Source organism: Stenella coeruleoalba (genome assembly GCF_951394435.1).
Source record: "Stenella coeruleoalba genome assembly, chromosome: 2".
NCBI classification, from domain to species: Eukaryota; Metazoa; Chordata; class Mammalia; order Artiodactyla; family Delphinidae; genus Stenella; species Stenella coeruleoalba.
The window spans coordinates 144,392,046-144,953,795 of NC_137147.1; the positions used below are offsets into that span (position 1 = coordinate 144,392,046).

At 44.3% G+C, this 561,750-nt stretch overlaps 1 protein-coding gene and 1 long non-coding RNA gene across 7 annotated transcripts; both read right to left on the reverse strand.

Moving 5' to 3' along the window:
- Positions 1 to 953: 953 nt before the first annotated feature.
- On the reverse strand, positions 954 to 5,985 carry LOC307181991. Its single transcript, XR_013827093.1, has 3 exons — positions 5,810 to 5,985; positions 1,454 to 1,590; positions 954 to 1,166 (listed from the first exon to the last, which is right to left on the reverse strand). It is a non-coding gene; the product is annotated as an uncharacterized lncRNA (long non-coding RNA).
- A 17,630-nt stretch (positions 5,986 to 23,615) lies between these two features.
- On the reverse strand, positions 23,616 to 474,152 carry TLN2 (talin 2). Of its 6 annotated transcripts, none has more exons than XM_079912034.1 (59): positions 473,860 to 474,152; positions 391,100 to 391,189; positions 283,225 to 283,300; positions 222,970 to 223,141; positions 221,151 to 221,248; positions 219,476 to 219,605; positions 218,505 to 218,657; positions 216,571 to 216,713; positions 214,481 to 214,608; positions 199,324 to 199,387; positions 198,198 to 198,302; positions 183,190 to 183,345; positions 177,321 to 177,422; positions 176,501 to 176,577; positions 173,785 to 173,965; positions 172,768 to 172,881; positions 170,163 to 170,271; positions 169,192 to 169,400; positions 168,542 to 168,640; positions 163,887 to 164,054; positions 162,365 to 162,659; positions 159,540 to 159,706; positions 154,115 to 154,243; positions 152,835 to 152,948; positions 150,431 to 150,544; positions 142,623 to 142,757; positions 140,569 to 140,697; positions 138,368 to 138,470; positions 128,096 to 128,304; positions 127,111 to 127,230; positions 125,867 to 126,064; positions 124,680 to 124,819; positions 117,316 to 117,409; positions 115,256 to 115,345; positions 113,277 to 113,399; positions 111,812 to 111,955; positions 110,115 to 110,276; positions 104,167 to 104,307; positions 103,518 to 103,699; positions 102,256 to 102,388; positions 99,858 to 99,959; positions 95,493 to 95,663; positions 89,845 to 89,991; positions 85,743 to 85,844; positions 83,172 to 83,291; positions 75,764 to 75,910; positions 70,075 to 70,241; positions 68,951 to 69,134; positions 65,436 to 65,561; positions 65,118 to 65,234; positions 62,751 to 62,936; positions 58,330 to 58,437; positions 44,626 to 44,731; positions 43,622 to 43,746; positions 32,399 to 32,524; positions 29,991 to 30,053; positions 29,717 to 29,899; positions 26,752 to 26,877; positions 23,616 to 25,211 (listed from the first exon to the last, which is right to left on the reverse strand). In XM_079912034.1, exons 4-59 carry the CDS (start codon positions 223,103 to 223,105, stop codon positions 25,083 to 25,085), a joined length of 7,629 nt encoding a protein of 2,542 aa, XP_079768160.1. In that variant the 5' UTR covers positions 223,106 to 223,141; positions 283,225 to 283,300; positions 391,100 to 391,189; positions 473,860 to 474,152; the 3' UTR covers positions 23,616 to 25,082. The 6 variants fall into 6 exon arrangements, with proteins under 6 accessions (XP_079768160.1, XP_079768157.1, XP_079768158.1 ...); XM_079912031.1 differs by having other exon boundaries at positions 138,332 to 138,470; XM_079912032.1 differs by lacking the exon at positions 473,860 to 474,152 and adding an exon at positions 412,973 to 412,988 and having other exon boundaries at positions 138,332 to 138,470.
- Positions 474,153 to 561,750: the final 87,598 nt, after the last annotated feature.

A 561,750-nucleotide genomic window follows, 5' to 3' on the forward strand; every position in this document is an offset into this window, starting at 1 on the left:
CCGAGGGTCCTGCGAAGCTCCCGAGAGTCAGGGCAGGTGCAGTGAAGCGTGAGGTGTAAAGAGCTGCACTACGTCAGCTGCTGTTAGTGTTATTTTTGATTGCTGAGTGCCGCCATCCCTGCGGCCATCTCTGCATGCCTGGGAGGTGGCATGCAGAGAACGCCTGGCTGGCAGGAGCGTGGGCCACGGGGGACCTGCCGTGGCCTGTGATTCGGGACAGGGTGCCCAGGAGCCAGGTGTGTGAATAGGGAGCGTGGGTGTGCCTGAGGCTGTGGACACACACGCCCACACAGAAGTGTAGGTAGCTATGGGCACACCCCCTTTCAAGACCTGATCTTCCTCTAGCCCACTTTGGAGCTACAGTGTCAGGGGGAGACGGTGTGGGGGGCTGCCGTGGAGCTGCCTTGAGCATCTGCTGTGGTAATGCCAGCGGGCACGTGCTCTGCACCGTTGCTGCCTTGCTGGGTAAAACCGAGCTCCTGTGCCTTTAAAATCGTTTGACATCTTTGAGATTGGAAACAGAGCTCCCCAGCGGAAGGCCAGCGGTAGCTCTGGAATGCTGTTCTAATAGGCAACTCTCACTCTGGGTGGATTTCAACCAATACTCCCACTGTCAGGCTTTGGAATGAAATCACCTATTATTGTCCTGGAAAAGGCCCCAGATTGCCTGGGCTGATCCTTCCCCCATGTGGGTTCGTGAGAATCAAGCTCTTTTCCTCTCAGGCTGCACAGACCCATCTTCCACCCCCAGCTGACCGAGCCACCCTGAGATTCCCATCTGGATCCAGGGCTAAGAGCTCAGGGCTGGGTAGGGAGTCCCAGGGTGGGTCGTCTGAAGGCTCCTCTAGGCCGGCCCCTCCAGGCTGTGCCTTGCACAAGACTCACACGGAGCCTGGACGGACAGCCAAGCCTCCCCACACCCCCACCCCAGCTCCAGCACCTCCTCCCCCGAACCCCACTGTCCGAGGTGTGTGCACATTCTGCACGTTCATGCAATACAGTTAAACTTGGACGCACCAGCTCTTCCTCACGGCCAGTCAGCTCCCTGATGGGAAGGTCCCTTCGTCCCACCGTGGGGTCCCTCATTATGGCCTGAAGCCTCTCCAGCTATGCCCCTCCTGGGCCTGGCCCTGCCAGTGGTCAAGTCTTCTCTTCACATGCAGACCCTGGAGGCAGAGAGAGCAGGGTTGAATCCCGGCTGCTGTTTAGTAGCTGTGTCGCTCAGGGCAGATTACTAGACCTTTCTCATCCTCACTTTCCTCATCTGCAAAATGGGAATAGGAAATACAGACATTTCAAGGTGTTAGGAGAATTAAATGAGCTAGGCTAAATATTTAACAGTCTAGCTCAGGAGTTCTCAAAGTGTGGGCAGGGGTCTCAGAGAGTCCCCAAGACCCTCTCGGGGCTGCGAAGTCAAAACTATTTTCCTGAAAATATTAAGATGTTACTTAACCTGGGTTTCCCTGGTGGCGCAGTGGTTGAGAGTCCGCCTGCCAATGCAGAGGACACGGGTTCGTGCCCCGGTCCGGGAGGATCCCACATGCCATGGAGCGGCTGGGCCCGTGAGCCTGCGTGTCCGGAGCCTGTGCTCTGCAACGGGAGAGGCCACAGTAGTGAGAGGCCTGCGTACCGCAAACAAACAAACAAACAAAAGATGTTACTTACCCTTTTCACTCTCATTTCCTCCTGAGGGTTTTCCAAAGACTACCAGCTCTGTCAGCTAATGGAATGTGTGCTGGGTATTCTTGTTTTACATTTTTCTCAGTTTTAATTTATAAAATGGTACATGTCAATAGATATAAACAAAAGCTCTCTGAGGTCATCAATAATTTTTAAAAGTGTAAAGGAGTCCAGAGGCCAAGAACTGCAAATCCAGCACAACAACGCGTGCAGAGATTTTCTGTTTCTTGTCTCTGGGCTGTCCTCACCCACGTCCCCCATTCCTCGGTTCATTGGGTTCCATCCGTTGCACCATCAGGGATGCATTTCATTGTTATTGTTCCAGCCCCAATTTGTATCTTCACATATTGGAAGATTCTAACTATTCAGCCTGATGTGTTGGTCATCGTTCCTTTTCTCATGTTGCTTAAAGCTGTTTATGCAAATACCCATCTGGCTGGCAGCATGACCTCATTGTGTTGATTTCATCCTGGTCAAAAACAAATAGTTTGGACCATTCATGAAAACTGAGCAGTGTCACTGAAGGTGAAAGTCAGACTAAGACCTGTGGGCTTCCCCTGGCTGGACAGTTATAGGGATACCTGGGAGTGTGGCCATGGCCTTGATATTCAGCCAAGATCTGCTTTACTTTGTCTTCAGCCTTTGGAAGATCAAATAGTCAAGTGCTTACTTCAGGATTCTTTGTCATCACTGAACTTGAGTGTGATCAATGACCTTGTGACTGTGTATGTTATTGTATCAGTTGCGGTTTTGGTCAAAATAACAGAAGCCACTCTAGGTATTTTGAGTAGGAAGAAGTTAATGCAGGGAATTAGAGACATTGACAACCTTGGGACGGCAGGGAGAGGAGAGGTCAGAAATCTGGAAGTTCAGAGCTCTTAGGGAAGTGGCCAGACCACCTTGTGATCTCAGCGTCCTGGAGCAACCAAGTGGGTGATTCTCAAGGAGATGCCCCCAAACCATGTGCAAAACCCTGCAGACGGAGCTGCTGCGGCTGCTTATACACCTTTCTGCATTGCCTCTGAGACATCAGCTTCTCCTTTTCTTCTGCATCCCCCCAGATGCCAAACCTGGACAGAATCTGCTAGCCAGGGAGTCTGGGAATTCTTGTTTCCAGGCTTCTTGTCCCTGTGGTTTGGGCGACTGCTCGGAAGGTCAGGGAATCAGCAAACACCATCCCTCAGGATGGTATATTAGCTAATTGGTGAAACAATGTTGGTAGTAAGGACAAGGTGTGTCATTCAAATAGATGTGGTTTTTTTAATTAGTTAATTTTTGGCTGCATTGGGTCTTCGTTGCAGTGCATGGGCTTCCCACTGTGGTGGCTTCTCTTGTTGCAGAGCATGGGCTCTAGGCGCACAGGCTTCAGTAGTTGTGGCTCGTAGGCTTTAGAGCACAGGCTCAGTAGTTGTGGTGCATGGGCTTAGTTGCTCCGTGGCATGTGGGATCTTCCCGGACCAGGGCTTGAACCTGTGTCCACTGCATTAGCAGGCGGATTTTTAACCACTGTGCCACAAGGGAAGTCCCATATGTATTGTTAATATTTGAGTATTTCCTCTCAAATTCTGACAAGCATTCCAGATGTATACTTGATTTTTTTAGGTAAAAAAATCTTTCAAAAAATATTGTTTGGAAATTCTTCACATCTTCTAAGATTAACTAAAAGCAGAATGTCAGCTTTGCCACCCACCTCAAAATTCCAGGAGGTGCGGACTTCCTTGGTGGCGCAGTGGTTGAGAGTCTGCCTGCCGATGCAGGGGACACGGGTTCGTGCCCCAGTCTGGGAAGATCCCACACGCCACAGAGTGGCTGGGCCCGTGAGCCATGGCCGCTGAGCCTGCGCGTCCGGAGCCTGTGCTCCGCAATGGGAGAGGCCATAGCGCTGAGAGGCCTGCGTACCGCAAAAAAAAAAAAAAAAAAAAAGAAAGAAAAATTTCAGGAGGTGCAAATAAAATGTGAAATCATACAAACACGCATGATAAATCATTCTTAATGAAGAAATAATGAAGTATATAAAGAGTATGAAACAATGAAGTGTTAGAGAAAAATGAGGTGTTCCCAAATATATTCTGATCTCACTAATCACACTTCACAACAGTAGATTTTTATTTAGAAAAACCCTTTAAAAGATAATTTGTTATAGTTTTGAATTATGGAGGCTAAATTTTTAAATCGTCAAAATGGTTGCTATAGATCACTAACCATTTTCACAAGTTGAAGAGGAAGGATTTTTTTAAAAAAAGATAGATTTCCCGAAGTTATTTTATTAGTCTCCTATTGCTGCTGTAACAAATTAACCACAAATTTAGCGGCTTAGAATAACACAAATTTATTATCTTACCGTTCCGGGGGTCAGAGTGAAAAGTGTGTCTTACTGACCTAACTTCAAGGTGTCAGCAGGGCTACATTCCCACAGGAGCCTCTAGGGGAGAACCTGTTCCTTGCCTTTTCCGCTTTCCCAAGGCTGCCCACATTCCTAGGCTCATGGCCCCTTCCCCAACGTCAAAGCCAGTAATCACATCATTTCAACTTCTGCTTTGGTTGTCTTCCCTTCTCCTTCTCTAACTGTGACCCCCATACCTCCCTTTATGAGGACCTTGTGATTATACTGGGCTCACCCCGATAATCCAGGATAATCTCCCCATCTTGAGATTTTAACCTAATCACACCACGAAAGTCCCTTTGCCATGTAATGTGATATCTTCACATGTTTTGGGTATTAGAATGTAAACATCTTTGGGGGTCATTGTTCTGCCCACCACAGCTAAAAAATCATAAAAACAGGTTACTGAAAAACGTTTTCTTAAATTATACTGCCTTGTGTCAAAAGGTTAGTGAAATCAGTGTGCCAGCTGAACGCGGCACCTACTTAATGATGGAACTGTGCAATATAGTAACCTCAGGAGCAATCTGGAAACCGATGGTGCTCAGTATATTTTTCTTTGTAGCATCAGATCCAAGTTTAAAATTTAAAAATTTTAATAACTAAAATAAGATCTTCCTTAGTAAAATGAGAAAAATAATTAAAATCTAAAAGTAAAATTTCAGGCTTATTCTTGTATCCCAGAAGTTTATCTATGTCGTGATATTTGGCTTTTGTTCACTATTTTAATACTTGGCCTTGGGGCTTCCCTGGTGGTGCAGTGGTTAAGAATCCGCCTGCCAATGCAGCGGACACGGGTTCAAGCCCTGGTCCAGGAAGATCCCACATGCCGCAGAGCAACTAAGCCCATGCGCCACAACTACTGAGCCTGCGCTCTAGAACCTGCGAGCCACAACTACTGAGCCCACATGCCACAACTGCTGAAGCCCGCATGCCTACAGCCCATGCTCCACAACAAGAGAAGCCACCACAATGAGAAACCCACACACTGCAACAAAGAGTAGCCCCTGCTCGCCGCAACTAGAGAAAGCCCACGTGCAGCAACAAAGACCCAACAGAGCCAAAAATAAAATAAATAAAATAAATAAATTTATAAAAAAAAAGTACTTGGCCTTGCAGTTTCAGCTAAAATGTGTATTTGGTGTACTCTTGCTAGCCTTCTCCAAAATGATGGTGAGAGTGGAGAGATACTGTTTTTCTTTTAATAAAACATTATACCTCCTTTGTTATGTTCATATATGCACTGGATATAATATATTTTAACTTATTTGAAAATATTGTTCCTTGCCCATTTTTCAGTCACCCGTGACTGGATGGCCTGACTCTCTCACACTCACCAAGGACAGAGGGATTAACACCATGGTAGTTACAAAGTCTATTTGTGTGGTTTAAAAAGTTTTTTTTTTTTTTTAATCAACAGACTTTCATAGTTTTCATTTTCTCTCTTTTTGTCTTTGTGATGTGCTGAGCTGATAACCTTCTGGGAGGCATCTAAAAGGACTTCAAACTTGGAAAAAACTTTCCAGTGTTTGGCACAGAGCAGGCATGACTCATTTACGTGTGTCCAGCTGCCTGACACTGGCCTTGCAGGGCCTGCCTACTGGCCGGGCTTAGGGCTGCTGGTGCCTCCGCCTCCCTGCCTCCCATGAATGCTCGGGACAGGTCCCTCGTGGGGGAAAACTAGAGGCGCCACAGAGGGATCGTCCATCCTCATTTCCTCTAGAGAATGCTGTCACCTTCACTTACCTTTAACCAGGTAAATAGGGGGCTGTACTTGGAGACAGGTGTCGAATGGCCCCATCTTTCTGACTTAGTTTGGTGGTGTTTTGGTGCTTCACAGACTGGCAACCTGGACAGCTGGCCTGGTACTTAATCTGGCTCTGTTAAGAATGAAAGCTTTTGGTGTCTGTTAGGCTTTTCTTTTAAACGCTGACAATAGCTCGTGGACAGCCCTTCTCCTCCATGATACCCAGCTGGGGACAACTTCCCTACCTGCTTCTCCATAAACTTGACCTTCTTTCGGGAAAGTCGAGGCCTCCTCAGTGGGCCCCAGACACTGTCCACATTAAGATACTCCCTCAGGGTTTCAAAAGGCTTTCTGGTCCCATCACCCAGAGCAGAACAGGATACTAGTTAAGATGATTTGGATCCATTTAAAAACTTCCAGGGGCCCTGCACCGAGTTGCCTCCAATGGGAAAGGCTGTGCAATAGGAGTGGTTCCAGCTGTTCGTCTTCGAGGTGGTTCAGAGTGAGGACTCCATCAGGGAAGGGATGAAAGACAAACGTTGATCTGAGGATGGAATCTGGAGGTGGGGGAAGGAATAGGGGTTGGAAACAAGGTGCAAGAGGTAAGCAGAGATCGCAAGACTGCTTTAAAGTGCTGCTATTAGTTTGCTAGGGCTGCTGGAACAAAGCACCACAGACTGGGTGTCTTCGCAGCAGAAATGTACTGTCCCACAGCTCTGGAGGCTAGAAGTTCAAGATCAAGGTATAGTAGAGTTGGTTCCTTCTGAGGGCTGGGAGGGAAGGATCCGTTCCAGGCCTCTCTCCTTGGCTTATAGATGGCTGTCTTCTCTCTGTCTCTTCACATCGTCTTTCTTTTATAGGTGTCTCTGTGTCCACGTTTCCACTTTTTATAACACCAGTCATGTTGGATTAGGGCCCACCCTAAGGACCTCACTTTAACTTGACTACCTCTGTAACGACCCTATTTCCAAATAAGGTCATATCCTGAAGTACTGGGGGTTGGGACTTCAACATATGATTTTTGGGGGGACACAATTCCACCCATGATAGTGCTCACGATAAAGAAAAAGTGCAGGGATGTCATGATCTCATTATGTAACTACTATGCATAGACATAAACCCAGTCACAGCACATGCAGACAAAGACAGTCAACCAGGTGTTCATCTCCGGGTGATGGAATTTAAGTTGATTTTTTTTATCATTATGATTCTTTGAGTTTAAAATTTTTTACCTTGAACATGTATTCGCTGTATAATCCAGAACATATTCTGACAAATAAACATTAGTAGGCGGAGGGGAGAAGAGTAAAGCTTGCAGAGTTCAGACTGCCTGGCTCCAATCCTGACTCTGCCACTTTGCAGCTCTGCACCTTTGGGTCAGATACTAATTTCTCTGTGCCTCTATGTCCTCATCTGGAAAATGGGAGTAGTAAGTAGTACCTCATAGGGTTGTATGAAGATTGTATAAGTTAATATGTGTAAAGTGCTTTCAAAAGGGATGACAAAAACATTAGCTGTTATTCATTAACTACACTGATATTTTTGAGCTCTCACATGTACTACACTAGATGCCAAAGACAGACAAGTGTACAAATAGCATCATAATGGTTAACACACACTGAGCCCTTTCTATGGGCCAGGCACCATTCTAGGACATTTATGTGTACTTGTGCATTTAACTTTCACCATAACTCTCTGACATAGGTCCTATTTCTATTCCTCTCTTCTCAGTGGGGAAACCAAGGCACAAAGATTATTAAGTGGCAGAGCAGGATTTGAATACACAGCCTGGTTTTTAACCATTTCATTGCCACCCCCCAAATGCATGCAATAACAGGCTATAGGAGGCCTAAGATGACTGAAGTCTGCCCGGACATTGCCAGTCATGGCACATAAGCTATTTAGGAAGAAAAGACACTTAACACTTACAGACAGCATTTCATTACTGGGATCAGGGCATATCTGCCACCACGGCTTTACCAGATGGTGTCTCTCGCTGGGCCCACGGGTGCAGATCTGTAGCTTGTAGTCCGCTGGCTTCAAATGGATCCTTCCACCTTGATTTTCCTTTTACAATGATATTAACATTTGTGTGTCAAGTACCATGTTCACCCACTTATTTTGTTCTCAAAAGGAGCCTGTGACTCAAGAGAACCGAGGTTCAGAGGGGTTTTCACAACCTGCTCAAGATGACACAGAGAGGAGGGGACAGAGCTGGCACTGGAAGTTAGGTCTCCAGACTCCTGGCCCACAGCTGCTCTTTTCCTGGGCCTTGCAGCCTCCGCAGGGATGTGCCCTCCCCCGGGGACAGCGTGGGCACCAAGGAGTTCTCCCTGGGACAGAAGAGCTCTTGTGTGGCCGGGGAGCCTCTCCCCTGCCCCGCCTCCCTGCCTGTCCTGCTCTCGGATGGCAGGGTCCAGCTCTGTGCTTCCCCAGCCGAGGACACAGTCCCTGGCATAAATATTCCCACATGGTCAGGGCTGGAAGGCACCTGGAGATTGCCTGGTTTGTAAGCTTTCTTAAAGCAGCAGAACCCTTTTCCAAGTGGAATTATACATGGAAGCCCAACGCAAAACACAGATAAAAGCAGCTCTGTCCAAACAGGCACGGGGTCCTGACTTTCACCTTGCCCTGCACACGCTCCTGCAGAGGAGGCCCCTGGGAACCTCCTGAAAACCCTGGACTCTAAGAAAATTCAGTGTGGAAGCTGCCAGTCTATGCCAACTACACACACCCCCTTCCCCCGCCCACCCTACCTCTTACCCCTGGAAAGGCTGAGACTCAGAGAGGGGAGGTGAGTTACTCGTGGACCCCAGAGCCAGGATCATGAAGACAGGTCCCCTGACTCCATTCCATGCCCTTCCCAGCACCCTAACCTCCTAGCTACACGGCAAGTGTTCAGTAAATATTTGTTAAATGAATGTGTGAACTTTCCAGAAAGACTTCCATGGTTTTCCCTGTCCCAAACAAACTTCTTCCACCCTGAGAGCCTTATTGGTTCCTGCATTGGTCCCAAGCACAGAGCACGTACTCCACCAACACTAGCCATGCAGGTTGAGAGCTACATTTAATACCAAGACTGGAGCAGGGCTGCGCCATTGTCATGCTGTGGGGCATCAGAGCTGCAGGTGACTTTTCAGGCCACGTTCGCTGGTCAGTTTGGTCAACCTCTACAACCACCTACACCGTGCAGGACAACGCACTGACCCTGGGAGACAAAGATGAAGACAATACTAACAACCACAAACACTGACAACGTTTGCAGGCCTACCATATGCAAGGCAAGGCTCTGTGCTAAGAACTATACAAGCTACATTCATCAGGATACATTTGGTGGCAAGCAACAGCAACTCAACTGAGATTAATGTACGTGTTCAGTTAAGAGCCTGGGTTTGAAATTGTATTTTAAAAATGTCCTTCCAAATTCACAGGGAAGGACATCCACTGATTAGGGAATCATGAATACGAGGGGTCCCTTACAAGGGGGGACAACTGTTTCCCTCCAGGTCATGGTGTACTGCAGGCAGCAGGAGCAGGCCCATTCTATAGCCCAGGAAACTGACCCAGCAGAGAGCAGTGTCAGGGGAGGCGTCAGACCACACACACTCTTTTCTGCAGTCCCCTTGGGCTTGGGTGCTGACCTGACTGGCCCAGACTGGTCAGGCTCCCAGTTGCTCGGGGGGAATACAGCCACACTGGTGGTCTCTGCATGTCTGACCCAGCTCCTCTCACTATGTAAAAGGGGAGCTTGGTTAATGTAAAATGTTTGCCTATCAACCTAGACTTTGGATTTACTGAAGGCATTGGCACAGGGGGGATACAGGGGTGGAGGATAGAGTTTCTTTGTCTTGGTTTTTCAATGATGAGAAAAACCTTGTGCTTCCTGACTTGGAAAGAGCACTTGCCCTGGAGTCAGACAAAGCCGGATTGGAAGCCATTTCTATCCTTTAGCAGATCAAGAGCTTGCACCTCAGTTTATCTATCAAATGGGGCCAATACAACCCATGCTGCAGAATTGTTGTGAGTAATAAATGAGACAGCGTATGTGATCTGGTCCAGCATCAACTAGCACAGCGGTACTGAAGAAATATTTGCTGCTTCCATCTTAGGAACTAAAGAGTTGGTTTTCACAAAGTACAACTGAGGAACTGTCACTAAAGAAACAGCCAAAATTACAGACATAATTAAGAAAACCCAATATGCCCAAATCCGAATTTGCAAACCAAATAAAGGTAAATGATTCTCTTTGCAGTGGGATTCTCCTATTTCTAAAAAAACCCAAACAAACAAAACCCTAAAACATGCACAGAAATTTGAAATCATGTAATGATTTTACTTATCCAATCTTTTCAGGAACATATTTATTGGATAAAAGCAACTTAGTGAAGACAGGAATAAAGACACAGACCTACTAGAGAACGGACTTGAGGATATGGGGAAGGGGAAGGGTGAGCTGTTACAAAGCGAGAGAGTAGCATGGACATAGATACACTACCAAACGTAAGGTAGATAGCTAGTGGGAAACAGCCGCATAGCAGAGGGAGATCAGCTTGGTGCTTTGTGACCGCCTGGAGGGGTGGGATAGGGAGGGTGGGAGGGAGGGAGACACAAGAGGGAAGAGATATGGGAATATATGTATATGTGTAACTGATTCACTTTGTTATAAAGCAGAAACTAACACACCATTGTAAAGCAATTACACCCCAAGAAAGATGTTTAAAAAAAGAAAATTAAAAAAAAAAAAAAAAAAGGCAACTTAGTGACAACCTGGGCATCTCCAGCTCCAAGGTGCCCCGGGTCTGAACTCCCACGAAGGGATGAGGAATTTGCTTCTTAAATGAGAGTTAACCATGAGCCTTTGAGATTAAAAAAAAAAAAAAAAAAAAAAAAAAGCCCCAAAGACAACCCACAGAATGAGAAAATATTTACAAACGAAGCAATAGACAAAGGATTAATCTCTAAAATATACAAACAGCTCATGCAGCTCAATATCAAAGAAATAAACAACCCAATAAAAAAAAATGGGCAGAAGACCTAAATAGACATTTCAGCAAAGAAAACATACAGATGGCCAAGAGGCACATGAAAAGATGCTCAGCATCACTAATTACTAGAGAAATGCAAATCAAAACTACAATGAGGAAAAAAAAAAACCAAAAAACCCCCAAAAAACAACAAAAAAAACTACAATGAGGTATCATCTCACACCAGTTAGAATGGCTATCATCAGAAAATCTACAAACAATAAATGCTGGAGAGAGTGTGGAGAAAAGGGAACCCTCTTGCACTGTTGGTGGGGATGCAAATTGATACAGCCACTGTGGAGAACAGTATGGAGGTTCCTTAAAAAATTAAAAATAGAATTACCATATGACCCAGCAATCCCACTACTGGGCATATACCCTGAGAAAAAGCATAATTCAAAAAGACACATGCACCTCAATGTTCACTGCAGCACTATTTACAATAGCCAGGACATAGAAAAAACCTAAATGTCCATTGAGAGATGAATGGAAAAAGATGTGGTACATATATACAATGGAATATTACTCAGCCATCAAAAGAAATGAAATTGGGTCATCTGTAGAGATGTGGATGGACCTAGAATCTGTCATACAGAGTGAGGTCAGAAGGAGAAAAACAAATACCGTATATTAACGCATAGTGGAATCTAGAAAAATGGCACAGATGAACCTATTTGCTGGGAGGAATAGAAATGCAGACAGAGAGAACAGATGTGTGGACACAGGGTGGGAAGGGGAGGGTGGGATGAGTTGGGAAATTAGGTTTGACATAAATACACTACCATGTGTAAAACAGATAGCTACTGGGAACCTGCTGTAGAGCACAGGGAGCTCAGCTTGGTGCTCTGTGACGACCTAGATGGGTGGGATGGAGTGGGGCGGTGGCAGGGAGGTCCAAGAGGGAGGGGATGTGTGTATGTGTATGGCTGATTCACTTCGCTGTGCGGCAGAAACACAACATTGTAAAGCAATTATACTCCAATTTAAAAAATGAAAAAAAAAGTTTAAAAAAATGCCCCTTGGAAATTCCCAGCGTAAGTGTTCTACTGTTCTAATCTCATGGCCATAAAGAAAATGCCATAAAGGGAAGTGTTAATAGGACTACGGGAGTGTAACTCACAGGAGGAACCATCCTCACTGGAGGTTAACTGCACTTCTCTCTTAATCAAAATTGTTGATTAACTCTGTAGCCTTGAGCCAGCTAGGTGACCTCTCTGAGCCCCAGTCTCTGAGTCTGATCAGGGCTGGGGGCTAATGCACATCAGACAACAGGCCCGCATTAGGCGTCCCGCTGAAAGGCCAGCTTCCTTCCCTGTGGCGGTCACGCAGGGCCCACCACTACTGTTGCCATGTCTGTGCTCTCAGAAAAACACTTGTTATTTTGACATGAAACAGTCTTCCAAGCTGATGGCTTGAGCAGGAGTTTGACCCACAGTGGAGCAGGGAGAAAGCTTTGCTTTGAAGGACACCAGGCTTAGCTGGATGCAGGTGGGAATGAGGCCAGCAGAGGCACCAAGCTGTCTGCATGGACAAGTTTTCAGACCACCTGGAGCAGATGCCTGTGCTCTGGCAAGTGGGAGACTCTTCAGGGGGCGTTTCTCATCTTTGGCTGCAGGTCAGACTCACCGAGGAAGCCTTTAAAAAAAAAAAAATACGGGTGCTTGGAACCCACCCTTGTCAAACTGAGTCGGAGTCCTCAGGATGCTGTCACGTGGCCCTGTCTGATTCCAGGCCATCATCACAAAACCAGACTCCACTTTTTTGTGACCCCCTGCTCAGGGCAGCCCAGACCACTACAGGGGTCAAGCGAAGCTGCTGTGCCTCTGTCACATTCTTTTGACATGCCGGGACTCTTTCGTTTTATTTCAGTCTCATAAACACTCTTGTGCTTGGCAAGATAGCAGATAAGCAGCAAGTATTTTCAGAAAGAATTTTACCAACGAGGACAGTCAGGCTCGGAGAGATAAAGGAAGCTTGCCCAAGCTCACACGGCTGCAACATGAAGAAAACAGGATTCAGGGGCGGCTCTCTTACCTCCGAAGCTAGTAACACTTGGGTTGGCAATCTGTGGCCTGTGGACCAAATTCAGCCTGCTGCTTATTTCTGTACAGTCGGGGAGCCCAAGAATGGCCTCTACATTTTTAAAAGGTTGTAAAAGACAAAAATAAAAACAAAGAATATGTAATGACAGATGCTATCTGTGGCCTGCCAAGGCGAAAATATCCACCATCTGGCTCTTTACGGGAGAAGTTTGCCAACCCCTGGTTAAGACTGTGACAGATGCCTGCTGCGGAGCTCAGGCTGGGATGGCCGGTGAAATGACTCGGGGATCAAGGTGTCCCTCCAAAGCTTCACTGTCACAAACAGCCTTCACAGCAGTTCTGCCTCTTTAATGTGACTGAGGTCTTCAAAGTCTCTTGCGATCCTCGTTCTGCGGGCTCGGCCTGAAGATGAGGCCTGCTCATTTGGAGGCACCAGTGTTTGCTAGAGCATCCCAGAGAGCTAAGGGCTTTGCAATGTAGCCTGCTTTCCATCAAAGGCTTCCCTTCACATCCAGGGGCTGAGCTCAATGGCTGGACCCCTTTCAATCAAAAGGCAAAACAATGACTGACCCCATCCTCTTACATTCACTCTAATTTGATCCTCACAAAGATTCTGTGAGGTGGAAGAGAGGATAGTTATCCTAATTAAAAAAAAATCTTTCCAGATGATGCAACTATGGCTCAGAGAGTACAGAGATTTGCATAAGCACACAAAGTGGTGGGGCCACTGCTTGAACCTGGTGGTCTTCTAATCTTAAATATCATGCTCTTCTAGGTTACAGCAGACTTGGGTGGGATGTGGGTCATCGGCTCAGTGCCCTGGTTTAGAAAAAGTATCCAAAACTTGGAGTTAGGAAAAAGAACAACTGCATGGAAACCGATTAGAGGCTTATCGAGTTTTCTAAGGATGTATTCCTTTCGTTTTGACCTTCTATTTACCAGAGACCGGAACACTGGATTACTCCAAGGAGATGTGAAATTGTAGGAGACCGGGAGTGGATACAAATGATTCTTGTCTTACAGAGGCACCATGATTTTGTCTGGAAGAATAGATTACAACCCAAAGGTTATGGTTTTGTTGCTTTATAAGATAATCGATTTAAAAATCTTATGCCGGCACACGTTCTTTCAGCAATGATTAATAGTTTTCTATCTTTTGGAATGAATCTTGTCATTCTGCTGGTTCCTTCATCAATGAGTTCAATCAATCTTTGACACATGTTCACTATATATTTGTATGAGAGTCATCTTTTTAGTTTTTGAAAATTATATTTTGACACCCTCATCATGGTTATCCAATATCAAGTCCACCAAGCCGTGGGGGTCATCCTGGGTGTTTGAAGAGTCTTTTCTCTTTGGGTTTATTAATCCACTGAGAGGGGTCCAAGATGGCAGAAAACCTTTGGATGACACATCTAGCTTTAGGTACTGGGCTCCACCATTGAAGAGCTGTGTAACCTTGGCCAAATTGTATGATTTCTCTCAGTCTCATCATCCATGAAGTAGAGGTAATACCACTATTTGTTTTAAGAAAAATAACGTAAAATAGAGCACAGAGGTTGAGGATACAATTCTGAGCCAAGCTGCCTGGGTTCACTTCTTGGATTTGTTCTTTTCTAGCTGTGTGGACTGGGGGGAAGCATTTGACTTTATTGTGCCTCAATTTCCTCATCTGAAAAATGGGGTTAGTATCTACCTTTTAGGGTTGTTGCCAGGATTAAATGAGTTAACATAAATAAAGTTCTCAGAACTGTGACTGGCATGTTTTAAGCACTTAATGTTCACTGTGATGAAGAAAACGACGATACTTGTAAATGACCTAGCAGAACTCCTAGTACGGAATTAATACTCAAAATATTGGTAACTGTCAAATATAAAGATGTCCACCACCCAGAGCCAATTGGAATCATGGCAGAAGATCTGTTTACTCATGAAAATAAAGGGGTTCCAAGAAGTCAAGGAATGTTCCCAAGATCATTCAGCTAGAACCAGAACCCAAATCCCATGATTCCCAGGCCAAATTCTGTCCCCTGTACAAAGCCCAGGAGCTAGACACTGAAGGGGAAGTACACGCATCTATGTCATACGATGGCTCAGCCTCCTCCCTGGCTTATTCCCCCTGTAACTTTCAGTGATTCTCCTCCCCAAGGAAGTGTCTTCCTCCTGCTGCTACTCCTGCTTCTATATTTCAACCTGACTTCCATTGGGGACCAGAGGAAAAAGCCAGAGCCTGAGCAAAATATAGCAGGTAGAGGATGGTACCATGCAGTCCCAGATGCAGGAAAAGAGGCAGAGCTGTCCTACTCCCTCCTGCTAACTTCCACTCCCCTGGGGTCCTCACCTCCATGCTTATGCCTCCAGACAAAATAGTTGAGGATTTCCTTGACAAATGATGAACGAAAAAACAAACCCACACCACACCACATCACATACCCTGCATACCAGACATTCCTCGGACGGTTTGCTTTGTAGGTGACTGGCCACAGAAGGTCTCCACCTTACCAGTGACAGGTGTCTGAGCAGCAGGGAGAGACCTGTGCTGCAGGTGCTCGTCCCAGAGTCGAGACACAGGACTGAGATCTCTGCTGTCTACGTGCACATCCGTTACCACTTCTCACCCCCACCAAGCCGGCCATGAGCTGGAGTCCAGGCATGGCCAACATCACAGTCTAGAGGTAGGTTCCAGGTTAAGAGTCATTCAAATATTTACTGAAGACCTACCGCGAGTCTAGCGCCATATTAGGCTCACAGGAGAGCACGTGAGTTAACTCTTGAAAGTGCAAGAGATGGGATTTTCTTGGGACACATTCTCCAGGTTACTTTTATGTAGATGTGAGGGAAGAAGGAAGAAAGGAAGAAAACTTTGCTGAACGCCTACTCTGTGACCAGTTGCTCGCTGGCCTTTCCCCACGTGACTGCTGTCTGGGGTCAGTTACACTGTGTTGACAACTCAGGCTGGCTTAAACATGGCAGGGATGTCTGTGGTTAGGGACTGGGAAGTCTGGAAGAATTAGAGTTAGGCGAGTTGATCAACAACGTCACCAAATATACAGATTCTTTGATTATCTTCGCTCTGTCATCCTTGGGGTAGGTTCCGTCCTGCGGCTGGCTCTGCTTGTGGTCAGAAGAGGCTTCGTGATCCAACACTGATGTCCGGGGGTGGGTAGAGAGAGGCTGATGCCTCCAGCAGACATTTCCTCCCAGCTCCTTAGCCAGATCACGTCGTAGCCCATCCCAGAACCGGTCACCACCAGGATGAATGGTGTTGGCCTTGGACCAATCGGGTCCACCCTAGACTTGAGGTCAACTCTCCCAAGTTATTGGTGTGGCTCCGAGGGGGAAGTGGATGTTGGGAGGTGAAGTGCAGTGTTCGGTTCACATCCCCATAGGTTTGTTAGGAAGTGACTTGCTCAAAGCCACGTCTCTCTTAAGTCCAAAGCCCCCATGTGTGTTCTTTTCACCCCCAAGGCCTTACCAGGCAAGAAAAGGGAAGGAGGAAGGGCTAGCGAGTCGAATTTCATCTGCCCTTCAGCTGCAGGAGGGAACTCTGGGTTTATTAAAGAAAGCTCCCTGCTCAGCCTTTCCCTTTTTTTTTCAGATGGCCTCCACATTCCACTGGGATTTGGGCCATGAGCACCATTTATTGTATAGCACTCAGCTCACAGCATCTGAGGTCTTTTCAATATTTCATTAATAACCCCCTACTGGCTAGAGCCCATCTTTTGGATTTTGCTGAACAGTGGTGTTACCAGGAGGTTTCAGGATATATAGGATCAAGTCGTGTTTCCTTGCAGCTGTCTTCGGAAGGGAATCCCAGGAAAGCAATTTTCAGGGAAACTTCTCCGGCAATAGTGTTGCCCTGTGGCATGGTGGGGCCCTCCTGGGGAAGGAAGGGGCAGCTGTGCTGTGTGGTAACTGTTTGGAAACGAACCTTTTATTTATTTATTTTTTGGCCTGTTAAAGTTCAAATCCGTCAGAGTCAAAGACAGCTGATCCCCAGGTCACAAACACTGGTTGCAAACTGCATGGTCTGACGTTGATCACCCAGGCAATCAATCTTCATTAAATTTCTCACATATCCACAGCTTGGTTTTAGGTGCTAGAGAAGCTACATGTGACAAGATATGATCCCTGCCTGTGACCTAGATGAGGCTGCACAGACGAAATATTACCTAGTAATACTAGACAGAGCGCCACGTGTGCTAAGGGCACAGGGGAGAGAGAGAACAATTCCAGTGGGATTTTAGAACGGGGTTTCCCTAGGCATGATCCTTGGAACATGTGCCCCTCAAAATATACTGGAATAAAAAAAAAGTGCTCTAAGGCCAATAAAATTGGGGCAAAACTGTATGTTATATGCTCCTTTTGGAGATATCCAACGTATATGGAGTTTCTTACAGGCCCCAAGACACCTCATAGTGAATTAAGGTATTCACTTGTTTAACTTTAATACTATGATTCTTAAATTTGCCCAGGAAACACCTCCTTTTTCCCTCAAGGAAAACAGGAATGCCCTATTAGTGTCCCATGGAACCACACTGCCCCCGCGGCCGAACCAGCCAGGACGCCTAACAAAGAGGACAGCAAACTTGGGTGCCGAGAGCTTTCCTCCCTGGAATCCAGGAACAGCCCCAGTGGCAGAAGTGCTTTCTCAGGAGCCATCTATTCAGCAAACCTGGGGCCCGCCAGGATGCAAACCTGATAACGGGGCCGTCAGGTGGCTCCATGGTGCCCCAAAAAAGCGCCCCATTCATCAGATGAGCCGATGGTGAGCGGGCAGGCATGAAGGGCAGGTGTGAAGATTGTGGCCCCAGGGCAGAGTGCAGCCAGCCTGAAGGGTTTGCTGTGTCTCTCCTCGCTTCTCTGTCCCCTCTTTCCTCCTAAATGAAGCCCCGATCCCACAGAGCACACCTCTGCCCCAACTCATCCCTCCAGCTTCAGGCATCTTTGTGGTCCTCTCTCTCCACCTGTTCCTGCCTGCCTGCATGCCTAGGCCCCAGATGTTCCTCTGCCCCTGGCAGCTAGGCCCGGCCCAACTGCTTGCCATCAACTGAGGGTCTCCTCCAGCCAGCATCCTCCCCAAGAACCCAGCCCACGCCACTCCCTCCCTGACATCCTGCACCCTCCCAGCCTTCAGCCCGACAGTGGGCAACTTGCATTATTGTTGCTTCCCTTGCAGGAGACTGCATTCTTCAGGAAAGTCTTTGAAGGGAACAACTGTGCCTTTTAGTCTCTTCCCATCTTCCCTCATGCCCACGGAGTCCAGTCTGCCCCTCCCGTCCTGCTTCCCCCGGATGCCCTTATAACATCAGGGGGCTGGGCTACAGGACCCGGGGGCCTGACTCAGGCCCCTTCTCACTCTGGGCTGCCCCAACGCCCAGGCCACAATCACAACAAGGCCCACCTTCCAGGGAGCCCAGAAAGCACTTCTTCAACGTTCAGTTCTAGGCTTAATTGAATCAAACTTCTCTTTCTAAAAGTAAGTCCTGGAGTCTCCAGAGAGAGAGGCCGAAGCAGAGAGGAAGCTCCTAATACAGCCGCAAGTGCTGAGGCCTGCTCCTGTCCCCACAGGTGCCAGCCCCGCCGGGCACTTCTGCCCCTGGGCACAGAGGGCTTCTTGCTTTGGGACATTCAGGGAGCAAAACCGCTGCGACCCTGTCCAGCTCAGGGTAGAGAGTGTTCAGACAAAAACACACGGTTAAATTTCTCTGAACCACAGGGTTAACTCAGGAGCACTGGTGGTTTAGCCTCAGGAGCAAATCGTGGTCTGAGAGAAAAGGACCCACAACAGGATTCTGGAGACACCAGGTGAGAGTAAAGCCAAACCACGCTCACAGTAACCTGTGCGTAAAAAAAAAAAAGCTCCTTAGCTGGGCGCTCATTCAGTGATCCTCAGGCCGCCCCATTCCCCTCCTACACACGAGGACTCGCCACCCTCTCCCGAGGACCCCACTATCCCCAACTGCCCCACAGTCCCTCTCGCAGGTCCCAGGCTCTACCACGTGCTCATGCGGCTCTCTCTGCTCCGAGGTCCTTCTCTCTACCTCTGCCTAATTTCTATCCAATCTGCCAGGCTCAGACAGCTCCTCCAACAACTGTTGGTTAAAAACATGAGCTTTGGAAACAAACTGGAGTTCGTTTCTGCTTGGTCACCCACTAGCTGTGTGATCTTAACACAGTGATTGGGAGACCCCAGTTCTGCCAAGCTGTGTGGCTTTGGGCAAGTTACCCAACCTCTCTGTGCCTGAGCCTTATCTATAAAATGAGGATAAAGGAGTGCCTATGTGTCATGCTTTACGTGATTGTGGTGGGGACCAAAGGGGGTAATGAAGGTCAGCGCCTGGCACATGTACGTACCTACCTGTACAGTAAGTGCTAGCCATCTAGAGATGAAACCCCTCGCTCCCCTGCAAACAAAGCCCGCCCTGACCCCTGGCAGTGGTCCCTCCTGCTGTGGCATCTCCTCCTGAGAGGCTCTGAGGCTCGCCTCCCATCCTCTTTCCTTGCTCTGAACGTTTCTGGCACAATAACTTGGGACCCAATTTACTCCCGAGTTGCTGACCTTTGTTGGATCCTGAGTTCTCCAAGAATAGAATCCCGCTTCTGATGCGCCTGCACAGCGATTCATCTGCTGACAATCCCAGGTGCCCTGGCCTGACACAAGGCCCCTCACTGTGCTCCTGGTCACCCTCCCCTTCATGCCACGTACCCCTAGCCCTGACCACACTGAATTCTTACTTGTCCCCCTAAGCAATCCACCCACTCATGCACGTACCGTTCCCACTGCCTGGAATGCTGCCCACACCCCCTCCCCCCCTTCTCTGCCTGGGAAACTCCTATTCGTTAGGAGTTAGGCCAGATGCCCTCTTACTGAAGGCTTTTCCCAACTCCAGGGCTCTGTCCTCTTTGCCCCCGGCCTGGGCTCACGTTTGTCCTCCCTGGAATGTGACCTTCTCCAGGAATAAGGCAGGGTCTCCAGTGTCCCGCACACAGTAGGTGACGGGGCACTCAGTAAGGTCTCTGACTGTGGGTCAGCCTGATTTAGCTGCAGAGGATCTAAATCCCTGCAGACAGCTTCCAATCCCACACCTGCCACTGCCCTGCCTGGCTGAGTCCTGTGTGCCCCTCTGCAAAACGGCCAGAGCACCTTCCCCACGGTTGCCCAGGGCTGAGGAGGTCGCAGGTCCAGCCCAGCTCACTCAGGAGACCCCAGACATCAGCTCCCCTTACCCCCTCGCGCGCCGCACACCTTGGGATTCCCACCTTCCTATCTCCCTTAAAAACGGGCTAGTCAGCCCCATCCCCATTTTTAAGTCAAAGACAGAAAAACATGACTAATGGGCTTAGAGATTCTAAATCACCATTTCAGGAGGAAAAATAATCCTCTGAGTTGTCAGACATACTGGTGACACTCACCCCGTTGCTATGGTGATTCTGCGACATGGCCCTCTTACGGATGAGACACGCCTACGCCTCACATTTTTCCGTGTCTGGTTCCCCCAGATGAGGACTCTGGCCAATCAATCTGCACCCCCATTCCTACAGGAAGGAGGGGTACGATCTCTGCCTCGGCTGCTGGAGGTGAAGTTATCCTTCCAGGGTCAGGCCCTGAGTCAGGTTTGCAGAGGAATTTCTGCACTCTGCATCCAGCTGTGCAACCTTCCCATCAGGTGACACGCGTGATCCGAGAGCCCAAGCTCCTTGCCTGGGACCCTTCTTCTTTAAGGGGAAGATAATTGCATCTTCCTACTTATGGTCTATTTCTTATTTGAATTTTCTCCAGAGTCAACAAAGCTGTATGGCATTCAGTGGTTCCCTGCGGCTTTGCCTTGGTCTCACACACACACACACACACACACACTCTCTCTCTCTCTCTCTCTCTCTCTCTCTCTCTCTCTCTCTCTCTCCCCTCCTCGAACACACTTTGGTGACTAAGGAGCTGGTAGTCAAGGGGGACTTTCTCTCACATGAGAAAGACACAGTCTCCTCTTCCTCTCTTCCACGTTCCTCTCATTCCCATGAGACTTTCACACAGGTTCATTCCTTTACAAATTTATTTCTGGTGAATAAAAAATAATAATAATTTATGTGACCATAAAGACATTACGACCTGGGGCAGAACTTCACTATCGCCTTTCCTACTGGATTTTGCAGCTTGGGGAGAAGGCGGCCGAGGGAAACCCAGCTGCATGCTTTGTGGAACCCGGAGATGCCTACGGGGTGACTGACACAGGGATGTCTGCGGAGGGCTGGGAGGCGGGCTCCGAGGAAGGCAAAGCCAAACCTCTTTTACAGAAAAGCAATGTCTCTCTGTAGGGTTTTTTTTTTTCAGTTAGTCCACAGAAGCTCTGCCACATGCCTGTTCTTAAGGCCCATAAACGTATCATGCCGAGCAGACACTCGGAAGGACGGAGCAGTCGTCTCAGGGATGTTTAAACTTGGCACTTGGGGACCCTGTGGGGGGGGAAGATGTCTTCCACCCAGAGACCAGCCCCTGAGGAGGCCGTGCCGACGTGGAACCTGGGCTGCCGGCATAGCTCTCACAACCTCTGGGTCTCTGGACTCTACTGCCTCTGAGCCTGAAATGAACATCCCCCAGTTCCTTGGGCTCCCACAAGGCTCTCAGGGGTGGCCATCACCTCAGTCAGCAGAGGGAAGCTTCCTCCAGGGTCTGAGAGCCGAACACACCGATAGCCTGTGCTGGGGGCTGAAGGCCAGAATCCCCAGGCCAGAGCCCAGAACCTCAGTGCCGGGGAAGGTCTGGGGGTTCACGGCCACGGAGGGAGCAGGCTTGCTCCCCACGTCACCCTGCTGCCTGGCTTCCGCATGAGGCTGTGGCCTCAGGATCATGTGGGTGGTAGGGTTTACTCTCCCGGGTGAATTTTGGTTATAATATTTTGATAAGTTAAACTCACTGATAACACACCCAGAACGCAAGCAGGGAGAGCCTATGGGACGCCCTAAGGAGTTTTCCACGATAAAGCACACAGGGCTCACCCGTTAACCACGCGGCTACCCTCTAGGTGGCCTGGGGGGCCCGTAACGCCTGCCTGGAGGGCCGCCCAGGACCTGAGGTACCTGCTGGCACTGATCACCAGGCCCACACCTGACTGGATGCCAGCAATTTAAACAGGAGCTGCTTATTCCGCTGAATATGGCTTTAGCATCCTTACCCAAAGACTTTTTCTGAAAGGCAGAACCAAGCAAAGCCCAAACTCCCAGATGACTGGGCAGTTCTGAAGCCCAGTTCAGGTTCCTTTTTTGATCTTCAGAGACAACAATTTCTGGGCACAAAGATCAGCTCAGGGCTTCCTGTCATCTCCTCTCATGAGACACACACCCACACACCTGCTCCCCCTTCACACAGAGAGGCATTTCTGTGCTCCAGGCCTGGGACCATTTTTACCCTGAACCCACTCGCTTATTAGATGCTCTGAAATGAACATTCACACTCCAAACCGATTCATACCTCTTATTTCCCTTTGAAGAAAAACCAGAAGCACCCCCCTCACTGCCATCTGGGGACACCTACAGGAGTGCTATTAAATTACACCTAAAGCACAGCCTTTCCCCCATTTCATGAAATGAGGAGAGACCAAGCCAGTCACGAGGCCACTCACGTATGTGACGGAGGGTGGATGGGGAAGGGACAGATGAAAAAGCACACCACACCAGGTGGTAAATGGGAACCAGTTTCACCAAAGCTCACAGCAGGAGAACACGCCAGACGGGAGAATATTTATACAGGTCCTACAAATACCAACTTTGTTCCATACCTGTTCTTTAAAGGCCTTTCCATTTCGCTTGTCTCTGGAGGTTTTTTCTGGTATCAAATGCAGTGGAAGTTTTTTTTTTTTTTGCAGTACGCGGGCCTCTCACTGCTGTGGCCTCTCCCGTTGCGGAGCGCAGGCTCCGGACGCGCAGGCTCAGCGGCCATGGCTCACGGGCCCAGCCGCTCCACGGCATGTGGGATCTTCCCGAACCGGGGCACGAACCCGTGTCCCCTGCGTCGGCAGGCGGACTCTCAACCACTGCGCCACCACGGAAGCCCCGCAGTGGAAGTTTTAAACGACTCTGAGGCAGGGACAGAGAACTCACTGCTCGGCCCTGCCTGGCTCCTGGGATGCCAGGCTATGACAGGGGACAGCTGGAAGGGGAGAAGCAATCACACAGCCTGGAAGAAAAGGGGGCGAGGGTGGGCCATGGAGGAGCACCCCAGAGGCCTGCGACATGAGGCCATTAACACAGCTAGACTCTGAGCCTCTGGGTTGGATTCTTAGTCTCAGAAAGCACCCTGTGCCCGCCTGCAAAGTGTCCCTTGGAGAGAGCCCCCAATCCACGGGCTAAGATCCAAGAGGGTGCAGCCCAGGACAGCAGTGAAAAGTTGTACTAGCTACAGTGGAAGAGGGCGAGTCAAGAGTGTGTTAGTTTCTCCCATTAGGTGCTAGGGCCCCGCCAGCTCTCTCCTCTTGAGTCGATGCCATCATCCCCAACTCTCTACATACTCTCTCCACCTGCTTCTCATTTACACTGTATTTCCTGTAACTTCCAACTTGTCTGGGAAAAAATTCTACTATGTGGAACACTTACAAGTCTCTTATAAATATGAGAAGCTGTCCAAAGTTTAATTATATTTTAAAACCACGGCACGGGCCACAGTCTGTTAAAGCAGGACCGTGGGGCAAGGTCTACAGGTGATACTTTTTGTGGACCAAAGCATCAACTTTCCCTGTGGGTGGAATATTCAAACTATACTGTGAATGAAATACGAGATGTGATAGCACATTGCTGCGGAGAAGTGCAGTTCTTCAACAGTTAGCAGCTTTAAAAAACCATGTACCTCTGTCACCATTGTCTTCCCCCGATGAATTGTTTTTCAAAGACAATTGCTACCTGGCGTTAGGATCTATCCGACAAGCCATTCATCCTTCACGTGCTGTCTTGGGGAAAGGTTCAGATTAAAGTTAAATTCAACATCTTAAACTGCCCTTCTAAGGAGAGGGCTCCGAAAAGAGAAAGGAGAGGAGGGGGGAAACTCTCGAACTGTAATTCTCCAACCGTAGCCTACAGAAGACAGACTCTGAACATACGATATGCCTTCACCTTTAAGATGGGCTAATGAGCAAAACTATCTTGTTAAAGGTTTGTAATGATGTTAAAATGCATCTAGATTTTGAGACAATTAGGACAGAGAGAAAACATCCATCACGGGTTGGAGGATGGATGACAGGTTTTTTAACAGGATCTTGAATTGTGATCATTTTGAGAGCAGAGAAGCTGACGCGGAACCTAAAGACGAAGTCACCAAGGACTTGCTTTATTGGAGCTGAATCCCCACTTCGAATGCCTAAGGCGGGCTGTTGTACTGACTGTCACCTGGGGGACCTGGGTTTGTGGGGATGAATTTGTATGAACTCAAACAGCCTCTACAGAGTAAGGAGCCCACACATTTTATTACAGCCCCTGCTCACTGAGCCCTGCCAGTCCCCCATACCTCTGCCCCTTTGGATTATGGAGGGAAAAAAAAAAATCATTCGATTTTCTGGGTCACAGAATACAAGTTGGGTCTAGATTGTACAAGGAGCTTACACACTGAGGCAAGAGAGCGTGCAAACAGGGGCAGGAATTCTTCACCCTCTGGGCGAGCCAGTGCTTGAGACACAGCAGGAGGACCCGAGTTGCCCTCCTGGAGTCCACACTGGTTTATGTTTCTGGCCTTTATTAACCATGTCCAACTCCAACGTCCATCTTCTCCTGAGAGGGAGAAGAGTATCTTTGAGTAGCTATGGCATCAAGGATTTCCCCCGAGCTGTTTGGTTTTCCTTTTTTTTTTTCTTTCCTATTCAGATTTCACAGCAGGCCCAGAGAAGGACCAACAGAAGCGCGAGTGTCTGAGGACGATGTAATACTGACTCCTCCTTTTTGGTACCAGTCCGTGAACCCGCGCCCCTCTCTCCTGAGATACAGTGAGGCGGGGTTGGGGGAGATGGCAGAGGAGCTGTGGGTGGAACACACTGTACCGCGTGACATCACCATCATGCAGCTGGTGCCCGACAGGACAGGGGAGCGCGCAGGAGAGCTCAGGGCTCCCGGCTCACCCCAGGGGGAGGGGGGGCAGTTCCAGGGCGGTGCCCGGCCCCTCAGGACCGCTGTCCATCCAGTTCTCGCGCGGCCGGCCCCTTGGGTGCGCCCTCTTGGTTCTGGCCTTAGCCTTCGTCCTCCCTCAGCTCGGTGGGTAGGAATTTATACTGCTGTTGGCGGATCTGGGCTAGTTTTTTCCTTGCTTCTTCCAGTTCTCGCTCTTTCTTCAGCATTTCCTCCTGGGCGGCGATGATCTAGAAGCAAAGCAACAAGCTGGATGGATCTGAAACTTTTTAGGAAACTGCCCTCCCCTCCACTGCTTGCCTCATGAGCTCCCACAGCCTCTGCTACAGTGGGACACAGCCATGTCCCGGGACTAAGTATTCTTAGCTCTGGAGACCAGCCTCCGTGCCACAGTTCGGGTTTTGAGACCAATGATCCAAGACAGTAAGCTGACTTCCGGTCACTGATTTAACAGCAAATATATACTGTGTCCCTATGATGCAGCAGGCTCTGGTGTAAGCACTTTACACGGAATGTCCCATCATCTTCATGGCAACACTGTGAAGTATGGCCTATTGAATGTCCCATTTTTCCAATGAGAAAGCTGAATCTCAGAGATGTGGGTCCGCTTTCCTGAAGGGACCCATCTGGTGGAGCAGGACCCGGCCCAGGTATTCTCGAAGCTAAAGCTGGAGTCCTTAACTACTAGATGGCTTTCATATATTTATTTCATGCTTCTAAGGTGTGATCTGAGGAATATTAGTTAATTGGTATAAAGGGGAAAGGGGAAGTCTGTGCTCAAGGAAGTCAAATAGATTTCTGAAAAGCAAAGGTCTTTTCAGAGCCTTGCTAGACTAACGAGCATCGTGATATCTGAGGAGGGAGTACAGAAGTCAGTGATTCCCAGAACTGTTTGATCAGAGACCCTTCTTCATGGAACTTCTCATGGAACTAGTGTATCAAGAAGCAGATTCTGGTAAAAATGCATCCTGGGTATTTCCAAACACAGGGAGTGGTTCAGGAAGAGCTAAGGAAGGCATGGGAATGAGTAAGTTCAGCCACGGGGCTTCAGTGCTCCTGGTGGAAAACCAATCTCATATAAAGGATTTACATTAACACATCCCAAAATGCAAGCGTGGTTTCCTGACCTTTCCACCCCACTCTCATGCACAAGAATGCAGGCCTGCGTAAGTCAGATTCTCATCCACACTTGTAAAACTTCTGGGAGAGGGTCATCGTTCATTCTTTCTCTAGGGCCAAAAATCTGGAGTGAGTAGCAGCTCCAAATGCATCATTTTATTTAAATGATAATATTGCCGTCCTCCAATTCTCTTCTCTCCCTTTTCTGTAACAGAATCCCTGATTTTTAGGTAGGTACACTGCTACTCAGAAAAGAATACTCCATTTCCCTGCCTCCTTTGCAGCTAGGCTGGCCATGTGATGAAGCTCTGACCCATGGCGTGTGAGAGCAAGTGATGCAGACGACTTCAGAGTCATGCCCGCCCTAACCTTCCGTCTTCATGCTGGCTGGAAAACGGAGGTGGTTATCAAGCCATCTTAGACCAAGATGTTGCCAAGGCAACATCTCAGGGACGGTGGAGCGGTAGGCAGCTGGAGTCTGGGTCTCAGTCACAAAGAAGCCGCCACACCATCCCTAGACTGCTTACACCCAAGCCTGTCTCACCAGGGAGAAATAGACTTCCATCTTGTTTAAGCCACTGTTATTTTGGGTCTCTGTTTTCACACAGTGCTCATCTGGGGAGTAAACGCTGTCTGGATTTAATCACACACCTGAGCAATGCCCCCTACAAACTTTGTTTTCACTACAACATCATCGTCATCGGCTTTGCCAAATGCTGCCTTCTGGGCTGCACGCACAAGATTGTCTGAGGCTCTTTTCACAGCATTTCCTGCTGCCTGGAGAGGGGACAAAACACACATTGTATCATTGGAAACAGCCATTTGGATTCAGCAAGACAGACGTGGAGGCACAGTTCATGAGACTATGAATTGATTTAACATCCGATTGTATGTAACACAGAATTTCTCTCTAGGTAGTATCCATTTGTCCATCCATCCATTGATTCTACCAACACTGGCACCTACCTAACCTTAGCTCATTCGCAGGTTAATGAGACACATTTCCTGGCTCCCAGGGAACACGCACTTCTCAGGGGAATTACAATTATGTGAATACACGATTATAGCACTCTGATATGTGTGTTAACAGAAACTTGCTCAGGGGCTGCACCCTTGGTTAGAAAGCCACCTCCCCTTGCCCCATCCCACTGAGGCATACTTGAGGACTTGGCTCAGAGATCACTTTTTCTGTCCGTCTTAGCCTTCCCCACACCCTCCCAAGTGCTCCTGGAAAGCTCCCTGCTGGCTTCTTTGCAGCCCTCACCACACTTCTGGTTGCCTCTCTTCCTCCTGGACAGTGAACAACTTGAAGGCAGGGGCTGTGATTTCAATCTCTGCATCCCCGGCACCGGGCACAGTGGCTGCCCAGGGCTGGGGGCTCACTGAACGCTTTCAGAGGGAATTAAGGGCTATGAAAGCACAACCTACCCCTGCACAGAAGGAATGGGAGCCCCACAGTAACTAGGGCCTTTACGGATGTGCTTTCAGAGTCACAGCTGGCTTCATGCCGCACGGTCAAGGATGGGGCGAGTGCCAGACACACTGCAGAAGAGCTTGTCCACGTGCAGCCTAGATCTTCAGCAAGGGCTACAGCCCCCACTGGTTTACTCTTAATGCTCAAAAAGCATGGCCCAGGGGACTTGACCTCTGCCACCTGAGGTCTGGAATTTCCTTTTCACGGTGGTCACGGCTTCGTTAAATCTCCCATAGTCCTTGCCCAGCCCCCTGAGAGTCAAGGACTTGGTCTTGGGGGTGAGCCATCAGGAAGTTGAGAGTTTTCTCATTCAAAGTTAACTGGCTCATCTGGTTGGTGATCTAAAGCGGCCAAGGGGGACCACGAGGGCTCACGCAAGAAGGGGAGGGGAGGCCCATGAGCACTTGACATCATATGCTTATTCTCATCATATGCTTACTCTCAAAACAGTTTTATGAGGTCAGAAATCATTAGCCCACTTTTCTACGTAGAAAGTGAGGTTGAATAACTAATCTAAGATCCTGCCCCTGGTAAGTTATAGAGCTGCGATTTGAACATAGGCCTGTGTACCCCCAGAGAACCTCTGGGTCATTGTAAGGGATTCACACAACATTGCAGCACCTACATAAATCAGTAATGATGATAATAAGGGTGATGCTGGGTTGTATCTGTGTAAATCCTTAGGACTTACAAAAGCACCTTCACATTTCTGACCCTCATAAGAGCCAGTGCAGGCATCTCTATCCTCATTTTACAGACGTGGCAACTAAGGCCTGAAAGGTTTTGAATGACTTGTATAAGATTATGCACTTTGTACATAGTAGAGGCAGCTCTTGAACCCACGTCTCTCTTAACTCAGGATGTTTTCCAAAGGGGTGTCCCCCAAACCCATGAATCGCACATTCACAAACACGCAGCTCCCCGTTTTCCCCTGGGTTTATGCCAGGAGGAAAATGAAGGTGAGGGAGGTGGGTCAGAGAGAGACACACACAGGAAGACCGAACAACGGCCATGCACTTTACAACTTAGGAAATACGACGAGAGTCCCGAGTTTCAGTGGGATTGTTCAAATATTACTGCCATTTATGATCTTACATAAACATTTTTAGCAACATAAACAATCTGCATTACATTTATTATAGTAACAAACATCTAGAAAATTGGAAACAAATATGTCCAACGTATAGAGAAATTCTGGCATAATCAGTTGATATAATATCATGCAATCATTAAAAATGAGACCTATGAAGCATGAACCACTTAGCTTTGCACGGGGCCATTAGGAAGACTTTTCTTCAAGGAAAAAAAAAGTATGATAAAACGTGAAGTGAAAAAAATGCAGAATGTCTCTGTTAGGATGACAACTAGACAAAAGTATTTTGTGTAAGATAAAAACAGGAAGAGAAAAAAATAGCACTGGACATGTGAAGATGGTGAAGCTATGTGATCTTTTTCATTCCAACATTTCTTTCACTGTGCTTAAAATACACAATCAGGAAAACTTAGATCCACTGGGCAGAACTCAAGTGACACCTTCATAAGTGTGTTCTCTGGGCTCTGGGAAACCTTAGCAGAATCTCATATAAATTCCTCAGTCCTTTTGCTCCCTCCTTAAGCAAACACTGAATGAGAGCCTCCACTGAAACAGGTACCATCTTAGGAGTGAGAGACACAAAGATAAAGATCTGGTACCTGCACCTAAGAAGCTCACAGCCTTGTCAAAGGCGGACTAAAGATAAATGTGGTGGTACTGGGTGACAGGAACTGCAAGACTGGTCTGTCCAAAGGCTATGGCAGGGCAGAAGAGGGACTGACTGCCCAAGGTCTGGGATTCAAGGACGGCTTCCCAGAAGAGGTGACTTTGGAGATGAGTCATGATGGATGAGTAGGAGCTCACCAAGGTTGGGCTGGTGCGGGGAGGACCCCAAGGCATGAGACCAGGAGGCACGCGTGGAGCACGTCAGTTTGGTGGCGTTGAAGGGGTAGGATGCATGGCTGCACGTGGCAGGAAATGAGAAACGTGGGACAGAGCTGGCTGATGGAAGGCCTGGTGGGTCATGCCAAGGAAGCGAGACCGCCGCCTTTGGCAACACTTACCCGCTCCAACAGGAGTGTTTTCCCACCAGCATCAGTGACCATTACCTGTAGCCGCCTCATGGCCTCCGAATCCTGATCAGCCTTCACCTTGCAGGCCACAAGCAGCTGAGCCGTGGACGCGGCAACCTGCTTGGCGGATGAGATGAGCTTCTCCTCACTGGCGTGCCCCTGCACAGAGGCATTAGCCGCCTCGCAGAGACTGCTGGTCGCAGCTGCCACCATCCGGGCCTGGGGACAGTCAACAGAGAAGTGACTTGAGGCCGAAACCTCCTGCAGGGGATCCAAAAAGCCAACGGGGAAGGAGGAGGGGGCAACTCACGGCAGAAATCAGGCCCTGTGACCATTGTCCGTCATCTGCGGCGTTGGCGGGGATGGAGCCCACCTAGAGTGGAGTATGAAAAGCAGCAATGAGAGCGGGAAGGCACAGGGTACCTGCAGCCCCCAAACCCTACCTTGCCCTGGATTTGGAGAGAAAAGCATCTCATCAGACATGCAGCACCTCCCTGGGACTCTTGCCAACAGCACCGGCAGGAGAATGCAGCACCCTTTCCCATGCAGGACGCCAGCAGCTCCAAGACTGCCTGTCCTGACCGGTTTCCACCTGGGCCACAAGGAGGCGACCGGAAACGCTCTCAAGGACCTCCATTTCACTGCCAGGTACCGCGTTTCTGGGAAAATGGCTCAGGAACGATGGATGGGGCTATCTTGACACGCCTATTTCCTCTGCTGACCTTTCTCCATCTCCAACATGGGAGCCCCTGAGGTCTCTTCATTCAAGAGGTGAGGGAAGCTTAAATCTCTCCTGATTCCTGACCCTGGAAGCCACGCTGTGACTTTCTGGCAGATGATGTTAAAAAAGGGGGTGAGTCTCTCTCCGTACAATTGAGCACAGATCCTCGCCTTAAGGAAATACAGACTATTTTTTTCAGGGGTGGGGAGAGAAGTAAGAAGCTGGAAGTAAGATGTTCCCCGCTTCTGTTTAGGAATTGTTGCAACAGTGAAACATTTTCTGACCAGATGTAGAGGGAGCTACAGGAGGAAACACCTTTACACATGTGGGAGGTGCCTGGACAGGTAAGAGATGAGTATCTAAATTTGCATATGAAAGTGGGGATCTGTCAGCACATCGGGGCATGCTGAAGGTCAGGTAAGGTCCCAACGTCCTGCATATCATCTATAGTTCCCCAGGTCCAGCTGCACCTCCGTTACCAACTTTTTAAATGCTTGAACGCATAAGTTCCTTGGAGGACAGGGGCTGGGCCATAGTCAAGTTCGATTCTCTAGTATCTAGCAATGTGTCCAGCACGTAGATGGCTCTTTAATCCATGTGCAAATAAACCAAAAGTTTTAGGTAGGATGTTCTTCTCAATGATCCATTTTTGGTCTTTACGTATCGACTAGTCAACAAGTCCTAGGTGACTGAGGTCAGCACTCTTCTAGATCTACAGGGGATAAGTGAGAAGCATAAAGGGACAGATTCATGCTGGTTGGGGAGATGTACATACATCAATATTGGATACACAATGGTTTAGAAAGAGGAACCAGTGGACGTAGGTTGGATTAAGGCACAGCTAAGCTCACAAGAGACTTCATGGAGGAAGACGGAAGGCCACCGGCTGCGCATAACTGTCTGTATTACAAGTTCTTAGGTCAACGGGACTTCCTTGGTGGCGCAGTGGTTAAGGCTCCGCGATCACAATGCAGGAGGCCCAGTTTGATCCCTGGTCAGGGAACTAGATCCCACATGCATGCCGCAACTAAAAGTTCACATGCCACAACTAAGGAGCCCATGTGCTGCAACTAAGGAGCCTGCCAATGCAACTAAGACCCAGCACAACAAAATAAATAAATAAATAAATAAAATATATTAAAAAAATGATAAAAACAAAAACAACCAAGAAGACACAATCACATCCGTCATCTGTACACTGAGAGCAAAGGCCTTTTAACATCAAATACAAGTGACTGACAGTTACAGTGACCAAATTTCCCAAAGCTGGCAGGATTTCCGTGGTGCCTCTATGACTGAGAGGCTTCTCTGCAAGATGTAACTTGGATGTGGTGGTTCCATTTTGTAAGGGAATAATAGGACACAAGGAGTATTTTAAATTGGAAGGCCTTTCACATCCAGGATTAGTCTAATGTACTATTAATCCTTTGGATCACTGAAAACGAACTAGGCTTTCAGGCTAATGCAGATGGAATCGGTGACTGGAGATGAAGCAGGTCGAAGAACTCTCAGCTTTAAAACCAGACCGGCCTTTTGTCCAAAGGGCTAAGGAAAATGCTAACTGCAGAGTTGGACGGCATTCAGCTCAACAGTCCTAAGGAAAGGAAGGGCATCACTGGAGTTGGACGTGGTATTATAAAGCCCCTGACTACGGTGCTTATCTAGCCATCCACCAGGAAAATATGAGTTTACGGCTTTCAATAGCCTAATGTACGGCGGGGAAAATAAATGTCTTGTTCAGGCCCTGATGGCTGCCTGGAGTGGAAGCTCTCCTTAACAAGAAGCAGATGACAGGCCTGGAAGCTAAACCCTTCATTCTGTCTGCCAGGCTGAAGCAAACAGAGTATCCAATGATATGGGCAAAGCCAGGCGAGTCAGGGAGGGAAGGGGCGGCATGGCTTCCTTGGTCAGGACACAAGCGGTATCGCCTTTTTCTTAGTATTCAGAGGCTCTTGCTGTGTGAACTTTCCACCACTTGGCCAGTGGGGTTTACACACCTTTCCTTGGGCCACCAGCTCCCTCTGGGCTGCCGAGGCCGATTTGACCAGGGCACTTGTGGCAGCAGCAATGGATTTAGCAGCTTCCAAGATCTGTTCTTCAAAATCCAGGGTCTCATCCGCTTGCTATAACCAAAAGAAAACAGCATCACATGCAATTCATATCCCCAAAGGGCGCTTTCTGCTAAATGACTTACTTCTTGGTCACCTGGCTCTTCCTCCGTGCGTGGATTTTTATCGACAAACCACACCCAGGGTAGAAAGGCTGAAGCTGGCTGGATGCCTCTCCATCTGCTGCCTCCCCCCACCCTTCTCTAAAAGATAAAAACCGCCAGCATTGAGGTTCCTTACAAAGTTCAAATCAGGAAATTCAAAGACAGACTTTCCACACCAGAATCTTTAAAAACACATCAATTCACTGGGAATAAAATGCATTCGAAGGGTTCCATTAGCATCAATAACCCAAATCAAAATAATCAATAACTGAGATCCAAAGAGTGGGTGGTGGCACACTATCCCACAACTCAAGGCTCAGAAAAGTGGGTTGAGAAAACAAAAGATGGCTATTAGCTGCGAAAAACCTTATTGCTCTTGGGTGAAAACAAAAGTAAAACAGAATTTGCATTTCTGTGGCTGAGCAGAGAGTCACACGCCAACCAGAGATCACCAGTGGTGGAGAAGAAATTGGGGCAACGCGACATCAAGGTGGAGCTTACCCCTTGGAAACCCGAGGCACGGCTCCACCTGGGGAAGAACACTGGCTCCCCCCCGCCCCCCCCACCGCACAGGTACTATCAGGCCGTTAGGGCTCTGCTCTAAATACACCATCACCAGGCCCCCTGCTGCCAAACGCCTGGGATGTTGGAAAGAATCAACATCAACAAAAAAAACAACTTTTGGGAAGGTGGGCAAGTGTAAAGACCCTGGTCCCAGGCTGGGTGGGACGGAGCATCACAATACAGGGTAGTCAGACTAGATGACCGCCAAGGTCCCCGCCAGCAATATTGCTCTGTGAATCTAAGCCAGTATGGTTAAGTGCCCCTTCGGTCACAGAATGCTGAAGATGTGGCTGGTACCTTTCAGGCATTAAGAGATGATGGTCAGGTACAGCAATACTTTTGTTTGTGTGTGTCGGTAAAATATATATAACACAAAATTTACCCTTTGAACCAATTTTAAGTATACGATTCAGCGGCATTAAGTACATTCCCAATGTTGTACAACAGCGATACGTTTTTAAGAGCGCCTACTATGTGCAGGTATTTTGTTAGGCACTTCCACGTGCATTAACTTGTTTAATCCTCACCAAAAAAGAGAGTAAAAATCGTATATAGTAGTTATCTTTATCCTTATATTTATAATGGGAACATGCAGGCTTAGGGAGGTGGAGTATTGGGCCAAGATCATGTGGCAGCGTGAAGAATCTAGACCAGATCTAAACCTAAACTTCTCTGCCTCCATCATGATATGTTCTTCCTAGATGAGGCCACCAAGTTGGGCATCAGTGAGGAGCGACTTCATGCTGGAGGCTCTAAGTCGGCTCACTAATGGGCCCATATGAACCATCAGATGGGATGGATACACAGATACAATGCTTTTCCAGTTCCCTATTCTTTATGGCATCTCTCCTGGTTCAAGATGTGGCCATTCCTACTTTTGTTTTTATAACCCATGTTATCAGAAAAACATTTCCGAGCACATCTAGTGGAACTGAAGAATGACAGCAGCATTTGAGATGTTCTGAGACAGAAGCAGTATCTCTTTCCTATTTCTGACAAAGTCTTGCTCTAGGAGCATTTAGGACAGATATGGATTCCGTTCCAATAGATTAATTTTGGATTCCTCATGATGGGGCGGGGAAGCTTGTGACAGCGGTGAAATACAAAATTTGTTCACTGAAACATAAAACGACTCATTTTAAGACACTCTGGCATAAAAGGAACTGTTATACATAAGCCACAAGAAATGGCATTGGGCTGTGATAGGTATATTCAATGACCTTGAATTAAGAGCTTTTCTGGAAATTCGTTCTGCAAAAGAAAGTCAAGCATATAACAGATTAAGGCACTGGGGAAATCACAGAGTTTCTGAGTCCAAAGGGAGCTCCTCCCCATTTTGCAGATGAGGAAATGGAGGCCCGTGGTGGCTCCCAATGTCTTCCAGCCCCTTGCTGCAGGTGCAGGGGGCCTCAGCTATGCTATGGGTTCCAAGGATGAGTCCACTTCACAGCAGGTTTCTGATTTCCCCAATTTTAAAATGCACAAAAATGGAATTTCCCCAAAACTAAGTGCTAACTCTAAGCATGGATAGATCTGAAAGAATATCTCATTAGAACTGATTGAAAAGGGCTCTCCCATATCTTTCGCTGCCCTGGCTGGTTGTTTTTTTTTTAAACACATGTTCGAAATACATACTCAACTTGGAAATATTTCTGACAGCCACAGATTTTTCCTGCAATGGCAAGTGCTGTAATGCCCTTTGATGAATTTTTCTTTTTCTTTCCATAAGATCTCTAGACTTTAAAATGGACGTGGCAGGAAGCCTTATCTCTGAGAGACATTTCCTCTGATTAAAAAGTATGAGAGAGTTTCCCAAGAAAAAGGATTAATAAAGCCGACTGTGATGGAGGGCAAACATTTAGATGCTGCAGTTGGGCAGAGTTCCATGATGAGATCTGCCTTCTACCTGCAGGATTGGTACCTTTCTGTGGGCCAGGTTTACCATTAAGACTAAATGCCCACTCTGTCTCTCCTGCTGAAATGAGACATAATGCGGATGTTTCCTCATACCATACAACTTCTAGCCTGAGAAAATGGGATCTCCCCAAGCCAAGGAGACTTGGTGAAAAGCCACGGCACCCAAGTCCAAATTCCCATTGGCTTCAGCTCCCACCAGCGTACAGAATGGAATCTGGGAGAGGGGTGTGAGGGCAGTGAGAGAAGGGAGGACATGTGCTTAACCACGGCGCAAAAAAGGAGAGAAATGGAATTGGCTTGGGCTTTGAAGGACTTCCCTGAATAAAAGGATCACAATTAAAATGCAGGAATTGTTAATAGAACAAACCCCACTGTAGCTGGGAGATTGAGAAGAAGAACAGTAAGTTGGAGCTGCTGCAAGGGGACCCTGGGGAAGAATCTGGAGTCCATGGCGTCTGGATGTAAGGAAATGCTTTCCCTCAATGGGCTGCTAAATGGACAGCCCTTCCTTGCTCAGATCACCGAGGATCTGGTGGAAGATGCAGGTGGTATGGGCTACCATGCGGGGAGTGCTGGTCTGGGCTCAGGAGAACGGACACACCAGTCAGCTGAATCCTACCAGCCTGCAATCTCCTCCAGGGCATGGACTGTGTTTCATCCAACTTACATCTCTGGAGCACAACGTTAGGTAGGAAAGCCCATGTGATAAAGCTTTGTTGAGAGAATGTATCCATTTAAGATGAGTCTCTGAGTACCGGAGTTCAGCCAGAGAACAATTTACATAGTAAGAGAAGGGGAGATGCATGGAATAAGTGTCCCCATCAGTAACTTTCCATTCCTGATTCCTGGGGACGATTGGACACACACATCAAAGCACTGGCTCCTGCCCTGTGGAATGCTGTGGGTTGTTAATTGTATGCTCTATCTGTATCCCTCAACTGGCACTCATAGTCTCTGACACTGACTCATGCATATACAGATGCAAAACACAGCAGCATTTTACTAAGAGGCTCTCTTAACAAAATAATGTCACAGATGTGCAAACTAACAGTCTTCCCTGCTTAATGAAGGTGTCAGCCGCAGCCTCTGAGAGCTGAATCCATCTTCTCATCCCCTGTACAATGCTCTTTCCCTGGTCCCCTCCACTAGAAAAGACCATTGGCCAGGTCACTTGTAGCTCTCAGCAATTGTCCTTCCAGGACTGTCTAGCAGACTCTAGCCTTGTCTTTTCGGTAGCTTTGAGAAAAGTCTAAGCACCCCTTTGCTGGTATTTTTCTTGTTTGGTGACCTTCTCCAGAGCTCCTCTTTTAAAAAGTTAGAGGTCTGGCGAGATCCCTCTTGGGAAAGGCCACACTTTGGGCTGACTCCCTGGCTGCCTGCTTCCCACTCTTGGGAGAGCATTTGAGACTCCTGTTGTGCTGATAGAGAGGGGGAAGGAGGGTGGAAAGGGGGACAGAAAAGGGGAGGCCTTTCCTCATTTTTATTTTGTCTTTTGGCCTTTCAGGGATTCTTGTAATAGGAACAAATCTGACTCCATATTGGATCTGTTTCTTTTACTTTAACCTCTGTATTCTACTGCTTTTGCTATAAGAATGTTGCCTGTAGCGTGAAATTTACAAGCTAGCCCATTGTCAAGGCTCTGACCTTTAAAGGTATAACACTTTTCCATTCATATAGAGATAAAAAGTTGCAGGACAGAGAATAACATGTGTCTGGTTGGAGGTTTATAGGAACATTGTGACCAGACCTACTGGGACAGCTGCAAGAACAAAGGATCCTGGAACCAAGAAGTTTGCAGCAGCCAACCACACCCCCTCCCCTTTTAGTATTAAAGGAGGCTGAATCCTAACTCAGGGAAGATGGTTCTTTGGGACATGAGTCCATCATCTTCTCAGTCTGCTGTCTTTCCAAATAAAGTCGTTATTCCCCACCCCAACACCTCATCTCTCAATTTACTGGCCTGTTGTGTGGCAAGCAGTACGAGCCTGGACTTGGTAACATTCTGAGAACATAATGTTTGTGTCAATTCATTCCTTTCCTGAAACTACCTTCCCTCCTACATAGCCGATAGGGCTGTTATAAATAAATTATTAATATACACAGAGCATAACTGACTCATAGTAAATGCTCAATAACTGTTAGAATTAATTTCATTTTTCTTTCTATTACTACATATATTTTTTGTGGTTTCAAAAACTGTTGTTCAGACTTTTAGTCTGTTTCTCTGCCTGAACCCTGTTTTCCGCTCATAATTCTAACAAAGATTCTAGCTGCCATTTCTGACTACAACCTACAATATAAATAAAAAACACAAATCAAAGATAAAGTGTCAAGTGCCGCTACTGCTTCTAGCTACTCCCTTGACACCCAACCAGGAGACAGACAACTGGGTTTCAGTCTCTGCTCTGCGCTTTTGGCCACGTGATTTTGGGGAATTTGCTGCTCTTCTCCAGGTATCAAACAAACATTTTCTGTTTGTAATTTCAAGAGCAAACTCAACCCTCCTGGTCCTTTAGCTCTGACATGTTACGGTTTCAGGTGAAACCCTTTTAAAGAATGCATGGACTAAAATTAGCACAGACTCCTTTTTCTTTTGCTTCCACTCTTTTGGCCTCCTTCCTGCAGTATCTTTCCCAGCCTCCACCAGGCCCATCCTCCCAGACAGGTCCTTGGGCATGCGTCTAGCAGAGGAAGAACACTTCCATCTGTGGTCCTCTTTCTGGCCTTTTTCTTTGTGAATTACATCCCTGTGGCCCCTTCCCCTGATGGACCTGACAGTGAAGGAGTCAAAGGCACCCATAGGAGATGGCCAAAGGGTCACTGCCCTGATTTCTACCTCCCTCCTTGAAAATCTCCTTTGAGGGACCGCCTTGCTGAGAACTGATAAGCACAATGGTCGTTTCTCTCACAACTGGCTACAAAAACCAGATTACAACTCACGGCACCGTCTTTCCAGTTAGGAATCATGCTTTTTCCTGTGTTACTGAAAGCCTTGTAGGATGCTTACTATTAAAAACAAGGTCTTATCACATCACAAATTTAAAAAAAAATTCTTTGGGTATAATTTTTTTTAAGTGTGAACATTTGCATATAATTTAAATGTCCTTGAGGGAAAAAAATGGAGGCCAACACTGAGAACTCCCACAACACAAGTGAAGCATTTTCCTGCCAGGTGGAAGCCTGAGTGGAACAGGCAGCTCTGTTTCTCCTTTGTAGCCAGTTTGGCCGCTACCAGTTTGCTGCTGATACTGAGTTGAGCGGTGCATGGGGGGAGACCTTAGCCTGTACCCAAAGACCTGAACGGTCTGCGAACCTGGTCAGGTTCTCTTCCAGAGGACCCATGGGTGGGCTGTCTTTAGGACCACCACGTTTACTAGTCCTAATAAAAGGGAAACTTCTCAGAACCACTGGAACTGCCAAGAGACCAGAGCTGTTCAGCTGGCCTTGGCTCCCCCTGGGTTGGCCTGGTCCCAGGGGAAACTCTGGGGGAACTGTCAATGGACAAAGCAGGTGACAGAGAGAAAGCACTGCCAAATGGTAATGCCAGCAACCTGGGGAGGGACCAGCCTCTGCATCCAGACGTGGAGTAATGCATGTTCCTGCAGCGTCTGAGGGACAAGGTGTGAGCATGCTCGGTTAGTATCTTGGGGGAAGTTTTCCCACACTCGCCACCACTTTATTTTTTAATGAACAGTAATACCACTGGGATAATCTTTTAACTGCTATTTCTGTTTTTTTTCCTTTATGTCATTCCAGGTTTATTCTACAGATATATATCTATCCATTCCTCCTTGATCAGAATCTATTAATTGCTATTTCGGTTTGATAGAAAAATCTTAAAGATGTGTAATACTCTCAAAAAAATAAATATGAAGGCACCTGAATGTCTATCTAGGAAGCCTGGATGAAGAACAGATGACAGAATTCTTTCAAAGATTTAATCAGGTAAATTTGCCACACTGTAAACTCACGTGACATGAATTGTGTGTGTGTCTGAGAAGGCTCTGGGAGACCCACTACTTTACCTGGCGGGGAGTCACGTGGGAACACGCACTGGCTGAACGCCCCACTCACCTTCACTCCTCCCCCGACCTCGCGTCTCCTGGCCTGAAAACAGCCAGTGGCACAAGAGCTCAATGTCACGCTCTGGCTACAGAAAAAATGCTGTATCCTCCTTCTCCCTGAACATCTGGTAGTCTTTCCCCCTTCACCCAATAATCAGTAGAGCATGCTGGTCAACAGCAAGATGTACGAAACAAAGATACATCAATTTTAATGTACAGGCTTCAAAGTTCAGGTTCTTTTAAACTGTGCTTTTCGTTGTTCAGAAGACCTTGCTGTTGCTTTTCCATGACAATTTGTCATTTTGGTCAAACAACTTTAACTGGACTTAAAACAATGCTCTCTAGTTGCGTGAAGGTAGCACTGATTGTGGCAGCATCTTGAAAACCGTCTGAAAGAGTTCCTGCTGGTGCACAGCCACTGCTGTCTCCTCAGTGGAGAAGGATCCCAAGGACAGGTTCCACTTCCTAACTCTGGAGGCTGGGACTCCAACACTGTATTTTCCCCTCCCCTGCTGCTCTGACTTGTCACTAGGCAGTCCCTGCGAGCAGCAGCGTGGAGATGGCTCCTAGACCCCAAACAGGGGAAGCTTTCCTGACCTGCCTGTTCACACCACTGGCTCACTACCTGCATGGGGTACTGTTTGCATATTCAGGAGTGTCCTTTACTAGAGCACGTCCTCTTTGCTCCCCACATCGGAGCCATTAGCACAATAGTTCTCTTTTCAGAAAGCAGTGCTCTAAGTATTTTGTTGAGAGAGAACAGAATGAACTCACACATACTTCACAGGCTCTTCCAGGAGGAGGAGGTCAAAGTCAACTAAAGAAGTTTGTTACATGCCAGAAAAAAATGTTTCATAATCCTGAACTTCCTGTTGCCCCCAATTAGGCTGTGGAATTACTTTCTGATTGTCGGCATATTCTAAATATTATCAACCTCTACTGACAAGTTAACCTATAACAGGAAACTCAACAGACAGAGTATAATCCACACTGTGTTATCTTTATTAGATATACTTCATCCTCCAAAGTTTATATGAAGCCCAGTGACTCACCATCCATACATTTGGTTTGGCTGGTCTGGTTCATACATTTTGTTACTCTGGGTGTAAAGGAACATTACATAGTTGATTCGTGCTTGAATTTTTGCTGAAAGATTGATCATGAAAATGACTAATTTCTAAACTGAAGATCAGGATAAAACTGAACTAAAATGAAATATAAATGCAGATGTGTTTGGAGGTTATAATCCTGACCCCGTATCACAAACATGGGTTTTCTTTTTCCCCACCGAGCACATCCTTTAAGGACTCATCACTGCACAAAACTAAACTATACATAATATCTCAAGCTCTTATGAAACATCAATAATTACGATTTGTTTCTAAAATAAACAAAAGAATCTAGCAGTACGGATACAGGCTTTAAGTGCTACAAGAAGAAATGGGATATAACCTAATGAAATGTAATGAGCACTCCATCTTCTAAATCTACTTGTGATTCTAACATATTCTTTCCTGTTGCCTTCTAAGCTATATTAGGAACCCCCGGAGACAGGGCAAGACACTGTAGGAATATGTTTGATATATAGTTGGATTAAATAACAACCTAATATATCAAACATATCACACAGAGGCCTGCAGAAAGGCATCCAGGTCTGACTGAGCTGAGAATGGGCACAGCATGGCAGGCTGCAGCCGCGGGGGGGGGGGGGTGGGGGGGGTGGGGGCGGGGAGGGAGTTGGTGGGGACGCCATTGGGGCACCTCTTTTACCTGTCTGTGGAGCACAGTGTGTCTGCAGGTGTGGAAACGGCGCCATCATTAGTATCATAGGCACATGCACCAGGGCTCACCGACATTCTCATTTTGCCTTTACACCATCTTCCCAAGCAAACAGTGGACTCAGCGATGCCAATCTGTTATTTGTGTCTGGGCGATTCCAGGCAAAAAGAGGTGGTTATGTTTTAAGGGCCTGAGGTGGGAATATACCAGGAACCATCTTCAATAAACCCCAGACCACTCTATTATTAAAATAGGCAACCTGAGAATGTGGTGAGCAAAACAATTTAAACAAAAACATTGCCCATCTCCCAAACTCCCTCAAAGCAGTGCAAATGCTTCCCAGATATGGAAGCAAAGCATATTCACCCGATAGTGGGGTGCCTGCAGGTTTGTATGTGAGTTACAGGGGTAGAGGTGAAACAGCAATTGCTTGCTTACAGAATCCTGAGGATTTGTGATTAATTTGATTGAGTTTAGTTTTGGAAGGGGATGGGAAGAACTGGTTAATCTCAAAAGACTGGTTGACTTTTGATGTTAGATTGGGATTTTTTTCTTTTTTTAAACCGGGGAAAAATTCCTTCTTGAAGTCAAGAAAGATATTTTTTTTCACGTCGGTATTACTACAGAGCAAATGGCACTCCCAGACAGGCACAAAAACTGTGGTTTAGGTTGATGATTTCTTCAAAACAGTTTTATGGATAACGTAATCCATGTGGTGGGAGCCTCTGGTCACTGGGTAGAGTAAGACTTCAGAGATCATTCTAAAGACTCTAGAAGAACCAAGTACCCTTCCTAATAGGAAGATGGGAGTGACCTAGAGTAGGTACCTCCAAGGAAGGGACTCAAATAAACAGTTATGTCAACTGTGACCTTGGCTTTCTGTAAAAATCCACACCACACTATAAACAGAAAGGCTAGATGATCCTAGGGCAGTGTAGGGAACGCCCACTGGCCCAGTGTGGCAGTCATCACAAACTTTTTAAGTGCTGTTATTTTTAAAACATTGTCTTACAAAATTTTAAAACATAGACCCTCCCATCACTCCAATCCCACCATCATTCTTGTCCATCCCCCACCTGTCTCCTTCATTCACAAGTGCAAGAGCTCAGAAGGGCCCTGCAAAAGACAATGGGAAAGGGATTGGGACTGCAGCTCTTAGGGTATGGTGAAGGGTCAACGTGAATTAGCGCCAAGCTACTTCTCCAGGAGAAAGAGCATCAACTGACATGGCTCCAGAACCAGCAGACAGAAGCTTCCCCGAGAGAGGAAAGTATGTGGTGAATCAGATAAGGAAAAGGAAAAACGAATTAAGTTTAAGGTCTCTAAATCTCAGTCAATGGCTGCTGCTTCTTAGCTGAAAGTACATTTTCTACTCACGATTAACTTATTTTTATAAAGCAGAAATAAAGCCAAGTCCAGAAAATGGAGTTGCCCTTACACCTACACTTAGCTCTGAAGTTTGATGAGAAAAACTTGGACAAACTTAGACCACCTAAGACCCTCAGGTAAGGCCAGTAAAGAGGACCCTAGCAAACTCAAAACCCAGAGGCCAAAAATCTTAAATTACATCTTGATGAGAAATTCTAAAAATGCCTTTATTAAATCTAGAGTGACAATTAGGAGACTGGCTCTAAGAATTCCATGGTTTTGAGAATGTCCGCAAGTCTAAGAGATTCACTATATGTCCAAGTCTATTTTACATACAGCATCAGCCCGGGAACTGCTTTTGAGTGCTTTGGTATATTCCAGTACTCAAACTCCATTCTTAAGTTTTTGTTTTTTTTTTTTAAAAAGGTAGAATTTTAGGCACCTGAACTGGGAGATCCAACTTTTTTGTTTTTGAAGAGAAGAGCCAGGTTTTAATTCCTAAGGTATCTGGATCCTTGGAAGGGAGGTGGGGTTACAGGAACCAGTAGGGACTTGCTTGAATAGAAAGATAAAGAGGCCTCCTCTGGTTCTACCATCTTCCCACTGAAGACAGCCATGGGGGCAGGGGGACTGTGGCTTCTTTACAGGGTTGGGCTTTGCCCCCTGGACAGCACCAGGGCACCATTCTTTTTTGTAATAATTGTCCTCTCTACTGTCCTTACGTAAAGTATCTCTTTCTTTTAAATGACTTTCTCTTAACACATACTTATGATCTTAGTAACTAAGTTCTCAACATTTATCTAGATGACAAACATAGATGGAGAAAACACACCAGCCAACCACAGTCTCCAGCATATACTGAAAAAATCTGTTACCGGGTCCACTTTTGAGGTTCACACTACTCTCTATTGATTTTAAGAAAAGGAGAGACCCAGCATTGCTATTTCTGGTGAAAAGCATTATGGAAACCAGAAAATTAGAGGGTGACAATCTCACATTCAGCAACGGGGACTTTCTATAGAAAACATCCAACACCTGCTTTATGTAACAGTGGAACGAAGTCAAGATTTTAAAGGCCGGGATTCTTCCTCTCGATACCCAAAGGTATTTCTTGGGATGGTTAACCTGAAAGACCCACCCTTGGGTTTTTTTCCATACCCTGTAAAAAGGTGCTGGGCAGGTAGAACAGGTTTGCAGCTTGCTAGTCCAACCCCAGGGAAGGAGATGAGCTCCCTGCAGCCCATCTGGCTCCATTTCACAGCCATCTACCGGGAGACCTACTGACATCAGACAAGCAGCCACACGTGGACACTCACTTTTGGTTTTGCTCTTGGCTTCAGCTGCTCTAACTTCTTAGCAGCAGCCTCAATGGATGCTGCAGCCCCCAGTAATTCTGTTTCTGCAATGACGGTTGGGTCTTCTGGATCCACCCACTCTGTTCCTAAAAGCAGTCCAAAGAGGGTCATTCTTGGTAGCTGCAGACCTCAGGGCAGTGACTTAATTACAAATGATATCACGATTTGCATGCAGGCATGCTCCATAAGCTGACTAGCTGTGTTGTCCTAAGGGATCTTTTCTCCAGCTGTCACTAACATCAGCTGGGTGCAGGGGTCGGGGTGGGGAGTGCCTGTCTGACCCTGATTTTCTCAATCAGTTGTATAGACAGCCCTACCACAGGATCAGTCATCAATGATAGTTTCAAAAATCGAGATCTCATTGACCAAGGCCTGCTTGAGTTTTACTCTGACTTGTAACTTAGAGTTCATGAATGCAAGTAAGCATCCTCAGGAGACTTGAGACTATGCTGAGCACAGAGATTTGTCATTCTTTTCTCCTGGGAACTCAGGAGGAACAGCCATTCCCCTCAAATGCAAACAAAGGGAAACTGGTAAGAAAACCCCTCCCGGGTGAGTTGATTGCTTCTTCATAACCACGAAGGGGTGTGCAAACAATATACTACCCAGATAGCACCGTTTCTAAACATCAAGTGTATTATTTAAGTGAGAGTAAATATTCTGATGAAGGAAAATGCAGTTAAAAATGGATGGCAAGACCCTTAAAAGAGAAGTGAGCGGTTCTAGATGGATCATGACATTTAAGTTAAAGGACGTAATACAAAGGCTGGAGAAAAGATTTGTTTCAGGAGAATAGTAACTTTTTAAGTCTAACTCTACTCCCATTTGCTTCTTAAAAAAAGTTCCTCACTGTGTTCCTTTTGACTTCATTTGCCAAGAGAGGGCCTGTGTAGGCTGCCCATCCTCTCTGCTCACTTTGCTGTCTAGGACTGCCCCACAGGACGACACAAGAGAATCCAGCTTACCTTTCATGGCCTCCGCTGCCTGGATGAGCTCGGTCACGGCACCGGCCACGCGCTTGGAGAAAGCAGCCAGCTGGTGCTTGAGTTCTGGGGTTGGTTTCTGAAGAATCTATGGGTGAAGAACAAGCCAAACGCATAAGGAAGGCGGTAGCCATTGTGACAGGAAGCCCACTCTTGCTGGTGTACGCAGAGCTAGACATCCTGGTTTGAAGTTGCAACTCTGTCACCAAGTGACTTTAGAAATTTAGGGGAAAACACATAAGACGCACTGGCCTTCAGTTTCCTCATGTGAGAAATGAAAAGCTGGGCACCAGGAGTTTTCCTAAGATCTATTCTGACATACTTCCCTAAGATCACAAGGGAGATGAAGTTCTTATTTGTCCTTTTGTTTGTACCTAAAACAAACATACGCACACAGAAATTACCCAAAATGTAAGAATGCTCTGAGTGAACATGAATGTCCAAGGCTGCAGGTCAGCTGGTGTTTGTGACAAAGCAAATATGGGGTCAGAAGAAAAGTGTGACTCAGGTGGGGTCTTGGAGACAAAAACCTCTCTGAGAAGGGCTGTTCCTGAAAGGACAATCCATTTCCAGGGTTTTGACTGCAAGCTCTCCTGGGAGAAGTCCTGTGGACTTTCCTTCTTTTAAACCTAGTTTAAAGGGGTTTTAAGTTTGTTTCTTGCTGGTGTTAAAAAAGATACTAAAAATCTACCCCTAATCCAATTTAAAGGACATCCTCAGCTGATTTCTTCTCAAATTCATTCAAGAATGGAATTATGAAATGGATGAGAGCTCCCTACCATCTTCCACCATGGATTTACATCTGACTTACACCACCTTGTTCCTCCCTAATCTTGAAATTCTTCTTTCAATATTCTTTCCTGCATCTCCTACCCATGCTTCAGAGGGGTCATCTTGAGATTTAGAAATGCTAAGACATTCAGGAGGAAAGCACCACTGCTGTCTCTCTATGGACAATTCTGAGCAGCAGACAAAGCCTGGGCTTTGGTATTGGACAAACCTGTGTTTCAAACCTAGCTTCATCTGCTCCTGGTTTGTGAACAATGGGCAGATTACTGAACCTCTCAGAACCTGTTTACTCATCTGTAAAACTGGGATAATGCCTACTCCTCAGGAGTGGCATAAACATCAAATGGAATAACCCATGAGAAGTATCTTGCACAATGCCTGGAACACAGTAGGCATTCATTAAATGTTAATTCCCTTCTTGGTATCCCATACCCTTTTCACCTGACCAGGTATCGTACTCCTTCTTACGAGTGTGGAAAAGATATCTTTTGGACCCCAAAACTGTAAGAGAACTTTAAAAGAAGCTTGGTAAAAAAAAATCTGGGGTTGGGGGAGTTAATGGGGTTATACTTTTTTTTTTACATCTTTATTGGAGTACAATTGCTCTACAATGGTGTGTTAGTTTCTGCCCTACAACAAAGTGAATCAGCTATACATATACACATGTTCCCATATCTCTTCCCTCTTGTGTCTCCCTCCCTCCCACCTTCCCTATCCCACCCCTCCAGGCGGTCACAAAGCACCTAGCTGATCTCCCTGTGCTATGCGGCTGCTTCCCACTAGCTATCTACCTTACGTTTGGTAGTGTATATATGTCCATGCCTCTCTCGCTTTGTCACAGCTCACCCTTCCCCCTCCCCATATCCTCAAGTCCGTTCTCCAGTAGGTCTGTGTCTTTATTCCTGTCTTATCCCCAGGTTCTTCATGACATTTTTTTCCTTAAATTCCACATATATGTGTTAGCATACGGTATTTGTCTTTCTCTTTCTGACTTACTTCACTCTGTGTGACAGACTCTAGGTCTATCCACTTCATTACAAATAGCTCAATTTCGTTTCTTTTTATGGCTGAGTAATATTCCATTGTATATATGTGCCACATCTTCTTTATTGGGGTTACACACTGACCAGCCCCAGACACACCAGTGCATAGAAGACATTATGTTACACACTTGAACTGATTAGTCAAAGATTCTTGAGCAACCACTTCCCAGGCTCTATTCCCTACCCTCCTTCCTCTTGCAATCTTCTAAATTTTATATTTGCTACTGTTCTGAGTTCAGCTGCTCTGTTATTCTCATTCCCTCACCCTAGGACCTATCTACACATAGCACCATGCAGATATTAACTCAGTACAAACCAGTGAATGAGTGAACAAATGAATGAATGAATAACAGACCAACACACTACTGGAGACAAGTCCTAATATGATGGCATCCTAGACTAGTTCCAGAAGATCACCAGAACCATGGAGAGGTGGAGGGGAGGGGTTAGATGCCTTTTACTTTTTTAACACAGCCAGTTGGCAGGCAACTGAATTTAGGGTAGGTTCTAGAGTCAATGTACCTCAGTAACAGTGGTCCAGTTACTTATCTTCTCTCTAAGCCTCAGTTTACTTATCTATTAAATGAGCACAACAAACAGTCCTTTCATTATAGAGCTGTGGTAAGATTGTACAAATTAATACATAATTTAATACAGTATACATTTCCATCAGGACTACTGATGGAATTGGTCCGATGTACGGCCTGGGCACCAGAATTTCTAAAAGTTCTCCAGGCGGTTCTCATTTGCAGCCAAAGTTGTAAACCATTGCTCTAGATCAAATGGGCATTTGCCACTACCTAACTGTAAAAGGCTTGTACTGTATTTGTCTGAAACAATACATGTTGTAAGGCCACTAGGTGAATAATGGCTACAGCTCTGGGACTAAAGAGCAAAGGAGTCCACAGGCTTTGCTATTTGCTTTTGCTACAGTGGTCAACACAACGTGAATAAGCAAGGAGTTAAAGGTATGATGGGGAGACTCACAGTAAATGGTGCAAGACTGCGTGTTTTCCCCTAAGACCAAGAATAAGGTAAGGATATTCATCCTCACACTTCCATCAGTATTGTACTAGTATTCCTGGCCAGTGCAGCAAGGCAAGAAAAAGAAATAAATGGCATGCAGATGGAAAGGGAGAAGTAAAATTGTCTTTGTTCATAAATAACATGAATGCCTATGTAGAAATTTCTAAGGCATTTGTTTAAAAAAAAAAAGGGAAAAAAAGCTAGAATAAATGAGTTAAGCAAGGTCACAGGATATAAGGTCAATATACAAACATCAATTATATTTCTATATGCAGTAAAAAATTGAGAATTTTGAAAAAAGCAATACCATTTATAGTAGCATAAAAAATCATGAAATACCTGTTAAGTTAAATACTGTTAAATTTGACAACAGATGTGTAAGATGTGGATGCTAAAAACTACAAATGTCGTTGAAAATATTAAGGAAGACCTAAATAAATGGAGAGATATACCATATTCTTGGATTAGAAGACTATTAAGATCAATTATTCCCAAATCTCCCCACGATCCCAGTCAAAACCCCAATAAGCTTTTTTTTTTTAAGATATCGATAAGATGATTCTAAAATGTATGTAAAATACAAAGGACCTAGAATAGCTAAACCATTTTGAAAAAGAACAAAGCTGTAAGTTTTAGAATACCTGATTTCAAGACTCATTATAAAGTTATAGTAGTGGTCAAGACAACAGGATATTGGTGCACAGACATACAGATCAGTGGGGCAGAAAAGAGTCCAGAACTAGATTCACACATATAGTCAACTGATTTTCATTAAAGGTGCTAAAGCACCTTTAATTCAATGAGGACAATTTTTTCAACAAAGGATGCTGGAACAATTGGATAGCCATAGGTAAGAAAATAAACCTGACCCTTTCCTCACCATATGCATGGATGAACTAGAAATGGAGTATAAACCTGAATGTAAGAATTAGAACTGTGTAGAAGAAAATACAGGAGAATAACCTTTGTGATCTTAGCTTCTTAAATAGGGGACAAAACACATATATTATGCTTTAAAACTTTAAAAAGCCAGCAATCCCACTACTGGGCATATATCCAGAGAAAACCATAATTCAAAAAGACACATGCATCCCAATGTTCACTGCAGCACTATTTACAATAGCCAGGACATGGAAGCAACCTAAATGCCCATCAACAGAGGAATGAATAAAGAAGATGTGGTACACATATACAATGGAATATTACTCAGCCATAGAAAGGAATGAAATTGCATCACTTATAGAGATGTGGATGGACCTAGAGATTTTCATACAGTGAAGTCAGAAAGAGAAAAACAAATATCGTATATTAATGCATATATGTGGAATCTAGAAAAATGGTATAGATGATCTTATTTGCAAAGCAGAAATAGACACACAAACGTAGAGAACAAACGTATGGATACCAAGGGGGGAAGGGGGGTGGGATGAACTGGGAGCCTGGGATTGACATATATACACTATTGATACTATGTATAAAATAGATAACTAATGAGAAGCTACTGTATAGCACAGGGAACTCAGTGCTCTGTGGTGACCTAAATGGGAAGGAAATAAAAAAAAGAGGGGATATATGTATACGTATAGCTGATTGACTTTGCTGTACAGTAGAAACTAACACAACATTGTAAAGGAACTGTACTCCAATAAAAATTAATTTAAAAAAAGCAGGAATTTGAAAGTTTATGTCTTAGAACTTTAAAAACATTATGCTAAGTGAAAGAAGCCAATTACAAAAGATCACATGCTATACGATTCTGTTTACATGAAATGTCCAGAATTGGCAATCTACAGAGACAAGAAAAAGATTAGTGTTCGCCTTGGGCTAGGAGTGGGGATGAAGGGAATGAGGAATGACTGCTAAAGGGCATGAGGTTTCTTTTTGGGTTGACAAAAATGTTCTAAAATTATTATTATGGTAATAGGTGTACAGCTCTAAATATAGTGAAAACCAAGAAACTGTATGCCTTAACTGGGTAAATTTTGCCATATGCCAATTATATCTCAATAAGGTTGTTAACAAGAAGAGAATCAATCAGGCAGGCAAATGAAAGACAAAGAAGGAGGCTGGTGAAGGGTAGCAAAGTATGTCACCCCAAAATATGCCTCTTTGGCATACAGATTGCTTTAAGTTGACTATTTTGAGAAAAATCAGACACGGGGGATGCTCTGAAAACAGGAAAGTTACTCTTTTGAAAGGGTAATTCACATTTATAAAAGAAATCTCCATTTGTAAGGGTGTCTCCCCCTCTGTACCAGTAAGAGAAGCCTGAGAGAAAATCACAAGAGAATCTTATAGATGATGAAGGCTCTAAAACCTGCTAACAACCTTACCCTAGTTAACCCTGCTTTTCCTGGCCACCTCCTGTAACCAGCCTCCTCCCACCACATACACCTTTTCTTTTCTTTGCCTGAAAGTGGTATTTAAGTGGGTGCCTTAGGCTACCTTGGGAATTGCCCATTTTTCCGCTGGGTATCTTCCATTTATCCATGAGGTACACCATGTGAATCAACTTTTGTTGTTCTCTTGTTAATCTGTCTTATTACACGAGGTCTCCGGCAAGAACTCAGAAGAGTAGAGGGAAGATTATTTTCTTCCCCACACTGGGGTATAATCCTGAAAATAATTCGATAACCTTTGCAAACATTCAGTTCATCCTAAATGTTTAATATTTTATATGTAAGACATATTTTCATTTTACTTTCATTTTTATCCGAGTTCTATCTGCACTTTTTTGTTTTCTCAACTCTCTGCCTTGCTGTCATTTTCTTTCTTTTTTGGGTTATTTTTGTTTGTTTTGTTTTGTTTTTTTGCGGTACACGGGCCTCTCACTGTTGTGGCCTCTCCTGTTGCGGAGCACAGGCTCCAGACGCGCAGGCTCAGCGGCCATGGCTCACGGGCCCAGCTGCTCCGCGGCATGTGGGATCTTCCCGGACCGGGGCACGAGCCCGTGTCCCCTGCGTCGGCAGGCGGACTCTCAACCACTGCACCACCAGAGAAGCCTCTTTCTTTTTTAATATACATTTTTCTCCCCCCGCCAGACACTGTTATGAAAATGAAAATACAGGTGACACCCTAAGAGAAACTATCTGCAGAAAATATATCTGACTGATGAAATAAAAATTCACATTTTAAGGCAAGACAAGAACAATTTAAACATAATACTTTTTCTCTGCCCTTTGGCCTCCTCCCTCCCCTCTAGTGTGCCTTGTGCATCTGCATGACGTGTTAACAGACCTTCCCAATAGCAGAAATACCTGCTCAATCTTAAAGACCAATTTTTCTTCTTCTGACACCAGTCACGTAACTCCTTAGAAGATAACATTCCTTTCTCAATCCTGCAAAGGGTCACGATGACCCACCACTCACCTTTACACGTAGAAATCTTTGGTGAACTTTAGGTACAATATCAATATATGATTTCCTTAAAGACAGCGATTGGTGCAGAATAGACTGTTTACATGATCTGGGCAGATACTATACTGGGCCGCACCTAGTGGAAGTTCTCAGCTTAAATACTTACTTATGACCTTATTAATGTTACCAGCTATCTTACTTGTATTCTGCCTATTTTACAAGATCATTGTTTCTTGCATTACCAAATGTGTGACTGAGCCTCAGATAAAACTGAGGATGAGTAGGTGACTTGAAATGATTGACCAAATATATAGTTCCATAAGGTCAACGCACAACTCTAGAAATGGGAAGAAGCAACCATTTCCTGGACCATAACAGACTAGTAAGACAGATGGTCCAGACCCTTTTGGTTATTACTAACAGGGTCTGGTCCAGTGTTAGCACCCTCGCCTGACCTGGGAATGAGCATTCCTAGTGTCTTGGACAAATTGGTCACAAAATGCCCTCTAACCCTTGGTGGAAATTAAGATACCACCACATACCCACTAGAATGTCTAAAATTAAAAACACTGACCACTCTAAGTGCTAACAAGGACATGGAGAAACTGGAACTCTCATATACTGCTGGTGGAAATAACCACTTTAAAAAAGAATTTAGTAGTTTCCTAAGAAGTTAAAAATATACCCACCCTATGATATAACTATTCTACTTCTAGGTATTTATCCAAGAGAAATGAAATCATATAGGTAGAAAAACTTCTATATAGGATGTTCGTAGCAGATTTATTTATAATCATCAAACCTGGAAATAACGCAAATATCCATCAACAGGTGTTCTGATGAACAATTATGACATAGCCATATGGTGGAATACTACTTAATAAAAGGGGACAAATTATTGGTACACATAACAATGTGGATGGAACTGAAACTACTGATGCTGAGTGAAAAAAGCCAGACAAAGGAGAGTACAGGCCCGATGACTGCTTTTATATAAAAGTCTGGAAAATGCAAACAAATCTGTAATAACAAAAAGCAGACTAGTGGTTGTTTGGAAATTTTGAAGAATAACGGATATATTCATCGTTTTGATTGTGGTGATGGTTTCACAGACATATTCAGATATCACTCCTCAAATCGTACACTTCAAATATGTGTTCCTTGTATATGTTAGTTATGCCTCAATAAAGCTGAAACAAAACTTAAGGGTGTGGTAGGGAGATTCACTGAAATCATCAAAGGGGAGTGGTGAAAAGACTTCTGTCTTTATGTTTTAAAATTTAATTATTTATTTTAACATCTTTATTGGAGTATAACTACATTACAACGGTGTGTTAGTTTCTGCTGTATAACAAAGTGAATCAGCTGTATGTATACATATATCCCCATATCCCCTCCCTCTTGCATCTCCCTCCCACCCTCCCTATCCCACCCCTCTAGGTGGTCACAAAGCATGGAGCTGATCTCCCTGTGCTATGTGGCTGCTTCCCACTAGCTATCTATTTTACATTTGGTAGTATATGTAAGTCCATGCCAGTCTCTCACTTGGTCCCAGCTTATCCTTCCCCCTCTCCGTGTCCTCAAGTCCATTCTCTATATCTGCGTCTTTATTCCTGTCCTGCTCCTAGGTTCTTCAGAACCTTTTTTTTTTTTTTTTTTAGATTCCATATATATGTGTTAGCATATGGTATTTGTTTTTCTCTTTCTGACTTACTTCACTCTGTATGACAGACTCTAGGTCCATCCACCTCATTACAAATAACTCAATTTCGTTTCTTTTTATGGCTGAGTAATATTCCATTGTACATATGTGCCACGTCTTCTTTATCCATTCATGTGTGGATGGACACTTAGGTTGCTTCCATGTCCTGGCTATTGTAAATAGTGCTGCCAGGAACATTGTGGTACATGACTCTTTGAATTATGGTTTTCTCAGGGTATATGCCCAGTAGTGGGATTGCTGGGTCGTATGGTAGTTTTATTTGTAGTTTTTTAAGGAACCTCCATACTGTTCTCCATAGTGGCTGTACCAATTCACATTCCCACCTGCAGTGCAAGAGGGTTCCCTTTTCTCCACACCCTCTCCAGCATTTATTGTTTGTAGACTTTTTGATGATGGCCATTCTGAGTGGTGTGAGGTGATACCTCACTGTAGTTTTGATTTACATTTCTCTAATGATTAATGATGTTGAGCATTCTTTCACGTGTTGGCAATCTGTATATCTTCTTTGGAGAAATGTCTATTTAGGTCTTCTGCCCATTTTTGGATTGCAAAATATTGAGCTGCATGAGCCTTGATGGAGGGAGAAAACCACTCTGTATACACTCTGGCTCTAAGAAAGGGAACGGCCCTATGGCAAAGCACCCTATTTAAATAAGGCAGGAGAGCAAAGGAGTTCTATTTTTATTCTGCAATTAAGTCAACATGATTTCTCATAGCAGGCAACAGCCAGAATGAAATTAAAGTGCTGCTACTGGAAGCCACGGTAATTTTAACCCTGTCAAAGACCTCATATTGTGGGTAAGCAGCAATATTGATCTGTGGTTACTGCAGAGGCCAAGTGGCTGCCTTTCATCCTGCAGTAGAAATCCTCCATGACAAACCAGCCAACAGCAAACGCAGAAGGCCAGCATTGCTCCAATGGGCACGTCTAAAGCTTCATAAAGCAGCTCCCAGGGCAGCAAGGACGGGGTTCTGCCTAAATTAGATCCCATTGTTTGGAGACTGATAACTGGATTCTCAAGGGAAAAAAAAAAAAAAATCCCCAAATCCCCAATCTCCTCTCGATTTGGAGTTTCTAAATTCCCAAACTTTCCAGCTAGGGGTCTGGGAACCCTCTTAACAGTTCACAGGACATTTGTGTTTATGTGCTGATGTTTCTCTGATGAGGGTAGGGTGAGGCAGGAAATGGGCTTTTAGCTAGCTCAAGGGGGCCCAAGATCCACGAAGGTTAAGAAAGCTGAAATCATGATAGTTATTTCTGCCTAGACAGAGAAAAAAGGAGGATGGTATTGGTAAAGGATACAAAATTAATTATTATTGAGAGACTTCTTACAAAATAAGGATCTGAACCAAATAAGACAAAATATTATTTAACAAAATTAGTTAATTATAGATGGTAGACACGCAAATGTTGATATGGTTTTCTGTTTTAAGATTTTTTTCTAAAGTAAAACTAAAATATACAAACCAGCCAAAAAAGGTGAAGAATCCTTGGCTCTAGGATATTTGACCTGAACAAGGCCAAAGTAGCATACTTTCCCCCACGTTTTCACGTGTCCAAATTTAAGAAAAGCGGCCCCTAAAGAAGATGGCTAAACCACCTTGGACTACCTGAAAGTGACCTCAATTTATTCCTCTAAATTGCTGGACACTTCCTCCAAACCTTAATTTCTACTTTTCTCTTTCCCCTTTAGTGAAAACTGGACAATTATCTGACCTTTCTTCAGCTTTCAGAAATCTTACTAATTCTCTCTGGTCAGCTAAGAAGAGAAGTCAGCTTTACAATGATCCAGGAGGACCATCCTAGGATCTCCTGTTACAGTTCCAATGTCGGCTGACTTTCTTTTCAGGATGGAGGTACTGTGGTCATCTGATGACATGCGTGAAGACCAGTGAATGAGGAGGAGGGCAGAATGGGGAATACTGTGTGCGTGTGTCTGCGCGCGCGCGTGCGTGTGAAAATCTCTGGCTTTAAGTGCTTTTTTATTCACCACCCTCAAATAGCTAATCTTAGTATTCTTTCCCTCTACCTTAAAGGTAATTTCCACATACATCTGATGTCTTCTCTAAATTGTCAATTTGGCTTTCGTTTTCTGATTCTGTCAAAGGTCCCTCAGAAGTGAACACTAGTTTCCGTATTCGTGCGTCTCCATTTCCCTAATTTCTTTTCGGGTCTCTACCAGCTCTGTCCTAAGCGGTCTTATGGCTCATGGTCCTCGTATGTGGAACAATCTTCCTCGTATTTAGCCTCATGTTAGTCCAGATTTCTTTCAAGTCTGCTTTGGAGAAGGAGTGAGGGCTCTTGATGGGAACTGTGAGCTTATTTTCAGCTGCAGGCCCAAGGAAACTGCTAATGTCTGCAGCTTAGGGGACAGAACGCTGTCACAGAGGTTCTACCGTTTTCAGTTAGGAACTGGTATTTTTTCATGTTTATGATAATCCCCTGGATGTCTCCTTCCTATATTTTTATTGGAAAATACCCTTCAAAGAGTATGTGTAGGTCTCTAAAGAGACAAGAATAAAAATATGAACAAATACTTGATGCGATTTCATTCTTATCTACTTGGATGAACCATCAGCACTTGTCACCATAAAGAGGGAAAAACCTTTCTTGTAAAAGATGAGACAAATTCTGGATGCTGTATAAAAGTTTTCATGTCGGGCTTCCCTGGTGGCGCAGTGGTTGGGAGTCTGCCTGCCGATGCAGGGGACACGGGTTCGTGCCCCGGTCCGGGAAGATCCCACGTGCCGCGGAGCGGCTGGGCCCATGAGCCATGGCCGCTGAGCCTGCGCGTCCGGAGCCTGTGCTCCGCAACGGGAGAGGCCGCAACAGTGAGAGGCGCGCGTACCGCAAAAAAAAAAAAAAAAGTTTTCATGTCATTTAGCTTTTCTTCCTATTAATGATTTCGTTTTAGCACCAGCATTTTTCACACCGTAAATCTCAGAACAGCTATGGAGAAACAGGATATTTATATTATTGCCATAATTACGAGTTACAATGACAATAACTGTAGAGGAAGATGAAAGGAAATTCAGGTGGCAGCCTTTTAACAGACACATCAACCACCACACAATCAACCGACTTCGGTGTGCAAACACGTAAGACTTCAGAGTCCTGTTTCTTTAGTAAATACCAGGAAGAACTCATAACGGAAGATGCATCAGGGAAGCACATCTGGCTGTAAAGTGCAATGGCTCTTGTTGGGTCCAGGAAAAGAAGGCAGTGGTAGCTCCCCTACTGCCAACCTCTGGTCCCACACGAAACCTCCCAAATCACACGTGATGTGGGGTCTCCCTGTGGTATGTGCCCTTCCTCCTGTTCCAGAAGAACCTGCTGATTATCACTAGGCCTGATGCCTGGCACAGTAACTAAGGGGCTGTAAAGCTGGGGTCTCTGAGTGTGTATCCTGGGAATGGCTCCTAGGCCTTCCCACAGAGGCCCCGGACACCTCAGCTTCCTTTGGGGCAAAGAGGCCAACCACCCACCCACACCCGCCTCGGGAGGCCTTGTCTTCTTCTGCTCACCAACATGCGGTGGGCATGGAGAGGGGCGGAGGTGGAGAGAGGAAGTGCTTTGGTGGATGCAACACCTGCCTCCCAGATACTGAGAGAGGGTCTAAAGGTGGCTTGAGGTCAAGAAGGGGACCCTCTGAGGGTTCCCTCCTCCTTCTCCCCTGGGAGAAGGTTCTCAAGACAAATGCTGGCACCTGCCCTTCCTCATGAAGACAGAACTCCTCTCCCCGGTCTAAGCTGTCTTTGCGCAGAGGAGGGAAACCCGAGACCTTCACTCCACCGTACGCCTTGAAGGCTGCTGCCTCCTTTCCATCCCAACTTGGGGAGCTGGCGTCGCTGCAAGTGGACCCCGACGCAGGACATCCTCGTTAAACGGCTCACCAAGAGCCAATGTGTGCAGGGGCCTGCACCTACCGACACTGGCGCCACAGGTACAAACACAGGAGCGGGGAAAAAATACGGTTTAACTGAGAAATGGAACCGGATGAAAGGGGTGAGGTGAGGATCCTTCATGGGAGTAATAGGAGGATGCCAGTATCAAATGAACAAGATGAAGACCAAAGCATGAGAGACAGAGACAAGGAAAAATGGGTGCTGGGGGAGAGCCCCCACTTGGGAAGCTAGGAGGGCACTGCTGCCGCAGCCCTGCACCTCTGCTCAGCCAGGACTGGCACCTTCCAGGAGGATTTTAACGAAGCGTGCAGCAGACGTGAGCTCAGCCAGAGCCCTGGACTCCCCACAGCCTCACTTAATCCTTAATCAGCGGCTTAACATCTGAGCAAACTGAAGCCCGGATAAGACAGTGGTAATGCAACTATTTACTTGGCACAGCCAGGATCTGAATTCAAGCATTCTAAACCTAAGCTATTTTCCTTTCGAATGTTCGGATGTCACAAGATCCCATGTGCCTAGAATAGATGGTCCCATCAAGAAAAAGATACCTTGTGGAAGCCTTGCTGGCTTCATTCTCCTTACGCTGAATTTCCTGCTATGCATGCTCACGGGCTGAACACCTCATATCCCAACACAGACAAGCTGGCTTGGCTGGGGAGGCTCGTGCCTGCGAACGCTGATTGGCCAAGATGTTTTCTCCTTGGCCCACGAGCAATACACTGGTTTCTACTCACGAGCGTTCAGGCTTTGGGAGCCCAATGTCAGTAACCCCAGACTGGCCACTCTCTCAAAAGATATTCTTTTGCAATGACCACGGTTACCTGGGCGAAGAATAAAAGTAGTGTTCCCTTAAAAGACCTGAAATGCTTAACATCGGAAGGTAATTTCAGTTTAAGGAGAAGGCAGTGAAATACTAGAATGAGCAGAGCTGGGACTTGGTCTCAGGTCTGTCATTAGTAGCTGGGTGACCTCAACCAAGGGGCCAAACTTCTTTGGGTCTTGGATCATTCCCTTTCCCTGCTAGCCTCACGTGGTTGCACAAAAAGAGATAAATGTCAATGCAGAGCAAATGAAAGGCTTAATAATCTTTGAGGTTCATGTGCTGTGTATCTGAAAGTGCCCTGTTGGATCGCCTTCTTTTAGGTTTAGAAAGGAGCAAGGGCAGTGAAGGGACACTTAGAAGAGACACCTTCTGGGGTGTCTCTGACTCCTGAACAAGCTCTCTCCCAGAACTCCCCAGTTTTAAACGTGGCTCCCAGGATTAGACAGGGACAGATGTACACCACATTAACCCAGCTCCGTGTGGGCATGGCAGGCTCGAAGGTCATCAGACAAATGGAACTGGACATATTCTCAATGTGGTCTAAGCCACTGGTTCGAGGACTGGGGGAAATCGCAAGAGGCTAGTAGGTCTCCTGTAGCACTGGTGATGTTTCTAACACGGATGCTGGCCTGGCTCTTCTAGGAGCCTTCCTGGCCCCTGCAGGATGGACTGGGGTTTTTCCTGACCGGACCTCCTGATCTGTTTTCAGTGGTGGCTCTGTGTGTCCCACCTGCTTCACCTCTCACTCTGCTTACCCACCGCTCTTTCAGGCTGGTCTTGCCTCTTTGGTGCAACGAGACAGCCAGGCTCCTCTGGATTCGAACTGCACCTCCCTCCAGACTACACTTGTATCTTGTGTGCTGGGGTAGTGTGATATGAGAGGCTTTTCAGCTCAGTCCAGTCCCAGCCTCGCAAGTGGAGCCTGCGCGATGCTCTAAGAGGGGTTTTCCCGAGGAAAGGACGCTCTGCATCTGGATCAGCTCTTCCCCAACCCTGGCCTGGCCCATGCCCCTCCTCACCACCAAGACGTGCTCCAGAAGGTCCAGGTAGCCGAGGGTGCACTCCGTCCCGTACCGCAACGCTCTGGTGCGCACCTCGTCGCTGACGTCGGGGTGATAGGATGCTTGCTGGAGAGAGAAAGGAACATCGACATCTTAAAACAGGAAGAGCCAGGTGGCAAGTGGACCAGGCAGCCAGGTGGGGTCACTTGCCCAGCAGTGCTGTGTAGCCCAAGACCCAGAGGCAGGAGACCTGGAATCTGGAACTCCTCCTGTTTTACCTTCAGTGACCTCTCTGAGAAACCTTCCCTGCCTCCCTGGAGAGAGGAGGGGTTCTCCTCCACATTCTCCTGATACCTCCCACCTATCTGCACTGCAGGTTCTCTGACAACACTTTGTGTCTTGCTTTTTCTAGTGCCTGGAAGGCAGACAAAAGCAAGTGAATCTGGCCCCTCTTTCCTTCCTTTCTCCTCATGCCCCCCCCCCCCACCGCATCTTTTATTGAAAGGTAAGAAATTCCACGTGTGCTAAAAAGATTCATGATTGGGGCTTACAGAAGAGGCTTACAGCAGAGGGCTTACAGCTTAACAGGATCAGCCTCTCTCACTCCTGCAGCGTGAAGTATTCTGAAGAACCCTCTCTGTTCACAGGCTCATCACTCTGTGACCTGATCACACTGCAATCACAGTGAGTCTCCCGACCAGGGCTCACTGGCTCCTGGGAACCTTCAGAGAGTGAGCTCCCCAGCACCCTCAAAGGTGCCACAAATAACTCATCTCGCATCATACACGTTGAGATAAGCAGACCAGGACATATGGTTAACACAGCATCTGGCCCTTTTTTCTTGTACTTGGGACCTGCCCACTTGAGTCATGCGTGAGATATCATTTCAGATGGTACGCCCATTCACGGGGCTGCCAGATGAACTACATAACGTTCAGTTACATTTGAATTTCGAATAAACAATGAAAACTTTTAGCATAAGTATGGGGTGGTCTGCTTTTTATTTGCTCAGTCTGGCAACCCTACCCATTTAGCCTTTCCTCCTTCTACAACCTCACTCTGGAAAGAACTCGAGGGGCCTTACAAGAATACAAAAAATAGAAAACTGCAAATAAATCACAAGTCAGGACAAATACAAATTACACATTAGGATAAAAGGTCAAGGCAGAAGGGGAAGCGTGACCCGCCTCCATGCTCCCTCCAGTCAAATCCCTCTCCCCAGGACTGGGAGCTGTTGGGGGCAACACCTGGGAAATTTCCGCTTACCTGACCCCCCAAACCACCCCAAGAGGGGTGGGGATAATTCGAGCGGCCAGTATCTGTCACTTATGAGCCTGGTTGTATTCATCTGAGGAGTAACGGGCCAGGTCTTTAACCCCTCCTGCGTTTTTTTAAAATTAATTTTTTATTTTTTTTTTTTTACATCCTTATTGGAGTATAATTGCTTTACAATGGTGTGTTAGTTTCTGCTTTATAACAAAGTGAATCAGTTATACATATACATATGTTCCCATATCTCTTCCCTCTTGCGTCTCCCTCCCTCCCACCCTCCCTATCCCACCCCTCTAGGTGGTCACAAAGCACCGAGCTGATCTCCCTGTGCTATGCGGCTGCTTCCCACACTACTGGGCATATACCCTGAGAAAACCATAATGCAAAAAGAGTCATGTACCAAAATGTTCATTGCAGCTCTATTTACAATAGCCAGGACATGGAAGCAACCTAAGTGTCCATCCACAGATGAATGGATAAAGAAGATGTGGCACATATATACAATGGAATATTACTCAGCCATAAAAAGAAACGAAATTGAGGTATTTGTAGTGAGGTGGATGGACCTACAGTCTGTCATACAGAGTGAAGCAAGTCAGAAAGAGAAAGACAAATACTGTATGCTAACACATATATGTGGAATTTAAGAAAAAAAAAAATATCATGAAGAACCTAGGGGTAAAACAGGAATAAAGACACAGACCTACTAGAGAATGGACTTGAGGATATGGGGAGGGGGAAGGGTAAGCTGTGACGGAGCGAGAGAGTGGCATGGACATATATACACTACCCTCCTGCGTTTTAATTAGCCTCGCCCCCGTGTCTCCAAGTGTGAGGACAGAGCCCATGTCTGGTTCGACGAGACACCACTGGGGGAAGACAAGGGCTATGATGCTCCTCCAGCAGGTAACGTGCAAGGCCCTCCTTGAGAGCTGTGCGGGAGCTGCTGGTCACGGCTGGTGGCTCTAACCTGGTAGAGCCCTTGGGGAGAGCAATCGAGCAATAATTAGAATGTCACACCATTTGACCTCCTAATTCTACTTCTGGGAGCCTGCCTAAGGATATCATCCAAGGCACAGGAAAAACAGATATACCCAAAGATGTTCACTGCAGTAAAGCTGATGATTTAAAAAAAACTGCAGACAATCTAAGTATCTGATAGTGGGGGAAAGAGTATATTCATTACCAGAGTATTTTGTGGTCAATAAAGAGTCAGTTATAATGACTGCTAGTAACGCAGAAACAGTCATGTAACATTAATTGTAATCAGAGATATAAAATTGTATCTGACATAGACGTATGGACATGAAAGGAAGACGAGAAAGAAACAGACACGAGAATAAACTTAGGGTATAGGGAAGTCTGCATCCCCACTGGAGCAATTAGCGTAATCCTGTCTCTGATGAGTCAGTATGGGACCTACTGCACCTCCGTTTCTGCCCTGCTCAGCCCCAAAGGTGGTGTTCAAATATGGCCACGTGGCCCTCTGCTTGGCACAGAGGGTTCCTTCTTGACCCACCAGTAGGCATCCCTGGCTTTCTATATGTCCTTATTGCATGCCCTTTCTGGCAAGCTCACATTAGGAGAATTCCTTTACCCTTCCCATCTAGGATTGAACGACAGAACATACACGCCAGCCCTTCCAAAACTATGAGGTGCCCTGCATATACACCATGGTGGCCTTCAGGCCATATCTGGCTGGTAAATACTGTTCTTTTTTTTTTTTTTAAGAGTTTTTTGTTTGTTTTTGATGTGGACCATTTTTTAAGTCTTTATTGAATTTGTTACAATATTGCTTCTGTTTTTCATGTTTTGTTTTTTTGGCCTGGCCCCAGTGGCATGTGGGATCTTACCTCCCTGACCAGAGATTGAACCCGCACCCTCAGCACTGGAAGGCTAAGTCTTCGCCACTAAACTGCCAGGGAAGTCCCTGGTAAATACTGTTCTGACGGAGGCCGTAACCCCTTCAGGGAATTATCGCTTCTGCCAGGGCAGATTCCACTGAGCGCATCAAAACTGTACTTGTGGCCTCAGGAGAGTCTAAACTCCTGGGCCCAGAGCACTCGGTCCTCAGGACGGTGGCCCAACCCTCTTGCCGCCCTCTGCCCCCCCCCCCGCCCCCCGCCTACCCCTGTTCCCCATGCTCTACCCTCCCCCACACCCAGGAGACCAGGAAATGCGGTGCTTTTCCCCACACCCAGCCCTTCAGCCTGGCTGCCTCCCCCTGCCTCTGCCCAGGGACCCCAGCCCACCCTACCCTTACCAAGGAACCTGAGAGGCCATCGTCCGACCCCGCACCAGCTCTCCCCACAACTCACTGTACCACAAAGAAGGGCCCTGTTGCTGAGGACACCCAGCTGCAACAGCTGCTCTTCCCTTTCTGTGGTTCAGCCCCATCTGCCCACCACGGCAGGGGGGTCATCGGTCCATCATGGAGCAGAAGTCAGGGTCCCTGGGCCACAGCTGTCCCTAGAAGGATGGAGGGCTGGGGTGGAGGTGCTCAATGGGAGGCTCTTACGGCTCTCTGGCTTAACAGATCAAAAATAAAGTGAAGGTCATAAAGCTCAGGTCTCCCCAGCTCCTTCCATGAGCACTGGCTTAGGGCAGTGGCCCCCACTGTCTCCCCAAGGATCAGAGGAGCTGCTCCAAGACGTCTGGCACAGAGAGCAAAAAGGCAGATCCCTGACGTTCTGTCTGGTTCCTCTCACTCACTGCCTCACCCAATTATGGTAACACCCCTCCGGGGGCAGAATGGCTGCTGACCTATGGAAGCAGGAAAGGGTGCAGGCTGACAAGGGGTGTGGTTTTCCTTTGAAGGGCCTGGAACAAAATGTCACACGCCCGCTTTACTACTGCCAGAGCGGCCTCCACTACAGCCCCTGGAAGAAGGTGTCCGCCTATTCAGGAAGAACTGAGAGGTAAAGTGGGAGGGTCGGTCGGCAAGCCTACTCCATGCCCTCTCAGACACAAACCTGCCCGCAGAGTCACCTCCCGGGGGCTGACGGGCACACCTGCCTTCCCGCGTAGCCTATTACACACACAGGTTAAGGTACCGAGCGGCTCCCTTCTACACGTGGCCAGCCCCTCCCCCTCTCCAAACTGAACCCAACAGCTCAACCGTGAACGAACACTACCCTACCCACCCCAAACGACGCCAAGGCCTTTACCTTGCAAGCCGTCAACATATCTGACACGGCCTTCCGGCTCAGGTTGGCGGTGGCAATCACGTCCTCCTGTCGACACGAGTTCCCAGCTGCCACGGCTTTGGCTGTTGCCATGGTGATGCCTTTGGTCATCCTGATGGATTCTTCAGGTGATGATGTCTTTTCAGGTACCTCTTTGGACTGGAATACCTGGAAGTTAGAAATCGAAGTGCTGAAAAAATCAAAAAGGGAAGGACAGAAATAACTTATGCCTCCCCTACCGGCTGCGGCTCAGTGTCTGAAAACCAAGCCAGCCACGGGAAGAAGCCGTCAGAGGGCAGGAAATTAGAAATGTGAATACAGTAATATCATTCTTGCTTTCAAGATTCCGGCGTGCATAAGTCTCACACACCTGTACTCGGCATTCATGGGGACGACGTGGGGAGGGAGAACGACCCACAGCATTAACTTGTTTGCCTTCGGAAACTGACACTCAGTGTGTATTCGTTACCCACTCACCCCCACCGGGGTGGGGTACGGGCGGCGTCGTGCGGCTTCCCAGTTCTCCTGGCCCACTCCTGCTCCTGCTTCGGTAGTTCCCAGAAACTCCGCAGCCCAGTTGCTGGTTCCAGGGCACGACTGACCTGGATGCATTGCTCTGGACTCAGTTCTCTCTCTTTAAAAGAGTGTGGGGCTGGGGGAAATGAAGCGTTCGGTTTCTTCTATTCTTAGCCTTTCTTACAAATATAACTGCCTAATTGTGTGGAGGTGTTCAGGTTGAGTGTGCCACGTTGACGCTGTGAATTCTTTAATCACACACACACACACACACCCCTTTAGAGAAGCTGAAATAAATTAGCCATGGTAAGTGACTATCCCACTTTAAAGTGCCACCTGCCAGCCAAGCCAGCCGTTTCTGCTTCCAGCCCATCTGCCATGGTTCTACCATGAGTGATGGGTGCCCTGGCTGTCCCTGTACACGAGGAATCCCGAACCAGGTGGGGCTGCTCTGTCTTCTGCCCTAGGCAGCCACGTTTCAGCAGGGAAGTCTTCCTGGAAGCAGAAAGGAGGACCCAGCCAGCATCCCTGCCATGTGCCAACCACCGTTAAACATCACTACTCCCCTAAAAATGAACAGCTACCGTCAGGCCGCCCAGGGCCACCCCTGAATGCCGCAGTGGAATGAACATGGACAGAGCCCTCCACACTAATGTGGGTCTCGGGACACATGCTCCTTTGGAAACCTCCTGTGCCCACGAAAATGCACAGTCTGGGTCAATTCTAAACCACATCGGTATACTTAGGTCGACCATGTGTCTGTAATTTCCCAAGAGAGCTCCAAATTTCAAATCGCTTCGGTTGCCACCATTAGGCCCACCCACACCTGTCAGAATGTGTGTCCAGACTTTTGGTAAGAAGCCCCCAGCCCGTGCAAGCAGGTTAGCGCCAGGCAGCAGCCTTAAGGCCTGTATTTTTTAGTTTCTTCTCCATGTGAGAACTGAGCACAACACCAACCAAGGTCGGATTCATTAAAAACAGGACAAGAGAACCCGAGCCTCCACCAGCAAAACCCAACAGAATTGCTTGTCTCTACTGCTGCCCTTCAGCGGCTTGTGGCCCTCACAGGTGACCCTCTAAAGACGCCTTCTTCCGAAAGAGAAGCTGAATCAGACCTCCCATTAAAAAGAAATCTCAGTTTGAAACTACTCATTTTCAGCATATTTCTATTTCTAGGGATAAGGATGATTCAATCCACAATTGTCTCAGGATCAAAAGAACAGGAGACAATCATAGTGTATCACCAGGACACCCTCGCTCTACGACGGTGGAACAAGGTAAGAGCGAACATGGGGTCAGTGTCTCTGAGATCAGACACCTCACACAGAAGGAAGCCTGATGTTAAAGGGAAGTGTCCCAGGTAAAGGCATCCAGGTTTTCCTAATAGCCAACCTCAGACTCCCAAATCCGTACGTGTGCAGCAGCGTGAGCTGTTGCCAATGGCAACGGGAACCAGCAGGGGCTACGTGGCTGCACAGTGTATACACCGTTTGAGCTCAAGGCGAGGGCAAGCGGCTACACTGAATTTTCCCTTTACCAGGACTCTTCTGGAGCACTTTCGTTTCATGCTGCAATTTTAGTGGAATTTAACCCGAATGGTCCCAAGCCATACATTAATTCATTTAACTACAATTACAAATTGATCCTAGCCAAACTCAGAGGTCAGTTTCACATGGGGTCTCCATGATACAAACGTACCAGCAGGCAGGCAAGTGGGCCTCCCTAGCTCAGGTGTTCCAGGTAAAACCTCTTTATGCTAGAAGTCTCAGAGAAGCTGCACTGGGGTCAGCTGCTGGATGCGGAGCCTGAGGGAGGTGACTGGCGGCTCCTTACCGTGAGCTCCTGCTTCATGTACTCGATGGTGGCCTCAAGCGCCCGTGTGCCCCGGGTGGCCTCGTCCTCCACCGCCTTCACGGTCTTGAGGAGGGAGGTGACATTGGTCACCATCACCTGCATGGGAAGAGATGTCAAGAGAAAATAGGGAGTGTGCTGAGGTCCCATCCCTCCTTTTAGTTCCAGATCTAATGCCACGAGTACCAGCACCTCTATGTGAGAAAGGAGCTCAGATGCACATCCTCCAATACTCTCGAGCGTGCATCTCTCACTGCAGCACCCCTGGCACGCTTGCCCCTAATTGGGGCTCCACTCTACCTTGGCAGCCCCCTTGAGCTGGTACATGGAGGGGTCATCGGCGGGCTTGCTGGCAGCTCCCTTGGTAGCACCAATGAGATCTGAGAGGGCCTTAGCCACGTCTTTGATGGCATTGATCAACACCACCTGAAAGACAGCATGGGCCCGGGTGAGCAGGCTGCTCCAGGAGCACAGTCCAAGAGCAGGCTCTCCATCAGCAGCTCCCAAGCCTGCAGCACAGGAGAATCCCCAGGAACCAGCCTTGGAGACTCTGATGCGAGGCTGGGGGGAAAACCAGATTGCAGACTTGAAGAAGCTCCCTAAGGAAGTCAGATGCTGAGCCAGAGAGCGGGACCCCGCTAGATGTAGCATATTCAGAAACACCGCCTTGGTGGCGGCTCTGCTGACATGCTGCCTATGAAAGGATGAGGGCAGCTGAGCAGACACCCCGAGACGCCATGCCACGCACCTGTGCCTGGAACTGGTCACCAAAACCACTGAGAACAAAACGCAAGCCTCCTGCCCTGGCCTGCAAGGCCTCCGTGGCAGCCCACCTGCATCCCCAGACTTGGTTCCTGGGATCCTGACTCACTCAGCATGTTACAGGCATGTGGGTCTGTCTTTCTTCCCTGTTGGAAATCCTCCCTCATTCCAACCTCAGGGCCTCTGCTCTTGCTCCCCTCTCTGTCTGGAACCCGGCTTTTTCCATCCTTCAGGTCTCAGCTCAAATGTCATGTCCTCAGAGACCCTTCCTGACCACTCTAGCTATAAGCCCACCCCCACTGAAACTCCCTCAGCTTGCCCTGTTTTATTTATAGCACTTAGCAGTATGTGGAATTACTTTATTATTTATTCACTTATACACCATCTGTCTTCTTCCTCGACTTGGATGGAAGCTGTAGGAGGGCCGGCCGGGTCTTCTGTCTGTTGTGTTCTGCACTCGGGACAGGACCTGGCGTGCAGTGGGCACTCAGCAAGTACTCACAGAATGGGTGAATATACAGATGTGTACCCATGTAACACCGGATGGAACACAGTATCTTCACTCTTCTAACTGAACAGAGACCATAGGCCACTTCTTCTGTGTGTTACACTTGGAATCTCAAGTACCAGGCATATTTAGGAATTACATGATATTGGGTATTACATTTAAGTCTTCTGGGTCCAGCAGCTACAATAACAACTCCTACTTCTAGAACAACAACTTCCCTTCGTTGAGGGCAGTGTTCCAGGGGCCGAGCCAAGCACAATGCACGTTATCTTATTTAACCCTCATCACTGCCATTGTGAGTGGGAAATACGTTGCTCGTGTCCACACCGGCAGACGCTGGGAATGGCAAGGTTGGGATTCAGACTCTGGTCAGTGTGATCACAAGGGCCACGGTCTTCACCTCCACACTGTATGACGCTCTATGGCCCTGGCTCTTCATCTACAAATGGGGTGAGCAGTGCCAGCCCTACCCCTTTACTGCACTGCTGGCAGGATCAACTGAATAATGGACGTGAAAACGTCTTAGAAACTCTAGCGTCCCAGAACCTGCAGGCACAGCCACGCCATGACTGCCCAGCCTCCCAACTCTCCCTGTCTCTATCCCGTGGCTTCTCACCCACAGGGTGCACGGGACCTCTGCCAACCTCTGAAACCACAGGGCAGGTCGGGCTGTGATGGGGCTCGTGAGGGAGGGCTAATGGCGGGGACCACCACAGGGAGGCGCAGCGGGCAGGTGTGCTGCTGACACCTGGCGTACACTGTCCCATCCCGGGTCACTGCACAGCGACCAGCGAGTGGGCACACTTTTCTGAGGAGACATCTCCCACGGGCGGTCTCAAAAGAAGTTGGGCCCTAGGACATCTAGACCATTTGGGAGTTTAAATCTCTAAGCAATTCGATACGTTTCTCTGTATCCAAAGATTTAAATCCTCCCAGCTGATTCATTCCAAGTTGAGCCGGACTAGGTAGGGGAAAGTGTGGGTTCCATCCCCACTGAGGCGTTTTGTAGCTTTTCCTTCCTCCATGGGGGTAAGAACAATACCCAGGCAGACTTCTGTGAGTGTTTCGCATTCCGGAGGCAGCCAATCTGAGCTCTGATGTTATCAAAGAGAAAGCCAGCAGAAGGAGTAAAAAGCCAACAGACGGAATGTTTCCTTTACGGAGCTCCGCTCCAGCGGAGGACATCAGGAAGGGAAGGGTCACAGCCATGTGGGAGCAAAGCTGGTGGCCCTGTGCTCACCGGAAAGTAGCTGTCATCAACCCTGGCGCTGGATGGTAGGAGGTTCTCTCTCCAGTGTGTCCAAATGGGCCGCATAGGCTTGTTTACTGAGTATGGTTTAAGCAGCGAAAACTGAAGTGTTTACCACACTGGGGTTGAAACAGCAGAGGGATTTTTAAGTTTTGCACTCGGGAGTGGGGAGAATCCATCAATGACGGCCACGGTTGGCTGTTAGCTCAGCAAGAGCTGAACTGCTCTGTTGGGCATCTACGATGTGTGAGAGCAGTGCTTGGTGTGTAGGTTTCAAAGATCACTAAACCATGAATCCTGTCCTTGAGGAGCTGATGGTCTAGGCTGGGGAACCAAGGACCAGGTAGGTAATAGCAGCGAAGTGGCTAAATCCAAAGCAGAGAGTCACAGAGCGCGGAGCCCTTCCCTGGCCCTCAGCTCCTCTCTCTCTCCTCCCCTTAGAGCCAAACTTTTCAAGTGGGGCGTCTATACACACTGGCTTCCTTCCTTCCCCCGCATCTGGCCACTGCTCACTCACAGCCCTGGCTGGGTGGCCACTGCCCTCCAAGGCCCTGGGCTGGGCTCTCAGACCTTCATCTTTCTTGCTGCCTTGGCTGCCTCTCTGGTGGCTTGCAGCACTCCTTCCTCTTCACATCAGGCCCCTGGCTTTCCTCCTACCAGCGGCTGCTGCTTCTCAGTCTCCTTAGGTATCTCTTTCTCCTGAAGATGGTCCTAAATAGTGGATTCCTCAGCTCTGTCTTGATCCCTTCTCCTCTTCCTTCCACAGACAGTGGATGCAGTCACTGTCTGTCGGCCAATAACCCCTACATCCACATCCCCCAAACTGAGCAGGCTCAAGCCTACACACCTGTTCTCCCTGAGTCTCTCTGGAACTTCCAATGCAACACGCTGCAAAGCGAACTCACCTGCATCTCAGCCCGGGGCAGCCCTCCCTCCAGGGAGCCCCAGCTGGGTACATGAAGCCACCATCCATTCACTGATCTAGCCTGAAACGCGCAGTCCTCCCGGCCTCCCCTCTCTCCCTCATCTCCAACGCTCACTGCGTCCAGTCGTTTACCAAGCCCGACTGAGTCTTCTTTATAGACTCCTCTCAAATCTTCTGGCTTATCTCCATAGCCACGGCCACACCACAGTCCATGCCACTATCCTGCCTAGATGACTGCTTCCTACCAGTCCCCAAACCACAGACGCACCCGTGCACATGTTGTCCACACCCAAAGTTCCTATTTTGCCATTGCTTTCTTCTGAGGCCTGGCGCACAGTGCCTGTGGGACCACGAGGCCCGCCCGTACCTACCTGGGTCTCGGGGTCGTCAGAGCCCAGGCTGGCGGCCCCCAGCTTGACCACCTCGGCTAGCTGGGTGATGGTGGCTGCCGAGGACTGGGCTGCCTGGGCCAGCTTGTCTGGAGTGGATGCAGCCCCCGAAACCAGCAATTTCGTGTCTTCCACCAAGGCCTTGGCTGTCTTCAGAATGTTCTCCCTGAGAAAGGCGGAGAGTGTGGGGAGGAGGAGAGACAAAGGGCAGAGCTTGGTCGCTGGTAGTTAGGAGGAAAAGAAACCCCTCTACGGGCTTTTGTTAAAGGCCACTGAAGAAGAGAGGTGATGCGTTACTCCTCCCTTAATAGGAGGCTCTCATCTTCCATGTAAGAGAATTAGGAGAGAGGAGAGGAAAGTCAGCCCAGAACTCACATAGTCGATTAATGGTAAAGCTTCAATTAAAGATTCAGGCTCATCAGTTTGGCCCCCTTCCCCCCACCCTGTAGCTTCTTCCCTGTGGTTCCCACTATCCCTGAAAATACTTCATAGTTACAGAGACCTGTGAGGACACATGGGTCAGGGGACCTTGCCCTGGACATCGCAGCCCAAGGGGCTGGGTTCTGGAAGGGGTGACAGGGCACTGGGAATCTCCTCCCCCGCCCAGTCCTAGGGCTGAAGAGAGAGGAAGAAAGGTGCTGGACATGTGGCGAGGATATGTGGGGTCTCCAGCAGCAAACGAGACCCTGGTACCAGCCTCTGAAGCAGAGTCTCAGAGCCCGGGAGAGACAGCAGGCTCGGAGCTTGACTGTTCACTTAGGTAAGAGCTACATGCCTGCCTGGGCCACTACCAGTCCTACTAGGGATGGTGAAAAAAATCAGGGGCACAGCTTTTTAGCTTAGAAAGCAAAAAGATCAAAAAGCTATCCTCTGCTGGAGCAGACTGGATTTAGGCTGTGAGAGGCAAAGCTGGAACACAACTCTGTTTGCAGTTGAGAAAAGGCACTTATTTTGATTACGTGGGTCACTTCCCCCACTTGAGCGTCCTGTTGAAATCAAAGTGGATAACCACATTTCTGGCTCTTGGGCAGCATCTCCAAAGTCCATCAGGCCATACTGAACCTCTCCCCATCCAGGAGCCCACAGGACAGCCTTCACTCCCATACCTGTGGTCTGCAAAGGTCTCGTTGTTCTCTGCGTTCAGGGTCCCTGCAGTTGCAAACATAATGGTGGTGTCCAGGTCGGCAATGATCCCAGACACAGCAGTGGCAGCTGTGATACATGCCTGGGTCCCCTTGTTCCCAGCTTGGAGAGCTGATAGCACCAAGGACACCTATAGGCAGAGAGGAAATGTCAGGGGGCGTGGAAGACGGAGAAAATATAACCCATAGGTTTTCAGACTACAAAAAAAAGGAAACACTGCAAAGAATGCTCAAAAAATAGAAGAGGAGGAAACTCTTCCAAACTCATTTTATGAGGCCAAAATTACTCTGATACCAAAACCAGGCAAGGATACCACAAGAAAATAAAATTACAGGACAATATCCCCGATAAACACAGATGCAAACATCCTCAACAAAATATCAGCAAACCGAACTCAACAATACAGTAGAAGTATCACACACCATGATCAAGGGGGATTTATTCCAGGGATGCAAGGATGGTTCAACATCCACATATCAGTCAATGTGATACACCACATTTACAAAACGAAGGGTAAAAATCATACAGTCATCTTAATAAATGCAGAAAAAGCATCTGACAAAATTCAACAGCTGTTTATGATAAAAACCCTCAACCGACTGGGTATAGAAAGAACACACCTCAGTATAATAAAGTCCACATACGACAAGCCAATAGCTAACATCGTATTCAAAGGTGAAAAGCTAAAAGTTTTAGACAAGAAATAAAAGTCATCCAAACTGGAAAGAAGGAAAACTGTCACAACCTGCAGATGACATGATATTTTATGTAGAAAACCCTGATGACTCCATAAAAAAAAAAAATTTAGAATAAATGATTTCAGCAAACTTGCAGGATACAAAATCAATAAACAAAAATCTATTGTGTGTCTATACACTAACAACAAACATCAGAAAGAGAAATTAAGAAAACAATCCCATTTACAATCGCATCAAAAAGAACAGAATATCTAGGAATAAATTTAACCAAGGAGGTGAAAGACCTGTATATTGAAAACTACAAGACATCAAAGAAAGAAATTGAAGAAGGCACAAATAAATGAAAAGATATTCTGTGCTCATGGATTAGAAGAATATTGTTAAAATAGTAGTTTGGTAGTATAAAACACTACCAAAACCAGTATGCAATTCAATGCAATTCTGATCAAAATTAAAATGGGGGCTTCCCTGGTGGTGCAGTGGTTAAGAATCTGCCTGCCAATGCAGGGGACATGGGTTCAAGCCCTGGTCTGGGAAGATCCCACATGCCATGGAGCAACTAAGACTGTGTGTCACAACTATTGGGCCTGCGCTCTAGAGCCCACGAGCCACAACTACTGAGTCCACGTGCCATGACTACTGAAGCCCGCATGTCTAGAGCCCATGCTCCACAAGAGAAGCCACCACGAGAAGCCTGCGCACTGCAATGAAGAGTAGCCCCTGCTCACTGCAACTAAAGAAAGCCTGTGCGCAGCAACGAAGACCCAACGCAGCCAAAAAAAAAAAAAAAAAGTAAAATGGCATTTTTCACAGAAAATGAACAAACAATCCTAAAATTTGTATGGAACCATAAAAGATCCCAAATAGCCAAAGCAATTTTGAGAAAGAAGAACAAAACTGGAGGCATAATGCTTTCTGATTTCAAACTATATCACAAAGCAACAGTAATTAAAACAGTATGGTAATGGCATAAAAAAAGACACGTAAATCAATGGAATAGACAGTCCAGAAATAAACCCATTCATATCTGATCAATTAATTTATGACAAAGGAGCCAAGGATATACAATGGGGAAAGAACAGTCTGTTCAATAAATGGTGTTGAGAAAACTGGACAGCCACATGCAAAAGAATCAAACTGGACCATTATCGTACACTATACACAAAAATTAACTCAAAATGGATGAAATATAAGACCTGAATGTAAGACCCGAAACCCCTAGAAGAAAATATAGCTGGTCACTTCTTTGACATAGGTCTTGGGTCTTTGCAATGAAACGGACACCAAAAGCACAAGAAACAAAAGCAAAAATAAACAAGTGGGACTATATCAAACTAAAAAGTTTCTGCACAGGAAAGGAAACCACCAACAAAATGAAAAGGCAATCTACTGAATGGGAGAAAATATTGATATGTGCAAATCATATATCTGGTAAACATATAAAGAACTCATACGACTCAATAGCAAAAAAAAAAAAATCTGATTTTAAAAATGGGAAGAATATCTCAATGGATATTTTTCCAAAAAAGATACACAGACGGCCAACAGGCACATGCAAATATGCTCCACATAATTGTCAGGGAAATGCAAATCAAAACCACAATGAGATATCACCTTACATCTGTCAGAATGTTAATTATCAAAATGAAGTAACAAGTGTTGGCAAAGATGTAGAGGAAAGTGAACCCTTACACACCTTTGGTGGGAATAAAAATTGGTGCAGCCCTATATGAAAAACAGTATGGAGGTTCCTCAAAACATTAAACATAGAACTATCATGTGATCCCACAATTTTACTTTTGGGTATTTATTCAAAGAAAATGAAAATACTAACTCAAAAAGATATATGTGCCCCCATGTTCACTGTAGCACTATTTACAGTAGCCAAGACAAGGAGAAAACCCAAGTGTCCATCAATGGATGAATGGATAAAGAAAATGTGGTACATATACACAATGGAATATTATTCAGCCATAAATAAGAATGAAATCTTGCCATTTTCCACAACATGAATGGACATCAAAGGCATTATGCTAACTGAAATAAGTCAGAGAAAGACAAATACTGCATGACCTCTCTTTTATGTGGAATCTTAAACCAAAAACAAACACCAAGCTCATAGATAGAGAGAACAGACTGGTGCTTGCCAGAGGCAGGGGATGAGGGGTAGGAGAAATGGGTGAACTGTTTTCGTTTTAGTCTAAATAAATTGAATAAACACGAAAACAAAACAAAAAAACAATCAAACTCATAGAAAAAGAGGTCAGATTTGTGGTTATGGCAGGGGGGTGGGGTAGGGTGGGGTGGTGGTGAGATTGAAGGAAGGTGGTCTAAAGGCACGAACTTCCAGTTTTCAGAAAGTCCTAGGGATGCAATGCACAACACGATGACTATAGTTAACACTGCTTTGTGATCTTTATGAAAGCTGTTAAAATCCTAAGAGTTCTTATCACAATGAAAAGATATATAGACATGTATATTTTTGTATTGATATGAGATGAGGGATGTTAACTAAACTTATTGTAATCATTTCATGACATACATAAGAAAGCATGATGCTGTGCAACCTAAACTTAAACAGTGCTGTATGTGAATTATACTTGAATAAAACTGGAAAAAAAAAAAAAAGGTACAACAAAACAGAACAGTGAATTTTCTCTCCGGGAGTCAATGCGGCTCAGGGGTTAGCAGCACAGTTTGGCGTCAACAGCCTGCCTGAATCAGAGCACTGCCATTTGCTGGCTACACGACTTGGGCAGGCTGTTTCACCTCTCCGCGTCTGATTCCTCATCTGGAAAAGGGGGCTATTACTTCTTGCCAGTCACGGTTGATGGGAGGAGTAAGTGGTGGAAAAATACATGTAAATGACTAGGCAGGTAATAAGGGTTGACTAGAGGGTACATGCTACTCTACTTGATGTTTCTGAAATCACAGAGAGGGATAAGGGTTGGGCTCCCGTAAAAGGTGTGGCTGTTTCTGTCCCCTCTGATCAGGTTTTCTGTGGAACAGCCCTCTGCTAACACTTGTCACTCCTTCCCTTGGCTGCCTCTTGTCTAGGAGTTCTTCATAGTGGACCCCAGAGAGGACCCCCTTGTGTAAACTCTCCACCTACCACTCCCTCGCACCATCACCTGCCACCAGCAGGTTGGCTAAGGCGTTCACTCCAGTGCCTTCCATGCCAGAAACGCTCTGCTGGCACCTGTCACTGCTCCAGTGCACCCTCATGTCCCTAAAGACACCTTCCTACAAGGCAAGCTGGACCCACCACACCTGTGGGGACAGCTGTCCCCCTGCTGTGGAGAGGAGCTGAGCTCCCTTCACAACTGGATCCCATCTCCCAGGCCTCCCCCCGCGTTCCTGCCACACAAGCCCCCTCCTTCCTTCCTCACCCACCCCCTCTCTTGCCCTTTTGGGTCTGCCCTCCTGGCTGGAGACAATCACACAGATGCACCTAGACAGGTAAGAAAGACGGCAGGTGGAGATGGCAGGGCAGGAGATGAGCAGGGCAGAGGGATGTAGCAGGAAACTGCCCAAAAGGCTAGGTGCTCTGCCCAAGCCGACCCCCTGCCTCTGACCCCTCTTCCTGGTGTCCTGGGTCAGGGATCCTCTGCTGGAGGAGCAGTAAGACGGAGGCCAGCTCAGGAAGACCAGGCTGCTTGGCCACGCTCACTAGCACCACGCAGCTTGGACCCCCTCCTTTCCTCCCTCGTGTTCCTGTTCCAAGGTTTCCTACGGGGGAACTTGGCACGAGTAACTTCAACAACAAGGAAGGGCTTTCAAAGGAGGGAGAGGGCCTTCCTCGAGCTGAGAGATTTATTTCCTCATCCTGGGGAGGCCAGGGAGGCCTGGACAGTCCTGTGGGCTGCGGAAGACTGATGTCCGGCTGTGGCGAGGGGCTTCGTACAGAGCAGCCTCTGTCCAGGCAGTTTCCAGGGGATGGTCCCCCTCCCACCCCTCAAGTCCTGCTGCCAAGCTTCTCAATGGTGCAGAGCTGTCCTGCGACCCAAGTGAAGGAGAGGGAAACACCAGCAAAGCACGGATGCTGCCACCGGCACCTCAAACGGCCTGCACAGCAGCTGCCCTGAAAAATGACTCTGAGAAATAAGCCAAGCAAAACCATCAGCAAACTGCGGGAGAGTCAAGGAACTACTGGGAATGAAGGGATGTTCAGAACGGGGCGCTGTGAACCATGGAAAACTTCCAGGGAGAAGGGAGTGTTGGAGGACAGAGACAGGGAACAGCGCCTAGAATTGACTAAACGTTGAACAGTGCACCTGGTACTGTGCCAGGCTCTTTGACCTGTAGAGCTGCATGTAATCCACACACCCCGTAGGCCAGATATTCTATTTCTTCATCCTCCCTTTACTGATGGAGAAGTTGAGGCTTGGCAGGGTGAAGTAGCTTAGCTGAGACCCTAGAGTCCGACGCACCACGCTATGTGATTCTCTCTACAGACAGCTGCCGACAGAGTCAGAAAACTTCCTGCCACTTCCTGCTCTCCAACCACGGTGCCATGTGACTTCGAGGGTGCTAACCCTCCTCACTGCACTGTCTCATCTGGAAATAAAGAGGAGCTGTGGGTCCTTCTTACTCACCCCCAGCACCTGGGAGCCTCTCTGAGAAGGGAGTCTGGCGGCAAAAGTGTGCAAAGGGGTTGCAGGGAGCGGCTCCTGGCACTGGCTGTGACTTGGGACACCACCTGGCCAGTCTGTCCACAGGAGAGCCTTCCAAGTTGACCGCCAGGGCCCTGACCTCTCTGGGACTGTCCCTCTCACGTTCTCAGTTTCTCAGGACCACAGATCACCCCCAGTTGCCTGATGTGCCCCGGCCCCGGGAAGACCCTGGGTGGGAGGGAAGACGATCAGATCTGACCCAGCTGGCTGGTGTTTGGCTTAGTTTCCTGGTCTGTCCCTGGTCTCGGCGGGTCCCGCCTGCCCTGAGGGCTGCTCCTTACCTTCTCTGTGACCGCGCGGGCACACTCGATCAGCTCCCTTTTGGTGTAGCTGTCCGTGGGGCACACCTGGAGGGCCCCCGCCTTCTGCACCAGGAAGATGCAGCCGTGGCCCAGGTCCTGCACCCGAGTGCGAATCTGGAAGCCGATCTGTGGAGGCAGGCCCGGGGTGGGGAGGGGGAAGCATGATGGCCCTGCCATCGAGGTCTTCCCTACGTGGAAAATTTCTCTTACATCCTAGGGGAGCCTGGCTGGGGAAATTCCACTGCTATTAGGAGGCTGTGTTTGGTGAACTATGGAATTTGGTTGATTTTGCTTCCTGCTTTAGAGACTGTAAGATACCCGCAGCCCCCAGTAAGCAAGCTTAATAATATTTGTTACCTTTTCTGGTGCACTTCTCTACCTGTATCCTGAGCCACTAGGTAAGAATGTTAATTAGATGAACTCTGCGGGATTATTCATTCAACCAGTGTTTCATTATTCATTCAACCACTGCGCCCCTACCGTGTGTCAGGGCCTCTTCGAGGCAGGTAATGCATTTAATTTCATTGATTTCTCACAAAAGCCCTAGGGGGTAATTAGAAGTTCAGAATATAGAGCTTTAGCATAAAGCATATTTTAAAGTGTTCAGATTCTTGCAAAATTGCCAGGTTTACCAACCAGAATGCCCCCTTCCTCAGCTGTACCCTAGAGGGAGAGTAACCATGCTGGGCCCAGGTTCCCTTTCTAGCAAGCCAGGTTGAGGTTTCCTTAAAAAGTTACATGTTTAGAGCTGCCGGCTTAGCAGGCATGCATTCTTTTAATGACCCCTGGGTTGTGTGATTATAAAAGGTACTTTGCCTAAAAGAAGCCAAATAAGTTCCACTATGGATAAGGTGCCAGGTATCTCTGTGGTGTAGTCAATTCCACCTCCACCGCCCAAAGCTTGCATTCTTCTGGCTTTGTTTCACATCAGTTTTCATTTTGGTCTGATCAACACAGCCCAGGTAAGCAACTAAACACGGAACAAAACACCTCTAAGCTAAGCGTTATTTTCAAGAATCCACAGTAGCTAGAAGCTGTGTGCTGATCCTTCCAGCGTCTCTCAAGAAGAGTTACTAAAAGAGCCCAGGTTTTGTGAATAAAACCTGGGACTTCACACACCTGGGAATTTGGGCCACCTGGATGCTATCTTCCAACCTCATCCTAAGAGTCAGAGTTTAAGGGAAGGCGATTCCAGGTGTGAGAGGGCTGCAAATGCTCACTCTATTATTGAAACACACACTGCTTTCAGGGAAGAAGGTTATTCCCTTAACCCTTTAAGGCCCGAAGGATGTTTAAGTCCATTTGGTAAAACGTTCTCCTGACCCAGAAAGCTGAGCTTCTGCTCTTTGGGGTGTCTTCTATTCGTACATGAGCAGGTACTACAAAAGCTTCGCAATCAGGCAGGGCTTCTTGCTGACCATCTCCACATGGAGTACGACACGGGCATCACGCCAGGATCATGCAACCCGACAGCGCTGAAAACAGATCTGGACTAGCGCAGCATCAAGACCGCCACTGAGAACTAGAGAGGTTTGAATTCAGCCCACGCAGTGGCAAGGCCATTTAAGTATATCTCTTTGCTGGGCATGTTTACTGGTTTAAACACAAGGTGAAGCTGAAGCAGGGGGATGCCCCAGTGAAGTTTTAAACTCAACCGGGCTCTCAAGGCTTTTCAGACCCATACAGTGTAACCCTAAGTACTCAAAGGTCAGAGCTAATACAAAGGCAAGAGCTCTGCTGTCAAGGATGAGCACAGGTCTCTACAGGATAAGATGCCAACGGGGAAGTCAAGGAAGGGGGAAATGGAGGAAGAAACATTCACATACTTTCAAATAAAAGAGACCTTATGAGTTCAGCCTCCCCATTTTACAGATAAAGAGACTGAGGCCCAGAGAAGTGATGTGATTAGCCCAAGATCACACAGCCAGTTCCTGGCAAAGCCAGAGGAGAATTCAAATCTTTCATCCCAAGCATGGTGCTCTATCCATTAGATCAGTGTTTTTTTTTTTAATTTTATTTTTTTATACAGCAGGTTCTTATTAGTTATCTATTTTATACATACTAGTGTATATATGTCAATCCCAATCAGATCAGTGTTTTTCTGATTTGATTTTTTTTCCACTTAGCAACAGAACCCTTTCCCACCCCCCAGTAAAATCGCTCATGGAACCTCAACATATAAAATGGAAGTAATTTGTTATTACTATACTCTTCCTTTATGAGTTAAAATTTATATCCTTGACCCAAAAAGTCAACCATGAGGCTCGGTGATCCGAAGACAGGGTTATGAAGGCCAGTTACAGCCTCGGCCACCAGCTCATTTCTGCATTTTGCCTTGGCTGCACAGGGTGGAGAATCCTGTTACTTGTATAAAGCAAAAGGGAAGAGTGTTCTCACAGTTCCTCGACCACAGGAGGCAAGGCAGATGCTCCACCAGCCTGAGGCCTGCACAGAACCACCCACCGGCCCAGGGTAAGGTACGGGTGGCCCCCAGTGGGTTACCATTTTGGCCTAGAATACGTTCAAGAGCCCATGCTGCTTTTCCTAACAGTTTTTATATAAATAATGACATTATGTTTAAAAAGGGAAACTTGAGTCGAACAGACGCAGAACTTCCAGGGCACCTCGCTGGGCCGGGGGTATGAAACCACTGTGCCAGAAAAGAACGGACCTGTGCCAGGTTCTGGAAGAATCTTCTCCCTGCACCCCTCCTGCCCCCTGCACAGAGCCGAACCTGAGCTTTCTCTTTGCAGAACAGGGCACTAGGACAACCACAGGCCACCTAAATCACTCCCCAATCACCCCGGGGGTGGGAGGGAGAAGGCACCCGTTCCCGAGCTGTCGCAAACCTGAAACCTATGGACAGATGTGATAAACAGTGGGAAGACAACCCCACCGCACTCTCATGCTCCCTCAGCCCCTCAAAAGGCTCCGCTATAAAAAACACAGCCCAGCCTCCTGACGCTCAGCCTCCTTCTTGGAGATGACATCATGCATGTAGCAAGGGATCCTGTAAATGCAACCGTGGAGCTGGCACGGTGGTCATCAGGGATGAAATTCCAGTTAGGAAGCCCGAGGGAGACCAGCACCAGAAAGCAAAGGGATGAAAACAAACAAATGCAACAGTTGCAAAAGCTTTGGAGTTCTCAGTCAACCCAGGGCTTGGTCCTAGAGTCTCAGTCTGTGCCAGGTCACACAGCTACCTCGCACATGCCGGGAGAACCCCCCGAGGCTTGGCTACACAAACCTCTGGCAGATGTGGCTGCATGATCCTATACGGACGCATGCAGGAGAGATACCATATTATGAAGGACTAGTTTTGAAATAAGCTTCACTCGCTTATTTTCACAGGCTCAGAGGGCTGAATGTAACAGGAAGGGATCGCAGGATGCCAGCCCCACCCCTGCTCTCAACCCATCACCCACCTGGGCAGCAGAAAGGACCACAGGCCTTGCTTCTAGCTCTGCCCTCTCCTGGCCACCAGACTCTGGGTGAGCACACTAGCCTCATGGGGACTTGGTTTCCTCACCTGCGACACAGAAACCTGCCCTGCCCACTTCCCAGGGCTGTGGACGACCAAATGGAAGGTACACGTACAGAGTCTCAGCAAGTACAAAGTGACACATGAATGCTCACTATTGCGAAAAGAAGCATCTTGGTGCAGGGCAAAGAGCAAGGATTGTGATGCCCGACAAACCTGGGTTTGAATCCTGACTTTTCTACATATCGACCTGTTACCTTTTTATTTACTTACTTGAAACGTTCACTTATTCCAAAAAGTTATTTAAAAGGGGGCTTCAACACTAACTGTTGTAGCTGTGTGGTCCTGGGCGATTTCACAGAGCTCCCAGAGTCTCCTTGGTTTGCTTATCTGTGAAATGGGGAAGGATGAATGACTCTCGCCTCACACGCTTGCAGTTGTGGGGCATATGGGCCGGCGCCCAGCATAGTATCTGCGCCCCGTATCGACTGGATGAACAGCTCGTGTATTCCTACCCTTCTCCACCGGCACACGGGTTAGCTAGGGCACTTAAGTGAAGGACCCCAGAATCAACATACTCTACGTTACTGCAATTTCATAGAACATTTTGTACTGCTGGAGGAACATCCTAGAAGGGAATGCATTTTTAAGGCTGTTTCAGATAAGGGCTTTAAAAAAGCTAAGCTTCTCAAAGCAACACTAAACTTCTCAGCAAACATGACCAGCCCCCAACCCCCCACCCCCGAATGATCCAACTTCCCACCAGTATTTATTATAAAGGAATGTTGCTCCAAGACATAAAACTTGGAGTTTGAAATTGGCAACTTGAGTAAAGCAATACTTGAACCTCAAGAAAAACCCTCAATTCCCCCTTCCTGCCCAAATAAAAGTAAAATGGAGAAGATTGTCTCCTGGTTTTGTGCCTTGAGGGAAATTAGAAGCCTGGCCTTCATGAAGTTCTGGCTCTCATTTCAATTGGAGGGGGGTCTAAGAAACACTGATCCATCATCTGTACTGCCTAAAACTAAACAAAACGTACAGATTATTCTCAGGCTTTAAGATCAATTACATCTGAAACCAGGTCAAGTATAATTTGCCTGGGAGAGCTTGTGGAAGTTGGAAAGGCAAGAATGGATGTTATCTGACAAACCACAGTTTCTCCTTAGAAAATATGGCAGGAAAAACCAGTGTGTGGAGCAGAAGCAGGACGTCACTCTCCCACCTACAGAAAGCGTGCCTTGGAGTGGAAAGTTTCAGATAAAAGTCTAGAGCAGACAGCCATCTCATCTGCGGGGAGAGGCCTGTGCTTCTCACCGCAGGCTCCTCACAAACGTTCCTGCCAGCTTTTAATACGCAGCATTATACGTGGTTATGGCAACGTGTCCTCAGAGACGGCACCATCGTCACTAAACCTTTTCTCCGGCATTTACATTTAGAAGCCTGTGGCTCACGGTATCTACGTTTTTTTCTTTTTTTTTTTTTTTTAAAGAGGAAACTCGTCATAAATTGCAAAGCCGTTGGAGGGTTTTAACTTTTCTGGGGAAAGAAGTTATCACAGGGACGTTAGCAAAAGTTTGAATTTCCATGGAAAAACGAGCAGATACAGCTCCAGCTCGATGTGCAGAGGGCAGAGCTAGGACTTTTCCTGTCATTGTCACATCCTGGAAAAGACCAAAATGCTGACTTGGCACAGCAGACTGCAGGACCGCAGTGAAGGGGGAGGCTTTTTACTTGCCCTGGATATAAATATTTTCACATGCTGTGATGTAGGGCCCTCTTGGGTATACAAACAATTCCACAGCCTTGGAATAAAAAAACTACATTGCTTCAGGGATCTCCTAACCTTCTCAGTTTTCCCCCAAATATCTGTCTGGCAAACGCACACAAAGAATTTTCCTTTGCAAGCCACTGGTAATTTTATATTCTTTCTGCTCCTTTTCACTCCAGGTCACACTGCTTGTGTGTCTGGAATGTAAAACACATCTCAAGATGTAACCACGAAAAGGGGAAACCTTAACGGAAACACAGCTGCTACAAGGGCAGGGCCAGTACCTAGAGTAACTTGCTATTGTGCTTTCAGCAATGCGTTTTCTTTCCCGGCTGCTTTGGCTTTCTTTTGTACGTGGCTTCAGTGGTCTGGGTCGCAATGAGAAAATTGCTTGTTTCACCCAGGGGGTGGGGTAGCTCATCAGAACTCAGATGTGGAAAGGGCTCCACAAATCACTAGGTCTTCCCTCAGTAAGGCAGGCAGGCCAGTGGTGAAACTCACCAAGGAAGAGGCATGTAAATTCCACCTTTAAAGATTTCTGGAGACAGAGATCCAAACCTTCCCCACAATCACAGTCTCTTTTCGTTTTCAATCCTCTGGAAAAGCCAAACACTTCTTCCTTTTGTCCAACCAAACTTTCCCTTACTGTAACAGAAGGTCCCTTATGCTTGTTTCTGACATTCAAAATGACATGTTAACCAAACGAATTATGAGTCCAGATGATCTTACTAAAAGAGGGAGTCTGTTTTTTTTTTAAAAAAAAATGATGGGCCTGTGTAAAGAAATCCACAGAATCGTATGCGGGTCTCTGATAATTTTTCTTTCCTGGTAATGACTTGACAGACTCATGGCAAATAGAATTATTCATGCTGCAGCCTAAATACCCAATCCTCAATAAAATCTCAAAATGCAGGCACTGTTAGAAACTGAAGTCATCCCATGCTGGATATATATGTATGCCAGTACATACATATGCTACTCCCATTTACATGCATTGTTATGACATACGTTAGAAAGTGATTTTGTTCTGGGTCTTCATTTCTGTAGTGCTGCTGGGAGTCTTGGTGAAGACATGCTTAGACCTGACCCCCAGGAGAAACAGCACTGAGTAACTTGGGGACACTGTCCATCACCGCAAGGAGAAGGGAAGACCAGCTCCAACCTTCTGCCTTGACAGCCTGGTTCGTTTCGACATGTCATGAACAGGGTTCGCCCTCCATAAACAGCTTGCCGAACTTCACAGATGTAGTTACCTTGTTTTCCCAGGGTCCCTGCAATTCACTCCATTATTCTTTACTGCAGGCTGGGCTTTCTTTCTCTAGGGAGCCATGCAGTAGCTCAGGCCCGGGCCCCTTCCATGTGTTCACACTGACACAGGTGTAGTCGGGCACCCCAGAGCTCTACCCACCCTGCATGCTTGCCAATGGACCACTCGATTTCTCAGAGGTATTAGATATGGGACCTCTTAGTAAGTGGCCTCTGGAGTCAAACTTTTGTCGTTTTAAGACTCCTACGGGAGCGGGCATTCTGAGGTGAGTCTGTGTTGGGCATTAAGGAAAGTGAGTTTAGGGAAGGCAGGTAGGTAAGGACAAGGAGTCCACAGGGGGGATGGGGGCAGGGATCTGGGCCCGTTCTTAAGAGGCTGCCAACGATATTTGGGCAAGACTTTGTTTCATGAAAGCGGGCTGGCTACACAGCCCTTTCTCAAGGGAGGGGCAGCTGAATCCCATACTTGGCTCTTCTAATACTTCTGTCAGCCTTTGGGAAACATACGAATAATCGAGGGGGGCTGCGAAGCAGGAGTAGGAAGTAAGAGGAGGATGGTGGTGTAGGTTCCACCCTTGGCATCAGGCGATGGGGCTGGGGCATGGAGACCCAGAGTCCTGAAAGCCCACCTCCCCAGATGGCCCCAGATCTGCGCCAGGAGGCCTCAGGAAGGACAGAGAGCCTGGAGCACAGGATGCGGCTGCTGGGTGTGAACCTAGGCAGGTTGGCAGCAAGAGGAGAGGGAACTACACCTGCCTCTGGCTATTGGGCTGGGGTCTTCCGGAGTGGAGCTAAGCTACAGAGAAGAGTCCCCCCGGGAGCAGGCACCAGTGTGGGTTTGCTTCTTAAAACAGGGACTTAAGGTGGCAGACCTCCTCTGGTTCCGCCGTGGCTGCTGCCATCTGGCCCTGGAGAGCCAGGTGCCCATAGTCACTGGTCATTTGTGAAGCCAGTCCTCCCAATTCCTCCGGGTTAGTAACCGACTTAGTCATCTGGAAAAAGAAAACAAGCAAGACACAAACACACAGGGACACACAGAGAAAAGCATGAGAACCACGTGTTAATACCACTGGGAGCCAAAGGGTCTCATTCACTTTTAAGCTTGTGGCTTGCGTGTGGGGCTGGACGCTGGAGAGGGCAGTTCAAGCGAAGCCCATGCTGCAGCCCGCATGACAGGCCAGTGGCTCCCGGCCAGGTCAAGGCAACATGCTCAGGTTCAGGCCGTGCAGCGTGGAGGCCGGGCCTCAGGGTCCGCTCTCTGGGAGGTGAGAGCAGCAGCCTCCACCAGCCCTGCCCCGTGGGGTTACCAGGGAGCCCCCCAGAGACACCACAAGGGGACCCAGCCCCGTGCAGGGTGCAGCCCTGGTCACACGTTGCTCCCGGGCTGATCGGGTCTCTGGGGACTCAGGAGCAGGTCCCACACCGCCGAGAGAGGGCACAAGGACAGGATCATCGGGAAACAGTGACTGAAGAGATGGGTAAGCCTAACGTTTCGGTGGAAGAAACTCACAGAATTCAGCTGTGTAATAACATTGTGCCAAAGAATGACAACGTTTCAGCCACAGATTCAGTGAAGAGAATACTGTAGCCTAAATGGTCAAGTTCTGCCTTTTTACTCTCAAGGTATTCTGTATTTTCCTCCTGTGTGACTGGAAACCTTACCTCCACTTACCCTACCTAGCTAATACCCTCATATCTAGTTTTTCCTCCTCTGACAAAAATGCCTCTTAGAACTCACAAGGGCAGTTGTAACCCACCACCCAGAAAGGTATCCATGTCCCTCTTGGGTCCAAGGCTTCCCTCTGCCCCACCTGTTCTCTCGCTCTGGATGACGATACTTCCCTCTCTCTTTGTGGCATCTAAAGTTCCTGGTTTTAAAGGACTTAAAAAAAAAAAAACAAAAACCTGTTAAATGACTCCACATCCATTGAGGGTGGGAATGTGGGCCCGTCTAAGGCATGTTTACCAGGAAATGTCACAGGCTTTCGGGCGGAGGTGTGGGTTCCCAAGGAATGCATGCCACACCCCGAGAGAACGAGGCTGTGCTAACAGCTGCTGCATGCGACCCTGCCACAAGGAGCACAACAACCCTGGGGGCCGCCCAGTGCGGTGGGGGGAACACTCACCCCCTCTGGGCCCTGGCCAGCCAGCCCAGGAGCAGCAACGCAGCCCCAGGCTGGGCTCCTCAAGTGCATGGACACCCAGGGTCAAGACAGGCCGGCTGAGAACCTGGCCCAGGAGAGATTCCAGAACCCCCTGAGGCCACTGGAGACATTTTCAACCCTGCTGCACTGTGCTCCCTGCTTGGAGAAATCAGTACCGTCGGGGCTGCCGGGCTAGCTGGGACGCTCCTGAGCTCTTCTGAGCAGGGCCAGCCCGAGGCCGATTCCAGCCTTCTCCCAGTCGCTGAGATGGGCACTGTTCCTTCCTCCCTCCCCAGCCCAAGTCCTTCTCAACAATAGGGAGTCTGGCTCAACCGCAGAGTTTCTAAGAATGAGCAGCAGCCGCCGCCAGGGAAGCCTTTGTGGTCCAAGCTCAGCCTCTAGTGGACACATGACTACATGACAAAACCATCCAGAGAGGTGCCCGGCCTGACGGGGCAGGAACCACGCAGTGGCGCAGTCTGGTCCCTCCAACTCAGGCTTAGGTGGTAGCATCAAAGAGGCATCTTTCAATTTTATCCTGTGACACCTGAGCTTTCAGAAGTTAAGAACTTTCTTACTAGGTACTTATATTAATTCTTTGAGGACAACGTTTTTCTTTTGTTGTACAACTTTTTAACCTATCAAGATAGCATTCGCTGTCTCTCAATGCCATTTATATCTAAACAGCCATATAATACAATTCTGATTGCATTACATTTTAGCAAAAAAAAAGTCACCTCCAAAAGTTACATGCCTTCTGTTGTCAGGAGAAAAATTTTTTTATGTAACCACTGTTTCATTTTGCCTGAAAGACTGCCAATGTCGTACTGTTCAGCACTGTCCAAGGATTGTAACTTGATTCCATTGGACAGCCTTGGTTCTGTCCCCAAATGTCTTCTCTTGTACTGTAACTTTAATCCATAAAAACATTTCAAGTCCTCTGTGAGATAAATAGGATTTTTTTTTCTTTCTCTATAACTCGCAATTTCCTTCTCATTTCCTCCTTGATTCTAATTTTCTCTCTTTCCTTTGCTCCCTTGTCCTCATGCCCAACTCTCAGTCATTTTTAATTCTCTTGTGGAGCTTTTTCGTGAGATGAGAAGTCCAGCGGCCTGGGGCTTCTAGACCACAGGCAGCCAGAAAGACCACAGATCAGGACAAAGCTGAGGCCCAGGAGGAACTAGAAACACAGAGGACTAATCTCTCTCCAGCACAGACGCCAGATTTGAAGACTCAGCGGTGTGGTGGATAAAAGGGCAACCAACGGTGGGGTGCAGGGTGAGCCCATTTTCCTCTTACCATTTCCTGAGCTGTTACCGCAATGGCTTTGGAGTATTTAACCACTGTCGTCTGATAGTCGACAAACGTCCCCTTTGGTTCTGGAGGAGTGCCTTCATCCAGCTACAGGGGGGAGGAAAAGAACCCAAAGGTCATCAGAGGCCTGTTCAAGTGTGGGCTTTATTTTTTAGAATCAGGAACTTGGGAAAATGGAGAGGCCTTCAGAGTTTCTTGGGTCCAGAGTCAACAGAACCCCCCAACTTCTGTGATAAGGACCTCATTAGAGGTGCACATAAGGTACTGGGGGCACACAGGCAAGGAGAGGACCCCCGGTGTGTCTGAAGGGAGTGGCAGGCTGTCCAGAGAAATGATGTTTCAGCCAAGTCTTACCAGGTAAGCAGTGTGCCGCACACAAAAGGTGGGGAAGGAGTCCCAAGGAGAGGGAATAGTGCTCAAGCACGTGGAGGTGGGTGTGAGCCAGAACGTGCAGGGAGGTCAGAATGGCAGACAAAGAGCTGGGGGAGGCCGCAGAACCTCCATCATGAAGGGCTTCCCTAAGAATGGTATAGCCCATGCATGTCTCTACCCTGGAACACTCACTTCTGACCTAAGCTGGGGAAGAGAAGGAATTGGAAACATCAGGAATGACTTGTTCATCTGACTCTAGTACCACAGGAACTGAGAGAAGGGTGAGCTCACTGTGGAGCGGGATAGGTGGAGAAGTGGGACAGTGCCTTGAAGGGCTGGGGATTTATTGGCTCAGAAGACTTGAATTTGAGACCTGGTTCTAGGACTTGTGAGTAAATACCCAGCTTGAGGCTCAAACTGGTTCTCAGGACCTTCACTGGAAACGTCCAAGCATCAGAAGGTTGTAGTAAAAGATCAACTGAGACGATACCTCGTCTACATGAAGGGAGAGGAGAGGATAACCATGATGATGAAGATCATGATGGTGAGAAAGATGATAATGTCAGTGATGATTATGATGAAGAAGAAGGCCACCCATCCTCACCACCACCATCATTGTGACTGTCACCACTGGTGGCTGAACGATATTCTAGGTGAGGAGACGAGGTGAACAGAAAGGGCTACAAGAAGAGTGAGTGCAGTGAACACGAGGGGGCTGTGGAAGGGGTAGGAATCAGGCTGGATCTGTTTGATGAGGAACCTTGCAATCATGAAGAAAATGGTGGGATCTGCAGTAGGCAATGCTCTATCTGAGAAGATCTCCCTGGCAGCTCTCTGCCAGAGAGTCTGTAGTCTGGGAAGACATTAGGGACCAGAGGTTAATTAGGAAAAGAGTAGGTGGAGTGGCCAATGAGAGCTACCTGTCGTGAGTAGATCCAAGCTACATATGCGAGTTGAATGAATGCATCAACGTAACCTAGTATGTAACGTGGTTGCACACGCCAGGATGTAATGTCTACCAAACCAACAATACAACCTCCAGGGTAGATTTTTTTATGTTTCTTTATCAGGGAGTTCGACACTGCCAGGTATCTCCATCACACTTTGGGGGCCCGCTGGTCAAATGAGGACTGAGCTGTGGACTCATACACTCAGTATAAATTAACTGGGCATCTTGTAAGGGTCGGGCCATGTGCTGGGAGCCTTCATATGAGATGTGGTGTAACTGCAAACATGCCAGGATGTTGCACTAGAGGGCAGCTTAGAACACAGTGGCCACTGGTCACCATGATGAACCTTCCAGTGTGAAGAGAATGAGAGAAGTAAGAACAAAGTAGTGACTTTTTTTTTAGGATTTCAAATTTACTTAGTTGAAAGAACTTTCCTTTATTCTGAGATTATAGCCTTCCTACTTTTTTTTTTTTTGGTGTTAACATGTCCTTTATTTTATGAAATACTACTGATGTAGATATCAGGGTTTTTGTTTTCTTTCTTTAATTACCTTCCTTGGCCAAAAAGAAAAAACAACCCCCCCCCCCAACACACACACACAAAAGCAAACAAAGAAAAGGGACTTAGTCATAAAATCCCGAAGATTGAGACTAACCTCAGTGAATGGGGAAAAAAAGATTTAGAAAACTTGAGTGATTTGCCCAAGGTTATCCAGAAAGCTGATTAGTTCATGGTAACCTACGAATTCCCAAACCTTCTGGTGCTTAGATACAGAGAGAGAATTTCAAGGAGACACTCCAGAGCAGAAGCTCCAAAAGTGGCAAGAATTGCACCGAACTTAGAATCAGCTTTGGGTACACTTGCAGTTTTTCTGCCAGTCACTGCCTTTTGGAACTTTAGACAATGATTCTAAGAGTTATATCAGTGTTTTAAGCAAATAACCAAAACTCAGATAGAAAATGACATATTTACAATGCGTTGCTGCTTAGGGGCTCAAAGAACCTGAGATATCACTTAATACAAAGTCTCCAGTGACGGGCAGGCTGGGGTGGGCTTAGAAAGGAGACAATGGGGAAGAGGCATCGTGCAGTACCCAGGGTGTCAGGTCAGGGTATGTAGGAGTTTAGGGGTATCAATGAAACCCCAATTATCTACTTTGCAGAACTGAGGGGAAAAACCCCTTTGCTCCTGGCCTCTGGGGTTCATGTTGTTAGTGGCTCCTAATTATTGCTATCAGGTAACACCAGACCTATTTCCCAGCCCTTCCAAAAGAATCAGGCATGTCCTGGGCTGAGAGAGCAGATGTCACACCCCTGAAATCAGACAGTACACGAGCCACTTTCCTTATTAAAGATTCATCGCAATATGCAAGGCTAAAAGGCTATCAAAAAAAGACTTCCATCTTCCAGGGATTTATGGAACGCTTCCCTGTCATTAGAGTGACTGTGAAAAATACCTCCTAAGAAGAAAAAGATTATCATCTGAAGCTCTCATTTGTACTGAGAAACCTTGAGCTCCATTATTTAATATCCTTGATAGATACATGGCTTAATTTCAAAGCTCTGGTGTTCCGATGTCCTGAAAACCAAACAAACCCACTGAGACTTATCCAAGGGCCTTGAGGAAGAGGGCCATTTACTCGTGTTCTGCCAAACTGTCCAGATTTGAAGCGTGAGAAGCCCACAGCAGAAATTACTGGAGTGCTTTGACAAGGCAAGCCTGGGGTCTCTAAGGGGTCCCCAGCACCCCAGCCTAGCTTGGGACATTATCAGTCTGATAATGTTTGCATAATGTTTAATGGGAATTATCCTAATTACAGTTTCAGGCTATCATCTCTTCCTGGAGATACGAACCAACCAATCTTCTCTAAATTAGCAATTAAAGACCACTTATTACCCTGAAAAACCACATTAGTGTATTCACAATCTGACAATGGACATTTCCAAACACAGAGGAAGTCTATAGTCCTTAGCTATGCTATCAGAGGATGGCAATTAGACACTGACGAGTAGTTGTTAATTCTGATGAGCGTCAAACAGACATGATTAGTGAAGGATTCCTTGGGGATCCTTCAAAAGAGCAGGAGATACTGTCCAGTCATCCTTCCCTACTGACCCAACTCAACTGATGGGTCACTGGAGGAGAAATGATACCCCTGTCATCTATGTGTGTTGTCTACAACTGGTCTCTGAGGGTTTTTACACTTAACCATTTCAGTGGTCCCTGCATCTGGCTAGATACAAGAACCATGGGGAGATTTTGAAATTACTAGGCTTCACACCATAGAGATTCCAAGTGATCAGGGCGGGGGTAGGGCCTAGGAATGTGCATTCTAAAATGCTCCCAAGGATTCCAAAGGAGCCATTCTGAAGACCAGCACTTGGGAATCACTTCGTTATTTCATTTTGGAGTTTGCTCCCCACGACAACCCTACGAGGTATACAGGGGAGGTAAATAATTACCTCCATTTTATAAGTGAGGGGACCAAGGATGCCTTCTCCATCTCTTTTTCCCCCGTGTAAATGTGGAAGGAAGGGTGCGACCGGCTTACAAAAGTAATGAATGAATAATAAAGAATGAAGAATATGCTGGACATATGATAAGCAGACACCTCAAGAAAAGAGGAGGCTTGCTAGTGTCAGCCTGGATCAGAGGGCTCCTCTGACAGCTCCTTAGAGAAAAGCCCCTGGGACCGAGTTAGAGGGGAACCTTGGAGGAAACGGGGCCAAGGAGTGCAGGAAAGCATCTGGGGGCCCAGGCCCACCTTGCTCATGGCTTCTGCGATGGCGTCGACCATGCCTCCCACCAGCCCCACTTCACTGGCAGCTTCATTCAGCGTCACCATGATGTCGTCCACGGCCTCCTTCATGAGCTGGGCGGCCTCCGTGATGGCATCGTGGGTGTGCTGTGCCTGAGGTGGGGGACAGGGAGGAGAAGGTAACTGTAAGATGTTTCCATAAGCAGAAGACAACGGTGCTCAATCTCTTAAGAATCACTTCACTTCTTTTACAGATAACCTTAAAAAGCAGAATATAAACCTACATCCCCGTTATGGAGCACAACAAATGTATGCTCTACTTTTTCCTTTCCTTTATTATGTTTGTACATTTGTTTGCAAAATAAATAAAAATCAGAAAGACAAAAAGAAAAGATCTCTTTTTGCAAACAAAAGGAAAAACAACCCTGCAATTTCAACCAGCGTCTTATGACGTGACTAATTTTACATTACTACGTTCAGGGTGGTAGAAAGAGAATGCCACAGATTCCCTAATATACAAGTTGACGGATTTAATAGAAAAAAAAAGTATATAAAGAAAAACACGTGTTCACAACAAATGTGCTTCTCTTCAAAGTTGCCCAATACACTATAATTCCCTTTCTATAAATACAACTGGATTATGGAAATAGAGATACAAACAGGAGGCAGAAATCTGCAGAAGGCTACATGGGCTTTGGAACTATGTCACAAATGACATTTACATGAGTTTGGAGGGACGAATGATGAAAGTTCTCCAGGGATAGACACTCTGCAGGCAAAGCCTGAGTGCTCATGAGTTCCCCTAGACAGTCCTCAGAGATGCTTTAACAACATGTATGGAGCCCAGAGCAGGCCCTGGCAAGTGAGTGAATGAAAGGATGAAAGAATGGTGGTGCCAGGCTCCCTAAACAACACCTTGAGTGGTAGCAAGATGAAGGAGCCAAGAGTGAAGGTCCTGGGGTCAGAAAAAGCTGGGCTCGAATTCTGTCTCCACTGCTAAGTAGCTAAGTGGTCCTGGGTGTGGGTTCCTAAGCAAAATGGGAATAATTATAACAATGCTATGCAGTGGAATTCTGATGAGATGAGATGGTTGTAGGCATCTTATCATTTATAATAAGAGCAGTCTAGTAGGGGACCGTGTCCTTACCTGGGAAATCTGAAATAATGCGGGGTACTTTGTGTCAGAAGTGCATTGCATCCGGTACCGGATGCCCCCGTGCAGTGGCCATGGCTACCCTGATGCTCCTCAGAGGAAGATGACCCCTCTAAAAGGCCCAAGGAATTGCACCTTTACTTTGGTAGATGAGAAGGTAAGGAAGCCAGTGAGAGATGGTAAATGATAACTCTTTTGAGTGATTAAATAAAAGAGAAGAATTCCAAGAAGAAGCTACGTGAGCCATGGGAACTGGCTCAGCTGGCAGAATTAAAAAGCCACAGGAATCAAGAAGAGTCCTCCACATACAACCTCTGATGAGGTGTGAACTATGTGATGGTTATCCTGAGGCAACCGTGTCAGGATGCAAAGCTCTCTCTGAGGGATGTGATGGAGTGAACTGGTAATTTAGGTTAATGGCTGATTTCACGGCACAGAGAAGGGAAAACACTACATGTGCAGATTGCTTTATTTTGATGGAAGCCTGAAAAGTGGCATCTCCTGTACATCACCCTCCAGAGGGAGCATCTCACACAAATATGTTCTCATTTATAAAAACGATAAAATGTAAAAAAAAAAAAAAAAAAGGTAAAATGTCAGGTGTGCATTTCTGTAAATCTCTCTTAGAATGAGGCAACTATTGGTGGCACAAAAACGTTAGCAACTCTGTACCTTCCTATTAAACAAAGTACACATTTGCGGGGAGAAGCGAGAGCGGCTTGCCAAGTATCTGCTCTCCCATGCAGGCTTAGGAAGGTAGCAGAAGCCAATTCTGGGGGTGGCAGAAGTAAATCACAAAACGGTTCTCTGAAACTCCTTGGAAAACGTAAAGGCCACTTTCTCCACACCAGAGCACCGAAACCTACAAAAACACATCCTTGCTCTTGGCTGTCCCAGAAGTGAATCACCTTCCCATTTGCTCGTGGTGAGGAATTCTTTAGAAGGCCTGCTTCTCCTTCACTCCACATGTTTAAGTTTTTACAGATCCTTACAGGGTCAGCTCAGAGGCTGTGAGGCCTCCTCCAATGACCCCAAGCCTTACCCAGAGCCGTGTCCTCTAACTCCAATGGCAAACCTCATCTGGGTCACACCACTGAGGCCAAGTTCCACACATGGGTTGCCTGAGCACACTAGCTTCAGACCCCCAAAGACACAGTAGGCTCTCAATGAAGGCAGCCTTAACCAACCAAGAGCAATCTGGCAAGTGGAGTCAGCAGGCTCAACAATGAGGTCATTATTTTAGAATCTGGAGGGGATCCTTGTTACTGCTCCTCACAGAGCGCAAAGGAGAGAAATCAGACTCTGTTCTTTTTTGGAAACGTGTCTGAAGTCTACTTCCAAGGGAGCCTGATTTCTTTATTATAGTGCTTCAACTACAAAGCCCAGTAAAGCAGGCATAGACATCACAGGAGTTTGGAAAATGGGAGAAGGCTACAGGGGGCAGATCTCAACTTCAGGAGAGGGGAAAAAACAGCTAATAATTAGAACTGCCCAACAATGGACAGGGTGGCATATTTGCTGCAGTGTTACAGGCAGACGCTGGAGAGGCCCCTTCAGGGAGGATGGAGGAGGGAACTGAGTGGGGGAGGGGTGAGTGGGAGAGAGGTGAGTGGGTGGGGGAAGCTCTGCAGGTACAGAATGAGTGTAGAAGGGGGCTCAATGGGATGAGGGTGAGGTCACAGAGCAAATGTCTTGTACTCATGTGATCCATTAACACCAGGCTCTGGGACTGTTACTTTCTAATTTTTTTCTTTGGAACACCCATTACGTCAGGCACATTATCTCATATAATCTCTACAACTACTCCGGACGTATTCATTACCAACCTTATTGTTTAGATGAGGAAACAAATGAAGTTATTTGCCAGCAACAGGCTGAGCTGGGATTTGAAATCCAGATATGTTGGCCCCCGAAGCTTATCCTATTTCTCACGAAACAAAAGACACTGAAAACCATTTAACCACATTTAGACCACATGCAAACAAGGACTACGACATCTAACACATACGTTTTATACATCACCTAACACGTAGCAAGTAACACTTAGTAAACATCTGCCCAAAGACCAGCACCCAAGGGGATTAAGTCTCTGCACTAGGCCTCTTAGGAAAGGGCCTTCAAGCCAACTTGTAGTGTCCCAGGCACCCTGTGGCAAGCCTGTCAGAGTCTGCAGACAGCACAGGTACCTGCTACCAGCGACAGGATCCATGTAAACTCCTGCATCGCCGTCACTCATCACGTGTCTTAGTTCATCACCTGGTGCTTCAGGTCTTTCACTGAGAACTACTCCACACTGTTCTCCAGCCCACACTTCCAAGCAAAGGATGTCATTATAAAGCTTACAGTGCCAACTACAAATGCTCCCACCTGTGAGGTTCCTTGGCATACAACAGAATTCCACGAGGAGCTCTGAACTTGCAGTCCAAACAGATGTCTTAATCTCTTAAACATCCAGAAACCTACTAAGTTGAGTTCTTCTGCTGAGAATGAAACCCCCTCAGGTTAGGCGTAGAGATGTGGCAGTAAACAGCCCTGGAGAAAAGATAACCTAGAACTGGGTCTGGAAGGCGAGTCCCAGCTGCTCCAGTTTAGGGAGGGAGCAAAGGGGGCGGGGGCCCCACTCTGGGGCATCCATCACTAACCTGTCACAGCCAAAGGGTGTCCTTCTTCTTGCTCTGTCCACCACTTCAGCAACCAGACTCATTTTTTTTGCCAGAAAACTCGGGAACAACTTGAGGGCCAAGGCTGGCTCTCAAAATTTTTAGCATCCCCAGAATTAATCTCTTACGAGTTGCCAGATACATGAGTGAAAAACTGAACACAGAGAATGCAAGTCCAAGACATTATTCATGCTGCTTCCAGAATGGCATTTCTAGACTACGGATGGGCTGTGCCATTTTCCACTGCTCACTAGAAAGCCCCAGCCCCTGGGGCTCCTCCAGGAGGAGGCCTGTCACGATACAGCCCAGTCTTCCCTCCCGTCCCATTGTCCCCACACTCGGCACGTTCCGTACACACCAGACTAGAGTGCTATTTTCTAAAGAGATCACAATCCTTTTATAACCCTCTCTGTGCTTTGCAGATGCTGCTCCCTCTTCCCTGCCTCCTTCCTTGACCCCGCCCAGGCCTAGCTCCGGGCTGAGTTGGCCTGCGTTTCCACATGACCCCACGTGCACCTCGCCTGTGATCTCGGATAACTCGGCAGGGAAGCCCCAGCTTCTGCACATGTGCAGTGGGAACCTTCCCACGTCACAGAGTTTCTATGAAGATTACATAAGATGAGGGTGTAAGATGTAATAAATGACACAGAGTCGCCATGCAATAGCTGTTAGCTCTGAGATCACCATTTTGCCATCTGAGTCAGTCTAGAGTCTTCTCTGCTATACCACGTGACTGATTTGAAGATCTTAGACATACAACAAATCACACTAAAAAAAAACCCACAGGGGCTTCCCTGGTGGCGCAGTGGTTGAGAGTCCATCTGCCGACGCAGGGGACGTGGGTTCGTGCCCCGGTCCGGGAAGATCCCACATGCCGTGGAGCGGCTGGGCCCGTGAGCCATGGCCGCTGAGTCTGCGTGTCTGGAGCCTGTGCTCCACAACGGGAGAGGCTGCCAACAGTGAGAGGCCCACGTACCGCAAAAAACAAACGAACAACCCCCCGCTATATATATATATATATATATATATATATATAATGGATCCTTGTAGCTCGTAGGTCACTATGCTACACAAATCTTTCCAGTAGTGCTCTCTCAAGTTAATCTGCTTAGGTGAAGACCCATTAAGATCACATGATCGTGTGGAGGCAGCTCCTAGAAGATACAAGTGGTCGTAGAAGCCTCCAGCCCCCTCTCCAGGTTCCAGAACCCTGAGGAAACTTAAGGTGCATGCTGGTTTCACAAGTAAAACAATCCCTGATAATTTCTCTGACCTCGAGAGAAAAGGACATGTTGTCACCATCTTTGGCCACTTAAAAGTACCTGGGTGACACATCAGGCTGAAGAAATGTTCCACCTGTAAACTGGTAAGGGAGATTTTCATATTAAACTACTGTCCCCAAGGCAATAGCAACACATGCCATGGGTGACCTTGACCATGTTTCTCTTTGAACTTAAGTACCAGGAACAGAAACGACACTTAGTGGAAAACAATAGAGGTTTGCTTTGTGTCAACACTGAACAGGTGCCAGGCAGGTATTATGGTTTTTATTCCTGTAATAACCACACAATACATGTTTCTTTCCCAAGGATGCTCACCTACACACACTGTCATGGAAAAAAAAAACAAATTTCTAAATTAGCCTTAATTGTGTGCATTTCTTGGTTTTCCCCTTAAAGATCTCCGGGAAGGCCAAGAGAAGATTATTTCCCACCTTTAAATGGAAAATCAAATGCCACCATCCAAAAACTGGAGGTGCCCTCCCTGGAGGGACGTGATACAGAGGAACATGTGCTGGCTTCTCAGTGTCCTAAGTGAGCCCCTAGCATCCTGAGCTGTACCTTGGGGTTTCCTCCGCCTTCCTTGGCTGCGTACAACATCTGTAGGGCAGACTCTGCGAGCGTCTTGGTCTGGTCCAGCACTGTCATCTGCTGTTGATGGTCCAGAATCTTGGAGGTGACACCCACTGCAGCTAAGATCAAGGGCTCAAAGTAGCTCGCCAGTTGTGTCACCTTTCAAGACAAAAAAAAAAAAAAAAAAGAGCCCCAGATGCAACATGTAAATACTGTGTCTCGTTTAGGAGCCCAGCTGCTGGGAAGGGGTCTGGGACAGGGATGGGATGAGTCACAGGGAGAGGCAGATCTGCTGGACTTCACTTTTGTTTTTTTCTATTTTACATCCAGTATTACGAATTACAGTCACCATGTTATATACATATTAGGTCCTCAGACCTTATTCCTCGTTCAACTTTACTTTTGAGAGTACTTGTAATTAATGAACTCTTGTTCCGATTTTTCTTTTTCTGGGGAGCTCTTTGTCTGTCTCTCATCATGGCAGAAGTGCTAAGAAATCTGTTCTGAGATCCACAGTTAGGTGTGAGAATTTTACAAATCTTAATTTTAATTTCACAAATAGAACAGCTTTTGAAAGAACCAAAGGCGAGCATCTTACAAACTCAAAAGGAAGGGGTATAGAAGATGGGCAGGGGAGCATGGTAGTTGAGAAAAGCACCCTGAGAGTAAAGACACCCTCAAAAGCATTCTAAGAAGCCAACCCAACTGCCCTCCACCTCAAGTATTTTGACCGAACCGTGGATTTGGGAAAAAAAAAAGCAAAAATGATTTCCCATCAGTCAAGATGTGCTGTTTACGATGAGCCCAACCTGGGAGAACAAAAAAGCTTAAAGACAGCTAAGCACTGTTGCAGCAGAGGCCTGTCTCCAGTAGGTAACAGCATCGATGGTGCATACGGTTGTCCCTTGGTATCTGCAGGGGATTGGTTCCATGACCCCCCACAAATACTAAACATCCACGAGTGCTCAAGTCTCTCATATAAAATGCTGTAGTACAGTCGGCCCTCTGCATCTGTGGGTTCGACATCTGCAGATATGGAGGGGTGACCATATACGCTCACCAAAGCTCACCATCTACTTAGCATCCGTCATATCAGATTTTAACCTTTTGCTGTCCTTGCTTCAGACACTGTCATCTATTCCCCCTCAGATAAAACACAAGGACACTGATCACGCTTTTCCGTTCAACTCCTCATCTTGTGTGGCAATTACTAATTGCTAAATTATTCCCATCAGGTGTATTTAAGTTCACCTGATGGGAATAGCCCTCAACTCCCTTAATGCTTCTTTAACCAGCAACTCCCTTAATGCTTTTCCCATGATGTGGAGGAAGAATGAGGGTGATGGGGATGCAGGCAGGAAGGCTGCTTCACATGGGCAGCGGCAGTCACTGGGTCAGCAACAAAGCAGGGGGTGGGAGTTGGGGGTGGTGGTGAGGGCTCAAAATATTAAAGTTCATTAAAGCTAATAGAGAGACAAGACTATCAGCTAACAATAAACATACTTTGACTGTTTTATCCCCAATTACAGTTATCTTACAGACAGGTTTCAAAACACTTGAACAAGGCTGCTGCTGGCCCTTATGGTGCTTTGTGGGAACTTTAAAGGGGCTGCCCATCCTCTGGGCAGACCTGATCGATGTCAAGGCATATGACTTAGCAGGATTCCGGCAGCCCCCCGTCCTGCCCAGCTCCTTGCTTTGGCCAAAGACCTCTGTGTAAGGCTCAGTCTGCATAATCCCCAGGGTATATTATAGGCAGGGACAGCCCTGCATATCTGCATTGGATTTCATCTCCTCTTCCCCTGGAAGGGTGGTGTCGCCACCAATTGCAGTGATGGGTCATCAGGGGTCAGGGTTCAGGAGGGGTCCCGTAAGTACTAAAGGAGTCAAAATGTTTAATGCATTAGAATCCAACATGTTTTCTGGATTCGTTTTATTATTTTAAAAGTACATTTTATCAATGCAACTGTAAAATGTCAAGGGTTGCTGTGTGCTGAGCATAAGTAAACACAGCTCAACAGGTGCCCGACTCCCTCAGGAAGGGAAGATGGCTGGGTGGAGAGGAAGCTCTGCTTTCAAAGCCGCGAGATTTGAATCGTCCCTGCCAATTCCTTTTTAAGAAATCTTAGGCAAATTGCTTCCTATTGCTAAATTTCAGTTTCCTCCTTGGTAAAATGTGATAGCACTAAGTTCCTTAAAATTTTAGGGGGATTAAGTCAGTGTGTGTAAAGGCCTCAGTACAGGCCTCTATGTAGTAAGCACTCCACACACACTAGGGGTCATTATTCTTCACCTATTGTAGGGCAAAGGTTTTGGAAGGGATGGGATTTTTCCTGTATTTAGGAAGTTTAGCAAGGACTCGAATACCTCCTGTAATTGAGACCCATGACAGAACAGGAAACCTCCTCACCTGAGTTAGTACAGAAGTGAAAATAACACAGAATTTTGAGGATTTGGTATATGATGTTGAGTCCCTAAGCCTAGGATAGCAGAGTGGGTTGAATGGTGACCCCCTGCAAAAAGGTATGTCCATGTCCAAATTTCTCAAGTCTGTGAAGGGGATCTTACAAAGGGGTCTCTGTAGGTGTGTTTAAGGATCTGAAGATGAGATCATCCCACATTGCTTGGGTGGGCCCTAATCCTGATAACAAGTGTCCTTAGAAGAAACAGAAGAAGGGAAGGCGGAAAAGCGGGAGACAATGTGACCACGGAGAGAGACTGGCGAGATTCAGTCAAGGAATGCCGAGAGCTACCACGAGCTGGAAGCAGCAAAGAATGGAGCCTCCAAAACACGTGTGGCCCTGCCAACGCCTTGATTTTGGATTTCTGGACTCCAGAGCTGTGAGAGATTACATTTCTGTCGTTTTAAGCCCCCCAGTTTGTGGTACTTTGTTACAGCGGCTGTGGGAAACCAATCCAGGCGGGGTCCGAGAATCTGCCTTTGTCAATCACTCCCAAGTGGGACTGAAGCTGCTGAATTGGCACCTCACCTGAGCGCCATCATGAAGCACTGGGACCAGGTGGGCATCCACCACCAGCCCATGACCCCTCTGGATGGAGGCCCCCTAGGCTGCTTTTGTCCAGAACTCCCTTTCAGAAGGTGAGACTCGTTTAGCCAAAGGACCAGAGTAAATTGATAACTCAGGCGGCACCAATAAAGTTTCTTTTCATGCCACCCACTGACACAGGAATTAATTTTCCACACTAAACAACGTAAGGGCAGAGACAAGGATGCTGCCCTAGGAGTCTAGAAATACTTTCTTACGAAATTCCTACTGGAATCAGAAGTAACTGCTGAACAGAAGTTCGGTTTCTCTGCCAAACTCACTGTCCCCACAGCAGTCACATACGCAGTGCTCCAGCACCCAGGCCCGTTCTACACTGCCCCCCCCTTGCAAACTGCTTCATACAGGTGGACAAGCCCTTTCTTATTATAAAGGCACTCAGGTGAGAAATGAAATTTACCGCACTTGCAATGGCAGAGAGATACTGGCCATCTTAAACCCAAACACCTCTCCTTACACCCAGCAGGAAGCTTAGTAGGCTCTTAAGCTATCCTGTATTGGAAAAAGCAGGAATATTGATTTTCTAAAATCAATACCTGCAGAGATGATTTTGGCTACTGGATTTCTTGATCTGCACATCAATACTGACGGCAGCACTGACAAATGCTAGGAAATCCTGCAGGTTGTTACAAACCCAATGTCTGCCCTCTCTCTGCCGAGGCACAGGCTGCTTGCCAAGCCAACTCTCCTTGAAGGATTTGCAAAGTGAACCCCAAACAGGCAGAACATGATGCAGCACCTGCAACCACGTGGGTATGAACGCTCAGGTGAAGGGCTGGCAGAGTGGCCACACGGAAGCTTCAGCTGTCGAGGGTAAAAGTTTGCAAGTTTGCTTTGCTTCCTCAGGTGTGAAAATGGACACTATATTAGAGGCTGTGGAAGAAAAACATGCCCTAAACACACCAGAATGAGGCTGGCCAGCCAGGACAAAGATGGCAGACACCAGGCCAGGAATGCCAAGTTCAGTCTCTGGCTTGTCCCAGCAAAGATCAAGAGTGATAGGTGACTGAAAACTGCCTTGGCGGCTGCAAAGTCTGAGCACTACCAGAAAAATTGCCCTGTAGCTTTTGTCTCAATGCTAACTAAGTAAAAAGAGATTCCTGAAGTGGTCATTTTGGGAGAAGATGTTGACGGAGGCTGAGTGGTATTTTCTCTAGTGTCAGCCAGCATTGACCCGGCCCTAACACCTGCCCTGAGGCTTTGGGGAACAAGAATGACAAAATCAATAACAACTCTCCCCCCATCTCTTTCTCACACACTCTCAGCGGGATCCCCTAGTGCCCATTACCTTATGTCCCAGCTGAGCTGCTTCTCCTCGAGCTGCTGTGGCAATGGGATCGATGAGGTGCCCGATTTCCTGGACCACTGAAGTCAGCTGCTCCTGCAGGGCCTGATAAGGAGAGAGAGCTGTCAAGTTCAGCTTACAACAGCTCCCCAGTAGTTGTACTGACTTAAAAAGGTCCATGTGAAAGATAAGGGAGGCCGAAAGAAATGGATATCAGAATGCCTGGGAGTGCCATCCAGCCACTGCTCTGACCCTCCCCGTCCCAGCGACCCTCAGTTCCCCTGGGCTAAACCCCTCCTCCCCACAGCTCCATCCATGAGGGACACGAGCAGGCCCCAGGAACACCTTTCCTACTGGCTTCTCACTCCTGGCAACCATAGTAACAATGGATGCTACTGGTATCTTTACTTTGGGTTATTCAGCATAATTACTGGAAAGCTGGAACTGCGGTGGCTTTCCAAGAAGGGAAGACAATTGTGTCCAAATGGAGGTAGCTAATGGTGGGGTCCGAGGGAATGTCCAGGTTGCAGTGTCCTCAGAACTAAGAACCCCTTAAGCGGGGAGTGGGGAGGAGGGTGATGTAAAAATGACATCAGCTCTCTTAAAGCAGGACTATTTCCCAGAGAGCACACTGTGAAAACGGCCAGGTGAAATGCCCACTAGGCTATGGTCAGGTGCTCTGTTCGCTGTATTTGGTGATGCGGATGCCATTATCGAAAATGGCACGATCAAGGCATTTCTTCTCAGGTTTGAGAGACAGTTTAATCTCTCCATCCCAAAGAACAGAACTCACGCTATAAAGAGACGGGCAAGGTATCTGGACAATGCTGAAGTGCGAAGGGGGCAGGGAATTCAAAGATGGAGAGTGTTAACTAGTCGCGGGAAAGATCAGATCCCGCTGTAGAAATCTTCACAGGAGCTTCTTCACTTCATAGAGTCCGGATCAATAGATCAGAAGGCTGGACATGTTAGCTCTGCACTCGCCAGCACAGAATGGGGTGACTCCTGACAAAGTGACAATGTCCTGCTCATAGAAATGAGACTCGGGCTACCCTCCTACCGAACAACACTACATATGGGCGGGGGGCGGGGCGGCCTTGTGCAGAGCTTAGTCAACGAGAGGAGCAGCCTAACCCGCAAACTTGAAAACAAAAAAAAGGAAAAAGTTAGAGAGATGGAGGCAGGTAGAGAGAAACCTCCACACTTCCAAGGGTCTTATTTAGCAAATTACTTCTTATCTTCCCACTCATCATGTAACTACAGTCAAGAATGCAAGACTATCCCAGCGAGGTCGTCTTACTACAGATGGCTTGTTAGATTAAATATGGTAGAGGTAGGAAGCACATGCAGATAAAGGGGAGGGATTTTCTTCCCAGGGAGGAAGAGTCAAGACAGAGGACATGCTTTGGTGATGGTGTTGAAAGGATGTGGGTGTGAGGGGGGTGCTAGTGACAGTGTGTGCTTGGTTGGTGGTAGCTCAGGAAGCTGCACACGTATGACAGGCACACTGTTCCGTATGCACATTCTACTTTAATAACAGGTTAACGATGATTCCAACATTCTGCACAGGATGAGAATACATATTCCTTCTGTCTTTCCTTGGAAATGGGGGAGGCGGGTGAAGCAACAATGAAATACACAGCTCTATTAATAAAAATGAGCAATTCCAATTCCAGGCCCTGTTTACAGACAGGGGCCAAAGTTCATTGCCGATGAGTTCAGTGTCGGGAGAGAAACACCAGTCAACAGACCATCCATATTTGCTAAGTACCTTCCGAGCGTCAGGCACTTTCAACAGAAAGAAAGAAGTATGAATCAGGGGCCTTTGGACAGGTAACAGAAAAAACTCAAAGGAGCCAAGTAGGAAAATTCTATTCTCAACTTTGGAAAAATGGGCAAGAGAGGGCAATGTGGCTCTGAATTAACAGAATGCAAAAGCTCTCTCAATACTAGATATTGAGTAACAAGGGCAGAATCCTTGATCTCTGCATGGACCAAACACATAGCGCTGAATGCTGAATTCGCTCATTAGTGAAAAAAGTGCTGAAATATGACAGGGAAGCACTCAAAATTTACACGCTTAGGTCTGCTCTCCTGAATATGGTAACTCCACCGACTGACACACTCTTAGCTGACAATGATCATTTCCCTCCAAATTTCAGCCAAATCTGAACCTTCCACCCCCGCAGTACATGTGTTCCTTCATCAAACCATCATTCTCTGCTCAGCATTTGCCCGACCCCCTCCAAAAACTTCCCAGGCTGGTTCCAGGGGAAGGTGGCCCAATGATGAAGCTCTTTATCAAAAACATGTTGGTGCCATTCCCCCATCCCCAAAGCCTGATGTTGGCATTCTTCAGTACTTCCAGAGGCTTCCGCGCTGGCCACAGAGCCCTGCATACCTCCACGGAGATGTCGTCCCTCGTGGCCAAGCTCTGGCTGACAGCGGCCAGCGAGGCCTGCTCGATGTCCCGGATGCACCGGTTGATGCTGTCAATGGAGTAGTCACATTCCCTCTGTCCAGGGGCCTTGTCCCTGGAAGGGACACAGCAAGTAGACACGGGCTCCACGGAGTGCAAGTCCCCAAACCTGCTCCAGAACTGGTGGGCCAGGAGCCCCTGTCTACTTTCTCTCCCACGATTGCTTTAGGGAGTGAATTCCCGACCCTTGCTTGGCAAGGCTTCTCTGCATAGCCCAGGAATTTCTTCACTTAACACTTGTGCTAAGTCTCTCTCTGGTGGGAAGGGTAGGGTGCTGTCCACCATCTCAGGCTGATGCCAGGCAACGGCAAATGAAACAATTTGGACTTGGATTCTCCATTCACTGGCTTAGGCATAGGACCCTCATTAAAAAAAAAAAAAAAAAAAAAAAAAGGGCAGTGCTATTTCCAGTGCAAATATACTATGCTCTCTACATTGCATACTAGTTGCAAACGTCCTGGGCTGTGGTAGGAGTTAAAATATTTAGTGGATTTTTCTTTGCGAGGCATTAAGAAAGAAATGCCTTAAGTTTCAAAAGCAATTTCAAAAACAAAATATACCTGAGGAAAGGCATGCACTCCATGCTGTGGGGTAATTAACTTTGGTCAACTTCAAGAATGTTTTATCTACTCAGGGGATGATTTTTCATAGTAGATAGGCTCCTACTACCACCATGGAGGTTAGAGATGCCCAGAGTTACTCTGGGACCTAGAATATTCTTTTTGTCTTATTATCAAAGTAAGGTAACCCCAAATCCTGCTAAATAAGCTGTGGTGCTCTCTGCCTAATCTCCTAGGTATCGACAATATGGTACAATGTTTACAAGGACTGGGACTAAAGCAGTCATGCCTGGGGATGCCCTTGGGAATGTTATCTAAATGCCTTTCTGCCTGAATTCTCTAATCAGTAAAAGAGAGACAATAGCAGCATCTACTTTACAAGGTTGCTGTGATGAACATATAATGTAATACAGGTACAATGCTTAGAATAGTATCTAATATATGATAAATACTTTAGTTAGCTATTATTGTTGTGACAAGTGCTACCGCTGGTCCCAAAGAGGTAAAGAAAAAGATGATGACAATGATCAACCATGTTGCTATTAAATAAAAGTCCTGATGGGCTTATCCCCTTCCTGCCCTGTCGGATGCAGGCCGCTAGCAATTTCTGGAGGAGACACTAACCTGATAGACGTGATGAGACTCTTTATAGAGTCAGAAACAGTGTGGGAATGTCCCGCTAGCACAGACCAGGTGGGCGGGTCTTTGGGGTTGATGGCCAGTGAGCGTGCAGTGCGGATGAGGTATGATGAGCTCTCCAGCATGGTCTTGGCTGACACCAGGATTGGTTCTTGTGCCTGGGAGCCCTGGGACCAAAGAGCAGAAGGGTCAAGGGCAGGGCACACAGACTAAGTGAATGACTTGGACCCTGGAAGGTCATGTTCTTTATCAAGTCACCACCTCTGTCCTTCGAAGGAGACAGAGGGTAGGGAAGCATGGAGGCTGGCTCACATGGGGCCTGGATGATGAGGACCTGGGGCCATGCCACTCCTTAAATATTATTTTTGAGTGTGAAAGAACATACCGAGAAAGAATCAGCCCCAAACCTATGCACAGAGATTGTTCTCAACATATAAAGCCAAGACATTACCTCTCAAGTGATGTACAGACATTGAGTTCCATGAACTCTGCTTGTATCATCAATGACAACAGTAACAGTGCCCTACACATTGACAGAAAGAGTTTTTGGAATCCTTGACTGTTCATGCCCCTTCAGTGCCACACAAAACAAGCCAACGACCTCAGTTTTACCTTTGCTGTGAGGATTCCCTACCTCGGAGCTGATCTGGGCAGGAATGCTGACAAACTCAGGGTTGGAGGCGAACGCTGTCAAGTTCTCCACGGCTTCGATCAAGGGGGCGGTGGCAATTCGACACTTGTTGCGGTTGTCCTCAGAGAAATCCCCATCCAGAGCCTGATGGGAGAAAACACAGAGATCACTCCTGGGCCGCAGCAATCACCACCCAGCGAAAAGAAGGTGGTTTAATGGGAATACTGAAAATGTCTGCTGAGTCCATAAACAATGAACAAGAACTGATTGGAGGGATCTCTGCCATCAAGCAGAGGGGCTAAGTGAGCAATGGTAGGAAAGAAAGCTGAGTGTGTGGCTCACAGGCCAACTGACCTCACAGCCCATCCACTCCCCACTTAACGTGATTCCAAGAGCGCCTGCTCTTCTCTCCCCTTGAGCTATGCTGCCCATCCCTGTGGCTGAGCCACTTTCTTCCCTGCTTTTGAGACTATAACCCTTTGGCTCTTCCCCTCCATTTCACTCCAATTAAGTCTATCCTTTGCCAAACTATAAAAATATCTTACACTGTGTACCACTTTCAACTTCTCCTAAGCTATTTTTACCTGGATGTCCCTGAATGACTGACGGAGGGAGGGCTGATGTATCTGTCATTTTCAAATGAGCAAAATGGAATGCAATGGTAAAAAACATACTAGAACTATTCCCAGCAATACGGACACATCTCACACATGCAATATTTCGGTAAGGAGGCCAGACACAATAGGGTACCCACTATACAATTCCAGTAGTGCAAAAGTACAAAAACAGGTGAAACTAATTCTGGGTGTTAGCTGTCAGGTCACCCTTTGGAGCCAGTGAGACTGAAGGAGCAGAAGTAGGCTTCTGGGCGCTGGCCATGTTCTGTCTCTTCAACTGGCCACAGTTACTTAGGTGTGTTTGGCATGGGAAAATTCACTGAGCTCTGCACACATGGGCTTTTAATCTATGTATCTTTTGCTTCCAAAGTTTCTTTCTTTTTAAAATTAGCAGCAGTAATACAAGGGCACTGAATGATGAGTCACGTCGCGATCAACAGCCTGCACAGGAGACAGGCCAGGAAAGTGGCCTGTGATGCATGCCAGACCACCCCACAAAGGGTCAACACTTGGATCCCAAGCTCCCCAACCACGGACTGCACCTGCTCAAGCAAAAGGCTGCTAGAACCGATGGCCTGTGACCAGTGACAGCACCCCTGCCTCCCAGCAAAGGGCAACATTTGAGAAGGCAGTTATGTTTGTCGAAGAACGTAGATTTCTTTGTTAAATGATGAATTAAACTTTTAATTTAACCCTTATGAGCAACACAGAAAAGTCAATTTAGACAATTAGCGAACAAAAAACCGGAGGCACCAGCAATTACAGAACAAACCGGATCTGAGATGGGAACCTTTCTATTTCTCAATAAGGCAAGAGTAGGCAGGCACGGTTAGTGTAAAGGCTACTTGAATAACAACTATATTCCAATCAAGTCTTGACAGCTGGGGCCGGTAATTACACATCCGCCATGCTAATATTTTCTGAGGAACTCCCATAAGCCTGGCTAATTTACCGTCTTCACTAGTACTGTGCACAGTTTGCCTCTGCTCAGGCCCTTCTCCACCAGATAGGCACTGACCTTGACCCTAACTTGGCCCATTCTGTGGTTCTTCCAGGCCCAGTGGAAACCCTATGTGCCTGCTACTTACTCATATTTATGGCTTCAGTTCTGACTCCACTCACATACTCAGTAAAAGTTGAGTTAGCATCTGTTACCTCCACTGAAGCACTGCACCGGCGACATGGCAGTGAACCGTCTGGGCGCTCTCATCTTGTTGCACTATTACCTTCATTGACTCCTTGAGATCAGGCCCTACTAGGCTTCGGAGCAATTTGGGCACACATTGGGAGGCCGGCTGGGTGCCGCATAGCAGGAGCCCGACAACAGTGGCCCCAGCACAGGCGGACCACTGAAGCAGGCAGATGGCAGGAGCGGACTTTGGCATCAAAGGAACTCGCATCCCAGCTGCACCAGTCGCACCCCCTCCAGTGGGAGTGATAGGGCTTCTAGCTCAGCTTCTAGCTGCCCCTTTACCTCTCCACACTCCTCTCATCCTCTTTTCTACTGTCTACAACACTCTCGGCCTATTAGGAAGGCAGATGTCTGATCACGCCACCCACTCTTAGGGGAACTAATTAAAAACGACAAGATGATTACCCCAGCTAAATCCCAAGGAATGGTTTCCTAATTGTGCAGTTTCATCGACTGCACCAACAGGATGAAGAAAGGATTTTTTTTTTGAGACTGGGCCCTAAAATCACATATCATGTAGCCCATTGCGGGTCAAGGGCAGGACCCTGAATAGCGTGGGCTGTGGACTACAACGCCAAGCTCCAATCCAGCACTGTTTTCCATTTTCAAGAGGGAAAAGCCATTTCCTCCAAAGGAAGAATGGAGCATCAGAAAGGATGGTTTGTTCACATGGACAGTATTTCACTTTTGAATGCTGCTTCCACTCTGGAGCAACCCCAGGAAACGGAATACTCAAATCTGGCCAGAGGTGAAGCTTCAGGCAGGCACGACAGTTTTCACATAGATATTCCATGTCACAGAATGTTTAGTACACCCGTCAGAACAGTGAAAGGGTAAATCCACTTAGCCAAATGCCCAGGCGCCATCGGGACCCTGAGCCAGCTCCTGTGAATGTTCTCACACTTAGCCAAAATCTCACAGGGATCTGGGAGAAACAATTTCTGCATGTGTACCAGAATCAAAGATTCATGGACTTGGGGGGTTAGAAGGGATCTTAAAGATCATTTAATCCCAAAGCTCCAATGTTTCAGGTGATAAAACCAACACCTAGAAAGTGACATGCTAAGCCAGAACCCAGAACCAGAACCAGAACCCAAGACCCCTGGCTCCCTTCCCTCCTACTGACCTTAGAAAAGGCAACAAGAATAAGGCGTAAGAAGCCCAAGAGGTGTTTTTTTCCCTCCTTTTTCTTCTCAAGAAACCTATTTACCAATCCAAACAAAAGGACGATCAAGAGAACGTACTGACAGCCGAGTTAAAACCGGTTAATGAGAGCTGGACCTGGTGTCTTTTGGACGCCCTGTCAGTGCTTAATGGCAAAACCCTGAGCTTCAATTCCACTGCGAGAGGCAAGGCTGCGCTCCAACTTCTCAGAGAAACAAAAGCTGTGTTGTTGCACAATTTCTACTTGGCACCTAAACCTGAGTGACCGCACATTTAAAATAACATTCGATTCCACACATCTGAGTTGAGGCTAGGTAAAGAGCTGACTGGAGAGAGAGAAGCAGGCACTGGTACACGGGGGGAACCAGCAGAAAGACGGCACCCGCGGTTAGGGCTCCGTGTGTTTCTAAGTTGGCCGGCATTGAGAGCAGCACCTGGCAGGGAGGAGGGTGCACGTTATGTATTCTTGCTGAGCCACGCTCTGGGATCGCAAAGAATGCCATCGGCAGAGATTTACGATCCCTGGAGGCAGGCATCCTAATGGGTGCTGATGACCCACTGTGGGGTCATCTGCTCCCTGCTCGCCAGTGTTCCTCCGGGGAGGGGTTCCCCTCCTTTCATTGTGAACTAGAAAGGTGGGGCAGCTGGGATTTAGGCTTGGGCACATCCTTGTGATTTAAAGGAAAAAAAAAAAGGACTAAGAAGCATAAAACTTAGAGCAAAATTCAGCCTCGATGGCGGCTGTTTCAAGCATTTAGGGAATTAAACATTCATTTGTTTCGCTATTCGACAGGATTCTTAACCATTCCTTAACTCAGCAAGTCTATTCGATATGTAGTACAGTGTGCTACAGTGAAATGGCCTTCACCATTTTCCTATTAGGAAATTCAAAACAAAGTTCGTTGTCCCCGGCAAAGCCTGCCACCTGATGGGAATCGCAACACCAAGCGCATTTCAGCAAGCTGCAGAGCAAGAGGGTCATTTCTGTTCCTTGTGCACGGCTATCGATTCCCGGGGTGCTCGCGGGGAAGGAGGCTTCATCTTCTCCATGTCACAACAGCCTGCATCCCCCCTCTGGTGTTTCTGCACAGGCCTATCTTTAAGGCCATCACAAGAGCTCATCTGCTGCAGGCAGTTACAAAGAGGGGTTGCTACTGTGAGGAGAATCTGAAAAGAAAATGAGACCTTAACGGAGACAGGTCGGGATTTAAAACCGAGGAGAAGGCAGAAAAGAAAGGTATCCCAGAATTTGTATAGAATAGCTCCTTGCCTTTGTCTCCCCCTTGGTCCATCTAAATCTAGTCTGTTTTTTTGATGATCGGAAAATGGCCAAGTTTAATTGAAATAAGTTAGTTACACAGCAACCGGCAATGATGTCACTACGTCTCAATTCTATTGCCGTCTTTCCAGCCCTGCCTCCCCTGAGACTGGCACACAAGCACTGTAAACGCAACCAGGTATTTCTTCCCAGGCTGGTGAGATGGCTTAGTCTCTCCATGCTAACGATGTACACTGCATGCCATGGGCGAGAGCAGGCTTGAGGGAAAGAGCAGGGGATCTGGGTCTGAATTCCGGTCTACCACTTAGTGGCTGAATCACCCCACGAAAGTTACTTAACCTCCTTGTGCGTCACTGTCCTGACCGTAAAAACGGGGATGGCAAGCACAGGGTGGTTGGTTGTGTGGACTGAATGAGTGATACACACAAAACACAGAACAGGCTTTGGGTAAACTAAATATCAGAAAACATAAGCTTTATTCATTTCTAATACCACGAACCATGACAGTAATTAAAGGGAGCTGCCAGCAGGATCCTGGGGGCACCTGGGCACTGGCTTTATTTATTCATCTTCAATTTATCTTATTATTGTCTTTAAATAAGCGGGTTTTAATTTTTTTTTTTTTAAAGACTCTGTTTAAGCAGCTAAGTAATTGCCGACGGGGATAACTGCCCCGTAGCTCTTGCCTGCCCGCTTCCAACGGCTGCTGGGCTGCACAATCTCTCCTTGGCTTCTGCTTTGCTCAGCCTGTTGACTAATTTCTCCACAAGATTAAACTGGCTTTGTGTAGTGCAAGGGAAATGAGGTGTGTAGTAACATATCCTCTGGAGACAACAGGGGGAAAAGCCCCATCCCTCCAGGACTTGCCCGGCAACGAAGCAGATCATCCCACCTCCACGAGCGTGAAAATCCTTCAGTAAAGTGTGAACCCTCCAACGGCCTTCCCTCCGGCACTTCCTGGTTTGCACAGAACTGACAGCTTGCCTTCCATGACCACCTCCTTTGGAGGTTCTTTGCCAGGGGTCTGCTGTTCAGGCTGTGGCTGTCTTCCCATCAGGTCAGCTGCTTGGTGTCTGGCTGGGTGTCCCACGCACGGCAGACCGGGTTTGCGGTCTGATCACCCAGCTACAAATACTACAGCCCAGCTACTGCGATTCCCTCCTCACAGGGTACCCTTGCCCTGCTTCCCCTCAACCTGTCCACGGCCACGAACACAAAGACGAACTTGTTATCAACGTGGAATGCTCTATTTTAAGAAGCTCATGCTCCACTGAAAACATTTAAACAACTATAAATAGAATAGATATCACAGGACAGAATAAATTGCCTTTTTTTAAAGATTTTCCCAACAGTTTCCCATTCCATTCTCCCTCCACCTTCTCTCTTGGTCCAGAGATATTTAACAACCATGGCAGGGCCCTCTACCAGCCCCTCAAAACCACCCTGCCCCACTAAGCACATAGTTTACCCCTCCCCACCCACTATGCAGAAGGTTAGTAGAGACCAAGGCTGTTGGTTTTTCCTGATAAATATCTCCATCACTAATGAACCGCTCCTCAGTGACTTAAATCATGAGACTGAATTGGAAGTTGAACTCCACTAGAAGCAAGTATTAGAGAGCAGAGCTTCAATCCCCTACCTCGTTCCCCTCTGCAACAGGTGTCCCAGGGATTCCTAAGGCCTCAGCTCAGCGACCTACCTTGATGGTCTTCACCAGGTTGGCAGTGCTGTTGGCGACTTCCTTGGCTGACTGGACAAAGTGCCTCTTGGCCACAGGGTTGCCCGTCTTGGATGAGGCGATGCGGCAGGCATTGCACAAGGCTGAGGTGTGCTTGGCGACAATCGTGGCGGCTGACAGAACCTATAAAGCACGGACTGGGTTGGGGGCACCCGAAGCTTCAGTGCAGAGGGGTCCAGTTCACTGGAGTCCACCCTGGTCCCGAGCCCTGGATTCCCCTTCAACTCACATGTCTAGGGCTCGTGGGAATAAAACCCATGTCTCTAGCTCTGCCGCCCCTGAAGTCACTCCAAGAAAGGGGAGGGCGGGAATTATTAAGGCAGAGAGACTAAACAAAGAAAAGGAAAGGCAGGGCTGATGTGGGAGTGGGCTGAGCTCCAGGCAGTCTCAGAGGAGATGCTGTCAGCTATCCTTTGTGACCCCCAGCCAGGAGGGACACGGCCCAGGGTCTAGGCCAGCGCTGCCCAACAGAAATACAGTGCGAGCCACATATCTAATTTTAAAACTTCTAGTAGCTACATGAAAATAAGTACAGAAACAAGGGAAATTATTGTAAATAATATATTTTATTGAGCTTGATATATCCAAAACATTTCATTTCACCATGTAATCAATTTAAGAATATTAAGCTTTCACAATCCTTTATCCTAAGTCTTTGAAATTGGTCAGTATTTTACACTTACAGCCCATCACAGTTTGGACCAGTTCCATTTCAAGTGTTTAACAGTCACATGCAGCTGTATGTCACTCCCAGGTGGGCTATAGGCACCTTATTAAGGGGTGTGGCTCAGGGATCTCCCAGCCCCAGCTGCGTTTCTGAATCTGCCTGATCACTTTGCTGAGGCTGGTAACACCCCTTTGGCCTTAACTGGACAGGTAAGGAATCTCCGGTGCACTGACACCTGCCTTAGGTCTGGGTGGTCCCCCAGGTATCCTTTACTTGGGTCCTTCTCCTGCCTCAAGAACGCTGGTCCCAGGGTCAGCAGTAGATGTGCCCATCACAGCCTGCCTCTGCTAGCCCATATAGGCCATTCTTGTTCTTTTTAGCACATACTGCTGGAATTATTGAACACGACCCACGTCACTTGGGTATTAGAAGTATCAAGGAACGTCACACGTACTGTCTAGTTCTCAAATGTCTCTGTGGCTCCTTTTGTGCTGTGGATTCTGACCCAGCTTTGGGGTCTGGGTCAGCACCACCACCTCTGGGAAGTGACCCCTGAGAGCCCCTCAGAGAATTCATCACACCTTCCTCTGTGCCTCCCTTGCCTTGTCATCATACCCCGATCACTCCATCTTCCAAACTTTAACCCACAGTAAGAGTTAAGGGGGTAGGGGGTCGGGTCTCCCTCACAGTGACCCTTAGTGCCGAGCACAGAGCAAGCCCTCAACGTTATGTCCCCTGAACTGAACAAATGGAACCGTGAACCTCCTGATGAATCTCGCTGTGACTACGCCACCGTGACTGCCTTCCGGCACTCCATTCCAGAGCACCTACCTGTTCCACCCTCACCACATTTTGCAACATCCCCCTAAGTCATGATCCGGCTGGCTTTGCAAGTTCTGAAAGAATGGTCATCTTTATTCTTGCAGTCTCCCGCCACCCACCTCCAGGAGCTCAAGGACATGCAGATCTCACATCCCTGCCCCAAAGTTACCTGTGACGGGCTGCTGCCGGGGTCCACCAGGTTCTGGCATGCCATCTGGATAGCCTGGTTTGCCCTGGCAAACTGGATGGGGTCCACAAGGCCCTGATGGCCTGCCTGGCTGTTCGGATCAGAGATGCCAACGAGGTATGCAGCCTGGAAGGGAGGAGGTAAACCACAGCTCAGGCTCGCTGTACTCCTAGATACGCCTGTGGGGGAGTGTGGTCCCACAGTATACATACAACAGTCATTCTCAGGTGCTCCCAGTGCAAGGTGGTCAGACTCATCTCATCAATAAGAGTTTAGGCATGGACAAGCTGACACTCGCTTGGGCCGGGAACATGCCAGCAGGAGTTTGCTACAGGCTTTTGGGAACAGTCTCCTTGTTCTTAAGAAAGCCTCAAGAAGCTCTTCCATGGGGCATGACCAAGGATGGATGCAGCCCTGAGTGCTCTGGCAGCCACCTTATGACCATGAGGGGGACCAGCCTCAGCATGGAGCTCACTCTTTGGCTGGCAGATGGCAGAGGGGGGAAAAAAGTGGGTGTAGACTGATGGTGTGGAGCTACTGGGGAGGCCAACCCTGGAGCCTGCCCTACATGAGGATTTCTCATCTCGTAGCCTAATGTATCCTTCTTGTTTAGGCCAGTATTTGAAGCAGTAAGAAAGAATGAATAAAATGGTTCGGGGGAAAAAAAGGCAATATTCGGACTCCAAGAGGACAAGAGGCTACAAGAGAAGGTCTTCTCTTCAAACCTTTTGGAGGTGTTAGCCAAATAACAGGGAGGAAATGAATCTGTGAGGGAAAATTCTAACCTTAACTCATTTCCCCTGAGATATGAGGGGCCAAATAAGGGAAGGTGATTTCACCCTCTGAACTAGGGATGCTTTTCTTTGGTTCAATAAAATCTTCCAGGCTCAAGGCAATTGTCAAATGATAAATCCTTCAAGGTAAATGCTGACATTCTTGGAAGTTCAGTTACATGAGCCCAGCAATTATTGGAAATACACAGCACAGTTGAAGACGAGCCAGGAACATGCTTGATCATGACTCTGTGTGATGGCATCCAATTTTTTCTCCTTCTGATTCTAAAAAGAGCATGACTAAGACTTTTGCAACTCTAAAGTCTCAGAGGGAATTTGAATTGTGTCATGCCTATTTTTTCCCGCCCAAACAACTTATCTGTAACAATGACCTTAAAAAAAAAAGAAAGAAAAAAAGACGGGCCTCTGAACCCTTAGGCTGGGTCTGCAGGGTTCAGTGTTCTCTCCAGGCTGCTCTGCTCCAGGGGTAACGGGCTGATGTTTTGCCTAAATGCTTAGCCAGCAAGAGCCACCACCTTCTCCATGGTTTCCGTGGTGATGGGTGGAGATGGAGCTGAAGCTGAAGCTGAAGCCCCCACGTGCCTCCCACAGGGACCCGGCACAGGACAGGGCTGGAAAGCCTGCGTCGTGGGGCACGGGGACCCGTGCCTTACCTGAGCTGCAGCCTCCGTCAGCCCACAGAGAGCCTTGGACGCAATCCCCACACACTCCCCAAAAGCAGGGAGGTCCCCGGTCTTGGCATTCTGCGAAATCCCTGCCATTGACTCGCCCAGAACCTGCAAAACAAACCACGAGCGATATTCTGACCAGCATTCCTTCAGACCATGGGGTAAAGGGGCTACCCTTCCAACTTGAATGTTCGAGGCCACTTAATCTACAATATTTGCCATTATTTTACTTCATTTGCAATAAGAAGAGATTTAAGATAATGATATCATTTCTGTTCCACAAAGAGAAATAAATAAAGTCTGAAGCTTTCATCCAAAAGTTATCTATATCTCAAGGAGGTACAGTTACTATACACAGATCAATAAACTAAAATCTATACAGGGCAGCCCATGGGTGAATGGTCTAAACTGAGAACTGTTAGTTCCCAGAATATAAAATCAGACATATCTACCGAGCTATAGGTGAAGACCATGTCCAGAAAGCAGAAGACACGCTCTTCCCGATATTATTCACTTATTAATTGATAGTCTTTAATTAATTAATTAATTTTGGGGGGCTGCACTGGGTCTTCCTTGCTGTGCGCGGGCTTTCTCTAGTTGCAACGAGCGAGGGCTACTCTTTGTCGCAACATGCATGCTTCTCATTGCAGTGGCTTCTCTTGTTGCGGAGCACGGGCTCTAGGCGCTCAGGCTTCAGTAGCCGTGGCACGTGGGCTCAGTAGTTGTGGCTCATGGGCTCTAGAGCGCAGGCTCAGTAGTTGTGGTGCACAGGCTTAGTTGCTCCCGTGGCATGTGGGATCTTCCCGGACCAGGGCTCGAACCCGTGTCCCCTGCACTGGCAGGCAGATTCTTAACCACTGCACCACCAGGGAAGTCCCTATCAGAGGTCTTTAAAATAACAGCTAAACGGGATTTCAGTACTCAGAATCTAACCCAGAGAGGTCAACCACCATGCACAAGGTCAGACAGAAGGTCACACAGGCAGAGGCAAGGCGCCTGCCCCATATCTGGTGTTGTGTCTTCATGGGCCTCCTCATGCCCCATGAAGGCAGGTCCTACTTTCCAGGGTCACAGATCTTAGAACTGAAGGATGTTCAACAGAAATCTTTAGGGAGACTATGACATCCAAGTCTAGAACCCAAGACAGAGCTCTTTGTTTGTCAAGAAGCCATCTTGGATAGGGAAAGAAAGAAATTCCATTCATCTCACTTGCATTTCATTTTATCCTGATTTTGAGGCATTCTCAAAAAACACTGGTGCAATTACCACAGATCAGTGTTTCCTGACCTTTTAAAATATTATTATTATTGCTCTGATAAGAAGTCTTTTTAGACCACCTCCCTCCAACTGCCACCCACATTAAATTAAATACTAAGAAATAAGAACTTGTTGAGCTGGGTTAAGATTTGCAGAAGGGAGGACACAAACCTTTGTATAATCTTAGCTACTTTCACCACCCGCACCCCCCAAAAAACCTCCACAATTTTTCACTCCCCTTGAGAATGCAAGGCATGGATAGTTGGTGAAAAGAACACACGGGAGGATCTCATGTAAGCCAAGGCCATTGAAGGGCTTTCCCCACCAGTGCAGTCCCAGTTGAAGGAAATACATGCTCTGACTCACAGTAAGACCCATCCCTCATAGGGTCTGAGCAGTGGTTCTCATAGAGTGGCCCCTGGACCACATGGCAGGACCTGGGAACTTGTCAGAAATGCACAATCTCCCCCACCTTGGGATCTACTGAATCAGAAACTCAGGGGTGTGACCTAGCAAGGTGTGTTCAACAAGACCCCCAGGTGATTCTGATGCACAGCCAGGTTTGAGAAGCACCTGGGCAAAGGGCGCCATAGCAAGGCTTTAGGACACGGGCAGCCATGCAGAGGGGCCACGGGCCGGTGCACACAAAGCATGTCTTGATTCTTCCCCACAATGAGGAGGGATGCTCACAGCACAGCCAGGCTTACCTTGGAGTTTTCCATTACACTCTCGATGCAGTCAAAGTAAGAAAGGTCACTAACAGGTTCATTGGGATTGTCCAACATCCCCTTGACAGTCTACAGAAGGAGAACACAACTTAAGAGCAAGCCTTATAGAACAAGGGAAACTCAACATAAAATACCAACTATCAACTTCCCCTCCATACACAGGATTCTGGTCATTATCCAGATTCTTGAGAGGAATTTAGACCACAGTGTCTGCGACTTCAGATTTCCTGCGGGCAACACCACGCTGATTGGGGTGGGTGTGTCTTGGTTAGCTCTGACAGAGAGGAGAATCTCTTGTTTTCAAATGTGAAGGAGAAGCTTGGTATCCACAGAACGGGGACATTTTTTCCTTAAAGAATCTGAAAGTTAGTGGGAGGCAATATATATTCATGGTCAATGAGTATAATTTCTCTGCTGGATAACTCCAAGGAGTTTAAATATCAAGGACAGGTTCATTCATTTCTTCTTGATTAGTAGGGACCTCTGTTTTCAATGCTGGGACCTTTCAATGGGTAGGCATGAAAGAAGGTAACCCCCCCCAAAACCGCCCACTGGAATGGTTCATTTGTTTTTAATTTTAAAAGTATAGAAAATGTTGGATCTTGTTTAGGTCTCCATCAAGGAACAGGGCATGGGGTTTGCTTCTTCTGCCTTTGTCTCCAGTCTGCTGAAAACGGTTGCTAGCTTTCATGTTGCAATAACCTTTGATCATCGTTTATGAGGGACTTTTCCAGGGGAGGAAAGTCCGGGGACATAGCCATCCATCTTCCTCCCTGTTGAGTGAGAAGATACAGTGGGACCTAGCAGACTTTGGGGCACAGCCAACAAAAAGACAAGGCCATGTGAGTTACTAAGGGTTGGGGGGAAGTAATGGTGAAACTGCTGAGTTAATCAGCAAAGATCTAAGGGAAAGAGGGCTGCATAAAGAAGGTGTTCATTTCATTGAAGAAACTCCTCCCACTCCTTGGATAATCAAAACTGCCTTAGTAACAGCAACACTGAAATAGCCATAATTTTGGCAACCAAGGATACCATTAAGGCACAGAGGATGTGCATCTGGGCCAACAGACCTCATTTAGATCAACAGTCCACGTATCATTTATATTTGCAAATGTGAACAGACCAGGATAGGGCAGTGACTCACCCAAGGAAGGAAACATTCTCCACTGTTTTCAGAATGCTTCAGTCCCCTGCCTATTCTCACTTTCAGTTGTGCCAATGGCCTCTTGCCATCGGCGGACTGGGCCTCAATCAGACCCTTCAGAAGCTGCAATCAACCCCCCACCTCTAACATCTCTGGCATGGTGGGTATCCCTGTTCAGAAAACTAAAGGTACACTCGGTACAACCAACCCATATCTACTGAGATAACCATTTGCCTGTTTCAACATAACCTGAATTGGTTAGGACTGCTTTACAGACAAGTAGGCACACTGATTTTATTCTTGCCCATGTATACTCTGTGGGCATAAATGAATTTTCTATTAAAAATAAACCCTAAGTATGAATATAAACTGATAAGCCCTACACTGTGTCTGGGCCACTAGGAGCTCCACGGCCCTGACTGGAGCCGTGGAGTCGGGGCCCTGACATACACCCTGACTGTATAGTAATAAGTGTTACTCCTGGGTTTTCTCTAATGAGCCCCCTACATGTTACAAAATACAACGTATGGGAAAATCATTTTTACTCAGAAAGCACATCTATTCCAGCTTCTCCCAAACGCCCCAGAATAATCACTCCCAAACTTTTTAGGTAGAAATTGCTTATCTTCAGCCTACACTCAATACCATAGGCCTCTTCCTGTATGAAATAAAGAATCCTTTAACAAAGCAACTCTTAAGTGGAAACAGGGAAGCAGGGATGATAACCCCACCAAATCTAATTTTTCTTTAATTCCTTCCCACTTGGATTGGAACTTTGGCCCAATAGTTTCCCAGGAAAGATCAAAGGTAAGAATAGAGGAGAAGAACCTGACCCGGAGGGAAAGGACAGACACACAGACACTCTGAAATCCTCAGCAGCCTTTCAGGGACTCACCTCGAGCTCCCGCAGGGCGTTATCACATTCCTTCTGGCCAGGAGCTTGCTGGGTGCACAGAGTGATGAGCTGATTGATGCTCTCCGTCACAGCTCTGCGACGACAAATACGGAAAGAGTGTTTTTTGTTTTGTTTTGTAAAGATCAACAGTAATTTCCCCAACAATGTTTTGTAGGTTCGCTAGGAATACAATTAATTCACTATAAAGGCTGTGGTCCCTGTGACAGCTCTTCCACAAGGCTCTAAACCAGCAGCCCCCGACCTTTCTGGCACCAGGGACCGGTTTTGTGGAAGACAATTTTTCCACCGGGGGGCAGGGGGATGGTTCAGGCAGTAATGAGAGCAATGGGGGGGATGGGTCAGCGGTAATGCGAGCTATGGGGGAGCGGCAGATGAAGCTTCCCTTGCTTTCCCGCCGCTCACCTCCTGCTGTGCGGCCCGGTTCCTTAACCAGTCCTCCGCCTGGGGGTTGGGCCCCCTGCTCTAAACAACCAAAAATCAACCACAACCAGGGAAGAGAGAATGAGAATCCCTACTTTGCTTCTCATTATTCATTGATTTACCCTTAAAAGTATCAATACTAACAGTTCTCTTAAGAAAGTGTGGCTATCTTTAATATATTCACAAGAAGGAATTCACAATGAAGTTGCAAATGGCAAACAGCTCATAGTAACACTGTTTTCAGAATCCTTCCCTAGCAGCCCACAGGAATGGGATGATCCGAGCTAGGCTATTTTGGACAGCCTTTGTATAGTTTGGACTATTTTGTATATTTTAAAAGTCACACTGTAAACTGTGCCTTATGATTTTAAAACCTCTTCTTACCATTCATTTCTACATGACTGACCAGTTCCTAGAAGCTATACCAACATTATTCTTTAAAAGAGCTATTTTCTTTGTTAACATTAATAGGAATCAGAGATGCTTACATGATTTTACATGTGTTTCCATTCTTCTTAGAACTTAAAACACAGCCCAGATTTTTTCCTACATTGGCTAGGGTTCCACCCCTCCTGGACAGCCTCTGTTTAGGTTGCCATGGATGATTCATAAAGGCACGGTCCATTTGGAGTTAATTTCTTTAACAAGGTGTGAAATATGGATCCAGATTTTTTTTTCATGGGGGGGATATATGGAAGTCTAATTATTCCAGTACCATTAAAAATGCCATCCTTTCTGCACTGAATTGCTTTTTTAACCTTGTTGACAGTCAGTTGGCCATATTTGTGTGGGTCTACTTCTGGACTCTATTCTATTCCATTGACCTGTGTGTCTAACCCTTCACCAATACCACACTGTTTTGATTACTGTACCTTTATACTGTCTTAAAATTGAATACCCTTGTTTTTATAAATGAAAAAAACAGACATACACACACACACACACACACACACACACACACACACACACGAGATAATTCCCTAAGGAGATGCTACAAATAAGAAGCAGAAATAAGACTTAAACCCATGTCTATCAGACACAAAGGCCAGATTCAAAACCATTTTTCTGCAGGGCCATAACTGGTCCATAGTTTGGGCAGGACCCTGAATTCTATTCACAGTCAGTAACCACTGCAGCTAACAGGAAACTTAAAATAAAACAAACAAAATCAAAATAGGACACACATTGCTGCTAATCATTAACACTGTCTAATATAAAGACGCCACATTTTATTAGTTAAATTGGCTTTGCAGCTTCCCACAGAATATCAAATTAGGTGGAAAAAGATGTTGCCAATGTACAAAGGCAATCAGCTTAATTATTTGATGAGGAGCTACTGCTTTGAATTTTAAATTTAGCTAGAGTGATGGGAAGAAGAAAAACATTCCTCAGCTCAAGAAGGAATCCCCAAATAGCTTGTGTAAGATTAACTCTAGTGACTCATTTATTTGTGGAAAAGTGCTTAACTAAGTAAGGTGTCATGGGGAAGCACTGTGCCTTCCAGGTGCAAAGCAAAACAAGAACAACTGAGAGAGCAGGACAGTCTCTAGTTGGGACCACCTTTGGAAGGTGCAGTTCATGATGTATTCACTGGAAGGGTCCCCCAGAGAGTCCAACACCGTGTTCTGCAATGGCAGCCTTCAAGACATACTTCGGAGTGGACAGGCTGGATGTGTCAACATAACAAAGGGTACAGCCCTCAACTGTGGTGACACGATCATTTGGGGAATATTTCCACGTATCACACAAGCTTTCCATTTGGCTTACTTCCTTCAACGTTTCCTGTTTATCTACGTTTTTAAAAAGCTAGTCTTTATATAAAGATTTTTCCATTAGAAACTAAGTGTTTACAGGAATTCCCTGGCAGTCCAGTGGTTAGGACTCTGCATTTCCACTACCATGGGCCCGGGTTCAATCCCTGGTTGGGGACCTAAGATCCCGCAAGCCAGGCAGTGTGGCCCCCTCCAAAAAGAAAAAACAAACCAAAAAAACCCCCAAACTAAGTTTACAATTGGTAAATCCTGAGAATATATAGCTATTCACTGTCCTTTCAACAATTTTTAGAAGTGAAAAATGTTCAAATAAAAACTTGGGGTAAAAAAACAACAACAAACAAACAGACTAATAAGAGTTTGTGGTTGGATAGTCCTTAACAGTGCCAGCACAGCACCGCATGCCTGAATGAGTCACTTGGGTAATACTGGTCCATGACTAAAAAGCATTATTTAGGTATCATTTATCCCCATAACTCATTTTAGAGTCTGGATTGCATAGCTAAATAAACTTAGCGGCACAGAGGCAAATGGTGATATAGATTTGACAATGGGAAACAGTATTTTCATGTTTCAAACTACGGTACTCATTTATAAGAGCAAAGGATTAAAGACAACCCAAATATGCAGTGATAAAGGACTGATTAAATGTAGAGTCTACAACAGAATTCTTGGCACCCATTAAAAGTCATGATATCATATTCCTTATATAGAAAACTGTATATAAAATGTAAAAACCACATAAGCCCATACCTGTAAAAATATACATATGCATAGAAAAATGACAATGACGTATCACAACGTTAACAGTGATTTTATAATATTATTTTAAAGCAGATACCAGTAAATCTACTAAAGCATTATGAATTAACCTACTTACACTGTTATAAAAGGACAGCCAACATTAGCTGCATCCTCCCTTCGTTCTATGTAAATCCAAGTAGGCTTGAACTGTAGCTGCTTTTATTTTCCCCACACTTTTTGGTAATGATCAAAGCCATACAAGTTTATTTTAAAAAATACAAAAAATTAAATAACCGTAATTTCACTATCTAGAGATAGTGTTTTCCTGTAATTCATTCTTTATCTAATAAGCATATGTGGCCACTCTTGGTTTTTAATAAATTGGGATCTACAGCCTCGGATGTTAAAGGCTTTCTAACCTACAAATCGTTTAGCATTCAGAGATACTAAATTGATTCAGACAGGAGTTTGTGAGCTCTGGAAGGAACCTTTATATAGATATAGAATTGGGGCAGAGGTGAGAGAAGAAAATCAACCAGTTTGTGCTTTTGATTATTTATTAAGCCCAAGTCGTCCAATAGCGAGCTTGGAGGGGAACAGAGCAACTTCAGATGATTCCCTTCCTCAAAGGAGGACGTGCTTAGAAAGGCAACTAAGAGCAAACTGAAATTCCCCTGTTTGTATTCCCTGGGTCCTACCATGCACAAGGCATGGAGAGTAAAAAAAATAATACAGTTTAAGTCTCTCTAGGAAAGCAAGGTGCTTGCAATCCAGTTGGAGAGGCAAGACAATGAACAGACAAGACACAAAGGTGAGCCAGAGGAAGCAGTGATGGGGGGTGTGACACCAGACAGGATCAGCCAGACACAGGCAGGACTCGCTGGGAGTGAAAGAAAGAAAATGAAAGCCTCGACCGTGGGCGTGGGTTCTGCCTACGAAGGAGGGCCCAACGTGGACCAGAGCAATTGGAAAGTCAGGGCTCAGCGAGATCCTGATTCGGATTCCGGGAATGGAACATTCTAGAGGAGACCAAGAGACAGAAGAAGGCCCAGTGTACATTTTTCTACTTTACAACATGGAAATGCTGCTTGCTGGGACATCCTTTTTCACCATCTCTGGAGACAGGAAGACTCCTGCCCGGCAGGAACTTCAAAGCAAAGGGTGGTCCTGGAAGAGACACGTCCTGCAAGGTCCTAGGGAGCCCTCAGGGGACTGGAAAGCAGCTGAACACCTGGCCTAGGACGGTCCTGATGCTGGCAGCTGCGGGCGTCAAGTCTTCAGCCCGGGAGTCCTTCTGGCCAGGGTGACTGTGGTGTGCTCGGCAGCCTGGGGAGGTGCTCAGAGTTAGGGCACTTCTTCCTTTTGCCACTGCCAACTGGTTTCCCACTCCCTTAACTAAGTTCAGGGAGCATCAGTCCAGCCCCCAGGCAGGGAAAAGCCTGATGAACGGTGGACAAAGGGTCTCCAGCTCCACCCAACTTGCCAGAAAAGAGCCAGAGCCAGGCAGTTACACAGAAAGAAGACAAACAAGCCAGGAACTCAACAGAAAATGACTTCCTCCCCACGCACATCAGAAACCAAGGGACCAGCTTCCTCAGATGCACCTGGGCTCAGATGCAGAATGGTCAGAGGGAGCAGAGGGAAAGGCACACATACTCTACTGCTCTCCCAGAAGTAAACCATTTTCCCCGAAAGCAGGAAGAATCATGGAGACTAGAAAGAACAAAGAAAGGGTTCAAGTCTGCTGATGTAGGAGCAGGGTGGGGCTGAGTTGGTCCAGGTCTGGGCCCCCACAGTAGCATCTCTGTGGGGTCTTTGGGGACATCCACAGGAAGGACAGGCAGGCATGGCCGTCTCAAGAAGAGGGAGGGCAGTGGGACTGAAGATGAGGACGAGAGCAATCGATTCCCTGCTGCCCAACTCCAAAGGTACTTATGCGCCAGACTGTTGTGAGGCCCAGATAGAATGAGGGTGGCATGCCCTGATTGTGCCCCCTGTCCTAACTCCACCAGGGCCGTCCCAGTCTTACAGTGTGTGCCCTTATCAGGCATGTGGTAAAAATCTGTTTAATGAACAAATGAAGGAACAAGAGAATGAACGAAGGCACCCCAGGTGGGCAGAGCTTTACCCTCCAAGGGGAGCTGCCTGACTCACTTGACCTGGCTGGAGCTTCCGCTGGGAAATCACCCCAGGGAGCAGAGCTTGCCAGCATGGGCCAAGAAGCCAAGGAGAATAGGCCAGAAACTTCCTGCAGCTGTTCCAGCCCAAGACTATCAGTTCATGTGATGATTCTTGAGTGCTGTCTTGGCTATGAAACCATCAGGCTGGGAATTCTGTCAACTGCTGAAAGCCAGGACAGACAGAGGCAAAGAAAGCTTTTTTGCCTCGCCTCCAGGTCCCTTCCTCAATGTCACCACCAGGGGGCGTTCAGACACTCACAGAGCCAGGACACCAGCAGCATGCTTTCGGGTCCTGGATTCCCTTCGGTACGGGGCTCTCAAAAGGCCAATTTATACTCTCCCCTCATTCCCACAATTTAAGAGAGTCGACAACACGCTCTAAGTTGGAAACTGTAATTTTGAAACGATGTGAAAAATTTAAGATAATGAAAAACATCTGAGTTCAGATACCTGGCAACATTAGTTGCCTTACCCAAAGGTTGTTTGTAGGAAAAAAGTGATTAAGAGGGTTTTAGATCAGAAACAGCTGCGCGACAGAGAAGACATCACTGTCCCTCTTCATCTCCACCACGACCCCAGAAGGGCACTCACCTAATGGAACAATCACAAACAAAGCATAAGATGGAGGTGGGGAGATGTGAGGGTATTTTTCCCATCACCTAGTGGCTCTAGCTATCGTTTGAAGGTAAAGTATGTATCTGGGAATAAATGAAGAAACTCAAAGGTTTTGAAGGCAACTGCTCTGAAATTACCTAACCCCCCCATAAAAATAAAATAAAATAAAATAACACTACAAGCAAACAGGAGACCAGAGACAGGTTTTAACCAGTGGTACCATGCTACCTTATATATCGAGAACTGAACAGAGCTCAAGGACAATGTAGTCTGTACACATCCCTATTTGGCAAATGGGAAAGTTTAGACAGGTTGAGTGACCTGACCAAGGTAACCTAGTCAAGCACTAAAGCTTGTACTAGAATTCAGGTCTCCTGATTCTAACAACTTTAAAAAAGCCAGGAGAGGGGGCTTCCCTGGTGGCGCAGTGGTTGAGAGTCCGCCTGCCGATGCAGGGGACACGGGTTCGTATCCCAGTCCGGGAAGATCCCACATGCCGCAGAGCGGCTGGGCCCGTGAGCCATGGCCGCTGAGCCTGCACGTCCGGAGCCTGTGCTCCGCAAAGGGAGAGGCCACAACAGTGAGAGGCCCGCGTACCGCAAAAAGAAAAAAAAAAAAAAAAGCCAGGAGAGATAAAGACATTAAAAAATAAGCAAACAAAACCAAGTTTAAAAGAAGTTAAGTAGAATTCAAGCAATGCGTTTTAAAAATCACTAATCTGCACATTTTGAAAATGTTTCCAATTATGCTATGTGTCCTAATTGTCCCGCATTTAATCTCTCACTGCTGTTAGTTTTCCTACATATAAAGTGATATCAAGAAATGCTATGAAAACAGGCCTACACTTCCATAGGAAAATAAAATACCCTACACTCTTGGTTCAGGAATATGAATGTGGGATTGCCAATATAAAATTTTCCTGGGCTGTCGCTGCAGTTTCTCCAGCTACCAGCACTCCATCACTAGTAATTGAACTAAACGGCCAGAGTGGCCCTGGAGCAGAAATTCTCTTGTATGACCCAGTTCCTCAGGTGAGAACAACAGGAAAGAAGAACGTTGACCTTACCCCAAGTTCAGATTCATGTTTTAACATATTTCCCAAAACAATTTACTCCTCCCCACCGCCCCATTCATTCTGAGCTAGAGCCCTTCTGCACGTGACGAAGTGAACATGTTTAAATCCATCTAATTAACATTGGTGCCAGGCATATAGTAAGACTCAAGAAATGTTGAATGGCTAGTTGAGTGTCATTTTTTTTATACTTTTCAACATCTTCTGGTTTCTTTTTAATGAACTTATATTACTTCCATAATCTGAAAGATAGTAATACTACTTGCAAAAAAAATCTAAGCCACTACGTTTATACATCAGTGGGGGCCTTAAGACTAAGCAAGTCCTCCTGAAAAGGCTTTAAGAGGAGACAGAAGGCATCTTTAGGGGAGAAAGCGCGTGCAAAGGAGCCCGTTTAATAAGACACCAGCATCTCTGTCACTCTCGCCTCCAACTCCGACAACAGAAGGTCAGCACTACTCCTTCGCTCAGCAAAGCAGCAGGATGTCTGGTGGATCTTGCAAACACCACACGTGAACGCCCATTTTGTTCCACTCTTACCTTGCAGCTGCGGCCAGGAGGTTTTTTGCATTGGGTGCTCCTGGGTCTACAGAGAGAGACTTGGCCGCTAACAGCAGCTTGCTGGATGCCATCGAGATGTTCTTGAGGTTCCCTATCACTTGGATCTGGTCTTCTTTCGTCTGGAAGGTCAAAAGGAGCCAGAGTCATTAGGGGCTGTCCATTTCTCCTAGGCAGCATTCAGAGCTAGGAGCAGCACCTTGAAACGGAAGCAGGTTATCTGTCTAGGTTGCATTAAGTCCAATTAGTCAGCAGATGCCTAACTTGTCAAGACTCTGCCCAGTGTCTACCGTTCCCCAAACAGCTATCCGGACCAAGATGCACACAACAGGACAGAAATCCAGCCCAAGTGGGTCAGCCAAGAGCTGTGCTGTCTCACAAGAGTGGGCATGAATGGGGGCGGGAGGGAGAGAGCAAGCGAGAGAGCACACAGACAGGGCCACAACTCCAGCATCTTGCTCAACAATGCGGGAGGTATCAAGGGGCTTGTCCATCTCAGCCTGGCACAAACTACCGTCACTGTCTGGACATTTAGAGCTGACTGCATCCCAGAAGCTCCCGACTCTGGAAAGGATACATTTCTCACCTGGCCTGCCATCCGAGAAACAACCCTTTGTAGATAACAGAGTAAAAAACACCCTGGGTACCACTTTTAGGGAGTTCACAGGAGCTCGCCAAAAAATAAAACAACCAGCTCCATAAGCTGACACCAGACCAGTCACCCTCCCTTGTTCTAAACAAGGGGTTTATCTGTTCATCTGAAAGAGGTTAAGTTTGAATCACTTGACACTCAGGATCAGACACAGCCTTTTCAAGTGGGCTCCCCGAACTTCAAATACATGAGTTTTTACAGTATTAAACCACATTTGAAGTATAGGATGCAGAGCTGCTCTCCCTCCAAAAAGCAGAAATAAAATGATGAGTTCTGTTGGAGGATCGTGGGAAAAGTTATCTGTCATTTCCAGGAAGAACTTCACACATAAGCTAATAGTATCTTTGGGAATGCCATTCCTGTGAGCTCATGGAGCTCTCTGAGCAGCAAAGACAGTGTAAAGGTGTGGGCTGCCCACAGCTTCCCCGCTCCTATTTGCCACTTGGCCGCAGGGGACGACGGTCCACCAGAGTTGAGAGGGGCAAGGGTCAACTCCACTCAGCCACACCAGCCTCACCTGAGCCTGGCCCGCCATCTCAATGCCGGCATCGAGGAATTCATCGAAATCATCACTGAACTTCCCGGAGGCTGCAGCCAGCTCTCCGCTCTGGCCCCGAGTGGCATGGACCACCTCCCCTGCAGACTGGTTCAGATCAGCCGCTGCTTGGTTCAGTTCACTCTGGGCTTCCTGGAAAGGCTTCGTGCTCGGAGGTAACTATGGCAAGAGAAGGCAGGTTGCAGGAGAAGTTCTACTTTGCGTAGGAGAAACAAAGGTAGTATGTTGCAGAGGGAAGACAGACTCTCCTGGGATGCAGTTGTGAGTCATCGAGACTAAAAGGCTCTGTGTGGTCTGAGCCCTTGTTAAGGTTGACCTTCAAAATATGTACATTCCCGTGAACACCTATTCAGTGCTAGACATAGTGGATCTAAAAATGGTAAGGACAGCTTTCCTCAGGCTTCTGGTCTCCTAAGTGGCAGAGCCAGGATTCACACCTGGGCAGTCTGACTCGGGATCCACTCTCTGAACCAGCACTCTATCTTGGGTTTCTCAGACGGAAACTCTCAAAGGTTTAGCTTTCTGGAACTAAAAGGCAGATGCTATGAAACTTTAAATCCTATTCCTCTAAACTAACAGCCATCACTTTTATTCGTCAGTTGGTCTTTGCTAACAATATACTGAATAGCTGTTCCACAGAAGTGCCACTAGCAGCCCTGTAACTGTTTGTGAAAAGTTCCAGAGAGTTAAGCTAGATATTAGTCACACCACACCCACAGCTTGCATACCTGGTATATGCCAGGGACCAGGCAGAGAAGAACCAAAGATGAACAAGGCCAAGTACCCGCAAAGGGGACTCACAAGACAGGGACGGGACCAGGCCCCAAAGTGAAATTCCACAGACGGCTCACTCTCTCAGTGAGTCCCTGACACTTGTATCCCTTTATCGCCTGATGGTCACTGCCTGAGATGTCCTGATAAGAAGTTAGATGATCATATACCCCCTCCTCCCCATTCCTGTCTTACTGGGATGACCTGAGAGCAAACAGCAGCATGGGCTCAAAGAAGAAGTAAACTTTAGAAGCTCTACCTGGGAACTCGGCTGATCAGACAGCAAAACAAGGAAAAGGCAAATCGACAGGAAAAACAGGACTCCTAAGGGAAAGGCTAGCCGCTCAGAGGTCCCCTAGAGGGGAGCAGACTCCACCCACACCTAAGGTGAGCCCAGTCCCCCAGGCGCCCCTGCCCGAGCCAAAACCTCTCACCGAGTCCACCAGCAGCTTCTTGCTCGACTCCCCGATGCTCTTCAAGGCCACGTCCACATCCTTCTGCCCAGGGAGGCAATTCACGCAGTTATTCAAGGAGTGAGAGACGGCTTTGGCCACCTGAATACACAGAGGGAGAAAAGCCCCAACAGAAAGCAGGTTTCAGGGCAAACATTCTTGCACACGTGTTGGGAGTGAGCAGAGCTAAAAGAGATGGGGAACTGATCTGCCAGCGTCTGCCTGACACTGTTTACCGTTAAATCTCCTCATCTAGGCCGCTCACTGGGGTTAACATCCTGTCTTAGCACAGGGTCTGACACAGCGATACAGCACACCCTACCTGCTCCCAAGGCCAGGCCAAGTCCTGACTGTGGCTCAAATACAACTCGGTTCTGAAACAAAGGTATCCAACACCAAGAGGAAGAGAAATAGCTGCCTTCTAGAGAGCCCTGCAGAGGTCCTGAGGTGGAAGGAGGCCCTGAGTCCTTTGGATCACAGTTAGCCCGCCCTGGGATGGATTTATGCTCAGCGACCCTCTGATGCCATCATCCCACGCCTCGCCCTGCCCAAGGGCAGGCGGAATGTTCTGAGCACTTCCAGACCAACTTGGAGTTGCCCACATGCTGCCTTTTAAGGATGTGTGAGGCTCCTTGTCTACGCTCTCTGGTAAGAATCACCTGAAGAGGCACTAGAGAGAGTTTAAAGCACCGAGTAGCTACACCAAGCCTATCTACCTCACCTCCCAGGCTAGGAAGAGGGCTATATGTAAGCACACACAGGCCCAAAACAGACATGCTGCGTCCAGGTCCTTCACGTTCTAACGGCAGGTCTCAACAAAGCCCCCCATACTTTCTGTTGACTGAATTAAGCACGTCTCACGTTATGGGGGCTACCATGCGAGGCTTCCAAAACTGCTCACACCGGGCAACAGCCTGTCCATGCGTCCACCTCAGGGATGACCTTGATGGCCACTTCCGGGCCTTACCTGGGCTAGTCTCTGCTGACTCTCCGCATCTCCAGGTGCGATCAGGGCCTGCTTGGCTTCCTGGATGAGCATGGCCGAGCCCTCCATCACGTCCCGGGCGGAATCTAACATGGCATGCACAGCCGCGGGGTCACTCGTAGATGCAGCCACGCCCCGGGCAGCCTGGGCCAGCGTTTTCAGAGCTTGGGCCGTCTCTCGAGCAGCCACCCCTGGGGATTAAAAAAAAAAAAAAAAAGAGCCCGCCAGACTTTCTATTAGATTCCATCCAAAAGTTATACTTTTACTTGGGAGTAAGCCTCTAGACTAGAGCCTTCAAGAAAGGAGAGAATCCTTGGACAGTGCCTGGCACAGGTGGGCTCCAAATTGCTTTTTATAAAATCTGAATTGATGTCCTTCTCAAAGAAGTAGCTCAAGCCATTGGCTCTGGGCTGCTCCAAGAGGGATGTTACAACAAATGCCACGGTAAACACCATTTCCCTCTGGTTCCTGTCACGCCCACTACCCCACCTGTCCCTAGACCTAAAATACCAAGTGCATAGTATCGAACTCACAGATGAACCATTCAAGTTCACTTTTCTTTCCAGTCATTTTTATTGGGGCATAACTTACACGCAACAAAGTGAATGAGTCTCCCTGGGCAGCTCACTGAATCTGTACCGATGTGTACACCCACGTATCTGCCATCCATATGGAGAAGGAACATTTCCATTGCCTGTGCCCTTTCCCAGTCAATATCCTCTCACACTGGAAGTAATCCCTATTCTAGCTTTTATCACCTTAGACTAGTTTTACCTGTTCTTCAACTACGTGTTGATGGAACCACACTGTATGTCTTCTTTTGTGTCTGGTTTCTTTCTCTGACCACAATGCTGTGAGATTCACCCGTGCTGTTACACATAGAAGTACATTGCTTTTTCTTGCTGTGTTGTATTCCATTATAGGAACACAGCAACATCTGCTTATCCACTCTTCTGTTGCTGGACACTTGGGGATTGTTTCCTGTGTGGACTATTATGAATAAAGCTACCGGAAAAGTTCTCATCCCTGTGTTTAGGTAGACATATGGAATTGATTCTCTTGGATTTAAATCTAGGAGCTGAATTGCTGGGTCATAGAGTAAGTGTATATTTAGCTTTGGAGGATACTACCACACTTCTTCAGCCTGGTTTTGCCATTATACACTCTGCCAGCACTATATATATGAGAGTTACAGTTGCTCTTCATCCTGGCCCGTACTTACTAGTGTTAGATTTTTTATTTTATCCAGTTCTGGTGGGTGTATAGCATGCGGGAATCTTAGTTCCCCGACCAGGGATTAAAACCATGCCCCCCGTAGTGGAAGCGTGGAGTCTTAACCGCTGGACCACCAGGGAAGTCCCTCACTGAGGTTTAATTCTTATATCCCTAGTGAGCAACGATGTTGAACACTTTTTCATACACTCAGTGGCTGTTTGGACATCCTCTTTTGCGAAGTGCCTGCTCATCTTTAAATTCACTTCTAAAGATGATGGGATTCGGAGATAAACTATGCATTTAAACTAGTCCTTAAAAACTACAGTGCCACCTCCCATAGAAAGAAGAGGCGCCTTCCTACATGGTACCTAGTGCTTGGCGCACCCAAGAAAAGGAAGGAGACTGGAAATGCCAAGGCACGTAACAAAAGGCTCCTGGAACCTGGGGAACTGCAGAATAGCCAGCCTCAAAGCTCATCTCATCGAAGCATTTCAGATGAGGCCCAGTGCTGAGAAGCATCTTGACCACGGACACACCTTTAGATCTGAGGTTAGTTTCTTAACTTCGGGGTCAGACTCTGCACAGTGTTCTTTGGGATAGAGAACTACAAGGGATTCTTGTTAGAACATACAACATCTGCATGAAAAATTCACAGATGACTTGCTCTCTCACGACACTTTGAGGTGACAGCATCTAAAGCCTTCGGCTGGATGGCACCCCCGAGCGTGGTCTTTGCCGCCGCTGCTTCAGCCGCGTGGGCACGGACGCAGCAGGTGGTCCTCTCTTTACTAGGGACGAGGCACCGAAATACAAGAAAGAACACAAAAGGCCCTGGGGAATCCATAAAACAACTTCCCAGAGCTGCAGACTGGCTCATCTGTAAATACTTAGGACGTCGCATAACTGGGACATAACTCTACAATCTAATCAAGGCCAATTGCAAAGCTGCCCATCTACCATGTATCACACGGCACTTCCGAGCGCAGCGTGTGGAATGAACACATTTTAAACAAAGTGTTTTATATGGCAGAGGAGAAAGCATAAAGATAAGTAAAGCCAAGGTGAAGGAGAGAAAAAAGCCAAAGAGAAGAGTCACTGCATTTTTTTTTTTGCAGACATCAAGGAGGGTTTTATTGTTTGTTTTTTACTGGAGTATAATTGCTTTACAATGTTGCATTAGTTTCTGCTGTACCGCAAAGTGAATCATCTATATCCCCTCCCTCTTGGACCTCCCCCCACCCCCTGCATCGCACCCATCTAGGTCATCACACAGCACTGAGCTGAGCTTCCTGTGCTATACATCAGGTTCCCACTAGCTATCTATTTTATACATGGTAGTGTGTTTACGTCAAACCTAATCTCCCGATTCATGTTATACTGAAGCTTCTGGCCCAGGGTGGAAGGACATCCTTGCTCAGAAGGGCACCCACCAGGTGTGGTTAAGACCTCGTCCAGCTCTGCTGCTGACAAGCTGTGTGGACTAAACAGCCGCCGCCTTTTCCCTCTGGGTCTCAGTTTCCCACAGGTCATAGGAGAGGCTGAGATCCCAGCTGTGACCCTTGAAAATTCTAGGCTGTGATTTCTAGACCTCTCCTCTTGCCTTCCTCGTTACCACGTGGACTCTTGAATCTATTTCTATTTGAGTTGTATTATTTTGGAAGAATAAACCATTTATCATACGCCATTAGAAAAGTCATGTTCATGAGAAAATTATTTACTGAAAAGGCTTTTATAGACTCAGACAATTTTTCCAAAAGGCAGAAACCAGAAGAGCGGAATTCCAAAAGCCGAGGTATATCCACTCCACGTGTTTTCTGCTGAGGACTCACTGTGAAACCTCAGGGCACACCAAGAATCCTCTTTGGCGGCATTAGGTTTCCCGCAAAGTGGAAGCCACACCAACAAAAGGATGAAACAAGGCCACCAGATGCCAGGGAGCAAATGACCATCCAAGGCTGTACGTGGCTGAATTCACAGCAATATTCTCAATGGTAACGATGAGAATCATCAGAGTCATATCTCCGAGCAATCACCACCCTCCCCCCCCAAAATTGTTCCTGGAGTCAAGGGTGCAACACACCCCAGAAGTGCCAATGCGAAACACTGAAGCAGACTCCCTGCTTCAATAACCCCAATCCTTGGAAGACACAGATGACGTTCACGGTATTCCTGCCGCCTAGATCTCAAATTATATTCAGCAACAGTCTTAGGGAGACACACTAGTCATATGAAATACAGGGGAATTCTTTGTAATAGTAATTACTCCTGATCAGAATTCACGTAGATTGTGTGTAGACAGCATTAGACCACGTATCAAGCTCACAAGGTAAAAACCAAGTATGCAAGATTTTTTAATCTGTCCCAAAGGATCTGGAAAGGGTTCTGTCTATGTAACTGTACCCAGCCGAGAAGAAATGCATTTTGAACGCTGTACTGGCCAAATAAAACCACATCTGCATTAGAACCTAGTCCAGGGGCAGCTCATGTGTTAACTTCTGAGTATCCCACACATCTTAGGTATGGACGAGGGAACTGACACCCAGGGAGAAGCTGTCCACACTCGTGCTCTCTCCCTGCTTCCCATCCATTCTTCAACCTTCCTGTAATTGCCTTCAACAGGGAGAGCAGTGACCTTGTTTTTCCTTAAGCCAGTGGATGCTTCTCAAGTCCCTCCCTGCAGTGTCTTTCCAGGCAGCAATTATCTCTGTGAGTCGAGAGACATCCCTCTCTCCTGGTTTCCATGGTCTCTCCAAGGCTGCATGTTCTCGTTTCTTTCAAGGATTTCTAATGCTCAGCCTTCTCCTGAAATACTTGGGTTCCATAGGGTTATATCTGATAAAATTGTTCTCACTCTACCACTTTCCCTTATGCAAACTTAGCTACCCCCATGGTTTCAATCATTATCATTTTATTAAACATTTAGAAATATTTATCTCCAGCCCAGACTTCTCTACTGAGTTCCAGAGGTAAATATCCAGCTGCCTAATGGGCACCTCTCTGTGGATATCCTGCAGGGATTTCAAACTGAATCCATTTAAAGTTGAACCTGGGACTTCCCTGGTGGTCCAGTGGTTAAGAATCCGCCTTCCAATGCACAGGATGTGGGTTCGATCACTGGTCAGGGAACTAAGACCCGCATGCTGTGGGGCAACTAAGCCCATGAGTTCCAACTACCGAGCCCACGTGCCGCAACGAAAAGCTGCAACAAAGACCCAGGGCAGCCCCCCCAACAACAATAATAATAATAAAGTTGAACCTGGCATCCCTAAACTCCAGCCCTCAACATGCCTGCCAGTGACCCTGTGTCTCCATCACAGTGACTCATACAACTCTTCGTTCAGCTATCAGGCTAAACTTAGAGCTGTCCGTGTTGCTTTCCCTATTCCCATTCCTACCAACTTCTAATCCATCACCAACAACCGTGAGGTCTCTTTTTCTTTAATCCATCCTTCATCTCCACTAACAATTCTTATCTGGATGAATGCAACAGCCTTCTCACTGGTCTCCCTGCCTCCAACTTTGCTTCCCTCCAATTTATCAGCACATGAAAAGAAGGGCAAAGTGCATTAAGGGCAATCGAGACTGTGTCGACAGATGCAAATTCTTCAGTATTTTCACATGCTCTGAGCTTCAATTTCAATGTATTTAAATTGGCTTATGAGGCCTTTTACGATCTGATCCCAGCTGACCTTCCCAGCCTTATCTTCTTACTCCCTACCTCCTTGCCTTTTACTTGGATCCTCTCACTTCATTTCATCAGCCTTCTTCTCCTGCCTTTGGGACTTCACATATGCTGTTCCCAAGTCCGCCACCACCACCTAGTTGGCGCCTGCCAAAATGAAATGGGGATACTTCTAGGCCGTTCTTCAGACATCAACTAGACAGTCTGTCATCCTGGATGTTATCAGTATTGGATGACGCAACTTGTGAAGCAGTCTTTCCTTCATTAAAAATCCATTTCATCATCTACACAAAATCTGGCAAGATTTCAGGAATGTGTAGAAGTTCTTGAAACTACATCTCTCATATGCCCTAAGCTTTTAAGAATTTACATACACTTTTCTCTCTCCTTGAAAGCTAAGTGAGTCGTAATAATCCTTCAAACCCCGATCAGGTGTCAGTTCTGCTGTGGAACGTTCCCTCACCCTCTCATGAGGACAGAATTGTACATTCTTACTGTTGCAGGTACTATATTACACTGTGCCGTGGTAACTTTTTGTGCTCCTACTGTGCTCTTATTTTCAAAGTAATAAATATACACAGTTTTTGAAGAACCAAAGAGGATTTTCCTTATAGTGATGGAAAGAATAACTTATTGCAGATGAACCCTCCCCCTCAGAGAAACAACTAGAAACTCTGGAAAAATACAGACAAAACATCTGTTTGAAGGCACTGGAGAGATACCAAGGAACCAAGGTAAAGAAAGCCAAGACCTTGGAAGAGAAAGAAAGTACAGAGAAGTGAGTACAACACTGCTTTCCCCCCTTCAAGGCATTTTCTAATTTGTAAACTGTTGCCCAGAAACTGAGAGGCTGAGCAAAACTTTCTGAAGTCGCATGGGGATGGGAAGATAAAAGAAGCATAGTTCTGAGCTCAACAATCAGAATGGTCCTCATAAACATCACAGATGTTTAGACAGGAGGCACGAAGGGCTACACCCTACAAGGTAAACTGGAAATGGACGTTGCAATATCCAATCAGTTCGGTTCCGCTCGTATTACGGTGATCTTCTCCTTTTTTAACCACCTGCTAAAATAAAAGATTAATCCTCTGTACGGAAGAAAACACAATCTAGAGCCTCAAATTATTTCTACAATATAAATACCAATGATTAGCATTAAATTAAAAAAAAATCAGAAACATCAAGAGATAAGGTCAATAGTTGAAAACCAAGAAGAAAAAAAAAAAAAACAGAAAACAAAACAAATAACAAGACGCCCGTAGGTGATCCTGACATTGGAGTTATTGAACCTAGACTTTAAGTAAATGTAAAAACTATGTTGAAGAAATTACATGACAAGATAGAGAATTTCAGCAGAGAAATGGAAAGTACAAGAAAGCCATCAAAAGGTTATTATAAAACTGAAAAATATGACATTTAAAATTAAAAACTCAATAGAAGAGTTTGAAAGTAGGAGGAATAGTGAGCTGCACATAAATCCAAAAAACCCCACACAGAATAAAGCATGGAGAAGAAAAATTATGGCCAATATAGAAAAGAGCATAGGAGACACACAAAACAGTGAAAATATCTAACATAGGGGGTAGCTGGAGTGTACAAAGAGGAGAGAAAAAAATGGGACAGAAGCAGCATTTGAAGATATAGTGGCTGAGTTTTCCAAAACTGATCTAAGACAGCAAATCCCATCTTTAAGGAGTACTAAAACCCAAAGTGGGATAAATAGGCAAAACGACACAAAACAAAACTCCTCTAGGCACAGTGTTTGAAAACCAAAGACTGAGAAAATCCAAAAAACGAGTAGCAGAGGGGAAAACTAAAACCACATGACCTGTGGAAGGGTAAAGCGACAGCTGACTTCACAACAGAAATAAAGGAAGCCAGAAGACAACGGAATAACACCTCCAAGTGCTGACAACGGAATAACACCTTCAAGTGCTGACAACGGAATAACACCTTCAAATGCTGGAAGAAAATAACTGCCAACCTAAAATTTTACAACACGTAAAATTATCTACCAAAAATAGAGGCTAAACAAAGGCATTTTAAACAAACAACAACTGAAAGAATTGGTCACTGCAGACTCACACTAAAGGAATTAATGCAGGGAGTTCTTTAGGCAGACAGGAAATAATCCCAGGTGGAAGCACATTGCAATGCAGAAAGGAATGAACAGCAATGGAAAGGTCAATATGGAGGAGCATTTAATCAATACTGACTATAAAACAACTTTGAGGCAGTACTGAGGAGGTTAAATATATGTAGAATTAAAGCACTCAACAACAATGAATGAGTTGGAAGAAAGGTCAATGAAGTTTAAGTGTCCCAAGATTCTTGCACTGTCCAGGAAGAGGTAAACATACTAACTTATATTATACTTTTAAAAAATTGTTCAAGGGCTTCCCTGGTGGCGCAGTGGTTGAGAGTCCGCCTGCCGATGCAGGGGACACGGGTTCGTGCCCCAGTCTGGGAAGATGCCACATGCTGCGGAGCGGCTGGGCCCGTGAGCCATGGCCGCTGAGCCTGCGTGCCCAGAGCCTGTGCTCCGCAACGGGAGAGGCCACAGCAGTGAGAGGCTTGCGTACTACCAAAAAAAAAAAAAAAAAAAGAATAGGCAGTGAATGTACAACTAATAAACTAATCAACGGAAGAGAAATAGATTTTAAAAAGCACATATAAATCTGAAAGAAAGCAAGAAAGGAGAGAAAAAGGAGCCTAGGATAGGTAGGACATATAGAAAAGAAATAGTAAGATGACAAATACAAACGTCAATATATCAGTAATTATATATAAACAGACCAAATACTCCAATTGAATGGAAAATACTGTCACATCAACAAACAACTCCTCCCCCTCTGAAAGAACTACATGATACACATAGGTATGCATGCATACACATGCATTAAATATAAGCATAGAGAAAAAATGAAAGTAAAAGATTTATGACGCACACTCTAATGAAAACAAAAACTTCTATGCAAAAAACTATAAAACAGTATTGAGAGAAAGGAAATCTAAATAAATGTAGAGATATACCACATTCACAGATTAGAAGACTCAGTAATGTAAAGATTTCAATTATCCCCAGATTCAGGTAACCCCGATCAAAAAACCAAACAAATAAAAAAACAAGCGAAAGGGTTTTTTTGTGAGGGAGGGTACAAATTGACAGGTTGATTCTAAAATAGATGTGGAAATACAAAGGGTCAAGGAAAGTCAGCACTGACTTGAGGAAGAATAACAAAGACAGAGGACTCACATTATCAGATGTTAACACTTAGTATAAAACTGCAATGATTAGGAAAGTATGGTACTAAGGTAAGATCAGGCAATTAAAGCAATGAAAAAGAAGCAAAAGTTCAGAAACTGACTCACATTTATGCCCTTAATTTATAATGAAATTGCCCTCAAGACCACTGGGGAAAGGAGGGTCGCTTCAGAAAGTGGTGCTGGGTCAAATGGATGGATGCCCTGGTGCGAAAGCAACTACACTAGGACCCGGTTTGCCCACATATAAAACTCAATTCCAGGTGGATCGTAGTTCTAAATATGGAAGTAAAACAACAAAGCCTTTAGACTATAACAGAGAAGAATATCTTCATGACTTGGAGAAGCAACATTTTTAAATCGGACACAAAAAGCACTAACCATAAAGGAGAAGTGTAAATTGGACTATATTAAAATTTAAGTTCTGTTTATCAAGAAACACCTTTAAAACAGTGAAAAGGTAAGCCACAAGATACAAGAAATACATATATATGTGACAACTAACTCCTGCAAATAAATAAGGAAAAGGCAGAAAACTCATATTTTAAAAAAATGGGCAAAAGACATGAAGAGATGCTTCACAAAAGAAGGTACCCAAATGGCTGATAAACTGAAAATATCCTCAACTGCCCTGTTCCTCAGGGACACGCAAACTAAAGCCATAATGTGATTCTACGACACACTCAACAGAATGGCTCATATTGACAAAGCAGATGTGGTGACCAGGATGTAGAACAAGTGGAAATTTCAGATACCGCAGGAAGGACTGTAGCTGAGTGGCCGCACAGCCTATGACCCAGCAATTCCCCTGGGACGCCAAAAATGCTCATTACTTGATCTTGGTGGGGGTTTTTCAGGTGTATTCAATTTGGGATAACTCATGAAGATATACATTTAGGACTTATACTCTCCTCTGGATGTATATTATTCTTTAATAGTAATGTATATTTAAAAAAAAAAAAAATTCAAGCCGTACTACTATATAACAAAAGCAACAGTCCATCTCCTCTTCACCTGATTCCTACTTATAGAGCCACTCAGTTCTTTAAGGTTTCTTCTGATGGATGGATGGATGGATGGATTTATTTAATTATTTATTTATGGCTGTGTTGGGTCTTCGTTGCTGCATGCGGGCTTTTCTCTAGTTGCGGTGAGCAGGGGCTACTCTTCGTTGTGGTGTGCGGGCTTTTCATCGCGGTGGCTTCTCTTTGTCACAGAGCAGAGGCTCTAGGCATGCGGGCTTCAGTAGTTGCAGCTCGTGGGCTCAGTAGTTGTGGCTCGCAGGCTCTAGAGCGCAGGCTCAGTAGTTGTGGCGCATGGGCTTAGTTGTTCCGTGGCATGTGGGATCTTCCTGGACCAGGGCTCGAACCTGTGTTCCCTGCACTGGCAGGTGGATTCTTAACCACTGCGCCACCAGGGAAGTCCTGATGTAGTTCTCATTTTCAAGTAATGGGCTAATACTGAAACTTCTTGTTATCTCCATTTTAGATAGAAACAGACTTCCGACTATGAGAACATTCTTTTTTTTTTTTTGTATCACCAGGTATTTTTCCTTATACATTCTGTTGCTTATACAGTACTCCTGGTTCAGGGGTACCTGGTGTCTCCAGGGCTCAAACCCTCCCAGAGTTTTGCAGCACCAATCAGCTTGCTTCTTGTTAGCTTCCCTATCCCTGGACAACTTTAGGTTTTTATTTATTGGGGTCTCTCAGTTACCACTCATCTGTCTCCTTCCACCTTCGACAACTTCACTGAGATCTTATTTGTTTTCTTCTCTCTCATTTTCTTTGACTTTTTCTTTCTTTCTCTCCTTTAGTGGGATTTCAAGAGACATACACAGTTGCAGAGGTCTATAATTACCATCTGCTTATAGTCTAATAGGGGTGACTCAAATAGTTTGGGGGAATCATATTTGATTAGTCTTTGTACGCTTAGCATCAAGCCCAGTAACAAGCATGTTGAAAGTGCTTGAAAAATGTGTGTTGAACTGCTGAAATAAAAAAGTCAGGTTCATTGTCAAATCAACAAACTCCCCGCACCAGCCCAGTGGTCTGTACCTGGCCTCAGGGCATCACGAAGGGTGTGAGTCTCACCTGTGTAGTGCTCATTGCCTTGAGCAGCACAGGTCAGGAGCTGCGCCATGGAGGAGCCCACTGCTTTAGATGTACTTCCCAGGTCCTGAGCACATTTTTCCAGCTGTAAGAAGAGTCAAGGAGGAAGACAGCTTAGAAGAGGCAAATCATCCACTAAAGTCTTAGCCCCAAAATAATGCAGATCAAACTTCTGGGCCTCAACTCTTTCCCACCTAATACACCAATGGCACTAAGAAGAAGTAGGGTGATAGAGGGGAAAGAACCCAGGCTTCAGGATAAACAAATGAGTTCACACCCTGCCCTCTGCTTCCTTTCCCCACTTGCTAGCTGTTGAGAGATTGGGGTATGTCACTGAACTCTCCCAGTCTCTGTGTCCTGAGATCACAATACCTAGCTCAGAAGGTTTTCAGAGAATTAACGTAGGTACTCAACAAATGGTAGCCATTAGTATTATGCTTTCAGAAGCTAATTCAGAAGTCTGCAACAAATCCTTAGTGAGAATTAATTATGCCTTAGCAGGAAGTGAGCAGACATCCAGCTGTTCCACCTTCCTGGCACGTGGGACCATTAACATTGTTCAATTTGATCATTATACTTTGCTGAGTTCTAACCAGAGGGAAATGCAATAGGAATAGAGGTTTGGGATGGTAAATGAGATTATGAAAACGGGCAAAGAGCTTGCTTCCCATGACGAGCACGTCGTCTTGCTTTGTCAACGGAATAAATAATTCAGAGAATAAAGTCAATAAAGCCCTACGGTAAGGGTAATTATTCAATTACTAGACGAGGACAACATTTTGGAAGAGAACTTCCGGGCACGCTGCAAGAGTTCAGAAAAGCATCAGGAAATGTATGCAGTTTTAACCCCACAACATGTTTTCTAAGAGAGGCGTTTTCTTCAAGTAAAAAACAGAGCCTAGTCCACTGTAGCCAACAGTATAACACAGTACACACATTTGTTTAGGGCAAACAATTTCTTTAAAAATTACATGATGTTTCTTGCATTCTAACTGACCGGTTGTTTTATGTGAAGGCAGAATAGGTGTCATGGGCTCCTGGAGCACAGAAGTCTGCAAAGGGATACCTGGACCACTTTGCAAAGCTGCTGGCTCAGGAGCCAATACTGACTTTCTCTTTAGCCAGGGCACCTTAGTTAAGTGACTTCCTGAGTTTCCTGTTTTTACAATCAGGGGTAGCTTGATTTCACAAATATTTTCCGAATGCTTCCTACGTACCAGGCATTGTTCAATGGTAAATTAGATGCTCTGGTAGTCCTTTTATACTCTAAAAGTTTTTAGTTTCTATCCAAAGAGCAGCAGTAGCTAAGAGTAAAAGTTCTCACTGTGAAAGATCAAGGCATGGGTTTTGGAGTCTTACAGATCTGGGTTCAACCCATGGTTCTGATGCTAACTACCAGGTAACATTGAGTAGAACAGGGCACCTTTTTTTTTTCAGCTGTAAAATGGGGTGAACAACACTTGTTCATTAGGTTACTATCAGGATAAACTAGGCTGACTGTGTGTGTACACAGTGCAGAAGAGGTGCTTAATAAATGAAGCTATTTTATTAGTAATGTTCAGGAGTGAGGGAAAGCAGGTACATACAAATGAGGACGACTGGTAAAATTTTAGCCAAGAAAACCCTGGCACAGGCATCAGGAGGTACCATAACGTGATCAAATGAGATTTCTGGAGCCAACATTCCACTTGCTGTTGTGGCCTGTGTTTATAACTTAATTGCCACCCATTTCGTAAATAAAATACTTTAGACATAGAGGAGATTGGGACTTGCCTACAGCTAGTGGATGACACAACCTGGACCAAGAAGCCAGAACTCCTAGGTCTAAACATAGCTCCTCCAGCTGCCCTGGGCATTCTTTTCAGAAAAAGCCTGCAGGATTAGAACACTGGCCTCAAACGCCAGCAGGTCTTGTTGATGGAAAAGAGGGATGAATAGGAACTGATGCCTGGTCATCCCCAGCCACACCCCAGGCAGGTACACACAGGCCCATCACCAGAGGCCCCCTCAGGGCCATCTCTATCATAATACTGTTCCAGAGCAATGTGGCTATTCTAGGGCTTTGCATTAAAAACACTTGAAACTGAGACACACTGACCACCCCTCACCCCCAACTCTAAGAATGTCGTGACTTCCTAACAGAGGTAGAGTCCCAGACCCCAGCTGCCACCAACATCTCCTACCGTCTCCCCTGGGAGTGGCTTCAGCTGACTCTCCACGGCAGCCATCTTGGCATCCTGCAGTTCACTCTTCAGGGTCTGCACAGTGCTCAGTGCTGAATCGATTTCCATGGGACCACAGGCTTCATGGGCCTGTCAACAGAGTTGAGAATATGTGCACAACAGTCTGCTCGGGAAAAGCATCCCCAGTGCCTTGCAACATAGGAAATTCCTTTCTGGATACAACCAATGATTCTCCAAATCTAGCAATAGGAAGCAAGGGTAACAAGCATTTCCTGAGAGCACAAAATCACGCTCAATCAGGACCTCAGTCCTAAGTTCCCTAAATAATCAATTATGTGTGTCTCATAACTGGATATACTTAAATTTTCCTTGAAGCTGTTTATATCAGAAATACATTACCTCTCAAACGAAGAGGATCCTTATTCACTGTGTCTGGGTTCTAGACATGGGGCACCTAGCACAGTATATGTGCACACAAAAACTTGGGAAGCATGGGGTGGATGAAGGAACGAATAAACAAAGGAACCCAGGACTCTACAGACAAGTCTATGTCAATCTTACTGAATCTCTTTACAAATTTCTAGATTGTAAACCGTTATCGTTCCATACTGAAGGTTATGAAAGATTTTTTTCCTTAATAAAAACTTTTAAGAAAACTGCTTCATTCTGGTGATCATCTAGAACAGCGGTCTCCAAATGCTTTGATAACACACCCCCAACACGCATGTTAATAAATGATACACGTAAATGTTAGTAAATGATACACATACAAGTATATTAAATGCTGGTGTATCTTAACTTCTTTCTTTTTTAGATAATAGTAACAACAGCAGCAGTACACACTATTTGATTGATTTCTATGTGTGAGTATTACTAGGTGACAATACTGAGGCAGAGAGGTTAAGTAACTTGCCCAGGTCACAAAATTAGTCAATGGCAAGGCGAGAATTTGAATGCAGGTGGTCTGATTTTAGAGCCTGTATTCTTAACCCCTACACTATATACTAAAATCATAAAAAGAGTCTTCCTGAATCCACTGCACAGTGTTGCCTGAGTCCCACTTCGGGGATCACTGCTCCAAAGCAGTTGTTGGAGGTGGGTGTGTCGTTCAGTCACTGAGGAAACTTGTTAAAATGCAGATATTTGGGCGCTATGACCAGAGATTCTGACTGGGGTGCTCAGAAGTGAGGCCCAGGAACCTGCATCCTAAATGCCCCCATGTGATTCCAGTGCAGATGGTCCCTAGACCTCTCTTTGAGAAAGAGAGCTCAAAATAACTTTTTTATTAGATATAACCTAAAACTCTAGATATTTTTCTTTGGTGATGTAGTGCACTGTTTATGTTACAAATTCAAATCAGCTTCTAACCTTCTTCCCTTGCTCATATATGAGGCTGCCTGCTTCTATAAAGGGCTTGTTACAATGAGGAAAAATGAATTCATGCTAGAACTTCATGCTAATACCACATCAAACAGTACAGTAATGAGGCCCTTTGGTAATTAACACATCCCAGAGACAGAAACGCATTAATCCCCAGTTCTGTTCTATCGAGGATCTTGTGAAGGTGAATGCTCCCATTTAAGAGGTGGAAACCTCTCAGGGCAAAGATAATATAGATGATCCTCCAAAATAGATTTGCTGCCTATATAATGTTATTAAGTTCACAAGATAACACCTGGAAGATATCATCACTTACTGTGCCCACAGTTTACCTGGCGCCAAGAAACTGATGACTGGTCTCCCCTAAGACTGTGAGAAATAGATCATTGCTTGTCCCAGGGCAGGGGAGGAGGGGAAGTATGCAACTTAGCATAGTTTAACCAAAGTCATCTGTAACCAGAAGGTGATAACTAAGTCAAGGAGATAGCGGCTAAAAGGGGCAAAAGCCAATCCACATGAGCATATTTAGTGGTCAAGCAGATGAAATGGACAACTGAACCAAGCAATATGCCAGGCAGCGTTCAGGTCCTGGGGAGCACCCAGGTCACACCAACAGTAAGGAATTAAAAGCTCCGCTCCTGACAAGCTAACTGCCGTGACCAGGGTCCACTTGCCTTCTGTGATGCGGTACGCAGCTCTGCCAAGCTGGTGGCAAGGTTCTTGGCACACTGGCTCAGCTGCATGGCTGCAGCCTGGTCGCTGACAGTGGGCACTGCGGCTTTAGCAGAGGACACCATCTTGCTTCCAGGCTATGGAGAGAAAAGCTGAAGGTAAGACAGCTCCTGGGCAGCAAGAGTCAGAGTAGAGACCCAAACAGCAAAGCCGCCTTATCAGCCAGAACTTACTTTGCCCTAAAACAAGGAATATTAAAACCATCTAGTTTCCCCCCAAAATTGCCAACCGAAATCAGATACTCTGGGGCAGTACATTCTAGGAATGTTTGAAACGGAAACTATGTGTCTTCAGACTGGCAGAATGGATAGAAAAACAAGACCCATATACATGCTGTCTACAAGAGACCCACTTCAGACGCAGGGACACATACAGACTGAAAGTTAGGGGATGGAAAAAGATATTCCATGCAAATGGAAATCAAAAGAAAGCTGGAGCAGCAATACTCATATCAGACAAAATAGACTTTAAAATAAAGACTACTAAAAGAGACAAGGAAGGACACTACATAATGATCAAGGGATCAGTCCAAGAAGAAGATAGTAACAATTGTAAATATCTATGCACCCAACATAGGAGCACCTCAATACATAAGGCAAATGCTAACAGCCATAAAAGGGGAAACTGACAGTAACACAATAACAGTAGGCGACTTTAACACCCCACTTACACCAATGGACAGATCATCCAAACAGAAAATAAATAAGGAAGTGCAAGTTTTAAATGACACATTAGACCACATGGACTTAATTGATATTTATAGGACATTCCATCCAAAAACAACAGAATACACTTCTCAAGTGCACACGGAACATTCTCCAGGATAGATCACATCTTGGGTCACAAATCAAACCTTGGTAAATTTAAGAAAATTGAAATTGCATCCAGTATCTTTTCTGACCACAACGCTATGAGACTAGATATCAATTACAGGAAAAGATCTGTAAAAAATACAAACACATGGAGGTTAAACAATACACTACTTAATAACGAAGTGATCACTGAAGAAATAAAAGAGGAAATAAAAAAATACCTAGAAAAAAATGACAATGGAGACATGACGACCCAAAACCTATGGCAAAAGCAGTTCTAAGAGGGAAGATTATAGCAATACAATCCTACCTCAAGAAACAAGAAAAATCTCAGATAAACAACTAACCTTACACCTAAAGCAATTAGAGAAAGAAGAACAAAAATCCCCAAAGTTAGCAGAAGGAAAGAAATCATAAAGATCAGATCAGAAATAAATGAAAAAGAAATGAAGGAAACAATTGCAAAGATCAATAAAACTAAAAGCTGGTTCTTTGTGAAGATAAACAAAATTAATAAACCATTAATCAGACTAATCAGGAAAAAAAGGAAGAAGACTCAAATAAACAGAATTAGAGATGAAAAAGGAGAAGTAACAACTGACACTGCAGAAATACAAAGGATCATGAGAGACTATTACAAGCAACTAATGCCAATAAGATGGCCAATCTGGAAGAAATGGACAAATTTTTAGAATAGCACACCCTTCCAAGACTGAACCAGAAAGAAAGAGAAAATATGAAAGACCAATCACGAGCACTGAAACTGAAACCGTGATTAAAAATCTTCCAACAAACAAAAGTCTAGGGCCAGATGGCTTCACAGGCGAATTCTATCAAACATTTAAAGAAGAGCTAACATCTATCCTTCTCAAACTCTTCCAAAATGTAGTAGAGGTAGGAATACTCCCAAACTCATTCTATGAGGCCACCATCAACCTGACTCCAAAACCAGACAAAGAGACGTCACAAAGAAAGAAAACTACAGGCCAATATCACTGATTAACATAGATGCAAAAATCTTCAAAAAATACTAGCAAACAGAATCCATTAGCACATCAAAAGAATCAAACACCATGATCAAATGGGGTTTAGCCCAGGAATGCAAGGATTCTTCAATATATGCAAATCAATCAATGTGATAGACCATATTAACAAATTGAAGGATAAAAACCATTTGATTGCCTTGTAATCCAAGTGCCTGAGTTTGTGTTTGTATTTATGATTGTGTTTGTATCAAATGGCATCATGGAGTGCTGCCTGGCTAAAGGTTTCAAAGTCATAAGAATAGAGGGAAGAGGTCGGAGAATTGGATCACATGGAATATGAGAGTATAGATGTAGAAAATTTAAAAAGAAGAAAATCTGTACTGTAGCATCTGGTATCATGTTTATTTTATAAGTGTATATATTGTTCAGATACTAACTGGGAAAAATTCATTAACAGTAAATATGCTATGAACTTAAAAAAAATGATAATCTCAATAGATGCAGAAAAAGCTTTTGACAAAATTCAACACCCATTCATGAAAAAACTCTCCAGAAATCCAGAAAGTGGGCCTAGAGGGAAACTACCTCAACATAATAAAAGCCATACATGACAAACCCACAGCCAATATCATTCTCAATGATGAAAAACTGAAAGCATTTCCTCTAAGATCAGGAATAAGACAACGGTGCCCACTCTCACCACTCTTATTCAACATAGTTTTGGAAGTTTTAGCCACAGCCATCAGAGAAGAAAAAGAAATAAGATGAATACAAATTGGAAATGAAGAAGTAAAGCTGTCATTGTTTGCAGGTGACATGATAGTATACATAGAAAATCCTAAAGATGCCATCAGAAAACTACTAGAGCTAATCAATGAATTTGGTAAGGTAGCAGGATACAAAATTAATGCACAGAAATCTCTTGCATTCCTATACACTAACAATGAGAAAATCAGAGAAATTAAGGAAACTCCCATTTACCATTGCAACAAAAAGAATAAAATACCTAGGACTAAACCTACTTAAGGAGGCAAAAGACCTGTATGCAGAAAACTATAAGGCACTGATGAAAGAAATCAAAGACAATACAAACAGATGGAGAGATATACCATGCCCTTGGATTGGAAGAATCAACATTGTGAAAATGACTACACTACCCAAAACAATCTACAGATTCAATGCAATCCTGATCAATTTACCAATGGCATTTTTCACAGAACTAGAACAAGAAAATTTTACAATTTGTATGGAAACACAAAAGACTGCAAATAGCCAAAAGAATCTTGAGAAAGAAAAATGGAGGTGGAGGAATCAGGCTCCCTGCCTTCAGACTATACTACAAAGCTACAGTAATCAGGACTGTATGGTACTGGCACAGAAACAGAAATACAGATCAATGGAACAGGATAGAAAGCCCAGAGATAAACCAATGCACAGATGGTCTCCTTGTCTTTGACAAAGGAGGCAAGAATATAAAATGGAGAAAAGACAGCCTCTTCAATAAGTGGTGCTGGGAAAACTGGACAGCTACATGAAAAAGAATGAAATTAGAACACTTCCTAACACCATACACAAAAAGAAACTCAAAATGGATTAAAGACCTAAATGTAAGGGCAGACACCATCAAACTCTTAGAGGAAAACATAGGCAGAACACTCTATGACATAAATCACAGCAAGATCCTTTTTGACCCACCTCCTAGAGAAAGGGAAATAAAACCAAAAATAAACAAATTGGACCTAATGAAATTTAAAAGCTTTTGCACAGCAAAGGAAACCATAAACAAGACGAAAAGACAACCCTCAGAATGGGAGAAAATATTTGCAAACAAAGCAAGTGACAAAGGATTAATCTCCAGAAGGTACAAGGAGCTCATGCAGCTCAATATCAAGAAAACAAACAACCCAATCCAAAAATGGGCAGAAGACCTAAATAGACACTTCTCCAAAGAAGACATACAGATTGCCAACAAACACATGAAAAGATGGTCAACATCACTAATCATTAGAGAAACGTAAATCAAAACCACAATGCGGTATCCCTTCACACCAGTCATAATGGCCATCATCAAAAAATCTACAAACAATAAATGCTGGAGAGGGTGTGGAGAAAAGGGAACCCTCTTGCACCATTAGTGCGAATGTAAACTGATACAGCCACTATGGAGGACAATATGGAGGTTCCTTAAAAAACTAAAAATAGAACTACCATATGACCCAGCAATCCCACTACTGGGTATATACCCTGAGAAAACCATAATTCCAAAAGATATATGCACCACAATATTCACTGCAGCACTATTTATAATATCCAGGACATATAAGCAATCTAAATGTCCATGGACAGATGAATGGATAAAGAAGATGTGGCACATATATACAATGGAATATTACTCAGCCATAAAAAGGAACAAATTTGAATTATTTGAAATGAGGTGGCTGGACCTAGAGTCTGTCATACAGAGTGAAGTAAGTCAGAAAGAGAAAAACAAACACCATATGATAACCCACATATACGGAATCTAAAAAAACGGTACTGATGAACCTAGTGGCAGGGCAGGAATAAAGACGCAGACGTAGAGAAGGGACCTGAGGACAGGCGCGTGGGAGGGGAGGGTAAGCTGTGACAAAGCGAGAGAGTAGCACTGACATATATACACTACCAAACGTAAAATAGATAGCTAGAGGGAAGCAGCCGCATAGCACAGGGAGATCAGCTCGGTGCTTTGTATCGACCTAGACGGGTGGGATAGGGAGGGTGGGAGGGAGGCTCAAGAGGGAGGGGATATGGGTATATATGTATACGTATAACTGATTTACTTTGTTGTACAGCAGAAACTAACACAACATTGTGAAGCAATTATACCCCAATAAAGGTATTCAAAAAAAAAAGTATGTGTCTTTTGGGGTGGAGTGGGAAGTAAAACTGGGCTAGTGGCTTGAAATTCTTATTTAAAACAGATTTGAAAGGGAGTTTCTTATTAAATATGTTTGTGTTTCTTGGAACAGCTCTTTAATCTGTGTCTTAAATATATGTAATAGACTATTTAGAAAAATACAGGGACACAAAATGAAACGAGTGACCGCTCACATCTCAGAACCCAGGACAATTTCACCATGCATGGGTGAAGGCACATATGTGCAGGCACATATATTTTCAAAAGTAAGATAATACTATTTATTCTGTTTTCGAATCTCCTTGTTCCACATAGTCTATCTTTTTCATAGCTATGTAATACCCTGTGTATACATCAGTTAGCACTTTTCAATCTTGTATTGTTAAGTATTTTCCATGTTTTCAAATATAATAAACAATGATATGATAAACACCTATGTAACTAAAATTTTGTACATGTTCATAATTTTTTTGTATAAATGTTTCTGGACCAAAAAGTACACATAATTTTAAGGTTTTTAATATGCATGCTATACAATGGCTCTTAGTAAAGCTGTAACAATTTAAGTGCCAGATCATAAATACCAAGGACACAAGTTAATATTATTAATATTTAAGGAATTCATGAGAATTTATAAGAAAAATCAGAATGAGTATATAAAAAGCATGAATAGACAAGTTCACGTAATAAAAACAAAAAACTGAAACATGAAAAATGTTTAACATTGTGAAAATCAAGGACATGCAAGATCAAATAATAAAAACGTAACCAAGTAAATTGGCAAAAACATTTCAAAAAAATGATTGACTTCCCAACTTGGAAAAGAGGTATCAAAAAGTGTGCTCCAAAATGCAAATGAAAACTACAATGAGGTTTCACCTCACACCAGTCAGAATGGCCATTATCAAAAAATCTCCAAACAATATATGCCAGAGAGGGTGTGGAGAAAAGGGAACCCTTCTGCACTCTTGGTGGGAATGTATATTGATACAGCCACTATGGAGAACTGTATGGAGGTTCCTTAAAAAACTAAAAATAGAACTACCATATGATCCAGCAACCCCACTACTGGGCACATACCCTGAGAAAACCATAATTCAAAAGGTCTCATGTACCCCAATGTTCATTGCATTGCAGCACTATTTACAATAACCAGGACATGGAAACAACCTGAATGTCCAACGACAGATGAATGGATTAAGAAGATGTGGTACATATATACAATGGAATATTACTCAGCCATAAAAAGGAACGAAATTGGGTCATTTGTAGAGATGTGGATGGACCTAGAGTCTGTCATACAGAGTGACGTTAGCCAGAAAGGGAAAACAAATATCGTATATTAACGCATATATGTGGAATCTACAAAAATGTTACACATGATCCTATTTGCAGGGCAGGAATAGAGGTGCAGACGTAGGAACAGACATGTGGACACAGGGGGTAGAGGAGGGTGGGACGAATTGGGAGATTAGGATTGACATATATACACTACCATGAGTAAAATAGGTAGCTAGCGGGAACATGCTATAAAGCACAGGAAGCTCACCTCAGTGCTCTGTGATGGCCTAGATGGGTGGGATGGGGGGGAGGTCTAAGAGGGAGGGGATATATGTATACATATAACTGATTCATTTCATTGTACAGCAGAAACTAACACAACGTGGTAAAGCAATTATACTCCAATAAAAAAAAATAACCCCACATTTGAATCTAAAAAAGGAGTGGCTATGTGTATATGTATAACTGATTCACTTTGCTGTACACATGAAACTAACACAACATTGTAAATCAACTATATTCCAATAAAAATTAAAATAAAATAAAACAAAGAGAAAAAAATAAATAAAAAGTGTGCTCCATATGTTGCTAGTTGTAAATTTAGATTCATTCATCCTTCTGGAAGGGCAATTTTACCACATGTATGAAAAGAGTTTAAAATGTAAACTTTAAAAAAAGTTTAAAACTTGTTGATCTGCTGATTCCATTTCTATTTATTTCTGATTCTGGCTTTATTCTTGTTAAGATCTGATCCGTCTACAGTAGCAAACTTAAAAGAACAAAAGAAACAGGAAAAACAAGGGCAGGGACAGTGACCCCTGGACCATGTCCACACTGTACTATCATAAGACCCTATGATCCTGCCAGCAGTGGGACAACACAACTGATTCTAGGACCTGTAACCACCTACAGCAGAAGACAAACAACTTGTCCAAGCTACAATTCTCAATGTCCCAAAGATAAAAATAAGCTGCTTGCTATTCTAGTTCTAGTAATTTACCCTAAGGAAACAATTAAAGAGGGGCACAAAGATTTGAGCACACACCAAGATTTTTTTTTTCATCATATCACAGGTTGTTTATGACAGCAAATAATTGAAAACAACCTGTATGTCGAATGATAGAACAGCTAAACAGCTAATGAGTATAGTAATGAGTATAGTATATGAGTATAGAATATGATTCAAATTCACAAATATTCATAATATAAATGTTAATATGAAAAACAGTCAATACACAGTGAATCCCAAGAGAATACATACATACATAAATACGTTTGTATATGTATGAAGATAAAATGTGAGGAAGCATAAACATTTCATGTTGTATCCCTGCATGTTGGAGCTACGGCTCTTGAAGAATTAACCAAATAGAAGCATCACTGGCTCCTGTAAGTACAGATCTGAATAGACAGGGACGAGGAAGAAACTTGCCAAACCACATGGACTGTTTAGGAGATCCAAGTAGACAAAGTGCCGAGAGATGTGAAAGAAGTACGTACAAAGGGAGTGTTCACAACTTAATATTCACATTTTATATTTAATTAAAAAGAAAATGAACCTAGCCACACTTCACAAAGACCGACAATACTTACTCATTCTATATTTGCCACAAGAAACCACCACATCTTTGGAGAAGATGCACTCACAGATTCTTATTTCCCTGGCTATGAATAATGGCATGAGGTATTCTGGAAACTAGCACACCTAAAGTGGGCAGTGGGGTGGGGATGGGTTGAGGTTCCGGGGAAGACGGAGGTGAACGTTTCCGTGGTACCTGGAGGAAGTTCTGGCTGGAGATGATGAGCGCCAGCTGGGCACTGAGATCTTCTGCTTGGGCTTGGCTCCCTCTGACCCCCTGGACCAGCTGAGGGATGTGATCAGCCACCGCCTACAGGAAGCAAGGAAAACGAAAACTGAGCACATCCAGGATGGTGACGTACCAAAATGGGGTGTGTGGGGAAACGCCCCCAGCGATAATGTTCTGTGGATGTGCCTTCCCTCCTGGGGGTGCCCGGCCCAGAACCTGGATTCACTCAGCAGCTTTAGCCCGTTGGGCCCTTGCCAACACTGATGCCAACACAGTACCTGGGGGTAGGCTCCTCCCACACACACTCTACCCTGTGGTCCCCCGGGTCCCAATACACGCAGCACAAGGCAATTCTCCATAACGAAGCCTTAAAACAATTTCCCCAGTTGCAGCTCACACCATCCTGGCTCGTTAGGGTTGAAAACCCTAGCATCCAAGAATCTATCCAATTCACAGGTGGATAAACTCAATTCATATGGTCCAGTGATCAGAAGAAAGTGAGAGAAGCACTCAACTAACAGTATACTTCAGCATTTCGATATCTGACTTTGCGGGTATACGTTTCATCTGTCAGCTTTCATGTCACTGTGGTTCCTCTTCCTGTGTTCTCACTCAAATGGGAAAACCCAATGCCCGGGGTAGGGGAGGGAGGACAGTATCCCGAGGTGAGACCACTTGAAAGTGACCGTCTTCCACGGTGCCTAGGAGATGCTGGCCTTTTCCCTCTCTACAAGTCCTCTGGCTTGTCCCTTTGCACCACGCCACATCTGACCAACCAGGCCCTCAGAGGCCATGGCACAGTGGCCGTCACTGCTAAGGAAGGGCCCAAGAGCAGCCCACCCTGGTGACATGTTCTTTTCAGGAGGCTATTTCAGCAAGAATTAAAAAAAAAATTTCAGGCTTCCCTGGTGGCGCAGTGGTTGAGAGTCCGCCTGCCGATGCAGGGGACATGGGTTCGTGCCCCGGTTCGGGAAGATCCCACATGCCACGGAGCGGCTAGGCCCGTGAGCCATGGCAGCTGAGTCTGCGCGTCCGGAGCCTGTGCTCCGCAACGGGAGAGGCCACAACAGTGAGAGGCCCGCATACCGCAAAAAAAAAAAAAAAAAATTTCCAGGAGAATTTCACTCGCATCCTCTTCTGCTGGCTCCAGGAACTTGGCCCACTTTACCTTCTGCACCGCAACCTGATAAACAGTAATGCTCTCATTCCCTGACAGAGATACCCACGGGCTGAGTATGTTCCGTTTGTTCATAAAAAGTAGGAGGAAGGTTCATACTATTTTCCTGGACACAAGTAGCGTGTGCTCCCTGAGAAGGAACATACTGCTACCCCTGCTGGCGGCTGAAGTCAGGCCCCAACAGGAAACCAACTCCCTCCGCAGCAGGGGCCTGGCTCTCAGGAAAAAAACCCTCTTTACGTGCACAACCCCGAGGACAGGATCCTCCTGCATTGCTGAGGCTTTTCCACCAGAGCAAACTTGCTCCCCAGTGAGGGGCTAGCCTCAGAGAACTGGGATTCAGGACGTGGAGGGCCCTGGGTGGTCTCCCCACAGGAGTAAAGCTATTTTTGAAGTAGAAGCAGCAACACCCCTCACATGTGAATGGTTTCACAGAGGAGATTTGAGAAAGGAGAGAGAAGGCTGAGCCCACGCAAATCCAAGATGCCTCTGCACCCAGCTTCCATGGCGAACCGAAGCACTGCAGGGAACTTCAGTCAGGCATGGTGTCAACATGTGGGCGATGGCCAGGCAACGAGATGTGCCTTTGGCACCACTCGGGGCTCTCCCGGGACAGTTAACTCTGGGCGCTCAGAGAAGGCGGCAGAGGTGGACGGCACCCTCTGCGGCACCTTGGCTTCAAGCGCGGCGTCGGCGACAGGTCTCGGAAGATCAGTGAGGCAACCACAGAAAGCACCAGAGCGCAACAGCGACGAGGCCAGACAGGATGAATAAGTCCTCAGGTGCCATCAGTGCAAAGCAGGAAGTCACCCCTGCCATGATGAGTGAAGACTGAACACAAAGGCCGCCATTCAAAGGGAGCAAGGCCCTCTGGAAATTCAATGCTTCATTACCGTTTCAGAGCCCTCAACAGCCTTGTCATTGATCCTCCGTGACTTGTGCTCTCAAAAAGGAAAAGAATCTAGACAAAGGAAAGACAATGCTGGGAAAAACATGTTCTCTTTCCAAACATAGGCCATTCGCTTAACAGACAAAAACCAGACGTGTGTGTGTACACCTGGAACATGGGAGCCGGAACAAACTGGATTAGGAGCCTGGATGATCAGTCTTAACCGAATTACCAGGGCACTGGGCGCTCTAATGTTATCAGGGTCTCCTCCAGCAGACCTGGCTCTCTGGCAGCTGGTGCCTCACCTTGCAGCTCTGGACCAGCTGCTGCTGGGCCGCGGGGTTCTTGTTGGACACGGCCGCGTTCTGGGAGGCGGCGATGGTCTGCGTGGCTGCAGCCGCAGCCTGCTTGGCTGCAACCTGGGGAGGACAGTAAGAGGAGGTGAGGCAGGGTTCACACGTGCAAACACACACACACGCACATTGATATAAATCCCCTCCACTAAAGGGGGTCACCGCACGGCTCCAAGAAGGGGCACACCAGGCACAGACTCCACCCTTTCAGCACCAATGACATTCTAACCTAGCCACGCCCTGTTGTCTTCCTTTGGTTTAAGTACCGTGGGACAATTGAAAAAGACAGGCTCAAGTGCCGATGTTCATCTGTCATTTCTCAAAAAGACAAGGGACGAGTCCCAGGACCACGATGCCGCTGATAAGCGGCACTAAGTCTAAATGTTTTAGGAGAAAAACATTTCTCTCACAAGAAGCATGGGCTGCTCTCTGGGTCAAGCCCCAAGTACACACACTGGGGCTCCTGACTTGCCTGGGCTCAGAAAGGCCCAGATGTCCCCACTGGCGTACTTAATCGTGTTTAGTCTCTAGTCTCCCTCCACAGACAAGGAGGTCAGCTTTCCTCCAGAACTCAGCAGATTACACATGGAGGGATTCCTCACTAGAGCCAAGTTCTGGCCTCTAATGCCCCCAAATTTTAGTGTAAGAATCTCCTGTGTACATTTGTGAGACAGATTTATTTTCTTACAGAATTTGTGCCTATTACTTTTTTTTTTTCCCGAGAATAAATAAGCATTCTGAAAGACGACAGAAGTATTTATTACTCCCTTCCAAACCTATTTATCCCCATCTCCAGTCTTCTGAAGTTCCTATCATCTACTGGGAGTCGTGAAAGAGTATTACCTCCAACAATATATATACATTTTTAGCTAAAGGTCCTTTCTGAACGTGTACATCCCTTAATGCCAGGAAACAAAAAAACAAACCTGGTTCCTCCTGAAAGAAAATTTGAATTCTGTTCAAGAATGTTAAACTCTGAAAAGATTCTGACATTGTGCAACCATGAACTGAAGCAGTTTTTCAAACTGTGTCAATGGACCTAAACCACTGAACATAAACGTACAATGTCCCTAAACCAGCCGTTCAAAGCATTAAACTGCACCTAAAGCATTAAACTGCATCGTCTATCTTGATTTAGCTTCCTTTTTAGGGGCACTGCCTTATGAATTCGCTTATTCTTTCAGTGGACTCTATGCAAATCTAAAACCTGGAAAACCAGCCTCTTTACTGACCTCCAGTCGGTTGACGATTTTTTTCTTAATAGCATTCTGGGCTGCGGCGTTGGTTGCCACCCGGAGACCTTCTGCAGCTTCTCTCAGCCTTTGCTGCTGGTCCTCGTTCTCAGGGTTGGCTGCAGCTCCCTACGAAGGTGAAAAGAAAGATTCCAAGAGGTCCAAGGGGCAGCATGCCACAGACGCTGAATTCATGCCTTCAATGTTACTTTTTCCTACGAATACCAAGTAACAGGAAGAGAGAAGCCAAAGCAGTATCTTTATGATAAAGATGTTTCCTCTCACAACAAAAAAATATCTACCAGGGGATGTTTCCAAACTGCACAGCTGAACAAGAAAAATCCAATAATAATTAAATTAAATAAACAATTAAACACTTGAGATCATAGCGTTCATCATCCACATAAATTACCTTGTGGTGAGAAACCCAATGGTTTAAAAGATGTTAAGATAAATCTCCCTCCTGATCACATCTCTCAGGGAGAATTTTATTTTAATTGGTGTGACAGACACATATTGCTGCTGAAAGATTCTCCTGTCCTGCGGCACTGGTGAATGAGACTGGGCTAAGATTACAGCATAACACAGGGGCTGGTCTGGAGGGAGTGGGGGGATGGGAACGCCATCCAAAATTCTATAAGCCACTGTGGTTTAAGAAAGACCATGTCTAGAAATTGCATTCCTAGAGAGTCTGGGCTGGCAAATATAGCCAAGTAGAATTGGTCCCCAACTGTACTAATGAGAGAAATCGATGCCCCTACCCAGGCAGGGAAAGAGGAGGGTGCCGTGCACAGCCGATGGCCATGTTTCCCTTGTGTAAGCCCACGGCTCTTTTACTGTGTTGCTGTAGGTTAAAGTGTGTTAGGAGTCCAAGTGGATTTTAGTTAGATGGGTAGGATTTTGAAGCAGGGAAAGGCTAAAGGTAATGTAGGGAGAGGATAATTTTACTGCCCAATAACTCGACAAAAACTTAAAGCACATCCAGTCTTCCACGTCCACCTGAGATAAAAGCATCAATCAAGATTCTTCTCACAGGGCCTGGATGCTTTGTGACCAGCACTGGATGTATGCAGATGAATGAGTTTCTTCCTATGAACATTTTTGGGCAATAATATTTGCTTGTGAGCCAGAAAGAAACACGCCAATTATCGAAATCAATTTTCTAAACATCTCAATTTTCCATGTGAACACCTTGCCAAATTTACCAATTTGCAAAAATCTCTTTCATTGAACTACGATATGTATAAAAGGTCATAGGAATTCACACTGAATGGAACAGTTTTAACATCTGTGACAGAGTTGTTTTGCCATCCTCTTGGATGGAATCTTCGTTTAAATTTAAACCACTTTTAGTAGTCTTGATTTTTGTGTTTTTAGCAACTAAAAAATTGTATTTTTTGCATTTCACATATAAAAGGATTGTTTGGGCTCCTTTTGCGTTCTTCTGCAAGTTTATGAGAGTCATTTTATTTTTTCTGGTTATCGGGTATTTTCTAAAGCCACTCCTTTATCAATGCCTCCAGTGGCATGCCAGCCTTAACTGTGTGTTTCAAGCAGCAGGAAAGCACCATTTCTGCACGTTACACTGACGTGCGTGTCTGGATCCTTCCTTAGCAGTATCTGTTTTATGATGAATGTGTATTAGATATGGGGTACTAATCTTGGCCTGAAATCTTAGTTACTGATTATGAAATCTTTTTTTTCTTCACACTAAATATATTCTTTGGAAGTCTAACCATCGTACATTCTTTGTCTTTCAACAAAATTCAGCAAATTAAAATACTGCCATGACAACAAAGTATCAACTTTTAACTAAAAAGTTCACAGAACTTAACAAAAACACTCAACCTTGTCCCATCTAATATAAATAAACAAAAATAACAAACACTTTGGTAACTTGGTAAAATGCCGTGAAAGAGTCTGGGGAGCACTACACATCCAAAAACAAGTGTGCACATTGGTCCTGGCTCAGTCCTGGTTATGTGATGGTAGGTTTAATCTTTCTGAGTTTTAATTTTCTCATTTGTAAAGTAAGAGACAGATTAGATTTTTCACTAAGATTCTTTCCAGCCTAGCAAGTAATTTTTGTGAACATGAGGGTTTGCCTGAAATGGCTTTCTTTAAACTTAGGAGAAAAAAAAAGGAAACAAAACTAGTCACAACCTTAAAAATATTAACTATAATCCAAAACCCTAATGCGTATTTTTGCTAAAAGGGATGCTAAGGAACAGAGTTCCTTGACTGAAAGAAGGATCAGGGACAGAGGAAGGAAGTTCGGACCCTGCCCCTCCTTGGGACTCTCTTCAGCCCTACCCAAGACATATCTCTAAGGACTATCGGCCCCTCAGGTAATACAATGGTGAGTCAGACAAGGAGGAAGGTCTACTGGATGTCACTGCATGTCACATTACACCGAAAGTGAAGCAATTCACACACTTGGTTGAGACACATTACTGTTCTGTTAGAGACCAAGGAGGCAGGCTAAGCTGTGGGGATGTTTAATGAATCTGAAATGCATAGGAATACATTCAACACGTTACCTGGGTGATATGAAGTTGAAAGTCATTTCTATTTTCTTATTTATACTTACTGCATTTTCTATTCATTTCACCAAAAGCATATGCTAATTGCATAATAAAAACATCATAGATAAATACAGCCTTATCCATTTAAAATAGTTCTCACCCGGAGGTAGGCATCGGAATCTTCTGTGAAACACACACACATACACCGGGTCTTAGCAGCAAACTCGGAAGTTAGGCTCTTTGGGGGTGGAATTAAGGCATGTGTACCTCAGTAAGTTTCACAGGGTTCTGAAACAGAGCCCTGGATAAGAATCACTGGCTTTTAACAGCAATTAGAGAAGAAAAATAAAAGGAATCCAAATTGGGAAAGAAGAAGTAAAACTGTCACTGTTTGCAGATGACATGATACTATACATAGAGAAGCCTAAAGATGCTACCAGAAAACTACTAGAGCTAATTAATGAATTTGGTAAAGTAGCAGGATACAAAATAAATGCACAGAAATCTCTTGCATTCCTATACACTAATGATGAAACATCTGAAAGAGAAATTAAGGAAACACTCCCATTTACCACTGCAAAAACAAAAAGAATAAAATACCTAGGAATAAACCTACCTAAGGAGACAAAAGACCTGTATGCAGCAAACTATAAGGCACTGATGAAAGAAAAATTAAAGATGATACAAACAGATGGAGAGATATACCATGCTCCTGGATTGGAAGAATCAACATTGTGAAAATGACTACACTACCCAAAGCAATTTACAGATTCAATGCAATCCCTATCAAACTACCAATGGCATTTTTCACAGAATTAAAACAAAAAATTTCACAATTTGTATGGAAACACAAAAGACCCCGAATAGGCAGAGCAATCTTAAGAAAGAAAAAACAGAGCTGGAGGAATCAGGCTCCCTGACTTCAGACAACACTACAAAGCTACAGTAATCAAGACAGTATGGTACTGGCACAAAAACAGAAATATAGATCAATGGAACAGGATAGAAAGCCCAGAGATAAACCAATGCACATATGGTCACCTTATCTTTGATGAAGGAGGCAAGAATATACAATGGAGAAAAGAGAGCCTCTTCAATAAGTGGTGCTGGGAAAACTGGACAGCTACATGTAAAAGAATGAAATTAGAACACTCTCTAACACCATACACAAAAAGAAACTCAAAATGGATTAAAGATCTAAATGTAAGGCCAGACACTATAAAACTCTTAGAGGAAAACATAGGCAGAACACTCTATGACATAAATCACAGCAAGATCCTTTTTGACCCACCTCCTAGAGAAAGGGAAATAAAACCAAAAATAAACAAATGGGACCTAATGAAACTTAAAAGTTTTTGCACAGCAAAGGAAACCATAAACAAGAATCACTGGCTTTTAAGTTAGAATGGGCATCATCAGAAAATCTACAAACAACAAATGCTGGAGAGGGTGTGGAGAAAAGGGAACCCTCTTGCACTTTTGGTGGGAATGTAAATTGATAACAGCCACTAAGGAGAACAGTATGGAGCTTCCTTAAAAAACTAAAAATTAGAATTACCATATGACCCAGCCATCCCACTACTGGGCATATACCCAGAGAAAACCATAATTCAGAAAGACACATGCACCCCAATGTTCAATGCAGCACTATTTACAATAGCCAGGTCATGGAAGCAACCTAAATGCCCATCAACAGACGAATGGATAAAGAAGATGTGGTACATATATACAATGGAATATTACTCAGCCATAAAAAGGAATGAAATTGGGTCATTTGTAGAGATGTGGATGGATCTAGAGACTGTCATACAGAGTGAAGTAAGTCAGAAAGAGAAAAACAAATACTGTATATTAACGCATGTATGTGGAACCTAGAAAAATGGTACAGATGAACTGGTTTGCAGGGCAGAAGTTGAGACACAGATGTAGAGAACAAACGTATGGACACCAAGGGGGGAAAGCCGTGGTGGGGGGGGTGGGTGGTGGTGTGATGAATTGGGAGATTGGGGTTGACATGTATACACTGATGTGTATGAAATGGATGACTAATAAGAACCTGCTGTATAAAAAAATAAATAAAATAAAACTCAAAAATTAAAAAAAGAAGCATCATGACATAGGATAGCTGTCAAAAAGCACAAAGTTGTCTGTTAACTCTTTATTCAAACTCTCCTATAAATAGCTACTGGGTTTTGGGTAACAGTGAAGCAGGAAACACCTACAGAAAATCTTTTTTTTTTTTTTAAGTGGTGAGTTTTGAGAATTTGCTGCCTTTATTCTTATGTATATATTTATATGTACATACATTCTTTTTCAGATTCTTTTCCCATATAGGTTATTACAAAATATGGAGTATACTTCCCTGTGCTATATAGTAGGTCCTCGTTGTTTATCTATTTTATATATAGTAGAGTGTATATGTTAATCCCAAATTCCTAATTTATCCCTCTCCCCACCTTTCCCCTTTGGTAACCATAAGTTTGTCACCTATGCAAAATCTTGAAAGAAGTTTAGCTGAGAAGTCGAATGGAGGGCAAAGTGACATTAAGGCTGCAGGAAGAAAACAGGTCAAAGTGAATTTACTGTTGAAACCTCAAGTTGAAATTCATCATCATTTTCACTAAAGCCAATGGCAATGACCCAATGTAAAAAGAGTACTGGCTAAGCAGGGACTCTTGTCTATGGCTGAGTCAGCACCACTTCCCTAAAGAGTTTTTTCATTCATGTGTTCCAAGACCTTCCCCTTTCCCACTTGAAGAAGGTTAAACATTACAGAGCCATATAGATTTTAACCGAACAAAAATGCACACTCGTCTGACCATTCTCTTTCTTGAAGATACCTTCCAAATCCTAACTTTCAATGATGTTCACTTTTCAATTGAATAAATCCAATGTACTACCTTTGCAGCCTCCACCATGCGAGCGGTAGAGTCAGCCAAGAGTTTGGCCGCTGCCAGGAGCTTCTTGGAATTCTCCATGTCGATTTCTGCTTCCGCATCTGACCTCATGGCGTTGACGAGGTCTGAGGTGGCCTGAGCCAGGACCCGGGCCTGGCGTACCATTTCACCTAGAGGGTGGGACAGAGGATGCAGTCTGTTTGTCTGCTTCCTAAAGCTCAGGGGAAACCTCAGGAGCCAGCACAGTCTTGTCTCTATTCCTCTGGCAAAAGGGACGAAGAGAAATGAGCCTCCATGCTCCATTCCTAAGCAATGAAGCCAAGTCAGATTCTGAACCAAAAATATTCCCTGCGGCTGCCAGGCCTGTCTACCCCCAATCACATCCAAGTTCAGTCTTTAACTGTGCGGGATAAAAATGACATAAGTAACCTAAGAGGAACCCTTTATAAAGAGAAGGCAGGGAACAAGATTATGTGGATTTATTATGTGCATTTAAGCTTAGTAAATACTTATATAGAAAATATTATTTACCTCACGTCAGAAGCCACTTACACAAAAGCCCCTATAATGAGCTCTTTGAGTAATGTGCACAGGAAAAATATTTTAAAATTTTGAGTCAATCTGCATGCTACCTAACACCAGATGAGTGGTATCACATAACCTACTCTATTTGTGTCACTTGGCTCTCACTCATAGGAAGCACAGACCCCAGTTTCATGCTCAAAGGCTGAGATTTGCCTTGGCCCAGTCTTCCTATCAATTTACTCACCCTTTCCTTCCCAGCATTGATTTTGATCTCGTTATTAGTAATTGTTATTAGTAGCTGGGATTTTACTGTTATCTATTTCAACTTCCTTTTGGAAGTGGGAGGGGTACCATCGTCAACATTAAAAATAAAACTACTCAAATATGAGCAATTTCCTCCCCGAAAGGTCATTTGTGAAGGATGACGAAGCATTATTAACATTAAGGGGGAAAAAGGCTTTCACGAAAATCAAAAAGTGCTCAGTTCAAGGTACCCTGGATTGGATCCTGGGACAGTGAATGGACATTAGTGAAAAGTTGGTGAAATCTGAACCATGTCCGTAGTTTAGTTAACAGTAACATACCAATGCTCATCTCCCAGTTCTGACCAATGTCCCGCGGCCTAACGGAGATGCTAAAAAGGAGGGAAACTGGGAAGGGTACAAGAGAAGTCTATTACCCCAGCAACTTTACTGTATATAGAAAAAATATTCCAAAGTAAAAAGTTTATTAAAAAAAATAAAAACAAAAGAACCAAAAAAATCCAGATGTGTGGAGCAGTGCCATCTCTTAAATCACTTAAGAAGGATAGAGAAAATCACAAGGTAATTTTCTTTAAAAATATAGTCGTTAAGAAGTGTTGCTCTGTGCTGAGGAAGAAGTAGGAAAATAGACTTCTTACAAACTCCTGGTAGGGTTGCAAATTGTGGAACCTTTCTGGAGAGAAACTTCAGACACGTTTAAAATAAAAAATGTACATACTTATTGGCCCAGAAATTCAACTGATAGGAATTTATCCTACATATACTCCCCAAAGTAAACAGAGATATTTTTACAAGAATGGTTACTGCAATATTAATTTTGTAAAACAAACAGAAACTTGGAAACCACCTAAATGTCCATTAAAAGACAACTGGTTAAGTAGATTACGATGCATTCATTGAATAGAATACTATGCTGTCATTAAAAAGATTAGTGTATAGGTCAACATGAAGAAACTTTCTAATATATTCAGTGGAAAAGGTTGCAGAAGAGTATGTGTAACAGAATTCCATTAATATGAAAAGAAAGAGGGTGTTGTACATACACATAAATGTCAGTAGGAAGATTTAACATTTCTGCAAAGATGAAACAGAAATTGGTAAGTGGTCAATTCTAGAGATTTAGATGGGATAGTGATGGGCTGGGTCTGGGGAGACATAATTTTTAACTAATAGACTGAAAAGGTGCATTTTACATACATACATACATTATATATATATTATATATATATATATATTATATATATATATATAATATATATATATATATATAATATATATATATATCGTGATGTTTGACATCTTAGAAAAACCTTTCTGGTTGGAAAGAGACTGCCCCTCCCAGAGCTAGCCAATACTTAGAGATAGTAAAGGGTCTAGCCAAGAACATGGTGGTAAACTACCCAATCCAGAGTCATCCTCTGTCTGGTCCCTACAGCCCAGGAGACAATATTCCTCTGCCTTCATCATCCCAGAGCCATGGACCAGGCAACTAGGGATCACTCTATAAGGGTAGAGCCAGCTGAAATTATTCAGACTTGCCAAACTTAAGCTGTTCATCTTGCCTTTCCCACAGAAATCCCAACATAGGTGGTGGCCTAAGCTCTCTCCTCAATCCTGACTTCTGCCATCTGATCAGAACTCGATGCTTCCCCTGTGACCCTGTGTGACACGCAGTGACCCCCTGTGTGGGACCTGTCAGTATAATAAACTTCATTCCAAGCCTCATTCTTGCCTACCCCTGTGGCTGCACCAACTTTACCGTATCCAACGTGGACATTCTTGGAACAAAAGGGATTTACTGTGTAACTAAATTATTAAATAAAGATACCCTAGTTAACGTTAAGTCTTTCAGTGTTGCTGGGACAGGCACATTAGGAGTCTCAAATCTTCTTCCCAGCCTCAGGGAAGAAGTCTCTGACTGAGGCGGATGAGAACTTGCCCTTTTGCCAGATGTCCAGGCAACCATCGTCCGACTCACTCACAATCATCACCATCAGGGAACCCTAAACCGACCGGCCCACCCACAGACCAGCCCCTCACCAGCATCGCCCATGGAGCTGAAGATGCTCTCGGTGACACACATGATGGTGTCGGTGGCCTGGTCATAGCGACCAATGGGCTCGCCTCGGCTGGCGAACTGTCGCACATGCTGCAGGAGATCGTGGAGGGCCTGGCTGACCACACTGGCCGCCGCGCTGACCTGCTTCAGCAGCTCAGTGTCGTCGGTGGCTGCCTGGCAGGCGTGGACGCAGTTCTCCACTGAGCGGTCCACGAGCTTCCCTGCTTCAATCAGCTGCTCCTGGCACACAGGGGAGCTGATGGTGGGGCTCACGACCTGAAGCGAGACAGGAGTGAGTCTTGGTTACCGTGGGACAACTCTGGTCTCCAGCACCCACTAGCATTTCCACCACATCCTTCTGTGGTCTGGGCCTCAGTTCCTTATTTATAGGACCAGGGATTCAACCAAACCATCACTGAGGTTTCTCATACTTCACCATTTCACTTTGTGATTTTAGATGCCCATTAACTTTCATCTCCATTAGTGCTCTACAACCATTGATACTACTGACTACTTCTGTAGAGAGAAATTTCTGATATTTACCTTTATACCTCCTGCTCTTAGGAACCTCTGAATTGAGTCTTCTGAGCTGAGATAAAGACTATGTAAAAGAATTATATTTTTTTCCAGAGGAATATATTATATTTCCTGGAACTCTGCCTCTAAATTATTTGAAAGATTAGGGGAGTTGTGTCAGTAATCTGTGATACTAGGATGGTGAACGAGGAAAGCAGGAGGGAGACCATCAGTGACCCCTCTGACTGATGTTGCAAATGCTCCGATGGGACCAGAAATGCCAGGCTGAACCAGATTACACATCTGTACAATATGTTATGTCATCAGGTTGAGAAACAGATGGCTCCCATCTTGTGACACGTCATCTCAGCAAAGATACACATGGTTGAACGGAAAGGGTATCTGAAGTCAGACTGGCCCGAGTTGCAACCCTAGTCCTGCCACTTACGATTTCTGTGGCTGTCATCAGTAACATCTAAGGGCTTCAGTTTCCTCTTCAGTAAACCGGGGATGATGGTGCTTAATGAAGTAGTGTATTACACAGAGGGTGTACATCCTAACTGGCAGCCATGGACTTCATCATTACCTCCTTCTGATTCTGTGCAGTGCAGAAAGGGCTCCCATGGACTCTACGGATTATTACTGAACCCATATCTAATGCTGTAACTACACAATCCAAGAGCTCTTTGTGCACAGGGGTAAAGAAGACATGCTGAGAAGTCCAAAGGGGAGACACAGCAATTGGCATGGAGAAATGGCAATGAGATACAAAAAGGACCACTGCCTGAGGACTTGAACAAGGAAAAAATGATTAAAGAACTGGACACCTTATACTAAAATCCTGTCATGTCACCTAAAAGACACCTGAAGCAAGCTCTAAGTCTTAGACAATTTTAACAAGTTCTGCCCCTGGTTCCTCTCAATGCCTGGAGGCAGATGAGAGCGTGTGACACTCTGTAGAAAGGGCTGGGGTGCCAGCTGGCTTACCTTGGCACACGCCACAAGCTGGGAGGTGGAGAGGGCGCACTGGGTGGCGGCAGCAATCACCCTGTTCTGTAGGACTGTGTCCTCGGCCACTTGGGCCACATTCTTTGCCTTTAGTACCAACATGGCAGCAGCATTGGCAACAGCTTTGGCCAAACTCATTAAGACGTCCTAAGAAAAGGGAAAAAAAAATAGTCATTTATATTTTCCTAATCACGCTTCACAGCCTGAAAGTAAAGTGTGGTGATCCACTTAAACATTTTATTAAAATTCCATTTGACCTTTTTCCTTCCGTACTTTAGAAAAATATTTTCCCATTTATTTTTCTGAAATGTCCAGTTAGCCTGAGAGCTAATTAAGGAAGGAGACCTACATCCTAATAACAGTCTCCTATACATTAAGTAGCATAGGTTTCAATCCAAAATAGGTTAGTGTGAGGGAAAGGCTTGTATTTTAACCACTGACTCACATTTGTGCACTTAAACAACACTTAGAATCTTGACAACATCTCCTGAGTCTGTGGTGGATCAGCTGAAAATATACACTATGAGCAGCAGGAAGGATAAAATTCACGGCCTCCATCATCATGCCCCACTCTAACTTGAAAATTTATTTTTCTGATTTCTACTTTGCACAAGATCCAAGCCGTCATCAGAAATTCAGCCACATCTTGGCCTCCAGAGGGCAACGTTGAACATGCACGGATAGCACCTCCAGCTCAAGAGCCCGTGAATGCTCTGAACATAAGTGATTCTCAGTGTTCTGTAGCCTTCTGGATGGAGATGAATTATAATGAAAAGTGGAAAGAGAGCCTACATAAATAAACCAGCTACAAGAAGACCTCACTGAAGATGCAAGGAGCTCTGCGCCTTGAGAGATCAGTTTATGCTTCAAGTCAACATAAAGGCTTTCTGCCTGCAGGATGGAGAATCCTTTGACTTAGCCCATCAGATGTGTCACCCGCTTCTGTGACCTGAAGAATCACCACTGCTACGTTTAATTCACTTCTTGGCTTTTAATACTGAAAGTCATTTATTTGGTTTGGAAATGCCTTCCCAAACATATAAGCCATTATTATTTTGAACATGTCAAGGCTTTCTCCCAGAGGAAGTGTGGTCAGAAGTCTTTATTAATTCATCAGATAATGAAAAGCACTTTCGATTCTGAATGCAAAGGGCACCACAGAGTCTTTACAACAAGGTCTTTTATGAGAAGATATACTGGGAAGAGTGTTTAGCCTGTACAATTGTACACAGAGCAAAGACTCTACCTTATCCCGGCAAATCAGAAACCCATGAATCCACCAAATAAGCAGCTTTTAAAATGGACAACAACAAAGCAGCCTGAAAGGAACAGCTTGGTCCAGCCTTTTTTAGGTCTCTGGTGTTTACTGGATGTCCAAGGGAAAACCACAGCCTGTGGTGCCGAAAGTTGAAGATGCCTTTGGGATCTGACTGGCACTCATCTGTCATACAACTTCTAGAAACTGCTCCCAGCATGGCCTGCAAAGTTACAGTTCTTGGACATCTATCTCAATGCTCAGGGAAAACAAAATTTGAATGTCACAAATTATTATCAAGATTTTTAAAAGCAGTCTTCCCAAAATGGGTCAAAGTATTCCTTCCCTTGATAGGATCCATCTTTTCACCCAGGGACCAAGATTCGGTCATGCAGACTCTTGACGGTTCTAAAGGGCTTTGTTAGACTCATTTATAGAAATCCTGCTCCTCCAATTAATTTTGTCCCAGAAAAAAAAAAATACAGTTAGAAAAAGAACGTGATACTATGGCTATAGTTGCTGACAAGGCCCTTGTCAAACTTTTCAACAAGACCACTATTATGCAGCTCATGTAAAATAAATCTTTGTTAACTCTGGGAACATGCAGTACATTGAAAACTCAATAAAAAGCTCCAAGATAGGATCTCAAGAATCAGAAAAATAGAGAGTAAGAAATCCAATGTCAGTAAGCCAGGGGCTACCCATAACTGGAGGAGGTTGTAGGATCACCTTACTGTCCTGGTGTTTACCTAGAGAACGGGAAACATTCAAGCCAGGCCTTCGCCTGTTAAGAACGCCTCCACAGGACCTACCCTAAACTTGAACCTGCTTCCCTAGCACGTCTGCATAGAAGCAGATATTAGGAGGCGGAGTTTGCATTTACACTGTGATGGAAACGGTCTGTCAAAGAAAAAAAAAGAGGAAAATCTTAAAAGAAAAACAAAAAACACCTCAAGGCAGGGACTTCTCTGGTGGCACAGTGGTTAAGAATCTGCCTGCCAATGCAGGGGTCATGGGTTTGATCCCCGGTCTGGGAAGATCCCACATGCTACGGAGCAACGAAGCCCGTGCGCCACAACTACTGAGCCTGCGCGCCTAGAGCCCACACACCGCAAAGAAGAGTAGCCCCCGCTCGGTGCAATTAGAGAAAGCCCATGTGCAGCAGTGAAGACTCAACATAGCCAAAAATACATACATACATACATACATACATACATACATACTCAAGGATATACGAGATGCCTTAACGAAGGACTGTGACTTCCCTCTCAATCTTCCCAAACACTTTGGAAAATAAGTTGACTGCATCAAGATAATTAACCAAGTAAACCAACAGATGGATCTCGTATTTATGCAATTCCTAAGTAGGTACCTACCTACAAAGAATTACTTGCTCTAATACAGAATGCACAGGACACACAAGGGTAGTTTGAGGATCTGACTAAGGGGAAGTCAGGATGGGGACATAATTCGCTTGGCTTTACTGAGATGTATTTATGTGGTCTACAGTTAATTCTGTTTATAGTTATTATTGGACATTCCAGCACAGAAATGGCTTCCAGAAATACTCCTACCACTCATTATGGGTCTCAGCCTCCATGATCACATGAATGTTCATGCACTGAATGTCTCATTGTATTGCAGGATCTGAATGAGTGCTATGTTCCCAGCACCCCAGGAATGTGGAGAGTAGAGAAGGTACATGTTTCATGTATCCACAACATACATGACCATGTCTTAGCGTAACTGACACGTCTTGAGGTGATGAAGTTCGGCAGTTCTAGACAAAATAGCAAGCAAAATTGCCCCAAAGCGACTTGAACGCTAATGGAAAGTTGAAAGATCCTTTAATTCTGAATTCTACAGAAATCCCAAACATTGAACCTGACATAGGATTTGGAAAAGGGCATCTTCCAGAGAACAAGGGCTCAAACTATAACAGTTTAATTAGAATGTATTTGTATGTTACTTGTAAAATGAAGACTTAGGAGGATGAGGAATGAAAGGCATCTTCCCACAAGTATGTGAAGAGTTCATCTGAGCCTGAAGATCCCTGGCAGAAGGCCTCTGCGCCCCATCTGCGGGGTCTGGGAATAGAGGCAAACAGGTTGAGATCTTGTCTGAGCTGGCAGTGCATCCAGCCAGCTGCAAACAGTGGCTACAGCTGATCCCCAGAGGACACGTCCCTGGTATCGAAAAAAAAGGGGTGACAAAAAAGACTGCCACACTTGTGGTTTTGGATATGACACAGACAAGAGACCCAGCTCTAAACACAAAGGAAAGCCTGTCCTATGTGTCAGCAGAGTGTAAGGGAGCGCCCGTGTTTTCACTCTTACATGTGAACTCAAGAATGATGCAATTAGGGACTTCCCTGGTGGCACAGTGGTTAAGAATCCTCCCGCTGGGGAAGGGGAAGCTGGGACGAAGTGAGAGAGTAGCATTGACATACCAAATGTAAAATAGATAGCTAGTGGGAAGCAGCCACATAGCACAGGGAGATCAGCTCGGTGCTTTGTGACCACCTAGAGGGGTGGGTAGGGAGGATGGGAGGGAGGCTCAAGAGGGAGGGGATATGGGGATATATGTATACTTACAGCTGATTCACTTTGTTGTACAGCAGAAACTAACACAACATTGTAAAGCAATTACACTCCAATGAAGATATTTAAAAAAAAAAAAAAAGAATCCACCTGCCAATGCAAGGGACACAGGTTTGATCCCTGGTCCAGGAAGATCCCACATGCCGCAGAGCAACTAAGCCCGCAAGCCACAACTACTGAGCCCACGCACCTAAAGCCCGTGCTCCACAACAAGAAAAGCCACTGCAATGAGAGCCCGCGCACCACAATGAACGGTAGCCCCCGCTTGCCGCAACTAAAGAATGCCCACACACAGCAACGAAGACCCAACACAGCCAAAAATAAAGAAATAACTTTATAAGGTAAAAAATAAAAACATTTTTAAAAAGTAATGTCTTCATAAAAAAAAGAAAGAAAAAAAAAGAATGATGCAATTAAAAACCACCCCAAATAGATAAAACAAGCTTGGCCACGAGTTGATAACTCTAGAGGTTGGGTGGTCAGTATAAGGGTGGTTGTGACATTATTCCATCCGTATCTGTGTTTGAAGAAAGTGTAGCATGCTTACTAGTGAGAACAGCTAAGTAAGTGTTTCAAAGTGGTGATGCACGATGTAAGTGAAATGAGTCTTTCAATTAAAAATTCTTTTTCTTTAACACATAAAGACCACACTCTGAGATAATCCACCTTCATCTTTTTTTTTGTCTGCTCAAGGAAGACTCAGTTTTTCATTACCTTCTCCCTGCTTGGGTCTAAGGCCATCGCTTAGGCTCCAAGGTTATGGGCTGCAAATATCTTACCTGGAATCGCTCATCAGTCTCATTCTCTCCGATCTGCCGCAGAAGATCTCCACTGGCTTGTCCAATACTTCCAGCAGCGGTCAAAACTGTCTGTCGAGGCTACGAACACAGAGCACATCTTAGTGGGAAAGAGAATGCATTGCCTCCCCAGCGCCGTCAGACAGGGCAGTGCAGGAAGAGGAATCCTACAGGATGGCCTCCTCCTGCACCTCAGTGAGACTCTTGAACTATCTGCCAGACGGGAGACATCCACGTCCTGGTGGAATCTATGCAAGGAAATGCCTGTGGCTCACAAACCAGCAATGGCTGCATAGATGTGAAATGCTCAAATAATGAGCCTCATTCAGCTGGTAGGAAATTAGCGTACAGACTTGTATCCCCTTTAAATGTGTATTGGTCATGTGTGTTAGTTTCTGAGGTTACATCTAATCAAGTACCCTTGGGTGGGGAAAGGAGGCTTCCTACTAAGAGCTCAACCAGTCTCAAAGGTTGAACCATGGTTTCTGCACCCAGTTCACCAACTCCAAACCCCAGAGGGTGGGAACATGAGTCGTCAGGATGGAAGGGACAGCTCAGGAAGCAAGAACCGCATGGGACCCAGAGGCTGCACCTCCCTCAGAACCCGAGTGACTGATGGCCCCAAAGCTCACCTCTCCAGAAGTCGGCTGCACAGCTTTCAGCAAATCCGACACGGCCCCGGCGAGGGTCCTTGCAGCTCTGAGCAAGTCCTCCCCGCTGCCTACCTCATCGTCCATGAGGGCCGCCAACAGCTTCACGCCCTTGGACATCTCCGTCAGGTTGGAAGAAATGGTGGTGATGGCACACCCCACAGCGGTGTAGTCGGTGTCTGCAGGGTCACCTGGGACAGAGAAGGACCATAACCATCCAAGGAGGGTGGTGAAGGTTGAGGGGAGCCCAGGTTGACAGGAAACAGGGTAACACTGGCAGCAGAACCCTGCCCCCACCAACGACGCCCCCATCCTGCAGGAGTCAGACGTCTCCCCATCTCCAAGGTACTGCTCTTCATGGGGTCCTTTTACCCCGAGGCCTCATATATTAAGATACTGAGCATGTGCACCTTTGAAATTCCCAAGGAAGAATCAGCATCTCACGGCCCTTTTCAGAAGGCTGCTCCAAGGTCAGCCGCTTGGAGAGCTCAACTCTACCCCTGAAACACTGCAACGCTGCTTGGTGAAGCCAAGATCTTCCCTGGCTCTCATGTGACAGTGCAAGGCTGGGAGTCGTGCTATACAGAGGAGACCATGGCTGGACAAGACAGAAGAAGGCACCCATGATGGTTAGTCATCTAAAACCATTTTGAGACTGTAATCTCTCAGAAGGGAGAAACTGGCCTCGATATACTTTGAAGTATGTCCAGCAGCTTGAACAATGAGAAGAGCTGGATAAGTGGTTTTTACTGATGATGCATGATCCAGACAAAAAGGTATGAGATGTTCACCGCATTTCTCCTGGGTCAGTGGGAGAAAATGTCTGAAGCATTGTGAGGGCCTAATAATAGACTCTCCTCTCAGAATAGGACAAATCTGTTGTTTCAATCAAAGAATAAGAACGTTTGTTTTTAACAAAATCACAATACACCACAAATTCCTCAGGGACTTACCGGCTGTGAGGTTAACAACTGAAGCTGTTCCAGCTGTGATGGCATCGACTTGAGAGTGGATTTCATGTTTGGATTCGTCGACTTTATTCTGAACCCATACCCTAGACGCCTGCAAAACCAGACAACTTCATGACAAAAGTGCTGCACAGGATTGCCCAGGAAACCAGAGAAGTTGTGCCATAAAATGAGACCAGCGTTTTGGCCACACTATTTTCACTGGGCCAGCACCAACGAGGCCCTTAAGTCACCTTGAACGATGTACTTAACAGGCTTCTTGCTCATTCACTCATGCTGAATGGCACGTAATTTCTCAGTACTTTTTACTCACGTTATGTTGTCTTTAAGATCTTGGAGAGAAAAATTCTGTGGCTTTATGTAGGTAAATTCAATTTAAAAATTGAAAATAATTAGTATCTCATGGGGCTTCCCTCATGGCGCAGTGGTTGAGAATCTGCCTGCCAATGCAGGGGACACGGGTTCGAGCCCTGGTCTGGGAAGATCCCACATGCCGCGGAGCAACTGGGCCCGTGAGCCACAACTACTGAGCCTGCGCGTCTGGAGTCTGTGCTCCGCGACAAGAGAGGCCGCGACAGTGAGAGGCCCGCACACCGCGATGAAGAGTGGCCCCCGCTTGCCGCAACTAGAGAAAGCCCTCGCACAGAAACGAAGACCCAACACAGCCAAAAATAAATAAATAAATAAATTTATATATATAAAAAAAATTAGTATCTCATAATAATACTGCACAGTGGCAACAACAACTGTTGCTAATCTTCATCTTGTTTTTTAGAGAATGGGGTTAGAATTAGGGTGTTCTAGCTCATGCGTGTTCTATCAGCGTAGCAATTGTCTTTTGTTCACAAGATGAATGTCATGTTGACGTGGCACCTTTCCTGGTAGGGTTTTGGGAGGTGGTTGTCAAGACCCCTGCTCTGGATCCAGCTCTACCACTAACAAATGATATGACTTCGAGCACATTTCACCCAACTCCTGTGCCTTTCATTTCTTCTACTGTGGAATCTCACTCAATGGTCTTTTAAAACCTTTCTAGTTCTTATACTTCATGTTCATTTGACCCTATAAATAGCAAATTCTGTTTTTGGCTGTTTCTGGTCTTAGCCAATAAATGCTCATTTATACACTGGTAATGATGATCCTATGGTTATATAAGGTGCTGATCTGCTTCCCAAAACATTCCCAAAATATTAATCTTGGTTCAGCGTATGTCTAGCACTAAAATATTTTATATACTAACTCTTTGAAAATTGGTGAAGCAAGAATATTAAATCCAGATATTTTAAAACTTTCTCTCACAACTGTGCTGGATATGGGAGTCTGCCATATGTATTTTTACTCTCAAGCTCCCCAAAGCAAAATATTTAATGACTTCAGGGGCCTGGGAGAAACAGCACTAAGGATGCTGCACCCTGCAGGTACACAAGTACACAAAGGAAAAACACCGAGCAGGGAAAACTTGGAGGCAGTTAGCCTGGCTGGACAAGATGAGGCTACAAATTGTGTCTTGGTTCTGGCCCTACGAGGGTCAGGCAGTCTTAAAGCAGTGGTCTTCAACCCTGGCTGCATATTAGAATCACAATAGGGAGATGAAAACCCACTGATACCCAGGCCCCACCCACCGGCAACACTGATTTGTTTGGTCTGACCTGGGCCCTAGGCTTCGTCCTTAAAACTCCTCAGGTGATTTTTAACGTGTGAAGCAGGGCAGGGAAGGACAGTGATAGCCAGTGGTTTGCAAATGTGTACACAAAACAGTTAGGAACTTTACTAAAATGCAGATTCTGATTCAGAAGTTTGGGGTAAGGCCTAAGATTCTGTGCCTCTCGCAAGATCCTAAGTGCTGCCAATGCTGCTGGCCTGTGGATCACAATTTAAGGAGCAAGGGGCTAGACAATTTCATGCAGCAGCAGCTACAGGAAGGCAGCTAATCTGCCTCGCTGAAAAGCTCAATAGTAGTAACCCAGTGGTTTGTGAAGCATGGTCTCTGAACAAGTAGCTGCAGCACCTGAGAACTTGCTGGAAATGCAAATTCTCAGGCCCCACCCCAGACCTACTGAGTCAGAAACAATGGAGGAGGGGCCCAGCAATCTGTTTTAGCAAGCCCTCTGAAAGACTGTGATGCTTGCTCAGGTGTGTGAACCATGGGTAAATACTAACAACAAACCCAGCTAATACTCACCGGGCTCTCACTACGTGTTAGGTGCGGGACTCAGAACTCCTTACATGATTGGATGGTTGGGTCTTCACAACAGCCCTACTCAGGGATGACAGAATGGAGGCTTAGAGAGAGTAAGCTGCCCAGATTCACACAGCCATTGAGCAGTAGAGCTGGAATCTGGGTCCAAATGATAAGACTCGAGTCCAAGTTCTTAGCCCTTATGGGGTACTGCCGACAGCCTGTAGCACCCTAGGATTGTCTCCGCCTGTGGTGCAGCCTAGAGATGGAGACTCCATCTCTTGAAAAAACATGGACTTCCAACTCACCTAGCTGGAGACAGAGATTCATCTCACTGAATCCAGCCAGAGCACAGAACCCCGTTTTCTGCCAGGGCAGAGACATCGAATAAAAACACTGAACAACACTTACCATATCCTGGCCGAGAGGCGGCAGGGAGTCAAGTTCACTGAGGTCGTCCTGGGCCTGCTGGACAGCGTGCATGCTCGTGTTGATGGTCCCCATGAGGGCCTGCTGGGCCGAGGTCTGCAAAGGCAGGTAACACAAGGGGTCACACCACATTCCTAGACTGGCAACACAGGCTCTACATGAGCAAGGAAAGTGGACCTGAGATCATGAGAAAGCAGCCCAGGGTATGTCTCAACAAACTGCCTGAACCAGCTCCTATTTCAACGGGGGGCCAGTAGGTATTATAATACATTAGTAGGACACTAAATATGAGTGTTTGCAATAGGGTGATTCTCATCAGCAGAGTGTGGAAAACAAGAAGGCTCAGGAAGAGTCCCTGCAGGGGAGCTCAGGGGACCCAATCCTTGAGTGCTCCGGACAGAAGGTCTCCTGCACAGGAATCACATGGGTGTGCTACATCAGAACTCTTCTTGGTAAATAAGATTCCACCCAAACCTACAGTCAACACGCTTCTCCACTCAAATCACCTCTGGACTTTAAGGCTCTTCTGCTTTCAAAAAGTTCTTGCCCCAAAGCATGGGATTCCAGAGCAGGCCTGAGAGAGGCCCCGAGTCAGGTAGACCAGCACAGCAGAAAGAACCAATGATCCGCTGGGGGGAAATGTGTGGATCGGAAGAGACTTGGTCTACTTCTAAGCCTCCCTGAGGGGTATCTGGGCCGATGAACAGGCAGGGGAGCAGGGTCCTATCCCTCTCTCGCAAACCACGTGGAGAGGCCACTGGTCCTTGTCCAGCCCTAAAGGACACCTGTGGTCCTAGACAGGGCATTGCCAGAGCCACCCATTTAAAAGAAAACACACTGGGAATTAGGCATTGGGACTGCACAGCTGAAGAGCCAGGATTCAGACAGGAAGTAGTGAGAGTGAGGATGACACACACAACCTATCCCCAGGCTGGTGTGGCTCCCTGGACACCAAAGGCAGCATAGTGACGAGCAGGGCAAGTCCCCTGGTAGCCTCACCAGCGGGGGCATGTGGCCTCGGTGCATCTGTCCAACCATGACCTGCTGCTGTGGGGAGGGCATGCTTCCAACATTGAAGGTCTCAGGCCCGCTGGAGCCGGAGCGCATCACGGCCGGCAGTGCCACTGAACCATGCTCCACCTTCCCGGTGCGATTGAACTGCTGCTGCAAGATGGTGGACCTAGGGGGACAGACGCTTTGGTCACTGCGAGGTGGCCATTCACAGGGAGTGTAATAAGATACCACAGGTGTCACCAGTGTTCACTGCTTCATGCTATGGCAACCAGTTTCCAAGAAGCAAATACAGACAGAATTGTGAACGAAGTAGCAGCACTAAAATGTTTCAGCAGAACCCTGAGATGAATTAATCCTTTTATAATCAGTAATATAAATAACTACTCCCAGTGTATCTAGTTGATAGGTTCATGGCATTATGCTATTAGTTGTTCTTAAAAAGACACAAAAAATAATGATGTTCTAGGCATAAGTGAATGTTTTGGATACACTGATCTATTATTTTGTAAATTCTACCTGAAATAGCATTCATTCAACACCTTATCTACTGTGTGCCACGTTCTATTCTAAGCCCCGGGGACAGAGACCATTTATCCTGAGCTTGAAGGAAGAAGCGTGGAAAAGAACTTAAAATCTCCCACAGCTTAGCTCCCCTTCCCCAGGTCAAAAGCCATCGACCACAAAGGCTGTTTCAACACCTTAGAAACTTTGATGATTGGCAGACTTTGGCTCTCTTCCAGATCATTTCAACTTAAGTCTGGGAAGACTCCTAGGGCATCTAATAAAAAAAATTGTCAGTTTTTTTACTTCTTCATATTTTCCTAGAATGAGCAGTGAGTGTAAAGGACTTTGAGCATATGAAGGTAAGAATCTGAGGGTGGCACAGGTGCCTCATAGCCCAGTGGACAAACCCACAGGGAGAGTCCGGGGGAGTCTGCGGGGTGGGGTGGGGGGGCAGGGTTGCTGAGCAGCTGCATTAAGGCACAGCAGCCTCTGTCCCAGGGTTCTGGAACCACTGCAGGTCACTCCCTGTTGTCCAGGGCAAAGCTTGTGAGCCAAGCTAGGATTCCAAGCAACAGGCATCCACACAGCAACATTAACATCTGCGGAGGGGCTGGCACTAGGGAGGGTGGATCTATGGCTCCTCTCGGAGCTCAGCTGCATTGCAAGATCTCAGCCAATGTCTAATACAGGGCGAAGTGGAAGGTCTAGTGATGAGGAACTCCCCTGGACCACTCTACCTGCTTGCCATGACCAGACCGCACCATGATGCCGTCTGCATCAGTGGGGAGGGTCCCAGCACGTGGGGCTCAGACACTTACTGAGCTGCTCCTAGGAGAAGTTCAAGCACAGCAGAATCCTAGGAAGTGAACAGCTCACCCTATTAGGAAGTACTAGGTTACTAATGTCCATCTAATGGTCATTAATAATTTCAAGAAATTAAGGTCTTTTGCCAGAGGGTAGCAAGTAGTACTTGAAATGCACCACATCAAATTTGGTTCCAACTTGCGTACAAATAAGGGACAAACGGAAAAGCACCTTCAAGGGGATTATGATGCAAACTGTGAGAAAGTGTACAGAGTAGCAACATCAGAGAAACAATTCCTATTACTAGACAACTTCAACGTGGTGGAATATGCTCGAACTCTCTGGCAGTGCACTATAGGAGACATCAGAACACCTGAATCTGAGTCCTGGCTCTGCCACATGCACGCATCTCAACTAACCTCTAGGAGCTTTGGTTTCCTCATCTATGAACTGGGGATGATAAAATCTAGCCTACCTCTTCCACAAGGGGATGCTGCTGAGATCAAGTGAGACAGCAAGATGGACACACACAATAAAGTACAGACAAGAAAAGTTATTACTACAGTGCTCTATTTAACATCAAGGGAGTAGCTGAATAGGTTTTGGTCAACAAGTCTCCCTTATTAGATGTTACTTAATTTTAATAAATCTCAGTTTCCTCATTTATAAAATGGAGCTAAATTGAGATTATTCTGAATTTAAAATGATGATAATAGTAAACATTTATTATGTACCAGGGATTGTTTTATGTGCTTTATTAGTAACTCAATCATTAAATTCAAACTTATGAGGTAGTATGATCAATCATTATTCTCATTTTATAGATGAGATGAAAGAGACAGAGAAAATAAATTCATAATGTCCCCAAGGCCACACATTAGAAAACAGACCTCAGATTTGAACCCAGTAACTCTGGCTCCAGGGTCCATGTTCTTTTCTTGTTCCTCTGCTGCCTCATGACATATGTATCAAGCGTGGCAGGTAAAAGCATCCCATAAACAAAAACTCCTCTACCAGCTAGGCCCCTAGCCCAAAGGTACAGAATTAAACTCAGTCTCCAGGCTCTGATGATAATGATGCAGTTTATGAGATTTAAATCAGAAATTCAGAACAGGACTCATGAAGGCTCACTGTGTCTAAAGGTGGAATTACGCACTACATCCTGTTCAGTGTCTCCCTGAAGTCCCCAGCCACCGCTGCCCCAACAAGACACCCTCAACCCTGATGACAATGGTCTGGGGACCACACTTCGAGAAGCAAGACTCATCTATCTCATCCACTATCACCTCCTCCACGTGAGGGACTTCAGGGCAACAGCCCCAGAGCTGGCACGAGGAAACCTGCCCTGTGTCCAGGGAGAAGCCAGTTCTCCAGTGTTCTTAACGATACTTACTTTTTGGGGGAAACGGACTCTTCTAACATAGTTGACTCCTCATCGCCCTCTAGTCCAAATCTATCTTTACTTTGTTTCTGAGGTAAAACAAGACAAAAACGAAAGTCAGCAGGTCTTGACACAAGACCATTTTAAGAGGCCTTTTAAAATGAGCCACACAAGCAGATCTGTTAAGGTTTACCCCAAATTCGTTGTATTGGATAATTAATAAGTGATGGGTGAAACAAAGCAATAGTAATGAAAAAGAAATATATTATTTAATACAGAGAGATATATAATGTCTTCTGTGTAACAGTACTGCACAATTTTATACAGTTAAAATCAAGACATAGATATAAACATTCCGGTAGAACTTGGCTATTTTTGTGGGCTGTATCTTGAAGCCCTAGGAAAGGTATACCACTATGGCATATAACCCCCCATTAAAATAGGTTAAAAAAGAGAGAGAGAGAGAGAAGAAAGAAAAGGAATATCTTCAGATCCTAAAGCCAGTTTCTATAGAGGCCGGAAAGCATAACAATTACGTAGAGAGGAAGACGCTGAGGGGTTAGCCAGGCTCATTCATTAGCTAAATGATGCACTATTGCTCATGACTTGGCAGTCAATGACACAAATATGAGCTGCAGCAAAATCAGAAATCTCCTAGGATATGAGGTTAAAGACTTCACACTTAAGCAATCTTAATGTTAAAGATTCAATCAGTGAATCAAGTACTTTCCATGAGATGCCTGCTTGCTTGTTTGTTTTTCAGGGAGCTTCATCACCTAAACTGAGTCTTTTAATAGAGAAGTGTTGTCCAATTTGCATCAGTATGAAATACCTTTTTGAGGATGATGTCAATGTAGCCTGCAATCAGCTGGGATATTTGCTCTCCCTCAGTGGTCTGTACTGAATAGTAGCTTTCCTGATACTCCCCAAAATCCTGGGGGGACAAAACCCACATTAGAAGAAATACAGCACATCAGCAGTTTTAAAGGTGAGGGGGTCCAGTTTTGGAACAGGTTCTGGCATGGATTCACTCTTTCTTGCTTGCCCCCTCTAAATACAACTGAACATCCTAAAATTTATTCAACAAGCAATGGTAAGGGGCTCTGAAAGCTGGAAAGGTAGACTGGCTGGTGACCTCAGGACCTGAAGAACCACAGTCTGAAGAGTTCTTGAGTTTTGTTTTAGATCCCATACCCCAAAGACTGGGTGCTGGAGAGGGCTGAAACTTGGAACGTCCAATGGTAAGTTCTCAAAAGCCTGTTCTCTTTGGCCAAGGGACCAGGAGAGGGGAAGCCCAACAGAGACCTAGTTGGGAGCCTCGAGCAGCTCCACAACCTAGGTTGTTGCTCACCAGCACCTGCAAAGCAGTGAAAGTCTGGTCATCCCAGGCCCTGCTCCACAACCCAGGCAGGCAGGTGATCTGGTCACTTTGCAGCAGTGGCCACAGTGAAGCCCTGTGTCTCCCTCCCCTCCACTCAGTGGCATAAGTAGATTCAGGCTCAGTAGCTTCTACCTCCCCTAACAAAGGTCAGCCAGCAATAGCAGGTGGCCCAAGGAAGTACCTTCTTCCCCCACACCCCGAGCACCAACAGGCTTTGAACAGGAACCCCAGCAGGGTCAGAAGTACAAAGCAATCCAGAATAGCAATGCAAGGGCTCAGAAAATAAACTGCCATTGCAAATCAAGTCCACAAAGACTTGAACACTAGAACACTACACACTAAACCTACAGCCAGAACACTACACACTAAACCTAAACAAGTTGACTGTCTGCTACAACAGAAGATATAAATAAGATCAAGAGTCTCCTATTATCATAATCAAAACATCTAGGATATAATTGAAAATCACTATTCATGTAAAGAACCAGGATAACTACAACGTAAAAAAAGATAATCAGGGCTTCCCTGGTGGCGCAGTGGTTGAGAGTCTGCCTGCCGATGCAGGGGACACAGGTTCGTGCCCCGGTCTGGGAAGATCCCACATGCCCTGTAGCAGCTAGGCCCGTGAGCCATGGCTGCTGAGCCTGTGCGTCCAGAGCCTGTGCTCCGCAACAGGAGAGGCCACAACAGTGAGAGGCCCGTGTACCGCAAAAAAAAAAAAAAAGATAATCAACTGAGGCCAATATTGAAATGAAGCAGATGTTGGAATTACCTGATGAGGAATTTTGATTTTGAATAATAAAATATGTTTCAATGCCCAATTAAAAATTCTCCCAAAACAAATGAAAACAATAGAAAGATTCAACGAAGAAACCCAAGTCATAAAAAGGAACCAAATTGAAATTTTAGAATTAAACAATACCATAACTGAAGTAGAATGCACAGGATATAAACAGTAGTATGGAAATGACAAAGAAAAGAATCAATAAACTTGAAAACAGATCAACAGAATTTAGTCAAGCGAAACAACAGGAAACAGACAAAATACAACAGAGCTTCAGGGGTCTGTGGAACAATTTACAAAAAGACCTAATGGGAGTTCCCTGGTGGCCTAGTGGTTAGGATTCTGGGCTTTCACTGCCACAGCCAGGGTTCAATTCCTGGCTGAGGAACTGAGATCACACAAGCTGTGTGGCATGGCAGGGGAAAAAAAAAAAATATATATATATATATGAAAAGACCTAACATCCATATCATCAGAAATATGGAAGGAGAGTAGAGTGTGGGACACCCCCCCCAAAAAAAAAGTATTAAAAGAAATAATGGCTGAAAACGTCTCTAAATTAGTGAAAGATATAAACCTACAAATTCAAGAAGCTAAGCAAACCCAAAATAGAATCAACCTAAGAAACCCACCCCAAGAATTTTTGAAAACTAGAGAAAAGAAAAACTTAAAAACATCCATAGAAAAGCAACATATTACCTACAAAGGAATACCAATCCGATGACAGAAAATTTCTATTCTGAAACCACAGAGGCCAGAAAGAAGTAGAATGACACTTCTCGAGTGCTAAAAGAAAAGAACTGTGGATCTCAAATCCTGTATTTGGCAAAATTAACCTTCATGAATGAAGGGGATATAACATTCTCAGATGAAGGAAAACTAAGAATTTGTTGCTAGCAGACCTACCTTTAAAGAATGGCTAAAGAAAGCTCTCCAAACATAATGAAAATGAGAAAAGAAGACTGGGAACTTGAAAGAGAAAGAACAATGAGATGGATAAAAACAGAAGTAAATGTAATAGACTATCCTTCACCTCATGAGTTTTCTTCAGTTTTATTTTATGGTTGAAGCAAAAGCTGTAACACCATCTCACGTAGTGGTCAATGTATACAGAAGAAATATTTAAACAATTATACTCAAAAAGTGTGGAGTGTAAACAGACCTAAATGGAAGTAAAGTTTTTATATTTTATTTGAAGTGGTGAAACATTGATGCTAGTAGGTGGTAATTAATTTCAGACATATATGATAGTATCTAGAATAACTACTAAGAGCACTATGCAAAGAAATATGCTCAAAAAGATTATAAATAAAAATGGAGGGCTTCCCTGGTGGCGCAGTGGTTGAGAGTCCGCCTGCCGATGCAGGGGACATGGGTTCGTGCCCCAGTCCGGGGGGATCCCGCATGCTGCGGAGCGGCTGGGCCCGTGAGCCATGGCCGCTGGGCCTGCGCGTCCGGAGCCTGTGCTCTGCAGCGGGAGAGGCCACAGCGGTGAGAGGCTGGCGTACCGCAAAAAAAAAAAAAAAAAAAAAAAAAAAATGGAGGGGATTCCCTGGTGGTGCAGTGGTTGAGAGTCTGCCTGTCAGTGCAGGGGATATGGGTTCGAGCCCTGGTCTGGGAGGATCCCACATGCCGTGGAGCAACTAGGCCCGTGAGCCACAACTACTGAGCCTGCATGTCTGAAGCCTGTGCTCCACAACAGGAGAGGCCGCTGCAGTGAGAGGCCCGCACACTGCGATGAAGAGTGGTCCCCACTTGCCACAACTGGAGAAAGCCCTCGCACAGAAACGAAGACCCAACATAGCCAAAATTAAATAAAAAATAAATTTATAAAAGAAAACTCTGGTGAAACCTTTAAAAAAAAGAAAGGAACTCTAGGGACTTCCCTGGTGGCACGGTGGTTAGGAATCCACCTGCCAATGCAGGGGACACAGGTTCGAGCCCTGGCCTGGGAAGATCCCACATGCCGCGGAGCAACTAAGCCCCGTGCGTCACAACTACTAAGCCTGCGCTCTAGAGGCCATGAGCCACAACTACTGAGCCCACGTACCACAACTACTGAACCCCACGTGCCTAGAGCCTGTTCTCTGCAACAAGAGAAGCCACCACAATGAGAAGACCGCTCACTGCAACAAAGAGTAGCCCCAGCTCGCCGCAACTAGAGAAAGCCCACGTGCAGCAACGAAGACCCAATGCAGCCAAAAATTAATTCATGAAAAAAAATTAAAAAAAAATGGAACTCTAAAAAAATGTTCAAGTAACCCACAGGAAGGCAAGAAAAATAGAGAATAAAATAAACAAAAAAAAAATAAAATGGTAGACATAATACCTAACATTAATAATTAGCTTAAAAGATAATTGGCCTAAATACATTGATTACAAGAGTGAATTTTAATAAAAAGCACAACCCAACTCCATGCTCTCTACATGAAATTCATTTAAAACCTAACAATATAACTAGGTTTAAAGTAAAAGGGTAGAAAAAATATAACATTCAAACACCTAATTTAAAAAAGCATGAGTGGCTATACCAATGTAAGATAAAGCAAACTGCAGAGCAAAATCTTTACTATGAACAAAAGAACATAATGATAGAACAATTTCTCCATTAAGAACATAGCATAATCTTAAATGTACAGATACAGAACAGCAGAGCTTCAAAATACATGAAACAAAAACTGATAGAGATGAAAGGAGAAATAGAAAAAATCCCCAATTGCTGTTGGGAACTTCACTCTCAGGAATTGTTAGAATTACTAGACAGAAAATTAACAAGGATATGTAAGACTGAAATACCACCAACAGCTAACAGGATCTAACTGGCATTTATAGGACACTACACCCAACAGCAGAATGCACATTCTTTTCAAGCACTCATGGAACATTCTCCAAGAATGATCATATCCCTGTGATATAAAACAAACCTTAAAATTCTACAGATTGAAATCATACAAAGTATGTTCCATGAACATTAACAGAATCACAGTACATCTCATTGACCATAAGAGAAACAAACTAAAACTCAATAACAGAAAGACAACAGGAAAATCTCTAAACACTTGTATATTAAATTAAAGCTGGGTAGGAAGGAAAGAAACTTTACAGGTTATAGGCTTTAATCCAACTTCAGCAAAAACATTGATATTTGTTCTCTCTTTCGCTTCAGGTAGTTACTGCAATTCGCAACAGTTTTTAATAACTTTTTGTTTTTAAAAAAGCAGTACTTGGGTCTAGCTTAAAAAGACCAATAGTATCAAAATGTATATAACAAAACATAGCTATGCCTGCCCTACCCATTCCCACCTTCACTTTCCATCCCCCATGCAACTACTTTGAATCCTTTTTAGCAATTTCTTCTAGTATTTCTAAATAACATATTTATATTGATTTCTTGATTTTTCTATTTTAGAAATTATCCACAATTACCTACAATGGAAGATGAGAACTTAGTTCACTAAGCGTGAACACCTACTTTTTAAGGGCCATGCGGATACAGCTGTTACAGGAAAGAAGGTATGTTTTCTGAAGATTCCTCCCAACTGGCAAGAGTCTATCAATCAATGATCAAATTAGATAACTAATACTCCCACCAAGGCCCCTTCCTTATACCTTTTTTCTGATGCCCTATTATAAGATCTTGCCTAGATGCAGTTAGTTCAAGCGTTCACAAGAGCTGGAGAATAGTACAATTCAGGAGTGCTGAAGAAATTCACAAATGTCAACACTTTCTGATTTCTCTTATGGCTCGATATGTGCTACAAAATAATTGCCCTACCAATTCTCACATACCAATGTGGCTGGCTACAGTTAAGGCCACATGGTATACTCTGTTAAGAGCAGATACTGAGATTGGGAGGAAGAATTCAGAGGTTTAAAGGTCTGGAACAAATATTCTCCCTACTTTCCATGTATTTCACTTTGAGCATTTTATTATCATCGTCTCATTTGATTATGACAACTCTGTGAAACAGGTATTACTACCCCCATTTCACAGCTGAGGACATTAAGGCTCAGAGAGGAGAAGTAACTTGAGCAAGGGCACAGAGCTGGGAATGAAAGCTGATTTCGAATGCTACCCCACAGTCTATGCTATTTCCACCATACAACAATGTTCTCTTCATAGGCAGGCTGGGAAAACACAGCTTGGCAAGTTGTCACAATTCTTAGGAACTTCTAAAACAACTAGAGATGAGGAGGGAGCCTTTGTACGGGCCTCAGGGCGTTATAAAGTTGCGTTTTAGGGTATACTAGGCATGGCATCAGGACCACAGAGACTAAGAATCATCCTTGACTGGCTCTTTCTAATTAAAGAACTCAGACAGACTTAGAGCACTAGAGAGGAAGAGGTGGCCAATGAGACCCAGCTCTCAGACATCTCGCTCACTTCTGGACCAGTGCCCACCCCTGCCCTCGTGGACCCCCACCATCTGTCCCTCTCCAAGGGCAGGGAAACGCAATGGGCTTGTATTGTTTCCCTGCCCCACGATATCACCCAAGGCCATGCTGGCCCACTCACTGCCTTCAGCCAGTCCCTACCAGTGTGAAGCTCTTGGGTGAGGCTGCCCAGCGCTTGACTGTGGTGAGTGGCCACTCCTGCAGCACTTCCTTGGTCTTTTCATCCACGCGCATCACCGAGTCCTTGGTGATCCCCAGCAGGCGAGGCACCAGCTTGTTCTTGCCTTTCATCTTTTCCTGAAACAGGAGGTACCAAGAGTCAGTGCTCTTCCTCTGAATACATCTGATTTTTCCAAGTTATCAGTGATTTCGTGATGTTTTACCTACGGTCAACCTACAACACTGTGTTTTGAAAACTGGCAGGGCTATCGGAAAACCAGAATTTTAAGACTAGATAAATCACTCATAAATTAAAGGAATGGAAGCTAAAACAGAGCCATCAGAAGACTGGAAGGATCCACAAAGGCACACTTCCTGGAGAGAGATACTGTCCAGGAGGGCAGGTTGCTCCAAAAACAGAGATTGTGACAGAAAAAAGATATGCAGAGAAAAAGAAGTTAAAGTGAACTCCAAATATTATCACTCCCAGTAGCCACCTCAGTGAGTAACAAAAAAGGGTTAATGTGGAATTTAAATACGGCACTTTAGCTGTTTAGAATTAACTACAACTGCCAGAGTAGCATCTTCTCAATACTAAACACAGCCTTTTTTTTTTTTTCATAATCACTGAAATATATTTCCATTTGGGTTCTTCATTTTGGTATTTTTTATGTGTATCTACTGACCCTTAAAACATTTTATGATTAGTTTTAATAAGTTTTTAAAGAAACAGTCATCATGCCTATTAAAATAATGAATCCCTACCTCACACTCATGCCACAAGAAATCCAAAAAAGGTAAATCATTTAGGAAGAACACACAGTTGGATATTTTTGTGATTTCTCAGGGGGAAATGACTTCTTAGCACAAAAGCTAACATAAAAAAATAACTAAAGGAAAAGATTAATAGCTTTAACTATAAAATATATGGACTTTGATACATTTTTTTAAAAAAGAAAGAAAGAGTGGGAGAAAAAGAAAGAGACCTCACCATAAAGAAATTAAAAGGCAAATGACTGGGGAATAAATATCTACAACAAATAGTATGATAAAAGATTTCATACACTTCATATACTAAAGGTTATCATAAATCATCAAACATAAGTGGCAAAGAACATGAACAGAAAATGTTTAAATAAGTAACTAGATAATAAGAAATAAGATAAATTTTCATGTATATGTAATAGTTTTTTAAAAAACTTAATACTCAATTAAAGAAGGTATGAAGGGGGACCACTACTCGTGGGCATTTAAAATAGCAAAGGCTTTATGGAAGAAAAGCTTTAAAATTCAAAGCTTTAAGATTCAAAGCTTTAAAAATGTTTCTACTTTTAACCCAACTTGCTTTTCAAAACTTATTCAAAAAGAACTTATAAATGTGTATAAAGATTATGCTGCAAGAGGATCAACTAGAGTTTATCACAGTGAAAAACTAGAAATAACCAACAAAGTTCAACCACAAGAGATATGATAAATAAATTATGGTACATCCAAATAATAGACTACAACTCTTAAAAATCATATTATAGGAAAACAAGTGGATTCATAATAAAAATTCATTCACATTAAAAAGTCGACTGTACAGCATGATCCTACGTGAAATAAAATTTTAAATAGAATTTTCAGAAAATTCATTACATGACAAAATGGTGCCAATGATCATCTCGTACAATTTGTATTTTTTCATGTGCTTTCCCTTTTTCGAAAAACTTAATACACATTCCTATTGTTGTCAGGAAAAAAACAAGCTTTTCAAAAAATATCTGCAGAAACCTAGCAATGCCCAAACCACTATTACCAGAGGAATACATATATAAATTAGCACAAAGTACGCAAGTATACACGGGTGTGTGTACAAGGAGACAGGCACTTAAAACAAGCCAGGAGTGTGACAGATACTTAACAATCATTATCCATTAATTTTCAGAGCATCACCCAAATGCTGGTGGCGGTGGCATCAGCATCATGCCAGTCTTGAAATGAAGGAACCAGCGACTTGCCCACGGCAAACAGTAGTAAGTGATAAAGCCAGAATTAGAACACAGATTTCAGCAGCTCAAAAACATCTCTGACTTCAAAAAAGACTGTCTACCACAGTATACTACTTCTGATGGAAGCAATTAGAGAAAAGGCAAAAACACTCCTCCCAGCCCCTGTGGGCAGTTCATAAACCGTCAAACAGTGAAGGTCACGGCACACCTCCAGTTTCCTCCCAAGAGGAGGAGATAAAGGCATTAGGAATCTGTGTGGGTGTCTGAGGAGGGGAATATGGCACTGTAAGGACCTCCGAGTTAGGAAAAACTCAGAGAAGAGTCAGATCCTTTGTGGAGAGGCCATTTCCACCAGGGGTGATATCAGCGCAGGGTGGACCATGCCAGTACACATCATTTGGCTTCAGGAGCCACAAAGATTTACGTGGAGAGGTTCCAGGCGGCTAGTTTAGTCACACAGGGTTGGTACCAGCCCAGCTGCTGGCACCAGGAAGGGGATCAGAAATAAAATATGGTTTGCAGCTGTTGCCTTCCTCCTTTCAAATCTGTACTTCCCCAGTGAGGGGCTTTGGGGTGAGGGAATACAGGATAGTGATGGATTGCCCTGACTCCTGTCGAGATGGTTCTGGCCTGGGAGAGGAAACCAGAGTGAACAAGCAAACAACTTACAGTGGGCATTCCATTAGAAGGTCACGACTACGGGGGAAGGGTATATAAGGAACTCAGAAAATACTGTCGCTCAGCAACAGAGACCACCATCAAGGGACACAATTAATTCAGTGCCTACCCGCAAAATGCAGAGCAGCTGGAGAAAGTTAAAACAGCGAGGGGCTCGGCTCTGTGCTAGTGATAAAAGGGGCTCCCCTGACAGAGGACCTGTCTTAGACCCTCAGTGGCAGACCTGCATGATAGAAGGTCCAGAGGCAATAAGGCTCCCCCTTCCTCTCCAAATCTCGAATCTCAGTCCACTCCACACGTCTCCAACTACAGACACCAGCATCCTTATCTCCAGGAGAAGCAATTAGGCTAGGCAGGATGCAGTGAAGACCCGTCTCTCTCGTGCAGACACACGCAGACTGTGGGTGTGAGTATGCCAGCTACCTAGCAACTTCTCTCTCGAGGCAGTCCTCATCAGGTTGGTTTTGTTTTGAGGATGTGTCGCGCTCACATGACTTACAGGCAGGAGAAGGTATGTATTCTACCAAGGAAAGTCAGGATCTACTAATAAGCCCTGCCGCTCCTCTTTCAAGCACATCTCAACCATTACTGTGGGTTCGGTCCTGGCAGCTGGCTGTTATCAATCCTGCTCAGCCTCGGGCTCTTCTCACAGGTGTGGATATTGGCTGATTCTGACATCACCTGTGCCTTACATCAGATTCGGACTTGGGTGGAGGGATGCCAGTGGGCTAAGCGTTGGGCATGCTTTGGCTCTAAGCCCAACTTCAATGTGGCCTAAGCCTGTGATCCAGCTGTGCTCACCAGAGTTCTCTACTGGCTTCCTGCCAAAGTGCTGCCTTGTGTGCTTTGCTGTGTCATCAGTATGCTTTTTTTCTTTTAGGAGCACGGCAGAAAGGGATGGCTGCTCCAAAGCAAAATGGTGCTAAAGACCCTGTTCATTAGCCATTTCTCTCCCTAAAACAACTGGCAATCCATGTTGATTTAATTCATGATTCTGAGATGCTCTGAATGCCCTCTATGATGCTTTTACAGTCGAGGGGAGAAGAGGCTCAGCTCCCAAGCCATCTAACCCTCAAGGCTCTGGTTGTGGTTGCAGGGAAGGTTAAAGGCAAGTTTATAACTCAGAAGGTTTCCACACAAGGGTTTCCGGGAGAGAAACAAGATTCTTTACAAGTCATGGGAAATGCCCTACCGTTCCTTATGGGGTTCTGAAAAACTTATCAAGATAAACTGCAAAAGATTTCAATGAAAGAGGAAGACTGTAGATGTTTACAGCTCCCATTTATTGAGATCATTTGTGCAACAGTCCCCCCTTCTATATTACTTCCTTTAACCTCACAAAAACTCAGCACTCTAGGTGAGCAAGCTGAGCTTTAGAGATGGAAGGTAAAGTAACTTATCGAAGGTCAAACTAAGTGGCAAAGCCAGAATTCCAAACCCAGGTCCCAGGTCTTTCTTTTCGAAGGATATGTTCTTAGCCACTGAGAACACTGCCACGTAACAGGCTTATTACAGACATCCTCTCTATTGGGGTCAGCAAACTATGGCAGGTACTAAATGCAGTTTTCTGCTCCCCCCGGCACCTCTTTTTTGGCCTGAGAGCTAAGAGTGAATTTTCTATTTTCAAATGGTTGAAAAAAAAAATTAAGAGTAATAATACTTCATGAAACATGAAAAGTATATGAAACTGAAATTTCACAATCCATAAATAAAGCTTTACAGAAACACACCATGCTCATTTATTTACATATTGCCTACTGATTTCAGGATACGAGCACAGAGATGAGTGGTTCGACTAGCAAAGGCTAAGATATTGACTACCTGGGCCCTTTACTAAAAAGTTTGCCAACCCCTGCTCTGTATCATGAACTCTAAAAGCTAATGAAAAGTTGGAGGACTCAAGGGCCAGGAATTAGGGAATTGTGAAGAGGGTTAAGGAGTTGGGATAACCTAGAATGTATCAAATATCCCTACATTCCAGCTACTACATTTCTTTACATACATTACCTCACTTAATCTTCATTAGAGCTCTGTAAAGAATTACCATTCCCATTTTTCACATGAAGAAACTGAGGTTTCAGAAGGTTAAGGATGTCTCTCCAAGTCACGAGTTTCTGCCATTTCTCACATAGGCAATATTGCATCAAGAATTCTAGGCCAGTCTTTCCGACTCCAACACCCAAGCACTTTCTCTTATAACAATATAAAATACAGTATGAAGTACCCTTGAACCACATGGGTTTGAACCAGGTGAGTCCACTTCTTTTCAATAGCTAATACTATAGAACTACATGATCCATACAGGTTGAATCCACAAATGTGGAACCGTGAATACAGACAAACTGCAGGTACAGAGGGCCAACTGTAAGTTATACGCGGATTTTGGACCACGCAAAGGGTCGATGCCCGCTAACCCCCATGTTGTTCAAGGCTCAACTGCATAATGCTCTGAATATTAGGACAAGATGTACACAGATACAGAGGAAAATATGATGGAAGGACCTATAAACATATCAAACTAGTTCTCTCACAATATATACTGATCTGAAGGCCATGTGGTATGATTAAGTGTGTTTAATATCAATATTTACATTTTATAAATTATGATTTCATTGACTTATTTAATTTAGGATTTCAAATAGTCTATCTAAGTAGTGAATTAATCACTTTTAACGTACTTCTTAAATTATGCCAATGAACTTCCTTCACAATTTAATGGTATGTTCAGATTGGGGGGTCTAGAGAAATCTGTTACTTATGCCTTTAAAACACATACTGTCCCTTACCCAAATAATTTTGTGTGTGCATGTGCTATTCTGTGTGTGATGTCTTTTAACCATATATTCTAAATGGTTGCACTTATTTATACACACACAGGTTATTTCATGCTGCTGACATATGTGTTGTAAATTTACCGGCTCTATTCACTGAATTTAAAAATAAACCTAAAAATTAAAATGACTGTATATTGTTATAACATGTATAAGGATCTGCACACTGAAAATTACAAAATGTTGATGAAAGAAATCAAAGAGGATCTACTATCATGTTTATGGATTGAAAAACTCAACATAGTTAAGTTATCAATTCTCCCCCAATTGATCTATAAATTCAATGCAGTGCCTATCAAAATCCCAGCTAAGTTTTTTGTAGATACAGACAACCTTGTTCTAAAGTGTTCATGGAAAGGCAAAGGACCTAAATTAGCTAAAACAATTTCGAAAAAGAAGAAAAAAGTAAAGAGAATCATTCAACTTGATGTTAACGCTTACTATATAGCTAAAGTGATCAGGACAGTGTGATTATCAGTGGAAGGACCAACACAAATCAATAGAACAGAATAGAAATAGAAATAGATTCATAGCAATGTATTCAAATGAATTTTGACAAGGATACAGAAAAAATCCGGTGGAGGAAGGATAGTCCTTTCAAAAAACAGTGCTGGGGCAACTGGACATCCATAGGCCAAAAATGAACCTTGACCTAAAAACCTCACATCTTATACAAAACAAACTCAAGTGGGGACTTCCCTGGTGGTCCAGTGGTTAACAATCCACCTTCCAATGCAGAGGACGTGGGTGCAACCCCTGATCAAGGAACTAAGATCCCACATGCCACGGGGCAACTAAGCCCGCACACTGCAACTACTGAGCCAGCCCCCTCTGGAGCCCAAGTGCCACAACTAGAGAGAAGCCCGCACACCACAAGAAAGATTCCGTGTGCCGTAATTAAGATGCAATGCAGCCAAAAAAAATAAAATTAAAATTAAACAAAACAAACTCAAGTGGACCATGGACCTAAATGTAAAATGTAAAACTGTAGAACATTTAGAACTAAACACAGGAGAAAATCTTTGGAGCCTAGAGTTAGACCTCTCAGACGTAACACTTAAAGCAAGATCCATAAAAGTAAAAAATGATAAAACGCCCATCTTCAAAATTAAGAACCTGTATTCTGTGAAAGACCTTGTCAAGAGGATAAAAAGACAAGTTACAGACTATGAGAAAATGTTCACAAATCACATTTAACAAAGGACTTGGACCTAGGATATATAAAGAACTCTTAAAACTCAAGAGTAAGAAAAAAAATCTAATTAGAAAGTTGGTCAAATAAAACATGAACAGACATTTCACTGAAGAGGATATACAGATGGCAAATAAGCACAGGAAAAGATGTTCAAAATCATTAGCCATCAGGGAAATGCAAATTAAAACCGCAATAAGATATCATAAAACATCTATCAGAAAGGCTAAAATAAAAAAACAATGATAACACCAAATGCTGAAGAGGATGATAAGAAACTGGATCACTCATATTTTGCTGGTAAGAATGTCAAATGGTACAGTCACTCTGGAAAACAGTCTGGCTGTTTGTTATAGCGCTAAGTGTGTTCTTACCATATGGTTCAGCAATTGTACTCTTGGGTGTTTAGCCCAATGAAATGAACACTTCATTCTCACAAAAACCTATATACAAATATTTACAGCAGCTTTATTCAGAATAGGCACAAACTAGAAACAACCCAAATGTCCTTCAGTGATAAATGGCTAAACAAACTGGTACTTCCATACTATGGAATACTATTTGGCAATAAAAAGCAATGGACTACTGACACACATTATGACTTGGAGAGATCTCAAGGGAATTCTACTAAATGAAAAAAAACCCTCAAAAATTTATGTATCATATGATTCAGTTTATGTAGTACTTCTGAAATAACAAAATTATTGAGACAGACAATAAATCAGTGGTTGCTAGGGGGTACAGAGACCAGGGGAAGGGAGTAGGGTGTGAGGAGAAACAGGAAGGGGTGGGACGTGTGTATGGCCATAAAAGGGTAGCACAAGGTATTCTCTATGGATTAGAGTTCAATATCTTGACTACAGTGGTGGTAACACAAATCTACACATGAAAAAAACTGCATAGAACTAAACACACACACACACACACACAAATGAGTACAAACAGAACGTGAAATGTGATTAACGTCTATGAACTGTACCAAGTCGATTTCCTGATTGTGACATTGTACTATAGGTACCATTGAGGGAAACGATGAAAAGGGTATTATTATTTATTTTTACAATGTTATTGAGATATAATTCACATACCATACAATAGACCTATTTAAAGTATCTAATTCAGTGGATTTTAGTATATTTACAGATATGTGCAACTATCACCACAGTCAATTTTAAAACATTTTCATCACCTCAAAAAAGAAAAATCCTGTACCATTAGCTATTACTCACATAGGTCCGCTGATCCCACCCCACTCTTAAGCAGCCACTAATCTACTTTCTGTCTCTATGGATTTGCCATTCTGGACATTCTATGTCAATGGAATCTTGTGACAGGCTTCTTTGACTTCACATAACATTTCCAAAATTCATCCATGCCTGTAGCATGGAGCAGTATACTTCATTTCTTTTTATGACCAAATAATATTGCACCTTATGGATATACCACATTTTGTTCATCCATTCATCAGCTGATGAACATGTGGGTTGTTTCCACATTTTTGCTAAATGCAGCTATACACTTTCAGGTACAAGTTTTTCTGTGGACATGTGCTTTGAATTTTCTTGGGCATATGTACCGAGGAGTAGAACTACTAGGTCATATGGTATCTCTATGTTTAATAATTGAGGAAGTGCCAGACTCTTCTCTAAGGTGGCTGCACCATTTTACATTCCTAGCAGCAGTATATGAGGGTTCCAGTTTCCCTACATCCTCACCCATACTTGTTACTCTGACTTTTTGATTCTCTGAATTATTTTTCCAACTTCCTGTGAATCTATCATTATTTCAAAGTACATAGTTAAAAATATGATTCTGTTTATCTTTGTTAAAAGACAAACAATCATAGCAAAGAGTAATAATAATGTTTCCATTTCCTAAAGTTATGCATTTAAAAAAATTTTTTTATGTCTTACCACACTTCCTATAACTTCCAAAACAATGTTAAAGGGTAACTTGTTCTGATCCCAATTTTTATAGATTTCTCTCTAGCACTTCTCTGTTGAGTAGCGTGCTGATGATAGGTTTAAAACATTCTACCCTGTTGAGGAAGTACACTTTTATTCCAGCATTTTATGGAAATTTTTATAATGAGTACCTGAATTTTATCAAACACCTTAGTGGCTTTATCACTTATCAAATGATCACATGATGCCATCTTTTCCAGCTTTATTTAGATATAACTGACATAGAACATTATGTAAGTTTAAGGTGTGCAATATGATTTGATATATGTATATATTGAGAAATGATTACCACAGTAAGGTTAACACATCCTTCACCTCACAAAATTACCTTTTTGTAGTTGCTATGATGAGGACATTTAAGATTTACACTCTTAGCAAGAATATTAAAAGCAACAAATAATATACAAGGGAATTACCATAAGGCTATCCATTGATTTTTTTCAGCAGAAAAAATCTGCAGGCCAGAAGGGAGTGGCAGGACATACTTAAAGTGATGAAAGAGAAAAATCTACAACGAAGAATACTCTACCCAGCAGGGCTCTCGTTCACATTTGATGGAGAAATCAAAAGCTTTATGGACAAGCAAAAGCTAAAAGAATTCAGCACCACCAAACCAGCTTTAAAACAAATGCTAAAGGAACTTCTCTAGGTAGAAAAGGCCACAATTAGAAATAAGAAAGTCGTGAAATGGAAAAGCTCACTGGTAAAGGCAAACATACAATAAAGGTAGGAAATCATCTATACACAAAGCTAGTAGGGAGGACAAAAACAGTAAAATCATCTGTATCCACAATAAGCAGTTAAGGGATACACAAAAGAATTAGATGTAAAATATAATATCAAAAACAGTAATCGTGAGGGGAGGAGAGTACAAATGCAGGGTATCTAAAATGCATTTGAAATTAAGAGATGAGCAACTTAAAACAAGCAGGTATATACATACACTGCTATACAAAAACCTCACGGTAACTGCAAGACAAAAATCTATGATAGATATACACATAAAAAAGAAAAAGGAAGCCAAATCTAACACTAAAGATAGTCATCAAATCACAAGAGAAGAGAACCAAAGAAGAAAGGGGGAAAAAAGACCTACAAAAACAAACCCAAAACAATTAACAAAATGGCAATAGGAATATACATATTGGTAATTACCTGAAATGCAAACAGACTAAATGCTCCAGCCAAAAGACACCGACTGGCTGAATGGATAACAAAACAGGACCTGTATATCCTGCCTACAAGAGACTCACTTCAGATCTAGAGACACATACAGACTGAAAATGAGGGGATGGAAAGAGGTATTCTAAGCAAATGGAAATCAAAAGAAAGCTGGAGTAGCAACACTTAGACAAAATAGACTTTAAAATAAAGACTCTTACAAGAGACAAAGAAGGACATTACATAATAATCAAAGGATCAAATCAAGAAGAAAATACAATTGTAAATATATATGCACCCAACATAAGAGCACCTCAATATAAAAGGCAAATGTTAACACATATAAAAGGAGAAATTGACAATAACACAATAATACTGGGGGACTTTAACACCCCACTTATATCAATGGACAGATCATCCAGACAGAAAATCAATAAGGAAACACAGGCCTGAAATGACACACTAGACCAAATGGACTTAATTGATATTTACAGAGCACTCCATCCAAAAGCAGTAGAATATACATTCTTTTCAACTGCACATGGAACATTCTCCAGGATAGATCACATGCTGGGCCACAAAGTGAACCTCAGTAAATTTAAGAAAATGGAAATTATATCAAGCATCTTTTCCGACCACAACACTATGAGGCTAGAAATTAACTGTAAGAAAAAAACTGCAAAAAATACAAACATGTGGAAGCTGAATAATATGCTACTAAACAACCAATGGATCACTGAAGAAATCAAAGAGGAAATTAAAAAATACCAAGAGACAAATGAAAATGAAAACACAACACTCCAAAAAAGTTATTAAAAAATTTTTTAATAAAAAAAATTTACTCCCTTAGCAACTTGCAAGTATGTAATACAGTATTGTTAACTATAGTCACCATGCTGTACATTAGTTCCTCAAAAGGTATTCCTCTTAAAACTGCAAGTTGGTGTGCTTTGACCGACATTTACTCATTTCCCCACCCCAGCAACCACGAATCTACTGTTTTTGTGACTTTGGCTTTTGAAAATTCCACGTATAAGTCAGATCATACAGTATTTGTCTTTCTCTGATTTATTTCACTTAGCATAATGCCCTGAAGTTTCTTTTTATTTATTTATTAATTAACATCTTTATTGGAGTATAATTGCTTTACAGTGGTGTGTTAGTTTCTGCTTTATGACAAAGTGAATCAGTTATACCTATACATATGTCCCCATATCTCTTCCCGACCTCAAATTTCATCCATGTTGCTGCAAATGGCAGGAATTTCTCTTTTATGGTTGAATAATATTCCACCATATTTACCTACCACGTTTTCTTTATCTATTCATCTGCTGGTGGATAGTTAGATTGTTTCCATATCTTGGTTATTGTAAATAATGGTTCAAAGAACAGAGGAGTACAGATATCTCTTTGACCTTGTGATTTCAATTCCTTCAGATATATATCCAAAAGTGGGATTGCTGGATCATACGGCAGTTCTAGTTTTAAATTTTTGAGGATCCTCCACACTGTTCACCACAGTAGCTGTACCAATTTACATTTCTACCAACAGTGCACAAGGACTCTCTTCTCTCCACATCCTTGCTAACCCTTGTTATTCCTTGTCTTTTTTTTATAACAGGGGTGAGGTGATAGCTCCTTGTGGCTTTGATCTGTATTTCCCTGATGTTAGTGATGTCGAGTACCTTTCCATGTACCTCATGGCTATCTGAATATCCTCTTTGGAAAAATGTCTACTCATGTCCTTTGCCCATTTTAATTGGATTATTTGGGGGTATTTTTGTTGTTGTTTTTTGCTATGGAGTTATAAAGAATTGCTTATATATTTTGGGTATAAACCCCTTACCAGATACATGGTTTGCAAATATTTTCTCCTTTCTGTAGGTTACCTTTTTCTTTTGTTGTTTCTTTTGATGTGTACAAGTTTTTTAGTTTGATGTAGTTCAACTTGTTTGTGTTTGCAAATGGCAGGAATTTCTTTGCTTTTGTTGCTTGTGCTTTTGACGTCATATCCAAAAAATCATTGCCTAGAACCCTGTCAAGGAGTTTACCACCTATGTTTTCTTCTAGGATTTTTACAGTTTTATGGCTTACACTTAAGTCCTTAATCCATTTTGACTGAATTGTTGTGAATGATGTAAGATAGAGGACCAGTTTCATTGAATCTATAGATGGCTTTGAATAGTATGGACATTTTAATAATTTTAATTCTTCCAATCCAAGAACACAGGATATCTGTTCATTTACTTCTTTGATTTCTTTCATCACTGTTTTAACGTTTTCATCATATACATCTTTCACTTCCTTGGCTTAACTTATTCCTAAGTATTTTACTGTTTTTGATGCTACTGTGAATGAGACTGTTTTCTATATTTCTTTTCTAGATAGTTCAGGGCATATGATGTCACCTTATTTGACCTGCTCTGATTTATTAGATGTATTAATTCATAATATTGCATTATTCCTGAATTTACTTTTAAAATAGGGCAAACTATGATCAAATAAACTCTATCAAAATCAACTTAAAAATAAAATGTACACTAAATAAGACCACTGAGCAAAAAACTGAAATGAGCAGTGTACTCACTTTTATAGTGACAAAAAATAAAAGTAATGAAAAACAAAATGTGACTGTCTAACATGTATATGAAAGCTGTCAGTGCTGCCTACCTCCTGACCCTGACCTTCCTTCAAAGAGATGTAATTTTTAAAAAATGAAAAGGAAGAAAGGAAGGGAGGAAAGGAAGAAGGAAGGAAATTTGCATTACTTTCTTACTTTGCCTTAAACACTTCTGTAAAAGAAGAGTTTTCATTTGACCAAACCTGCAAGACCTTGCAATAACCATAGCATCTGTGTTTTACCTCTAATTATCCTACTAGCCATGGACAGATTCTTCCCAGGCCCTAAATTATATGTGGAGAACAAATTTCTCTTTTCTGGAACTTGCTATTCAATGTCTCTTTTTAATTACATGCAGACTGCTGTGTGCTATGTATTTTCCTAAATTTACTGACCTTTATGCACAACACTGAAACTGACTCTGTGTGAAGTTTGATGGTATTAATAGAAAACAATATGAATTTGAAAGATAAATTTCATATATGAAGGACTAGAGAAAAACTCAAACCCACACAACCATGGAAAATGATACCAGTATCATTGGAGATGCTGAAAACGACTTAATCTTTGTGAGGTATTAGAACTCATCAGAATAATAAATGAAAAGCCGGGACTTCTTGGTGGCGCAATGGTTAAGAATCCGCCTGCCAGTGCAGGGGACACGGGTTCAAGCCCTGGTCAGGGAAGATTCCACATGCCACGGAGCAACTAAGCCTGTGCGCCACAACTACTGAGCCTGCGCTCTAGAGCCTGCACTCTAGAGCCCACGAGCCACAACTACTGAGCCCACATGCCACAACTACCGAGCCCACATGCCACAACTACTGAAGCCCGCGCACCTAGAGCCCGTGCTCTGCAACAAGAGAAGCCACTGCAATGAGAAGCCCGCGCACCGCAACAAAGAGTAGCCCCTGCTCGCTGCAACTAGAGAAAGCCCGCGCACAACAACGAAGACCCAACGCAGCCAAAAATAAATAAATAAATAAATTAAAAAAAAAAATGAAAAGCAGACTTTTCTTCTAAAACAAGCAGATCTAACCATGTACTCATGGTGGGGATGTGGGGGTGAGTAGGATAATGAAAGCAGGTGAGCACATATCAAATGGGGCCACCCTAGGTAAGTCAGCATAGCCCACTGCCTGGGAACACAGGCTTTTAAGTCAGAGAGACCTGAATTCAAGTCCTACCTCCTACAGTTACTAGGCTTATGGTCCCAGCTGAGCCATTCATCTTTCTGGCCTTGATTCTCATTTATAAAAAGAAGATAATAGCAGTAATTCTGCCATTGGGATGCTGACAGATTTGAATAAGACACGCCTGACATATAATTGTTTACTGTTATTAATGTCATTATTAATATTGGGAAATTACCTAGTCATTACCTAGAATACCACCATCAGCACCATTCAAAAACTGATTGATAGTTTAAAACACACTGAAATGAAAAATTCAATTTCTAAATTATTTTTCTTAAAAACAAAGTGATTCACCTATGCTTTCTTTATTTGCAAGGGCCCCAGCATTTTCTGGTATAAAGCTGAGAGCTGTTTGGCTGAAATAACTAATCAGCATTAAACATACACCTTTTTTCCATATAATATCTTTTATTTCTCTTGGCCCCAAATGAAGCAGCTTCCTCCAATGAGGACTGGAGTCAAGAAAAGCATCCATATGCCCAAACATTCTAGTAAACAGCAAAACTTCTTTCTTTTCCAGTTCTCTTTAGCTGTGGGAATAGACACCTCCTTAAACCACCCTGTCACTGACCTTCCAACTTCAGTCCCTAGAAGCAGCTGCAACACAGCTGGTAACACTCCCCTGGGCCTTAAGCAGCACAAGAAAGTTCATCACATGGTAGAGCTTTCTCCAGGGTGAAGAGCAAGAGACAGGAGACCCAGAGTCACAGCAAAGCAAGCGGAAATAATGAAACCTATCAGAGGGATGACTACAAGAGAGTACGTGAGGTCAGGATATGAAAACGGGGAAGGAAGCTACTGGGAGGGCTTCTTAGTGAATTCAAGAACACACCCTCTCCTTGCTCACAGGTTGAATTTCAAAGATCCACCTCTGTCCCTCTAGTAGTCAGGCCAGCAATTCCTGTGAAAACAGATCTGAAGGCCACAGAAAATCCCAAGACCCATCTAAAAGGATACAAATTCAGTACCATAACTACCACATGAATTTGATTTGGCCTGCAGTGGTCAACAACCTTCACTTAGTCCAGTGCACTCTGGAAGATCTTAAGTGAAACATTCTCAGGGGAAAGTGCTAGCAATTGAAAGTAAAGGTACTCCTTCAGGGACTTTATAGCAGTGACTGAGAGCAGAGCCAAGACACAGCTGTCCTGAGGCCTGCAGGCAGCCAAGCTCACTCACCAGCCTCACAGCTCTTACACCTCATGTCTGTCCCACAGCTCAACTCAGGTCACCACCGCCCAGATGCTCCATGTGCAAATGCTAGGGGTCTAGAGATGACAATCAAGGTTAACAGCAAACCCTTTAACAAAAGAGGTGGTGGCAGAGGCAAACGCCCCCTCCATCACGCCCAACTCACCTTCACCAGGAAGAAGGACACACCGTACGTCCGGAGAGACCGGGCGAGTTTGACATACTTGACCTTGGCTTCTATCTCGTTCATCTCTCCACAGTTCTTGTGCTCCTACAAACGTGACAGAGGCAGGGACCAGTTACTGCAGCTCTGACAGCAGGTGGACTTTGTGAGAGGTGTTATTACACATGGCCTCTATGCCTTTGTGGAGGCATGTCCCTGCTGACCAAGGGTCAGAGCACACAGAAAGTGCTAATGCACAGTTTCTTAACTAGAACGTGAACCCAAATTCCTTATAGATTTCACAGTTATATGCAACAATTCATGCACGTGCAGCATGGCAAGAACAGGGTCCATAATTGTAACCTAATTTTCAAAGGGCTCCACGTTCCGAAAGGTTCAGGACCAACACGTCAAAGGAGAACTAGAAAAATGTTCTCGTCCTGAATTCTAACATCCAGGCAAGATAAAGTTTTCCAAAGAGCAGGATATATAAATGCCTGGATATCTCAGTGTGTGCAAACAATACTGGATTTAAAAAAAAAAATGTTTTTATACACATGAAATTTATCTCTTCCAATTTATATTTACATTTCATTGCCAAAACACTTTGGTATTTTGGATTCACTAGAGTGAGTGTTTCCTGGCAAAGCTGATGACAGGGCTTTTTTTTACTGGTTGCCTACAATAGATAACTTTCTGAATTTTAGAATAAACCTGGATTTTAAAAAGATACCAGTTCCCAAATTCTGAGGTTCAAAAAACAAATCTCAGGATTAAAAAAGGCTTCTTGAAGTGTCTGCCTCAGTGCATTTTAATGGCAAATTGCCTTGTTTCAATGCTTCCAAGATAACGTCTCTGAAATTAAATGTATGCACATTTTTCCCAGCAGGGCTAAGGAACCTTTAGCAAGAAGGTATGGATTAAGATAATAAATCTGCCCAAAGTAGAACTGTCAGCTTCTTTACTCTGGAGTCACAAATCATTTATTATATAAGCAGAGTACATGCATGGGGTATGAAACTATCGTGCAGAGGCCCCTCTTGGACTAATAAATGAGGATAGGCTTTGTGGATGCATGAGGAGAATAATAAAGTGAGGAGAATAATAAAGTTCTGAACATTTCCAGTACCTGAAATATTCTCTTTTCAGCTCCTCTCTGCTTGATGTATTCTTTGGGCAGGAATTCCTTTAGACTGAGAGAGAGAGAATAAAAAAAAGGTAAGGCATTTATCATACTCTATGTTGAGGAGGAAAGAAAAGAAACTTTTCATAAAACTCACAGTTAAGTCCCTATCTCTCAGTATTTTATGGTATAATTAATAACAGACAGCCATATCCCACAATGCTCTTCAATAAGATGCAAATATAAAACCAGTCTGATAAAAAGGGTCAAACATATTCAAGAAGAAAGACTGTCCAGGATATACTGTAAAATGACAAAGTAAAGCACCCAAGAGTGTACGGTATGCTAACCTTCGTGATAAAGGGAGGAAAATATCCTCCATTTTGTACTGTTAATATGTATTTTAAAAAACATTAGAAGGATAAATCTAGTACTAATATAAATGATTCTTAATGGAAAGAAGGAAAAAACAGGGACAAGGGAACAAGAATGGAAATTAAACCTCTTAATTTTCCTTGTACTATAGTCTTCACTTTAGAACCAAATGAAATCACAAATGGGTAAAATGCAACACCTAAAAATCTAAAGCAAATTGAAACAAATGAACCTAACAGTGTATGGAACCAACAGCCTAACTTTGAAAAACAGTCTTTTGACAATACCCATCCCCAGTGAGATATATCTTAAAGATAAAATGGACCACAGTAGACTTGTTAAATATTGATATCATTATTTCAAAACTAATATCTACTCTTCCCCCTAAATATATACACACACACACTATAAAATTAGTATATTACATTATCTAAGTAGGTAGATATTATATATAATTAGGATAAAGTAAATAATTGTTAGTTGTTAGAAATCAATATTTGTAGCATGAAATAAATAAAGCAAAAGAAGTGAAATGAAAACCCTGCAATCTTTCATCTGAATGCAAATATTGATCTGAATGTCTGATTCATTTTTCTTTTTCTGAAAAAATTTTCTACTTGTGTCCACTGCAGAGGCTAAGGGCAAGGACAACCAGGTGGCAATGAGCACCCCCAGTGCGTCAGCCAGGTGGTCTTCCAACACCATTTCCCACTAAGAGGAATCCAGGATCCTTGGAGAAATGACTGATTCTAGCTTTGGGAGAGGAGATGTATAAAATGTTCCTGGGGCTTCTTGTGCCTGAGGATCAAGGAATTTATCAAAATGACATTGGACTGACATCAAGGGATAACCGATGGCCAAACATGGGGTGATTTTTAAAACCTCATACAAAAGAAGAGAGGACAGGGCTTCCCTGGTGGCGCAGTGGTTGAGAGTCCGCCTGCCGATGCAGGGGACACCGGTTCGTGCCCCGGTCCGGGAAGGTCCCACATGAAGCGGAGCAGCTGGGCCCGTGAGCCATGGCCGCTGAGCCTGCGTGTCTGGAGCCTGTGCTCCACAACGGGAGACGCCACAACAGTGAGAGGCCCACATACCGCAAAAAAAAAAAAAAAAAAAGAAGAGAGGACAGAACAATGTGCTCACTGACCAACTTCAACAATAACCACTCATAGCCATTCATGACTCATCTACTCCCTTACCCACATGCCCTCTCATGGATTATTTGAAGCAAACCCCAGACATCATATAATTAATTTCATGTGAGGGGCAATTTGAGCATCAGAAAGAATGAAGACTGCAATTGGTCAAAACACAGGTACATAAAATTCAATAAAGATTCTTTGAAATAATCATTGATCACCTTAAGATGTTGCTAGGGCACCAGCTCATATCGAAAATTGATAAAGGAAAAGAAACAAAGCTAATAAATGCAGAAGGAAAAATAGAATTCCACAATCATCATTTTACAACTCTTAATGAAATAGCCAATAGATCAAAACAAGCATGAGTGGCTGCTAAAACCAATAAGTAACAAGTTAATGGGGGACTTTATAACAGAAGGATCAGTCTGATCCAAACCCAATGATCAATTTTAAATGCGAGTGGGATAACCACACAGCATATGCCTTCTGACTGATGTAACAGTACCATACTTCCATACTGTATACTTCCACCTATACTTCCTAGGTGGAAGTATACAGTACCACCTAGGAAGTATTCTTGGCGATAGAGAAAAGATAAGTAAATATATAACTGAATATGAATTTCATTAAGAGTCTAAATATAAATCTAAGTTTACAAAAAAAGAAAAAAAACCCTAATAGTTTAAAAAGCTGATAGTTTAAAAAAGAGAGAGAGAGAGAGGAACATGGTAAGTGACACTACCAAGATCCAATGAGCCAAATCCCATCATTGTAAATATTATACAAATAACCCAGGTTTTTCACAAATAAATGGCTTGCTGGTAGAGGTGCAAAAGATGACACACAGATTAGAATCAGAATGACACACAACACCAGCAGCCATCAGGAAAACACAAAGAAAAACCACACCAGCGTACCAGTGCATACCCAGTAGGACACTACAGTAAAAGAGAGACAGGAAGGCATGTTGGCGAGGTTACGGAGAATTTGGAACCTTCACACACTGCTAGTGGGAATGTAAAATGGAGCAGCTGTTGTGGAAAACAATTTGGTAGTTCCTCAAAAGATTAAACAGCAATTCTACTCCTAGGCATATATCTAGGAAAAGTAAAAACATATGTCCACATAAACATTTGTATGTGAGTGTTCATAGTAGTTTTATTCATAATAGCCAAAAGGTGGAAACAACTCAAATGTCCATCAACTGACGAGTGGATGAATAAAATGTAGTTTAGCCATACAATGTAACTTTATTTGGCAATAAAAAGGCATTAAGCGTGATACATGCAACAATATGGAAACACTGTGCAAAGTGAAAGAAGCCCATCACAAAGGACCACAAACTGTATGATTCTATTTATATGAAGCATCCAGTATAGTCAAATCTATAGAGGCAGATAGGACTAGAGGTTGCAAAGGCTGAGGAAGGGAGAGGGGAACCTGGGGAATGACTGTTAATGGACACAGGGCTTATTGTAGGAGGGAAACAAATGTTCTAAAATTAGATTGTGGTAATGGCTGCACAATCTTGTGAATACACTAAAAAACGCTGAAATATAAATTTTAAATGGGCCAATTGTATGGTAGGCAAACTCCATCTCAATAAAGCTGTTTTTTAAAAAAGATAAACACCAACCACTACAGGCCTTGTTTGGACCCTGATATTAACAAAGTATAAAATGACATTTTTAATACAATGCAGGGGAGAATTTAACACAGACTGGGTATTAGATGTGATTAAAGAATTGCTTCTAATTTTGTTTGGTATTAGGGTGGATTTGCAGTTAGGCGGGGTTTTAATTATTTAAAAAAATTTTTTCATTGTCAGAAAAACATACTGAAGTACTGATAGGCGAAATGGTATGCCGTCTTGGATTTGCTTTCAATACTCCAGCCAAAAAAGGGGGTGGGTCAGGTCCAGGTTCTGGCTACATTATGCCTTGAATCATGATAGCTCTTCAACCTGCAAACTACATCTGCAGACAAAAATTCTGAGTATATTTTCTGGAATGTCAGGGATCTAGGTTTGAGCACCACCAGAACACTCTGGCCTAATCAAGAGACCCCCACGTCAGTCTGCAGGAAGGAACCTAAGAAACATCTAGGCAGCAGCCCCTTAGATGTTATGACTACTGTTAAGCAACTTCAGCGAAAAAAGGTCTGGTTGAGAGAAGAATGGAAGGCATCAATGTCACAAAAGAGGAAGCTGAGTCACAGAGAGGTCAAGTGACTTAGCTGAGGTCACAGGACTGGATGGGAGCAGGGAGCCTCTGACCTCCAGTCCAAGAGCAGACGCACGTGAACACAGGGCTGTTTCAGGCTCCCCCAGGAACACCCTTAAAATGATAACCAGGAAGCATCCTGAGGGGGCCACTGCTGTGAGCCTCTGGACAGCAGCTCCTATGCCATCAACAAAGGAGACCTTGCAAAGGTTATCAAAAGCACCCAAAGAGGGCCCCATGCCAAGCCCACACACAACGATGACTGCTACTAGAACACCAGAGGGCAGCATCCAGTGGCCAGGCTGGAATATGTTGGGTATTTATGGCAATAAAGTTCTGTGTGGCCACAAGCTGCCCTCAACTCAAACTGCAAACTAACCCTCCCATTCTTTGGAAGGCATTGAACCTCCCACTCTTCAGTAGGTACAGAAACAACTTCCAGAAGCTTGCACCAGAGGTGTGACCCCTGGTGTTGCCAGAGGCGATCTGGGGGGAGTTTAGTGTAAGGTATGTTCAAATAAGAAGTGAGTGTGTGGGTGTGCGTGCACGTGTGGGGTGTATTCTTTCCAGTAAATCGACAACGTGCACAGTGTCAGCAGGGATGCCTGCCAGCCGGCAGTTCAGCAGTTCCAGCTCGTTTGTGTTTTTGATTCCCAAACCCAAGTATGGAAGGCTCCTAAGCATCTGCGGCAGACATGCAAGTGAAATCTGTCGGCTTTCTCTGAGAAAATGGGTCAGATGGTCAAACCTGATTGGGAATTTTTCTCCTAATGAAGCAAGCTCTGACCAAGCAAAGTCCCTTGCACTGCCACCTTAAACATTCCCACCTTAAAAGGGCAGCCTCCAAACCCTCTGCCAGCCTTGTGCATATCATTTTTTCGGAGTGCAATGATAACAGATCTCCCGTTTTACTAAGACGGCAGACTAGTCAAAGTTCTCACACTCTGAGATCCATGGAAGGTTGAAATCAGCCAAGAGACTCTTCTCTCATGAGCTCTGCTTTCACTCTGGCCGAGTCAGTTGCATCTCTTCCCCCATCTATATTTATCTGGATTTGCTCCCCAATCTCGCTGCTGGCTGTATATCACATAATTATGTAATAAACCAATACAGCCCATAAACTGTTAAAATAGTCCAAAAGAGAGCTACTAAATGCTTCCTAATGGTAAATATTTACAAAAAGTTATTGAATTAGATATAAGCGAGACAAATGGAAAATACTGAAAGGAAAAAATAGTGAAAATTTAAGAACAGTCTGTCCTCAGAGTGCTTCATGATCATCTTTATATTCTCTTGCAGATGGTGTGGTTCATCCAACAAAGATAATGTGCAACCTTAACTAGGTGACCCACACCAGGGAAAAACATTGGTCCGGTATCAGAAGATTGGCAAATGAATGCTTAAACTGAAAGTTAAAATATAGGGTTTCAGAGAGGTAGTAGCGTAGATTCTTTACTTTAATTAACTTTGGGGGATTATCCAAGCAACAGTAAACCATGTTGATAGAGGGTTTTCCACTACTAATGGCTGCCGTTTTATTGAAAGGCAAATAATGTTTCAGGTGTTCTACATGCATAAATAGATTAGTTAAACTCTGACAAAAGTCCTTGGAAGAAAATATTCCAATATTCCAGTTTTTTATATATGGAACAGGAGGTTCAGCGATACTAAGTAAGTTGCCCACAATCATAGCCAACAACTTAAGCCTCCTCTGTGGGCTCCAGAGACCATGCTCTTAGCTACTTAGCACCCTGGTCTCTCCAAGCTACCCTCTGATCAAAAGACGTACCATGTGATCAGTATTTGAGAACTTTCAGACAAAGAGAGGAATAAAATAACAGAAACACCCAATCAGATAATGGTAACAATGACCATAGTGGTGGCAGTCAATTTTTTAGAGATGCCAAGAGGCAGTGAAAAAGGGAAGGGGAATTTAATAAACACATCTAGAGCGAGAGGGATCTGGATTCAAATACAGCCATTCACTGAAAACTTCATTTTCTTATATAAATGTAAGCTGCTTCTATAAGTTATTCCAAAAGAGGCATTCTAAAGATGTTCCCCGGTCTGAAAATAAGTACACAAGTTCATGGGAGGCAGCCATGATTTGAGGAAAGGTTAACTGCTTCTCATCTGTCCCAGAACTGTCACCTAGTAGTCACACCACCACGGGCAACTCACCACCTCTCTAAGCTGGTCTTATCACCTGAAAAGCAGATAGGATTCCTACCTAGGAATGGTTTTGCTCATATGAACCGAAAGCAATGGCTTGCCCCCTCATTCCTGGGGAATGAGGGCATCAATATGAACACACAAACAAAGCAGTGAAGAGCACATGTGGTGGAATAAAGGGGAGGGAAGGTACCGAGGTACAGCAAGGACGGTATCACCCAAAGGGCACTGGAACACCCAGGTTTCCTGACCCCAATCTTTATGCTCAACCACCAAATAAGTAACAATAACATCTCAAATTTGGTATCACATCAAGTTCTCCAAGTGTGATCCCAAGACCAGCAGCATCAGTACTACCTGGGAACATGCTAGATGTGTCCATTTTCAGGCTTTGCCCCAAACCCACTGAATAAGAAGCTCTGGAGGTGAGGCCCAGTAGTATGTTTTAACAAGCCCTTTGGATGAGTCTGACACATGCTAAAGGTGGAGAACCACTGGCCCAGTGGGCCGAAAGCTCAAATGATGAAGTTGGATACATTGAATTTAAATCCAGACTCAAAGATGAAAATGTCTGTGACTTAGAGTATTGGTCAAGTCCTGGATAACTGAGGGGATGATGTAGGTGGAAGAAAGCACTGGATGAGTTGGAAAATAGTTACAGTGGCAAGAAGTGGAGAGTGAAGACAGCACGGGGAAAGCACAGGAAAGGGTTTGAGGGCCTCAGTCACACAGTAGTTCTGTGCTCCTGAACCAACCCCAATGCCCCTTAGTGTAAGGACAGGAAATCGTCCAGAGGCTCACTGACAGTTCCGGGCTAGATACATTCAGAGGTTCCTGGTTTGAAAGTTCTGGAGTCTGAAAGTCGTTAGGGAGAGAGACATCAACCTTAGGAGGCTGCTGCTAGGAGGAAACAGTGAAGGCACCACTGAGTGGTCATCACCACCCCAAACTGATGAGAGCGCGCCAGGCTGTCAGGGGCATGGGACAGAAGCCAACGATAGAGAAGCTAGTGCATGGGCAGTGGTGAGAAACAAAGCTGAAACGCTTGCTTCACCGTTAGTTTGAAAACAGAATCTACAGCCAAATTATTCTGACAAAAACGCACAGAACAACTCCAAAGGAGGAATATGTGTGTGAACAGATGCCAAGAGAAAAACTGACTTAAGACTTCCTACTGTGTCAAGAGCTTTGCTTGTTGACAGTAGAATTATCTTGAGTTTGTGGGGAAAAATTTCCAAGTCCACACTAAATTCTTCCTCAGAGATTCATACCCTGAGTTGCTGTGTTTTCTCAGTGAAATACTTTTGGGGAACATGCCAACAGGACGAGGGGGCTACGGTAATCTAGCAGGAGGGAGGTTTCCTCCACCTGCTAGCTCCCTGCCTGCCTGCACCCAACCACTGGACCATTTCTCCCTGTGACATACAGAGTCACGGAACCTTTCTGTCTGACCTCCGAGGCCTATTAATTTTGCCTTTACCACACGGTATATATCCAACCTCGGTGATCAAAACCTTTTATCACCTCACACACAGACTATTGCAACTGACTTTTTTAAAGACACGTTAACTGTGAAAACATATGAAATATAAAGAACAGTATATACCTCAATTTATATACCTATCATCAAGGATAAATACATGTTACCATGTTGTCATATTTGCTTTATGATTGCTACCTCTCCTTCTGTTTGTAAAGAACAAATGACAGATTTAGCTCAAGTCCCACACCATCCTTCTTTCTCTCCCTAAGGGTCGTCATTTTCCTGAAGGTAATTTCCACACATATTTTATCATGTTCCTACATCTCCTTATATCTATAACACAATATATTCTGTTTCTCATTGTATTTTTAAATTCAACAGATTCACCTTCTAAAATATCTTGTTTTCTCTGTAAAGTACTTGGCTGTTTTCATACATTAAAATTTGTGCCCAACTGGGACTCCCCTGGTGGCTCAGTGGTTAAGAATCCACCTGCCAATACAGGGGATACGGGTTCGAGCCCTGGTCCAGGAAGATACCCACATGCCACGGAGCAACTAAGCCCGTGCGCTACAACTACTGAGCCTGCGCTCTACAGCCCGCGAACCACAACTACTGAGCCCGCCCGCCTAGAGCCGGTGCTCTGCAACAAGAGAAGCCACTGCAATGAGAAGCCTACGCACTGCAACGAAGAGTAGCCCCTGCTTGCCGCAACTAGAGAAAGCCCACGTGCAGCAGAAAAGACTAAATGCAGCCAAAAAAACAACAACAAAAAAAAATTAATTAAAAAATTTGTGCCCATCTGAGAGACAGGAAATGCTATCTCCTTATTGATTTTGCATCCCGGATTGCTTATGAGGCTGAATATTTTTCCCTGTCTTTAGAAGTCAGTTGAATTTCCTCTTCTCTCAAGTGCCTATCTGTTATCTTGATCTTTTTTGCTTAGAAGGTGTTATTTCCTTTTTCATATTTTCTGGACATTAATTTGTTCTTGGTAGTATGCACTGCAAATATACAAGTTTCTTCTTTCATTCTGGGGCCTCACTCTTCATTTGGTAATGCCTTTTGCCTAGTATTTTAACTTGCATTAAGGCAAGTTCATCAACCTTTAGAACTCTTAACATCACCCTACATCAATAATGGAGTGTTTTAATTACTCTAGCTCTCTAAGAAATTGGGATAATTGTGTGAGTTCTCTATATATTTTCACACAAATACACATACACACACATATTTTTATTTTTCACAGTCCTACAGGTGAATACCATGGTTGTCTGGATCTAGGTGGTAATAAGCTGCTTTTATGTATTGATCTTTCTTCCAGAGACTTTCCTTTCTATTAATAGTTCTAATTAGTTTCTTCATAGACTGAGTGAATTATCTATGTAGATAAACCTATCACCTACAACTAATGACAGTTTCATTTTTCTAACCCTGAAATCATTTTTTTCTTTCCTTATTGTGTAATTTACTTATTATTTAATATCTGCCTCTCTGAACTAGAATATAAGTTCCATGAGGGCAGGAACGTTTGACTGTGTTTTACACTGCTGTATCCCTAATGTCTAGTGCCTACAGGTAGAAAGACATGTAATAAATTATTTATTGAACAATGAATTTTGCATTCCTGGAGAAACCAGTTACAAATTGCAGTTATGTATAAACACATGTCATGCTGGACTTTATTAATTTACAAATTTTAGGGAAGGCATCTATATTGAGTTTAAAAGTGTTACATGGTCTGTATACAATTTTGCTATATTAGCTCCAAGTTAAGGTGACCAGTTTGGAGGTTTTCTTTTTTCTTTTTCCTCTTTCTGTTCTCTGAAATAACCTGAGCCTACTTTTTGTTTTGCTGTTTTTCCATTGGTATATTTTAAACCGCTAAGACTATTTCTTTCAAGATCATAGATCCATCCAGATTTTCTAAGTATCCATTTTTGTCTAGATTTTAAATATTTTGGCTTCAAGTTTTCATTTCATTCTCTTATGATGTTTAAACTCCCTATCTGAGGTTCTGTCCCCATTACTAATAATGTTTATTTTTGCCTTTTTCTTCTTTTGTTTCACTTGATCAAACTTCCCAGAAATTTACATATTTTATTAATTTTTTCAAAGAAGCAGTGTTGGGTGTTGCTGATTCTATGATTTCTATTTCATTACTTTCTCTTGACTAAAACATTTTCTTTCTTCTATTTTGATCTTGTTTTATTTATCACTCCCTGAGGGAAGTATTTTCAATTATTCCACTAAAAGCATGTATCTGAAATTCTCCTTGTAATACTGCCTGTTTTTCCTTTTTATATTTTAAGGTAATGTTAGATGCATACAGGCTCACACCCTGGCGCATTAGCCTTCTATCTTCATAACAACCTTCTTTGTCTCTACTTATGCTTTGTTTGCCTTACAGTCTATTTTTTGTGACACTGCGTATAGCTTCTCTAGCTTTGATTTAACCAGTTTCTTGGTACACCATTTTATGCCTTTAAACTTTCCTGTGTCCTTAAACTTTAAGTATGTCTTATAGAAATACTATAGAGCTGAACTTTTAAAAAATTTCATCCAATGACAACCTCTGTCTATTAACTGGTAAGTTTGATTTACTTATATTTGCTATGATGCCTAAGATATTTAGAAGTATTTCTCAGATCTTATTTTGTACATTCTATTTACTGTACTTTTTCTGGCTTTGTTTCTGTAAACCACCTTGTACAACTCCTACTGTATTGGCCAAGTTGTTGGTATCACTTCTCCATTACCACCCCGCTCCCCATGACACACACACACACACAATCTGGTTTGGAAGTTCTACAATCTATTTCTATTCTTTTAGGCTAGCAATATTTGCCCAACATTTTATTATGAAAAAAATCTCAAACTCACAAAAGTTTAAAAGAATTATAGAGTGAACATTCTATACCCATCACCTAGAGCTATCTAAAATTTTATCACATATACTTGATTTAAGGTCTAAAGGTTATCAGTGTATCTAATATTCTTTGATACAATAAGCCATAGAAGGCTTTGATCACTTCTTTTAAAAGTGAAGTATAGTCGATTAAATTATGTAAATTTCAGGTATACGACAGAGTACACCTTAAAATTTTTAAGTTTACAATTTTTAAAGATTGTACTCCATTTACAGTTATTATTAAAGACTGGCTATGTTCCCTGTGCTGTACCATATATCCTTGTAGCTTATTTATTACACACATAGTATCAATAGTTTGTACCTCTTAATCCCCTACCCCATCTTGACTCTGATCACTATGTAAAGTTTTCTACCAGGTTTTTAAAGGGCCTGAAGTTAGTCATGATTTTAATAGGTTTCATTGTTGTTGTTGTTTTAAGAGCTAATTCTTCAGATTTACCTTCTATTTTGCCAAATTCTTCTGTCAACATTGCTTCTTGCACTATATTATTGCCACATTTCTTGAAACAATTCACAGTAGTCCCCAAAGCCTGCAACTTTTGGAATCCTAAATAGATTCCAACCATCCTGCTTTCAAAGTATAGTTAAAGGTTAGACCTTGTTGAAATTACAGGCATGTGTTGGCTCTCCAAAATAACAATTTCCTATGCTTATCGTCAAGTAGACTGTAGCCTCAAAAACAGCAAAGAATTAATCTACAATATCCCTTGTATCTTCCCTACACCTGGCACAACAGAGCACACATATAAAGTCCTCAGTGAGGTACCACATGGCATGCTTTCTGCAAGCATTTTCTGAACACAGGAGAGCATAAAGAATACATATGGTTACTAGATTGTGTTGGTTATACTTTATGCTCCCATCAAATGATAAAATCTCCCTCCCTGGGACTCTTTGGAGATGACCTGAAGAAAAGTGTCATGTATGTAAAGCACATCAGATAGGATTTGGGAGAACTCGCTGTTTCCTGGCTTCCAGCTTCCCTGGATCTGTTCTTTATTTCTGTCCCTATCTCTCTTGCACTTATTTTCCCCACCTGCAGAGCAGATGGGGGACACTAAATAATCCTTAAATCCCTGAAAACTCTGAAAATCTTTTAGTCTCTGCTTTAAATTTTTCTAAATAAAGACCTTTACTAAAGTGGTACTGAGTATAGAAATCATTAAAGGGTCTAAAGAAAGGTGAAAAAAATTCTCATAAAAAGGTCCGTAACAACTACCGTATGATCTAGCAATCCTAGTCCTTGGTGTATATCCAAAGAACTTGAAATCACTGTCTTGAAGAAATAACTGCACACCAATGTTCACTGCACCGTTATTCACAATAGCCAAGATATGGAAACAACTTAAATGTCCTTTGATGGATGAACAGATGAAGAAAATGAGTGGCAGATACATACAATGGAATATCATTTTGCCATAAGAAAAAAGGAAACCCTGCCATTTGTGACAACACAGTTGAACCTGGAGGGCTATATGCTAAGTGACATAAGCCAGACAATGACCAATCTATATGGTCTCACTTACATGCAGAATTTTTTTTTTTAAGCCATTTTCACAGAAACAGAAAATAGAATGGTGGTTTCCAGGGTCAAGGTAGGGGAGAGGTGAAAAGGGTAATGTAGGTCAAAGAGTACAAATGTTTCAGTTCTAAGAAGAATAAGAATCTAACACACAGCACGGTAACTATAGTTAATAATATGGTATCGTGTACTTAAAAATTGCCAAGTAGTTAAGCATTCTGACCACACACACACACACACACACACACACACACACACACACACACACACATTAACTATGTACGGTGACGGATGTGTTATTTTGATCTTACTAATCGTTCTATACGTATACATATATCAAATCATCAAGCAGTATACTTTAAAAATACATTAATTGTAGTTGTCAATTATTCCCAATTATTCGTCAATAAAGTTTTTTTTAAAAAGGTCCGTAGTATGCTGACTTTGAGCACAGTGCTGAACAAGTTTTCAAAAAATTAAAAGAAATAGAGTCATTAAACATACTTCCATGTACCTCACCCTTAAGCTATGTGACTAAAATCTCTGCCTGGCTTTATCTTCAACCAGGCTCTGTGGCAAAGTCCAACTTTTTTTTTTTTTCCCCAAATGAATTGTTCAAAGCCAATAGTATATATGAAAGCTAGATGGGGAAAAACAAAGGCTGGCAGACACAGCCCAGCCACAGTCACCAGGGACAGCCCAGGGATATTATCGCTGAACAGTCTCAGACTATCCAACATACAATCAGGGAAATGTGACCTTGCTGTTTTAATTAAGAGGAGACGAATATCCTCAGGAAGTTCTACCTGTCGTGTACGTGCAATAATATACACAATTAAACATCTACATGAAATGAAAATCCCTCATTACCTAGACTAGATTTGGTCTAATTAAAGAGAAAATCAAATTCATATGGAAAAATAATTGCTACCAGGCACAATAAGCTTGTTTTAATCTGGAATCTGAGTGAGGATACACATACACTAGGGGCATGAGCTCCATACCATAATCTCAAAAACAAGAAAGCTGAACAATTGCTTAACCTTGACGGCCTCACATTAAGAGAAGGAACATCTTTAATGGAGTGTAGGTGTGCAGCATTCGATAGCGCATAAATCGCAGGAGACAGTGTAAGAGCAATACCAGTGCTCTCACGCTGTCTGTAATCCCTACACAAGCAGTCGGTGGTGTAACAGTATTCGCTGTGATGTAGTTGTCACAACCAGTGACATAGCAAAGAGACCAAAGAACCTTGCGATCACATTTTAAAGTACTTTCTTAATCTTGCTGCATATTGGGAGACCAGTGAAAGAGGCAACTTTGCCCTCCAAGTAGGAATCTGTTTGTAAATCCCAGTGTAAGGAGTCAGAAGCTACCTGCAGAAAAATTCTATGTCACTGTGAACAAGCCACATCTCCTCTCTCTGCTTCTTCTTCCACATCTGTAGCTTAAAATATACTGCTTTCTCAATTCACAAGGGGGGCCCTGGGAATTATCTGTCCAAAAGCTCTAAAGAAAAGGCATGAATGAAATGACCATGGTAGCCTCATTTTTGGCACCCAGTGAATGGCTACATGTGGATCACCTTCTCATCAGGGCCAGATAGCCTCACAGTTACAAAAGCCTGAAACTAAACATTGTATTTTAAAAATTTTGGTTCATAAATCTTCTCTTCATTTTCTCCTATTCTTCATCAGTCACTCAAAGAAACAAACAAAATATGTTTCCTCCCTCCAGGGCTTAATAATTCTTGGTGTTATCAATTTCCATGGCCATAATCCACAGGTTTATGACACAAAATGTATCTGAGGGACCAACTGGGAGGTTAGAATGTGGCAAGGTGAAACTAGTAAAAGCTTGTGTGCATGTGGTTTTCTGAAAGGCATCTGGGGTGTCAGGACAGACAAAGGCAAGCTTCCGTGACTCCTGCAGGAAGGAAGCCAGACCAACTGGGTAGAAGTGGCCCTGAGGAACACTTGGCCATATGACCCATTTGGAGAACACAGAACAAAGTCAATGACAGGACCTGCTCAGAGCCAGTCTCAGTCTCAAGGTCACTGTACAGAATACTGTAGGACAAAGCACCACTTTAGAAAGGCTCCCCAGGATTCATTAACACAAGGGTAGAGGGTTTTTTTAGTAACAACTCAGTTTAGACCCAACAGCGTGCAGCCCAGGCATTCTCTGCCACTAGGAGAGAAGTCAGATTTCCTTTTTACCTTAGGGCACATGCTGGTCCCAACTATTTTCCACCAAAGTGAAAGTGAGGTCAAGGGCCAAATAAGCATTTTATTCTCTCCTCTCAACACACCCAGACACAATACAACAGATGACCTACTCTATGCATCTCACGTCGGCATATTCTACAGAAAAGCTGATGCCCACCCACCCCAGCTGGCATTCCTGTCAGGTCCCCACTACAAGCTGCACTCTAGGTGAGAGCATGGTATTGACCAGGTTAAGACTTTCTGCGGTGATTTTTTTTTGGCTCAGCCAAATGTTTCATCTGATCTAAGAAACAGCAGAAGAGAGAAAAGAAAAGGTGGGGAAAAACAGATAAAGGAAAGAAATGTTATCTAGACAAAATCCTTGGAAAGCCCAGACCAAACAGAGGGGAAAATGAACTCTGACGAACAGCAGCCTCCGTATGGCTGGGCTTGTCTGCTGGGCATTTCTAGGAAAACCAACCCGAAGGCCCACATTCGGAGGAGCCATGACGAATCCGGAGGGTTAGCTTTCTCTTGAACCCGTAAGTATTGAGCCACAAAAATTACCCTCATCATTTTATAAAAGAGAACCAAAGACCAGATGGAAGAGTAGAGCCAGTATTAATGTACGTACCACACTTGCAGAGCAATGAAGATTTCATAAGATTATAGTAAATAATGTGAAGCTCCCTCTTTTATACTCTGTTGTAATATTGGAGGCTTAAAAAGATATTAAACATGACAAATTTGGTCCCATTCCCATAGGAATATCCCAAGGAGCAGGGGTTTCAGAAGATGGGGGAAGTGAGTTTCTCAAGTCCAGAAATACCCTGGACAACACCTTGGAGGGATGCCACAGACCCACTGGTCCAGTGGAAACCACATCCTGCCCGAACACTGGAGCAAGTCATCTTCAGTCATCCCAGCCCTGAATTTCCAGGCCCCTTGCTTTCCCCGAGACTCACAAATTTCATCACAGATTGAATCGAGTAAAAGCTAACAATCTCACAATTTACTGAAACCAGGCTGTACACACATTGCATAGCTAGCTCAAATATAAACAGTGAAGAGAAAAGAAGGCTAAAAAGAAAAACAAAAGGTCATTTACTCTAAGAATCCAGGCTTGTGTTTATGTTCCACATGAGGTCCAAACTGAATCTGGGCTTGAAATCCACCAAACTCACAAGCTTTCTCGAAGGAGACAGGGTGGGAGCCATTCAGGATATCATCCCGAGCCTGCAACACAAGAGGAAGCAAAAAGCATCAGGAGCTTGGAAGGAACAACACATTCTCTCCATTGCCATGTTCCTGCATCCCAGCGTTCCCTCTCTGTGGAACAAGGGGAAACATGCCAGCCAAGCCAGAGTGAGGCATTCAAGACACTGTGAGTGATCGTAGCACAGCAGAATTAAGGCAGGGACTTCCCTGATGGCGCAATGGTTAAGAATCCGTCTGCCAGTGCAGGGGACACAGGTTCAATCCCTGGTCCAAGAAGATCCCACATGCTGCAGAGTAACCGATCCTGCAAGCCACAACTACTGGAGCCCGCGTGCCTAGAGCCGGTGCTCCGCAACAAGAGAAGTCACTGCAATGAGTGGTCCGCACACCGCAACGAAGAGTAGCCCCCACTCGCCGCAACTACAGAAAGCCTGTGCACAGCAATGAAGACCCAACGCAGCCAAAAATAAATAAATAAATTTATTTAAACAAACAAACAAAAAATGAATGAAGGCAAAGGGAAAACAAGTCCTTGCCCCAAACTGCCTATAGATGGAAGGCATCAGCAATGCCCAGTATATTAAAACTGAAGCTTGAGTGTAATCTAGGGAGGTCGAAGTGATCATGAAAAATACAGAGGCAAAGGGAAATCCTTGTATAATGACCAGATTCATAGAGGGGGAAACAGAAATGCAATATATTTTTTATGACCCTAAATGATAAAGCTAACAAAAAAATTATCTAGAAGTAAAATCAACCCAATCCCCATCCCAAAATATATAGAGAGAACAGACAAGAACTCAATACTGCAGACATTTGGGGAAAATGATCAGCAAATGCACAGTCCTGGAATCAGGAACCCACTGCACCTGAAGTCCTGAAGTTCCCATTTCCTGACCCCTCACTGCTGTTGCTATTTATTCCTTTTCTTTGTCTTTCCTTTCTCCAGTTAAATGACTCCTAGAGCACTCTCAGATGGACACTCTAACCTATGGCCCTGAGCCTTAAACCAACAACCATTTTCTTATTGCCCTGATATCTCCCTCCCTTCTGGCCTCCCAGCCTATCTCCTCCCAGCCCTCCTTCCATGCACTAACTCAGGGGTCAGCAAACTTTTCCTGTAAAAGACCAGAGAGTGAATAATCTACACCTCTGGGCCATGTGGTGTCTGTCACAACTACTGAACTCTGCTGTTGGAACATGACAGCTGCCATGGACAACACGTAGACAATTATGTGATACAGAAGGGGATTTACCAACGTGCAATACATAAATGAATGAGATGTGGTTTCAATAAAACTTTATTTATAAACACAGGTGACGCTGTGGATGCATTTTGCTGATCCCCCCCCCCCATTATTTCTATAAGCTGATAGGCAGATAAATAAAAGGAGAGGAAAGGGAAAGGAAGAATGAAAGAAGTGAGAGTGAGAGAGAGACAGACAGAGAGACAGAGAGACAGAGGGAGGAAGATGTTTTCCTTGAGCCAAAAGAAACCTTTGGGACTGTCTAGTGCAAAGCCCACATCTTACATACTGAGTAACTGCAACTCAGATAATTTGAATGACTCGCCTGAGTTTAAACAATTAGTTAATGGTAAAAACATAAAAGGTTACTGAGAGAGTAGTAGCTTTCAGTTAATAAGAAGTACTGATTTTCTGACCAATAACCATCCTTGTATTCTAGATGCGAGGTACGAAAGCTGTAGTGCGTGTGAAGTGATGAGCCAGGTAAGTGCTGTGAAGCCAAGCAGAGAGAGGCAGTAGTCGCCATGAGGACCCCACCTGGGAGGCAAACAAAGGCCCACCTCTGGATGGCCAGCTCACAGTGGACACCAACCTGTACCACAACCCAACCCGACTGGAAAGTGCGTGTCACAGACACGGCGAGAGCCGGAGCCCAGCTCCTGCCCACCACGAGCCACAGCCAGAGCTTCCGGAAAGCTCACCAACCTCAGCATCTGAGTATTCAATACTGTACCTGAACATAGAGCAAGTTCAGCTGCACAGGGTCTCTCGAGTCCACATTCTGATCAGAGTAAAAGAACTTCCGTCTAAGCAGCAACGTTTCATTTTCATCTACTCCTTGTTCTCTGAACGTTCGGCTGTGATCCAGCCAATTTACTGCAACACAAGACGACATATGAAAGAACTGTGTCGATTCTTCCTCTTAGTTCAAGGGGATTAACCCAAACAGCAGTGTGATGCAGACGTGGATTTCTAGGATGCTGATATCCAGTTATAGTTACTTCTTAGATTAGATCTGAGCTTTTTAACTTTGCAAAGTAACTGCACATGTACCACATGACACATGAAAAAGCAGATGAGGGAGAAATCCGCAGCAATTCCTCACTTAGTAAAGCCCCAGAATGAATCCATGTGCCTTCCTTGGGGTGGTGGGATAAGGAAAACAGTGCTTTATGCCAAGACAGTCAAGTTTGCATTTCCTTATAAGTCAAGGCTGGTCTTTAGTCTGATCAGGTGAAATAATTTATAAACTCTAAGCATAATGAGTTACTACCTCTGATCTTAAGTAGAAAAGAGGAGGAAAATGAAAGTAATTGGGGCAAGGAGAGGACAGGCCACTAAGGGGTCGGGGAGGGTAGAACCTTGCCCATGGCACACCTGGAATCTCACTCATTTAGAAAACACTTCCCTGATACCTAGGTGCAAAGGGATGGATCACTCCTCTGCACTTCCCACAGCTCTCATTCCTACGCTCCTCCCCGGGCCTAACACACACATTGTGAGCAAGTATTTATTAGAAGCCTCAACTTTGGCACAGGGAATGTGTTGGATGGACCTCATCTCCCACAGTACCTGGAAGAGCAACATGCACAGTATAAAAATCCTCAGGATTTGTCTACTAAGGTCTCATTTGGAAAGAAGTATGCGACTGTAAATCAAATGAGGCGAGAGAGAAAGAGAGAATGGAGAAAGGGTCAGAGGAAATGAAAACCCCACGGAAGATCAATAAACCTAATGCCAAGGATGACATCTTCCCAATGCAGCACTGAGAGAAAGAACAGTGAAGGGAAGAGGCTGGGACGGTCTGAGTGAAATGTGCATGAAGTAAGATCCTTGGGGGTGGGGTGGTGTCAGGCGGTCAGGTGCACAAAGCACAGGTCTGGGGGACACATGGGGTATATATACTGGCTTTTCTGTATATTATTAGCTCTGTAGCCGTAGAAAAGGACCTTCCTACGATAGAATTATATTACTGTTTCATAACCCCTAAGGAAATAATGGATCTAAGTAATGATCATCAATGGCTGTTAACACCACAAAAAAGGAAACAACCAAATTCAACTTCCTAATGGAAGTACACAACACCACATAGGAGTCTTTATTTTTAAACACACATACATACATACACATACACACACACACACACACACATCTGATCAAGCCTCCAGATCTCAGGAATTAAAAGGGACAGATGAACATGTTACATGACACCACAGGTCATCTAACAAAATCCAGGATGTAGAAACTTCTATACAAGTAACAATCTGGTTTCTTCCCCTCAAAAATTATAAGGCAAAAATAAAACAGATGGAGGGAAACTCTTGAGACTAAAAGAGTTAAACAACCTATCATCCAATCTTATTTGGACCTTCATTTAAACAAACTGTTACAAAAAAATTCTTTAGACAGCAATGGAGAAGATGGGAACACAATGTGTATATTTCACCTTAAGAGATTACTTTTGAGATGTGAAATGGTATTATCATCCCTTTTTTTTTTTTCCCCTTAAGGGTCTATATCTTTTAGTGACACAGGCCAACATGTTTGTAGATGAAATAAAACAAAGGCACAACCACACACTCCTGTCCTGGGTCATACAGACGATGGGAGAGGAGTGAGGCTTGGCTGACCATGTGCCCGCATTACACCTCCTCTTCAGACACTCACGGTCATCATCCGTGTGAAGCTTGGCCTTCAACTTCTCCATCTTCCTCTCGTCTCGTAACAGCGTCCTGTCTTTTTTTAATGTACCCGTTCCTTCTTCTTTCTTTTCTTCAATTGTTTCTTGGATTAAAGAGTATTCTTCATAGTTTGTAATTCCTAAAATTATCAATTAGGTTATTATAATGGTCAGTGATTACATTGCTATCAACTCCTTTCATCCTGGGGCCTATAATACTCCAAGGAGTCCCTGGGGGCAAAAGATAGGAAAGAAGCCTTGCCAAGATGAAGGTCAGGGTCACCCAGGGAGCACACATCAAGGAACTGGCCACAAAGGAGGATCTTTGGCTAGTTAAGTCACACTCAAATGTCACGTTCAAGTCTCCTGACTAAGTTTTGAGTAATAAGAACAAAGTAGAGATCATACAGAGGAAGGCAAGACAATGTCAAGCAAGCAGTGTCTGAAGGAGCTGGGCTTCCTTTACATGATGAGGAAACTAAGACAGGCAAGGCCACTTTCTGAAGGTATTCAAGAGGCTTCACATAGAAAGGAGAGACAGACTTGTTCTGAGGAGACTAACAGAAGCTAGGAGGAAAAAAGATGCCTAAGAATTGTACAGGCTGTCCCCACGAGTCTTCAGGAGAGATCCTGGGTATCAGTGATGCTGACACAGAATCACAGCCGTGGGCAGGAGACTGAATTATATGGTTTTGAAACATTACTTTCAATTGAAAACTCCTATTGTTTTTGAAATAAAAGCTCTCACTTGTGACTCAGTGAGAAGTTCAAGTGTTGACAACACCAGTGAGTGGGTTTGCAAATCAGGAAAATGAACACACTCTCTTGGGACTGGGCCAAAGTCAATGTGTTACAATATATTCAAAATTGCCTAGATACCCAAAGGGGGTGGAAAAAAAGAAGAGGCATATTATTAAAAACAAAACAAAATCCAGAAGCTCTGCATGTGTACCCTTACCTATCCTGCTGCAAATAGTAACCAGGAGCTCCCCAACAGTCTTGGAATCATCCACCATCACTGTTTTCACAGATCCATCCAGCATCCGAATTTTCTGAGGTCTCTGTTTTTTTTTATATTCCAAAATATCCTACAGCAAAATTATACAAACATCTCACACTGCGTGGGAAATGAGGTAATAAACTTGGACACTTTTCTTTAAAGAATGACTTTTCCCGAGCACCCTCTGATTTCCTCCTTCTAAGTTTTCATGAGATTTTGGCCACTAATACAGAATCTCCAGTGTGATAAACTGCTTTCATAAAGTTTTCTTTAAACTCTGATAGTAAAATTGCACCTCAAAAAGTCCTATTTATAGTTCAGAGTTACTGAAAACTAACCTCTGTAAAGTGAAAGTAGCATATGTCCTCCTGAAAGGCTGAGAACGGTCTGCTGTAATGAGAATTAGCAGAGGAAAATTCCTACTTGTTTTTTAAAAAGTTTGTAGTGTGCTTCTTCAATGACCTCTTACATAGTTATAAGCAATTTTTAATATATATCATGAAGGACATAAGTAATACCCCCATAATTCTTCACAGTAGTGGTGCATCACAGTAAAAGTGGTTTTCTGCCAATAATGGCAAGACCAAACAGGCGTAATAAGTTTGAGAGTTATGTCTAAATAAGAGACTCTCCTTTTACTACACTTCTTAAAAAGAGAACTATGGGAGGGAAAATTAATGGCAACTCATACTTTGCTCCTGCTTATGGAGTACTCACCAATCCGATGTGTCTATTCCGTAAACCAAAACCCGATATATTTCAGGGGTTAAGCTAATATTGTGTTAGTTTCAGGTGTACAGCAAAGTGATTCAGTGTTTATATATATATATATATATATATTAGATTATTTTCCATTATAGGCTGTTACAAGATACTGAATATAGTTCCCTGTTAACACTTTTTTATTCATTATTTTTTTCCTACTTCCATAACACAATTTTTTATTGTTACAGTTATTAAACTCATATCTAATGTGAACTTTTTATAAAAGCAAAACACTGATTAATATTTAATTTCTGGCTACCTTTAGGATTATATTTTTGTTCTCTCTCTATGCTTACTTTCTATCACCAGTCACCAGGGTACTTCCTACATACTTACAGGAAGATGCTATGTTTCTAACTACCAAGTCCAACAATGGTATGTAGAAACAGCTTAAAATCATTACCTCATGCTGCTTTAATTACTTTGTGGAGTTTCAAGAATTTGGACTTCTGATATTTTCTATCACTAACCTGGACGGCCTTTACGAAGTATATTACATCAAAACTACTAATAAAGTGCCCTTGTGGGCTTCCCTGGTGGTGCAGTGGTTGAGAGTCCGCCTGCCGATGCAGGGGACACGGGTTCGTGCCCCGGTCCGGGAAGATCCCACATGCCGCGAAGCGGCTGGGCCCGTGAGCCATGGCCGCTGAGCCTGCGCGTCCGGAGCCTGTGCTCCGCAACGGGAGAGGCCGCAACACTGAGAGGCCCACGTACCGCAAAAAAAAAAAAAAAAAAAAAAGAATAAAGTGCCCTTGAATCAAAATAGTTGTTGAATCTCTCTTTTTCTTTGAAGCATAATCATGTTAGCTTCTATGGAAGGCCTAGGGACAAAGTGATGAAAAAAATAAAAAAAAGATCAACAGCATACCCCATTTCGCAACATGTAGTAATCCAGTGTTCTGCCTGCTTCCAGCCAAATTCCTTTCCTGGGGTCTTCATCTGAGAGAAACAGCCCATAGTCAGAAGCTGGAGGGAAAACAGAAAGAAAAATAAAAAACAAAGTGATGATGACGCCATCACTGACTTCCAGGCTCTTGAGTCTTCTGACTTGGCAAGGGGTTCTCCTTCACTAGAGAAATACTTCATTCTGACAACATGGGCAGCCGCTGGGACTAAAGCAGATGGGGAGGAATGAGAGCTGAGCTGCAAAACCAACACCCACATACAGGGGTCATGTTTCTTAAAACAAGTGGGCAGCAGTCGTGTCTAAAATTTAGGGAAACGCCGAGAACAAAGCGGTCCAAATTTCCTTCTAACTGAATTGGGCTTTGTTCCCTATCACATGCTGTAAAAGCCAGGCCAAGAACCCAGGAAGAATGGTAAGACAGCTGTGGAGAAACTATGCACATAATCACTCAAGCCAAGGCCGCTTAAGCAAAGAGGGGCCGATGGAGCCTCGACACTTGGAATAATCCCTCCATCACCCCCACACAGCACTACAAAATAAAAGGAAGAGTTCCGTGTGAGACGAAGTCGCTGCTCCCCATGCCACCAAATTATGAGTACAGTTGGAGAGTTAAACCCTGTGTTCTTCACAGAAATCCTTTAATCCGACCCAGGAAGTATAAGCGGGTGGAGGAAGGAGGAAAGCAGTATCGTTTCCTGTCTCAAGACTTCTTTCTTCCTAAATGTGATTCAAGGAAACCTCAGAGACCCAGATGAGGGCCAGAGCTCCTGTTGTTTCTTAGAAAAACAATTTCAAGATCTGTAAAGGTTTGTATCTTCACCAGAGTTTTACAGCAATCCAACCCAAACAAAGTTTTAAAAATCTGGGAATAAACAGTAACAGAAAAGTAAAAACACCAGATATGACTGGACAACCAGATCTTGAGTAAGGTTGGGAATGTGGGCAAACTTTATTCTGATTTTTGGGTAATCTAGAAATAACAGTGTTTTGAATAATATAGATATTGCTTTTGGACCAAAAGATTTGTGCTTTTGTGAGTAACAGATCTTTTCAAGAAGACCCAGGCCTAACAATGCTATCTTTGAACGTTTGATTTTTATGATTCCAATTTTTTAAGGAAAGTTTTATTCCATTTTCACACTAAAGTCTTATTAATTTAGGAGTAACCCCAATTTCTCAAGCATTAAATACTAAATAAAAGAAGGAAATGTAGAGAGAAGACAAAGGGAAACGGAAAATAAAATTGTATGAATGACTCTTGTTTAAACTCAGATTAACAGTGGTCAGTGGTTCAACCAAACATTAAACACAACACGTATCAGAAATATTTTTTTTAAGGTTTAAGACAAAGATGATAAAGCCCCTGCAAAGTACTTGAAATATAAGGCTTGCCCTGGGTCCTGATGGCTGTTCCAGTCTTCTTCAGGCTGCTAGCAGTGGAAAGTTTTCAGGCATGCGAAACAGCGCTCAGAATATACAAAAGCGGTAACTGTCAGAGCAGCTTCATCTGTACTCTATGGGGCTTTATAACAAAAAGTGACTTGTAAACAGAGCGCAATGCTGATGTATGGAAGGGTCATGACAATGAGGATGGCTCGCTGGCAGCTGTGATCATTGTCGTTACAAGTCTCACACAGGAGGCAAGTAATGTCCAGGATAAGAAGACATTTCATTTGAAACATACACACCTGTGTACCACTCAGAGCCTCCGTTTCCTTAACTATTAAGGGAAAAACATACAAACACATTTCAAGCAGCCAGTAAATAACCAATGGCCTACCTTGGCCAGTTTGTGCCTCGGGTACCCGTTCCCGAATGACTCGACATGCGTCGTACACCGCCGTCGATGGTTCAAACTGCATGGTCTTCACCACGTTGCAGTGGCGGACACAGATCTTTAAGGACAGGGCCACCATTTTTCCAGATGACTTGAGGACTCTCACTTAGAATGTCTGGGGAACACAAACGAACAAACCGTGATGTTCGTGATAACTGTCCAGTAGAAAAAAAACGTTAAGAGTCTGAATCAGCTTTAAAAATCGGAAGAAGATAAAATGGCAATTAAAGAGAAGGCTTCGGATAAAAACACAAGTTAAAAAATAACTTTTGAAAATTTGAGAATAGGACATCAGCAGTCGTGGAGTTACCATTATCATAGGGTGGTAAGGAGAGCCCCTTGGAAGGAGGCAACCACAGGAGTTCACCAAGGCTCCTTCCTCAAGGCTGCTCCCTACTTGGGGTTTCCCCAGGGAGAGTGGCATTTCCCAGGTGAGTGTCCTCCAGGTGAGAGGCCGAGTGTCCTGGGCGCCCACTGCTGTCTCCTGACGATGGCTGTCAGCACCCTCAGTTGCGGGGCTCCCTCCCCAGCAGCTCCTGGGCACAGGGAAGAGGCACCTCTGCCCTCTGGGGTGCTTCTCACAGCCAAACTCCACCACATCTTGTACCAGAAGACCTGGCTTGGAGGCCCAGCCCCATCGCCAGGAGACAGCCAACTGGCCACTCTGCTTCCGTTTCCTTGCAATCAAGGAGCCATACGCTGCTATCTGCCCTTCATAATTCACAGAAGAACTGAATCCTGAGGGGACCTCAGTGCCAGGCCAAGGCACAGCCATCACTAATGAGGCCAGAGCGGCTTATCTTAAACACCCGGTGTGCCAGGCAGCTTCAGACTCCTCAGGGGTCTCAAAGTGAAGAAAATGCCAATTTAGTTGTTCTTTCATTCAGACAAACGCCTGGGATATTTTGCTTCTTATCCAGTTCAATGGCTTTAAAAATAGATAGGTGCTTAGGCTGGGTTTGAATCATTTTGTAAAAGCCTTCTTTTTACATTTTAAGTCCAGTCATTTAATGCATTTTCTGAGTTGGTGGCTTCTGGGTGATTTCAACTACCTGCTCCATTCCTTGGCCAGAAACTTACCCCCCAACTCAGGCCAGCCTCTATATCAATGCACGCCTTGGACACAAGAGGGAGGCATCTTCCCTGCACCTGAGAAGCCAACACAGACCTACCCAGCTCACTGTCATCCTGGAAACCAAAATAAGGCACTTCACTGTGAGTAGCTTACTAGAATCCTAGAGCTGCATGGATAACAAATCCCCAGGAGTTTCAATCTCACACTCCTTTCTCGTCTTTTATTAGAGAATCTACACGTAGTAAACCAGGACCACAGCTCCCTCTGGGAATGCAAGTGCTAAGAAGCAATCAGGTGGCCACAGGCAGAGAGGGCAGCAGGCTGACCAGGGGTGGGAGCCTCTAAGGCGTTGCTTCTCAGCAAGCCTCACTAACCACTGGCTTCCTAACATCCAGCGACTACAGTCACTTGGATACAGAGGACAGTTTTCAACAGATGCTCTGGTATCCATGGGCAAGGTGTGTACACACTCTCATGCAGCAACCATTTACGCTGTCCAACTGTAAAGTCATTCTGACCTCTGCTTAGCTTCCACATAAATCTGGCCCATGAAAACATGAAAATATTTCTTATTTGAGAAATGTCAAGATACACTTCTCCACAAACAATAGCAGTATTCACTGACAATCTGCCCTAAACAGAATTAATTTACTACAGCCTGGGCAGTGACTAGATTGAGTTGTTCAAAATATCTGATGATTTTCCATCTACAAGATTGAGGTCTTGTAAAGCCACATACGTAGGCATCCCTCGGGGATGTCGTGGGTTTGGTTCCAGACCACCACGATAAAGTGCATATCGAAATGGAGTGAGTCGCACGAATTTTTGGGTTTCCCGGTGCATATAAAAGTCATGTTTACACCATACTATGGTCTATTAAGTGTGCAATACCATGATGTCTTAAAAAAACCAAATACATATACACTAGCAGAATATACTTTATTGCTAAAAAATGCTAACCATCCTCTGAGCGATCAGCAAGGCGTAACGGTTTTGCTGGTGGAGGGCCATGCTGACTGACCAGGGTAGTAGTGGTTAAAAATGGGGGTGGCTGTGGCCATTACTTAAGACAGCAACATCTTGTGCCGTATTGATCGACTCTTCCTTTCACAAAGGATTTCTCTATAGCATTTTTGATTTCCTTCCAGAACTTTTCCTCTGCATTCACAACTTGACTGTTGGGGGCATGAGGTCTAGCTTTCAGCCTGTCTTGGCTTCCTCACTAACTAAATCATTTCTAGCTTTGACTTAAAGTGAGAAACGTGTGACTCTTCCACTTACTTGACCAGTTAAGAGGACACCGTTGGTTTATTAATTGGCTTAATTTCAATACTGTTGTTTCTCAGGGAATAGAGAGGCCTGAGGAGAGGGAGAGAGATGTGGGAACAGCTGGTCAGTCAGAACACATATTTGTCAGTTAAGTTTCCTGTCTCGTGTACAGGTGTGGTTCAGGGCTCCCCAAAACAATTACAATAGTAACATCACAAATATAATAATGAAGAAGTTTCAAATATTGCAAGGGCTACCAAAACGGGTCACAGAGACATGAAGTGAGCAAATGCTGTTGGAAAGATGGCGATACTGATAGACTCGTCTGAGTCAGGGTTGCCACAAACCTTCAATTTGTTAAAAAACAAAAAAACACAGTCGCTGCAAAGCACAGTAAAGCAAAGTGCAATGAAACAAGGTATGCCTGTAAAATGCTCTACCCAACTCTTTTTAATAGGCATATTTAACCAACCAACTCTCCAATTTGAAGAAATCAAACTGTACGGTATCACTTATACGTGGAATCTAAAAAATAATACACATGAATGTATATGCAAAACAGAATCAGACTCACATATAAAGAAAACAAACTTGTGATTACCAAAGGGGGAGGGACAAATTAGGGGTATGAGACTAACAGATACAAACTATTATGTACAAAATAAACAACCAACAAGGATATACTGTGTAGCACGGGGAATTACAGCCATTATCTTATAACCTATAACCTACAGCCATAACCTACAATGGAGTATCACCTGCAAAAATACTGAATCACTATGCTGTATAGCTAAAACTAAAATATCGTAAATCAACTATACTTCAATAAAAATACAAATATAAACTCTAGGGATAAACTGACAAATTTGCTGGGGTGTAAATCACTCCATGGGTTAGTTTTTCCCCTGCAGCTGGTGACAACTGTGGGGTTTCCTGAAATGGTGAGATCCATGAGCATAGCTGGTGATAACAGTCGGTGGGAAACTTGATGACATCATGGGTGCTGTTTACACAACACAGCAGAGAGAGTGAAATGGTTAGTATCTTCCATCCCCTGAGAATAGGAAGTAGTCCAGTATAAGTATCCCTGCATGAAAGTGTCCCTTCCCAGGCTAGTAACTGGACTTTCTGAAGAGCAAATGAATGGTCCCTGTAGCCAACCAGAGAAAGACTCAATCGCCGGGAAAGGCAGAGCCACGACACGGGGCCGAGAGCAGAAATGCGCAGCAGGACAGACCACACGGGAGAGCTCAGACGGAAGTAGAAGACACAGAGGGGAGCGAGGAGACATGGGCAAATTGAGGAACGGGGGGCTGCAGGACAGAGGGTGCAGAATCAATGAGCAACACGGGAAAGAAGCCCAGAACATGGGGAAGCGGAAGACAAGAAGAGAAGCAGGAAAGTATGACAGGGAAGGAACATTTCTATCCAAAACAACTGGAAAAATGAAGAAGCCATTGACTGAGGGGGAGGAAGCTGCTGGAGGCACAGGTCTGGGGTGAAAAGTTGCTAAGGAATTCCTCTGGGATGTGTTCAGCGAGAGGTGGAGCAGAGTCAAACACAAAACTGGAGATACGCTGCGGGGTGCGGGAGTGTCGCCATGTTCAAGTCTTTGGGGCTAGAAAGACCATCTAGGGAGTGAGCACGAGAGGGAAGAGACCTGAGGTCTGGGTCCTGGAACAATGTTCTAGAATCAGGACAAGAAGGAACCCGCAAGGAGACCTAGTGGTAGGGGAGGGAGGAACATGGAGAGAGGGTGGGACCAGAGGGAAAGTGCCTCAAGCAGGAGGGAGAGATCACGTGTGTCAAATGCTAATCACAGTTCAGGAAGAGGGGTGCTGAGACAGGACAGCGGAATCTGGCTGCTTGGAGGTCTCTGGCAGCTGGTAAAAGAGCGGGGGTAAGGCCAGAGCAGCAGGTCTATGAGACAAGTGAGGAGGGGGGCTGGCCCAACAAGTACAGAGGCCTGATGGAAGGGGTGGCGGAACAGGCGGTAGCTCTGATTTACGCTTTGAAGGCTTTTTATCCAGAAACAATTCACCACATGGATGCTGCAACCTCCCTTTCTAGCCAGCATCTATACAGACCTGGTTTCCCCTTATTACGGCCCTTGGGGGCAGGCCCAGGACAGCTAAGTGTCCTTGCTGGAGGCAGGTGCCTCGCCACACAACGCCGCTGCCCGTGTGTGTGAGTGCAGGGGGGAGGAGAGGGTGAGTCTTGGTTCAAGCAAAGGGCGCTGGACTAGGAGTGTGTGGTCCAGGTTCAGTCCCAGCCTGTCGATGCCTTGGACCTTCTCTCTCTGCTTTTCAGAGAGCAGGAAGCCACCAACTCCCATGAAAGGAGCCTCCCAGCAGGCACGTGCTGCTTGGCCAGCTCCTCCCCTATTCTCCTTATCCTGACATCTCACAATGGAGGCCACTATCCTTAGCTCAGGGCAGATGCTGAACGGAATAAGGGACACCAGAGATTTACTTCGCGGTCTACCATCTCAAAATAACCACTGCGAAAAGCATCAGTTTCACTACACGGGAACACGTTACGCAAAAAGACAAAAAATCCACATCAGTCACTCTGAACGAGCTCTGCACGGTCGTCAAAAACGAAAAGGCTCCAATTTCTTCTACTTACTCTTGGCTCTCTGTTTTATTATGACTCAGTGTTCCCAAGTATGAAAGCATGAAACAGGACCGACAATTTCCTGCACGGGAATGTTTTAAAAAATGCAAATTATGCACATAAAAATGCTTTATAAACGACAAAATTATGTATAAAGCCAAGGTACTTTTCCTACTATCACGCAAGAGGACCCCCCCACACAGAAAAACCTCAGTGAGGTCTGAATCCAAAGTGGATGGCGATTGAATCACCCTCCCACGGGGAGCACGGCAATGAGCTGTTTCTAGCCCTCCTCTCGACACAATGAGAGACGTGCAGCACAGACATTTGTTGGAATAAAGTGTCCTGACTTGCGGCAGAAAGGAGATAGGATTAAAGCATAAAGCAACCTAGAGATGCCAGCGAAAGCTGAGCGTGTATTCAACGCCCGTGAGAAGTCTCACTATAGATCCATTCAAGCCTTAAGAAAATCATGCAGCTCTGACAACACGCCATGATAAAACTTGACTTTTCCCCTCTCTCCGCTGTGATGTTTTCAGGTCAGCGCAGCACTGACCCTGACTACAACTGACCCTCAATGTCCACTTTCCTGTAACCTCACCCCTCCTGCTAATTCCTGTCCCTCCAGGCTGGGAGCCTAGGAGAGCTGACCAGGCTTCCTCTTCTGGTTTGGCTGCACGAAGGCTGAGGGCCGAACATGTATGCTGTTTCTCGCAGTACTGTTAGTGTCTAATTCGCCTCTATTTTATGACCCTATCCTTGTTCTTCTTCTGCCCCAAGTTAAATGTCTATCTAGTTGAACTTTAAGTCCCTGTTCATTTTTTGCTAAAAGATAGGGTACAGGAATTCCCTGGCAGTCCAGTGGTTACGACTCCACACTTTCAATCCTGTTGGCTTGGGTTCGATCCCTGGTCAGGGAGCTAAGATCCTGCAAGCTGCGTGGCATGGCAAAAAAAAAAAAAAAAGACAGGGTGTAGAGGCATAAACCATCCATTACCTTCCTTTGCATAATCTCTTCTCACTCTGACCATTTTGGCCCTGATTGTATGTGTGAAGGTCACCTGGACCGAGACAGAAACCCTTCTGTGCCATCCACTGTGGAAGATGAGCCAACAGTTTCACCAGTGATGAAACCCAGACATTCTCTCCTTTCAAAGTAAACACTTTTTAGTCCCAGGGAGCTGTAAACAGCCCAGTATGATGGCAGCAATGCAGGCTGCAGGCTCACCCCTGTCCACCCTGGGACAAACAAGCCCAACTCAGCCAAGACCTCCTCCTCTCCAAAAGCAATGGTGGTCAAGATGAGCAACCACCCCTTGGCTCTCTGCCCTGGTGAGCGCCATGGTGTTCCAACCCCACCCCTGCCTTACCAGCTGCCGCCCTAGGCTGGTCACTTAAGTGCCATCTGCCTCAGTCTACTCCTCTCTAAAATAGGAGACGATAATAAATCGACCTCAAAGATTGTTAGAGGACTAAAGAAGTTCATACATGTCAAAGGCACAAAGAAAGTACAGGCTCAGGGTTTGTTGTTATTATTTATTAGTCACGGCGGTTGGACAAACGCTGAAAACAGCATACTGTGTTCAGGCACCACCTGAGCTGCAAAATTCATTTTATTATTTATTCTGCATCTATCATATACTAGATACTATTACGGGCATTCGGGAGGCAACGACAGACAAGATTCCTGCCTAGTTGGAGCTCACCTTCTAGTAACCCTTTTCACTACACAGTTCCTGTGTTCATCCTTATTCACATCATACAACGTGATTTTTCTAGATGCAGAACTAGCTAAGGATGAGCCCTGAAGTGGAACGTTTTTGTGGATCAGGTAACTCCTAGTACTCCTACCTGTCGCTCTTGCATGTTAGTTGAATTCCCTCAATCCAGGAGGCCAAAGGAAAAAATACCTCCCCCTCTGGGGCAGGGCTGGCATCACAATATGCCCCTGCCCTAGGGCTTGTCAATGTCCTCTGCCCAGGAGTAACCCATGTGAGGTACCATTGGTTCTGCATACTCTGCTGTACAGCAGAAGAGTGGCACTCAGCTGGCAGGACCACAGCGACAGGCCACCAAGCCTCAGTGGAGCCCTGGATCTGCAGGAGAGTAAGAGCTACCCACCAATCCCAACCCCTCCCTCCAGCCGCTGACTCCATTCTGACCCATTGGAAGACTGCTGAACCCAATTACGATGGCTGTGCCTGACCCCTTCTGTAGGTCTGTTCCTCTCTCAGCAGGCAAAATACAGCTCTGTTTGGTAACAGCATGCATCACATAACTGAATGTCGGCATAAAATGTGGGCCTATATAGAAGCTATTATTCATCCGTGTTTCTATCTCCTGTGAACGATTCTGCTCTCAAAGAAATGTCCCGGAAAGAGCTTCCCCGTCTCTCCACCCCTTACCTGCTCCTCTGAAAGGGAGGAGGGGGGAAAGCCCATCTGACAAGTAAGAACCCATCGTAACTGGGCCACGGCTACCCAGAGATGCCTCGAAAGCTAAGCCCCGGAGGGTCTCACACTCCATCTCGCTCTCCTGGGCTGTCCGTGCTCCAGTACCTTAGGGCTCGCCTTGAACATTCAGACTCCATGTACTGAGCCCAGCCTCAGTGCAGGCCTCCACAGGTGTCCGTCATCTTCTAGGAAGGTAAGTCAGGTCAACCATTAATTGAGAACCAGGTGTCTAATTCAAGGAGGGGCCAGGAGGAGAGGAGGCTGAGGGTCCCATTTGGGGCTCATCTCCAGCCTTAATCACCTTATCTCCCCACTGGGCCCTCACATCTCTTCCTGCTAGTGAGAGTGTAGAGGTGAGAGTCTGATTGGAGAGGCTCCCCTGGTCTCCCACATCAACAACTCGTGGGAGCTCCGGCTACGAGGCTTGGAGAAAACAGTAAGAAAACACAGCTGACGTGATTTTTTTTTCCATGCGCCCAACAGCCCACTTAGAAAAAGACCAGGAAACAAGAGAGAACAGTCACTTAAGAACATCTCTTTAGTCCTCCTTCACGGAGGCACGGGAAGCCAGGATCGCTGTTTGACTCTGAACACCTCAACTAGAAATAACCGTCATTAAAAAGTCAGGTGGTCAAGGAGCATAGGACAAATGATTAACCACCCACAGGTGTGAACTTAGCAGGCCAGGCAAGTCAACAAAAATTCTAGCCCAGTGGCTGGCACCCAGGGCTGCTTTGCAAACGCCCCCAACCCACAGGGCTATCACTTTGTATGCTTGCCTGTCCCCATTACACCAGCATTAAGATATACACAACACAGTATCAGGAATACATTTGCCACGAGAGGTCCATTTCCCCCACTGTCCTCTGAGAGCAAGGACTATATCATTTCGGCCACACTTGAATCTCAAGGCCATAGCACAGTGCCCACCACAAGTAGATGATTAATAAATGTTTGTGGAATTAATATGCACATCATGGAAAGACGTACACCAATTTTTTTTCTAAATTAGTCATTAGGAATTATTCACACTCACGTCATGACTCAAGGATGAACAGAGAACAAACATCCAGCAGACCCCACTATTTCTACTCATCCGCAACCATGTACACTGACCACAGAGACTAAACCTCACGGCTCACAAGATGAAGTTCCTTATTTTGGCAAATGAGAAACAAAAAAGAACCAAATCCACACCAGGTGGGAATAACTGGAAGCTCCCTGAGAGCAGGAACCATGTGTATCGCTCACCATCAAGTACCTGCCAGAGAGAAGGGCTAAGTATGTTTAATGCAGGTACGGAGGTGCAAGTCACCAAGAGAACCAAAGCGTGCATACAACGGTGAATACAGAATGATGGGAAAAAACCTTTGAGATTGTTTTCCATGTTCAGATGAAGAAACTATAATCTTGAGATCAACTGATCTTCTCAAGGTCACACTGGTAGCAAACCACAACCAGACCTTCCCACGTTGCCACAATGAACAGGGTTGGTTATAGGTGTGGTGTGATTAGAGCCCTCCGAGGATACCTCCAACTTACCCTCCCGTCCCCAGCCGGCTCCTGGCACTGGCACCTGAAACTCCATTGCTAAGTACATAGTTGGTCGTAATGATTTGTGTCCAGTTAAATTTTGCTGTAAAAGCAGGCATTTGCATTCATCACTGTCTTAGAAAGTTAAGTTTTAGAACCTTTCAAGCAAAGGAGCTGAGAGCTGTCCTTTACTAAAGATGATTCCTAATTACCATGAAATTCTGAGGTGGGAGGGATAGTTTAGTGCACACCAGTCCAGAACCTGGCACTGCTGAAAAAGGGCAACGAGCAGAGAAGCACAGGAAGACCCGCTAAAAGGAAGGGGAGCAGACACCTATGTGTTTATAGCGTTATAATTTGCTTAGAGCCAATTTTTAACACATACAGCATTTTGAAATATATGGGTAATCAGGCTCAAACTGCTTAGCTCAAGGGTCTGGGCCCCCCATTCACCCATTTCCCATCTCACACTGTAAGAACTCTCCATTTTAACAGAACAAATATATTTTCAATCCCTGCATAACTCAATTATTTTCCCCTGTGTGGCATACATCTGTCTGAAATGCACCACCATGCTTCTCCATTCTTCCTGGTTACTCACCAGCATCAAGCTTTGCTTTGAGAAACTAGTCTTTCCAATCACCCCAGCTGGCAGAAACCCTCTCGTCTCCTAGGCTCTCAGAACACTCATCTGCAGCCTTCCCAGGGGGAAGTCCCCACTGAAACAACCACGAGATGCTATGCCTCGTGTCCACATGGCACGGAACAGTTTCATGGCACTTTCACAGGTGTCTTTTTACTTGATGTGCTCAACAGGTTACAAAGGAAAATAGGTTTTGTTTTGCACCCCCATTTCACAGACAAAGACAGAGGATCTGGGAGCAGAGGTGAAGCCCTGGCCTGTGTGTGGCATATACTGCTGTCTCCCATCAGACTACTAAGAAGGCAGTGCTGGCTTTCCAGCAATCCCACTGTTTGCCTATGCTTGCTGAGACAGCTGAATAAATCATCCACACGTCTTAGTGCCTTTTGCATGTTACCTTTCAGTCCTGCTACTTCCTTCCTCTGACAAGTAAGGAAGAAGGCTCTTAACTCTGATTTTGAATTCTCTTATACCCTAACTCATTCAAATGATTTGAGGCTGTTTACAAAAAAAAAAAAAAAAAAATTAGAGAAATAAAAGGTCAGGTCTAAGAAGAAAAACAGAAGAAAAACAAAAGTGAAGGTCAAGACCATGAGAACTGTGAATTATTCACCATTCATTTGGCTAACTGGGAATAAACGCATCCCATAATTTCTTCTGACCCTTGGTGACAAGCCTGTAAAATCCTAAGAAAGATTCTTTAGGCTACTGCTGATGCTGATAAACACAAGCTTTATCACTAAAGGCACACACTCCTGGGATGGGTACAGATAGACTAGCTTTTACTTGGGGAAAAAAGAGAGCTTTGTTCTACAATGATATGGGAAAAATATATTCAGTGTGCTCCAGACTGAACCTGGGAGAATGCGTGAAAAGAACTGCACACACGTTCCCCCTCAGGTCACCTTCCTCATGCTTGTGCCTAATTTAATGCTAAAACAGCACACACCTGACTGAAGGCTAGCTGCCAATGTGGACTTCAGTGGTGAGGTGACAAGGCAAACCATCATGCTTGGTTTCACTTAAGAAACTGAAGAAATCTCCCACTTCCTGGCTCCATTTTCTTTCACTGAAAGGGTTTTTCACTGCTGACCTCAGACGGCTGAATTCCAGGCTACAAACCCCCAGCTTCATCCATCACTCAAAAAGGTAATAGTGCGTGGTTTTGGCAAGGACGGATTCTGAAGAAAACAGAAAGTATTAAAACCATATTCTTGCTGTTTCTCTATGTTAATCCATTAACCATAAATCAGAAGTGCATTTCTGTTAGAGCCCAGACCTAAAACTCTGGCACTTATGTGGAGAATGGAAACAAACCAAGGGATGTGACTAAAACTTACATTTCTGGAGATTTAAAGTCCATTAACATATTATCAGAGTGCCAATCCTAGCAATTACTCATGAGATTAGATTTTCCAAAGTATCTTCATTTTCCATGGCTACTCATTCCAAGATCACCCTCATTTTATATCTAAAACTTGCAGTGTTTCAGTTACACTTAACATAGCCTGTGGTATCCCAAATCTCAGACTTAGACATCATCAAGTCCAGCTTTCTACAAGATACATAAATCTTTGCTATAACTTTCCCAATCTCCTGAATTCCTTAACTACATTTAGTTTTTAAATTTCTTAAATCAAAAAGAAAAGCAGGGAACATATAAGCGATTATGTGTCTGGCACTGGTTCTAAGCCCTTTTTGTAGTCACTGAATCTTCACCATAACCCCATGCTAAGGAGTTTAGGCTTCACCCAGTGAAGGCAACCAGGACACAGTGGTTACATGGCTTGACAGAGGCCACTGCACTGGGGGCTGTGCCTCCAACTGTGTGCTTTTAAAACAGAAAGAAACATGGAAAAATACACGTAGTGCTGGCTTAGGAGAGTGGTAAAATGGGTGAGATGTGTATTGTTTTTTACTAACAAACTTTCACCGGTTGCATTATTACACGTCATACACTGAACTAATAAGCACTTGACTTAATGAGTCAATGAGAGAGTCCTGTTTGCTCTGGATAATCAGGCTGAAGAGGCTGTGTCTCCTAAGCAACAGACACACACAGGTGTAAGGGGAGGTTTAAACCCAGACCTACCAGAATCCGGCCTTTTGTCTGGCCTCACCTCACTCAAGGATAATAAGCACTGCTAATGTTCTGGCACATCTCCTTTGTGTTGTTTATGTATAATTTTAAGTAGGTTGAGATGACACATTGTATAGAATTCTGCATCCTGATGCTTTCCTCCATTCTAAGAACACAATAATCATTTTCCACAATACTGCAAACTTTTTAGAAACATTGTTTTAAATAGATGCATAACACAGCAATGCAAGGCATCGTAATTTACTTTGCTCTCTCTTCCTTTTTGTGTACATCAGCTACTTGTTTTTACTATTATAAATAAGCCCATGAGAGGATTTTTCTAGTTAAAAACTCTTGTTCTTTATTTCAGATTTTCTTAAGCTAGATTTTTTTTTTTAAGGAACCATCAGTATTTTTAAAGAGCAACCCCGAAGATGTTAAGGCAAGAAGAAAAAATCTGAATGTACAGACATCAGCAGTTTGATTTATAGGTTAGCTAAATGAATATGCATTAACAACTAGAAAAACCAGTAATCAATCTATTAGATTTTATAGTTCAATCTACCCCACAGAATGAGTCTGCTATCAAGGACTCAGGCTGCAAAGGACCCTATCAAACAAGTTGACAAAAGGCATGAATGGGGGAAAAACATCTGGCATGGGCAGTAAACCAGATTTACAGAAAAGAGGCAGAGGAAAGATAAATGCTTAACATAAATTTTAAAATATATTGCAAACAGTGGAAATGACAGACAGAAAAAAGGATGAGACTAGACTTTACCAAAGAAAATAGCATGGATGTGCCCGATAAGTATCAATGCTCTGCTTTCTGTAAGCGCAAGTTTCAAGAACTGCCCAGTAGATCGAACCAGAATTACAAGAGAGATATTAACTAAACTGAAGGGCTCGGATGGAGTACCATTTTCCTACACTTAATAAAATAAAGCCAAATCAAAAGTCCTGCCAATTTCATCAGTGAGTGATGGATAAGATGTACATTTCTAAATGACAAAACCAAATCAAATTTAAGTCTGTGTACAAAAATATTACTTCATCAGGAGCACTGGGAAGAAATAAACATGTCCCCAGGGCTATGACATGAAATGATGAACTCTTGACAGTGTGGGTGAGTATAGCATAGTATTTTAAATTATTATTTTAAGATAGTGTCATATTATCAGTCTCAATAACCTAAACTACTTGAAAAACGATTTCGAGAACAAATACAAAACTTAAGCTAAAGATGGAAAAATAACAGAAGAAAATACAGAGACGGGTCAAGATAGAGGGAAACAAAGGATAAGGATCACCAAAGAAATGGCAGGACTGAAGAATTTCCTGACTTTGAAGGTGTGAGTGCCTCATCTACAGGAATTATGCTACAAAATTTTGTCACCTATCAGTAATGGCTTATAAAATTGATACTCATCTTGTCCTCCAACAAAAACACCTAAGAGAATGTTATAGGTTGAATTGTGTCCCCCCTGCCCCCCGGCTCCTGAAATTCATATGTTGACGTCCTAACCCCAAGAATCTCCGAATGTGCCCTTATTTGGAGATGGCGCATTTATAGAGATAATCAGGGTAAAAGGAGATCATTAGAGCAGACCCTAATCCAAAATGATTGGTATCCCTATAAAAAGGCGAAATTTGGACACAGAGACATGGATAGAGGAAAGCTGATGTGAAGAGACATAAGAAGACAGGCATCTACAAGCCAAGTGGGGAGAGGGGCCTGGAACAGATCCTCCCCTTCTAGCCCTCGGAAGGACACCTTGATCTTGGACTTCTAGCCTCCAGAAGTGTGAGACGGTCAATTTCTGCTGATTAAGCCACCTAATTGGGGGTTCTTTGTTATGGCAGCCTTAGCAAACTAATACACTTAGCCAGGCTAATTATGGTTCAATTCATATTTCAATTAGTCCCATTTTCCTAAATACAAGAAATTAGTACAACTTTGACACAAATGACTAACAGCACAGTCAATATACGTAGTAATACGTGTTTTGTTTATGAACATGTAAACGTAGGCACAGATGTAGCTACTGGTGTATGCAAAGGCATATGTATAATATATGGGTTTATTCTGCCTAAGGTCACAAAAATAGTAAATGACAGGGAGGACTCTAACCTGGGTATATCTACCTTCAGGGTCCCTGGTCTTGCTAGAATACCATCCAACGAACAAGACTGCAATGTGGAAAATGCTTCTCGTTGTGGGATACTGCGATTGAAGATATGTAGAATTTTGGATTCTTACAGGAAAATATGGAAGAGACTATGTAAGTGTTTTATTAGAGTGGTAAAATTGTATTTTTTGAGGTTGATTTTTTTTTTTGCCTTTAGTTATAGTATACACTATTTTTTCAGGAATTTAAATAAATTCAACTACAACACAAGACCACTTTCAATTACTCTAATCTTGATGAAACTGAATGGCTCTCTTCCTCGTAAGAGCATCCCCTCCGTTGTATGAGACAGGAAGCTCCCCAGGCAAGTCCATCCTTCAATTGAGTTATTTTCACAACCTTCTCTGGAAGCTCCCCCTACTTTCAACACAACTACCTTAAGTTGTAGAAATAACTATCGAGGCACAAGTAACTCAGAGACACAGGATGAATCAGATCCAGGGCTATGGTGAAAGCAACGGAGCAGGCTGATAATTGGTCAGTCACTTATAAGGTACAAGATACTGTGCTGAGAGCTTCGCAAGAAAAAAATGAGATGGAACAGGGCTGGACATGCATACATGGGCTGAAATGCTCACAACACACATATGACCCACACCCAGAGAGAAGACTCCCCTATGAGCTAATAAAGAAGTTATAGAAAAAAGCAGATGCAATGACAAGAGGACCAGAAGTACCCACAGAATGAAGACAGAACTTTGGGTAGAGTCAGTTGGGAATAACATTAGGCTGAGGGTGAGATATAAGCTCAGCCTTAAACAAAGGACAGGATTTGAGTAGATAAGGGAGAATGGTAGCCTTCCAGATGGTGTTAGAAGCTACCTTTCAATCCCAGGGGAAGTTCTCCTCTTTGTTCAAGATTCAGTTTGTCACACCGCTTACTCCTCTCTCAGACAGTACTCACCACCCAGGACTAGTGACCACCATGACTCCAGGGCCTACCACAGAGCCTGGGATATGAGTAGGTATTCCATAAAGACTGAACACTGCGTAACTATTTCTGAGCCTACACTTCACACATAATGATGGGCTCCTGGATGGCCCACCATTCCTCATTATCCTCATCACCAGGCAGACTTTCAGAACTATTTGATATACAGTTGGATGCAATTCCTCCATTTGACTTCCTTTCTTTTTATCACAGAGGGACAAGCATTAGAAAGAAATTATAAGTCTGTTAAGAAAATTAGGCCATTTCCTTCAGATTTAAAAAAACCATCTTTCAGCCAATTTCAAGCATATCTCTTCCACTGTCTTGACTAATATTGAGACAAATCATGTTATGGAGAAAACAAATTTGGACTTGAGTTAGAGCACATGGGTCTCAATGGCAGTACCACCACTTAGGGTCTGTATGACTTTATGATTCCAGAGTTACAATGCATACCAAGTCTCAGTTCATGCAACCTTACTTAAAATAACACATAGCAAAGATCTTGTTGCTGGCAAAGTCTAACCACAATATTAGCTGCTACTATTATTATTAACACCTAATATGCTGTTTGGATAAAAATTTAAAATACAGCATTCTAAAAAGGTATTCCTCTCTGCAAAAGAGATACAAAGACAGATAATTGATGGTCGTTTGGCCAGTGGACAGGGTAGGAAGGGTAATGGCTCTTCAATGAGAACCAACTTAACATGCCTTGCTTGAGGGGTTCTCTCCCCACCTCACCCCCTTACCTAAAAGGTGGCCAGTGGGATAATTTTATGACTCAGGTAGGTTTTTTTTTTTTTTAATGACTATTTTTTTAAAATTATTTTTATTTATTTGGCTGTGTTGGGTCTTTGTTGCTGCATGCGGGCTTTCTCTAGTTGTGGCGAGCGTGGGCTACTCTTCGTTGTGGTCCGCAGTTTTCTCATTGCGGTGGCTTTTCTTGTTGCAGAGCATGGGCTCTAGGTACACGGGCTTCAGTAGTTACGGCACGTGGGCTCAGTAGTTGTGGTGCACGGGCTTAGTTGCTCCGCGGCATGTGGGATCTTCCTGAACCAGGGCTTGAACCCACATCCCCTGCATTGGCAGGCAGATTCTTAACCACTGTGCCACCAGGGAAGCCCTATAACTCGTGTAGTTTTTAAATGGAGAAAATTTTTAGACCAGGCAGGGCAGTGCTGTGGCTACTCTAGTTCTTAAATCTTACATAGAACTAATTAAAAAAGAGAGACAACTGAGTTTCAGTCTTGATTCTGCTTTTCACTATGGCAGGAAGCCAACTACTTCAACTGGAATGGTATACAAAATGCTCGCTTCTTAAAGAATGCATTCATCCATTTATTCACTTATTCAGCCACATATACTCATTGAGTGCCATTACTAGACCAGATGCTGCTCCTCGGACAGAGAGGACCCCAACAAGCAGTACAGGGTGATGAGTTTGGAATAAGAGCTGATGTCACTCTGAACGCAAAGTCCTTCCAGTGTCTAAGTGATCGTAAGATGAAGTCAGGGCTCTAAGAGTTCAGGTGGCTGGGAGTCCTCGAGGTTCCTGAAGGGCTTTAAGATTAGTTTGGGTCCTTCGCAGGCAAGACTTAACTGGGTATGATTCAGACAGAATGGGAATGGCCTACGGCACAGGCAAGCAAGAAGTGACCACCCTGAACACCTCCCCACACAGTGGCACAAGTCCTCAGCATGACACTGTGCCCTCTGTGAATGATCTGTCTATAACAATTGAAGGCCAAAAAACAGCTGCTGGAGTTGTCTCAAAATCTGTGAGGAGGGGAGAGAACAAGTAACTTCTCGTCAGTACTCATGGGGACTTTGTGGCCGCTGTGTCTTACTGGTGGCCTCATGGCAGCACCCGCTGTTATCCCTGTGGGCTCTCACATCACCAAGGCTCCCAATGAAACTGGAATTGACAGGTTTTATCATCATTACCAACGTATCGTATATATAAATATAGCTATTAAAAAATACCTACTGGGCTTCCCTGGTGGCGCAGTGGTTGCGAGTCTGCCTGCCGATGCAGGGGACACCAGTTCGTGCCCCGGTCCGGGAGGATCCCACATGCCGCGGAGCGGCTGGGCCCGCGAGCCATGGCCGCTGCGCCTGCGCGTCCAGAGCCTGTGCTCCGCAACGCGAGAGGCCGCAACAGTGAGAGGCCCGCGTAACGCCAAAAAAAAAAAAAAACTACTATCAGGGATTCCCTGGTGGCGCAGCGGTTGAGAGTCCGCCTGCCGATGCAGGGGACATGGGTTCGTGCCCCGATCCGGGAGGATCCCGCGTGCCGCGGAGCGGCTGGGCCCGTGAGCCATGGCCGCTGAGCCTGCGCGTCTAGGGCCTGTGTTCCGCAACGCGAGAGGCCGCAGCAGTGAGAGGCCAGCATACCGCAAACAAACAAACAAACAAACAAAAAACCTACTATCGGGCTTCCCTGGTGGCACCAGCGGTTGAGGGTCCGCCTGCCGATACAGGCGACGCGGGCTCGTGCCCCGGTCCGGGAAGATCCCACGTGCCGCGGAGCGGCTGGGCCCGTGAGCCATGGCCGCTGAGCCTGCGCGTCCAGAGCCTGTGCTCCGCAATGGGAGAGGCTGCAGCAGTGAGAGGCCCGCGTACCGCAAAAAAAACAAACAAACAAAAAAAACACTACTATCAAATTCTCACACATGAAAAAAACGATAGATGATCATTTGTTTTACAGAAGGCATCCTGACATAACGGTGAATTCACTGAGCAAGCCCTCTTAAAAAATTCACATGTTGAGTCTCATTGTTTTTCATCAAGTCCTCAGGGGACTGCAGCCTTTCACTCTGGGTCCCCCACCAAAGATGGTCTGAAGGGCCCCAGACATTGCTCAGTCTGCTCTTTTATTTCAGTGATCTCAACTTTCTCAGGGTTGGTTCTGATTTTAAAATTCCATGGCCCCATGTTTCAAAAAGATTTTATGTATTCCCCAAACTACATACATTTGTAATAATAGACTTTCCAGTTTCCGGTCACAGAAGACCTATCCCCTGATCAGAAAGTATAACCACCTTCTCCACACTGGGCTGCAGGAACTCAAGCCAAGTAAAAGGGCATGGCTTTCCCTTTGCTCACCCGCCTGCCTGCAGGATTTCTAAAATTCAGAAAGCATGCTGAAGGACCTTCCAAGCAAGGAGGCATGGCTTTGCTTCCAAGCTCCTTCCCAGACCTCTACCCTCCCCAAGAAAGGCGGATGAGCACCTACTGGGGTTGGGCTCTGAGGGTTTCCATTCTTTATTGTGGCTGTCAGACCAGGCGCATGGGAAGGGCCACCCAGGAAGGGCTGAAGCCAGGACTGGGAGAAAGGATGCATTAGGGAAGCCAGAGGGACCAGGTCCAGAGAGGGATGGGAAGCTGGATGGGAAGGAAGCTGGAGGACACATGGGAAGCTGTCAGCCAAACACATCTACGTATTGGCTTTTGGGAAGCATTCAATTCTCATCCATGCTTCTCCTGACTCTTAGTATCCTGGGTGAGAGAGGGCTGGCTAAATATTGCAATGCCCCAGAAAAAAAAAAAAAAAACTTTAATGAAAAATCCTTTTGCGTTTTCCCCTATTCTGATTACCTTTGAAAGATATGTATAAAATTTACTGAGGAAAAAGACTCTTCATTCTCTCCCCCCACCCCAGTGGTGACTCTCTCCATGAGCCAGTCTAAATGTCAAAAGAAAAAGACATCTTCTCAGGAAAATATAAATATTTATAGACAGCATTACTCCATCACTCCTGAAATGTTAAACAGAGCTAGTTCTCCATTTCTCTTCTTTATTGATTTAGTTATGTGGTACATAATAATCAGAAAGCCAAAAAAAAGGGTAACAGTAGAACTCAAGTCATTAGGTCATGCATCAAATAAATGGAGACCAAAAATAATACTCATTAAATCTCTTTGTGATATATCCCCAGAGAGTTGGCACAGAAACAAGAAATCAATGTCAAAACAAACCTAGCCTCGGGCCATTGGAGATTGGCTTCTCAAGTACTTTCTCCTGTGATGAGAGCGTCCAAGTCTCTGGAATTCCTGCTCTGAGATATATGCTCTTAGAGCTAACTTCCCTAGCTGACTGAAGGGTCAATGGGAAAGAGTAGAAATGCAGGGGGTGTAAAGTCCTCACTCAGCTCTGAAAATATTTGGCTGGCCCTCCACTTTCCTGATCTCCTTTAGACCAGAGGACTTATAAAGTTTCAGGTCTGTTTTGTGGACCCCTCTTATGATACCTAAAATTGGGTTCTACCTGCATGATCAGTCTTCTTCCCTAGTGATAGCCAGCTTGGAATAAGAATTATGATTAGTGAGTATGATATTTGCTATGAAAAGACACAGAGGAACCTTAAATGCATATTATAAGGTGAAAGAAGTCCATCTGAAAAGGCTGTGTACTGTGTAATTCCAACTATATGACATTCTGGAAAAGGCACAGCTATAAGACAATAGAAAGGTCAGTGTTTTGGGGGTTGGGGGTGGAGTTAAGCAGAGCACAGAGGATTTTTAGGGCCGTGAAACCAACTCTGTATAATATTATAAGGCTGAATATGTGTCATTATACGTTAGTTCAAACCCACTGAATGTACCACACCAAGAGTGAATCCTTAGGTAAACAATGGACTTTGAGTGATTATAGATTTGGGCCAATGCAGATTCATCCTTGGTTAAAAAGAAAAAAAAATTTTTTTTTTACTCTGTTGAGTGCTACTGATAATTGGGGAGGTCTTGCATGTGTGGAAGCAGGGGGTACATGGGGAATCTCTGTACCTTCCTCTCAATTTTATATTGTTAATTCTAAATTGTAAATCTAAAATTTCTCTTAAAATAATTGTCTTCAAAAAATTTTTTTTCCTGTGAGATAAAATTCTTAAAATTCTCTTTGCTTGGGTGTATACCTAGGAGTGTATATACCTAAACATAATTCTATGTTTAATCTTTTGAGGAACTGCCTGCTTTTCCAAAGCAGCTGTACCATTTACATTCCCCACCAGACATGGATGAAGATTCTAATTTCTACACATTCTCCCCAACACTTATGTCTTTTCAATTATAGCCATTCTAATAGGTGAAGTGGTATGTTATTGTGGTTTTGATTTGCATCTCCCTGATGACTAATGATGTTGAGCACGTTTTCATGTGCTTATTGACCATCTGTCTATCTTCTTTGGACGAACAGTTATTCTAATCCTTTACTCCATTTTAAAAATTGGATTATTTGCCTTTATATTGTTGGATTATCTGACTTCTTTATATATTCTTTTCTTACCAATTTTTTTTTATTGAAGTAGAGTTGATTTACAATGTTGTGGCAATCTCTGCTCTACAGCAAAGTGACTCAGTTATACACAGAGACATTCTTTTTTTTTATATTCTTTTCCATTATGGTTTATCACAGGATATTGAATATAGTTCCCTGTGCCATACAGAAGGACCCTGTTGTTTATCCATTCTCTATATAATAGTTTACATCTGCTAATCCCAAACTCCCACTGCGTCCCGACCCCACCCACCTCCCCCTTGGCAACCACAAGTCTGTTCTCTATGTCTGAGAGTCTGTTTCTGTTTTGTAGATAGGTTCATTTGTGCCATATTCTAGATTCCACATATAAGTGATATCATATGGTATTTGTCTTTCTCTTTCTGACTTACTTCACTCAGGATGACAATCTCTAGTTGCATCCATGTTGCTGCAAATGGCATTATTTTGTTCTTTTTATGGCTAAGTAGTATTCCATTGTATATACGTACCACATCTTTATCCATTCCTCTGTTGGTGGACATTTAGGTTGTCTCCATGTTTTGGCCATTGTGAATAGTGCTGCTATGAACAGAGGGGTGCATGTATCTTTTCGAATTATAGTTTTGTCCAGGTATATGCCCAGGAATGGGAGTGCTGGATCATATGGCAATTCTATTTTTAGTTTTCTGAGGAACCTCCACACTGTTTTCCATAGTGGCTGCACCAACTTACATTCCCACCAACAATGCAGAAGGGTTCCCTTTTCTCCACACCCTCTCCAGCATTTGTTATTTGTAGACTTTTTGATGATGGCCATTCTGACTAGTGTGAGGTGGTACCTCACTGTAGTTTTGATTTGCATTTCTTTAATAATTAGTGATGTTGAGCATCTTTTCATGTGCCTACTGGCCATCTGTATGTCTTCTGTGGACAAATGTCTATTAAGGTCTTCTGCCCTCTTTATATATTATTGATACCGTGGTGTCCTTTGATGCCCCAAAGTTTTTAATTTTGATGAAGTCCAATATATTATTTATTTTTCTTTTGTTGCTTGTGCTAATGATATAATATTTAAGAAACTGTTGCCTGATCCAAGCTCATGAAGATTTACATCTATGTTTCCCTTCTAACAGTTTTATAGTTTTATCTCTTACATTTAGATCTTTGATCCATTTTGAGTTAATTTTTTACATATATGGTATGAGGTAGGAGTCCAATTTCATTTCTTCTCTATCAGCTTTAAAAACTAAGAAAGAGCTTTCTGCTAACTTCCACTGAATGGCGGAGGTGGAGAGAAAGGCTAGAGAATTCCAAATTCAAGATTAATTTATGAGTAGGAAGAGAAGATAGCAATTGAACTTTACCTGATAGGTCTGAAATGACCTTCAGTAATTGTAGAAATCCAGTATTTTGAGCATTGAGGTGGAGCTCAGTGCTCTTTGATTTTCAAATGACCAGCCAAGTAAAGGAAGACTTCACATTTTAAGGGATATCACTTAAAGCCAACAAAATAAATAAAGTTACTGGATACCAGTAACATAGCCTGTACTCTGCTAGCCCCTAAGGTATAGTACACATATAAATATACATAAGACACAGTCACTCACCCTAATGGCTAAGCTTGTGAAATAAGGCTGGTCCTTCCAGGAAACAGTTCAAAGAGTGAAACAGTTCAATTATATAAGCCTTTGGAGGAAAAACAGAGGTCAAATTTCTTTTAAGAGATATATCTTATTTGCTCAAGTCAACAGGGTTAGTGAAATATTCAAACAGGGCACAAGCTTCTTGGGACACTAGATTTGATTTTACAGTCTTGTTAATAACCATTCCAGCAACTCTTTCTATGTGTATTATACAATGGACAACCACCTCATCAAATAAACAAAAAAGAAAATTTCCTGACTTTGAAGCCATAGATAGAAGAGATTCTCTGAATAAAGAATGTTGGGAAGAAGCTGTTAAAATGCTCTCTACATCCTCAATCACCTTTAGAATGTTCATGTAGTCATAAGAGATTTTTCCAACGCTTGAATGGACTCTCAGTTTTGACTGACCCTGGGTCTTTAACTTTTTTAAATAGCTTGATATTTGTCTTTTATTGGGCCCTCCAAACATGACAAAAGTGGAGAAAAGGAAAATATACTCAAAAACATATTTAGCAATAGGTGGGAAGAAGAGCAGAAAATATGCAAAATGAATATACCCGTTACTCTCAAAGGAACAAACATTTCACAAGAGCTGCTCTGAGCCAGGCTCTTACAACCAAAGTAAAACCTCCTCCTTCAGAGAGCTCATGGCTTAGTACCTCAGAATGTCAAGGAAACTTCAGAAAGTGGCTCATTTGGGAGAAAAAAATCCACAAAACAGATATCCATACAGAAAGGCGGGCCAAAAAGTACGAAGCTTTAAAAACAAAAATCACAGCTGGTAACACTCAGATACCTTCTAAAGCTCAGCTCAGGGTTCCTGTCTGAATCACCTTAGAAGAGGAGAATCACCTTAGAAGCAGTACAATCTTGGAAAGTGTCACTTAAGAGTGACATGGAAGTACCATCTCACAGAGACATGGGCTCACCATTTATGATCATCCATTATGTGTCAGGCATATAATGTTTATCCCATCTACCCCATCTAGGGACCACATAAAGTTGGTGACACCAAGGAAGTGCCAGAGCCTAGATGATATCTATCTAAATTTTAGTTCACCACCAAAATGACTGATGGAAAATTGAGAGCATCACCACCGTATAGGTAAGTCACCAGGACTGTCAGGGAATACCTTGTAGGTTAGCAGGGCAGGGGATTCCTCAAGTACGACAAGACGCAGTACAATATGATTATCTTATGACCGATTACTGTAAGGTCAACCAAGACCCCCTGCTCTGATTCTACAAGAAATAATCAACTTTCTGCTCTAGTGTTTACTCTAATGAGTAGATTGGTCCTCCTAGGGGCTTCCAAATAAAACGCCCTCTCAAGAGGTCTCCCTGAAATAGGAAACCTCTTCTGTCACTTCACATCTACTTAGTTGCAAGGAACAAGGCTTTATGGAAGGGAGACTCAATTTCCCATTTACATCGGCCGTCCGACTTTCTTTCCCCATACATGGTATACAGAATCATCCAACCCTTCTTCTAATCCTAGATCTTAGTTACGAGGATCAATTATCAAGACTTTACTTAATATCCAGACCTTCCTTTGAAAAATCTCTCTCTTTTAGGTCAGGCTTAGAGAAAGCATATAGTCTCTACTAGAATTCATACATACTTATAATAATTTCATTTAATTCAACAAATACTGATTACTTCTTGAAGGTTCTACTGTGTACAATATTCTAAGTATTAATATTATTTCAACTTTTGCTCCTGTTTCAACGGCACTGCCTAATTGGGATCTTGCCTATACAAGGCACTCCAGGAAAACTATGCAGTAGAGCCTGAAGCTGTTGTTTTAAAAGGCTGAGGAAGCCTCGGTGGGTATATGAATACTTTCAAAACAACAATCATTTAATCATATCCCAGAATTACACAATTTAAATAGAGCAATGCTTAACAATTAGCATCACTGTTAATCTTAAGTTTCTCAGTGTAAAGAGTCTTAGGATGCTAGCACAATTATGAAATTCTCATTTCCATATCAGAGCTTTAGCAAAGGAAAATGTTCACTTTCCATGTTGATAGTCCATGTGTGATTTCTCCCTTTTCATAATTTCCTCTACTGAAAGCTAAAGTCATAGCTCAACCAGAATCTTAATGAATGAAATTCCAGTGCTAAATACTTCAGAATTCCACATGACAAGGACAACAAACAACGTGACCCCTACCTGGAAAAAACTGAGAGGAGAAACCAAGCAAGCTGAAAACTACCTAATAAAAATCATTCATTCTAAAAGTTTTCACAAGATGCTTTCTTAAAGAACCGAACCTCAGGGAAATCAGAAAAGGCAAAGAAAATTCACGTACTTCATAATGATACTGTAACAACATTATAACCAATTTTTAAAATTTATTTATTTATTCATTTTTGGCTGCGTTGGGTCTTTGTTGCTGCACGGGCTTTCTCTAGTTGCGGCGAGCAGGGGCTTCTCTTCATGGCGTTGCACAGGCTTCTCACTGCGGTGGCTTCTCTTGTTGCAGAGCACGGGCTCTCGGCGCATGGGCTTCAGTAGTTGTGGCATGCGGCCTCAGTAGTTGTGGCTCGTGGGCTCTAGAGTGCAGGCTCAGTAGTTGTGGCGCACGGGCTTAGTTGCTCCGCGGCATGTGGGATCTTCCCGGACCAGGGCTCAAACCCATGACCCTGCACTGGCAGGCGGATTCTTAACCACTGTGCCACCAGGGAAGTCCCTATGACCAAATTTTTACACTCAAGTTAAGTAGAGGTAATTCTGGTATAGCTAAGAGGCAAAACCCTTAGCATGTATCCAGTGTGGCTCTATTTTTAAAATAATGCCTCTGACACCCGGCAGTTCAATTTCTATGTTAGCCTCTAAAAAGCACAAACCAACGTTTCACAATATGATTCTGTGCATGATGAACCTCTTCACTTATCTCAAGGATAACTGCAACTATTAAATATTATTCTATGAATACAAGGTAATAGCAGAAATGAAGACTTAGCTTATCTAATTCCCTCCTTGGCTGGCTCCCAAAATTCACCAACTCCCTCCATCAGGAGGAACAAAGAGAGAGCAAGACAGAAATGGAAATATCTATAAAGGCTCCTCATGATGAAACTGACCGAGGTACTTGGAATACAAACCTACCCTGCCAATGATACAGAAAATTTAATATCAAATTATCAAATCTTCCTGCACATCCAAGAGGATGAATAAGCCCCTTAAGATTTCTCGTTTGCCAAGAAACAAAAGGGTGTAACCTACTAGAACTGCATTAGACTTCGTTGATAATGAAATTTTAAAAGGCATGTGTAATTAAGGCATGGCTCGCATAAGCAAGCATAAAGCAAGGTGTTCCTTGCTTCTTTTACCACCAGCATTTACCTTAGTCCTTCCTTTCAACCCTCAAAATGATAAGCCCACAATCCTATTTTAGTAGGGCAGAGTTTAAAATACTTATGTTAATATAACTGAATGTCTGCCCAGAGGAAAAACATTGGTATCTGTCCTTGTGCTAAAACTCATCCCACACTCCTCAAGCTTTTTTCCCCCTCTATGTCCACCATTCAGCATCAAACATGATTCATGACATCTTTAGTTTCATCTATATGTCAGCTTCACACCAGTGGCCACAGAAACCTGATCTAACTAAAAGCTCTTATTTATAACTTCCCATGTAGCGATACATGGGCCTCTAAGAGCTGTGTGTCCTTGGACAAGGCATTTATCAATCTGAGTCTCACTTTCCTCCTGGGTAATAAGTGGTGAGAACCAGGTGATCTCAGAGTGGCCTGCCACCATCCAATGCCTTATGTCTGGGTGCACATCTTTCCTGCTGGCTTGCCCGTATCAGGGAGAAAGCTAACTTCAGCCTTGGATTCTTAAGTTCATTGATCTCAAGAGACTCAGGATTTGAAATTAGGAAAGAAAATAATAAAAGGCAGTAATGAGGATGTTTGTTTAGTTCCCACACTCGTCAATAGTACTTTGGCCTGGGCCTTTGACTGCAAACTTCCTGGGGCAAGAGACCTGTTTCGGCTGATGTCAGTAAGCTATTTATGTTATTATTCCAGCAAAGTGGAATAATAAACACCAAATTTTTAAAAATTTTGCTAGTTCAAATGGATGAAAATCAACAAAAATAATTGTTCATATTTTCCTAAGCCACAGAACACAATTCTAGCAGATACTAGGTAGAATTGTTATTCTGAAAAATTGAGTGTCAATAATCTTGAAAGCTTCAAAGGCATGACCAGATTCTGTTAAAATGTGTTATATGTATTTGCATGTGCTAATGCCTCAAATGTACTCTTATCTGCTCTTATCCAAATGCTCAAAAATCACTAGGATGAATGGTTTGAAGTCAAGGGCTGTAGGAAGACACAGGCTCTCCAACTCGCCCTACGGCACGAGGGAAAATATGGAATCTGCCCACTGTTCAGAACAGAATGTGAATGGATTTTGGAGAGAACTCAGGCCTATCTTCCCTGTAGCCTCCACATCCCCTCACTCCCTCTACTGCAGAATCACACAGGAGTAGCCCATAATCGTCCAGCATCCATTCCCATCTGCCCACTTAGATCTCAGCTCTCCAGCAAAATGACATCACCAGGGTACAGTCCGCAAGCCAGCCTGGTGATACGGAAGCCCAGATTGCCTGGATCTGAAAGAAGACTCTTACAGTTTAAAAAGACAGCTGGCTCCATTTAAGATTCCTCCCTGCCCATCAGCCTCAGCCCATGCTCCCCCTTTAATCCCCCAAACATATGCTGTGGGAGTTCCTGTCCTCTCCCTGCCCTTGCCATTGCACGGGAGCCTAGCTGTTCCCAGCAGCTGCTGGCTTCCTCTTGGCTCACCACTAAGTTCTAACGGAATGGATGCTGAAGACCAGCTCATGGCAAAAGGCATTTCCTCAGATTCTTACCCCTAACCATAGCCTACATCCACTTACCGAACAACTAGTCTCTGACAGTGAAAAATCCTCAGCTTACACTGCAGCCACCAAAGCCTGACCAAAGCCAGTGGGGGCGGGGGGGGCACCACTACAGGCCAGCACGTCGAAAGGTCCTAGTTCTGAAAAGGATGACTCCAACTTGGAAGCGATCTCCTAATGGGTTCACTGAGGCATGAGTAACCAGAAAAGTGGGTCAGGGACCCGAGTCATAGTCTGAAGGCTTATATGCACGTTTGCTAGCAAAGCAAAGCTCCAGATTTCTGGATGGTTTGCAAGGTGTAAACAATGCCATTTGCAAATGGGTCCTCCTGTTACTGCCCCCACCGATACTCCCACATCAGCCTTGATGACCAGCACAATGACAATACACACGCCTGCATCTTCCAGTTATCCCCAAAGGCAGCCGGAAAAACAAGTCATCTCAGATGCTATCAGTACAGCAGTTTTCAGGTCACCATGCTCCAGCTGTCCAAGGCAATGGCCTCTGATTAAGATGGGCTTGATTTTTCTTAGTTGCAATGTTTTTTTTTCCTATTTGGTCAGTAGATGTCACATTAATGTGGGTTTTTAGCTTTTATACTTATCTTTCTTCAAAAACAAAAAAGTCAGATGTCTTGCCTTTACTCCATGTGCTTATGCTTATGTACATAACTGTATATACACAGACATGCACACACACTTTTGACATAACAAGCAGGACTGCTAAGGAATTAAGTCAGCACTCTAAGTACTTTAAGACAATCTGACAAAGAAGCAGAGGAAAACTGTCAACACTTATCCATTTCTTTGGTTTTCCCCTCTTAACTGTGATAGTTTTTTCTTCTCTCTGCCGCCCCAAAGAGAAAATCTTATACCTTTCAACAGCCCAATATCTGAGCCAAAGCTACAAAATAGCACACTCCCATGTCCTATGTCATTTGAGACCTTGCCCATCCAAGGCCTTCCAGGGTCAAAACACTGCACACCTTCTTTTGGGCTCACAAACAGTAAGATTTGCTCAGAAGGGCAGAGGTGGCTTACTCCATCAGGTGAGAAGCAAGAAATTTCCTGAGTGTCACAGTAACTTTTAAATCCATCAGAAACCATCTAATACCAAGTTTTTCAAGCATCGGAACAAATATGGAAATATGACGATTTGCAAAAAGCAAGCATTGGAAGTCCAACAGTGTAAATCTTCCTGGATCTAAGGAAGGTTAAACCAGCCATTTAAAATCAGCGCCAAATCAAAACCACAATGAGGTATCACCTCACACTGGTCAGAATGGCCATCATCAAAAAACATACAAACAATAAATGCTGGAGAGGGTGTGAAGAAAAGGGAACCCCTCCTGCACTGTTGGTGGGAATGTAAATTGATACAGCCACTATGGAGAACAGTATGGAGGTTCCTTAAAAAACTACAAATAGAACTACCATATGACCCAGCAATCCCACTACTGGGCATATACCCTGAGAAAACCATAATTCAAAATGAGTCATGTACCACAATGTTCACTGCAGCACTATTTACAATAGCCAGGACATGAAAACAACCTTAATGTCCATTGACAGATGAATGGATAAAGAAGATGTGGCACACATATACCATGGGATATTACTCAGCCATAAAAAGGAACAAAACTGAGTTATTTGCAATGAGGTGGATGGACCTAGAGTCTGTCATACAGAGTGAAGTAAGTCAGAAAGAGAAAAACAAATACCGTACGCTAACACACATATATGGAATCTAAAAAATCGGTATTGATGCACCTAGTGGCAGGGCAGGAATAAAGACGCAGACAAAGAGAACAGACTTGAGGACACGGGGAGGGGGAGGGGAAGCTGGGGCGAAGTGAGAGAGTAGCACTGACATATATACACTACCAAATGTAAAATAGATGGCTAGTGGGAAGCAGCCGCATAGCACAGGGAGATCAGCTTGGTGCTTTGTATCGACCTAGAGGGGTGGGATAGGGAGGGTGGCAGGGAGATGCAAGAGGGAGGAGATATGGAGATATATGTATATGTATAGCTGATTCACTTTGTTGTACAGCAGAAACTAACACAACATTGTAAAGCAATTATACCCCAATAAAGATTTTTTTAATTAAAAAAAACAGCGCCAATATATTATTTCTGAGTGGAATGCAAAACTCCCTTGTAGCTTTATTGTGAAACCATTTGGAGCAGGGCCCTTAAAGTACATCCTCGGGCCCTTGCTGATATATCAGATCCCTCACTCTCCTCTGTAGTTAGGGGAACAGTGGATATCCTGGATCTCAGCCATCATACAGTTGACTGCAAAGGAAAAATTACAATAATATCCCAAGCAAAAAACCAACTAAGGGTAGATCTAACAAGAGTAGCGAACTTGATGGGTCACTCGTCAATGGAATGGCCAATGAACAGTTCTTATGAGCGCATAAGCCTCCCCACATATTTAACTCTCTTTCCAGCCTTATTCCCACCCCAAATGAAACATATGAACTCAAAGGAAAACCCAAAAGTTCTATGTCTAATGAAAAACTGCCTAATGATAACAGTCAACTTGCTAAGAAGCAAAGGATTAGAAGACGATGCATATTTTGAATTTTTGTCTACATTAGTATTAGCAGTAAGCCCAGAGCTGACTGTATACCACACAGTGATCTCAGTTGGTGCTGGCATGGATTAGCTATGATTTAAATTTAAGGTAAGATAGATTTACATTCCATAAAGGTCTAATATTTCATGCATGAACACAGAGTGAGCTTACAACTGTTATCTTAGCAACACAGCCAGCAAAAGCTCATTCACAAATTTATACTTGGTTTTGGTAAACAGAACCATCACCAGATCCCTGGGTAAACTATACAAGAGATGCTCACTTTTTCTTTACGTAAAGCTCTGAGATTTTCAAGGAAAACTGAACAAATGATTTTCCACATAGATGCCAATCAACAGCCCCCCTTCATGTTTAGTCATGGAAAATCATGTGGAAAATAATTCTAAAGGGCTACACTATTTACCTACCCTCACCTGGTTTGGGACTCCCTTTCCCAAAGAGCTTTGCTGCCATTGGTATGGTCACGTTCCTTTCCACTCCAGCACAGGTTTATCTTAAAGAGGGCTTGTAAAAACCTCCACTGTCCATTTAAACAGTCACTCCATATGGATATTAAGTAAAGCAAAGCCACTTAGTGATTGCACCATGAGGAGGGGAGGCCATATGGATCATCCTGATTAGCCCCGTCAGCTAGAGTAAGGAAGACTGGCTGGCGCTAAAGGCCAGCTGCGCAGGGTACACGGACCGAGACAATGGGCAACATCGACAGCCTCCAAGCAATTGGTCTGGGCAGTGATGGATGTCATGGGAACAGCCTATGGGGTTATTAAGGGGGTAGAACTGGCCCAAGAGAAACCCAAATTCCATTTCCTTTTATTAAGATAAAGCTGGACTGCCCATGACACAGTGCAGGACTAAGGAAGCTTTTGTCTCTTTTATCACTGACACACCCAAAAAATCAATTCATATATTAAATAAGTAAAAACTCAGGAGGGTGTAAGACAGACATTACAAAATGCTACTCGTCTGTGTTTTAAATTAAGAACAGAATTATAGAATTCCTCAGTAAGCACAAATATAGATTATTTAATTCTATGTTATTTAATCTGTATCGTGAATTGCATTGTTTAAGGCAAGAACAAGGAGCCAGGGCTCTCTCTGCATCCTTTTGTGCATATCAAGGGGTATGTGCTTAGTAGGTAAGGGAACAATATATCACACTGCAGCTCTCACCATATAGGCTAGACTGAATGGAGCCTGCCCCATTCTTCTAGACTAGAAAGAGTCCTTCCAAAGTTGCAATTAAATGGTTGAAATCAGAAATGATCAGAAAAAAATTCCCCAGTATTTATATGTACACCCTTCCCCATTTCTTTCCTTCTGTGCCCCCCAAAGAGGTCTCTACTAAATACCTAATTGTATAACCTGGAATCATTTTAACGTTCTAGTCCTCCATTTCCAAATTAAGACTAATAATCATTTTCACATTAAGAATACCAAGGCCTACAAACCACAGGAACACCCTGAAGACTAAATCAAATAAGTAATGCCTGGTAGAGTTCACATTTGAAAGGTATTATTGTCCTTCACTTTGCTCCCCATTCCCCCATCCAGCACTTAGTCCCATCAGACCAAGAAAAGCTCAGCTCATGTGGAGCACCTTCTGGGAAGAATGAAAGAACATGCTTTCTTCTGGACACCAGCCAGGTGTTTCCGCATGTGCACACACAACATCTACAGCTAGCAGCACAATTCTCTGTTCCAAATTTGTTTTATGTCCTGAGCCTGTCTGGGCTAGGAGACTCCATTAGTAAAATTAGCTAGAAATTCTGTGTGGAGAAATCTCTGGATTTTGCCATTCCTTTTGAGCACCTAATAATGAAAATATGAGGGTCTTTTATATGGGGCCAGTTCCTCTGTGGTCAGGGAGCTCTTCCGAGCAAATGAGAGGGCTCCTGTCCCAAGAAATCTAGCCAAAGAACATGATGAGGGAGAGCAAGACTGCAGCATGTCAGGAACATTTCTCAGCCACTTCACCACCTCCACCACCACTCCAGGTGCACATATTACTGCTGCACAATCAAGTTCCACTGGATGAGGACTTGACACACCTTGACTTAAGCTTCCAGAATACATCTGAGAATACGGGGCTGAGGGTACACACAGGGAGGATGAATCAATGTCCTCAAGATACTGCATTTTTATCTCTAGTGACCAAAAGAGTCATCTCCCCCTTCAAAGACACTGTTTTCAGTAACTGCATATCAACTTCCCTTTGTCCTCATGCTAACAGTGTGGGGTAGCAGATTGTGCCCCAAATTCTGTGATTCCCAGTGAACATGCAAAAGGACACTGTCGTAGAGTGTTATCTGGCATCTTTCACAGGGTTTTCATCTTGTGGGTTGGCACTCCAACCTGAGTCCTTGAGCACTGAAGGTGTGAACAAATACATACTTAAGACGCAATCGACTGCTTAAGTCCCAAGGTGCCAGGCAAGCCAGAACTTGAAAAATCACTTTGGTGGAACAACAAAGGCAACAGGCATCTAGCCCCACAGACCAATTCCTACACGTTAAGATTAAAAAGACCATGGGAGGGACTTCCCTGGTGGCGCAGTGGTTAACAATCCACTTGCCAATGCAGGGGACACGGGTTCGAGCCCTGGTCTGGGAAGATCCCACATGCCACAGAGCAACTAAGCCCGGGAGCCACAACTACTGAGCCCGCATACCACATCTACTGAGCCCGTGTGCCACAACTGCTGAAGCCCGTGCACCCTAGAGCCCGTGCTCTGCAACAAGAGAAGCCACAGCAATGAGAAGCCCACACACCGCAACGAAGAGCAGCCCCCGCTCTCCATAACTAGAGAAAGCCCGCGCGCAGCAACGAAGACCCAATGCAGCCAAACACACACACACACACACACACACACACACACACACACACAAAGACCATGGGAGCTCCTTCAATTGGTACAGGATTCTGCTAAATTGCCTTTTACAATATACTGACCAAATTAAAACGGAAGGCATACCAGACAGGCGAGCTTCTTGCGTATGGAAAATTTTACTGCATGGAGTATAAACATTGCGGTTTAAAACCTGCTCACCTCACAGCATCTCAAGCTGAAGGTCAGAGGTTGACCTTCAATCTCTGCCATTTCGTATTGGTTATTTTATCTGTTCCCTAGAGCTGTCATAAAAAGTACCATATAATGGGGTGTCTTCAAACAATAGGAATTTATTTTCCTATAGCTACAAAAGCCAGAAGTCTGGAATCAAGAGTTGCTGGTGGGTCATATTCCCCGTAATGACTCTAGAGAGAATCATTCCTTGTTCCTCTCAGTTTTCTGGAGGCTCCATCTTTACATATGGCACTCTCTTCTGTGTGCCTCTCTTTCTCCTCTCCTCTTTTTATAAGGACACTAGTCATCAGATTAACCTAGTATGACCTCAACCCTATCTTTAAGTAATTGCATCTACACTATTTCCAAATTGTGTCACATTCTGGGGTTTCAGGCAGGCGTGAATTTGGAGGGGACATTATTCAACCCATTACAGTTACTAATGAAAAGTCAAGTTGGACTCTTTTGGCAAGGATTACCTTGATATAAAAATAATACTTTCTGCAGAAATAGGAAAATACAGAATATATTCAAAGCCATCAGAGCTGGATAATGGAACATGTGAGAGACTCATCTAAGGAGATAAACTGAAATTAAGCTAAGAAAAGCCACAATTATGAGTAAGCCCACATCAACAGCTTCCCCATTTCTCTCTCACCCTTTGTTAAGGGAACAGAGAATGGTGTTGTCAGAACCAAACGAGGAAATTATATGACATTTTTCAGGGGCAAAACACCACAGGTCTACTTTCTTCCCCCAGCTCCAACCCAAGGAAGATTATGGACAGCACACAGCACATATTTACCTGGACTCATTGCTACACTCAGTTAAAAATCAAACATTTCAGTGTCCAGGCAACATAACTTCATCCAAACTGGGAAAAGAAAGCGGGTAATAGTATAGGCCAGCTCCTTTGCTTTTCCAAGTTACTCTGCAAAAATTAAAAAGCACAACTGTTCAATCCTCTAAACTAGCTTCTATGCTGTGAGTTTAACTTGTAGAGTTAATATTAACTCCAGAAGGAAAGCCATTTTAATGATGCATGTTTTCTAACTGAACCTTTCTTCTGTACACAAAAAACTGGGAAAGGTTTTCAACATGTTCAGCGTAATATTTCACTCTGAAAACTCACACATCAGGAGAAACAATCTAGAAAGATTCAGAAAACTCTTATACAGCTGCAAGTTCTCCAGGTTTCAGGAACAACCACCTTCATTGTAAGAGAAAGTGTTTCCAAGAGGGAAACTGTTGAATGATTAACTCCTCCAGCTTGCTGCTCTCCGTGGTCCCTCCTGTGGGTAGACAGAGACTCAGGCTGCATTCAATATGGAGTCCTGGCAAGTAGCACACAGCCAGTACCCTGGCTGCAGTGGAAGAGTCCATGCCCCCATGAGTGCCTCCCAGAGCACACGGGAGCATTTTAACACACAACCAGTTCACAACAGTCACACCCAAGCCGTCTGGCCAAAAGCCCCTACGAGGTCTTCTGCCAACACTAGGGGTCCACGGTCTCGGTTATCACCTCACAGGCTCCTGTGTCCACTGGCCTGCCTTTGAGTCATAGGGGCAGTGGGGCAGACTGGAAAGAGGAAGAGAAAAATAAATACCGTATGCTAACACATATATATGGAATCTAAAAAGAAAAAAAGAAAAAAAAATGGTTCTGAAGAACCTAGGGGCAGGACAGGAATAAAAACACAGATGTAGAGAATGGACTTGAGGACACGGGGAGGGGGAAGGGTAAGCTGGGATGAAGGGAGAGAGTGGCATGGACATATATACACTACCAAATGTAAAACAGATAGCTAGTGGGAAGCAGCCGCATAGCACAGGGAGATCAGCTCGGTGCTTTGTGACCACCTAGAGGGATGGAATAGGGAGGGTGGGAGGGAGGGAGACGCAAGAGGGAAGAGATATGGGGATATATGTATACGTACGGCTGATTCACTTTGTTTTACAGCAGAAACTAACACAACATTGTAAAGCAATTATACTCCAATAAATATGTTAATAAAAAAATACTCAGTAAGATTTACCAAAAAAAAAAAAAAAAAACTGGAAAGAGGGAAGAGAAGAACGGAACAAACAACTTTTCAAATCTTGTACCAGGAAATGGTCAGTGACATCGGACATAGGCCCTATCAGAGTATCTAAACAAAAGGTGGGTGAAGAAACAGGAGGTAATTTAAAAATTCAATTTCAAATTCAATAAAACTCTGTGAAAATGTCTCTCACGGTCTTGGGCTACTATGAGCCCTCCACTATGATCGAGGGGGAAATGTGTAGCTAAACAATCACCTGAGATGTGAATCAACGTGGAAAACTTGATCTCCTTCACAACTCTCCTTTCTTTTCAAAAAAGGACAGTTCATCTGGAAGACTACAACCTCTGTTCCTAGTCCATACTTGAAATGCTATAGCATCTGTTTCCCCTTAATAGAAGGTGTACATTGCTTCCTTTACATCTTCAACACTAAAATCCTTCTCCCCTACTCTATGCATTTGATTTAGATGTTCCTAAAACCAAAATGAATAGAAACCCCAAAGGAGCACCCCTCAGTGGGACAGACACTTCAAACAGTTCAGCAGTCAGAGGCACAAGGTGGCAGCCGGGGCGTGTCAGGCAGCCTCTGGGATCCAGGTGTGACAGCACACACAGGGCTGCTCACAGAGGCATGACAAAGGCAGAGCGGCAAGTGCATCCCCTGCTTCTGTTTTAGTCGTGTTTCTCCTTTCTTCAAGTCTGCTAATAGCTCTTTATAAATGTGCAATCGATGTTAAGTGGGTACCTCGGCATATTAGATCAGGGAGGTGAAATGTCGGCGTCACTTAGCTGGGGGAGAGAGCAGACTGAGAAGCCAAAACCAGGAAGTGATCACCAAGAGGCATTCAAAGGATGGCTCTCGGAGAGCATGCCTAGCACGGGCTTCACGTCACTGCCTTCGTTGTCAGGCAGACCCCCTGGACTCACCCGTAACTCGGATGTGGCAAAGTGGACGTGGCCTGGCTAACTTCTGCCTTCTGCTCGGACACATTTCTGTTGCTGTACTCTTTTCTTCATATGCATAAAGCTGACAGGTTGGAAGTAAAGTAGCTGACTTCACTCCTGAGAATGCCTGTGCATTGCGATTTATAAACTGACAGTCCAAACGATCGGAGCCCCATGAAGCCTTGCATGTAAATCCAAACGCCACCCGGGACATTTTACGGGCATGTGGCACTCCACGGCCTTATCCCCTTTACGAAGCGGTTAAAAAACCTTCCCAAAGATGCACACTTGGGTGACACCTTCTCCTCCTCCAGAGCCAGTTCGGATGGAAAGGATCACACAGGCCGTGGATAGGAATACATCATCTCTGCACTGCTCTTCTGAAAAAGTCATTATTCATGAAGTACTTTCTAAGAAAATAAGATTAATGAGACAACTCAGAAACTAGATGAAAAGGCAATAGCAAAAGCACCTTGTTTACTAAAGGCTAGGTATAATGATGTTAAGAATCCAAGAGACAAATGTTCTGGTGAGATAGCAAAGGCCTCAGACCCACACAAGATTCCCTGTGAAATTACCTACAGAAGATGAAAATGGAAGAAACTTGCAACAGCTCTAAAAGTTTGGGCTGCATCCTATCTAGAAACAGTTATCTGGGGAGAAAATATAATGAAAGCAGTAAAAAATGTTGCAGAAAAAGAAAAGAAAACTTACTCATCAGAGAGTAAACCCACAATAAAGTTGAAATAACTACATCCTCACCGTGGTAGGAGACATACAGATAAATTACACAGACACGAGATAAAATGTTCATATGTGATAAAAGTTCCACCAAAATTCCATGGGGAAATGAAAGAATACTTAAAAAGTGGTGCTGTGGAAATTATTTAACTGAAAAAAAAACTAAGTTAGATCATACTTCATACTATAAGCCACAAAATTTATAAGAACTAAAAGTTAGGTCTTTAAAAAGGAAGCATAAAACAAAGATTTATACAATTTATCTCAGTCAGACTGGTAAAAGTCTTTCTAAGTAAAAACAATGCAAGAGAAGAAATCACAATCTAAGTAGTAAAAACATTGTAAAATAAACCTAGAAGATAAGTGATCAACTTTGAAAATATGCCTGAAGAATATGACAAAAATTTACTATCTACCTGAGAGATGCTACCTAGGGCTGACAAAAATCATTAATAAAACGAATATCCTAATACAAAATGGTTAGATAATAGTAAAAAAATTTTCAAAAAAATACAAATGGGAAGGAAATAAAAAGGAGGAAAAAAGTTCATCCTCAATAACATGTTTAAAGTGCAAATCCAAATAAGACATTCTCTAATTATCATGTTAGGAGGTATATGAAGTCATCAAGTTGGCAAGAAATACAGTGAATACACACCTCCCTGTATAGGAGGTACAATTTTTTCTGGCAGGGGGGCAGCCAATATGGCAATATTATTCAAAGGTTGTAAATATGGTGGTCAAACTCTTTAGACTGATAATTTCATTTCTACAAGTTTATTTAAAGGAGATAATTAGAGATAAGCCTGGTTTTTAGGTCTGAAAACATTCTTCACTGCTTTTCATAAGCAGCGTACAAAATAGTATAAATTACACACCCACAAGTGCACAGAGAAGACTAAAAGAAAGTCCTCCTAAATTTTAAATAAATTATTTAACAATAAATTTTATTATCTTCCAATTCTGGCTTTATTAATGACTTGCAGTTTGCCGTGTTTTGATTTCCTACAATGTGCATATACGGTAGACAATCTCATAATCAACTTCTTAACAACTCTCGACTCAAAGCGACTCTTTGGTGGGTACGCTACACCCACCATGGAGTAGTATGTCTACTACTTTGTTCCTAAACCTGTTCAAGCCAGTTGTATTTATTATGTATTTGTATATTTAAATATCATACGGACCAAGAAAATATGAGCACAAAAAGAAAGAGCTGCTGTTGGAACAAAAATTGAGAAGAATATTTTGATGAATCACTAAAGAAGAAAATTGCTGCCATGTTAGATGACGGCCAGACAACTGTCAATGAATGGGAAGAATTTTTTTTTAATATAAAAGGAATCTATATTGATATTACTTCTCAAATATGTTTTAAGTTCACACTCGAAAGAACGCAAAACTAGCAATTATAGACCCATAACATGGGAATGATTAAGGATGGAACGACGTAGAACTCCAATTAGACCCATATTCAGAGAAGTTTATTACAGACGTATATATTTTAGGTCAAAGTTTAAATGTGTATGTTTTAGGTTACAATTTATGATCCTCAATTTTAACTGACTTTTTATGACTGGCTATAAGTCTAATGAAACTAATTTTGACAAACCAATTTTAAGTCTGCACGTGTCAAATAAGATGGCTTCCTCTGCATTCCTTTTACCATGTAGGGAGCTAATGTTCTTTTGAGCAGAAAGGTGGTAGGGTGTTGGGGTAAGGAGAAGGAAAGTGAGGAAAGGAAAGAAAGAGTGAAAACACTAGAAAACGAGGCTATTTTTATTTCCAAGCAGCAAAATTCAAAGTCTGGGCAGAAAATTTTAGAATATTTCGAGGCTATAATGGCCTATTACACAGTTAAGGCAACAATGCAAATACCTTTACCTGCCACAGAGGGTTTGATCAAAAGACAGACAAGTCACTTAATTCAAATTTTCTTGGACATATTGTTTCAAAAAAATAGTCTAATAAAGCACTACTAATTCCAAAAGAAAATAAAATAGCTAATAAACAATTTAGCAAATGTTCATTTAAGCTAGCTGATAAATGTCATTCTATAGCAGCAGAGTGAATGTATTGTTTTTTGATACAGTAGGCCTGATATTTTAAAGACATTTTTATTAAGGCGTCATTGACAGACAATAAAATATACATATTCTAAATATACAAATAAATGTTTATATATGCATATTCCTGTGAAACATGACCATCAAGATAATTAACATATTCATTACTCCCAAAAGTTTTCCTCTACCCTTTAGTAATCCCTCCCTCCCAACTTCCTGTCCTTGGAAAACCACTCTTCTGTACCCTGTCACACTATACATTAGTTTGCATTTTCTAGAATTTTCCATAAAAGGAATCATTTAGTATGTACTCTTCTTTTGTCCGGCTTTGTTCACTCAGCACAATTATTTTGAGAATCATCCATGTTGCTACATATGCCAATAGTTCATTTGTTTTTATTGCTGCATCATATTCCCTGAAATGGATATAGCACCGTTTATTGATCTCTTCACACGTGGTTGGACATTTGGTTAGTTTCCAACTTGGGGCTATCATAGAGAAAGTTCTTAGTACCAGGCGCAAGTGTCTGCTGTCCTGACTGTGACATGTTTGGCTGGGACATATGATAGGTGCTATGTGATGGCGGGCAAATTGTTTACCTGATTAAAAAACAGTTAGATCATAATTGATACTATACACCACAATAAAATTTATAGGAATTGAGAGAGTTAGATTTTAAAAATAAAAGCGTAAAACACGGAAAGTTGAGGAAACTGCCAGACTGTTTTCCCAAAAGGTCGCACCATTTCACGTTCCTACCCGTAATGTGTGTGAGCTCCACTTGCTCCATGTCAGCTGTACATATGTTTTGTAGGACACAGGATCCATTGTCTATGCAATACACACTATACACAGCTGTGAGGATAAGTAAATTATACATGGTCACAGACTTAATGAGTGGCAGAGTCAGAATCTGAACTCAGAAATCTGAGCCCTGAGCTTTAGCTCTTAACTACTACCTGTATCCCTGCATCCCCTGCTGTCATCTACACATTCTTGAATGTTGGTTATTTATCTTACAAAGCTATGAATGGTCCCTAATATTTCTTTTCAGTTCTACCTCAGAAACAACTGATTTCAAATCTTTAAGAAGAGATTGGGTAAGAAGCCCTGGAATATCATTTTGAGCTAAAGAGTCAGAACAAATGCTGAATTCTTACAATACCAACATTTCTACATAATATGAAATCAGCACAGCAATGACAGAGTGGATATTGATTAATTCAGCCCAGCAGATGTCACCTATTAAATGCAAACGTCGGTGCTAAGCAGTGAGAAGGTATTATTTCAAGGAACATGGCTTACTTTTCTGGTGCAAGGAAGAAAAACATCTCATGAGCAGGCAGACTCATTACCCACTGTATCTCTGACTGCTGCTGTGTCACAAAGTCCAATCCCATTATTAAAAGGCCTGACCATAAAGACCCAGGGCTAGAAGATAACCAGGTCAGCAATGTGTTGTATTTTAAGAACTTCCTGGCATTTGTAGCCATCACTCTAATGGGTAAAAACAGAGGGTAATTGCACAACCCCTTCTTTGTCTAAGGAGAGCCTAAGAGTCCAACAGGGACCAAGGACAGTGGCTGCATTAAGGAGAAAGCAAGGAAAACAGTACTTCCTAGCAGCAGCAGACCATGACATCGACCATGTGATACAGAATATTGATTCATAATCAAAAAAAAGAAGAAAGGTTGGAAAAAATAATCAGCATCTCCCCCGTACTGACACAAGGAAAGGAGATAGCTCTATTAGTGAGATTAAGTCCAGGTAGAGGGGTCTTTGAGTGAAGGAGGATTGTTTCAATGACGAATCAGATTTTTAATACCTACTGAGTGCACAGCACACTGCTGGGGTTGGGAGTGGGTGGTGGTAGGGAGTTAGGTGGTAGTTAGATACAAACAAGAAGTAGGAAACAGGAGGAGGATCTCTACCCCAATTTGGAGTTTATCATCAAGTTGGGGAAAGGACCAATGCTCCAGAAAAGAGATTGACAGGCACTGAGTGTGTCATGAACTATTCACCACCACCATCTTTGCTAACACTAAGTGCAGCCACTGTGTCAAGTCCTCCCAGAACGCTGCCTCATTTTTATTCTCTCCAGAATCATGTGAGGCAGGCATTGCACAACTCCATTTTACAGATTATTAAACAGATTGGGGAAATTTTCGCTACTCGCATCTACCCATGTAGCTAGTAAGTGGTAGAGCTAGGAATCCAATGCAGCCCTGCTTGACCCCAAAGCTGATGCTTAGCTACTAGGTTATAGAAACTCTCCAGAGCCTTCAGAAACTCCTTCAAGAATGATCCCTCATGGGGCTTCCCTGGTGGCGCAGTGGTTAAGAATCCACCTGCCAATGCAGGGGACACGAGTTCGAGGCCTGGTCTGGGAAGATCCCACATGACGCAGAACAACTAAGCCCGTGTGCCACAACTACTGAAGTCTGCGTGCCTGGAGCCCGTGCTCCACAAGAGAAACCACCGCAATGAGAAGCCCCAGCTCACCGCAACTAGAGAAAGCCTGCACACAGCAACAAAGACCCAATGCAGCCAAAAATAAAAATATATAAGTAAATTTATTAAAAAAAAAAAAAAAGAATGATCCCTCTGGTTAGTGAAGGTGTGGAAGGCTTCTTGTAGGAAGGAGAGAGATACGGCAGAGAGACTGAAGAAAAGGAGGCAAGAGCATTACAGTGGGCAGCCGCTTGGTGGGATGTGATCAAATACGCACAAACGTTCAACACTCACTTCATATGCCAGGCTCTGATGACACAATGATGAGTCATCCAGACCTGGTCCGTGCCCTCCGGGGACTCAACCTTCATTGAGGAAGGCACACAGCTCCCAGAGGGCGAGTCTACCAGGCAGGGACATACTCCTGAGGGTCTGGCACAATTGGCGACCCCCACCATTCACACCTGATCTAAGAACGAACAGTGGGTGCTCTGTTTACCAGATGGCATGGCGCTGCCATAAATCAATAGCATAAAGTCAGTTTTCAATTCCTGTGACTTACCAGCTTTGAAATTTTAATTTGTTCTTAAATTGGATGATACTTGCATTATTTCAAATTATGAGAAAACAAGGGGCTTTATAAATATTTTAATATCAGCCTATCTTTTTTTATCGGCGTATAGTCGATTTACAATGTTGTATTAGTTTCAGGTGTATAGCAAAGTGATTCAGTTATACATACACATATATTCACCCTTTTTCAGATTCTTTTTTCATATAGGTTATCGCAGAATACTGAGTAGAGTTCCCAGGGATGTATAGTAGGTCCTTGTTGGTTATCTACCTTAAATACAGTAGTGTATGCGTATTCATCCCAAGCTTCAGATTTATCCCCCCACCAACCAAGTTTCCCTTTTGGTAACCATAAGTTTGTTTTCCATACCTGTAGGTCTGTTTCTGCTTTGTAAATAAGTTCATTTGTTTCTTTTCTTACTTTCTTTTAAATTAAATTCCACCTGAGTGATATCATACGATATTTATCTTTCTTTGTCTGACTTATTTCACTTATATGATAATCTCTAGATCCATCCATGTTGCAGCAAATGGCATTATTTCATTCAATATCAGCCTATCTTAGAGTGGCAGAATATACACGTGATCATAAGATGTAATCATACCCCTCACCCTTTCCTTCCTGAAAAATTCAACCTTAAAGTCTTTAGGTGGGAAAGATCAAAGTAGATGCCAGTAATGGGTATGGGAGGAGGTGCCATGGTGGCCCAGAACAAAAAGAAACTAGAAGGAACCCCATGGTGTCAAGCTGGAATTTAAAGCCCAAGTGTCAATTCACGGTTTTCAAGATAGATAGGTAGACAGACACAGACAGTTACACACACACAAAGATGTAGTAGTGGCAATGTGTGTGTGTGTATGTGTGTGTGTGTGTATATATATATATAGAGAGAGAGAGAGAGAGAGAGAGACATACAGTCAATCCTCACATATCTACTGATTCCGTATTTCTGAATTCACCTACTCACTAAAATTTGTTTGTAACCCAGAACTTAATACTTGTATCGTTTTCCTGGTTATTCCCAGACACCTGCAGAGTGACATACATTTTCCTAGCTGAGGTCCAAGAAGGGAATGCTCTGCCTTCTTGTTTCAGCTCTCACACTGTAAATGTGTCCTTATTGTGGTCTATTTAGTGCCAGGTTTTTCGCATTTTTTGTGGCTGCTTGGTGATGTCACCGTTTAAAATGGCCCCAAGTGTAGTAAGTGCTGTTTAGTGTTCCTAAGTACAGGGATGCTGCAATGTGCCTTATGGGGAAAATGCATACATTAGATAAGCTTCATTCAGGCATGAGTTAATTGCTGTTGGCCAAGAGTTCAATGATAACGAATCAACAATATATATTAAATATGTTGTCTTTAAATAGAAACACACAGAATACAAGGTTACATATTGATTAGTTAACAAAAATGTTGTGACTAGAGGCTGGCAAGAACCTAACTCTGTATTTACCCAAGGAGCAATGGTTCAGTATTTGTCACTTCTGTGTTCACTCCAGCTTAATACACCACAATTACTGTGAATAACAAGAATCAAATGTTTTCCCCAGCTCTGCCCACTGAGAAGGCTTGGGATGAATGAAACCCCAATAGCAAACAGCACACTCAGTGCCCAGATCTTGGCTTCAAATCACCTTTCTCTAATAAAAGCTACCAGAGCTCCTTGGAGAAAAGGCTGGCTCTAGGGCTGGGGAACGGGAAGTATGAGATAAACCTGGCCCATCTTTTTGTGTCAGAAAGTAAAGAACTGTTCAAAGAATGATGATGTGTCAAAAGGACATAGGAACAAGTTTGGACGGGCTCCCACCGGCCACATCAAGAACAATGTGAACATGAAAATAATAGTTACAGATTATGGCTTGCTGAATAAAATATGAAAACATGAGTCCACACCAATACAAATAAATAAAATGCAAGTTTGATGAGAAATGGGATAGCTACATAGTTTTCAAGTATCTCCCTACAAAGTCGCTATTCATTAGAACAGAAAGAAAAACAAAACAACAACAACTAAAAAAAAACCTTTACAGAAGTAAAACCCAGCAGACACCACCTCAATCACGTGATGACGTGAACATCATCAGTAATGGGACAAAGCTAGATTGTGCACCACATGATAGGATGAAAAAAGAACAGCATTATTCCTGTGATATTCTTGCCAAAGAGGCAAAACTTCGATTTAATCATGAGGTAAGACACAAATCAAACTGAGAGATAAGCTACAAAGTAATCTTCCAAAGGGTCACAGTCACGAAAGTCCAGGAGAGACTCACGGACCATCGAAACTAAAGAAGACAAAAGATGTGGTAATCACAATAAATGATTCTGAATTTGGTCCTCTTGCTATAAAGAACATGAATGGGACATCTGGTGTAACGTGAATGGCGTCTGAGGATTAGATGGCAGCAATTTTGATGATTGTACTGTGGTTAGGGTGTCCTTTTCTAGGAAATACCTGCTCAAATAAAAGTAATTGGGGGTGACCCTGCATTAGGTCAGCAACTTACAATCAAATGGTTCAGGGAACCATTCCTTGCGCTTTACTTTCAAACGTTTCTGTAAGTTTGTGACTGTTTCTAAAAAATCACAAAGTATTTTTATTTATTTATTTATTGCGGTACACGGGCCTCTCACTGTTGTGGCCTCTCCCGTTGCGGAGCACAGGCTCCGGACGCGCAGGCTCAGCGGCCATGGCTCATGGGCCCAGCCGCTCCGCGGCATGTGGGATCTTCCCGGACCGGGGCACGAACCCATGTCCCCTGCATCGGCAGGCAGACTCTCAACCACTGTGCCACCAGGGAAGCCCCAAAGTATTTTTTTTTTTAAGGGTGCATACCAAGCAGTAAGCTTGAAAAGGAAGGAAGCACAGAAGGAGCATTCCTCTCTACTAACTCTCCCTCCACCTCTAAAGCAAAGAAAACCCCCCACTGCAAGCCCACAAACCCTCCAGGCTCCTTCCTGCACTGCCTCTGTCCTCGCCTGCCAGCCACAGTTCCTGCAAGGGGTCTCTACACTGACAGACCTCTAATTCCTCATCTTCTTCTTCCTCATCTGGCTTCTACCCAGCACTCCACCGGAACCTGTTCTGGCCAAGGTTCTTCACGTCTCTTCCCTGCTGATAACACAGGCCTTCCCTTTCCAGTCTGCCGATCTGCACAGCGCCAGACACCAGTGGATACCCTAGCGGACTCCCCCAACTCTGACCTCCTCCTTCTCCGTCTCCTCTGGAGGCTCTCTTCCTTGCTTAAACCTCTTGGCCCTTGAGTTCTCTCCTAGTCTCTGTTCCCCTCCCTCCTCTTCCTCCACACCCTCGCCTGGTGGATCTCAACTGCCCTCAGGACTTGCATTCACCAGATCTGCAGAGAGAGAGGCCAGGCCTCCCTCCTCATCCATGACTACACCACATTTCCCCGCGATCTTTCACAGGCATATCAAATTCATGTTACTACCAAAAGAAATCACCCCTCCCCTGCCACACCCCCCAAACCTGCTCGCCTTTCTGTGTTCCTGATCTCAGTGGCACCAACAGGACCCTCTCCTGTGCTCTCATATCCAGTCACCTGACAACTGACCAGTTCAGCTCCTAAGTATCTCTCAAGTCTGTCCTCTTCTCCTACTCTAGGATACCATCATCTCCTGCCCAAATTACTGCAAAAGCGCCCTAACTGGGCTTCCCACTTCTATTCTTACTGCTCCTGAACACACACTCCACGTCCTAAAGATCCCACTCAGCTTAAACCCTTTAATGGATTCCCCCTGTTTTTAGGAAGAGTCTAAGCCTCTTACTAGACATTAGGGATCTACCTATCATCTCTACCTTAAATCCTCTGCACCAGTTATATTACATTTTCCATTTTCACCCTGCTGACAGTACTGCTCCCAACATCCAGCAGAATGCCTAGCACTTTGTAGATGGTCAACGAATGTTTACTGAATGAATGAGTCATTTAGATAGGGGGAGGGTAGACCAACTTACTATCTAACACAAACTCCCATCTTCAGATACACAAAAGTATTAGGCATGGGACTAAAACCCTTGGCAAAAGCTTAAAAATGTCAGAGAGGGTCTGCACAAAGTAATGAGCAGCTCAAGGTCAAGGTCCTTAAGGTTAGATATTAAAGTGGAAGAAAGGAAACACACTTGCTCGTAGTCAAGTACAAAGTGGTTCCCTCTATCACTGCCACACTATAACTCGATGTCGCTGTATCTAAAGTGTGGGGCACACTGCCTGTGTTATGCTGAGAGTAAACTCAAAACAGTGGGGCAGTGGGCCTGCCCAGGGACAGACAGACACAGATACACACCACACACACACCACACACAAAAGCAAGGGCCGGGGGGTGGGGTCAAGTCTGCTCCACATAGGGGTCAAATAAACCGTAAGAAATAAAGACCAAATGACAACCAAAAACCAAATGAGGAACATCTATAGAAACTCACGTGACACACAGTGGTGTGGAATGATCTTTCATTTATTATTCCTTATATTTCCTCTAAAACTCTACTAAGATATGGCCATTCTGGAAGCTTTGCTAAAATAGAGGCTAATATGGTCCCAACTAGGATCCCCCACTTGAATTTAGGTACTGCTGGGAGTCAAAGGAGAAGTGGAGTCAAGAGAAAGAAAACAAAGGCAACCGAATTATGGCCAGTTTAGCTGAAAACCATCACTGAAATGGAACCAGTAATCTAATTAAGAAGGAGGGGGGCTGCGGGCAGGCCACCGCCAGCCTTTCCAGCCTCGGAAGGAGCTCTTGATGTCTGGATGACATATAAAAAGCCACTGTGACTTCCAGTGACCCCAGGACGGCTCTGGTGCCTATTAAGCATTCACGGAGATCTTTCCCAGAGAGGAAAGACAGTCTAAGAGGAATCCGAGGGCACCTGAAAGGCAGGAGAAGGCCCACAAGCACAAATAGGAAGCAACATCCGTGGTACCCAAGATCACAGGACAGGTGAGACAATTACTGCTGTGAAGAGATACAAGTAACCAGAGGGACAGTTCATCAGGAGAGAGAGCTGAGGACCCTCCAGTCACTGCTGGTGACAGTGATGCCACCACACCAACAGCCACAGCCCACCACAGAATGCTGGCTGTGGGCCAGACCTATGCTGAACAGTATCTATCTGTTCAAACACTACGAGGAGGGTACTATTAACTCCATTCTACACAGCAGAAGAAATAGGTACAGAAAGGTCAATCCCCACCCCCCATTTGTAAATCTAGTAAGTGGCGGAAATAGGACTTGGACCCGTATCTGCCCAACTTCAAAATCAGTAACCTTCTTTTTCAAGTACCATTTCTAGTTGCTCACTTATGAATGACTGTTCCTATCCAGAAGGAAAAAGAGAGTGTCCCCTTAAAAACACTCACAGAAGAATCTGGTAGTGAGGAAGCTAGCCGGCAGAACCATGGCGAACAAACCCTGTATCACTGACCTTATTGTATTCAGGTTAGAGCAACAAATGCTTACCTAATGGATGCCCAGGACAATACCTTACCCACCGTCCTTCATAAGGAAAATGAAATACTGTCCTCTAGGCCTGGACTCCACCATCACTGAGCTTTTCACCGTGGAACCACAGGTGTTTCTTTCCTAGTATTACTCAAAATAATTCCAACCTAAAAAAAAAATCTTGATGAAATGGCAAATGTTGCCTCTCTCAGTCATCAGCAACACTACTTATACTACTAATAATACTAATAACTAGAAACACTGGTGTAACACTAGTGACACCGATTACTATTACCACTATGCAGGTCTATGTAAATGTACCGCACGTATGCAAGGAAGGGAAATTCTGATATTCTGTTCTTTGAACACCTAATTGTGGTAGCACATGCATCTGAAGAGGCATTTCCTGCAGTTGGAAACCGTGGCAAATACAGCGATTGGCTCACTTTGTAGTATGGAAAGGCTGCAAAGCCGAACATTACATAATATCCAGGCTCTTTCGCCGCTATGGTGCCCAACGTCCCATAGACTCTGTCAATCAGACGGGCTCACGGGGGACTTTCCTTTGGAACTGAGTCATGGGGAAAAGAGGCGGAGTGCGTGGGCATCCCCAGAGGCCATTTCTGTTCACAGGAGGCGTAGAGCAGGAGCTAGCTGCTCATTTGAGTACTTAACTGCTCAGCCAGTACTTACTGTGTCCCTCATTCAAGACCTTCCCACAGCAGCAGCCAGGGCAGCTTTCCAGATTCCGGCAGGAGATAATGATTCTGAAGGTGGGGTGGGGTGTATCCTAGAGGCTTAGCCTACAGCTGATTCCTCCAAATGTTCCAAGGATTCTGGAAACACTCAGCTCCTGGATTAAACCTACTTCAGCTTTAACTTCCTAGAGTCGATTCTGTGTCTAATACAGGAGATGTGAGCAACGACAAGAAGCTCATCACTTCTACTACTTTACTAAATTCGTAAAATATTAAGTATAAAACACTTAGCCACAAGGGATAAAGAAACAAACTCAATTTACTTTCATTATATTTTGATATAATATCACTTGGGCCAGGGTAATTCTTACACACCACAGTATCACACCATTCTATAAACCTAAACCTACACTGTAATTCACCTCATTCAAAAACATGAGATAACTTGACCTACTTTCTAATATATTCAGCTCCTTCTTGTCTGCTTTAACCTGCAGTGACCTTTTAAAAGTTGCTCTGATAATTTCCATTATATGAAAATGCATTTTTCATTTATGTCATCTTTGATTTTCCTCCCACAAACAAAATACTGTTTTCTCAATGGTCAGCCTACAAATGTCGTAGGAAAGAAGATGTACAAGACAGCTGTTACAAAAGGTTCACTGCTGAATTGGGCTCAATGTTCGGTTTCTTGATGGGGGGATGAGGGTGGGCAGAGGAAGAAGAGGCAAAGAATGAGGCAATTTTGCCCAAGTCCACAAAATACGGGATGATGGGTTTGGCACTCTCTTTGCATATAACCTGTGACAAATTACAGAGCACAGCTTTTAAAAGTAACTATAATTTCATATCAAATAATATAATGCTTCCCAAATAATATAATGCATCCACACATGCCAGTAATTCTCCAATCTCAAGTTACAAAGAAAAAAGGAGAAGAAATCCACTTCTACTCTCGTAGCTACCTTCCAACTACATCCACACTTGACCATCAACGGCCTCCCGGACCTGAGTTCCTTCCCTCTGACCAAGCCCTCTTTAAGTCCACTGTTGATAATCCTTTCGAGCAGGTCCTACTGTGTTTGAGAACTTCCTATGGCTCCCAAATGCCCAGAGCAAAGGTTTGCAAACTATGGCCCACAAAGAATGGCTTTTACATTTTTAAATGGTTGAAAAAAATTAAAAAACGAAAAATGAATTATACGTCACGACACATGAAAATTGTGAAACTCAAATTTCAGTGTCCATAAATCTACTTTTATTGGAACACTCATTTATTTATGAATTGTCTATGGCTGCTTTTTGCACTCCACCAGCAGAGTTGAGTAGTTCCAACAGAGATGGTAGCATAAAATATTTACAGCCTAGTCCTTTACTATAAATGATTGCCAACTCCTAACCTGGGGTGTAGAAGTCATAGCTCTTGGCCTGACAATGCAGGTCATGGAAACCTGGATTTAACCGACCTTCCTAAGCCTTTTTTTCTTTTATTTGAAGACATATAAATGAAGACTTTTTTTTTTTTTTTTTTTTTTTTAATTTTTGGCCATGCCGCATGGCCTGCGGGATCTTAGTTCCCCGACCGGGGATTGAACCCGGGCCAGGGTGGTGAAAGTGCCGAGTCCTGACCACTGAACCATCAGGGAATTCCCCCACAATAGCTTTTATTTTATTTATTTATTCTGTTTGATGTGGACCATTTTTTAAAGTCTTTATTGAATTTGTTACAATATTGCTTTTGTTTTATGTTTTGGGTTTTTTGGCCACGAGGCATGTGGGATCTTAGCTCCCCCTGCGGATCAAACCCACACCCCCTGCATTGGAAGGCGAAGTCTTAACCACTGGACCGCCAGGGAAGTCCCTTCCCCAATAGCTTTTAGCCACCTTTCTCTCTCTTCTTAAAAAGAGTCAGATCATACACATTTAACTTCCATGAGGTTAAAAAAGAAAAGTCATTTAAAAAGTACCCAAAGGTATTCTCCACAGTACTGTTTGTAATAGTAAAAGATGAGAAATACCCCAATGTCCACCAGTAAGGCAGGGTGAAAAAGTTCAACCCCATCCACACAATGACCGATGGGCAGCTGTGCCAAGGGGTGAATTTCATCACTATGACCACCACAGTACAAGAGCCAGGATAGATCAAACGAAAAAAACAAGGTGGAGGAAATGTGCGTTGCATACTATCATTTACCTCAGACGAGGGTGAGATATAAATATGAAAACATGCAACCATTTGATGATATATCTTCTTTTCAAGGGTGCAAGGAGAAACCCTATCTTTTTCAATTGCTACATATGGTGAGGGAATGGAAAGGGGACTGAGGCAAAAGCAAACACCTCTGAATATATAACCTTATGTTATAGATGAGACTTGGAAACCTTGACCGTGTTGTGCAAAATTATCTAAATTGAAATTGAAACTTCTTAAAAGCAAAAACTAAAATGAAACCAATGAACCTAACTATGTATCCAGTTGGTGGCACAATGACAGAGAAGAGCTATTCTAAATGTCTTTAAAACACTCTGTTGTGTATATAGCATGAGGTAAAGCAGATGAAAAAACACAGCACTATTAGTGAACTGGAAATCTGGGTGGATGAAAGAATATAGATATAAAGTTGATAAAGCTAAGTAAAAACCCTGTATACCTGCATTTCACTTGGATGTATTAGTAAGAATTAATGAGTTTTATCTCTGTACACAAATACACATATACACACATTCATCCATACCTTTTCCCTAGTTCAGCACTGAATGGATCCAGGAATAACAATAAATCCAGTAGTAATAAATATTCCTAGTTTCTACATTGTACCTTCTAAATACTTAAGGAAGCAGGGCTCCTGAGAGAAGTAGTGCATCCAAGTCTGGAGTACAAAATGGATAAGACAAACCAGTAACATTTTTGTCATACCAGAAAGAACACAAAAATACAAAAGTACAAGTTATGTCAAAAGGACTTGGTAATTAGTTTCCACTGGTCAAATATGGGACAAGATGAGTATCAATAAGAATATTAAATTGAAACACATCAGTTACATTTATACTAAAAAAAGAAAAAAAACAAGCCAAGAAAAAAACCCTCTGTTCACTTTTAGATGCTGCTGCTAGAGAACTCATTGTTTTGAAAATAAAGGCAAAGTATCAAGCATTTATCCTGACATTCCTACGTGAATGTCAGAGTAAACAAATAGTTGCGATTAAATTTCTATCTATCTATCTACCTACCTACCTATTTTTTTGGTCAAGCCACGCTGCTTAGGAGATCTTAGTTCCCTGACCAGGGACTGAACCCGGGTCCCGGCAGTGAAAGTGCCAAGTCTTAACCACTAGACCGCCAGTGAATTCCCTAAATTTCTTTTTATAAAGTATTCTCGTATATAAACAAAGGAGGAAGGATAGAATTGGCATATCACTATTTCACAATCACTAATGAATTAAAAGACATAGGCAATAGTAATCAATGACCAACCGTATCCCAAAAAGAGACCACCATTTACTATGTATCTCAATGAAAATACACAGCCTACCTATGATATAGTCTTGCCAAACAAAAAAAAGCCCATATATGAAGCTGACCAAAACTCGAGATTTAACAAATTATAGAAAACTCGGGGAACAGAGGAACATGTTAAATGGCAACATGGGGAAGCAATCATCAAACTCCAGACTGCGGAAATTTTACAGCACAGTTTCTCAACCTCAGCACTAATGACATTTTGAGCCAGATAATCCTTTGTTGTGAGGGGCTGTCCTGTGTACTGTAGGTTATTTAGCAGCATCCTTGCCCTCTACCCACCAGATGCTAGTAGCGCCCCCCAGCTGTGACATCAAGAATTGTCTCTAGATGGTGCCAAATGAAGGCAGAAAAGGATCACGGCCACTGGAGAATCTCTGCTGTCAAGGACAAACAACACAGTTTCTTAAATAAATCACAAGGGGTGGGGCAGGGGTGGGGGGAGATGGAAGGGTAACCTATAAATTAAAAGGGGATTAGAAACATGTCAATCAATCGTAATGTATAAACCTTATTTGGATCCTGATTCAAAGAAATTTTTAAAAAAAGACAGTTGAGGCAATTTAAACATTAATTTGATATTTAATGATATTAAGGAAGTATTGGTAATTTTCATGTTTTTGGCGTGATACAGTTTCATAGATTTGTTTTTAAGTCCTATCTTTTAGGGACATATACTGAAATACTGACAGGAAAAAAATAAAGTGGCAAAGACGTGCTTCGAAGTAACTGGTGAGAGACAGGAGGTATATGTCATGTAAGACCAGATAAGAATTAATCATCATTGAATGAGAGTGACGGGCACATAGTTCACTATACAGTTTCTCTTCACTTTTGGATAGGTTTGGAAGTTTCCATAATAAAAAGGTATGAGTAAATCAATCTGGCAGGCAATTCCGTTCCCATTCCCCTCAGTGAGCACATAAGCCCCAGAATGACCAGGGGAGGGATGTAAGAATTTACAGTTCCCTGGGCTTGTTCAGTTTCTAAATGCCCCTTGGGGTCCAATCTGGATGCTCAGAGTAATTCTATTGTTTACAACACGCCCTTAAACACAGGAGCCAACTACTTAGCTGCAAGCTCTTCCAATACTGGGAGAAAAGCCTGCAAGCTGTGTTGGACTGACCGGGCCCTAGGATTCTGGTGTCTAAGGTGGCATCTTCCCAATGGATGTCCTAGAGTAAGTTAGCCTATGAAGGATTTTTGCCTTGAATGCTGAGTGCAAAGCTGGCCCCCACGTAAGGTGTCAAATTTTACGCATCCTGGAAGGAGCCCAAGCTCTGTGAGCTGCCCGGCCCACCTCAGACTTTCATTCTAGGTGAGAGAAAATAAATTTCTCTCTTGTTTAACCCACCGCAGTTTATAGTCTTTTCCACTATGCGCAGCAAAACACCAGTTAACCCAGAAATAAATTCTCCTTTCTCTTGGAAGCCTACTCTACCCTACGAGAGATAGCTACTTCTTTCTCTGAACTGACTCTCTTTTCCTGCACATTTGTCACAGATGCCTCTTCATTTCGTTCTTCCCAGAAACCTGCAGCCCAAACATGACAATGTCATTATATGCTCCAGGGCCAATTTTTATTTCTGTCCTTCCTAGTTCAGCGTATTGAAAGCATTTCCTCTGAATGCAAGTTTCTGTGAACAGTGACCACCAGGGAGGACGAGAGCCTCACTCCACACAGCTTGTCCCCCAGGCCTGCGTTAAACTCTCCAAAGGGACAGCAAAAGGAACCGAGAATCCTGTGTGACCCAGATGCCTGGAGCCGAAAGTTGTCCTGCAGTGGACATTGAGTCATTCTTTACTCCTCAGAGGTAAACAAACGGAAGACTGATATAACATACTTGGGGAATGTTTAGAATCAGGTAGTAAAAAAGACTTCTTGAATGTCACTTATTTCCTTCTCTTGATGAAGGGGTGGGTTCTATCCCAGTCCTCTAGAAACTACGTTTCTAGGCATGGAATAAAACTTTGACCAAGATTTCAATTGTCCCAGCAGATTTTTTTTCCCCAAAAACCACCTTCGCCCAAGTATCATTTGACTATACAACTGCGAAGATCAGTGATCTTTGTCTAATGGAACCAAAATTGTCTCATACAGATTACAACTCTGCTTAGCACTCTTTCCAACCCTGACAGTCAATCAATCGATAGAAAAATAACAAATTGCAAAGTCAGAGTTAACCACTGCAAGACGGTGGTAGGGTAATCTTGGACTGCGTATCACTATCTAATTTAAATGTGGAAATTCACCTTTGGTCATCACTGCAACAAGGTAAATTTTGACCCCCATCCATTCAGTCTCGATTTCACTAAGCTCAGATATCTCCTCTATAAATAAACGAGGCACAGCTCTAAAGACATCCCTTTCGTTCAATACTTATCTGGGGGCATAGATATAATAGGTCAAGATGTTTGGAGAATAAGCCTGCACTGAGTAGCCCATGTCAGTGCCATCACCTTGACCTAACAGAGGGAACAGGGAGGAACTCCATCCACAGCCACCGACACCTCAATGGGCTATGACATAGAAAGCAGACGACCAGCTCCGTGGTTGACGGTAGACAGACTGCTGGTTCCACTGATCAGGCTTCACCTGGGGTCTGCTTACCGAGGAAAAGCAAGCAGCCCAGAGAAGGGAGAATGCCAACACTGTGTGAGGGACCCAGCTGCCATCTATCTGGTCATTATCATAATAGTCATTCACTAAATACAGTTATACCAGAAGATTTATGAAGACCACGGCATTCTGAGAGAAAATAAAGTGTGTTCAAAGTACAACGTGATTGTCTTTCCAATCTTTCTAAAACATACCTTTTATTAAGACAATCAAGCGCACCTGACTCACAGACATATACTTGAGGCTCTAAGAAAACCCTTAGATCAACAACCACTGTTGACAAAGCACACTTCCAGTTTACCAGCAGGATTGAGCATGAAGCCCTCTTTCTCACTCCAAATTCACAAAGAGAACGTTAAGTAGGGAAGCGCATTCCCATTTCCAGTCATTCTGCATAAGGAGCCCCTGGCCACACAATGCACCCACAAGGGTTAGGCTGGAAAGTAAAGCAGAGCTGGTTTTCCTAGAGCAGCAGGATTTTCTGGAGGGAAGACAGAGGTTTGTTGAAGAAAGCATGCAAGACATCACAGAGACAAGTCTTTTCTAACCTATAAAACTACAGCTGGCCCCATGCCCCTAGCCTGTGCCAGGACCTAAGAAGCCCTTCCCAGTGGAGACCTTGGAGGTCTTTCATTCACAGTCTCAACTTCATGGTATACGAAATGTCAAGGGGAACATCTGTTCCATGGGGCTGATGTGAGGATTTCCACAGACACCAGGCCTCTAGTACCGAGGTGCCTGACACTTCAGCTCCTCATTAAATGGTGGCTAATGACAAAGCCCAGGCTACTGCCCGTTCAGAGACACCAGAGCCTGAAACTACTTTTCCAACAGCAGTCACAAACTTCTCCTGGCCATCAGCACCAGCGTAGAGGCAGGCGGCACACAGAGAGATCTGTGCTGGCTGAGGAGTGGGGGGGTCTGTGTGAGTGAGATCTCCAAAAATAAAGTGGGTTCCCAGGAGGGATGGGAAGGCAGGGTCTTGGAAAGAAACTTGAGGCTGCATTCAAGACAGCTGGTGTCGTGTGAAAGGGAGAACCCACTCACACGTGCTCCGTGGAGGGGTCTAGGTATGAGGACGTCAGGCTTAGAGAGGAAGGAATATAACCCCACCACGTAATCTGGCTGCCATGGGAACAGCAGCCACCTAATTATAACAGAGTAAAGGCTGCTTCTTGGTTTTAACATTCGGAATTGAGTTATAGGTAAATCACGGAAGCCCTTACTGGGATTAAAGAACAGAAGAGAATTATTACCAACTCCAAGCATATAAAATTCAAAGGTACAGCTGCCCAAAATGGAAAGGTTGGGTGGGGGAGGATGGCAGACAAGAAATAGTGCCTCTAGGAGACAGAATAAGAATAGAAGAGGCTGCATGTGTCATCCGAGGGTACAGAGGGAGGATTAAAAGCATGAATCAGACGTAGGGAGGAAGGGAGATGGGGATGGTCAGAGCGAGCTAATGGCGATCACAAGACACCAAAGAACTGCTTTTAAAACTGATAAAGGGAGAAATGGTGCTGTAAGCATAATGTTTATACATGTGGAAATCACCAAAAAGGCAGCAGAAATGATCCACAGGGGGAAAAAAGTGGTTGCTTCTAAGAAGTAAGGCTAGTAAGGGAAGGAAGAGAGAGTGTAAGATACTTGTTCCTTTCCATTAGAAGCTTTTCTGTAGCATTTTCTATTTTTAGCCATTTGTATGCATTACTTTATTTTTTATTTTTTATTTATTTATTTTTTTTTGGTTAATGAAAGATCCTCTATAAGGCCATTGTTTAGATCACAGCAGTAGGATTTTTCTCAGCTTCTACTGGGCCTGATAGTGGTATGTGGAGAAGACTGCAGCTGGCCTCACAGTGTGTTTACTTTATTTTAATCTTAGTAAAGTCATGTTTAAACTCTACAAGTGCACAAGTCATTTTACAGTTCTGGAAAGCTGTCCAATTCCGGACAGCTTGTTGTAAACGGAATAGAAAGGCTCTGATGGTCATTTTAGATCTTCAGAATATGGGGCTTCACAGCTAAAAAAAAGAGTCATTTTTCAAGACACATATTCTATAGGCACAAGTATTCCAGAGCCTTTGAGTCCATGAAATCCAATCAATTCTTACACAGCAAAGGCTCAAATCTTGAGTTCTCCAGGAGTGCTTTTTAACTTTGAAAGAAATTAACTGATGAGCATAATTAGACAAAGAGCTTAAGAAACAGCACATTCTACAACACCCATGGATTAAATTTAATTACGAAAAACAATCTGGAAGTGGTTATTGTTGTTGTTCTGAAACATTTACCGAGTACAGACTGCAGAGGAAGGACCCCAGCACATGTCTGGAAACCCTGATCAGTGAGATGGTGCTAATTAGGACTCCCAGCCACTCAGGGAGCCCACAGCGGGTGGCAAGTGGCAATGCCTACAGTCGACAAGCAGAGTAACCTAGGGAATCCAGCTAATGGAGGATGGCAGGAAGACAAAAGTGCATAACAGATTACATTTTTAATGAAGAAAAGCAAGCACAGGAACAACTTATCTTTTCTGACATCATATAACATTTAAGTTACAGATACAGAGTAACAAATAGCTATGTAGATCCTGCCTTGAATTTTACAGATTCAATACCCTCCCTAAACAACACTGGGAACTAAAAATTCCCAGAGGGCCAAAAATAATGTTTTTCATTTAAAATCGGTTTTGAAATATTTTTCTTACCAGCCTGCAGGGAAAATGGAGATAAGTTCACATTATTGCATCTATGATCAAATCTGGAATATACCATGAGTCATTAAGTTAAACACTAAACAAATCGTTTATCATATGCTCCCCTCCATCAGTCTCTCTCATCTCCCTCACATGCTTACAATGCTTTAAAGCATCATGTTTATTCCTGAGAAGCATGGCTGTCTCACATTCTTAATTGCTCATCCCTACAACATCTCACCCAGTATGGTCCGGCCTTCTGAGAGGCTCAGAACGTGACTGATTGATTACATTGTTCATTTCTTTAAATTTTATTCAGACTTGGACTCGCCCAGATCCCTTAAAGCAATTCTACTTCCTCTAGTTTATGTCAAAATAAAAGTTCCTCGAGCATTTATTCATGACTTTAGGCACTTCCAGAAACGTCAACATTTCAGATCATCTCTCATATTCCTATACATTTAAGACAAATGTTTCTGTTGTTGTCATCATTGTTGTTTGATATAGCTTTTCCAAAAACAAACAAAAAGGCAGTGAAATAAATATCCCTAGGGTGGAAGCAACCCAACTGAAGCATACAAATCAGGCAGTAAACGGAGTGTTGGCAGCAAAGGCAACCATAAACAAGATGAAAAGACAGCCCTCTGAATGGGAGAAGATATTTGCAAATGAAGCAAGTGACAAAGGGTTAATCTCCAAAGTATGCAAGCAGCTTATGCAGCTCAATATCAAAAAAAACAAACAATCCAATCCAACAATGGGCAGAAGACCTAAATAGACATTTCTCCAAAGAAGATATACAGACTGCCAACAAACACATGAAAGATTGCTCAACATCACTAATCATTAGAGAAATGCAAATCAAAACTACAATGAGATATCATCTCACAACAGTCAGAATGGCCATCACCAAAAAATCTACAAACAATAAATGCTGGAGAGGGTGTGGAGAAAAGGCAACCCTCTTGCACTGTTGGTGGGAATGTAAATTGATACAGCCACTATGGAGAACAGTATGGAGGTTCCTTAGAAAACTAAAAACAGAACTACCATATGACCCAGCAATCCCACTACTGGGCATATACCCTGAGAAAACCATAATTCAAAGAGAGTCATGTACCAAAATGTTCATTGCATCTTTATTTACAATAGCCCGGAGATGGAAACAACCTAAGTGTCCATCATCGGATGAATGGATAAAGAAGATGTGGCACATATATACAATGGAACATTACTCAGCCATAAAAAGAAACGAAATTGAGTTATTTGTAGTGAGGTGGATGGACCTAGAGTCTGTCATACAGAGTGAAGTAAGTCAGAAAGACAAAAACAAATACCGTATGCTAATACATATATATGGAATCTTAAAAAAAAAAAAAACGGTCATGAAGAACCTAGGGGCAGGACAGGAATAAAGACGCAGACCTACTAGAGAATGGACTTGAGGACATGGGGAGGGGGAAGGGTAAGCTGGGACAAAGTGAGAGAGTGGCATGGACATATATACACTAACAAATGTAAAATAGATAGCTAGTGGGAAGCAGCCGCATAGCACAGGGAGATCAGCTAGGTGCTCTGTGACCGCCTGGAGGGGTGGGATAGGGAGGGTGGGAGGGAGACGCAAGAGGGAGGAGATATGGGGATATATGTATACATATAGCTGATTCACTTTGTTATACAGCAGAAACTAACACACCATTGTAAAGCAATTATACTCCAATAAAGATGTTTTTAAAAAAATACGTGGAAATATGAGTAAAGAGGAAATTATACTTTGGGAATACAATATGAAATTGTGTTAAAAAAAAAAAAGTGTTGGGTTGACAGAAGGGAAAACAACTGGTAAGTCTGTCAAATTTCATTTAAGTTTCCCAGAAAATAGGAATGTTAGAACACAGGAAAGCCAGACATCACTGAGGGAGGAGTTCAAAAGGACTGAACCACCATGCTGCAATCAACAAAGACCATGGTTAACTTCACAGAACTTTTGAAGCAGGCAGGGTTAGGCAGGCATCTTAAACTATGTGGGACGGTTGGCTCCTCCTTCCTCACGGTATTTCACTGTCCTAATAATTCAGTCCATTATTGCCTCTGTCCTCTACCCATCCTACCCCTCCAACACATCCCCACACTCCAAGGAGAAGTAAACAGGAAGCATACTCATCCATTCTCTATAGACCCATGTTATAAGAATACACTTGGTATGCTGTTTTTGGATCTGAAATCTGAAATCTGTGGGAAAGGTATACATCTGACGTGTTTTTGCTGTCCACTGTGTCTAGGCCCTTTAGCTAGACTGGTCCACATAGTGCTGTCTGCAGATCCTCAAAAGACAACGTCCATGCCCAGACATCCAGAAGATTCCAGGGCAGGACACCTCCTTTACTCTTTCCTATCCTGTATATATCTGATCCCACTGCCCTCAGCTCATAACTCTCGACCATGTACTTGACCCCTACCCATCTCTGCACTCCTCACACTTGGCATTTGCAATTGTGTCCAGAGTTAGACATTCAGCCCTTCTCACCCCTAGCTCTCAGCATCCCCACATGGCAGACAGACACTAAGCTGCCAAACACCACCTGGCCAGAGGCTGACCACAGTGGTATGAAGGGAGGATTCTGTATGTTTTTAACAGACAGCTCAACACACTGTCAAGTTTCATTTTTACACTGACTGCAAGGTGGCTCACAGCTAAATTTAACGCTCACACGGATGAGCCATTTTTATTTGGGTTTTCCAGCATAACAATCCCTTGTCTTTTGTTTGACTTCTGACTTCTCTGTGTTCAACCATGCCAGCTGTCACAGTATTTTCTGGAAATAACCAATGTATAACTAGAGTATATTTCTTTCCTGCTTCGGAGGAATGACACAGTTTTAGAGGTAGAGGAGCCCTTATCAGTCATGCACCCCAGTATTTCCCAAACACCAGTCCCCAGGCCAGCGCTAGCTCATGGCTAACAGTTCAGTGGTCACCAGAGCAACAAAAGGAAGGAAATGAAGAGTTTTTCACAACACTAAACACATACAATCGAAAGACAAATTCACGACATTCTTACATTTTTAGTACTGAAATGTTTCTTCTTACGTGAAATGATGTTAGTACATGGTAGTTATTAGGCTGGCCAAAAAGTTCGTTCCGGTTTTTCTGTAAGATGTTACGGAAAAACCGGAACGAACTTTTTGGCCAACCTTTTTTAAAAAAAATTCTTTATGAAAAATCCTAAACACAAAATAGAGAGATTACCATATAAATAGAGAATTCTCATGCACTATCCAGCTTTAACAATTACCAACTTTGTTTACGTACAGCCCAAAATATCTAGTAAAATACTGGTCCTAAATGTTTTATCTCTATTCCACAAAACCTAAAAGTGTGGGAATGACATGGCTGGGCCAACCTCTTACATTTTACAGATAAGGACTTGGAGACTGGCAGAGATTAACCTGTCCCCACTTGCACAGCTGGTCAAGAACAGAACTGATACGTCTGGTGCGCCATGATATGGTTTTGGAGGGTAGGAGCATGAACCAATTCTTTTTAACCTGTCAGACTTTAACTGAGGCACAGCCAAGACCTGCAGAAGAGCGCCTTTTGTCTCTGCCCAGGGCACTTCACACACACTGCTTGGGTGCAGGTAGCCACAACCAGGACAACCAGACGGGGCAAACCAATAATCTGTAACCAAAGTTTACTTCATCTCACACTTTAGCAATTGTGTATCATCCCTGGAGAGCTCCAGGAACTACCAAATGGTTTTAGGACAAAGATTACCGGAAGTTTCTACATTAATTCCTCATCTAGCACTTCCCTCCCCACCCCAAAAATTATGAGGCAAACATATGGAATGAATGAGAATTCACGCAATAAGGTAAAAAACAGCTACTCATCCCCTCTTCTAGGCCCTCCCCTCCCTCCCCCACCAAACGACCAGGTGGAAAAAATCACACAGCGATGGAAGTAATAACACCAGGCAGCTACACTCCTGTCTCACAGAACTGTGGTAAAAAAATCAAACAAGACAGTATGAAGTGACAATGTTTTAACGCTCTGTAAAACTTTACCAATGCAAGAGGGTGGCCAATGGATAATAAAGTATTTTTTTAAAGGACTCACCTAAATTGTCAGTTTATGTAGAGTCGATTTCCCTGAAGATATCCTGAAGCATCTGAGAAGACTTCAGCAGTGATACCTAAAACAATAATAAAAATCATCAGAATCAAGTAATGTTACACATATCAGTTTAAAAAAAAAAAAATCTCAATCTATACATTTGGTCATTTCCCTCACACTAAGCGTGAAAGGAAATAACTCAGGAAACAATGAATTTCCGCTGCAACACATGGGCTGGGAATTTTCTTCACCAACAGGGAATTGAGGTCCCAAGACACTTATTTTGAAAACCAAAATTATGTTACAGTTGAAGCAAAACCACATTATTCTCTTCCCTGTGATAGGAATGCTTAAAGGCTTTGAATTTAAACAAAGCTGAAATATATACATCCTCCTTCCTGCCCCCACCTATATTTAAAACAAAAAATCACTGGCACTGCACTCTGATTCTTTCTAAAAATCAGCATCCATGAGCTCTTGTCTTATTCACTTTTTTCCTCCTTAGTTGCTATAACCCATCAGTGAAGTGGTCCCTTCTTGTTTCAACTGTTCCCATCTCGTTCACAGTTTTCTGAGGCACTGATAACTAAGCATTTAGCAGCTTATTCATGAAAACCCAATTTGAAGCAGAGAAGCACCATAATTGTAGAAGCAAACAAAATGGGCCAGCCACAACTAAACAATGGTCTGACTAACAACATATATATGAACCAATGAAACAATAAACACAAGCTATAGAACCAAGTATTCATATGAAACAGACCAAGTACATGTAATCTAATCTGGGTAGGTATGTGAGACTAGTTAATAAATGATGATGGTTAGCTATTTAGGAGGAGGGGAAAATCTAGCACTCTCTCTCTACTTAAAGAGAATAAACTCAAAATAGAATCAAATGAGTACTAGAAAAATATACAGATGAATAGTTTTATAATACAGAAATAGGAAAGGCCTTTTTAAACATGACATCAAAATGTGAAACTCAAGGACTGAGACATTTGGCTGACAACATTTTTAAAATCTCAAATACACGAAAGGCAAAAACAAATCAAAAATAAAAACAAAGAACAAACAAATCTAGACACTTTGGTCAAAAGATAAAATAAGAAACTAAGTAGAATATTCATACAAAAGACATATGAAAGGTTGCTATCCTTATGCGAAAATGTCTTATAAGTGAGTAAGGGGCTTCCCTGATGGTGCAGTGGTTGAGAGTCCGCCTGCCGATGCAGGGGACACGGGTTCGTGCCCCGGTCCGGGAAGATCCCACATGCCGCGGAGCGGCTGGGCCCATGAGCCACGGCCGCAGAGCCTGCGCGTCCGGAGCCTGTGCTCCGCAACGGGAGAGGCCACAACAGTGAGAGGCCCGTGTACCGCAAAAAAAAAAAAAAAAAAAAAAAGTGAGTAAGGAAATTAATACTCTACCTCAAAACGGACAAAGCAAATTAATGAACTTCCCACGAGAATAGAATAGTAATAAACATATGAAAAGATACTCAACTATACTAACAATGGAAAAATACAACTTTAGAAAACCTAGCTCTTATTTTTTACCTATCAGGTTGGTAACAATGCCCAGACTGACAGTAACTGTTGTTATGGGCCTAGCTCGTGATGTAGCTCTTTGGCAACTATGTCAGCATGTAAAATGCCACACACTGTGATACAGCAATCCTTCTCTCAGAATTTACTCAAAGTAGATTATTGTGAAAGTGGAAAAATGGATAGACATAGCATGTTTATAATCATTGGGGGCAGGGAGTGGGGAGTAAATATCCTAAAGGTCCACCAATAGATGAGGTCAAGTAAACAAGTTTTTATTAATATTTACTGATTATGAGAATATCATACCAGTGAGTAAAACAGGTAAATGAATAAAACAGGTAAATAACCTGTTTTACCTGTGAATAAAACAGGTAAATGACCACACAAAGTATGATATCATTTCTGCGTGTGCACGTCTGTTGCTGGATGTCCTTATACATGCCTAGAAGGATGTTTGTTAAGATAGTTATGGCTGCCCTTGGCTATCCAAATTTTTAAAAATTTTTTGCTTTTTTTGTACTGTTTGAATTTCATATAACGAGCATGAATTATTTTTCCAAAGAACACAGTGGAGCTGCTTTTTAATCCCATGCTGGAGTGTAAAGTAACACACTGCATGGATTTCTACTTCCCTTCTGTCACCTTCTCTCTCCTCCTTTAGTGACATTTGTGTCACACGTGTGCTCACTGTGAACACTGATTAGAGAGGTCCCTTCCTCCTCTCTGGTTCCTGTTCATTCCTGAGGGCCCCTTCGTCCTTGCCTTTAAGTTCCTAAGACACACCTGTATCCTTATTATAAATCTCTTTTTTTTTTACTTAAGCTAGCTCAAGTGAGTTTGTTATTTGTGACCAAAGGCACAGCATGTAATACAGTGTTGCTTTTTATTTTCCACCTTCTCAATCATCCCACTCCATCTGAAAACACAACAGTAAATCTTGTAATCACATGAATGAAGATTTATCGTATACAATGTCATGTATTATTTATGACCTACAGCGAAGGAACTGAAGCAAGTAGCTCAGAACTAGTACAACGAAGGCAAAAATAGGATTTCAAGAGGCAGGGGGGTTTGTTCCTGACTTATATGAGAACTGATGAAAAGGCTATTTGAATAAAAATAAAAACAAAAGGGACATATTTGTCCAGATGGGCCACTTCTATGGTAAAAATAGTCTCCATTATCATGTTTTAACCACTTTGCAGATTTATTTTTATTGGGTTATATTTCTATATGAAGAGCTTTTTTTATTCTACTTAAGACTTGAAAATATCGAAATGTATTCCCATAATGGGCCCATTATGTTCAATTTATCTCCAGCAAACAAATTTACTTTTCTCCTTGCCCTATTTTTAAAGGTTCAGAAGTCCCGTATTAATACACGAATCCTCATAATACCATAATTACAAACCTGGCTAAAAAGCCACAAATATACAAATCCCTTTCAGAGGTGTGTTGGATGTCAAATACAAATCTAATGAATCTCCCTTCATCTCCTGAAGGCTCCTTCTCCCCCCAAAAAATTTCCCTAGAAGGTAGAAAGAGGACAAAAACCACTATCCAGTTTTAAAGATGAACAATCTAAGACCTAACTAAGTATCTGTGCCTCCAGGGCATAACTCAAACCCACAGGCCACCCAGTGCCAGCTGCTGGCCTCTGTTCTGAGCCCTCCTCAGGGCAGGGGCACCTTTCTAAATAGATAGAAAGGGGAGCCAGGTAAATCCACATTTGAGGCTGAGATGCATTAGGATTTATGACACCGAAATCTGCATTAAGGGAAGTAACAGCGCAGTGGTTTAAAGTAAAGTGATTGATCCTGGTTCTATCATTTATTAGCTGTTTGGCCTCGGTGTGCCTCAGTTTCTTCCTCTGTAGTAATGCCCAGAATAAGGGCCGTTGTGAGGACTAAAGGTTGTAATACATCTAAAGCAATGAGTAACGCTCAAGAGTCAAACATGGTCTTGCTTGAGCTCCAGCTCAGCAGGAGCTGTGATGGTAACTGCCCCCAGGTAGAAACTCATAGCTGCCTGATCAGAGAGCAAGGTCCCTAGAGAACCCTGGAACAGAATATGTCTCTATGTAGGACACTTACCTATTCAAAATGCTTATTTTGAATAAGACATGAATAAGACCCTTCCAATTAAATAGCAACTTATTTTAAAAGTACCAGGAGCCTGTTATTTCAAGGAACATTGCCTTCAAGCAGCCTCCTCCTATGATAAATCACTTGGCAGCTCCCACGTTCTACTTCTTCTGGAGTATTTTGAGAGGCATATGTAGATGTGACCAAAAACCAGCAAAAGCTGCTGGCTCAAATGCTTGCCACCAATAGCAGGACTTCACTGTTTTTGCATCCTGGACCACTTCCTACTTCCTTGAGGAAGCTTACACACACCTCTCCAAGTTCCAGTTCACTTGTCACCAGAGCAGAGATAGGAATACTTAGATAATTCAGCTGGAGAAATGAAATTAAAATGGATGGGTGAAGTTCCTAACACAGTGCCTAGAGCCCAGTAAGTGTCCAGTAAATGGTACATCTTTAATTGATTATCATCTGAACAGCATTAAAGAAGCAAAACACATTAAGTAATCTGAGAGAGAGACTCTACACGGCAATTTTTCACCATGAGAGTTTTACGGACTCTTTGTTTTCCACGTCTCCCTTGACACGAAATCCCCACAGGAAGGCGGGGCCACGTTGGAGGGGATGTAAGGAGGCAAGGGGATCTCAAGCCATGAAGGGCCTGCACAATGCATATGGCTGAAATCGTACTATGTGGTCAGACCCCAAGCAGCCAAGAACACATCTGTCCTAAGATTTCATTAAAAGATGGATAACAGGGCTTCCCTGGTGGCGCAGTGGTTGAGAGTCCGCCTGCTGATGCAGCGGACGCAGGTTCGTGCCCCGGTCTGGGAACGAACATCCCACATGCCGCGGAGCGGCTGGGCCCGTGAGCCATGGCCGCTGAGCCTGCGCGTCCGAAGCCTGTGCTCCGCAACGGGAGAGGCCACAACAGTAAGAGGCCCGCGTACCGCCAAAAAAAAAAAAAAAAAGATGGATAACAGTGTAACCTGACACTCAAACTTTGTCCGGTACCATCTACACGAGCATAAACAACAGAAGATGGGCCTGTATGGGCAACCATCCGAAGTGCTTTAATAAGGTAAGACCAAACAAAGCAGCAGGAAATCCACTAGATTTTAGCCAAACATGAGCAGAATATACTACTCTTAGCTTGAAGTCATCACTAACATTTGACACATTTATTACTAATAGTTCAAAAACAAAATCCAAGAAGAAAGAAACCAAGTAATTTTTCAGTAGCCATAAAATAGAGACAGGCAGAGCCAAAGAGAGAAAAGAGGACGAATTGTGAAAACAAAATTCTTCCAGCTTCTACCACTTGGCAAGGATTATTCTTTTCTTCTCTGAAACCCCGAGAACATTTTCACTGAAAGCACAGCTCAATGATTAGAGTCCAGCTCTACTGTGTCAGAAGGTATCTGCCTCCAGGGGGAAATGTCCAATTCTCTTTTCATGGCTTCCCCTGGCTGACTTTCCGCTAAAGGCTGGGTCCTGGGGTCAAAGGAAACTCAGTAAAGCCAAGCTATAAGCACCAATGCCCAAGGCCTTCAGAGATGAGGAATGATACATGGCCTTCTCCTCTGCAGGCAGAAAGACTCCAGAAATCCCTCTGTATGCCTCTAAAAGCAGCATTCCAGCAAACTAGAAACTAAGAGGTGTTACATGCAAAAAAAAAAGTTCTTAATATAAATGTGTGAAATGCTGGTTTAAACCAAATTAAGGAGTTCTGCTAATGCAGAACAATTTGGACACTTTAATGTGCTAATGTGGATTATAAATAAGTGGCCCCAACCTTATTTGTACACAGATCCCTTTACCTTTGTGGTCTACGTCTTGGTACAAGTGCCCAGGCAACAGTTTGGAAAATAATGTTAAAATTAGTTCTTTTATGCAAATGACTATTGAAGGCTCACTCTGCCCCACCACACTGGCAATGACATGACCAGGCACCACTCCCCTAAAGGTCAGTTCACAGTGCAAACGATATTAATGCAAAGTAGTGAGAAACTCGTGTTTACTAGGAGGGCTAGGGAAGTGCTCTAATTACACTGCTTTACCTCCTTCAGTCTTTAGATGCTTTTCACAACTGGACAACTTGAGAGATGCCCTGAATTCCCTGTGGTTCTACAATTCACTGTTCCCCTTCTCTCACTTATATGTATGTGTCTTTATGTAAAAGTATCAATAAAACTAAATTAGTAACGCGAGTAGCTAGAATGTAAGCTTCACAACAAAAGGGACTCTCCTTGGTCCATAGCTATTCCCCCAGCCCTTGAACAGTGCAGGTACAAGGATGTCCCACAAACATTTGACTATCTGAATAAAGTCATGAATAAATAAGCTTACATAAGTGTATCATTAACTCATTTTACAAACTGGCCAAAAGATACACTCTACAGCTTTATGTTAAACTGACTTTGAAATGCTCACTCTCAAACAATTTCCTATTTCTTTTTTCTCAAAAAGTGTGTTTTGCCCATTTTATTCCCACGATTATCTCCCATCCTTTGCAAACGCCCCCCCCCACACACCCAAAAAGGGGTATTTTTCCTTTGAATTTTGGGTTAGAAGGAACTTCAATATTATGAACTTAATGTTTAAAATAACCCTGAGATGTTGCAACATCTTCAAATGAACACACAAAAATTTAAACGGGGCTTCCCTGATGTCACAGTGGTTGAGAGTCCGTCCGACGATGCAGGCGACACGGGTTCGTGCCCCGGTCTAGAAAGATCCCACACGACGCGGAGCGTCTGGGCCCATGAGCCGTGGCCGCTGGGCCTGCGCATCCGGAGCCTGTGCTCCGCAACGGGAGAGGCCACAACAGTGAGAGGCCCGCGTACCGCATAAAAAAAAAAAAAAAATTTAAACGTTTTCGCTAAACCCAATTCACTATGACAAAATAAGACAAGGCCTTTTAAAAAAGCTTTAACAACTGTGTTTTTTTTTGAGGGGACGAAGAGGAAAGAGCAGGAAAGGAGTGTTTCAGTTCCTCCTTGGTAATTCACAAAATTATTGGTAAACTGAGAGACTTCCGGGAAGATGGCGGAAGAGTAAGACGCAGAGATCACCTTCCTCCCCACAGATACACCAGAAATACATCTACGCGTGGAACAACTCCTACGGAGCACCTACTGAACGCTGGCAGAAGACCTCAGACCTCCCAAAAGGCAAGGAACCCCCCACGTACCTGTTTAGGGCAAAAGAAAAAACTAAACACAGACAAAAGGATAGGGACGGGTCCTGCACCAGCGGGAGAGAGCTGTGAAGGAGGAAAAGTGTCCACACACTAGGAAGCCCCTTCGCGGGCGGAGACTTTGGGTGGCAGAGGGGGGAGCTTGGGAGCCGCGGAGGAGAGCACAGCAACAGGGGTGCGGAGGACAAAGCGGAGAGATTCCCGCGCAGAGGATCGGGCCGACCAGCACTCACCAGCCGAGAGGCTTGTCTGCTCGCCCGCCGGGGCGGGCGGGGCTGGGAGCTGAGGCTCCGGCTTCTGTCAGAGCGCCGGGAGAGGACTGAGGTTGGCAGCGTGAACACAGCCTGCAGGGCGTTAGTGCACCGGCTAGCCGGGAGGGAGTCCAGGGAAAAGTCTGGACCTGCCGAAGAGGCAAGAGACTTTTTCTTCCCTCTTTGTTTCCTGGTGCACGAGGAGAGGGGATTAAGAATGCTGCTTAAGAGAGCTCCAGAGACGGGCACGAGCCGCGGCTAAAAGTGCGGAGCCCAGAGACAGACATGAGACGCTAAGGCCTTTGCTGCCGCCACCAAGAAGCCTGTGTGCGAACACAGGTCACTATCCACACCCCCTTCCGCGGAGCCTGTGCAGACCGCCACTGCCAGGGTCCTGGGATCCAGGGACAACTCCACCGGGAGAACGCACGGCGCGCCTCAGGCTAGCAACGTCACTCCGGCCTCTGCCGCCGCAGTCCTGCCCCACACTCCGTGACCCTCCCTACCCCCCCCACCCCCCCCACCCCCGGCCTGAGTGAGCCAGAGCCTCCGAATCAGCGGCTCTTTTAACCCCGTCCTGTCTGAGAAAAGAACAGACGCCCTCCAGCGACCTACACGCACAGGCGAGGCCAAATCCAAAGCTGAGCCCCTGGGAACTGAGAGAAAAAAGAGAAAGGGAAATCTCTCCCAGCAGCCTCAGACAATCAACTTGATGTACCCTGCATCTGTGGAATACATGAATAGACAAGGAATCATCCCAAATTAAGGAGCCCTGTGGATGAAATGAAAGGCTCTTGGTGCTGCAGCCAGGAGTCAGTGCTGTGCCTCTGAGGTGGGAGAGCCAACTTCAGGACATTGGTCCACAAGAGGCCTCCCAGCTGCACATAATATCAAACAGCAAAAATCTCCCAGAGATCTCCATCTCAACGCCAGCACCCAGCTTCACTCAACGACCAGCAAGCTACAGTGCTGGACATCCTATGCCAAACAACTAGCAAGACAGGAACACAACCCCACCCTTTAGCAGAAAGGCTACCCAAAATCATAACAAGTCCACAGACACCCCAAAACACACCACCAGACGTGGACCTGCCCACCAGAAAGACAAGATCCAGCCTCATCCACCAGAACACAGGCACTAGTCCCCTCCACCAGGAAGCCTACACAACCCACTGAACCAACCTTAGCCACTGGGGACAGACACAAAAAACAACAGGAACTACGAACCTTCAGCCTGCAAAAAGGAGACCCCAAACACAGTAAGATAAGCAAAATGAAAAGACAGAAAAACACACAGCAGATGAAGGAGCAAGATAAAAACCCACCAGACCTAACAAATGAAGAGGAAATAGGCAGTCTACCTGAAAAGCAATTCAGAATAATGATAGTAAAGATGATCCAAAATCTTGGAAATAGAATAGACAAAATGCAAGAAACATTTAACAAGGACCTAGAAGAACTAAAGATGAAACAAACAATGATGAACAACACAATAAATGAAATGAAAAATACTCTAGATGGGATCAATAGCAGAATAACTGAGGCAGAAGAACGGATAAGTGACCTGGAAGATAAAATAGTGGAAATAACTACTGCAGAGCAGAATAAAGAAAAAAGAATGAAAAGAACTGAGGACAGTCTCAGAGACCTCTGGGACAACATTAAACGCACCAACATTCGAATTATAGGGGTTCCAGAAGAAGAAGAGAAAAAGAAAGGGACTGAGAAAATATTTGAAGAGATTGTAGTTGAAAACTTCCCTAATATGGGAAAGGAAATAGTTAATCAAGTCCAGGAAGCACAGAGAGTCCCATACAGGATAAATCCAAGGTAAAATACGCCAAGACACATATTAATCAAACTGTCAAAAATTAAATACAAAGAAAACATATTAAAAGCAGCAAGGGAAAAATAACACACAAGGGAATCCCCATAAGGTTAACAGCTGATCTTTCAGCAGAAACTCTGCAAGCCAGAAGGGAGTGGCAGGACATATTGAAAGTGTTGAAGGAGAAAAACCTGCAACCAAGATTACTCTACCCAGCAAGGATCTCATTCAGATTTGATAGAGAAATTAAAACCTTCACAGACAAGCAAAAGCTGAGAGAGTTCAGCACCACCAAACCAGCTCTACAACAACTGCTAAAGGAACTTCTCTAGGCAAGAAACACAAAAGAAGGAAAAGACCTACAATAACAAACCCAAAACAATTAAGAAAATGGGAATGGGAACACACATATCGATAATTACCTTAAATGTAAATGGACTAAATGCTCCCACCAAAAGACACAGATTGGCTGAATGGATACAAAAACAAGACGCATATATTTGCTGTCTACAAGAGACCCACTTCAGACCTAGAGACACATACAGACTGAAAGTAAGGGGATGGAAAAAGGTATTTCATGCAAATGGAAACCAAAAGAAAGCTGAAGTAGCAATTCTCATATCAGACAAAATAGACTTTAAAACAAAGACTATTAGAAGAGACAAAGAAGGACACTACATAATGATCAAGGGATCGATCCAAGAAGAAGATATAACAATTGTAAATATTTATGCACCCAACATAGGAGCACCTCAATACATAAGGCAAATACTGACAGCCATAAAAGGGGAAATCGACAGTAACACATTCATAGTAGGGGACTTTAACACCCCACTTTCACCAATGGACAGATCATCCAAAATGAAAATAAATAAGGAAACACAAGCTTTAAATGATACATTAAACGAGATGGACTTAATTGATATTTATAGGACATTCCATCCAAAAACAACAGAGTACAGATTTTTCTCAAGTGCTCATGGAACATTCTCCAGGATAGATCATATCTTGGGTCACAAATGAAGCCTTGGTAAATTTAAGAAAATTGAAATTATATCAAGTATCTTTTCCGACCACAACGCTATGAGACTAGATATCAATTACAGGAAAAGATCTGTAAAAAATACCAACATATGGAGGCTAAACAATACACTACTTAATAACTAAGTGATCACTGAATAAATCAAAGAGGAAATCAAAAAATACCTAGAAACAAATGACAATGGAGACACGACGACTCAAAATCTATGGGATGCAGCAAAAGCAGTTCTAAGAGGGAAGTTTATAGCAATACAATCCTACCTTAAGAAACAGGAAACATCTCGAATAAACAACCTAACCTTGCACCTAAAGCAATTAGAGAAAGAAGAACAAAAGAACCCCAAAGTCAGCAGAAGGAAAGAAATCATAAAAATCACATCAGAAATAAATGAAAAAGAAATGAAGGAAACGATAGCAAAGATCAATAAACTAAAAGCTGGTTCTTTGAGAGGATAAACAAAATTGATAAACCATTAGCCAGACTCATCAAGTAAAAAAGGGAGAAGACTCAAATCAATAGAATTAGAAATGAAAAAGGAGAAGTAACAACTGACACTGCAGAAATACAAAAGATCATGAGAGATTACTACAAGCAACTCTATGCCAATAAAATGGACAACCTGGAAGAAATGGACACATTCTTAGAAAGGCACAACCTGCCAACACTGAATCAGGAAGAAATAGAAAATATGAACAGACCAATCACAAGCACTGAAATTGAAACTGTGATTAAAAATCTTCCAACAAGCAAAAGCCCAGGACCAGATGGCTTCACAGGCGAATTCTATCAAACATTTAGAGAAGAGCTATCACCTATCCTTCTCAGACTCTTCCAAAATATAGCAGAGGGAGGAACACTCCCCAACTCATTCTACGAGGCCACCATCACCCTGATACCAAAACCAGACAAGGATGTCACAAAGAAAGAAAACTACAGGCCAATATCACTGATGAACATAGATGCAAAGATCCTCAACAAAATACTAGCAAACAGAATCCAAGAGCACATTAAACGGATCATACACCATGACCAAGTGGGGTTTATTCCAGGTATGCAAGGATTCTTCAGTATATGCAAATCAATCAACGTGATACACCATATTAACAAATTGAAGGAGAAAAACCATATGATCATCACAAGAGATGCAGAGAAAGCTTTTGACAAAATTCAACACCCATTTATGATAAAAACCCTGCAGAAAGTAGGCATAGAGGGAACTTTCCTCAACATAATAAAGGCCATATATGACAAACCCACAGCCAACATCGTCCTCAATGGTGAAAAACTGAAAGCATTTCCACTAAGATCAGGAACAAGACAAGCTTGCCCACTCTCACCACTCTTATTCAACATAGTTTTGGAAGTTTTATCCACAGCAATCAGAGAAGAAAAGGAAATAAAAGGAATCCAAATCGGAAAAGAAGAAGTAAAGCTGTCACTGTTTGTAGATGACATGATACTATACATAGAGAATCCTAAAGATGCTACCAGAAAACTACTAGAGCTAATCAATGAATTTGGTAAAGCAGCAGGATACAAAATTAATGCACAGAAATCTCTGGCATTCCTATACACTAAGGATGAAAAATCTGAAAGTGAAATCAAGAAAACACTCCCATTTACCATTGCAACAAAAAGAATAAAATATCTAGGAATAAACCTACCTAAGGAGACAAAAGACCTGTATGCAGAAAATTATAAGACACTGATGAAAGAAATTAAAGATGATACAAATAGATGGAGAGATATACCATGTTCTCATATTGGAAGAATCAACATTGTGAAAATGACTCTACTACCCAAAGCAATCTACAGATTCAATGCAATCCCTATCAAACTACCACTGGCATTTTTCACAGAACTAGAACAAAAAATTTCACAATTTGTATGGAAACACAAAAGACCCCGAATAGCCAAAGCAATCTTGAGAACGAAAAACGGAGCTGGAGGAATCAGGCTTCCTAACTTCAGACTATACTACAAAGCTACAGTAATCAAGACAGTATGGTACTGGCACAAAAACAGAAATATAGATCAATGGAACAGGATAGAAAGCCCAGAGATAAACCCACGCACATATGGTCACCTTATCTTTGACAAAGGAGGCAGGAATGTACAGTGGAGAAAGGACAGCCTCTTCAATAAGTGGTGCTGGGAAAACTGGACAGCTACATGTAAAAGTATGAGATTAGATCACTCCCTAACACCATACACAAAAATAAGCTCAAAATGGATTAAAGACCTAAATGTAAGGCCAGAAACTATCAAACTCTTAGAGGAAAACATAGGCAGGACACTCTATGACATAAATCACAGCAAGATCCTTTTTGACCCACCTCCTAGAGAAATGGAAATAAAAACAAAAGTAAACAAATGGGACCTAATGAAACTTAAAAGCTTTTGCGCAGCAAAGGAAACCATAAAGAAGACCAAAAGACAACCCTCAGAATGGGAGAAAATATTTGCAAATGAAGCAACTGACAAAGGATTAATCTCCAAAATTTATAAGCAGCTCATGCAGCTTAATAACAAAAAAACAAACAACCCAATCCAAAAATGGGCAGAAGACCTAAATAGACATTTCTCCAAAGAAGATATACAGAGTGCCAACAAACACATGAAAGAATGCTCAACATCACTAATCATTAGAGAAATGCAAATCAAAACTACAATGAGATATCATCTCACACCAGTCAGAATGGCCATCATCAAAAAATCTAGAAACGGGGCTTCCCTGGTGGCGCAGTGGTTGAGAATCTGCCTGCTAATGCAGGGGACACGGGTTCGAGCCCTGGTCTGGGAGGATCCCACATGCCGCAGAGCAACTAGGCCCGTGAGCCACAACTACTGAGCCTGTGCGTCTGGAGCAAGAGAGGCCGCGATAGTGAGAGGCCCGCGCACCGCGATGAAGAGTGGCCCCCGCTTGCTGCAACTGGAGAAAGCCCTCGCACAGAAACGAAGACCCAACACAGTAAAAATAAATTAATTAATTAATAAACTCCTACCCCCAACATCTTCTTTAAAAAAAAAAAAATCTAGAAACAATAAATGCTGGAGAGGGTGTGGAGAAAAGGGAACCCTCTTACACTGTTGGTGGGAATGTAAATTGATACAGCCACTGTGGAGAACAGTATGGAGGTTCCTTAAAAAGCTACAAATAGAACTACCATATGACCCAGCAATCCCACTACTGGGCATATACCCTGAGAAAACCATAATTCAAAAAGAGTCATGTACCAAAATGTTCATTGCAGCTCTATTTACAATAGCCCAGAGATGGAAACAACCTAAGTGTCCATCATCGGATGAATGGATAAAGAAGATGTGGCACATATATACAATGGAATATTACTTAGCCATAAAAAGAAACGAAATTGAGCTATTTGTAATGAGGTGGATAGACCCAGAGTCTGTCATACAGAGTGAAGTAAGTCAGAAAGAGAGAGACAAATACCGTATGCTAACACATATATATGGAATTTAAGAAAAAAAAAACTGTCATGAAAAACCTAGGGGTGAAACAGGAATAAAGACACAGACTTACTAGAGAATGGACTTGAGGCTATGGGGAGGGGGAAGGGTAAACTGTGACAAAGCGAGAAAGAGGCATGGACATATATACACTATCAAACGTAAGGTAGATAGCTAGTGGGAAGCAGCCGCATAGCACAGGGAGATCAGCTTGGTGCTTTGTGACCGCCTGGAGGGGTGGGATAGGGAGGGTGGGAGGGAGGGAGACGCAAGCGGGAAGAGATATGGGAACATATGTATATATATAACTGATTCATTTTGTTGTGAAGCTGAAACTAACATACCATTGTAAAGCAATTATACTCCAATAAAGATGTTAAAAAAAAAAAATTATTGGTAAACTGACTAGACCCTTCCCACCCCCATTCCTCCTACAAAGCTATTAATGCCAGGGTGCTCCTATCTAGTAATTCCCAACTTTCAGCTGGACTATAGTCCCATCTCTTGCAGCAGCCCTGCCCAGGGCCACCTGCGGGCCAGCCCTCCTCCACCCCAGAATAAACCATCCAGGACAGTCATTTGAGTCTGTCCTCAGCTCCCCAATTGCAGGAATCTCTGAGGCCCACTTCCTCACCCACCCGCCTCACGTGTCCTGGGAATCAGTGCCCCAGCACCACCGAGCCCATGCTGCTCCTGGAACCCTGCACCCTCTGCACTGCTTCCTCTGCAGTGGTCTTTGACCTCCTGTCTTCCACGCTTACAATGGCCTCCCCACACCCCTAAATCACCTGGTGCCCCATCAAGTTCTACCTACTCTGGGAGGCTTCACGGACCACATCTTTATTTCAACTTAATATGGTAAATGTAAAAAAAATCTATTTACGTGTCTATAGTCCACACTAGACTGTGAGCTCCCAGAGGGCAGGAGCTATGGCTCCCCCCAGAGTTCTTGCCTCAGATCAGAGCTCAGTTCGTAATACCCATGACATGTTCAGTAGGTATCTGAAGAATTAATGAACATATGTTGTATGATTAATAACTTTGAGACACCAGGGGACTTTAAGAGGCTGGGGTACAACAGCAGGGTCAGGATGGAGTCAGGCGTTTGTGTGTGTATGTGTGTACACGCACACCCGCACTGAAGAGAAGGGGCTGCCTCACTCCATAAGCCTCCTTCCTAGTTCTTCAAGGTCAAGGTTGCAGTTAAACCCCACCCCCACCCCTTCCCCTGCTTTCCTCTTTTAGTCCCAGGGATTGGCCGATGACTCACTCTCCTGCCACAAACATAGTGTCTTTGAGTCAGCGTCTCTCCTGTTTGGCTTGGTGTCAATGAAGGAACTACACCATTTCATAATTATGCCTTTTTTCCCATCCCGAAGCAAACAAAGGCTTTGAGGTTTAACGATTAGAGAACGGTATAAGAAGATGCCCGCTCCTGTAAACTATTCCCCATCCTAACCCCTAAAGACCATCTCTTATGCTCACTTCAGCTTGGACCCTGTGGGAGAGCACAGAGTCACAAAGGCACCCACACTGCAACCTGATGCACATGGAGAGGCAAGTGTTATTCATCAACCAGCAGAGCGTTTCTTTTAGGAAGATGAGGTGAGAGGCTGCAGCAAAGAGAGCAAAAAGATTCACCCATACAGCGGAATATTGTTCAGCACTAAAAAGGAATGAGCTCTCAAGCCCTGAAAAGACATCAAGGAACATTAAATGTGTATTGTGAGTGAAAAGTCAATCTGAAAAGGCTACGTCCTGCATGATTCCAACCAAATGACACGGTAGAAAAGGCAAAACTATGGAGACAGTAAAAAGATCAGTGGTGGCTAGGGGTTGGGAGGAGAGAGGGATGCATAGGTGGACCACCGAGGATTTTTAGGGCAGTGGAACTACTCTGTGTTATACTCAATGGTGGACACATGTCATTATACATTTGTCAAAGCTGATAGAATATACAATACCAAGAGTGAACCCTAATGCAAAGTATGAACCTTGGGTGATTATGATGTGTCAATATAGGTTCATCAATTGTAAAAAATATACCCTCTAGTGAGGGGTGTTGATAATGGGGGAGACCGTGTCTGCGTGTGAACAGTGGGTATGTGGGAACTGCTTACTGTCTGCCCGAGTTTGCTGTGAACCGAGAAGCACTCTAAAAATATAAAGTCTATGAAAGTAGAAATAAAATGAGCAAGAAGAAAAGGGTGAGGTATGGTATCACAAATTCCCCCCAGGCACTGAAGCCAGGGACACTCCTAGGGCAGAGCCTGGGGAGAGGTTTAGAGTGAGACAAGGTGGGCTTGGCCCACAGAAGCGGTGATGGAGGATCTGGGTTCCACTGGCCAGCTGGACATCACCTGCACGTAGCAGAGGCTGCTATGTGAACCAGGGCTGTCCTACACAGCGCTCCAACCTGCTAGAAGTGACCCTGAGAAAGCATCCTCTCCCACTCTTATTCTCACTGCCACCTCAACCTTTAATTTGAGGGCTACTCTTCCAACACTAGCTCCTCAAGAACTTCTTCTGTACTGAAATCATTCAACTGAAGAACACAAAGAGAGAATACTACTTCTTCAAGTAAGTTAACCATCTAATTTCCCATGCCAGTGAAAAACCCATCAACTACCATGGAATATCCCAGGGCTGCCGCCAGGAGAGGGGATGGCCTTCCTATATAGGAGACATGTTAAACTCCTATGAACTCCCATAACGGCTCATTCCTCCAGCCCTCAAAGCCTGGCTGCCCAGGTGCACTGAGCCAACATATGACACCACGAAAGTGACAGGAAGGTGCAAAGTGGAATTTTATCAGCTTGTGAACTTAAAATAGGTATTACAGACAATAAGATGGGGCCCTTCGGGAGGATGGTTGGCTAATCAAGAACAAGTTAGCTACTCACGTATACATAATGTGGAAATTAGGGACACACTGTTTTATAAATAAGAACTTGTCATCCCTTGGCTCTGACTAGTAGCTACTGTAATCCCTCAAAATTCATCTTTACAAAGTAATATTGCTGACCTCATATCTCTTACTATGTGCGATCTGGTCTTCATGAATGGCCACCTGATACATTTTTCCAAAAGGCTAAACCCGTCCAATCCTTGCTCCACTGGCCAAAGATTCTCCTTTACGTATTCGTTTTGGTACATTTCATTCAAAACCAAATACCCCAAAACAAACAGTTCTTTTGTCACTGAAATTTCTTCCTCCTCGTAGAACATTTTGAAAACTGTAGAACATTTTGAAAACTAATCCTCCTGAGCCATATGTGTCCTCCTTCCTGTCCCTGATCTGCCATTCCAAGTTCCCCCTTTCCCAAGCAGCCTCCCTTCCCACGTGGTTTCCCATACTCTTGCTGTCCTCTCAGTTTTCATGGGTCTTGGAAGCCCTCTCTGCATAATCTCGCAATTCATTATATTGTACTCCTTCTAATTCTGGTTCCACAAGGTTCTACAACTCCAATAGATAAGATACCCTCAAGTGGCCAGCATGGAGACTGGTGCCGAGTCACCCAAGGCCAGTGGCATCCTGGTTCCCTTTCACTCATGCCGAGTGCGTATGGGCAGTGGGGGTCCTCCAAGCCTCACTTGACTCCTCTGTGAAAGGCAGAAGGGAAACCTCCTTCACAAGCCAACCTAAGGACCACATAAGCATAAGGCCTGGGGTAAAACACGCCTGCAGCCAACACTGACTTTCTTCTCCTCCGCGTGTGTGATCTCTGGGCTCTGGAACTAGAATAAAATCTCTCTAAGGGCAAGATCAGGACTCGCACCTTTCCTGTATTTCTTCAAGGCATTTTCACACAAGGGAATGTCCAGTAGATGGTTTTCAAGTGATGTTTTCGAGTTAATGGTCATTATTTTTGGATAATAGAATTTCAGAGTTTTCTTTACAACCTCATACACCATCTAAAAACCTAAAGCTTTCTATTAAAAATTTCAAATAGCTAATAAAGAGAATAATGAACCCCTAAGTACTCACCACTCAGCTCCAAAAATGATCAATTCATAGTCACTCTCATTTCATCCAAACCCCCTCTTACTTCCTTGTGCAAATCTCCCTCACTGGAGATTATTTTGAAGCAATACCAGCTATCATCCCATTTCAATATAAGTATTTTATAAAACTAGAATTTTTAAATAAGAATGCTTAATAATGCTGTTTTCACTTAGAAAAAATAAAAAGTCTAGGCTTATCCAATAACATTATGGCCATCTCGTTCTCTCTGTCCCCACAGCACAGAGTAAGATACAGATGACCCAAGACAGACTCAGCAGGCCTGAGTTATGACTCTTGGCAGCACAGGAGCTGTCTGGGTGACTGTGGGCGGGACAGCCCCAGGGCCCCTCCCACTAGACCTCTGTTCCCAAGGAGGAAATCAGAACGTGAGGGATCTGATGCTCACAGCCCACCTGCTTGGGCACAGCTAGGACTTTCTACTTCCCTTTTCCGTTTTTCTGTTATCCCCAGCACCAGCCTCACTTCCCGGAGTAACCTAGCCTCTACTTGCCCTTTGCCAAAAACAGAATTAGTAAGTATACAGTATTCAGATAGCCAAGTCTTCTCCAGGAACAAGAGAAGAGATTAAAAAAAAAAATCACTCCATTATCTGTTTTTAATTCAATCTCTCAAATAAAAAACAAAAAATATAAAGCAGTATCCTGCTTGACTTCTATCCTGGTCTCTGCCCTTATAGAACAAGTAAAGGCAATTCTCAGGCTCCCTCCCTACCCTTGGGTGAGATTAACCAGCCTGTCCACAGAAATGACCTGCTAAAAACCTCTGATGCAGGTAGCCAGAGGCCTTTGGAGAAGGGATGACTCCCCAGAGGGTCCACTGCTGTCCCCTCTAAGGTAACTGTGAAATCACTTGAAATTATTTTGGACCAAATCGTAATTGAAATATAAAACTACTCACATAATCGTGCCAATTATCTACCTCACTGTGGACTTTTTGTTTCTCTCTACCTATCATAGCTACAAGCCATATGTGACCAGTGAGCACTTGATATGTGGCTAATCCAAATCGAGACCTGCCATGAGTATAAAGTCCACCGATTTTGAGGCAAAAAGAATATAAAATACCCCATTAACAAATTCTATATTGTATTTTGAAATGTTAACATTTCGTATGTACTGGGTTCAATAAAACATTAAAATTAATTTCACTTCTTTTAATGTCGCTACTGAAGAATTTAAAATTATGTGTCTCACATTATATTTCTAGTTGCAGTGCTTCTCTAGATTTGAATTCCTTTTCACAACAGCATGAATAGGTTTCATGTCAACCTACCATAACTGGTGTTATTTGAATACAATCCTAAAGCTAAAATTAATTCACTTGGACTTCTCTTTTGAATTACTTTGTGTATTTCCCCTAATGGTTCCTGCCAATTCCCATTAAGATTTAAATATTTAAGTGTTCCAGTAAGACAATCACAGCTACCTTGAGCATAGAATATCACGTAATCACCAGATAGACCCCATCAGACTGGGAGTCAAAACATTCTAATGCTGTGCTATTTAAAAAGCAATTCCCAATCCCTATTTTTTATCTCGCAATCAGAATATAACATTTCTTCTGGCTGTTATGACCTCGGGTATTAGAATTTCACTCTATGCAGCTGAGAAAATATTCAAACCCATATTTCTACTATAAGACAAAGGAGGGCTGGGCATTCTCCATAAAGGAGAAGGAGGAAAGCCACTTACCTGCCTTCTATTGGTTTCCAGTGGATGAAATAATGAACATCTGATTAAACTGGGGGTTGAACACTGATTTTTTTTTTTAAAAGGAAAGTCAAACAAACATTCCACCTGACCTCTGAATGTCAGTAGACTTTAAAGTTCTTCCCAGCTGTGTTTCTTTGTGATCAGCAGAGATCAGAATAAGTTGGAGTGATTTGGTTAAAAATAATAATAATAAAAATAAAAGTGACTCCATGGAAATTGATGAATTAAGTACAACCTCCATCGTCTAGCCCAGTGCTATCCACAGGGTGGTCTGTCCACAACTAGTTTGTGACTGGTCTGCAATAACACAAGTACAGAAATTGAGAGTAAACATTTGGAAATTTTGATAGCAATCTGACAAAGTATTTGGTGCCTGAATGTAATAAAAATAAAAGCGCTTATAGTTTATATGTCTTTTTCAAATATTCCATCTTTTTTGTATTTTTTTATTGATAAACAAAAGTAGGTCAGCCCAACACAAATTGTAAATTAAATTACTAATGGTTCCTTTCAGAAACAATACCCTCAACCAACTCACCGGAATCCTCCATTTTCTGGTCATCTCATTCTACATCTGTAGGAGTTGGGAGGCAGAAGGTAATAAAGGGGAAAGGGAGCTGAAACTACCTTCTTAGGGAGGAAAAACCACCACTTAGGAGAGGGTGAGTAAAGCACAACTATGTCCATGACATAGCTAGGATTAGGGTCTATAACACTATAATATTTTTACCACCGCAAGTACAATGCCGCATTTCTTCAATTATAAAATGCCATGGATTATAAATCACACTGTGATATAGTATGCAAGTGATGGGTCCTGACTGAATATTAAATTATAAACAAACTAAAGTTCACATGTGGAATGATTACACCTCAACTGAACAAAAATGTCAAGTGTTCATTAAAGACACGCAGAATCAAGTAATGGTGTTTTTTAAGAGCCTTCTAGGTTGAAGTTAAAAGCTAAAGATTTCTAGGTGAGTAAAAAGCCCATTAGTAAACACCAACCACATACAAAATGTTCTGAGGGACAGAAAAATGAAGAAGCAGCCCCTGAAGAATTCACAATCGAGATGGCAAGACAGATGGTACCCAAAATATCAAGGGGCAGAGAGTCAGGCAGCTTAAGCATCAAATGACTCGCACTGGCAGTCACTTCAATCACAGTCCCTCTCAAAACTCCTTCCTTCCTTAGACCCTGTACCAGCCCACAGAGAGGCTCCCAAGAAGGCTGTATCCTTCTCGGTGACTGTGACCCAAGGTCAAGGGCTGAGCAAGGAGTCAGGCATCCGCGCTCCTGCCCCACAGCCAGCACTCACCAGCTGTTAGTGTGCCTGGGCAGCTAAGCATCCGTGTCCTCCTGTGTAAAACGGGTCAATAACACATAACCCTCAGGGTTACGGGGATGGTGGGTTTTGATGCTAAAATCTTTGGGGATCTGGGCAAGTTGTAGACTGAAGAAAAGAAGCCACAGCCCGGAGGGGAAGGGGGACTCCCAGAGAAAGCAGACCTTGGGGAGATGGAGAGAGGGAGCTTCTTCCGCCCTACATTGGACACTGGCAGGGAGAGAGGAAGCAAGTGGGGCAGGCGGTACTTTAGGGACCTCTGCTTTCCATGGGGGCGTGGGAGGGGTGTTCTCTATGAAAAGTGGGCTCCAAGGAGGAGGTGGAGTAAGGGGACTCAAGCGAGCTGAGAAGTCTGCGTGCTTCCCGGAGAACCTGAGTGTGTGTGGGGAGCAGGGGCCCCTACAAGGACGCCACGTGGGAAGAGGCTGAGCAGAGGCTATGGCTCCCAGTGTGTGCGGTCACCAGCCTCTAGCAGTGTCCCCAGGGGAAGCCATGCAGCCTTCATCCTCCAAGGCTCAGGAAGCCCCAGTCAAGGAAGAAGTGCAAGCGGGGGAGCCTAACGGACTGCAAGGAAAGGAGGAGTGTCCATAGGGAGGTTTCGGGGAAGTCAAAGAGCAGAGAGTGGGGTACCATCAGGACACACGAGAGGGGTGCTACTTCTGGGAAAACTGACACCTGCCTCAGGCTGTGGTTAACTGGAAAACTGGAGGAACGGCATCTGGGAGGTGGCAGCAGGGAGTCAGGCCCCTCCTCCAGACCCCAGGGCCCTGGGAGTGTCCCGCCAGGGCAACAGTGGCTAAGGAAAGGCAGGGCCCATGAAGGAGCCTGGAATCAAAGTGTGGGGAAGCAGCCGAGCTCAGTTTCGTCACTCATAGAACATTCGGTCACTAGGTACTCGGTTTTCATGGACTTCCAGACCTCTGGCTGCTACCACACATGCTGGCGCAGAAAAGTTGGGCAGAGAGTGGGTTTAAAAAGCCTCATTTAAGGGTGGGGTGGGGGAGACGAGGGGAGGGGAGGGGAGGCTGACAGCAGCCCACCTAAGCGCAGATGTGTGCGGAGGAGCTGCCGGGCAATTCAAGCTACCTGTCAGCTGAGTATCCCTTGAGAAAATGACCGTGCACCACGTCAAGCCAGAGAACCTGAACGGAAGAACTCACAGAATTTGAAGATAAGCAGGTACCTATTAAGTTCCTGCCAGGTCAGGCACCAGGCATAGCACCTCCACATACCAACACACCAGACACAAAGAGAATGAAAGACGGTTTCCGGTACCTGTTCTGCCCTTGAAAATCGTGATTAGATGAAGAGGAGCATAGAGAAGTCTAAAAGAGACCTAAGAGACGTATCAACCAAATGCAACAAGATATTTAGTATGTAGGTGCTTTTAGGTTTCATACGGGTTCATTTATTTTTAGAGATGATAATTATGTTTCGGGGGAAAAAAAAAGCCCCAATCAAGGGCTTCCCTGGTGGTGCTGGGGTTGAGAGTCCGCCTGCCGATGTAGGGGACACGGGTTCATGCCCCGGTCCGGGAAAATCCCACATGCCATGGAGCGTCTGGGCCCATGAGCCATGGCCACTGAGCCTGTGCGTCCGGAGCCTGTGCTCCGCAACGGGAGAGGCCACAACAGTGAGAGGCCCACGTACTGCAAAAAGGAAAAAAAAAAAAAAAAGCCCCAATCATTTAGAGTTACATACTGAAATATATACAGATGAAATGCAATGCTGAGGATTTATTTCAAACTAATCACGTGAGCAGGAGGGGATCTTGATAAAACAAAATGGGTTGTACATTAATAATCACTGAAGCTGGGTGATGGTTACACAGGAGCTCCTACTGAGTTCTCCTTCTGCAGATGTTTCCAATTTCCAATTAAAAACCAAAAACAAATAAACGAGAGGCAATACGTGAAGGTACAGTACATTGTTTGGAACCTAGCTGTGTCAGTTTGATGACAGTACTGCAACACACTTGAAACTCTGAAAGTGTGTTTAATTGATGAAAATGCCTAAGGCTTTAAAGGTAGATCAACAGTTCCATAGGGGTGGCGTCTTTTTTCTTTAAGTTTTCTAAGGAAGCACGACTAGCAGGCTGTACATACATGCAGTCACGCTTGAGAAGATCCAGGAGCTACATCTGCCCAAACAGTGTGTCACCTTGACAGCCAACTTTGGCACCTTCCCCTCCAATGACATGAAGTTAAGTTTGACTGATTCACAGGTGTGATGGCCAACAGACTCCTGTCATGCTTTATTGCTGAGATGAGGAATCAAGCAACGGAAAGATGCCAAGTGTCAGGCATCCTCGATGTGACTGGCATCCCCAACTTAAAGCCACCAGAGGAATGACAATAAGCCAGGGAATAAGCCTGCTCTAAAAAAGTTAACAGCTGATAACGTTGATTTGATAATCACCTACTGCCCTCACTTCTGTGAGACCCACATCATGACCATATTCAGCACAGCTGGGTTGAAATAAGCATTGGGACTTTCCTGATGGCGCAGTGGTTAAGAATCCGCCTGCCAATGCAGGTGACAAGGGTTCGAGCCCTGGTCTGGGAAGATCCCACATGCCGTGGAGCAGCTAAGCCCGTGCACCACAACTACTGAGCCTGTGCTCTAGAGCCTGCAAGCCACAACTACTGAGCCTGCAGGCCACAACTACTGAAGCCCGTGCACCTAGAGCCCGTGCTCCGCAGCAAGAGAAGCCACCGCAATGAGAAGCCCCTGCACCGCAACAAAGAGTAGCCCCCCGCTTGCCGCAACTAGAGTAAGCCCATGCGCAGTAACGAAGACCCAATGCAGCCAAAAATAAATAAATAAAATAAATAAATTTAGAAAGAAGAAATAAGCGTTAAGGTTGAGAGATCAAACCACCACCCCTCCCCACCCTACACACACACACACACACACACACACACACACACACACACACACACTCCCTTACTCTTCCATCACCAAACTCGGGACACCGGATGACCACTTTGCAAAGGATTGGCTTAAGCCAGTGGTGATTTTGCCCCCCAGGGGACATTCGGCATTGTTTGGAGACACTTTTAAAAGTTGCCACAACTAATTAGGGAGAGGCGCTTCCAGCATCTGATGGGTGGAGGCCAAGGACACTGCTCAACATGCTCCCATGTATAGGACCCCCCCACACAACAAAGAATTATCTGGCCTAAATGTCAATGGGCTCCAGTTGAGAAGCCCAGGCTTAAACAAGTAAAATTAAGGGCTAAAGGAAGATTCAGACTTGTTCAGAGAGGGATGGAGTCTTTTACAAGTCCTGGATTTATATATTTCTACCAATATTCTTTAACCAGATGTGGTATTTGATGCCACGCTCTCTGGTGTAGCTCTTTTTTTGTTCACAAACACAAGAGGGGCCAGACACTTGAGAGACTACAACTGCCAAGACCAATATTTGCTTTTTTCCAACGGCCATGTTTACCCAAGATTATTCTGCCCTTGGTGAACTGGAAATTAACTGGCTGTTGACACACTTGGAATAGAGCCAAGGAATTGTCTGGCATCCTTTCCCATGATGGCGAAGAGGGAACGTGGTTCAAGAAGACCAATCTGTAAAACTTTGGGATGGAAAAGTCTGGATGCAAAGACCACCTCAACTTTTGGATGGAATCCCTCTGCAACCACTTTGAAAACAAGTTCCTCTCAACAGGGCAATAAGATTTTCAACAGCACAGGAGAGCTTTGAGAAGAGGAAGAAGAAAGGCAGGGGCATAAGGAAAGCTACACAGTGAGGGAAGGAAGAGGGAGAACAAGTATCACCAAATAATTTAACAGCACTTTGACCCAAAGAAGGCAGAAAGGAGAACAAATTTACACCTAATTACTGCTCCGTCAACTGTAGTTTTACAGCCGGGAAAGACTATCTTTAGCTTGACTGTTAACCCTGAAATATAACCCACCATCGACCTCCATGGGGACCAATCATACATTCTCTTCTTGTTTGATTTCTACTATTTACATTCACATAGCTGGCCTGTTTACATAGTAGATACTATTGGTATCTGAAATTCAGCTACACCTGATCTGCACAATCACACAATTTCTCTCGCGGGCCACAGAGCTGCTTTTTTCACAGCCATTCACTCCACTTTATCACAAAAATTCAAATGCGGCTACAATTACTACCAAGTTCACCTGCTTACATGAGAAGCCAAGAGATTTTGGACTAAAGACTGTACCAACACCACACGTGAACTCCAACTGCTATCCATTCAAGAAAGTCTGGGAGCCAAGGTGTGCCTGAGATGGCGATCCCGACATCCTGGCCATCCTGCGCACCAATGCTTGGACTAATGCGGCCTCTGATGGGAAATTTCTCCATCTCCCGGTGTCTCCTAGAAAGGTGCTGAGGCGCTAGACCCAGAAAGCCAGACCAGACATGCCCTGCCCCAAGTGTCCATGCTTTGGGGTACGGAGGGCAAGGTCAGAGTAGACCCACCCTTCAGTCCTCCCATGAGAACTCACACCCAACCTCTGGCCTAAAGGGGTTGAATAGTGGCCCCCCAAAAGCTATGTCCACAACTTAGTCATGGGAACCTGTATATATGGCCTGATTTGGAAAAAGTCTGCAGATGTATATCTGGATATTGAGGATACTGAGTTGAGATCATCCTGGATTACATGGGTAGGCCCTAAATCCAATGAGAGGTGTCCTTATAAGAGCAAGAAGAGAAGCCACAGAAGACAGGGGTATGTGTGAAGTGCGGTAGCCACAAGGCAAGGAATTCCTGGAGCCACCAGGAGTGAGAAGAGGTCAGGGCCGATTCTCCCCTGGAGGCTTCAGAGGGAGCACGGCTCTGCCAACACCCCAGTTTTGACTTCGGACCTCCGGAACTGTTAAAGAATCAATTTCTGATGTAGTGAATGAAAGACAGCAAAATAAGCCACTTGGGGATAATGATTATTTTGAGCTGTAGGCAAGGGAGGAACAGCAAATGCAAGCAGAGGCTTTCTCTGAACTCCCCTTACCTGCCCCAAGATAAACCTCGAAAAGCAATTCGATTGCATAAATCCCTCCCCTGCAGTTTCATCAACCAGGGAAGACAGACTCACCTCACCTCGGGAGAGGAGATTGGAAGTCAACAGCACACCCAGACAAATTTTGTTATCATTCCTCCCATCTATTCTTCAAAGAGTCCATTCATCTTCCCTAAAAATCCCTTATTCTCTCTAAAGAGACCTACATCTCCCTCCCTCTTCCCTACTGAGGTGGTATTTAAGCCTGAATTCTATCTCTACTTCTTAGAGTTACTCATTGTTACCCCATATACATCTCCCATTATACATGAGGTGATACATGTCAAGAAACTTCTGTTTTTCTCTTGTCAATCTTTTATTACAGGAGATCTCAGCAAGGTAGAGAACTCAGAAAGGTAGAGAAAAAACTATTTTCCCTCCCCTACATAAGCTTGGTTAAGCTTGCGGTAATTGGTTAAGACGGCCCTGGGAAGCTACTCCATGGTCCAACACTGGGCCTGACCAGCCTCAGCATGGCCGGGTCAGGGTATACCTGGGCATCCCCCCGACGCTTCTGCCTGCAGCTCCTAAAGAGCTCAGGAAGGTGGGGCTGAGGATATGTCTTTGGCCCTGAAAGCCCGGGCCAAAGATATTTTCCAAAGGACGAGCTCTGGGGAATGGTCAGAAAAGTGATTCCACCTGTCACGGGCAGAGCACCACCCCAAGCCACAACCCTTCCCAGAGCATCTGGGAGAAAAAACTCCAACACCTTGAGGGCCCTCGGATAAAGGGTCGTCATCATCAACCACCTCTGCTGACACTTCCTGAGGACTTCCCACCAGCCACACCACTGTGTAACTTTCAACGACGTTAAGAGGTAACTACTTATTCTGGGTTTTGATTTCATCATTTTCTGCCTTTCCTTTAAATTGATACCTCTTACATATATAGGCCTGAAAAATATCGTTTAGTGCCGCACGTAAAAAGATACTGGCCCTGGGCTTCCCTGGTGGCGCAGTGGTTGAGTGTCCGCCTGCCGATGCAGGGGACACGGGTTCGTGCCCCGGTCCGGGAAGATCCCACATGCCGCGGAGCGGCTGGGCCCGTGAGCCATGGCCGCTGAGCCTGCGCATCCGGAGCCTATGCTCCGCAATGGGAGAGGCCACAACAGTGAGAGGCCTGCGTACCGCAAAAAGAAAGAAAAAAAAAAAAAAGAAAGTAAAAAGACACTGGCCCTGTTCCTAAGGAAAGTGAAGCAGAGGGAGCTTGAGCAGTTTGCCCCCAGGTTGCTGGGCGAGTTGGTGCAGGAGCCAGAACCGTGACTTCGAGCAGACTGCAGAGCCCGTGTCTCCAGCCCCGGGTCACACTCTGCTCTGTCTCACTCGAGTCCAGGAGGCCCATACCACCCCCAGCCCCACTGCAGTGCTCTGTGCCAGGTGCCCCTGCCTAAGCCCCACTGTGGCACGGGCCCCGTCCCTGGCCCAAGCCTCAGCCACTGCCCAGGCCCCTTTCCCTTGACCCCATTACCTAATGGGGTTCAACAATAATTAGGTACAGAGAAATGCTCATGCCCAGTATCAGGGGCTCGAGCACTCCATCCAAACGGGAACAGTGCCATCTAAGTGAACGGTTACATCGTAAGGACCATAGGGGACCAGAGAAGAGGGAGTTCCTAAACCACACGTGTCATCTTCATCTACAAACCAGCATCAGCTCCTGCTAAAGTTAATGACCCCCATAAAGGCACGCACCTCACACTCAAGCAAGGTCCTGTCACTCTGTCAGCAGTGCCACCGCCCCTAGGGGAGGCCACACCGGCTAACTGCTCGGATTCCAACCTCCACCAAGGTTCCAGGCGTCTCTGGGACACACAAAGGTGTACAACCTTTTCAGCCAGCGCTTTCTCTTAGCCAAGTACTCTGACAATGCATTTCAGACGCCTTTGAAATGCCCAGCCCCTGGAGCCAGTAATCACAATGATGGCGATCTATCATCACAGCATAATCTTACATGCAGAAATGCTTTCATATATTAGGACTCTAAACCTTCATTCTTCATGCTAATAAGAACTTGGAAACAACCTGAAGATCCAAAAGAAGGAGCTAAGTTGACAGGGTTTCATTCTCTCGACTAGATATATAGCTGAAAAAGTGCTCCTTATGACATTGAGAAAATGCTTACTCTGTAGTAAGTAGAAAAACCAGAATAAATTGTACTTACAGCACGATCACAACCAATCCACCCCATGGAGGAAAAATCTGATGGGAAGTTAGTCAAAATACAAATTTTTCCTGAGTGGTGGGGCTATGGGTATTTCTCTTTTACTTTTTAATTTTGCTACACATTTTCTATAATGACTAGGTATTAAAATTAAGAGCAGAAGAAAAATGAACTTCCTATTTAAGGAAAAAGATGATGAAGGTGGGCTTCCCTGGTGGCGCAGTGGCTGGGAGTCCGCCTGCCGATGCAGGGGACATGGGTTCATGCCCTGGTCCGGGAAGCTCCCACATGCCGCGGAGCGGCTGGGCCCGTGAGCCATGGCTGCTGAGGCTGCACGTCCGGAGCCTGTGCTCCGCAACGGGAGAGGCCACAGCAGTGAGAGGCCCGTGTACCGCAAAAAAAAAAAAAAAAAAAAAGATGAAGGTTCCCATGGCTCCCCGCTGCTGCCGGAGTTGTTCAGAAGGCCACAGAGAACCCTTCACAAGTGAGTGCTACTTCCCTCCTCAGCTTCCATGGCTCCTTCCCCCCAACCCCGTGCACCCTACTTTCTAGGCACATCTAATTACTTCATATTCCCAGCATCGGCCTTACACCCTCCCTGTCAGCGCTCGGACATGCACTGGTGTGTGCGTCCCTTCTTCTCTCTCCCACTGGGATGCAGGTTCCAGGAAGGCATGGGTTATTATCTTGGAGTCACTCCTGTAACCCCAGCGCCTAGTGAAGTCTCTGGTATATCCTAAGTCAATAGACGTTTGCCAAGGGAATGAGTCAGAAGCACTGAAGACTTGCTCACATGCAGCTTCATCCCTAACGTTTTCCCCGGACACCAGCCTCTCTTGGCCCCCTACGCCCTATCAGGAGTTACCTGTTCACACCTGGTTTCACAGAACACCACACATACCTGGTCTAACAGGACATTTGCCATGTTGTAGTCTAGTTATTTCTTTCCCACATTAGCAACAGTCAATCAGATAAACCATGCACACTTAAGCCTGATAGTTTTACCTGTATCATCTCCCTTTCCCTCACAGCAACACTAGAGGTAGTTATTATCATCATCACGGATGAAGGAACTGAGGCTTGAACATGTTAAGTGACACACTCACTCCCACAGCTAGGAAACAGCAGGGCTTGTCTGACTCCAGAGCCCAGGCCTTGACAATGCTACCCCAGGGCCAGTTTCTTTGTCTGTCCTCTACAGTGGACTGGAAACTTCTTGTGGGCAGGAAGTACATTTTGCCACTTGTCGAAAGCTGGTCGAAAGTTGCTGCAGACAGCAGACGTTCCAATATTTGATTTGAACCACAGGAGGATGGCCTTACCATGAACTATACCAACTCATCATGTGAGATGACCCCAGACCTACACAAGGGTAATCAAAACAGGTTCAGGTTCATTCAGATTAATACAGAGCTATGTAAGGAATTTCAGGGTGCAACTGTTGCCAGAGAGTACCCCTCCAGCAACCCAGAAGCACTTAATTAAGAAGTAGCATGTTAATTGTTGCTCTTAAATCCCCATGAGCACAGATCCTCTAAAACCCTCTACTGGGCAATAATGTCTTAAATTTGGGGCACAGATCATATTTCAAAAAGCTCTTTCAGGTACATCATCTGTCAGCCCAGTGCAATTTATTGTGGAGATACTTTAATGCTTTCAAATTTTCCTTATAATTCTAAGTTAGGTGACTTCCCGCTATTCCAAACTAATGAAATTTTTTTACTGTACTGAAAGAATATTGTGAACGTTTCTCAAAATATTTATGAACTTTATTCACCCCTGGCACGTCAGGAAGAAGTCTGTGCCCTGAGTGCTAGCTGGGACATCACCCAGCATGCACACCCGCAGTGTTTTAACACTTATTAGCAGCTTGTCTGGGGTTACTGCTGGTGAAGCTTTAGCAAGCAGACACGCACAAATTAGCAGGTCCACCATGGAGCTCTGCTCTGTGGGGCACAGGCGACAAGTAGATATTTTTAATCGTTTCTGAAAACATATATGTCAATGGGGAAAATGCAGCATCTTACATAGCATGAGAAAATTAACATGTTTAGGAAAAACGACACCAAAGTGTGACATCTATAAGGTATATAATCCAGGAGGTGGCTAACCTAGGCAAAACCTGAAGTGGTCACAGAACTCTCTCATCCAGGTCTGAAATCTTCGTAGATTAAAAGCGGGGGTGGGGGGGTTGCCACCATCATGGGGAAAGGCCAATCAGATCATCTTTACTTTTACCTGTGAGACCAGCCTCTGCACCCCATGATAAAGCCAGAAAGCTGGGCTACCCGATTCCTACCAGAATGTGACTTCCATCAAGTCTACAGGAGTCTGACATATGGGGAAAAGTCCACCAGACATGCCTCTGAAGGCCCAGGTCTCGGTCACCACTGTGCGTCACACAAGCCGTGCGGCTATGGTTCTGAGCCCCTCAGTCTCCCTTCCTCGCCTGTGGAATAGGACACGACCTGTTTACAGCCCTGACCTCTGACAGTATTAGGACATGTGCAATCATTTTAAAAGCTAAAACACCACCATGGAGGATATGCACGCTGTTATTTTTTTAAAAAATTAAATGCCCCCTATGAACTAATTTATTGGCTCTAAGAGTAGGAATTGCACGTATGGCTCTGGGCTAGGGGGTTAGGAACACAGGAGGGAGGTAAAGCCAGGGCTCTGCCGCAGAACCATCCTCCAAATCCAGGGGAGGAGAGACCCACAAATGACTACGATATAATGGGGTGCGCACCGTGGTGGGTGGGGTCATCCAAAGTCATACTGGGGAATACTGGTGCGGGGACGTGAAGGAACTGCAGAAAGGGGCATCCCACAGAAGCCAGGGGGAGCTGACTCTGGAAAACGACAGGGAGCACAGCTCGCAATGGAGAGGGGCCACAGCAATTGGACATCACGTACAGGAAGCGGCAGGAAGGCTGGGGCATTTTAGAAGAATAGGAACATTTCAGGAAGACTAGCTGAGGCGGGGCAGAGGGAGGAGCAGTCAGAGAGCTGGGTACCACCACCTGTGTGACCGCATCTCACCCTCACTATTGGGCTGTTACCTTCACAAAGCGCAAGTTAAAAGTGAGGACCACCGGGGCTTCCCTGGTGGCGCAGTGGTTGAGAGTCCGCCTGCCGATGCAGGGGACACGGGTTCGTGCCCCGGTCCGGGAAGATCCCACGTGCCGCGGAGCGGCTGGGCCCGTAAGCCATGGCCACTGAGCCTGCGCGTCCAGAGCCTGTGCTCCGCAACGGGAGAGGCCGCAACAGTGAGAGGCCAGCGTACCGCAAAAAAAAAGTGAGGACAACAAGCCAGACACCAGGACTCAGGCGACTGTCTCAGGGACCGCTCGGTTGTCGCATAGTTACTGCACTCCCAGCACGTGGAAGTTACACAAGAGCTAAGGCAGCAAGACATGTGGGTAAAAACAAACCAAAATGGTTTCAAGAAAAACATTTTTTTAAGATCAGAAGTCGTCGAGGCTATCACAGAGGCATATTTATGTAACATGGGGCTTAAGTTGGCTCTAGAGAAAAATATAATTAGAACATATCATAAGCTGAAAAGGAGAGAATTTCCCTCAAACCGCTGAGGTGTACCTGTGATGCACCAGGTATCAGGAATTTGAAGATGAGTAAGACAGCGTCCTTGGCACCTAACAGCAGGGGGAAGGCGGCGGTGGGGGGGGGGGGGGTCAGGACAGGAGAGAGAGGAGTAAGGGGAGCCTTCTCAAGGAAGAGGATGTTTAAATCTGCAGGCTGACAAGAAAAGAGAAGGAGAGGAAAGGGGGAAGGGGTGGGTGGGAAACTGCAAGCGGCAGAGTTCCTGAGAGGAACCTGGCCCATCAGGGAACCCTCAAGTAGTTCAGAAAGGCCAAGCCAGGGGGTCGGTAATATTCTGGAAAAGGAGTGGTGAAGGCTGACAACAGCAACAGGCCACCGGGTACTAGCGCAGAGAATGACGCCTTTTTCCAAGAAAAGAGACTTTTTATCTAAACATTTTCCTCTACCCCATACAAAGTGTTTGGCTCACTGGTACTTGGAAATGTAGACGATTGTTCCTGGAATGTCAGAACCCTGCATGCACTTTCTGTTGAACAATGCAGAAGGGTGGCGCATTCAGCCACAGGACTCCCTAGAGGGCTGTGACATAAGGTAAACTCACCTGTAAAGTGGTCCCCTGGCAGAGACCCTAAGGAAGGCCTCGGAATTATTCCACACAAGGCTCTGGCTCCTCTGGTGAAAGCATTAACTGGTAAGGAGAGGGCTTAAGGAAATGCAGACACACCCTCTGAGGAGGGGCCCCGATGGGGCGTGTCACATTCCTTTGAAAACAGGGCCCCTGCTCTAATTTGTGTAATCAGACCAGAGATTGGAGGGCGGAACTCTGCTTTCCATTTACTACAATATCACGCTCCAGCCCAGGAAACCCCACCAGGGCTTTTGTTTGGAATTCTTTTTCCTTGATTAGGTGTAAGCCCTATTATTCCCGCCACTCCAAAATACCACATGGGTCTGATGAAGCCGCAACGCGCAGCACAGACACCAACTCCTGTGAATCAGGCAAGCTCACTCTTTCCTTCTCTATCGTTTTAGAATGATTTCTTTTTCGTTCCCTACTCGGTAGAGGAAGCGGGGGAGCAGGGACATTCTGCACAGCTGGGAAGTCAAATCGTTTGCACTCTCTGCCATGTGAACCCAGGGGAACACTCCCGGGCTGCACACACAGCCTCTCGCTACCCGGCCAGCTCTGCAGGCTCAGCTAGTGAGAGGGGATGAAGGGGGCCGCAAAGCCCTATCTGTACACAGCATCTTTGCCAAGGCTGCTCTCGGTGGAGCTGTTCCTCACTCTGCCTCCTGGAAGGACTGGCAGGGCTGCACTGCGATGCTATCTGGCTGCCTTCGTTATGTAATTCAGCTGGGATCCAACCCCAAAGGCGGGCTGAGGAGCAGGGTGGGGGTCATGGGCCAGTTGGAAGACAGATTCCAGCATGATCGCCATTTCTTACAAGGAAAGACAGAGGTTAGAGGTAAATTTCACTTCAAAGCAGCAAATATGGGAATTGGCAAAGAGAATAAATCATTTCATTATTTAGTAAATACTTGAGCAACGTAAGAGACACGTTCTGTGGTCCATACAGCCTCAAGGACCATGGGGCCTGCCTCACCTCCTCCCCTTCCCCTCCACCAAAGCCCTCTGGGTGGTGAGGGCTGAGAATAGCAACAGGCCACACCGGGTACTAGCGCAGAGAATGACGCCTTTTTCCAAGAAAAAGGGGTGGAGCTCTGAACCTAAGGCAGTTAATCCATTGTCAGGCCAGGGACCTAATATTTAGGTGACCTGGCTCCGACAAGCCAATTTTTGCCAAGATTGTCCCCAGTCACTGAGCCTTTCTGTCTGATGAAACCCTGGCAGGGAGCTTGGAAAGTTAGGAAGTCAGAAAGGCCGGGGCTGGACCTGCAAGTTCAAGTGCATAACAAGAGGATCAAGGACACCCCAAGATAGGATCAGAGGTGCAGGAGCCCAGAAGAGCACCTTGAGTGTCTCAGTCCAATTCCCCTGAGCCCCATGGGTGCTGTACTTCCCATCCTCTGGTATCAAAGACGACACACAGAAACCTTCCCTGTTTACCAAACTGATGTGAATAGGTGTCTACCACAACCAAAGACCCCTGCCTGAAATAATCACCCAATGTGCGCCCAGTGCTATCTCAGAGCCGGTGTGACAGATAAAACCTCTCACTGGATAACTGCAGAATGTGGCAGCACGGCTGCAAGAAAGTGCTAGCGAGAGAATACACACAGTCTGGCTCAAGAATGGAAAGCACAGCTCACTTTGGGCCAGATTAACCAGATGGTGCTCCTTAGGAGAGAAGGGACTCCAATTTGCCCAGGAAGAGCAGGAAGGGTGTAGCTGAACACTGAGGAGAAAGTTGATAATCTCTCTGTGAAACAAGACTTCATTCTAATTCCTCTGGGCTGCGGCCACATCCGCTGGCCTCATTTACTTAGACTGTAGCCCACGCAGAACTGGGAGAGGTTCTGCTGGCCAGCTCTCCTGCCTCGATCTTTGGTGATCCTAGTAAAATACAGCAATCCCCGGGGTAGGCTACTTAGCGCTCTCTTATTAACAACTGGCCTGCATGCTGAAAAGCAAGAGGCATGTCAGGCTGCTGGGGAATCCTGCCTCTGAACTCCTCCCGGCCTGCTTTCCTGTTCACATCATGAGCAGAAGGGCAAGGGGACGTTCATTCACAGCAGTCCAAGTGGAATCAGGAACTACATCCTGGACTCGTGGGAGGTGTTCAGTGATGAGGGTGGGAGTGGAGACAGAAAACAAATACAGACAACACAAGCAGGTGGGTCGGTAAGAAGCTTATCATTTATCAGGAAATATGACATGTACACAGTTGACCCAATCACGTGCATGCACACACTAACTGGTGTAAGGTGTACATAAAATGGATGAGGAAATCATTTCTAAATCCTGTATTTGAGGAAAGTTGCATTGAGAAATGCAGTTGAGTGGGAATATAAAATGCCCGTAGTTATGTAGGCAATATCAACATTACTGTACAAACATGATTTAAATTAGTAAAATGAATGACAATGATGGCTTTCAAGGTTTTTTGTTTTTGTTTTTAAGCAGCCAAGTGTTGCTTTTTTTTTTTTTTAATGTAACTTTACTCAGAAGCCAATAAGCAATGCAGATTCATAAAGGCAGAGCTGCTCTGGTTGAAATGGGGGCACAAGACTTGGAGCCCCCAAGTTCTGCAAGTCGCTCACAGGCCTCCACAGGTACACAGGGCTCCAGGAAGGAATCACAGCTGGAAAACCCTTCCTGTAAATGTATTAAGGGCTGGTGTCTTTCAGGCACACGTGGTCATTTTGAATTTACCTAGGAGAAGTGTTCCCAGGTAGTGGAATGTACTTGCAAAAAAGGATGACTGTTTACAAGGTAAGGACTGAGGTTACATTCTGAGCCTGTGGTTTTCATTTTAACTCTGCCAGCCTACCTCTAGCAACCCAGAAACTGACCTCTCAACCACATGGAAGTGCCAGAGATCTGGGCTATCGCATCGCACACCTGTGTGTGTTATTCTCTTCCTCTGATACATCTGGTTGTTGACATGTCTAAATTCACTGCCCGCGTGCAGTCCCCAAAGTGCTTCTGAATCTGACCATTAGTAAGGATTTTCTGAATTTCAACCCTGCCAATTTATTCTCACGGCACATTTACAACATGGCTCCACCTGCTTAAAGAGAACATGACTTTAATACCCCAAGACTCCACCCCAACCTGCGTCTGTGCCACTGGCTAGACCCCCTCTATTGAACCCACACCCTCCAGAAAAATCAGATCACCAGGTTCATGTAAGTTAGCCTGGCCCAAAGTGTTGCCTAGGGTTGCTGCAGAGGTCCTGTGGTCCAGGAATTCCTCAGAGGCTTCAGCAGGCTCCAAATGGTGTGAATTTCTTAGAGGAGAACCAAGAAGGAGCACCTCAATGCATCAGGAATGTTTTGTGTGCGTGGCATGTCTCACATCACTGCCACGTCCTTTGGGAAAAAAATCAGTGACTTAAACATTTCCCCCGATTATAATCAATTTGACATTTTCTTATGAATACTGTCCAGTAAAGACAACTAAATCATAAATGTGTGGAAATCAGCCAACAAATGGTAAATTACAAGTAATGTTCCATTAAAATGAGGAAGACGACAAGGACACGTGCTATTTCTACTCAACATTTTACTCCACGCTCTAACTAATGCAGAGAAATGAAGTAAGGTAAAAATACTAGAAAGGAGGCAGGCCTTCTTCATTTTTTGCTAATGAAATGCCTGTCTGCCTAGAATCTAGTCAATTATAGATGGTCAGATACAGTAACCATTTAGAAAATGTCATTTTTAAAAATTCCACTCGTTATCAAGAAGGGATGGAAGGGAGGGAGGGAAAGCAGAAAAAAATACCTAGAAAATAAACCTACCTATAAATACACCAAATCAATCTTATCTTAAATTTTACTGAAGGACAGTAAAAGAAGATACAAATAATGGAGAGAACTACCATTTCCCAGATGGGAAGACTCAATATTGTTAGACAGCAATTATCCCTCTACCAGTTTAAAAAATCAGTACGATCCAAACAACATCGCAACAGGATATTCTGCAGAACTTATAAAGCCGATTCTAAAGTTTAACTGGAAGAGAAAAAGCTTCAGATAACTAAAATATGTTTTTGAAAAATAATGAATAATGCATAACGAATAATGTCTAGCCTGACAAAACTAAACACACTGTAAAGCTATAGTAACTAAAATGGTGTGATATCATCACACAAATAAATAACAGGATAGAGAATATGAAAAACAAATACATAGATATCAAGGAGACAATAAACTTATCATTTAAAGTAAGTAAAAAGAGCAAACTATTTGACACATTACATTGGGAAAGTAAACACATAAACAAAAACTAAGTTACAAGTATACCACTAACAGACACAAAAACAAATTCCAAGTAGGTAAGAAGTATAAATGTAAAAAACTATAAAGCCGGGGCTTCCCTGGTGGCACAGTGGTTGAGAGTCCGCCTGCCGATGCAGGGGGCGCGGGTTCGTGCCCCGGTCCGGGAGGATCCCACATGCTGCGGAACGGCTGGGCCCGTGGGCCGTGGCCGCTGAGCCTGCGCTCCGCAACGGGAGGGGCCGCAGCAGTGAGAGGCCCGCCAGTACCGCAAAAAAAAAAAAACAAACAAACAAACCATAAAGCCAGAAAAAAAAATATGAAGACTGTCATGTACAAAGAAGACTCTTATCTTCTTTTTCTGTGAGATAAAGAAAAGCTCACAGATGTGGCAACACTGTGGTTAAACCTTCTATATTTTATAAACAAAGCTAAAGACACTCAGTAAAGAAACATTATTTTAAAAGACTTTTTGGGGGGGGGGGAACACAACTTGATCTATTACTTTTTACTCTTAAACTTCCTATAATGTGTAACTATTTCATAACAAGTGAGAATTCAAATATTGTTAATAACATACATTTGTATATATTATTAAACTTTTTTTCAACAAAAAAGTTAATATAAAGGAATACTTCAAGTAAGTCCTTTCATAAATATTCACAAATTAAAAATTAGTAGAGTAGAAAAAAATTTGCTTGCTATTTGTCAGGAATAAAAATAAGAGGACCGCGTGGACAATCCCTGAAATATTTTCCTTTAAACATTTTCCTTAGAGCCTCTCCCATAGATGTTCTGGAAGAGAAACTATGCACTTGATGATTATCTGAATACATAAGTAAACAAACAATCATCCCATAAGTAAACTAAGAATCTCATAGGGAAGAGACCTCGTAATTCCTAACCTATGGGAGGGGTGTTCTTTTTTCCTTTTAAATGGGACAGCTTTTACAAAACTCGAAAACTCTGTGATTTTTTTTTCCCTAACAAATGCATTGTAAAAGTGTTTTTAAAAATCCAGGTCTCGGGCTTCCCTGGTGGCGCAGTGGTTGAGAGTCCGCCTGTCGATGCAGGGGACACGGGTTCATGCCCCGGTCCGGGAAGATCCCACATGCCGCGGAGCGGCTAGGCCCGTGTGCCATGGCCGCTGAGCCTGCACATCCAGAGCCTGTGCTCCGCAACGGGAGAGGCCACAACAGTGAGAGGCCCGCGTACAGCAAAAAAAAAAAAAAAAAAAAAATCCAGGTCTCTGCCAAAACCTTGAGTTTTCTTCACATCTACCAGAAGGCCTACTGGAGTCTTGCTGGAGTGCTGAATTTGGGACCAAGGTGCAAAGTTACCATGTTAAGTGACACTCCCTTATTGCAAAATAGAATCCTATGCCCTGCAAAATAGAATCTTTTAGGTCTGTCTCACTGTGAAGTGGAGAAATTCACACTCAGCCAGTCGCATGATCCCATCTTTTCCATTCTTCCCAGAAACAGTCCTTCTTGGTAAAGTCATGCTTTTTATTTTACCTTTTTCTAAATAGTCAACAGGTAATCCTAAATCAGTACAATTCCCCTGTCCCATCATCCTAGAAATAGCATATGTCATTTGTTTCAAAGGTCTGCAGTTCTGAGTTTCCATCAAACAATGCTACTAATGTTTTAGTCTTTCTTTCCCAGGAGCATTTTTATGGTATCTCTTTAAGTCACCCTATGTGAAAACTATAGCTTTCTGATGGAAGTAAGGCTTAAAACTCAATCAAAATTTCCTGTCTATTTAGTATCAACAGCTGGTACAAAGAGGTCTCACTTCCTCACCTTAGATCAGGGAAATCTCATCTATAGGATTCCCAGTCACTCCAAGTAGTCCCTATGGGTGTGAAACTCACAAGTGAGTATCAGCCATCCCTCAAATGTCCTCTTTCAGGATCACTTTGACGCAAAAGTGTTCCTCACATCATAATCATTCCTCACACCATAATCATTTGTACTAATCAAAAATTAGTACAAATATCTGTGTACTAATTTATATTACGCATCTTGCCTGATCCTGGACAAAGTTTACCCATTTGCATCTACTGATTAAGTCCTCTTCTATCAGGAAATTCAGTTCTTTGAAATCCTCCATCAAGCCTAGTGAGAAAAAAGTCATAAAATTCCAAGACTGAAACTGTTGTGTTCTGTAGCTTAGGCTACCAGGAAAAAAATAACTACAAATTAAAAGACATTTATCACAAGCTAATCTCTTAGCACAAAAATTAAACAATAACTATTAAACAGAACCATTATTTATATAATTTTTCCTGACAACTTAAGTATTTTATAAATAACAAGGAAGCATTTTTTTCCACCTAAGTTATATGAAATGACAAAGCATAACACAAAGTAGGCAAGTATTCAGTCCCTTCTGTATTAAATTATGGTTATAAAATGCATTTATTTTTATGTGCATTTATTAAAAGCCTTGAAATGACACACACCAAATTCTTAACACTCTTTAGGAAGAGGTGGGAAAAGGTGAGAAAGAGAGAGACTTTTACAGTTGATTTTCTAAATATCTGTATTACTTGAATTCTCTAACATGTATCAATTTTGTCATTTTAAAACTATGAAACATGCAAAAGAATGCTGGCACAGATGCACTGAAAATGGCACTGTAGTAAATTGCTGGGGCACTGTAAATAGGTACAATCTTTTCGCCAGGTATGGAATGGCTTTAAACATATCTATATCCATTGACTCTGCAATTATATGCTTTACCAGTTTTCTATAACGTGGCTATCTTAATTTTTATAAAGAAAAACAATGTAGCTTAATACATATATCACCTTAGATCTTTAAAATCTGGGCTTTTGAAAGGTAGAAAAATAATAGTAGAGTTGATTCTTGCTATTTGCAGTAGTTATGTTCTGCAAAGTCACCACAGACAATGAACTAGTCAATACTTGACTATTGCTCCAAGGGGAAATCCAGGGTTAGGTTCTTATGAGCCTCCAGTCACAGCAGTTTCATCAACTCATCAATATATAACCCTGTGATATCTGTGTTTCTGTTTAAAGACACACAGATAGATGGACAGATATGACGGACATTGAACTCATGGCCAACAGCACCATCACTCATGCCTCAATGAAGCTTACCTAAAGCATCCCCATTTTCTCCATAAGGCATATTACAGCCTTCTTGTACTTAAACACTAGGCAGCACTTCAGCACTATACTTAGGGGCCATTTGAAAGAGCAAAATCACCAAGAAGCACAAAAATCTGAAAAACATGGCACTAAATAGACTGTGAAAAGGATAGTTGTTTATAGACTGAGAGCTGAAACAAGAAGACACAGCATCACCTTGTTTGACCTCAGCTGGGAACAGATGCATCAGGTGACTCAGATTTTTTTTGCCTCTCTGCACGTGTGCGTGTCCAAGACTGACTGCAAAGGGGCCAGGAGTATTGATTTTAGGGTTACAAATGAATTTTAGCCAGTGGACAAATTTGCAAATATGGGATCTTAAATAACGATAATCAACTGTACGCCTTTTCCTTTATTAGACAGAGCAGTATTCTCAAAAGATGGATTAACAGCAGAGTCAAGAGAGATCCATAAAAAGCTTTTTTGTCTCTGCTAACTCAGTGGTTCTCAACCAGGTGTGATTTCGCTCCCAGGGGACATTTGGCAATGTTTGGAGACAACTGGTGATTATCATTGATTGGGTCTAGTGGGTAGGGGCCAGGGATGCTGCAAAACATCTTAGAATGCACAAGACAGACTCCAACAACAGGATTATCTGGCCCAAATTGTCAATAGTGCCAAGACTGAGAAATCCTGTGCTAAGTGACCTGAATCTTTACACCTTCTATCAATGTACACTTTAATGCCTAACACTAAATAAATAATTAAATGTCAAGGACGAAGCAGCTCTCCTACCTTATTTGTTGGTGCCCCTTTATTTTCAAACTTAACTAATAAATTTTTATTAAATGCAGCTGAAAACACAAAGCAGTTACAAGCTATATTGAGAAGTGCTACTTTTCCCATCATTTCCACTTGTAATGGTGAATGGGGTAACTCCAACAATAATGTAAAACATGGAACCAGTCTGAAATCTATTTTCTGTTTTTAACACTAGGAAAGTAAAAATCATCACTGCATAGGAAATTTGAAAAGCAGAATGTGTAGTATACTGCTCATGAGATAGAGAACCCAACACACTCCTAGCAACTTTCAGATCAAGTCACGAACCTTTGAGACGGTTCTTACAGTTACCCTGTCTGAGGAAGAAAATTTAAAAGTCTTACTAGGTCTTAATGATTCTATGAATAAAGGCCCAACTAAGGCCCAACTAAGTGCCCCCCCCCCAAGTATCCTTACTGCACACTGCCCCGCATGTGGATTTAATATTATACATTTATTCAGTCTTGAATCAATCCTATTTTTAAATAGTGAATCAAGCAATTTGTAGAGTGGCCTCCAAGGGTCACTCAAGAGCATTTCAAAATCACTGTACTAACCTAACAAGGATAAATAATTCTCAAGTGGGAGGCAGACTAGTAGACTAAGAACTGCACTTGGAGTTTGGAACCTGAATTCTTGGCTGCATGAGTTTAGAGCCAAGTGATTAATTCAAGAATCTTTTATTCTGGAAAGATGTTTTAGCTCAACTGTGAAAAAATAAGGCCAAGACATTGTTTACTGTTCTAAGTATGCTCTGCTGGAGACTACAGGTCCTGCTGTCAAATGCCTTCAACTTCCTACCGGATCCTGCTGAGCACTCAACCCTAGAAACGACAGTCTTCCATCCTTCTGCAGCCTCTCTTGCCACTCTCTCAGGCTCCTATTCTTCCTCTACTCCAGCCTACATGTGCTGCTCCACACCCACGCTCCGCACTCCAGGCCAGGACGTTTCAGGCCACCAGGATCAGGACCCCCCCCAAGAAGTCAGAGATTAAAATGTAATTCCCAGATCACATCCCTGGCCTACTGATTGGAATCTTGGATGGAAGTATTGGGAATCTGTAGGGTCCATTCCACCTCCCACTTCTTTAACAACTATAGCCCAGCCACAGAATAACACCTGTGGATTACTGAAAATGCCATCATTATATCTTTATTTATTGATCACATTTCCCATTGCCTGACTCTATCCCCTAAGCGCATTTTCAGCATCTAGCGGAGCTAGGAAATGTCGTCTGTTGTTAACACATTCGAGACAAACGCCTCTTTTCTAAACTCCAATATGCTACATACGATATCCACCCCATAAAATCAGAATTGTGCTTCTGCAACCAGACTGAGAGCTCAAGGGTAGGGACTATGTGCTATACCTGGGCTCATCCCCAGTGGCAAGCACAGTCCCTGGCACATAGCAGGTACTCATTTGTTGAATAAATGTATGCACGGATGGATGGATGGCCTCTCAATGCCACTGTTGAACTTCATCAATTCTACCTAATTTGTGACTAATGTTAATGGGAAAAAACAGAAGACTCAATTGAGTAACCTCCCACAGAGGAATTCTGAGTGAGTGGGGCATGACTCTCAGAGAGCCCCACAGGAGAAAGGAGAGGTAGTTCTCCAGAGCCATTCAAATTTGGCACTCTGTAGGGTTTTCAACATCAGTCAGCTAGTTGACTGAGCATGTGCAGTCCTAGCAAGGAGCAGAAGCAGCCAGTGAAGATGAGAAGGAAAAGTGGTCACCAAAGAACTTTTCTGGGCATGAGAAGATGATACTTAAGGCCAAGGTTAAACATTCTGATTATCAAAGATGAAGACAAATCTGTAATTAGCCCAAGTGGGTCAACCCACAGGATAAAGTCTAGACTCACTCAAGCTCATTTACCCTAGGATTCAAAGCTGCCCATAATTTACAGCTGGTCCAGTCAGAACAAAGCTCAGGTCTTTTATTTGATGGTTATAGATGTGAACAAAGAAGGATGTAGCCTTGCTGCTGGCAGCCATCTTGGGAACATGAGGAAATCTAAGAAAATCTCAAGAACCATGTCTGCAACTTGACAGGTGATTGAATCAATGAGTTATCTTCATTGTTTAGGCTAATTCAGGTTTTCTGTTATCCAAAGCATCATGATGCATGCCCACTCCTACCTTTCAAGCTGATCTTTCCCTTTTCTCTTAGCACATACATAGATCTACTATTCCAAGAGTCTGTATACTGTCCACCAACATACCTCATCCATTCCCACCTCCCACCTGTGTGTGTCATTTATGCCTAAAATATTCTTCCCTTGTTCTCTTTTATTCAAATCCTGTCTGGTCTTCTAGACTCAGGCTGGAGTCCTTACCCCTGTGAGGGCAGATATCCAGAACCATAGTTTTCTTGTCTCCTCCAAGCTCCCACCTTGAGAACACCCTCGATTTTAGTTGTCATCCATATCCTAACCTTACACTTTTAATGATCCTTTTGCAAGCAGAACCTCAAACTGGATTTCAAGTTCTGTGTATTTTTCAACTCCTTCTAAACAGCCCCTTGCACAATGTCTTGTGATTCGCAGAAAACCAATAAATCTCTTTAAGCAAATTCAAAATGTGATTTAAACCTCCTGGTCGCTGCCAGTCATACCCGCTTATTTCACATAGCAATGTAGAAGATAGAAAGGAATTTCAGATGCAACACATTTCAACATTACACAGTTGGCTACAGTCCTGTCACATTTCACAACCAGACTGGCAGTAACAGCTGGATGAAGATCAGAAATTCATCAGGCTGCCTTCCCATCTGAAGATCACTGAAGCCCTTCCAGTGAAGACGTAGACTAACTCTGCAAGTTCTAAAAAGTCAAGTCCCAGACCTTTCCAACACCTGCATAAAATCATCCTAGGGGCAGTACCAGAATAGAAAACAGAAAAGCACAGTCCAAGGCATTCACAGGTCAACAGGCTCCGATCACCTCCAAGCCTTTTATATCCTCTTTTGTGCTTGCAGTCCTAGGTCCCTTTAGAGCACCCAGGGGTACATCTGTAAGGTTTAAATGAGGGACACGAAATAAACAGAGACTGAGATTTATCCCCCTTCACAGTGATGGGTAGGAGACAATGAGTAAGTTGAAGGATGATATCAGGACCCAGTATTATTTCCACTGAAGATGACAACAAGAAAATGAGAAAGGGGGAAGTAAGTGTGTATGCACTGCGTGTTCACACACAAGCAGCAAAGATGCTGATATAGCCAAAGGATCGATATAGTCCTGGCCACTCAAAGTCAACCCGTTTGTGTGTGGCATGACAGGTCTCCTGCGCAAGGATGTTGTTGCCCCAGTTAAGGTCTATATCAATAGCACCTGACCATGTTTTTCAACAGGTTATAGAAATGGAAGGGCTGCCTGACAAAATTTACACCACCACTATAAGTGATCTATAGAGTAAAGCAATACCTTTCTAATATGTATATACCTATAATGATAGAGAGCTTAGTAACCATTAATCCTCCCCTCCTAGAGACCAGTAGTTTCTTTGGTTTCTTTGCTCAATAGCCAGAATCATCCATTCGATACTGCTTCTTCATCCTCTTCCCTGATTAACACTGCCTTCTCTTCCTGGGTTATAAATTGGTTCTGAAGAGGTTCACAGATTGCATTTCATTTACCAGGCCCTGCAGACAATGTTACAGATCAAAGGCCTGTCAACTGAAACATTCCATGTCTTCTAACAGTCTCTGCATATCACAAGAATTACCACGAGGAATTTAGTTCTACTAGTTGCTCAAGTCTGTAGATGCTCTCAAAATTGCCCTTTATGTTAGCCACGTGGCTACTAGAGATGGTTCTCAAAGCACTTCCTGTTCTAAAGGGCTCTGCCTTCGCTCTGTGGCCAGTGACCAACCTAATTTTGCTTTTCTATCCACATTGTCCATGGTGCCAAGATGCCTTCACAAGCTATCACTGGCCCAGACACTCGCTGGATCTGTATGCTACGAGCGAGGGACCCTCTCTCCTGTTCCTGGGACTGGACAGAAAGAACAAACCTTAGGACAAAGTGAGGTTAGAAAACCTATCTCCTGAAAAGCCAGTCTGGAACACACCACCTTTTCTGCTTCTCCTTTCAAAAACATCTCACCAGCTCACAACTATGGGCCAAGAAATGAAAGAACCAGAATTAACACGGCAAAAGTAGAGGGGTGAATCCAAATAGCTGATGTCCCACCGAAGAAAGAAACCAGCCAACCACCACCACAAAAATCCCTGTCCACGCTTTTAAATCCATTCCCTGAATCCGACAGAGGCAGATCAGCCATGTCCCCACTCAACTGTCTAGCTCTGTGTTAAAGGGGAAGTCCCTATCAAGAGTCTATTTCACTAAAGCCATGTGGTTTGCAGCAACTGCTTTTCTTTGTCACCAGCAGGTCAGGAAAGTACCCCCTTCAGAGATGCGGGAGACTAAAGTCGCTGCCTATTTCCCTCCCTAGGCTGTCTGCCAGGCAGAACAGCCACACCTCCTATCAAAGGACCTGCTCTTGCCATTAAGAAGCAGAAACGGCTGTTCCCCTCTCATCATCATCAAGTTTCCAGTCTTTCAGAATGTTCCAGCCCCACCTAATGTCCTGCATGGCCGGCTCTACTGCTTCACAGAACCAGCAGAATATGGAAAGGAAAAAACATCCCTTAGACTGGGGATGCACAAAGATAGCCACGTCCTCCCCTGGTGCTTGTTCCAAGAAATGACAGGATCAGTCTGGGACACAAACATCCTCAGCTTCAAGCTGCTATTCCGGGTATCCGTTCAATATTTATTGAGTGCCCAGTTGGAACAAGGTACTGTCAATACACCCCAGGAAGGCTAAGCTTGCACAAGGGCTCACCGGCACACCCGAAGCGGTATGAATTTCAGACCACCGTCCAGGAACAGGGAACAATTGTTCCTTATTGATTTACTTGACCATAAAAGGATATGCAAATTTGCAGAAGATCTGCAGCCTCTGCCATGCCTGGAACGCTTCAAGAAAACTCAGAAAATAACATATCTATACACACACACACACACACACACACACACACACACACACACACACAGTAGGATAAGACATACCATGCAGATGCAAGGTTAAAAAGGTTTCCTCACTAGAAATGTTTCCTACCCTATTAACCTACCTTTTCCCCACCATTCCTTTCCTCTTCTACAGAAGAATGTGGACTTTTCCCCCAATACCTTAATCATTATTGCAACCAGCAATTTACGAAGGGAAGAGCAAAGAAATGTACTGCTTTTTATCCCCCATTTTCCTATATACATCCGTCAACAAAAGAAAAACCGTAATACATCTAGTGAACTATTCCCTGAGGTCACCACCCAAATCTTCACTGACTTAAGCTATTAATGCAATGACTACGTTGCCCCAACCAATAACGAATAAGGAAAACCAGAATAAATCTAACTTATCGTGATAAGGTTTCTTTGCTTCCATTACAACTTAGTGTGGAAATATCACACTGTCACTTTTTTTGGTAACTCTACTCAAACTTGCTTTTAAAAGGTTTTTCTCCCCAGAAGAGTAGATGATCAGTGGGTGGAAGAAGAGAATACAAAGTGTAGGATGGCTCGGTGGCAGGTAAGTTAGGAATGGGTGCTCAAGGAAACAAAAAGTGTTCCAAAGCAGATCAGAGCCTAGAATCTTTGCAAAGCTATGGAATTCATGCCTGTCCTTTTCAGGAAAATATGACCCTTCCTGGCCATACTGCGCAGGTTTTTTTCCCAGGTATCTGGTGACAAGCTGTTCTAGGAATACATGATAAACCTCACACCTTCCTTTCCGGTTATCATTATGTATCATCTTGTGGAACGACACATTAAAAGATGGCTAAGCATACAAATGTCCCACAGGAAGCATACACTACAAGTCCTGAGACTCTAGCGGAAGGGGCACCCTGAGCTCCAGTAGGTTGAAGGGACTACAGAAGAGATACAGAGCCAGGCTTGGACCACCAAGTGCACACCTGGTACAGGGAAGAAACTTACACAATATTTTTGAAGGTCTGGAGAAACAAGGAACATTATTTTTTCAACTTCCAGGTAGGTAATACAGTATTGACTATAATCACCATACTGTACATTAGACTCCTCTCAAATTTACTTATCTTGTAACTGGAATTGTGAACCCTTTGACCAACATCTTCCCATTTCTCCCACCTGCCAGCCCCTGGCAACCACCATTCTGTTGTTTCTGTGAGTTCTGTTCTTTTAGATTCCACGCAAGTGATATCATACAGTATTTGTCTTTCTCTGACATATGTCACTTAGCATATTACCCCCTCAAGGTCCACCCATCCGTGTTGTCACAAACGGCAGGATTTCCCTCCTTCTCATGGGTGAATAATATTCTATTGTATATATGTACACCACACATTCTTTCTCCATTCATTAAGGAACGTTTTTAAGGAATCTGAAATCTGGATTATTTAACATATAGAACAGGTTCATGGAGAGATTAACTCTAAGGACACACCTAATTACTATAGGTAACTTCTCTTACGGAGTTTGGAGAGAGAAGGAACATAAAGAAACTTGAGGTGACCCTTCATTAACTCTTAGATTGTTGGAACTCGAAGGCCATCAGAGTCCCTGAGGGGCAGACAGATCTCCAAGTGCATACTGCCCTTCACAGCAGCCCTAGGCTCTAAATGGGAACACTCTTCCAAGGCTCCATCCTGGGTTCTTATTCACCATAGTCCTCCCACAACTGCCTTTATGGCTCCCCACAGTAGCACTGAACACAGCTTAAAAGTCTGTATTTGTGTTCTTATTTCATTCCTTCAGTAACTATTTGCTACGGGCCAGGCATGTGTCAGAGCTCCATCGTACATCTGTCTTACCATTTAGTTAATGCCTATCTTTTCCACCAAGTCCATAAGGGCAGAGGCCATGGGTACATTGCCTATTGTTTTATCTCTAGCCCCTGACATAGAACCTGGCATCAGAGGCACTCAATAAATAGAGGATGAATTAATCTATTCCAACCCCCTTACTTAACAGTTGAGCATACTGAGTTTCTGAACAATTAGATGATGTGGGACAAGTCAGACTCCTAGACAGTGACATGTAAAGGACTAAGGCCCAAGGCTTTCTGAGAAACAACACTGAGAGTAAGGGTTATTAGCTATCAGTTAATAACTGTCTTGGGGGGAAGCAACTCTAAAGGAGGTATCATTTGTATGACAAGGTTCTGGGATTGGACCAAATACTGCATTCAAACCCCAGCCCTGTCCCTGTAGTGGACATCTGTGAATGGCCTCCCCAGCACTCACTTCCTTCTAACAGCCTCTGCTTGCATTTGTGCTTCTCAAGAAGCTGACTTCACTCCTCGGCTTCAGGACACATGTCCTAGAGTCAACCCAAGCAGTGGAATCCCTTTCTTTGGCCACAGTGATCGGTTTAGGGCAAGCACATGACCTCAACCAGTCCAATCCTCGTGAATCTCAAGCCTGTGCTTGCAGTGCTGGTTCACAGTTGCTGGCCCTTCCTTGGTTGATGGAGTGCTCCTTTGTAAGACCTAGAACGTCTGAGGCTATTGCTGCTTCCATGAGTTGAAGACAGTTTGAGGGTAAGGCCCCCATATAGAGAAGGGCAGAGCCAAGCGAGTCCTATAGATGTGGAACTAGATCCCTAATAGCAACATGAATCTCTAGCATATCCCATCGCTTTATTTCTCAGTCACAAAAACCACTGAATTCCCTTCATCATTTCAATCGATCTGCAGTAGATTTTCTTTTGCTTACAATCAAAAGAATCCGAGTATGTACTAGGTGTGTGACACTGGAAAAGCAAAAATGGAGGTAATGATTACTTCAAAAAGAGTATCTTACAAATCAATGAGGGGCAAGAAAGGACTTAGTGCCGGGACAATATCTGGCACTTAACAAGGCCTAAATATTCTTTGCTTCTTATGAAAGGATTCACCAGAGTTCCTCTAGTCTTTTCACCCAGTATATTAAACAGGTTGTTTACAAGTAATCTGCAACTTAGCAAAGTATCTGGAGTAGCCAGAAGACACAAAAAGGTTGAAAGTCACTAACAATTGAGGCTCAATACAAAATGGAAACAAATATCCTTGAAGTTATAATAAACATCTATACAATAATGTCTACAGGGACTTCCCTGGTGGCGCAGTGGTTAAGAATCTGCCTGCCAATGCAGGGGACATGGGTTCAAGCCCTGGTCTGGGAAGATCCCACATGCTGCGGAGAAACTAAGCCCGTGCGCCACAACTACTGAAGCCCACGTGCCTAGAGCCCATAAGCCACAACTACTGAGCCCGAGCGCCTACAGCCCATGCTCCACAACAAGAGAAGCCACCGCAATAAGAAGCACGCGCACCGCAACGAAGAGTAGCCCCCTCTCGCCGCAACTAGAGAAAGCCTGTGTGCAGCAACGAAGACCCAACGTAGCCAAAAATGAAAAGAAAAAAAAAAGATAATATTGGATTTGATAGCATTTAAAAAATAAATAATGTCTACAGGCACATCAAGTGATAGACTTCACACTGACTTCACTATTGTACATGTGTGAACAAATATGATTTAAGGAAGAGTAATTTTTACAAAGCGTTTCAAGAAGCTATCCACTGTATAAAGGGGGATATTGTCAATTGTGCTGTCTTCGGCACATTCTCTTCCCATTTCAACCTCCCCCCAAAACCTCCTCACCCTCCCTACCCCCAAACACACACACAATACACAAGGGGTACCTGGGCCAATACAGCTCCAATCAAGCATGCTGATCCCAGGGTAGCCCTAGGACTGGGGTGGTCAGCAGAGGTGGTCCCCTGGGTGAGATGAGGTCAAGAAAAGAAGCAATACAGGCTTGTCCTTCCAAGTACCGTCCAGGGTCAAAACCAGAAAAGCTGGGCTGTCCAAAATACAAAGGGCAAATTCCAGGCCGGAAACAGAAGACAGGGCCAAGAAAGAGGAAAAACTAACAGACTGCAGAAGGAAAGGTGAAATTCGGCCAAGACAGTGGTCAATAATAGCAGAAGTCAATTGTCACCAAGCATGGTGCTGGGTGAGATCTTCACTAGTGTTAGATCTCATTTCATTATCATGAAAACCTGTGAAGCTATTATTTTCCCCATCTTTAACGTTATTATAAAAAATTTTAGGGTTTCCCTGGTGGCGCAGTGGTTGAGAGTCCGCCTGCCGATGCAGGGGACACAGGTTCGTGCCCCGGTCCGGGAGGATCCCACATGCCGTGGAGCAGCTGGGCCCGTGAGCCATGGCCGCTGAGCCTGCGCGTCCGGAGCCTGTGCTCCGCAACAGGAGAGGCCACAACGGTGAGAGGCCCGCGTACCACAAAAAAAAAAAAAAAAAATTAAAACATACACGAAACTAGACAAATTCAATGAACCTCATTACTGTATCACAGCTACAAAAATCTACTCGGGGAGACCCACTGTTCACCACTGGCCTCACCAGGAGGGCCAGGAAAGTACCAGCAAGTCATGTCCGCAAGCCCGGGTGAAAATTTGAGTCAACCTCTTAACTTTGACTTCACAAACTGTGGCCTGGTTCCTCAAGCATGCGAATCTCCCTTCACCTGGACAGGTACAGAGTCCATCTCTGTTCTGTAGTGAACTGTGACCACAGCAAACATCGACAGCACAGCAGAGTTGAGTTGCCACGTGTCAAAGATTACGGAAAGATCTCCAAATCCCTACCTTCCCCCAAAAATCCCATTAGAGACATGGGCACTGTTACTGCCTCAACTCCTGGGTGATTTTTCCCCACAAGTACATTAATTTCGTCTTTCCAACTAGATCACGCACAGTGACCTGTGAATCTACTGCTGAACCCCCTTTAGAATCAAATCCAAACTGATGCCCCCAGGTGGAAAGGCCCACCATCACTGGCACTTTCTCATCTCTCACATCTGTCACCACTCCGAATACCCCAGAAAGACTGAACATCTTGGAGTTCCAAAGTACAGCCCCCAGCCCTCTGCAAGGATTTTCTCACCTTTTGGCTGAAAAATCTTCCCTCCTCAACACCACCAGCTACGGCCAACATTCCTTTCCTCACCTCCAGAAAGCTTTCTGGGATAACCAATCCCACCTCAAAACCATGTTGGGTACCACACCTCTGTATTCCCATAATGCCTCGCCCATCTCTCTCTCTGCACACCAACCCACATCATTTGATAATGATTGGTTCCTACGTCTTCCACTCCCAATTTTATCAAGTGCTCTTTGAGGGCTGGGACATTTGCTCATTTTTTTGGTTTTGGTGGTTTTATATTTTATGTTTAATGGAAATCCAGGACATAATGATGAATTCCTTTAAACTGAGTTGGAGGTCTAGTAGTTATGTCAAACCATACTTCTGTTCCTTTTTGTAGTTTCCAGTGCCTAATACAGGCACATAGTAGGTCTTCAAATAATGTTTATTGAATAAGACAAGCCAAGGAAAAGATAAGATGATGGCCAAATGGACAGTAGGGAGAACACTTTAAACTTTTAAAAATCTCTCCAAAGCACTTCATGGCCAGTAGATGCTTAGCTGTCTAACCAGTGCACAGAGGTAATGAGCCTTTTGGATTAATGCCCACCAGACAGTGTACCTCCCTCCCTCCAGCTCCACAGATGCCCACTAATCCTAGTGCTGTTATTTGACAGACAAGCTTGTGCTCACCCTGCTCACAGCTTTCACTGTGATGCTGACTTTCTTCACAACTCCATCAGGCCCTTGTCTAAAACTGACTGCAGACTCCTCATCTCTTGAGTATCTCCCTCCCACTGAAGGTGCTCTATCACCTGGATCACTTGAGCTGCCCCTTTCTGGACCTGGGCCCACTCAGCGATGGATTTGTTAGGAATGCCACCATTACCACCACCAAAACTACTCAAAGCATAGTGGGTTGTATTACCTACCAATCCCACCCACCACCCAAGCTTGGCATGTGTATCATAACAGGACAACCCTCTCCACGCCCAACATCCTACACAGATAAAAACAAAAATGCTGGAATCTAAAATGACACAAATGAACATATCTACGAAACAGAAACAGAGTCAGATATAGAGAACAGACTTGTGGTTGCCAAGGGGGAGGGGGTACGGGGGGGATGGAGTGGGAGTTTGGGACTAACAGATGCAAACTATTATATATAGGATGGATAAACTATAAGGTCCTACTGTATAGCACAGGGAACTATATTCAATATCCTGTAATTAAACCATAATGGAAAAGAATATATGTGTATAACAATCACTTTGCCGTACAGCAGAAATTAACACAACACTGTATATCAACCATACTTCAATACATGTTTTTTTTAATGCTCCTGAGATGGTCAGATTAAGCAAGCAAATTCCAAGGCAGTTCTGATAGGAGATGCACTAAGGTGGGGGCAGGGGTACCACCAGGGAGAGAAAATCATTCAAAACTTTCCATGCAGGTGAGCTATGGTTTCTGCTTCAACGTTAGCCTTAAACTTTAGATTCCACTGGCAGTGTCTCTTTGCAAATCATAACTGAATCACCCTAAATCAGCCCCCACCAGAAGTAAGGTACTGGATACAGTACTTTAAGGTCTACTGTCATTTTATGTCCCTCTGAAGAATAAAGATGCTTTATTGTGATAATCATTAGGTTGTAAAGCACTCACCTTCTCTCCAGAGTAAATCCAGTCAGATATATCTTTCCCCCAGATTTTTTTTTTTTAAGCATTCCATTTGTATAGAACTCCTAACAATTTTTCAGAGTGACAGTCCCAGGCTTATTGATTCACAAATGGCCTAAGAGTGTCAAGTAGGTATATTGCTCTTCACGAATAAAGGGGTTAGAGGAGAGGACTTAACCTTCTGATTTACAGGCAGAACTCACCTCTTTTGGCCTCTTAGAAAGTGCACATTGAATCCTGTGGATGTAGAAATCTAAGACCCCCAAGTCTAAAACCAAGGAGGCAGGCTTCCCTAGTGGTGCAGTGGTTGGGAATCCGCCTGTCAATGCAGGGGACATGGGTTTGATCCCCGGCCCGGTAAGATCCCACATGCCGCAGAGCAACTAAGCCCGTGCACCACAGCTACTGAACCTGCGCTGTAGAGCCCGTGAGCCACAGCTACTGAGACTGCGTGCCACAACTGCTGAAGCCCGTGCGCCTGGAGCCCATGCTCCGCAACAAGAGAAGCCACGGCAATGAGAAGCCCACGCACTGCAGCGAGGAGTAGCCCCCGCTCGCCGCAACTCGAGAAAGCCCGCACGCAGCAACAAAGACGCAACACGGCCAAAAATAAAACAAATAATAAAATAAAACAAAACCAAGGAGGCAGGACATCCTAAAGAGCCCTCCACACACTGGGCACAGAATTTGCTTCCATAAGTACATGTCCCTGAAATGACCTTTCCATTCCACAATTTGGAAATAATTTATTCGTCTGACACAGCTGAGTTGCAAACACTTTGAGGTCTGAGGCCTTGGACAAGTTACATTACATCTAATGCAGAGTAGCGCAGAGTAATGATGATGATAATACTTTGCAGGGATCCTGTAAGAATTAGGGCTACTGGGGCAGAAATGCTCATATAGCAATGGCCATGATAATGCGATCCTTAAACTCTTGATAAAATAACAGAGGTGATATTAGAACAGTAAAAACAAAGAAAGGCTGGAGTTCAAGGTCTTGGAGGACAATTGTTGGGACAAGAGGTAGCAGTTAAAACATTTAGGATCCTCCTGAATTCCATAAAAAGGAAAATGTGCCCCAATTAAATGTACAAACTGGGCTCTCAAGACCAAAACTTCCCTGCAGTAGAAGAGCTAGGCAATCAATCAGGCTTGAATTTGATAGAACTACCCCTTTAAATCCTCTCATCCATCAACTAGCCTCTTGGATGAACCTAACCAATGGGTAAACCATCCAGGGCTGTGGTCTAAGAGTAAGAACCAGCTGAGGGACTGAGCAACTAAATCCCTTCTTCCCTTGAGACTCAGTTTCCTTATCTGTAAAATGAGTTTGTTCTAAGCATCCCATGAGATCAACTTCTTTAAAGAATTTTAGAAACATCATGTAAAAGGTGGCATTACTCCACTTCCAGGAGCTAGCACCTCTGGGTGAGCTTGTTCAGCTTCTGGACTAAAGAAGCACTGCTGGAAGATTAGCCCGTAACCCCTGAATACCAAGGAGCTGTTAGTCCCGGAGAAGAAGGTGTTCCCTGAATACTACTTATTTAGAAAACGCCTTTGAAGAACTACAATTACAGCATCTATTCTTGGAAACAGGTAAGTCAGGAAAGCATTCCACTGACTTTACAAAGCCCTAGCCATCCATCACTTCCCTCACTCCCACAATGAAAGCACATGTGAGCCTGGGACATCACTGAGACAGCCTCCCGGGCACTGCTGCACAGGCTGCACGATTACGATCTGCACAATTACAATGCTGCTCACAGACCCCACAGAGGGAAGACAAAACCAACGTGTTGTACCAGTCGATGGTATTTCACCGCAAGTAAGTGAAAATCTCAAGTTGATGAACAATCAGTAAACTCTAAGAAGTCACTTTCCTTGAATCCTTTTCAAAACTGCACCCAAATTGGTGCCCCAGAAGGAAAAATGAAATGTCAGAAGCATCTATGTCTGATAAGAACCATTTTCACCCAGAGGTACTTTATGGGAGAATCAGAGGAGTGGTCCTCGGGCCTGACTGCCCATTAGTAACACCTGGGCAGCTTTACAAAGGCCAATGCCTGGGCCTCCCCTAGAGATTCTGTCTAGCTGGTCTGGGGTGTGACCTGGGGTGCATTTCTCCAACACTGCAAACCACTGATTAAGAAGGTCTCCAAATGGCACAGCAATTAAGAGTTAGGAAACAGTTTTGAAATTTACACTTATTGAAAGATGTGGGATTTCAGACAGTAACAGCAAGAACAGCAAGAGTAAGAATACACAGCAAGAGAAGGCCATGTGTTTCCGGTTTGTCATGTTAAAGAGGAAAACCCCAGAAGTGCGTTTATGAAAACCAAATGCTAGGAATCTTGAGTGCAGTGGTGATTTCATGACTCTACATTTGTCAAAACTCATACATATACACAAAGAGTTATTGTATGGAAATTAAAAATAAATTTAAAACATACAGTGGAAAAAGAATCCAATGATGTATCTATTTAACCTAGTAATTCTTAATCTTAGCATATGAAAAACCAGCCAAAGAGCTGTTAAAAATCCTGCTGCCCAGGCTGCGCCCCAGATTGATCACTTCAGTCTCCAAGTACCAATAGTTTTAAAAACCCCATGGGCATTGATTCCAATGGGCAGCCATGTCTCCTAATTCTCCAGAGGAAGGACACAGGCAAAGTGATCTTATTCACACGTATCCATGGAAATGTGGCTCTGAACCAGTGAATCACATCTGCACCTACTTTCCAGTCACCCAGGGAAGTCCACTAACATCTACCCAAGTTTCCAATTTTTTTTTTTTTCTATCAACTTTCATTAGGTTTCAAGACACTGGCATGATCCATAAGCCAAATAAAAGGGGCTGGATCTCCAACTAGTAGCGCACTAAATTGCTTCAAAACCTGCTGACAAGTTTTAAAGCAGTGCAGTTGTGCTCAAACATCAGAATCCCCTGGACGGCTGATTGTAATAGACTGCTGATCCGACCCCGGAGCGTCTGATTCACGAGGTCGGGGGTGGGGCCCCAGAATCTGCATTTGGAACCAATTTTCAGGGGATGCTGCTGCTACTGCTTGGAGGACCAATGTTCTAAAGAAATGCGAACTAAATAAATGGTCAGAGACACGAAAACCACGATCCAGACAGTCCTTAGGTCAAGGCAGGTAGGGCCCGAGACTGCTGGTCAAAGAACCAGCTGGTGTTTAGAAACTGACCTTGAGAAATAGATTACAAGGATTTCTACAGATCACAGAACAGATTTCTAGAAACTTGCTGTTCAAAGTGATACGCAAACCACCATAGGCATCACCTAGAACTGGTTAGAAATGCAGAATCTCAGGCCCCACCCCAAACCTGCTGGGTCAGAAAGTGTCTTAACAGGAACCTGGGTGATCCAAATGCACATTAAAGTTTAAGAAGCATGGGTGCTGACCAAGTCCCGCGTTCATTCAACAGGTAGTTACTGAGAACCTAGCCTGTGCACTATACCTAGCAGTGAGTAGGGCAGACAAGCCTCTGTCCTCTAGGAGCTTATATGGAGCGAAGGATGGAACTAAGGCCCAGGGCTGTGGGCCACAGAGCCTAAGTTAGCAGCAGAGACGGGTTTAGAACTTATGCCTCCTAAGAATACAGGCGAATGTCCCTACAAAAATCACAAATATAATTCCCAAAAAAGAGGTTGCCAAACAAGAAACTAGAAGTCAGTTTCTACATATCAAGTTAGGAAACCTAGGCATCAGAGATTTAATTCTCATAAACCTCTACTCCCTGACCAAACCAACACTGCCAGACATATATTGGCCAACACACCATGTTTACATAGGTTAAGTTCTTCTCAGAGGTCTCAGAACAGGATGAACCGTAGACTCATGTTAAAAGGAAAAACATCTTGACCACAGCATTACCTAATACTCAAAATCTTTCTTTTGATACTGTTAAAAATCTGTTCAACTGGGAAGCCTCCCAATGTGTCCAAAATGTATTGTTCTGATACATTTAGGTGAAAATCCAATTACTGGTGTTCTTTACTTCTTCCCTGTCTCATAAACCACTGTCTACTTGGAAGACTGCTAACATTTGTCCAGCTAGGTGCTTACAGATTATCCCACTCAATCACACTGTCTCTATCATACAGAGAAGAAAACCGAGGCTGGGCAAGGTAACTCTAGTAAACAAAGGCACACAGGTAGCACAGCTGAAATGGCAGAGCCAGGCTTTAAATCTAGGTCTAGCTCCTAATCCCTTCCATGCAAAGTGAGGTCCCTGGACCTCCCACCCGGGAGCTTACTGGAAATGTAGACCCCCTCAGGTCGCAGCCTGGACCTGCTAAATCAGAATCTGTGTTTTAATCCCTGGTGATTGATAGCCACACTGACATCTGGGAAGCACTGTACACACTATACAGAGGCAAGTGACCCAGCACCTGCTGATCTAGGCAACCAGCAAACACCTTTGGTTCACTCCATAAGCAGAGGGCAGCCACTTACCTGAGCCTTGAAGCCACCAGAATGGGGTACTGGTCACATCATAAACTCATAGTAATTCACAGGGCTTTCTCGACAGCTGCCCACAGGTTGCTGGACAGAAAGACCAACTTTTCTCTATGGGCAGAATGCCAGAGATGTCTATAGGCCTGGTGCTATCATCTGCAAACACCCATGAAGACATAATTTTGCCCTAATTCAAGCCCTCCTGGCATTAACCTCAGCAGTAAAGTTCCTTGTTAAATAACCAGTGATATGTGAAAGAAAAATACTATCTTAGTGTGTATCTGTAAATACATATATATATATATGTATGTATGTGTGTGTGTATATATAGATAGATAGATAGATAGATAGATAGATCCTTAGAGTCTAAAGACCTGAATAAGAGCTCTTGTAACTAAATGTAGGCTTGATCCAAATGGATCACTGTTGGGTGAAGGGTAGGGATGGAGGCTGAAACCAGAGGAAGCATCCCTACCAACTTTCCCCGACTCTCCCAACTCTAAGATTTAGTTAGTTTTGAGTTTCTCAAAGTGTAAATTATGGGTCGTCTGCTTCAGAATCACTTAAGTAGTAAAAATGCACACTCCTGGGCTCAAGAATCCACATGTTTCACAACCCCTTCCCCCACAGATTTCTGCACACATAAAAATTTGAGGTCAATTACCCACCCAACCTAAATACAGTTAAATGAGAATTATCAGACTCATTAATCTTAGCTTCACAACTCTGAGGCACTGAAACTACCAATTTTCGGAGGAAGAACCGATCGAGGCTGTTGAGTGTTTTGCCCAAGGTCATAATAGAGCAGGTGAGCAACCATGGCTAAAATACCACATGTGAGGCCCTTTCAACTCCACCAAGCCATCCAATTCACAAAAACCAAAGTACAGGGAAGCATGGTCCTGTTGCCAAGTCAGTATTTACCACATGAAGCAAGACCCATACTTTTGCAAACAAGGGAAAGATCTGGTCTCTTTTGCAGGAGTATTTCAGGGGCTGTTCTGGGCCCACATCCCAGGACAGGACCATGACTGCCAACAGGGACAGTCATGCAGCATGTTGCAAGGGGCTGTGTTGGGCATCTGGCTGGCGGCTGGGTATGTTATTCCCAGTGAATACTATTCAGAGTAGCTTAGTCTTCATTACGTAAACATGGGTCACTCATTACCTGGGTCACACACTTACTCTAAGGCAATGATTCCCAAATGGACTGCCTTCAGGAGATGCAAAGACTTCATCTGAAATATTTAACATCCTGAACCTCTTCAAACTTGTAGATAATGACTCAGGGACGAAAAGCAAATCCATAATAGTACTAGGGGGAAAATACACTGTATGTATTTCTTAAGTCCAAAAAACACAAAAATACACTATAAAATAAGTACAATGACAAATGATAAACTAGGAAAAATTGTTTGCAATGCAAACAAAGGACTCAGAGAGCCAACAAATGGATAAGAAGTAGACCAACAACCTAACAGAAAAAAAGGCACAAAAGTATGAACAACTGTCGAAAGGAATTAAGACAGTTCTTCAACAAACATGTAAAAGATACTCAACCCCACTTATAAGAGAAATGCAAATTAAAACTACAGTAAGTCACTTTTTCATCTTTCAGAAAGACAAAGATCAAAAAGCCTAACAGTGTGGATCCAGGAGTGGAGAAATGGGACCCTCATACATCTTTCCTCCAAAGAAAGAAATGTGGCAATAGCTATCAATTTTTTTAATTGATACTCATTTGACCCAACAATTCTACTTTCAGAGATTTCTTAGCATTTCACATATATGTGAATTTATATTTGCTCATGGATATTCATTAAGAATAACAAAATATGAGAAACCCAAAAAAAAGTCAATTGATCGCTGAATAGGCAAATAGATTATGGAATATGAGAGACGGTTCCTTCTGGGCAAGGAAACTGGTGTCCAAGAGACAGAAGTAGGAAGGATAATTACTTTCCCCACATATCTGCCTTCCATGCATGTACGGGCTAAGTCAAAAAAATTTAAAGTAAAATAAGAAAATAACCAAAAGAGGTAGGGGAGGCTGGGACTGGGGATGGAATGAGGGAGAAGAGACCAGCTGAGTATGAAGTTGTAGTCAAGAGTTCTCCCCACATCTCTCTTCAGTAGTAATGGACAGTGTATGTTAAAAGCTCTAAAAAACGTTCCTTCAACCCATGTAATTCCACTACTGATAATCCATCCTGAAACACTGAAAAAGCTTTCTGTACAAAGATGTACAGGAACTGATTAGGTCAATTTTGACATATCCACGTAAATTATGTATCAATTTAAACTACATTTACACAGTTCAAAACAGCATTATAACCTAAGAATTGTCAATATTAATTTAAAAATGAAAATATAAAATTGAAAACGATATAAAGTATTTAAAATATATCCTAATTTTATTGCAGGAAAACTATATATACATATCCATCTATAAAAACGGGAAAACGTTAAAGAAATGTACTAAAATGTTAACAGCAGGTATCTCCCGGGTTAATAATATATGCACGTGATTTAATTTTATATTTTCCACGTGTGTTATTTTCATAATCTGGCAAAATTAAAAACTTAAAGATGCACAGAGAAAAAGACTAAGAGGAACTCTACCAAAATACTAAGAGTTGGGCTTCCCTGGTGGCGCAGTGGTTGAGAGTCTGCCTGCCAATGCAGGGGATATGGGTTCGAGCCCTGGTCTGGGAAGATCCCACATGCCGCGGAGCAACTAGGCCCGTGAGCCACAACTACTGAGCCTGCGCGTCTAGAGCCTGCGCTCCGCAACAAGAGAGGCTGTGATAGTGAGAGGCCCGTGCACCGCGATGAAGAGTGGCCCCCACTTGGTTGCAGCTGGAGAAAGCCCACGCACGGAGGCGAAGACCCAACACAGCCATAAATAAATAAAGAAAGAAATATAAAGAAATACCTTTAAAAAAAATTCTAAGAGTTGCTGTGGGTTTTAGAATATTAGTTTATTCTTCTGTTTTTACAATACTTTCAGTAATGATCATTTTGTATTTTTATCATCAAAAACATTTTTCCCTTTGAGAAAAAGAGGCTGATCAGAACCGCCAGACAAAAGCCAGCCCGGGAATTGCGAGTTAAAGCCTTACTACAGTAAAATAGCTAGCTAGTGGGAAGCAGCCACATAGCACAGGGAGATCAGCTAGGTGCTTTGTGACCACCTAGAGGGATGGGATAGGGAGGGTGGGAGGGAGACGCAAGAGGGAGGAGATATGGGGATATATGTATATGTATAGCTGGTTCACTCTGTTATAAAGCAGAAACTAACACACCATTGTAAAGCAATTATACTCCAATAAAGACGTTTAAAAAAAAGAAAAAAAAAAAAAAGCCTTACTACATTCAGGAAGAGTGCTCCAGGTCAAAATACCATCTGTAGAGAGAATCTTCCTGCCCCATTGTGGGAGTAACATGGAAGGAATTTCCTGCCAAGTTCCCAAGGCACACGTTCATCTTTGGGATTGACTTACCATTATTTCCCCTAGGGAGTGAGACCATCTTTGCCCATGACAGATGTTGCTGTTACTAATCTGAGAGTCCAGTGACCCTCCTGCCCTGCTGAAACACCTCCACCCCAGAACAGGTAATAAGCCAGGTGACCTTTTCATCAAAGCAGGGCTTTCTTTAACACCCACAACATAGGTCAATGGTTACCTGAGGGAGAAGCACTGGGATTTTTATCCCCAGACCAGCAGTACAAAGACAAAGGTCCCAGCTCACCCGGGCAGGACTCTACGAGGGGAGTCACACTAACACCAGTGGACATCCCACAGAAGGCCCAGCCCTGCTCAAATCATCATCACTTCAAATGGTCTGTGGGGGATCCAAAGAAAAGTCCAGATTCTAGCAACGAATGCCTGACATCTTTCCCAATTCCAGCAGCTACAATGTGTACTTCTCACCTACAATCCAAAATCCAGCCCACCCTCCGGGGCCCACACTCCCAAAATTTCCCTTGGAGGCTTTCCCAAGCATCAAAGGGAAACTCATGGCTCAGAGTGTCTTTGGTACCACGCATGTGTGTGTATGTACCTGTACACATATGCAAGTGTGTATTTTGTAGATACACATATAGACTCTAACAGACTCCACAGATAGATTGCATATAGGTGCATACATACGTCAATGCCCACTCGTACACTTAAGTCTTGCTACACTCTATAGCCTAACTTCTTGATGATTCACCACTTATCTGTACACACACAGGCTTGTTTGTAAGGAGCTCACTGAGAACAGGACCCAGTTTCTGTAACCCCTCCATTACCTTTCACACAAAGAGAATATTTCCAAACTCACCAACAGAAATAGAGATCCCTTGGGACAGGGTCTGGGAGACATCCATTTGGGCCCGTGTCCTAAGCTGACAGAGGCTACATGAGATTTTACAAGTTTTGCTTCTATCTGGAGGCAGACACTTTTAAGATCTCCAAGGGATTCTGCCCAGCAGAGGACAATGCCTCTTAACCCACTGAGGAAAGGGCCCCTGGGACCAGCCAGACCACCCAAGAGCCGAGGCCTGAACTGGGGCCTGGAGTCACCCTCACTGGGTCTCAGAGGGGACTCGGAAGAGCTGCAAAAGCAAAGTCCCAGGCATGCATGTGTGCAAACCAAGGGTCAAAGTGCACGAGAATGACGGCTATACGTGTGCCTGTGTGCACGGCTAAGGGAGAGGCACCCATGTTTCCGCAGTCATCAGAAAATAGTTTTCCTTAACTGTTTTGCCTATTAGGTTTGTTATCTGAGTGCATCACTTGTATAAGGAAAAATAATAAATGTGCAAACAATCTACATGGCCAACCATACCACTGATGACTGCCACTCACCCCTTCATGCCCCACGACCACCATTAATGCAAGACTAAAGCCTCCAGTTGTGGATCCAACACCACACTGCAAAGAGTTCTGACCAACAGACGATCAGAATTCCTCAGCAGGCTGGCATGGTGGGGGCGCGGGGAGTTGGCTGAAGGCCTGAACTAGAGGCAGGAGTGTGGTGAGGTGCTGGGTGATGACGAGCACGGCATCACTGGCCTCAGCGCCACTGATGAACAGCAGTGTCTGTGGGGACATCCCCTCTCTGGGACTCGGTCTCCTCATCCCTTCACCTACCCTAAGGGTCCTTCCAGACAAAACAGCCCCAAGTCCAAGCAAGCGTCTCATTTTCTGCAAGGATATGGCAATCTATTCCTGAAGATGTAATATAAGGCAACAAAGGAGAAGCAGTCAAAATTGGCGAGAAATGGGTGATGGCAGTAAATTTCCACCCATTTCTGGTACCTGAGGAAAAGAGCAAATAATTCTAACATTAATCACAGAAGAGAAATTGGACTAACCTCAAGTCCAATCCTGCCAATGACCTGAGAAGATGTGACTGGGGGAGAGCGGGTGGGAGGTGCCCATGGGGCCTAGTGAATGACCCAATTTCAGAAGCGAACATGGGGATGTATTCAATAAATTCTAGTAGAACCAAGTCACATAAATCTGTATGTACAAGTTAATCCCAGGCCGGTTTTAAATCATCTCTAAGAGACTGGTATACATTTCAGGGAGATCTGAGGACATTTTATACATGATCCTCACTTTGTGCAAGAAGATCCCTCGCTGAAGGACAACACATGGCTGGCTTTAGCAACTTAATTAAGTAGATTAAACACACCAAAGAAGCAGTGCAGGGCTCTGGATAGGAGGGCGAGGTCTGCAGCCAGACAGAACAGGGCAGGAGCTGCATGACCTTAACCAAGGGATGTACATTCCCTAAGCCTCAGATTCCTTACTTATAAGATTGGAATAGCAGTAGCGCCCTCATAAAGATGTTACGACATGAATTAACACACACAGGTACTATGCTGGTAACCGTGGCAATGACTACAACATTCTTCTTGTCCTATCTAGCTACCTTCATGACTTGAGGTCAATCATTTGAACTCTGTGGTCCTTTTTTCCACCCTCTCAAGTTAAGAAATGAAGGGAGGAAGTTTAAGTTTCTTTGAAACTTAAAATCCTTTGATTCTAAGCTCCCCTCTATTCACCTGCTTAGGAGACTCATCATAGATAGCAGAAACCAACCTGAACTTCTAGATCCTACCACAGTTTCTCAAATACCTGTAGGAATGAGTGAAGAAGAGCCAACATGTAATGCATATATGAACACAACCCAAGTGACTGCAAATTCTAAAGCTATGAGTCTGAATCAATGAAGTTGTAGGTGACAATAATCCCAACAGGAATCATTTACTGCCACTTACTATATGCTAGGCACACAGCTGTCTAAAATACATGATTTCATCTATCCTTTGTGAGTCTAATTCCAGGTAGGTTTCTGAAGCCCTGTTTGAGGCTCAGAGAGGAGAAGCAATAGGCTTTTTTCTTTTAATTGAAGTATAGTTGATTTACAATGTCATGTTAGTTTCAGGTGTACAGGTGTACAGCACAGTGATTCAGTTTTGTGTGTGTGTGTATGTACACACACACACACACACACACATATATATATATGTATATAATATTCTTTTTCAGATTCTTTTCCCTCAATTAATTGGCCATTATCCCCAGTGACACCACTCTCCCTGGCTCTCAAGCTCAAGATCTTCCCTCTATGCCACACTGCTACAAGCACCACTCACTCCAACAGGAACCAAGACAGCTTCCTACAAACACACACACACGTCCCTCTGAGAATGAGAATTACTACATTAACAGAAAAATTTGCAGTATAAAATCCTCCATTTACAAAGCTCCGATTCACAGCTTTTTGCAAGGCAGTGATTTTAATTTATGTAGCAACAAGAGGCTTTAATTTCCCAGCATTGAAAAGGCTATGTTATCAGGGCACAGGAATGCTGGAACAGCCCGTAATTCCCATAAACAAGGAGTCCCAGGTGGTTTTAAGGGCTCTCCCTCCTCAGAGAGTGGAAGGGTAGGGATTTATGTTTACAAAATGCCTAATTGGGAAGCAGAGAGCAGCTCCCATGTCAAACAACTCTCCATCCTGGGCCCCTCAAAAGGAAAGAGGACCAGCATCTAATGCCCAGTAACCCTGGGGTGGTCCACAACAGACTGGCTTTTCTACGGCCCTGCTGCCAGGTTAGCCCGCCAAGGCTGAGCTCTTCCTAGCTGGGTCTGGATGCTCAACATGGGAAAGGGATTGAAGAGCATCTCACAATCACAGAGCACTATACCATTTACCTGCCTTTTTATCTTTACTTTCTCACTTAAGTGATTTTGATGTTAAGTAGCCTGAATGATACTGACTCTAAAATTTATTGAAGAGTACACCTTGTCACTTTTCATAAATGTTCCACATGTGCTTGAAAATAAGTATGCTCCAGGTATAGGAGCTATGTTTTATACATGTCCACTACATTAAGCTTCTATATTCTTCACTGCTTTTACTGTCCACCCGTTTGATACATGAATTACTAGGAAATCGGTCTTTAAATTCTCCCACTGTGCCAATGGACTTGTCAACATTTCCCTTTGAGATTTGGCCAATTATTACTCTCTCTACAAATGTACACACATATATGAAAAGCCATATATTAAGGGCAAACAAGTTTAGAATTATTATATATTCCAGATTTACACTGTTGCAGATTTATAGCTTGCAGGCAGCTTCAGAGTCTGTACAGACTTGGGTCTCCTAACTCCATAACCTGCTCAAAGCCCCAGTTTTCTCATCCGTAAAAAGGAACATACTTTGAACCTCATGAAGTTCTTCAGAGGATTAAGTAAGAAACAGCATATAATACACTTAGTGTGGTGCCCACTCTGAAATGCTAGCTACTAATAAAACGGTCTATGACTTGCCTAAGATCATGCAGCTAGGAAGTAGTAAGGAAATAGAACGCTCTGACCTGTTATCCATCAGCTTGCAGGATGGGGTTCGGGAGGAGGCAGATGTATCAAGGGTTTATTCCAGGGCTTTCACGGTTGGGGAAGTACAGGAGAACACCACCCAGTCCATGCTTCACTGACAATGTCAAGTCACACGGCAGCTGGGCATGCCACCGGCCCCAACCTCACTGCAACTGCCCGGTTTAGCTTGTTCTCTCTGGGATTTATTTCCCCTTGCCGCTGGCTTGAGGGCTCTGTTGAAACAGCTGCACAGTTATGTACTTCATAAACTTCTAGTTCTAAGAAACATTTGGTAAATTCAAAGCAGGCAAGCATTAGTATCTGAACTGTCGATTGTGGGTGAGGGTTTAATTCCAGCCCCGGGATCCACAGAATTGCATGTATGTGTATACTTTGGGTGGAGGTGGAGAGTAGGGGAGTACGTGTGAAAACAATTTCAGGGCAGACCGTTCATTCGATTAGCAGCTTCCAAACCCTCTACAACATTCTACCACCCCAGCGGGGTGAGCAAACCTCTGCCAGAGTCAAAGTGAACTGCGCATCAGGGGGAGAAGATGCAGTTCTCTTCTCTGGCTTTTGAACTCTGAAATTGACACTTGGGACTCATTCTGTCCTGAAAATGTCAGCTGCGGGAAAATACCAAAAAAAGGCAGAACAAACCAGCAAGCAAAGTGGCCAAACAGAAGAACATTCTTAGAAAACCTCAGTCAGGGGTTAGCAAGGCAGAGATTTGCTTTAAAATAAAAAAAAATTAAAACATAACAACATAACCACTGCCGCTGGAAAACAACTCCTGAGGAAAGGTTTTTACCTCCAGGTTCATTAGCAACAGGTAACTGCAGAAAGCCCTTGGGGTGTGCAGGAGGGCGTTCAATCCTGCTGCTGGGGGAGCCAGCACAGACCTGCCCACACACTAGCAGGGCAGCACCTTGACAACCTCAGAGTCACACTCACGAGACCTTGATAAGCAGACCAGCGCAGCCTAAAAGAAGCTTACTAAGAAACCAACCCCTCGAAAAGTAGAAACCAACCGACTGCACAGTGTGTCAAACCCAGGAACAGAAAAAATTCAACAGGATTTACTAACAGATTCTCTTCTTTCTTGATATGTTTCCTCTAAAACAGAGGGAGATACTGTCAGTCACTTACACGTCCTGCTTTCTTTTCTCCTTGAGAGTCATACCACTATTTGTCAAACCAGTGTCAACCACTCAATTCACACATCCACAAGTGTGGCCCTGCTAATCCGACTCCAGGGCCCCCCACATTCCACATCAGCCATCCTTTGCTTTCCTCAAAGCCACTGCAGAGACATGATAAACTCAGAGACGGAAGAGAGATGAGTGGGATGTGATCTTCCGTGCAACCAAAAACTACATATGATCACCTCTCCCTTCAAGCTTTGGGCGTGCTAATTTAGCAACTCTGGCCCGGAATTCAAAGGACCAGACACACTTCACTATCAATCTACATGAGGAACGATAGTTTAAGGAAAAAGATGGGGGTAAGGGCTTTAAGTGGGATATTCTCTCCCTCTTTCCATGCAAGTCACAGGGAAAGAGCCTCTAATTTAACCCTTCAGTCTGGCAAGGACTAAGTATGGAAGGAATTAAACATACACACTCCTCTCAAAAAACCAGACAACTACGTACAAAATTAAAAGTTCTCTAGCAAAACAACCTAGGGCAAGTGAAAAGACAGCCATCACAGAGATGACTTTATAAATCAATCTCCCTCAGATTTTTTTTAAAACTTTCTGCTTTGATTTTCCAGCTAACAAAGGGATAACATGCTGGTAAAACAAATTCAAATTTCATTCCATCCCCGTTCCCCACCCTCCAACAAAATAACCCCAGGGTACAGTTTGACAAACATTACTCCAAGCATTTTCCATGCCAATGAAAACTACCGATAACTGAACACTTGCTGTATTCCAGGTTCGATTCTAACTCTCCACCTTGTACCATTTGGCTTTTACCTTTGTAACTTCCTTATGAGGTGAGTATTTCTAACCCACTTTATGGACAAGGAGACAGGCTCAGAATGGCAGCTTATTTGCCCAGACCACATCCCCCAATCCTGCTAATAAACACAACTTCTAAAATTGCTAGATCCATACAGTCTTACTATTAACTGCATACTGAACCTCTTAAATCTGCGATTTGTTGTTCCTTTTCCCACTTAACAACATATATGGTCATCTTTCCATCCACCTCCTCGGTCCCTGCACTGTGGCTACAATTTCTGTTTTAAAAGAAAGAAGACTTTGATTTATTGTTCTACTGCCATCAGGGCTGGGCGGAGAGTGGTGGTAAGAAATAAAAGCTACTCACAGTTCTGTATTTCCTGTGCATTCAAGATGGAAACTATGAGGGTTATCTGGTCAGCCACTTCAGGAAGCTTGTGTGCCTGCGTATGTACATACACTTCTGCACATGTAAACATTACTTGGTTCCTGTATCTTCCACATCAGGGTCAAATTTCAGGTTCTTCCAAACAGCAGGGAGATAGGCATGTATCATTTCTCCTCAGAAGCAACAATTAATAAACACAAATTTGGGAGCATACAACTCTACAGTGATAAAGACTTCAGAGAAATCTTTAGAAAGAAAGATGGCATTATATTCCTCAGTTCCTGACTCATTTTCCTTTTTATAGACACTAATGACTTAAAAACAAAAACGAAGAAAAAAACTTCAGGAATATTTTCTTAGAAATACAATTTCAATTTCACATGCATATAACACACTCCCTTTCCAGAGACTACGCTTTGTTGAGAATTGTGCAGCCAATTTTATAGTCTTCATCCAAACAGAAATTAGCTGCCATAAATTATACTCCTTCTATACCACTGATAAGACACACTTCCCTCTTTTTCCATCCCTTTTGCCTCCTGGCCTGATTCTAGCGGCTGGCACACCCTGCATCAGCTTCTGGAGGTAGGAGAATACTGGAGTCATCAATTCCCAATTTTCCATTTTGCAAAGAGGCAGAACTTCCAAGGTTAAGTATATTTAATATGCTATCATCATCTCCTGCTAATGATTCATACTGAAAATGCACAGGAAGCAAAGTCCCTCAGTGTCTCATTTATGAGCCACTAGGGATGCAGCTTTAAGTAAGGGTGTAAGAAGTAATAGGGGGGGAAAAAATCAACCTTGCCCAGACAAGACTTTATTGACTTGATCCCTATGAATATTTAGGAGATATTTACCAACTAAGTGAGAAATACTTTACCCTCACTCAAGGATGCTGGGCCAGCATCCCTGACAGTTTAGGTAATGACTACCTTTTATATAAAAAATACAGTCAGCTACAAACAATAAATGCTGGAGAGGGTGTGGAGAAAAGGGAACTCTCATACACTGTTGGTGGGAATGTAAATTGATACAGCCACTATGGAAAACAGTACGGAGGTTCCTTAAAAAACTGAAAATAGAACTACCATACGACCCAGCAATCCTACTACTGGGCATATACCCTGAGAAAACCATATTCAAAAAGACACATGCACCCCAATGTTCATAGCAGCACTATTTACAATAGCCATGACACGGAAGCAACCTAAATGTCCATCAACAGAGGAATGGTTAAAGGTGGTACATATATATACACACTGCAGTATTACTCAGCCATAAAAAGGAATGAAATTGGGTCATTTGTAGAGATGTGGATGGATCTAGAGAGTGTCATACAGAGTGAAGTAAGTCAGAAAGAGAAAAGCAAATATCGTATAATAATGCATATATGTGGAATCTAGAAAAATGGTACAGATGATCTTATATGCGAAGCAGAAATAGACACACAGACGTAGAGAACATATGTATGGATACCAAGGGGGAAAGGGGTGGGGTGGGAGGAACTGGGAGACTGGGATTGACACATACACATTATTGATACTACGTATAAAATAAGACAACTGATGGGAACATACTGTATGGCACAGGGAACTCTACCTAATGCACTCTGGTAACCTAAATGGGAGGGAAGCCCAAAAGGGAGGGGATATGTGTATGGCTGATTCATTTTGTTATGCAGTGGAGGCTAACACAACATTGTAAAGCAACCATACTCCAATGAAACTTAATTAAAAAAAAAAATACAGTCAGGGAAGGGTTCACCTGGCTTAAAAGCCCCAGCTCTGTGGTCCATACTGTGGGCTCTGGAGCCTGCAGACCGAGTTCACCCAGCTCTGCCACTTATAGCTCTATGACCTTGGCCAAGACACTTAACCATTTACTGTAATGTGGAAACAGTAGTAACTACCTCAGCATTGTTAGGAAGCTTACAAAATGAGTTAATACTTCTAACCACACTTCGAACTCTGCGTGGGACATGTAAGTGCTCAATAAATCTTTAATATTATTATCTATTCCTTCAGCATTATGCTTCCATCCTACGCTCAAAAGCCCACACTAACAGTAGCTCTCTACTGTGTACCATACTTTTCCATGCATTATCCCACTCCAAGGCTAAGCTTATTTAATAAGCCATCATCATCAATTTACATTGTCCTCAAAACACTGATGAGGAGATAGGAATTTAATTTTCAGTTGAAGTACCTGAGGTTCAGCCATGTTTAAAATCTTACCTTACATCATACACCAGTGACCTAAACTCTGAACTAGAGTTTGTCTTCAGACACTATGCTCTCCCTACCTCCCCAAGCCCTGGTGCTTGAGGCAGGAAGGAGCCAAGCAACCGCAAAGGAGTGCTGCGAGCCAATATCTGCTGAGTCCTCACCATGTGCTGGGCCCGAAGTAAGTGCTTGATATACACTCTCACGCTACACAGCAACCTTACGGATGGGAAAAACCATCACTCCCATTTTTCAGATGAGAAAACTGAGGTTTAAGTAGTGGAAGTAATATGTGCAGGGATATGAAATAAGTAAGTAGGAAAGCTAGGACAGGGCTATAGAGTCTCCCATAACTGTTTCATTAACAAAGAGAGGGAGGAAATGTTTCCTCAAGAAGTCCAATAAACCACTGTACATCAAATCAGTATGTTTCATATAAGAGTTAACATGTTTGTTTTCAGAACGGGTAATGCGGTAAGACACAAAGCTCCTAATTCTCTTATAACAATATTAACAGTATATGTGACTATTTTTTTTTAATTAGAACATAAGTAGAGTCCTCCAACAACCTCTATGACAAAGTTACTTTTGCTTAAAAAAACAAAACAAACAAACAAGCAAAAAACAGGCACAAAATTAAAATGCTGGAGCAAGGAATAACTATTCAGATTCATTACAAAACAGCAATTACCACCTCCTTTTTCTCCAGGGCCCTTAGGAGAGACTGGGGTAAATAACCGCAACCCCTAACAAATTGAAAAAGACAACCAGGCGCAATTTTGCTCGGGGTATCTTTGTTTCTGTAACAATTTAACTCAGCCATTTTCCAAACAAAAACATGAAACCTCACATTTTAGTCCAAGTAGAACAAATATTTCAAACTTTACTGTGATTTTCCATTCACAGCAACTTGGGGTGTGAAGAAAAAGAACAGGACAAACGGAGAGGAGTGGGCCTATGGAGCAGTAAAGAGGGACAGACAGACAGACAAGAGGAAAGGCACAGGCACAGAAAGGAGGGACACTGGAGGTAGTGAACAGGAGGAGAGGGAGGGTTAAGAATACTCCAAGCTGGGAACATAACCTCTCACCATCCTTGACTGCAGAGACGGCCTCCTCCACTGAAATCTCATCAGCTCATTCACCCTTAATCACTGATCTTCGATGAAACAGGGCCAGTGAGGAGCTTCCCAAGGGGAGAAAGGGAGAGAGTGGCTTCCCACTATCTTCCCGTCTCCAGCATCACAGAGCAATACCATCACTTGATGGTCCAAACGAAACTCTCTATTCAATCTATGTGATTGCAAGAAGACTCAGACCCAAGTTTATCAAAACAGTTTTCTGCCTCTTTATCATACAGTTGCTCACTTCACCTCCTACCTGAAATCTCCCACAAAGAGCTCAAAAATACCTTTCCACCATCCTAATGAGGGAGGCACAGCTACTAAGAATGATTGCATAGCATAAGGCAAATAAGCAATGATAAGACTGATCACCTGCCTACCAGAGCTTCCAACAAATTAAGCCAGGCAGGCAGAGGCTGGGTGACGGTACCAAAGGCAGACAGACATTGGGCCTTCAGCCATGGAAAGAAATGAAACAAGGCGGGGAGAGGGGGAAATTTCCAGGCTGAAGCAGCTGTCTAAAAGCAAGCATGCATCCGAAGTTGAAATCAAAGGACTTGAGATAATTATAGGTCACTGACAACTCCATACAGTGAGCGCGTTCCCTCACCTGACACATAAATTTTGTCTTATTTGTAGTCCAAACCAATCTCGAGTGAAATTTAGAATTCTTCAGGTGGAGGAGCACAACTAACTAGATGTCAGTGTGATGTGCTTCGGACCAAAATAAACCTATGACCCACATAAAAACACTAAGCATATACACCAAGGAGGGCAGGATGCTGGGTGTCACTTGCCAAGAGGAGAGAACAGAAAATCACATATTATTCTGGACCTCATTTTTTAGAAAGCTTTCATTGGCCAAGACCAATAATAAATTGTGAGCACGTCAAGCCCTCTTTCAATGCTGCCTTACCTTCAGCCAATCAACAGTAATAGTTTAAGACAAGCTGCAACGTGAGCAGCAGAAAAAGACACGGGTTCTCTATGGACACGTCTCTCTCTCTCTCTCTAAACCCACATCTCTATCTATAGAAGGAGTCGGTTGGATTGGAGCATCCTTAAGGTGGAGGCTCATCCTCCAACGTCTTCGGTTTGGGGATTTGTTGTGAGTGCAGTTTTGTCACAGCCATGTCATATTGGAGCTGCCACCTCCACTTAGGAGCTTGTTGAATGAGGACTTTACCAGCACGGGATTCAGTGAGGCACTGTAAGAAAGCGACATGTCACAAGCCTGGCTGGTATGGGCAAGACCAACGAACACAAAGGGAAGGCAAAGAGTGCCTACAAGAGGAACACCAAGTATGTTTGCTGGATTTATTTATACTTTAGGATCTCACCACTGCCAAAAGAATTCATGGGGGTCTGATATGAAAACACAAACAAACATGTATACAGGGCAGTTAAAGTGAAGATAATATAAACCAGAAACCACGTAGAGTTCTCTCTATAACACCAATCACTTAGTCACTGGTAGCAGGTCTACACAGATAAAGTTAAGGATCACTTCTATGTAACAATCCTGCAAACCTTCTAAGCATCCCTTCCTCAAGTGAGAATACTCATCAGAAAGTTTACGAAATTCGACAAATAGTAGGACCCTGCAATAGTCATATCTCAAAGAAAAGGGGAAAGAGAAAGCTTAAATTCTTGTGTGCAGGCGCAGCAGAAAACAAGACCACAGTCGCTGGCTCTTGCACAGGCAAAGTTTGGAAATGATTCCACTGACTGTAAAATGGATACATTATAGTATATATACACACAACGCGTTACAACATGGCAATAAAAATGAACAAACTTGCGATACAAACAATGACACGGATCAATCTCCCACACAATGCTGCGCTAAAAGCAGCATTAGCTAACTGACACAATATTTTTCCTTTTTTCAGGGGTCCAAATTTTATTGGGAGAGGGTCACTGTGGCCAGCCACCTACCAGATAGAATTAAATAGGAGATCACAAAAATCAGAGAAGTAAACACAGCATTCAAATGGGCCTTAGATCTTCGCTAACCCAGCATCGTCATTTGAAAAAACAGACGTGGAGAGTTCAAAGGCACACATGCTCTTACATTCCAGGTCTATTACCTTTGCGTCAGACCTGCTCCACCCCCTAAAATGTTTCCCAAATGCATCTTGCTTATTCACTCCCTTCAGTGAAAGATTCCGCTTCCCCAGTTGGTTAACCCCGCACGCCAACGGGATAAAGACAGAAACTGATTTAACCCTTCTCATGAGCCATGCCCGTTATTTAGTGACAATACCTGTTGAACACTCACTTCCGGGCAGCTGAGACATTAAAGGCAGCTTACAACTCTCCAAGCCTGTAACTCTTGAATTATCATCACAACCTGCCACAAAAGTAATTCCCGTGTTTTGAACCAAACTGACATACAATTTCTGCCTTCTTCCCTCTGTCAAATGTCTGTGCCCAGAACTGCGAACATTTCTCCAACATACTTGAAGGTCAGATTATGTTTACATGCCAATGACTACTCTGAATTAATTACCACTCTTCATTAAAACAACCTCATCTGCCTAATACAAGCCGTGAAAGACCTTTGAGAGAAAAAAGCTGCAATAAAACTTTGTTCCAAACATATCATACATACTTTTAAAGGGAGACGACTGGGGAGTTCTCTCAAAGGCATCACATTTGACCTTTTTAACAATTATATTTCACTGACACGTTGGAGGAAGTTTTGTGGGTATTTTTTTCAACATACTACTGACATAATGAAAGCAAGCAAAACCTCACTCATTGTCTATTTAAAAGTTTTGCTCTCAAGGAAGAAAAAGAGCACCTCTGGGAAATTAATTACTGAAGAGAACTGAGAAAGAATTGGAGATGTGTGCATACTAGGCTAGTAGCCTTCAAGAGATTTGTGACTGGATGGAAAGGGGCAAGTCACAGCATGTGCTGTGCACATAGTCTACGCAAGAAAGTGGACAGATAGGCCCTCCAAATTATAGCAAAGGTAACACTGGGGTTTCTGCCCGCTCCCTAACAAGGAACTATCTTTCTCTTTTGCTTCAATGAGGGGGGCTGGAGGGAGAAAAGGTTAAGATGTAAGAGATCCGGAACATTCTCTGTCTCTAGTAAAGACAGAAATCGGTGAAATAGAGCCTGGGGTCACAGCTCCCACACACTGGGCTACAGGCTTTTATGCCAATTTGCTCTGCAGCTGCAAAATACCCTACAGGCTCTGGGAGGGCCTGCAATTCGGTCAATATTTACTGAGCACCAATTTCACGCACAGCCGCTTCTAGACCCTGTTTGGACTGAGGACCGGGGAAGGAAATGGCATTGACCACATGCTTCCCGTGTGCAGGACACTCTGCTAGGCCTCTTACCTGACTGTCCCATCTCAGCTTTCATTCTCACAATCATCCTCCAGGGGAAGAAGGATGGGCCATTTCACAGAGGGATAGCTGGAGGTTAAATGACTTGCCCAAGGGCACACAGTTCAGGGGCAAAAGCAAGAAGTGAACCCAGGGCTACATGGCTATCAGGTGTACTCCCTCAACTGCCCACACTGACCCCAGGGTACAGGACACCGTCTCTCCAAAGATGAAGGAAATCCAACATTTACAACAGAGTAGCAAAAGGACACAGCAAAAGTACACAACAAAAGGACATGAGGAAAATACCGCCTCACAGGCAGGTAGTAAGTGGACCAGAAAAGGCTCTGCAAAGGAGGAATCACTGCAGCTGGGCTTTGGGGAACGAGGTGAACACCTGTGCCTAGTGACAGGAGGACAAGCGGAGCAAGCAAAGGAAAAACATGGCGAAGGCACACGGACCTACAGAGTAGAAAGAAGGGTACTTTGGCTGGAGGAGGTACTTTACACAGGAGGTGGTATGGGGAGATGAGGCACAGATAGGAAGACATAGGCCACCCTCGTGAGAAGGGCTCAGACGGCCAACCTCCTTTACATGTCATCCATTCGGGAGTGAGGAGTCAGAGGGTATATCTTAGTCTATTCAAGCTGCTATAACAAAAACGCTATAGACTGAGTCACATAAATATTTGTTTTTCACAGTTCTGGAGACTGGAGGTTCAAGGCACCAGCAGATTCGGTTGTCTGGTAGGGCTCCACATACTGGTTCATAGAAGGCCAACTTCTTCCTTGTGACCTCACAAAGTGGGAGGAGCTAGGGAGCCCAGGAGCAGGGGGGTCTCTTTTATAAGGGCACCAATTCCATTCATGAGGGCTCCACCCTTACGATCTAATCACCTCCCTAAGGCCCACCTCCTAACACCAACACTATTGGGGGTTAGGATTCAACATATCAATTTTTGGAGAACACATTCAGTCCATAACAGAGGGTCTTGAAATGAAGGCTGGAAGAGGATGATTTGAGAAAAATTGAGTGTTCAATTTTGTAGGCTAGATGAATGGGAAACAGATATTGTTATGAATACAAACAGGAGAGAACAGCAATGTACGCCTGCAGAGTACCCTCCTGCAAACATGCTCAACCAAACCAGCAGTGCAGTATAGAAGATTTTTGTACCATGGTTTCTCCTTCCAAGAAACAATGATACCGTATTTTTTTTTTTTTTTTTTTTTTTTTTGCGGTACGCGGGCCTCTCACTGTTGTGGCCTCTCCCTTTGCGGAGCACAGGCTCCGGACGCACAGGCTCAGCGGCCATGACTCACAGGCCCAGCCACTCCGCGGCATGGGGGAATCTTCCCAGACCAGGGCACGAACCCGTGTCCCCTGCATCGGCAGGCGGACTCTCAACCAGTGCACCACCAGGGAAGCCCCAAAGATACTGTAGATAAATCATACATAAACAAATATCCCCTAATTGTTTTAGTCACCTTAATGTAAGAGGAATTATCAATAGCCAAGAATTATCAATAGTTAGTTCAATGTCTACCAAGCTAATACAATTACAGAATTTCAAAAGTCACCTATTAGAAGAAAGAAAATATAAAATCTGAGAGGGAAAATCATGTCTCTAAGCAATTACCATCTTATTTCTGAAGTATGCCAATAAACACCTTGATAGGGAAGACAGAGTGGTTGGTTTAGTCATGAAAAGCCTATACAGCAAACTATGTTTCTGTGACACATACGGGGTCTTTTTCAAAAGAGTTACCATGGTACTTAGGATCAGAATGTTATCAAGAATAAAGAAAAGCTTAGATGTGGGAAACAAAAAAGGTTTTTTTGACCAGGAGACATTTCTGAACCAAGAGGCCCAGAAATGAGCCCCTCAAGGAGAAGAGACACAGCAAACTCAGCCAGAAGGCCCTAGAAATGATGTTCTTTCCATGAAAGGTAGGCATTTCACCATTAAAAGATGAAAATTTTCCATTGCTATGACAGACCCAAACCATGCAGAGACATTAAGAGGCTAGAAGAGTATGAAACATGGCAAACTGTGAAAAGTTCATCCAGACTGTATTAATCTCAGATTCACCAGCCTCTAGTTCTGACCCAGGACAAGAACCCCATCGTCAACGAACGGTATTCCTGTGTCCCCACCCTCTGGGTCACTATACCACAGGCCCAATGCCTCTGAACACACTGCCCCAGGTCCTTGGGAAGACAGCGTGTTCTGGTGGATCCCCACTGCTGACTGAGGGGCTGGCAGGACCTGTCATGAGCAGGGACACTGAAAGTGGGCCATTTGGGGCCCTGGAACCATATCTTACCAGCTCACTTTGGACAGTGCTTTTAAAAAATGCCAGTGACAACACCAAAAAGAATAGGACAATACGGTCTCTCTCTCTCTCTCTCTCTCTCTCTCTCTCTCTCTCTCTCTCTCGGGAGCAGGGAGGTGGGCAGCGGCCAAGGCAAGCGGATCGGTCAGTGGTCCTGCTGGGAAGGGAGGCATGTGAAAGGCCAAGAACTGACAAGCTCCCCCAAACCCCTTTCCTCCCTAGCTCTGTGGGACCAGTGAGATGTTAGCAGGGTGGGGCTCAGAGGACCAAATGGAGCCAGTCTTAGAACACATGTATTCCAGGCAAAACGTGCCAAGGATCCAACTGGGGATGGACACTCCACACCCAATGGTGGAGTCAGAAGTGGAATCCCAATGCTGAATCATTCTTTGGAAACCAGATCCCATCAGAAGACCCCCTCGGAATTTTGCTCACTCAGGTATGAGATATCAAGTGTTATGTCTGTATTTTATTATGATTATTATAAGCTAGAAATTTATAAAGTAACAGAAATAGAAGGTTACCAATGAAATAACATGTAACAAATGCTGTTACTCATAATTGGCTAAAACAAATAGGCTCTACTATTGAACTGAGATTTTAACATACACGAGTCATTTTTCCAAAAAAAGTAAATTCTTACAGGAAAAAAAAAAGCCTATTCATATAAAGCAGCTACTCCAAGATCCTGACCCACTCAAAGCCAAAGCCATCACTGTCAGCATGACCAGTTTATGCAGACAGGAAGCACAGGGTAATGGTTAAGATCAGAGGTGCTACAGCCAGACCTCCTTGGTTCAAATCCTGGCTCCACCACTAAGTAGTTATGGGATCCTAAGCAAGTTACTTAACTGATCGATAGCTTAGTTTCTTTATCTATAAAATGAAGATTAGAACAGGATTTTCACCCTACGGTTGTTAGAAAGGCTAAATAAAAGTATATAATAAAATGCTGATATTAGAGCCTCGTTTATGGTAAATCCATCCACAAAAGTGTTCACTCTTCATCGTTAATTATTAGAGAAATGCAAATCAAAACTACAATGCGGGGCTTCCCTGGTGGTGCAGCAGTTAAGAATCTGCCTGCCAATGCAGCAGACATGGGTTCGAGCCCTGGTCCGGGAAGATTTCACATGCCGCGGAGCAACTAACCCCGTGCACCAAAACTACTGAGCCTGCGCTCTAGAGCCCGTGAGCCACAACTACTGAAGCCTATGCACCTAGAGCCTGTGCTCTGCCAGAAAAGAAGCCACCGCAATGAGAAGCCCGGGCACCGCAAGGAAGAGCAGCCCCAGCTCCCCGTAACTAGAGAAAGCCCGCGCGCAGCAACGAACGCCCAACACAGCCAAAAATAAAGCTGAAAAAGAAAAACTACAATGAGGTATCATCTCACACTGCTCAATGTTAGCATTCGGGCATCATCAAAAAATCTACAAATAGGACTTCCCAGGTGGCGCAGTGGTTGAGAGTCCGCCTGCTGATGCAGGGGACGGGGGTTTGTGCCCCGGTTCGGGAGGATCCCACATGCCGCGGAGCGGCTGGGCCCGTGAGCCATGGCCGCTGAGCCTGCGCGTCCGGAGCCTGTGCTCCGCAACGGGAGAGGCTGCAATAGTAAGAGGCCCGCGTACCGCAAATAAATAAATAAATAAATAAAAATCTACAAATAACAAATGCTGGAGAGGGTGTGGAGAAAAGGGAACCCTCTTGCACTGTTGGTGGGAATGTAAATTGATACAGCCACTATGGAGAACAGTACGGAGGTTCCTTAAAAAACTAAAAATAGAACTACCATATCATTCAGCAATCCCACTCCTGGGCATATATCCGGAAGACGAAAACTCTAATTCAAAAATATACATGCACCCCAATGTTCATAGCAACACTATTCACAATAGCTGAGACACTGAAGCAACCTAAGTGTCCATCAACAGATGAATGGATAAAGAAGACGTGGTACATATATACAATGGAATGCTACTCAGGCATAAAAAACAATGAAATAATGCTATTTGCAGCAATATGGATGAACCTAGAGACTATCATACTAAGTGAGGTAAGTCAGACAGAGAAAGACAAATATCATATGGTATCACTTATATGTGGAATCCAAAAAAAATGATACAAATGAATTTACAAAACAAACAGACTCATAGACATAGAAAACAAACTTATGGTTACCAAAGGGGAAAGGGGGTAAGGATAAATTAGGAGTTTGGGATTAACATGTACACACTACTATATATAAAACAGATAGACAACAAGGACCTACTGAGTAGCACAGGGAACTATATTTGGTATCCTGTAGTAACCCATAATGGAAAAGAATCTGAAAAATTATATGTGTGTGTGTATAATAACAACCACTTTGCTGTACACCTGAAATACAACAACACGACACTGTAAATCAACTATACTTCAAGAAAGAAAAAAAGTGTTCACTCTTACCATCACATGTACGTGCAAGAGTACTAAAGTAGAGAATAGTGATTAGAAGTAATAGAATATTCTATTCATAGAAGGAAGGGGAAAACAATGGCTATATACAGACCTTCACTGGGCTAAAAGTATCACAGAAAATAATCTAACAAGGAAAACATAAGCCTAAAATAATTTTGCACTAACTAAAAAATTCGTCCTCAAAGCTTGGACCCACATTTTCAAGGGAAATTTAAGAAAGTAAACTAAGTTATAAAATTTTTATCATCTGTCCAAAGTTAAAATGTATTAGGGACTTCCCCGGTGTCCAGTGGTTAAGAATCCACCTTCCAATGCAGGGGACCCGGGTTCGATCCCTGGCCGGGGAACTAAGATCCCACATGCCGCAGGGCAACTAAGCCCACATGCCACAACTACTGAGCCCGCGTGCCACAACTAGAAAGAAGTCCGGGTGCTGCAATGAAAGATCCCACATGCCACAATGAAGAGCCCGCGTGCCACAACCAAGACCCAATGCAGCCAAAAAATAAAATAAATAAATATTTAAAAAAAAAAAAAAACGAAGTTAAAATGTATTAAAAATAACTTATTTCCTAAATTTCTTTTCAACTCAATACCAGTTTGGTCACTTTTACTTCAAATTGCCCACATCTTCAAAAAAAAAAAAGAAAATTTACTTCAATGACCACCTATAGGACTTAAATATTCATTCATCTAGAAGGAAATATTATATACTGTATTTAATGTTACCACCATGATTAAATAGTATATTTATTTATCTCGATCAAATGTACTAGTTAAGGCTTACTCAGAGAGCCAGTATAAAGAATTTACATGGAGTCTTACTGATTCCCTAATAAGAAGTGGAAAAAAAAAAAGTCCAAAAATCTACAGCCAAAATAAAAAGAAAACCTTGAAATTTCACTAAGGATAACAAGTAAACATTCTGCATGTCAAAAACAAAGTACTATAAAGATTATTTCAGTTATGGATGATAGGGAATTGGGCTCTTTCTTTAGAGAAACACCTTATCTATCTTCCTTAGAAGATAAAGGGGCAGAACAGTGCAAAAACCAGCTTGTTAAAGACATCTGTGCTTCTCCTGACTGGTGCTAGCTACATCCTTGGGAAGACAACTCAACTGCTTACTAAGCATGCCACATTTTATTATGCCTCAATTACACAGTTCCTCTGATCAACCATGTTAGCATTTAATTACCACGCAATTAACTCGTGGCACTAACTCAAGCTCATGGGTATTTCTGCTTTGGCCACAGCAATCATCAAACCATCCACCCAAAGCCCACCCTGCATTTCCCCACCCACCTGTGCTCTGTCTCCCAGGCATTTTCCTGGGTTATGATTACAGAAGGTCCACAGAACAACAATTCTCCCACCCTAGCCACAGCTGCCGAAAGGAGGACCAGCCGTGGAGCAGGGGGCTCCCAGTGCAGACACCCCTACTGGATGGGTACTTGGCAATAGGAGGAGGACAACTCAAGCATCAAATGGGGTGTCAACTACATGAGTGGTTACCAAACTTTGGTAGCCTACAGCAGCAAATCCCCACCCCTTCCCAAACTAGACTGATTGATAGCTTTGTCTTCAAGGTCCTCCCTTGAGAAAACAACCTCAAACCATCATTTCATTAAAAACAGCTATTTTAAAACCTAAAAAGTAGGAAGGATATTCTTTCAAAAAATGGTAGTTCTTTGAATAAACTTATCTTAATAGAAAGTATCTTTATTATTTTTTTCTCCTGTTGACTTAGAACGATTCGTGGGTCAGTTCTTTAGGACACACAAGATTAAATGGTTTTAAGGTCCCTGCTGACCCTTAAGTTACTTAAGCACAGCTCAGCAAGTGTTTTTAAGCTAAAGAGTAGTGAAGATGTTTGTCACCAATAAATACAAAAAAATAATCTGTGGTTCATTCATTTCACATATGCTACATGGACAAACAAATACACAAGCCAAAAACAAAACAAAACAAAACCAGGGGGAAAGTGAAGGGGATGGTAGTGTGGGGTTCAAAGGAAGCATTCTGCTTTCCTGGTATAATTTCTAGGAAGATTAATATCCTGTCTGAATGCTATTCTACTCACACATGATTTCAAAAAGATGTTTTTCTGGCTCTACAAGTGGAATCAGCTGTTTTAACTTGGGGCCCTAGAGCATAACTCTCCAGTTGCATAGTTATTTATAACTACCGAGCAATGCCTGCTTCTGCCACATCAAAGTATGCAAGACCCCAGGGAAAGGTCACAACACAATGTCACTTGTTTCAAATGCACTGCCAATTTAAGACTCCCCCAACCTTTGGGAGAGCTTTCCTATTAAGAAAGCTCCAGAAACAAACTAAAAGTTCTCCTGGCAGGAGGGCTCTCACCTAGATTCAGTAGAGTTCCTCAGAGTTCAAAAAGGTCGTCTGAAGATTTGGATTCCAATCACATGTTTGTAGTATGACCCGTGTGATTAGCCCATGCAGATATGAACTTGCTCAACAAATGTGCTGAACATTCCCTACCTAGAAGGCACCCCTGGAGAGTCTTCCTCATTCTTCTCCTCCCACCACACTTAAAAGAGGTATGACATGGTCCAGTTTTCCGGAGGGTAGCCTCAGCTCTTCCAGAAACTGCCACGACATGATGTGCCGTAACAAATGCCACACTCTTAGACCCGGCAACATACACAAATGATTTCAGAGGACAGAGAAGTCCCTTCCTCTTAGGGAGATCATGGTTGGCTGGATTTGAGCTGAGCGCTTCAAGAAATTGACAAGGGAGAATGCACCAGGAAGCCTTTACCCCAGGAACTAGAATGTCAGCCCCATTAAGGCCGGATCTTTATGAGTCTTGTTCAACACAGAATTCCCCCCACCTAGAACAATGCCGAAAAGTAAAAGCTCTCTAAATATTTGTTCAATAAAAAGAAAAAAATAAAAAATGGCCCTATATCTGTCACTGGCTTAGCCATCATGTCATTAGCTTCAAAGCATTCAATGACCTTGGGTTAACCTAAGGACCAAGTTCAGGATGCCTAAGGGGGCAGATTTCTCCCCTCCACAGAGGCAGACAAGACACCACACTGTACATCACAGGTTGGCAAGTGGGGTGCAGGGAGAACTTTTTCCACCCTTCCTCACATCAGTCATGAATTCCTTACTTTGCTTTCTTACCGATGCCACAAAGCAGTCCTTAACCCAGCATGGGGCAGGGACCGAACTGAAGTTTCACCTAACATCTAACATTTGAGCCCACAAGAAGACAGAGCCGACACTGTGGTTGGGAGAAGTCCAGGAAGCATTCCAGCCTGGGGCCACCAGAGAAATTAGAGAGCTGAGTGAGGACCCGCCCACCAGCTGTGCTCCCCACCCCCAGACCCCAGTTAGAGGGCAGGTGGACTCCAGTGGGCGGAACCCCAGGACAGAACTGCCGGAAGAACGCTGGCTAAACAGAAGGAGTCCTTGCTTACTGACATGACGCCACAGGATTATTTAAATGTCAGGATTTCCTAGTATATTTTAAAATAGGTTTGTTTAAATGAACGTAAGCCAGATTTAAGACAACTTTTCCTGAGCACTGTGCATAAGCTAAAGTGAGATTCACTTGCAAAATAAGAGGAAGAGGACGACGATAGGAGAACCAAAATCTACTCTCTGAAGGTACCACCAAGAAACATGACTTTGGGGTTTTGCTTTTTGCTTATGTTACTACCCAACAAAAAGAGGGCAGTGTTAAGAACGGTCCAGAATCAAGAAAAAAAAAACTTCTTCCTCTGTTACTTTCTCAGCATTTAGCACACTTCTCCCTTATGATTACATGATTACAATAAAATGTAATCCTCTGATTACAGAAAAAAAAAATCAACTATTAGAGTCTATCTAAATGAGCAATCAGAGCTCTCTAAGTCTATGATCTATCTTGAGTTCTTTTTTTTTTTTTTTAAACATGGTATAGCCTAAGAATCCAGGTTCCCTTTTTTCCATATGGATACCCAATTGTTCTAGCATGACTAGTTGTAAAGCCAATTCATTCTCCATTGAATTAGTTTGCCTCTCTGGTGAAAATCTGTTGACTTTTTTTTTTTTTTTTTACTTATTATTTTATTTTTGGCTGCGTTGGGTCTTCGTTGCTAGGCACAGGCTTTTCTCTAGCTGCAGTGAGCGGGGCTACTCTTCTTTGCAGTGCACGGAGTTCTCATTATGGTGGCTTCTCTTGTCATGGAGCACAGGCTCTAGGTACACGGGCTTCAGTAGTTGGGGCACATGGGCTCAGTAGTTGTGGCTCGTGGGCTCTAGAGCACCGGCTCAGTAGTTGTGGTGCATGGGCTTAGTTGCTCTGCAGCATGTGGGATCTTCCCAGACCAGGGCTCCAATCCATGTCTCCTGCATTGGCAGGCGGATTCTTAACCACTGCGCCACCAGGGAAGTCCCTCGGTTGACCACTGATTTGTGGTCTGTTTCTTGACTCTCTAGCCTGCTCCAGGGATCAAGTATGTCTTGCCTTACAGGATGCCACAAGGTCTTTTATTTACGCTATTTTATACTAAACCTTTAAATTACATGGTGTTAAGCCCTCCAGCTATGTTCCCCACACCCCAATTATTTTGGCTACTCCGAGGCCTTTGTATTTCCACGTAAATTTTACAATCCTTTTGTTGATGTCTTAAAATTGTTTTAAAAAAAAATAACCTTCTGGGATTTTGACTGAGATTGCATTGAACCTTTAGGTCAGTTTGGGGAGGGAATATCTTAAAGTTAAGTCTTCCAATCTGTAAACATGGTATCCATCTCCGTTTACTTGAGGGTCCATCAGAGTTACGCAAAAACATAAAACCTAGGGCTACTACCTTGTGTGCCAGGAAAGAAAGAACAGTTGGAAAACAGAAAATCTCTGCAAATTTACAACTCTACACAGTTTCTTCACGAGCTTTACACACAATGACTTATATTGATGGATGAATAAAGGCTCAAAAATGCAATTATCAAAAAACAGGCAGATGTCGAACTGAAACCCAGGTACTCTTTTCCCCAATTCAGATTCTAGAGTCTTGGATACTGTACAGCTTGCTGAAAACTAAGAATTAAAGGGAGGTTTGTCAAGAGAGAACAACTGGGGAAGTAGTGTGAGCCCCGCTACAAGACGGCCACCTGCTCCTAGAAGCTAAGTGAGGCTTCCTTCCCTTCCGTGTCCTCAGACAAGCTCACAGTATAGAGGAGAAGGAATCAATAAAAGGTGAAAAGAAATTCAGAGCAAGAAAAAAATCCTTCTAGAAAGGCCCCAGCTGGAAAACAGCCAGGAGAAGAAACAGGCAGAGCATACAATGGAAGCTCCACAGAGCACAGCCAAGGGCACACGCATGGCCACCAGGATGCCTGGGAATTTCCAAGAAGGGAAAAGCTAAGGAGGAAGGCGGGCACTCTGATTTCCTTTTGACTCCACAGGGGGAAAAAAAAAAAATTGCTTGCCTAAGAAGCTTTAGAAGCTGGTGCCAGTGAATAAATCCACTAATCACTTAAGAAGTCTCTCAATGTATAAAAGCACATTTGGGTTAAGTAGACAAGTCAGTGCTAAAAGTTGCAGTAAGTGGAGGATTCAAGCTCAGAGTAGGATAAATACAAACCACACCAAGATATGGGTTAAGTAAGTCCTTGTTGATCCCAGGGGCCTGGGGATCATTAGTTCAGATCTTAGCACCTCAGACACAGAATTCAGGGTCAATTCTGAGGAGGGTCAGCCCATTTGTTTCACTCTTGAGTGGGTGATTTTTATGCTCTGTATTTTTCCACATCTCACAGATTATCTACAGTAAACACATTACTTCTGAAATTAAAAAAAGAAATAAATGAGACATGTTAAATGGCTATCGAGGGAGTGTGTTTACTCTCTTGTAGCTCAAAAACCGGCCACGTAAATCCAGGCAATATGGATAAGCGTGGCCAGGCCATGACGTATATAAAGCACTTGGCCTTGGAAGCGCGGGCTGCTAATAGAGTAGTATTTGACAGCACAGCACACAGAGCTATAAAGTAAAAACCTTCCAGGCTTTACAAAATTGTTTTCCTCCAACCCATCTCTAGGCTTTATGATACCTAAAATGAAAGGATTAGCTTCAGAGTTGTTACCAGGAATCCAAGAATAAGGAAGGGAGACAGAGGTGACATGAAAGCAGAGTCCAAGACCATTTATCACCCAGCCTTTATATTTCACGCTGACTTGCAATTTTTCAAGTGGCAGCTCTCACAGCCTGCCTATGTGTTCCTGTTTCCAAATTCCATCTCCAAACCTGGATCCAGGGCCGTTGATCACAGCCCTCTCACTTGTCCTCCAGCTGAGCTGGAAGCCAAGCAACAGATGACACAACATGAGTCTTTACGGATCAATAGAGTTGTGATAACGAACTTTAGTGTAAAGAGTGCAGTGGATTCCTTTCTGACATTCATCATTTCAGGAGAGCCCAGCCATCACAGGCCCAGTGTTCCTGGCAATGAACCTGATGCCCAGAGCCTGGAGTGACTCGTCCAAGGTCAGGCACCAGTCGGTGACACAGGCTTGCCATCTTGGCTGACCCCTTACCCACTGCTTTTCCCATTATGTCACAAAGACAACCTTCCTCAGAAACTTCAAAGCCTAAAAACTCAATTTATGTCCCCTGAAGAGGAAGCCAGGAATCCTAGCATTTGTTTTTGGCAACTCCATGTTCTAAAAGCACTTAAGAAAAGCTGTCCATTTAGAAAATTCAAACTACAATGTCTTCCAGGAAAAACAGGGCTTGTTTTTAAAAGAAAATAAGGAAGTAAACAGCCTTGTCTGGGGGAGTAGACCCCTAATTCTGTAAAGCTTCATGCAGCTGAGGAAAGCTCTGATGATGCCTTCCAATCCATGCATTAGACCATCCCCTTCTATTTTTGTTTTTGTTTTTGTTTTGGCTGTGCTGCACGGTTTGTGGGATCTTAGCTCCCCAACCAGGGATTGAACCCAGGCCCTCGGCAGTGAGAGTGTGCAGTCCTAACACTGGACCACCAGGGAATTCCCTAGACGGTCCCATTCTTGAAGGCAGAGCCGCCTGTCACCGGGCCTCCCACTGGGCCCATGAGAGGCCTAGGATAAACAGAGCAAAACAGACCACAAAGCCTCACCGCATGCCATGCTGTCTGCATCCCACTGACCCTACTCTGTCCAAACTACACTTCAGTGCTTTTCAGCTAGTGTCTTACTACTTGACCCTACACAGACATGATGCCCATTTATTAGTCATCGACCTTGGAAATCAACTTCTCCAAAACCAGTTATCAGATTCACGAGATTCTTCAAAATAGACCTTTAAAAACTATAACCGCAGAAAGATCAGTATGCCTTCATTAGGTACAGCATAAAATCATTTACCACTTTAAAATCCTGCTGGTATAACTACATGCAATTAAAGAAAAGACAACTACTTCCGGAGGTCCACTCGCACCAGTGTGGACGGATCCCCCTCACTGTGTCTTTTCTCTCCCAAGGATGACTTGCAGTCAGTTCTGCCACTTAGATATCCTGAACTGCAGCAGATGACCTTACAATTCAGAGGGTGACCAAATCATGAAAAGCTCTAACCAGGAATTAAGGTTTTCCCAGGGCAATGCAAGTACAAGCTTCATTTTGGAAGGATCCAATCAAAAACGCAGGGTCGTATTCAAGCAACCTCATGGAAGGGTGGCCCCTTCTGTGCAAGCCTAGCAGGGACGGAACTGACAGAAGTTCTCAATGGCCAGTCATGGATGTCCACCCCGGCCTTCCCCGTGGCCTCAGCCAAAGGCTTGTTTGACAAACCCAGGCCAAGAGACACATGTGACTGGCTCAGGAGGAAGGGGAACAAAAGGGACTTTGTATAGCCCTGAGTATGCCAACAGATGGCCCAACCCACGTCCTTCGGCCAAATGGAAGCAAGGAGTAGAGACAAATCTCCTTTTCTTAAAAAAGGCATGGAGGGAGGCTTACCTACCCCAGTCTCTCTCTGCCTTTTAAAAAAGGTCACAGTCTGCTCACTGGGATGACCTCTAACATGCCCATGGCACATTGTACGTTTAATGAAGCAGAATGTATCTAAACTTCCAAACATACACAAAATGCCTTTTTCAGTGGCACTATTAATGAGCAACAGAAGTGCTTTGCCAAGACTGCAAGCCCCCTCAGGTTCCCAAATTCTGATGTTCAAAATCGTGTTGAAATATGGACCATGGTAGGGCCTGCAGGTTCAGAAAAGATGGCCAAGAATGGCCTGTGAGAACTGTCTTGAAACAATGCTATCTTTCTTCTGCATCTTTAACTGCTCAAGAAGACTATGCATGTTAAATAGCCGGGCAACGTTACTCAACGGAGGCAAAAATTCCTTTCCCAACAGTACTCCCTCAAGAAGGAATGTCACATTGTGCCCAACTCCAAGTGAGAACTTTGGATAGCCCCAGCAGAAATTCCAGGTCTTTCTCAGCCATTTCTAAGCATGTTTTGTGTAACATAATCTTTCTCCCTTTGCCTCGTTTTAGGTTTGCCTACTGTGAGCCTGGCTGTGTTTCAGCACCACGAGTCCAAAGGCAAGTCAGACTGCCCTTGCCCAACTGGATCCCTGTGTAAATCCACAGCAAAGGTGTCCTCTTGTCTCATGGTATGGAGGCCAAGCACGATGCACCTCCCTGTTTTTTGAGCACATGAGAGACAATGAATATTTGGTTCTCCGGTGTGGTCTGTGGAGCCATTGTAGCCAGGAAAGTCCTGCTGCACTCACTTTAGACATGAAGAAACCACCAATGGCTACCATCCATTTGGACATTCATTCCTCTTACTCTCACCTGAACTGCAATTTTGAAAGAATTTGAGGAAAGAATGTTAAAGGAATGGCAAATTTTAGCAAACTACACTTAATGACTTGCACTTTTGGATCACCTTTTTTTTTTTTTTCTCAATTTCAAAATATGTTTGCTAAATGGAAGCCTGGCTTCAAGTCATATCCAGGCCATTTCTCTATTCAATTTTTTGTAATAAGTAAAAATAATGTCTCTGGGAGCAGAAAAAGATCAGACTGCAAATATAAATGTAGGCCCAGGAAAAAATATGGTCATCAAGTTATTCCTAGCATCTTCCATAAAGTCGGCATGGCATGTCTGTAATTCTGTCTTAACAGGTACTAGCAGCAAAGATCCCATCTTTTCTGTCTTTCACTGGTCATTTAATCATCAATGACTTAAGAGTCCACTATATTCCATCAACAGATCTCTACTCTGTTTAACAGTAACCTTTACACAGCTCTTTCCAGAGTCTATTAATTCCTTGAATGGTTTTGCCAAATTTCTTTTAACAATCTTTCATGCCCTCCACATACTCCCCCTACTCTTCCTGAAATCTAATGGATCAGTAACGAATATTTATCCATAAGAAACCCTCAACTTTAGGGGGAAAAATAAATTCTCTTAGAAAGTAAGTTCTGCAGAAAACATCTCACCAGGTGTTGGGGATCATTTGACATCAGGACCTATCTTGGATTCCTGTGACATATATTCAGACACAGGTCAGAGTTGTGGCCATCCCAGCTCTCCAGTATAGAGCCAGCAACCCAGAAGCACATCAAAAAAATTTCTTCAGGCAGATTAAGACATTATCCAATAACTCAACACACTTTCTAATGAAAGCAAGTCCCTCTTACCTGAACTTAAAAATTTTGACCATTGCATATGCTTAATTCCAAAAAAACTTGCCAAGTGGCCCTTCTGCCAGGTAGTAAGTAGCCACTAAGAAGGCAAGAAAGGACAGGCATGGTGACAGTGAGAGAGGTGAGCGCTAGCCACAAGGGAGCTTAAAAGACTCAAAGATTCAGCACTAAAACTGCACAAGAGGTTTGGGGACCTGCTTTGCAGGATTCAACAGTTCTACTCAAATCACTTACTGGTGTACCACAGTAGTTATAAAATGACGATGATTCTGAATTATCAGGAAAAATGTTGTTCTAGCACACTCTTTGAAACAAAGAAATACAAGAAATATTTAGATAGATTTCCAGAGTGTTTTAAATGAATTAAGTTCAAGAGCTTTCAATTGTAAGAAACTGTTCTCTGAAAAGTTTACACAATGTGAAATACCTCATTCCACAATGAAGCTGGATAAAAGGGGGATGCTTGTTTGAGACGGCTTGCTGGTTTCATGTTCAATAGTTAGCCCTTCACAGTAGTTTTACCCAGTATTACCGCTTCTCATTATCCCAGCTCCTTGGAAAGCCAAAGACGCCTTTCATTCACCTCAACCACGCAGGGTTTGTGCACGAGCTTGTAAGAAATTTCAAATAGTTACTGAGGGTATAAAAAATAAATAGCCTGTTTTAATGACCTCAAAGACATAGTCTTCTTAACGTAAATCTCACAGGTCAGTGGGTGGTGCTAGGGGCTGCTCCACTGTGCTGAAAAAATGCAAACAAAATCATAAATGTACACGAGAGACATTAAGAAAAGCAAATTCAGGCTAGATAGAAGAACCAGAGCATTTACTTTAAAAACAAAAATCTAATTCTTACTTACATTTACAACAGGTATAAAATTCTACACTTTTAATTTCTCAATTAAGACACAAAGCTTAGGACTTCCAAGTTTCAAATAGCAAGCCATCAGTTCTTGGGCATCAGCAGAGAGGGGCCAGGTGCTGTGGAATACAGAGAAGAACCCACAAGCCATCACCAAAAGAAGAACTTATATGCACACCAGGATACCAAGATGCATTCCTTTTCTTACAATTTTCAACAATAAATGTATCTTCTCAATTGAGTAGCTTAAGGTTATATTAAGCTGACTGTAGGGTCTCTTGGCATAAAACCATCCTCAGGAGAAAAAAAATCATACTGTAATGAGGCTCTTGCTATCCTGAAGTGACCCAAGGCTAGTTGAGTTCTGGGTGGCTGCAACTTAAGGACAGAACTCCGTGGAACCATTTACAAAGGTCATCAACCCAAAGATACAGCTGGACCTAGAAACAGATTTCTTCCCATCTAAGGAAGGAGGAACCATCAATTCATAGCACGGCACTTCCAGAAGGAACTGAGAAAAACACCAATAGGCATACAAGTCACCCAGAGATGTTCTAAACGGCCATCCTAACAACCTAATTAAAGATTCACCCATGGAGCCTAATTTTCACCTCCATAGGTTTAATCTTCTTGAATCAAGTACTACGATCTCCAATAGAAAACAAAGTAACCCTCACTGTCGATGCCCAGATATTTTGGGAAGGGAGCAGCAGAGGAAACACAAGGGCACTAATACCATCCACACTCACAAATACACCAGAAGCCCTCCATCCTCGTTGGCACTCATTCACTCACCCACCACACCGCCAATGAACTTTTACTGAATCCCTAGTATGCATCAGGTATGCCCTAGACACAGGGGATGCAGGCATAAGTAAAAGTAGGGTCTCATTTTTGTAAACAAAAATTCCAGCACACTGAGGCAAGTGCAATAATAGTCAGACACTAGGGGAAAATCATAGCCCAAAGGAGGAGCAAATCACCTCCATGTGAACAGCCAGAGGCTGCTTCACATCACAGGGAAGAGAGGCAGGAATAATGAAAGTAGAGCACAAAGAATCTTTCTTCTTTGGCTACAGAACATAGTTCATTTTACAGGTTAAGTATATTTAAATGAAACATTAGTGTGTGTGTATGTGTACTCGACAATAAAAGGCAAAACAACTAAAACTTAGTCATAATGCATAGAGGTGATTCACATAATTTTTAAAAATTAGATTATGCAAATCATAGCCCAATCCTCAAGAGGGAAGGCATTGGTAAACTAAAGACATAAATGTATAGAATCAATATTCCATCACCAGGAACAATCAAGCAGTGATCATGTCACATGACCATATGGGGGCGGAGCTTCTCAAACCTTCATATGCACATGCATCACCTGGGGACCTCATTAAACAGTAGGTTCTGATGCTGGAAGGTGGGGTGGAGCCTGAGAGGAGGCATTTCTAATAAGCTCCCAGGTGATGCAGATGCAGCTGGACCCATGGCCCACTCCGAGCAGAGGGTGAGGAGGGTCAGTGATGCTCAGTCCTTACTGAGCATCCTAGACTCACAGGGGACTCTTTAACAAGGCAAACTCCTATCCTCAACTGAAACCTAGTGAGCCAGAATCTTAGAAGATGGGGTTCCCTGTAATTTCTCTCTAAGCTGTACATGTGGTTCTCAGGTACCACCAGACTTGTGAACCCCAGTCATGTAGACCTGAGAAGTAAGCCTCCCATATACCTCACCCCAGGAAACGGGGCATTTCTCTCTGTACATAGATAACACCAGCAACTGTGGAAGACATCCATAGGGATAGTCAGTCAGGAAGAGGAGGCCCAGCTAAGCTGGCCAGGCTGGTCAACTTGACCACGGTGATGCCTGGAATCACAGCCTCCATGGGCCTGACATCTGTGGTAGGATCTATCTTGACCCTTTTCATCCACTGTAATTGCTTTCCAAAGCTAGTGCTTAGATCATTATCATCGTCTGTTTAGCTTCATAAAACACACAAAAGAGGAAAAGGACTTATTTTTTTAAACCTAAAAATTATAGATAAGGGGTCATCCATGATGAAAGAATGGAAAGAAGCCAAAAGACAAACATGCAATTAACCAGCCCGATGCCTCCAGGCTCCAATCTTGAAAGGGCTCCCCAGCCACACACACCCCCTCACTGCAAAGTACAATTTTGGTAATAAAAGGGATTAAGTGGAATGTGGTCCTTCAGGGCTTTCACACACAAAATGGCTTCTGGAAAAAGGAAAAGTAATAATAGTTTACCCTCTGCAGTGGAACAGGTGATAGAGCTGTGTCCGTCTGAAATCCCAGCATTTCATATTTCTCTACGTCCACTTTCTATTTAAGGAGGCACTTCAAGTTCTGTTCCATGCATTCAGCCTCTTGCTCCCGATTTGTACTCATCTCATTAAAAGTTGTAAGCCCTGATCCCCTTCTCACCCTTGCTTACCCTGGCAGAGGGCAGGAAAATTTTCAACTGGGAAGTCTCACTTTACCACTAAATTTAGGAAAGCCTCCTATGGGAATGGCATTTCCAAGACTGCTTCCATACCTTGACAATTGTAAGTTGAAAACAACCGAAATGTCCATCAACAGATGAATGAATAAAGAAGATGTGGTATATACCTCACACCAGTCAGAATGGCCATCATTAAATAGTCTAAAAATAACAAATGCTAGAGAGCATGTGGAGAAAAGGGAACCGTCCCACACTGTTGCTGAGAATGTAAACTGGTGCAGCCACTATGGAAAACAGTATGGAGGTTCCTCAAAAAACTAAAAATAGAGTTGCCCTATGATCCAGCAATCCCGCTCCTGGGCATATATCCAGACAAAACGATAATCCAAAAAGATACATGCACCCCCATGGCAGCACTGTTCACAAAAGCCAAGATGTGGAAACAACCTAAATGTCCATCGACAGATGAATGGATAAGAAAGATGTGGTACATATACACAGTGGAATACTACCCAGCCATAAAAAAGAACAAAATAATGCCATTTGCAGCAACATGGATGCAACTAGAGACTATCATATTAAATGAAGTAAGTCAGAAAGAGAATGACAAATACCATATGGTATCACTGCTATGTGGAATCTAAAATATGACACAAATGAACTTATCTACAAAACAGAAACAGACTCACGGACACAAAGAACAGACTTCTGGTTGCCGGGGTTGGGGGGAGAGGTGGATTGGGAGTTTGGGGTTAGCAGATGCAAACTATTATATACAGAATGGATAAACAACAAGGTCGTACTGTATAGCACAGGGAACTATATTCAATATCCCATGATAAGCCATAAAGGAAAAGAACATGAAAAATAATGTGTGTATATATATTTTTTTAAGACATGGTATATATATATATACAATGGAATACTACTCAGCCATAAAAAGGAAAGAAATTTTGCCATTTGCGGCAACATAGAGAGACTTGGAGGGCGTTACGCTAATGAAGTAAGTTAGACAGAAAAAGACAAATGCTGTATGATATCACTTATATGTAGAATCTAAAAAATATAACAAACTAGTGAATAAAACAAAAAAGTAGACTCACGGACACAGAGAACAAACTAGTGGTTACCAGTGGTGGTGGGGGCAAGGTGCACTGCAGAGGTTGGGGGGAGGGTCATTATGGGATTATATGGAATCGTGTGCGTGAAACTTCGGAAAACTGTAAAGCCCTACAGAATTTAAAGAATCTCTCATGCAATTAAAAAAAAAGGAAGTGGTGTTGTCAGGGTCAACAAGCAGGCCACGTTCTGCTCCTCTCTACTTAATGCTCTGGGAAGAAATATCCAAAGCTCCCTCAACTATATGTGGATTACGTCACTCAAGGAAAAAGAAGGGGCGGGGGAAGGAGCAGTTTGTAGTTCCTACCATGTGCCACATGCACCAAGTTCATCTCTCTATTCTTGGGTCCTAAGAGGGTAACTGTATAAAGAAATGGATGACTAAATAAATGACTGGAAATAACAGGAAGAACAACATCCTGTCCTCCAGGACTTCCGTTTTCTAGCTGGGAGACGAGCCGGCACAGTGTAACTCAAGTGCAGTGAAGGAAGTTCAGGCTCAGAAGCTCAGAGTCGCGGCTGGGAGGTGATGAAGCCCGCGTCTGGACTCAGGTCTTCCAATTCCATGTGGCTGTGCCCTCCTTTACCCCATATTGCCTTCTTGGAAATAGATGTCAACAGCCTTACAGGAACAGAGAGGGAGGAGGGCTCAGCTGGGGGTGGGGTGACTGGGGAAGGCGTCAGGAGGGAGCGGCATCTGAGGCAGGCTCAGAGGAGGAGCTGAGCTGCCTGAATGTCAGGGGCCCACATCACTCGTGCACCTGCCTTTCTGCGAATCTGCTCAGAATCTACTCACCACGTACCTGTATTGAATAAGCATGGGGGTGGGGGGATGGGGAGCAGTGGGACACAGGGCAATGTCTTTTCCAATGTTTGTCTTTTTTCCTCTTCCTTTAAAAAAGTTGTTTAATTCTTATCTGCTAGGACTGGGAAGGAAGGGACAAAAGCCTAGGATAGGAAAGAAATATGGATTTTTTCCCCCCAACAAAAAGAATACGCAGTGGGGACAGTCAGAAGTTCCTGAGAATTTTATCCTATCTGTGGAAGCATGACTCTTAAAATGGAGAATCATCCAGAAAATCTCCTATGGAGCCTGAACCTCTGCCATGTAATGATTTTTCCTTCTTACGCGAATAAAGGTTAACAAAGTGCAGCCTTTTTTCTAAATCAGGTCACAAGGTCCTTTTCACAGTCAGATATCTGCTCTGAGAATTAACATGTACAAATCCCCTGCTTGAATGGACATCTCCCTAATCCACTTCTGGAGAGGCTCATGCTTTTGTTTAAAACCCCCAAGACCCTGCCAGCTGAGGTCCAGCCATAAGCAGAGGCTGTAATTCAATTTTGCCAAGAGCCTGGGACCTGAGCCCTAGGGAGGGTCAGCCCCGAATGAAGGCTCCAGGGCCGGGCAACCCCCCCCGGTCACGCCCACCCCAACTCTGAGGGAACACACCAGCTCAGGGGTCTCAGGACCCCTGGGATAACTGAAGATGCTAAAAGCACTGAGGATAAAAGTGCACGTGACACCTACTGGCTGGTCTGCTTTCCTCTGGCCTCCCACCATTTGTCTTCCTGGCAATAAAGGAATGGCAGCATCACCCTGACGGGGGTGGGGAGGGCTAATTTAGACAGATCTAAAAACAGCCTTCCTCACCAGCATGCTCTCTTCTTGTAGACAAGGAGGTTCAGTGCTGTTTCCTTGCATTAAACTTGGCCCACCTTGTGATGGACCAGCTTATTACCTGGGAGAGTAAGAGGGGCGACGCTGTGTAGATTTGGGAGAAATTTTTGTAAGGTAAGCTTAGAACAGATTCACTCCTGACAATAACATGCTCAAATTCATCCTATACTTGTTTTTAAAAAAAAAATACCAAGGGAGGATGGGAAGACAGTAACTTATTGCACGATTATTATGAGCCAGGCATGGGGACAGATGCTTCACCTGCATTACCTTGTTTAGTGCCCTTCTCACAGCAACCCTACCAGGTGGGTGGGTTACCAGCATTTTACAGATGAGGAAAATGAAACTCAGGAGCTTTCTAACTGGCCTGCACTCACGCAGCCATTAGACGGTGACGCAACATTTGAACCCAGATCTGGGTGACGAGTGTCGGGCAGCGTGGCTCTGCCGTTTCTGTCACAGTTGAAGATTCTCAGATGAGAGTTTACCGTCTGCTGAGCTACCAGTGCTGCAGCTGGCCAACAGCTGCTCAGGAACCAGACTTCCCAGATCGTGAGTTATACCCATTAACTGGCTCTCCAGCTACAAACATCCTAACCCAGTGTTCCAAAGAAGGCAGAAGGGAACACACAGGCAAATGCAAGGAGTTATTTCCAGATTTCCAATCCTTCTTCCAGACCAACAGGAAGGCTGCACCAGCACTCTGAGTGCTCCAATGTAACACAGTTAGAAGGTGGCCAGAACATCATGCTGGGCTATTGCACTTTCCAAAGCACCACCTCAGATCACCTGCCAAGGGTCATCACAGACTGCAGAACTGACAAAGTTCTCTGTGATTACAACAATTCCACCATAACAGAAGGCAATTATTTGGGATAGATCAATGCAAAATAAAACCTGGGCTTCCCTGGTGGCACAGTGGTTGAGAGTCCGCCTGCCGATGCAGGGGACACGGGTTCGTGCCCCGGTCCGGGAAGATCCCACATGCCGCGGAGTGGCTGGGCCCGTGAGCCATGGCCGCTGAGCCTGCACGTCCGGAGCCTGTGCTCCGCAACGGGAGAGGCCGCAACACTGAGAGGCCCGCGTACAGCAAAAAAAATAAATAAATAAAAATATAAATAAATAAATAAAACCTTATTTGCACATTTTCATTTATGAATTTCACAATTCTTGGAAATTTCACAATTTAGAATTTCTGGAAGCAATGGAGGAAAATGTTTGGAAAAAATTACAAAAGGAGAGTTATATACTGAAGAATTAATTACTTTTAAAACAGAGATGGGACTTCCCTGGTGGTGCAGTGGTTAAGAATATGCCTGCCAGTGCAGGGGACAGGGGTTCGAGCCCTGGTCCGGGAAAATCCCACATGCGGTAGAACAACTGAGCCCGTGGGCCACAGCTACTGAGCCTGCGCTCTAGAGCCCGCGAGCCACAACTACTGAGCGCGCAAGCCACAACTACTGAAGCCCACATGCCTAGAGCCTGTGCTCTGAAACAAAAAGAAGCCACGACAATGAGAAGCCTGTGCACCGCAACGAAGAGTAACCCCCGCTCGCCGCAACTAGAGAAAGCCTATGCGCTTTGATCCAACGTGGCCAAAAATAAATAAATAAATTTATTTTTAAAATGAAGTAAGATAAAAAAATAAAACAGAGGATATCTCCAGATAGCAGGATTATGAGGGCAATTGTATTTTCTTTTACTGATCTGAATTTTCTAATGTATCTGTAATAGGACAAATTACCTACATAGTAAAAGTTGAAAGATGCATTTGGATAACTTAGCTTGCTCATAAAATGACAATGTGTTAGACATATAGCCATTTATTGAAATATATACATATATACCAGAAATTAAGGGGAAAACAAATTCCCCACCAACACAGCTTTCCCCTACCCCAGTTCTCAGAGTCTGGTTATTTATTTCCCCCTCATGAAATGAGGCTTCATCGGCCTTGAAGTACATTCCTGAACAAGAACACAGGATACACTCTCAACTGATGATGAAGACCCCACTTTCTAGCAGAAAGGAGAAGTGAGGCTCCCAGTGTCATAAAGCTCCAAGCACTACAGGGTTAAAGCCAAGGGTGGTAATCACCCCAAAGTAACCTGACATCCATCTAGAAGTCGGGCAGTTGGCAGCCGCGACCCATCTATTACAAGGCCACTGTTATCACTGTGTTGTCTTAGATTCTGGACTTGTCTACGTGGCATCCGTCATCACAGGGTCAACTCCATTAACTATTTTCCTCTTTTCCATATTCTTGATGCTTTGGCCTTTGGGGCTTTACAACCCTCGGGGGAGACCACCCCTCCCAGGGCCAGCCACTTCTTAGAAGACAGCGAAGTCTCAGCCAGGAGCATGGCTCATATACAAGCCAACCAATCCACAGTCTATATCCGCCCCTGTCACTTCCTTTATCCAATTCTCACACACCAAGGGGGCCAGGTACCAGGAACCTAGAGACCACCCCTATTGCCCAAAGCCCACCAGGATTATTCCAACTAGCCAGTTTGAAACTGTTCACTCTGCCCTGCCTTGCTTTTCCCGTGGAAACCCCGATAAAGGCTCTGGCCAAGGCTTTCTCCTCCCTCCTGTCTTCTGCCTCCTGACCACCCTGACGCCTCCTAGGTGGCGTGGTCCCTCTTAGGAAATTCTCGTAACAAAAATCATCTTTCAATGGCCTTGGCCTCTCCATGTCATCATGCCTCTGTAAGTTAGGACCCAGGAACAGAACAGCCATCCATCAACCCTGGGCAATGAGAAAAAGCCTCCAAGCAGAAACTCAGCAACCATCGCTAAGCCCATGTGCTTGAGGTCACGGAAGAGAGCAGTTCCTAGGAGCCAGAATCTACTGATACAACCTTGGTTACTGGGTACATCCTGGGTCCTTTCAGTCCCGCCTGAAGCCATGTTACTATCAGAACAGCGCAGAGACAGGGGTTCCTGAGGCAGGTGGTCAAATGAGAGACAACGTATCAGAGAGAGGGGAACAACCCACGTACGTACCCTAACAGGCTGTAGAGTAGCTAGTATTTCAAGTCAGCACAGAATTCCAAGTCACAAGGGGAAAAAGATAAAATTATGATACTTATCTACTACTTCTTAAGAGGGAAAGTTTATAATGTGCTTCAGACATTTGCAAGAAAAGCAGAATCGTTTCGCCTGTAACTGGGGGAAACGTCAATTATTTAGCTAACCTGCTCATACTGAATTCCTCCTTCCTGGAAGACACCAAAGTAAATGAGGCACCACTGCTTTTCCAGCATCTTAGTTTTCATTCGTTCTAGCTCTTCTCAAAACCTTATTCTTCACATTTCCTGGACATCTTAGCCCTCGTCCATCAACCTCAGCTTCCCTTCCCATACTCTCCCCAACACCTATTCCCCAACACGACCACCACCAGACCCCATTTATCTAGCATTTCAGTATTAGCCGCAGAGGACTCAGTGTGAAAAAGGTGACGCGTACCTGGCCAAAGCCCCTTCCTCAAGCAAAAATTCCATAGGTAGAAAAGCAAGTGACATCTATCAGTGTCTTTAAAACTTAAGAACATACACAACTCTAAGAAGTTTTTGCTGATACCAAGGCACAGGATAAGGAATTACATTATTAACATTCTTTTGGGGAAGATGGAATGTCTCCAAATCTAGCTGTCCTAAGGCTGCCTATCATTTTTACTTAAATTCAGGCATAAGCACAACCTCTGGGAATATATGGCCAGACATATTTATTTTTCCAGCCAGCTGTCTCTGGGACGTGGTGAAGGCCTGCCATCACAATACCTCTGATGACATGGACAAATGTGTCCCAAGTCATGCAGAGATAACCCCACAAATAAGTTCAGGCATTACAACTACCCAGAACAAATCAAAACACTATTTGAGAAAAAAAATGAATCCACAAATCAGTTTAATCTTTATAACACTCCCTTTAAAAGAAAGGCCACATCCTTGAGGTCAGGGGCTGTGTCGTACCCCTGTATATGTTCCCCCCAAATTTTAGCAGCATTCTAGGTAGGAGAGTCAAGATGTACTGTTACTCATGAGTATTTGTGATCACGTATTATATTTCATTTTTAAAAGTACCTTTCCCCTATTTTTTATTTCATTTTCCTGTCCCTAAAATAGATTGCATGTGGTCATGTTGTTTGCTTCCTAATAAGAAGTGGGAACAACAGCTCTAGGGGTCAGCAAGGTCAAATGTCCAATATGAAACAGTTCATAAAGTAGAAGTTTGAGAAGCTTAAATCAAGGTAATACTGGCCACAATCAAACTGAAAATGTCCAGAGCTCTAAACAGCACATCTTTCCCATATGGTAACCTCCTGAGTCTTGAGCATCACATCTACAAGGAATCCCATCATCCCATAATGGTCCAGGAGCAACCACCTAGGTCTTAGGAATCCCATCATCAGTCCCGGAGCTTTCAGGCCCGATATGCAAACATCATGCAAGCCGACCAAACCCAGGCAGCCCAATGTCAGAACAGAAGAGATTGTCAGAAGAAAAATGCAGTGACAGCAGCCTGGACAATCATCTTTTGCATTTAGAGAACTGTCAAGCACATGCAGAGAAGAGATTTCTCCACATCTTCATCCATCTTTTCTGCTCCTAGATAACTAGGAGGCAGCCAGGACAGCCAGATGTAGTCAAAGGGACCTCAGTGTTCACAGGCTCTTGTACTTCTGTCTCCAGGGTAGACCTTACTCTTGCCGCAAGGGCAGAGATGATGCTCTGTTCCTACCTCAGGCAAGTTGTTCCTCTCTGTGGGCTCTGAGGACATCAGCCCTCCCACCTACATTCAGGAGCACACCCTGAAGAGAACAAGGGTGCCCGCTTCAGGAAAGTCCCATGTACAAAAAGCACTTGCAAACCAGACGTAACTTTAAAGGAGGAGGCGGTCCTCTCAATGCTCACCTCCTCTGCGACACGTAGATTAAGTTATACAAGCTCAACGCCACATTAACCAAAGGGTCAAAGCTAAGGTCACCAGTGTGGGGACAAAATGACATCATGCACTTCCTGATGTGATACACCCAGAAAGATGCAAAACATCATTTTTAAGCATTCTGACAGAAACTCATCCAATCATGAGGAATCTCCTAGTAAGGAATTATCGTACAAATCCAAATTGCTAGGATGTAACGGACGTATTTTAAGAGTATAAGGCAATGTCATCAGAGACAAAGAAAAAAGGCAGAGGGGCCATTCCCAGTTAAAGGGGATGACAGAGACGTGACAACTGAATAAAATGTGCGTGATCCTGGATGGAATCCTAGGTCAGGGGAAGAATGGCTGTACAGGACGTTATTGTCATAAGTGGCAAAATTTGGGTATGAATTGTATATTCAATAATAGTAAGTCAATGACGTTTGTCCTGTTTTTACTAATTGAACTGTAATTACAAAGAGGAATGTCCTTGTTCTTAGGAAAGACATGCTGAAGCTATTTAGGGGTCAAGTGGCATGATGTGTGTAACTTCCAAACGGTTCGAAAAAGATAATACGCAATGGAGAACGATAAAGCAAACGTGGCAAAATATTCATAATTGATGAATTAAGCTTAGGCTATATAGGAGTTCTTTGTATTCTGGCAACTTTTCTCTATGTCTGAGATTATTTTAAAATAAAGTCTTTTAAAATGAATTCAAATTCAACTTGCAAAGCATTTCCACAGTAACATCGGCTGAATAAGGCAAGGCCCCCACTGCATAGTAAACTCACCTGTCACCATCTGCTCACCCACAGACCCAGATGACCGCGCCCCCTCTTCCACCTCCAAGTCAACACCTGGCCGAGCTCAGCCATTCAGATTCATCCCCCAGGAATCAGAAATTGAGACACACAGACTGAGCCAGGAAGCTGTGAGGCGCTGAGCAGAACAGAGGGAAGCTTCAGGTATGAGGTCTCCATAGGAAGTGTGGACAGAAGAGCAGATCCGGTCTATGATAAGGAGGAATGTGGTGGCACTGGACAGAAACATCCCAGAGCTGCTTCTCAGAGCATGGACGAGTGCATTGGTGGGTACCTCTCAGGTACACACCAAGTCCTCAAGAAAGGTTGGCGGAGCTGTATTGAACAGCTCCACAGACCGCACCCGCTTCATTTCAGCCACCTCACCTGTGTCTCTGTTCCTTGGCACAGAAGCCTTGACAAGAACAGACTACCAATACAACGGGATTAAGAGTCACCACGAACTCCTACCCACAAAGGTAACATGGAGAGCGCAGCCACCCACCCCTTGCTCCCATGCTGCTGCCCCGTTTCCCCATAGGAAAGGGTGGCTCCTCTGTGCTCCTCATGTCCACCGCCTCTTATCCAGGGACAGACTGCCTGCAGTGAAGAGTACAGCCTGTGACAGAGACCACTCAACCTCTGTCAGGCATAATGCAATGTGGCCAACAGCGGGACGGAAAAGACTTGGGCCCTGACCAGTCGGGAAACGTGGATCCTTGGGCTGACTTGTGCCACTAACCTCCATGCAAACCTGATAAATTACCACACTCGTCTGACCTGTGTGTAGATAGAATAATGGTACCCAACGTTGTCTATGTCCTCATCTCCAGAACCTATGCATATGCTACATTACATGGCAAAATGGACTTTGCATATGGGATTAATTTCAGAAACCTGAGATAGAGAGTTTGCCTAGATTATCCAGGTGGGTCCTTAAAAGCAGAGAACCTTTCCCAGCTGTGGACAGAGGGAGATTACAATGTAGCTGGATTTGAAGATGGAGGAAACCAGCCAAGGAAAGCGGGTGGCCTCTAGAACCTGGAAAAGGCAAAGAGATGGATTCTCCTCTAGAGCCCCCAGAAGGAACAGAGCCCTTGATGCTAGCTCCTTGAGACTCATATCAGGCTTCTCATCTACAGAATCATAAGATAAAACAGATTTATGGTATTTTAAGTCACTGTGTTTGCAGTCATCTGTGTCAGCGGCAATATAAAACTAATTCAGACCTTATTTCCCTCATCTGGAAATGAGTGGGTTTTCATCCTTTCTGAGAAGTGGGATTAGTGGAGCCTACAGTCCACCTCTTAAACTCCTAGAAGCCCCTGGGGCACCCCTGGAAAAAGCTTGGCCCTGGACCATGAGATCTCTAAAGGTAAGTAATTCACAAAACCAACGACCTCCATGTCAGACTGAACTCATTTAGTGTCATCTGCCCTTGTTTGGGACAGTACTTTGCCACCACAGCTCTTTCTTTTTTTAGTAATAAAAATGTCTCCCAGGGCTTCCCTGGTGGCGCAGTGGTTGAGAGTCCGCCTGCCGATGCAGGGGACATGGGTTCGTGCCCCGGTCCGGGAAGATCCCACATGCCGCGGAGCGGCTGAGCCTGCGTGTCCGGAGCCTGTGCTCCGCAGCGGGAGAGACCACAACAGTGAGAGGCCCGCGTACCGCAAAAAAAAAAAAAAAAATGTCTCCCAAGTTACTAAGTAACTGGCAAACCCCAGGGACCCAGAACACCAGCATCCACACCGCATCACTTCATCCGTGGACGCTCCTCCAGCAGCCATGCCCACCCCAGAGGGCTTTCGCGCTGCCTCTGATCCAGGAGTGAAGTCACGGACCCCTTCCAGATTTCTGAGTCATGCTCACCACTGCAAGTCCAAGCAGCAGCAGGTGGATTGGGACCTCAAGGCAGCAAAGCCCAAACCCAGCCCTGGAAATTCAGCTGCTGCACAAGGATCACCCCCTGCCCTCCTCCCTAACATCTTCCCCATGCAACTGCCCTTCCATCTCCTGGGAGCCATGCAGCTGGCCAAAGGACACACTGCCAAGTAGGTTCAGTGATGTGCTCCAGCTACATCATGGGAGCTACTTAACTGACTGCCTCTGCTCTCAGGAGGACGTCTGAGGGTATTTTGTTTACCACTGAAATATTTCCATTGAAAAAAACATCTGGGGAAAACAGCTACTGTCCTAACTATGATTCAGTCTCGCTCGTAAGGCCCATGCCGAACCTCATGGCTGTTAAGATGGTAGGTTTGGGGGCAGAGACTATTTGGAGCTTCCACTTCTTCCTTCTACCAACAGCTGGAGAGTGTGTGTGCCCCGTGCAAGTGCAGTTCCAGGGGCAAGAAGTCAAAGCCAACCAAGACAGACCCAGGAGAAAAGAGCTGTCATTCCTTTTGACGATCTTCATCGCATCTACTCAAAACTGAAGCCCACCAGGTGGGCTGCCCAGGAGATCTATCCAGAGATAGAGAGCATCACCTCTAAAGCAAAGAGTATTTAGGTACCAGGGACTTGTACTGGAAATGGTTCTGGCCCAAAAGGGAGCCTGTCCTAAGCACCAGGGTGCAGGAATCAGCCAGACAGGGTGCCGGCTGCTATACAAAAGGAAAGAAGCCTGTTCTTGGGTGGGAAGACCAGCAAAGCTCACCTACAGGGAATTTTATCAGCCTTTTATCATCCTGTCATCATCCACACTCCTGTTAAATACAAGATCCGCCACAGACGCCTGCTGAATGACAAAGAGGAACCATGACTGCGTTGGAGAAACGTGCCCCTGCAATGTCACAGAGCAATTCTGGGTGCCTGGGAGACCCCGGCTGCAGACAGCCTGGCATGGCCATCGACAGTAAGTGTGCCAAGGAGCTTCCCTCTGAGCAGGAACAGAGGTGGGGAACTGGAGAAGGAAGTGAGGCCACAGCTGCCTGGGCAGCAAGAAGCCACCTCCAGCCTGACCCACAACTTCCCTCACCCACGTGCTTGAACACACGCTCCTGAGTATCTATCAACACTCGGCACCACTGGGTCTAATCAAGAACGGGAGGGATGCAGAGAAAAGGAGCCCGCGGAGAGGACAGGGTAAGTCCAGAGACGAGGCCTCGAAGGCTGAAACACAGAACCAGAGAGGGCATCCTGGCAAGCCCCGCTGGTTAGACTTTGTTTGAAGCCCTATGAACCCCCAGACCTGCCAGGGCCATATTTTTTTGGAGTCTTCTATATATTTAGCTTTCAAAATGACAAAAATTTAAGATTAACAACATTCTGTACTAGTGACAGACCTCAGGTCATTGGGAACCTAAGTATATCATCTTTTTAAAGGTGAATTTTTATGCTTGGTTTTCTCTATTGCTTCTCTGTTGCCTCAGAAGCTCATTTACTTGAAAGACATATGGTGCCCAGGAAAGTCCAGTACAAATTGTTTGAGGCAGGACTGGGACTTGTGACTCCATATCTTACCTTGTTTAAAATAAACTGCCAGCTTCCGGGGTTCAAATAAATAAGTAAATAAATAAAGGTGAATTTGTAAGGGTGCATATCTTTTGACCTCAAAATTCTACAGAAGCGCCCATATGGTCTATAAATAAATGTTACAAAAATGCTCATTGCGATATTACCCAAAAGAAAAAAACTGGGGAGAGGGAGGGTAAGAAGCCAAGCCAGCAACAGGAGGATGAAAGGTCACACAACTTAACTGTTACATACTTTTTCCATGAAAAGTTAACAGAAAGAAATAATATGCAGTCTTTCCATATGGAATAGATTTCTTTTTAGCAGGGGATCAATGTCCACGATGTTAGTTTTTAAAATACATTACACAGAACATTATTACACGATATTCATTTTGTTTTTAAAAAATATGCTTTCTCACACACAAAGGGTCATGAGTACGTTATAGAGAGTCCTGCTACCACCTTGAAAATATTGTCCCTTCTCACAAAAACTAAACGATGTCAACAGTATCCTTTACCGTTCTTAAACCAGGTAAGAGCTCTCTGTGAGGAGGAAAAAGGTGTAAAAACTACCAAATCCCCAGTCAGTCTTTCCTTTAATTAGAAACCTTGCTTTTCAGGCTTTTCTTTTTTTAATAAAGAGAAACATGGCTCTGAGGGTCCCAAGTGAGGAAAAGGGTTGGGATCGGATGTCACCATGGACCCACAATTTCAGACAAGGTAATACAATGGATTAGAACATCCCGGTTTGCTGGGTAGGGGCACTCGGCCATAGGCTGCAGGCAAAATCCTTCTGTGTCCCCCAACCCCAAGTGCCCTGTGAACAATAGTGGCTCTAAGGCTGGGATATTTTGAATGACAGGGATTGACAGACTCCTGCATTGAAGCAGAGGCAAGAAACAAGGATGGCAAATCACAGAGTATCCGAATACTGTTTATCCCTGCATTTGAAGCGGGGAGGGGCCTGCATCTCCATCCCCTGGCATCCTAAAATTTGTCACATTGTACCAGATGTACTTTAAAAAAAAAAAATTCACAGCGAGGGGAGACAGTCCCAAGTCTGGTAACCCTACAGCATGAAACACAGGCCCAAAAGGCTGGACACTTTGGCAAAGACTCTGTGGGGGAAGCTACTCTCTTCCCTTCTAATAAATCTTTTCCTTTTCTTCTTTAATATCAACAGGTTGCAAGTTAGTTTTGTAACGTTGTATCTCTTGAAAATATACTTTTACTTTACAAACAAAAGCTGTTACAGGAAAGTACTGTTTTTAGACACACATTCAACCTCTTCCACCCCATTTGCTCTCTCCCATTACTAAAAACAATTGGAGACCCCAGAGAGGAGGCCTTCTGAAGTTCACAAAAGGCAAGGGAACACCTACCGTTGTGTTTACCTGTGAAGGCCTATAATTACCAGAGACCCATTTGACCACTGTTACCACCACCCTGTTTGCTCAGGGATTCATCAGCAGTACTTATTAAGTCACTGCTCTTCTGATACACTGGCTTTAGATAAGCCAATGGAAGAAGGAAATTACACTGTTGGGTTCATTTAACAAATGTTTAACTGAGCCCAAGGCTGAGCGCTGGGCCCCGGGATACAGGCTGGATGAAGCATAATCCCTGTCCTCAAGGGGCTCATTTCTACAGACCAAGAAATTGGCTTCAGACATGGGCAAAGAGCTCAACTGGAGGGAATGCAGCCAGACACAGGGGGAAAGGGACACTTCAGCCAGTCCTTGAAGACCGCATGGCCAGGATGAGTACACAGTGCTCCAAGAACATCATATCTAAAACCAAGTAAAACTCACCTCCTTCCTTTCACTGTTGAGGAATCAGGCCCAGAAAACAGAACCCACTAGACATTGGTGCCTGTATGACATATTGAGGCCCAGGTAAACATATACGGGCACAAGTTTACTCACTATGGATCTGGGAGGTGAATCCAGTTCCCACCAGCTCCAAATCCTTAACTCTGGATGCAAAAGCCTAAAGAAGTGAAAAGGCGCTGCTTTTAAGATCCAGTTCCATGTTTACATGGGAGGGCCCACCCTACCACTCCCGTGGGTAGGGATGCGCACGGACTTAGTAACACTGAGTTTGCAACACACGCCTAATAGTACGGTTCCTGCGTTGCCTAAAACGTGAGAATCAGAGTGCACACCTTGCCTCGGAAGCCTAGTTACATGGATTCAACTTAATTCTGCATCTGGTGAGTGGCTCAGTATATACACGCACTCAGCATATATATGAAACCAAAATCAAGGAACCTAGTTCAAAACTTAAAACCCATGAAGCTCTAGAATTGTGTATCTGATACAGAGTACACAAAATAACCCTGAGCAGAACAAGGTTATTTGGAAATGGTCAGATACAGGAATCCCATAAAGTGGCCAGAAAATGGTCTTCAAAAACAATGCCATCAACCTGACTCCTCACCTTCTGCCTCCAGCTGTGAACCGTCAAGGACTAAGGTGTAGCCCTGACTCTCGGGGTCACAGGCAGCCATTGCAGGCCCCCTAGAGACCTGTCCCCAGGGAGGCTGGCAGAAGCTAGCGAGGGTGGGGCGAACCGTCAGCCTCCAAAATGTACCCTTTTCTTCCCTGTTCATTTCTGCCCCACATTGGCCAAGCTCCTCCTCTAACTCAAGGGAAGAAAGTGCTACAGAAACTGACACACAGGGACGCGCCATACCCGGGGGTATGATGAGGGCAAGACGGAAGAAAAGTAACACAAATAATCAGCAAACCACTCTTGCCACCAGCAGTAAAATCCTCTCTCTAGTCATGATCCAGGTGGTAAAAGCAAGAGGAGAAAAGGCCCTGCCCAAGGGCTGACAGACCAGGCCGGATCCTGAGCCTACTTGCTGTGTGACCCCGGGCAAGTTGGTCACCCCTGACCTCAATCTTGTCCTCTGTAAAAAGGTGACTACCTGCCTCGTGAGCCATCGGGAAGGTTAAAGGCACCGGGCCATGTGCCAAGTGCTTTGCCCAAAACCTAGTATGTCGTAAGTGCTCCATCAATGGCCACCAGAACTATTAGCTAGTGGAGAATCAATCTGGCTCCTTGTAAAAACTAAACATGACTTCTGAAAGGCTTGACTGCAGCAGTACAGCAGTGCTGAGCCGGCAACACCACACCGGCATCTCGAGAGAACACCCCAGGGGCCAATTCACCAGCTGGACTCAAGACGCCCCCTTTGGCATCAGTGCCCTAAGCCCCCCTGCCAGCCCCTCGAACCCTCGCTCTGCCTGCTCTTTCTGTGGTCAGTTCTCCGCTTCCAATATAGTCTCACTTCTCAACAACCCACTTGAAGTGCCACATTAGCCCAGCTGAGGCAGTCTGCTCTTAAAAACAAGAAACAGCCTCAGTGTTTTCAGAAATGCTGACGTCAAAATAGGCACACTGCAGAGACCTCACGGGATTCCACCTCAAGAATCTGAAAAGCATTGTATTTAAGGGGAGATTTCATTGACAACACCGCAACACACAATAACAAGGTACGAGCTCACAGACACTGGGGAGGGTAATAGGCTCCCATACTCTCTGGTAGGGCTCGTATTTCAAACCACTCAGCCTCACACAGCTGAGGGAGACGGACCCACCAGACAAACTCCCGCCGGGTCTCTGGGGGCTTTACAGGCACACACTTCAGGCAGTTCGCCAAGAGTCACACTCGAGGACAAGTCTCAGGGGCGTCAGGATCCTTAGACCTTACTTCTCCAAGTGTGAGCTACAAACCAGCAGCTTCGGCATCGCCTGGACCTTGACAGAAGCACAGGCTCGCAGGCTCCACCCAGACCTACCCCATCAGGGTCTGCAGTTTAACTAGATCCCCAGGGGCCAGTGCTTGAGCGTATTTAGAACAAAGCCGTCTACCCAGACAGGACTGTGATCATTTACTTAGGTTTTCACTTGGTCTTTTTCTTTCTTCATGGAAGTTCCATGAGAGCACAGACTGTGCCAACCTTAGCCACCGGCACACGGTAGTTAATCAATATTTGTTGAACGAATGAACGGATGAATGGGTGGTCTACCGAGTGACTGAAGAGGTCTGTCCTGTGTTAAGTGCAAAGAAAGGTGCAAGCAAGGGCCTGAGAGAGGAAGAGACAGAACACTTGGGGGTAGGGGGAAGGAGTCTCTAACGAGGTGGTCAGAGGAGGCCTCTCCAAAAGGGGTTTGCAGACTTCCCCGGTTGCCTAGTGGTTAGGATTCCGGGCTTTCACCGTGGTGGCCCAGGTTCAATCCCTGGTCGGGGAATATCCCGCAAGCTATGTGGTACAGCCGAAAAAATAAATAAAAAATAAAAGGGGTTCGCACCAGGGGCGGTGTGAGGCTCAGGTGTGATGGATGAGGAGGCCCTGGGGAAGAGGATGTCAGCTGCAAGGATCAGCACCTGCACTTGCCACCATAAAGAGTCTCGGGGGCTTCCCTGGTGGCGCAGTGGTTGAGAGTCCGCCTGCTGATGCAGGGGACACGGGTTCGTGCCCCGGTCCGGGAAGATCCCACATGCAGCGGAGCGGCTAGGACCATGGGCCATGGCCGCTGGGCCTGCGCGTCCAGAGCCTGTGCTCCGCAACGGGAGAGGCCACAACAGTGAGAGGCCCACGTACCGCAAAAAAAGAAAAAGAGTCTCGGCCTGTAGGCCAGCAGGGATAGAGAATCAAGACTGGTAAGTTGGGCTCTACAAAGTAGCTCTCAGGAGGCAGATTCAGAAGGCCCCCGACCGTATGACCGTTGGGGCAGAAAGGCTGTGTCTGGAGTCACAGCTGCCATCTCTAAGGCTCCTGAAGGTGGGCGTGCCAGAGGAGGTCTGCAGAGGGAGGTGGTCCATCAGCTAGACTTTGTTCCCTAGCCACTACCCCTCCAGCCCTCGGATTCCAAAGTTGAAACATGGAGATTACTCACCGTTTTCGCCAAGTCGATCCAGGAACTTGCGGGCAGCCGAACATCCAAGGGTCCAGGAGCCCAGTCCAGATGTTACCCTGCAGCAGCACGCTGGCAAAAAAAGAGACAAATGACATGAGTCAGTACAGGCGGCCACGTTAGTGGGGAAGCAACACTGTCCCAGTGTTGAATGACACCGACGGGCTTCAGATTCTCAAGAGAGCAGAAAAGGAAAACGCCACGCGGAGCCAGTGGTCTCAGAGCACTGTACATTGACACAGATGGCAACTCTTCTGCCCACAATGTCGGGAGAAGCACCATGTCACCAGCAGCAGCTCCAGAACAGCCTCTCTGCAAATCCCCCAGTGTGGAGTCCAGACGTATGGCTGCAAAGCTCCCTTGGAGATAATCAGGCCCAACCTCTCCCTTTACAGATGAGAAAAGCCAAGACTCAGAAGAGACAGGCCTTGTCCAAAATCAGCAGCATGTGATGGCGAGTCCAGGAAGGGAATGTCAGAATCAAGTCTATAAAGAGCTTAAGTTTACCTGTAAATTACCTTCCTTCAAGAAACTCAGGTTCTAAATAAATGTTGTTCTTATTCGTTCTGGCTCTTAACAGAGGAGAAGAGACAACTCTTAATCGGTCCCCTAGTTCTCTCTCTTTAATCCCCAAGGACTTTGAAGAGCCAAACTGAAACTCCTGGTTTTCTTCAAAGACAAAAGAAAAAGAGAGAAAGAAAAACCTCAGGACTGTTCAGATTTGAGTACAAGAAGAAAAATCTAAAAACTGTGGAGGAAAACCTCAAGACCTAAAAATTCTGAATTTATGAGATATAAACAGCACAGAACCAAAACAAAAGCACCTTCTCCATACATCAGGTTTACAGACCCAAGAGACCAGAACCCTCCAGGGAAATGCCTGGAGACCACAAGAAGTGGTACATTTCAAAGATATGGGGGGTTAACACTTGTCATTGGTCATTTTGTTAAAATGAAATGAATGATCAAAATGCTGAGTCTTTAGAAAATGACCCTTCTGGTTATTTTTTTTTTAATGAATCATCATCTAATTATATATTTAAGCCATAATCATGTAAATAGTTACCTCTTCCCCTGGGGTTCTAGTTCCAGGTGACCCTGACAAATCAATGCAACCTTGGGCAGATCACACCTAACCTTGCACGTCTTCCATCAACTCATCCACGAAAGAGCAGAGATGAAATAAGACTCAACTCTTCAGCTAGAGAATTCTGAAATTCCCCTACATTGCTGGAACAAGCTGAAAGTACCTCCCATTAAGTCAGCTTATACAAAGCGTAATTACTCGCCTACTTTGAAGAAGTGAATGTCAGTCATGATAAATTTAAATTGCCATCTCTTAGGAAGTAACTACAAAGTTGGTGTAACAATAGTCATATTCTGTTTCCAGGGAGTTTCCTTCAGCAGTGACAAATCTGCCCCCACCCGCGCTAAATGGGTATTTGTATCTGTTTCCCCAAAGGTCCATTATTATTTATAAGGGGGAAAGTTAGGGTTTCTTTTGCATGAAGTAGAATTTAGGCAGTGAGGTCATTTGTTTTGAAACTACAGCAACCATTCCAGTTTTTTCCCCCCTTTTAGCATTTCAGTTACTCTGGGTCAAGAGTAAAAGATGCAGATTTCAGAGAAAATGCAAAGCCTGCTAGGCCACCCACAGAATGGTCAAGGATTCTGCCCTGGACAGTCCAGGGCACAACTTTCCCTTTCCAAAGTCAGGCATGCTCACAGGTAAAAAGCCAGCGCAGACTCGCACACAAGCGGACTCACACACATTTCAAGGAATTCAACAGTCCCAGGATTCATTTTAAAAAATAAACAAGGGCTTCCCTGGTGGCGCAGTGGTTGAGAGTCCGCCTGCCAATGCAGGGGACACGGGTTTGTGCCCTGATCCGGGAAGATCCCACGTGCCACAGAGCTGCTAGGCCCATGAGCCATGGCTGCTGAGCCTGCGCGTCCAGAGCCTGTGCCCCGCAACAGGAGAGGCCACAACAGTGAGAGGCCCGTGTACTGCCAAAAAAAAAAATTTTTTAAAAAACAACAACAACAACAAAACACAACCTACCATATTGGCCACATTTTTCCTTATTCTTACAGGGAAGGAGGGTCCATAAACCCCTCTGGAAATATGATGGACCCTCTCCCCCAGAAGAAGAACATAATAGATTCAGTTTCAGAGGGTTCAGAGTCCCCTGAAATCTCTCTGTACCTCTGGTTAAGGACCCCGGCTTAATTAATATAATAGGAGTCCCTTTTTATCTTTCTCTCTGAACTTTCTACAAGCCCTTGGTGAAGACGGTCATGAGTGGCAATGCCATTTACAAAGAGATACACAAGGGCAAGGACCAGCGAGAAAATTGGCTTCATGTAGCTCTTACGGTGGAGAGTATGACTCTGCAGCCAGCAATGTTAATAACTGTTCTAGAGCCCTAGGCTGTGCCTGGGAGCCTTCACCAGTTTCAACAGGGACCTTCCCAAAGCCGTGTTTGTGCTTGGTACTCAGCTTTTCAAAACAAAAACAATATCAAACATCTGCGTTGTTTAGGAACACAAACATAGGTACCAAGGCTCAGTTAAAATGAAAAATTGAGATGCTTATCACAACTCTGAGGCGAGGTGGAGCGTCTAAGACATTTAAGATATTCGTAATGTTGATTTCTTAGCCTGGTTGTTGGCTTCCCAGATGTTCAAACTATTCCCATACATTTCACATATTCTTCTCTATGTATGTCACAGAGTAAAGCAATCTTCCTTACAGAGAGATTCAGGTCGGTGACAAGGACCTCCAGGACTTGTCATCTCAGACCCAGCTCAAGACAGCAGTGAAACTGCAGCGAGCCCAGTGCTTGTCTGAGGGTGCGGCCTGCCAGGGAATAGTTACCAGCTGTGGCCCCTGGGGCACTATCTATAAATACATCTTGTTTTTTTAAAAAAAAATGTCCACGCCCTGGGACAGCCCTGTATTCCAAGCTGAGCCCCGATGCTGCCCGTCACTCTGGGAAAAGCTGGTGTTGTGTTTCTGCGAACTCATTGGTCTTTCCTCTTCCATGCTTGGCAGGCCTATTTCCTGGGGCACATTCTGTTACTGTGAACAATCTCAGTAAGTCTTCCTGAACTGCTAAGGAAGAAGCGAAGCCCAGACACGTGTGCAGAACTCAGAGGAACGTTTGGCCACCTCCTTCCTCAGCTGGATACAGAGGCCGTGGTGCCTTACATCTTCTCCTTCAGGTGCCTCATTACTCTACCCTCCTTGTGAGAACTCTGCTCATTCAGTGAGCGGTCAAGACATCCACTGGCCAGAAAAAGAGGTGGACAGTGTATGGAGCCATGAGCAGTGCATCTCGGTTCCTAGCCCTTCCCACACACTTACCAATACTATCTCAACCAAATAAGGAAAGTATGCTCCTTGCCTAATAATCTGAGCAGGAGCATGCCATTCCAAAAAGACCCTTTTCTGAGGTAATCTTACTAGCAGACAAAGCTATCATTTTTTAGTTACAACCGCCAAACGTTGACACCACGACATCAAACAACGTTTTAACCCAGTTTGGGAGAGCCTGCACCCATACACTGTGCAGGACGGACTCACAGTAGCATGTGCCTAAGAAAGGGAATACTGTCGTCTCTCATCTCTTGCTATGTCTCTTCTGCTCCTCCCCTAGCTCAAGTCTGCAATTTAAAAAGTGTGTGTGTAAATATACACACGAGGACACATATGCATGCGAGCCCAACATTCTTGATAGACTCAAAACAATAGCTTACAGGGAAACTATCGCCCAGCGCTCAGGAAAAGTAAAGGCCAGCCAATTCCAGAAAAACAAAGGGTTTCAGCAACTAAAATGGGAACAAAATGATCTCATGCCCCTTTCCCACTGAGCCTGTGCCTAAGTGGGATCCTTCTTAAACCTGAAGTGCTCATTCACAGAGTCACTGTTTCCACCCTAGGGGAACCCATGGGAGGATGGACGAGCCAGGAAACAGATTCCAGAGGTAGCTTCTTGATGTTTAACCCAGACAACCCGCAGACGGGGGCTCTTTAGCCAAGGAGGGGGCTGGAGCGCTCGGTGAGGCTCGAGACCTCATCCACGGGGCATCAGTCACTACGTCCAACAGCTAGTTCCTTTACATCAAGGGCCTGGACCAGGAATGACAGTGGACCCTCCGATAACAGGCCGGCATCTCTGGGGCCCTAGAGTGGGCTTACACTTTCAGTCCTCACGATTCTCTCACACCTTGGAGAACACAGGCAGGAAAAGACCACACTCGCAGGCCTCCTGCTGCCTCCCCCGCATTATCACACCTGCTGCCCGGGGAAGGACTGGCATGCAGACTAAAGGGACGGATGAAAAGCGTGAGCGTGCTCCGGATTTACTACACACCAAGGCACTGTGCTCAGTGCTGGGAGAGGAAGAGAAGGAGGTGGTACCCTTTAAGGTCAAAAAGTTCTGCAGACGCCCCCCACCCCCAAATACACCAGAGTTGTCCTTCTGGTTCCCCTGGAGAGAGGAAAATATCAAGACATAAGTGCTCTTAAATCAATTTTTAATTCATCCCAAGAGCCCCTACGTGCATTTTAAAACACCAAAGAATAATTCCAAGGCATCGTTAATTTATTCTATAAGCAAATACGTAACACATAAGGATTAAGGATCCCTTGAATAACTTCCACAACACAATAAGATAGCCTGTGTTCTGCTTTGAAGCGGTGCTGGGGTAAGGGTTAGGACAGAGTAAAAAAAACAACCCCAAACGTCTGCCATTCTTAGAGACTATGCTGTTTGGAAGAAACTTTAGGTCACATGTGAAGGTAGGAGCTCTTTTTGAAACCAGCCATAACCGGCATCGCCACCCACAGCTGCGTGGTCTTCTCCAGCGCACAGCCCCCAACCAGCGCCCCGTGCACAGCCCTCCTGCAGTTCCCTCTGCAGGGACCCCGCCCCTGCACTTTGCATTGAGTTCCAGATCAGCTTGTCTCTGGTCTGTCTCAACCTGGAGCTCCATGAGGGCATGGGCTGCCCTCTCCTGCTGGCATCCCTAGCACCTTGCACAGGGCACCCAGTAGATTAATAGTAAGGAAACTGAGGGAAAAGGGAGAAAGACAATGTGTTAGAGAGGCCTCTTGTAGGTAACTAAGATAAACAATAATAGAGTTTGGGGAGGAAGACGGGTATGAGTGGACCGTTCCCTCTGAGTCCAGCATAACTCAGTCATTTCACATTCGAGTTTGAAAACTCAGGACTATAATAAAGACACAAGAAAAAATATTCGATAGTCTTCCCGGAGGCCCAGCCCACGTGAGCAGCCCGGATTCCCCATCAATCAGTCTGACAGCAGCAGAGAGAACTAGACTGGAAGGCTCTCATTGTCCACTTCCTCGTACCTTCCTGCCCTGCTTGCAGAGCTGCTTTTCCATCTTTCTCCCTTCTCTTCTGCGCTTCAAGTTCTGCACTGACTCCAGGATGCGCTTCAAATCTCTTACCCTGGAAAGAGGTCCCGCACACTCAGACGCCCTGACTCAGCTGCCGCCCAGAGATACCCCCAGCCCTGGAGCCACAAACCAGTCCCGAGAGTGCATCTGGTGTCTGAGATTCTCCTCACCCCAACACATCCTGTCTTCTACTCACCCACTTTGGGGTCTGTCCCCAAGCCACTCCTTCCAGGAAAGCCCAACCCCCTCGTCTGATATCAATCTACCTCCCCCCAAAACCCAATCACATGTCCCCAAGCCTCCAAGACGACCCCCCTGAGCCTCCCAATCAAAATTAGCCTTTCCTTCCCCGTACATGCCAGAGGATGTTGTCCTGCTGTGAGACACCTCATTACCAGTGGGTTAGCTTCTGTGTACCTTTCACACTCCCTCGACCGAGTTCCTGGCAGGCAAGAATGCTAGGTAGGGGACAAAGATAAAGATGGTGCCAACAGTGAAGACTCCTGGCAAACAGTCAAGACTCGGATATCTGTGAAATGCCTATGCCTTAGTGTTAAGGATTCTTGTGAGTTTCAGGATGCCAATTCTAGAATCAAACCAAGCACACAAACAGACTGAAAGAGGATCTTGGGTGTTCTTTGGGCATACTCTAGTGACTCAACTACTCAATCACATTAGGCCATAAGTTTAGGCTCTATTTCCCAAGGGCCAAACAACTAGACTTCCTCAGCAAACTCAAGTGTTCGTTCCTCTGGGACCTACCAAAAAAGCCTGCCACTTAGAAAGGCACAGGCCCACTGTTCTTTACAAAGGACACATCTTCTCGATAAGTAGCATTATTAAAGGAAATGAATTTATAAACTCACTCTCAAGGCATAGATTTCTTTTGAGACAGATCAACCCACACACTTTTTCTTCTGATTCACTGAATGTGTTATGTGGGTCTAGAATTCAGACAGTTCCCTAGGTCAGAAAATCCATTTGCTTGTGAACAGATAGAAATGGCAATGTTCTTTTTTTTTTTTTTAATTTATTTTTGGCTGCATTGGGTCTTCGTTGCTGCGCGCGGGCTTTCTCTAGTTGCAGCGAGCAGGGGCTACTCTTCGCTGTGGTGCACGGACTTCTCATCACCGTGGCTTCTCCTGTTGCGGAGCACGGGCTTCTAGGCATGCGGGCTTCAGTATTTGTGGCTCACGGGCTTAGTTGCTCCGCAGCATGTGGGATCTTCCCGGACCAGGGCTCGAACCCGTGTCCCCTGCATTGGCAGGCGGATTCTTAACCACTGCACCACCAGGGAAGTCCCAATGGCAATGTTCTTAATGCTGGTCTCAGATGAGACGTCTGCTTACATGCTCCAAATAAAGGAAGCAGTATTTGACCCAGTTGAGAAGCCTCTGGAATCTTTTCCCCACCTAACACAAATGTTTCTCATTTGGTCCAAGCTGTGTTTCAATTACATGTCAAAAAAAGACAAAGAAAAACCCACTACCACCCACTCCTGCTTTCATGAAAACATTATAAATTAATCCTTATTACGTCATAGAGTAAAGGGGCCTCGCATAAGGTAATGTTGACAAAGGGTTACAGGAGCCAAAGCTTTTCTCAAGAACTGCTTTGTTCATAGGTGTTCTCCTGCTTGTCTGCCCTGCAGTGGCCTTTTTCCTTTCCAGAAAACAGACAGCATGGGGACGTGGGTCCTGCCTCTGACGTTCATTTTTAAAGGACTGTCATGAACATCAACACAAAAAAACAACTTCCGTATAACATTAAATAATTTCAGCAACAAAAGCTGAATGAACTGAGTGATGTTCAACTTAACCCAGCTAAGTCAATCCCAGCTGTGAGAGGGGAGGTCAGTAGTTTTAATTTCTACTTAGAGCCCACAGGCCAACTCCCTTCTCACCATTCAGGTAGAGGCATTTCAAAGAAATTCAAACAGCACGCTATCTTCTCTGGCATATTTCTTAGATTAATTAAACCCTTAAATGTTAAACTCTGAGGGTCCCACAACAGCACCAGACCCATCCTTTTCACAGTTTGGGTTACAGGCTCACACTCCAGAATGGAAGCCAAAGCTTTCCCATTTAAAGCAAAAAAGGAAGGAAGGAAAATGTGAAGTACCTGAATTCTTAAAGGCTAGAACACCTTTATTATTATTGTCTTTTCTTCCCAAGGACCTCTCTGGTGATTAGTATGAACTTACCCAAGATTCTACACCAAAGTTCTATCTTTTTTATTCCAACCAGAAATTTTAGATGTAGAAGGAACCGTGGAGATTCCTGGGCCCATGGCTTATCAAACTCTCCTGGCAGAATTCCACCAGACAGAAGAGGGTGGGCCACCAACACTGGGAAGCCATTCCCAGCAAGCATGAGATTGTGTCCGTTTCGTTCAAGTTCTATATCCTAGCTTCAATTCTTACCACACAGATTTTCCACTTATTCAGTATGTGCATGCGAAGATACCTCGTCTTCCAAATTCCCGAGTAAAATGAAGGCTCCAGTAAGCGTCTTAGGTTTATCCTGGGGTTTCATAGACCCAGGCTAAGTTCACCACCCTGCACTAGGAAGCACCAATCGTGGCTCTGCCCTTCCTCTTGCAGATGAGGAGGACACTGCTGCCCGAATATCTGATGACCTGATGAAGAGAGTCTGGGCAGCCCCAAGTACAGATCCCAGGTCTCCAGCCTCTCGGTCTGGGGCTCTTCATCCCTTTGCATCCAATGATTCATAGCCACCCAAAGCCAATCCTTAACTCAGAAGGTCATGGTCCACTGTAAAATCTGCCCATACATCTGCTCTGTATTCAGGCAGGTTTAATTAAGTTGGTGAGTGTTCTCTTCTGAGCTTACCCCAAGGTTCACAAAACGGAAGCCTGATTTTTCATGGGTTTCAGATGGCCAAAACCTCCTTGGCCTTTGGCATACTTTGACTTCTCGCCCACTCATAGGACATGTTGTCCCCATCGACACCTATTGGCTAAAATTTAAAGTACAAGCTGCTTAGTGAAGACAAGTCATTGCCGTTCAAAATCTAAAACGAGGGCTTCTCTGGTGGCACAGTGGTTAAGAATCCCCCTGCCGATGCAGGGGACACGGGTTCGAGCCCTGGTCCGGGAAGATCCCACATGCTGCGGAGCAACGAAGCCCCTGCGCCACAACTACTGAGCTACTGAGCCTGTGCTCTAGAGTCCACGAGCCACAACTACTGAGCCCCCGTGCCACAACTACTGAAGCCCGCGTGCCTAGAGCCCGTGCTCCACAAGAGAAGCCACCACAATGAGAAGCCTGCGCACTACAACAAAGAGTAGCCCCCGTTCACCGCAACCAGAGAAAAGCCCGCCCACAGCAACGAAGACCCAACGCAGCCTAAATTAAAATAAATTTTTAAAAAAATTTACAATGAAAACCAGATCAAATCTACTCAAGGGAAACGTGTCATCCCAAACACAATGCAGTTCATTTCAGAACCATGCTGACACCTTTCCTGTAAATGGCCTTGGAGCCAGTGTTATCTACTGTCAGAGCTGGAGAAAACACTTCAGCTGTGTATTTCACATTTCAAAGCAAAAGGGGAAAGGGGCCATGGCAATGTGAAAGTTGTATCTATGAATTCCAAGGACCATCATATACATCTAAAGCAATGGTCCTCCACAGGGAGCAATTTTACCCCCTCAGGGGGACATCTGGGGGTATCTGGAGACACTTTTGGCTGCCACAATTTAAGCGGGAGGGGGTGGTGCTACCACTCTCTAGTGGGTAGAGGCCAGGGATGGGACTAAAAACCCTATAATGCACAGGACAGCCCCCACACAAAGAATCACCCAACCAAACTGTGAACGGTGCCAAGGTTGAGCACACGTACCTAAAATACAGAAGAATAATACTAGGGCGAAGTCATGAGTCCTGCTTCTTCCCCAGTGGACTGCTTGGTCTGGACATAGCACTGAATTTCTGGGTTTCTGGCTCATTGTCACTAAACAAAAAGTTTGGCCTGTTTCAGAGACTTTGCAACCTCAACACTGGACTCAGTAGCCTTCCAGCATGGCAGCTCGCCAAGCCCACAGCTACTGTCTCTCACCCTAACACGCTTGATCAGGGGCATTTCCCACCAGGCTCCTCTCAGGCCCGTGCACCACAACTACTGAGCCTGTGCTCTAGAACCCGTGAGCCACAACTACTGAGCCCACGCACCACAACTACTGAAGCCCGCGCACCTAGACCCCGCGCTCTGCAACAAGAGAAGCCACCGTAATGAGAAGCCCGCGCACCACAACGAAGAGTAGCCTCCGTTCCCCACAACTAGAGAAAGCCCACACGCAGCAACAAAGACCCAACACAGCCAAAAATAAATTTAAAAATTAAAAAAATGTTTTTAAATAAATAAAACCATTGTATGCAGTCAGTAAACTAAGGACAGACATATAAGCTTCATTTTGAGTTTTATATTCTGCTTTGCAAAAATGCCTAAGCACAAAAGGGAAGAAAAAAGTTTTATCATAAAATTAAAAGCATGGCTGCAACTGCATTCAATGATTTAAAAGTTTTTTTTGCATTTTCATAATACTTGGCAACCATCAACCAGCCCACCACCCCAGCTTAAGGGGCAGACTCAGTATTAAGTCATTGTTTTGTGAAGAGAGAAAACATGTGACCACCTTCCTATTCCCAAGACCATCTCTAGTGGCTCCAGCTGTATACACAACTCCCATGAAAGAGACCAGCTTAGCCAAGAGGCTGAGCCCCTCCATTCACAATCCAATGGTATCTAAAACCACAGAACACAGGGGTTGTTTTACAAGTAAAATTCTCACTTTCGGGAAAACAAATATAACTTGTCTGACTGAGGGGAGAGGATGAACATCTTAAACTGCCTCCATGAGCTCATCATCTCTCTCTCTCTCAAAGAGAGCAAAAGAGTGAACCACTTGTCCAATCATGCTCCTTAGAAATTCCTTTGTGCTCAAAGCCAAGGATTCTCCAGATCCCAAGCTGGGACACAGTAGTTGGATTAATGGGAAAAGTGGGAGAAGACACCCAGAAGTGAAAAGAGGAGACATGGAACTTCTAACACTAAAAAGCAATAGCACACACCCCGGCTAAAAAGCTGAAGGGTTTTGACACATTTCATTTGCCTCAAAAAACCAACAAACCAACACTCACCACAAGTTTCCCAGTACATCTATCACCCATAAAACAAACGAGAAGAAATCCAAATATCATTTAAGAGGAAAAACAAAAACTAGTGAAAACTCTACAGATGGCAACAGAGGGTTAATGTCTCGGGGCAAGGCTTCCCCTCAGCAAATACAAATCCAAAATCATAATAAAGATGCTGAAGGATTTAGTCATGAGCCCTCCCCTCGGCCACCAGAAGGAATGGCAAAAATGCAGAGTAAGCGCTGGAAGCCAGAACATTTCATTTTCTTTCTAACTGTGCAAAGAATTTGCATTTAAAATGAGCATTTCATCAGAGCTTCCAAGAATGCTTGATATTTGGCTGCTAAGAAGAATACAAGTGGTCCTCCAAAACATCAAATTTCTAATTATTTAATTGCAAATAAAGTATCTGGGTTCCCAGGTAGACTAAAGAACACTTGAAGCTAATTACATCTTCCAAGCCAGGTGTAACTTAAAATATAGTCAAATATAGACAACTCTGAAAATACAGTCAAATCACATTACCAAAAAGTAACAAGGATAAAAAGTACCTTCCGGGGCTTCCCTGGTGGTGCAGTGGTTGGGAATCTGCCTGCCGATGCAGGGAACACGGGTTTGAGCCCTGGTCTGGGAGGATCCCACATGCCGCGGAGCAACTGGGCCCGTGAGCCACAACTACTGAGCGTGCGCGTCTGGAGCCTGTGCTCCGCAACAAGAGAGGCCGCGACAGTGAGAGGCCCGTGCACCTCGACAAAGAGTGGCCCCCGCTCGCCACAACTAGAGAAAGCCCTTGCACAGAAACGAAGACCCAACACAGCCAAAAATAAATAATTAATAAACTCCTACCCCCAACATCTTCTTAAAAAAAAAAAAAAAGTACCTTCCTGGTGACTAAACTCCCCATGAATCAAACCTTACTTTCTATATATTTTCACATTTACAAGGAAAGTACTATCAAAGAAACAAAGGTGTGTATGAAAACTAAAGAAAAAACCATTAGGAAAGTGGAAGGCACCTTTCCTTGAGCAACTAAGCATTGAACGCCCACAGAGAGAAGGATTGGGTGCTGGAGGAGGATGGAGGCAGCGGGGCCCAGCGGCAGGGAAAACCCATGAGAGCCCCCCACCCCCCAGTCAGGAGGGGGACCGCTATGACTCACAGGACCTGTAAATTGATCACCCTGGTTCTCAGCACCCATATCCAAGACACACAACTGAAATTTGATTTTTTTTTTTTTTTTTAAAGAAAGGAAGGGTGGAAGGGGGGGATCCGGGGGGAGCACCAGAGAGCACCTCACAACTCCTCCGCCACCAGAGGAGGCGGTCAGAAAAAGGGGATGTCGGTGGGTGGCTTTAGCCTCCTTCCACAAGAAGGACAGTTTTAAGTAGATTATTAAATGCAGAAGGGACTTTTATCTTCTATACTCAGTAACAATATTGGAGGGTGGAAAGAAACACTAGAAAAATATTAATACAAGCTCAAAAAAGGGTTACCAGAGCCGTGGGGCTGGGGGGAAGGCAAGAGCACCCCTGGTTCTGAAGGGGAACAAATACTGCAATGAACCACGGGGCTCTTGTAGTCGCAGCCATCAGCCGAACTGAACAACACACAAAGGGAATTCTTGGGAGTCTGAAGCTGTTGCGTGTCTCCTTCCACAATCTCCTCCTTGTGTGGGGGGCTGCTCTGCGGTCAGGATAGCTTTTCACCAGAGCTAGATTTCCTAACAAGGGCATTTTAATTAAAGATGGGACACAAGGCAATGCAACAGGGAAAGAGCAATCAGCAGGGGAGGCTGTCCAGCCTGCAGCCTCCATGTGGTCCCCATTCCCACCAGGGCCTCGTACCAAGCTGGCTTCATATTTGATCATCCTGGACCTGGACAGGAGGCCTTGCACCAGCTGGCGAGAGCCACACCCACAGCTCAGGGCCATTTCCTGCGGCTGGCTCTCTCATTATTCAGCCTACGGCAGTACCCCACTCTTCTCCCCAAAACAGAGAGAAGTCCCCTGTGGCTAAGCAGACTTCCCCAGCATCCCCGACACGTGATACCTCTATCATCCATGCCTGGCAAACTCCCAGGCTGGGAATCTGAACCATGAGGGTCCAGGAAGATGAGTCACTGGCTCAACACCAGGAACCCAACAGGTAGTGCTGGTTTCCAAAACAGACGGCCCTAACAACTCATGGAGTAACCAGCCAACTCCATGGCTTCCCTTAACTGGACTGCCCACGGGCCTTTCAGAATGAGGCCAAGGGCCAGCTGTGGACAGCTGATGCATGCCACCCATCCCTCTCCTGGGGGCTTCTGTGAAACCAAAAACCCAGCCCTCCTCCTACAAAGAGTGTCCCAGGCCATTACCTCATCACCTTGGATACGGTCTAGCTAACATCTGGACTTCTCTGTGCTGACCAGGCCATTCTTGAGCCAGCAGTCATCTCCCTCGGAGCTTTTGCTTGTGTTCTTCCCTCTGCCTGGAGGATCCTGGCCCAGGTGGCTCACCTGGCTGGCAAACTTTCATCCCTCAAGCCTTAGCTTAAATGTCACCTCTCCAGAGACTCATCCAAAGTAACTACCTCCCACCCCTCGGCTCTCCCTCTTGCCCCCAGCCGTCGGTCCAGGACTGCTGCAGAGCTTGACCCACAGTGGACTCCCAGGCACAATTTACCCCATGATGGAACGCCCTGGGAAACGTAAATCAAAACCACACTGAACTCTCACTCCTCAGAAGAAATCCATCCGTGTCAAAATGCACGTATAAGAATATTCACATCGGCTTGTTTGTAAGAGCCAGAATCTCGCAACTACCGAAACGTCCGTGAACAGAAGGATAGACACTATGAATAATAGGAATAAATACTAGACAACACTGGGAATGACAGGCCTGCAACTCACATGACAGCGTGGAAGCATCTCACAACCATCACGCTGAACAAGAGCAACCAGAAACCAAGGACACACTTGCAGATTCCGTTTATAGAAAGTTCAAAGACAGGAAAAGTCAAGTCGGCATAGTGACCACAAGGAGGAGGTGAAGTCACCCTCAGGGGCACCTGGGATTCTGGCTCCATTCTTTCCAGATCTGGATGCAGGTTACACAGGTGTGCTCAGTTTATGAAAATTCATCAAGTTGTACATTTATGATTTGTGTACTTCTCTGTTCTATTTCAACGAAACTTCATCAAGATAACATCTGAAATAAACATGGGATTTCTTTTTTCTTAAAAGAGCCAACTAAAGACTGTTCTGTCACAAGGCCCAGCATCCTATACCCGGCCTTCCTCAGACGGCGTGCTATGGGCATGCAACACCAGCCCCCCTCTACACACACCTGGCACGTTGTCCAGGTGCCGTGTGAATGCGTCTAAGCCTTCCTGAGGCTCAAACCCACCAGGACACACTGCTACCTGTTACAATATTCTCCCTCCTCGTAGTTCCAGAAATGCAAGACTGGCTCCTAAAATTAGTGACTTTAGATGGAAACAGGTGACAGGAATCACCGCCTGCACAGACTGAATTTTTTTTTTTTTTTTTTGGCTGCGTTGGGTCCTCATTGCTGCGCTCGGACTTCTCCCTAGTTGTGGTGAGTGGGGACTACTCTTTGCTACGATGCACAGGCTTCTCATTGCAGTGGCTTCTCTTGTTGCAGAGCACAGGCCCTAGAGCACGTGGGCTTCAGTAGTTGTGGCTCGCAGGCTCCAGAGCGCAGGCTCAAGTAGTTGTGGTGCCACAGGCTTAGTTGCTCCATGGCATGTGGGATCTTCCCGGACCAGGGATTGAACCTGTGTCCCCTGCACTGAAAGGCGGATTCTTAACCACTGCACCACCAGGGAAGTCCCAGACTGAATGTTTGTGTCCCTCCCCAAAATCCATATGTTCTAATCCTAACCCCCAGTGTGACAGTATCAGGAGGTAGGGCATTTGGGAGGTGGTTAGTTCGTGAAGATGGAGCCCTTGTGAATGGGATTAGCGCCCTTATAAAAGGGGCCCCAGAGAGCTCCCTAGCTCCTTCTACCATATGAGGACTCAGCAAGAAGACAGCCATCTGTCTATGAACCAAGAAGCGGCTCTCACCGGACACTGAATCTGTTGGCGCCTTGATCTTACACTGCCCAGCCTCCAGAGCAGTGACACAAATTTCTGTTGTTTATAAGCCACCCAGTCTGTGGTATTGTTAGAGCAGCCCAAATGGACTAAGACACATTCCCCGACAGTTACAGCATGTGGGCAGGCACGTGAGGCCACAGCTCTGCTCAAAACCCAATGACCTGAGGCCCTGGGTCACACCAGAAGAACAAACATGGGTCACCTGCTGGCTTTCTAGTAATTTCCTATTTTTAAAGTGTTTCATGAAAATTGATCGTTCGAGGGAAACTCCCCTCAGGCAGGAAAAAAAACGCCAATGAGTAACAAAGCAGTCGCCTCCTGGCTCATTCCAAAGCTTAGGAGGGAAACAGCTCAATGGACCCAGGCCAACTATGGTCAGGAGGACACACAGCTAGGACAGGATCAGAGGGAGGACAAGGGAGAACTGAGCCCACCCAGGACATCTACTGAGACTCAACCCACACTCAGTGACAGGTCTCCATACTCAAGGGCCCAAACCACAAATATGAGTCGGATCGCGGTCCTCCTGCCAACCTGCAAAACAGTTCACAGTCTACTTGTCCGGCATATGCGTGCACATTCACTCATACACATCCACACATGCGCGCACACCCCCCCCCGCCTGAACTCGAATAAACGTCCCTCTGCCAAAAATTAACCTCACCAGATATTCCAGGCTTGAGGAATAGTGTACAGGTGTACAGTTACTGATTTATAAAATACTTCCCCTTTTTGAATGAAGTACATTCCTATTTGTCATCCTATCTGTGTGTCTGCCGTGGAACGGTAGAAAGAACTGATCAATTGATCTCCATTTTAACTTTTTTTTTTTTTTTTTTTAAACCAGACCCACTGGTTTCCAAACGTAGCACCTGTGCCATGTGAACGAGCTGACCCCTGGGATGGGGGTTTCACTACCACGGCCCCCGCTCAGGTCCACTTGTCACTAGGAAGTTGAAGTGGGTGAGGGGGGCAGTAAGAACCCGCCTGGCTGAGTAGGTCCAGGCATGAGACAGGACCCCTTGACCCTGCATCAAACTCACCTTTCTTCATCGTGTGGAACCCCTCCCCGACCTGGAGGTTTGTGAGACGCTCCAGGAATGGTACAGACGACCCAGGACCAGCCAGACACGGCTCTTTATTGACAATGAATCCGTGTGCCATTTCTCATTAGGCCCAGCTCAGGAGAAATCAGAATCACAGAAGGACCCAGGGCCCCAAGGTGACAGGGACTGCAAACGTGCCAGTTCTAATTCCCATCTTAAGGAATGAGGGGAAGCGCGGAGAGAAAGGGGAAGGAGGCCCGGGCACAAGAGCAAGCTTTGTCCCCCATCGCCGTCCCCACGGGAGCCCTCGCCCAGCAGTGATGCCAGCAGAGTCACAACAGAGCTGGTCCGGGAGCTGTCGGGAATAAAGACCCCATTGTTGCCTCCTGTGAGGTTTCCAAAGGCCAAGAAACAGAAGCTAAGGCCCAACAACTGCCGGGGAGGAGCGGCGGGTCTGACCTGTCTCGTCACCAACATCTGAGGAAACATGTTACCAGTCGTCTGGCAAACATACCTCCCCACAACGGCTCTTTACACCAGGACAGGCAGCCCAAGTCATGACAGGCCACGTGAAAGCACAGAACAACAGGGACTCCGTCCTGGGTGGATAGAGCACGAGGTGACAAATGAGAGACGTGCTAAAGGCGAGCAGAGAAGGGGGCCCAGTGGGACTTGGCCACCCTCCCTGCAACCCACCCAGGGCTCCTCCACCTGGTAACTGGCCCCCACAAAAGGTGCAGTCAAGCATTTACCTTTGCCTGTTCCCACACACCTTCCCTTTGTCGAGTCCCTCAAGCTTGTCGTGGCCTTACCAGCTAAAGATGGCAAAAGGGCCAACACACACCAGCCAGCTTCCTGCCCCTCCAGATCCCCTAACCCTCAGTCCAGCGGGATCCCTCCCTGGTTAGGGCCAACTCTCCCAAGGAAGCGGGTCGTTTGGAAAGGCTAGTCTACCAGTAAGGCTGGACCCCCGAGTAAGATGGGGCCCAGCTCCCCTGCACAGTGATCCACCCCTGCCTTAAAGAATTTGCAGCTCAAAAGTCCCCTGGAGGGGCTTCCCTAGTGGCGCAGTGGTTGAGAGTCCGCCTGCCGATGCAGGGGACGCGGGTTCGTGCCCCGGTCCGGGAAGATCCCACATGCCGCGGAGGGGCTGGGCCCGTGAGCCATGGCCGCTGAGCCTGCGCGTCCGGAGTCTGTGCTCCGCAACGGGAGAGGCCACAACAGTGAGAGGCCCGTGTACAGCAAAAAAAAAAAAAAAGTCCCCTGGAAACCCCAACGTGACCCCCCTTTACTAAGGGTAGACAGCGCATGGGCAACCTAAGTAGCCTGTCAAACACCCACAGGTTTTAAAACTGAGTTCGTAAGCATGATGTCCTATTGTCAAATCCTGTCCTGTCTGAAGCCCCATCCCATAGCCTAATGCTAGGAGGCCAAGGAGCCCTGTATGCCTTTCTTTCCTGCCAGAGGGCAGCAGAAGGGGACAGAGCTAGGGAGAACCTGGGCAGTGAGACCCTGTTCCAGACAGTAAGTACCCTGGGGCAATGCCAAGCCCCAGGGACAGAAATGGCCATACGTGTCTGTACTTCCAGTCTCCCAGGGAGATCAGAGCCTCTGAAAACATGCTATGTGATAAACCCTCGTACCCATCCCCAACCACTGGGAATCTAAAATTAGCCTGAAAAAGCATGCACTCAGCACCACCCCCCCCCCAGCCACTGCACCTGATAAGTGTCTCTACCCCCGCCTCTAGCAATGACTTGTCTCGGGGAGTGCTATAAATACCACCTAAGCCGACCTGATGTGAATTATGAATACCAGGAATAGTTTCAGGGTTTCCAGGCACTGGCTGTGTGACAGGGGTGTCAGATTCAAAGTCGCCTGTGCGAGACGCAGACCCAGGGGACACACAAGACCCTGCTTCTAAACCACGGGGAGGATCCCCCCACAGCAGAGCCACTCCCGTGTGGCTGACACCACTGCTGCCACCACCACTCTAGAAATCTGATGAGATGCTCTTCACCTCTTGTCAAATGGCTCGGAAGCATGAGACTCGGGGACATAAGTAGTTTGAAGTTATAGATAAAGACAAGTCAGGTTTCAGCCTTCTTACATATTTAAATCTCACTCAGAGCCTTTAAGAAATGAAGCCCTTGTAAACAAAAGACTGGAGGGGAAGCAGGTATTGACCGGACGACCCTAGGTGGTTACTGTCTCCCTGCACCTGGCACCCAGAGGATGCTTAGTACATGTCTGTGGAATGATCTTCAGTTTGGGGGCTTTCAGGGGTTCACAACTGCAGAATCCTACCCCTCCAGGAGCTGGGCTGGCTGCACTGGCACAGATAAGGGAGCTTGCCAAAGAGCAGAAAGCCAGCCAGGACACTGGATTGGGTGAGAGATCAAGCCCTCGGCACGGGGAGCAGGTGGGGGGAAGGGACTGAGCTGGGAGGATAGAAGCCCAGGGACGGAGATACACATAGGAAACAGGAGTGATGGCCCAGAAGGAAAAGGCGGTGTCCAGAGAGGAAAGGGAGAGAGGGTGTTAAGACAGAAGGAGAATAAACAGCAAAATACGAAGGGTGGCACAGGATGTGAGAATTGGCCCCCAGAGGGCTGGCGGAGGTCTTCCAGAACAGTGTTCTGCTCAGTGGTAGCTGCGGAAGTTGAGGAGCAGAGGCAAGAGGTATAGGTTATTCTTTCCTAAAGTTTGCCAACTGACATCTAACTTGACACTACGCTAGTGGTGAAAAGAAAAATAATCACACCCCATCAGTTTACAGCTCCAGCCTTTTTTTTTTTTTTTTGGCTGTACGCGGGCCTCTCACTGTTGCGGCCTCTCCTGTTGGGGAGCACAGGCTCCAGACGCGCAGGCTCAGCGGCCATGGCTCACGGGCCCAGCTGCTCCGCGGCATGTGCGATCTTCCCGGACCGGGGCACGAACCCGTGTCCCCTGCATCGGCAGGCGGACTCCCAACCACTGCGCCACCAGGGAAGCCCAGTTCCAGCCTTTTAACAACCTTTGTGCTATTCCTTAGTTCCTTCCATCCCTCCCATCCAGGATGCCCTCCCATCTGCTTTCCAACGCCTTCCAGAACTTCCAAGGCTCAGCTGAGGCTGCACCCCCAGGAACCCTTCTAAGCTCCCCCAGCCCCCCATCGCTTCCACTCCCTGTTGGGTACCACTCTCGTGATCTACAAATGGCAGTGACTGTGTGTCCCCCTCTCATCACAAACTCCTGAAGGCAGAGTCAAGGTCTCACTGCTTCCATATTTCTCTGAGCAGGTGCCATAGTCCTTTGCCCGTGAGAGACCCTCCAAAAAGAATAGTAAATAAGACTGTTTTCTTTAAAACCAGTTCTTTTCCTCCCTCCTTCGATCGATTCTTTGTGCTTAATAACAGACATAACTGCTCACACACCGTTTTGGTATCAAATATTTCCCCAGCATGTTTGATTCTGTCAGCCCCTCTGGAAGAACAGAAGCGGGCAGTGAATCTAAGGGGGGCGTGGGGGTGGAAGGAGAGAAGACAAGATGCTAGAGTTTCTCTCTTCTCTTTCCCAAGCACCCCCCCCCCCCATCCCACATGGTCAGAGGAAGCCAGGGCCTTGGGAAGAATGCTCTGGAAGCATCTCTTCAAACCTTTATCCCAAGGAGTTCAGTCCTTACTAGGCTACCCCGGGTCATTCTTTCTCTGAAGGGCTGAAATAAAGGAAGCCAGCCTTCCAGAGTCTGAGCTAAACTAAAGACCTGGACTTAAATGCTCAGAACAAAACCCCTTTCCTGCCCAAGCCCTGCCCTCCCAGTCAAGATGAGGTCCCACGGAAGTGAGCCAGGAGGAGCCAGTGGGCCAGATACAGCACCCAGCATTTGAAGCACTTGCCCTGAGATGCCAGGGGCCCCAACCCTAACCACCAAACCTAAAAATGATCCCACACCCCATGAAGGTATCCCCACCTGGGGTCCCCAAGTTCCCACCCAGCCTCCTGGCCAGAGAACCAGCAGCCCTGCAGGAGACAAGCACCCCCTCCAGGTGCCACTATAACCCCAGCTAACCACACTCCGCCAATAAGCCTAGAAGCTGCAAGTACAGCACATGAAAATGTCAACGCAGGACTTCCCTGGTGGCACACTGGTTAAGAATCCGCCTGCCAGTGCAGGGGACACGGGTTCGAGCCCTGGTCCGGGAAGATCCCACATGCCGCGGAACAACAAAGCCCGTGCACCAAACTACTGAGCCTGCGCGCCGCAACTACTGAAGCCCGCGCACCTAGAGCCCGTGCTCTGCAACAAGACAAGCCACCACAATGAGAAACCTGCGCACTGCAACGAAGAGTAGCCCTCACTCGCCAAAACGAGAGAAAAGCCCACGCACAGCAACGAAGACCCAACACAGCCAAAAATAAACAAATAAAATAAAACATTTAAAAGTAGAAGCATTTAAAAAAAAAAAGAAAATGTCAAGGCCTGGTCTCCCCCATGTGTGAGGGCAGCAGTTGAAGCCCACTCTTGGGATCCCAGAGGCCTCCCTTGGGCACCAACATTTGCTTGAAGACTGCTCTATAAACTGACATCAGTGGAAAGGAAACATCCGGACTACAATCACAGTAGAGCCATCGACTGTGGCGTAGCCCCTCAGGAAATAAAAAGGCGAAAATGAGCCACAAATTACTAGGGTTTCAAAACCCCAAAATAAAGCGCATATGCCTTTGCCGTGAACAAAGTTATCACGTACCCCATGTCCTGGAAGTCTCAGGAGGCCTCTTCAGCAGGCAGCCCCCTCAGCTCGCCCATGAGGCCTATGATCACACCTGTGGGAGGGCCTGGCCCCGTGGAGAATAGCACCAAACACTGATTTTCTCCACCTACCCACCAGCAGCTCAGGACGGGCTGTTTGTACACCCTGAAAACTATTATTTTCTGTCCTCCAAAATGCCGGCGAGAAAGCAAACCAGCCCCAGGAATCTAAATCCCAGAGAGAGGGGATAAGTGCAAACAGCCACACAGAAAACACGGAGAAAGAAGGATTCAGAGCCAGCCTGACTTAGAGCAGTCAGCATCAGTGGCATTTTTGTTGAATTCTTACATAGAAGGCGGACTCCAAGTACCGCCAAAGAGAAGCAACCTGAGGACAGTTGACTGTGAAAACAGGAAGGGGCAAGAGGGGAACCTAGAGTCAAGTTTCCATTTTTCACACTATATAAAACCACCTCTCCACAGCTGGCTCCATCCGTCAGCAAGGGAAACCACAGCCCAGGACAGGCATGCAGCAGGCCCTGGAGAATCCCTCAGACACACTCTCCCTGGATCCCTGCAAACTGCCAGGTATCCTAACACCTGTACAGGAATAATAAACAACACAGATAAGAGCCCCTACTTTTGGCACCTGCCATGCAGAGGTCGTATTTTGATCAGCAACAGGTACTTTCTGCCTCTCTACCTACAGACAGAATAGACAGCAGCCTATGCTATTACTATAAAAATCCTACTTTGAGGATTCAAGTTTCTAATATTCTATCAAAAGTAAGTTGCCAATACCAAATCACCTCTGCCCTCCCATCAAATCGGCCCATCTCCTGAGATCTTCCTACCCAACTATCTGGCCTTTTACCCAAGAACCACTTTATGTTCACCACTGGGTTGCCCAGATTTGGCTAACAAAAATACAGGATACTTGGTTAAATGTGAATTGCAGGGAAACCACAAATAATTCCTTAATACAAGTATGTCCCGTGCAACATTCATGACAGACTACTAATAAAATTATTCACTGTTTATCTGAGACAGAAATTCAACTTGGCAGCCTGTATTATACCTTGCAACCCTAGTTCAACATTCTAGAGAAAACGCTGAAGCCTGAGAACAGCTGGAAGCAAACTTTGAGAGCCCCCAGCTGTCGGCTCATTCCACGCAGAGGATTAGCTGAAGCGGTACACTGGCCTTGCCACTCTGGACAACAAGGAAAAGCCGGGGGGGACGGGCGGGGAGACAGTCTCTACAGGAGAGACAAATCAAGACCATTCTCCTCTACTGACAGGACTTACTGAAAATATCAACATAGAAAAATGGGAGCTTAAAATACACAAGCCAGACACAAAAGGACAAACATTTTATAATTCTACTTACGAGGTACGTAGATCCGTAGAAACAGGAAGTAGAATGGTGGTTGCCAGGGGCTAAGGGGAGGGGCGGAGAAGGAGTTACTGTTTAATGGGTACGGAGTTCCAGTTTGATGAAAAAGTTCTGGAGATGGATAGCAGTGATGGTTGTGTGACTACGTGAACGTACTTGCTGCCGCTGAACTGTACATTTAAATGTTATGTATATTTTACAACCTTTTTTTTTTTTTTTTTTTTTTTTTTTTTTTGCGGTACGCAGGCCTCTCACTGTTGTGGCCTCTCCCGTTGCGGAGCACAGGCTCCGGGCGCGCAGGCTCAGCGGCCATGGCTCACGGGCCCAGCCGCTCCGCGGCATGTGGGATCTTCCCGGACCGGGGCACGAACCCGCGTCCCCTGCATCGGCAGGCGGACTCTCAACCACTGCGCCACCAGGGAAGACTTTTTTTTTTTTTTTTAAACTACCCAATTTTCTCCTTGTTTCCAGGTTAGCTAGGTTTTTCCCTCCTTTATGTCTAATTCATCTCTAACTTCATGGACTAGGTATTCGCTGCTAAGAATCTCACAGTGTACGAGGAAATCACATCAGCCAGACACGGATGAAAATCAAGACCCGGGGGGGATGCTGGTCCTTACACCCATCTGGTCCCATCCACCCAGGCCTCCCAAGTCCCCGCAGACTTGTCCTTCTCCCTCTGTGTTCTGCAGGCCTTGTCATCATCCTACACTCAGCCTACAACAGGCTCTAGAAACGTTCCAGGAACAGAACTCAAGAGAGTCAAGAAAGCCCATCTCCATGGGCACCAGAGAGGCCCCCGGGCTGGTGGAAGCGGGGGATTTAGGCCTCACACCATCTCTGCAGTTGGAACACTTCTGTTTTCTGAGAAAGCAACCAGTCCCAGGGCCCTGAACTCGCCTTCAGGCGAATGAAAAAGCCAAACAATGCGTGAGAGCCCATGAAGGGAGAAAAACCAAGTTTGATTCCTTTGAGAAAGGGTTCTTTCCCATCCGCTCACACAGTGATGTCACACATGCATGCATCTCCAGACCAGGGGTCACTTCAAACAACCACCTGGTGTAAAGTTGCAGGTCACCTGCCTTGGAGAGGTTAGACAAAGAGATTCGGGGACTTCAGAAATGGCTCTGACATGTACAGTTAAAAAGTAAAACCAGACGGAGTCAAGGGCTAGAAAGTATTCTTGAAGCCCACAAACCTATGAAAGGGTCCAAGGGTTGGCTGGAGACAGCAGGGAGGCTCCCTCGCTCAGCCCTGGTCAGGCCCTGGACCGGTCATCAGGGCTGTGTAGACTCCTCCCCTCCCCAGGAACCCAGATTCTCCTCAGCTCTTACTCGCCCCATCTGACCCTGACCTGGCCAGACGGCTAAGCAGCCACACTGACCCCTCACACCGCACACCAGACTCCGGGGCAGACAGAGGCACACACGGGTGGGTTTGAAGCAGGGGTTCTCTTACCTACCTGAGCCTCGGAATCACACCAGGGATTCCCGCTCTACCCCAGCCCATCCCGATTCCACTCTCCACCTACTGCAGGGCCCACAGACCACCAGGTTTGGCAAGTACCCCAGGCAATTCCAAAGGAAGGGAATCCTCAGACCACACACAAAACACAGAGGCAAGATTTGATCTTTAAAAAAAAATGTTAGGAGGACTATATAAGGATACATGAGAATGCTCACAATATAATGTTAGGTGGGGAAAAAAAAGCTGAACACCCAACTTCACATCCTGGGGGTGTAAGTTGAATATTTATATACATATTGAACTTGTTCCCAAGTTAACTAAGGAATAATAAGTCTTTCTTCTATAAAGATGGTGATTTTGAGATACCATCAACTTCTGAATCTGCCTGCTAACTCAGCTGTGCTCATAATATTCCAGTGCCCCTGAGCGATGCCAGTTTCCTGTCTCCTCGCCATCTGAGAGTAGGATCTGGATTCGAAGGGAAGAGAGTGGTTAGTTGGGAGAAAAGGGTTCCAGGCCAGGGGTCTTTTCGGATTCAGAGCTGAAGGCTGAGGGCTCCAAAGACACCCTGAGAGGTCTGCTGGGAAGCTGCCTGGCCAGAGCAGAGATTCTGCAGGAGACAGTAGAAAATAACATTAGAAAGGTGAGTTGGGGTCCAGCTACAGATGCAACTGGGGCCACTTGAGCAGCACTGGAGCCGCAACACACAATTAACTGTGTGGGAGAGCTTGACAGGGAGTCCAAATCCTTTTACAACCAGGACAGGGAAGAAACAGCAAGAAGGAAATGAGGGGGGTGGGGGAGAGGGGAGCCATGATTAAATCAGAAACCATAGACCGACAATCATCCAACTACACACCTTTGACTATGAATATGAAGCCTGGAAACCCAGCCACCTCCCAACTTTCTCTTGTCCTTACTATGCATAACTGTGACAGAGGTTCTTTTTCTCTTTGTTTTTTGAAGGGAACTGGGACTGGTCCTGATACAACAGCAACTGTGATTTCTAAACTCCCCTACTTTCTGCCAGCTCACCTGCTATTCAAGCATCTACCTCAGCTCCTTGAAGGGGAGGGAGGAGTGAAAAGGAAAATGCCAGCATCAGGACCAAACTCTGGCACAGACCATCCTTCAGAAGCAAAGGATTCCAGCTGCACACAAGACTTCCACAGACCCCTTCATAAGACACTACAGTACCAGGCACCTCCACTTATAACCATTCATGTGGCCTGTCTTCTTCAAGAGCTGATCTGTCTCTAAGGCTTCTCTTGGCAAGTTAAGCCACTTTATTTCAGGCCTTGAAAACCAATGCTCAGTGACACACTATTTTGCCTACTGTCAAAGAATTTAATACCCAGCATTCAGTATTTTATATTAAAATTGGTTATTTTGCTACACATCAAAAGCCAGTTTCCCGCTAAAACTGCAAAGCTGAGACACCACACCAAGGGATGCAAAAAGAAGCAGCCAGTTGCCCTGTAAAATTATGCCAATAATACCCTCTCTCCCTGGAGAGAGAAAGAAGCCCCCTGGACAAATAAAAGAGAAGAAACCGGAAGAGAATGCTCCATCTTAGTCGTCTGTTAATAGGATAAGTTGCATGTTAACATTTTAAATTAGGTCAGAACTTGGGTTCTGGTATTGGGCTTTTAAAGTACTTTCTTGTTTCATATATGGAATAACAGATCAGTGAGTCTAGAGACTCCTCCTTGAATTATTACTCCTAACAACCAAAGCTTATTTCTAATATTTTGTATCTCAGTTACAGAGTCTGCTGCCCTTAAAAAAAAAAAATTTAAAAAAATCTGTGATTAAAAATATGATTGAAACATAAATGTCTTTTCATCCAATGGATTTCAAGTGTTTTAGCCTTTAATCAGAAGTGGTCAACCTCTCGTCTCGTTGTAACGAATAATTCCTCACAGGTTTTAGGCAAGAAACTCATGACAGAGAAGGCACTAGAGGGAAGAGCAGACACACAACAGAATAAACCAAATGAAGAGGAGAGGCCCCTCCCAACCTACCCACTGCAAGTCTCATTCTTCCCTCCCTGGATCGCTCTAATATGATCATGCATTCCTGTAACTACATTTGCAAATGAGTGACTCAATTCAATAACTGCTCTCTAATTCTATCAAGACTTGGGATGTACTTGTTTGAGGGAAGCTACATGGAATTAGAGCTTTAACAACTAGGAACTCTGTTGTTCTTCACTGCTATGAGGCTGTAGTCTATAGCACTGGGGTCTCCCAAGCCCTCCCCAGGGCATCTCTGGAGCCAAAGGGTCTAATGGAATCTAATGTAAGGTGAACATATAGGCTCAGTGGGCCCAACCAGAGACAGGCGTCCAAGTTCAACTGCTAAATCCCTGGCCTTGGGTCAGGCTAAAAGTACAGATTCCTGGGCCCCTCTGGAAGATTCTACATCAGTAGCCCTGGGGAGGGGCAGCCCCGGGTGACTCAGTACAGCCAGTCCTTGGGCCAGCCTCAGTTCAATCCTGGCTCACTGTGCATAAGCAGTAGCCAAGCTCTATTTTGGTGCCAGGAGTCCCTCACAATAGCACATTGGCAAAGTATGAAGCTGGAAATCAGCTTGTTGCTATTGGATATAACTGGTACAAAAATAGAAAGGCACTGGAGTGAGGGGTGGTAGGAAGTGAGTTTCCCCCAATACCCCCAGGGGATTTGGGACTTGAGAGGGGTTAATTCTGTCAAAGGAGTACTTCCAAGAAGGACGACTAAGCCTGAGAGACTTTGAAGAAAGGGTTAGGGGTCCTTTGTCCTTCCAGTCACTTGGCTTGACAACTCAACCATAGGCTTTTTCCATGTATTTCCCTGGCCATCCAGCTTGAAGCCACCTCTGCCCGCTTTTTTTTTTTTTTTTTTTTTTTTGTGGTTACGCGGGCCTCTCACTGTTGTGGCCTCTCCCGTTGCGGAGCACAGGCTCCGGACGCGCAGGCTCAGCGGCCATGGCTCACGGGCCCAGCCGCTCCGTGGCATGTGGGATCTTCCCGGACCGGGGCACGAACCCGGGTCCCCTGCATCAGCAGGCGGACTCTCAACCACTGCGCCACCAGGGAAGCCCCTCTGCCCACTTTAAACTCCTAATGTACATCGTTAATACAACTTCCCAGATTGCATTCCATTCCATTAGTGAATAGTCCATAATCTTCAAAGAAAATGAAGGGCCTCTTGGACAATAAAGTCTGGGAAACCAAAGATTACGCAGATGTGTATTCATTATGGAGATTATGATTCTGAGGTCTTTAGTAAACTGTTTAATTTTATTTGACCTATTCTAAATGCAACTGACCTAGGAACCTATTTGTCGAGGAAAACCTATTACCATCTTGCAAAACTGAAGATCTAAGAAGATGTTGGGAAATGCTGTGCTATCCCATTCCTCCAACAACTAATTACATCACATCTTATAGTTTGCTATTTAACTGACCTGAATGGTTACTTAATCTTTCATTACTTAGCTCTGTATGTGTTTGGGTACTATCTTAAATAGAACATTCATTTGAGCTAGGATCATGTCTTATGTGTCTTTGAATTTCCAACAGCCCCCAGTCCACCCCCTGTATAGTAGAGATACCCTCAAGAAATTCTTTAAAGTGTTACATTTGATGTTATAAACTACATGTGTCTAGAATACGCAATTTTTAAAACCTCAAATCAAGGTTCCACTTATATATGTATATGTATACATATATGTATATGTATACTAAAGCCCAGAGATGTAAAAAGGATTGTCCAAAGTCATAAAAAGTTAATCAAAGAACCATGACAAGAACACAGGTCTTCCAACTCCTTAGCTAGTCCACCTTCTGTAACTTCAAGAAGCCTTAACCTTCCAGGATCCAGCTGATTTTCCAGCAGGTAAATGAACAAAGGGTATTTCAGTGATGTGAATACCCCAGGAGCATGACACAAACATACCAAGTATAAAGGAACTAAAGCAAACAAAATGCGAGAGGCTCTGTACAGCTGAGGAGGACTCTGAAGGAGGTGACAGCTTAGGGCTGTCGCTGATAGCACTCCCAGAAGCTGAGACAAGTCCTTCCTTGAAGCCACGAGGCTGACAGGGTCTTGGTGCTCTGGCCAGGTGTCAGGCCTGAGCCTCTGAGGTGGGAGAGCCAGGTTCAGGACACTGGACCACCAAAGACCTCCTGGCCCCACGTAATATCAATAGGTGAGAGCTCACCCAGAGATCTCCATCTCAAAACTAAGACGCAGCTCCACTCAACGACCAGTAAGATCCAGTGCTGGACACCCCATGCTAAACAACTAGCAAGACAGGAACACAATCCCACCCATTAGCAGAGAGGCTGCCTAAAATCATACTAAGTTCACAGACACCCCAAAACACACCACCAGATGTGGTCCTGCCTACCAGAAAGACTAGATCCAGCCTCATCCACCAGAACACAGGCACCAGTTCCCTCCACCAGGAAGCTTACAAAACCCACTAAAACAACCTTACCCACAGGGGGCAGACACCAAAAACAACAAGAACTATGAACCTGCAGCCTGCGAAAAGGAGACCCCAAACATGGTAAGTTAAGCAAACTGAGAAGATAGAGAAACACACAGCAGATGAAGGAGCAAGATAAAAACCCACCAGACCTAACAAATGAAGAGGAAACAGGCAGTTGACCTGAAAAAGAATTCACAGTAATGATAGTAAAGATGATCCAAAATCTTGGAAATAGAATGGAGAAAATACAAGAAACATTTAACAAGGACCTAGAAGAACTAAAGATGAAACAAACAATGATGAACAACACAATAAATGAGATTAAAAATTCTCTAGAAGGAATCAATAGCAGGATAACGGAGGCAGAAGAAAGGATAAGTGCCCTGGAAGATAAAATAGTGGAAATAACTACTGCAGAGCAGAACAAAGAAGAAAGAATGAAAAGAATTGAGGACAGTCTCAGAGACCTCTGGGACAACAGTAAACGCACCAACATTCGAATTATAGGGGTGCCAGAAGAAGAAGAGAGAAAGAAAGGGATAGAGAAAATATCTGAAGAGATTATAGTTGAAAACTTCCCTAATATGGGAAAGGAAATGGCCAATCAAGTCCAGGAAGTGCAGAGAGTCCCATACAGGGTAAATCCAAGGAGAAACACGCCATATTAATCAAACTGTCAAAAATTAAATACAAAGAAAAAAATATTAAAAGCAGCAAGGGAAAAGCAACAAATAACATATAAGAGAACCCCCATAAGGTTAACAGCTGATCTTTCAGCAGGAACGCTGCAAGCCAGAAGGGAGTGGCAGGACATATTTAAAGTGATGAAAGGCAAAAACCTACAACCAAGATTACTCTACCCAGCAAGGATCTCATTCAGATTGGATGGAGAAATCAAAACTTTACAGACAAGCAAAGTTAAGAGAATTCAGCACTACCAAACCAGCTTTACAACAAATGCTAAAGAAACTTCTCTAGGCAGGAAACACAACAGAAGGAAAAGACCTACAGTAACAAACCCAAAACAAAACAATTAAGAAAATGGTAATAGGAACATACATATCAATAGTTACCTTAAAGGTAAATGGATTAAATGCTCCCACCAAAAGACACAGACTGGCTGAATGGATACAAAAATAAGACCCATATATATGCTGTCTACAAGAGACCCACTTCAGAACCAGGGACACATACAGACTGAAAGTGAGGGGATGGAAAAAGATATTCCATGCAAATGGAAATCAAAAGAAAGCTGGAGTAACAATTCTCATATCAGACTAAATAGACTTTAACATAAAGACTACTGCAAGAGACAAAGAAGGACACTACATAATGATCAAGGGATCGATCCAAGAAGAAGATATAACAATTATAAATATGTATGCACCCAACAAAGGAGCACCTAAATACATAAAGCAAATGCTAACAGCCATAAAAGGGGAAATTGACAGTAACACATTCATAGTAGGGGACTGTAACACCCCACTTTCACCAATGGACAGATAATCCAAAATGAAAGTAAATAAGGAAACACAAACTTTAAATGACACATTAAACAAGATGGACTTCATTGATATTTATAGGACATTCCATCCAACAATAGAATATACTTTCTTCTCAAGTGCTCATGGAACATTCTCCAGGATAGATCATATCTTGGGTCACAAATCAAGCCTTGGTAAATTTAACAAAATTGAAATTATATCAAGTACCTTTTCCAATCACAACATTATGAGACTACATTCAATTACAGGAAAAAAATCTGTAAAAAATACAAACATATGGAGGCTAAACAATACACTACTAAATAACCAAGAGATCACTGAAGAAATCAAAGAGGAAATCAAAAAATACCTAGAAACAAATGACAATGAAAACACGACAACCCAAAACCTATGGGATGCAGCAAAAGCAGTTCTAAGAGGGAAGTTTATAGCAATACAATCCTACCTCAAGAAACAAGAAAAATCTCAAATAAACAACCTAACCTTACAACTAAAGCAATCAGAGAAAGAAGAACAAAAATCCCCAAAGTTAGCAGAAGGATAGAAATCATAAATATCAGATCAGAAATAAATTAAAAGAAATGAAGGAAACGATAGCAAAGGTCAATAAAACTAAAAGTTGGTTCTTTGAAAGGATAAACAAAATTGATAAACCATTAGCCACACTCATCAAGAAAAAAAGGGAAAAAGCTCAAATCAATAGAATTAGAAATGAAAAAGGAGAAGTAACAACTGACACTGCAGAAATACAAAAGATCATGAGAGATTACTACAAGCAACTCTATGCCAATAAAATGGACAACCTGGAAGAAATGGACAAATTCTTAGAAAAGCACAACCTTCCGAGACTGAACCAGGAATAAATAGAAAATATGAACAGACCAATCACAAGCACTGAAATTGAAACTGTGATTAAAAATCTTTCAACAAACAAAAACCCAGGACCAGATGGATTCACGAGTGAATTCTATCAAACATTTAGAGAAGAGCTAACACCTATCCTTCTCAAACTCTTCCAAAATATAGCAGAGGGAGGAACACTCCCAAAGTCATTCTACGAGGCCACCATCACCCTGATACAAAATCCAGACAAAGATGTCACAAAAAAAACCTACAGGCCAATATAATTGATGAACATAGATGCAAAAATCCTCAACAAAATACTAGCAAACAGAATCCAGCAGCACATTAAAAGGATCATACACCATGATCAAGTGGGGTTTATCTCAGGAATGCAAGGATTCTTCAATATATGAAAATCAATAAATGTGATACACCAAATTAACAAATTGAAGGAGAAAAACCATATGATCATCTCAATAAATGCAGAAAAAGCTTTTGACAAAATTCAACACCCATTTATGATAAAAACCCTCCAGAAAGTAGGCATAGACCAAACATTTACCTCAACATAATAAAGGCCATATATGACAAACCCACAGCCAACATCATTCTCAATGGTGAAAAACTGAAAGCATTTCCACTAAGATCAGGAACAAGACAAGGCCGCCCACTCTCACCACTATTATTCAACATAGTTTTGGAAGTTTTAGCCACAGCAATCAGAGAAGATAAAGAAATAAAAGGAATCCAAATCGGAAAAGAAGAAGTAAAACTGTCACTGTTTGCAGATGACATGCTACTATACATAGAGAATCCTAAACATGCTACCAGAAAACTACTAGAGCTAATCAATGAATTTGGTAAAGTAGCAGGATACAAAATTAATGCACAGAAATCTCTTGCATTCTATACACTAATGATGAAAAACCTGAAAGAGAAATTAAGGAAACACTCCCATTTACCACTGCAACAAAGAATAAAATACCTAGGAATAAACCTACCTAAGGAGACAAAAGACCTGTATGCAGCAAACTATAAGACACTGATGAAAGAAAAATTAAAGACGATACAAACAGATAGAGAGATATACCATATTCTTGGATTGGAAGAATCAACATTGTGAAAACTACTATACTACCCAAAGCAATCTACAGATTCAATGCAATCCCTATCAAACTACCACTGGCATTTTTCACAGAACTAGAACAAAAAATTTCACAATTTGTATGGAAACACAAAAGACCCCAAATAGCCAAAGCAATCTTGAGAAAGAAAAACGGAGTTGGTGGAATCAGACTCCCTGACTTCACACTGTACTACAAAGCTACAGTGATCAAGACAGTATGGTACTGGCACAGAAACAGAAATATAGATCAGTGGAACAGGATAGAAAGTCCAGAGATAAACCCACGCCTTATCTTTGATAAAGGAGGGAAGAATATACAATGGAGAAAAGACAGCCTCTTCAATAAGTAGTGATGGGAAAACTGGACTGCTACATGTAAAAGAATGAAATTAGAATACTCCCTAACACCATACACAAAAATAAACTCCAAATGGATTAAAGACCTAAAGGTAAGGTCAGACACTATAAAACTCTTAGAGGAAAACATAGGCAGAACACTCTATGACATAAATCACAGCAAGATCCTTTTTGACTCACCTCCTAAAGAAATGGAAATAAAAACAAAAATAAACAAATGGGACCTAATGAAACTTAAAAGCTTTTGCACAGCAAAGGAAACCATAAACAAGACCAAAAGACACCCTCAGAATGGGAGAAAATACTTGCCAATGAAGCAACTGACAAAGGATTAATCTCCAAAACATACAAGCAGCTTATGCAGCTCAATATCAAAAGAAAACAACCCAATCCAAAAATGGGCAGAAGACCTAAATAGACATTTCTCCAAAGAAGATATACAGACTGCCAACAAACACATGAAAGGATGCTCAACATCATTAATCATTAGAGAAATGCAAATCAAAACTACAATGAGGTATTATCTCACACCAGTCAGAATGGCCATCATCAAAAAATCTACAAACAATACATGCTGCAGAGGGTGTGGTGAAAAGGGAACCCTCTTGCACTGTTGGTGGGAATGTAAATTGATACAGCCACTGTGGAAAACAGTAGGGAGGTTCCTTACAAAACTACAAATAGAACTACCATATGATCCAGCAATCCCACTACTGGGCATATATCCCGAGAAAACCATAACTCAGAAAGAGTTATGTACCACACTGTTCACTGCAGCACTATTTACAATAGCCAGGACATGGAAGCAACCTAAGTGTCCATGGACAGACAAATGGATAAAGAAGACGTAGGACATGTATACAATGGAATATTACTCAGCCATAAAAAGAAACAAAATAGTTATTTGTAGTGAGGTGGATGGACCTAGAGTCTGTCATAAAGAGTGAAGTAAGTCAGAAAGACAAAAACAAATACTGTATGCTAACACACATACATGGAATCAAAAACAAAAGACATGGTTCTGAAGAACCTAGGGACAGGACAGGAATAAAGACACAGAAGTAGAGAATGGACTTGAGGACACGGGGAGGGGGAAGGGTAAGCTGTGACAAAGTGAGAGAGTGGCATGGACATATATACACTACCAAATGTAAAATAGATAGCTAGTGGGAAGCAGCCGCATAGCACAGGGAGATCAGCTCATGCTTTGTGACCACCTAGAGGGGTGGAACAGGGAGGGTGGGAGGGAGACACAAGAGGGAGGAGATATGGGGATGTATGTATATGTATAGCTGATTCACTTTGTTATACAGCAGAAGCTAACACACCATTGTAAAGCAATTATACTCCAATAAAGATGTTTAAAAAAAAAAAATCCGAAAAATACCAGAGGTGCTAAATAGAAGTTAAGCGCTTTTGGAAGATTCCACAATGCTTATTCGAAGTTTAACGCTTCAGGGCTCAGTATCAAGAGTATTAAGAAAGACTATGACATTTGCAACTTGTAGAGCTAAATGAGACACCTTACTGTTGTCTACTGGAACATCACATTAAGCATTTCAACGTTTACTTCTTACGGAGCTACCTTTATACACGTAAGGCCTGATTATATTCAGTCAAAAGCTACTTAAGGGTGTAAGAGTGTGTTTGTGTCTTGTGCACCCATGTATACATGCATGTGAATCTGTACTTGCTCCTAAAGATGTCCAGTGATGAAATCGTGATACCTCTCATTCCTCCACTAGCCTCAAAGTAACATGCATTCAACCCTAGCATATATCATATATATATATATATGTATATGTATATGTATGTGTGTGTATATATATATATCAGAACCACTTGAGAGGCTGAGGGGAGGGGTATTATCTGCTAATGCAGAATCAAGACCTCCCAAGGTGGAAGTCTCAGCACTTTAGAAAGCCACAGGTGATGCTGACCCACAGATACAGATAAGAACTACAGCTCTGGAGGCCTGGGGTCAGCTGTCTCATTTGCAGGGACTGCCTGCCCCATAGGCATTTCAACAGATCCAGTTCTACTCCTAAAGGTCAATTCCTCCAGCAAAGCCTCTCTGACTCCTGGCTTCCCCAGGCCCACCATTCTCTCCCATCCCAGAATCCCTCAGTGCTTGACCTGTACAGCTGACAGCGAGCATTCTCCTGGTAAGTCCAGGGCCATGACACATGTAACTGTAATTTTGTTAAAGCATTCATCGTGCTTCTTTGTACGTTTTAGTTCCTCACTAGGGCCCAGCCGTTCTCAGCCGATGCACTGCATTTGACAGGCAATGCTGCACGAGCTGGCTCTGTTTCTACTCTTTCCACCCCACTCAATAATGCATATTAGAAACCATACAAGGGAAAACAATCTTATTCCAGGAATCACCTTGCTTTCCAGCAGGTCGTCCAAAAGTATAGTCCCTTAATCAGTAATTAGTAGCCAATCACTTGAACACGGCTCACAATTGATTATGACACAGTAGTAAGTTAGGACACTAGGGTTAAGAACTGTTGACTTAACTAGTCGCTAACAGCCTTATGCTGGTGTTAGAAATGGAAACAAAGTAAAGAGGACTAAGAAATGATGGTTCTTTCGAAGAAAGAAATATCAATTGATTCAAAATCTTCAAAGTCTACTTTATTGCATTTAATGGGATACATTACTGACTATGGGAATAGTCTTCACAAATCTGGTAAGTCACAAAAGCTCCAGGACAATGGCCTTATAAAAATCTAAAGACTACACTTAGGGAATTCCCTGGCAGTCCAGTGGTTAGGACTCAGCGCTTTCACTGCTGGGGCCCAGGTTCAATCCCTGGTTGGGGAACTAAGATCCTGCAAGCCATGCAGCGCAGCCCCCCAAAAAATGAATAATAAAAATAAAGACTACTATTACTATGCTTCCTTCGTGGAACTTACCCCTTCCATTATCGTCAAGAACCACACCATCCACAGGGCCCAGGCCATCTGAAGGCTCAGTCCACATGGGCTTTGTCACCTCCATGGACACAGCGAAGGTAACCAATGACCTCATGTCATTAAAGACAAAGGCTATTTCTCAGACCCCCTCATCCTGTCCTCTCAGCAGCACCTAGGATTCCTAACCTCACTCACCCCCTCAACACCGCCCCCACCGCAAGTTTTCCCCCTCCTTCTCTGGCCACACCTTCCTAGTCTCCTTTGCAGGTTCACCATGGTCCACCACACCATTAACTGTGAAGGTCCCTCCCAGGCTCACATCAGTAGGCACTCAAAGCTTTCTTGACTAAATGGTGAATTCTGTTCACACTTACGAATGAACTGCTGGAAACCAGATTCCCATGTTACAGGCACCCTACAGAAGGATCCCCAGCCTCTCCAACCAGCAAGGCAAACAGGAAAAATGCGGGTTGTGGGTTCATACCCTACTCTCTTCCCCTCCTGATGCTCCTGAATTTTTTTGTTTCAGGTTTAGGAACTTGAGAGGATGTTGATTAGGTCTTTTTTGAGGTAGCTGGGAATAAAAATTGCTGAACAAGAAAATAAATCCTCCTTTACAGGTTTAATAAAGAGCTCGTTCATAACCCAACATATTTTCCTTTTGCCCAAGTTTTTTTTAACATTTTAACAAAGAATGCAGAACTTTTACCAATAAAGGTCACTGTCCAGAAGAAATTGTTAATGGTGATAAAACAAACTGTAGTTTTATATTAGAAACTGTTAAGCGGGAAGGGCGTGGACAAAAAAAAAAAACCCACTGCAGCCAGAAGAAATTCTAGAAGGCATTTATGAATCTGATCTTTTAAAGAATAAATAATACATTCTGTGATAGGTTGAATACTGCCCCTCCCCCCAAAGATATCCACCTCCTAATCTCAAGAACCTGTGAATACGTTACCTTACGTGGCAGAAGAGTATGTGCAGACATCATTAAGAACCTTGAGGGGAGATCATCCTGAATTACCAAATTGGGCCCAATGTAATCACAAGGTCCTTAAAAGAAGGGTCAAGATCAGAAGGAAGGAGAACTGACGTCGGAGGTAGAGGTCAGACAGCAAGGTTGGAAGATGCTATGTTGCTGGCTCTGAAGATGGAGACGGGGCCACAAGCCAAGGAATGCCAGAGGCCTTTAGAAGCTAGAAAAGGCAAGGAAATACAATCTCCCCTAGAGCCTCCAGAAGGAGAAGAGCCCTGTTGACACCTTCTTTTTAGGACTTCTGACCTCCAGAACTGTAAGAAGATAAATTTGTGTTGCTTTAAACTAGTAAGTTTAAGGAAATTCCCTGGTGGTCTAGTGGTTAGGATTCCGGGCTTTCACTGCCATGACCTGGGTTCAATCCCTGGTAGAGGAACTGAGATCCCACAAGCTGCCTGGCATGGCCAAAAAACCTTTTTTTAATTATAAAAAAAAAAAAGACTAGGAAGTTTAAGGTAATTTGTTATAGTAGCAAAATGTTTTGATTTCCAAGGTTGAGTACATATCTGAAATATTTACGCTCATTTTCAATGAGAAAAAAACCCTAACTTTTCCTCTAGGAAATAGGATGTATGAACACCCATCTTCAGAAGAACAGAAGTACTTTAATAATGAGTCCACCTTGCCAGCCTTTCATGTGAATGTTGTTCAAACTTGTCTAAATTCATTTATGCCCTTAGTGTGAACAATCATCACCTCCTGATAACTGGCCCAAGGAGCAGATAAAACTAAGCTAGAAGTCAGATCCTGCCTGTGCGCAGGTTTGCAGATCTCCATGGTATAAATACTTCCACCAGAACCAAATTGAGCAACCAACACGTCACCAACTTCAGAAGAGATGCAGTCAGCTCACGTGAGCTGTTATGAGACAGCTAGGCAGTTAATCCCCTAATTTTCTAATTCAGAGTACTTAATACGTGCTTCATTATGAGAACTGATGGGGTACTATGAGATTCTTTTGCCAACAAAGTACTCTATAAATAAGTTTGGGAAACAGTACTATATCCCTCTTCTCAGACATTCATACATTAAAGGCTCTAACAAGTTCTGCAGGTTTAGGGTTTTTTTGTTTTTTAAAAAAAGCCCAGTTATCATAGTTTAGCTCAGTGTTTTGTACTTGTATTCAAGGGTGGGGCCACTTGAAACTTACCCAAGTTAGAAAGCCCCCCCCCCGAAACTTACCCAAGTTAGAGAGACCCCCGCCTTTTTTTTTTTTTTTTTTTTTTTTTTTTTTAGGAGAAAGAATATAAGATTAGGTGCAGGGCCTTGGTAGGGACCCCCTTTGTGAGGGGTTGTGAAGCTTCAACTTCATAGTTTCATGGCAAATCCATCCCTACATGTGTTGAAACCTCCTTGCACTTACCAACATCCGACACAGCACTAGTTCAATGGAGCACACACATTAGGAAATGCTGTCCTAGAGCATGAATATGAAAAGAGGCAAGAAACTGACAAAGTACTTGCTGAACAAGCTACCTATTCTATACCAATGTGACTATATCCAGAACCTAGCTTTCTTTTCATGGGCCATTTTCCAAAAGATAGAAATAGCTTTCTTTTATAGCACAGTATTCCCTGTAACAGTCACTGATTCACGCTTTCAACATTTGCTAAGCACCACATGGGAGGATACAAAAAAGGTTGAAATAGCCTCAAGAAGCTAAACTGTTAAAAGAATAGCAGTTGTGCACCCATATCACAAGCTGCTTGGCATGACAGCTCCATTTTAGAAGGGAGGTGTCAATCTTAAGTATGGGGGTCAATAATTCCTGCTATGGTGATGTAGGAGTCCATAGCCAAGGGCAAGATAGGGACAGGATGGGGAGAGGGGGAGAGAATAATCGGGTTGCTATGGAAACACTCCCCAAAGCAGAGAAGGACAGCCAGCACTGCCCTCCCCTGTCCTTGGGCACAAGCACCAGTCTACCAACCTTTAGGCTATGGGTCTATTTCCAGAAAAAAAATGCTCTGCCATTCAGTTGTGTTTATGTATCCACACAGCGAACCATGCTCTTGCCAAGTTCAAGATGCACCTCACCCAAGGAATAGGACCTACCTTTAGGCCTAACCTACCTACAAGCAAGGAGAGTAGATACGCAAGAATCAAGAATGATTTGGTCGGGACCTCCCTGGTGGCACAGTGGTTAAGAATCCACCTGCCAATGCAGGAGACATGGGTTCGATTCCTGGTCCAGGAAGATCCCCCATGCCGTGGAGCAACTAAGCCCATGCACCACAACTACTGAACCTGCACTCTACAGCCCTCGAGCCACAACTGCTGAAGCCTGTGCACCTGTGCCTGGCAACAAGAGAAGCCACCACAATGAGAAGCACACACACCGCAACGAAGAATAGCCCCCACTCGCTGCAACTAGAAAAAAGCCCGCGCGCAGCAAAGAAGCCCCAATGCAGCCAAAAATAAATAAATTTAAAAAAAAAAAGAATGATTTGGTCTCTATCTCAAGTTTAGATGTAAGGAGTTTGAACAGGTAAGGAGTTTTAATTTAAAACATTAAATCTAATGTTTTAATTTGGCAATAATTAGATGCTAAAGTCTAAGTTACACGTGATCTCTGGGAAGTGGAAAGAATCGAATTCACGAGAAGCCCAAAATGGGACTTGAAGGACAGCAAGGCACACAAAGTTGAGGAGATGGCAAGAAGGAAGCCAGGACAGAGAGCACAATGTCTGGCACACGGTGGGTTCTTTGCTGACGTGTGTTGATTAAATATGAACATGTCTGAAGCAAGTGAATGAAGAGACCATCCCATCCCGGTTATCCTGCCCATGTCTCAATTCCAGTCACTGCAAATCCAGTCACTGCACCCCTGCCTTGCATGCTGTCAGCGTTCCTGTCCCAGTACAGGAGTTCCTGTCCCTACAATGACCTTGTAGGTCCTGTCCCTACAATGACCTGTCCCTACCTGACCTCAGTTAACCCGGACACAGCTGGAAGAGACACACCAAATACGTCCTTGCTGCCTCACTAATGGCTCCTGACTTCACTCCAGAGCAACTTTTAAAATGGCAAGTTCACTGGAATCAAGACCAAAATCTCAATGTTCCCACGTGACAACTCACTCCCAAAGGGAAAGAGACCAACACCGGCCAGAGGCTTTTACAATCAGAGTCACTGACTCTGGCCATTCACCCGAAATGAACGTTTATTCCCACTGGAAGGCTCCCAGAGGCTGCTGGCATGCTGACCCATCCTGTAAAAACTGATTAGGATAGGTCAAACAACCCGTGCCTCAGGACTGATCTGTGTGCAGGATGAAAAACAGGTTTCGTCACACCTGCCAACTCCCAGCGAAGGGCAGCGGCTGCCTCTCCCAGGATTGTTGGGAAAATATCATGATCTTCTAACAGTATCTGCTATGGGCACAAAGTGATAGCCCATGGGCTATATATTTACTGTCCCTGATCCTAGTTTACTTACACTATATGATTTTATATATGTATATGCAAAATATATACACATGTAACAATATATACCACATTTATAAGTTCCCCTGATGAGCTGTAAAAAAGAAAGAAAGAAAAGCCTTATTACAAACGACTACATCTAAATTGCAACCATATTATTAAATTCGCCTAAGGACAAAAGAAAAAGGAAAGAGTAGGAAGCATGACTTCAATCCAAGCCCAACATGTGCTAACACAGCCCTTGCTGGGAGGATCCAACTGTGCAGGCCTGGCAGCCACGGGCCCTTTCCCTCCCCAGAGCAGGAAGTCCCATGATGAAAAGAGGATTCTCCAGGGAGGCACTTCCTCTCGCCCTCAGGATCACCCAAGCCCCTGCCTTGGCTCAGGCGTTGCACAGTGAACTCAGCAGGGCAAGGAGGGCTGACCCTTGCAGAGCCACCATTTACTGCTCAAGGCACTGTTTGGGGGACTTTACACAGTCTCAGAATCCACCTTGTCATCATCCTTAATCCCAAGCTTTGACCTACATATAGTGAATGCTGGCTCCACCTCACTTCCAACTTCCCTCTTGCCCCAGCTGCACTAGACACCACAGGCCTGGTCAGTTGTGTACCCAACTGTGTGATAAATGAATGATAAACATTGCAAGAGTCCAGAGGCAAGGAGAGCACCAACTCCATAATGTTTAAAAGGATGGCACGTGTTCAGAGCAACACTTTAGCACGTAAAGCTGTGCTTCCACCTAAAGAGCCCTTCCTTTACAGGCAAGGTTGTCTTTCACTTCAAAGGATACACTTATTTCCACAGGGTAAACTGGAATAGTCTGTTTAAATATTCTGGCAAATGAAAAAAAAAAAAAAAAAAAAAGCAAGGAGGTGGTCTGGCTGCTCCCCAGTGTCCCGTTTTCCATGAATAACCACTACCGGATTAGGTCATGTTGTTGACTATTTCTAGAGCGGCAAACAACGGCTCACTGCCAGACATCCTGGAAGTAACTTTGACTTTCTGACCAAGGCTGGCTTGTGATGAATGCTTTCTGACCCCGAGCTCATCCCACTACATCCTCTCTAATGCCTGCCTTCCCCATGAGCTGTCAGGACCAGGGCAGCTCCCACCAGAGGCGGTGGTGGGAAAGGGGATGGACTACAGATGTCTGGTGCTCCTCCTACACCCTCAAGCCTGTAAATCAATTCGTTGTACTGACAGTTGTAGCATAAATGATTCATAGCTGTGTTAATCAATACATTTTTGCAGACACTGCTATTAACTCTGGTCATTTCAAGGGGAAAATATAGTTAGGGATGCAGAAGGTGTTGTACCAATTTGGTGGCCACAAACACACAAAAATCCTGGAGCTTTTTGAAAATATCTAGTCACATGGGGGGAAAAGGGCAACCTCACCTACAAGAGGTGTTAGTACCCTTAGGCAGAGGCTGGGTAAAAGCGCATGTCAGTAAGGAGATGGATCCACATACCCCCAAAGCAACAGAGCTATGACCATGACCCTTGCCCAAATTTACTTGTGCCAACAGACACCTAGGGGCAGGGCAAAGGAGTACTTGTCTTTATAATTAATGTTCCAGGTCACAAATGGCCAAAGAAACAGCAGCATGACAGTAACTTCCACTCCCAGTAACATGGCAGACATTACTAATCCATCACCACACTCTTGGCCACAGAAGCTGATTTGGCCTCATGATCCCTCTCACCTAAGTCCTCTCAGCAGCCAGCTCCAATCACCAGGATATGAAACTGAAGACGAAACCCATTTGTGTATCCACTGAACTCCTAACGCTGCTGTTGATGCATGTACTGATCAGGAAATACTCCTGGACCACTGACAGGCTGTACACCAGCATAGGAGCTGCTCTTTTAAGAGGTCTTGATGGTATTTTTCCTTAAGCAGCTTATCGTCAATAACAGATAAAACAGAAGGATGCAAATAACAAAAAGCCAACGTGACAGAAGTCCATTGAACAAATGTGTTGGAAATTCTACTGAAATGTTAGAGGGTGCACATGAAAGAGAAATCATAGAATCAAAGAATTGTGGAGCAAATGACCAAAGCCCTAAACAGCCCATGAGACCCTCCCCCAGCAACCAGGCTCCTCCAGGCCCCTTGAGCCTCCTCTCAGGGGCTTCCGCCAGCCACCCTGGCCTTCTCTGGTTCCTCTAGCACAATAAGCCCCTCGCACCCCAGGGCCTTGCCCGGCAGCTTTCTCGACTTGGAAGGCCCTGTGGTCCCACTCCATTGACACCCTGCCACCCACTCCCTTGAGTCTGGACAATGTCCACTCAGGCTATAGGTTTCCACTCAGACACATGCTCTCAAGGAAGAACATCCTCATGACCAGCCCACCCCAGACCAGGGTAGAACTTCTAGTCCTCCATCAGCCCTCATCCCAGTTTCAGTGACTCTTGGAGTGAACCCCACATCCCGGCTAAGCTTTTCGACTAGTTTTGTGAGGACAGGGTGGATGCCTGCTGTGTTTACCACTGTATCCCCAACATACAGAGCAGTGCCTGTAACCTATAGGGAACACTGAATCAATGAATCGATAAATCAATGTATGAGCAAACAATAAGGCAGAATTAATTAGAACTGAAGGTCAGACAGTTTAGAAGATCTGTGATGCAGAGGATGATGGAAGTCAGGACAGAGGTGTCTATACGTTTTAAAAGAATTAGGCACAAGAAGATCCTGAGGGAGTAAAGAAGGCAGAAAAAAACAATATCATGAAGCATGATACAAAACCCCCAAGTCATAAATGAATTAAGTCTGACTACATATAAAAATTAAATTTTTTGCAGGGAAAACCTAACAAAGTCAAATGGGGGAAGTATTTGCATTATGTAACAGAATACGCACTTCCGTCCTATGTAAAAAGCAAATACAAATCAATAAGAGATCCAACAACACAACAGACAAATGAGCAAAGAACTCAGACAGTTAAGAGAAAAATTCAAATGACTTAAGCACACGAAAAAAATGTTCAAGCTCACACACAGTAAGTGAGATACCACTGTGATACCATCAATACTTGAGATACCATTTTTACCCAGCAGAGTGGTAAATACCAAGTTTGATAACACACTGTGTTCGTAAGGATGTAGGGAAACAGGCAAATCATACACTGTTGATTAAACAACTGATACTTTTTGCAGAACAGTTTGGCAAATATCAAATTAAAGATGAACACACTCTCTGACTCTACCATTTTACTTCTAGCAGTGTATCCCACAAATGTGTTCACACTTGCATGCCACTGTGTATGTGTTTGCATCAACAGCATGTATAAAAGAACAGAAGATGGGAAACAAGCTAAACATCAATTGATAGGACGCCAGTTAGAAGATCCAATGGAACACTGTACTGTTCCAGAATGAGGCTCATCTACAGTCTGATATAAAATGATTTATAATGGTTAAGTTTTTTAAAAAGTAAGGTACAAAGGAGTACAAAGAATACTCCATTCATGGACAGGATAGAAAAAGGCAGAGAAGAGAAGGAATAATAAATACTCACACATACACAGACTATTTCTGGAATATACAAGACACTGCTAATAGCGGTCATCTTTGGGAAGAGACCTTGGTTTCTAGGAGACAGGGGCTGGAGGGAGACTTACTTTATATCGTATACCCCTTTCTACAGTTTGAAATTTTCACCACATGTCAAGTTTACCTTTGCAAAAATAAACATATTAAAAACAGGGAAGGAAGACAAATGACCCTGAAGTACACATTATTGAGAAGGGAAGAGAAACTAGACAGGAGACCTGAGTCACTAAGATTCAAATAACCAGGCTGGAACCAAGAGGGGCATGATGAGAAAATGTCCCTCATACCAGAACAGGAGCCCTTGGGTATAGAGGCCACTGGTGAGCAAAGACCCTGGATGACGACCTTGATTCAAAAGCAGAGCACACGCCCCACCCCACAAGCAGACCCCAAGCCAGCAGGGCACACACTCACAGGCCACAGGCAAGAGGACTTAAACAAAAAACTCAAATACCTGAGACTTGCCAACACCAAGCCTAGAAATAGAGGTCAAGCCCCAGAGAGTTACATTGGTGATAGTACTTGGCACAGGGAATCTGTCCTCTGGGTCTCAGCAGACCCTGGCAGGTTTTAGAATTTGGGAGAATTGGTCCTCCTGGACCACAGGTAAAGGTCGGTCCAGAGGGTGACCACAGCACTGGAGTTGATTTAATAAAGATAGAACGAGAGGTTACAAAGTAAAAAAGTAAAAAGTCTCAGGCTTCTGTGCCAGGTTGTCCCCTGGGTGCCCGTGGCCAACAGCTACAGGTGACAGCCATGGAATAAACTGCCCAGCCAGAGCCTAACAAGGGCTGCAGTCTTTTTCTCAGAAAACAGCACTGTTTGTCCTTGAAGTTTCAACTCCCTGGGTGTTTGGGTGGAGACACTGAGTTCCTCACCCTAGGAGGACACGTCTCACCACTTCTGCCCTGCTATTTGGGGCCTGTTCCCCAATGCCTCTTTCAACACAACTCTCTAAAATAGAAACCCAGTGACCTAAGCTGTGGTCTATTTCAGAAATCATGTCAAACCCATCTGGATGAGAAAATCCTGCCTGGAAAGGGCTCCTCCTTGGTGTGTAGTAAGCTACAGAGCACACGTGTCTCTGTCTCCTGCCAATCGTAAGCGATCTCTGGAGTCAGCGATTTTCACAGGAAGCACAAGAATTTTGTAAATACACATTTTAGTGAATAAACCAAAGGAACTGAGATTTAAAACTACTACTTGGCCATGAGTAATTTAAGTATTCAAATTAGCTAAATGACTTCTAGGAAGTTGCCAGCAACCTAGTCAGAGCTCATTACAACACCTTCTGCAGTTTCTTGGCCTCTAAGAACCTAAACCTCAAAATATATAAAGGTAAAAAAATAAAAATAAAAACACTTAACACACATTAGCATGCCTTGGCAAGTTTTTCAGAGTGCTCTCATACATGTTCTCATATGTATATGGTACATGTATATGGTACCCTGTATACTTCTAGCCCAAGGTAAGTGTGGCTGAAGCATGTTGCATGGTACATAGTAGTTGCTCAATAAATAGTGGATGAGTAATATATACCTTTGAAAAATACAAGTTTTCCAGAAACATGAGACAAGAAAGGAAAGAAACATCTCATGCCCATTTTCATATAGATGGTTAGATTACAAAATTCACTCACAGATTCACATATCGGCTCCTAGTCCTCCACAGCTCAGAAACAATACTTTAGGGACTCTTAGAAACTTGCAACTACTCCTCGTTTTCCCCACTGTCACACCAAGTTATTTTCTCTTCAAGTGGAGGATTATTTTCCTGTAATGTTTACTGTATTTCTTTTCCAGAGATTTTCTCTTATGAAAAACCTAATAAAGGCAGAGTATTAAAAAAATTTTAATTAACCATACGTGTATATAGACACTGAATGAACACAGCCAAGCCACTATTAACACCAGGATGAGGCCTGCTATGATTCTGAATCACAGGTGAATTTGGTATCTGCATTTCTGGAGCTAAAAGTGCAATGTGTCCCCTTCCTGGAGATACTCCCTAAGTGTCCCACTGACCCATGGCAAGGGATATGCTTGGGGCCATGCTCAGGGCCTGAGGCCTGGATAGGTCTACCCCCTGTGCATTCCTATCCCAAACATTTTGTTCAGTAGAAATGAAATCCGGAAAACATTAATAACAAATCCATTGACAAGGGGCATAGAACTGGATATGCATCAGTTTCAGGTCTCCCATTCTCGAAGTTTCTCGTTTTTTCTATTTCTGTACCTATGGACCAACTGACGCAATATTCCCTGTCCCCGCTTGGCACATTCTTCCAAATGGGGAAAGCTCAAGAAAGCTACACAAATTCCTCTTTGCTGAGTTCTTAAGGTCCCTTCAGCATCCAAGCTTGAACCACCAAACGCAAACAAGCCACTTGTCAATGTTTGGTTTCAAAATTCCAGAGTCTGAGACGACATGTGATCCTCCTGGGCACAACTCCTGAGAAACCAAACAAGTAGTACAGTCACAGTTGTAGTCACTCAACCTCGGAGGGGGCTGTTCTGGTGTCCTGACGGTATGGCACATGGTTCAATTGCCTAATTATGTAATTGCCTGATTTCATGTTTAATATGTCAGTGTGCAGGCAAATTATATCTGCAAATTATATCCGCAAATATGTAGGGGAGAGGATTGAGACTTAACTAGGCGTTTACCCCTAGGGCTGTGCTGCACTCATCGCAGATTCAAAACCCTAATGCTACTGAACTAGGTCTTTTTTTTAATGTCCACTTCACACATACATGTAAATAAACATACTTCCCTCGTCCAAGGGCACATACACTGCCGTGTGTCCCCTCAGGAGTAACCAAGGCTCAGGGAGACTCTGGGTAGGCACAGTCCTCCGCTTGAGCCCCACAGAGAGATGCCGACCTGTTCAAGGCCACTTTGTGGACCCGGGGTGCCACAGACAACTCAAGGTCATCATTTCTCAACGAGAACCCAGAGCAAGGTAGCCAGTCCCTCAGCTCCTCTCTTGTGCTTGATAATCCAAATTACAACCACCATCTTGGGAAGAGTTGAAAGAAAACATCTCCTGCTTTATAGCCTTTCCTATCTCTTCCAGGAAGCCTTCGAGACTTCCACACCAAACTGCTCTCTCCGCCGGCTAAAACTGATGATTACTCAGTAACTGTCCAGAGCGATTTACCCTGAATTATTCATCCTCCTTCATTACCTTGAAACTGCTGCCCCTAACAATCTCACTGCTTGATTGTTAAAGTATTGAGCCATGTTTATACTATGTTCATAATCCTCATGGGTTTAAAGGGCAGGGCACCACTATACACCCAATGAATACTTACTAACTGCGCTGACTGAGTCTCCAACAGTGGGATGGGATCTCTCCAGCACTCATCTGAACTACTGCAGAAGCAAAGCCACTGTGCCCAAAAATGTGAGTGCAAATCATTAACTCACACAAGTGCTAAGCTTCCCAACACAAACTGCTTACCCCCAAGTAACCCAGATTAAGTGCTCTTCAGAAGACAAAAGTCTAGGAAAGAAAATAAAAGCTACAGTCCTAACTGGGGTCCACATTCTCTAGGTAGGGAGAGCTTGGACAGGAAATGGCATCTGTAGAGTTGGTTTTGCTAGTTCTTCTATAGTTTAAATTGAACCATGAATGACCCAATAAAACAGGTATACAGTTTTCAAACTCACTAATTTGCTCTCCACTTAGGAGACAAAATAGTTGTTTAACTTTCCAGACAATGGTATGTTCCCCAAAGTCAATTAAACTGTAATGGAATTGTCTCTCTTTAAAACACCAATAGCATGAATTATTGCTTATGCTAGAAAATCTAATAAAAGTGTTCAGAATGTGTGAATACTTGTGACTAACAGACACCTAATTTTTTTAAAACCTGTATACATTTAGAACACAAATAATAAATGTTGTCAAGGATGCAGAGAAAAGGGACCCCTCATACACTGCTGATAGGAATGTGAACTGGTACAGCCACCGTGGAGAACAGTACGGAGGTTTCCAAAAAACCTAAAAATAGAATCCAGCAATACCAGTTCTGAGTATATATCTGAAAAAAACCAAAAAGACCAGTTTAAAAAGATACATACACCCCTATGTTCATCGCAGCATTATTTACAAATGCCAAGATATGGAAGCACCTAAGTGTCCACTAACAGATGAACGGATAAAGAAAATGTGGTATATAAATACAATGGAATACTACTCAGCCATGAAAAAAGAATGAAATTTTGCAATTTGCAGCAACATGGACAAACTTGGAGGGCATTATGCTAAGTGAAATAAGTCAGAGAAAGACAAATACTTCTAAGACATCACTTATGTGGAATCTAAAAAATACAACAAACTAGTGAATATAACAGAGAAGCTGACTCACAGATATAGAGAACAGACCAGGAATTACCAGTGGGGAGAAGGAAGGGGGAAGGGACAATATAGTGGGAGGGGATGAAGAGGTACAAATAAGGAACTTCCCTGGTGGCACAGTGGTTAGTAATCCGCCTGCCAATGCAGGGGACATGGGTTCGAGCCCTGGTCTGGGAAGATACCACATGCCTCGGAGCAACTAAGCCTGTGTGCCACAACTACTAAGCCCACATGCCACAACTACTGAAGCCCACGCACCTACAACCCGTGCTCCACAACAAGAGAAACCACCGCAGTGAGAAGCCCACGTACCACACGTTAGAGTAGCCCCTGCTCACCAAAACTAGAGAGAGCCAGCATGTAGCAACAATGACCCAACACAGCTAAAAAAATAAATTTTTTAAAAAGAGGTACAAATTATTAGGTATAAAAGAAGCTACAAGGATATGTTGTACAACACGGGGAACATAGCGAATATTTTATAGTAACTGTAAGTGGAGTATAAACTTTAAAAATTGTTAACTATATTGTACACCTGCAATTTATATATTATATAAACTATTCTTCAATTTTTAAAAACCTGTACACTTTTAAATATTCCAAAAAACCTCAAAGACCAGAGTAAATTAGCTTTTTAGAGTACCATTAAATTAGAATAATTATAAAACCAAAACCTTTTTCAGTTGGGACCAGGTTTCAGGAAATTTCTGCATTTATATCTATCACGTAGAAATCTTAACCAGTGACCTTAGATCACTTCTAAGGTGAAAGGATAAGATCCTTCCTGGGAAAATATCAGAATTATTGTGCTGCATCATCCTTGCCAAGGAAGTTGAACAGAGGTACATATATTCCAGCATTTAGTTATGTTTGTTTCTAGATTGTTTCTAGTGTTTCTGATATTTGGTGTGCCCAAGGTTTTAGGAATTTGCAATTAAAATAAAAATGACCAAATCATCCTGCGTACTTTAACCAGGAGACAGCTGGAACATCTTCCAGCTTCTACCCCCAAAACTAATCCAAACTGTTAGAGCACAAGAAAACTTCCAAGCTGCTTCCTTTCCCTGGCTTATCCGAAAGTCACTGGTGTTTATATACACTGACCAGAGTGAAATTCCCCCTGAACTATGAATCTGGCAGCCAAAAATTAAAGGATAACTAAACCCTGGACAATCAAGATAGGTCTGGAGTGAGTAGGGGCAAGAAACCGTTCTTAATGAAACCATGTTTGCCAGAAACCACAACAAAGAGTAAGCTATACACAATTACAACACATGTGCTTCTTATAAACTTAGGACTCTAGATTTTTAAAGCAACTGAAGGGAAGGGTTTGGGTGTTTTTGAACGGATTAATCAGTTCACTCTCCTGGCTTTCCAGTACAGCCACATCAGATAACCCTGGATGAGACCATCATACCCACATAGCCCTCCTCACAATTTGCTGCTACCAGGCATCTTCTCCACCACCGTCCTAAGGTAGTACCATCACAATCATTGCACCCCCAGAGAGGATGGGATGTTCAGGACTCACCCCGATCCCCAGGACACAGCAACAAAGGCAGGGAGCCTGGTGACCTGTCAAGATTTGCGACCTGTTCCAGTGCCCATCTTCACACAGGAGTCTCCCCTGGGACACTTTGAAAAATAGGGTCCCAGGTCCCACCCCAAGAGGACCTGATTCACTGAGTCCAGGTGGGGTTTAAGTCTGCATTTTCAAAGTTCCCCCAAGTGATTCCAGAAGATCAGCCAGGATCAGGAATTCATGCATACGAAATTCCTATTACTAATAACTTACAGAACACAGGACACAGTGGCACTCTCAGAATTCCCACACTTGCAACTTAACACAGGACATACAACACTTGGCATGGTCATCAATACGCAAATGCTTCTCCCAGAGGTACCACACACCATCCTTTTGGAGAAAGGAACACAATTAACTCTTTTTAAAAGCTTTCTCTTGGGACTTCCCTGGTGGTTCGGCGGTTAAGACTCTGCACTTCCAATGCAGGGGGCATGGGTTCAATCCCAGGTTGGGGAACTTAGCTCCCACATGCTGCATGCACGGCCAACAAAATAAAAAGCTTTTTCTCTTCTGAGAAGCATATTCAGTAGTGGGAAAGAATCTAAAGAGATTCTGCTGTGAATATGGAAAGCCAAGCTGAAGCTGCCCACTCTGGATATAGAGGGCAGAGGGTGAAACTGTCCTTGGAATGGCCAGCGGTCAAGGCAGGTCGGCTTCCTGTACTCTCTTTCTTGAACTAAGTGTACAACTCTGTTCCTACTGTTGTTCTTAAGATAAATCCTAGAGACACAAACATTCTGTCTACATTAAACACAGGCCACAGAAACCAAACGAAGAAGGAAATGTCTGTACATCCATGAAGGAAAACAAACAAAAAGTGTTTCTGGTTGTAAACTTTTACTGTTCCATGAACCCAAGTTGCAAGTTAGTTGTCACTAGAGTTAAAGCTACCATGGCCAGATGCAACTCCCTCCCCTTCCATCCCCTCCCATTACTCCACCTAATTCCTGAAATCCGCTGTCAACATGCCAATCTACCAAGGAAAGGTAACATTCTAAATTATTAACCATCATTTGTCTTCTAACAAGTAAATGTATCTCCCACCCTTTCTTGGGAACAGACTTATGAAAATGGGTCTGAAGGAACCAGAGACCGTCAGAATGGGACTGGGGGAGGGGAGGATGGGCAGGGGATGAATGTCCAAGAAAAGGAGGCTGAGGGTTCTGACGTCTCAACCACTTGTGGGCCCCATGGATCCTCCCTTCTGAGAGCCAAGTCCGAACAGCCGTGAGGGGTAACACACGTCAGTCATCCCACAAAGATTTAAGGATGCCTTCCAAGTACCCAGTACTGGTCCCAGTCCTGGGAACACTCCTCAAGGCGCTTTGAGGAAATTCTAACAGTGATTGAAGGGTGGGCACCAAGACAGTCAGGGAGACTGCTCCAGGAAAACGCCTCACACGTGTGGACAACAGCAGACGAACACGCACAGCCTTCCAGATTAACAAGCACGGAACCCTGCCCTCCCCTCCCTGATATGCCCATGGAAGCACCTGGCTAACAGCCGCAGGCCCTGCGGCACACCTGCAATCACTCACTTGTCCATTACTCTGCCTCATGAAGACCCCTGAGCCAGCCCCTCCTCTCCCCTCTCTAGCCGTTTTGCCACCATAAAATCCAGGTCCCTAATATTTCTCACCCAAGTGGTGGCAACACCTCCAGAGCTAAGCTCTTCAAACTTTGCAGTAAACTAGGAATACAGAGGTGGTGTCTGGGAGCCTTGCTCAACATGTGGATTTAGTAGCTTGGGATGGGGTAGAAGATTCTGCTATTTACCAAGCATACAAGGTGCTTCCGACCCAGATGCTTCCAAACCACATGTGGCCCAGCAGGCTTTAGAATCACACCCCCGCCCCAGCCCTGGAGAGCTGGCACTGAGCTCTACTCTGGGTCCCCAGCACTCACCACAAGGCAGGGCCTCCCAGAAAGATGTCTGCTGAAGGAATTCACACAGACGCACGCGCACACGCGCGCACACACACACACACACACACACACGCACGTGCTGCAGACCAACGGGAAACCACGGCAGACAACAGGACTGAAGGACCAGCTTGCTCCCAGCGCCCCTGTCCAGTGACACCAAAAATCTAAGAGTGAGTTTAGATAAATGTCCACCTTTGAGTCTCAGTCCCCATTATCATGGAAAGAACTCACCAGCCAGTCCACACTCAGGGGTATCTGGGTCTGAAAGGCTCTTGTCCACATGCCCTCTTCTCCCATCCCAATCCCTGCCAACAGCAGGTGTCCTCCACTCTCCCAGATCCTGCCCACCTCCCTCCCAGTCAGAGAGCCCAGGCACGGGAGTATCTACACAGCGCCAAGCTGGGCCAGAGGCCCCAACAGGGCAGCAACGGCTTCGATCCTCTGCATCTCCTGAGGTACAGGGCCTAGTGTTTGCTAAAATGGTAACATCACAAGAGAGGAGAAGACAGGTGAACTGTTGCAGGCTGTACCTTTCCCTTACTTTAACCTGTGATACAGGCACTTGACAGCCCCACAGAAAGGCCTGGAAGGAGCATGCAAGTGACAGCAGGAGTCACTTCTCAGACACCACATCACCAGCTTCTCCAGGCCTTCACCAGGCAGGGTCCTAGGACCAACACTTCCATGCAAATGCATCTGCCTGGGTCATGTTCTAGGCTTCCCATGCGCTGGAGAAAGGCAATTCCCATAACCAACTCTACCCACCCTTGCCCAGTAAAGACATGGTTTTAACTGGTCAGGACACCTGAGAGGGAAATTCAAGACAGAAACAAAAATCTGGTGGTTTTGAGCTTCCCTGGTGGTGCAGCGGTTAAGAATCCGCCTGCCAATGCAGGGGGCATGGGCTCCAGGCCTGGTCTGGGAAGATTCCACATGCCTAAGAGCAACGAAGCCCATGTGCCACAACTACTGAGCCTGCGCTCTAGAGCCCGTGAGCCACAACCACTGAAGCCCACGCACCTAGAGCCCATGCTCCACAACAAGAGAAGCCACCGCGGTGAGAAGCCCGTGCACCGCAAAAAAGAGTAGCCCCCACTCGTGGCAACTAGAGAAAGCCCACGCGCAGGAAATAAGACCCAACGCAGCCAAAAAAAAAAAAAAGTTGGTGGGGTTTCCCTGGTGGCGCAGTGGTTGAGAGTCCACCTGCCGATGCAGGGGACACGGGTTCGTGCCCCGGTCCGGGAAGATCCCACATGCCGCGGAACGGCTAGGCCCGTGAGCCATGGCCGCTGAGCCTGCGCGTCCGGAGCCCGTGCTCCGCAATGGGAGAGGCCACAACAGTGAGAGGCCCGTGTACCACAAAAAAAAAAAAAAAAAAAAAGCTGGTGGTTTTAATGCCTCTCCGCAGTTCTGACACAGGTCTGGGCTAAAGGCTGTCTACAATCATTTATTATACGGGGGCCAATGAGGAGTTCTCCCCTAAAAACAGGGATGGCAAGGTAACAGCAGCAACCGTTACTCAAAGCAATGATGCAAAAGCTACCTACCAAATGGGTCCTGCAGGAAGGAGGCAGGCAGGCAGACCTGGTGTATCAGCACTTTCCTGAGGCTTCATTCTACCCAAGAAGGACACAGTCCATGCAGAAGCTGCCACACAGCTTACACAACAAAGCACAAATATGTTGCCCTAGCTACAGGAGGAGACGACGCCAAAGCAGGGAGACTTACTCTCTAAAACATGGGACTGACGGACTGAGATACATGGATGCCAGCGTCTTCCAACCCTCTTGGGAAACGTCCCTTGTGAAACTCCACCCAGCCTGTGGGGTGCAGAGAAGGGTCTGTTGCAAGACGATACCACTGCAGTCAATGCCACTGTACCTCCGCTGTGAGGTGATGTCAAGGGGTTCCACAAGAGAGGGCGGCTCACCAGGGGGCTCAGTGGATGCACATCCTAAGCAGAGAGCTCAGAGCACACGAAGAGACCACGCCGTAAATCCTCAGCACTCACTCAGCCCCACGGGTACTCATCCCTCGCCGCACACTAAAATCACCTGCGGCGGTGGGGGGAGTCTTCCCTGGTGGTCCAGTGGTTAGGACTCCACGCTTCTGCTGCAGGGGGAGCGGGTTCCATCCCTGGTCAGGGAACTAAGATCCCACATGCCGTACGGCAGGGCCCCCAAAAGATAAAAATTAGAAATAAAAAATAATTAAATGAAAATCACCTGCTTGGGCTGCAGCAATGGTGTTACAGGTGAAATTGGTCAGGGAGGGGGGTAGGCGGGGTGCTGGGCACTGGCGTGGTTTAAAAGCTCCCAGGTGGGCCTAATAAACAGTCAAAATGGAGATGCACCCGGCCAGTCCCCAGGAGGAAGCCAGCTATCCAGCTGGAGAACTAGCAGCCTGGTTGCTGGTGCGAGGCCGGCTCTCGTGCCATCTGCTGCCAGCCTCAGACTCCACCCCTTCTACCCGCTGCAGACCTCACTCGAAAAACACAGGACCAAGCTTGTCTGAGGCCTCACCGCTTAGCTTCCCGTCCGTCCTACAGCCACCCACAATTCCAGCCACCTCCCAGGGAAGCCCAATCCACAGCAATTAGTAAGGGAGTGCAGGGCACAGCAAACCACAACATAAGTTTGCTCCCCACCACCATCCTGTCACTACCATCTTTAGGCTTAAGAGAAATAATCAGTGAGCACTTACTCTGCCAGGCCTCGTGCTAAGTGCCTTACCTGCACCATCTCATTTAATCCCACCACAACCCACTGAGGCCGGTAACTGTTATTATTCCCATTTTACAGATGAGGAAAGTGAGGTGTGGACAGTTAAGAACTTAAAGAAGCAGCAAGTTGTGCCACTAGAACCAGGACTCAAATCCAGGTGGTAGGGCTCTAAGCCTTTGCTTCTAACCATTCTGCTACTCAGACAACATCTAGTTACAAGTACCATCTAGGTCAGCTGTGGCAGAGAGGGAACATTACCAAGTGAAAGCAAAGAATCCATTACAGCCCTGAGTTTGATGTCTTAAAATATATCCAGACAAAACCATAATTCGAAAAGATACATGCACCCCTATGTTCGTAGCAGCACTATTTATAATAGCCAAGACATGGAAACAACCTAAGTGTCCACTGACAGAGGAGTGGATAAAGATGTGGTATACATATACACAATGAAATAGTACTCAGTTGTAAAAAGAATGAAAGAATGCCATTTGCAGCAACATGGATGGACCTAGAGATTACCATACTAAGTGAAGTAAGTCAGAAAAAGACAAATATCGTATGAAATCACTTATATGTGGACTCTAAAATATAACACAAATGAACTTATCTATGAAACAGAAACAGACTCACAAATATAGAGAACTGACTTGTGGTTGCCAAGGGGGAGAAGGGCTTGGGGGACGGATGGATTGGGAGTTTGGGACTAGCAGATGCAAACTGTGATATATAGGATGGATAAACAACAATGTCCTACTGTATAGTACAGGGAACTGTATTCAGTATCCTGTGATAAACCATAATGGAAAAGAAGATGAAAAAGAATACATCTATATATATGTGTATAACTGAGTCACTTTGCTGTACAGCAGAAATTAATACAACATTGTAAATCAACTATACTTCAATAGAATTTTTAAAATTTAAAAAAAAAGAATTTCATCAGTAGAGACGGGATATCTGACTTTTTACTGGCAGTTCATGTGGAAAAGATTTGTGGTTTCAGGGACCATCCATTCATTCATACATACTTTCAGGGCACCTATTACAGGTCAGATACAGGGATGGGGCTCTGGTGACATGCAGACACACAGGCCATACCCTCCTGATGACCTTCTAAGCTAATGCGATTCTGGGCTGCATCAGGACAACCTCCTCCTCATGGGAGAAGCCAGCCCCACGCTGCTCTGCACTTAGGCGGACCACATGGAAGCCCTCTAAGGCAGCTGTCTGTGGGCTTGTCTGACTGATTGGGTGGTTATTCCATATTGGTTTTAAAGACCAGTGCCCACGCTCCCTTAGACTCTCTAAACCAATCTCTAGAAGAGGGTCCAGGCACTGCCAGCTTACAAGGTTCTCCAGCTGGGTGGAGAACTAGTCTCTCAGCCAGGATTGAGAACCAGCGGCCAAAGGATGGAAACAAGAAGGTAAACAATCCAGAAACCACACATATGAGTTGTTGAAGGTGGGTTGAATAAAAGGGACTACATTTAGCCTGGATAAAAGATGGCTTGGGGCTTCCCTGGTGGCGCAGTGGTTGAGAGTCCACCTGCAGATGCAGGGGACACGGGTTCGTGCCCCGGTCTGGGAAGATCCCACATGCTGCGGAGCAGCTGGGCCCGTGAGCCATGGCCGCTGAGCCTGCGCGTCCGGAGCCTGTGCTCCGCAAGGGGAGAGGCCACAAGAGTGAGAGGCCCGCATACCGCCAAAAAAAAAAAAAAAAAAAAAGATGGCTTGAAGGGTGGGAATGGGACATGGGGGCTTTCCTGTGGAAGGCATTTCTACATTGCTGCTGGGGCGCCAGGGGACAGGATTAGGACCAACAGGTAGGCAACGGTGGGAGGACAATTCCTAAGAAAAGAAATTCCTGGTGCCTTCAATTTGGAGATCTCCAGGTCTCCTCTTAACTCTGGTTATCGGGTTCTGAAAAGCTGCAGTGTCAATGACCTACTACTCAGGTAATTAGAGAAAAGACAATTACAGTAATACAATAAAAACTGCGATTTTAAATTAACAGCAACTAACTGCTTTCAATGTTCTAGACAAGAAACAATCTGAAGTCATGCACTCGTTAGTGTGTACATTCGGGGAGTGGAAAGGTTCTAAAAATTCAAATTCTGGGGCCTCACCTCCACCCTAGACGTCTGCACTTTAAACAATCACCTCAGGTGATTCACCTCTGATGCAGGTAATGCTTGGATTCTAGTTTGAGAAACCCCAAACCCCCAGACAGGCAAGTCTCATACAAAGAATGAGTTCCTAAAATCTTCCCTGACCACAGTGATCACTCCTTCCTCCACAACTCTAAAATGAGTAACACACATTCTAAGTTTCATATACAACCTTATGCTGTTTTCCTTTTTATACAGATGTAGGTATAGGTGTAAGTGTTAACCTCCCCAACCAGCAAGATGGCATTAAACACCCATCTCTATGTTCAGAAAGCAGGACATCCCACACATAGGGGTGCTCAAAGGATGCTTTCTGAATGACCGACACTCAACCAATTTTTAAGTCAGGATTGGTTAACCATTATCACCCAAAGTGGTATGAAACTCTATTGAAAATATTTATTCAACTCAAACTTCATTACTTCTTAAAGTATAGCATTAAAAAACTTTTAAATGCAATACAACTAGTTGGCAGAGTACTTCCTGGCCCACAACTTGACTATGAGTGCATCAAATTCTGGACCACATGGCTTTCAAGCATGTCTGCTATAAAGTGTGTCAGTGTTTTGAATTTCCCAGCTTTATAAAGTTGACTGGTGTTATTATTCCTTGACTGGGGGCCTAACATAAAAAATCAGAAGGAAGCAAAGTTGGATCAACAAGGAACCTCAAAGAGCCCTGAGGGAGGCCCATCTTTCAGGAAGTAGACCTGATGGAAATGAGAAGCCCCTGGAGCTGTCAGAAAAACAGAGAATTTAGGGTTCCTCCTGGAACACAGTAAACTTTACGAAAAGGATGCTCTCCCCATCTTGCCCCCAGGAGGACACTGTATTAAGATCCGGACGGTGCTCCAATGGTTTGGAATTTGTAAGCGGCCAGCTCTGCTCCTTATTTATGCGTGTCACTGAGGAAGACCCCAGAAAGCGTCAGTCTCTCCAGGAACTTCTGGCACCAGCAGCTTCTTTGAGGCCTTCAAGCCTGCTTCTGATATGCCAAGGTCTAAGACGGCGACCGCCCAACAGAAATATAATTTGAGTCATACGTGTGATTTTAAATTTCCCGGTAGCCACATTTAAAAAAGTAAAAAGAAATAGGTGAACTTGCTTTTAGTAATATATTTTATTTAATCTGATATACCCAAAATATTATCATTTCAACATTTAATCAATATAAAAACATTAATAAGATATTTTACAGTCTTTCTTTTATGCCAAGTCTTTGAAATCTGGTGTGTATTTTATATTTACTGCACACTTCTCAATTTGGATGCTAAATCTTCATTGGAAATGCATGATCTGCATTTCAGCTTCATAACATTCACAGCTGAAAAGGCTGATTCACAGACCGAAGTTATTCCAAACGCACTTAAAAGTTTTCCTATAACCAAATTGAGAAACTGGTTTTAAATTTACATTTAAATGAATTATATAAAATCAGAAATTCTCTTTCTCAACCCCACTAGCCACATTTCAAGTGTTCAACAGCCATATATGGCCAGTGGCTACCATAATCAGACAGGTTTAAGGGGTCTTCTTTCCAAATTACTCCATACCGAAAGCTTCTTTTCATATCATCAGAAGGAATGAGGGCTGCTCATAGGGAAAAAGCATGAGGGATTTCTTGTTGTTGTCATGAATATCTGAAGAGCTTTTTGATTCCACAGCAGTATATGCAGGTAACATCCTTTCTTAAGGATGAGTGGGAGTCTGACAGCTTCAACCAGGAGAGAGACAGCTCCAAGAGGAAGGGAGTGGAAGCAGAGTCCCAGAGCACCTACGGTGGGCCAAGCACTGCACCGAGTATGGAATAGCCACTGTCCCATTTGGTCCCCACCATTTTCTGAGTGACATATCATTGAGTGGATTTAAGAGATAAGGAATCTGAGATTGGCCACAGTGGGGGAATTGCCCAAGGCCCCACCACTTCCCAGAAAGACCCTTCCTTTCTCCCCGTGCCACATCCAGGGATGGGCGGGGCAGGGGAGGCATGCTGTGTCCTCTCTACCTTTAATACCAAGAGAATCCAAGACAAGCCAGAATGCAGCTAACCGGAGATGAGAAACCACACATTGGTCTGAAAATGAATGGGGAGGGGAAGGAAGGGGGACCAGGAGGATAAAAGGGAGGGAAAGGTCTGAAAATGTTACTTTTTACATTTTTGTCCCACTAAATACATAATCCTCCAGTGGTGCCCCCTCACTGACCACTGGCACTGTTGTGGCCAAGAGTCAGGTGCTCAGTTCCCACTACCAGGCTTGGGGTCCTCAGAAGCTTTTCTTAGCTCTAACTTCACAAACCTCCATCTAGACTGGATTGAGTTCTTGCACAACCCAGATGCCAAGTCTGAGGTTCCCACAGTAGGGTTAAATCAGGCAGGGAAAAGAATGTTCTGAGCCAGTAATTGAAGAATGATCAAGTAACGGAAGCAACATCTGAGAGGAAATTTCTGTACATGAACACTGTCATTCAACTCAAAGTTTCTTGGCGAGACCTTAATAAGTCCAAGGCAAAGCAATTTTCTAAGATTCCTCAGGCATTAGAGGAAGCGTAACGTGCTTGGGCTAAAAGGCACATAAAGACTTACCACTTCCTTTAGAGAAAGCCCAGAAACTAAGCTGGTGAGGAAACAAAGGTTCTTCCTGATTGGAGGGGAAAAAAGAAAGAAAGGTATTGAAAGAAACAAGTCAGGGAAAGAGGGAGACAAATTAAGTGATTTTAATTAATTTATAAAGGCAGGGTAAGCCAGACACAACAGCAAAGTTTGAAACCGAGCAGGACCCTTTGGGGCCTTCCCAGGTACAAACATCCCTCCATGTCCCCCATTTCCTGTTTGTAGAAAAAAAAAAAGCTTTAGTCTCCTAGGCTTCCCTACAGCAGACTCAGGCAGTTAATGATTAGAACAATAGAGTCACAGGCCTCCTAGTTCCTCCCAAAGGGATAGAGATAACACTCTGATGCATATCTTTGAGTTGTTCTGCAGAAACTAAGACCCCCATCCAGGTGGAGGACGGTGACTACATGCTGACCACAATCATGTAATCCCCAGACCAGCTGGAACCAGAAGGTTGATGATTGAGATTCCTGAGACATCACCCTGTTACCTCACTACCAACCAATCAGAAGCAGGTCCACGAGCTGCACCCTGCAAGGCTCACCCTTAATGTTGCCTTTAAAAACCCTTACCTGAAAGCCATCAGGGAGTTCAGGTCTTCTGGGCACAAGCTGCCCCTGCTTGCTTGGCGCCCCACAATAAACACTGTACTTTCCTTTACCACAACCCAGTATCAACAGATTGACTTTGCTGCGGCGTCAGGCAAATTTTGTCAGATACAGAATTATCCCCCGAGACCTTCCTGTCTTGGGGGAAAAGGAGGAGCCTTTGCCAAGGGGTGCCCCTAGACCTGGTGCCACCTCCGAGGCACTCCAAACTTGAGCTCAAAAAGCTGGTTTGTAACTCGATCTGCACATGTATATGAATTGGTAAGATTTCTGAGCCAGGCTGCAACTGCTGTCCGACCTGGGTGCTCTGGGTTTAGAGCGAGAAAAAAATGGCAGCTTTGGGAAATGGAATGGGAGCAGAGCCTCCAAGTCATGGGATAGCAGAGCTTTAGTCCAACCAGTTTTTTCAGATGAGGATCCTAAGGTCAGAGAGGAGAGATAATTGTCTAAGGTCAATGTCTACATCAGAAGCTAGGAACCCCTATGAACTAAGGGAGAGCCCTGATTCCAGGATACTCAAGCTCCCCTCACCAGGGAAAGGGGGCAAGGCGGCTCCCATAAGGTAAATGCTAAATAAGCCTCTCTCACAACTGCCTGAGAGCTGCCTCTATGAAATGTAATCATCAAGGAAGATAGAGCTCTATCTCCTAGTTTCCTGGAAGTGGGCCTAACTTCAGTTGTCAGCAGACTCCAAATTGCAAGCCCTACCTCCAGGGGTAAAGACATGACAAAGGTAGCAATTCTATCTTGAAGACAGGAATACAATGCATTGTGTATCCACCCAGCTACATGAAAGACGAAGAATTCTTTCCACCTTTGCAATCTCTAGCTTTGCAGTCCTTGCAGCAGGATGCCTGCGGAGGGGCATCAAATTCAGGTTTAATGCTTATTCAATAACAAAATTGCTTTCTCTCTCTTCTTTCTTTGTGGTAAGGTGTTCTGGGTTGGAAGGAGATCTTGGGTTTGATTGTATTTTTCTAACACTCCTCACAGAAATCACCCCAGCCTCCACCCAGATCTGACCTCCTAGAAGTTATTTTTAAGTTATTTTTCATTGTAGTTCTCTTAAACTAAAACGGGGTACAATTATGGCCTTATGATGTGATTGGCCATTCAGACGGGGAGGGCACCCTCACAACCCACTCAGAGATCCTAAAAGAAAAGCTGGAACTTGGTCCTCTAAACGCAGAGATTGTCTGGGGACAATCTTCCATCAGCCCCCACGCACCCCAAGGACCACAGATTCCAGCCAGGGAAACAGTCCCAGCAGGTGCCACAGCCCCTGAGCTGGCTGACTCCTACCCTTAGCACTGACTGTGCCCTCGGCCAGGAAACACTGTGGCAGCTGCCCCTCCCTCTGGGTAACCCCTAGCAGAGCAGGAATCCTTTCTTACCCTGCCCAGGACGTTCCCCAACACAGAGAAGGCATGAATGAATGGAATCCTTTAACTCTTCCTCTTTTCCCTCAAGTCAATACTATCTCCACACTCTGTTTCAGCTGGAAACATTTGTTCCACCAGGAAATGTTTCTCAAACAGAGAGCTCTGTTTCAACTGTTGCAATGAAAACGTCCTTTCAAGAGAAGGATGCTCATCAAACACGTCTGCTATCACACAGCCAGCAGAAACACAGGTGAAACACATCCGCGTCTTAACCCTGCCGCTTGCCGGGATGTTTCCTCAGCGGAAACCTGTCTCTCCGCAAGGCCCTCAGCCAGTTTTGTCACCTCTCCCGTCCTTTCCTCCCTGAGACCTGTCCATCTCTGTTTGTCCCTGACAGGAACATTGTCAAAAGCATCCCTGAGAGGAAATGTTCTGAAACTGATTTGTCCAGTCACCACCACAGCATGCTTTTTGCAGAGCCTAGTCTGAGGTGAGCTGGATGAATCTATCCGTCCAGACTGTGGGCTGTCGTTAAATATTTCTGAGCACTAATGGAGATCTAGCTCTATTTACCCCATCGACTTGGCCTGGGTTACCAGAACAAGAACCCAGCCCAATGTGAATGCTTTGGGAAAGGACCCACCAGTCTGCACATCCAGTTTTTTGCTGCTTAAGAACTATACGGCAGTGGTTCTCAAACCTTGGTGTGCATCAGAGTACCCTGAAGAACTTGTTCCAACACAGGTTCCTGGGCCCCTGCCCTAGAGTTATAAATCAGGAGGTGGGGGAAGGGCCTGAGGACGCTGCTTCTCCAAGCAGTTCCCAGGTGATAACTGAGGCTGCTGGTCCCAAGAGTACACTTGGAGCAGCTGAACACAGCACCTCAGTCACCAGCTGAATGACAGAGCTGGCTTCTTACCGAACTGGCCTGGCAGCACGGCCAAGCCCGGTGGTTCTCAAACCCAGTCCCACTGGAAGCCCCCTGGGTTTTCAAACCCAGTCCCCCCACTGGTATTCTACCACTAAATCAAAGCATGGGATTTCCCCTCAATTTTCAAAGCAAACTAATAAACCTCTGGCACTAATGACTACTTGCTTCTGTTATCATCTAAAAGGACTTAATTTCTCAACAAATTATGTATTTTTGTTAATACTTCATTGATATATATAAAATAGGTAAGCAACAAGGACCTACTACATAGCACAGGGAACTATACTCAATATTTTGTAATAACCCATAAGGAAAAAGAATCTGAAAAAGCATACATGTGTGTGTGTGTATGTATATATGTGTGTATATATGTATATGTGTGTGTGTATGTGTGTGTATACATAACTGAACCACTTTGCTGTACACCTGAAACTAACACAACATGGTAAATCAACTACACTTCAATTAAAAAAAACACGAGTTCAACCAATATGACATATGGTTGATAAGAAGTTGTAATGGCTGGCTGACACAGCCAACACCACACGGAAGGACACCAAAATACAGGGCACTTGGCCTCCAGCTCAAGTCCCACTTCGCCAAGGCATCTATCTCCTTTGACCACGGCAGCAGGATGTTCTAATCACTTAAAACGTCCCAAGACCACCGGACAAAAGAAGGGTTTTATTGCCCTCAAAACTCAATCTAGTGGACAAAATAAAATGGGCACACACATTATACTTTTTTTTTTTTGTGGTACGCGGGCCTCTCACTGTTGTGGCCTCTCCCGTTGCGGAGCACAGGCTCCGGACGTGCAGGCTCAGCGGCCATGGCTCACGGGCCCAGCCACTGCACGGCATGTGGGATCTTCCCAGACCAGGGCACGAACCCATGTCACCTGCATCAGCAGGCGGACTCTCACCCACTGCGCCACCAGGGAAGCCCACATTATACTATTTTTAACCAAGGCAATGTGTAACCTATTGCTAAGCTGTGTGACATAAATATCACAGGCTTCACATTTTCCACACGAGCAATTAGGCATCACAGAAATGGCTACATCCTCCCCATGCCTCTGCACTGGAGTCCTTTAGGGTCCCCTACTCAAGCTAAAAGAACCATCGTAACGTTTGTCTTCCCATAGTTTAATTTTAAAAATGTAACATGCATCTGTCCTTGGCAAGAGCATATAAACCCATGCTCCAACTATGAACACAAACATTCTGCCCACGTCCAGCACAGAGCTTGTCCCTGTCCTGTGTGCCACAGGTCACTCAATCTGGTGCCAAGACAAAGAGCCTGGTGTCACATCCCCAACAAAGGGATATTTACCAGCTTGTGATTTTTCTTTCCTGACCTTTATCCCTTGAATGCGTAAGGTGGACAAGCAAGTGAAACCAGCAGATTAAAATATTCTATTTCATTTTAAAAAAAGAAAAGAAAAGAAAAACCTACTATGTTAGCTTTAAAGGGGGGGGGTAGGGCCAGCACATCTGGATCCAATCACTATAAAATTTCACATTCTCAGCATCTTCCCTCCCATAGGGAAGGCAGCAGAGCACAGGGACAGAGCACAGATGGAATCCCTGGACCCTGACCCAGGCTTTGCCACTAACCCAGTGCATGACCTTGGACAGAGTCCATGACCTCCCTAGGGCTCAGTTTCCTAAAGAGTCTTCCGGGCCACAACACACCCGTGGTAACTAGTAATAGGATTCTATTGTTGATGAATCTGTAATGACCTTCACTTTTCCGCTTGATTTTATCTGCAAAGATTCCAATTCTCCTGGGAGGAGTCAGAGCCATTGTTCCTTTCTCTGTGGGTCAGTCACTCCCCTTGCCCCTCCTCCCCTCTCCCTGGCGGTCTCTGCACTTCCCCATTTCAGCTTCTCCAAGAGGGGGCTGTGATGAGAAAGAATCCCCGGGAGAGCTTCCCGAATTGGCACTGACTCTCTCCAACTAATGTCTAGCACAGCAGGCCTTTAGTTCATCAAATAAGCTTCTAATTGTCTTTTTGGAAATGTGTGTGGACGCTTATTTGAAGCCATTTGGCAAATGCCTCGCACGGTATTTTCTCTGACATCGTGCTTGGAGAAGGAGGATTAAGGAGCCTGGAGGAGCGTTAGAGAAACTGCACTCCAACTGATCCTGTCCTTGGATGGAGATTAAACAACTTTTTCAGGGACCCACCACTGGTATGATGCAAACTTCTGCAGTCTCCAAGAACTCGCTGCCTTTGACATCTGGACCTAAGTCTCCTCCCAGGAACAGCGAGAAGGGGTCCTGACAGAGTCAAAGGATGCCAAAGACCATGGCACACTTGAGTGGTCCCAGCAGTGCTCTCCTGTCCCCAGGTGTCATTCTTCCCAGGTGCAACATTTAACAGGCTGGTGAGGGCCCTGACATCAGGCTGGAGACAGACCCTAAGAGTCAGTAAGAACCACAGTCAAGAGGATGTGTGATGAGCACTCAATTTGGAGTCAGAAACCTGAGGTCAAATCCCTGGCCTAGCCTCTCTTCCAGTTCCTCAGAAGAGATGATCAGACCTTGTTACTACTACCTCCCTGGTGTAAAATGTTGACAGGTGTCCCTGCCCTCTAGGCAAACCCTGCCCCAAATTTCTCGAGCATATACATTTATCTCAGGATCTTATTAAAATGCTGATTCTGAGTCCGCAGGTCTGGATGGAGCCCCGAGAGTTCCAACGAGTTCCCTGGTGATGCTGATGTTGCTGATCCTTGGAAGGATAGCAAGCTTTAGATAGCAAGGACAAAGAGATTTATGACCTCATCCAGGGTTTCTCAAATATCCCCAGTAAGAATCACATTGGGGTAACTGTTACATACACAGATTCTAGGGCCCCAACCCAGATGACTGCAGGCCAGGTGAGCTGTCAATTTAGCAAGTACTCGGGTGAGTCTTATTGTCAGAGAAGTTTGGGAACCCTGGTCTAGATCATCCGCATCTCTCATTCAAAGCTCCTACTCAGCCTGCGGCGGCCCTTGCTTCCTTTACATTGTTCTCCTCAGTTAACTTAAAATCTAGTAACATAGCTCGTGCTTCCGGGGGTTAGGGTTAGAGCACATTTAGAGCTGAAGGCTCTACGGCGCCAAGTCTTGGCGCACTTGGAAAATGATCATCTTTGTCCCACCTGAGCTCTGGCGGCCCCTGCGGGACTGAGGTAGGACAGGTGGCATCGCTATCTCAGCATGCTTACAATCATCACCAAGCTCCCTGGCTAGAAAGCGCTGCTCCCACCTCAACTTCATTGGTCAACGAACAAAACCAACCAAAACAGCCCTCCAATACATCCCCCCCCCGTTGTTCTTCAGATGATCCAAAACAGAGGAGAACAAACAAACATACCAAACTCCCATTCTGAGGTTGTCTACATGAGCCAATGCAGCACAGAGGTGAGAAATATACACATATCTCCATTGACTCACCCTAACAAATGACAGCTAATTTCCATGTGCCCAGGAGCATGCACAGTCTGCTCTGTATTTATTATCTCATTGCATCCTTGCAACAAATCCTTGATTTGTCTGTTTCATTGAGGACACGGAAGCTTACAATGGTTAGAGGACTCCCCCAAGGTCACACTAGGAATGGCGGTCACTGTATAATAGGTTCCTACATGTAACCCTTTGCAACAATCAACCCTCTTCTGATTTGTTTTAATGCCTCCTGCTCACACATACAACCTCCCAAACTGTGCTTTCCATGAGATCAGGGCTCAGGTTGCGCCGTATCCACCATGCACCTCACAGACACTCAGAAAAAGATTTGTCAAACTGATGAATGACTTCAAAGCCAGGGTTCCTCCATGATAACAAGGTGCCTCCACCCTACAAGGCTACAGGCGCACCTTGGTTTAAGAGACTCCCAACTGATAAAATATGAATTTATAAGACCTAAGTTGGAGGAAGGATACAGAGGCCTGACGGATTCTTCTCCCACTTCAGCCATTCCGCCCTCACATCTGGACAAGCCACTTGGCCTCTCAGTACCTTAGTTTCTCCATCAGCATGATGGTTTAATTCATCCCCCAAACCTTTGTGAACTCCCACCACGTACTAGATGTGGCACTAAGATGAAGATGATCAAGAAGAATGGGTGGGAGGTCAATCCCGTCCCTCAGAGCCCTGTGCCACCTCCACTCCCCCCACCCCACTAAGCACCAACCTAGATAAAGCACACAGAACGCTTTTCAAACATGTATGGAACAGAGATGGACCTAGGAGAGTCATTTGCATCACAAACGAAATCTTTAATTCGAAAACTAATTCACGAAAAGAACGGCTAAAGTGACAAGTTCCCCTGACACATTTTTTGAGGCAGGTTCATTTAAGTAGTATTATGTACAGTAAATTTCACCCTTTTTAAGTGTATAGTTCTATCCATTTTGACAAACACATGCAGTTCCTGCTGCAGTGTTAAAAAAATAGATTATTTATCTCTAACTTTTCAAGAATACATTATATAAAGTGATGAGGGCACGTATGGCCCAAAGACACAAAATTAATCTTAGCTCTTCTTTCTAAAAGTGAAGGTCCTCATTCTGCCAGAAGGAAGAACCTAGAAGTAAAAATCTTGTCAGGGCGGGGTGGTAGGGTGGGGTGGGATCAATCTGCAGATACATCTGCAAGGCAAGGAGCAGAGAGTACCAAGATCTATTGGTCAAGGCAGTTGAATTTCCTTTACTAATTGGAGAGTCCCTCCCCTCAACCCCACACACTCTCATGTGAAAGCATTTACCAATTTTTTTAAATATACAGACAGAGCCCAAGAACACAAACCTATTTCTACCAAAGGTCATCCTTAACCACTTGTACAGTTTAAAACCACAAAGCTGGGCTTCCCTGGTGGCGCAGTGGCTGAGTGTCCGCCTGCCAGTGCAGGGGACACGGGTTCGTGCCCCGGTCTGGGAAGATCCCACGTGCCGCGGAGTGGCTGGGCCCGTGAGCCATGGCCGCTGAGCCTGCGCGTCCGGAGCCTGTGCTCCGCAACGGGAGAGGCCACAACAGTGAGAGGCCCGCATAACGCAAAAAAAAAAAACCCACAAAGCCTCCTTGAATTAATTCCAAAAATCTCTAATAAATTTCCCATTACTATCAATGCTCCAAAGGAATTTACCTGGACAAGGAACATAACTTTTCGTTGTAAGACGTATCTTAAAATGAATTGCACGAGCTTATGTACAAAACAGGGGGATGATTGTTCAAAGAGAACTCTAACAATCTGTCAAAATTACATCCCTGATGCAGAACAAGGTCCTAGTAACTTCAGACTACAAACAGCATTACAAGCCGGAAAATGGCAACAAATGCCAATGTTGATTGTTTGTAAACAGATTGTTTTTAACCTTACTATGTAGCTAGCTTCTGGTAAAAAGCACAACTGTTTTCCAAGCCCTAGCTCAGTGGCACTCAAACCTCAGTATACCTAACAATCTTCTGATTATGAAAACTCCCTATTCTTGGACCCCACACAGACATACCAAATTAGAATATCTGGGGACTGGGCAGCTAGAGTATTTAACCTTATTCCTGGGTAATTCTGAGAGTACTGACCTAAGGACCACACTCTAGGAAATGCAACCCGCACTAAGAGAGCATGTGTTTTGTTATATAGGCACTAAAATAAAATCGAGTTGGGACTTCCCTGGTGGTCCAGCGGTTAAGACCCCGTGCTCCCAGTGCAGCGGGCCCGGGTTCGATCCCTGGTCAGTGAACTAGACTCCGCATACCGCAAATAAAAATATCCCACGCGCCGCAAAGAAGACCCAGCGCACCCAAATAAATAATTTAAACAAATAAATATTTTTTAAAATAAAAATAAAGTCGACTTGGTGAAGTAACTTGGACACTGACCCTGAGTATGGGTTATAATCTATAGGCTAATGGCCAAGATTTAGAAATGTTGTCATTATTCAGAGAGATTATCATTGTACTATCAACAGATGAACTACACAATGACAATCTTTTATTAATATTCACTTGCCAGTTCTAAATGTGGTCCCCAGACCAGCAGCTCAGAATTCTTGAGCCCCACCTGAGAAAGAAAATCTCTGGGGGTGGAGCCTAGAAATCCCGGTTTCAAAAGCTTCTCTAGGTGATTCTTTTGCACTGGGCATGCGCCATCACATTTTAGTTCACGCAAATACATTTTATAACCATAAATACTTAACAGTCACAATTTTTTCTTGTCTTGTCCTCTTGCCAATTCTGTTTTTGCTCTGATAAAGCATGCAATGTTTGTCATCACATGGCCTCAACTTATCTCCCACCTGTTCCCCACTGTGGTGCAAGGTGCATCTGTACAGCACACAAAGTTCAAGACAGATTTATTTTTCATTAGCTGAGTGACACTGAGCACAGCCTGGCAGCTGACCCTCCCCATCAGTTTGGTGGCAGGGGTACCATCTAAGAAGGTGATCCCCTTGGGCTCAAAGCACCCCAATTCCAGTGAGCACCTTCCCAGGATGCCTCCTAGGGCCTCCCATACAAGCCACCAACAGAAAATTAAATGGGAACCTGGCAGTATTGGTGGGTTCTCCTGCAAAAAATATTATGTCCATGGTAGACTGCATTCATTCTCACATGTTGGAGTGCATCACAATCTCCAGAGGAAATGATAAAAATACAGATTCCTTGGTTGTAACCTCAGCTTCTAGTTCGGTAGTATTCCAGAAAGTCTCCTAAATCTGTATTTTTAACGAGTCTCCCAGGAGATTCTTATGCATACCAAGACTTGAGAAATCACCAGTGTTATGGGAGAAACCTAGGATACAGAGGAGAAAATCTGAGCTTGAATCAAACTTAGCCAGTATTTAGTGTGTAAACCTTGATACACATCAATTTCCTCAAAGTGGAAATAATACCTGCCTGCCATGATCATTATGAAGGCTAAAAATAGAGACAAGACCTTAGGAGAATGTAAAGTCCCAGGTGTAGGTCAGTAAAACTCGGCAGGTGCAGAATTCCGCCACTATAATGGACGAGGGTCCCTTAGCCTAAAGAGGTAACTTCAGTAACAAGCATTCCATGTCACATGCTGATTCTGAGAAGTCAATTTGACAATCTATGTTATGCCTTGAATCGCATCCCCTCAAAAAAGAAATGTTGGGGACTTCCCTGGCAGTCCAGCGGTTAAGACCCTGCACTTCCACTGCAGGGGGCACGGGTTCGATCCCTGGTTGGGGAACTAAGATCCCACATGCCGCGTGGCATGCCCCCCCCCCCAAAAAAGAAAGAAATGTTGGAGTCCTAACTTCCCAGTCTCTCAGAATGTGACCTTATTTGGAAATAGGGTTTTTACAGAGGTAACCAAGTTAAAATGAAGACATTACAGTGGGCCCTCACTTATCTATTGTGACTGGTGTCCTTATAAAAAGGGGAAATTTGGACACAGAAACAGACCTGCCTAGGGAGAAGATGGCCATCGACAATCCAAGGAGAGAGGTCTGGAACAGGTGTTTCCTCACAGCTCTCAGTAGGAACCAACTCTTGCCAACACCTTGATCTTGAACTTCCAGCTTCCAGAACTGAGGCAGTAAAATTCTGCTGTTTAAGCCACCAGCCTGTGGTAAAGTGATGCTCAATCTGTCCGGTTCCAATTCAGGAGCAAAGTGCCCCTCTCCGACTCCTTCTGTGAGGGACATTTGGCCACCTGATGCCTCTCAGATTCCACAGGGCTTGTTCTCATATCTTCATCAGGTATGTTCATAAAACTGCACATACCCTATTTGTCAGGTCCAACAGAGAGCCAGCTCTGGGGGGACAGGGCATCACTACTGGCTCTGCTGTGCAGTCTGGAGCCTGTAGCAACTGTCACAAACTCAGAGCCCTAACGTAACTGCAAGTTCACCAGCAAGAGCCAGCAAGTGGTTTTTCATTCTTATAAAATTGTGCAAACCTGCCCTGCACAGCCAATCACTCTCCCTTTTCCTCTGTCAGGGCAGCACCCATGGCCAGCTTCTCGCTTCCAGCTGGTCTGAGAGCTGGCAGGTCACCCTCAACATGCAGGTACCAAGAGGCCCTAATCAAGAGCACCCATAAAAACCCTCAGGAGATGATTCTCTCAAACTGGGTTCAGCTTTCATTCTTGCCTAAGTAGCTCAAAACACAGTAGGGAAATGCCCCCAAAGAAAATATAAAGCCATTCCAAGATGCATTAAAACTGTAACCCTGCAGGGTCTTACTCAGTAACCAGAGGGAGTGTGGGAGAGAGAGGGGCAGACCGGCCTGGTTGAAATGATTGTCCAGCATCAGGAAGGAGCCGTGTCTCTCCAGAGTGCAAGGCCAGCAAGTATCTCCCCTGCTGGGCAACTGTCCCCAGTGCCCTGGCTGATTTTACCTCCTACACACACTTCCTGGGTGACTTCTCCTAGGAGCCTCCCTAGGGAATTTTAAAAAACAGTGTCCAGGGCTTCCCTGGTGGTGCAGTGGTTGAGAGTCCGCCTGCTGATGCAGGGGACACGGGTTCGTGCCCCGGTCCGGGAAGATCCCACATGCCGCGGAGCAGCTGGGCCCGTGAGCCATGGCCGCTGAGCCTGCGCATCCAGAGCCTGTGCTCTGCAACGGGAGAGGCCGCAACAGTGAGAGGCCCGCGTACCGCAAAAAAAAAGGCAGTGACCAGGTCCCGCTCTCAGAGATTCCAAGTCAGGGGGTGGTTTGGGAACCAACACAATCAGCAGGTTTAAGGAGCTTCCCTGGTGGTTCTGATGCACACCCAGAGCCTAGAATCACAGTCATGAATTAAAGTCGGGGTCCACCCAGACATCCCAGGAAAAGAAGAGAGTGCCCAGTGGTGGTTAGGAGAGTGGGACTCCAGTGCCAGCTTTGCCAAGTGGCTCCAGTCAGTCTCATCCTTCTGGGACTCAGTTCCTTACCTGTCAAAGGGAGAGGCTGACCTAGAACCATTCAGGCTCCCTTTTTAAAGAAATAAAACACTGATGATAAAAATAAATATGTCCCACAAAGACATCTACTCTTTCTTCCTGGATGTACTAGGCCCGACGGCTTTGTGGCTGCATGTCAGGCTGCCCGTGGCTGACATCTTACCCAGAGGGAGAGCTCCTTTAACCCCGAGGGAAGGGCCCAGGAGTGACAGGTGCTGAGCCCAATGGAGAGCCCTTTAAGGAGAAAATTAAGCCTCTTAAAGTGCCCTCAATGTAACCTCTCAAACCCAGGAATAATCTACACTCCCCTTGGAAGATGTGCCACACATGATCTCAGGCCACACTCGGGAAATTATCTCCACTTACATCAAACTAGGTCCCGGACACGGATGCCAAGTAATTCAATGGGCAGTCCCGAAGCATGCAAACAGAAAGAGAAGAGAGCGGTCTTGATTTAAATACACGAAGTCTGAAGCCTGGGAGCTTGAGAGAGTAGTTCAGAGGGCAGCAAGGCACACTTCACCCATCTGCAGGAATTCACTCAGCCAGGGCCTCAAACATCGTATGAGGAAAAGGAGACATCTCTCTGTGCGGTCAAGTGGACCCTGGGGACAAGTGATGCACCAACAATTCACCAGAACATTGAGGTCAGTGATAAACACTTAAGACAAGTGAACTTAACGTCTTCAACCCAGCAGTGAGTTACCAAGCAGACTGTTTAAGAGCCCCTCTTCAGAGATAAAAGCGAGAGGCAGCCATTTGTCTCTGTCTAGCTGTCCTCAGCAGGTGCTTTCCACCACTCAACAAGTATGTAACAAGGACAGGATTCATTCATTCAGTGCTTGAACCCCTAACTCTCAGCACATGACCTAAGAAACACTGCCCCCGAGGGACAACACTTTTCCGCCTCAACATTGCTCTCTTCCTTAGCTCCAATCTGGAAAACAATGACTTTACCTCGTGGAAGGCTAACTCTATAACCAGCAAGTTTTCTTCATCAATTACTCACATTAAAATATTTTGTTGAATGAACCTATCTATGAAACAGAATCAGACTCACAGAATCAGACTTGAGGTAGCCAAGGGGAGGGATGGATTGGGAGTTTGGGATTAGCAGATGCAAACTAGTATATATGGGAAGGATAAACAACACGGTCCTACTATATAGCACAGGGAACTATATTCAATATCCTGTGATAAACTATAATAGAAAAGAATATGAAAAAGAATGTATGTATATGATAAATGAATCACTTTGCTGTACGGGAGAAATTAACACGACATTGTAAAGCGACTATACTTCAATTAAACAAAAATTTTGTTGATTATCTATCATGTGCCAGACATTGTTTTAGACACTTGGGGACACAAGTCCAAGGGATGTTTTCTCTCATGAGCTTACATTCTAGTGCTATGAGACAGACAATAAATGAATCACGTATGTAACACAGGCAGACCTCATGTTACTGCACCTCACTTTATCGCGCTTTGCAGATACCACTGTTTTTACAAATTGAACGTCTGTGGCAACCCTGTGCCAAGCAAGTCTAACAGGACCACTTTTCTATCAGCATTTGCTCATCTCCTGTCTCTGTGTCACATTTTGGTAATTCTCACAATATTTCAAACTTTTTCAATATTATTATATTTGTTATGGTGATGTGTGATCAATGATCTTTGATGTGACACCTGTAACTGTTTTGGGGGTGCCACAAACTGCACCCATATAATATGACGAACTTAATCAATAAATGCTTGTGTTCTGACTGCTACACTAACCTGCAGCTCTCCGTCTCTTTCCCTCTCCTCCAGCTTCCCTGTTCCCTGAGACACAATACTGAAATTAGGCCAATTAATAACCCTACAAAGGCCTCTAAGTGTCCAAGTGAAAGGAAGGGTCACACATCTCTCACTTTAAATCAGAAGCTAGAAATGATTAAGGTTAGTGAGGAAGGCATGTCAGACAGGCCAAAAGCTAGGTCTCTTGTGCCAAACAGCCAAGCTGTGAATGAATGCAAAGGGAAAGTTCTTAAAGAAAATTGAAAGTACTACTTCAGTGAACACACAAATGATACAAAAGGGAAACAGCTTTATTGCTGATACAGAGAAAGTTTTGTCGGTCTGGATAGAAGAGCAAACCAGCCGCAACATTCCCTTCAGCTAAAGCCTAATCCAAAGCAAGGCCCTAAGTCTCCTCAATTCTAGGAAGGCTGAAAGAGGTGAGGAAACTGCAGAAGAAAAGTGTGAAGCTAGCAGAGGTTGGTTAGTGAGGCTTAAGGAAAGAAGCCGTCTCCATAACAGAAAAGTGCAAGGCAAAGCAACAAGTGCTGATGTATTGCATTGGCCAAAAAGCTCATTCAGGTTTTTCTCTAACATCTTGCGGAAAAATCCAAACGACCTTTTTGGCCAACCCACAGAATCTGCAGCAAGTTATCCAGAAGATCTAGCTAAGATCATTAATGAAGGAGGCTACACCAAACAACAGATTTTCAACGTAGATAAAACAGCCTTATACTGCAAGAAGATGCCATCTAAGACTTTCATAGCTGGAGAGGAGAAGTCAATGATAGCTTCAAAGGACAGGCTGACTCTCTTGTTAGGGGCTAATGCAGCTGCTGACTTTAAATTGAAGCTAGTGCTCATTTATCATTCTGAAAATCCTAGGATCCTTAAGAATTATGCTCAGTCTACTCTGCCTGTGCTCTGTAAATGGAGCAACAAAGGCTGGATGACAGCATATCCAGTTTACAACATGGCTTACTGAATATTTTAAGCCCACTGTTGAGACCTACTACTCAGAAAAAAATATTTCTTTCCAAATACTACTGCTCATTGACGAGGCACCTGGTCACCCAAGAGCTCTGATGGAGACGTACAACAAGATGAATATTTTCCATGCCTGCTAACACAACATCCATTCTGCAGCCCATGGATCAAGGAGTCATTTCAACTTTCAGGTCTTATTCTTTAAGAAATACATTTTGTAAGTCTGTAGCTGCCATAGACAGTGACTCCTCTGATAGATCGGGGCAAAGCAAATTGAAAACCTTCCAGAAAGGATTCACCAGTCTAGATACCATTAAGAACACTTATGATTCACGGTAAGACGTCAAAATAACAACATTAACAGGAATTTGGAAGACATTGATTCCAACCCTCATGGATGACTTTGAGGGGTTCAAGATTTCAGTGGAGGAAGTAACTGCAGATGTGGTAGAAAGATCAAGAGGACTAGAATTAGAAGTGGAGCCTGAAGATGTTACTGAATTGTTGCAATCTCATGAGAAAACCTGAATGAGGAATTGCTTCTTACACATGAGCAAAGAAGGTGGTTTCTTGAGATGGCATGTATTCCCAGTGAAGATGCTGTGAAGATTACTAAAATGACAACAAAGGATTTAGAATATCACATAAACTTAGCTGATAAAGCAGCTGCAGGGTTTGAGAGAACTGACTCCAATTTTGAAACAAGTTCTACTGTGGGTAAAATGCTATCAAACAGCACTGCATGCGACAGAGAAATTGTCCGTGAAAGGAAGAGTCAATCAGTGCAGCAAGCTTCATCGCTGTCTTATTTTAAGATGTGGCCATAAGCACCCCAACCTTCAGCCACCAGCTCCCAAACTGGTCAGCAGCCATCAACATAGAGGCAAAACCCTCCACCAACAAAAAGATCATGACTCTCTGAAGACTCAGAGGATGGTTACCACTTTTTTGCAATAAAGTATTTTTTAATTAAGGTATGTACATTGTTTTTTTAGATGTAATGCTATTGCACACTTTTAATAGACTACAGTACAGTGTAAATATACACTGGAAAACAAAAAATACATAAGACTCTATTTTGATATTCACTTTATTGCCGTGGTCTGGAACAGAAGCTACAATATCTCCCAAGTATGCCTGTATCAGGGAATAATAAATGATATGAAAACAAAGAAGAGGCTGAGAGCAGGGGCTGGGGGATGCCAGGGAGACCTCTAAGGAGGTGATACTGGAGCAGATTCCTAAGTCAAGTCAAGTGTGAGAGAACAGCCCCCTCCTTCAGAAGCCAGGACGGGGAGATACAGCAGCAGAACAGGAGCTGGAACGGCCAGAGTGCAGGAGGAGAACCAGGTTAGGATTGCAGTGCAGAAGCCAAGTGAAGACAGCCAAAGAGAGAGCTGGCTAACTGCTGCCGAGAGGCTGCAGGCGATGACAACTAAGAGTTGGCCATTAAGTATCACTGGCACCTGAAGAAGCATGGTTTTGGTGAAGAGGGGGTGGGGGGTGGGCAAGAAGCCAACCTGGGGTGGGTTCAAGACAGAATGAGAGGGGAAAGCGGGCAAAATGTATGACAGTTCTTTTAGAAAGTACTTACTCCAAGGGAGAATGAGGAATTGGGAGAACAGCCGACTAGGATAGTGGGTTGAGAGTGTTTTGTGGTTGCTGCTTTCTCCCTTAAGATGAGAGATACTAGAGCATGTTTCTCATGGAGATGATCCATCAGAGGGAGAAAACTAATGATGCAGAAGGGAAAGGAGATTCGTGCATGAGTGAGAGCCTTGCATGCCAACAGGGAACGGGCTCCAGTTCACATGTGGTTCCAGTGCTGTGTGGTTACGGTGCAGGGAGGCTAGCAGATTTAGCACGAGGAGATGATGAAACTAGTTCCTAATTGCTTCTTTTTTCTCCGTGAAATAAGCCAAGTCCTCAGCTGAGAGTGGGGTGGGGACAGAAACATAGTGGGCTGGGCAGTGTCAAGAGTCCGCCTTGAGGTTTATGGTCATAAATCAAAAGCAAGACGATGCAGATGGCTGGTTTTCTCCAGCCAGGTTCATCAGCCTGAGGCAGGAGCACAGTGGGCAGAGGGTGGGGTTTTCCCAGGAAAGTAAGATGAAGGGAGAAATGGTCAAAGAGGTTGAGGGTGTATGGAAGCACCTGGGGGTCGGGGTGGAGGGGAGAGTGGTAGGCGGTAATAAGTATGATGGACAATGAAGTGGAAGGGTCACCAGGTCAGAGGCCCATGTAGGGGGCAGGATAGGTGGAACAGGGTAATAACAGGAATAAGATAAAAGAGAAAAGGTGAGGGTCAGACTGGAATGCTTGTCAAGATTTTGGTGGAGGTACAGTTACTGGTAATGATAAGGTCCACAACTGTGGTGCAAGCTTAGTGGGTAATAAAATCAACTTAGTGGGTCATGACCAGCAGTTTTTTCTTAATGACACAGAATAAAAAGTATGTAACTACATTATACCTAGTAATGGGTAAACACTGTTTCGTGAAACTTGTTTCAGTTGTATGTGTATTTGCATTGGGTCTCACATAAGATGTATTTCTCCTATGGATCGGGGTTAAAAAAAACTCCCAGGACACCAGGGCAAGGCTTCTCTACCATGGCACTGCTTACATTTTAGCCCACGTGATTCTCTGTGGTCAGGGCTCTCTGGTGCGTCATAGGGCGTTTAGCAGCATCCCAGGCCTCCCCTCACTGGACGCCCGTAGCACCCCCTAGACATTGCCAAATAGCCTCTGGGTGGCAAAACTGCTGCGAACCAGCAGCCTAGAAATAACCATGGGAGGCATGGCTGAAGTAGCAAGAGGAAAAGATAACTAAAAGAGAGTTGGTCAAAGGACTGAATTGGGGGGGACAATCTATATAGATGTCCAAGTTACCAAAAATGTTGATGGGAGGAGGGACTGTGAGCCAGATGAACAAGATCTTCCAAGAATGAGGCAAAATAACTACGGAAGCCCGGGCGCCTAGAGCCCGTGCTCCACAACAAGAGAAACCACTGCAATGAGAAGCCCGCACACAGAAACGAAGAGCAGCTCCCACTCGCTGCCACTAGAGAAAGCCCGCGGGTAGCAACGAAGACCCAATGCAGCCAAAAATAAATAAATTTAATTAATTAATTAAAAAAAAAAAAGAATGAGGGAAAGTGACCCAGAGGGCTGTAGCTGAATGTTCTCTACCCCAGCTACGCATTAGAATTACCTGGAAAACTCACCCACCAATGCCCAGGCCCCACCCAGACCAACCAAATCAGAATCCCCAGGTGACCCCAATGTGAAGCCAGGGTGGAGACGCCTACAGAAGACGCCCACTCTCCAAGGCCCAGCTGAAGTATGACCTCCTTCCTGAAAATTTCCTTCCTATTTCACTTCTTTTCATACACCCCACTCAGCACAACGAATCTTGCTTTGCTTATAACTTACATGTGAAATCATCAGAAAAGAAGAAAAGCACTAAAATTAAGCAGCTAAAAACAGAACAAGTGTTTATCTGCTGCAGAATTTTAGAATTAGGAGATCCGCTAATGGGGAATCTTTCAGGGAAACTTCTTGAGCTTCAGGTCAGCCACTCCTCTGGAGGGCATCCAGACAAGTGAGGGTCCCCGGGCACAGCCCAGGACTTATGTGTCACTGATAAGCATTGTTAGAAATATGTCCCCTCTGGAGACACCGTAATAGACACTTGTTGAAATTAATGACTACTGTACTTCATCCCCACCCCACCCCAAATGCACCAATGAGTAGATTACAACAATTTAAGCACCATTTATTATCTGATCACCATTTGCTTCACAATACCCTTCACATGTAGGCAACTTTTTATTAAAAGCAATCAGTGACATCAAATCTTGAATATGTATGTATGTATGATGAAAAACAAGAAGACAGGAACCAGAGACTAATAGTCCTCTCTGCTTTCCCATGAGAAACCATTATAGAATATTTAAAATATCCCTGAACTCTGACGTTCACTGTTGATTAACCACACACAACCATGTACGAAACATCACTACATCCCCAAACACCTGCAAAAGATACAGAAAAAAGTTAAGTAAAATAACTCAAATATTTCTTTCTCCCAGCTTGGTGAAACTGATAAAACTGAGTTAACTTGCCTTGATTGGCACCCTAACTTTCATCCATGAAAGGGCAGAGCACCGGCTAGACAAGAACACAAGAGCTGCAAAACAGAGGAAGCTGTTCCTCTACACCAGTGGTTTGCAAAGTGTGGTCCAGCACCAGCGAGATCAGCATCACCTGGGAACTTGGTAAAACTGCAAATTATCAGTCTCCACCTAAGACTAACAGAATATGAAACTGTGGCCTAACAAAGTGGGTTTTAACAAGTCCTCCAGGTGACTCTGAGGCATTCTCTCCTGGAAACCACTGAATCTAAACCATGGTTTTCAAATTTGCAGCACAGCCCCGGCTTCCAGGGGGTTGAGATTCGGAGCCTCCCACTAGCATTCACAGAATCACGTGGTATGTACTTTTTAAAATGTGAACAGAGATTCCACTGCTTTTGAAAGTTTCATTTTTTTGTAGTGACTGCCAAGAACTGAAATACTATCAAGTTTCAAAAATCACATCAAGGGGCAGGACTGAAAATGGTACACAGGGAGAGCAATCAGCTAAGCTAAAGATAGTGTGGAAGGAGACCAGGGTTCAAATGCCAGCAGAGTCATTTAGCAGCAACTTTCTGGGGCTCAGGAAAACCAAGTTTGAGGAGATGCTGCTCCTCTCTAAGAAGCCTCTTCAGTTGGCCAGAAGACCCCACCTTCAGAATGGGATCAGAAACCAAGGGAAAGGAGACTGCTTGCTAAGAGCTTTCATGACTGCTTGTTGTCACTCTCCTGGGAGACAGAGGTAAATAGCTCTTCCAGAAGCCATGGCTTACCCTGAAGGAATTTACTTAAACTTGGGAAATCTCAGAATTTTAGAAGATAACTAACTGAAAGTTTCCAAAGAGACAAGAGATTGCCACAGAAGGCATCAGAGAAAACATGATATTGCCCAAATTTGTTTCTAAAATGGTTCCAGACAAATTTCCTATTCATTAACCAAATAACACTTTAAAGAGTTTTCATACAGAAAAGCCTGCAAGTCTGAGCCAGTAAACCATTCAAGGTGTATAAGGGGCAAGTTAACCACCCCTCTGCCCCAATGCTAATTTTAAACAATATTAAATTTTATGTATCCTTCCGTATCTTTCTCCAAGGTCATACACCTACTAGGGCTTCTTTTTTAAATCGGAAATAGGGTCATACTCTTGATACATATGATACTCAGCAACTCGATTTTATTTACATGTAATGTATCACAGACATCCTTCACAAAACAATCCATACTAGCTGTACCCTATTTTATCCATCCTACTGATGGACACTCATGGTGTTTCTAGTTTATTTACCGTAGTAATCCTGCAAGAAACATCCTCACACACAGATCCCTACATGCTGATGTTTTTACTTCTGTAAGAAAGGATTCCAAATATGCAACTGCTGGTTCATATGGCATACACGTTCCAAATTTTCACCAAAACTGTCTGCTTTCCCTAAAGGCTGCACCAGTTCATACTCCCCACAAGAGTCTGAGGGTTGCCCCCAACCCCCCTAATGGAGGATGTTACCAATCTTTACAACATGAATTAATTGAACAGAAAACTAATATCTCTTTGTTTTTTAATTTGCATTTCCCTGACCATTATGTACGTTGAGGATCTTTTCACATGTTTATGATCATTTGTACCTCTTATCTCAGGAATTGCCTGTTCACATCCTTTGTATATCTTTGATCATGCTGGACTGTTCAAGTACTGTTTAATCTCACACTAATCCCCTCTCGCCCCGGAATCTATGAGATGTGTCAAGTATAAAAGAATATCACCCTCTAGGACCTCAGTATGTGGGGTGAGGCCAGGGGATGATTTCTTAGCTTGAAGTACATGGTAAGCCCTCAAAAACAATTTCTGAATAAGTGAATAGCAGGCTTAGAGAATTCTGTTTGTTAAGAGTGCAGCTAAAAGAGTAAAAAGGAAACACAAATATTCACTACTTGTTCTGCATATTCAGAACAGCATCACTTTGGCTGAAATTAAATTGTTGGTTAAGGGAGAAACAAAACCATGGTCCTGGCACTGACTCTGACAATGCACCTTGAAACGGGTGGCAAAAGAGCCCAGTCTTAATTCATAGCTCTGGGTGGTACATAAACAAAGGCTCTCAAAACCAAGCGACACCTGCCACTAAGCCACAGGCTGTTCATTTGGTCAATGGACAGGAGAAGCCTACCTTAAACATTTTGTTCTTTTCTTGTTTTTTGTCTCCAACGCCATCCAAGATTTTCTAGCCTTTCAAAATCTCCTGCTTATTGGGGAAGGGGAGTGAGGAGGGCCTGCAGGGGGGTTTGACAGAGTTCAGATTCCTTAACTCTTTTAACTTTAGGCAAAACATCTGGTTATACCCAGCATTTATCCCCATTATTTGCAATAGTTCTGTTTGGCTTATGTCTTAACTAGTCTCCTTATTAAATATAAAAGTAATAGGATTAAAAACTTCTGGGGGAAAGTACTGTAATTAAAAAGGCACCAGTTGGGTATGGTAAGCTGTAATTCTGGTCCTGCTTATTAAGTTTTCCTTCTTGGCTTTAATTTTTTTTTGTATCCATAAAAATAACTTTGAATTATTTAACTCTTTTTTAGTATTTCCTGTATTGGCTAAACACCACCCCAAATCTCCAAGAAAACATTATAACTCAAAAGTTCTGGAGTAGTAATGTCACAGAACACAAGTTTTAGATACTGTCCCAAGAGTCAGGCATGCCACACACACTACAACACACACACACACAGCCTGGTAACTTGACAGGCAACTCTCCAAAATGAATAGGCATTTTCTCACCTCCTGAAGTTACAAAACCTTCTTAATAGGAAAAAAATTGCAGGAACTTTGATCAAGCCATGCGGTTATAATAAGAATCTGGCAACAGGCAACAAAGCACAATTTATAACACTTTGTTAAGAGAGGCATAAAAAAAAATAAATAAATATTGAGGTAGTATACTTGGGAATGAAAACTGAAGGGTTTGTAATAAAACTTCTCTTTTTTAAATCTCTTATTTTAGCATTATTGAGAAAACGCCTTTAAGATTTTTATTATGTAATGTTTAGCACATGCACAAAAATGTGACACATATATATAAAGCACAATCCTAAGATGAATAAATACATCTTTAGATTTTCTTTTTTCCTGAGCATAGTTGGTAAAGATTTAAATTGTTCATCACCTGTAACCATCCTTAACTGTTCTTAGGAACAAATGATCTGCTGGGAGCCAGGAGTGGAGGAATGGGGGAATCAGTATAATTTTGAGCTATAAAAGAAACTGGGCTAAAGCAAAAATAATACACACACACACACACATACATACCCCTATTTCTAAAACCTCACTTTGCTTAAAAATACTCTAGGGAACAGTGTTTGAAAAACCCTGAACAAGTAGATTTAACAGTAAGTGAGTTCAAGACCCATATAAATAAACCTTTGCCTAGAAAGAATTTCCCCAATAACTAATTGAACAGGATCATTTTAAAAGTGCACCTTCCCTTTGGAGGTAGAAGCACAACATCAATGCCAAAAACAGATACTCTAATAACTCTCTAGTATCTCCTTGATGACCTGAGTGGGTACAAAGGCAGAGAGAAACCAGTGACTTCCCCGATCTGAGGAGCCCTGTGTTTCTGGGATTCAAGGTACCACTTCTAAGACTGGGAACTTTACAAAAGGGATGGAGGCTTTCAGCAACTGATTTGATTCTATCCTAAATTAATTATGCTAATTCCAGATAAATGTATCTTAGGCTCAGGGTGTTCTCCACAATTCTAGGGCTCAGTGAAAACAAAATTAGCATTCGTGCAGGTATCCCTCCTCTCTCAAGGCCACTTGTCTTGTCACACCACCGCACCTCCAGGGTTTTTGCATGGATAACCCAAATCAGCCAACAAGGAAGATAAAATCTTGGAAACCCAATGGCTGACATTCCCACTAGAGGCATTTATCGAAGTGGACAGACGCAAGAGCAGCCTAATCCCTGACAACAAAGGGCGCATCTCCGAGATGAAAGCCTCCCCCCATCCCCTACATCCCCTCTGTGATCCCCTGAAGCCTCTCCAATGACAAAACCCCAAAGTGCTGACATGACCTCAATAGTATGGCATCATTTCTCTCGCCAAGGAGAACGGCTGGCACGTTCCCGCCAGCGAACTATAGGTCAGCCAATACGCCCTTCCCCTGACCCTTCGCAAAGCAGAGATTACAATCTATTTCAAAAGTAGATTCCCCAGTGTCCACTCCTGAGGAGTCGCCAACTCCAAGCTCTGGAGGAGGGAGGATAGCGCGCAACCTGAAGAATGCCACAACTCAGCACCCCGGGTACTATCAGAAGCCAAAGTAAGTGGTACTAAGAGCACCAGGCTGCTTGTAATTTATTACATTTGGGGGGGTACAATTCTCCGGAACATCACCCCTACTCTCCTGTCTTTAACTGTGTCTTGCACAACGCCAACACTTCAGCTCATTCCTCTCTCACCGTCTGGAAATTGCCAGAGGTTAGTTTTCACCACGAGACAGGGACTGTGAATCAATCTCCTTTCCCCAGGTCACCTGGGCTCTTCACGGGCAGCAAAAATCCAAGTTTCCCCACGCGGCACCTGAAGCCCTAACTTCTGGAACCCCCCCCCCTTAACCTCGCCCCACGAGCTGGCACCGCGGCGAGAGACGAGCACGCAGCCGCTGGCGCTGCGGCCGCAGCCAGGGAGGCGAGAGGAGGCTCGGACTGGTGTTCCGCCCCGGAACCCCCGCAAGCCAGGCCGTCGGCCCCGACGCGAAAACCGGGCGCCTCCTCTCCGCGGGGAGTGAGATCCCGCGTTCTGCGGAGCGCCCAGGCGGATCCCGGCGCCGGCAAAACGCTCCGCACCGGTGCCCGGCCGGGGGAGGCGGCCAAGCGCACGGCTCCCGCGGAGCGTCCAGGCAGCCGCGGCGGCAGAAGAGGGGCGTGTTTCTTGCGCCTCGGGGCCCGACCGCCGCGTCTCGGCTGGACCGGGGAAGGAGGCGAGCCGAGCGTGCAGTCCCAGACGGCGGCTCTCGGCCCTCAACCCCGGCGGGCCGGCCTGGCGACGCGCTGCAGCCCGCGCGCCCTTGCGGGGACAGGCGCGGTGCGCGCCCTGCGGGGCCGCCTCAGTGCCGGCCTGGGCGCGCAAACTTTCCGAGAGAAAACCGCTCCGGCCTCTCCAGCGGGGGCGCCGCGCTCTCCCCCGGGCCCACCAACTGTTCGCCCCCTCCCCTCCGTAGCCAAGACCCACTGAAAATATGGCGCCCTCGAACGTCGCTCCTCGGTCCCCTCAGGGAATCCCGAAATGCCCGTCTCCAGGACCCCCGGCTCCCGGTGGGCGCGAAATTTCAGCTCCTGGGGCCGAGAAAGGAGAGGGCGCCCCTGGTCCAGCGCGAGGCCAGCGGCACTGAATCCCAATCCTCCCCTAGCTCTAGGTCCCTCAGCGGCCAGCAGTTTGCTAGTGGCGAGATTGCCAAGTAAAGGGGAATCGTGGAATCTGCAGGTCTGAGAGTCCGGGACTGGCAAAGGAGCTCCGCACCGGCCGGCTGTCTTTGCCTGGAGCCCGGCCGGAGACTTGTTTGCAAAGTGGCGCTGGAGTCGGGGCGACCAGTGCTGGAATGAAGCCGCTCCGCCTGCGCCAACTCTCCTGGCGCGGGGACCCGGCCGGGGCCGAGGGGACACTCCATGCAGGCGGGGCCGCTTTTCAAAGCCCAGTTACCGGAAACCCAGCGGGAGCCCCGCAGGGGACCGGCTGCCCACGGCTAGGAATCCGCTCTCGGGCGCCGGCTGCGAGGCTGTTTGCAAACCGCGGCGCCCGGGTCCAGTGCAGTGAAACATACATGTGCGATAGACAGGTGCATTAATTTAATTTTATTTTTATTTTCTGCAAATAGCTCTCCTAGAACATCAAATCTGGGAGCTTTGCGGGGTTTTTTGCATCACTCAAGAGATGCAAAAGGAAGGGGAAAACCACCCACATTTTCCTTCTGTAGAGGGGAGGGAAAAGACACGAGAAATTCATGCAACGTGCATGCAGCTGGAGGAAGAGGAAAACCCGACTGAGTCGTGAGCCTTACCGGCGGATGCATTTACTGTCTCACTGCAGAGCGCCCGCACCGGAGTGCAGCCGGCGACCCCCCGCGCGCCCGGCGACCGCTCCGCTCCCTCAGCCGCCTCAGCCGCTGCCGCCGCCGCTGGCTCCAGGCGCGGAACAAGAGCCGAGGGCGAGCGCGAGCGCACGGCCCGGGCGCGCCGGGAGGGCAGGAAGCGCGTCATCACTCGGGGACGGCGCGGCCCCGCGCGGCTCCGGTCCGGCGATGGTGCAGCGCGGCAGCCGGACTGGGCCGGCACGAGCTCCCGCGGGCCCCTCCTGGGTCTCTAGCCTGCTGTCCGGTGGTGAGAGGGTCCGCGAGGCAAGGCGACGCGCCGGACGAGCTGTCGCAGAACTCGGGCTCTGCCATGCAAGGGGGGGAGGGGATGCACCGTCTTGGGGAATGGGGCCCCTAGGTCCGCAGAGCGCTTCTCCTGACCGCTGGCCCGCCGCTGGAGGAAGCGAGGTGCGGTTCCGACGGGAAGACCCTGGTGGGCTCTGGGGTTCTACTGCGACTCTGTCGGCGGGAACCCGAAGCGGGATTGTCCCTCTCTGTAAATGTCGCACACGCCGACACCGAAACTCAGCTGGTCAGAGGTCATTTAGGGATTTAGAGAACGGCTTTAGGGATGAGGGGCATATTCTTTTAAGTTCATAAGAAGAAATTTCTTCTGCCTACTGTGCCCTTAAATAAAGTCAATTGTATATCTTACAGTTACACAGCCCTTAGGAAATGTAGGATGACCTGAAACCATTTGAAGTTTAGGAAGCGAGGAGACAAATCACAAAACACTGTGTATTATATGATCCCATTTTTAAAAACTACGATGTGTGGAGAGAGGCAGAAAAGACTGAACACATAAACACTAAGATGTTAACTAGGTCTCAGTGATTGGTGAGAGGGGACCAAAGAGAGTGAATCAAAGAGGTAGCTTCCAAGTCACTTACAAATATATATTACAAAATATATTTTCTGCTTAGTTCTAGTTTCTGATTTTTCTGTAAGGAACACATTACTTTTGTAATTCAAAAAAAAATTTTTTAATAAAAGATCTTGCATTTTTTTCCCATCCCAATATAAAATGACCAGAATTAACCCGTTTTCCCAAGAAATAGGTAGCAAATCTCTTTAGTTACTCATAAATGAAACTACTGCAACTTTTTAGTGTTTCTCAGAGCATGAAACTGCTATCCTTATGAAATGAAGATGATGTAAATTGACACTATCTTGAAGAAGTCCATTGGGACATTGGATAAGCCTGGACACTCTATAAAAACAATAGCATGTTATTGTCCCAGTTGATGGACTTGATTTTATCATGACCCCGGAGATCTTTATAACAGAGGATAGCTTTGTAACTTATTGCAGAGAATAAACTTTATAAATCAAAAAGCACGGGTAGAGAACCAATTAACAGGCAACTTGAGAAAGTTTTAAAAGTTGCAGGGCACTGACTGTTTCTAATTGCCCAGGAAAAAATGGTTCTTTTTAAAGAACTTTTTAAACATTCCCCAGTCTAACAATGACTGGTAATGGCAAGGAGCCACCTCAGGGGATGGTAAAAAGTAAATGTTTATTGATTTCTGTAAGAGATTGGTAATAAGCTCATTAAATTAATGCCACCTAAACTGTCCCTTGGTTTACTGACCATATTTTTATAGTTCACATAACAGGTTTATGTAAGAAGCTCTTCAAGACAAACAGAAAAATTGATTGCAACTAAAGTCATTTTCCCCTTCCACTTAGTCCTCAGTTCATGGGGCCCAATGGCTTCGCATCAAGCATCTCAAAATCGAATTTTTCCCCAACTTGGATTTCAAGATTTTCCATCACTTAATTCACCATTCTCAAAGTATCCCATGCTCTTCCACTGCCTGCCAAAGAGAAGCCGTTTAATATTAGAAGGTAAACTCCATGAGAGCAAGGATCTTACCTGTATCTCTGTACCTAAAAGAGGGCCTGGCACTTAGTAGGTGCACAATAAATACTTGTTTCATGAAAATAACACGTTTGTTCACTGTCTACTTGGCTAGTTCCTGAGATATTGGAAAAATCACCTCTCCTGCTAGACTGTCAGTGTAATCCTGGGAAACTAACATCTTGTAGAGGTATACATAGCATTGATTTAGTCCAGTAATTTTACTCTTTTCAAAATAGCAGCTAAGTCTGAGACATTCAGAGCAGTGAGGTGCAGATGTCTGAATATCTATGCATTATGTATCCAGTTAGCACTATTTTGTGGTGTTCAGAGGTCAATCAAACCCTTTCCCCCAATGAGAACATCAGTCCTAGAATTCTTTGCTTTAGTCTGGGCTTCTAACCAACTGACTTTGAACACTTCACCTATTTTTATAGTGTCTCAGTTTCTCTAACCTCTCCTATGACCTCAAAGCCATTTACTATTTCTTTAGAAAAACCAACCTTAACCATTCTAATGCCTAGCAGTATATTTTTCAATAGCTACCCCAACATAAGTAAAACTGATTTTACTAGTAACCTACAGTAACTGCTCTGAAATTGAGACTCCTTCTCTAGACCTTAAAAGATAGTTATTTTTGGGCTTCCCTGGCGGCGCAGTGGTTGGGAGTCCGCTTGCCGATGCAGGGGACACAGGTTCATGCCCCAGTCCGGGAAGATCCCACATGCCGCGCAGCGGCTGGGCCCGTGAGCCATGGCTGCTGAGCCTGCGCGTCCAGAGCCTGTGCTCCACAAAAGGAGAGGCCACAACAGTGAGAGGCCCGCGTACCGCAAAAAAAAAAAAAAAAAAAAAAGTTATTTCTAAATTTAGAGTCAGCTATTAGTAGTCTCTCTCTTTACTAGTCACAGTGATCATAATTCATTGTAGACCAGCAAAAAACCTGATCTAACAAGTTCGCATTTTTGGACTTTGTCTCCACCCAGCAGAGGAAAACATGGTGGCAGTTTATCTTAGAGTGTCTAGGACCTGTGATAAAACTCATTCCGTTAAGCAGTTTACCAAGTCTTCGTATTGTCCCAGTTCCTGCCAAGCAGATCATTAGGAACTGAAAAAATATACATTTGTGTGACTAAAAAGTGCAGTATTGGGGGAAGTGAATCAAAGAGGTAGCTTCCAAGTCACTTACAAATATATCTGGAACTAAAACTTATTTTTTCCACAAGTTGGAGCTATAAAGACCAAACCAGACTTGTTTGGTGCTAGAGAGCCAAATACTAAGAAATTGCTCTACTCACCCATTGCCCTATTAGCCTTAACCGCCTAACTTCCTGTTTGCACATGTATATACCACAGCAAACCCAACTATGTCCAAGAGCAAAAAGAAATTCCACCAAATATTTTGTTCTATTTTTGTTTATAAGATATTTTGTGCTATATCTTCTGGGGCTTCCTTTATACAATACGCCAACAGTTCATGATATTTTCCCCCCTTTCAAAATTGTCTTACCCACTCCCAGGAATAAGGTACATATGGGAACCATGTTTTCTGAAAACTGCCTGTTACTCAGAACTGAAAACCAGATATTCGGGCTTCTATTCTCATTTGACATTTTTAGGTTTACAGAAATCTCTCCATCTGCTTTCTAATTATAAGTTCTAGAAGAGAATACTACGTAATAATTATAGAGAGAATATTATCTGAGTTTCAGTACAGCATGTATGTAATTGATAAGTTACTTTTATTTTATTTGAAGGGCAGATATTTGACATTTTGTCAGAATTAATATGTTTTAGTTTTGTAGCTACCTCTAAGCATGGGGCCTTACCTTATTCCTGACATTCAGTATGAAGTGGTAGATGCAGATTTAAATGTCTTCTTTTAGAAGAGGAGATTACTCACATGGATTCAGGAAACAATTGTTATTATTGTACCCAACACAGGACATGCTTGAGATTAATTTTTCTTTTCCTATGGTATATAAAACACACCACTGAAGGTTCTTTAAATGTCTCTGAAAAACATGCTGTCTAGAAGAATTCCAATAATTATGATTTTAAATTGGATTTATCTTTAATCCAAATCACATGGTTAACATCAGCAGTATGTGAGGCAGGATCTTTCTCTTTTGGTTGCTTGATAACTGAGTTGAGAAGACTTATTTGAGGTTATTATACTTTGGTTAAAACATTTTAAAATATTTTTATTGTGGATTATCAAAAGTCTTTTACTATTAAATATCTAACTTTTAAGTCTCCCTGGTCATTTGGGATTTTTTAATGCCATATATATATATATAAACATATTTTCATGAAATGTTCTCTAATACCAAGGTATTGTAGAAAGACTTTTTTTTTTTTTTTTTTTTTTTTTTTTTGGCGTTACGCGGGCCCCTCACTGCTGTGGACCCTCCCGTTGCGGAGCACAGGCTCCAGACACGCAGGCCCAGCGGCCACGGCTCACAGGCCCAGACGCTTCGCGGCATATGGGATCTTCCCGGACCGGGGCACAAACCCGCGTCCCCTGCATCGGCAGGCGGACTCTCAACCACTGTGCCACCAGGGAAGCCCTGTAGAAAGACTTTTAAACTAAAAAAAAAAAAATTTTTTTTTAAATCTGTGATCATACTTAATTTCCCCTCTATCACTAAAATATGTTGAATAAGAATGGCTTCTTTGACTCTGGAGATGTATTTACTTATACGCGCCACAAAATTGTTTTAAAACATTTTGTTTAGGCATCAGACCAACTTTAATTTTAAAATAATATGTTTATTGTCATGTAGGAAATACCATTCTAAATCAACCTCAAATGGAATAGATTTGTTCCAAACAAATAAGATGATTAAATCATGCCTAAGTCATTAATTGTTTTTATTACATAATTGAAAGTGATGAACTGAAATATAGTTAATGTAGGTAGAAATTACTTAGATATTTTTAATGTAACTTCAGAGAGGTAAGTGATGGCTTTGTGTCTACATCAAAGACAAATATATCCAGCACAATTGTTACTTGCCTATTTCTTTAAACCAATTTAACAAATATTTATTGGGTTAGTGCCAGGACTCATTATGAACAAAACACTCTCCCTCCCAACTGTGCAGAATCCAACAGAACAAAATACAACCCTTGCCTTTCAGGAAGGTTGGAAAGATCAGAGAGTACACACCAGATATTCAAATTGATCCTGTTGATGAGAGGTCTTTAAAGGTCTCTTTTAATCAGTCACTTCCCTCAGAGTTACAGGATCCTAAGGTTTAGAATGCACCCCCAAAACACGTTTTTTCCTGACAAGACCAGTCCTAGGCACAAAGGATTAGCTGTGGTCCTTGTAGCCCTATGTTCTGTTGCCCAGAGCAGCTCAAAGCAGATGTCTTAGGATGTGAGCCTGGCCTCATTTAGTGTTCAGCTGAACCTTTAAGATCAACTAAAATGCAGGAGTTCTGATGAACTGATCCATACATCATTTGCCTCACCATGTTTAATATACTTTTACTTCCTACCAGATCCATCTCCTAGAGCGTTGTCAGGTTAAGAAGCTTTCATTGTTCTCACTTTGCCTCAAAAGGTGATTCCACTGAGATTTATCTGGCTTTTAGCATTATCATATTATTCTATCTTTATTTTGATAAACTCAGAATTTTCAGCATTAGAACCACCTTTGCAAAGACTGTAAAGTTGGCATAATACAGAGTCATATACAGGGTTAGTGAGCTGGAAGGGAGCTGGAAAGAGAAGGAAAAAGAAGGAAATATCCATTCAGACGATTTCTAATGCATCAGCTCTTAACATTATTCTTTAAATATTTCCCCAATTCAATAAGAATAATATTAAAACAAAAACCTCCAGCATCAACTCAATTAGCTTAATTTTTTCTACCCAAAGGTGAAATAGAAATAAGGGGATAACATTTCATCTTCCCTAATATCAGAAAGATTATGTGCAAAAACATCATTTTGGTCTCCTATGAAATTAAGTGGTTTTAATCTTTTTTAAATGTATTAATATATGGCTCAGAACCACAAGGCCACTATGGAAATATAGGGCTGTTTACAATAATCAGTGGGATGAAATGGTATTTTAATGTCATTTACCTCTCTAAATCCACTCCATGCCATTCTAACTTTTATTAACAATCCTTATTGCTACAGTAGTTAAGCACAGAGTACCCAACATAGAAACTTTCTGCATTCACTGGGCTTCAAACATACTGATGCATCTCCTTCTTCATTATCCATATCACTTGGCACAGCTACATAGAAATCTTAACTAACCACAAAGACAGTCACAATTAGATAATGGTTATTCTGAGGTTCCTTCTTTTATGCTTAAAATTAAAAATAAAGTATTAATGAAATTTTGTTAAACCCTATCATTTTGATAATGACAAGTGTCTGACTCATCTTTTTGTCTCCTAAGACCCAGCGCCCATAGCAGCAGCCCCTGAATATATGTTTATTAAATAAATTTCTCTACTGTTATTTAGATAAATTAACTCTTTCAGCTGAATGTGGCCCACAGATGCCCAGTTTACAACCAATAAATGACTAAGGCATTGGGAGGAATAAAACTAAGCTCATGAGGGTCAAGTCTGTAAAAACTAATTTATCTCCTTTTGTAATGTCTGCATCCTCTCTTCAAGAAATTATTTGAATAGTCTTCCTTCCATCCCTGTCTCCCAGTCACCTAGTTCCTCTCTTCAGAGGCAATCATTTTTACCAGTTTCTTGGGTATCCTTTCAGGATATACAAGCATAAACATATGTTCACTTTTTTTCCACAAATGGTAGTATGCTATTCTGCTACTTGCTTTCTTTGTTATTCTTTGTAGGTAGAGTTTTTTTCTTATTTTAATACAGTATTATGAAAATCTTAAAACATGTAGCAAAAGTAGAGAGCATTGCATAATGAACCCCATGTACTTCAACACCCAATTTTAACCATCTCAAGATATTACCACTTGCTTTGCCTATCTTTTATTTGTATGTGTGTATTTTACAGGAAATCTCAGACATCGTGTCATTTCATCGCTACTCCCTAAATACATACTACTCTCTAAATCATATGGACGTTTTCTTATGTAAGTACAATGTCATTATCCCACATAGTAAAATTAATTCCTTAGTATCATCTAGTGCCCAGTCTATACTCAGGTTTCCTTAATTGTCTTTAAAATGACAAACAGGGTCTTCCCTGGCGGTCCAGTGGTTAAGACTGCGTCTCCATTGCAGGGGGTGATGGTTCGATACCTGGTCTGGGAGCTAAGATCCCACATGCCTCACAGCCACAACAACAAAAAAAAAAAAAATTAGGTTTGTTTTCTGTATTTCTTAAGCCTCTTTTCATCTTGACATCTAGAGTAGTCCATCCTTATTTTTCTGATAAGTTGATTTGAAGACAACTTCTCACTGTCCTGGAGAATGTTCCACACTCTGGATCTACCTGTTACTCCTTTGTGGTGTTGTTTATCTTGGTCCTCTAACCCCCTATTTCTTGTAAACTGGAAGTTGTTTCCATCAGCTTAATTAGGTTCCGGTTTAAATTTGGGGCAAGAAGACTTCATAGTTGGTACTACATGTCTCATACTGCATTACACAAGGGGGCACATAATGTCAAGCTGTCCACATTTCAGTGAAGCTGAGATTGACCAGTGGATTCAGGACATGCCATTCTGATCCCGATGTTGTAACATTCCCACAAGCCTTTTATCAAGGATTTCACCATTAATGACTATTGCCTGAATTGATGATTCATTAAGGGCTGCAAAATGGGAGTATTCTAGTTCTAGCAGTTTTGTGTGGTGAAAAGTACCTTCTTTACCAGAAAAGATCCACAGGATGTTAGAATTCATTGTGAATTGGAAAATTCACAACCAAGTTCATGGAAATACATGATCGTAAGAATTAGCACTAAGAAATTTCCAAATCCCTCTAAATTCCATTCAAATGAAAATTAAAAACCTGTAGCTTCAAAATCTTTGTTTGTTTTTAAGGTTTAAAAAGTCTAGGTCCACTTAGGAGGAACTGGTCTTGTCACTTGGGCCGAGGGCGGGGGAGTGTTCCACAGTTATATAACATTATAAATATAATCTACTGGGAATGTCTCCCATATGCGTTAGAGAGCTCATGATATCTATAGAAAGAATATTCTCACCCAATCTGAAATTAATTATAGAATTATTCCCTTTATAGAATGTTAGAAAGATGGAAACAATCCTCTCTGGGGAGGAAATCTCCAGGGAGATGAATATTTCCAGAACTGCAGACAAGGCCAAGCAGAGAACTACTGTGTGGCTTCGTGAGGCCAGAGAGAAGGAGGATTTCCAAGCATTGGGCATTTCTCTAAAACGAGGGTTGTCTCTCATCCCAACCTAGACTCAATAGGCTTGTCATTCAAATGCCTAGGCCCTGCTCCAAAAGATCCAGATTTACTAAGTTTCTTCCTTTAAAAACTTCCCAGGTGAAAATGATGCAGTGGGTCCAGAGACCACATTCGGAGAAAACCCCACAATAAGTACCAAGGGTTGTGGGTCTCACACCCGTGCCCACTGAACATTGCCTAGTAGACCGGATGCACTGTAACACTATTTGACTCTGAAGTGTTTCCTTCAGAATTATAGTTCATTACACTACACTGTGAAGATGCATGCATTTCTCTATAACCTTTGTGCAAGTTAAAGGGAGCCCCCTTAGCAATGCGCGTCAGTGCATCCTGCAGCAGTGGCTGATCCAGGCCAAACAGGGCTCTGCTTGCCATTGAGTTGAGTGTGTGCTGCAATGACTGCTTTTACTCCGCGTGCCCCCCTTTCTGCCAGTCTTTTTGTGCTGGAGAAGTTTTGACCCCCAATGTCTGATAAAATGTGTCAGTGGTAGTGCAAGACCCATCATGGAGGAGCAAAGGCAGAGCCAATGTGGGAGTGAGAACTTAAGCTGTCGAGGGGCTCAAGGCCCTCCTGGTAAGTGGCCGAGGAAATAAGAGCAGTGGACAATTACAGATTGGTGAAGAGACATTTTCTGGAAGGAGAAAGGTATTGAGACGTGTAGCAACAGCGTGGATGGGCCAGCAAGAAACTAGGAAAGCAGTCTTGAGGCTTCAGAGGAGGTTGGAAGAGAAGTGAGGAGAGCCCACCAGTGCATGAGGCTGGGGACTTCCATCTCCAGGGGACTCTGCAATACATTCATCACTGAGTTAGTGAGACAACCTCACCCCAGCCCCCCCACCATTTCCCCACAAAACAGCTTACTTCTGTACTGAGCTTTGGGCTGGATAATGAACCATTTAAGAAGGAAAACCTCCAAAGTGTCAAAGATGGGGACTTCCCTGATGGTGCAGTGGGTAACACTCTGAGCTCCCAATACAGGGGGCCTGGGTTCGATCCCTGGTGGGGGAACTAGATCCCACATGCATGCCTCAACTAAAGATCACGTGTGCCACAACTAAGACCTGGCACAGCCAAAATAAACAACTAAATATTTTGTAAAAAAAAAAAAAAAGCCTCAAAGATGTGAGTGTGCCCATGCCTGCTACTTTCAGGCTCTCTGTAGAGACACTGAAGGGGCTTGGAAGAGCGGTTTCCCCTAGAATGGGATAGGGTAACTGAACAAAGCCATGGAGGAGGGCTGGAGAGAAACTGTGCAGGATGGAATACTTTTGTTTGTTTCTAGAGTGTATTGAGGAGCTCGGGTTCTAGGGAAGCGAGCTAAGACTAGAAGAACCACTGGAATGACTCGATCGCAAAGAACTGGGAGAGGGTCCCAGGTCAGAAGAGTCAAGGGGCAAAGGAGAGGTTGGAGTAAGAGATGCAGAGGCCTGGGATCAGAAAGAAGCTAAGCTCTGGCCTACTCGAGTGATCTGAATAGGACGTGATATGGAACGGATGGGATGCCTGGGTTCCCTCGAAATATGTATGCTTCAAGGGACAGAGGACAGAAAAACAGGGAGAGAGATGTTTTAATTCAAGAAAACACATCATCATTAAGAACTTCCTAGCAAACAGTGCTGTATCGCTCAATTAGGTGTACTTGTAGTATCTAGTGCTATGACAGGTGCATGGAAATCTCTCAGTAACTTTTTTGAATGAATAAGCAAATAATGGGTGGGACTCAATCCAAATGATGTTTTACGTCAAACAAAATAAATGGACTCTTTGTAGCACAGACAACTCTAGCGCCATCCCACCACCGATGTTGCCACTGTGGTTTTCAGCATAGCACTCTACTTGACTCATATTCACCTCTCTGTCTTATCCACCAGATCAAGCTTCCTGATGGCTTGGTTCCTGAGGGATAATATTTTACTCATCTTCAAGCCCTCAGTTCTTATAAGGGTACTTAGGACAAAGTAAGGGCTGAGCAAACATCTGTTGAAGGAGTGACTGGAGGAATGAACAGCTAGTAACTTACCAAAGGACTCAGATCTTTAATATTGACTCCGTTCAGTGTCATCTAAGCTGCCCTTTCTGTTAGCCCCTACAATGCACCCTACATGTTTGTAAAAGTAACTTACATGGAGGGGGAAAAAAATGAGCTGGAAGGTTCTGGAAGAAAAGGAGACCCTTAGCAGGCCATGCTGTCATTTGGAAGACAGCAAGCACTACTACAGACTACAGTTATGGTTTACCAAATAACCCTGACAGAGGCTGGATATCACCAGTGTGGTCTGGTGTTGACTCTGTTTTCCTACCCATATGTTCTTTGGTGTTTTTCGGGAAAAGACTCAAAAACCATTTCTCAGTTTTGCAAAATGAGCATGGCTGGGGCTGGCCATTCCTTCTGAAGAGATGGTGGCCTCCCACATGGCCACAAACAGACCAACAAGTGATGATGTGAAATTACTTGTAAGCCGAGGGCCATCATTTCTAGTCCCATTTCTTGACTGACAGTTGTTTAGATTAAGGCCAAAGATGTTTGTTTGACTTTAATTCTTCTGCAGGTGATGACCTATTTCAGGGGTTCTGTTTTCTGCCTTACCTGGATCTAGTCACAGTTACACAAGATCAGTCCTGTCAAAAGTAACCACTTCCAAAGTGGGGGAGGTTTACTGAGGAGGAGAATGAGAATTGAAATGGGAATCAGGAAACCTAGGTGGCTCCATGGTAGATGTGTAAGCTTGGACATGTCCCTCCACTTTTCACATCAGAGAAAATTCTTTGTAAATTGAGCTGGTTGAGTCCAATAATCCAGAATCCCTCTTCTAGCTTTCTGTCATTTCTCCGCACGTCTATAAAACACATAATCAGTGCCATTCACTTGACACTTATAATCTATTGCCTTGTCCTGCGGTTAATGCACATGTCTTGTTCCCTCAATGAGAGCGTAAGCTCCTTAATGGCGGAGATGCACCTTTTATTTTGTGGTGGTTGCTGTGGTGCATCCACTGGGGCACTTCTTTCCCCAGTTGCTGGAGTGTTGGTGGCTGACAGCTCTCATCTTAGTCTCTCTCCAACCCTCCCAGTATGAGGGAAGTGTGTGTGTGTGTGTGTGTGTGTGTGTGTATGTGTATAGGGAAGAGAAGATAGCCAGTAACCAACAACTGGATGGTTGATGTAGGGGGACCAGTAATAATGGCCAAGGTGGGACCACTCTGAAGAGCTGCCCCAGCAGCAGTGTATCCCTGCAGATCCCTGAGGTCTTTTTGTGACTGCAGTGCAGTCCAGCCTCTTCCTCCATCTAGCCTGCTTTCTTCACTCCCTCACAGGTGTGGTTCCTAAAAGCATTTCCCAGTCGACCTCCTGCATACAAATCCGAGTCTCAGAGTCTGCTTTCTGGGTGTTGTAACTATGTTCTTGGCTGCCTTCCCGTCTCCTCCCATGTACCCACCACACCCCCTGTGCAAGGTGGGATAAAATGAACTGGAGTCCACAGGGGCCACAGCAGGACGGGAGAGAAGCCCATGCTGGGAAAAGCCCTGTTCTTTGTCTCCACAAATACTGAAACTGACAATGTGTCTCCCAGGGTCCAAATCTCCACAAGCAAAGCCAAGAACAGACGAAAGGCTCTCCGCAGGTAAGGCACCGGGAGTGATTTGTTTCTGCTCATCTCTTTTCTCGTGTATGTCTAATTCCTGGCAACAGCTAGAGTGGAGTAACTGGGTCCTACATAACTTGACTAAGACCAACCGAATATTTAAAAGTTGGCCGGGCTCCTTGTGCTTCTAAAGCCAGAGAAAAAACCTTGGTTTTCAAACTGCTTCCTCTTCCAAATGAAAACCAGGAGGAAACTGATCACACAGGGATGGTCTGGCATCCATCAGTATAGATGGTGTCAAGGTGTTTAGCAAAGCTTGCTGTTCCCTCCCAAAATAAAAGAGAAAATTGCTTTAGGCAACCCCTTGGCTCCCCACATATTCTAATATGTTTACTTTGTTGCTCCTATGAGCACATTGTGTCATGTTTTAACTAGGTTAATTCAGAATCTACACACACAGACACACGCAGAAATCTTAACTTGTGGAACCAACCGACTGCATTATATCATCTTGTGTTCACATAAACCTTTCAAACGAATACTCGCTTTTAATATGCAATATCATTTCCTTTCTGCTGTACGCTTTCCTTGGAGAGCCAGGAGTATCTGTGCCTGAGTTTTTACCCTTGCTTTTTTGGTTTGAATCTCAGACATTTGATATGATTTATAGAAGCACAATCCTTTGAAATGATAAGACAATGAACTGCAGATTTGGGGCATATTTAAATAATTCAAACATTGTCTGAGACGTTGCGGCTCCAAGAGGAAAGAAGAACAGTCGACACCAGAAAATTTCCTGCTGGAATTCTGCCAAGGAATAGCTGGCCGTCCTGGGGAGGTCCGTCATTATGGGACTTTGCTGTTTGTAAATTTAATAAACAGCTCACATCTGCTTATAATATTATGGAAGTCTATGCTAGCAGTACTTCTTCCATAAAGCACATGGTTTGTTTTAGAAATTGATCGATGCTTTCTGTTTGTGGGATTTGTCAGGGCGTACTGGGGAAACGCAACACCTGTATTTACACGTGAGAGTCTAGGCCACCGCATCCGTGTCCTGCTTGTGTCTAAATCACAGCGTGACACAGCTGGAACTTTGGGAATCACCTAGTCCTTCCCCAGCATGTACGACGAAGGCCTAGAAGTGGGGGAGGGACTCGAGGGCAGTTCACCCGGAGTTAGTGACAGAGTCAGGGCTCAGAGGGGCTCAGAGCCCTCCCTCCCTCCCTTCCTCTCTCGTTTCCTTCCTCTACCTCCTTCCCTCCTTCTTTTCTTCTTTCTTGCTTCTTTTTCATGGGCTCGGCTTACTTGCCCTCCTCATTTGGGGCACGTTCGAAGCATCCTTGGTCTGGGCGTGGTCCCCCTCACATCTGATCCCCATGCACTGCTTCCTCCTTCCCATACAGGCAACCCCTCTGATGTGTTTCATGTGCATCGTTTTCAATTTTATGAATCTTGAAAAATGTCTATTCCTCCTCCCCGCTAGACACTGTGCTTTGAGATCCTACCATGTCGTTCCATGTGTGTGTTATGTGTATGCATTACGTGTGAGAACTCAGTGTGCTGCAGAGTCCTCCAGGGCCACAGATTTTCCTGCTATGTCACCCTGCCTCCCTGTCACTTTGTCCCACCGTGGTTCTATGACAGCAAGTCTCGGCTCACTCGCTCTCTCTCAAGCAAAAAACACACACCCCTCCCTTTTATAAAACTTATAAGTCAGAACAAGTCCAAGGAATATAAACGATTTAGCAGTGGCTTCAGTAACCTTTCACCTCTAGATAAATTACTTATATGATTTAATACAATACAGACGGAAAGTATTCAAAAGCTGTTTTTATGCGATCAAAATGGGCAGAGTGCTTTTAAAATGTTTTCCCAGCACTAACTTCAGTTCTCAAGAGAAAAATATCTTCATTGTTAAAAAAAAGAAAAGAAAAGAACGTTGGCAGGAGGATGGGGGGAATGGGACCATTTCTCTGAAGGGCAATTCTGCAATATGTATCCAAAGCCTTTGATCTACTAATTGCACCTCTAGGAATTTATCATAAGGCAATAATAAGGAGTGGGTGCAAAGATTCATCAAAGAATATTCGCTGCAGCATTACTTATAATTGTGAAAAAACTGGAAACAATCTCAATGTGCCACAGTAAATGATAACTTATTCTACTGATTAATATAGTCTACTAATGAATTCATTCAACACATATTTATTGAGTTAATGCTGTGTGCCAGGCACGGTACTAAAGGCTGGGGATATAAGGATGATCAAAATAGACAGGGTTCTGGGCTTCCCTGGTGGCACAGTGGCTGAGAGTCCCGCCTGCCGATGCAGGGGACACGGGTTCGTGCCCCAGTCCGGGAAGATCCCACATGCCACAGAGCGGCTGGGCCCGTGAGCCACGGCCGCTGAGCCTGTGCGTCCGGAGCCTGTGCTCCGCAACGGGAGAGGCCACAACAGTGAGAGGCCCGCGTACTGCAAAGAAATAAAATAAAAATTAAAAAATAGGATTCCATCCTGGAAAACACTGAGCCATTAGACCTGATGCACTGGTAAAACTCAGATAGAATAAATGATAAGAGCAGGTTACAAGAAAAAACATTATTACAATGTGCAAAGTTTCATTTTTAGATTTATAATCTCAGAAGACTATTCAAAAAAGAGCAAAGGTATTCCCATAAGTTAAGTACAAAATAACAGATGTGATTTTTTTAAAAAAAATAATTACTCAAGGCAGCACCCTGTCAGCAGAGTGGCCAGATGCACCCTTGCAGGCAGTGATGACACCCAGAGGCTGTTGTCCTTGGGGCAGGTTAGCACTGACCCCATCATTATGAGCCAACTAAGCCTTGGTCCACTGAGCTGGGAGCTGGGAGGTCTGAGTTCCACTAGGACATCGTGAGGGCAAAGACAATCTTTGGTCTGTTTGTGACTCCATTTCCTACCTATAAAATGAAGGTGCTGGACTTGGGGGTCCCCTCTAGTCCCCTTCAGTCCTAAAGTTCTTCCTTTTCTCATGATCCTATTCCACATACTGTCATTTTCCTATTTTCTTTTCCCCATATTGTGACATGTTTGTGTTTTTTTAACTCTCTGAGTGACTGAATTGGGTCACTGCTCCATAAATCCAATTGTCAGTATGTCACCTGTGGAAATGACTGGAAATACGTGATTGCCCATGCTGAGAGCAGCAAAGCTGGGCTGTACCCGCATGTCCTTAGGGTTTTCTTCTCCAAATTGCGTGTGTCACTAATAAACAGGAAAACTGATTCTGCCAATCACACACTGAACAGTCGAGATTTTTAGTTTATATCCCACATAATCTTATTAAAAATGTTTACTTATAAAGTTAATTTTCTTCTAAAACTAGATTAACAATTTTCTCCTTCTTATTTTAGAATTTGCAAGTCGAACGCTCTTTCACAGTAACAGCATAGTATTTCATCAAAACCTATGGAAACATTTATCATCTTCCTTTATAATACAATTATTTTAAAACACACTCTCCAGTGGCCACTGTGCAATGATTAGACTTTGAACTGTTAAAACTCAAATGTAGTTGCATTTTAGGAGATGGACGGTATGTAGGAGGGTTTGGAGCAATTGACATATCTGCTGGAAATGTCTGATGGGCACTTGTCAGGGTGATATTTCACACTCTCCTTTGCTGTCCAACCTTTGCCTAGTATTTCTGGATATCTTTCCATTCATAATTTTAACCAGTACAATATTTTATTACACATATTATGTATATTAACTCATTTTTTCTTAAAGTGTAGTCTGCAGAACTTTGACAATCAAAACAACTCATTATGCTCATTAAAAACATAGATTCCTGGACTCAGGGGCTTCCCTGGTGGCGCAGTCGTTGAGAGTCCGCCTGCCGATGCAGGGGACACGGGTTCATGCCCCGGTCCGGGAAGCTCCCACATGCCGCGGAGCAGCTGGGCCCATGAGCCATGGCCGCTGAGCCTGCGCATCCGGAGCCTGGGCTCTGCAATGGGAGAAGCAACAGTGAGAGGCCTGCGTACTGCAAAAAACAAACAAACAAACAAAAAAACAACAACATAGATTCCTGGACTCAATCCTAGACCTTCTAAGTCAGAATCTCTGGGGCTGAGGCCTTGGGATCTGAATTTGAGAGTAGCCACCTCCCTCCAAGTGACTCTTACGTGCACTAAAATTTGAGAACCCCTGAACTGTATTATTTTACAATTAAAATTAGCCACTCTCAAGTATTTTGTCTTCTTACTTATAATCCCATTTTCCTTTGGTCCAGTATATCATAATTCCCAAGACTTATCCTTGAAACGGTCTTCACAATTAACCTTTCCTCCTGGAAAATTAGCAATTAACTTCCTCTCTGAATGTGTTTGTGGCTGTAACTAGTTTTACCCAGGAAGATCCCAGGACAGGATCTCATTTCTGTCCACTGTTCCTATTTGGAATTGATTTTAAAGACACTAAGGTCCTTATGAAGACAAAGCTGACTTTATTCTGTTGTAGATTCTGGAATTAGAATGTAGTTTTTTTATGTCAAAAAGAAAGAAAATGACTCTGCTCTTCATTCCCATTCAAGTGCTTCTCCAGTATATCCCGGCAGCTCTAACTCCAAGTGGGGTGTGCCCCCAACCAACACCACCAGACTGCTTGAATCCTATTTATGGAAAGAAAGTAGAAGAGAGAAAAGACAGCAACAAGACCTCAAGCCAAAGAACAGATTTTAAAATTGTTCTTTTAAAAAACAAATACTTAATGTAAAATATCCTGGTCTTCCCTCTCTCACCCCAATCTCCCAACTCCCTACTCTGGGAATAAGTTCAGTGGTTAGAACCTAGCGGTTAATTTTCTGACCAAATCTGTGTCATTATGAGTCACATATTCAGGTGACTTTCTGTAATAGTTACCTGTAGTTCGGTAACAAGTCATCCCAGGTTTGGTGGGTTAAACTATAAATATTGATTACCTCACAGTTCCTGTAGGTCAGGCATCCAGGAGCAGCTGACCTGTGTGTCTGGCTCAAGGCCTTTCATGAGGTGGCAGCCAAGATGTCAGCCAGAGCCACAGGCGGACACCGGGCTTGACTGTGGCTGAGGATCTGCTTCCAAATGGTTCATTCCCATGCTTGGCAAGTTAGTCCTGGTTGTTGGCAGGAGGCTTCAGTTCCTTCCCATGTGGACCTCTCCATAGGACTGCATGAGTGTCCTATGGCAGCTGGCTTCTCCCAGAGGGAGTGACTCCAGGAAGCAAGACAGAAGCCACCATGCCTTTTAGAACCTAACTTCCCCGGCGGTCCAGTGGTTAAGACTCCACGCTTCTACTGCAGGGGGCGCGGGCTCGATCCCTGGTAGGGGAACTAAGATCCCACCTGCCGTGTGGCGTGGCCAAAAGATTAAAAAAAAAAAAAAAAAAAAAAAAGAACCTTACTTCTGAAGTCATGCTTCATCATTTCCGTACTCCCCTATTCCGTGTGGGAAGAGTATGAACACTAGAAATAAAAGAATGGAAGAATGGGAAGGGGGCTTCCCTGGTGGCGCAGTGGTTGAGAGTCCGCCTGCCGATGCAGGGGACACGGGTTCGTGCCCTGGTCTGGGAGGATCCCACATGCCGCGGAGCGGCTGGGCCCGTGAGCCATGGCCGCTGAGCCTGCGCGTCCGGAGCCTGTGCTCCGCAACGGGAGAGGCCACAACAGTGAGAGGCCCGCGTACCGGAAAAAAAAAAAAAAAAAGAATGGGAAGGGAAAGTCTCCTTTGTTGCACGAGGTTAGTGCTGGGCCAGGAAACAAGTAAGAAGGGCCTATTTAGAGAGGCGTGAAGGGAACATCAGGGACATAGAGGCGCTTTGGAAGTTTTTCTCAGTTTCTGTTTCTCAATTTTTTGTTCCAAGGTGGCTCAGTGGTTTTTTTCTAACCTTTTACCAACAGTCACACTAGAATGCTATTGGGTTATTTAAAAAAAGAGGAAAGTCAAGTCAAGAAAAGTTACCTCTTTTGTTCGCCCCTGTGGCAAAAGGCTTCTGGCAAAAGGGAAAATTAAAGTTTTTTATTTCTCCAGAGAAATACATTTCACATGTAAAAATGCAATAGTATATCCAATATACAAGTACCTGGGTTTGAATAAATAATCCAGGCTTGCCTGAATATTTTATTGTTCAAGATTGAGTAGTTGTGGGTTATTGGCTCTATGTCTTGGGCAAGGGTACTGACCCCCACGGGCTGCAGTTGACTCCCTCATACGCTGGCTGGCAGCTGTGTTCCACCAATGAGAGGAGCTAGTAGGAGAGTACAGGGCAGGAAGAAAGAGAGACCAGGGCATTTCTCCCTCCTTCTCTTCTTGGGTGGCATCTCCTTTACGGTTCCACTTCCTGCTAAGCTGGTCCACCTTGTTCCAGTTTAACTCCAGTGATCCCAGCACCTGGGTCCTGGTTATACCTCCTCTTTCTGTTTTCCTCCATCCAAGGGGTGGTAGAGGCTTCCAGAAATTGGGAACCTCTTGGAGGCTTCACTGTCTTTTGTTTGGTTTCTGAACTCTCATCTTCTGAGCACTTCTATCACCTGTGTAACTAATTCCCTATATTTAAGCCCCTCTATTTGAATACCTAGAGTGGTTTCTCTTTTCCTGGTGAAATTCTGACTATTGCAACTAAACGCTTGGCAAAAGAGAGAGGGAGAGAATAAGAATCTAAACAGGTTGGGCAACTCCACTAGACATTCGTCTCAACGAGCCAGTGCCCTCGAGTGAGGGTGAGTGGGAGACATGAGCCCTTCAGTCAGGCTCCGGTCCTTAGCCGCCCCCATTGGGCTTAAAGTTGTAGAGGGTTTTGGTACATCCAGGCCTCTAAAGGCAAGCTAACTTATTTATATAGACACCAAACCATGTGTTCCGTACTTTGTGGTTGGGAGATGTTAAGCAGATGTGATTTGTCCTTTCCTGATGACTACAGATCACCACCCTCCCTGCCCCCACTGCCATGCAAGATAAAGCTCTACTGAGAATCACAGGACAACATAAGGATCAAATAAAATAGTGTGAGTGAAAGCTCATTATAAACTGTAAAGTTTAAAACAAATATAGGGCATTATTATTACTTATATTCCAAGGCCAGGGCTTCCAGGAAAAATGCAAGTTAACACCACCTTTTTATGGGACTTAAGAAATTACTTTGGAGATTGTTCCAGGGTACTTCATTGTTTTAAAGAAATGTTCTACAGGGGAGACAAGGAGAGGGCATTTAACCTAAGTTAACAGTTTTGAGACAAAAAAAAAAACAAAGGGACTTCCCTGGTGGCACAGTGGTTAAGAATCCGCTTGCCAATACAGGGCACATGGGTTCGATCCCTGGTCTGGGAAGATCCTACGTGCCGCGGAGCAACTGGGCCCATGTGCCACAGCTACCGAGCCTGTGCTCTAGAGCCCATGAGCCACAACTACTGCACCTGCGACCCACAACTACTGAAGTCCGTGCGCCTAGAGCCCGTGCTCCGCAACAAGAGAACCCCGCGCACCACAACAAAGAGTAGCCCCCGCTCACTGCAACTGGAGAAAGCCCACACGCAGCAACGAAGACCCAATGCAGCCAAAAATAAATTTAAAAAAAAAACCAACAATCAAAGAGTGATGTTCTTTTCTTTTCTATAAAATTCATTGGAATTTATAGAATCATTCAAAGGCCACATTGCTCTTTGTCTTGGAGGTGAAATTGGTTTGGGGCTAAGTATGAAACTTTTGACTTTACCTTGCTAAATGCTCAATGCCAAATGAATGTTTCTTAGTATTTCCTTACATCTTCCTTCTCCAATTAACCCTAAACTTAAATTAGAAAAGGAAAAGAAGTTTAAATGCCATTTTCCTCTTTTCCAAGTCAGAAAGGTGATTTTTGACAACCCCAGGATTTTCACATTCCTGCACTAAATCATAAATTATACTAATGTGAACTAGACCCCTACAAATTTCTTCCTCTGAGAACATGGATCTTATGGGCACCTGTTTTGAACAAGTAAACATTTTTTCTTAAGTTTTTGTTCAAATCTTTAAATTGCTTTACTGGCTTCTCTTTTAGGACCAAAGACTGAACCTTCTTTTTGATTCTAAGAGGTAATGAAGCTAATGAAACATTCATCCAAGCTGGCCTGTCGGTGACTAATTTCCATTTTACAGACTAATAATAATGATGACAATAAGCCCCATAAGATTGCCGTGTTGGCTTTCTTAAATTAGAATTGAGAAGGAGTTGCTATCCAAACATCATAAAATTTGTTCCCAGGATGCTGCGCGTGAAAAATTTGTCTCTCTGGTGACACATACCCGGCTGGACCCAGAGAGTGATGAAATACCCTTCTTCTTGCCTGATCTTTGTTTTGGCTGCTAACTCAGCAATAGATCTGAATTTCTGTGTAGGTTTTCAGCTTTTAGATTATTCCAAGCGTCTCCAAAAATGTAATAAAGAGCTTCAAATCAATTTTTTATATAGTCTGAAATGCAGTTTTTTCAATTGAGACAAGCATTGATGGATGTTGCTAGATTCCTGCCAGCATGTGGGGGGGTGGGAGGGAGGGCAGTAGGGTGGGGCTGGGGAAGGATGGAGAAGGATGGCGAGCGACAAGAGGGATTTGTTCTACGTTACACAGGGCTGAAGTCTTATAGTACCTGCCATGTAATCAGGCTAAGCACAAATAATCCCCATGAATAAATTTACAGCGAATTGACCTACATTTCACACTAGATAAAGCACACTTAAGCCATTAAATGAATTTCTCCCTCCAGTTCATTAGTTATCAGCATGCTCTGATCCTTTATCCATTTGTCATATAACTCAAGAAAGCTGAATATGGGAAAAAGAAACTAAATCATTGCATCCATCCCTTTGCCCGGGCAGGACATGTTCCCCATAGAGGAATTATTACAATGTTGGAGATTGACTGTTTCTCCTCTTGATCTTGGCTAAAAGTCCGAGAAGCTACCCTTGACGTATTGGCCTTATGGCACTCTGCTAAGCACTGCACACATTAGCCATGATGTGCGCATGCTCGCATGTACCCTGGCGTTCTAGTGCTGAGAGCTGAGATTCAGCATTTTGAGAGCCCTTGAGAATGGATCTAGTGACAATCCTGAGCATCAGAGTTGATGATTAAAGAGGTTGGCCTTAAAAAATTCTCACTTACAGGCCATGCAATTTGGATCCAAAAATGGAAAAGAATTGCAAAAATGGAAAAGAATAATGAAAAGGCACCTGATAAATGTGGAAGGCTCCAAGTCATTTCCTTAGAAAACCTTTCTATTAAAAAAGAGATTAAAACATAATATTTCACAGTGTAACAACATTAACTGAATGATGATTAAAAAAATACTCTGCTGCTTTATTATTGTAAAAAAAAAATTCTCACTTGACACTCAAATGCCTTCTCTTTCCTCTCTGAAGCTACTCACTGAGTAAAGGTGGTGTAGAGAGGAAAAATGTAGGGCTGCCTCGGGTAATATTTACCACACCAAGTGGACCTATTTTTTTTAAATTGAAGTATAGCTGATTTACAATATTGTATTAGTTTCAGGTGTACAGCAAAGTGATTCAGTTATACATATATATATCCATATTCTTTTTTCGATTCTTTTCCATTATAGGTTATTACAAGATACTGAATATAGTTCCCTGTGCTATACAGTAAATCCTTGCTGTTTATCTATTTTTTATATGGTAGTGTACATCTGTTAACCCCATACTCCCTATTTATAACCCCCCGCTTCCTCTTCAGTAACCATAAATTTGTTTTCTATGTCTGTGAATCTGTCTATGTTTTGTAACTAAGTTCACTTGTACTATTTTTTAGATTCCACATATAAGTGATATCATATAATGTTTGTCTTTGTCTGACTGATTTCACTTAGTATGATAATCTCTAGGTCCATCCATGTTGCTACAAATGGCATTATTTCATTCTTTCTTATATGAGTAATTTCCATATATATATATATCTCACACCTTCTTTATCCATTCATCTGTTGATGGACACTTAGGTGGCTTCCATGTCTTGTCTATTGTAAATAGTGCCACTATGAACATTGGGGTGCATATTATCTTTTCGAATTAGAGCTTTTGCCCTTTCTGGATATATGCCCAGGAGTGGGATTGCTGGATCATATAGTAACTCTATTTTTAGTCTTCTAAGGAACCGCTGTACTGTACATAGAGGCTGCATCAATTTACATTCCCATTAGCAGTGTAGGAGGGGTCCAAGTGGACATATCTTGTTTTAAGTGGCCTTATTTTATTTTATTATTTTTTTACATCTTTATCGGAGTATAATTGCTTTACAATGTTGTGTTAGTTTCTGCTGTACAACAAGGTGAATCAGCTATATATACATATATCCCCATATCCCCTCCCTCTTGAGCCTCCCTCCCACCCTCCCTATCCCACCTCTCTAGGTCAGCAAGTGGACCTATTTTTAAACGGCATTATCCTTCTTGGTGAGGAACTCATGGTATTTCATGAAGTTGCTGGTCTGGCTTTGGAAAGTCTGAGAGACAAATCAACATGAACATTAGCAGCTGAGGGCATACATATATACATACATTAATGCTCTAGGGTAGAAAGAGGAGCTCTGCAAAGAGAAAAACAGGAAACCAACATAAACAAGACTCATTATGTGTCATCAGTGGCTGCCCTCAGAGTTCATGGGATCTTAGTTGTCATTAGTTAGAGGTATAAACAATGGAAGGAAGGAGGTACACCGGGAAGACCAAATCTATGATATTTGTCCATAATTTTAGCTACTACTGTAAGAGGTACATAGGCAAAGTGGAGCATGTTCAGAAGTGACTAATACAAGAGATGCCATATAAAAATTTGATTCTATTTAAATAACATATGCTAAGACAAGTCCGGAGCTGGGGAATAGAGATACAGAGATGAATGACACCCTCCCTGCCCTGGAGGAGATCACAGCTACTAATGGCTGAAAAAACTGAAGATTGGTAGTTAGGTAAAAGGAAGACCCTAGGTGCTCAAATTCTTGAAAAGTCATCATCTAGAAGAGGAATTAGTCCTGTTCTCTGTGTTACTAAGGGTAGAATTAAATCCACTGGGTGGATGGGACTTCCCTGGTAGTCCAGTGGTTAGGATGCTTCCACTGCAGGGGGCACGGGTTTGATCCCTGGTTGGGGAACTTGGATCCTGCATGCCGCGTGGTACAGCTGGAAAAAAAAAACCCAGAAAACAATGGGTGAAAGTTCATTTTAGCTCAGTATGACAATATCAGGTTGACATTTTTAACAGTGAGAGGTATCTAAAGGGATAATAGCCTGAAGAAATTGTGAGGTCCAAGTTCTTACGTGTTTTATTTTTATTTTTTTTATTTTTTGCGGTATGCGGGCCTCTCACTGTTGTGGCCTCTCCCGTTGCGGAGCACAGGCTCTGGACGTGCAGGCCCAGCGGCCATGGTTCACGGGCCCAGCCGCTCCATAGCATGTGAGATCTTCTCAGACCGGGGCACGAACCCGTGTCCCCTGCATCGGCAGGCGGACTCTTAACCACTGCGCCACCAGGGAAGCCCTTATGTGTTTTAGAATACGCCTGATGACCTGTTGGCAGGAATGTAGGGGTAGTGAAGGTTCTCATTCACTATTTACCCTACTGTGAACCAGTACACCAGGTACCCTACTATGTCCCAAATTTTATGGATATACTGGTGAACAAAACCAAAGATCCTTTTCTCAAGGAACTTGTGCCTAGTGGGAAGAGACAAATATGAATTGAATAATCACAAAAAATACATGTAGAACTGTAACTGGGAAAAGTATTTGGATGGAAAGGCACATGGCATTACAAGAGCAGGTAAAAGAGTGCTTGGCCTTGTTGGGAAGGTCAGGGAAGACTTTGATGAGAAACTCACAACTGAGCTGAGATCCAAAGGGTGAGTGGGGGTAGAGAAGGTCATTTCAGGAAGGAGAACAGATGGTGTAAGGTCCTATGGTGGAAAGAAACCACTCAGATGATGGAGTTTCTTGATGACCTTTAAGGTCCTTTTCTTTTTTAAAAATATATTTATTTATTGAATGGGTAATATGTTTTGAAACTTTGAAAAAAAATTCAAAAGTAGGAAAGGCGGGTCTTCCCTACTGGTGCAGTGGTTAAGAATCCGCTTGCCAATGAAGCAGACATGGGTTCGAGCCCTGGTCCAGGAAGATGCCACATGCCACGGAGCAACTAAGCCCGTGCGCCACAACTATTGAGCCTGCACTCTAGAGCCCGTGAGCCACAACTACTGAGCCCATGTGCCAAAACTACTGAAGCCCACGCGCCTAGAACCCGTGCTCTGCAACAAGAGAAGCCACCGCAATGAGAAGCACGCACGCTGCAACAAAGAGTAGCCCCCACGCTGCAAATAGAGAAAGCCCGCGCACGGCAACGAAGATCCAACGCAGCCATAAATAAATAAATAAATTTATTTTTTAAAAACGTAGGAAAGGGTACGGAGTGAAAATAAGTCTCTTTCCACTCTTGACTTGCCAGAGACAGTAACTGTCACAGGTTTTTCTGATCCTTCTGGAGGTATTAGATGCATCAACCAATATTCCCTTTTTTTGCCTCCACAAAGTTGTAGCTCTCTATACACCCTTCAGCATCTTGTTTTATTCTCCAAATGGTAGATCTTGAGGCTTGAGAGAGCCTCCTTTAGAGCTACTTTGCAGTTTTTTTAGTAGCTATTTTTACAGCAATCCATCAAAGGAAGTACCATAGGTTATTTAACCTCTTCTTTACTGAACCCATTTGGGAAGATGGCAAGCAATGTAGCAATCAATATCCTCGTATGTACATAATTTTGCACATTTTTACTATATCCATAATGCAGATTTTTGTTTTATTCCTTAAAAAATCTTTCATTTCTCTTCCAGTGACAAACGTAATACATGCTTATAGGGAAATATTTAAACATTGCAGAAATACGTCACGCAGAATATGAAAGTACCCAAGAATTCCACCCTCCATAAATAACCACTATGATTATTAGCTTACCTAGGTGATTTCTAATCTAGAGTAACTGAAAAAGAAGGGACATGGCACAAAGATCAGATAGTAGATGCCAGAAAATCTCTGTGTTTTGGGGTGCCTATAGGACAGAACTTGCCAGATAGGACTGATGCATTCCTCTATAATATTAAGGGTTTGTAATCTGGCTGGGCTCCATGGATGGCTTTGGAATGAGGATTAATTTATCAACATAGGTGATTTTCCAAAGGAGAGGTTTATAGCTTTCATCAGATTCTCAAAGGGATGTATGACCACTAAAAGTGAAGAGTGTCCACCAGTAGAGAGAGGCCATCGGGTAAGTTTCATTCTCGTTTAAGAATGATGTTAATCTTGGCAGGGGACTCTTCTAAGAGTTCCTAAATTCTTATAGAATCTGGACAAATTATTTAGCCTCATGTATAAAATAGGGATAATAAGAGTAATTCTTAGGGTGATTGTGAGGATGAAATAAGTTAATGTTTATAAGCACTTAGAAAAGTCTCTGTCAAGTAACAAGACTTACATACATGTTCATAAATTAACTTTAGTTCCCATGTCCCCTGTCTTCCCAACCTCAACAAGAAAACCAAGGTCCGTAAGTAAAGAACAGCAGACTCTCGACAGACAAGCAGCCCAGACCTCCTGAATAATTTCTACTACCGAATCTTCCCCGGGGCAGCATGCTATCCCTATCCAGGGATCAAAATGTATCTAGGTCATCTGAGGAAGTAGCTAGGCAAGAGGGCGTTGAAGCACTGCAATAAAACTCGATGTTAATTTTGCAGCTAGTAAGGACAGTCTTTTACCATAAAAATGCAAATTATGTGGGATAGATATAGACATACATATACACATACATTCATAGCTATGCCATTTTTCCATAAGGAATTATTTAATTTTCAGCTGAGGGAATTTTTTTTTTTTCTTGAAGCGCAAGAGAAGAAACTACCTCTAAATTAAAATATCTGAAAACTCACAGTTAGGATACGGAACCAGCAAGAATGATGATTGCTTCACTCCTTCCTCACCACTACTGCCTTGACAAAAAAATAAATAAAACACACACACACAGATATAAGTATTATTTTACTTACAGAATAATGCAGTTGAATTGTGTTATCTAGGAGGCACTTTGAATATTCCAGAGGCTTGAGGACTCTTGAAAAAGCACCTGCACACTGGAATCCCAGATCCTTTCTTTTTCTCCTTCTGTCTCATGATTCAGTGCGGTAGGGTCCCAGCCTGACTAAATTTTAGGCAGGGGAATGAACTCAGTTCTGTCTCCCAAGTACTTACTGATCACCTAGACTGTGCCAGGAATCTTGCATAAAGCAAAGAGAACTCAGATGGAGTCTCTGCTTCTGTTAGTTTGCCTATAAAGCAAGATGCTTGAATTAGGTGATTAAGTCATATTTTCCCAGTTCTGAGTTCTGTGATTCCTGTGATGTTGAAGTAAAATCAAGCAGTTGCTTGCAACCAAAAATTCTTCAGAAGTACTTATCAATAGCCTTCTTATGATCAAATCGCTATATAAATTCCATCCCCCCAAGGTGCTCCCTCCAGCACTTGAATCATTAATAAAGTATCATTCATACTAACAGCATATCATTAATAACGATGTGCTATTTGTACAGGGCTCCGTAGCGCCAAGAACTCTTCACAGCTGAGGGTCAGAGAGCACTGGTAATGTCATCCCTATTTTTACAGGTAAGGAAACTGAGGCTGAGAGAGTTTGAGGGGGCAGAAGAAGTGCTTGAACCGGTGAAGGCTCCTTCTGCCTACACTGCCTCTCCGCTTATGAAATGCTACTGTCCTTGCTGTGTGTCCAGCTCATTCCTCCCTTCCTCACAGGCAGAGCCAGCCCTTCGTGTTTCCTTTATGGTACCCACACACCTTGTCCACATCTAGCGGACATGTGCTTCACTCTGCTGCAGGCCACATCCCACATCTGTTTGCTGAGCTTGGGAGGCTGCTCTTGGGTGGATCTGGGCTCTGTGGACAGGCCTAAGAATAAGCAGTTAAAAAACGGTCCGACTTGCCTGTTTCCCTGGGGCCCAGCCTCCTGCACTGGCAGCTCTCTTCCCTAGGCTGGAAGCAGGAGCCCTGAGCTTGGTCCATGTTATCCCAGCATCAGCAGGCCCTGAATTGTTCATTTGAGACTCCCTGAAGAAAGCCTGTTATCAGCTGAACTTGTTCTCTTTAAGGTTTTGATCTCAATAAAGATGAATGAGTCATTTTAAGTGCTTCTGTGTGAGGCTTGGAGAGACATGTAGCCAAGGCCGCAGGGCCAGCCCCTCACCTAATCTTCCAGGAAGAGCTCCCGTAGGGACCCACCTGACGCCAGTCCCCGAGGGACATTCCCAAGAATAATGATAATAAAATTGTGCTTGTTTATTTTGTTTATGGCAGTGGGGCTATTTTTCAAAGCACAGCCCACTCAAACAGGTTGGGGCAGGCATGGCTGAGAGAAGAGAGGATTAGGACTGGGAACTCAGAGTTCACGGTGCTATTAAGTTGCAAAGGTCAGACTGGAATGCAGATCTCCAAACGCCAGGCCCTGCGGTCTCCACATTCTTACAGCCTTAGATCGCCCTGTAGAGCTAGCCAGGTTTATCTCGGAGACTCTCCCTGCCCTTTAGGCGATCCAGTGCACTGCAGTAGCCAGCCTGGAAACCCCAGCCTCATCGTCAAGCTGAGACCTTCTTCCCCTCGGTGAAAGGCACATGTTCTGAAATTGCCCTTTTCTCCATCACCTCATCCAATCCCTCACTGTCTTTCTAAATAGATCCCAGGTCAAAGGGGAAAGTAATGGAATGTACTACATTTGCATATAGATGTGAATTAACAACTAGTTATTTAATGTGCACATCACATTAAATACTTTGGAATCCCCAAACATAGGCTTCTGGGACAGTAAAAGTTCAAGAGCTATTGCTGTGTGCACAAAATACATTATAAGGAATCTGCTTACCTCTTAAACTCCATCCTTGGGACTTCCCTGGTGGTCCAGCAGTTAAGGCTCTGTGCTCCCAATGCAGGGGGCCTGGGTTTGACCATTAATCTTCCTCAGAGGGACGTTGATTTTCCCTATGGTGCCAACATTTTAAAATGTTTTCTTAAAACACCTTTAAGCACATCTAAGGTAAGGAATAGGTGAGTCAGGAGTGATAGTGAGAAATGGGGCAGATGGTTGAAGTAAAATGAGGTTCTCTCAGCCTGGACCCCGACAGACTCTGTTGGTGCAAGAGGCTGTCTCTGAGGAAGAGCGAGGAATCACACGGAACCCGGTGAACCACAATCTGTGGCTCAGAATCTTTGGTGATACAGTTTCAGTCCTGCTGTAGTGGGCGTGTCTGTCGCCAGATGAGCTGGTTTAGAGAAGCCCCACCAGGTCCTCCGGTGAGGCCTGCGCTCAGGCCGTGCCCCGACCTCCAGAGCCCTCCAGGTCCACGCCCTCCCCGTCTTCACCTCGCCTCACCTCTGCCCTGCAGGTGAGGACTGTTGGCATCTTCAGAGCATCTGAGAGCCCACAGCTGAGAATGAATAGTACGCCTCGATTCCCCGACAGCTGTCCTGTTGGCCTCTTTGCTCCCGCCTCTGATTCAAGAGCCTGTTAAGATCAAGTTTCCTTTTGGTGATAGATGCTCTTCCTCTCAGTTTTGTTGAGCTGTTTGTTTTAAACAAAGGTCGAAAACAAAGTCAGCATCCCCTTTTGTGATTCTCCTGAAGGCTCATCACAATTGAAGCCCCTGCAGCTGACCCCTGTTTGCACCAAGATTCTAGAGCCACCGCCACAGTGTATACTAGAGGGGCGCTTCTCAGACGCTGGAGGGCTCCAGGATTGCCCCAGGGTGTTTGTTAAACACACATATTCCTGGGCTGCTCCCCACACTTGCTGAATCACAATCTCTGCATGGTGGGACCCAGGTTTGCATATTTTTTAACTAGCCCGCCCAGGAGGTTCTGTTGTGTAACCGAGGTCAAACCAATGACTTACAGGGGGGGAAAAGGTGGGCTCTGGGTGGGAGGCCTGGGCTATAATCCTGCTCTGCTGAGTGACTTTGGGGGTGTTACTTAACTGATCTGTGCCTCACTTGTCCCGTCTATGAATTGGGGCTGATAGTACCTCCCTGAGGGATTATTAAAAGGGATGAAAAAGGAAATGTGTGCAAATTGTTTATAGAACAGCGCCTTCACACAAGTGTTTAGTAAAATTATTCTCAAGCCCCCAACTAGAGGAGCAGGAACTCCCAGGGTCCTACATGCTGTGTCTCTGACCCCAGAGTCTACCCTTAACCTCCACGGTCCCCTGGGCAGGCACCTGTGTCCTCCTGAAGCATCTGGCCAGTGAGCCACGCTGCAGGATGTCCCCTGCTTGTACTCTCCATCCTTTCTTTCCAGTCTCCCCGTGCAGCCTCTGCACTCTTGTCAGTGTGACACAATACTTTCATAGACTCTGAGTGAGGCTGAACTCTTGCTGGCTGCGTGATCCTGGCCAAGTTAGTTAGCCTCTCTGGGGCTCAGTTTCCTTATCTATAAAATCAGACTCAGAAGGCAACCCAATCATGGGGTTATTGTGAAGACTGTGTACAGGGCTTAGCTCGGTGCCAGCACTAGTCATTGATATATGACATCTCTATATTCATTTATAATGATTAGCCTACACCTTCATCATTTAGGGCAGCGGTTGGTAAACCACATCTTGTGTGCGAAATCTGACCCACCACATATTTTTGTATGACCTGTGAAGATGAGACCGTTTTTACATTTTTAAATGGTTGAAAAACATTTAAAGAATAAGAATATTTCCTGACACATGGAAATTATATGCAACACAAATTTCAGTGTCCCAAAATAAAGTCTTATTGAAATACACCATGCTCATTCGTTTGTATGTTATCTGTGGTTACTTTCACTCTACAACAGCAGAGTTGGGTAGTTGTAGAGACCTTATGGCTGGCAAAGCCAGAAATATTTATCCTCTGATCCTTTACACAAAATGTTGGCCAATGCCTGTTCTAGGGAATAAAGGGATTATTCCAAAGCTTCTGCATAGCCCTAGCCTGGGCTGTACGTAAGGAGGAACCCTCTGAACTTGAGCCGCTGGCGGTAAAGAAGAAGCAGTAAGGCTCCCATGTAATTGCCGACCACATTCGAAGGAGTGGTTATGGGGTGTCACTGCAATGTCGTGTTGGACAGTGAGGCAGCTCACAAAGAAAGTGTGGGCAGAAAAGGTAAAAAGAAGGTCAGGTTGGGGGCTTCCCTGGTGGCGCAGTGGTTGAGAGTCTGCCTGCCAATGCAGGGGACACAAGTTCGTGCCCCGGTCCGGGAAGATCCCACATGCCGCGGAGCGCCTGGGCCCGTGAGCCATGGCTGCTGAGCCTGCACGCCCTGAGCCTGTGCTCCGCATTGCGAGAGGCCACAACAGTGAGAGGCTCGCGTACCGCAAAAATAAAATAAAATAAAATAAAAAAGGTCAGGTTGTTAGCTGGGATTTAGAGAGACTCACTGACCATCCTCTCCCAGGAGACACACTTCATCACCCGCCTTCCAGAACTTCTCAGCCTGCCTTGTATCTAGTGGGGCCATGTGATTAACCCCTGGACAAGGACCTGTAAGCACAAGAGCTGTACCAGTTTCCAGAACACTTCCTTAAAAATAGCTAGCAATGTTCTTCACTCCCTCTTGGCTTTCTCTTTTACCCCATTGCCTGGGAGATGGCTGGAGTTCTAGCATCCACGTTGGACTATGAAGGTAAGGACGACATCCTAGGGATGGTGGAACAGTGATCTGGAAGCAGGCAGGATCCCGAGGACTTTGAGGAATAAGGTCCCCACTCCAGGCCTGAATTGCTTACCTTCAGACTTTTACAAGGGGAAGAAAAAAACTTCTGTTTGCTGAAGTCACTCTTGTTTTGGAATTCTTATTGTGAGTCAAACTTAATCCTAACTGATACAGTCCTTAAGGAGTCTTTTGGTGGTAACTTCCTCTTTTCCACCAGTGATTCTTGACCTTCATTTTAATAGACTTTCCCTGTGTCCTAGTGTGGGGAGCTCTGGAGGGGGAGACAGCTAGCCCTGGTGATTGAGGAGGTGGGGCAGGAGGGCAGGGACCAGTGCAGGCTTGCTAAGGACCCTTCACCTTAGCTGATTTCTGTGCTTACCTCCCTCAGCCTGGGAGAATGATGGCAGTTCCTTCCCTCAGCTTAGCATCGAGCCGGGCACATGCAAAGAGGTTTTAATTTATTTTTATTTTTTATTTCTTAAGCCAGCTATTTGCATTTTCATCATGTATCCTCTGATAGTTACCCAAGTACTGAAGGCAAGCCTTGCCTTATACGGTGGATCACTTCTACCCCCACTTTAAAACTTGTTTTGCCCAACGTCTCACATTGCCTGTAAAGCAAAGAGCAACATCTTTAGTCCAGCCATAAACCCCTTCACCATCTGGCTGAAGCCAACTTCTTCATTTCATCCCCTACCTCTCAGAAAACCGCAAGTGCAGCCGCTGTGAGGTACTTTAATAAAATGTCACCCTTCCAGCAGCATCCTGTTCCACAGGGTATTGTACAGATTGGCCACTAGAGGGACACTTCTCAGAGTTGAAAACGAGAGTGGGTGTGTGTGTGTGAGTGTGTAACTGTGTGTGTGTGTTTGGGTAGAGGGTGGGCTTCAGGGCTTCATTAGCAGCGTCCTCACCCAAGACCAGGTGGTAGAAGATGCTGACCGGGACTGGGGCCTGGAGTATTAACTCAGGCAGATTGGATCAAGCCCTGGGGGCCAGGAGGAAGTGGGAAAGGGAACACTGGAAAATCTGGCCCAGACCTGCCTTGCTGTCCTAACACTCTCTACAAATCCAGTCACTGCATAGCCTAGGATACATTTTTTGAATTAGGACTCAATTCCTTTACTTTCCGAACTCAGGAATCAAATAGATTTAGATATCAGATATCACAGTATCCCTCTCTATCTAAACGCACTTTCCAAACTCAGGAATCAAATGGATTAGAATGGTAAGGGATATTTACACTTGATATTTTAGGAGAAAATAATACATTGGGAAGTAAGATAAAATATTTTCCACTTGATACCCAATGAGTCAGTATTTAATAAAAATATAATTATTAGGCTTATAGAACTAAATTTATTTCTGGAGTCATGTTTATTAAAAGATTGCATTTTTTAGGCTGCATATTTTATTCTCTAGAACCAGAATGATGACAACATGGTTTATAACTGTCATTGTTTTCACGGCCACATGTTGGCTCCTCTAGATTCAAGTTCAATTTCCTCAAAAGATGTTCAAGACCCTCCAAAATATTACCCAGGTTTTCCTATCCAGCTAAGCCATGTCACTGCCTACCCACATATGTCTGTTCATTTCTTCCCTGGGCTATCCATTCCCGTGCTAGAAACTCACCTCTCCCGCTCCTTTGTCTTCCAAATATAATCCCTTCTTTAAGGAGAAACATTGCTCTTCCGAACTGGAATCCTCAGAATCCTCAGAATGGATACCTAACACTGTAGCATAGCACCTATTTGCTTTCCCAAGGTGCATGCACGTAAGCCTCCTTCTGTAACAAAACCGTGAGCTACTTAAAGGTGAGGACCGGGCCATTTCTTTCTTTTCTTTCCTTTTCTTTCTTACTTCTTTATCCAGGGTCAGGTCAGTAGCAGACTTTCAACAAGTACGTCGGGATCCCTGCTAAAGGCGTCACTTGTTCAAAGACAGACATTCAACTTAGAAGTGCACCAGGACCAAAGGGGTACCAGAGATAATAAAACTCCGTAAAATGCAATTTCCCGTTTTGTGTAATGTCAGAGTCAAAGATTTCTACCATGTCTCCTGGGAAATATAGAATGAATCGAAACTGAAAAATGTAAGGAAGCGGAACTGAAAGGCTGCTAAGGATACAAAAACAAAGCACGAGTTTTCCTGGCTGCAGACCGAGCCCCCCTCCCCAGGTGACCAGTGGTAGAGAAAGGCCAGCCTTTCCCAAATTCAGAGCAGTGGATGAGCCTAGAGCCTGCCCCACCTGTGCAGGTGTGGCCTCTCATTCCATGCTTTCCTTTGGTTTCTGTTAACATTTGAACCCTCTGCAGGTGAGAGGCTAACTGGAGGGTGCTCTCTGGAGCAGCCAAGGCAAAGGTCCAAAGACCAGATAGCAGGTCCTGTGTCTACAGCAGCACTCTGTGGCTTTGCATGGGGGCCGGCGGCAGCAGCGGCGGGGGCAGTGTCCAGACTACATCTCTCAGACTGTCCTGCCAGCTGCTCTTGGTGGTAGTCTGCCTCTGAGAAGCACCGGCAGAAGCCAGAAGCAGGAGAAGAAACCGGCCTACGTCATCTCTTGCTCTTGGTGGGGCCTCTAGCAGCATTAGCTGTGGCGAGCAGGGTGGTGAGCAGCCCCATCAGTGGCAGCAAGTGGCAAGGAGTCCAGCAGGCCAACAGCAGTGAGGGCTGGTGGGCTCCAGCATCCTGATGTCTGGGTCATCCCTCCTCCCTGTGTCCCCCCTACCCCTTCAATAGCTTTGCAACCAGCTCTCTCTGCCTGAAATAGGCAGAGCAGGTACTGATTTCCCACCTAGACCTTGCTAATACAGATGTCAGATTAAACAGTCCAAAACCTGGATGCTCCGGACAGGACAAAGGGCACAGAGGTTTGCAGAATCCCAGCCCTCAGTCACAATGCAGTGTAGAGGGTAGCTGAGTAACCCACATCCTAAGCTTCAGCTTCTTCAACAATGAATTAGAAATGATAAGAGTACTTACCTCAAATCTTGTTATTGAAACCAAGCAGGGCCCTGTGGGGCTCCTGGGCACAAAAGCTTTTTTGTGTACCCCCTTTCTTGTTCGCAGGAAATAGGCTTCATTCAGCCTCCATGATCTTCCCTGAGTTCCAAAGGTCAGGTTCAAACCGTTGCTAATCAGGGAAGGGAGGGGATGCTGAGACAAGGAAGGAGAAGTCAAGAAACAGTAATGCAGCCTTGGGGTAGGGTCCTGGTTCTCCCCTCAAGGGACATACATGACAATATCTTTGAGCTGTTTTGCAGATACTGAAACCCCTACTAGGTGGGAGAAGTTAACTGTCTGCTGCCCACAAGCACATAGACCCCAGACCAGCTGGAACCAGAAGGTTGAAGATGCTGACACCCAATTACCTCACCACCAACCAATCAGAAGAATGTCCACGAGCTGACCACGCCCTCCTCTTTGAACCATTACTATGAAACTCCTCACTAGGGCCTCCCAGACTGGGACACACCCTTTTGAGGGCATTAACCTGCTGTGGCTCCCTTTGCCTGGCAAAGCAATAAAGCTCTTCTTTTCTATTTCACCCAAAACTCTGTCTCTGAGATTCAGTTCAGTACCAATGTACAGAGGCTACATTATGAGCATTAAATGAGATCATGATCTGAAGTGCTCAACCCAGTGTCTAGCAATTAGCAGTGCTCCATTTTTGGTGGCTTACTGATAATAAATCGCATTCAGGTTAAGACATATGCCAATGAAATCAGGGTCAAAGAATAACTAAGAGACATTTATTTTACATGCGGATTGTTTATTCACACGTGAGGGAGTCAGTTGGTAGGGGAGAGGAGGAAACAGGAGGGGAAAGGAGAGGAAGGGGAGAAGGGGAGAAAGTGCCTAAGTCTGGGAATGGTGATTCTTGTTTGCACATTTTGGTTACACGGCACTGGTTATCTGGCAGCTAGCTGAGGCGAAGCTGGGCGTTCTTTGAGAAGGCTGACTAGGGGTATCCATTTATGGATTCTCTAGAATATCCCGAGAGCTTGGCTGTGAGCACACCTGGCAGACTAGTGTGTCAACACCAACACCTTTGTTAGGTGAGAGCTGCACTAGTTCCCTCCTTGGGAGGTCTCACCTGGGTCGGTACTTCAGTCTGGGTCTCACCCAGTGATTCTGAGCCTGGGCTGACCTTGGAACGGCCTGGACCTTTTTTTTTTTTTAAAGGAAGGAAATTCTTTTTTCTTTTTTTAATTTTTATTTATTTATTTATTTTTGGCTGCGTTAGGTCTTTTTTTGCTGTGCATGGGGTATTCTTTGCTGTGTGTGGGTTTTTCTCTAGTTGCAGTGAGTGGGGGGCTATCTTCCTTGCATTGCACGGGCTTCTCTTTGTGGTGGCTTCTCTTGTTGTGGAGCACAGGCTCTAGTCATGTGGGCTTTAGTAGCTGTGGCACATGGGCTCAGTAGTTGTGGCTTGTGGGCTGTAGAGAGCAGGCTCAGTAGTTGTGGCACACAGGCTTAGTTGCTCTGCGGCATGTGGGATCTTCCTGGACCAGGGCTTGAACCCGTGTCCCCTGCATTAGCAGGTGGATCCTTAACCACAGCGCCACCAGGGAAGCCCTTGCCTGGAGTTTTGAGGAACTGATGCCCAGCTCCATCCCTAGAGGTTCCGATGTAATTAATAGCTAAAAGCTCCCCTAGTTCTGAGGTACATCCGGGTTTGAGAACCACGAGTGTAAACAAAGAAATCAAATTAAACTGGTATTGTCTGAATTAACACATCAATTCAATTTTTTTTGTAAAAGACCAGCTTAGTGAAGAAATAATTGACGATGCATCAATTTTTTTTAACTTAAGAAAAAGAAAGGAAGGCTTCCCTGGTGGTGCAGTAGTTGAGAGTCCACTTGCCGATACAGGGGACACGGGTTCGTGCCCCGGTCCGGGAGGATCCCACGTGCCGTGGAGCGGCTGGGCCCGTGAGCCATGGCCGCTGAGCCTGCGCGTCCGGAGCCTGTGCTCCGCAACGGGAGAGGCCACAACAGTGAGAGGCCCGCGTACCGCAAAACAAACAAACAACAACAACAACAAAAAAAGAAAGTAAAAAATAAAGAAAAGCATGACACACTTTACTAAAACAGCTCAAAGTAAGAAATAAGTAAACACTAAAAGCCCTTTTCCAGATCTGTTAAATTAGACTGTTGGAGATCTAGTTGGGAATCTGGAGTTTTAAAAAGCACCCCAGGTGATTCTGATGATCAGCCAGCTTGGGAAACTCTGCAAATAAAGTACAAATTATTAACTTTTCAAAAATTCCTCTTGATATTAACATCAGTCTTGGCTTAACTCGCCCTGGTGTTGCATCCAGGCTTAATTAGAATATGCCTTCCCAATGCACCCTGCATTTTTGCAGCAGATCATTCCTGGGCTTGCCCAAGGTCCCTTTGACTTCAAAATCCTGCAACTTTTCACAATTGCAGGCTGTGCACATTTTACTAAAGGACTTTCTTCTGTGGTTGCCTTTGCCCACAGCCTGAGGTTGAAGGAGTTAGAGCAGATTTTAGCTTCTCAGGGACCCAATTTCTCCCCAACAGCAAGGGCTGAAGGTTAGGTACAGGGTGACTTAAATAATAAACAGTGCAGTCCTGGAAAATGAGCCTGTTTAGGGGAGCCAGGGAGGTACGGCTGAGGAAGAGAAGGAGGTGATACCCCCAGCCCTTAGATTCTCAGTTGAAGAGGCCAGCATCTCAGCTGTGCCTTCATTCATTAGTGGGGAAGGGATGAAAGGCACTGTTTCCCAAACTGACCGAATAAATGACACCAAGGCCAATTCTAGGGCCAAGGACTGCTGCAGATCCATTAGATGGCCCCTGGGGCCCAGGTGGGGCCCATCTACAGTGTCCAGATCACCTCTTTCTTGTGACTATGTTGGGTGTAGAATAGAGCAACGCTGCAGTGGGGTTGCTCACCAGGGGTCCAGATGACTGGAGGAGTGGGCTCAACTGGTCATTTTGAAGGCCAACGTATACGAAAACACTTAGCTAAGTGTAGAACAATTTGTGATTCGCATGTGTTATCAGAACCATTTCAACACCCACCTCAGTCAAAATAGAGTTTTTTTTCTTCTCTATCTTATAGATCAGTGTTGTGGAAAAGCAAAGAGGGGAAAAAAACTAATTAGAAAACAGTGTGTACTATAAGATTTAATTTACATAGAAAAGTAAGTTTATGACTAGAAAAAAGCTGGAGGGGTAGATAAATAATGAAATGCCAAAGATGCTACCAGAAAATTACTAGAGCTAATCAATGAATTTGGTAAAGTAGCAGGATACAAAATTAATGCACAGAAATCTCTTGCATTCCTATACACTAATGATGAAAAATCTGAAAGAGAAAGTAGGGAAACACCCATTTACCATTGCAACAAAAAGAATAAAATACATATGAATAAACCTACCTAAGGAGACAAAAGACCTGTTATGCAGAAAACTATAAGACACTGATGAAAGAAATTAAAGATGTTACAAACAGATGGAGAGATATACCATGTTCTTGGATTGGAAGAATCAACATTGTGAAAATGACTATACTACTCAAAGCAATCTACAGATTCAATGCAATCCCTATCAAACTACCAATGGCATTTTTCACAGAACTAGAACAAAAAATTTCACAATTTGTATGGAAACACAAAAGGCCCCGAATAGCCAAAGCAATCTTGAGAAAGAAAAATGGAGCTGGAGGAATCAGGCTCCCTGACTTCAGCCTATACTACAAAGCTACAGTAATCAAGACAGCATGGTACTGGCGCAAAAAACAGAAATATAACTTAAAAAATTTTTTTTTATTTATTATTTTTGGCTTTGTTGCTGGGCGCGGGCTTTCTCTAGCTGTGGCGAGCGAGGGCTACACTTTGTTGTGGTGTGCAGGCTTCTCATTGTGGTGGCTTCTCTTGTTGCAGAGCATGGGCTCTAGGAGCATGGGCTTCAGTAGTTGTGGCTTGCAGGCTCAGCAGTTGTGGCACACAAGTTTAGTTGCACCGTGGCATGTGGGATCTTGCCGGGCCAGGGATCGAACTCGTGTCCCCTGCATTGGCAGGTGGATTCTTAACCACTGCGCCACCAGGGAAGTCCCAAAAACAGAAATATAGATCTATGGAACATGATAGAAAGCCCAGAGATAAACCCATGCACATATGGTCACCTTATCTTTGATAAAGGAGGCAAGAATATGCACTGGAGAAAAGACAGCCTCTTCAATAAGTGGTGATGGGAAAACTGGACAGCTACATGTAAAAGAATGAAATTAGAACACTCCCTAACACCACACACAAAAATAAACTCAAAATGGATTAAAGACCTAAATGTAAGGCCAGACACTATAAAACTCTTAGAGGAAAACATAAGCAGAACACTCTATGACATAAATCACAGCAAGATCTTTTTTGACCCACCTCCTAGAGTAATGGAAATACAAACAAAAATAAACAGATGGGACCTAATGAAACTTAAAAGCTTTTGCACAGCAAAGGAAACCCTAAACAAGACAAAAAGACAACCCTCAGAATGGGAGAAAATATTTGCAAACGAAGCAACTGACAAAGGGTTAATCTCAAAAATATACAAGCAGCTTATGCAGCTCAATATCCAAAAAACAACCCAATCAAAAAATGGGCAGAAGACCTAAATAGACATTTCTCCAAAGAAGATATACAGATTGCCAACAAACACATGAAAGGATGCTCAACATCACTAATCATTAGAGAAATGCAAATCAAAACTAAAATGAGGTATTATCTCACACCAGTCAGAATAGCCATCATCAAAAAATCTACAAACAATAAATGCTGGAGAGGGTGTGGAGAAAAGGGAACCCTCTTGCACTGTTGGTGGGAATGTAAATTGATACAGCCACTATGGAGAACAGTATGGAGGTTCCTCAAAAAATTAAAAATAGAACTACCATATGATCCACCAATCCCACTACTGGGTATATACCCTGAGAAAACCATAATTCAAAAAGAGTCATGTACCACACTGTTCACTGCAGCACTATTTACAATAGCCAGGATACGGAAGCAACCTAAGTGTCCACGGACAGACAAATGGATAAAGAAGATATGGCACATGTATACAATGGAATATTACTCAGCCATAAAAAGAAACGAAATTGAGTTATTTGTAGTGAGGTGGATGGACCTAGAGACTGTCATACACAGTGAAGTAAGCCAGAAAGAGAAAAACAAATACCATATGCTGACACATATATATGGAATCTAAAAAAAACAAAAAGGTTCTGAAGAACCTAGGGGCAGGACAGGAATAGGCGCAGACATAGAGAATGGACTTGAGGACACCGGGCAGGGGAAGGGTAAGCTGGGACGAAGTGAGAGAGTGGCATGGACATATATAATGTATATATGTATATATATATACATTATATATGTATATATACATATATTATATATATATATATATACTACCAAATGTAAAATAGATAGCTAGTGGGAAGCAGCCGCATAGCACAGGGAGATCAGCTGGGTGCTTTGTGATCACCTAGAGGGGTGGGATAGGGAGGGTGGGAGGGAGACGCAAGAGGGAGGAGATATGGGAACATATGTATATGTATAGCTGATTCATTTTGTTATACAGCAGAAACACACCGTTGTAAAGCAATTATACTCCAATAAAGATGTTAAAAAAATTAAAATATTCAACAATATGATAATGGCTAAGTAAGTTATGGAACACCCACTCAATAGAACTCACAAATTCATTAATAATTTGAATTAACATGGGTCTTTCTTAGGTTATAATGTTAAGCTGAAACACAAATGTCCAGAATTGAGCAAACTGATGCACAACTGTACATAAAAAAGCCTCTGTGTCAATAGTTTTCTTCATATGAACAGACTTTCAGTAATTTAGTTTTCCTTCTCAACTCAAGTTTTCTATAATGAACATTTGTTTCTTGCATGATCAGAAAAATAAAGCAACTTTTTCTATGTATATTCATAAAATCCCACTCTGCACAATAAATAATTTATCTTAGTAAAAAGAAAAATCATTTCCCAATACACATTGAAAAGAAATATCAAATGAGATTTTGAGTCTTATCTAGTGATTTAATTTAATGAGGATAACAAATAAGATCATTCAGACCCAAACTCATTTTGTCTTCAATAACAATTTGTTTGAAACTAAAAAGAAAAACAAAAAAATGAAATGCCAATAGTTATCTTTGAGTATGGGACTTATAAGTAATTTAAAATTTCCACTTTGTTAATCTACATTTTCTAAAATTTATACCAAACATATTTAGTTATCAGATTAAATTTAAGAAGTATGATTGTCTTCGTCTGTTTGTGTGCTATAAAAAAAAGTACCAAAGACCAGGTAGCTTATAAACAACCAACATCTATTTCTCATAGTTCTGGAGGCTGGGAAGTCCAAGACCAAGGTGCCTACAGATTCAGAGACTGGTGAGAGCCCAATTCCTGGTCCATAGACGGCTGTCTTCTCACCATGGCCTCAACAAGGCGGAAGGGGTAAGGGAGTTCTCTAGGGTCTGTTTTATAAGGGCAGTAATCCAGTTCATGAGGGCTCTGCCCTCATGACCTAATCACCTCCCAAAGGCCCCACCTCCTACTACTACCATCATATTTGGGGACTAAGTTTCAGCATATGAATTTTGTGGGACACAAACATTCAGCCAATAGCAATGACTTTATAGAAAGGAATGGAAAAGCTATGGGGAAGCAGAGTCTCATGTGGGGAAGGGAGAAGGGTGTTGGCAAGCCCAGTTCCCAAGTCTTTGCACAGACATAAGATAAAATTGGATAATTTATCAATATCTGTTTGTTGGTTGACTTGTTTAAATCATAAGGAAGAAATCGGACGAGGAAATGTCTGAAGTGCACATAAGGAAACCATCCTTGAGTCTTTACCTTCATGTTTCACTGCAAAGCATCTTATAGGGCTCTGCATATAGTCTTAGATAAAACACATCTTTCATGTGTTTATCTAATGAGGAAGAGAGAAATTTTAAGTGGTAGCCCTTCAAAGAGAGGGCTTATAAAATGCAGTATAAGTTAAATATTTGTATTCTGGCAGGGGCTTTTATTTTTCTGAAAGAAAAGAAAGAAAAACAGAGCAAACCTCATCCACTGTGACACTCCCCAAACTAATTTTAATCTTCAGTCTTCCAAAGAAAAAATTTCCACAGTTTAGTTCTTTCTCCATTACATTTTGAGGGCCTTTGATCTCCTCAAATCCACCCTTTAGGAATAACCAACTAATTAATCTTCTCCCAGAAGCAGGTGCTTTGGAAAAAATGATAATTAGGAGGTGAGCAAAAAAGCTTTCATCTCAAATATTTACTAATGAGTAAGAATGTTCATCTTACCTCAAAGACCGGAGACAGACCCCAGAAGACCACAGAGTTCGTCCACCCCAAGTCTGGTTGCACAAAGCTCTTCTTGAGTTTTTTCTTTTTCATCTAAGTTTCTCATTATAGCATTATGTTTTGGTAAGCGCTGGATTTTTGAAGTGGTCTTTGTTTTGAGTTAAGGTTTGCAATTCTAATTGTAACGATCAAGCCAGGCAACACCACGCTGCCGGATGAGAATGATCACATCGACTACCATACCTAATTGGGCAGCACCTGCTAACCAGTTGGGTGGCCCCAGGAAGAGTCCTGTCACCCCCCACAAGGCCCAAAGACGGGGTAAGGGTGGGGTGGGGATGCAAAGGGTGGGGGGCAGGAGGAGGTAGGAAATGATGTAAACCATACAGAGTGGGAGGAACTCCTAGCCTTCTGAACATTTAAAAGATTAATTAATTTTTGAATGGATAATGCATGCATGAGGCACAAAATTGAAAAGGTACAAAGGGACATACAATGGAGCTAAATGTATTTCATGCAGGCACGTTGCCTATGGCTATGCACGTAGTTCACTGCACAACTCCTGGGAACCCTATTCCCATAGTTTAAAATTTTTATGTACTTATTTTTTCAAGATAAACTCTGTTTTCTTACTATATAAACAATACATCTTCTTGGAAACACTGAAAAGTCCAAAGCACGTAAAAATAAACTGTCGTCTGAGCCAACTAGCGATAACATCTGCCTGCACTTGGATGCAGTTTCTCTGAGTTCTTTTGAAAACACACACATTTGCTAAGTGCATTAAACAACACAATTGCATTAACTAATTACATTTGTCCTCCCATCTGCTAGTCACTTTAGCGTCCTCCCAAAACCCAACTGTAGCCAAGGCCCAGAGAAGACTTTGTTTCACACAAATAAAATAATATTTAGATTGGGGATGCCTCACATAGTCCAACATTTCAATTGTCCTGTCCTGGTACATGCTCCCCAACTCCAGTCCTGTGATTTTCCGGGAGATGGAGGTGGGGCTTCAAGGTAGGGTTAGCACACCTCAGGACTTTCTGGCAGTTTTAAGCAACAACTGGACAAAACCTATCCCTTCTTAGCCTTCTGGGGTTTTAAAAGGGAGTGGCCTGCGCGTCTGGAGCCTGTGCTCCGCAATGGGAAAGGCCACAACAGTGAGAGGCCCGCGTACCGCAAAAAAAAAAAAAAAAAAAAAAAAAAAAGGGAGTGGCAACCAAATGCCACAGGTCCATGAAAAGGTTTTCAACTATTCAGATCGTGAAAACAAAAGGACAAAGCAACATTTTTCAGAGTTAAATTTATTCAATATAAAAGGTTTGTGTTTCATAACGTCCTACTTTTTGGTGTTAAAATAGGTTTTCTTTTAGAGACAGTGAAAGTGTAAAACCGATTTTCTTAACAATAGCCAAAAGTTGGCAACTCTATAGCAGTGCTCCAAATTAGTTTTGAAGTTGTAATGACCTGTGAAATCATTGAATTCCATAGGAACCTCTTATTGGTTGAAACCATTCCAGGGAAGGCTCTTATGTATTCACTTGCCAGGCTCACCCAAGGCACTCCGTATATGTTTGTCAAGTCACTGTTCACAAAGCCAGTGGGGGTGAGGCTGGGATGGGGAGAGGGGAGTTAACTGGGCTGAGGCTCCCTGAAACACTAGGTCTGAGAAAGTTATTCACATTTGCTGCAATGACATTATTGCCCACCCCAAAAGAGGTGCTTTAAAGTCTTTATATCTCTGAATTGCTCCTGAGGACATTATAAATATCAGTATTCTCATTTTATGAAAGAGGAAATGACGACTCTCAGAGATTAAATTGCCCCAAACCACACAGCTGCAGAGTTTAGATTGGAACCCAGGCTAGCTGGACGTCAGAGACCTGACATCTCCCCTACCCCACATCCAGATCACAGACCACCATTAGAGGACCCCTGAAATTTGAAATTTTCTATATCCACCTCCCTCTTCTCCTAAAACAAGAAAAATGTTAAAGGAGAGGAAAGGGGGGGGTGCCTTCTTAATTCTCAGTACCACTTTGGTTGATGACTCTGAGCGCCTTAGACCTGAGTCATAATGGCTCCATTTAAAAATCAAATTGAAGAAAAATCATAAAGAGCTAATCCAATTTTATGCAAATGTAGCAGATGAATTATCTCTATTCACCCCTAGGTTTCCTTTCTGCATTTTTCCCCTCTCTAAATTTACTGGCTTGCACCCAACCAGCCTCAATTTGATTTAACAGAATCCCTTAAGGCTGAGTCATAAATGTTTCTTCACAATTGTACGTGCAAAGCACACAGATTTGAGCTTCTTGAACTTTAAGGTGCAAACAAATCACCCATGAATCTGGTAAGCATGCAGAGTCTGATTCAGTGGGTCTGGGGTAGGGCCTGAGAGTCTGCATTTCTAACAAACACCTAGTAGATGCTGAAGCTGCTGGTCCTTGGATGACCCGTTGAGCAGTGAGACTTTAGGCAATAATAATTTTCCTAACTAGGTACTTTCTGAGCTGTGCCCCACAATTAAACCTTCTCTCAGGGAAGATTGTCTATCATGAGCTCCATCCCGAGCTCTGTGAAATGAGAAGCTGCATGCCCTCTGAGAGGAGCTTGGAGCCTCAGCAAACAATTGTGCGGTATCTTTTTATTTTATGTAAGGAGACCTTCCCGGCTTTCGAAACCACATTAAGTCAGTTGTCAACTTGAATTCTACATAAAGATGGCTCTTAGTGGAACCTCCATGTTCACATTTGCCTCAAATACATAATTTAATTGTGAATTAGAAGAACCTAGGGGCAGGACAGGAATAAAGACGCAGACTTAGAGAATGGACTTAAGGACACGGGGAGGGGGAAGGGTAAGCTGGGATGAAGTGAGAGAGTGGTATGGACTTACATATAATACTAAATGTAAAACAGCTAGTCGGAAGCAGCCGCATAGCACAAGGAGATCAGCTCAGTGCTTTGTGTCCTCCTAGAGGGGTGGGATAGGGAGGGTGAGAGGGAGACTCAAGAGGAAGAGGATATGGGGATATATGTATATGTAGAGCTGATTCACTTTGTTATAAAGTGGAAACTAACACACCAATGTAAAGCAATTATATTCCAATAAAGATGTTAAAAAAAAAAAAGAATGTGCAAGCTAGGCTTATCCATCTATGTGGTGGGTTACAGTTTAGATAATTCTTGTATTTGTGCTAGGCCTTTTTTTTTATACTCAAAGTTTAACAGTTTATTCAATATTTAAATAAATATGTCACATAGCAAGTACAATTGGAATTAACTGGTTTGGGAAAAAACACAGGTCTCTGGGTAAGAAAACTACTCAACTGTTAGGAGCAGAAACGTGCTAACATGCATGAAAATAGCGGCCTGCAGAGTACAAGGCCTTATTTCTTTATTTAGGATTACAGAATTAGATTCTGGAAAGAACTGCAGAGGTCATCTAGCATCACTTTAAAGAATTGTGGGGCTTCCCTGGTGGCACCGTGGTTGAGAGTCCGGCTGCCAATGCAGGGTACACGGGTTCGTGCCCCAGTCCAGGAAGATCCCACATGCCGCGGAGCGGCTGGGCCCATGAGCCATGGCCGCTGAGCCTGCGCGTCCGGAGCCTGTGCTCTGCAACGGGAGAGGCCACAACAGTGAGAGGCCCGCGTACCGCAAAAAAAAAAAATAAAATAATAATAATAATAAAATAAAGAATTGTGGTCCAGAGAAGGTGACTGACTTGTCTGAGGAGACACAGCAGCCAGGCTGTGCCAGAAGCCAGACCTCAGCCGAAGGTTCTGGGAACACGGGCCAGGTGCCCCGAACCAATTCGTGTAGGCAGTCCAGGGCCCTCAAGCTCTCCACTTCTGCATCCTTAAATATTTCCTATGAGGTGTCTTTGACATACCCACCTACATCTTCTTTATGTACTTTTTAAGAGCCTACAGACTACAAGGGGTGTCAGGAAGACCACCTGTTTAGTAGTGAAGGTCGGGACACAGTACCAGATAATCTCAAGCTTGGCTGCTGAGGCTGGTGTCATCGGCTGCCATGTCTGAGGTCTCAGAGGTGGGAAAGTCTGGGAAAGAGAAGACAGTAAAGGAACCCATGCTGCTGCCTAGGTGAGTAGAAAGCATGCATGAGGCTGGCTGACCACATGCCCGCACATTTTAGCCTCGTGAACTTTAGCACACGAGGAATCAGTCTAATGAGCTTCCACTCGTTATGAATTAGTACATTCCCAGAACATGAGCAATGGTATTCTGGTAGGTTCTATGTTTAGCACCACATGTCAGGATATCTGGCAACTACTTTTCAGAGTTTAAAAAAGAAAGTGCTTGCGAAAGAGAATTGCCTTGTGACTGAAGCAACTTTCAAATAATTTTTAACCCTCAGACTATTTTTTTCTCTTTGACAATTATATAATTGTCTGCTGCTTCTGAAATAAATACTAAGTTTTCCTTCCTCCTTCCTTCCTTCCTTCCTTCCTTCCTTCCTCCTTCTTTTCCATCTGTCCCTCTGTTCATCCATCTTTCTTTAGGTAATTTGGAATTGTCTATAAATATAGATGTGCTGGGAAGCAAAGGTTAACCTGCATGACAGGCGTGGAGCTACAGTTTTTAGGAAACTAGAATTTAACAAAACACTCTTAAAAGCTTTTCTCAAAGTATCTCCCATAGAACACAGATTCCATAGGTTGTGCTGATAAAACCAATCAAAGGAATAGGTTCTGCGCTCTTATTTAATTGGGGAAATGTCCTAAATGTTACATGTGGAGTCTCTCTCTTATAGGTTTACAAGGCCCATTATTATATTGAAATCTCTGAAAAGTACTTAGGTAATAAAACATTTACATTTTGTTTAAACTTAAAATATGATCTGTGGAGTTGGTCAGCTGAATGTTTGAATTGTTTTCTTCCTGGGCTCTGATAAGTACTGAAATGAACAGAGTAAGTTAAGCAGTTAGAAACTTCATAGAGAAATTTGACAGAATAATGTTTGTTGACCATAACAATAAAAGAAATCGAGTCTCTGTGTGCCTTTTAAATTTCATTTATTTGGTGATTTGTTTTACTACATTTGGCAAAAAATGGCCTGAGAAAAATTGGAAATAAAAGAAAAGTGGGGCCTCCCTGGTGGCGCAGTGGTTAAGAATCCGCCTGCCAATGCAGGGGACACAGGTTCAAGCCCTGGTCTGGGAAGGTCCCACATGCTGCAGAGCAACTAAGCCCATGCACCACAGCTACTGAGCCCGCGTGCTGCAACAGCTGAAGCCCATGTGTCTAGAGCCTGTGCTCCGCAACAAGAGAAGCCACCACAATGAGAAGCCCGCACACTGCAAGGAAGAGTAGCCCCCACTTGCCACAACTAGAGAAAGCCAGTGTGCAGCAATGAAGACCCAACATAGCCAAAAATAAAAAATAAAAAAAAAAAGTGGTTTTTCATCACAGAGAGTTTGAGAAGCTTTGGTTAAAACCAATTTTTCCAGACCTATTTGACCAAAGACACTCTATTATAGGCCACCCGCTTAGTAGCCTGAGGAACTAGAGTTTTGCAAACTGTATTTTGGGAAATGCTCTGCAGAAATTTAACCATACATAATTTAATCTTTAATAATTTCAAAGCACTTCAGGATTTTGAGTGCTTCAAGTTCATAATTTAGACATAATTTTTACCCTGCTGTATACAGCTGGGTTATAGTTTTAATTACTAAACGTGTGTACTGCGCAGATGACCAGGCTGCAGTATTTGCTGTGTGAAGAGCTTATAGGGAGCATTAAGGGTTAGAGTCAGTTCCTGACAGCCTGAGCAAGGGGTGAAATTTGCAAAAGGTAAAAACATTTAAAAAAAAGGAGAGACATGAAATGAAGTACTTAGTGTAGTTAAAATTTCATGCTTAGTCAAATCAAGTGCTCACATTTTAAAGAAATTTAAGACTGCAATACGTTATGAAGATTTTATTTCATTTTATCATTCCTTCAAATCTGAGTTGAAAGGATTTTCTCTTTTTAAGATGTCCTTATTTCCCCCAAATTACCTTAGTTCAATGCTAATTTAATGTCTTCTTTTTTTTTTTTTTTTTTGCGGTACGCGGGCCTCTCACTGTTGTGGCCTCTCCCGTTGCGGAGCACAGGCTCCGGACGCGCAGGCTCAGTGGCCATGGCTCACGGGCCCAGCCGCTCCGCGGCATGTGGGATCCTCCCGGACCGGGGCACGAACCCGTGTCCCCTGCAACGGCAGGCGCACTCTCAACCACTGCGCCACCAGGGAAGCCCTAATTCTTCATTTTTAATTCAAATTTGCAAAGTTAAAGGAAACCAGTTTCTGTGTTGATGATGAAAGGAAAAGGAAATGGCTTTACTTAAGTAAACTACATATACATACATACATATAAGTATATACTAATATACAATATATCTATATAGTATGTATGTGTATATATAATAATTATACAATATAATGTATTATATATGTACACATACATTACATATAGTATATAATATATTATATTATATTTTAATATCCATTAAAGACCACCCTTGAATATATTTTAAAATCCACTGACAAGACCTCCCTCTGCCAAAATTTGTACAAAGATGCAATTGATCACAAACTAATGAAATAGACAGACAAAATAAAGGTAGCTAAAGGTGGTAGGTGAATGGGAGTGAAAAATCTTCATCTCATAAAACATATAGTAATAGACACTGGGTTTTAAAATGTATTTCACTTCTAAATGAAATTTCACTTCTGAATGGGTTGAATAAGAGTTTCCCGAAATGTGTTCCAGAGAACAGTCAGTCTTTACGTAGGAAAAAAGGGATTCTATGTTCATATGAGTCTGGCATTTAGAGGGTATTATACCACTCCTCTCCAAGATTCACAAGACTCACAGTGTCTTAGCTATCGGGGCTGCTATAACAAAATACCATAGACTGAATAGCTTGTAATCAACAGAAATTTATTTCTCACAGCTCTGGAGGCTGCAAGTCCAATGTTGGGGAGGAAGAAAACTTTCCTCTACCCTTCTAGGTTCTTCCGGCTGATCTAAGAACTGAATTGACATGAGACAGATTAACGGGAGAAAATCAAATTTAATTTCGTGTATACGGGAACCCCATATACACGAGAGGTTCAGAGACTGAGAGGTAAAATGAGGTGTACATGCCACTCTGAGCTAAGGAATGGGATAGGGGCCTGGGGCTTCCAAGGACAGAAGTGTCATTCACAGGACAATAAGAAGAAGAGCAGATGTTCGGTGCCCTGCCATATAGATGGGGCCATTTAGATAAAAATTTATCTCTAGAAATAATTATTTTCTGGGAAAAATCCCCAATTTAAGTTCTTCTAGGTTGCTAAGGGAGGGACAGTAGTTTCCCTGGAACCGCAGGGTCTTGAGTGCCTTTAGCTCAAAATAATCCTCATGCAAAAGTGACACATTTGGGGGAGGCTTGTTCTGAACCTCTACACCAATATCAAGGTGCTAGTATGGTCAGGTTCTGGCTAAGCCCCCTTCCAGATTGCAGACTGCCAACTTCTGGCTGTGTCCTCACTTGGTAGAAGGGGCTAGGGAGCTGTGTGTGGCCTCTTTCATAAGAACAATAATCTCATTCATGAGGGCTGCACCCTCATGACCCAATCATCTCTCAATGGCTCCACTTCCTAACACTATCTCATTGGGCGTTATGATTTCATCAGTAAATGTGGGGACAATACAGACTTTCAGCTGATAGGAATTAGCACATAAATGGCTCTGAGACATGCTGCAGTAAAGATACCTGCTTAATTTTGTTTAAATAAAACTTTGCAAAATTTAATTGACCATGGAATTTAAAAAAATGTTATCCGTAGTTAACTACCATATTTTAGAACTTATTGTGGCCCAGGCATTTTGCAAGAGTTATTTTCTTCAATCCATTGCTTCAAACACACACACACATTTCTGTTTTTTAAATTGATATATAATTGACATATAACATTGTGTAAGTTTGAGGTGTATAGCATGATGATTTGATACACATATACTGCAAAATGATTACCACAGTAAGCAGTAAGCTAACCTCCATCATCTCATATAATTACCTTCTTCTTCTTTTTGTGGTGAGAACATTTAAGATCTACTCTCTTAGCAATTTTCAAATATGTAATACAATATTGTTAACTATGGTCACCATGCTGTACGTTAGATTCCCCAGAACTTACTCATCTTATAACTGGAAGTTTATACCTTTGATCAACATCTTGCCATTTCTCCACATGCCAGTCCACAGAAACAACCATTCTACTCTCCGTTTCTATGAGTTCGGTTATTTTAGATCACACATATAAGGGAAATCATACAGTATTTATCTTTGTCTGTCTGACTTATTTTGCGTAACATAATGCCCTCAAGGTCTGTGTACGCTGTCGCGAATGGCAAGATTTCCTTCTATCTCATGACTGAATAATATTCCATTGTATGTACATATATCACATTTTCTTTATTCATCCACTGATGGACACTTGTTTCCATGTCTTGGCTATTGTGAATAATGCTGCAATGAATATGGGAGTACAGATACTTCTTTGAGATAGTAATTTCATTTCCTTTGGATATATATCCAGAAGTGAAATTGCTGGACCACATGGTAGTTCTATCTTTAATTTTTTGAGGAACCTCAGTAATGTTTTCCATAGTGGCTGCACCAATTTACATTCCCACCAACAGTGCACAAAGGTTTCCTTTTGTCCACATCCTTCCCAGCATTTGTCATCTCTTGTCCATTTGGTAACAGCCATTCTAACAGGTGTGAGTGATATCTCATTGTGGTTTTTACTTGCATTTCCCTGATGACTAGTTATGTTGAGTGTCTATTCACTTACCTGTTAGCCATTTGGATGTCTTCTTTGGAAAAATATCTAGTCAGGTCTTCTGCCCATTTTTAAATTGGATTATTTGGTTTTCTGTTATTGAGTTGTATGAGTTCCTTGAATATCAGATAGATATATATTTGCACATATTTTTTCCCACTCCATAGGTTGCCTTTTCATTTTGTTGATTGTTTCTTTTGCTGTGCAGAAGCTTTTTAATTTGATGTGGTCCCACTTGTTTTTGTTTCTGTTGCTTGTGTTTTTGGTGTCATATTAAACAAAATCATTGCTATGTCCCACGTCAAGGAGATTTCCCCTATATTTTTTTCTAGGAGTTTTATATGGTTTCAGGTCTTACATTTAAGCCTTTAATTCACTTCAACTTAATTTTTGTGAGTGGTGTAAAATAGGGGTCCAATTTTGTTCTTTTGCAGATGATTATCCAGTTTTCCCAACACCATTTATTGAAGAGACTGTCCTTTCCCCATTGAGTATTCTTGGCTCCCTGGTCAAATATTAGTTGACTGTACATAGTTACTCACACTTAGTTTCATCACTATCCCTACACAGCCAGTGCTGGTTCTTTGGATCAAAAGAAATGTTAGGTGAAAAGATAAATATTTCATCACATATTATGCTTATCTCCTTATACATTTTACTCTATAATGTATTTGACTTCTTGATATTTTAAACATTTCCTTGTGCAGTATAAATTGCATAAGTAGCAAGTATATGGTTTCCCTTAGCCAATGCTGGCAACACAACACAATTAACAGCATCTACCCCAGAAACTGCTTTTCTTCACAAACTGTCTTGGGATTAAATCACAGAAAGAGGTAGGAGTAAAGAATTCTTTGGTGCTTTCCATGTTTGTATTTAAATGCTCATCCTAATGTGATAAATAAAAATAACCAGAGTCCTTAAGGAAATAAAAGAAAAGCACAACATAATGTCTTTGTGCTTTTGAAACCGTGCACCTCAGGTTGGGACTTGAACCCATGTGGCTGGGACTTGAACCCAGCCAAAACCCAGACTGGGACTTGAACTGTGGGACAAAACCCACAGTCTTCCAACTGAGATCACACACCTGGTTTCAGGACTTAATGAAACTCAGGTTCTTGATGTCTCATCGCAGAAAGAATTCAGTGAGAGAAAAAGTGATAGGTCAGAAGTGGATTTATTTAGAGAGAAACACACTCCACAGACAGAGTGTGGGCCATCTCAGAAGGTGAGAGCGGCCCCAGGGTATGGGGTTGTCAGTTTTTATAGGGGTGGGTAATTTCATAGGCTAATGAGTGGGAGGAGTATTCTAGCTATTTCGGGAAGGGGCGGGGATTTCCAGGAACTGGACCACTGCTCACTTTTTGATTCTTATGGTCGGCCTTGGAACTGTCCTGGCGCCTGTGGGTGTGTTATTTAGCTCGCTGATGTGTTAACAGTGAGTGTATACTGAGGCTCAAGGTCTAGTGGAAGTCGACTTGTCCGCCATCTTGGACCCATTTGGTTTTAATCAGTTTAGGTCATGTCCTCAGGCTATGTTATTCTTTCAAAGGTTGTGCTCTGCCCCCTTCCCTCCTGTTTCACTTTGAGCTGCAGGGTAATAACTGAAGCAGTACAATATCCTGTGTGCCAAACGGCCTCCTGAGTATCCCGCAAACCTAAGCCGGTTTCCACTCTGGTCTCAGGACTCCTGTAACATTTCTAGGGTAAGGTATAGAAACACAGCCCCATCAGGGGAAAGGTTTCTTTCTTTTTTCCTTTTTTTTTTTTTTTATGTTGAAGTTAAATCAGCTGTTGGAAAGAGGATTTTAAATTTGCGTTCATGTAGGAACAAGCTTTAGCACATTCTGAAGCTCCAAAATGTAAACGCAACTTGGAATTGGAACCTGGGTGATTCCTAACAGGACCCACGATTTGGATTTGGCTGAAAATTCTCAGTCTGATTTTCCAGGACAGGCTGATGACGGCTGCTGGCCCACACTCAGGCCCGGCCTGGCAGGGCCTGTTCCTAACCCCTCCTGTTGCCCTCCCTTGGCTCGAGCCTTTGAAATGCCCACAAGCTAACAGCTGCTGGAGGCGCAGAAGGGCCTGGCAGGGACAGGTGGCCCCACCTGTGTCTCCGTGGTACCAGCTCCAACAGCTGGTCACCCGGCTGGGAGAAGGGCAGAGGGATGGAAAGACAAAAACGAGAGCGGGAGGACGGGGGGCGGGGCGGGGGGGCACGGTGACAGAGTGGGAGATAGAGGCAGGGGAGAGGAATGAACGTGGGGCGAAGCCTGTTCAGCAGCTTTAGGGTGAGGGGCTTCGCTCCTCTGAGAGATTTGCTGGAATCACTTAGCACCAGCGAAATCAGGAAGCCTCACGCAAAAGTGAAAGCGAACAATAATTCTCTTTGAAAAACATGGCCACCTAGGTAGTATTCTTAAATCCTCTGATCCTGCAATCCCAAGCAGGCTTTGAAACTTGATGACCTTTACTGACTCCACCAGAGGTAAACAGACCACACGCAGGCTCCAGGCTGGGAGCTCCACTTGGGGCTCCCCTCAGGTGGGCAGAACATCCCAAGAAGCCCCAGCTTCAGACAGCCATGCGGAAGGCCTTGCGGGGGAAGCCACACAGCCAGGGGCGGCATCACAACTGAGGGGCAGTCTGAGCAGACTCAGGCTCTTCAGGGTCCCTGGCCCAATCACCAATCACCTAGAATTCTCCTGCCACTTCTTTTCAGGTAAGGCCCTGCAGGGCAGGGTGGCACAACTCTGGTGCTCCCCTGTGATGCTTTTGCGAGCCCCTCCCGCAGGCTCCGGGAGCTATGACTCCAGGTACCTGTGACTCACATGTGATTCTTCTTCGGAGGACTGCCCTGGGCTACGGGAGACGCCTGGCCACCTGCACACAGAGCCTGAAAGGCCTGGAAATTTCCGCCTGTGCAGCCCTTAGTCAATGACACTGGAACCCTGGTTCCCTTGCCTCAGATCTGGACAGACTCTGTCCGGACTGAAGCCACCTTCTGTAGGATTTTGTTTGAGCTCGCACCTGTAGGGCAGGAGATATAATTCTCCCTCTAGCCTTCTAGTTTCTTGGCCGAGACTCCCGTGTAATAAAATACAGATTAACAGGAGAAAAACAGTTTAAAGTACATAGGGACATATGTACCTATGGGAGCCCCATGAAGATATGAGACTCAAAGAAGTGAACAGACCAGGAAGATTTTATACCTTTTAGACAAAGAAATGATAAATTTCTGAAGAATTGACAAGGGCTTCAGGCTAGGGATAGTAATGTGGTGAAGAGGTAACAAAGTTTGTTTAGATAGACTTCTTGGCCCTAAATTCCCTGTCTCTGGTGATAAGGATGCCTGCCTCCCTCCCTCCCGGCACAGGGAGGGCACCTTTCACATGGGAGTTTTATCTCCTGCTTTCAGGGAAGAAGGGTGAGTTCAGAGCGACCTTCCTGTTTCTGCCGGATTCTCAAATTCCTTTATCTTAAGGTAGTCAGTGTGCTAAGATGCCATATTTGGGAGAGGCGTGTCCTGAACCCCACCCATACCTTTCCCTCTCCTGCTTCCCCATCTCTTTACCAGTTTCTTCTGGAAGCCCTTTGTTCATAAAGGATTTGCATCTGAATTCTCCTCTTGGTGTCTGCTTCTGAAGAAACCGACTTAAAACGGGCAGTTTTTTTTTTTTCTGCTCAATTTTTATTATCAATGCTTTATTGATTTAGTTTTTAAATTACTTATTTTTTGGGCTGCGTTGGGTCTTCGTTGCTGCGCGCGGGCTTTCTCTGGTTGCGGCGAGCAGGGGCTACTCTTCGTTGCGGTGCAGGGGCTTCTCACTGCGGTGGCTTCTCTTGTTTCAGAGCACGGGCTTCAGTAGTTGTGGCACACAGGCTCAGCAGTTGTGGCTTGCAGGCTCTAGAGCGCAGGCTCAGTAGTTGTGGTACGAGGGCTTAGTTGCTCCGCGGCATGTGGGATCTTCCTAGACCAGGGCTCAAACCCGTGTCCCCTGCATCGGCAGGCGGATTCTTTTTTTTTTGCGGTACGCGGGCCTCTCACTGTTGTGGCCTCTCCCACTGCGGAGCACAGGCTCCGGACGCACAGGCTCAGTGGCCATGGCTCACGGGACCAGCCGCTCGGCGGCATGTGGGATCTTCCTGGACTGCGGCACGAACCCGTGTCCCCTGCATCGGCAGGCGGACTTAACCACTGCGCCACCAGGGAAGCCCGGCAGGCGGATTCTTAACCACTGCACCACCAGGGAAGTCCAACGGGCAGTTTTTAAAATCTGGGTGTCCCTGAGAAGAGTAGCGCCTTTAAGGCATGAACGGGTTGGCTCTGATTACTTAATAAGGGCAGTCCCATTAAAAAGCTTCCCTTGATAAAACTGAGCTTCATATGGGTGAGTTTCAGCCATTCCTTTACCCTTCTCTAATCTTGCTGGGGTGGGGCATTCTCTCCCCACCAGAACAGCCAGAGGCTCTGATGGCTTTGTGGATTGGAGGTTAAAAGGACACCTTTGCCTAGGCTTGCTTCTGCCCAGGGGCACTGAACACAGGCAGTGTCCCTGGTACAGGGGAAGGGCTCAGTCAATTATCTGGGGACCACTGGGCTGGCCAGTCAGGGTTCTAAGCTATGATTTCAAAGAAAAAGGGCTGCCCGCATTTCTGGCTACCTTTTACCATGACTCTGATTCTCTGTATAATGAGAACGCAAACTGGGAGAAGTTGAAGGCTGTACCATCTGTACTATTTTAATGATTTTAGCAATGCTTTACGCTGTCTTAAAAGCGTAGTCTATACCAGTCATGCAGAAAAAAGAAATCCTTGCAAATGGTGTTTTCCTCTAGGCACCCAGGTATTTGGTTTTTAACTATATGATATTGCTCTATTATATATGTGTAAAAGTTATGTATAAACAGGCACCATTTACTGAACATAAAGGGAAACCATTTGATTTGAGCAGGACAGGAAATATAAACAATTTATACCTTGAGGCACAAGTGAGAAAGAATGGTAGAATTTGTAAAGTTGGAGTAAATGGAATCAATTCACCTTGACGTTCAGTAGCCTGGGACCAAAGCATAAAGAATGGGATATGAATTTAACGTAAGTGCGTCCTAGGGCTGAAAATATAGACTTTTGCTTTTAAAATGTGAGGAAATCTAGACTAAGTTAATTTTAAAGTCCTAAGTGGATATAACTTAGACTTTGTTGCTCAATGTGAGGTTGGAAAAAAGGTAAGGGTGTTAATAGGATATGAGATCTTTCTGAAAATTATTTTTTTAATGTTATGTATATATTTTTAAATAAATTTATTTTATTTATTTACATTTGGCTGTGTTGGGTCTTCATTGCTGCGCGTGGGCTTTCTCTAGTTGTGGCGAGCGGGGGCTACTCTTTGCTGCGGTGTGCAGGCTTCTCATTGCGGTGGCTTCTCTTGTTGTTGCAGAGCATGGCTCGAGGCACGCGGGCTTCAGTAGTTGTGGTGCATGGGCTTAGTTGCTCCATAGCATGTGGGATCTTCCCAGACCAGGGCTCGAATTCGTGTCCCCTGCATTGGCAGGCGGATTCTTAACCACTGTGCCACCAGAGAAGCCTCAAGCTGCACACTCTTGAAGCAGGACATTGATACAAAGGAAGGATTTTTAGGATGGTGACTATGAGCCTGACGGGTCTGAAAACCACCTCGAGTTACCAGATGGTGGAAGGTACTAGGGAAGCTTCCCTTGGAAGAGATTTCCAGATGAAATAGCAACTCTGCAAATATGTGAGAGACTGTCATGGAGAAAAAAGATCAGGCACTATGAGGAACTTCAAGTAGCAGAACTAAGACCAATTCATGGAAGGTGCAGAGGCTAACTTCAGCCCAGCATAAGAAAATATTTTCTAAAAATAGAACTACCATATGATCCAGCAATCCCACTCCTGGGTGTATGTCCAGAGAAAACCATAATTCGAAAAGATACATGCACCCCAGTTCATTGCAACACTATTTACAATAGCCAAGACATGGAAGCAACCTAAATGTCAATCAACAGAGGAATAAAGAAGAAGTGGTACATATATACAGTGGAATATTACTCAGCGATAAAAAAGAATGAAGTAATGACATTTGCAGCAATGTGGTTGGACCTAGAGATTATCATCCTAAGTGAAGTAAGTCAGACAGAGAAAGACAAATATCATATGATACTGCTTATATATGGAATCTAAAAAAGTGATCCAAATTAACTTATTTACAAAACAGAAACCAACTCCTAGACTTAGAAAGCAAACTTATGGTTACCAAAGGGGAAGAGTAGGGGGAAGGGATAAATTAGGAGTTTGGGATTAACATATACACACTAATATTTATAAAATAGATAATCAACAAGGACCTACTGTATAGCACAGGGAACTCTACTTAATATTCTGTAATAACCTATACGGGAAAAGAATCTGAAAAAGAATGGATATATGTATAACTGAATCACTTTGCTGTACATCTGCAGCTAATATAACATTGTAAATCAAATATACTCCAGTATAAAATAAAATTTCAATTAAAAATTAAAGAAAAAAAAAAGAGGGGCTTCCCTGGTGGCGCAGTGGTTGAGAGTGCGCCTGCCGATGCAGGGGACACAGGTTCGTGCCCCGGTCCGGGAAGATCCCACATGCCGCAGAGCGGCTGGGCCCGTGAGCCATGGTCGCTGAGCCTGTGCATCTGGAGCCTGTGCTCCACAATGGGAGAGGCCACAACAGTGAGATGCCCGCGTACCGCAAAAAAATAAAAATAAAAAAAATAAAAAAATAAAAATTTTTAAAAAAGGAAAATATTTTCTTACAGAGTTGAACAGAAAGGGAACGAGTTACCTCAACTTGGCGAGCTCCAAAGATGGTGAGGTCCAAGGCATGTCAAACACAGGCTGGGACCATCTTTCAGACATACTTGAAGGGAATGCCCTGCTTGGAGGTATTCCAAATGTGCTTGAAGGAACTGTCCAACTGAAATATTCCACACCCTGATACTCTGAGTTAGTGTTATCATTAAAGACTGTTGTTGTTTTCTAATAATTAGATTTCTCTAAGATTGGAGGAATACTCCCACATATAGGTGTGATTTCTGTCTCATTCGCCATGTGGCTCTAAACTATTTATCAGATTTAGGTCATAAGATACGAATCCTTGAGACACTTCGTATAAAAAAATGGCTCCCTGATCAAATCATTTTTAATTGAAGTAGAATTAATTTACAATGTTGTGTTAGTTTCAAGTGTACAGCAAAGTGATTCAGATATATATATATACACACACACACATACGTGTATATACATATGTGTGTGTGTGTGTGTGTGTGTGTGTATATATATATATATATAGTTGGCCAAAAAGTTCGTTTGGGTTTTTTCCATAAGATCTTACAGGAAAACCTGAATGAAGTTTTTGGCCAACCCAATATATATATATATGTATATATTCTTTTCCAGGTTCTTTTCCATTATAGGTTTTACAAGATATTGGGTACAGTTCCCTGTGCTAAACAGTAGGTCCTTGTTGTTTACCTATTTTATATACGGTAGTATATATATGTTAATCCCAAAATCCTAATTTATCTCTGCACCCCTCAAATCAATTTTTAAATACTGCCTGATTTACTACTCTGAGAGAGGACACACTAGAGGGTCAGAGAAGATACTTGTTTTAACTTTAACTCAGCATTTAAACTTAGTTGCCAATGGAACCCTACCCTTTTTTTGGAAACACAATAAATATCTCTTCTCCCAAGGTTCCCTGATAATGAGTCCTGCTTTCCAGTCTTTTTCCTCTCTCCTGCCTCCAGGGTCATCCTCATTTAACGTTTTTTCTTCAAGACCGCAGCCTCAAACACAATTTTCTAAATCGACCACAAGGTGGCTCTGCTTGTCTTACAAAAACTTCTGCTGGGCAGCGCCTTAACACAGGAAGGGTTTAAGTCTGTGCTACACAGGGCAGTCAGGACTAGGGAAACCTGGGGTGTTACCTGTGTGCACGGGTTAAGTTAGAACTATTGTCTCCTGATCCAAATTTTGCAAGGTGAAAAAGTTCTGGAGATCTATTGTACAACAGCGTGAATATACTTAACACTACTGAACTGGACATTTAAAAATGGTTAAGATGGTAAATTTTATGATATGTGTTTATTACCACAATTTTAAAAAGAATGTTTTTGAGAGTGCTAATTATATAAATGAATCAGGACAGTGTTAATTTTTGTAAAACACTGTGTTCAGAGTTCTGTGCTGCATTTTATACATTCTCTAAAGATGCATTTATAAAAGATCTTCCTCAGAGTGTTAGCTGTATAGATGAATCAGGGTAGCATTATTTCTGTGAAACACTGTGATGACTGGTCCATTCTGCACGTTATATACTCTCTAAAGACATGTTACTAAAAGATGTTCCTAAGACTAACAACAAACCAAAAAATTAATGAACTACTGATACATGCTACAACATGCATGAGCCTCAAAATCATGCTGAGTAAAAGAAACTGAATACAAAAGATCGCATATTATATTATTTCATTTATATGAAATGTCCAGAATAGGCAAATCGGTAGAGACAGAAAATAGATTAGTTGTTACTTGAGGCTGAGATAGGTGTAGAGATTAACTCCAAAAGGACACAAGGATCTAACTAAGGGGATTAAAATGTTCTGAAACTGGATTTCGGTGATGGTTATACAACTTGGTAAAAGTTATTGAATTTAACTTAAAGTGGCTTAAGTTAAACTGGTATAATTTAAAATTATACGTTGATAAAGTAAAAAGAATTTTTTTAGTCTATTTAGCTCACTTCAACCCCTACCTGCATCCTGTGTTCAGATACCCAGTGCCTCCCAATTTGATGAATCTAGGACCAAAATTGTCCTGTCTCTTATAGGTCTTTTTCACCTTATTTTTCAGCTTTCTCAGGTCTGCTCAATCACTTATCACTTGTCCATTCACTTTCTAACATCGAAAACATTACTAACCTTTTTCCTCGTCTGTCATTCCCACTCAACCTTCGGATGAATGCCCTTTTCATTCTGAGTCTGGCTATGGTTCTGCTGGTCACCTCTGGGAATTTCCAGAGCCCATCCCACATCCACATTAGCAGTTGTGGCCTCTGGAATCATTGGGGTCACATAATGAGTACTGAGATCAGTTCAGCTCACAACAGCCTAGGAAAATTTATTGGCTGCATGGTTAGCTATATTGCTAGCCTTGCTCAAATGAGTACCCTTTGTCACAGGCTTAATGTAGCTGAAAGCCCATGTGCCATATTGAATACTTCTCACCATCTCATCCTAGTTAAGTTCCCCTTCCATCATCATAATAATCCAGACCCAATGATAAGCAAGGAGACATTATTGAGAGGGAAGTGGAGATGTGACCTTAATCCCCAATTCAGACATATGTGTTCTTTCAGGTGTCATCTGATGATATTTTCTTCTTGTGGATATATATGATTTATCACACATACCTGCCTATGAGCATTAGAAATGCCTGTGAGTGTACTTGGTAGCTCTTGATATCTTGACTTCCAGGATAATTGCTTAAACATGTAGGTATCTTGCCAAGAGCCTTGCATCAATTGTGATAAGATAAATATTGGAATTAAAAACACTTTAACTCAGATAGGGTACAAGGAACAACCCAGCTCTAACTCCTAAACTATGCTTTTAATCACAAAGGAAGTTGTATAAATATTTCAGTTATAAGATTTAAAAAAAGAATGTGGATTATCACCGGATGCTTTATACACACACAATGTCAGGATGCTGTGAAACGGAGACTAAGGGAAGATAAACACTGATGAAGGCAGGTTTTATGCTGTATCTCTACCCCCTTAAAGTGAGAGCTCTGTTTGTATCTTTTATCTCAGTCTAACTTTCCTCACCATTTCCGTTATTTAGTCATGTGATCTTGGTCAGCCATATAACCAGGGATGATATTATAAATGTTCCAGCTGATGTAAGGCAGAGTCTGGCTCATCAGAGGATGGTCCCCAAACTTCCGGCTGTGCTAGGCATTAATCCTTCCTTGGTGGATTGTGGTGAGGTCGAGGAGGTCCTGGGGAGGGTCTGGGACATCTGGAGCAAGAGAAGCACTTAGGAGTCTTGGGACAATAGCTATTTACTACTTGGTTTAGAATTGTTTCACTATTAAATGAACGGATATGACTGCACTAGTGCATAACGGCTGCCTATAATCTTTTTGAGGTTATGTTCCTCATCTGTTAAATGGGGATAAAATCCACTCTGCCTGCCTAATAGTGTTGTTGAACCATGTTTGTAAATATTCTCCGAGCACAGTAAAGCCCTGAATAACAGAAGTATGAGATTAGAGTTTTTATTTTGTGGGTAAATGTGCTTCTGGTAGGGAAGGTGAGGCACTTGCCCAGGGCGTGAGGGTTCATAGGGGCTGAGGTTGTAAGAGGGACCAGCTCTAATCAGAGTACCCAGAATTTCAACAAACCTAAGAGCTGATGATGGACAGTGGGGTAGGCCTTCCAGAAGAGAGCTTTCAAAAGCTACTGGAGCCAGACTACAGGCTCCGAGGACTGAAACTCTGGGAAAAGGAAGAGGTGAACAAGAGCCCCCCCCACCGCCAGGAGCTGTTTCCCAGGACTGCCCTTCACCTGCTCCCTGAAGTGCGATTTGGGGTGAGTGGATAAGGGATGGAGAGTAAAGGTAAATGATGTTTCAACTCTGACACCATCAGGGGTTTTCTGCCAAAGGGAATATGATTAAAAGTGTGTGGCTCATAACAGGTACTCCGTGCATGTTTGATAGTTAATGCTAATTGCTTATGTAATGTATACTGAAAAATATTGTGTGGAACATGTTTAAGTTAAAATGTATTTATTATTTATCTGAAATATCAAAAGTATCTAAATTACATGCCTGTTTAATTAGATCTCTCTGACGATTTGGCTCTCCTTGGTGGATCTTTGTTTTGTAGAATTTGCTTATTAAATTCCTTACGGTGGGCTTCCCTGGTGGCGCAGTGGTTGAGAGTCCGCCTGCCGATGCAGGGGTCGCGGCTTCGTGCCCCGGTCTGGGAGGATCCCACATGCCGCTGAGCGGCTGGGCCCGTGGGCCATGGCCACTGGGCCTGCACATCTGGAGCCTGTGCTCCGCAACGGGACAGGCCACAACAGTGAGAGGCCCATGTATCGCAAAAAAAAAATAAAAATAAAAAAAATTCCTTACAGTAACAGTCTAAATTCCATTGCATTGTAACACAGCTTCTACGGTGATCACATCTAACTCATTGCATTATTTTGTGTATTAAACATTCATTAATGAGCAAACACATTTAACATTAATGTTATGAGCTAGTTTGTTATGAGCTAACATTAATGTTATGAGCTAGTTTGAGCATGTACTGGCATATAAGCAACTGAGAATTGTTCTTCAAATTTTATTTGTTGAAACACACAATACCATCTTTCATGGCCTAAGTTTCTTTTCCTTTTTTTGGACTGCATTGCATCTCTTGACAAATGACTTTTTTTTTTTAAAGTGATTTTTTTAAATTAATTATTTATTTATTTTTGGCTGCATTTGGTCTTCATTCCTAAGCACGGGCTTTCTCTAGTTGCGGCGAGCGGGGGCTACTCTTCCTTGTCGTGTGCGGGCTTCTCATTGCGGTGGCTTCTCTTGTTGTGGATCACAGGCTCTAGAGCACAGGCTCAGTAGTTGTGGCACACGGGCTTAGTTGCTCTGCGGCATGTGGGATCTTCCCGGACTAGGGATCAAACCCGTGTCCCCTGCGTTGGAAGGTGGATTCTTAACCACTGCGCCACCAGGGAAGTCCCGACTAATGACTTTTTAAAATGTTCACTGACCTAAAAAGAGCACTATCATCAAAATTCATTCTGATGATCGTTCCCTTATTCAACACCACATACGAAAGTTTCTCTTGCTCCCATGCTGGGAGAATATTTAGTAACTCCATGTAAAAGAATTCCATAGGAATGAAACCATTTCAAAAGAGAGTCATGGTAAGTGCCATAATAATTATCCACTTCAAGTAGGAATTTCTTCACCTATTCATAAATAATGTTCCTTTTAAGGACATCCTTGACACTTCAAAGGCTAATTTTTTTTTTTTTTGGCCAATACTTTCTTTAATGCATTCAACAAATTCCTTTAAGTAAAGGACTTCTATAATAAAGCTGTTTGCTCTTTCAGCATACATAATTCTATTGCTAAAGAGATATTGAAAAATATGAACAAGAAATAAGTAGGCTTCACTCCATGGATTATTGGGGTCTTTTCTTCAGCATTTAACTATCGTTTCAGTATTTCAAATAGACTGACATTCTCACACCTGCATTTGTTAAAGAGAGGCAACAAGGTTTGAATAACAGAATTGAAGAATACTGAATGACAACTGTGTCAGGGGTCTGCCAGACCACCTCCATACTCAGAAATGTGCTAAAAGAACTCATGGGACTCAGCGTTTAGTCGTGTTCATGACTAAGACTTGTTATAGAGGCATGGCAAGGATACACAGCCAGGTCAGAAGGGGAAAAGACACCTGTGGGGTCTGGAAGAATCAGTGCTGGCTTCCCTGCGCTCTCTTCCTCTTATGGGGTCACACAGAATGCACAGCGGTTAAGACTCCGAGCATCCCCTGCAGGGGGCATGGGTTCCATTCCTGGTTGGAGAACTCAGATCCCGTGTGCTCCATAGCACGGCCCAGAAAAGCAAAAATCCCCTGGCAACATGTACGCAATGTTTCTGCCCAGGGAAGCCCATTAGTGTCTCAGTGCCCGAATTTGCTTTTTTTTTTTTTAATAAATATTTTAGAATAGTTTTAGGTTTACAGAAAAACTATGAAGATAGTAGAGTCCCCATATACCCATTTTCCTCTATTATTGACATCTTACATTCATATGGTATGTTTATCACAATTAGCAAACCAATATTGATACTTCATTATTATCTAAAGCCTATAATTTATTCAGATTCCCTTAATTTTTACCCAAGTCCTTTTTCTGTTCCAGAATCCCATCCAGGAGCCCACATTATAATTAGTCATCACGTCTGCTCAGACCCTTCCTGACTGTGATAGTTTCTCAGACTTCCCTTGTGTATTGATCCAAAGTCACTTCTAATTAGCAGTGGTTATTGATTTGGGATTTTGGTTAAAGAATTGTTTCTCCCTTTCTTGAATATGCAAAATAAGTGCTTTTACTTCTCAGTTCCCTCTTTTGGTCTTCCCTCAGCTAAATCTGCAGGAGGGACCATAAGGAATTCTCCAGATCTTTACTGGGGAGGGAGCACTGATTTTTAGCCAGTGCTGCCGGTTAAGCAATGGAAACGCCAGTACCTGTGGCAGAAGGAAAGCTCTAATTGCCAAACTCTTGCAATTTATTGAAAAAAGCCAAATATAAGACATTCAGCGCATTCCGACAAGGTCAACATAGGATGCAGGGCAAAATTATATAGGACATGTTCTACATATACAGGCATCTGGTAACCCTATCTTGGGGTCACCACCCTGGGACCTTCCTGTGGCCCAGGCAAGGCTCCCGCTCACCCTGAAGACGGAGGCAGCCTGGGATCCAGGGTGTGGGTGGTCGAGCTGATCCCGCCCCACCCCGTGGCCTCCGCTGCAGGGAGCCTGCCTCCTTTTTCTGAACTTTCTGGCCCTGGTGCGAACCTTGCTGGCACCCATGGGCTTTTAATATTTTCCGTTCCTGGCTGTTATACAATATTTCACCTCAAAAATGCATCCTCCCCGTCACCAAAGGGCACGCTGTTCCAGAGAGGGCCCGGCTGGGTGAGTGGAAGTGACCCACCGCGTCCTGGGGCTCGGAGGAGGCCCAGCCCAGCGCTTTGGAGGAGGAGGTGGCAGAAATGTCTCCGCATTTGTGGGGAGACAGGGCCAGCTCTTGAGTCAGCCCGAGGCCCAGGCTCCTGGGCCAGCCTGAGACCTCGTGGTCCCACTCGAAGCCCCCCTGGAAGCCCAGATCCACGGTCAGCAGGGGGGCCACCCGCCCCTCCCGTTTGGGACTCCAGCCCCATCCCTCCCACTTGCCCTCTGACCCCGGTCAAGTGGCTTCACTTCTCGGAGCCCAGTGTCCCTGCCTGTACGGTGGGGATGACGACAGTACCTGTCTTTCGGTGTCCTTGTGAGGCTCAAATGCCGCCCGTTTGGACCATCCGGGAGCTTTAAGGCCCACCCTGCGGCGCCCCTCCTCGGCGGTGCTGATTCAACCGGTGTGAGTGAGGCCGGGACATCAGTGGTTTTTAAAAGCGCTCAGGTGGGCTTCCCTGGTGGCGCAGTGGTTGCGAGTCCGCCCGCCGATGCAGGGGACACGGGTTCGTGCCCGGTCCGGGAGGATCCCACATGCCGCGGAGCGGCTGGGGCCGTGAGCCACAGCCGCTGAGCCTGCGCATCCGGAGCCTGTACGTTGAGCCTGCGCGTCCGGAGCCTGTGCGTCGAGCCTGCGCGTCCGGAGCCTGTGCTCTGCAACGGGAGAGGCCACAGCAGTGAGAGGCCCGCCTACCGCAAAAAAAAAAGCGCTGAGGTGATTCTCACTCGCAGCTGAGAACCGCTGCTCTGAGGGGAAAGTTCCTCCCAAGGGGGCTCTTGCCAGGCGCCGGCTGCTGCTTTGATGAGTGAGGGCGCCACATGCCCATTTTCCTGAAAATACGACCCCAGGGACGCCTGAGAGCCACTTTCGGGGTGGTGGGAGAGCACTCTGAAAAGGCAGGTGAGGGGTCCTGCAGGTGCGCCATGACTTTCCGAGCCGGCCCTGCCCACAGACAGACGCCTCTGAGCCACCGGCCCGTCCCGGCCACCGGCCGGGGCCCGGCAAACCTGCCCCGGTGTCCCCGCTGCTGGGCGGCCAGGTCCTCCCCAGGGGGACCCAGCCTCCCCTCCCCAGGCACAGGCCCTGACCCTGGAGAGTAAGGCTAGGGGTGGAGGGCACCCTGCTCCCTTCACCTGTCACTGCGGAGAAGGGCCGCGGCCACGGGAGAATGAAGCGAGCAGAGAGCCAGGTGCCTGCTGGGAGAGGCGGGAGGACCCTTGGGGGCCTTGGCGGGGAGAGCCATCTGCTTTCCTCATCCTGAGGAGAGGAGCTATGCAGAAGGTCCCACAGCCCAGAGGAGGAAAACAGCTGGAGAGCCGGGCGCCTGGGGAGGGGGTGGCGGAGTGGAGAACAGCTCGCTTCTCCCGGGGACGCCTTCACCCCCAGAGCCGGCCTTGGACACAGGCAGGAGGATAGCTTCTCTCCGGGGCAGCGCAGCCCCTGCCTGGGGGCTTCAGCCAGAGTCCAGTTTCCCCAGCGGAGACTGGAGCCCTCGGCCTCCCCGGACCCCAGGTTCTCAAAGGTGCAGCGACCAAGCGGGGGGTTAGAGAGCTAGAGCCCCCGTGGGCGACTTCGGCCATGGGAAGAAGAGGCTGGACACCCTGTTCTGAGGTTGACTCACAGCCGGGGTCCCAGGCTCCTGGCCAGAGGGAGGGAAGGAGAGGGAGGGAAGGAGAAGGAGGGAGGTACAGGAGCGTGGTGCGGGGGCTTCCAACTCTTATGAGGGATGCCTGTGGTTAATGAATCCTCAGGGGGCATTTTAGTGTCCCCTGAGAAGAGGCAAGTCAAGATGGGCACTTTTCTTTGCAGTGTGTTGGGAAGTGGTAGTGCTTCTATGTAGCCCCCATTCGCTGAGGGCTCAGTTCTTTTGGGGTCCTAATCTTGTGGGGCTAGAGGTTTATTAGGTCCTCCACCTTGAGTGCCCTGAGTTTCTCTCTTATCCTTTTACCTCCATGAGGCTATGAAAACTGAAGTTCAAGTTCATTTTCAAGACTGGGAGGTCTATCACTGATTGGCTGACCTTATGAAGTCCTTAAGATAAAAGCTGATTTCGATGCTTAGCTTACCTCTCTGGATTCTTGGGGTTTTGACCTCAGTATTTCTTACTTTTCCCCCCAGCTCATCAGTGTGTTTAAGAAATTTAAAAAATTTTAGTCAGAATTTGATTTCAGAAGGATGCTTGTTCAGGGTACCAACTCCACCTTACTACCAGAGAGGGAAGTGTTCTCAGTCTTTTAACCTAGAAATTGAGATAGTCAGATTGGAAGAGTAGGTCCTAACATTTTTGGGACAGACTCTTAAAAATTTGATGAAAGTTAGGGTCTGGGGACTCTCTTTCCAGGAAAATGTATGTGCACACACACAAAATGTATGCATGTTCGTTCCCCTGAAGCTGTTCATGGACTCAAGATTAAGAACTCACAGACAAGCTGCTCTCTGCTATCCCAGACAGAGCTAACATGGCCTTGCTGTGTTCTCTGTCCTGGGGAGAGAGTTTCCATTGTCTCCTCTTAATAGGTCTGAAGAGCAGAGACTTTCCTTTGTGAACCAGGGCTTTCAGGAACTCCAGGACCTGATGGGGAAGGGAAACGGACTTACCAGCTAAGAGTCACATGGAGCTGAAGCAGACCCCCCTCTATCTTCATTCATTCATTCATTCAAAAAACGTTTACTAACCTAGTTCCAGTTAGCTATTGCTGTATAACAAACTACCCCAAAATTTAATGACTGAAAACAAGAGCAACTTTTTTTTTTCTTCTCTCTCTCATGGTTCTTTTGGTGACTGGGCTCAGCTAGATGGTTTTCACTTAGGATTTTTCGTGTGGTTGCAGTCACGCAGTGGCTGAGGCTGGAGTCGTCTTGAAGACTTAAGTGTCATGTCTAGCAGTGATATTGTCAGCTAGAACCTCTGCTGGAGTTGTCAGCTGGAACCCCTTTATGTGGGTTCCTTTATGTGCAAAGTCCCTCATTTCTCCAACCGGTCTACTGTGATACCAAAAGAAGGCCCCAATCACACAGGGCAGGTGCTATTAACAGCCAGAGGAAGCCCTCCGGAGGCAGCCAAGTTCAATGCCTAAGTTAATCAGGTCGTGGAGGTAGGGAGAGGTATCAGGTTTCAGAACAGACACCAAGACTTCTCTCCATTTTAAGCCTAATTGGGAACATTCCCGCAATCACCAAGCCTTGTTTTTTCCACAGCAAAGCCACTCGGCAGCAACTACACCATTTTGGGTCATTCAAATGATACCCAAAGTGAGGGCTAGATTTCAGCTTTTTAGCTTGACTAGGGACGTAGGCTTGTGGGGAGTACATCAGCTAGCACTCAGCCAAAGCAACTTGAGCAGAAAAGGGTTAACACAGCAGGCTTGAGACTGCTGTGCTAGAAAGGCCTGTATACAAGGCTGGCCCTTGGTGGGCATTTAGGAACTTGGATTTTTGGAAGTTGGATTTAGGATTCCTGCCACCCTAACTGATCAGAATGGATATCTGTGCCTAAACCGTTTATACAAATAATCTGGTTTGTGCTGAGCACCTGAGTTCCTTCTGTTCCTCCGAGATTTTGGCACATCGCAAGCAGAGGGTACCTATATGACTAGTTCCCAGTAAAAACCCTGGGCATCGAGTCTCTAACGAACTTCTCTGGTAGACAATATTTCAAAAGTGTTGTCATGACTCATTGCTGGAGGAACTAAGCATGTCCTGTGTGACTCCACTGGGAGAAGACTCCAGACTTTTTGCTTTATGCACCTTGTTCTGCTGATTTTGCTTTGCATCCTTTTGCTGTAATAAGTCCCAGCTGGGAGTACCACTATATTCTGCATCCTGGGAGTCCTTCTAGCAACTCACCAAACCTGGGTTTGGTCTTGGTCCCCCAATATACCACCCAGTTCTTATTTTCCTTCATTCTATTAGATCTTATACCTAAAAACATGTTAGGGAGAGTTGGAAGGGGAAAGAAAATTTTCTATCCATCCATCGCATGATATCCCCTTGTCCCTTTCCATTTCTGCTTCATTCAGACACACTCCTTAAACCACTTATCTTCTCTCATATCTTCTTCTCTCAGAATTACAGAAAGAAACTGTTTCTAAAGAAGCTGACCAGCTGTGACAGAGATGCCTGGATATATTGTTCTACAGACTACAGCACTTCCTGTATGTTGGTTTCTGATAGAGTGAGCCTTGATTTCTCAGTCTTTACTGCCTCCTTTTACTTTAATCTCCCTCTTTTAAATGTGTTTTTTTCCCTGTTCCTCTGCTACAGTATCCGTCTGTATATTTTATTCATTTTGGAGATGTCCATGAATCTCTTATCTCACAATCTCAATACTTGAATGTTTGTGTATCTTCCTCTCTGACAACTAAATACATTTCAAATTTTTTTTTGCAGGGAAGCCTAGAGAAAGAAACCGTCGGAGTACGTAAGTAGAACTACTCAAATCATCTCTTTGTGAACAAAGAATGACTTATTTTTCTCTGCTGGTTCCCAGTGGGTCAGAAATGATTATCTAGATAGTACCTACTCCTGTCACAATCTGTGTTCCAACCTGGCTGCCTGCAAGCTCTCCCATTTTCAACAGTATACCTACCGGGAATCTACATCTTGACCCAACACAGTAATACACACAGGCCAAGATCTCCATCCTTCAACCAAAAACATCAAGAAATCGTTTCAAACCCTGCACTTGACCACTGGTGAGGACCAGCCTTCCCCAAATCCCACCATCTTGATTGAAGACTTGTAAACTCCATGCCCTATCCTTTCTGGATGGGCCCTCTGGGTCCGAGTGACTAAGACACAGCCACCAGTATTAAAACAAAACAATAATAACCTTCCTTCTCATGCCCTACTCCAACAAGAATTGTTGCTACAAAGGCAGAGACAATATGACAACACAACATTAACAGGCTGTCCGTCACTCTTAGCAGTATTTCCAGCACTTCCTGCCAGGGCTCCAAGTTTCCCTGGTAGGGCTTCCAAGGATTTCAGATAGGGACTTCGAGACTTCCTTTTAGAGGCTTTAGGATTTTATGGTAAGATATCAAGGACGGGCTTCCCTGGTGGCGCAGTGGTTAAGAATCCGCCTGCCAATGCAGGGCACACGGGTTCGAGCCCTGGTCCGGGAAGATCCCACATGCGGAGGAGCTAAGCCCGTGTGCCACAACTACTGAGCCTGTGCTCTAGAGCCCTCGAGCCACAACTACTGAGCCCGCGTGCCACAACTACTGAAGCCCGCATGCCTAGAGCCTGTGCTCCGCAACAAGAGAAGCCACCACAATGGGAAGCCCGCACACTGCAATGAAGAGTAGCCCCCGCTCACTGCAACTAGAGAAAGCCCAAGCGCGGCAATGAAGACCCAACGCAGCCAAAAATAAATAACTACAGTAAATAAATTTAAAAAAAGATATCAAGGAATTCCTTGGAGGAACTCTTAGACTTGTTGTCAAAATTTCCAAAGCTTCCATTCAGGGCCTACAGGACTCCCTGGCAGAGGCCATCGATTTACTCTGTGAGCTATTTAGAAGTTGCAGGCAGCAGCTCATAGCAGTGTCTTCAAGGACTCAGGGAGTTGCTGATTAGTACTAGTCAAGGAGGCTTCTAGAGAGTTCCATCAGTATATGCTTTTCGTAGCCACCTCCTTTCATTCATTCAGCAAGCATTCAGAGTATATCTACCACATCCTTGGCACTGAACTAAGTCGAACTTATGACACCTAGCATCAATCTCCAAGAGCTCACAGGCAGAGCTGCTCCTAAGGCTTTCCTGCTGGGGGGAGCTTCTACCACCTGCTGCTGCCTTTATCTTCCATGGGGCCCCTGGTCTGTATAGCTTTGGTTCCCTTTCAAGCTCAACAGCTCAGGAATAATCTTTCAGCTCCATGGTTGGGGTGCAGCTACTTATGGAGTCTCTGGTAGCAGTTTTGTTCCAAGTTGTTTCAAAAAGTTTCACAAACACCTCCTATGGAGCGCCACTAGGAGAGTGAATAAATCTATTATTACCCCACCAACTGCAATTCTTGGGCTTCTCTGGCGCTCCTTTGGCTGTGCACTGAGACAATAGTCAGGATCTTCCAAGAGTGAGAGTCTGAAAAGGCCATTTAGCCCAAACCCCAGCTGTACCCCACTCTTTGTTGGCCTAGTAGCCACACTTTCCACCGCATTTTCATATTTGTTCCTGGGAATAGATTCCGCGAGCCACAACAAAAGAGGAATATATTCTCAAATGAAACACATTGGGAGTGGGATTAAGCCTTTTGCATCTTCCAGAGCCTTCCTCAACCAGAACCTTCTTCCAAACAGGTGAGATTTGAACAGCTTCACAGCTCTGTTCAAGGGATTGACCCCCATTAAAATCCCCAGAAGACTTCTAGCTTCCACCAGGCTTTTTTACACACCTACCCTGAGCAATCAGATCCCCTTCAGAAAACATAAGTGAGAGCAACTTTTGACATTTGAAAGCAGAGAAAGGTGGTACTGGGCACCGGAGAGGAAGAGGGGGCTTGAAGGGGTATGAAAAAACTGCAAATAGAATTCGCTATTGAATAGCTGGCCCTTGGGCCAACTTTGAAAATAAGATTCAAGCAAATACTAGAGGTGATGTGTACAACCAGGGGACACACACTCTCTGAGAGAGGCAAGACCAGAGCCCAAGTAGCATGGCAGGCTTCCAAGGGAGTGATGGGTCATCTCTCCCTTCTAAATATCTAGTACAGGTACCTCCTAAACCCATGATACCACTTTTTGCTTCTTGTTTATCTCCTCACTCTTCCCTCCAATAGACCAGAAAAGCCTTGATGGGGACTTTGAAAGTATATGACATCACAAAGGGTACCAGCAGTATTGCCGGATAGAAGAATAATAACAACCAACATCGATAGGTGTATAACATCTAACTGTACAAAGCATTCTACTTATATTGAACTCATTTTACCTGCCCTACATCACGGTGAAGTTGATACTATTTATTATTTCCTCACTTTACAGTTGAAGAAACTGTGAAACAGAGATTTTAAGTAATGTGCCCAATGTCACACAGTTGGTGTAATAGCAAGAGTTGAACTTTGGCAGTCTGGCTATAGAGTCTGAGCTCTAATGCCTGCATCTTTATTTCTTTTCCTTTTTTAAAAATATTTATTTATTTGGCTGCGCCGGGTCTTAGTTTCGGCATGCAGGATCTTTTTTGTTTCCCTAGCTGCAGCATGCCGACTCTTGGTTGTGGCATGTGGGATCTAATTCCCTGACCAGGGATCAAACCCGGCCCCTTGCACTGGGAGTGCAGAGTCTTAGCCACTGGACCAGCAGGGAAGTCCCTGCCTGCATCTTTCCTTGGTGACTGGGAATTTCTCTGACGAGATTTATTTCCAACCTATTTCTTCTTTCTTTCAATTTCCTCCCATTGTGTTAGTTTAGCTGCTAAAGACCACTCTTGGTCCTCTCAGTCCTCCTGGAACAAAATTTTCCCTCACTTTTCCATCCCTGGCCCATTCAGTTGACCCCTTCTAACTTGGTCTTTACTCTGCTCCCCCCTCCCCAAACTTGAAGACTGGCAAACATCTTTCTCCCCTTCCCTTGGAGCTAAGAACTGAGGGAGAGGTCTGGTTTGGTAAGAGAGTCTCCCCACAAGGTCAGAGAGCCCCTGCTTGGGCAGCAGGGTGTGAGTTCTAGTGTCTGAATCCGCTGCGTGTTCTTGGGGACCTGCTCTCCTCCACCCTCCCCTCCTGCTCTTTGGCCACTCTGTCTCCTCTGCTATGACACTCCTGGCCTGGGGCTCCTCCCACCCCATCCATTGTCCATTTCTACCTTTTTGTTGCTTTATCTCTTTTTCTCTGCCATGTTCCCCTTCTTCTGACCCATGTTTACCTCTGGAATATTTTTCCTCAGTTTACTTTTTCTGTATGTATTTTGCTGAAGGTGTATCTGTGTCTGCTTTTATTGCTGATTTTTTTCTTTTGGGGGAGCCCAGAGGGGAGCAGGAGCTCACTAAGGTTAAAAAAAAAAAAAAGATACTCCTATTCTCCTTTTTTTTTGCGGCACGCGGGCCTGTCACTGCTGTGGCCTCTCCCGTTGCGGAGCACAGGCTCCGGACGTGCAGGCTCAGCGGCCATGGCTCACGGGCCCAGCCGCTCTGCGGCATGTGGGATCTTCGCGGACCAGGGCACAAACCTGTGTCCCCCGCATCGACAGGCAGACTCTCAACCACTGCGCCACCAGGGAAGCCCTCTCCTGTTCTCTTTGAACATGGTTTAAAGGCCTTTGCCACTCCTGCCCTCCAACATGGTGCTGCAGCCATGAGGAACTTTACTGTTTCCCTGCATATGCTCTACCCTTTGCAGGTACCATTCCTTCTGCTAGAAAGACTTTCCACCCTGAACCCACTATTCAGCTAACTCCCACTCACTTTTCAAGCATTCCCTGACTACACAGCTGTCTCTCTAATATGGGCTTCCACCCTGTCCTTCTACTGTTAAAGCAACAGTCAAGTGTATTGCATCTGCCTTTTTTCTTATATGTCTCCCCAATAGACTTAGCTCTCTGAAGGCAAAGATTTACTTCCAGACTTACTTCCTTTTAACAGAATACAGAAAAAAAGGCTGCCTCTGGCATCCTTCTCTAGCAACTATTCTCACACCACATCATTTTCTGAAATGTTGGCTCACTTCTGCTGATTTGGGGATTCAACAAGCCCAAATATTACCTGCATCCTCCTCTAAGTCTCAGGAGAATTTGACCCCTTGAGGGTGTTTCTTCTGGGCCTTCTCAAGTCAACCTCTGTTATATTTTTTAATAATCATGGAAGGAAGTGAGATTGGGTAGAGGTTTTGTGGAGTCCTTCCAATAACCACGTTGGTGACTCCACTTCTAGGTAGGAAACTTCGGTGAAACCAATCACATATCAGTAAGCCTTCCCCACTGTTCTTTTAAAAACAGTGTGCTTTACTCTAAGAGAGGCACCATAGCTCAGTCTTTTCCTCCCTCTCCCAGTGTCCTGAAAAAACATTTGTGGAAATGTTCATTGACATATATGCATGTATATATGTGTGTATATACACATTATATATATACAGATTATCTAGATATAGACAGATCTTCCACATAGAGAGGCTTCTTTCATATAATGTATATATATATAGGAGTATAGGATAGGGATGCAGATATGAGTCCTAGACAACAGATAATACTCTGGCTTTTCTGGCTGCATCTTAGAAATTGTGAATTTGGGCCATGAGCTGGGTTCTGAGAGGAGCCAATCAGTTCCAAACACCTTTAAATCTGAGCTGTGAAGTTTATATATTCTCTTAAAGGAAAATGTCTTCTCCGGCAGCTGTAGCCAAAGAAAAATTACGTCACTGCCTGGCAGAAGTGATACACCCCAGTACCCTGTCTGTAGTATCTGTTTATTGAATGAATATTCAAACATTGTCCAGTCAATTCACATTTTTTTATTTCTTTGCATGTCCCCCAACTCTGGAGAGGGAAATTTGAGCCATGGCATATTTTAAATTTTCTGTTGCTGGTTTTACCGCCAACCAGAGCGCCCAGCAGGGTGCGCTCTGCCCTGAGAGTCGCCCTCTCCACAGCAGTGCCCTGGCTGAGTTGTCCCGCGGACCTTCCTGTGCCCCAAGCCCTTCCACGCAGGATCTCTCTTGAGGAACTTATGCCACGTCTCATGAGATAAGATTCCTCAGTAGTCTTCCTTCACATGATTTTCCTAGCTATTTTAGACATTTACTCTCCCACATGAATTCTAAGATCATCTTATCTAATTTTGGAACAATAAACAAAAGGATTCTTGAGGTATTTTTAAATCTCTCATCATAACTATATTTAAAAAAATCAAGTTCTTGTTGCATGGCTAATCATTTTTGCTTGATACACTTCGTTGCTGTATCCCTAAGTATAAGTAAGTTTGTGACATAATTTATTCAACCTAGCCTCTTAGTAATACTATGATTTCTGCTTTACTGTTTATATATTTGTATTTGACTGTTTTAATAAATTTTCAAGCCTTTTGGAAGCATTTTGTTTTAAGTGTATTTCTTGTTCAATAGGATATAACAGATTTGTTTCTTTTTTTAACGCAACTGCATCATTTTTTAATAGGGAAATTCAGCCCATTCACATTTCACAATAATTGTTATATTGTTATACTCCCTTGTATTCCTTTCATCCTCCTTTATGTTTACCATTTACCAAGTGTATCACCTCTCCCCTCCTTTTTTTTTTTTTTGCTTTCCTTATTTTTCATTTATTCTTCCCTTTCCCCAGCTAATTTAGACATTCTACTGTATTTTTCCATTTTGTTTGTCATTACCTCCCAGTTCCTGACACCCATGATCAAACGCATGTTTCTTTTCTAGTAAATACAAAGATCTAAGTATTCCTCCATTCCCCCCACAAATTCCACACGTGTTGTCACAGAGAGAGGACCTTGCCCAGCTACCTTTGGCTGGGGGTGGAGATGGGCAGGCACGCAAAGTGGGCTCAGACCTGAGAGTGGGACTCCAGGAGCCCCATCAAACTCTGTGTCTCCATGGGCATACTAGATCTGACAGTTCCCAGTTACCAACACCCAAAAGCCCCACTTTTAAAGCTGGAGATGCCTCTTTCAAGACTTGATGTGCCTGTCATCAGACCCCTTAGAATCGGCCAGATGGGGAATGATTTGGGAGAAGAAGCTAAAGAGGCTGCTCCAGGGCACCGGGATGGGGATAGAAGTGGGGAAAGGCGCTGAAGGGAAGCTGCGGGGCCCCTCTGCCTGGTAAGGGAATCTCTCTCGGCGGATATGGAAGCTCCCCACACCAAAGCCTGCTAGGCACTGGGCAAGATGAGTGCTGGGGGCCTCAGTGCTCACAGGGAGGAGGGTAATAAGGCATGAAGGGGAAGAGCACCCCCGAGGATCACTGCTGGGGAAGGGGTGATGATGGGGGATGCAGTGGGCATGGAAGGTAGACCAAGGGGCCCTGCTGGGGAGGCGGGACTGCAGGCAGACTGAGCTCCATGACTGGGGCCTTCCTGCCATGGAGGACATGGGATTTTGACTGGGGAGGAAAGGACAGAGTCCTGGGTCTTGTGACTGAAGTGTTTCCTCTCAGGGAAACAGAGAAGGTCTGGGGCAGTCACTTGGCCTCAGATTGGGAGTGGGCAGGCCCCTCCACCGTTGGCCCTCGGCTGGGCACTGCACATTGAGGAGGTTGGTTCAGAGCCTGAATGAGACTCTCTATGCCCCCTGGGGAAGATGGACCCTCCAGCTCTGGTCAGACTATTCCAGAGACCCGGAATCCTAGATGCTGGCATACCCACACCCTAAGGGACCGTGAGGGTCAGGGGTACCCTTCCTCAGGGTCTGCAAACAGTTCTGTGAAAAGGAAAACATCTTAGCTCCACTATCTCACACTGAGTCCATGCAGAGTGTGGGGGATACAGATGAGAATAAGGCACATGTTAAACGAGGCCATAGGCTCCTGGGTCAGCCAGTGGTGGGGAAGCACTGACTACATGACAGGCATTGTGAAGTATGATAATCCTTCCAACAAGTATTGCTATCACTCATTTAGAGATGAAAAATCAGAGGCTCTGTGTTTGGATGGCTTGCCCAAAGTTGCACACCTGACGGGTGTGGAGAGCTTAGATGACAGCTGATCTTATCTTATTTCAAAGCCCGAGTCCTAACCTCTAGGCTCTCCCAAATTATTTCGAATACTCTGGTAGCCATAATTTGGAATATGGCCTTACACTTACCAGTGAATGGGGAAGCAACCCAAGGATTGAACAAATAAAATATGGGAGATTCCTTGGCGACAGGGCAACCTCTCCCAATTCACGAGTGTGCAGTGTGGGCTGTAGCCTGGTCCTTCTCTTAGGGGGAGGTACAGTGAATCACTCAGGTTCCTCTGCCCCAAACCATGGTTAGAATCCCTACCAACCTTTCCCACACCAGTTCCCCACCCCCTGCCCTCTTCTTTCTGTTAGAACCACGCTGTGTGGGAAAGGCCTGTGAGTTTTAGGGGAAGTTCCCTGAAAGAGCAGACAGATGTCCCTTGAACAGATTGTCAAAGGGCTTGGTTCCCTGTTCCCACAGTCTCATGTCTCTTTAAAAAAAAAAAAAACCTTTTAAAATATAGTTGCATTGTAGAAAACACAGATAACAGAAAGGAAAATGGAAAGCATTCATCTCATCACTAATAAATAACCACTGTCCCCATTTTGGCATCTCTCTCTCCGCCCGCTGCTGGGAAAGAGTCTAAGAAACAAAGCTTAATTGTTGCCTTTGGGGAGGTGTGTGTGTGAGACGTTTACATTGTGCCTGCTGTTTAAGCCACTGAAGTGTTCAAAAGACTCAACGATACTAACTTTGTAATTTAGGTAATATAGGGGATGTTTATTAAATCTATAAACAACGAATAAATGCTCAAATAAAAATGTTTTTCAAAATGGTGTTCATTAAGTGCCTTTTAATAAGCCAGGTACAAAAGACGATGCAGATAGTGGCCAGTCCTGTTTTCCACTAGCAGAAGCCCTTCGGACCTGCAGGAGTAGCCAGGTGAAGGACATGATGTGAGTGACTGAGACCTGGGAGAGGGTGATGAAAGCCACCGTAGAACATGCCAGAAAGACCCAGGAGGGGCCAGAAACATGGGAGTGACAGGAGCACAAATGCCTCAGAGGCTTTAGCGCAAGGGGCTGCATGGGGCAGATGGCAGGATGGCCACCTGTGCTCAGCCAGAGCCTCCTTAACCCCAGATGAAGGCGAGAGGGACCTGGGCAAAAGGGCAGGAAGGGGCTTAACTGAGGGTCTCAGAATGGAGTGGAGGAGGGAAAGGGAGAAAAGGCTTCACTTCTGGGGAGGACTGAGAGGTGAGAAACGGGCACCTGCCCCGTCCCCGTGATCCAGAAAAGTCTGACACTGTCCAACCAATCCAGACGACGATAAACGACGCCGGAGGGCTGGAGAGGGCAGAAGGCAGTACCGGTCTGCCTCCCCGGGTGCAGCCTGGAGCTGCTAATCTGACACCCAGGGGACCCACGCGGGATCCCGTGGCTGTGAAGAGAGATGGGGAGAAAGTCGCCGCTGGAAGCCACCACAGGCGGGACAGAGCTGCGGGGATGCCACCAGCGGAGCCTCCACACGGCAACCCCAACGTCTGCAGGGCGCTGCCCAGCGTGAGACGCAGAGAAGGGCTCCGTGCGCCCACCCCCAAGGTCACGTGCGTGCAGGGAGGCGGGGCTGCTCAGGAGAGCGGCCACCTACCACTGGGACATCAGCTCAGCCATTGGTCAGGCCCCTGCAGGGAAGCTCTAAAAGCCCTGCACACCAGCAGCGCCCCTGCCTAGTCGCCCGGGAGACCCCGGCGCGGGGCCCCCGGGTGCCGTTGGAAGGCGTTGGCCGAAGGTGGGCGCACGGCCTCATGCTGCTGCACAGCCGCCAGCAGGGAGGCTGTGTAGGCTGGAGACTCAAAAACCTCAACTGCTGCCCAGGCCTTGAACTGTAGCAGAGCCATATATTCTTGTGGTGACAGTGGCCTTAGGAAAACAATTCTGTCTCTAGGATGATTAGGTCGGAGCTGCACAAGCCTTCTTAAATAATGCAACTGGCCTATGAGGTGGCCTTGGGGGAACCGCTGGAATATTTCAAACCTTGTCTTGGGCAGGTGGTTATACCGTGGATGTTAAATTGGGTTAAAATTGGTAGTTACACCCATAAATACTGAATTTGAGCTGATTACTTTCCTTTAGCTCAAGGCTGGGGATTTTTAGCCAACTTTTCTGACTGCAAGAGGGGAGCAGACATGCTTCCTGCTATGAGTGATCGCCTTGGGACCATCGACGCCAATTTAGTGAAACCTACAACCGGTTAGGGTTCCACCGACTCAGCCTCTGCATCCACATTCCTGTTTTCACCAGACAGACCTAGGGGTTCCAGCTATCCAGGCCATCCCTGTTTTCCTTCCGTTCCTTTCTTTCCCCTATCAAAGCCCTTTCATCCTCTCATCTCTTAGGATACAACAGTGTAACCCCTCTTCCGCTTCTTACTAGACTGGAGGAAAACTAATTCCCCAAATGACTTTTAAGTCACTTTGATGTCTTTGGAGAAGTCACTGAACAGTTAAGCGTGCTGTTAGGTTCAAGGGATTAAACAAAAGACTCTTGCCCTCTGTGAGTTCCCTCCCCAGTGGGAGAGTCCACTGCTCTCTTAATTAGTGCAGGTGTTCTGGCTGTAGGTTAAGTGGGGTGTGTGAGCTGCATGAAGGCTCTGAAGTTCGTCTGTTAACGAGGCAAACATTTGTGGTGGTCCTAAGTTGGAGCCCTGAAATGACATTAGATTGGATCTGGGTGTGGGCTCTCCAGAGTTGCTGGGCATTGTGGGATTGCCGGTGGTGGGATTGGGCTGTTTGTTTTTCCTGAGAGCAGGACTGGGGAAGTAAAATAGACACCACCTGGGGAAGTACGGAAGGCTGCCTTTAAGGTCCTGTGGTCGGGGCCCTCTGAGAACTTCTTTTAAATTAGGCTAAGCCTGTGTAGGAATGTTCACTTCCATGGTAGCAGTAATTAGAAAAGACTTAATCACCGTCCTCAGGGACCCAAAAGAAAAGAGGGTGGCACGTCACTGCTGATACTCATTCCTGACCTAAGGGACGCATGTGGAATGAGAGGAAGATGACTTCTTCCTTTCTTCTGTATCTCTGTAAGTGGGCCTGGAAGATAGAAACAATATTGCAGAGATAATGGAATAGCAGTCCAAATGCAATTTTAAGGGCTCTTAAGAATTTGGGATCCAATCTTGAGATTGAATACCTTTTAGGATTCAAGGTCTGGCAAGTGGTGTCAGAGCAGCGGGAGTCTTTGGTTGAGAAGGAGGCATCATATTCATTGTTAGGCAGGTAGTCACTATAAATGGCATCTCCATGGTCTGCGTAGATCCTCTCCCTGACAGGAAGGACACTGGAGGTATAATGTCAGTTATACATCCACATTCTAAACTGGAAAGGTCTTTTTTGACGGTTTGCTTCTTTGACCTCTTAGCTCTCCCCTCCATGTTAGTATCACCCAAGTGCCTGAAATTAGCCTGTGCTGTTGTGCTCACACTGAAAACCTGCCCTCTGTGCTGCTAGGCTAGACTAAGTGGGAAAGAGTGTTGGATTTTGGTGGGAACCTTGGGTTGAATTTGTAAGGATCCTGAGTTTTGTCCCTTCCTCTAATTGTGAGATCATCTGAGGGGGCCAGAAACTTTTGGAACCCCGATGAGAGCTGGGAAGAGGGAGTTTGCAGAGGCATCAGCTCTGGGGGAGATGAGACTATGATCAGAAAACAGGGTAGGGACATGAGGTGCATGTCAGTGGCGCTGAGCAAAGAGTTGTCCCCAGCCTTAGGGTGCTAGTTGGGGTCTTTGATGTCACTGAAAACAGCACCTGGAGCTGCTACTTTGGAGCAGTGTGCAGAAAGACAAAGCACCAGGTGTCCCCGTGTTGAACGAGGAGACATGCCCTTGAAAGCATCAGTTCTTAGGTTCATGGTAACTAGAAGAGCTTTCTGGGCAACTCTGAAGAAACCAGAGAATAGGTTAGAAAACACATGAATGGAAATGTCTTGTCTTTTGTGATAAGGCAAGGGAATTATGTGTGTTTACTGGACCCATGGGCCTTGCTTTTGTGGGCCTCCTCTTTTTGGCTGTTACTTTCCTTTTCATCATTTTGAGGTATTCTTCTTTTTAGCCTTTCTTTCCTTTTCACTTACCTTAGCTCTGTTGATCCTTACCATAAAGGAAAAATACATGAGGGCAAGAAGGATGACAAAACTAGAGCAAGCAAAGGAGAAACCAAGAAAATCATAGAGAATAAAAGTGTGAGGGAATTTAGACTACAGCAACAGAGGAGAATAATTAGGGGGGAAAAAGTCAGAGAAAATTTGATTTAGGTAGAAGTTATATGAAAGGAAAGATAAATGAATATTGAGGAAAGGGCAAAGGCTAAGAAGAGGAGTGGGCAGCAAGGGCAGAAACACAAAAGAAACCCATAGACGAAACAGGGAAAAACTAAACCTCCTTCCCTCTGTCTCAATTTTGCTTCTTTCCTCCCTCCTTTCCTTCCTACAAACACTTGAGTGTTGACTACATGCCAAGTACTATCTAGGTACTGAGGATAAAAGATGAACAAGAGGGCTTCCCTGGTGTCGCAGTGGTTGAGAGTCCACCTGCCTATGCAGGGGATACGGGTTCGTGCCCTGGTCTGGGAAGATCCCACATGCCACGGAGCGGCTGGGCCCGTGCGCCATGGCCGCTGAGCCTGCGCGCCCGGAGCCTGTGCTCTGCAACGGGAGAGGCCACAACAGTGAGAGGCCCGCATTCTGCAAAAAAAAAGATGAACAAGAGTCCTTCGCTGCTCTAGAAGAGCTCATAAGTAGTGGGGAGATAATGTCATGGCTGACTGTAGAGTGTGGGGTGAGAAGTGGGTTTCTAAGAACTCCCTTTTCTGTGTGTAGGTAAGGAGGGGGCTAAGAAAACGAAGACCCACCCCCTAGAATGTGTTTGAAGTTCTCTCTTTATAATTGCTACTGGACTGAGGGTGGAAGATCAGCTGACATACATGGTCTAAGCATTCAGACTCTCCTCATGGCTTCTCTTGGCTTGGTATGTGGGGTGGTGGTACAGGTACCGAGCAGAAGTCTGAAGTGAGTCAAGGATAGGATGCTTCCCGTGACCGGGTGATACACCTACAGGCACGGTGGGAGGGGTGACATTATCACCTCTCCTTTCCCTGAAGTACCTCTGTGTTGTTGTTCAGCTGCAACTCACCTTGGGCTCTTGCTTGGCTGTCATGCTATGTGCAAAATAGGGTAAAAGAAGTTATGAGAAAATTGGAAAATACAAACAAAGAAGAGTGAAGAAACATCTTTATCCCAAAATAACAAAAAATAAGCTGAAGAAAAACATTTTGGTATCCAATTTATGGGTCCCTGAAGTCCAGGAAGCCCAAGGGCCAGAGAAAACGTACCACTCTTGTAGAAGAGACCACTGGTATTTAAGGGTTGGTTAAGGGTCTTTGCTGAGGCTGGGGGTGGGACAGAACAGAAAGACCCTAGGTTTTCACTCCTTGATGGGAGAGCCTTTTGGGGGGAGGTACTTTTTTGTAGGTATTTAAGATCTTCCATATCCTTACAGATGGAGGGTACAGAGAGTTTCCAGAATGGTAGCCTTCTGAGACAGTAAAGGTTTCCTATATATCTAGGTTTAGTTTTATAAAGCAGACATTGAAAAGTAGCTGAGAGTTTCCAGAATTTGAGGGGAACAAGGTTAGAAGGTTATGACTGGATCTGGAAACTCTTTCCTACACGGTCTATTTTCAAGGCATTAACTTCTGTTGAAACGAATGGGAGAAGCCAGAGTCCAAAAGACTCTGGAACTAAGGTACTGAGTTGGGTGGACACTCTAGCCCATAGACACAAAGTAGGGTGAAGGACATTGGCTGTACTGCTGTCATTTTACCAAATATTTTGAAGAGTGTTTTGTGTACCAAGTCCTGTAGTGATGGACAGTGCTTTAAGTTGGACAGATACCTTTACTAAAACAACAGCACCACCATATTTTTCTCATTTGCCGTGGGCCTTTGAAAACTTTCAAAGAATTGCCACAGTCCTTGGACAGCATTTAATTTCCATTGATCCAGCCCAGCAACAATGGCATGAAGTCACAGAGTTTCCCCATCTTCATTTCTTTGAGCAGATGGCCAAAGGAGGAGTTCTGGGTCATCAAGAGGATGACCAGCGACCTTATGGAGATTCTGAAATCTCTGACTTACGGATTGGTTAGGGATTCTCACCCTCCTTTCCCATAGGTGTTTATGGCCATTTAGCAAATTTCCCAGCATCTTAATCTTTCTATGACGTTTGCAAATTTTTTCTAGCTCTCATATCCCCATTTTGGTGTATGTCCTGCCTTTTCCAAGATGTTATCGGCTGTCCTCCCAGTTAACTTTCAGCTGTTCTTGGGGAAAAGATAACTCCTAACTACAGTGAAAAACAAAAAGAGAAACAAACCTGTGTGTCTTACCACTTCTGGCATCTGGTTTTGTTTTCTTTTGTTTTCCTTTAAATGGGGTTTACTGTCTGGACTCCAAAGCCTGCAATTCTAATGACATTCTTTCTGGTATCCCTGCCTGGGAGTAATGCCTGGAGAGTACAACCATAAATAGCATGATAGGCGCCAATCTGTAGTCTCTTATAGTCCCCTCATACTCGTTGTTCAATTTTAAAAAGAACAACTTGTTCAAAGGGGTTGCCCGTGAGTTTTCCCTGGGTAGAACTTTGATTCCAAAACAGAAAATATTAGATGTGAAGATGTTTTTGAACAGGGAACAAAAAGCCTGTGTTCTAGTCCTCGCTGCCTACTATTAGCCATGTGAACTTTGGCACATCGCCAGATTTCTTTGGGTTGTGGCTTACTCATAGGTAAAATCGGGATATTAATCCTCAGTTGGGTTGAGGATTCATCCTCAACAGGATTGTTTTGAGGATTAAACGTGCTCTATAATCTGTCATACTACATAAATATTTGCAAATTTTTGTTAGGATTTAAGAGCTATTTAAAAATATTCCCTGGCCACATAGTAGACATGCTGACATTTCTGCTATCAGATCAAAGAGTGTCACTGTCCTGTATTGCATAGTTAAATCATTGGAGCCAAATTTTATGTTTCTATGTAAATATTTTTGGGTGGAGAGGATCCATAGCTTTCATCAGTTTCCTAAAGGGAGTTCATTGCCCTAAAAAGTTAAAATTCAGTGCTTCAGAAATGGAAAGGTGGATTCAGTAACAGAAATTTATTGCTTCCAGAAGGTCCCTCTTAACATGTCTGCAGTAGTAGTTGCCATGTTTTCTAGATAGTGAAATTCTTAATGCAGCCTGATGACTATACAGAATATTTGAAATCAGGACTGAAAATCTTGGACATATGGTCATGGTAGCAATTAGATTATCCAGTTGCCTGTAGTGTAAGGGTGGGTGTAAAACAAATTATTAACTATATGGCCCTACAAAAGTCACCTTCCCTCATGGAAGTAAGAGATTTGACCTTGAAGGTTTCCAGAGTTCCTAGGTTGAATTCTCTAGGAAAGTGAGACTAAAGTTGGACTTCAATGGAACCCTACTGTGGAAAATATGAACCAGGCTTTGTGGAAGAGGAAAAAGAGGGAGTGTCAGAGTGAGGAGGAGGGACAGAGCATCCAAGGAGCCCACCCTCGATAAAGGTGGGAAATGCGGGCCTGCTGAGGTGAAGAACCAGAGCAATCAGGGCAGGAAGAGGGCTTTACTTAAGACAAAAGACTCTGAGGGACCAGAGGCTCAACCTCCACCCTTCTCCATGGGACTGACTTGTCAGAACACAAGCTGTTCCTCAGTGAGCGAACACATCTTCTTCCCTGCACTCTCAGAACTTCCATTTCTCACGGGAGCAAATGCCTGGAGCCTTCCCACTTTCTACATCAGGAGTTTTGGCTACTTCCAGAAAATGCTTCTCTACAAATGCCTCAAGACACAAGTCATAGTGATGGCAAGGCTGTTTGGAGGGGTTAGGAGAACCTCATATCTGTACTTCAGGGTGGATTGGAATCCCCACCCCCACATGAGGAATTTTAAGCATAAAACCTTTATATTTTTAAACTCCTATCAGTACATTATTATTAACTAAAGTCCAGGGCTTCCCTGGTGGTGCAGTGGTTGGGAGTCCGCCTGCCAATGCAGGGGACACGGGTTCGAGCTCTGGTCCAGGAAGATCCCACATGCCGCGGAGCAACTAAGCCCGCGCGCCACAGCTACTGAGCCTGTGCTCTAGAGCCTGCAAGCCACAACTACTGAGCCTGCGTGCCACAACTACTGAAGCCTGTGCGCCTAGAGCCCGAGCTCTGCAACAAGAGAGGCCACTGCAATGAGAAGTCCACGCACCGTGGTAAGGAGTGGCCCCCACTCGCCGCAACTAGGGAAAGCCCACGTGCAGCAACGAAGACCCAACAACGAAGACCCAATGCAGCCAAAAATAAATAAATAAACTTATTAAAAAAAAAACCAAAAAACTAAAGTCCATGGTTTACATTAGGTTTCACTATTTGTGTTTGTTTAAAAAGCTGGGTCGAGGCTATTTGTGTGTGTGGGATGACTGGCTCATCCTGTGTATATTTAACAGCCAAAGAAACTATCAAACTGTTCTTCGAATTGATGGTACCGCTTTACATTCCCACTAACAGTATATGAACACTCTATCCTCACCAACACTTGACATAATCTTTTTAATTTTAGCATTCTGGTAGATTTAGAGATACCTCATTGTGGTTTAAATTTGCAATGCTCTAATGACTAGTGATGTTGAACATCTTTTTCTTGTGTTTATTTTCCATTTGCATATTTTCTTTGAAGTGTCTGTTCAAATCTGTTGTCCCCCTTTCCACTTTTTATCTGAGTTTCAAGAATTTTAAAAATCTAGATATAGGCCCTGTATCAGATATGTTATATCTGATATTTTCTCTCAGTTTGTGTCTTGTCTTTTCATCTAACGGTGTCTTTTAATGAGCAGAAATTTAAAGTTTTGATAAAGTCTAGTTTATCAGTTTTTTTATGTATTGTCTTTTTGGAGGAGTATCTAAAAAAATTATAGCCTAACTAAAGGTCACAAAGGTTTTATTTTGTTTTCATCTAGAAGTTTCATAGTTTTAGATTTTACATTTAGGCCTATGATTCATTTTGAGTTAATTTTTATATGTGGTAAAAAAAAATAGTATACAGTACTTTAAAAATATGGCTCAAAGTTAACTTTTTTTTGGCATATGGAGACCCAGTTGTTCCAAAACCATTTATTGAGAAGACTGTTGTTTCTCCACTGCTTTGCAACTTTGTCAAAGATCATTTGTTAATATACGAGTGCTTCTATTTCTGGACTTTCTATTGTGTTTCATTGATTAATTTTTTGATCTTTATGCCAATATCATGTTGTTTTCGTTACTATGGTAGCTTTATCATAAGTCTTGAAATCAGATAGTATTTATTAGTTTTCTGACTTCTTTTTCAAAGTTGTTTTGAATCTTCTAGGTCTTTTGCATTTCCATATGAATTTTAGAATAAGCTCAAAAATTGCTTACTGGGATTTTTATTAGGGTTACATTGAATCTATAGCTCAGTTTTAGGAGAATCACCATCGTAATACTGAATCTTCTGAACCATGAAACCATGGAATAGCTCTCCATGTTAGTTAAGTCTTTAATTTCTTTCAGCAATGTTTTGCAGTTTCAATTATAGGTCTTGTACATCTTTTGTCACATTTATCCTAAGTAGTTCACATTTTTTAATGCTCTTGTAAATGGTTTTGTTTTTTAAATTTCAACTTTCTATTGTTTGTTGCTGGTTTTGACAAATATAATTGATTTTTGGATATTGATCTTGTATCTTGCAAATTCACTAAGCTCACTTATTAGTTCTAGTAGTTTTTTTGAAGACTCCATCAGATTTTCTATACAGAAAATCCTATTATCTGTGAACAAAGACAGTTTTATTTCTTTTCCATTCTGGATGTCTTCTCTTTTTCTTGCCTTATTGTACTGGTTAGATACTCCAGTACAGTTCTGAATAGAAATGGTGAGAGAGAACATGTTTTTCTTCTTCCTGAACTTAGGAGGAATGCATTCACTTTTTAATAATTAATAAAATATGATGATAGCAGTAGATTTTCTTAGATGTCCTTTATCGTATTAAGGAAGTCCTCTTCCTTTATTAGTTTGCTGACCATTTTCAGTCAGGAATGGATGTTGGATTTTTTTTTTTTTTTTTGGTACACAGGCCTCTCACTGTTGTGGCGTCCCCCGTTGCGGAGCACAGGCTTCAGACTCACAGGCTCAGCGGCCATGGCTCACGGGCCCAGCCGCTCCGCGGCACGTGGGATCTTCCCGGACCGGGGCACGAACCCCTGCCCCGTGTCGGCAGGCGGACTCTCAACCACTGCGCCACCAGGGAAGCCCTGGATGTTGGATTTTATCAAATGTCAAATGGCTTTTCAGAATCCTCTGAGATTATGTATTGTTGTTGTTGTTTTGAAAAAATAAACTAGCTCTGTGGACTAGAAAAATTTAGGAACAGAAAGTTAATTTTTTTATAGTGATACCTTTGTTTTATGATTCCCTAGAATAGCAGTCGGCAAACTTTTTCTGTAGTAAATATTTTTCTGTAGTAAATATTTCAGATAATATTTTAGGATTTGCAGGCCACATACAGTGTCTGTCACTCGTTCTTCGTTTTTGCTTTTTAACATTCCTTTAAAAAATAAACTATTCTTAGCTTACTTTCTAAAATTTTGGTCTGATCACCTGAGCTGAAAACAGTTTTTACATTATTACACAGTTGGCTATATGGTTGTAAAAAGAAGCAACTGCAGCAGCGACAAAAATGTATACGGCTATCAAAGCCCAAGTTATCCACCACTATTAGCCCTTTACCCCAAAAAACTTTGCTAATCTCCTATTCTACAATGTTGTTACAAAATACTTTTCAAGGAGCATTACATTTCACATACGGTATATGGCCCAGATTAAATTAAACCAAGAGTGGCAGCTTCTCCTCATCTGTAATCCTACTCCTTAAACTGGGAATTTTTTTAAAAAAACAGCGTGATTATTAAAACATGTGGCATGAAGAAGCAGCTGGTAATGTCAATTTCATTATTAGTCTGGAAATTAATTGATGGTAACTATGCACGATTTCTCAGACACTGGAAGACTTGGTTCCTTGGTTTAGACGCAGCACTGGCTGAGACTTGGTTCTTTGGAAACAGACCAGGTATAGTCTTGATCGGCTGGGTGTTGAATACCCACTTTAAGTACATTTAAAACTGACACATAGCAGTAATTATATTCCAGGCATTGTTTTAAGGGTTTTATCGTCTGGGCTTGTTTCCTTGTCTGCAAAATGGGGATGATAATGATACTAATAATACCTTCCTCACAGAGTTGCTGAGGGGACTACTTCTGTTTAAGTAACTTATCTAAGATGCTCATACAGGTGGAAACAGTGTCTGGCTCTTAACTCTGTACTGTGCTATTTCCCTAGTGCATTGAGTTCTCCTTTCTCTGCTTCCTCACTTTACCATCTGGTCTTCCTCTCCAGAGATCTTCTAGGTTGTCCCAAAGACTGAAAAGTTCCATTGATACACAATTTAGTGAACTACAAGATTTATAGTAGTTTTTAAGCAGTGTCCAATTTTAATTTGCAGTACAAAACGATGTTTTATTAATCGTCATTTAAATCTTGATTTAATATCTCTTCAAGAATTCAAAACCCTATGAGTGAGGAGGGCCAGAATATTTTAGAGGAAGAACGAAAGAGACAAGAAGTATGAGATTAAAGAAACTAAGAACTAGAAAAGCTTCCACCCTTTTCTTTTCCTCTTACCTGAAAACGGAATTTGAAATTTGGAGGTAGTCAAAGAGCTTTCCCTAGTTTAGCTTCACTTGGGTCGATTTTAATTAGTTTGTGTTTTTTTAAAGGAATCTCTCTGGGTTAACCATCGACTGCATGTTAATTATGACGCAGACTACTTTTAAAGGTCAAGAAACAAAATAACCAAAATCAAAATGACATGTCATTCATTATAAACTATATTCATTCATTCCTTATAATGTGCACATCCCCAGGGACACTGATTTTCTTCCTTGGGAATGGGCTGGGATGCGTCTGTCAGTCTGGGATACTCCGTTCCACACAGTTCCATAGTACGGAGTCACTCCTGGGGCTAGTTTTCCATCCACTGTCCTGGGCCAGGCCTGGTTCAGTTCTCCCACAGGTTCATGGTTCTCGGTTTTCCCCTTTCAATATAAGTGCATTGTTCTCTCATCAAGCCCCTAGTTGTATGGCTTCGTATATATACCAATTAAGTAGTGTGGGTCTCTTTTTGCCTGGCAAGGGGCCCAGCATTTGACATATAAGGGCATCAGCGAAAGCTACACTATTATCAGGCTACAGCCTTTTCACTTTTTCTTGAGTTTTCAGGGAACTCATGTACTTTCCCATGTGCCTAAAGCCTTTTTCTTTTACCCAGATTTGTCCTTTCCCAAGTACCCAGGCTCTGAAGTGGCAACTGTTACACTAACTATATTTAAAGTTGTTGGTTACTCAAATTCATTGTCTACTTAAAGTAGCTTCAGTTCC

Bases quoted from the DNA above. Each gene is read 5' to 3' on its own strand.
- TLN2 (XM_079912031.1), bottom strand. From the start codon at position 223,105: ATGGTGGCCCTGTCCTTAAAGATCTGTGTCCGCCACTGCAACGTGGTG. The intron at 99,960-102,255 runs GTATGCAGGGCT...TCTCCTTATCAG, and splicing joins GGGACGACATCTCCGTGGAG to GCCCTGCAGGAGCAGCTGAC. The intron at 69,135-70,074 runs GTATGGGAGTGA...CGCCTTTCTCAG, and splicing joins GAGACCTTTGCAGACCACAG to GGAGAACATTCTGAAGACAG.